At 37.5% G+C, this 576,716-nt stretch overlaps 2 protein-coding genes across 3 annotated transcripts; both read left to right on the forward strand.

Annotated features, from left to right (window-relative positions):
- Positions 1–16,321: 16,321 nt before the first annotated feature.
- CLSTN2 (calsyntenin 2) lies at positions 16,322–433,843 on the forward strand. Of its 2 annotated transcripts, XM_049803649.1 has the most exons (17): positions 16,322–16,569; positions 187,351–187,473; positions 330,306–330,501; positions 332,254–332,462; positions 340,318–340,467; positions 357,562–357,747; positions 363,195–363,443; positions 364,029–364,150; positions 399,782–399,944; positions 414,753–414,919; positions 418,419–418,567; positions 420,008–420,225; positions 422,966–423,136; positions 423,765–423,910; positions 425,344–425,467; positions 427,098–427,282; positions 427,917–433,843. In XM_049803649.1, the coding sequence occupies exons 1-17, from the start codon at positions 16,461–16,463 to the stop codon at positions 428,130–428,132; spliced, it is 2,883 nt and encodes a 960-aa protein (XP_049659606.1). In that variant the 5' UTR covers positions 16,322–16,460; the 3' UTR covers positions 428,133–433,843. The 2 variants fall into 2 exon arrangements, with proteins under 2 accessions (XP_049659606.1, XP_049659607.1); XM_049803650.1 differs by lacking the exons at positions 16,322–16,569; positions 187,351–187,473 and adding an exon at positions 326,788–326,813.
- A 79,323-nt stretch (positions 433,844–513,166) lies between these two features.
- Positions 513,167–522,931, forward strand: TRIM42 (tripartite motif containing 42). Its single transcript, XM_049802475.1, has 5 exons — positions 513,167–513,522; positions 515,534–516,240; positions 517,558–518,372; positions 519,069–519,296; positions 522,842–522,931. The coding sequence occupies exons 1-5, from the start codon at positions 513,167–513,169 to the stop codon at positions 522,929–522,931; spliced, it is 2,196 nt and encodes a 731-aa protein (XP_049658432.1).
- Positions 522,932–576,716: the final 53,785 nt, after the last annotated feature.

Raw genomic sequence — 576,716 nt, forward strand, 5'->3', positions numbered from 1 at the left:
TAAGAGTAGTAAACACTTAGCAGACTAGTAAAGCTTTCTCTAAACTCAGAGAAACTAGAAGCTCAGATGAAATACAGGAGAAAAAAACCACCAAAACCAACAAACCCAAAACCTTTTAAGATGGTATATGCCAGAAAAGAACAGTATTTAATACAGTCTTTTGTTACAGAAAAGCAAGTAGCCAAGATATCTCTAGGACATAAGAGGACACAATTATTTCTGAAATATATATGTGGCTTCCACAGTGCAGTTGGCTTTGCATCTCCTCTGGTCTCCCTGTAGCTGCTGTCCCCACTGTCTGTTGGGAATGGTCCCTGGCACAAGCTGTTCTCAGGATTGTGCCCTTTGCAGTCTGGGAAACTATGACTTTGCATGAGCCAACAAGGGTCTGGGGAGCAAGCAAACAGTCAAGCAAATGGTTGACCAGCTGGCCAGTGCCTGAGCTCATTTCCTGAACCTATTTTAATTAGGAGCATAGATGATACCACTGAGATCCACTGCTCAATGCCTGGATTGGAGGGTGCTGCTTAGCCTGAGCCTTTGCATCACAAAGTAACTGGTTACAAATGCATGGTAACAAAACCCCTTAAAAAGGGACAATTCACCACTTCTGTTCAGTGAACACTCTGACTCTTGCTCTTGCAGAATGAGTTGGATTTAAAAAAAAAATTCAGAACAAACAAACAAACCCCCACGACAAAGCCCAAAGAAAACCACTGAATAGTTTTGGACTTAATTCTTCTTTATTTCACATAGGTGATTTAATTCAAACTGGATTAGCGATCTGACCCTTTGGATATTAGGTTTTAAGGCAAAACTCAGTAAAATCAGTGGTAGTTGATCCCATGGATTCTATGGGTCTGAAATGAGCCCTTTTTAAATTCCACCCCCCTCCCCCCCCCCTTAATAGTGCTGTAATAAATGACTTCTACAGATTAAATATTTATGTTACAATAGAAGTCTTATTTTATCAGGACAGTAATCAACAATCTAGGATGAAATATTACAGTTTTTATGCTAGCAATTGGAGAGCAAAACCAGGATTTTAACTGGGGGGGGAACAACTACACCATTCATTTTTCTGTCCTGCTGTTCCTGCTTGTCCTCGTTTCAGCTGGAATAGAGTTAATTTTCTTTCTAGTAGCTGGTATAGTGTTATGTTTTGGATTTAATTCGTATCTCTTTGGATATGAGAATAATGTTGATAACACACTGATGTTTTCAGTTGTTGCTAAGTCTTGGTTATACTAAGCCAAGGATTTTTCAGCTCCTCGTGCCCAGCCAGCAAGAAGGCTGGAGGGACACAAGAAGTTAGGAGGGACAGCTGACCCAAACTGGCCAAAGGGGTATTCCATACCATGTGATATCATGCTCAGTATATAAACTGGGGGGATTGCCACTCTGGAACTAACTGGTCTTTGGTCAGCAGTCAGTGAGCAATTGCATTGTGCATCACTTGTTTTGTATATTCCAATTCTTGTATTATAATTGTAATTTTATTAATATAATTATTATTTTCTTCCTGTGATGGGTTGACCCTGGCTGAATGCCAGGTGCCCACCAAAGCTGCTCTATCACTCCCCCATCCTCAGCTGGACAGGGGAGAGAAAAATATAACAAAAAGCCTGCGGGTCGAGATAAGGACAGGAGAGATCATTCACTAATTACCATCATGGGCAAAACAGACTCAATTTGGGAAAATTAACTCAATTTATTACAAATCAACCAGAGCAAGGTAATGAGAAATAAAGCGAAATCTCAGAACACCTTCCTTCCACCCCTCCCTTCTTCCCGGGCACAACTTCACTTCCAGATTTCTTCACCAAGCCCCGCCAGCGGCACAGGGGGACAGGGATGGGGTTTATGGTCATCACACGTTATTTTCTGCCGCTTCACCTCCTCAGGGCGAGGGCTCATCACACTCCTCCCCTGCTCCAACGTGGGGTCCCACCCACGGCAGACAGTCCTCCATGAACTTCTCCAACGTGGGCCATTCCCACCGGCTGCAGTTCTTCACGAACTGCTCCAGCATGGGTCCTTTCTACAGTGTGCAGTCCTTCAGGAGCACACTGCTCCGGCGTGGGTCCCTCACGGGGTCACAAGTCCTGCCAGAAAACCTGCTCCATGGGCTCCTCTCTCCACAGATCCGCAGGTCCTGCTAGGAACCTGCTCCAGCGCGGGGTTCCCATGGGGTCACAGCCTCCTTCGGGAACCCACCTGCTCCTGCGTGGGGTCCTCCACAGGCTGCAGGTGGATATCTGCTCCACCGTGGACCTCCCTGGACTGCAGGGGGACAGCCTGCCTCACCATGGTCTTCACCACGGGCTGCAGGGGAATCTTCGCTCCGGTGCCTGGAGCATCTCCTCCCCCTCCTTCTTCACTGACCTTGGTGTCCGCAGGCTTGTTTCTCTTACATGTTCTCACTCCTCACTCTGGCGGCTGTTTCTCTCCATCCCAACTTTTTTTTCCTTCTTAAAAATGTTATCACAGAGGCGTTACCACTATCACTGATTGGCTCGGCCTTGGCCAGCGACGGGTCCGTCTTAGAGCCGGCTGGTATGGGCTCGCTCTCTCTCAAACACAGGGGAAGCTTCCAGCAGCTTCTTACAGAAGCCACCCCTGTAACCACCCCCGCTACCAAAACCTTGCCACACAAAACCAATACAATTCCTTTCTGGCCTATTAAACTGTCTCTATCTCAACCTATGAGGGTTTTTTTTTTGTTATTCTCTTCCTCCATGCAATGGGTGGGGGGAGTAAGCGAGCAGCTGCATGGTGCTTAGCTGCTGGCTGGGGTTAAACCATGACAGTGTTGTTATGTGGCACTACGGAAATGAAAATCTAAAAAGTTGGTATATGTTCTCATAGGGAAAACAAGTTAGCATTTTTTCCCGAGTAGCCTTAAATAATCAATACTTAATTATAAAAAACATTATTTATAACATGAAAGCTGTAACTATTGTTTGTGTAATCTAACCAGTCTCATTTTGTTTCTTGTGTGATAGCCCAACAAGTTAATCGTACTTCCTCTTCACATCTGAGTTAAAATATCATGTATTCTGCAGTATTTGGAAACTGGCCTCAGTTAAATCAGCATCACTTCTTAGCTCTAGCTCCCAATAATTCTGAGATTAGCTCACAGTTCTGTAGAAGTTCCCTTATTGTTATAGTTTTAGAGCTCTTATATCTGCTAATCGTGGTTGCACAAAATCTGAGCATCTTCTGGTAGTTTTCCTTATAACTTGTACCCCAGATTATCATACCAAAGGATCTACTAGCGATACAGTGAAGGTGTTTATACACAATTTAGCAGCAATAGCAGAACAGCAACTTTTCCACAGAGTGAAAAAAATGTATTAGAAGACTCTGGCAACATTCAACATTACATCGCCTCATTTCTTTTCTAAACCTATTACTCTCTTCAGGTTCAAATTTTGTAGTTCTTTCACAAGTAAAACGGTCTTTGATGTGGAAAGATGAATAACAGTTGCAAAATATCTTCACCTCTGATCTCCTTGGCTTCAGTTCTCTGATTTTTTTCTCTCATTCCTTTCGAGCTTGCCATTCCTGAAAGTTGTCTCATCATGTGCTACTTCATCATATGCCTTTTTAAGGTGTATGCTAATCTGCAAAAGCACAACTATAAAACATTATGACAGGATGCTGTATTTACAAGAAAGTAATTACCTCACGTTCAAGACTGATCACATCTAGTTTTTGTACATAACTTTTTGTCATTGCATAATATGGAGATACTGGAGGACAGAAATAAGAAAAAAAGAAAAAAAATAATATAAAAGGGGAAAAATAACATCAAAGACTGGGGAAGAAAGGTGCATTTAATCTTCCTTGGAAAGCATTTAGGCACAAACACATTCCTGTGAAATTGAGCATCCCAGTGAGAACAAGACAGTGCAGTGAAGAGGGAAGATCTTGCCCTGGTTTCTGTTTCACAGTGAGCCTGAGTAAGAAAGGAAGAGACAGTTGATCAGGGAATGGATAACTGCACCAACCACAGGAAAATGCTGCAGGATATCTTATGCTCTGAGAAGTTTCCAGGGAAGTGGCCTGGAATTACAATCTGGCCCCGAGTCTTGCTTTTTTCATGGAGATTACAAAACTATATAGGCCTTATATAGGTCTCTGTTCTGTTAATTAACAGTTTTATCTGAGAGACCATGGACTGGCAGAGCTTCCTAACTCACTTCCATTTATGCAGAAATATATTGCTATTTCAGATTAATGATGCAGAAGTAGTAATTATGTTTTTATAATGTTTTTTTGGTGAGATACCAGTTCTCTGTCAAAGAGTAATTTGTATTACAAAATACATATAGAAACAAATCAGTGACTTGCATATAATTTCTTTAACAAAGGCTATGGTAATCCTCAGATTACCACAACTTCTGCTGGTTTTTACCAAGAATATCTTTTGTTCATAAATAATTCAACTTCATTTTTGTTTTGTTTTGTTTTTTCTTTCCCAAGAGATTACTTTCTTCTGCAAATGCACTGAAAAACATGCAACATGCTTTTACATTTATTTAGGACATAAAAATGTGTACAATAAATTGGTAGCAGACTTCTTGTCTACATGCTACCCTGCTGATGTTCATTAAGGCAAAATGGGCAAATCTGGATAACCACTATAAAACTACCATTATTCATTTGGATTGAAAATTTAATTCAAGTTGACTTTAATTCCGGAAAAAATTTGGAAATTAATTTTTAATCATTCAAAGGTTTGCAGAATGTGAACTTCGAATATACAGATTTAAAATGTTCCAGTGCTTGGATGGTATTTAAGTTATATAGAATGCAGAAACCCTTCTCACCATGGGATTACTAAATTGCTGTGTCAGAGCAAAGATACAAAACCAGTTAAATCAGATCAATACTTGACAACACCTTGTATATCTAGGGTAATGAACATATATACAACTTTTACTTAGTGTGCATGTAAAGGGAGAAATATAAGTGCAAACTCTACAACTAAGAAGGAGGTCCTTCTGTATGATACCCCTAGAAATGATATATCGGGCATAGAAAATGGGGAGAAAGGCCTATAGTCTGTAACAAGAACGATTATAGAATAGTAAAAATACCTAGATTTCCTAATTGTCCACCTCCAGGATTTTAAAATGTTTGATTGCAAGAAAAATGCACAAAATCTTTGTCAGATTGGTGTTTGGTTTTGGAGAGAAATATGTGAAATTAACTACATACCATTAAATCCCACTTAAGCTTTGTATACACTGCTAAGGCGTGCTGGGCAATAGGAGGAAATCTAATGAATGAAGCTATGATGCTGAGAACCCTTTGTCCATACTGTACATATTTCATGAATTTAACTTCAGTCTTCAGTTTTACTCTAGACTGGTCCTGTGGGCTGAGCAAGTTAAGAGCTGGAGTGCACTAAGTGTGAACGTGGACCACATATGCTGCTTTAATGTCACTCGACATGAATCCAGTTTGTGTACTCTGTAATTGCTCAACAGTGTGAACAAAGCATAGTGGCTTGGGACAATTAGTTTTGCTTGGAAAGTGCACCTGAGCCAAACTAGAGTGGCAACATAAATGAACATTTTCATTCTTAGCTCTCTTTTACCAAAATATTTCATTTTGATAATATTATTACCTAGTTTGCTGCTGATCCTGCACTTAGAATTAAAAAAAAAAAAAAAGAGGAAAAAACTTACAGCAAACTTCTGATGGGCTTAATATATGATAAAATCACACTTATTTTGATTGATTTAGTAAGGTGGGAACAGCTGAGAAATGGAAAGCTTGTTTTGAATGTTCTAAACAATCAATTTGGCACAATGTGATATCATGTCATTTACTTAAACTAAATGACGAGCTTGTGAGGGGTGTTTTGTCTGAGGTGGTGTGTACCAGTGAGTCCAGATGAAACTGATGAAACCTGTGGGTGGCCAACATCTCTCTCCATACTTACCATGCCTACCACATAGTACCTGTCAAGCACTCTATTGTCTCAATACCTGGATGGAAAGCAGCCTCCTACCTCTGTCAGGTCACAATTCTTTCTGTTGCGACAGAACTTAAGTAAATGGGATGCTGTGATGGCTCAGCTGCAAGAAGTTCCTTTTCCACTTAGCCTTCCTAGGACTCGGTAGAGGTGATGATTCTGCTTAGTCATAAAGCTACTATCTGAAGGTGTCCTGCCGCTGCTTTGGAGGCTCCTGTGGGAAGAGCCATGGTGATAGGAAGGAGATGGTGGCCTTCTTGGAAGGGGGACTGTGAGGTTTGCTTTGTCTTTCACTATGGAATTGCATTCATTTTATGTTCAGAGCATGGCTCTCAGGAGCTTTATTGACATTGCAAACCTCCAATCAAAGTAGGGAAAATAATGATGTAGTTGTTAAAAAACATTTTAGGAAAAGCAACCATTCTTATTGATTAACAGGCAATTTTAACATACTCAAGGTAGAGGACATTCTTTATTGATCCATGGGTATCTGAAACAATTTCATACTGCTTGATTGTTTTGGTATTTTAATCATATCTTTTGCTTTATCTATGAATTGGTAGCTATCAAATTCTAGGAGCTTTTAGCAAGTCATAATTTTTTGTATGACAATAACAATTTTTCCTATTATCACAACTAAATTGTAGCCTTTTCAAACTGTTAAGTTACTAAAACATAGAAGCCACTTTGTCATTGCCAGTGACAGATGAAATCCAAATGCCAATCATTTGGGCAACTGCTAAACAATACTTGCCTACTGTTTATTGGTGATGAGAAATTTCACGTGGAAACTTGCAGTGTCTGCAGCAACACTCTAATGAGATAGCAAGAAAATGCAACTCTCTGCAAAAATCTCAGCTTCTTTTCCTTTTTATTTTGTTAGTCCATTTATTGTAGTATTTGAGTCACTTAGTGGGCTAAAATGTTAATTTTGAATTCATTGCCTACCACAAGCTTCGCTGAAGTTTACAATACTCAAAATAGTCAATTCTCAATTACTTGGAAGACCAACACTTTCCATGAAAGTGTAGCAAAAGGTAATTTTCCAAATCAGAGCTTTTACACTAATGATATTCTATAGAAAGAATAAATATACTTAATCTGGAGTCTTGTGTTGTTTTGCCAGAAAAGGAGTGGATGAAAAGGGCATAATAAGTCATGTAACCTCATTCAAGCAGCAGGTCATGATCTTTTTTCTAGCACTGAAGATCGTGATAGAGAATGGGACTGATAGGATGCATTGTGTTTCAATGAACTATTTCTCCAAGTTACTGTCATCTCTTGATAATGACCACTTAATATGTCATCTAGTATTGGTCAACAAGGTAGGATAGTTTTGGGGTACACTTCAAATTTCACTTACAGAATGCATCTAGGAGAAGCCTTTCTGCCTCCTTTGAGATGTTTTGCCCTGAACTGCTTCATATGTGGGAAAAGGTTCCTTACTCAAGTTGTATTTATATACTAAAAGTTATCATTTTAGGAAATTGAGAATAATTACAATATTTGTCATTTTCACAGTTAAAGGATTAGTCCTTCTGGAAACTCTAAGCCTTTATAGAGAGCCAAGACATAAGCAACAGGAATATTACTATAGCTACTGTTTCAGTTATCAAGCAACAGTATGAACACTGTGGATTTGAAGATCTTTTCTCTGACTAAATTAGTAGCTTATTTGTCCTTGGGTGTCTTACAGTTTCCTGTGAGTAAGAAAAATAGTTTCATCTAAATCTATGCTGAAGGGATAGAACTGCATTTGGAATTGTTCCAGGATTTGAACTCTTTGGTGATTTTATTTCCTTTAGTTCAGAAAACCAAATTAATAAGGTTATAGTTTTAAAAACTCATCTCAGCTGCTGGAATGATGAATCTGCTATCTCTGCCCTGGATATGTGATTCCCTTCTGAAGTCAATCTGAGCCTCTCAAACTCATTTTTTAGAAGGGCTTGACTGCAATTCATTTGTTTGGTTTCAGCTGGATTTTGTTAAAGTTGAAATTCAGAGATTCATGTGTTATAGCTATGTGGATGCATTTCAGTGCTGAATCTCTCTGATGTAATTTTTCTATTATTCATCATCTTTGGAAACATTGTATTTCAGTAACAGCTTTTCTGACTTGTTTGCAATCCATGTTTTCATTCATCTCTGTGTAATACAGTTGCTGTGTTTAGAACCACAAAAATAACTGTAGTTTCTCTTCTACATACAAGAGTTCAGTTATTGCAAAGAAAACTAGTACTGTTAGAACAGTAGAAGTCATGAACTATGCAACTGCACAATGTGAGGTACTGCTGGAAAAGACTATCCAGGTACTTTGACTTCCTGTGATGCAGACACATAATATCTGGTATTTAAAGAAAAGAAAAATCCAGATTGTATTAAATTATTTCCCCACAGGTGCTATGACTCACACAGCACTCAGGTTATTCTCCATTTCCAGTATGCCTAGAGCTCCGAAGGTCTCTGGATGGCACTCTTTACCTATGTTCCTACTGAAATGATTAGCTCCTGTAAATATCAGGTCAAGTGATCAGCCAAAGTGCGAGAGCTCTTGGCAGCTCAAATCAAACAGAATTAAATCTAAAATGGTTACTATCAAGAAATTTGCATTAGAAGAAAACAAAATAGATATAGTGTAAGATTATATTATTATAATAATCAAGAGAAATCAGACATGGAGAAAAAGGTTGGATTTTATGAAAAATTATCATCAATCAAAAAAATGAAGGACAGTATTGAAAGTACTGATTCAAATTTAGCTTGAGGAGGAAGTTTTATAGTGACTGGAAAATCTTTATCTGCATCATCATTTTTTGACATTCAATCTGGTATAATAAGCTGGTAATTAAACTACAGGAAAGGTAGCAGTTACAAGGATGTTAATAGCCATGTAGTGATTCCAAACATTGACTGCATTTTTGTATTGGAATATTCTTTTCCTGCAAGATGTGGTTTTTCATGTTGCAGATTGTGAATCGGTAAAGGGAAGTTGTGCTTAGCCTTTGACAAATAAATAGAAGCTATCTGTTAGTTTAGAATGACTCGCATTTGTTATAAATGTAATGGGAAAACCTCATAGATTTTAGGCTAGTTTGCACTAATTTAGAGTCTGGCACTTTGTTCTAGAACTTCAAGAAGTATTAAGAAAATATACAAAAACTAGAAGAAGGTAGAAACAGCAAGTATTGATTAATTGAAAAGTTAATATGTAAAATGTTTAGGGTGAATAAGATACTAATTGTTCATTTAAAAATTTCAGAACACAGGAAAAGGCATGAGAACTGAAAAAGTTCTAAAAAAGGCAAAGGGCGTGAAAAACAGAGCCTATAGAAATTTTGTTGTGTGGTCTGATGGGAGCTAGATTGGCCCCATAAAGGCTACTCAGGATGGTTAGAAATACTGTAATTTTCCTCTTTGGTACTGTTAAACATTTGTCAAATTACGTTTTCAGTTGGGCTTTAAAGGTCACCTTGGATATTTATTGTTCTCCCTCCACACATTAAAATAGCTATATTCATATCCCTCCATGGATTCACATCTTCCCTAAAGTCTATACCAAGCTGAAAGGAGAATATAATGAATTAACATGGGCTATAAACTTAGCAATGGAGTACCAATTTACATCTCTAACTTTACCATGCTGTTTACAGAATGTATATCCTGTGAAATGGAACTTAGTAGAAGATGAGTTGATTTGAAGAGGGTTAATGTGAGAATGAAGAAATGTTAGAAAGAAGAAGTAAACGCTTTGAAGAGTTAAAGAATTTGCCTACTATGCCTTCAGGTGATGGCATTTGCTTTCAAGAACTAAGACTACTGTAGTTCTGGTGGCATGTTGATGTTCTCATTTCCTCTGGATATTTGAAGTTATCTAAAGTGCTACCGTCCAAGTTCAGCAAGCATGAAGTCCATCCCATGAAGAGCTGACATAGCGTTCCAGAAGACTACATTTTTGCCTTTCTGAGTGTAGAAAAAATGGCCACAAAGAAAGGCCCTACTTCAGTGGGTTGTACAGCAGCACCAATTTAATGATCTAATAACCTGAGGAGAGTATTATACACTTGTGCTAGGCACCCTACATTAACTTTTCATTTTCTGTTTGATGCAAGCCACAGTGCAGATGCTGATCTGTCACCTTTCTAATGGGGTAAGAATACGCCAGCTCATATGCTGATTTAGGTCCTGTGGCCCACTGTGGCAGCTTTGATCGTCCAGTACCTTATTAGTACCCAAACAAAAACTGGTTTATTGCTTCTGGGGCTCAATAGCTAATGCAGAATAGGAGAGATGAGAAGGGTTGTTACCTTTTTAATAGCAGGAATGATACCAAGATCACTGTCACAAAAGAAATAGGGGAGAATCCTAAGTATTTTGGAACCATGTTTTTATGATTCATTAATTTTTCCATTGAAATCTTTCTCAAAAGAATAAAATAAGGGGTGGGGGGGTGGGGGTAAGTGCCAAAGGTAAAACATAGCAGCTTACCTGAAAACAACAGCCAACAGTTTAAATGTAAATGTAAGATTACATTGCCTACACATTTAGAATAGGAGGTAATTTATGGTGAATGGATGTGGGAAGCTTCAACTGTGGTTATGCTGGAGACATTAATCTCTCTCTCTGGATAGCCAAAATCAGAAACAGTACACTTAATTGTGGTTTACACCTAGTGGTTTTGATAATTTTTTAATAGGCATCAAAAAAAATTCATAGACAGACTTCACAAAATGAAAAAAATATTTATTCACTGTTTTCCTGGTTTAAGTTTGTTGAAATTACATCTTGGCTATAGGTAAAATATTCACTATTCCATGCCTTAATTTTTAACTTTAACTATAGCTTTCCCAATTTAGATCCAATGTCAAGGTTGAAACTCTGTGCTACATTCATTGAAAATTTGCAAAAGATTTTCTAATTTCCTTGTACTCAGCTGACAATCTCATTAATGCTATGAAAAAAACCCATGATCTCTGCTTCCAAATTCTAATTTAGTCACATAAAATTATGTCTTAAATGAAAGATGCAAACCAGATAACACAAAGGAAGGATAACAGTACTCTGTAATTCATTTCACCACTGAAAATGAAAATGCAAACATCTAGAAGGTGTTATCTCATTGGTAAATATTAAAATAAAATGAGAATTTTGTTTTCTTTTAAAAGAAAACAATAAAAATACTAATACAGAGTCAAGCAACCCACTGTGGATTCCATCAGTTGATTACCTGAGTAGTGTTGCTTTCTTTATCTTTTTAGGGATTCAACACACTGTACATAAAGTCATTGTGTCTGTGAACATGGAAGAGTACAATTTCCAACTAAGATTTTATGGGGAAGTTAGGTAGGTGATATCTAATAAGCCAGGAAGAAATTTGGGTAGACAATACCTACTCTTGCAAAAAGTACTGCAGGATTGTTAAAGAGAACATGCTGTCAAGATTTGTTATATATTTCATTCCATAGCACCTCCAGGAGCATGACTATAATAGAATGTTAGCTCAGATCTGAGTCATATCTCCTACTTAATTACCATCTTCATTCCCTGCCAGACACAAGTCTTTTATACAGGTGTCCATCAAAGGGCTATTTTGATGTGATTAAGTGAGATTAACCTTGCATGTAAAATGATTTTATTTAGTCATCTCTTACTATAAAAACTAAGCAAGGTCCATAATATGTTTAAAACAAATATTGGTTTGAAACAACAATTAAAAGCATGTGCCTCTTATGAAGGCCAAAATAAGATCAATGTCTCTTGCAATTTAAGAGCATGACAAAAGCAGTGAGTTTAAATGCAGAGGGTTTCAGTGTTAAGGCTTCGAATATCAGAGCCGAGGAACTAGTTGCACATTTTCCATTATACTGATTAGAAAATGTAGGGTTACATATACTTTCAGAGTTCCAATCTGCATTCTTAAATAGGAATTACAATGTTATACACAAATTATAAGGGACAATGCAATAGACTGTCAGCAGTGTTAATTTCCAACATTATAGCTATTTGGCTTCAGTTGGGTTCTTAATGCTATTTAAACAAATACAGTTCCTTCCCCACCTTCCATGTGATTCTTCCTGCTGCAAAAGAGCCTTTTGTTTAAAAAACTTCCCAATGATTACAGAACACATTTATTTATTATTCAGATGGTTCATTTATTAAGAATAAATAATTTAAGTATATTTTCTTCTGTTTAATTAACACATTAGCTGTTGCAGCATATATGGGAAGTAATGTTTATATTTATACTAATTTCTCAAGCTGTTTGTTCTGTTCTACTTGACGGCCACGCTACTTACTTATTAAAAGCTCCTGACCTGAATAAGTCTCTAGAGAAATGCTTGCAAAATTTAGAGAGGAAATGGAACCTGCGGTAGCAGTAGCAAAGTGCTACATCATTCTGTTCAGGTTCTCTAATGTTCAAGGCAAGTTTAAACCCGTGGAGCAAAAGCAAATAATCAGGAAGGCCCTAGGCCTAGTTCAAGCTTGTTGTAAAGAGCCATAAATTACATCAGTGTCATTGCTGGTGCATTTGGCACACATAAAACCCATTACTTTATATGACTAGCAAAACCAAATTTTACTTCCATTCTATTGAAAAAGTGGATACTTATTTCTCTACTTGATTGTAATACCAGACTTTTATGTATCATATTAAAATGCATGCTCTATAATCCTATCTTCTAAATCTCTTTTCTTTAAAATGGCATATATGCTCTTCTCCCTTTTGTTCTCCCAACAGGAAAACATATTGTCATTTTCTTTGGTAATGCATGAACTTCTTCTAAATATAATTAGATCTAGACTCCTGTGGTGTAATTTTTTTTTCTTTTTTACTATATATAAGGTTTAACATTGTTTGAATCATGGCTTTAGGCACCCAGTCAGATTATGTGCTTCCCATTTTTGGTGTTATGCAAACATAAAGCAATGCCTTAAAATAAAGCAATAAAGAACAGTGAAACTTAGACCTTGATCCTATAATGAATGCTACAATGGGGTTTGCTATAGGATCTGAATTATGTGTATTTATGTACTGAAATCTTTTGTATGGATGACAAAGTGACTTTTATAATGTTAAAAGAGAATCTTCTTTTGCGATTTCCTTTATTTTTTATGCTTAAATTGTGTTTTAATTAATGGATTGTAATACACTTAACAACAGCATAATATCACTTTGTGTCTGAATATTAATGCTAAGCTATCTCTTCTTTATCACTTAGAAAAACTAATGTTCACCATGATATTATTAACTTTTATTCAGAAAATGTGATCATCATGATAGTTAAAACTCCCAGCTAAATATCCTGATAATCATGAGGTAGGATTGACCATGACACAGATCTCTTCTGCAAACCCTGTCAGCATTAAATCCCCCCCTCCAGCAGTATCTTGAATCCACACTAGGGAAATTACAATAAAAATAATCTTTACATCTCTAGACTCAAATGGATCTTTCTGATTGACTGCTTCTGATGCCAGGTCTGTGTCAATAACTCTCAGTGAATGCATGGCTATGACCTTTCCCCCCTTGTTTTAGAATTTCTATTTTACAAGACCAATAAAACATGTCAGAACAAAGTGATGTTTCTAGACATGTGAATGGACGGATCTCAGGTCACAGGTAATCCTTCAGCAATGTCCTGTTTAGGACTAAATAATACATTTCCCTACTGTAATGGTTCTGTCACAGATGTACCTAAGCAAAAATGGAAAGATAACACTCCTTCAATTACACAATGATTAGACAGAAAGAATAAAATGAGTAAAGGATTTTCAACTTGTTTTCTTAAACCCTGGTAAAGGCTGTAGAAGTTAATGGACACTGGTTGCAAACCAGCATAATATGTAGGACTTAATGGCAATTATTTACTTTAAATTTCTGCATAGTGCTAGTTCATCATTATTGTTTGTAAATATTTCTATCCATTTATATCCATCACTTGTATAAGACACCACCAGAAGACGGTAGAACACCCAGGGTGTCATGTCAATAAACAAATACAATCAGGTAAAAAGGAGAACAGTTTTTGATTCAGGTACCAGACCTGAAATTAGTTTTTGATTCTGACACCAATCTAATGTTATGTCTTGGTGAAGTCTCTTCATCTTTTGTACTTCAACTCCCTGCCTGTGGAATGGGGTAATGTTTGTCCCTTTTCATTTATGTCATCTGTCTTATTTATTTAGACTGTAATTTGGCTGAGAAGAGAGATGCATCTTTCTGTACAGCATCTAACTTGCAAACCCACTTTCTAGATACCACCACCAAATCCGTTACATTATGGGTTGTTAATAATAGGTTAATACTTAAAAAGCATTATCTTCCAATTTTAGCTTCCTCAAATTCTTGCTAGTTCACTGTATGAAGATACCCTCCTCTGAATTATATTGCTGTGTTTATATGCATGCTATTTCAATGTTTTAATCTATAGGTCACATTTCTAACCTTTCAGAAAGTGGGATGTTGCAATACGGACTTCTGTTGCTGCTTGACATGTAGCTTTTTTAAAAAAAATTAAGAAACTAAATTCCAATGGATTTTAAAATTCCTTCCATGCCTTTGGAGTCTTTGGCAATCCAACTGCTATAAATCTGGATGATTTGGGCCAGGATCACATGGATTTACGCTGTAATTCCCATCCATGTTGATAGTTAAACCTCTCTGTGGTTTTTATTTGCCTTCAGGTAGTGGATGCTTCGGCACTCAGCACAGCAGTGGACCTTTAAAGAAAATCAGCTGCAGTGTACATGGCTGGTTTCACAAGACAGGTAGTGGTGTGCTCTCAGCTGGGTGTCAGGAAGCATGGTCAAGCTTTGTATTGTATACTGAAAGTGCTTTTGAGCTGTTTGCAGGAAACCCTTACTGTGCATATGTAGCAAACGTTGTTTTGGACATTTAACACTTTGGCGATGCAGGAGTTTCCTTCTGGCCTAACAGAAATGACTTGTAATAGCTGAATTCCTCATCAAAAAATCTTGTTCTGTAGAAACATGAGAAACAACTCCACGGTGGCAAAAATGATTCTTCCTGTGCATAGCTGTCTGTTACGCCAAATTATTTTAGTGCTGATTTTCCCTAATTTTTCTTTATGCCTGTTCCATTCCAGCTCACGATAGAGATTACAGGAAAGCAGATTCCATAACTAGAAGACCAACCAAAAGGAGCATTATAAATTTGTCCCAACCAGTGTAACTTGAATTTTTTTTGTCTGGATGAAGTGGAAGAAGTCTTGCTCTTTGGTATCCGTTATTCAACTAACACTCCTACCATTTCGTTAGAGCAGCCTGAACTTGTTCTCCGTCAGAATGACAAACCTCACAAAGTCAAGTGGTAACAAGCATATGTTAGAATTGTGATGCTGTTGTAGTTGCTTTCCAGAGTTAGGTGGCTTTGATGAGCCATTTATGGGATAGAGCACAAATAAGACAACAGTTGAAGCAGGGAGGGGACATTGCAGGGCATAAGTTACCTTGCAATCATTCCTTGTAGCTCTCACAGCTTGCACGTAGCAAATATCTTACAGCTACTATAGCTTATACCCTTATAGTGAGCGTCCTCACATTTGCCTGTGCTTTCCTTCCGGAACATCTCAGACCTTAGCTGTCCTGAATACGAGTCTCACCTGGGCATAGTTTCTGAGATCCCACCACACAGCTTTCCTTGGCTTCGCAGCCCCCTCCCACCTCCACCCTCACCAGTGCAGTCTCCATCTCTTCGGGTTCAAGTCTTGTCCATTCCTTGTTCATTTCTCCACTTTACCAAAACCTTTGCCGTTCATCCTCTTCCTCCGGCAAAATCATTTCACATTCTCTTCCTTCTCTTCCCAAGCTTTCTTCGTACCGCGGGTTTCCAAGGTCTCCTATTCCTCCTCCAAATTTTCTGAACTGTTGCTTTGCCGTCTCTGGCCTGTTCCTTTCTTCCAGCCACCGCTTCGGCGTCTTCCTGCCCTGCCCTTTGCATCCTCCACCGAAGCCTTGTTTCCTTCCTCTCTCGTTGCCTGCCGTTCTCTGCGTCCTTTCTCCCATCCCGCTGACCTCTGCCGGACCCATCTGCCCCCTTTCTCGGTTGCCGGCTCGCCCGCTCTCACCCGGCCGGGGCTGCTCACAGCCCTGCCCTGCCTACGCCACTCGGAATCCCTCCCTCCTGCCCTACCGCCGGGGGCAGGGCACCTGCGCGAGCAGGTGCGCGAGCGAGGCCACGCCGCCCCGCCCCGCTCTCCTCACAGCCGGGCCTGGCGGCGGCGCTGCCCCCTAGGCGGAGCCCCCCTCCTCGCTCATGAATATTCATGCCTCCCCTCCCCGTGACGTCGCCGCGGTCCCGGGGCGGGAGCTGGAGCCGCCCCGGTGCTGGCAGTGCGGGCGAATGACGGAGCGGCGGTAGCAGCCTCCGCCTGCCTCGCCTCGCCGACAGCCGTCGCCGGAGCTGCCGTGCAGGGAGGCGTGTCGCGCGCGGAGGGCCGGCGCCGCGGCGGGGATGCGGCGGCGCTGCTGCTGGGGGCCGGCGGCGCTGCTGCAGCTGCTGCTGCTGCTGCTGTTGCTGCTGCTGCTGCTGCTGGGGCCGGGCAGCCTGCTCGCCGCCAAAGGCAGGTAGCGCGGCGGCCCCGGGGTGAGCGGGAGCGGCGGGGCGGGGGCGCAGGTGCCGCCGCTAGCTCAGCCAGCCCGCCCGCCCGCGGACGGCGTCCAAGTACTTCGGCGGCTGGGCGGTGTGGGTGACCCGCGGTGCTGGAGCCCGTGGCTTGGGGAGCGCGGCCGGCTCGCCGCTCTGCCGCAGCATCTGAGAGGAGCCGGCCGGGGCGGTCGCCCCGAGGCGTGAGGCGCGGGCGGGCAGCGCGGCCCTCCCCGGGGAGGCGGCGGAGCAGAAAGTTGGGGGGGGGGGACGACGGGACACGAGAGGCTGCGTGGGGCTGGGGGCCGCGGCGCTGGCGGCTGCGCCCGGGCCTCTTCTTCGGCGGGCGGCGGGTCAGCGGGTGCCCGACGAACTGCTTGCCAGTTACTTTTCCGGGCGTGCCCGTCGGCGGCGGGGGGCGCCGGCAGCGGCCGAGCTGAGCGGCAGGTGCCGCTCCCGGTGCGGGCGGTGCTGCGGCGCCGCTCCGGGAGTCCGGCGCGGGTGGAAGCCGCGGCTCGGCGGCTCGCGCGTAGGCTGGGGTCTCCTGCTTCTAAGTGAAGGGTCAGGAAGGGCTGAGAGGAGGGAAAGGGGAGAAGACGACCGTAACTATCGAGTTTTTCGGGGGGCCGCGGCGTCGGGTCGTCCAGAGCATCCCCAGTCCGCCGTCTGCTTCCCCATGTACTCTACTGCTCGTAAGGAAGCGCAGGTTGTCGCAGGCTTATTGAAACTTACTGCTCTGCAGTGCTACCCCTGCGCGGCTCTGGTAACCCGTAGCCTCCTAACGCAAGCGTTGCCCGTTGAAAAAGGCTCTGGTCTCCCAGGTGTCGGGATCTTCTTTCCTTCGGTTGTTTTCTTTTCCCTTGGCATTGTTTTCTTGCAGGTCTGGTCTGACTTTCTAGCCCCAAGTTTTAAAAACTTAGTTTTGAGAACTCTGCCTCAGGTTATTTTATATTATTTAAAAGCAGTTCTATTCTTTTTACTTTCATATGAAGCTTTACCTTTTATTTTACTTTTGCATGTGTGTGTGTGAGAGAGAAGGGGAAACTTCACTGTTTGTTTGGGTATTGTTTGTTTTCTGTAATAAAATCCCAAACCTTAGTGAGTCCTAACTTTGAGAGGAAACTGATTCTTTCCAGCAAACGTTGCCTTAACCTTGTTTAGATTAACCTGTATGAATAGCAGAAAGTAACTATAAGAAATGCATTGCTACTTCTGTTACTAACCCAAGGTATACCTTGAGGTCCTAGTGGGATACAGTGTTTTCTGCACAGATTAACTGTGTGATATAACAAATAACACGGCACGTTTTGATGGGGGGGGGGGGAGGGGGAATTATTTTCCTCCTGGTTACTTTCTTATGTATGTCAAGGTAATTATCTCCTTTATATGGATCTTTTCTTTAGACAAGCACGCGAGTTTTTAGTTCATGGTAGTTGTCTTTTTAAACGCTGTAGGTAGTTCATGAGACAAATAGGAGTTGTGTTCTTGTTGGGTTCTGCTTTGTATTTGACCACTGGAGGGCTGCAAAGAGCATTCTTAGATAACAGTAGCCACAATTTACCAGTATTTAAAAATAGGCATTTTAGGGGTATTTATATTGATATTTAAGTGCTTTAAGTTTTCACTTACTACTTGACATACTTTGTTTCTTAAAGTTAGATACCATCAGAGACTGTAATGCAGGATTAGTAAGTGAATTAACATCTTGGCACTGTATGCAGTTAATATCTGATATACTTACCTCTGTGGACTCTTTCTTTTTTTTTTTTTTTTTCTCTTCCCTACCTGATCAGTAGAGAAAGGAAAAAAATCATTTATTTCAATAAGAATCTGCTGCTGCTTTCTCCTTGCTCTGTATTTTTTCTAAAGGATACAAATTTTAGTTCAAAAGGCATTTTGTGGGTATCGCACATATACAGTTGAGAAGCTTGGTACTCTAACCATAAACTTCATTTTTAGCTTGAAGGTGGGTGCTTTCAGGTTGGAGGTGCAGGTAGGATGTAGCGTGTACAAAGCTCCTCTGGTGCTTAAAGCATCCTGTTGTAGAGAGTAGCAGAGACAATCTAAGATAGTGATTTCAAATCTCATCCTATCTCATCTACTTTGCTGTGCTCTGCTGTTCCTCATTTTAAAATCAAAACCACTACCTTTCCCCACATGTTTTTGAGGATGTCGAAAAGGATTGCAGAAAACAGTCCTGGTTCTCACCATTCACTCAGTAGAAAATAACAATTTCTTTCACAAAATATTTCTAGTCTGCAAAAAGTGTTTACTCTCCACAGAAAGGAAAAAAACCTTAACTCTCTAAAGTTTTCCATGGAAAAACAAATATAAGAGGTAGTGCCAGAATATTTAGTAGGTGGTCGGTTGCAGAACTTAATCTGTATTAAATACTCATATGCAATTTGTGGCTTTGTTAGCTTTCTAGCAGCTTGTTGACCCTGGGATCTTTAGCATAGGTTCTAATAAAATCACTGTTTTGGACAGAAAAATGGTTTCTTTAAAATATTTTCAGACAGCTTTGTTCAATAAGACAGAGAGGCACACTTTCTGGATTATTGGAATTGCATTAATGTTATCTGAAAATTGTGTGGACAGTCTCTCATGGTCTTCAGTTATGTAAAATAGAATATGCTGAAGAGTAAGGTTTTTTATTATTTTTTTTCCCCCAGTACATTCAAAATTCATAGGTGCATGTGGTCACAGGCAGGGAGGAATACTACCTGCAGCATTTCACTTTCTCTTTCTCTCTCTCCACAAATCTATGCATAAGGCTGATCTCTTAAATTATTTGTTATCTTATTCTAGTATATACTATTAAACTACTTGGTGAGGTCCTAAAAAGGTTGCCATATCCAAATTCCTTGTGAGACCCAATTAATCAACCTTTCAAGTTTGACTGTATTTGAGCTTCCTCATTAACATAAACATCATTTTAATCTTGATTTTTAAGTACAGCTGAAATGATCTGAATAACGTAAGAATATTTGATTCCAATTAAATTAATTACATGGGCAAAACTTGAAGTCTTAGTCATTCAGGACATTTCCAAATCAATGGAACATTCAGTCCCACTTGGCAAGTCTTATGTGAATACATCTGATATGACTATCGGCAGTAGAAAATCAACTAACCCAGGGAGACAGCCAGCGTATTCTGCGTAAAAGCTTAAAGCCTGGGGGGAGAAATTGAAGGAAAATCTTTGAGAACATGCTAGACAGATACCGGTGTCTGAATTTTTCCGCATAACCCTATGGTTTATTGTAAATTTTTTTTCATAGTAGATAATAATGAAGTACTTTTCCACATCAGCTCAAAGGAGAGAGATAAAAAAAATAAGAACCTTCTTTTAATCCTCATCCAAAATACATGAGAAGTAATGTTTGGCACACTGCTTAGGTCAGAAGGTGGGGGATGAAGCAGTATGGCGTTCTGTTGATGGTGCTTTCTGTAGCTCACCAAGAAACCCTGGAAAAGACATGTAAATTCTTTCATATTTCCGTTTTCTCATCGATTAATGGAGATAGGAATATTCCTTTTCAGGAATGCTTTTTTTTTTCCCCCCAAGTGTTTTGATGGAAAAGCAATTCATGAAGACTGACTCTTCTGTCTCATAGGATAAAAGATTTGTCTGATTATGATGTCTGGGTGTCAAGATAATGAAATGATTCAGAGGTCTCAAAAGACAAGAATCAGAATATTTGATAACTGCTTTAGTATTCAGGTATTTCAGCACAGAAGACTGACAACTATATTTAAGTTGTCATTACAAAGCTAAAGAATGTTTGCCAGCCATAATCATATTGTTACCAATTTTAATTGCATAATTTGGAAGGCTACCAATACTGGGAATCTAAGAGCTTCAGAGCTTTTGAAGTGTATTTCGATTGTAAGCAAAGTGTGTGCCACTTAAATAACACTCTGGAAGGTATGTCTTTTGTCACCAAACATTAAGTGGTGTGAGAGCAGTGTGGAGTCATAGTTTCATTGCTTTTTTTTTTTTCCTTGAAGTTCTAAGGCAGTATCTATATCTGGATAGGCCTTCTCATGGCCAAATTGTACACTTGAAAGTGGCCTCAGTTTTCTTTTTTCTGCCTTTTTAAAGATTTGGAGAAGTGTGTGAAAGCTGATTAGCTCTCAGTGGGACTGAGAGCTTGTTTTGATTTTGTCACCTTGTTTTGATTATTTACTGTTTAACTGGAAACGTTTATTGATGATCCAGTACTCCTGTGCATCCGTTAGGCATTAAAAAAGCAGAGTGCAAATTACTACTTCTATGTAGTTATAGTTTGGTGTGTGTTATGAAACAGATGTTATTCCTAGGGCTCTTGAAAATGAAGATTCATGACAATGTTGTTTAATATCTGATAAAAATGTTAGAGGGTAAATTTTCTTATATACTTTTTGTGTATCAGATTTTCTATGTCAGATTGACAGGACATTTTGGGAACATAATTTCAAAGGTCTAATTTCAGCTTCACATACATTTCTTTTCCTCCCTTTGTACATATGCTTGGCTTCTTGGTCCTCATTTTGACTTAGTTGCCTCAAAGTGATTTGTTTCTGTTTCTTTTGTTTCCAAGAAGGTTGTGTTAGAAGGCAGCAAATAGCTTGCCTGGCTCCTATAGAGTGTCTGAGTGGTGTAGCTAGCACTTCATTTAGTAGAGAGAGCTTTCCTACTGTGAAATAAGTAATGGGAAAATGAAAGATAAAATGCATTGTTTCTATAGCAAGCTAATTGCTAATGTCAAGTGTAGTTCCTTGTTGTCCATAGCCTATTTTTGTAAATATGGCAAATAATCAAGTCCTGACATTCAAAACATGTTTAATGTTACTTAATGTTTTGTAAGTGTAATTTTAAAAGACAAATTTTAAACCCCAATAACAGTGAGATTTGGCCTGGCTCAAATTTACAGGTTTTTTGTCTGTGGAGAGGACCACAAACTAAGTGTAGCTCTTCTCAGAGACTTTTTTTCCCTCTGATACCCTTAAAAAAGAGCAGTCTGAAAATAACAGGGAGGGGATACATATAAAGGGATCTTTGACTTACTTTCGGCTTTCCTAGCGATTGTGCTCAAATGGCAGTTTCTCAGTCTTTCAAATGTTTTATCCCTTTTTATTAAACAAAAATTAACAGAAAAATAAAATCTTCAAACCAGTTACAATCAATTTTAATGGGATACTTTATGGGATGGTAAAAGAGGGGGAAGATACATTCCTTATTTGAGATTCAGCTGGAGAAAAATCTTTGGTTTTGGATGTTGCCCTTCAAGTAGAAACTAGATCAGTTGGAATTGGTTCTGATAGAGAACAGCAAGATTGATAAGTCTAGAAAAAGTGACCTGATGTGCTGAAGGGGTTGTAGTTAGCAGAATGAAAAAGAATTGAGCAATATGCAAAGTTTTCACGTATATAAAAAGCTCCTGCAAAGCAGAGGAGAAAATCGTGTTCTCAATGTTCTCTGTGGGTAGGACAAACAGTAAGGAGCAACAGGAAGGATTCAGGGTAGACTTTAGGAAAAGCTTCTCTTTTATGATATTTTAATGCCTTTAACTGGAGAGCTGTAAGGACTATTTGGAACAAATATTAGTACATATAGTGGACCAGACCTTTTAGTAGGGAGAAGAATGGATGCAATGACCTTCTAAGGCCATCTGAAAACCTGAGTTTCAAACTACTCAGAAAACATTGCAATGATTTTGGTAGCAGAGAAAGAAAACAGTTGGAGGCAGTAGGGACACTTAATAAAATGCTTTATCCCATTAGATGCTTCTTCAGGCATTGTACCATTTCTTGGCATCTCTACAGATGCTGACTGCAGACTAGCAGTCCTCCTTCAGTGGCAGCTGCTGCAGCCATCCCTCTTGGGGATATTTCCATGCTCATTTATGTGTTCTTCAAGATAAAGCCCATCTATCCTCAGAAGCTATAGTGTTTGACAACTGTGTGAAGTAGTATGTCCTGCTATTCTCTAGTGTAGTCCACTGAATCACAATCTAGCAATAGGTGCTTGAATCAATCATATAGGCTGTTCACATCTTTCATACCAAACAAACAGGCAGCTTCATTTAGCTTTGTTTGGCTTGTGTGGCAAGATTTTGGTAGTGGGGGAGCTACAGGGGTAGCTTCTGTGAGAAGCTGCTAGAAACTTCCCCTATGTCTGATGGAGCTGATTCCAGCAGGCTCCAAGATGGACCTGCTGCTGGCCAAGGCCAAGTCCACCAGTGATGGTGGTAGTGCCTCTGGGATAATGTATTTAAGAAGCAGAACAGTAGCCGGAGAGAGGAGTGAGAACATGTGAGAGAAACATATTGTGGTGTGCAGACCCCAAGGTCAGTGAAGAAGGCGGGGGAAGAGGTGCTCCAGGTGCTGGAGCAGAGATTCCCCTGCAGCCCTTGGTGAAGACCATGGTGAGGCAGGCTGTACCCCTGTAGCCCATGGAGGTCCGTGGTGGAGCAGATATCCACCTGCAGCTCATGGAGGACCCCACGCTGGAGCAGGTGGATGCCCAAAGGAGGCTGTGACCCCATGGGAAGCCTGTGCTGGAGCAGGCTCCTGGACCCATGGAGAGAGGAACCTGTGCTGGATCAGGTTTGCTGGCAGGACATGTGACCCCACGGGGCACCCATGCTGGAGCAGTTCATGAAGAACTGTAGCCCATGGGAAGGACTCAAGTTGGAGAAGTTTGTGGAGGACTGTCTCCTGTGTGAGGGACCCCATGCTGGAGGAGGGGAAGAGTGTGATGAGTCCTCCCCCTGAGGAGGAAGGAGTGTCAGAAACAACATGTGATGAACTGACCACAAGCCCCATTCCCTGTCCCTCTGTGCCACTTGAGGTGGGGAGGAGGCAGAGAAAATTGGGACTGAAGCTGAGCCTGGAAAGAAGGGACAGGTAAGGTGAAAGTTGTTTTGAGATTTGTGTTTTGTTTTTTTTTTTCCTCATTACCCTATTCTGATTTGATTAGCAATAAATTGAATTAATTTCCCCAAGTCAAGTTTGTTTTGCCCATGACGGTAATTGGTGAGTGATCCCTCCCTGTCCTTATCTTGACCCATGAGACTTTTGATATATTTTCTCTCCTCCTGTCCAGGTGAGGAGGGGGAGTGATAGAGTGGCTTGGTGAGCACGTGGTGTCTGGCCAGGGTCAACCCACCTCATCAGCTTATCCCCAAACCCTTCTCTATGGGAAAAGGTGCAGTGTTGTAGATGCAAACCTTCAGATGGATTCAGCAAATGATTGTACAGCTTCATGAAAGGAAAAAAAATAATCCAGTGTGTATAAAATACAGAGGTACAACCTCTTGTTGAAGTGATCTTGTGCAACCTACTGCTGGAGTCTGGGAGACTATCCGGCAGCGGTGTTCTATGTGTGTTTTTCTTTTCTGTAGGCACTTCCAGTTGGCCATTGTCAAAGACGGGGATACTAGTTTCAACTGCCCCTTGTGTTTTCCTACAGGGTGACTCTTCTTGTGGTCTTTGCCAGACAGCCCAGTAAATGTGGCCGGTCGTGACTTAAATTGGCTTACTTGCTGAACACAAATTGTGGTGTTTTGTTATGGGTTTTATGCTGAATTTTAAAGAACATCCTAGCTTATTTGAGACTTGGCACACTTTTTTCATTTCCACAAATGCAGGTTTTTAAGTAGCATACTGGCAAGCCCATATTAAATGCTATATTGGTACCTTTGGTAATTGCAGATGAGGTAAAGAGGTGGGTAACTAGGAATCTGGAATCTGAGTCTGTTAAACTTTAGAATCAGAGAACAGGTGAACCTTTTTGACAAATTTGAAAAGTGTGGGTCAAAGTAACAGGTGTAAAAAGAGAAGACAGTTTGAAAAGAACCAGAGTTGCGAAAAGGAAGCATAATGTCAAACTTGAGAAAGGCATTTGTTATATCAAAAAGAAAAATTATCTGACTAAAGTTTGTGGTTTGATCCTGTTAGATTTTTATCTATGAGCGTAGTATGTTGTTATTTAAAAATAGAAAAGTTGTCATGATTCGGAAAGGGTGTTTGTGAAAATAAGTTAGAAGAAATTTTGCAAGACACAGTTGTGGTGTGATTTCAAGAGCTGTTAAATCTGTCACTGTATGTAGAGGCAGGGTTACTTGTCTGTCACTTTACGATGTAATATATAAAGCACTTTCTGCAGCATCATACACTTTCCTGTACTCCAAGTTACTTCTTGCAGAACAGCATAACAGGATGTCTGGTGTATGATTTATGTAGTGTTCAGAAAATGTGTATATAAAAGCATACAGATATGTATGCTCTATATTTATTTTAAACAGATTTAATTTTGTATACTTACATATGTGCCTACATACTTAAATGTGGGATAAGAAATTATACAAATCTAAAGGAAAACTTCACAATTCACTTTGAGTTCCACATCTCTTGAGGTTGCAGTGTAAGATTGGAGTGTGCCAAAATTCTTGAATAGGATGTGTGGACTTGCTGAGTATACTCTGATGCAATTATTTCTTCACAGTAAACCCTGCTGTTGAAAGAAAGAAACTGAGCCTTCATTTCCATGTTGTTTACATCTCTGTGAACTCTGTTCATGTAATCTACCTTCTTCTGAATGACAGCGAAACTGTAGAGCGAGAACTTCTGTTTTGTTTTTAGTTTTCTGTTAATCAGGGTAGTTGAGCATGCTAACAACTATATCCAGTTGGAGCAAATGGTGCACATTTGCTGTGGGGCTTTGAGCAGACATCTACAGGATGTCTGTAATGCTTCAGTGTTTTGTTTTCTTTTATGACTGCAAATTTACTATATGGACTAGATTAATGAGGGGAATTTAAATATTTAAAATATTTAAGTGTAGATTTCTAAAGTGTACTTTAGGAGAGTTCATTCTAAATGACTTCCTATTTTTTTGCTCTATGTATTCCAATAAAAATGAGTATGATGACTGCTTATAGCTGTTGAGTAAGGGAGTGACTTATTAAGAGTAAGTTGTTAAAACATTATGCATTATAATATGGTATCAAACCTATAAAATCAGCATAAATGCCCTAGTCAGAAAAATATGGATATGTATCTCTAATTACATCAGTCAATTTGCCATTTGTCATTCTCAATAACTGACATTTTAAAAAAATAATTCAATGTTTAAAACACATTGAATCTAAATGGGTTTTGCACCTCCCCAAACCCTGAAATCCTACTCAGTGTGGAAGACGGGTGAATCTTAAAATCTGTCTTTTAAGAAAGTGCTGGGTTTTGTGTAACAGTCTTTTACGTTCCATTGCTTGGTAGTGAAATATCCCTGCTTCTGGCTTTTTGGTATAATTGGGGTCTGCATGAGATGTTCAAGTTTGGTAGCAATGAAAAAGACTGTAAAAATGGTTCGGTTTTTCGGGGCCCTTATGGGACTGAGTATCCTCAAGATCATTCAGCTGGAGTACAACTTGACCAATATAAAATTTAGGACTATTGGGCTATGAAAGAGGATTTTACCTATTATCTAAAAGCATTTTTTGGAATTGGATATAAGAAGTGTATGTGCTGAATTACAATTAATTTTAATGTAACTTCTCTCTGTATTGATTGTAAAGATGGTTCTGCATGGAATTGCAGTTTCCTAGCAGTTCATGCTGTTATTTAGATGTTTGTTCTTTGTACGTGAAATCTTGACCCTCGTTAAATCAATGGGAGATTTGCAATATGTCTTGGAGGAATCAGGGTTTTATCCTTTGTGTGTTTTAGTATAAATGTAAACAGTTCTTTTAAAGCTTTTAATGTTCTTCTACTAATAGTTGCCTTTATCCAAACAGGATGAATGTTTGATTTAATCTTTTTCACCTTATGGCTTCCTATGGTATAACAGCTTTCATTGAGTCAATAGAACAATTCTAGGGGTTTTTGTTCCTTTCAAAATGCTTTTCATTCAGCTTAAAACTATTGAGTGAAGTGTTGACCGAGATGGCTATCCTACAGATTTAAGTGTGGTAATTCTTCACGATGTTGAGTTTCAGAATACCTCTAATGAAGCAGTCTGTTTTCCTCATTTCCTTGTTGACTGTCTCCTATCTCATCTTCGTGATTCCTGTCTGTTACTAGTAAAATACTATGAGTATAGTAAAGATAAGCAATGCTGCGATTCCTCAATATTTCAATGGTACTCATTTTGTCAAACTGGTTTTTGTTGCTGTTTTAAATCACACTGATCACTTGAAGCTGTGTATCCCAAATATGGATTGTAATTGTCTGCTTTTCTAATAACAATTAAGAATAACATTTTATTTCCCTTACTGCTACTTTTCTATACAGATCTTAGGACAATTAAAATGAAGTTGCACACCTTTATTTCATTTGAAGAAAATTACTATCAAATGTAAATATTAAGATTGTGGTGTTTCCTGATGAGCATTCATCCATCATTCATTTGCTAGCAAATTAGAGTAAGTAGAATAGGTGAGAAAAATTGGACTCTACATACATATTTTGAGACTGATTTCTTCTTGCTTTGTGACTTGAGTAGATTCTCCTCTCACTGAAATATGCACATACTTATAAATACTACATGTGGGTGTATGTGTTTATATATGTGCTGCATGTGTCTGCCCATTATCGGCTTACAAGGATTTAATGACTTGAGATAATTTTATAGACTTTTAAGATATTTGTTTTTTTCCCTTAAAACCCCAGCTTCTGAAATCAAGAGACTAAGGAAATATAATCTTTTATTCCTTAAAAGTTAATAAACCCTACTTGTAATCTGAGGGAGAAGTAGAAAGATAATGCAGGTATATCACAAGAGCTTACAAACACAAATGAAGTAATAAGCATTTCTCTCATAACTGTGGGTTGTTTTTTTTCTTACAACTGATTTTTTGAAATGCAATAAAAATCTGACTAACTGGAAAACATCCCTCCACCTTGTCTATACTGGGTGGCAAAAGTGCAGTAATTGGGTTGAATTTCTTGGTTATAAGCAGAGCTTGCAAAATATGAGTTGGTGAAACAAAGTTAAAATAGTCTGTGAGCTCTCTCTCAGGGTTTTCTGTGTGATAGATGTTAGTTTCTAAAATCTGTTTTGGAGTTAGTTTCACAAAGGCTGCTAGCAGAACCAATATATGACAATGCATTGGCAATAATATTTGACATATTTCTGAAGAAACTGCATGGCAGTCATGTTTGAAGGGCTTTTTTCCCTTTTCCTTTTGAGAGCTACTTTAAAGATTCCTGAACTACAGTTGAACAGATGGTATTTGCCATTGTTGTCAGTCTTAGGAAGAAAAAATGAACTTTTAAGATCTAGGTTAACAGAATTTTAAATTCATGTTGAGAAATAAAGCCTAGAAAGATTTAAATTGGTGTGATTTATGCCTAAGCTGCTTTAAAAAGTCTGCATTATGATAGTGGTATATAAATCTAGCTAAGGTAGAGTCACAAACTGTTGATTTGGTGTCATAAATGGAAATGCACTAGATACTGTAGTTGGCTTCCATCTTTTTCTTACTTGAAAACAGTGTAAAAAGTGTAGATGTATAAAATGGAAAGATCAAAGTGCAATTATTTCAGTGTTTTGCTGAAGTAAAAGGCACAAGATGAGAGACATAGTTCTTGAGATGAAATAATTTGAAGAGTAGTATTTCAAAGCTTATTTTGGGAAACTAATTTTTTTGTTTTCCCTCTGCACTCCTCCTTTAACTGTAGTCTTTGGTGTTGTGGGGTCTCTGGACCACTTCAAATGACTGCAAAAAATAATCAGGAAAAACAAGTCTATTTTCAGTAGGCTTGTATTACCATTCAGCTGTCCATCTCTAAATTTGTAGAGATACGCAAATGAAAAAGTATTTGAGCTACTTCTGATGATTAGTAAAAATATCTGAGAGAATATTTTTGGTGGAAAGAACATGACCTCAGAAAGCATCAATCTGTTAGTTGGGTATGTGACTGTTTCTAATAATAAAAGATATTTTGTCCAATATGAATCCCTTCTTTTATAACTTAAACTTAGTCTGTGTAGGTTCAAATATAAAATAAAAATTCTTACAGGATTCAAAATGTCAGTCTTAGTAAATAAGTAATAGTCACTTCAAACTAATTTGTAAGTTGCAAACTTAAACTGTTCTCTGCATGCTTCCAAATGTTTATAAATTTTTTTAAAGTTTCAATACTTGAAGCTTCTTAAATCAATATGGTAAGAATTTCAATGTTTTTACTAACAAACTGGAAAAGTATACCTTTGAAGAGAGTGGATATAATTGCAGGTGGCATAAATCAGCAATGCCATTTAAAACCAGCTCAAGCTGTGGTCCTTTGTTAAAGATATGATTGAATATGGAGATTGTTTGTTGTTGTTTGTGGTTTTTTTTGTTGTTTTTTTTTTTTTAAACTTGTCAGAAGCTTCCAAAAAAGTGCTCTGTGTAATTTTTCTTAGTTCTGGACTGATTACTTGCCAGAACCACTCATCAGACAGATCTGGAATTTTTGGGAAGTATACTTGTTGGGGAAAAGTGTTGAAAGTCTAATTATGTCTGTCTTTTCTTATGAAGCTTGCTTCAAAAGCTATAAACCCTCACTTCATTCTGTGCAGTTGAAGCTAAAACAGCAACGGTATGTTTTCTTGGGCAATAGAAACAATGTCGGTATCTACTGCCGGTTGCGCTTTTCAGGTTGCAGATCCTGTCCTTAGCACAAGATTGCAACACTTAGCTGGTTACCTTTGATTAGGAGGTAACATGGGAGGTGCATTAGGACGTAGCTAGCAACCAAATGTTATGGGGTCAGTTTCTATGATGTTACAAATGCCTTTTTATGTTTTCTTTTTTTCAAAGAACACAGCCCCTCAAACAGAAGTACGCTCCAGTAGCAGTGGTGCATTGCGCACCTTTCCTTTCTGCAGGGGAGCATCTCTTGTCATGTTGAATGCACACTGCCTAAATGGGCAAGCAGAAAAACATGGTGTTTGCATGCCTGCAGTCTGTATTAGTGTCTGCAGAGCACTTTACTGGTTCTTGGGGGTGTTAAAACATATGTACAATATGTACACAAGTATTTAGTGAGGAGGAACTGGTGTGATGAAGATAAGCAAGGGATAATATCAAGGACAAAACGTTAAGTTATGCAGTACTCTGAGAAGTGAACTGACTATGCAACTGAAATGTGCCTTTATTTGGGAAGTACTTTCTTTTGAGATGATCCTGAAAAAGGTAGTTGCATCATAACTTCAGGGGAATATTTCCTTTTTTCAGGGCTAAAATTGCATTCTACAAAATGAAAACTTGTCTCCCTTGTTTTCTAGTCTCAAAGAGTATATATTCCTTAAGTTATAGTGGAATTTATGAGGGAATAAATCTTAAAATGCAGTAATGATTTCTTAAACCCTCCAGCTGAACATGAAGTAAGAGGTAAACCCTTGCATAGTTCAGCTTAGCCTTCTTTGGAAGTATTTGAAACCAAACAATAGAAATGCTTTCACTACAGAATGAGGCTGTGTATGAGGAAGTCTTTCACAATTCCAAATACATCTTATTTTGTACAACAGAGAATGTTTAGTTACAGCAAGATCAACAGAGGAGGAAAAAAAGCTTGGTATTTGGATAAGCACATGTTGGCAATTCAAGTTCTGAGGTTCCTAAGGCTTCAGCGCTACAAACCCTAACAGAAAGGAGTTGGGAGCCAGGAGCCTGGCATTCATGAGCTGTCTCCAAAGATGTGATTTCAGATTGTTGGGAAGACATTGAAATTCTGTGAACTTTTGGGTTTCTTGCCTTGACTGTGTTTCAAGAAGTCGTTGAGGCCACAAATCCTAAAAGGAAATTAACACAAGGGAATAAAGTGTGTTACGGAAACTTAATTATAGACCAGCTTCTCTTTCATTGGAAGCTAATAAAACCCAATATATTTTTTTGCAAGACTTACCAATATTGGCAGATTAGTGGATTTAGTGAAATCTTGAGAATAGCCGAGGGGTAAACTGGGACATAGAAGGAAAATTAATATTAGTCTAAGTTTACCTCTTCCTATTCTAAAATATCTTCTATGAAGTGCTGACTGTAGCATTATTATAAAGGGGTTTTGAGATTAAGTTTATTCTCGCAAAATGTTTCTTGGGTATCTTTCTCCAGATCTTGTCTGACCCAGTTCTTTTAGGCTGACTCCACATTAGAGATTTGTAGTATTCCACATAAGCAATTACTCTGATATGAATTATTATCATTCCAGAATACACTTTTGACCTTTTAACTTTGCTGCTGCAATGAATATGATGACTATGTTGAACAAAGGAGGAAACTGAAGGCCAAATATTATACAGGGGAGTTGAATCACCTGGGATGTGGAGAACACTGGCTATAATCTGTGTAAAGGTTGCTGTTTGCAATCTTTTCATGTGTATAACTTGCAGCTATCATTCTTGGCTATTTTTGCATGCATAGTAGGAGAAATTTGGTGACAGAAGGGAGGCAAGCAAGGAAATGCATAGTAGGAACTTTTAGAAGAACAGCACCAGTAGGCTGCTACTTGTGAACTATTTGTTCCCGGGTAGCACTAAGAGCTGTGCTAGTCCCTCCTCACATAGGGAGAAAGGGGATAGGAGTATGTGGGGCATCATATTCTACTCTTGCTTCCTTCTCTGCATCCTAAGAGTTGTCATAGTACCTTATAGGTCTCCAAAGGCTATGTAACTTTGAAGTGAAGGACTTGCAGTTACAGAAAAACAAAGTTCTTCCTGGTTGGCTTGTAATGCTTTGGCTGGTTCATGTTTGTTATTACAAATTAAATCTCAAATCACAGATCTAAATGTAAAATTTAGTAAGAACCTTCTAAACTGGGCAATGTTTTCCTGGTGCATATTATTGTTTATAGCAAGTCTATCAAAATTCAGCACCTTGTGATCTGTATGAGATCAAGGAAGTAGGAAGAAAATGAAATAGAACCTGTATACTTTCACTTTCTTGAACATGTTGAAGTCAATGTTTTGTAAGTGTCATCGTTTAACCCTAACTAAGCATCATGCAGCCACTCACTCACTCTCCCCCCACCCCAGTGGTATGGGGGAGAGAATCAGGGGCGTGGGACCCCCCCCCCCCAAAAAAAAAAAAAAAAAAACCACCTCATGGGTTGAGATATGAACAGTTTAATAGAACAGAAAGGAAGAAACTAATAATAAGAACAATAATAAAATGACAGTAATAATGAAAGGATTGGAATATACAAAACAAGTGATGCACAATGCAATTGCTCACTGCCTGCCAACTGGTACCCATTTGGTTCCCGAGCAGCGATCCCCCCAGGCCAACTCCCCCCAGTTTATATACTGGGCATGACTCCACATGGTATGGAATATCCCTTTGGCCAGTTTGGGTCAGCTGCCCTGGCTGCGTCCCCTCCCAACTTCTTGTGCCCCTCCAGCCTTCTTGCTGGCTGGGCATGAGAAGCTGAAAAATCCTTGACTTAGTCTAACCATGATTTAGCAAGAATTGAAAATGTCAGTGTGTTATCAACATTCTTCTCATACTGAATCCAAAACATAACACTATGCCAGCTACTAGGAAGAAAATTAACTCTATCCCAGCTGAAACCAGGACAGTAAGGTAGGGCTTTTCTCTTAACTTAGTGCTTATTGTTGCAAGGAATTTGACTGAAATGTGTGGTAGAACAATTGATACAGCTTTCATTTCCTTAGTCAGAAGTCACATTTGGGTTTCCCATTAGTAAATGGAACTAATTGCCACCAGCTTTGTATGACTGAGTAGATGCATAATATGCTTTGTTCTAAACTTTGGAGCACACGGAGCCAAACTTTGAGGGTGACTTCAGCCCTTCAGCTGGAAGGCACTTAATATGCTTTTCAAGATATGTGTCTCAGAACAACATCTGGACCTACCTTGGGAGGATAATGAGTTCCCCTGTAGTCCTCATGAAAATTGCACAAGAGCTCCAGGGTCGTGTACTCACACCAGAATTTTTTCTTAAAGATGTGTTTGATAGAGAGTGAACATGGTCATTAAGTTGCAGAAAGGGAGTGGAGATGTCATTGCCAGCTTATGTATCCAAATGGTTTCTATGAAGAGTGTGACCCTGCACTGTTTACCACAGTGATTTAACTGAAGGCACTTTTGTTTCAGGGGAATTTCAATGCAGTGTTTATTTTACAACAAATGGGGAAAAAGTTTGTGCTTGTTTTTCTGGAAGGGGAATGTATTATTCTGAAGTACACATTTACTTCAGCGGTACCTCAGCTTGCATTGAAATCAGTGGATGTTTCTACTAACTATAGAAGAGTTGAATCAGGCCCAGTGTGCAGACACTTGTTAATCTACAAGTTTGCACACAAAAGTTTAGAATGTCAACTAGAAATTGTGTTGACCATGTTTCTTAGCCTTTGTAGGAAACAATGTTCCATACTTTTTGTGTCTTAAAATAGAAATACATTAGGTAGTATGCTTGAAAACCCAACAAACCATGTGGGATCATGCTCCTTTGTGTCTGCAGAAATGATGGAGAAGATTTACCAGTGATATTTGCAATACTTTATGTCTAGGTACATGTATGATAAAGTGAAACTTCTATGTGACCAGTAAAACACCTGACTGGAGATGAACATGTTCTGTTAATACTATGGACTTCAGCTGAACAGTAGATAAATAAAAAATGCTTTTGATGAGGTTGTTATTTTAAAATAAGTTCTCATCAGCTCCTGATTGCACTATCTTAGGGTTAACTTGATGTTACTTATGAATTGGTGGATATGTGATATTTTTGAATATCAGTGGAAATAACATGCAAGGGTAAAATCCGGCTTTGTACACTTACATGTGCTGGTATTTGAAAACCTGCTGTGTGTGCATATGAAAGGTATGAGCCGCCAGCCCTTGTAACTGTTATTCCCTGCTTATATAACAAATGTGAAACAGCTAAGAACTCGTGGCCCATTTTGTCTTCCTGGCATTTATAGCAGGAATTAAATGAGGTTTGTCCATTCTTCCTCTGTATTCAGACTGGGCTTCAATGTGACTAGTATCAGTGGTTTGGTGTTTGTTTGGTTTTTTGGGTTTTAGGGTTTTTGTGATTTTTTTTTTTGTTTGTTTTTTTCCATTCAAAGTGGAGGTATTGGCTTTGTTCTTACTATATTAAGACTATAAACTCACTTTACATATGCTAACAATTCACTTCTGCTGTAATTCTTGAGCAAACTGTCTTTTGTGAATTTAGGCTTCATGTTTCAAAAACATCTAGGTATCAAAATCTTGTCTTTGAAATTGTGGGAATTGTTCCTGAATGTAACTAGGTACCTCTGTAGAGCTAGCTCAAATTCCAGTAAAGTTCTCTGTGTTCTTTCTTTCCTTCTCCTGTATAATAAGGGCAAATAGATAGGGTTTTTTTTGAGTTTTTGTTAAAGGTATTAACTTTTGGATGGGATAATACTGGTGAAGTGCTTTAGTTGCATAACAAATCACTAGAATGCAGTATTGATTGCTATTCATGAGTACCAACATTCACTGAATAGCTTGGAAAGCTAATTAAAAATTATAATTTACTTTATTCCTCTTGCTCTAGTTAATGTTTCTCTTTTCTGTCAAATTGTGAGGTTGGTTTTTGTCTTCACTTCTTAAAAATAACATGCTTTCTGCACAGTCAAGAGAATTTTGCAGCGTCTTTGTGAATTGTTCACATGAAAGTCAGGGTAGGTGGGCTGAAGTCTTCTGGGGCTTGTTTATACCCTCTTTGTAACTCAGGTAAGTGTAATGAGAACGAGTTTGCATATTTCATGGCTTCTTAAGATTAGAGAGTAAAATTTTAGTTTTAAAATTTTAGAAAACTAGAACAACAGAGTTGATTTATTTAAAAAATTTATCTTTACATGAGTCAAGATTGTAAATCTGCTTACAAATCTTGAGTTGATCAAATTATTACCTGGCCAAGCAATGTGGTTGCTAGTGATGTCCTGAAAAGCATCTTTATTGCACTAGTTTTAGCCAACCTTTAGTTTGGCAAATACACTGTAATGTGCAGGAGAAGATGACAAAAATGATGATATTGTCCCTGGTTTAAGAAGTCTTTGAGGTGAATAGTTGAGGCTGGGAGAGTGTACTAGAAGGTGTTGTTTTATGCTTGTCCTAGGCTCAAGTTTTTCCTGTTTCTGGAAAAGGCCATTTGGCCTACCTAGACCTTTTGCCATTCTCTTGTTCTTAAGATGCTGGCAACCTATTCAGGTTATCTGTTTAATTGCCAAGTCCTTCAAGTCAGTGAAATGATCCTTGACTCTATGGAGTTCAGTGAAAGTAAGCAATAAAACATTTTGCACAGGAGACCATTATTGTCATTCCTATCTCATCCCAGTGAACTTTTGATTGCATCCTAACAAAAGTAATTAATATCATGAAGCAATTGACAAGGATATTCAAATTAAGTGGGATTTATGAAAATAGCTTTTGCAGAAGGAAATTGTGTTATTAAAAGACTAAAAAGGCAGTTGATGATTTGCTTAACACTGTGAGCTTAAGATGCTTACTGTTTGTGTGATGGACAAGGCTGTTTCTCAGCATGGTAGTCCCTTCTGAAGAGAAAATGGATTAAAAAGTTTCATCACCAGTACATCTGAATGCAGCTGATAACAGGACAAAATTCACTGTGTGCATTTTGCGCAGTTTTTTGTGATATAACTCAAAAACCTCTTGTACAAAATGTTGCACCAGCAACTGAGGGAAATTACTCAGTCCAAAGCTTAGGCTTACTTAAGATGTATATATTGCTGATTAGAATTCAAATATATTTGCTAAGTCTTTTATAAAAACTCTACTCTAAAAAAGGATTTTCATGCTGTTAGCTCTAGCTCTTTTAAAATACATTTGGATGAATGATTCATGAAAGCATTTGCCAGTTTAAGTTGACTTCTTGAAGAAAACTGTAGTATGATTTGAGCACTGAAGTAAAAATTTTACTTTAAAATATTGTATATCATTACTACATACCCCATATTATTTCTATGTATGTACATGCCTTGCTTATTCTGCATATAATAAGTTATTGTATATGGAGTTCAGCTGTGCTGTTCCATTTTCATTTAGAAGTAGATTTGGTGGGTCTATAGAGCAATGGTCTGATTAGCTTTTGGCAACTATTTCTGTAAATGAGAGTGATGGATTTGATAACTTGTTAATATTTCATTTGAAATTCTTGCAGGCAAGATGTGTAAATGGTTTGAAGTGCAGACAATCCAGATATGTCTTATGCATTTCTTAATGACTTAGTGAAAAGACAAGCTTTTTTACATCAACTAATGCCTGCCTTTTTGTTATACAATATTTATGGTTTGTTCTGTAATCAGATGGCTCTTGGGATTAATATACATCAGACTCTAATCCCTTTAATTATGATGGCTAATAACTTTTTCTGTTTTTTTTCCTCACTGAAGTCAGTGGGGTGGCTTGTGAATGAAGTTGAAAGTAAAGGGATCAAAACCGGGCTTTCAGTTGTAAAATCATAATAAGCACATGTTCTGCAGATGAAGACTAGGGTACAAGGCAGTACAAAACAATATGCTTTGGATTTTTCAAGGGGGTTATAAACCCATATTTCTCAATAAACTGACTTTGCATTAGAATTTGCTTCAAAATGTGGCACTGGAAAGAAAGAAGGCTCTAGGTGCAGGACTAAGACATCACTCATGATGTTGCCGAAAAACCTTGGAATAAAGAACTTATCAACACCAATTTAGTGCAGGTAAACAGACACTTCTTTATTAATGGCTGGGTGCGTGCGTGAGTCCTCTCAAAAGACCACGCACACCGAATACCAAAATCATACACCTTATATTGAACTTATTCATTCATATTCATTAGATTTCCGAGAAAGGTTATACATATCCATTAGATTTCTGGGAAGTCATTAGCATATGTTAATGTCCTTTACGCATGCACATTGAAGGTCTCTGGTGGTCTTCTAGAGTCCTCTGGTGGTCTTTCATAGTCTTCTTCACTTGTCCGCTTCTTGACCTCCTTCAGGTGATTCTGCGCAGTTTGGTCTTTGGCAGGTAACTAACTATTTCTTGGCAAATAACTACAAGTTGCTTCATTCGACTCTTACTAGTTCCCATTAATTTAGAATTCTGACATCTTCTCCATTCTTCTAGGTTGTTATAATATACTCCTACTGACAAACACTATATCAAAATCGTCTTAAATCTCAAGCTTGTTACCTTAGTTCTATATGTTCCTATTACTTATTAACTAAGTTCTAAATGTTCCTGTTAAATGATTTTGGCCAATTCCTCCGGCCTTGGTACCGGGTTATACAAAAGGTTTCACAACAGCTGTTGGTTGTGCAAATACAATAGAGATACCTTTGCTAAACTACTTCTTACCATTTTATATTCTTATTAAACATGATTTATTCTAACTACTACCAAATCAATAACAAATCAAAGCTACTAACTAGTCCATAACAAATCAATAACATAATCAATAACCAATCTGTAACAATGAGGCAGCATGGATTTGCTGGTGTTTGTGTTTCCTTCTTGTTCTGTGACATTCCATGGGCAGAATTTACTTGGAAGTTTATTTTCATTTGCTGCTTATTCTTTGTGAAAGAGGTTATGCGGTTGCTATTTTAAATTCTGCACTTTAAGAGATGAGCCATATTCTGTGAATTTCTGCCTGCCATCTGTTCTATGCTACCAGGCCATTTTGTCAGATGTTTTCAGTTTGTGTAGCTAGTGGAGTGAGGAATGAGGTGGTGTGCAAGGAAAGCAAGCAACGCATGCTTTCTTATATGGGGCCAGAACATGGGCTTTATCTGATTCCTTTTGTTCTTGTGAATGGGCAAAATTATCTCTCAATTCTGTCATGAACTAACTGGGTGGTGGTGGTAGAGTGAATACCTTGTCATTCATTCTCAGCTCTGCTGTTAAAGCAAATGTGCAAAAAGTACCTTGACTTGGAGTAGTGTGATGAAAACTTGTTTATTTTTCCACTAAAACTTATGAAGAAAACAGCTTCCACAGCTGAAATGGCCTATCCCAAAAGGTTTAGTTAGCTTGAAGGTACTCAAACTAGTCAGTTCTTTGCTTGATTTCCATTTTCTCTTCTCTTGCTGTTTTATTACCTGGAGCTGTCCTTAACAGCATACATTTGGAGATTTTCCCTTTTATGTCAATTGCATTTCTAGCCACTGATGTTGAGACTGTACCAGCAATACTGGCACTGTGGATTTTTTTAGTTCCCGTCTGCAGTTCTTCCCATCCTTTCCCTCAGGATTTTATACTATTTCTGAGAAACAGTTTGGGATTTTTTTGTTCAGTGTTTTGGTTGGTTTGGGGTTGTTTTTTTGGTTGTTTTTTTTTTTTTTTTTTTTTGTGACTCTGGTAGATTGTGAAGAATTCTTTTCCTCTTGCATTATATTATATTGAAACTGGTAGATATGATAAAGTTTATCACCTCAAGAAGAGAGCGTATGTAACTTGCATCTCTACTGGACTAGAGAGCATGCCAGCTCTGCACACAAGCATTAGGGTGGTTAGTAGTACTGACTGCAGCCTTTCTGCAATGGTGTCTAGAGCCAGTTCTTCCTCACAGACTCTGGCAAAGCTGAGGCTGAAAGGTACATTTGCTGCCTTTGTAAAGGATTTGAGCAGCATTCTCACTTGTTCTCCAGATGGTCCAATGGATGAAAGCTTCTCCTGGAGTTTATGTTTTTGCAGCTTTTCTGTTGCAGGACTGTGAATGTTCTTGGTCCGTGTTCAACAAAGAAAAAGGCCTCTGTCAGCTTTCTTATATAGTGTCATAGCAATCAATGGGTAATGAAGCAAGCTATGTGCACTCTGTTTATGAACAGAACTGGGTATGAAAGAATAATAATTAGGGAAGTAAACAGAGCAGTCCTATGTATGAGTGATTTCCCAACCCTTGGTAGTGGTACCTTTGGCACAGTGGCTTTTTCTCCAAACTTACATATCTTTCTGTTTTGCAGTTTTTCATAAGGAGACGATGGGAATTTCATTATTGTAAGCATTTCCACACATTCTGAGAATGTGTTATTTTATTGTTTATGTTTTGATATTAATAGTTGTACTTTCTTCCTTAAACTATTTATTATACTTGCAATATTAGTGTGCATTTCAAAAATAATTTAAAAAAAATACGGTAAAAATTGCTGGTAATTATTGGTTTATGAGTTAGTCTTGCAGTATACATCAAGCTAACATTCTTTCATTTTTGTATATTATATCCTTACAAGGTCATTAAAATATGCTAGCCTTTATCTCTCACAGTAGGGTCCCAGTTGGTGACTGGGGCATCTAGTCATTAATGAGGTACAAATGTGCAGTTTACTGTGCAATGATTACCCAGTGGTTAGAAATCGGTGTTCAAAGCTTTAAGAATATTCTTATTCTTAGGCTTTTGCTAGTTCTCCCATCACCCCAATTTATGGTTTAGTTTCTCCTCTAGCAAAAGAACTAAAGGAGCCTAAGAAAACAGAAATGGGAGAAAAGTTTACAGGCTAATTTTTTTTATCCCTTCCCCCCTGGCAGAACACTTGGCTCTAATTATCTCTACATTTGTGTAGGTTTTCAGAGTTTAGCATTTCTAGATAGTGTAATATATGGATGCTATTCCTAATAGGTATGAATTTATAGATAGGAATTTTTTGAAAGGGGGGGAAAACCCCACCCACCAACCCGCAACAGTAACCTTGTATTGTAATACAGATGGTATTTACATTTGCATTTTATGTTTTTATGCATAACAACAAGACTCTCGGTCTTGATTCTCAATGCAACATAGTTTTGTTTCACTTTTTTGGCTAAGTAAAGCTAAGGATTTTTTTTCTTTCTTCTCCTTAAAAATTCAATATGAATTAAGGTTTTATAAAAATAGAAGTTTTGCAAAAGACTGCATAAAGTGTGTAACTTTTATTGATTTTTCTCACTAATGGAATAATGTTCATCTCTCTTCTTAGACGGTCTCCTGAGATTCTGCAGGTCACACGGAAACATAATAAAATCAAAAACAGACACATTATTTGTTAAACTACACACCATGAATAGAAAATGAGGCCTGAAAAGACTCTTTGGTCTCTCTCATTTTTTTTTACTGCTGACTTTGTTCTTGTTTTGTTTTTTTTTTTAAATATAATGAAATATTAATGTAGAAAAAGCAATAAGTGGCAGAAGCTACTGCTCAGATGGAAGTACCATGTTGCTTTATCAGGAGTAGCTGACAGGTAAAACATTAAATATAATTTGTTTGTATTGATGTACAAAAAAATAAGAACCAGGATATCTCCATCCTTTCAATCTCCCTTTATGTCCTTTTGTGAAATCAAGTTTGGTGGGTAACATTTCAGGAGAATAAAAAGGGGACCTAAAGATGATGTGTAAACCATTTTAAAAATAATTTCTTAAATTAATTTTTTTCTTCATAAAGTACAAGGGGGAATAACATAGCCATGAGTGCAACAGCAGGGATTCCTTATTTGAGAATAGGTCTCAGAATGAAATTAAGACAAAGCTCTATTTTAGTCTTCATAAGAATAAAATTAAGTCAATTAATATCTTTAATTTAGAAGTTTTTCCCTATCCTGGCTTTTTCTTGTTTTCAAAATGTATTATACATTTCATTTGAAAATAAATCTCTTTTAATGTGATGCTTTCTTGGTGCTGCAAGGAGATGCTTCCTCCTGCAAGTTTTCTTTGTCTTTTGATTTAAGTCTGTGAACAGACGGTTTCTACCTTAAATTACAGCTCGTATTACTGATCGCTCTCTTTGTAGATTCTTTGCTATTTAACATGCAGGGTTTCATATAGCATGCAGTTAGAGGAGATAATAAAGAAGGCTATGGTTCTGTTATGACTCATCTATGGGATCTATTCTTCTATCCTGCATACTTTAATATCAGCATAATAATATTTCTTTGTTCCATGTAGACATTTATTCTGCAGTCAGAATGATGCTGTTGAATTTAACTTTTGTTAACTAAGAATAAATAGTACTAAACAAAAAAGTCAAGTTAATTTTGAAGTAGCTTATGATACTATAAATACAGTCAAGATTTGTAGTGGTTTAACCAGTGGGACAATACCATGTTTACATGCTGCTTCTTTTAGATGACTGTTTTAAAATGATTTGATGGGCTCTGGTAAGAGCTTACTGTATTTCCAACATTTTTCTATCCAGTAAGTGTAGTCATAGTTCAAATAACTATTCAAGTAAAGTTCTAAATTGTAATGAAACATCCAAAGTAAACAAACCTGAACAGAGTATATAAATAAAAAGGGAAAACTGCTGTTTCTACTTCCAATGATTTGCCTGTAGCTGCCCATTCATTTTTAGGACCCGTAAGATGTACTAGTTTTGATTAAACTGGCGGTGGTGTGTGGGGTTCTGTGGTGTGGGTTTTTTTGGTTTGGTTAATTACAGTGAGCAAAGAAGCGTTACTTCTGAGTGAATTAGTCATTTGCACAAGTACAGAATAGCAAATTCAGTTGAGAGAATTTACAGGCTTTAGTGGTGGGCTAGAACTGATTCATTCTCAGACACCACCACAAGATAATAAGGCTGTAGTGATATTCAATGGTAATTGAATGTTTAATCAACAAAGCTTCCCATCTGAGAGTTTTTATATAAATGCATTGAAAAGTCTCTTGCTCTTAAATGTGAAGGGTTTCTCAGATCTGAATAAAAGAATTTATTTAATCTGTGGGAAAGAAATATGTTTTCCTCTTTAGAAAAATTAATTTGTTAAAGTTTTTTGTTTCTTTGGGTGTTTGTAGCTGTGTAGTAGGAAGCTAGGGAGTTTTACATTGATATTGTCCTTACTAGGTGAAAAAAGTTTGTATGTCAGTAAAGGATATTGGTCAATGTTTACTCTCTGCAGTCACTATAGCTATTCCTTGATAAGATGCTGGATAGGTTTATTTTAAATAACTGTTTTTCTTTGCTGGTGTCCATGTTCCAACACAATTAACACAAACCCATACACTCACAATTGGAATTGGGGTCGCTTTCAAATGAATTTTATAGGATAGCTTTACTATGAATCTTTCCTTATCATTGTCCTTTTTTTTTTTTTTTTATTATGAAATTGGGTGGTTCCAGTCTTGCGTGCAGTCTGTGAACAGTATGACCTTGTCGTGATCATTTCCTTTGGTGTTTGGTCACAACTGGCCGTATCTTAGAGTGTTTCAACAGTATTAGTGTGTTTCCATAATACATCTTACATAATATCTTATTTTCTGTTTGTTCTTTTAGCTTTCTAAATATCTGTGCTGTGTAAGGGATCTTCGTTTTCTCCTTTCATATGTCTCTTAAAAATATTGCATGAAACATTTTTTGCACTTGATGAGATAATGTAAATTGTTGGTCTGGGTTGTTTTCAAGGTTCTCTAAGCAGCTCTGTGGAGTTGCACATCATGTCAGCTGGGGCCCTCCTTTAAATGTAAGGATTTAATGTAGGTATTTTTTCATCTGATCAGGATCTTGAATGGGTGTGTGGGGGGGAAGTAATATCCCATTGATTTCTGCCTGGGTGGTTCTGTCTTTCATATGCTGACATTGCTCATTGCCTGAGAATTTGTAGTGATACCTGGAGTTTGATACAATATTGATGTTAATGCAGCAGCTTCCAAGGCATAATTAGGATGATAAATGGGATAATTCTGTGGTTAGATTTCTCTGCCACACACTGTGCCATGAAGCTACAGCTTAGCTTGTAGCCTGCTGGGAGGTGAAAACATTGCTGTTGACTGAACACAGTGTGAAATGTTGAGTCCATCTTCAAATTTGAATAATGTTTTTAATAAAAGTAAATGTCTAATGGTAATCAAAATCCCTGTGTAATTGTTTAGCTACTTTCCCAATATGAATCTATGTATTTTAGGTGTTCTTTGCTTAACAACCTACAGTCAATGAACCATTTCCTGCAGCATAACAGTTCTTTGAGAAGGGATGGGAGCAGGGGCAATTGCAATTGGGTGTCAGTAAGCAGAAGCTTTAGCAGTAAGATCAAAGCACAAGATATTAGGTGCATCTCTCCCTAAATTGTAAAATCTGTTAGTACCTTAGTGAATATATACTCTTTCACTTAAAAATTGAAAATTGGTGTTAATACTGTTAAGCTTTTAATGTCTTGGTGAATTTGATGATATAATTTAAACCCCCAGCTGTTGTTTGCTTAATGTCAAATTGAAAAAGTTTGATCTTCATTTTTATCTTGCTCTGCAATTATGTAGAGGTACTGTGTGCCCTACATTATATCATCTAATATAGCAGGGAATTACTTGTAGTCCTCATTCAAGCAGAACTTGCAGTTTCTGAAGGGAGAGTTTAATTTTATCAGAGAAGTTTGTCGTGCATCAGAACAGAAAGCCTCTGTATCAGAAATACTTCTCAATTTCATGTCAGTGGTTCAAGTACTGCTGAAAAATAGTAATAGAATATCAGTGTCCTCTGTGTGGAAGATATGCTAAGATGTAAAGACAAGGTATGCAGGGGTGGAAAGGTACTAAAGGTAGCAGAAAAGAGAAATGGAATTTATAGTTTCTTGGGGAAGCTGTGTGGCAGTGGGAGTGTGGTTTCATAATAGGAAGAAAAAGAAGAATTTGTTCTCTATGCTGTAGTTAGCTGCTCTGTAGTTAGCCCAGATGACTCGCACTCGAATTTGAGTAGTTTAAGTAGAATAGGCAATGTATGAACTATCCCAAAGAAGAGGCCTATTGCATGTATGTGGTTTCTGTATTTTTGTGCAAGTTTCCATGGTTGTATTCATTGGTACTTTTGTCCAGAGATGCTTAGAGGCTTTTTCTTTAAATTAATTGTAAGAGATTTTGTGAGTTCCTTGGATGGGATGGCAAGGAGAGGTGATGGGAAACACACAAAGGCTGTCAGCATGGAAATATCCTTGTCTTCCTCAAGGAGCGTTCTAGCTTATGTTAAAAGACAGCTGTCTCTAACCCATCCTCCTTGCTGCACAAATGAGCATGAGGTTTAAGGTTTTGCATGGGCAGTGCAGAAGAAAGACAGAAACAGATGAGAGGGCGTAGACTGTGATTAGCATAATGCTGTGCCCTAAACTTGGGGGGGGAAATTAATACTGCTGTAAATATTAAGATTTTCCAGTTGGTCTGCTCATAGCAGTCTGATTCTGGGGAGTAAATATGACATAGAGAAGCCAGTGATAGGCATTCAGGGTTGGTTCTTGCTCTAGGAAACAAGGCTGACCTAACTGATCTAGCTTTCTGTACTCCTACCACTGTTGTCTGCTTCTGTTGGTTTGCTTGTCTCTTCCCTCATTCCCCAGTCATAAGGTCTGATGTTACCATGTAATGTTGTAAGACGTGATTGAATCTGGAAAAGTAAATAAAATATTTTCAAAGAACTCATCTGAAATGCTTAATGTTGTGGCTGATATGGTGGCATCTGGTTGACTTTCTCTTGTAGCATTTCTTCTTGCTTGACACAGTTTTGAAATATGTTCTCTTTTAAAAGTTTTGGCCCCCATGGGATTTTCTCCAAATCTTCTACTTGTCTGAAGCATTCTTGGGGCTCAGGCCTTCTGGATATGCAGATCTTAGTTCAAGAAACTGTAAATCACCTCATTGTTTTTAATGAGATTATTCATGCTATTGGCTGGGCTGAGCACAGCGCCTGACACAGCTGGGTCAGTATTCTTCCAGAATACATTTTTCTGGCAATTGCATTAAACAAGCAATTACTCCTATTACTCATTTTATGCAGCTGTGAACCAACATTGCTAGATAATGTTGATGCAATTGTGCTGTTGATGCAATTGTGCTGTTGTCTTTACGAGCAGAATTGAGGAGCTCAAATTCATTAAATTAACAGAAAAGATAAGTAGGAGAGAATATTTGCTGAAGGACAGTGAAAATCTTGATAACTTTGTCAAGATCACTGACTGAATTAGTAATGAATCAGTCTTCCAGTGAATTCAAAATTTCTAAGAGCGTATGAGTAATTAAAGTTTTAAAATTTTGGTTTGGACTCTGAAAGCAGTAACATGGATGCTTCTGCTGTTGTTGCATATGGATACACAAAGAAAAACATATGACTGTCTTTTAAATATCTGGAAGACTCAGAATAAAACTCTAGCTGCATTGTCTGAGATCTTTGTTAGTCCTGGTTTACTAATCCAAACTAGCTGTTTTTTGTAGCAAAGAATTTATTTCTTATTATTTTAAAAAGTAACTTCAACCTGGTTTGGGGGGTGTTGAGGAATCAAAATTTAATTCTGGTATTGAAATAAGGTCTGCAGATTTCCAATTTGCCACTGAAAAATATATATACTTTCACTCATAAATCATAACCTAAATAGATTTCTACAGAAATACTAAGGACATTTCGATGCTTTGCAGACCTGCAGTTTTTCATAATGTCAAACTTTATTTAGTATTATGGGACTTTTTAGAAACTTAGTTAACTAACTACAGCTGTATGTGACATTCTTTATAGACATAAATAAGTTGATAAAGGCTTAAACTCCAGTTAGGTTATTTCAGGGTTTCTCCTTCTGTCTTGTCTTTCTCTTTTTCTCATTCATGAATGGGCATGAACTTCTCTTCCCCTTCCCGGGTCAGTTATTTGCAAGGGTGAACATTATTACTCTCAAAACCTTCCTAAAACAAAGTAGAAGGGCAACCACAAAAGACTTAAAATTTAATCACTACCAAGTAAAATGTTCATGAAATTAAATACTGGTTCTAATCATGTGAAATAATGGAGGCCATCTGTGGTCAGCTGTAGGAGGGGAAAAAACCACAAAGTACTGAGAAGCAATTAACTTTAAGGACTAAGTGATTTCTTTCAATTTCGATGTAGCTATTCCTGTATTATGTCTGCTTTGCAAGTAGAGCAGTAGTTCTTTCTGAGGATTAATAATAGTTACATGGTATGCCTAAATTACCCTTTACTTTGAGTTCTTTTGACCTCTTGGGCAATGTATTGATCTGAAATGACTGCTATGACATGATCAAAAAGAATAGAAGAACATAAGAATACAAGTAATTAAAAGCTCTCCAAAGTATTTGTAATGTTGCTGAACAGAACAAAGCTTTTTTTCTGAAAACATCAAGGTAGGGTTTTTTCTCGTGAAGATTGGTTGTCTTGTCTTTTCAGATCAATCCAAGGTTTTAGAAGTTTTTGCACAAAAAGTTTATTTTAATTTCAGGACATACGATTGTGGGAGAGTGGAAATAGTTCAGCAGTTCTATTACATACATTCCTATGTCCACTTTAAAATGTAATCTAATACCAATCTACTTTTATAGTGTATTTATGTATGTGTGTGCACACTGTCAACACTTCTATTTCAACATGAGTTGATGGAGATATGGTTGCAGTCGTCTGGGGTGGCTCATGCCTGGTTTGTGGACCATCTTTACTGCCAGCAACATGAGACAGAAACCTTACATCATGTGCTGTGTTTTTGCAGCTGCTTATACAACCCCTGAAGCTGAAATGCTGGAAAAGTGGGGAAGAAGTATTCTATCCAGTCCCATGTTATGTCTGGTGATTGATATCTATAGCCTCAGGATAAATCCTGTCAACTTTCAGTGAGGAGTAGGCTTTAAGACATTTAGGCCTTGTCTTCATGGTTCATAACTGGAAAAATTGATGGAAAATCAACTGAAATGTGATGTTAAAACACATCACTATGAAAACGGGAATGTAGGTTTGTTAGTTCTGATGTAGGTCTGTGAGTTACTCATTTAAATCCCCTTTTAGGCTTCCCTGTCACTCTAGATGTACTGCCTACTGTGCAAGTGCCATGGTGCATCATTTTGCCCGTTCTCATATATGATGCACTACAGCTGGTTGGTTGGCCTGGTGTAGGATCCAGTGATCTGATATGTGGTAGGGAAGATTATACTGGGCTGGGGAGAGGATGTGTTTTTTCAGGAGTTTGGCTAGGTATCCCAAATCTTGATGGCAAACTTGCACTAAAGCCTTTCTCTTATTGAAAGACCAAATCATATGTCTGATGTGCAGGGATTTCTGTTGCATGTGTAAGGGGACAAATAATTTTTTTTCGTCCGAGAGACATGTGGCTCAGTACTTGGGATCTTCTGCCATCCCTGCAAGAGGCGCAGGTTGCGTGAAGGGTAGTGGAGGCAAACAGACAAAACCATTGCAAACTTCTTAACGAGATTAAGGAGGAGTTATCAGTGTGGGTAATCTCCTCTGCAAATGGAAGGGTGGAGAAGCTCAAGCCTTAATCTCTGCCCAGGGTCTCCACAGTGATAGTGCTATCTCTGACCCTGTTTGGACACTGATTTGGAAATGGTGATTACACTTGCTGCTCTCCAGGGCATTAAGCTATAATGTACAGATCCTGCTTTGTTTCTGCATGAGTCTTCACAGGAAGGTCTAGCGATCTTTCACTTAATATCATGCTTTTAGTTAATTTGACTGAATTCCATATGAAATAAGCTCCAAGATACTATGGAAATATGCACCCCAAATCTCTAATATATGGTTTCAGAAGAGCCATCTCATGTTGAGACTGCATTCATTTGCTTCCTGGTAGGAGGCAATTTTGTATTGGAGATAGCATAACTGACATCTGAGAAGAACAGTACATAATGGACATGCTGAGACACCTTGTTTAATAAGCAAGCATGGTATACTTGCCTACATGCTTTGTGCAGCATGGCAGCCTAAGCTGTGAAGATGAATCTTCGGCTTTGAACACAACTCATTCACGCTTTCTCATGGATCTTAAATGTATGTATGATTATATGTGATCATACACAGCTGTGCATATGAAAAGTATTATATAGATATTAACTTATTTTATAAGAGGTAGAAATAAGCTATTGTGAAAATAGCTATAAGAAAAGTATAATTGTAACCCTCAGCTTTCAAATTGTATGTGAAATCTATTACTTACTTTCCTCTGCTAAATCTAGTGTATTCCTCTATAAATAATGCTATTATGGATCAAATGGGTGGATTTGTCAGTAGTTAACTTCTAATTGGAAAGGTTTAATTCTTTGGGTTTGAGCCTAAAGTGCAAGTATGGCAGTGCAGTGGTGAAGCTACTGATATACCAAATGTTTAACTGGTCTCTGGTCCTCTTTTGGTAGGCTGAAATAGTTACTGCATGCTTGCATCCTTTGTTGGGTGCTAGGATAGTTATTTGGTTTGCCCATGAAATCCATGATTTCTGGAGTGAGCAGCTCTGCCCAGCTGAAAACTTCAGTAGTGTATTTAATGTTCTCTTTTGCCTTTATGTGACTGGCTTTTACTGCATATCCTGAATCTGAGCGTTTATTGGCTTTCCTGAGCTTTTTTTCAGTCTAAGCTGCATATAGTTTGCAGTCCTAGGCAGCATACTTTGTAGCAGAAACCCATTTTACAAACTTTAGCTGTGTAGAAATTGTTTCTAAGCTATTTCTCTGATCAATATTTATACAGAGAGGAAGGCTCATCTAAAGCAGATGGAACAAATCGTTCTTTTTGACAGCTGAAGTAAGTGGAGTTGGATCCTGGCTTGAGTTTGGATTATGAAATAGTGAGTCTGAAAAATTTTGAACTTGCCCAGTACGTGACTGCTGCAGAAATAACTGGGTAGGTTTTTGGTAATTAGTTATTCAGGTCAATTTTCTCTGAGAGGGAAGGGGAACTTAGTTCACATGCACTACTTGTTTATAATCTATAATCAAGGGCGAAGAAGTTAAGTGCTGTAGATAAAAGATAGTGTGAGAAAATGCATGGATTAGAATGGGGAAATATTTTCATATAAAGTTGATAAATATTTTCGTTAAACAAGAATAGTTTAAGTTTATCTTGAATTATATTGGCCTTGGTTATGTGGCATAAGAAGGAAACTGATATGGAGTATTTCTTTACCACCAGAAATGATCTGTGGGAAGGGAGTGAATGCCAAATTTCCTAAGCTGCCACTGTTTGCTATTTGTGCTACATGTGATATTTCTGTCAGTTGTGAAATTAACTATCTCATTCTTTCATGAGAGGAAGCTAAGTTTCTTGACCTTGATTTACAACACAAGAGCAGCAAGGGTGACCTGAGCTGAAGAGGCATGGTTTTGACCATTAGAGCCACATGAAGAAATCTGTAACTGCAGCTTTGATAGCTGAGCTGAATAAATCTAACATTAGATATGAGAGACCAAAGTGTTGTCTGCAAAGGAAGGGCAAAAAGAACCTGTTCAAATACTGGAGTGTATGTTGTAGATGACTCCAGCAGCAGAAAAGCTTGTGGGCCAAGATCACTGTTCTGACCTCTCAGCAGTGTATAGCCTATTTACAAGCAGCCCATATCCCTTGTTTTACTTTTGGTATTCTATAAAAAGTTTTAAGCGTTAACTGTTAATAATAGCGTAATTTAACAAATCTTGGCTGTCATAATTACTCAGCATAACAGGAGACTGAAATAAGCTTACAGATTGCATGTGTCTTTTGTGCAAAAATTCAGTTGTTAAAGCAGAGTCACAGTCTTACTGAAAAGATGCTAATGGAAATTATTTCTGTAACTGATTAAAATTTTGAAACTTAAATTCTTTTAAATTCATTGATGTAACTTAATGTTCTTAAAAACGTGCATATATTGCCTATGATGGGCTGAGCACAGATAAATCAGTTCTGTTAATTGGGAATATTTGTCTGACCTATTTCCTGTTATACCACTGCAACTCATGAAGGGGCTATAACCGGATGATGGCAAGCAAATGATGAGTATTACTCTGCAAGCTTTTATTTCAGAGCAGATATAGTTAATCTTTGTGATGATGGCCCAGGTGTCCTATAGCTTTCTTCTCTGGTTTTGTGGTTCCTTAAGGAAGGATCATAAATGCTGTCTTGTAAGTTACAGGAGAGGAAATGAGCTTTGTAGAAGATTGGTAGATTAGTCCTTGGAGCTACTATGTCACCGTTAAAACCCCATGCTAGGACAAAATTTTTAGTTCCAATACTTGTTACTGCATTATTGATAATTATGTCATAACTACTGTTTTATCCAGTATCTCCTGTTGGTGATGCAGTAGAAAAACTCCAACAGCTTTCTTGACCAAGGAAATAAGCACAAGTGTTTAGTGTCTTAATGTTACCAGAATAAGTTGTATAAAATTGAACTCAGTCTTTAATTTTAAATGTCGTTTTTTATGTGTTAAGTTGTGCGCCAAGTGCCCCTTGGTTTCATGAATGGTTGTCTAGCCAAGCTAGGGAAGCCATTCTTAATCTTTTTGATGAGTATATTTTTAAGAAGAACCTTTCTTTCAGTTAGAATTGTTACCACTAAGTTGTTGGAGTTAAATTTTAACGAACAGTTGTGTCCCCAAGAGCCTAGAAATAACAATTTAACACTTCTGTACATACTGTTCTTTAGAAACAAGTTGGTGGAGGAACATGACCCATTAAATGGGTGTAATATCCTGAAGAGAAACCGATTCCAAAGAACTGAACAGTATGAAGCAGGACTGGTATCAGTGACTGTTCTTTTGAATTTGCACAAGGCTTTTCACTTCTAAATATGTGTAGATGTTGTTTGGATTTCAGTTACAGCTATTTGGGAATTCAAACTTGAATCTGAAGTGATCTGAAAAACTTGCTTTAATTTCTCAACTGTTTGATTTCACTATTAGTTGATATCTGATACCCAAAACTCTCTTGAAGCATTGGCGACATATGCCTTTGAAGAAAATACATTGTTATCCTACTATAGCAGCAGCAATTGGGACATACGTTGCAGTTACAGCCTCCTAAGAAATATTCAGCATTCTGTATTATAGCTCCGTGTCTAGCATGAAACTAAGTAGTCATTTTATTCTGTATTAGATAGTCAAATTTAGTTAGGTTGTCTGTAGGATATGATTGGCCTTAAAAGGGAGCAGGTTTATTGTACTAGTCTTTTATAAGTGCTAGCCACTATGTGATAATATGAATTTGTTTAAAACCTGGAACAGATAAGACCCACCTGACAGTGTGATAGCAACTGTGGAGTTTTGGTACATCAGAAAGTCAGGCCTGTTGTGATAGACACCAGACTACACAGAGAACTTGGCTAGATGAGGAAGAGAATGCTAGGTAACTGTGTCCTAATTTATTTTACTAATGTAGAGAGGTTTACATCTTTATTTAAATTTTGTCAAATTAAGGTGGGCATGAAGTGGGAGACTAGGTCAAAACTGATTAAGTTAAATTGAAGTCAATATTGTTCCCCTGTATATATAGTATTGGAAAGATTATGAACCTTCTGTTTGACTTCCTAAAGCAGGTTTTAAACTGGAAATGAGCTCTTCCTTCTGCCCAAACAGGTGGAGCCAGCTGTGTGCTTCAGCAAGAAGTGGTATCATATCTTACAGTGAGGGGAATGACAGGGGGGAAGAGGAAAGAGAGGACAAAGCAGGTGGTTGGAAATAAAACTTCTGTACACATACCTTAAATTGAATACTTTTGGAGTGTGTAGTCAGTGAAACTGTGACAAATCCTTTCTCATTGGTTGGTGTATAAGAAAACATGTGGCTTATGTGTTTATTATTTGTGGATGCAAGATCTGAATTTCAAAGGGGCAAGAATCCTTTATTTAAAATAATCATGCTGTGTTCAGTTAAAGACCCTCATTTACCCTCAAAATGAAAAGAATTTCTAATTTTCTAATGAAAGTTTTTTCTAATATAGTAGATTTTTCAAAGAAATCAGTCTAATCTGTCTTTCTGAAAGATTTTTCGTGTTTTGCTGCAGTAAAAGATCTTAACTTCCAGGTGTTATTACCTTTTACATGATGAAAGATTTAATAGAGGTGAAAGATAAATGTTCACTACAAGCTTTTTTATTATACAGTGGCATAAAAATTGTCTTTTCATAATGTTATCCCTGCCTAAGGAGTTTAATGTTGAGTGTAGACTCATTAGGAATTCTTCTTAAATTTGTCATAAAACTGCATGTTAACGGTACTTATTCAGTATTCCTGCAAGAGTGCTGTGGAAAAAGTATAAAGGCTTTATTATAATTCACTATTATTATATGCATTAGTTACTAGACACTGAAAACCCTGTTCACAAATGCCTCCATGCATTCTTTGTTAAAGGTGGTTTTGCTGGTATTAAAATAATGAAGAAAGTCTAAGACTTGCACCTACACAGGTGTGTCTCCCTGTCTTTGGAAAAATTATTGACAAGTTGGGGGGAAATACACTGTTTGGGATTGGAATAAAAAGGGATACTGTTAAGTCAGTGAATAGCAGGAAGCTTGCTGGCAAACAGAGCTCTGCCTTGGCCTTACAGTCACAGGTATGACAGGATCAGTATTTGTAAGGAATTTTTTGACTGCTCAGTTATACTATAGACAGGTTCAACTGAGGATTGCTAGGAGCAGCTGGAAATGGTGCAGAAACTCATGTTGTATGATCTCAGTCAGTGGCAATTCCAGCAGTGCATGGAATGGATCTCTTGAACCTGAGTAATTAATGAATAAGCCTCCCTTAGGAAAATGCAACCACTAAGAAACAAACAAAAAAGGAATTCAGATTTTTGAATGAAGACTGTTGGGGTTTTTTTGAATTGTATCTATTTTCCCAATAACTTGTGAGTACAAAGAGCCTAAAACAATGGCAGAGTGTTTAAATTTGAATTTACTGAGTATTTTCTTAAAGCAAGATTGCTTCCAGTTACATAACTTACAGGTGCAACGACAGAATCTAAGATATTAATAGAATGTGACATTGTGTCCCTAAATCTGCTTTGAAAAGGTGAGTTCCCACTTCTGTTCTAGTATTCAAAGTGGGGTATTTTAATTAATTATGCCAGCCCCTCCCTATCCAGAGCATCACATCAGTATTGCTGGGTTGTGATTAGATGTTTCCTGCAAACAAATACTGGAATTTGTTTTTTATTGTCATAGTATGTGGGCTGACACCACCACTTGAGGTCATCAAGTTAGTGTCCTCAAGGCTACTTTCCCTTCCAAAATGATAATAGGCTGTGAGGACCGTGTACCAAGAGAGCAAAAGTCTTTCATGATGTACCATGGCTGCTGAATGGCCACTGTTGACTGTAAAATCTAAGAAAGTTGAGGACAAAGTCACTACATTAAATCTTTGAGTAGAGTGAATTCAATTGTTTATAAAACTTATAAGTCATATATTTACCATCTTTTGAAATATCTGCTAAATTTTTTTTAATAGTTAATTTTTTGCTGTTCTAGAAAGGTGTAGTCTTAACATTCTATTACTTTAGCTTTCTTTTTCTGCTAAGGGAACACCAGACATTAATGAAATGCCAACTTGCAGTTAAAATCTAATTAGATATGGAAAGAGATCTAAATGGTTAGTGAGGTTAGAGACTAATAAAAGGAACAAAGTTCACTGTTTCTAATGATGTTCTTGCATTTGCCAAATCAATTTTAAGTGCATTCATAAAGATATGTGGTGCTTCTGGTGTACAGCTTTGAGTCTTTTTCAGAGTAATGGAAGATTAATTTGGCTGAATTTTATTTTGGTGCTGTTCAGTCAAGTTACACCTTCTTCAAGAACAGTGTACCTCAAATTGACTAGGTGAGCCAATATAAAGAAGCTTTTTTCTGGTACTGTTTTGTGTAACATCTATATTTTTTAAATATCCCTTTAGATTGTAATCAAGTAAACTACAGTTGATGACTAAAACTGATGGAAAGATTTGTAACCAAAATGAGCATTTTTTTTAACAGTCAACAAGATGAAAAAGGAGTCTGAGTGGGACACGTGAAAAGACTAAGATAGGAAGTTGGCAAGGCTTTAATAAGCAGGCATTTGCCTGTGATACAGTTTGATTGCATAATTAGCAGGTTTTTAGTATTATGCCAACTGCTGCAATCCAATTATGTTGCAGCAATTGGACTTATTCTAATTTCTCACAACATCTAGAGATGCAAAGGAAGCACCTTATTCAACCTGCTGCAGAAGTGAGATTCCTTCCAGGAAGCCCTTAATATGAGCTCTAGGTGCACTGTGGAGATCTGAATGTAGTTGGAGAATTATTCTCTTAAAGCAAGTCTTAGAGTAGTGTATTGGCTTTGTGTGGCAAGGTTTTGGTAGCAGGAGGGGGTGGGTGGTTACAGGGGTGGCTTCTGTAAGAAGCTGCTGGAAGCTTCCCCTGTGTTCAAGAGAGAGCCCATACCAGCCGGCTCTGAGACGGACCCGCTGCTGGCCAAGGCCGAGCCAATCAGCGATAGCGGTAATGCCTCTGTGATAACATTTTTAAGAAGGAAAAAAAGTTGGGACAGACAGAAAAAAAACGGCAGCCAGAGAGAGGAGTGAGAACATGTAAGAGAAACAACCCTGCAGACACCAAGGTCAGTGAAGAAGGAGGGGGAGGAGGTGCTCCAGGTGCTGGAGCAGAGATTCCCCTGCAGCTCCTGGGGAAGACCATGGTGAGGCAGGCTGTCCCCCTGCAGCCCATGGAGGTCCACGGTGGAGCAGATATCCACCTGCAGCCTGTGGAGGACCCCACGCCAGAGCAGGTGGGTTCCCGAAGTAGGCTGTGACCCTGCGGGAAGCCTGTGCTTGAGCAGGCTCCTGGCAGGACCTGGAGATCTGTGGAGAGGAGCCCACAGAGCAGGTTTTCTGGCAGGACTTGTGACCCCGTGGGGGACCCATGCTGGAGCAGTTCATGGAGGACTGTCTCCTGTGGGAGGGACCCCACACTGGACCGGGGGAAGAGTGTGATGAGTCCTCCCCCTGAGGAGGATGAAGCGGCAGAAGATAATGTGTGATGAACTGACCGTAAACCCCGTTCCCCGTCCCCCTGTGCTGCTGGGGGGGTTGGTAGAGAATCCGGGGGTGAAGTTGTGCCTGGGAAGAAGGGAGGAGGGGTGGAGGGAAGGTGTTTTGAGATTTGGTTTTATTTCTCATTACCCTACTCTGGTTGATTGGTAATAAATTGAGTTAATTTTCCCCAAGCTGAGTCTGTTTTGCCTGTGATGGTAATTGGTGATCTCTCCTGTACTTATCTCAACCCACAAGCTCTTTGTTATATTTTCTCTCCCCTGTCCAGCTGAGGAGGGGGAGTAATAGATCAGCTTTGGTGGGCACCTGGTGTCCAGCCAGGGTCAACCCACCACAAGTAGAAAGCTAGGATACAGAGAACAAATAATTTTTATTATCCCCCCTGCCCTGGGTACTCATTGTTTTTTGATTGGTGATGAAATAGCGTGTGAGTTCCTTTTCATGGGGAAGATTGATTTGGTGTTGCTGTTATTTGGTGTGTTTAGCATTGCCAATTATTTTATTTCTACTCTTATATAATTATGTAATTTAATTCCCCCCCCCCCATTTTCATAGTGACTATGTGCACTTTAAATGTAATAGCTTGCTGTAGGAATGATTAGAGGTGCCCACAGTAGTTTGATTTCTTTTGTGATTATTAATTTCTGAAAGATGATGTGAAAAATTGAATCTCCATTCTTTCTGTTGTAAAGAAAATAATGCTACGTATTTCCCATTTTCATATGATACTTTGTTCTCTGTAAAAATTCCGCTGTTCAGTTTTTCAAGAGGTGCATTTGATGTCAGTTGGATTATGTAGATCCTTATCATTTTAGCCAGTTACTTCTACAGCTTTCTGACGTGTCTTGTGGTTTGGGATGTTTAGCAAACTAATACTTTTCTATTTGCCTTTCTATAGCGGAGAGATTCATTGTCTTTTGTGGAACTTAAAACTTTATAAACTGAGAATTGGATGCCAACCTGGTCATTCAATTTTCTGTAGAAAATGTTTCACCTTTATGTGGCTTCTGTCTTGCTCAAAAAACCAGCATAATGTGCTTTACTTCACATCTGTTTTGGATCTGGCTTACTGTTGTGTACTCTTACTGCGTTGTTACTTTAATGAGAAGGGAGCTACCTCATCCAGCCTGTCTGTGGACTGTAACAGGGGATCTTATACTATCAGGTAGGATGATTCAGGAATGCAATGTATTGAAAGTTCCTCTATCTGAAATGGAATGAGAGGTTATATTTGGTATTCTAAAGGCTGTCTGAAAATACATTTCAATGTTTACGCCCTCTGGCAGATTAGAAAATGGCTGAGAAATAAGCATCTGCCCCTTCCAAAGTGCTTTGTTTTTTCAAGTAATTTTTTGACTAGTTAAATTATTTTCCACTTATATGATTTAATAACTATTTGCATGCCTTTGAAATTCTTTTTATGTTTTACTTGTGATCACAATGTAATGATGCAGTTGTTCTATTCCAGCTGTGATTTCTGTGAATCTCTTGCTGAGAATGTAATCTAGAACCTCTCAAAACCAAATTTGAGTTTTTGTACTGGTTGTCAGCTCCTGCATAATTTTTCCTAGTCAGATAGATGCACTGTGATTGAACTAATAATAACTTGAAACACTGGTTGATACAAAGATATTACACTAATCTGAAAATCAAATGTAGAACTGTTGAATAACAAAATAGGTTCTATAACTTTGTGTTAAACAGGACAATTGGCAACAGAGTTGTCTGCTATGTTTTCCACTAATTTCTGGTCACAATCCCAAAACCACAACAGCAGCAAAGGAATCTTTAAAGAAAAACTACAGGTAACATGGATGATACGAGTTTCAACTGAGTGTCCACATATGTATGTGGGGCCATCCCCTAATGATACTGCATGAAAGGTAAAGAATAAAACCTTTTCTATATGAATTTATAGCATATTTGAATTTGCAGGATTTATGTCTAGCTCTTAATGTGAGAATTTTCTTACTTTTCTAACTTTCTCTGTGAGAGCAGTCTTACTGATTTCAAATTTGAGTAAGCGGCAGAAGCATTTTTGCAAAGTATCAGAAATATTGGCTTCAGTGTTAGGCTGGGTATTTGTGATATATTGTAATAGTGTAACATCATTAAGTGCATTTGTAATTGTCTATAATTTTGGAATTGAACTGCATTATAGAATTAAATTCATGTCTGCTGCTGCACCGTCAATGTTGGTGTTCTATTACTTTGCTAAATAAAAATTTTAATAATGCTTTTAGGGGATACGTTGTATATATAATCATGCTTTCAAGGACCACTTAGTTCCTTGTAATGGGGAGGGAAGGAATGGAGCTGGTTCAAGTCAGGATATGAAATAGTTATTTTGCTATATTTTGCTAAGGGTCATAGTTGCATGCAGGGGGAGTAGTTAATGATGGGTATGCATCCCATCTTCTGCTCTTCCACTTTGCTTTATGATTACATGAGGTCTCTGAGGAGAATTGTTGTTTTCATGGCAAACATCTGAAGTACAACTCTATGCAGAGGTAGTAAGCTAATCAACTAAGTAATAAAAACCTAGCACTTGGTAGCAGACAGGTACCACTTAAGAGGCTAGCCAGTTTATTACAGTCTCAGCTAACTGGTGGTGTTATACTGCCAGCAGCCTCCTGGAGGCTGTGTTCCCCTCTGTTCTCAGTGGTAATCCTTCTAGATTCTGGCTGAGCTGTGGATGAAGCGATGTGAGCAAACTAGCGTAATGATAACCCAGGCCAGTATTGTCGTCTTGTACAAAGAAGTAATACATAGTAATGTCTAAGTTTTGTTGTAAGTGCTAGACTGCTATCAGAAAACCTTTTTAAGAGGACAGGAAAAAAGCATTGCTAGGATTTTGTTCAGCACACCAGAACTTCTGCTTCTTTTTGATTTGTAAGCTATGTCATTAAGGAAGGGCACTCTTATTCTGAAGCACTAACATGAGATAGTGCTGCTAGAGTCATGATTAAAAATAAAAAAATTAAGAGGGAGAAATTAAGGGAAAAAAATGTTTTCTGATTGTTGTGGTTTAACCCCAGCCAGCAACTAAGCACCACGCACTAGTGGGATGGGGGATAAAATCGGGAAAAGAAGTAAAACTCATGGGTTGAGATAAGAATGGTTTAATAGTACAGACCAGAAGAAACTAATAATGATAACACTAAAAAAATGACAACAGCAATAATAAAAGGATTGGAATATACAAATGATGCGCAGTGCAATTGCTCACCACCTGTCAATTCACACCCAGTCAGTCCCCAAGCGGTGATCCCCCACCCCCACTCCTCCTAGTTCCTATACTAGATGTGATGTCCCATGGTATGGAATACCCCTTTGGCCAGTTTGGGTCAGCTGCCCTGGCTGTGTCCCCTCCCAACTTCTTGTGCCCCTCTAGCTGGGGATGGGAAGCTGAAAAATCCTTGATTTGAGACTAAACACTACTTAGCAACAACTGAAAACATCAGTGTTATTAACATTCTTCCATACTGAACTCAAAACATAGCACTGTACCGCTACCAGAAAGACAATTAACTCTACCCCAGCTGAAACTAGGACACTGATATATTATCAATTCCTCTGCTTTAAACACAGAATCAAATTCAAACTAGTTATCATGTAGAAATTCCCTGCTGGCCTAAAAAGAGTTGGAATTATATGTAGAAGAGCATAGTAAATATTGATAACAAATTCGTGGAGGTAATAAGTAGAGCTAAAGTGGTAAATTAAGGAATATCAGGCTTGGAGGTGTGTTTGAACTCCACTGATGACAAACAAAATCTCATAGCAATGTAACTTGGAAAATGGAACATGGAAATCTAACTATTTCTCCCAGTAAAAGAGGAGGAAATTTGCCATTGTACAATCCATATCTATATAACACATACAACAATTCTTGCATGGCTCAGAGGATATTGCATGAGGTAAGGAGAAAAGACCAGTTGAATTTTACATACCTGAATCTGTTTTAAACTTAAAAAACCCAACCCAAACCAACCAACCCACACAAAAAAAAAAAGTCCCCCCCCCCATTCCCCCCCCCCCTTCTGTTTTACATTTGAGGCATGATTCTTGTTCTATGTTCAGGAATTTGTCTGTAATGTGCCAAACCCCCACTTTGATTCTTCATGACCTTAACCTTGGGCAAGTTACAAATGACACAAACTGCATGCTGTACATAGGGATGAAGCCTAAGATTCTGGTCCTAAAAGAAGTGTAGAGTTGCACAGGTTCCCAGGTAACATGATCTGCTTGCTCTGGGAAATGAGTTATTTGGATCAAGGTCAACTTTCAAAGCAAACCACTAGAAAGAGATCTTGCTCCATGACAAATATGTTCTTTTGGGTAAACCCAAAGGGAAAAGTGTGCTCCAGAAGCACGCCCAATGCCTCCAGCTGGTGGTGTGTGCTTTGCCTCTTGGGTCTGGCTAACATTAGTCTAAATTCAAGTCCTCCAGGATAAGTGCTGAAGTGATTTCTGGTCATCAGGCCCAACTGTTTCACTCATCAGATGTTTCCTATTGTGCAACACTACTTGGTGATAGAGAGATAATCTCTGCAGGTATGTAGACACTGTGTCTACCATAGCAACTATTGCAGTTAGTTACATTGTTGGTACTTGCAAGCGCCTTACTTTGCTTTTCCCATTATTTACAAGCTCTGCTGGAGGGACAGTGGCTCTTGCAGAACTTGAACCAAGTTTTCAGTGTATCTTTTGGTTAGTACCTGAAGATATGAGGGGGGGAAAAATTTACTGAAACTTTTGAAGTGTGTGTGTGTATATATATATTTTTATTTTTTTTTACACAACTGAGTCACTCTTGTACTATAGAAGCTTCCTCTGTTAGAGGAAACTGATTCTGTGTATACCTGGGGTTTTTGTGCTGCTCTCTCATGCCTCTTCCTCAAATACTCAAGTTTAGCACGTCACAAACAAGTGGTACCACTTTTGTTAATAAAATGATTTTTTTTCATGCTAGAAGATGCTAAATATTAAGGCTTTCTTAGTTAAATTATTTGGGCTAATTTTTCACTCCAGGATAAGTAAAGAGGGATTGGTATTGTGTGGTCCTCCTGGTGTGGGGAAGAAATTTTTCAAGAACAGTCTGGCTTTGTGTTCTGTCGGGGAACAATCTAAAAGCACAACTGTTGACCCTTGTTTTCCAAATACAGAAGGGGAGCTTACCTATTGGGGTATAAATCATGGAAGAGAGAGTAATGCAAAGCTCTTGAGGTAAGGAGTCCAAGCCAATAACACTAATTTGTACTTACCTTCCCCCCTCAAAACCAGAGGGAAAACAGAGAGAACATAGCTATTGTTCATGTGTCTGAACTATTAAAGTTAACAGCAGAGCTTAAAAGTTTGGGGGTTTTTTTGCACATGAAAACTGTCTAGTTAACTTGTCTAGATTTAGTTAATGGATTCCTACTCTGAAGTATTCTTCAGACTAAGGAGGATTTTTTGCTATGACTAATTTTGCTGCTCTGATGGACATGCCTCTTGATGCCAGGATTTGGAATGCAGTCATGCTGTGCATGCAGATGTGCTGCTGTGTTATGGGAAGGATGTGTGCAACAAAGCTAAAGTCACTAAGGAGTTGTCAGGTACAACAAATGTTTTCTAAATAAAGCAATGATCAGTTAGTACCTCCAGACCAGAAAGCTGAATATCTATGCTTCATATATGAAAGAAAATAAAATTTGAGAGAAACAGTATTATTAGAGAGAAAGACTGTGTCTTCTTCCCTGAGCTATGCAGGGGCCATCTGTTATTGGGACATGTAAAAAGACCATAGGTAATTTCTGTTTCAACACAGATGAACTCACGTGAAAACAAATGACTTGCCACATACTGCACTATTTTGCCACATACTGGTATGTTTGGTAGTAGCAGTACAGTGAACCTTGCTGGATTGTCACAGAAGAATAGGAAGCAATTTTTTCTGGAGGTTGTTTATCTTTAAATAAGCTCATTTAAGGCTGTTTAGTTAATACTAGCATAAGATATCATCAGTGTACTATAATTGTTTCCAAATATCAATAACCTGTGGTGAACAAAACTTTGTTAGATATGGGCTTTACTTTTCCTTGTTTGCTCCGTTGTAGAATTAAGAGTAAACATAAATTAAGTGCATTATTTCAGAATCAATATTACTGTGGACTAGACACAGAAACTAAATAGTATCTGTCTGCCAGCATTTGGATGGAAGACTCGAACATCAGGTGTAGGAACAAACATTAGTAATTCACTGTGTATGTGTATATAATACTGAAAAATGTTTTAGATGAAATCTGAAATTAGAATTTCAACAATTAAGGTTAATTATGAGACTTAGAGTCCATATTCACAGCTGCAAATTTGTCATGGACAAATTCAGGTCAGGTTGTTAAATTCTTTCTATTTTCAGAAATATCCTTTCTGGCTTAGTCCATAAGCAGTTCTGAAAACCTCTTTGATCTCCTGTAAAAGAAGAAATTTCATAGTCAAATCTGAGATGGAACATAATTTTAGTAGTAGGTTGAGAGTTCCTCTATACTAGAAAAATTTGCTTGGTACTTTTTTTCCTTGAATATGATTGAGGTTGCAGATTCTGCCGAAACACGCGAAAAAGAATAAACTCACAAAACATATAATGATGGGACCTAAGTGATCTGTTGCCAATCACAAAATATATTTTGGAGTCATTGAGAACAGGTCCTTCGATGAAATCAGTTTTAGAGCAGGGATGAAACATGAATGATGTGTATAGGAAGTATAAAAAAAAATATGAAGAATTCTCATTTATGAGGACAGAAAAGTAAAGGTGCACAGTTCCTTAAATTATTATGTAAAAGAGTAATCATTTGTGTGTGTTATATCTGTTACTTCATAATTCATTGTATTCTAGAATTCATAGCAAACAGATATTTTGGAAAAAAATTGTAAAATATGTTTGCAAAGTTATAAAAGGACTAAAAAGAAGGTTGCATAAACTGATGTACCTTCTTAAATCCTGTTAAGTGTTACTGAGCAGTCTTGTATACACAAAACTTAGCAATTAACACTTGGTAGATTTCTTGAGGTAAAAAGGCTAGGAGAATGTATTAAGGAAAAATCACTTTGAACATTCCCTAACCTATTTAAATAAAATAATGTACTTGCTAATTAATGGTATTTTGAACTGTGAATATGTATAGGTTTGGAAAAAACCCCACCTGTGTAATGTATTAGTGAATTTGCATACTGATTCAAATGAAGGGTTAGTTAGTGGTTGAGATTGCTTCATGATGGGATGATTTAATCTTTTTACTGTTGAAGTATATCAGGTAAGAAAGATTATGTGTGATAAACACTTTCAGTCCTCTTGGACCATGGAAACAACTGTATGGCCAAGGTGATTCTTGTGGAAGCTGGGAAAAAGCCATTTCTTACAACAGTAAGTACTGGGTCAGATTTAGTATTATATCACCTGTAGCATTTGGATACAGGGCTCTGGCTGCAAAGGCTATTACTGAACCACAGAAATTTGAAACAAACCAACTAGAAAAAACAAACCCTCTTATTTCCTTAGCTAAATTTTGAAAAACCTAAATTCAGTACTATTGTAATTTTCCCTTGAGTGAGGTAAGACTTGTATTCCATTATTTCCAGAATAGGAAAACTTGCATAATTTGGGATTTCCTTAGGTGACCAATAGTGGCAGAAATTGAACTGCAGTCATTTAAAAAAAAAAAAAAGCTTTATATTCCACATTCTTAGAGAGCTTAGTCATTGAGCTGGCTTTAGCTGAAACTACACAGTTAGATTGCTTTTGATTTGTCCTTGCAAATTTATCACTGTCTTTACCGCATTTGCAATATTCTGCTGCTGAAGTCCCTGAATGCACATGTGAAAAGAAGCTTTTCACACAAGAATGAGAAATGTTAGCTTGGATTTTCAGAGAAAATATACCAGCAAAGTATTTTTTTTCTTTCTTTCTATGAATGTGCTCTAAGTTAGTCTTTTTTCTGCCTAATTAACTTTATTAATATTAAAGACTACAAACTGGTACTTCCTTAATTCAGGGGATCTTAACTTTGATACTTATCTTGGGACCCAGAGGAAATGTATGTTATCATGAATGGTCTGTCAATTTAAAGCAAGGGACCTGAAGTGATATATTTACCTCATCCTTGGTAATGCTTAAGAAAACAATTTTATCTATGTTGTAAGCCAGACATGAAACTAGATCTGTTTCTAGTGAAACAGTAATGAACAGATGAGGGGGGAAAATAACTCCAAGTAGATTTACTTTGGTTTTCTTTGGGCTCTTTGCCATTTCTTCTTAGAAGACTACAAGCTGGATGAGACAGCTACACTTTCTAGTCTTGGGTGAGAGGCCAGGAGCAGCTGATGTGAGTTGGGGACGATGATCTTTGCAGCAGCATCTGGCTTAGTGCACCTACAGCTGTGCTGCCTCTGGGAGGTCTGTGTGCTTTTGTTGCCATCACTGTTGTTGCTGCAGCTTGTGCAGATATATCTGCAGTATCTATAAACTGGTAGGGGTGAAGCTGCGACAGCACTGGAGTCAGCATGGATAACTGTCTGAACATGTACTTGAACTGTTAAATTGATTTTTGAAGCTAAGATGACCTCTCGGTTTTCGAACTGTATTTAGTATCTTAAAGCTGGATTAGGCGTTTTTAGGGACTGGACTTTGTCATCTAACACATAGTGAATCTCTCCTGTCCTTCTGCTGCAGTTATCCCTTGGAGCCATTATCCTGTTTGCCAGCACTGTTCAGACATCTTGGATGTTGTAGGGCATCTCAGGCAGCACTGGGTGCCTGCTGTTAGGTTGTTCAATCAAGCTGCTGGTGACTATTCTGAAGCAAGGTTGGGAATTTCCACTTGAGCTGAAATCACTGCAGTGATACCAGCTGTAGACATACACTGAAATTACCCACTGGTCATGTTGGTTACACTGCAGAGTACAATTCAATTGCATCTCTTCATTTTAGTTATTATTCACGTGCTATGCGAGGGTATGTTTTCATACCACATTTCTGTAAGGTCTATCTGAATAACTGATAACACAGCATATGAAAGATTCATATTGTGCACTGTCTTATAAAACATCATGTAGTAATTAGGTTTTTAAAATTACTTTCAAAAACAGAAAAATAAAAATATGAAGTAAATGGTTTCTAAAGGACATACAACTGTGCAGTACTTCATAAATATTTTGAAATATTAATGTTTTGTTTACAGTTCTCAATTGAAATCTATTTTCTTCCCTGGAAGAAGAAAGGGAGAGCTGCTTATTTTCTTTTATTCAGTTTGGACAAAAAAAAGCTAGAGATGAAGAGCAATGTTATTGAAAGCCTTCTTTCTCTCTCTGAACTGAGAATAGACGTTTAATGTCTAGTGAGTTGCAGAAATTGTCTGTTGTAATAGGACAAGAGGGAATGGCCTCGAGTTTTGCCAGGGGAGGTTTAGGTTGGATATTAGGAAAAATTTCTTCACTGAAAGAGCTGTCAAGCTTTGGAACAGACTGCCCAGGGAAGTGGTTGAGTCACCATCCCTGGAGGTATTTAAAAGACTTGTAGACTTGGTGTTTAGTGATGGACTTGGCAGTGTTAGGTTAACTGTTGGACTCAATGATCTTAAAGGACTTTTCCAACCTGAATGACTCTATGATTGGAGGTAAAATCTCCAAGGACAGTTCACTGCATCCTTGTTGTCTTCTCAATCACAAAAGGAGAACATGATTCCCTTTAGAATTCAGTCTTGCACCTTCCAGTCTGCTGCTACATCTTCTGTTCCCTGTGTCTCCTTCACAAGTATGGCATTGACATTGACCTGAGGCATGTAAGTTGACAGTGGAGCAAGCTTGGATTTTTTTCCTATAGTTTGTGAGCAAAGTATAAAGGGGCAGGTGTTATGCTCAGTTAGTTGTGTTTCTTCACAGTAATCCCATACCCTCTTTACTATTTATAAGACTGTTTCATTCTCTGATAGGCAGCACTCAGCTGCTAATGTCTTCAAGGTAATGTGAAGTATTTTTGGTATCTTCTTTTCTTCCTGCCTTATGGTGTGCATCTGCTAACCTATTCATATCCACTTCTCTAAAAGGTATTTTTTATTTTTGTAGTGAACAAGGTGTATTGGAAAAACTGAGATCTACTTTTACCCATTTTTCTGTAACTTGCAATCCACAGCATATGAAACTGAAACAACAAATTTTCTAAAAAGCTTAATTAAGTACTGGTAGAAAGGTGGACTAGAATTTTAGAGGGTCTTTAGCACATGGCTGCTCTCACAGAGTGCATCAAATTTTATTAAACTAGAATGCTCCTTCTGGTTGCTGTTGTCTTGTTTTGTTCTGAGATAGTGCTAGGTTTTTCTGCATTGTTTTAAACTAGTTTCTATAATGAGATAAAGACCTTACACATAGATGTGTGTACATGTATTTGTCTCTAATAAAACTTGTAACTATAGTGAAGTGTGTATATATATATATATATTCAGTGTATATATATATATATTTTTTACAACTCCTGAGAACTGTACCTGCTATTTCAGTCATAGCAGGATTAAACATATCCTATCTTCATCCCAAAACAAGTGAGTTATTTCTTTATGCAACCTACGATGGCCAAATGAGATCTTAACAACCCAAGTACCATAGATCGTAGTTTTGCTGTGGGCGTTCAGAGCAATCATAATTTTTAGCTGTGTAACTATAGCAGAATCTTTCCAATAATTTCCATCCTGAAGCAGTATGTAGGCACTCTGTGTAGCCATGTTTGTATGCCTTTCTGCTCCCTAAAGAAAAAAAAGCCCTTTTTTCTATATGTGGAAGTGATTTTATCTGAGACAGTTATGTCCACTTCTATATTATTCAAGGCATTTCATACAAATATTCTCTTGTACTTGATGAAACTTTCTATACATCTGTTGTTAACAACACACATAAGCCTTCCTTTAATTAAGCTTGATGGATAATCCCTTAGCATTCTTCCACCATTTTGTACTGTCCTTCATAAAGTAAACCATTTTATATCATATCAGTTATTTCAATTGAAATGTAAGTAGTTGTCTTGATTATTGCCCAAAGATTTGCTAATATTTTTGTTGTGGTTTATAGTAAGGATAGTGGTTTGACAGGAAAAGCAGTCAGCTCTCAACTGGCTTTCAAACCCTCATGAATAAAGATTCAAAAATCCCTCAGTTGATATATGGTTGAAATGTGTTTTTTTCCAGACATATACCTGAGACAAGGCTGTTACCTGTCACTCTGCTATAGGTGTTCAACATGTTTCTGATATGTAAATAGCTGCAGCTTGTGGGGGGTGCAGCATGGAGTTCGATAGGTTTCAAAGAGTGGAGAGAATTAAATAAAGGCATTGGTAAAGATTATGGCTCCCTTTGCTTTCTACCCAACCAGATCTAGGATTTTCAGAATTTGGTCATTGCTGTCTTACTGCTTTTCCTGCTCAGATCAGTGGTTACGAACTCCAGTGGAGATAGAGTTAGGGTAATTTTAGGCTCTACTGTAAGGGTCCACTCTGCTCCTCTGAGTTCTAGAATGATTGGATAGCTGAACGTGAGTGAATCACAGTAGTATTAGGGCTATACAGTACTTGTTTCCTTGGCTGTGTGAGGGTTTTATGCTAATTATTTGTTATGGGACATGATTTAATCTCCCAGGATTTCCATTTGTCCATTTCGTCCCTTCTCATAATGTTTCTGCTTCAGGTATTTTAAGTGATCCAGCTGGAAAATTGTAAGATATTTAACTTCTTTCTCCTGTTTAAATTGTGGAAAATTTTCCTTTGGATGATTTTCTTTATGGAACTGGCTTTTGCCTATATGTGGTCTTCTCAAGATAGGTTCTTTTAATTTTTCGCTCACTTGCCTTTTCTTTTTAAATCAGAAAATTCTACTGAGCAAATGAACTCTATTGCCATCTATGTGTAACCAGAGCACTTAATTTTTTGTTAGCTTTATTAAATTGAAAGTAGTTAAGGTTCTTATCCTCTTTTGTCTAGTTTGTTTTTTGTTTTTTTTTTTCTCCAGAGGTGTTATTCTAGGAATTCCAAAATGTACTTTCAAGAACGAATGGTACGTCAACAGAGATGTTTTAGTAGGCAAAGCGAGAATAGAGTGAAGTCTGGCAATGTGTTTATTCTTAGCACTGCCTCTGTGCTGCACACCTGTTCAGAGAAAAAATGTAGATCAGAGGAGTCTCTTGGGTAGGGATGTTGACTAAATCAGTGCATACTCCATGTCCTGAGGATTATTTCAGTCAAATCTGAGAAGTTTTTATTCCAAATTAGAACTCTTACTCATTTCTCTGATCTAGAAGAGGCTGTTAAATAACTTAATCTGCTTTGTTTATAAGCATGCTGGAGAAGTATTTTTCTTACTATGTATTCTTTGTAAAAAAAAAAAATCCAATTTTTTGGGTGCCTTTTGATTTGAAATCTTGTGCAGAGAGGATGGAGAATGGGAAAGTATCCAATATGGATTTTTTTTATGCTTAAGGAAAAAAAATTCTAGAAACAACTCTTACACCACTTTAAATTAACTCTTTTTGCTAAAGAATAATAGAATATTATGTTCTTAACTGAAGCCTTTTATTTGTTTTACACTTTTATCACCTGACTGTAAATGCATTATCTCTTTTGATAAGTATGTTATCCTTCTGTCTTATTTAAAATTTTAAAAACCAAGGGCTCTGTAACTGTTATTGTGCAAGAAGCATTTCCTACATGGTACTCTGTGTTAAGAACTTATATTTATCATCAGTGGTGGTACTGAACATAGATTACTGGTTCTTCTATTAGCATACCTAGTCTTTTGTATTACTGTTTCCCTCTGACTTTCTGGTGCATTACTAAATTTCCAGACTTACCTTCAATTTTTATTCATCTTTATCTGAAAGAACAGATAAAAAAAGCAGTCAGCCTTTTAAGTCAGCCTTTCTATTATCAGTTAGCTTGTCCCAAATACTTCCTAACTTGACGTAGTCCCAAAGATCATGGGTACCATTAAACAGTAATACAAAAATTCAACATAAACCTGTTAAAGGCTAATTCATTATTTTTCTATCAACTAGGCTAAGTTTACTGAGCCCTGTAGGCAACTTCAGTCTTTCTTAAATTCTTTCCTCTCATAGTGAGGAATAATTTGGGGGTAATACAGCAAGAATTATATTCCTCGAGTGATTTGTGTGTGTAGTTTGTCTTTACGTGAGTGAGTACTCATATGATATGGGTGCATAGGCATGTGTTAGTGTTAGAAATATGGCTTTAAGATTTCTATTGTTTCATCTGCTGCACTTGATGCTTAAATTTTTTTTATTGCCATTTCTGTTTAACAGTCTAATTACTTTCTACTAAGTTCTCAGGAGCTTGCTTACAGTATTACCTCTGTTCACATTTCCCTGTGCTATGAACTATAGAATTTTTATCTTGCTTTTGTTTCAGCTGCTTGAGTCTGACCTGCACGTTCAGGATAAAAACCAGAGCACTCATTTGCATTTTGCTGCTCTTCAGTTTTCTTCTGTGCCTGCTCTTTCCTCCTTTTTACCTATACCCTGTTGTTGTACTTTGAAGCTTGGAGCAGATACCCATTTTGGAAGCCTTTTGAATTTTTTCACATTAATTTTGGAGAAAGAAAGAATATAATTTGCTCTTCAAGTGTTTGAATGTCATCTTGCATACTTGAAAGATCTGAGATGAATTTCTCTGAATAGGCCCTAGAATCTGCCTGAATTACTTAAATCCCACTGGGGACAGTTGGTTTGAAAAGTGATGGATTTTGCAGCTTCCCACTCAGACATTAAACTTGTCCAGGCAGTTAAAGGAACTCACCCTGTTAACAAAGATGTAGCATAAATTCCTCTGTCCTCAAATTCAATTTTAGTTCTCAGCTGCCCCACTATCTCTAAGAGATGTGCTCCAAATCCTGTTCTTTGGGTTTTTTTATTCAAATATTTTGGGCCTATATATCCTAGTTGCATGGGAAAATCATGGCTTTTCTTCCCAGTTAAAGAAGGAATCTAGGTATCTTTTGATTAGAAAAACTTAAATCTCTCTTCCCCTCTCAGAAGGGGGGTGAAGGGAAGTGAAACTTGGAAGCATCTTCTACAGTCAGAATGAAACAATGGGTTTCATGTGGATTGACAATAATTGCACATTTCATCAAGAACTATTAAGATAAGTTTCACAGCTTGGCCCTGGGGAAGAGCAAGGGCTTCTACAGACTAGATTTCTGAAATTTCTCCTGTAATCCACCATGACCTCCACCTTGCCCCTGAGGGAGCTCTTACATTTCTGTGTCAATGAAGAGACTCCTGAACCCTTTTGACATCTTAGTGATCTCTTCTCCTGCAATTTCTCACAATTCAGGACAATCTTTACTACTTCTTCTAAGTACTTTATTACTACTTTATAACTTCTGTTATTCACTTATATGTCTGATTTACTGTTTTATCATGCTTCAGAATTATCTGACAATACAGGGTGACAGAATGCTTTCAAACAGCACTATTATTATCAAAGCATTGAGAGCTAAAGAATAGGGCCGCTTTGGAGACTTATTTTCAAATTAATTTCTTGTGCCTGCATGGATTCTGAAATAAAATTTCTTAATGTGGAAATAAAAAGGCATAAATATGTATTTTTCCTTAAGGTGTAGTTATGAAATCCATCATAATCTTTTGTGCTCAAATATCTTGCCTTTAATTGTATTTGTGAAAATCCAACAGAGTAAACAAGAATTTAATTTTGCTTGTACAACAAGAACATGATTAAGATGTATGATGATGGTACCTGTGGTAGAACAAAATCCACTTTTTTTCTCAAATTAAATTGATTCTTGATCAAGAGGATCTGAAAAAATACAAATAAATTATTTCATCACTGAAAGAGGAAGATATGAGGATCCTGTTGCATAAAATGACGTGATGTTAAGTCACTTTTGAGACTAAAACTATCTTTTCAATGTTACTAGAATAAGGACTTCCTTCTGGCTGGTGTCCTCTCTTTTGCAACTCCTTTGTATAGTAAAACTAAAGCTTTTTATACTTGCAGTGGAGTCTGTCTTCTGCAATAGTGTACCTGACGAAATCAAATCTTGGGGCAATTTTCACAGGTTTCATCACTTTTTTTTTTCTTTTTTTTTTTTTTAGTGATCTCCCAGCAGGGAAATAAAAGCTAATTGAGAGGAAAGCTAAAAGTTTTGAAATTACAACAGAAGTATGTCTGTAACTGCTGATAGTTCTTGAAGAGCAGATTTCTAGCTGGTTCTACTGAACAACGTGTTTTCTTCAAAAGCTTGAGATGGCTAAAAAGCCAGAAATAGCTTCATGTGTATGTTCCTGTACCTTATGGCTGATATCTACTGAATTCTGTGAATTTTTAGCAACAAAACTTTGTCTGAATTGCCTGTATTGAAGTAACTTAGTCAATGCCTTATTTTGCTATCATAACTAGGGCTTGCAATGGCGAGCCTGGATGACCGTACTGGAGAGAATTCTTTTCCATGTGCATCGAGTACAGTGTGTGTAGCCTTTGTCAAATATGCCCTTCAGTGCATTTTTCAGGACCTCAGAAATAAAGATCTCTCTTTGAGGTAGTTGGGTATTGTGGTTTAACCCCAGCCAGCAACCAAGCACCGTGCAGCCACTTGCTCTCCTCCCTCATAGTGGGATGGGGGAGAGAATCAGAAGGGTAAAAGTGAGAAAACTGGTGGGCTGAGGTAAAGACAGTTTAATAGGTAAAGCAAAAGCCACACATGCAAACAACGCAATACATGAAATTTATTCATCACTTCCCATGGGCAGGCAGGTGTTCAGCCATCTCCAGGAAAGCAGGGCTCCATCATGCGTAACAGTTACTTGGGAAGACACACGCCATCACTCCGAAAGTTCCCCCCTTTTTTTTTCTTCCCCCAGCTTTATATATGAGCATGACATCGTATGGTATGGAACATCTCTTTGGTCAGTTGGGGTCAGCTGTCCCAGCTGTGTCCCCTCCCAACTTCTTGTGCTCCTCCAGCCTGCTTGTTTGGTGGGGTGGGGTGAGATGCAGAAAAGCCTTGGCTCTGTGTGAGCACTGCTCAGCAGTAACGAAAACATCTTGGCATTATCAACACTGTTTTCAGTACAAATCCAAAACATAGCCCCATACTAGCTACTGTGAAGAAAATTAACTCTTTCCCAGCCCAAACCAGCACAGATATGAAGGCAAATTTGGTCTGTGATTTGAACAAAAGAAAGAATATAAGGATGGGAGAAAGCTGTCTACTGTGGCTGTATGAGAAGAATTGGGAGTTCCCTTGAGTACAATAGGCAGGGAAGGAAGGGCTTTTCTCTTTCAAACTGGAAATGTAACCTGCCTTTTTGTTTCCCCTTCTTATTTCCTTGTTGAAACTTAAACATTGTGTGTTACCATAATGATTCCTTTGGTTCATCCACTTTGGATGTGACGTTTCTCCCTATACTAAACGTTTCTCCCTATACTAAATGAAGCTATTGCTTTTGATCCTCTTTTGGGAACTGCTTGTCCATTTAATTTTTACTCTCCTCCCAAACATATAGGGGATTTGTCCTGGGTTCAGCTGGGATAGAGTTAATTTTTACAGGAACCTGGGAGGTGGGGGCATAGCCGGGGCAGCTGACCTGAACTAGCCAAGGAGCTATTCCATACCATGTGACATCCTGCCCAGTATATAAATGGGGAGCGGGCCGGGGGGGTGGCCTCTGTTTTTTCGGTGGGGGAAGTGGCGGAGCGTCGGGTCCCGGGTGGTGAGCAGCTGCACTGTGCATCACTCTTTTTGTATACTTTTTCATTAGTGGCGTTGTTGTTGTAGTAATTTCTTTGTGTTTGTCCCAGTAAACTGCCTTTATCTCAACCCTCGAGGTTCTGGTTTCTTTTTCTTTTCTCTCCTCTGTCTCCTCCCCATCCCACCGGAGGGGGGCGGAGGAGTGAGCGAGCGGCTGCGTGGTCCTTTGTTACCGGCCGGGCTGAAACCACGACAGGATTGTAATATATCTCTTATGCAAAAAACCCTGAAGTCCCCAAATCTTTCCTTAGAGTGCAGGTTCAATTCATTAAGAAGTTATCCTTCCTACTGTTTCCTTCTCTGCTGTCTGCATGTTGCTGTCTGGACTCCCTCTGCCTTTATTTCTCCAGGCATTCTCAACTGGCATTTCTCAAGCACAGTTTGTCGTATCCTAGGTTAGACATGTGACATAACGTGAGATGAACCTCGCTCAAGGTCTTCCATACTGGAGACGGAGCCCCCGTTCTGACCGAGCCTGTGCAAATGATATTTCTTGGGTGACAGCTAAATTATGCATTATAGATAGTCAGCTGAATGCTACCATTCCTGCTGTGAATTTTTAAAGAAGAAGCTATCCTTAATTTCAGGATATTTAATGATTCCTTTGGTCATTTGTTCATCCACTTTGCCTGCCCTTCTGCAATAAGGAAGAGACCGAGTGTGGACACAGATCATTAATGGACTAGTAACATCTATCTTTGACCTTTTTGTGGGTTACCATTCGAAACTGTGCTGTGAATTGGACAAGGGTCTTGTCCATTTCCAGGGTATGTAAAATGTAAGGGTATAACACATCTGATACAAAATGGACCTTGAAGCAGATACGTTCTCATGCCTTTCTTATTTCTGGCTCAAGTGATTGTCAGGTCCTTCACTTTGCTAAAATCAAAGCACAAATATCTGTAGAAGACAAGGGTAGGACCTCATTCAAAGATACCAGCTTTTTTTAAGGAGGAGGATTTAGGGTGTTTAGGAATAAGGAGAGGCTCGGGATATGGTAGGAGGAAAGTATCTCTGTTTCTGGGAGAGAGGGGGCTGATAGATTTATAATTGGAAAGACTGGAGGAGTAGCAGCAATGGGAAGCTAACACAGAAGAGAGGCAGAAGGGTTGTCTGTAGTTGGAGAAAAGTGGAAAGAAAAAATGTTAATGGAAGAGACAGGCATCTGCCTTACGAAGTGGGAAGACCAAAGAATGAGGAACACAGTTCCATTTTAAGAGGAGGCAATAAATGTCCTTAGAATCTTTCAGGGGCATGACATGAAGTCACAATTACTGTTGTACAGAAAGAGTATTTATTTGCCTATACATATGTGTTAGAAATGTAGACCTATAGCTGGTCATTTGGAAGATGCTAAGATCAATAGGAGCAAGAGGCTGACTTTAACTGGCTTTAAATATAGCAGCTATTTAAAAAGATTTTATATGTAGTATTGGCACATAAAACAGGCTGTGTATAATTATAAGAACAACAAATTCTGATGAACTAGGGGAACATAATGATATTACTGAATGCTTTTAAGCAACTTTATATTGATACTATAGAGTTTTCACAAGTATGGTTCAAAGCTTGCTACGAGCTGTGGAGTAGACAACAATACTGTAATATGTTTTAGTTTGTTGTTTAGTAGACAGAAAATGACAATGTGAGTAAACTTTATCATAAGCTGCTGTACCATGTGCAAAAGACATGGAGAGAAATACATGTAAACTTTCTGGAAACATGGCTTCTTTAAGCCATTATTTAATGACCAGAAGTATGAGACAAAAGTAGGAAAGTTTAGCAGAATAAAAAGCCTCCAAACACACTTTTGTTTATAAATTTCAGGATGAAAAATAATCCATATTATCTAATATTACTGATTAATTTTTCTTCTCTAAAAATATCATTCTGTAAGATTGCCATTTTGGTTGTAAATTTCTTATTGAAAATAGGCTTTTTACTTTTTCTTTCTTTCTTTCTTTTTTTTTACTGTTGAAGATGATTTTAGTAGATTTCCAGTTTTCCTCCCATTTGGAGTGGTCCATGTCTGTGTCTGGATGTTCTTAATGAATAGGTAAGAGCCTATTACAGGGTACCTGATAACGTGCAATATAATTCCTATGTTTTGGCATGAGCCATAAACGACACCGTCTGCGGGGCTCTTCCTGTGGAGCTGCCAGTGCTGTGCACAGACTCCTGCTAAGTGTAATTGCTGCCTCCAAGCAGTCAGTTCAGTAACTCTGACAGAAGGTCCCTGTGGTAAAAGTCTCGTTTGCAATGATGGGTTTTTTAGATCTGAAACACTATTTCTCAGTAAAGAGAAGCCCTCCCAACCAAAATATACAGGAGAAAAACGAAAGAAAAGCAGTCTACAGTCTCTGAGAGGAGGTAGATTTGTAAGTGATAACTGAGTGAAACGGTATTATCAATTACAGTTAAGAAATTCTTTTCAATAAAGATGCCCCCAGTGGTGTGTTCACTCATGGAAAGTTAGACTCTAAAGGGATGTTTGTTATCTCTTACAAAGTTGCAGTGATCTTCAGAAAAATCAATGCAGACTAGAAGGAGTGAGATGAAAAGGTGATGAAGATATCAAGTATTTAAGAAATGCTAATACAAGATCATTTACACGTAAACTGGTGTACTCAGAACAATGCCTTGGTTTATTCTTGCACACGTCAGTATCAAACAGTAGTGAGTGAGGGTTTCAAAGCCTGAAAGAAACACATGCTAAAGGCTCTGCAGCAGCATGTCGTATGTCTGAAATGAGGGCTGTAGTCATCAGACTGTCTGAACCTGATGAAACCAGATATAGATGTGTGGTTTTATCAGGGCTTCTTCAGTGAGACCTAGAAAAAGCTGGATTAGCAGCCCAATAGCTTGGAAACATTTTTCACAAAGCATCATCTCCAACTGCAGCCAAGAAACACCATGCAAAGCATTTCAATAGCAACCACTGTATTAAAGAGTACACAAAATCGTAGTAAAAACATTGCTATGTTCCATTCTGAAAACCTTTGTGACTGTAGGGATGCGTACTTTATGGTGTTTCAGTGTGAAGGTTCTGGTTTGTGCCCCTTTTCATATTGATTTATTGCATTTTTTTCTATTAATACTGAGTTACTCTTTCTGTTAGTCTTTTTGACAGTAGTTGTGTCAGTGTTATCTTTTGTTTTACAACATCAAGCTTGTAGAAATGATGACCTGCACTCCTGTAATCTAGCCTAATGATCCTGAGACAATGTGCAATGCCCTCCTCTGAAACTTGTGTAAAACTTTATAAGCTCTACTAGTCTAGCTCTTAAAATTCAACTTTTATTTAGCAAACTGACTTCTTTGCTCTGACATTCATAGCTCTCCTAGCTGTAAACAACGTATCAGCTTCCAGCCCCGAGTTGTCTTGTATAAAAAAGTAGACCAGCTTCAAAAATTGACATCACTTTCTTTACATGAGTGACATGGGGCCCTGGATACTCAGTTCATATTATATTTCTGATGTTTTCTGATATATCTTATGACAGTCTCTGAAACTATTTTCCTGTGGTTAGCTTTCTGGAGAAACATTGTAGATTTAATGCTAATATTTTTTCTTTAAAAAAAAGTCTTTTTATTGATCAGAATGAAGGGGGATGATGTTGACCAAACATTTATGACACTCTTCAGTGTAGAATAGGATAGAATAGGATAGAATGAGCATAGTCAAGAATGATTTTTGGGGTGGAATTTGTATCATTTACCCAGTACTAATACTGGAGATGCCACAGGAAGGAAAGCCTGAGCAGCAAATGAACTGTGCAAACAGAGCTGTAGGAGAACTTGTAGAAAGCCTGAGCAGCAAATGAACTGTGCAAACAGAGCTGTAGGAGAACTTGTAGAACTGAAGCTGTCTCTTGCATGACTCACTCGAGCAATATGTATAATCAGGGGATGTGCTTGCCTGGGAGATTCCTGCCACCTAGTCAGCTACATTATGCTCAGATGATGGCAGGAGCGTCTTCAGGGTATGCTGAAGACCTAGAATAGTCTGAAAGTAACTTTTCCTAATAGTTCAGGACATGAATATTCATAGAAGATAATGGCTCTCTTGTCACTACTGTATTAATTCTTCAAAGCTAATACATTGAAGTCACTAGTTTCAGTTTTCAAGTTATGCATATTAAAAACAAAATAAAAAAATCTTTAGAAATGCTAAGCAGGAAGCCAGCTAGAATTTTTGTGTCTGGTTGATACTTTCTGCATGTAATACAAGGCTTCAAGACTGAGTCAAATTCATTTGAAGAGAAGTTTTTGATTCTGTGATAGGACAAATTTAGTTTGTCTGCTGTTAAATTTTGTGGTTTGCAAGAGTGTGTGTAGAGTTTTTGCCCAGTGTTTATCTCAATGGCTACATAGGTAAAACCATAGTCTGTCTGTATGTATGCGCTGCATGTAGCACTGCATGTGTCCTAAAGCAGCAAAGTGTTTCTTTTTCCTTGCATCTGATATGAAGCAGTACACCTGACACCAATTAGTTTAATTGAACATGTACCTTAATTAACTCATGTTACTCCTGTTTATTCACAGAAAAAGGTGATTAATCAGCAGGAGTTTGGGTGTCTTAATTTAAAGAGATATCTGGTAGGACCCCTGGTGTCAGCATTTGACAGCTTCAGCCCAAGAAGTGGACTGCTGCTAACAGCCCAGAGACTGACTGGAGGGGGCTGTGCCTGTTGAAAATGTCATTGAATCATAACAAATGGTCCCTCTGGCCATCTGGATCTTGACAGAAAAATGGGGATAGATCCGGTGTAATCAAGGGCAGCAGACAACAGTGGCCTGGCAAAACACTTGTTGCAAAAAAGTTCTAGAAGTCCTTCTTTAGTGATAATTTTGCACAAGAAAAGCTAATTTATCAGTGATAAAGAAAGGCTATGTAGAGAAATTATGGGAGAACAGCCTTTTTTCATTGTTTTTTACTACAAACCTCTTAGTCTAAATAATCCTGCTGTGTGTAAACATAGGCCCCCTATGTCATCTGCTAGAGTTTCCTTTTGCTCTGCTATTCTGCACTGTGCAGTTTCTAGATAGGAAAATACATTTCAGTCAAGTGATGTCTGTTTTTTATAAAGCAGCTTAGGAATCTGTAGGATGGGAAGGTGTGATATGTCTTCATTGTTGTTTTTCCTGTATATGTTGGATTATCACAGTGTTGTCCCACAAGTGGGGTCGTTTACCCGGTGTGCAAAACGGCAATATACACACAGAGCAGAGGTATTTTATTCCAATTCATGTTTGCACAGAGATGGGGGCTAGGTGGTAATCCACAAAGCTAGCACCCCTCATGCCTGAATGGGCAAGCAATTTATACAGTTCAGTTATACATATTCAATTTCCAGAGTTCTTCCCCAAAACTATTACTGGTAGTTGCTTATCTACTGGGTTTCTATTGGGTTAAAGTTTCCCTGCTTGGAATGAAAGGTACAGTATTCTTTTATTCTACAGTGCATGCTCAAGGGGTGGTGGTGTAAGTCTTTTAGTCTTGAATTGAGTCGGTTGTTGTGATCTCCCCCTGCCTCCTTTACCTTTCCTCCAGTTATCAAAGATTTTTGCTGACTTCATGCCTATTAGCAATTTTTCAACTTCTCAGTGCCTTCTGGGGTAGGATGTTGCCTTCTTATCAGTCTTTTGGTTCTCCTTCAGGGGCCCTGTCCTTAGCAAGGCCTGCCTTGTATATACGAAGGATAACTTATTTCACAAGACCTTTGTGGTCTTCTTAAATCACTCCTTAAGTACATCACTTCTCAAGTACATCTTTTCTTAAGTACATCAACAGTGTAACTGTACTTTTAAAGATGTTGCTTTCCAGAAAATAGCTTAGTGTAAAGACAGAAATATGATTTCGGCTGCTACTCAAATGAGTATGGCTTCTTTTCTAATACTTATTAGCTGAATTTTTTTCCTATAAATCTGTGTTTTTCAATTGTAATACATATAACATGCATAATTAAATGTTGTCAGTTAGCTACTGTCTGATCCGCAGTTGTAGGAAATCCTTAGGTTGAATTTATAATGGCAGAAACTGTAATGTAGTGTGTGTATGTGGGATTAGTAGTTCTGCAAATTACATCATTGTTTATAGCAGAAAGGTTCACACTGTTTTTGCACTCTATGTGAACCGCACGAAAGGTTTTCCTAAAACAGAATTCTAAAAATTTCTGTTTATGACTTTCTTGGTTGTTTTTTTTCTTATGAAACAGGTTCAAGTGGTTGCCTTTATTCCTGCTTCCTCATTCTTGTTGACATTTGAGATAATGTTTTTCCTGGTTCTTAATATTACACTTGAGTGAGATGTCACCACCTTGACTGAGAGCTGTTATTCAATTAGATCATTATGTAAAAGTAGCCTTTCATAATGCACTGTTCAAGTGTCTCTGCTTTTGTAACTGCATGGTCATCCATATGAACCGTACTGAAACCAGTTATAAACCAACAATGGAAGAATGGGTTGTCACTGCTTGATTTTGCTACTAGTAAATGGTGGTAAGGTGTTAAGTTCAACCATGTAGGGCCAGAAAGTGATGTACAAAGTATGATTTGCCTGCTAGGAATGTACTTTTCTCTTTTAAACTAACAGGAATGTCAATAACAACAGTGCCATAGCATCAAATCTGATTTAGTGGGCCCTTATTCTGTAATTAGTGCTCTCTTAATTTAGCATCTGTTTTTGAGGTAGCATAGCAATTCCCAAGGTAATCGCAATGCATGTGCTTTTTTGAAGTATTTTGAAGAATCAAATTCTAAAATTAAAGTTCTGTTCAACCGCATCTACAACTGTTTCTACTTTTTCACCAGAATATGGAAGCTACATATTCAGCTTTATTCAGAGGAAATAAAGAAATAAGTACATTTATTTATATCACCTAATGATCACTTCTAAAATGATCAAGTGACTGACTTGATGTAAAAAGTCAGTCATGTGGTGACTGTATTGGAGTAAAAAGATACCCTTGATTCCATGGAGATCATGGTTTTTGCTAAGAGCTCAAAAGGAAGGACAAAAAGTGTGTTTGTGTCTGCATGTCCATACTTTTAAAGTCTTTATATATGATCAAAATAATGATTCAAAGGATCATAGCATTTAAAAAAATAGGTCTGGGAGAAATAAACATGTGGGTATTTTATAAATTGTGGAATAGGTAGATGATGTTTAAAAAGTAAACAATTTTTGCCCAATTAATCAGTGCTTCTCATAAAATCCTGTTGGATCTTCAGCAACATATATGTATGCAAGTGAAATGACTGTAGACTATGTTGTAATAAACTTCACTGTTACCCTTAAAAGAAAGCTTTTAGCTTATTTAGTTCTAAAGGCACCTTGTTCATTAATTTCTTACTATAATATAACAAATACTGCCTTGAAACCATGTGTTCTGTTATGATTGTAGTTGTTCCCCAGATTTTTAATATGGAAATACCTCTTCATTAGAAGTACAAAGTAATTTCCTGAAATACTGCTTTCCTTTGCTTTAGAAAAATGATAGGAGAGGAGTAAGGGAGGATTTTTCAAGTGATTGGGTAAATATAAATAATACATTGAAATATTCAGATTAAAATTCAGAAATCCTTGTTTGAAAATATGTAGCCATTAATCTCAGAATGGAAGTGTCATTTTGTTTTTCATATTTTCAGCTAAAAAAGTATCTAAAAAAAAAGTGAATTTGTTTCAAATAAGCAGAGAACAATAAAAATAAGGCTGTGATCTTCATACAAAATTTCCTGCAGCAATATAGCAGCAATCGTTCTCTGTTCCATTTATATCCCTGAAATTGTATAATAGAACATTACATCATAAATAGTTACCAGACAATAGTGTATTTTTCTTCCTTGCTCACATTACCATATACCGGCTGATGCTTTTTCTTACTTAAATGTTCTATATCCATAAGATATTTAAGCTATATCAACAATAACTATATCTGTAGTTGTTTAAAATGGAGGGAAAGGGGTTTCTGTTCTAGTTTTTATATAAAGCTTTTATATATTTTAAATCCCCCAGGAAATGTTTTGTGGACTCAAAATGCTTCCACTGACTTTAATGGTTTTAAGGATTGGAATCCACAGTTTATATTATTGAGTTATTTGCAAATAAGTGGGAAAATAAACTAATGAGTGAGGTGTGAAAATGGGCCAGGGGTCTGATGCCCAGGAAAAATCAGCACTATATGTATGTCTCCTTTACAAATGATATATTGATGGGTATTATGCTCCGTGGTTCAGTGCTGGACTCGCAGCTCGCTAAGTTTTTTTTTCTAAACAACAATTCAAGTGGATTGCCATGTCTAGTTTAAATAAGCATATACGAGAGCTCTCTGGTCCAAATCTACTTCCTGATGTTGGACCTGTGAAATAAGTGTAGAATCCCAGCTCCATGAGAAGTAATGCCCTCTGTGACATTGCAAAAAGTTACTGTCATTTGTTCAGCAATTCTTGATTATAAAATAAAAACTGTTAAAGCTGATCTGTATGGACCATGTATGTTCATTCATTGCTATGCCTTGTCCCTTTTTAAAGGATAATTACTTGGTCTGGTTGTCTGCTGCATCAGATGTGCTCAGCATAAATGGGAAGAAGTGTGAGGTAATTGTTTTCCTGGTACTGGTTGTGACTTCCCAGTTCTCAAGCTGACCTGCTTATGTCTGAAAAGCACTTGGACTGCTGTGGTTGTAATGTCTTCTGGGTATACGTGACTGTGTATGAACTGCCCACCTTCCTCAGCATACCTCAGTGTGAGTGGGTGGCTGAGGGAAGGGTACAGCTTGGCTCATTTAGTTACCCATGCTGGAAGGGAGGATCAGTTTCTCCCACACAGAATTTTCAGATTAATTTCTTGGAGGTCTTATGGAGAAACTGACTGGCTTGGCAGTTCCCTCACCTGAAACTACCATGTTTTAACAAAAAACCTAGCCTCTTAAGTTCTATGTGAGCACTTCTACTACCTCAAACCTCTGCTGACTCAAAATTCCTTATTCCTTTCACATCAACCTCTCCAGACGAGGACTTGTTATTAGATTTCCCACAGAATCCAGCCTCAAAAATAGCTTTGGGGTTTTTTTGGCTAATTAACCAGATTTAATCATAGCACAGTAAAGTTGGAAGACTTGAGGAATGTATGGAATTTATGCAACTTTCTTTGGAATGACTAGGATCACAGCAGTCCCCATTTCTTAGGCATTACAAAAATAAAATATCTTTTTGAGTTTTGGAATTATTAGAGTTGAGGAAATTGTTCAAAAGTTATGGAAACTATTGCAACTTGCAAACTATGTATGAAAGCTGTTCGTTTTTTCAAAGGTGCTTTAATGTCTTTGCTATTGCCTTCCAGCAAATTTGTGTACTTATCTTCATTTATGAAAATTAAGTTCTTGTTATATTTAGGGTAAGATAATATCCCTAATATCAACAGGAGTCCTATGGGAAAATTTTATTACCAGCATTTGCCTTGGGTAATATCTTATTCTGTACAATGATGAAATACATCTTTTTGTATTCTCTGGGGTAATTCAGAAACATCTGCTTCACATTAGCTCTTCAAAGTACTTTGTTTGAAAGAAACATATTAAAGAAACCTTTCATAGCTCTTAGTAGAGCAACTGCCTCTTATTTAGTCTTGGGCTAAGTGCTTTCCGGTATGAATGATTGCTTTAGTAGCAAGGACAACTAGAACACCATCCTGTAATAAAACAGCACCCAGTCCTATTTGCAGAGTATTAACGGTCTGCTTTCCCAGCATGTTATGATCAAGATAACGTAAAATGAGCTGCTACTAAGAGTTCCTTGAATTTTATAATGTTTTATTATATCTCTTAGTCTTTTTGCAGCAACTGCTGTAAGTGAATGAATTGTAGAGACCATTGGTGGCAGAAATTTTGCAAAGGTGTATGATGATCCCCAGATCTTTGTGAATCTTGATTCCTGAGTTAATAGTAATTTTGTTATTCATCAGTGTTGCTGTTATCTTGCATCCTTTGTTCTTCAGTCAGAAAATCTTCAGATTTTTTATTCAATGGTTTTGCTGGTTCAGTTTGAAACTATCTTCAGAAGATAACACCAAGAGCTATTTTTAGTAACATTCCTGTCTGGTGTTATTCCACTACCACAGTTTCATTAGTATTCAGGCCTGGTTTTCTATCTTATATCTGTCCTGTATTTCTTGTTTTCAGGCAGAACTAAATTTATAGCTGCCCTTTTACCCTGTTATCTGAGGTCCAATTTCTTCACTGCAAAATTCTCTCAGTATTACAATATGAGGGCAGCTCTGCCCCACACAACTGCCACCGCTGCTGGTTGTTCTGTGGGGATGTGAAGCCTGTGGAGCCTCATGCTTCAACAATTCTGTTACTTTGTAGTGACCAATAATAACCACTGAAGCAGGGCTAGAAACTAAGATAGCTTTGCAGGGAATGACCCTTTCATAGAGGAGGGTCAGACTACTTTTCTGTCTATACATTGATAACCTTTCCAGACTGAGAAATTTATTTTTTTTTAATTATAAGAAGAGAATAAACAAAAATTTATGATATATGATATCCTTTTAAAACTATCTAGGCAACTAAAAATGCAGCCATCCAGGAGGACTTCCAGAATTGTCCAAGTACTCAGGATAAGTGTGCTCTCTTACAGACATCTTTGGACTGTTTAGTGTTGTTAAACACTAGTTTGTCTCTTTACAAGACTGAAAATTTGGATCCTACTGCCTTAATTCACAAGTTTTGCATGTTTTCTTCTTTCCAAGTCTTTCCTCTGTTGTTTAGATGAAGCTATCTTCCTTGGCAGATTCAGCAGAGTCTAACCAAATCTTAATCTTCAAATATATGTGTGTGTATATATATAAATATCTATATATAAAAAATTGAATTCTAGTATTACAGTTCTCTAAATAGCAGGTGATCTCCATTGTACAATTGATCAATTTGGATTTTTTTGCACGTTTAATCCCTACTACAGGTTGAGTTTGTTTTGTCACACTGTATGCCTAATGATTTTAGACTTCCTCTCATTGCTGACAAAATAATGGGCAATTGTCTCTGCTGTACTTGGTTAGTTCTGAGTAGGTTCTGGTCTTGTCTCCATTTTTATTACTGATTTTTCTGGTATGTTTTTGCGGATACTTCCTGGCTTATTGTTTAACTTTTCATAAATTTTTAAGTTATTTTCTTCTCTTCACATGCCTACTTTTTTTTTATCTTGACAGGAAATCATGGCCCCAGACAAGGGCTATGCTTGTATCAGATGTGCTGTGTGCCGGCAATGGTGAATGTGTTCAGCTGTCTTTCAGCTAAGATATCTGTAAATGGATGTTTTAGCTGGCTTTTGCTGAGAGGTCCATTAATACAAGAAAGGTAGCATATCAAAAGATGGTTCAGATTTTAAAAAACATGGTGGACAGTTTTGTATGAGTGGGTTGATACGTGTTGGAGTGTGTTCTTCCACATGCATGATGGAGTCTTTGAAAATGAGACTTCTTTCAGATGACGAATTTTATGCATTCAGTATCGTTAATAACTTTTGGAAAGCTCAAAGGTAACATTCTAAGAAAATTTTCTTTTTTTGGTACAACTTGAATTTCTAATTTCCAAAGGCTAACATGTACCCACTATTAATGTGCCAGTTATGACACTTTTCAGTGATTCTACATACCAACAAGATTTGAAAGAGCATGACAATTAAACATCATATCCACACAGATACTGCAACAAATTCTTCAGCTGTAGATTTACTTCCACTGTTTTGCTCCTGTGTACTTTTTTGTAGGGGCAGTAACATATGGTCTCATATATGTTATCGTGCTGCACATTTTATGATTTATTGCTAAACTGACATGTAACAAGTTTGAACTTTTCAAAGTATTTTCAAAGTCTTTGAAATAACCTGTATTGGTTTTGTTTGGCAAGGTTTTGGTAGCGGGGGGGCGGGGTTACAGGGGTGGCTTCTGTAAGAAGCTGCTGGAAGCTTCCCCTGTGTTCGAGAGAGAGCGAGCCCATACTAGCCGGCTCTAAGACGGACCCGTCGCTGGCCAAGGCCGAGCCAATCAGTGATAGTGGTAACGCCTCTGTGATAACATTTTTAAGAAGGAAAAAAAAGTTGGGACGGGGAGAAACTGCCGCCGGAGTGAGGAGTGAGAACATGTAAGAGAAACAAGCCTGCGGACACCAAGGTCAGTGAAGAAGGAGGGGGAGGAGATGCTCCAGGCACCGGAGCAAAGATTCCCCTGCAGCCCGTGGTGAAGACCCTGGTGAGGCAGGCTGTCCCCCTGCAGTCCAGGGAGGTCCACAGTGGAGCAGATATCCACCTGCAGCCCGTGGAGGACCCCACGCCGGAGCAGGTGGGTTCCCGAAGGAGGCTGTGACCCCATGGGAACCCCGTGCTGGAGCAGGTTCCTGGCAGGACCTGCGCATCTGTGGAGAGGAGCCTGCGGAGCAGGTTTTCTGGCAGGACTTGTGACCCCGTGGGAGACCCGCGCTGGAGCAGTGTGCTCCTGAAGGACTGCACACCGTGGAATGGACCCATGCTGGAGCAGTTCGTGAAGAACTGCAGCCTGTGGGAATGGCCCACGTTGGAGGAGTTCGTGGAGGACTGTCTCCCGTGGGTGGGACCCCACGCTGGAGCAGGGGAAGAGTGTGATGAGCCCTCGCCCTGAGGAGGTGAAGCGGCAGAAAATAACATGTGATGACCATAACCCCATCCCTGTCCCCCTGTGCCGCTGGGGGGGCTTGGTGGTGAAATCTGGGAGTGTAGTTGTGCCCGGGAAGAAGGGAAGGGTGGTGGGAACGTGTTCTGAGATTTCGTTTTATTTCTCATTACCTTGCTCTGGTTAATTTGTAATAAATTGAGTTAATTTTCCCAAACTGAGTCTGTTTTGCCCGTGACGGTAATAGTGAATGATCTCTCCTGTCCTTATCTCAACCCGCAAGCCTTTTGTTACATTTTCTCTCCCCTGTCCAGCTGAGGATGGGGGAGTGATAGAACGGCTTTGGTGGGCACCTGGTGTTCAGCCAGGGTCAACCCGTCACATAACTGTTTCATTTTCTATTCCTACAAATTCTTACCATGGAAATGCACAAAGCTAGTGTTTTTGTGTATGTATAAGTAAAATACTTTATTTAGTTTCATGTAAGTTTGTATTCCTATGTATAAAAAAGTGAGCAGATAGTTCAACTGTGTGATTATTTTTTTTTTTTCCACTGGGATTGAAAGTTAAAGCAACAAAGGAGCGAGGCCATATTTTTCTAATTTAAAGCAGATTTTTTTTCCGCTTTATTTTCATCTTTCTGATAATGCTAATAGGACAAAATGGTGTCACAGCTGACTGAGTAATTAAAATTGGAATGTTTATTGCACATCCAAAAAGCAGCTAATATTTTGTGATATGTGCCAGTATTTCTATGATGACTTGCCCAACTTTCCTGAATTTTAGTGTGCTTCTAATTCATGCGTACTCCATTGCCATTTGGAATCAGTGGAAGTCTGTTCATTCACCTTAGTGTGCTTTGTCTCAATATGTAAGCACACACGTGGCATAAATAAACACTTGTATAGCTATGATGTGGTGCATTTTGTGGCAATAGTTATGGATTCAGAGAAAACTTTGCCTATTTGGTTTAGTAGCGTTATTACACGAGAATTCATGTTGTCATTGCTGTTCTGGTGTGGGCAGACATTCTATTCTCTTCTCTTATTGCTAAGTGTGTATGTTTCAGTTCTAATACATGCTGGTGATGAAATTCATAGATTATTTTGTATTTATAAAGTCATGCTTCAGTATAAATTTGCTCTGAAAGAAATATTTTGAGAGGAAATCTTAGATCGTCACACTCTAAATGCAGAGTTTGTAATTTTATGGAATTGAATGTTAAATGTAAGTCTTTTATGAACATTTTTCATAGAGGGAATTTTAGAAGTCTTGTGTCTGTTATGTGAATTGGATGGCAACCATGTTGAAGTCAGTGAAGATTTTACTTCTTCAGGTTTATTATATCCACAAGGATTTATTTACTTCCTACTTGTTTCACATCATACTGGAAAACCTAGTGACTCTTCTCAGCCGTATATCACAGGAGGTTGTGAAGCTACATATAAGGCAAAATAATATACCAGTCTCTGACTCTCCTGTTTCTCTGTAACATCTGTCATGTCTTAATCATAGAACAATGGAAGATAGGACATTATTGTATGTATGTAATTTCTTTTCAGAACTTTAGGATGTTAACAGTGGTAAATATCAATATATATGATCCATAGTACTTATATAAACTCATTGCTATAAAAGCTAGCTTCTCTAATGCTGTTTTATGAATCTTCACAGTGTGCATCTAATACACAAATGGACTTTGAGATATGTGGGGTCTGAAATACCAAGATACTAAATGATTCGCCAGACAATTCTGACAGAAAGGAAAGCGAGTTATGCGTTTCTCATGCCATAATCAAAATCCATCCTTCCTTTGCATGATTATTTGTCGTGGTTTCAGCCCAGCCGGTAACAAAGGACCACGCAGTCACTCGCTCACTCCTCCGGCCCCCTCCGGTGGGATGGGGAGGAGAATCAAAAAGGAGAAAAGAAAAAAAACCCCGAACCTCGAGGGTTGAGATAAGGACAGTTTACTGGGACAACACAAAAAGAGAAGTTACAACAACAACAGTACTACTAAAAAAGTATACAAAACAAGTGATGCACAGTGCAACTGCTCACCACCCGGGACCCGATGCTCCGCCACTTCCCCCACCGAAAGCCGAGCCAGAGAACCCCCCCCAGCCCTCTCCCCATTTATATACTGAGCATGATAGCACATGGTATGGAATAGCTCCTGGGCTAGTTCAGGTCAGCTGCCCCGGCTGTGCCCCCTCCCAGGTTCCTGTGAAAATTAACTTTATCCCAGCTGAACCGAGAATGTTATCTTACAGCCTTCTGTCTGCACATTAGACCTATGCACAGCATTGCTGTTGTGAAACAGAAGTGAGAAACGTTTACCAGCATCTTCTGTGCTAGCCATGGAGTATTTGTAGGTTTGCCTTATCACATATTCTGGAATAGTGGCTGCGTTAATAGCGAGCCAAGTGGGACAGGAGGTAGCTTTGCATAGATTTTTTTAATATTTTTTTTTAACTACTTCCAATAAGCAGATAGCAAAATGCGTACCTAGCTCCCAAACCTGTTGTATATTTTCTGTTTCTACAATGTAATTTGTAGCTAGCTAGAAGCATCATAGTCCTGTAAGTGTTCGTTCTAGTTAAATCTCTCTCTATTTTGAGGTTTAGTCAAACGGAAATGAATGATTGGTCTTGAAGCAAAGCAAAATGCATTCCTTTTGAGAGGTTGAAATGATTTCAGCTTCACCAGAAAATATGCTGATTTTTCAAACTCATCTTAAAATGCAGAATGCTCAGCTCTGTCTTATTCTATTTCTTTGACGTTTCTGAAGTGGATTTGATCGCAGTTTTACATGTAAGCAACAGATAAACAGCTCAGACTATAAAATGAAAATTATTAACATTAGTGTTTTACTCCAGAGCTCAGGCATTGGTACTTATGGCTGAGAAATGAATAAACTGTAGTTTACAGCTCTGAATTGTTAAATCCTTAAAGCAACCATGGGCTTGGCTCAGCAATGCTTAAAACCTTCAACTTCAACCTTTGTAGTATGCTAAAATGCCATTAAGTTGTGGACCATTTGTCATGCAACGTTTCAAGATTTCCTGGAGACAAAGCAGTAGATTTCAGAGTAAGGCAAAGGAAATTTTTGTCTGTCACTGATTTGTAGCCCACTGGTGAGTCCTATAAATTTAGAAAACTGTGGTCCAAAGAAGAATGGGAAGTTAAAGTCTAAATAAAAAAATAAGTAGTTTAAAGTTAAATCGATTAATATTTGGTAACATAGTTTGTCTATTAAAAAGCACTTTCAAAAATAAAAAGAAACAAATGTTTTTTTCTAAACTTCATGGCATGTGGACTATGAAGGAAGCATAAATGAAGTTGTTGCTCTGTGTGCATGGGTAGCAGCTATTGGAACAGGTAAAATATAAATTTCTGAAGTTGCAAAATATTTACTGGAGGCCACGGTTTCAGTGCTGTCAGCTGCTACTGGAGCATTTAACCATGCTAGTGTCTAACATTGCTAGTGCTTGACTGAAGTCAAGGAGAGGTGAGAATCCCAAGGTCCAATATGCAAGTTTCATTACTTGGTTTATGTTTATAAGAGGTGATCTTTTCATCTTGGTAGACCTGCTACAGGAAGAACAATAACTGGGGAAACTCTTCCACTCTGTCCAAGTACAAAGATTTTCAGGGGGATCATCAGGACAAGAACAATATTATTTAAATCAAGGAAATATAATTGGTATCACTGTAGAAAGGATGTGATGATGTACATTAACTAGCATATAGCTTCATTACTGCTACCTCTTGCAAAATTCAAGGGGACTGTTTACTGTGTTGCTAATGATCACTTTAATGTAGAACAAAAGAATGGTCAATTTTATTGCTAATCTGCTCGAAATACCATGGGAATCAAGGTGTAGAATTAGTTTATTTGTAATGAAGATTGTAGCTGCCATGGAAATTGTGTATGGTTTCTTCATTGATGAAAAGAAAGTTTCCGTAACTACAATGGAATAAGCAGCAGGTTGTTTTTTTTGTGGGGAGGCACTAGCCTGGAGAAGGTGAAAAATTGGAGAGCACACTATATTAACTCCCCTTGTTTTACTGAGCCAGCAAGATAAATAATGCACATTTCAGGGCTCTAGCTGAGGAAAAAAGAAAATCCCTTCACTACTGTTAGATATCATGAGAACTAGGTGCTGTTAGCTGCTAAAAGGAAAGAATACTTGAACAGCTTACATGTTGGGGGGAAACCCAAGAAATTTTAGGCAGCAAACTGTGTAACTGTTTATCATCAACAGAGGATGCATTTCTGAATTACTTCAGTGAGTAAATGTCACCTCAGTAGGGTATACATATATATCTGACTTGCTTAACATTCCCATAAGCAGGGATTGGTACAGTACCTGTGATAAGTTTTCCTTTTGCCAGTTTCAACCTTTTATTTGGTTTTGTTACTCCCAAGAGATTGTTTTTGAGCTCTGGGAAAATTTGTACCAGCAGCTGTAGTCTTGCTTGATAGGTGCATTTATATGTTACTGCAGTATAAATCTATGGTAAATCAGTCACTAAAGACAATTTAAAACTATAAAATTGGCCCATGCAGTGATCGTCTAGTTGAAAAAGAAGACGTTGTAGTAATTTCCTATGTGAACTGGATTCAGAGCAAGCATAGGATACTGGGACAAGATGACATGTATCTAATATGTGTGATACAAAAAACTCTTCCCTGAAGAAAGCTTTCTTCCTGAGTCATTGATCTTAAGTCTGAATTTTTAAGATTTAATTTATATAAAAATGTTACTGAAAAAATATGAAACTGGCACTAATGATTTCCCCTATTTAAAAAGTGTTCATTTAGGGGGTTACTACAAATCATGGGGTCTTCTTGGTAAAATCCTTGGCATTTATTTACATCTTAGTTCAGATATAAATATTCTGGTCATCATCACTCTGCCTCAAACCCAGGCCTTCTTGAAATATGCTGCTGAGCTTTTCCTGTTATTGAGAAGGCTTCTATTGTGCATATTGCCTTCAGGTAGATAAGTAAAATAACCATTATTCCTATTGTTCTCCCTGATTTAAAGTGCCACTTACCAAGATAAAGTAGAAATGCAGGAACACTTTTCTAGCTGCCAAAACCCCAGGCTTGGGTGAGCCTAACTAACACACAGCTGTGGTTCTTTAACTAGGGAGGCTGTCTCAGATGAGAGAGTACTTTGCGATTTCCCAAGTGGGGTATTCCCTAGAATATTGCTTGCTTCATCATATGTTTTCCTGAAAGTAGCAGATGGCTTTTTTTGTTGTTTTTTACAGTATTTACCTGATATGGCTGTGGACCATATTGTCCTGGGACTTGGGGATTTGTCCTAATATTTCCAGTTTTCTGTAACACATGCTGTCATTGAAATGTATTGGTCAATTAAGGCTCAGGTATAAGGGGAGGGGAGAAGCTACTGTCAGCTCAGAAGCTGTGAAATGAGGTGAACTTGCATACACTGCAGTGGCTTCAGCGTATTGAGTTTTATTTAAACATTGCAAATGAAACAGAAGTAATCCAACAGAATTAAACAAGCAGTAACCACCTGGAAACTCATCTTCTTGTTTACACTGACAGGAGATACAGACTTCTAAAAGTGTGAGACCAGGATAGCACAGTAATACAGTGTAGTAAAAAGAGGTACACTGAAGTGTTAGGTCAAATGGAGTCACCCCTTCCTAGGGAGTCCCCAGCAGTTTGTAGGATTTTGCTCTGCTTCCCCAACTCTACTATGGTGGTGCTGATGAAGAAAAACTTAACCTGAGTGGAAAAATTCTTTGTTAACTAGTTTTGAATCCAAGGTGAATTTGTTGCTATGTTTGTGTTAGCAACAATTTGAACTTGTGATAGAAATTCAGTTGTAGTCTAAGTTACAGGGACCTGTTTTCATAATGTAGAACACTAGTCCCCAATTTTTTTCCTGAAAACAGTGATTCTTACTAGATTAAGATCTAGGAAAATGTGGAACATATTTTAGCAACCAATCTGTGTGTCTTGCAGCTTAGTTATGATAGCATATACTTTCATAGCAGAAGCAGAACTAGTGGGAATCTTCAGTTCTTATCAGTGGACAAAAAGTTCATTCGGTGCCTAAGCAAATGAATACATCGGTTTTGATTACGCTTAAGTGTTACTCTGTTTTCTTATGGACAACAAAATAAATGGCTTATTCGCCCAGCTGGACCCTTTTTCCATCAGTGTTCAGTAGATGCAGAAAATACATAAGATTTCTAACCTAGATGCTGTATTGATGGATTCTACTTGATGAGTTCAAGTTGCACATCTTCCATATTTTTGACATGAGAATACACTGCTGTAAAATATTGGTAGTATGAAGTATTGTAATGAAGTGTTTTCACTAGTCACGTACTGGAATACAGATTTATAGGGAAGAATTTTGTTGGACAGGAGTGCTGAACACACAGTAACCAATATCTTTTCCAGACAGAAATCATACATTGCTTGCTAGAAGTAATAGCATACAGGAAAGTGTGATAATATGTTTTTAGGCCATTTATGTATTAGCCAATGCATTGAGTTTTATGTGTGCCTGAAAAAGTGAGGTAAGCTGACCTTAATTGCAGCATAATTTTATAACAATAATAGCAATATAGCATTATGAGAGAAATTAAATGCTAACATCCTTTGAAAGTGTAGATATGTATTTGAAGACTGGTTTCCAGGGTTAACTTTTGTTTATTGTTGTTTAGGCCGCAATCCCTGGTCAGCGTTCACTTAAAAGGAAAAAGCACCCAGGCTGTACAATGATTCAGACTTCATTTTATCCTCTGTATGTTCTCTATCCCCAAATACTTCTTGAGAGTATAAATCTCTGTATTTCTTTATTTCACTATACTCTAGTGCTTTGACCTGGGTAGATTTTTACTTCCTCAATTCCATATTTCTTGCAATAGAAAAGGGATAATAACTACTGTGCCCAGCACAGTAGGCTGGTGAAAAGCTCAGAAAACCTTCAAGGCTGTGAAAGCAGACAGTATTTAATGCTTGAGTTTTAAACTAAGGCCTGTCTAGGAGGTTGTGATTTTTGAAGGTGGTGTGTTTGTAATTGGGGTTAAGTTAATCTCTGATTAAATAAAAAATAAAGTACTGAGATATTTTTTTTTTAAAAAGGGGGAGTTCTTTGTAGAACCCAGTGCTTTTAGGTCTTTACTTAAAACTTTAATGCAGCTCATATGTGTGGCTTTTGTACCTCATTTAAAAGCAGGCACATCTTTTGAATAGGTTTTTAATTAATGGATAGATCACTAGGGTGTGGTGGGGTTCTATATTGGATGATCACTACTAATTCTGTGTTAGCATGTTGTGTTGCTTTCAATTCAGGCAGTCATAGGAAAATAATAGCTGTTGCCCTTTCAATGCAAAAGATCGCAGGGAACTGCTTATTTGGATGGAGAGCCTGTCTGAATAGAAGCGAATAATACTGGCCACTGAGAAACCCTTGTTGGCAGACATCAACAGCTATTAATACAAGTAGGATCTTGGATGTCGGTTCGTTGTGGATGCTGTTGGTCTCAGTGGTTTGTCAACCATGTTATTGGTGACAGCTTTCTGTGAGCTGCTTGCTGAAAAGCACTCGGTGAGCTAAGAGGAGTTAGTATGTAAGGAAAAGTCTAAAAATGGGAAACCTACAGGATTTCAGAGCAGAGGCGGGGGGTGTTCAGACTTCAGTATGAAGTTGAGCTTGACATTTTAGTTACTCTGGAATGCAAACCAAAATTATTTCTAAAAGCTGAATTTTACACACCACTATTAAACTATTGTTAGGAAGCAATGTATGTGAACCCTGCAAATTGGATAATACATTTTCATGTTACCTTCTTGAAATGCCCCATTGATTTATGTGGTTTAGGTGCAAGACCTCCATTCCATATCCACTCAACATGTTGAAACAGGACCCTGGTGTTAGTGTGTAGTTCAAATATTCACCACATTGGATGGCCTCTTGAGAGCCGTGACAGGTAGTGGTGAGCAAAAATGTTGTGAAGACTTAAGAATAATGAATATCAATACTACAAGAAGTTACACGACAGTGATGAAGTGAGTTTTGAAAGTCTGAAATGCATTGCTAGGAATAAGATGGAAGGCTTAAATTTAGAAATGGAGCTATGTAAGTCAGTACACAGTGATCTTTGAGGACTTCTGTAACTTTGTAGGCATACAAACCTTGGCTTAGGGCTTGTCAGATCAGAATAAGATAGAAATAATAACTAAGCCTGCTTTTGTTCCGAAGAATGTGATGAAAAGATGGTTTTGTCACAATCCTTGGATCACAGACGTCAGGGAATAGATGTGATAACTTCAGGCAAGGCATGAGCTGTGTGGAGACTTGTATAGCTTGTATTTGCTTAAGTCTGTTTGTTCTGCAAATTTGAGGGACAGCTGTTTGTGTAGCTCTTCCATAGGGTCTAGTAAGTTCTCAGTAACTACATACCATATTTCATTGATGTCAATTGAGTGCACCTTTCTAATTTCTCTTGTGTATTTTTCAGTGTTGGGAGAAGCAGCAAAGCTGTCAATGATTAATCTTTAAAAAAAGAAAATGTCTAAGAACAAAATCCTAGGATTCAGAGCGTGGGTATTTACATAGTAACGTGAGTGCGTTGAAATAAATGAGATTTTAAAAATCTGCTTAAAACAGCAGAGTGTATTATCAGGAAATAAATGCTTTGCAATCACAACAGCCAGAATGAAACTCTTTATAGTACGTATGTGTGTGCTGATACAGGACTCTGTTCAGAGGTTATACTGATGAGAAATTATTTTTTGTTGTAGGAACATGCTAGTCTTCTCCTAACATAAGCACCCTGTGGTGAGACTTACAGATTTTCAAAAAATACTGTTTGGCTTGTGGTACTAATTATATACCTTGCCCTGGTGCATTCCTGGACCCTGACCCTGTCAAACTGGATAACACCACTGGAATTGTTAACTACACCCTAGTGGTTGTCCAGCGCTGGGACTACAGTGCTCCAGGGAGACAGCCCTTGCTTGGGTCTGAAAAAACCCTATTATTCTTTCTGATAATCACATTCACCTTCATTCAGCTATGTTCTAAACTGGAATTTGCCTAGGTAACCCATGATGAGAATGGTCTAGTAAGTGCTTATTAGGGGAAATGTTGGTAATATGATGCAAGACTCTCTGCTGTAGCAACAGTGTAGGATGATTCTTATTCCAACCGCTGTTTTCAGCTCATAAATTTCTAAAATGTCTTAATCTAACATTTTCAAGCTATGTTTCCAGTTTTGAATATCCTAAATTGAGGAAAAAAAAAGGCTATTGATGTTTTTAATATTGTACTTAGCCTTGAAGTCCAGATTTTAGAAGTTGTTAAACTATTTTTTTGTTGTCTGTCATTATTCAACATCTGAGGTGGTGTGATTTGTATGAAGGTTCATTTAGGAACCTTTTTTTGGAGGCAGAAGGCCTGTGGGTATTTTTTTCTGTGCTGTTAGAAGGGAGGAAAAAAAGCATTTAAATAGTCTTTGTGGCTTCTGAAGGTTTCTATTTATTTTAAACTCAGTTCAGTGCAAGCTGTAGTATTGCCATGTAATATTTGACAGCATTAAAATATTTCTTGCTGTCTTACTGAGTGTTTAAGAACCACTTACAAACGTGAACAGATTCAACAGAAGAATGAAGAACAGCATGTCCCGGGATACTTTATTGCACAGTGGTCGTGGTACTTCATACAATGCCTAGATGCAAATTTTTGGAGCACATGTGGAACCTGTGAGGGAAAGCTGAATGTGAGTCTTGCGTCTTGACTGTCCTAAATGCAGGTTGAGCAAAATCAGCTTCCAGTTCTGTAAATTTACTACTTGTGAGTTCCTTTAGCTTATCTCAGGAAATGTCAAACTACTGTATTCTGACTTTTCTGATATTCTGCTATCACAGTTCTTATTGTCCAGCTATATAGAAAATTCATCTTGGAACGTATAAGTAGCTCCAAGTGCTTCAAGACTCTATTTTTTTTCTAGTGAATATACTATTTTTCAGTAATGTTTTCACCCAGCTTGAGCCATAATGGCACATGTGGAAAGCAGAAAAGTAGAAAACTAACGTCTTTTGTGTTGTAGTTACCTTGTCTTGCTTACGATACTTAATGCTTAAAAGCACATGTTGACATCCTTGTGGGACATCAATATATTTCAGATTAGAATCACTGGCACATCCTGATACCAGACTGTCTTGGAAGCAGGGGGGAACTTGGTTGTAGTATCTAGCATACCTCAACTGTATTTTTATTCACAAGAAAAATAATCTGTTACTTCTAAACAAAATCCTATCACTGAAATATCACCAAAGATCCAAAATATAGGCAGGACTATGAGAAGGGTCTTGCTTATTTTGATGTCATGGACAATCTTTCTTTCTTTTTATCCTTTTTACCACCTTGGAACTTTGCTTATCTTCTACCCCCTACTCACAACATAAATCTTAACAATCAAACCCTTGAGGCTATTCAAACCTATAGTATATTGGGTGTCATTTTAGTTATCTTCTCTCAATCCCACTTAAAAATGCAGTGAACAGAGAAGAAAGTTTGTTCGTGAATGCAGTTCTTCACAATATACGCTTGCTGTAAATTTTGTCACATCATAAAAACAGGTGATGCTAGATGTTTGTTCAGAAAACTCACTGAAGCTTGTTGGATTGTTTAGCTACAGATGAAAGCACATCTTGGCAAATTTTCTATGTGAGCTATGGACAATCATCTGTTTGTTACGCTGATAGGTTCTGGAGCTTTATATTAGTGGAAAATGTAATCAGAACACCTTTCCAAGGTTCATTTGGATTTGTACAAAACTAAAGATTTAATAGCTGGAACCACAGTGAAGGTCCTTGTCTGTCCCTTTCTGGTATAGTTTATATTTAGTTAAGACATGTAGGAAACAAACTGAGATGCGCTTCAAGATACATATATCTAGATCTTCTGGGTTTTTTTTCTCTTGACTGCAAGTTAGATTTTCTGTTTTCCCAGCATCTTCTAAAATAATTTCTTGGCCTTTTACCTTGATTATACCAACAGGAGATGTGAAACTACTTACCTCCTTGATTTTATTCTTGTTTGTAGCTTTTCATTAGTATCAGCTAGACACGTTATTTGTTTGTCCTTTCGACTGAATGGTCTGCTGGTTCAGCATTCTCTACAGCTGCTAGTCTTGCTGTTGAGCCAGTGATAAAATCAAAATTTTCTGACAGTCCTCTTTTATGAACAAGCAAGCCTACCTGCAAAACTACCTTAAAAATGAAACTATTATGCAAATCTTCATCTTACTGGTTGTTTCTCTTGTAGATAACAAGTATAACAAAAGATTTAAACCTGAATCCTGAACAGCCCTCTCAACCTTTGTTTTAAAACAAACCTTCCAGGGTTGTTTTTGATAGATAGCAAGAGAGACAAGACAGAAGAGCTGAAGAGCATTTGAGGCTTGTTCCTGCTGTGATTGAAGACTTGTGATGATTGGAGTGCATGTCCTGTATAAAGAACATATCCTTTCCTGTAATGGAAAGGAAACATCATTTCTATTCCACTGACATCAGACAAATAGCCAAATTTTTCTGTATGTGGATGAAAGTTGCTAATAAGGATGCATTGCTTTAAATATGCTGTTGGAAGTAAAGGGAATGTAGCGATAACAGTGGAATGTAGTAATGTAAATGAAGAGTTGAAACCTAATTATAAGTAATAAACAGTAAATTTTACATTGCTGAAAACTACCTTTATAATTATTACTAACATTATTTAGCTTTTTTCACTCAAAAGTAACTAGTACTGTCGCTTTCAGCTGACATTCTACTTATCTATGATGATGCTGGTGGTTTGCAGAACTACTACTGAGAGATCTGTGAAATGCAACTGAAAAGATCAAACCTGCTGTACAGATTTTTTTTTTAACACCTTTTTGCAAATCTTCATTTGCCAGCTCCAATATTATTGAATTTGAAATCCTGGTTTTTCCTTTCCTATTCTAATCTAATATCTTCAAATTTTATTTTGTATTAAGCAGAAGGAGAGAAGCTGAAAAGAATTATTGTCTAAAACCAAACTAAGCTTCCTTGGTTTTAGCTTTCAGAGATCTGCTTTTAAATACCATTCCTTCATGTTAGTATGCTAGAAGTTGTATGCAGTCTTCACATAATAAGCAAATAAAAGAATATTGATGGTAATTTGGAAGTATCTTACATTTGCAGGGTCAGCTTGCAATAAAACTTGTGATTCTTAATTTCCTTTTAATCAGTATTTTAAAACTAACTTCATTCTGTCTTTTCTAGTGAAAATAAGTGAAATTTTAATATGTGCTGCCCCGTAATCTTGCTGGTACCGTGATGTGAAATTAATGTTTAGTACTTAGGCATGTTTACTTGTCATCTTGGCAAGTTAAGGATGATTTTATAAGCTAGGTTAACTCAATGCTTAGCATGTCTGTATTTGTGAAACTCTTATTAAAGCAAAATAATTAGGGGTTCAATTAATCCTTCAAAGAATGTCAGTCAGTCTTGTGGAAGATTACAGGGGAGATTTGATCCATAATCTATCAAAATAAACTGGAAGAAATGTAGCTAATTGTGCTGTGCTTTGTCTCAAACACTGGAGGAGTTTGCAGAAGAACTCCTGCCCACTGTACTCATCTTCTCCCTTTCTTCATCAGGATAAACCACACACTTCAAAGGTGTCATCCTTCAAACACTTATTAGGCAATTATTCTGATTGACTTAGTTCACAGAAGCACATAAGGTATTAAATACCAGTCATATATATTGCCTCTTCCTTCTTAGTGAGTTCCTTGTAGACAGATGTCAAATATTGTTTTCACCTCTGCTGTTGTACAGACAGATTTCAGTAGTTGCACCAAATGTAGGCAGTGAATAGCTTGTAGTAAAATAACTTATGTACTTGATATATTTAACAAGAATAATATATATAATTCAAATTAAAGAAGAATATCAGCTAAGGAAAACATCTGCTTGGTTTTATTACCTGCAGTCTCTTTTTTTAAAAGAAACAAAAATGCTACATCCATAATCAAACTACCTATAACTCTGTATTTCATTATTAGACTTATTTCTGGTTTTCTTCTCTCATGCTCTTAAAATTATTGTAGAATTTAACAAACCATCTACAGCTCATTGAACTGAGATTAGCTCATTCTCAAGTAAATTAGATTTTGTTCAAGAATATGAGAAGATAAATATGAGTATTTAATGTATGTGTGACTGTGTTCAATGCAGTTGCAAAGCCTTGATTCATCTGGGAAATGATAGGATTCCAAAAAAAAGTGTTGAGTATGACAACAGTAGGCTTTGTTTGCTTGCTATGTCTGGATAAATGCAGCAGAATGATGATCTTTTTCACCATTCCCGCCCCCATGCTTTGTCCCTTGTGATTTTGATATTTTTTTCAGTGATAACAGTTGCATCATTCCATTCAGATCAGTTGGTTCTTGGCAGTAGCGTGGTGAGCATCCTGAAAAGCTTGCCTTCATGTGTGCCAGGAGAAATGTGTGGGCTCTGCAGTAGCTTCTGGAGACAGGTGGGACAAGCAGCTCTGCAATTCTCTCCCAACAGAGAACAGGATGACATACTAAGAACTGAAATCTGTTACTCTCATTTTATATTTTTTAAAGTTCTCATGATTTTTCATCATTTGCTTTGCCTAGAATCTCAGAATTTGTGAGATTTCTTAAGATTTCTAAAGCCTTGTTTCCTAACTATTTCTAGTAAGTAGGTGTCTGTTAAGAACTATGGTTAAGATAAGGTTTTGTGCCATGGTAAATCTAATTGATTTAATCCTGTCACCTCTACCTGCTCACCACAATTATCCCTATCCTGCCCTACCCAAAGTGCCTAAGCATACGTTATAAAATTTTGACAAAATATTTTGCTTTGAAGAATTGGTGAACAACTCTGTCGGGATTGCGTTTCTGCAAAGTCAAAGGCCAAGTCAGATCCTACTTAGCATTTTTTCTGTAAAATTTCAGCCCCTTCTTTTGATGGGTATTTCCCCCACTGGGCAACATTTACATGTTAAAATCCATGGTGAGAGTTTTGCAAGGTAAGTAGGTATCAAAACAAATGATAAGCTGCTAAAGCATGTTTTAAAAAGATGATTTTGTTTATAGTTTCTTTGCTAAAGTTGGAATAAGAACCTGCTAGTTAGGGTCTTACTGTAGGAAAAAGCCACATGAAATTTTCCCACCAAAATTTCTTTTTGAGAGTATGTGAAGATATGCAGGCAGCCAGACTGTGGTGGTGGGGCTACTGCTGAGAAGCCGAGCCAGAGCTGGCAGCCAGTTGGAGAGCATTGGAAGAGCATGCTTAGGGCTGCTCTAATTTGGCAACAGCTGCTTTTCTACTTGGAAAAGCTGTGTGTGGCATCACATACGTAAGAGATTTAGGTTTTTTCACCTTTGTATTCAGACTTACATATCCAATATTATTAATGCCCTTAGAATTAATAGTTTGGTTTAATTACTCCCTGGTTGTCCGTAATGCATACGTACACTTGGAACTTTTTCAAGGCTGAGTCTCTTAGCATGTCTTCCTCCAGCTGCCTGCTCTTCAAGCCCTTTACTGTACCAAGATATCAAATGAATTTCTGTACTTGTGACTAATGTGTAAGGTGGAGAAGGTTCCAGTAATATTTAGAGAAGTAATTAAATCCCTGGATAGGTTGTAATTTTTTTGAGTAATTGCCAAGAAGTCACACTCTACTTTGAAACTGTTGTAGTGTGCATTCTGCAGCTGCCTTTATTAGGGAAGGGCGTGCTTGACTGCTTTTTTACATTTTGTCTTTGTGTGCCTGTTTCTACAGAGGGATTCTTTTGCTTGAAAGTATGGCAGATCTCAAAGGCAGGAAACTGCTCAGAATGATATTCTATACTGTAGATAAACATAATTTCTTAGACAAGCATAAAAAACATAGTAAAAAAAAATTTCCACAATACCAGATTTGAACTAATTTCCGAGTTGTGTTATTGTAATACCAAAATATTTTGCAGTATCTTTTCTCTCCTACTACTTTTGTCCCACATCTCTGGGATATGCGTTATATTGTTCTGTAGTTTTGCCCCTCAGTGGCGATGTTGAGCATCTTTGTTTTCACAGCTGGAATTAAAACTGGTGTGCTACGTGTCTAACCTAGTACTTTCTTTATTCATGTAGCATATTTCACATCTTTACCCTTAATCCAGCTGCTTCAGGCCAAGGCAGTTAAAATAGTTCATAAAATCAATAAAAGGCACCTGCAAAAACAGGGCAAACACTAAATAACTGTTTTGCCAGAAATGCTGTTCAAATTATGTACTTTTTTCTATTTGTATTGTGTCAGAATCTATTTCAGTGTAGATCTGTTTAAATGACAGATAAATTAGTTGTCAAGTAGTCTGTAATCTGTTCTGGTCTCTGGAGAACTTTAATCAAGACTATTTTGAAGACACTATTTAAAGAACTCTACATTCACATGAAGTTCTTTAAAAACTCTAAAAACAAGATTGATGTTCCCACTGTAAGAGAGCAGTATTCTTGTGTAGCAAAAGTTACCCAGACAGATAGAGACATGTAAATTAAGAATAACTTTTTCCCCCTGAGACTAGAATCAAAATTTAGTAACTAAAAAAAACCCCCATGATATTCATTCAATAGAATACTGGCTTATTGCTGTCATTTGTAGACTGTTTTGATTTGAAATCCCCAAGAGTAATTGAAAAAGGGGAGTTAATTTCTCAGGAAAAGAAATAATTGTGCTTGGGATTTGTATACCTGCACCTTTCTCTGGTTGAAGTCTCAGTGTATGTATCAGCTGCTTTGGAAAACATACAAGCTTGTCTTAAAGCCTCACTTTTGCCTTTTTTTTTTTTCTTTTTTCTTCTTGTTTCTTTTCTTACTCTGTCAGTGCTTTCTTCTATTATATATCTCTCAGATCCAACTCCGTTACAGATCCTTTACTTAGTCTCCTTTCCAAATTGTTTTCTGAAAGCGTTAATTTTGTCCTTTCTTACATACAAACACTATTTGTTCTGTTGCTTCTGCATTGCTCCCTTTATCACTATGTTGAACTTACAGATTATTTTGGGAACTTGTAGGTGAGAAGTCACATTTTTCCTTTGCTACATAAACTTCCTAGAGTCACCCTGGAATTAACTTCAAGGAAGTGTGTGTGGTTTTTTTGTTTGGGTTGGGTTTTCTTGTTTGTTTTTTTGGTTTTGTTATAGCATGCCTCTGAAAATGAGTATTTAGGACTAAACTGATTTTGATATAATTGAATTTTCTAGGGTCAAGTTTGTCAGGAGACATCATAACTTGTCTAAATTCAGTCAGAAGGTATTTACATTAAACCACAGTGCATAGAAAGTCTGTCCCAAAGTATTACCAAACTTTGTATCTTCTCAGGCTGAAGAATAATATATTACAGAAATGGCTGAGTCATTGAAGTTGAAAGGTCGCTATTAGGTTTGCCAGATGTAGAAGAGTGTGGTAGGGAATCTGGTAGGGCTTGGTTTTCTCTCTGTTGCCAATATGGTTTGAAAATATTTGCTCTGAAGTTTGTGGATATTACTATTGCTATAGAAGCTATTCATAGAATCATTTAGGTTGGAAAAGACCTTTAAGATCATTGAGTCCAACCATCAACCATGCCCACTAAACCATGTCCTGAAGTGCCTTGGCTATGTGCTTTTTCAATACTTCCAGGGATGGTGACTCCACCACTTCCCTGGGCAGCCTGTTCCCATGCCTGACAGCCCTTTCGGTAAAGAAATTTTTCCTAATATCCAATCTAAGCGGCCCCTGCAGCAACTTGAGGCCATTTCCTCTCGTCCTATCTCCAGCCACCTGACAGAAGAGACTAGCACCCACCTCACTACAACCTCCTTTCAGGTAGTTGTAGAGAGTGATAAGGTCTCCCCTCAGCCTCCTCTTCTCCAGGCTAAACAACCCCAGTTCCCGTAGCCACTCCTCAGAAGACTTGTGCTCCAGGCCCCTCACCAGCTTTGTTGCCCTTCTCTGGACATGCTCCAGCAACTCCATGTCTTTCCTGTAGTGAGGGGCCCAAAACTGAACACAGTACTCAAGGTACGGCCTCACCAGTGCCAAGAATGGGGGATCAATCACTTCCCTGCTCCTGCTGGGCACACTATTTCTGATAAAGGCCAAGATGCTGTTGGCCGCCTTGGCCACCTGGGCACACTGCTGGCTCATATTCAGCTGGCTGTTGACCAACACCCCCAGGTCCTTTTCCACTAGGCACTTTCCAGCTACTCTTCCCCGAGCCTGTAGTGCTGCATGGGGTTGTTGTGACCCAAGTACAGGACCCGGCACTTGGCCTTGTCTGAGCGTCAAGGGTTGGTTCCCCATGGGACCCTGATCAAGGAACACACCAGGATCCCAATATGCCCTAGCTTCCTCCTCACTCAACAAGACTCGATCCCCTCAATTAAATGACACATGCCATAAATATTCAGTTTCGCTTTCCCCCAGCTTGAGTGAAAATTTCTCTTGCATTTGTGTGAGCTCAGGTCCCGACCATGGGGTGGTTAGGGTTGTAGTTAAGTTTCGATCATTCCTGGCCCTCGACTGTACCACCATTTTAATGAGGGGTCAAATTTCAATATTACTTGCCCCATCAGATTCATCTGGGTTGCCCCAGATATCCCTGTCCCAAGTGTCAGGATTGGCACACATAACTAGATTCCTGACTTGGGCAGGAGAGGGAGTTGGAGCACTTGATAACAACAAATTTAATTTTTCTAGTAATTTTCTCTTCTCCCTTTCAGAATTTAATTCATCTTTCAAAACACACATTTTCAACCTCCAATTGTCCATTAGGGACACTCAAGGCCACACTTATCTTTTGTTCTGCCTCTAAAGCAGTTTTGGTTACTTCAACTTCAGTTTCTAATGCCTTGAATTTTGTAGCTTCAATGATGATCGGCTGCAGCCTTTTTTTTTTTTTTTGCCATCTTAGATTTCAGTGCCTCCTCCTGTGCACAAATTAGACCAAAAATAGTGCACAGGATACCTTTACATTTCCCGTTTTTCTTTTTCGTTTGTTCCTTCCTACACTGCTCTACCCATGTCACCACTTTCTCTTTACTTCTCTACAACTTCTTTGCCTTCTCCTTGTCTGCAGGAGAAGGTTTACAGCCATGTTTCTGCAATAGTTCCTCATTGTATCCTGCCGACTACGGCAAATTAATGTGATGGAAAAGGACTTAACTGCAAGGTTCAAGCAAACGACTTGAACTTCACTCGCAGACTTAACTGCAAGGTCCAAGCAAATGATTTATTTGAACTCCACTTACAGACTTAACATGCCACTATTGCAGGTTTTACAGATAAAATGGAGGAATGCACTATTGCAGTTTTTTAAGGCAAGAATAGTACATTATTACAACCACAAGCGATTCACAGATCAACCACAAGCACACACATGTTTACAAACTTAAAGCATAAACAATATTCACTTACTCCTCCAGGTAAGGGCTTTCAATCCCAGGGAAGTTACCTCGACCAGCGTCCCAATTGAGGTAGGGAAGGGTTTCCTTCACAAGCCAACTGTATAGTTGGAGAAGCGACTCCCCCATTTCCAACCTGAATCTTAAGAGTTTTTATCCCCTGACTTGTGGATTGGTGTGTATGGCTATGTCTGAGTAGATTATGATATATGCCTAAATGGATTATGTATATCTGAGTGGAGTTTCCCCTTATCTTTCCTTTGTTGGTCTGTGATTGTTTGAATACGCAAGGTTGTTATTTGAAACTGAAGCTGAAACCCTCCAGGTTTTGGTTTTTTTTAACTTGCTTCCTCAGGCAACTGAATAGTGGTTGGATTGAGACTCAGGGCATACTATTTGTTAAGGGATTTTAAGGCTCAGTTCAGGTTTTGGTTCTTTGAATGGCACAGCCACACCCTGTTTAGTTTAGGGTTTATCAGACAACCCAGGGCTAAGCTGTCTACACAGCTCCCCGTGAGTTGTCTCTGCAGGGAGACAGGGCCTCAAGGCAATCCAAGGCTGGGTTGCTTTTGTAACCACCCATGAGTCGCCTGTGTGGACTAGACATGGTGAAACTCTTTGTGAACTATGAGCCGGACAATCCACACACGTTGTTGAACCTCATACAATTGGCCTCAGCCCATCGATCCAGCCTGTCCAGATCTCTTTGTAGAGCCTCCCTACCCTCAAGCAGATCAACCCTCGCTCCCAGCTTTGTGTCATCTGCAAACTTACTGAGGGTGCACTCAATCCCCTCGTCCAGATCATTAATAAAGATATTAAAAAGAACTGGCCCCAATACTGAGCCCTGGGGGACATCACTTGTGACCTGCCAACTGGATTTAACTCCATTCACCACACCTATTCCTTAGGCTTCTATTAGATAAGGGTGGGGTAGGAATTGCTGAATCAATCATGTCGAATGCATTAATATTCAGCTATTTCTGGGGCTCTGAGAAGCATTCTTGCTTATAATGTTTATGCCAAGTGCAATTTGTATTAATGTTAAAATCTAGAATGCTGTTATATGGCAGTAAAAGAATTATCTTTTTAAATTATTGTAATCCCACAAATCTTTTCTGCTCATGCTGATTAAAAAGGAATTTAGGAGGACTTGGTTTCTTTGACCCACAAATTCCTCTATGTGCTATTACAGCTACTCATTTGCAGAAGCCACAATTCAATTTAGCCTTCTATTTAGTTGGGGTGTTATTGCTGCTGTCATCTTCCTCTCAGTTTCCTGTGCAAATTATCAGGAAAACTCATAACATCTTCAAAAAATTGGCACCACTCATAAATAAGAGTTCTAGGAAAGCAAAATATATTTTTTTCCCACATTTTTATTACTGAATTTAAGAAACAATAGAAATTGTAGATAAACTGATGGTCTGACACAGGTCTTGCTTACCTGTGTCAGGCAATGGTTTGTCCTACAGAATTTGTTTTAACTGTTTATTTAAAATACCACAATGTGGCAGTAACAAAATAATTTGAGCTTCTTTTCAGAAGAAACTGGATATATGCTCTGGTGATAGGTCATTTAGAAAAAGATGAATGAGAGCGAAATGCATTTACTTACTGGAAGGGGCCTTGTCTTCTGTTCAGGCTGAAGAGCTTAGTAAATGATGCTGCCTTTCACATCCAAGCTTGCACTAAAGAGATCCCTGTGTTAAAGTTGTACATTTCAGTGATATATTTTCTGCATAATATTTTCACAAATGTTAATGACCACATTACTCATGTTTACATTTCCTTTTTAATTGGACATTTGGAGGAAAAATTATTTGGTAGTTCTCCTGTGTTATAGTTTTCACTTTCAGTAACTTATTAAGGAGCGCAGTCTTGGTCAGAACACCTTGCCTTCTTGAAAGCACCTTGCCTTCTTAAAAATAAGCTGTACAAGGATAATGAAGCACCTAATTATCATTGCAGTTATGTACAAATTCTCAAATACAAAATATACCCCCCATATAATTACTGGGATCAAACTGTATTTTTTAAATCACTAGTCCCATTTAAATGGAATGCCTTCGAAAAGTAACCTGTGTTTTGGCACTATAGGAGGCAACATGCGTTCTTGTTTTATTGATTATTTTTTTTCTGGCTTTACTATGCACCAGGTACTTTTTTTAAGGTACTGTCCATGAGTAGTAGTCTAACCTGAAAATCAGCATTACACTTTGATAAGTTTGTGCAAATGTACTCCTAGTTTGTCTTAGAGGAAAACACTGAGAGAAACAAAAAGACAGAAATTCCTTTAGGATCCACTAAAAATAACTAGATAGTAATAGCATGTGCTTTGACTATTGTTAGATGAGGGTGGTGGTTGTTCAAGATGTCCATATTTTTAATTCTAAGATAAATAAGTGCATTAGGCCCACCTTGGTTTTCCCATTTATTCTGTTTTATTTTTCCTGGTTGCAAATGCCTTGATATTTTTGAGCCAAGGTCTTTATATTTCTTCTTATTTACTGTTTGTAGGTATGATTTCTGCTGCAATGGTGGTCTGGGTCAGGGAGTAACTCTACCAGTTGCCAAAGTAATAGGCTCCAGATTCTTGCAGACACTATAAAATTTTTCTGCAGTGGATTAATGTTCCATTCATTCTCCCTCATTATTATGTCTTGAGTCTGTCCTTGGCTTGCTTGCCATTTCATTTTGATGCCTCACAGGAATATTTTTCCACATAGAAGGGATTCTGCATTAAAGATATTATTCCTCCCCTCTGTTTGTCTTCTCCTTCAACCAATTAGTCTGTGAAATGTGGAAAGTAAACATACCTAATCATATTCGGGCCATCTTAAAGTCAACCAGTTCCTCCTTCACTTTGTAAGATAGGGAAATAAATCATAGCTTCATAAATACTCTTTGAAATGGGTTCGGAACAGTTTGATACCAATGGCTGAACTCCATCTCCAAGACGAAAGGGAGGAAATATATGTTCATATAACCTTGATACACTGGTTATGGTGGAATAATTTTTGCTTTAGTCTGAAAGAATTTATTTTTTTTAAGCCAAAAAAATTCTGTTGTTCAGAAATCAAATGCTTTCTGAGCTGACATGAAATAAATTAACAAATCCTCCTGGTTTAATGGCCTTGTCAATTTGTATATATACCATTTAAAGATAATACCTTTCAGTGGATTATTCTTAGGCTTCAGTAGCAAGAGCCTCTAAACCCTCAAAAGAACTGACCTGGCTTCTAGGGCTAGGGAGTTTTGGAAGGCATAGTACACTTTACTAGGCTGTGGGTCTTATGTCTGTAGGTTGATTCTCTAGAGAAAAAAGAGACTGCTCCCTAGTTGCAAAGTGCTCTCTGTCTGGCAGCAGTGAAGGCAAGCAGCTCCAATGGGAAAGGGACCAGGGAGCCAAGCCCAGCAACAGGCTGCTGGAGGCAGTGGCCTCACCCCCAGGGCAAACACACAGCACCTGCAGGAGGTGAGCAGGGCAGGCCCAGGTTCAGCCAGGGTTCCCATCGCTAAATGAGTCCACAGTGACTACACAAGTCCACACTGAATCTGTGCATCCGGTTCTGGATCAGCAAGGCACCTGGTGAGGTACAGCTGCAGGAGAGCTCAGGTTGGGCACAGTGGGAGCTCCCTGGTGAAGAAGAGGAGAACCCTTGCTTGAAGCAGAGCTACCTGAGGGAAGCCTCCACTGAGACTCCTTCCAGCACTTTCCTTATAGCAGTTCTTGTCTGTTAGCTGGCCCCAGCCAGCCAAGCTCCTACAAAGGGAGCGTGCTTGGGACCCTGGCTCTCCAGCTGTCACAGAGGGCATTTTTAGCCTTCTTGCAAGGTCTTGTCTCCTCTCCTGTAAGGTTCCTGTCTGTCAGTGATGCCATAGCAATTCATGTACCCTTTTGAGGGTTCTGTTTTGTAATTTGCACTATCATACTTGGGAGACAAAAAAGAAGGTGACTGCATTAGGCACTGGAAACCTGCTGGGAAGGCAAAACTAGTGAATTTGAATTAAACTTTGCTGCACTGCACTTCCTAAAACAAATATTTCATTCTTTCTTTAAAATGGGGAATTATGAAAGTGTACTATGAAAGCCCTAGTGGTAAGAAAAGTGTTTGAAGTACTTAGCAGATTCAGAATTGCATGCTTAATATGTACAGGTTTTTAATTTAGTTCTTCCAATAATTTATAATGATGTTTTTGCCCTTGAGGATTATACCTCTGTTCATTTTGGGATTAAGTTCTATGCCGAAGAATGTGCTAAGTCATTAAAAAAAAATTCAATAGTCACTGTAATCTGTGCTCTATCTTTTGAAATTTGCAAATAGCAATCCTTTCAATAATACAAATTCATAGAATATTCTATGTGAGAAAGAAATTCTACATCAAGATGAAGAGGGATTTCTCAACTACAAATACAAATTTACTGGTATGAATTAAAATTAAAAGTTTTATCACAGTAGTAAAGTTGATGCAAAGAGATGACTGGTGGGAGAGGTCATCCTCCAGTACTATAACCTACCGAATATTTGTGGAAGTTACCATAATATAAAGATATGACTTTATGTTAAAGAAAATGTAAATCTGAAAATTACTTCTGGTATTGTGAAGTTAAAAGCAGTTTGGCAGATTTGAAGAGTGGTTTTGGCTTTTGGATTTACTAGGAAAGAGAACAGCATCTGTGTTAGGAGTGAATTACTGATTTGTTTGGTGGAGGGGAGGAGTGAGGTAGCTAGTTCAGTGTAGTTATTAATTTCTGTTTTCTTTTGCTTACTAGACTATGGGGAGGAAGGACTTTACTTGTACCATGGAAAAGGGAAAGAAACAATATGTGATAAAGATGATGTAGGTGTGGGGAGAAAAATCTTTCTTCCTGCCCGTCTTTAAGAAGAAAGTACAGGGTTGCAGAATAATAGGCTGGCTTCCAAGACTTTTTAAATCTTTCTCTCTTTTTTTCCTTTTTAAAAAAATCTTCCTAGAAAGTGAGACTGTACCAGTGTTGAGAATCATGCTGAAAGACTGGAAACTCCTGTCTTCCCTTTTATGCCTTGTGTCACTGCTCTGGTAACTGTGTCATCGTGCTTTCACAGGCAACCCCCTAGAAACTGCTCATCTGAAGAAACTCTCCCTTTTCTAAGATTCCAGTAGTGGCCTGTGTGTAGGTGTGAATGTGTAACTCAATCCAGCTTCATCTAAACCTGTTGACCTAAGGGTGTAATACAGGTGTGAAGCAGTTGTTTTAATAGGAACACAGGGATCATTCTCCATGAGTATGTTTGTCTTGTGCAAGGCACAGTTGCACAAACTAGAGCTAAATTAGATAGTTTGAATTTTATTAAGCAGGATAGTCAGGCCAGTGTGACATACTTCCTTACAGCGTCATACCCATTTTAATTGCCTTACACAACTTGGGTCCTAGGAATATGCCATACCATATACTGTATATATATGCAGTCAACTACTCATGGTCATTTTCTATGGGAATTTTGCTAATCTATGAACAGCAAAGTCTCTACATGTCTGTGAATATTGTCTAAAATAGTTATATTAGGGATGAAGCTTCCTCTTGTTTTTCCTGGAAAAACCTGCAAGTGTTTAATAATACTGGACTGCTAGCTTAAGTAATCAGAATCTAGTTGGAAAGGTACTTATATCTGACTTTGGAGGAGTTTTGGGAGGTTATCTGTTGAAAAAAAAAAAAAGCTCAGAAGACTGAAACATGCTCTTGTAAGTGGCTTTTTGCACTGCACTTGGTTTACAAGGTGTACTGTACCAAACTACACAGAATGTGATTTTAAGTGATTAATTCCTTTGGACATTGAAAACATTTTTCTGGTGTAAATGAAGGAAGGTATCTGTGGTGGGTTGACATCAGCCAGCAGCAATAAGCATCTTGCAGCTGCTTCATCCTTCCCTCTCAGTGGAACAAGGGAGAGGATAATAAGAACAAAAGTGAGAATACTTGTGACTAGAGATAGATAGTTGACTAAGCAAAGAGGGGAGTGAGGACCAAACAGGAAAACAAAACAAGTAATGCAAAGGTGGTTACTCACCACCTCTCACAAGTAGATTAATGCCCAGCCAGCATCTGAGCAATGGTTACCTTCCCCCCAAAATCCTCCCCTCAGTTTTTATTGCTGAGCATTGACATGATTTGGCATGGAATGTGCCTTGGTCAGTTCGGGTCAGCTGTCCAGGCTGTGTCCCCTCCCAACCTTTTGTACACCCCCAGCCTACTTGCTGTCGGGGCAGAGTGGGGATAAAGGGAAAGTCGTGGTAATGTGCAGGTACTGTTCAGCAATAGCCCAAATGCTACTATGTTATAAAGGCTATTTTAGTCACAAATCCAAAATGTAGCACCATAAGGCCTGCCATCTAGGAAGACAATTAACTCCATCCCTGCCAGACTCAGTACAGTCTCTTATGCTAATATTGCCATCAAACCTTAAGATTATAGATATGTTATTCTACAGTATGCCAAATATATACAAAGCTCTTTAGAACTGGGATTGTCTTCTAGAACAGTTAAATTGTAGGTGATGGGTAGATACAATAAATGCAAACATAAAGGGGATATAATGCACCAGTTACCTGACCACTTGTCCTGGTTTTGGCTGGAATAAAGTTATTTTTCTTCTTATTAGCTGATATAGTGCTGTGTTTTGGATTTAGGATGAGAATATTGGTGATAGCAACAACTAAAACATCAGTGTGTTAAGCAGTGTTTATACTGTCAGGGACTTCTCAGCTTCTCATACTGCCCTGCCAGAAGGGGCTGGGAGTGCACAAGAAACTGGGAGGGGACACAGTAAGGACAGCCAATTCAAACAAGCCAAAGGGATATTCCATACCATATGACACCATGCTCAGTATATAAACTGGGGAAGTTGGCTGGAGGACACCACGGCTCAGGGATTGGCTGGGCACCGGTCAGCGGGTGATGAGCAATTGCATTGTGCATCACTTGGTTCTGTATATTCTGTTTGGGATTTTTTCCCTTCCTTTTCTTTCCTATTAAGCTGTCTTTATCTCAACCCATGAGTTTTACTTTTTTTATTCTCCCCCCCATCCCATGAGCGGGCGGAGTGAGCAAGCAGTGGTGTGGTGCTTAGTTGCTGGCTGGAGTTAAACACAACACCACTTGAGTGGCTTTTATGCATCTTAGAGTTCGACAGTATCAGTAATTATATCTATATGTAAGTGTTCTGGTTATGCATTATCCAGCAATGTGTATTTTTAAACAATAAGATACTTACCGTCATTTTAAGCCACTTCACACCTCCTCATACAGAATAAGAATCCATAGCTGACACTTTTGGTTCTACTAAGTTAATTGTCTTGTTTTCATATAGAAGTCTTCTGGAACTTGCATCTTTTAAATTTCTGAAAGATACCACACACGGCATTAGGCATGGATTAAAACAACCTATGCTGCTTTCACCCTTAATCTCACTCTTTTCCTTTACACTGCTAAAGTAATTCTTGGCTTTAAGAAGGCTAGAATGGGTGGTGAGGTGGCAGACTACTCTCTCCCTCCAAAGAATCACTTGCAATGTTTTCAGTGATATCTCTAATATAAGAATAGTAGATATACAAGAACAAGCTCTGACCTAGAGTTAAAGGCGTGGTAAAAAAAAATAATTGTATGATTTCTCACCATATGATTTTGTATTATATGATTTCTTATACCCAGGAGTGGAAAAAACTGTGTGATTTCTTTTCTATGGCAGGTCAGTATGCTGGCCCACAACCACATGTGGGATCACTTGGGTCATTGTGGGGTAGAAAGGTGCAGATAGCCATGACAGTGCTTATCTAGTCACTGTAGACCAGGAATCCTCTCTGATTTCATGTTGGCTGTAAGAGTCTGTACTACCTAAAACTTCTGCTCTTTCACATCTGGCCTGTGCTCAGCAGTTACAAAGATAAGACTGCAAATACGGGCACCTTTTATGTGTATATTTATCATCTTGACTGTAAAAAGCCCTCAATTAGATAATTTGCAGTTTGCAAGGGCAAGTAAACTGCATTTATTTCACAGCTGAAATGAATTTTAATAAGTAGTCATCAGTGTTCTCTGGTTTTCCTTTTCCAATGAAAAGTTAGATGTAAATAAACTGACTGTGTAAGTTTTAATCCAGCATTTCTCATTAGGGGGAGCAGTGACAGAGCTGGCAAACGAATATGACTTGTTCTTTTGAATCTTGGCTACTACCACGTAAACAACACTGCTGTAATGATGAAAAAACCCCAATGAAGAATCCAATGAATACCTGTTATTTGAATTTTTAGGAAGTTTGAAAGAGTGCTGCAGATGTTAGCTGCCTATTTCCAACACTGAGTGATTTCAGCACCCATTTAAACAAAAGGGAAAATTATCTACATTATAGATATCACCCTTTGTGCTTGAAGAGTTGTGTTATTTTTCATTTTTGTTGGTTTTCAAAGGTTGGAGGAATTCTGGTATAAAAACCCCTGATAATCAACAGCTTCATGAATATGTATGTTGAGGTTGGGTTTTTTTTGCCTGCATCTTCATATGCTGCCCAAATGAAATGTTTGAAGGAAATGCTCTATGTGATATTTTCTTAGTAAAAGCAATCGTAGTCTTTGGGATTTGGGAGGCATGAATGATGCCTTTGTTTCTTGTGGTCATATGAACAGGAATACTGTATACTTTGTGCATGTAATTACATGAAAGAAAACATCACTATCAATTTTCTTAAATTTTTTTTAAATATTAAATTTTCTAAATTTCAAGTAACTTAGGTCGAAAGTGACTCCTCTCTTGGCCACTGTTGCCCCAGCTACAAAACTTATATAAATTAATATATCCAAACATAAAGAGATCCTGATGGTGTGAGGACTTTTACACAACAAATTTCAAGTAGGCTTTGCTTCACCTTTTTACTGAATCATTATGCTATACTTGCCATGACATACAAGAGGCTATTTTGAGAGCATATGGCCTGGAAAAGTATTGCTAAGCAGGTGTAACAGAAATTTTTCTCATAATGGCTCCAAATAATTCAGACAAATATGTCATGGATGGTTGTTCCTGACATGAGGGAGTATATAATGTATTGAAATGATGACATGTGGAAGACTGACTTTGCAGAACCTCATTCTTTGCAATAACTGAGCTCCAAATGTATAAAATCATAGTACAACTGCATAATGAAGGTGATTCACTTATGTTTCAAGGTTGTTTCAAACTAGAAGTTGCTTTAGCTGAGAGAGATTTTATTGATTTATTATCATAACAGTCTACACATAAATATTCAGTTGAAGGAGGATTTATGTATTTTTAAAGTTTTGTTGGCTTTTTTTTTAATCTATTAGACTTTTAAAAATAACTTAGAAGAAAAAGAAAATAACCTTTCTAATGTAAGACTCGATTAATATGTGTCTGAAAACATTCATCCTGGTTCTGGTGGTGACAAGGTAGAAGGAAATGGACTATTGCCTTTTTAAAACTAAAATGGTGTATGCGAAGAATTCAAGTAATTCTATTTCATGCATTTGAATGGAAGGATTAATTTTAGGTGTTGTTTGCTGTTGCTGTTTTACTGAGAAATATTTATAAAATTTGTTTGGATTTATTGCAAACAAAAGGTGTAATGAGTGAGGCTCATGGCTTTGCATATAATTCCTAAATGTTTTATTGTGGTGGAATTATGGTGCAGATCCTGGAATTTTATGCACGGAGGAGGGATTAAAAAAAAACGTTTTTTGAGTGTTTATGGTTGAACATAAAGCTCCAGCTGCATTCAATCCATATGGTAAACTGTTGCATATAAATTGTTAATTTTGTATAAGCTGATCTAGATTAATTTGAAAAGTAAAAAGGGACAATGTTCAGCTCAGAATTAAAAATCTCAAGGATTCTGGTTGGTTTGCCATCTGTTGTTTAAGAATGTGCCTTTCAACTGGCATCAAATTTTAGTATTTGTTGACAAACTAATAGACATAAAATAAAATTAGAAATCAGGTCCAACCAAACCTGATCCAATTATTTAGTCCTTCACCTCCGAATCAGTAAAAGGATCTGAGAGAAACTGTAAAATCAAATGTGAGGCAGCGTAAATTGAACATGATGTATGTTCATTCACATGATTCAGATTTTGTGACATCATATGGTTGCAAGAAGAGGCAGTACATAGAAAAACTAAAGACCTTGGAATAAAATGATATTAAGGGACATGGTACAGTAAGATGGTTATTTGGAGGTTTGCTGTAAAGGATATATCTTCTGTATCATATCCTCAAGGATATTAGACATTTGTAATGGAGTGGAGAGTGCAAACCAGATTTCCTCACAGATCTGATAAAAGAATGGCCTATGAAATCTGGATGGGGTAGGAGGGAGGCTGCACGCTTTGAAAACCTTTGAGAAGAGAAAGAAGATAATGAAAACCAATGTAAATCTTTTATATGCTTGGAGATTTATGACTTCAGTATCTTTCAGAAAAAGGTGTAATTTCAGGATCTCAAACTGTAATGTTATCTGCAAATAACTAGTTGATAGAGCTTGTTTTTTAAAATCAATTTATGCTAAAGCAATTGAATTAGCAGATGCCATAAAATAAGTTCTGGGATGCTGTAGAGATGAGGAAGGATTGCTACATGATACAGGCCTATCTTATTCACAGTAGGTGTTTTTTTATCTTTTCAAGATTGTGTTCTCAAGTTTCTGGAATGAGTAACATCAAAATATAAGAATGTCTGTGGATTTAGTGTTTTTTGTTTGTTTGTATTTTAATCTGTTTTAGTGTTTTAAAACCCTTTAGACCTGTAGGTGAGTCACTCTACTGCATGCTTCATTCATAACCCTGTAGATAACTTCCCTCCACACATCCATTACAGGAAGGAAATGCTCTACTGAGTGGAACTAAGGGCAAGTGGAACTATGGGACAAGATCCCATAGCCTTGTAGAGTTAACTTCAATCTTGTTCTTCCATAACTACAACACAGAATGTTTTCATTGTTGGAACATGAGTAAGGCATAGTAAAATTGTGGGGAAAATGTTACTTAAACCTGCTTTTCCAGTCTTTGCAGAAATTGTTGAGACAATGTACTAAAGTTGAATATAAACTGCTTGTGAAAATCAAGTATGTTTTGAGAAAATAAAGGCAATCTGTTTCTTGTTAATGCACTTTAAACCATTGCAGACTGTACTACTATCACTGTGTATGTCTCATTACTGTGCAGGTGTCCATTTTCTGCTTTGTTTAAAGTAAGCATTTTCTCTGGCATAGGGACTTAATATTGAAAGCAAACTTTAAAGGTAAAGGAACATTTAAGCAGTGGTCTGTTGAAACAGAATCAAAACAGTGCCAGTCTGTGGTCCTAAGTGGTTTTATGCATTTAATGAGTCTCTAAGATGCAGTTCTAGGCCAAATAAGTCTATAAAAATGTATCTGTTGCATCTGACTAAATCAAATATAAAATAGAAAAGGCAAAGGGATGCACAATGTAATCTGCAAGAGAGATAAAGAGGGAGAAGAGAAGCTGTGGAATATCCATCCTTGGAGATATTAAAAACTTGAGTGTATAACGCCCTGAGCAAGTGGATTTAACTTAAGGTTTGGCCCTAATTTGAACAGGTGGTTGCACCAGGTGGCCTTGAAGGGTTCTTTATGACTAAAGTTATTCTATGACTCTACAGTCATATGAAAAGAAAATACTACCAGTTGCAATTGTATTTTATTTACAAAACTGGCTTGGATATACAATGTTGAATTAGTAGCATCTTGCCATTTACATAAAAAGGTGGCAAGATCAAATTTGTAACACTGTTTCGTGGAAATCAGTATAGAAGTTTTATCAACTGAGTTAGTCTGATTGTCTTGAAAGAGAGAACTCTTTTGGGAACACCCATCAATTGCTTCAATTTTGGCTCACAAAGTTGAAGAGCAGGAAAACAGGAAAACAAGAGTACAGACTTTATTTTTTAGTCTCACTGGTATTCTTTTTCAGGTAGAAAGTTGATTTGATATTGAAATGATGAAAGGAGGAGAAATTATTGTTCATATTTTTCCTTACATAATAAATAAAAATGGGTGAAACTTCCTAAAATGTCGGGCTGGTGTGAAAGACTCGATCATCAACATATTGTAATTGCACTACTGTAGTTTGCTGAAGCATTTTCTAGAAAGAGCAATTACAGTAAAACATAATTAGCACTTCATCTCATAATTGTGCAGACTGTTCAAAGCTGTTGGAAATTCTACAGTGCCATGTGTGCACATTTGGCACATTGCAAATAGTGTTAATTTAACAATAAGAAAATGCTTGCAAATCATGATTAGAAGTAACAGCAACTGTGGTACTGCGTACTAACTATTTTCTCATGGTTAAAACTTGAGATTAGAAATCTAGGTTCTGTTACTTCCTCCAGCACAAATGCATGTCCTGCTTTAAACCACCAGGTACATCAGCTTGTTTTCTAGGCTTGCTGAACATCCAAACCATCTGTTAAGAACTGTGAAGACTGAACTTGTCATAGAACTGTTCAATGCTTTAGACTTCCACTTGTGTTACTTTGATTCACTTTTTGTAAATCACAGTAGTTCTTCCTGCCTTTATCTGATTATCGGCTAATTCAAATTACAGACACAGGATTGGCACCAAAGTCAGGACCCAGGATTCCCAGTCTGAGCCATATGTCCCCATTGGAAGAACAGCTATGATCCCATTTTATTTTTTCATCATATACTTGTGTACCTCAGTGTACGATCTCTAGTGTAGAAATATAAAATCTCAACAGAAGTAGTAGAGCATGCCCCAACCCCAAAGTGGTGGTTTGAATTAACTAAGGAAAGGAAATGTGACAGTGAGGATATAAATCTCCTGAAGGAAGAAGAATTTCACTGTCATACATTTTTTCTTACAAATTTGATTGCCTCTCTTCCTTGCTTTCTTGCTGTTGGTACCCTTTACAGAGTAGAGTGCGGCAGATTTTAGACAGAGTTGTGCTCCCTTTTGCAAGGGGGAATTTCTGGCTTTAGGAGCTGCTGTCAAAGAAAGTTCATTTGCAGCCAAAAGGCAGTAGTCAGCACAGACTTCAGCTTTGTGAACCTTGCTTCCTTTTGCCTATCAGCTAGATGTTTCGGCAGCAGCAACTAATTATACCCCAGTCCTCAAAACTCTTAACATCAACTGGAGTTTATTGCTGTTAATAGTTTGAGAGGATCCATAACCATTTGTGTGACGAGAATAAGGTTTGTGAAGCAGTGGGAAGAACTCCTGTAGGCCTTTGAACTGCAGGGAAATCCATTGCATCCTGTTTCCATCACATGTATTTTTTGTAACTATAGTCACTGGTAAGCTCTGTGTATGGAGTACATCACAATACAGCAGTAGGGCTTACTGGCACCTAGCCAAACATCTAGGTTGTGTTTTGTGGTTTGTTTGGTTTTGGTTTTTTTGGGGGGGGGTGTTTTGGTTGTTTTTAATGTTCATCCAGTGCTAACTGAAAGGAGTGTTTAACTATGGGACTACCAGTGTTCCCCAATGGCCTGAGGGGCCTGATCCTAGAAAATTATCTATTTCTGGTGACCTTAATTTTATGGGGCTCTACCTGACCCATCAATATAGGGCAAGAGTTCTTATGTAGAACAATACAGGTTTTGTTAGTCCAAAGGATAGTTTAGTTTAAAGTTATGCTGTTAAATAGTAAATTATATAAAATTCAAATTATATTCTGTCTTTTCCTGTAGGAAGTGTGGTGTTTTGTGAACATTTGAACACAGGTAACAATAAAGCTAATAAACTATGAATGTCTTGATACTATTAAGTAGGATTCTAATGGGGATAACATCTTGTAAAGTCTATAGGTAGAATTCATTTGCAACTTGAAGTAGATGGAACTCTTAAAAAACGACTTGGCAAAAGTTAGCTAGCTAAATTTGTATATATTTACATATATACTAATCTCTGACTCGGTATGAGAAGCGTGGGGACGACAGTGGTCTGAAAATTCTTAAAAGAGGGATATGATATGAGGGAAAGAGTGGTCTAGAATATCTGAAGAATGGGATGAATTCTTCAAAATAAGTATTTCCCTTTTCAAGACTTGGGTAAACCTTCATAGCAAGGGCAATGTAGTTTCTTGGTGAGAGTCAATTTAACTTGTTGCAAATTAAAAAGTTGTACAATTCATTTGCCAGGGATCAGCTTATTCACAGTAACTTGTTGATTTTCTGAGCTGGAGTATAAAATACCCTTTAAATAAAACCAACGGAACAAAATTTCTTGAATAATTTCATTGTTATGTAGACAAAAAAATAATGAATTTGCATGTGAGTTTAAAAAAACGCCAAAACCACCAAATCTGAGTTAATGCCAAATATGAGCAAAGCACTGTACCTGACAGATCTTGACAACTAAGTTTGAACAATTAGTTGCGTTCCTTCAGCGTTGTGCCTATGGCAGCAGGTGAGGTTTGAGATGGTGCCATGGTGGGATGATTTTATCATTCTGTCACTTAGACAGTCCTACTGGGTAAAGACTGAGAGGCTGGGAAAATAGCAGGGAGTTTGGCTGTGGTTAATGATAGAGTTTCGTGTAAAACCTACCTGTAGTTCTCATGAGTGGATTTGCATAGTTGAAAACTGTTTCACAGACAAAATAAGAAAATGCTGTTCTAGCAGAAAATAAGTAATATTTTACAATATGTTTCTAAATACAAGAAAATATATTTCAGAATCATCTTAATTACTGCCTTTGTTTTCCTATGGAAAGACACCATGCAGACTAGTGTAATAAAGCTTCTGTTGAGAAATGCAACGGTCGAATAAATCTTGGCCCTTTCAGGAAATAGAGAATTCTGTTCTCATGAAAAAAAAAAAAAAAAAAAAAAAAAAAAAAATTGTAGAGACTTAACTTTTCAGTTTGTGGTATTGTGTCTGCATCCGAACGTAAGATCTTTCTGAATGAATGCTCTGTTCTTCGGAATACATGCAAGTAATACCCCTTTCTGAACAGGAGTGTTATGCGACTAGGTAAGTACTGAGCACACTAAGAAGGGGATGAAAAGAAGTAGAAGCAGTAGTCATCTTCTTTCAGGCACATAGGTGAAGCAGTAGACATACTAAGGGACACTGGAAGACTAAAGGTGACTTTCATAACAGTGACGGATTTGCTGAAATCATGTGTATCAGCAATTCAATTGCGAGTGTGATGTCTGATACCATTCTGAAGGCTTACTGATGGTAAAACCACACTAGGACTCATGTTCTTAAACCAAGAACTAAAAAAATCTTATGTTGGACGGAAGGAATCTCCTAACAGTTGTCTTTCAGTTAGACATCATAATTTTAAGTAGAGTTTATGTAATAAAGATCTTGCCATCATCTGGGCTTGTTGTACTGAGCCTTGTACACATGTGACTTTAGCTTTCAAAAGCAGAGTAAGAATATATGTGTGAAGTTTGTTCCTGTAAACACTTTCTAGAAAGTACTCTGCTTGCTACTCTGACCAGGTTCAGTGAACCGAGAAAAACATGTATAAATCTCTCTCAAAGCTTGCATCACATCAAGTTCAGGTGTCTAAAATTAAACACCTAAATAAGCCATGTGGATTTGAGAACTCCCAAAGCTCCCATTAAAGAAATTAATGCAAAAGGAGAGCAAGTTCCAGTAACATTTAGGAGGAGTGAAGTTATTTGAATTGCTCTTGGCAGTAATTTTGATTTTGGTCCTAAAGCTAAGGCTGATACTCTGCTGACCAGTAAATATTGTCTGTTGATTCTGTCACCTCAGTTAATGTCTGCTGAACTCTATCCTGCTTTCCCTTGATGCTTACTTTCTCAGTATCAGATACAGGTGGTGTAAGCCACTTGTAATTATAATTTAGTCTTTTAAAACTTCAGTTTTAGCTACATAAAACTTAACCAGATGCATAGTCTGTGTGAATAGCAATGTTAGTTAATATGGGGTGATGTAATTTGTGTTTGGTAGAGAAGGAATGTTGCATGGCTTGTGATATGTCTAATTAGCACTTATTGCACCATGTTGTTCCTACTGTTTGGGAAATTTTAGTAGCCTATTCACAGCCTTTTTTTTTTTTTTTTTTCTTTCCCTGAAGAAAAGCAGGCACAAATAAAATCGCTTTGTTAAAGTAAGAATAAGATGAGTTTTATTTCTGAAGAAATAGTGTTGTCATAAAAGTGTGTCCCCCAAAGGCAAAGGCAACGTTTTCCTTGAAGAGTACAAGATTTAGTAAATGTCCATTAGAATGGGATATCTTCTGGTAAAAGATAGACAGTGAGTTCCAGTCACGCTTACACTCACAAGTTTTTTACAGAGCAAATACTTGAAGATTGTTTGGGTATTTTATACCTGTACAAACTCTAATATGTATCTTATGACATTTTTTTCAGAATCTTGCTTTTCTAATCTTGATCCTAGTTGAGCTCACCCCTGTCTACTCAGAATACAAGATGGTTTAGAGGTTTTTTTGATCAGACTATAAAACTTCCCAAAAGACAGCTTATTTTCAGAAATAAATAGCAGAATCCAAATGCTGCTTCTTCCTTGATTATGTTTTATCAAAGATTCTTGAAAATGGAGAGGGAGATGTTGGCTAACAGTGATGTTGTGTTTTATGAAAGTATCAGCTTCATTTTGTTTTTGTTTTTTTTCCTTTCCTCCTGTAGTGTGTTCAAGATGCTTGTTTCACTTAGAATTTTGATGTGATGGAGAATTGATGTCTAGATCACCTTTCTTATTTTTTCCCATTTAATTGACTAGATAGTGTTTGAAAGTTGCAGTCCAGGTGATCCCCCTTCTTTGTCCTCACACTAATTTGGATATCTGTATTATGGTCCCATCTATTGACCTTAGCAGAGAGAGATTATTTAATTTATTAAGTAATTTCTATTATTGAGTGGCATAGATCATGATTGCCAGCTGTTGCTAGAGATGGCCTAAGAGACTTAACTGGTGCATTTAAGCTACCACATTTTAGATAATATCATACAGCAGTGGCTGTAATAATGATCTGGGCTATTGCTTGCACAGGTACTGTAGCTGTGGTGTTGACTGTAATGAAGGTTGCTTAGCCTTTTCTTTAAAAAGACCCAATATTCAGTCATGAATTTTCTGTCACAAATTTGTCATAAAATTTCCACATGGTATGTTATGAGTGTGTTCTTATTTTTCTAACTCTTTTCCCCTCCTCCTGCCCCCTTATTTAGACATTCAGCCTGTGTCCTGAGTGTGGAAGATCAGATGAGGGCAAATTAATGTGTGGTTTTTTAATTATTCTTATAAGAATTAAAAAAAATATTTTCTTTCAAAATGTGATCTTTGATACATAATTATTTTTTTTAAAAGCAAACAATTTCTAGTTTTGTTCAGGAAAAAGAAAAATATAAACCTAAACTTAATCCTAGAATGTTTCCAGGACATTAGAATATTTCACATCGAATTTAAAGAAAAATAATTATGATTTTGTTTCTCTATCTTAATTGGTTCTCTAGAATGTTACTTTTAAGTCAATGAAAGGAATTGAATGTATCACTGGGACAAACTGAAAATGGTAAAAGAAGTTTATAAATTAAAAAAAAAATTGGAACCATTGGGATGGAGAATTCATTAAATTCTTGGACCTGGAAATATTGATATGAAGGTTGAATTGGAAACTGTGGCTCCACATCCCTGAGGGGAGGGTGAGGGTCACCAATAAGAGCAGGTTGAACTGTCCCCTCAGATGACTGACCTCATACATTTCCTATGTGTTGAGGTGACCTCAGGAAGGTCAGATCATTCCCAAGAACTCCAACTTGACTCTTCAACTTCAGCATCGCTCCCAAATTTAGGATTGTTTCTTGAATTGTGACCACAGGATTGTTCAGGTTGGAAAGGGCCATGAGGTCTCTGCTCCAGTCTCCTGCTCAAAGCAGGTTCAGCACTGGATTCAGAGTGGGTTGTTTAGGGTTTTGTCCAGTTGGGTCCTGAAAAGTTCCAAGGAAGGAGACAGCACAGCCTTTCTTGACCCCCATTCCAAAGCTTGGTTATCCTCACAGCAAAAAAAATTGCTGGTTGGAACCTCTGCTCTCTCTAAGTGTTGTCTCTTGCTTTTTTGCTATACACCTAAGCAAAAAGCACTGGTCCTGTTAAGTCTGGCATGAAGTTTGTTCTTTCCATCACTGGCATAAATAGAATTGTACTGTGTCTATGTCTGTATGTATATACTGTATGCTTTTGTAGCTTCTTACTTGCTGTGAAACCCCAAACTGAGACGGCCCAAACAAAACATGTCTGTACCTCAAAAACATAAATATGAACAATAAATTTAAAGTTGTAGTTTAAGAGGCTAGTGGAAAAAAGAAACTGGTCAGAAGAAAGTATTTTAAGAGAGGATGCAGCCAATTTTTTCATAACTTAGAGCTGTCCTGCAAATGGTGACTGTGTAGTTGTTTCTCTGTTCTTTTTGGCCTTCTACCTTCAACTTCTTGGCAATTTATTAGACTCCTGATAAACCTTTTAAAACCTACTACTTTCTCCTTTTAAATAGTAACAAACTACTGTTTCTGACAAATTTCAAGTTTTAACTTTTTTTGTTAAAGTTGGAACAAGTCTTTTCCCCATCATTAAATTGCAACACTTCACATTTTCAAGTGTTTGGCTACTACCGCAGCATTACTTTTAATGAGAAAACTCAAAGCTGATTTCTCGCCAGCTGTCACAGTTAAATAGCTTGGCATTAAAAGCTGTCAGAGAGAGAAGCTGTAAAATGACATCAATGGCTAAATGAAAAGTTTGTTAGGAAATGTATAGAAATCACATGTTTGTGGTTTCAAAGACAATTAATTACAACAGGACTATTCATTTTTTAACCTTTATCTTTAAATATTTTAAAATGCATCATATTAATATTAAAAATCTGGTATTTCCTTTGACTTTTTCATACCCTGTTCCCAATTTTCTTTTCCTTCCTGTTGCAAGACTCTGACTTACATGGCATTATTGGCTGATTCATATTCTAGAATGGTTTAAACATTAAGAAATGCTGAGTTTCAAGGTCTGTGTTTTAAGCTGTACATTTTAGGTATACTCTCAGTTCTTAGAAATGCTGTTTCCAGAGTGGCTAGTTCAACAAAACATGCAATTGAGCATAATATTTAACAACTTTCCAGAAGATGAATTGTTTTTCCTCTTTCTGGGGGTATTGAAAGTGCTTGTCTGTTTTGGGGCTGCTTTTCCATTGGAATTCTATTGCAAGAATGGGATAGAACATGTCCCTAATTTGATGTGAGTTTTTAGAAAGGGTGGCTTATTGTGCAGTTTGAGAGGTATAGGAGTGTGAATGAAGGCATGTAGGGTTTTTTTAAGTAATAATTGCATTTTTGAATGATTTTTGAAAGAATTCACGATTTCTGAAAAACTGTTTCTCTGCCTCACTTATAGACATCTTTGTCAAATGTAATTTCTGCTAATGGGAGAAATTTTCAAATGAAAAAAAACAGCTAAACAACCCCCCCCCCAAAAAAATTCCCCAAACTTTAGCTAGTGTCGTTAACTGTCTCTCCTTTTGAAGGCAAAGTTCAAAACTGAATACCTGACTATAAAATTCACCCTTGGAGAAATCAAATGGCAATATAAAATGTAACATATAGTTGTCACGATCTCTATTTAAAATGTAGTATCAGAGAATGACAAAGACTGAATGTTCTGAGAGCAGGGTACAGTATTAGGTATTATTTAGTTAATGGTTCAGCTGGATGGGCTGGAGGGTAATGCTCATTCTCTGTTGTGGGCTCCTGGTTTTCCCAGCATTTCACCGTTTTTGTCATTTGCCAGCCTTGTGAGAATTCATCTGCTTCAGTGGGAAGAGGTGTGTTGTAATTGGTGACTGCTTTTTTATTTGGAAGCTATTACTATAGGCAAGTTGTCCTAGTTTAAGTGGGCTTGCATTTCAGAAGTACAGGGCATGTGCAGTGAAGTGTGTTTGGGGCCAGGGGTAAATGGAGATGTTGGAAGACTAGGAAAAAACATCTTTCTTCAAGTTCAGCTTCCTATGAGAGCTGTGCATACCTTTCAAAGAGAAAGGTATTTTCCTGGGGTATTATAAAACCTTTTCTTTCCATTTGTTACAAAAGAAAATTCATTAATAAGATGATTATGCATGCTTAAACTGTTAGGGTCAATGTTGGTTAAGGATGGTTGGATAAGGTGTGTTTTTATCAGTGCTTACTACCAAACACAAAATGTACTCAGACCTTTTGTTCGAGGTTGGTGTTTCGTGCTTTACAAGGTATACTTTTTCTGCATATAATATTAAGCTGATGTAAAGTCTCATGTATTTTATCAAGAAAACTGTATTTACTGTGAAGTAGATTTATACTCTCCAGCATTACATTGTTATTTTATACATGATGTTATGGGTGCAATTCATTTTTCAATATGAATGACAGAAGAAAGTCCCAAATTTGTGGCGGATGTGAAGTTAGGACATGGCCTTTGTCTGCATATCATAGCTTGGAGCATGGTTTGCCCTCCACATTGACTCCTGTTAGAAAGCTTTATTTATCAAGGGCTTTAAGCTGCTGTTCTGTGGCGCATAGCATTTTAATCCTGTGCTCATATTTGTGTGTAGGGGTGAATATCCTTCTATGCATTCTTATGTAAACACATTCTTGTTCTGAAGTACAAATCAGAGCTTTATGGCCTTTTGCAGTGGGAGCCAGGAAAGAGCTTTCAGATGGTTTTCAGCTGTGTTCTGCAAAAGGCACCATACTGCCCTCACAGCTGCAGCAGAGCCTTCCCCTCGCTCTTGAAGGTATAAATTGAAGAACTGAACACACACAGTTCCCTGCAGACTTCCTCTGTCCCTTCCTGCTGCGGACTCTGTGCGTCCCAGTGCAGGGTGCAAAGCATTTTTCCACCCATGGCTGCCCTCCAGGCACTTAATTACACGGACACAGCCCCAGCAGAGAGGTCAGCGTGGCACTGCCTGTCGTGGCTGGCCACAGGTGTGACTGCATTCCTTTTCCTGCTAGTGTGGATTTCCAGTTGAAAGAGAGCATCATCTTGGACAGGAAGATTTTTAGGACAGAAGTGTTTTGTATAGTTTTTAGCACTCTGGCTCCTGATGGCACGGCCTGGGCTGAATAAAATATTCATTCATCGGTGTGACAAATCATAAAACTTGCACTAGAGTCTTGTTATGCTGTGGCTGGTCTGACCTCTGCTTAGCACTCTGCCAGAAATTTTTTCTTTCTCTTGTCAGACTACTTCAATGTGAAATGAGCCATTTTAAAGTGCAGTCTTTTCATTGGCAGTTAATCCCTACTTCAAATGAAGATCTGTGTTAAAGCAGATGACAAACGGAAGTCTGATCTTCTCAGGGAAGAATTGAGGCTTTAACAACAACAAAAATGTGCTGAATAGCAGCATTATAAAAGTGGGACTGACAGGAGATATTATTCCTGTCAAAACTATGGGCAGTAATAAGTCCAGAAGAGGAACAGTCAAACCTTTTGCTTTTTTTCTTCTTTACGTATAAATAGTGTAGATATAGCAAGATTGAATGGTATGTTGTTACAAAGTTGGTGGGATCTTTAAAGCTTGTCCTGAAAATTAGGCAACACCTTGTCAGCAGCTCATTTTTCACCAAAAATGCTGTGGTGTTAGTATTCTTGCAATTTTGTTAGTTGCATATGATGATGGGGGATTCAGATCCTGTGCTTTCTTTGAAGCTAACAGCATATCCCGTATGTCATCTGAACTCAAGGTTTGGATAAACTTATAATGTTGGGAAAGCAGGGACAGGGAAATTTCTTCCTCTTAGAACTCTAATTCTTCCATAAGACCAGGATGTAGTCTAAACCTTGTATGAAATATGTAATCTCATTTGCATGGATTTGATTTTACTTTCAAATTTTCCACTTCTGCCGAAAAAAAAATCCTTAAAGCATATTTGCTATTTCTATTTTTTATCCCAGAAATCAACAGAGCTTTTCCATATAAATTAGAAGAGAAATTTCAAATCTTGAATATTCATAACCTGAAGTAATTTTATTCCGAAAATTGTGGGTGGAATTACCAGCTATCAATGATTAAGGAAGATGTTTCTGAATGGGAAAAGTCTTTACAAACTGAAGCTAAAACATTGTTTTAAACTCACTTCTGATTCTGATACTTTTATGTGCTTCTGTACCAGTTGTGTGTTGTAGAGATTGCAGCACTCCTTTGAAATTTCCAATTATTTGAGACCTTCGAATTATGTCTCTTACTGATCAACATGCTCAAGACTAGTCTAGGCACAATCAATGATCTGTGACCCAGTGGGAGGTCTCTAGTGTGCTAATTCAAAGCTTGTGGATAATTCAGGAACAACAGAATAAGCCGTTGTGGGCTTAGGATGTTTGCAGTGGAATTAATGAACTTGCTGGTTCAAACCAAAGGCTTTGCAAGCCAAATGTAAGCTTAGTTCTCTGTTAAACAGTTTTCTTTAACATGTCATTAGAAACTTGTAAAATTACAGTGGTAATCTTTATCAAATTCCAAATACAAACCCAACATTTATCTGTTACTAATGTAGGAAAAAACTTGAACGGAGAAGCCTTTCTCTGCTTCAGCACTTCCTGTTTCATAAAGGGATAGAATAAATATAGCCTACTAAATGACTACTGTAGTGGTCTCAAGGCCCTAATTTACTAAAATGTAATGAATTATTCTTTGTGAGGGAGCATGGCATGGTGCATTTTACTACTTTTTTTTTTTCTTTTTTTTTCCTTGAAGCCTTCTTCACTTTATTGTGGTTTTTTTTCCCCTGGAGAATAACTTGCACAGAAAGGGGTTTTAAGAGGAAGATCATATAGCATCTTTTTTTTTTTCCCAGAAACAAAAAATCTGCAAGAAAATGCTGAAGTCTAAACTTTTCTGCTCTTATAATTTAGCCTTGATTCTGATCTGCCTTCTGTTCTGCCAGCCTTGGTGTTAGTCTGCCTGAGAGTAAAGGGAGAGTGGTGGGGCACCTAATAACAGTCAGTTGGCTTGATTTTTCTAGTCGGCCCTGTGGGTAAATATAGAAAGTTTAGAAAATTCTCAATTTTACCTGCACAGTATAAGGAAACTCAGATTTCTGTGCACCTTTCTGGGCCTGTACTTAACAGATATTGCCGCAAGTCAATGAAAATGAGAATTTGTAGGAGTTATAAGGATTCTGTTACGCTGTGAAGTTCTGAAATGTCTTAAGGTTTTTTTTATGATCATGTGTATTATTTTTATAACTGTGTATTATTGACCTTGAATCAAATAAAAGCATTTCACTTTTCTTGACATACAAAATTTTTGACATGCATGCTTTGGTTTTTAAAGATTACAAAAATTTATCTAAATACTTTCAATTTTTAATTAATTTTTGCTAAAGTCAACATTTTAGTTGTCGGGGTATTTTAGCACATCTAGTTGAAAGCAGTAAGATACGTTGACAAAAATGTCTATCGGTGTTTTCAAAACTCTTTCATCACAAAATAAGAATCCTGTCTGTGCTGAACTGAAATCCAGCCAGCTCAATCTCATTCCAGTTTCTTCAGTTTTCTCTTAAAAGAAATTCTGCTTTGCTAGAAGTTAAGTGACGGAAGTACACTATGAAAGTAAGTTACTGCAGTTCATTCTGTCTGGACTCTGTTAATGGCTATCTGCACAGTTTGCTGAAATCTTTCATCTTGAAAGACCCTCTGGTGTGGCTGGTACATCAGCCTGCAACCCATATTCCTTCTGAGTGATTCTCTCTGGGGGAAGACAGAGATGTCTGACAGACTAGCAGAGTAGGAGAGTGTCTTTAGGCTTGACTTTTTGATCCTGTTAGTCCCTAGGCGTAACTATAATAGTGCAAAAAGCTGAGTTAACTTATCTCCTTGTCCTAAGAGATGTGTTCTGGTTCACTTGTCATGTCAATGCTTAAACTTTGTTATCATACAAGTCTCCTAGAAAATGCTTTACTTTATAAGCAACTGTAATTTAAGCACAATACAGTGATAATAGTCTACACATGCTGATATTTAATGGGGATCTTTGTCTTATGGGTAGGAAGGTAGGTAATTGCCTATTATTCATGTATCACATTCAATCAGAAAGCTTCAGCTAAATTTCAAGATCATAACAAGAATAAACCAAAGATGGTTAGGTGATTAGGCTGTATGTTCAGTCATGGATACTGAAGTTCATCTTCCTAGTCAAGTAGTCTGCAGAACTCATACTAGGATTGATGATACATTGCAGAGAAACAGGGACTACCTGGCTAAAGAAAAGAAAAAAAAGGCTGTCAGAGCTTATTTATCTTCTGTCTTCCTCTCTTCTCCTTTGACTAGTTTATAAATCAATTTACTTTTAATTTACTATTTATTTACCTCAATAAGTAAGAAGCTTTATGAGGAAAGTGGATGATCTGAAATGGCTATGTTTCCTTTTGTAGAGTTCTTAATTTTTCATTAAGGACAAGTAGAGATTATATATATCCTTTATGTCGGATTTTCCCCATGGCATTTAAACGTCCTCTGCAATTATGAGAGATGCATAGTCTCTTAAAAGTCCACAGAAATAATTTTACAGAGTTTGCGTCAGGTTACACAGAACCATGGAAAAGGGAGAAATAATACTGTAAAAGTAAAGAAGGTGTGTTGTAAGCAAAGACTGCTTATGTTTTGTCAAAATCATGCCTCCTGTGTCTACCAGCAAAAAATTATGATGATCCAGATTTAAAACCCCTGTTCATTAGCATTTATCTGTCAGATGCTTGAGCTGTCTATTACATTTTGTTGTTTGCAATCAAATTTATAGTAACCACTTTTTATTTTCTACAAATAAAAATATAGCCATTCTTCCTATTGAAAGCCTGAGGATTTTTCATTTAAATGGAAAGTAGTGTAAGTTTTGTATTTCCAGCATCTCAGTCCACCAAGCTACCAAATGTAGGGTTCTAGGGCAACCAGGTGCTATCTTGAATCACTGAGATGATATTACCTTGATTCCTTTCCTCTCCGAGTACTGTGGTTGCATTCACTAGAGGTGTTTCCTAGTGCTTTTTTATGTTTCAAAAGGAGATACAAGCTGTATCGTTCTCCTTGAGGCTCTCTAGTACAAGATGCTGTAATATGACTTGTTTTTACCCACATGGATCTCATTCTAGAATTGGGTAATTTAATCAGTCTAGATATAGAACACTGTATAGTAATCTCAGCTTATCAAATTTGAAAAGTGAATTTTTTGAAGACTTGTGTTTAAATAGCTTTTCCATCTCTAAAAACTGTATGAAAAGTAAAGATTCAACAGAGGGTTGCTCAAAATATGACTCCTGGTATAAAAATATGTAGCTACAAAAAAAAAAAGAAGACATGTGTGTGTTCCTTCATTAAGTGCTTTTTAGCTCTCTGACCTTCCTGATGAATTATCCTGGAATGTATGTTAAATAATAGGTTGCAAAAAGACTTTTACAAGGTTACCCTGACAGGTGAAGTCTAATTTCATATATCACCAGCGATTAGTTCAATAGAGTTGGATACTTAGCATACAGAAAAATCTATCCCTCCTCTCAAAAAGAAGAGTTTACAGCATTTTTTGAGATAATATAATTTCTGCAACTAGAAATACTTTATCAGCTTTCATGAAATACGTATTTCTCTTTGCAAATTAAGCTTTTCTCACAATCAAGCTTTGACTTAATTGCTCTACAGAAAAAATGCCAATAATCAAACAAACAAAATTAAAATACTTCTGACAATAGTGCTTGTTGATCTTTAGAGAAGAGTAAAGAGTTCCTTACCAGTAGCCTGGTTTTGCCAGGAACTGCTCTGTGAAAAGACTGGGTTTTTTTTAATTTTCAAGATAAAAATTGCAGCCCTATGGAAAACAACTTCCAATTATTCTTGCTTTGAAGTCAGTGTACTTTCAGTTGCTAATTTAATGTATAATAAATCAACTTATTATGTAAACATAAACTTGCTTTGGATATGGCCCACAACATCCACACTTGTTGTAGTGTACTCAGCTGGCTACAGCCGTTTAGTGAAGTTAAAATGGATTGTTCCAGAAAGTGCATTTTGATGTCGTGGATTATTTTTTTTGGGGGGGGGAAGGAAAGAAGGAAAGAGGATTGAATGAATCTTGATATGACCCAAGAAAGTAACATATGTTTTTCCTGATCTGCATCCATGTTTTGTTCTGCTCTTTGGGGTGCCTGTGCTGGATGGCAGCCTGGGGATTATGGACCTGAACATTGGAAATGTTCTTGAGGTATGTCAGTTGTATTCTGAAGTACCCTCGTTTCAGGCACCTCTGGTGAACTAATGTGTTCTTAATGTATGAACGGTCTTTCCTTTGAGACATTTCACTTTGAGTCACTAATCCAGCTTTTTTTTGATACTGCTGCACATGGTAACGAAAGGTAGAAAAATGCATCAGGATAATTTTCTTGAGGGATAACAGCTGACTTAGTTACCAGCGTAAAGATTGCTGTACTTCAGAACATATGATTTGAACTTCTATTTCACTTTGTTGTGGAAGACTTTCCAGAAGTATGAGCTTTATAAAGGTTTGTCACTGATTTCTGATGTGATTTTCTGCTTTTAAGCTGGTGGCTAGATCCCATAAAGCGATTGCCTGCTGCAGAGACAGTGCAGACTGAGCACAGGGGTCTTCCAGTAAGCCCGGGTGGGAGGTCTGCCTGTGAGCATCTTGTGGCATGTATGGAACTGGGAGCTGTATTTGCTAGGATAAAGGGCATTTCAGATGTAGATATAGAAACAATATGTTCTGTAGTTTCTCTTAAAAATTGATTTTAAAAAGGAAAATGGAGGGAAGGCAGGGAAGAGGAACAGTGTTATGTTCCAAATAGCTAAAGAAAAGAATTAGCTCAGCTGAGCTTTCCAAAAACCCAATTATCCTGTAAAGCAGAATATACAGATCTTAAGAGTCCTTTTAGTTAGGAGGAAGGTGTAGGAAATGTCCTTTCTACTGACACTTACGATCACCTCAATCTGTTTAGACATCTCTGTGTGTGTGTGTGTGTGTGTGTCACTTGATGATAACTGACAATATAGGGGAGAGATGGAGACATTCTGGTAATAAGCAGGTCTGTAATCAACACCCCCTGCACCCCCCCTCCCCCCCCCCCCCCCCCCCCAAACACCAAAAATCCGACCAACCAAAAAACCCAGTAATGACATTCAGTTATTAGAAGTTCAAGTTATAGAAATTCAAATGAGAGCGTATTAGAATCAGTTAATTGAATCAGGTAGAATTTTTCTACTATAATGCTTTTCAGTGTGAGACACCAGCCCACCATTCTGCCAGTGTTTATTCGTATAAGCATCTGCTGGAAACCTAGTGGGTTTCCTCCCTCCAGAGCGCTGCAGCCCTGGGTAACCAGGGGTTTTACTTTCCTTCTTACTTTCAGTTGTGAAACTCTGAAAATGAAATGCTTAAAAATATTTAACAAGTGCAGATTTCTGTTGAGTCTGAACAGTTCAAGCTGATCTTTTAATTTTATGGAACCCAGAGCTTTTTGTACTCCTCCTAAAAAGGATATTTCAAATGTATCTGTGATTGTTGTGGTATGGTAATTGTGAAAACAATGATTCTTTGACATGAAAAGAAGAATAATGAAATTTAGAGGAAGTAGTTAATTCTCTTTTTCTTCTTAGACAGTTCATTGTTTCAGTATATCAGACGTCATAAAATAAAAGGGTAGATTAGAAAAAGACAAAAGGAAATAGTAATTCTGCAGCTGGTTAAGAAAATACTGCAAAAGGTCACTAAGTCAAGTGCTCATTTCTTACAAAAGGTTGAATAATCTTTTGCTTCAGAAAAGTCCTTCCCACTGACCAGTGGATCAGTTTCGAAGTGACTAGGTGCATTACATGATTTTAGCATAGAGCTATCAATAGTAAATACTAAGATACTGCATTTACAAGTGCATTTTGCTGTTGACTAATAAACAGCTGTGCTATGTTGTATTATATGTGAGGTTTTTCATAAATCATGTTTGAAAGTGAAGCTTTCTGGCCTATGGGAAATGGTTAGTATATAGAGAATTGAAGAATTTTTCATAAACTTAAATGTGTTTTTGAAGACAATTTTTCCCAGATGTACTTTCCTTGTGAGACATTAATACGCTTTCCATAATCATGTAAATCTGTCCAAGAAGCAAGTAGTTTATATGTAAAGATTTTAAATTCATAATGCTGATTTGTAGTTAGCATTGGGTACAGTTTAGCACAGACACCTGGTCTGTACGATATGAAAGCAAAATGTGTCTTTTATGTTTAGCCATTTTGTAAATCATCTTCAGTGTTATAAAACATTCCAATTCCCTCTGAAAGCTCTTTGCTCCTTTTGAGCATCTGCTACCTGTTTTAACAGCAGCATCAAAGCCCCCCCCCCCCCCCCGCCAAACCCAGCGAAAACCTGAGAAAATTATACTGTCAATGTCTTGTTTCTGTTTTGTTTTTTTTTTAGAACCTGTGAACCTGTTAATAATTGTTCAAGTAGAATCTTCCTGTCCCAACTCCTAGGCTGAAAGGTCTTCCCATCTCTTGTTGCCATTTACATAACATGAGTCAGAACAAACAGCTTTTTGTGTTTCCCACTTTTAAAGCTGCTAAACTGGTTTTAATCAACACCTTGTTTCATATAAGTTGAAAGCTGTTGAATAGGTTGCTTTGTTTCATACCTGAAACTACATTTAGCAAGAAAAATATATGCCCCAAAGACTCATTTTATTTTCCTAGTACTTGTTTAAGAATTTGTAGAAAATATAGGAATCATATTGTTTAATAACATTTAGATAGTATCAAATCAATAAAAATCAAAATAAGAAGTGAAAAATTGATCTCAACATAAGAACTTGGATCTTATTGGGCTGTCCAGTATAAGGCTGACATCACCAAACTGGAGAGGGTCCAGCAGTGGGCAAGCGGGAGGATGTCTAGAACTGTGAAATAGTTTCCATGTTTTCTATGTATGAACGTGAAATTTGAAAGGGGCTACTAAAAGACACCAGGAACGTGTATGAAGGGGAAAGGAATAATCTGGCTGTTGATGCTCCCTGTGGTCAGGGAGAGGTGCTGAATGGAGGAAGGGACTATGAGGAGGCGAGAAAGGTTTTGGCCAGTTGTGGGCAGGGGCAGTATGGCTACTCTCTAGCCCTCTCATTTTCCTCTCCCAGTTCATGCGGTTGCAATGAGGGGACAGCTTGACTCGATGTGACTTGGCTCTGGAGGGCATTCAAAAGTAGGCACATAGGACAGAAGCAGGTGTGCAATCCCGAATGGAACACTTCCCAACTGTTTATCTGTGACTCATGGCTTTATTACCTTTAGTACCTGGCCTTTTCAGCAGTGGGTACTGAAAGAAGAAAGAACACCTACTGATGTGAAATTCAAGCTGAATTTACTCTAAAAAAACTAGAAAAAGGGTTCCAGAAGAAATAAATTAGTAAAATGTTATTTCTACCTTGCTGAAAGAATTAGTTTCTACTTTGGTTATATTCTCTGCAAAGCTGATTGTAGGCAACAGGTTCTGGACCATTTGCATGACACAGACAATCAAAGTTCAGATAATCAAACAAGTCTCCTAGCTTTAGCAGACCATAGACTTATAGTCCTCACTTTTCCACAGAAACATATATATAGGGCCAAATTTTATTCTGGATAACTTATGCTGTACAGATTAGCAGCAGAAAAGCTCTTACTATAATTATTGCTTGATTTGGCTGCTATTTTATATCTGACATATTTCTAATTGAACAGGCTTTAATAAAGTAACATAGGTTTTTATTGATAATAATTTGCACGTAAAGAACTAAAAGGTAGAAATAGCTAATATAGTGTACACCTTTAACAAAAGTGGCCCCCACCTCTCTTCCTAATATTTTTTTATATTAGTGTTTGTGTGGTGACTATGCTTATAAAGGTTCCTTATCCTTATCCTAGCTGTGTTCTCAAACAGTTAATCTTAGGAAGATGATCCTCCTGTGCATTTGTTAGAGCTGACATTCACCCTCAGAGCTTTAGGCTGAATGGTTTTTCTTTTTTCTCTCTTGAAGTCTGCTAGCACTTCAAGCATGTATCTCAGGAGTCTATATGAAGGACAACAGCCTGTGCTTCCCTATTCACAAAATACTGAAACTTCATCTCATTCCTTAGAGGAAATTTCTTGCTCTGCTCTGAAATGAGAACATACTGGGTCACTCCAAAGGCCTGTCCTGCCTCTCATGCTGTTGAGGTGGGATATGCAGTGGGAAAAAATTTGGGAAAAAACCATGACTGTAGACCGATCACTTCCTCTGCTATATCCTTCTAGTTGCCGCTGTCCTGAGAATTGTGTGTTTTTATAATGTGTCAGTAAATAGGTAACATATCCCAATGAGCAAGAGAAACCCCCTTCCAAATATTAGAACAGACAGAATTACTGAAAGTACATGATTATTTTTGCCCAAGTTCATATTGTAAATATTGTTTTTGATAGACGAAACTTGTAGTGAAGATATCACATTTTGTTCTTAAATACGTCTGTTGCACAAGTATCTCAGTTCATGCCTAGATCTAACTTCACAGATAATTTATAAGAACTTTCCTCCTTTCAGACAGTGCATTTGTAATTGATCATCTGACTGTACATTGAAGAAATCATGATAAATGTTGGAAAGTTTCATAGGCATTAATTATTCCATGGAAATGAAAATAATTTACATAGTTTCTAACTAATTCTTGTTTTGGGTTTTTTTTTTTTTGGTTGAACTCAGCATAAATGTAATCATTATCTACTTACTGTGTGAAGATAGCTTACTTTTTAGGGCTGCATATCCTTACAGGTTCTTTATCATGCTAAAAAATTTGTAATTGGTATACTATCAAAGAATATTTTCTTGACTCCTTGCAAAGATGAACTAAGCAGCTTACCTTGGTGCTTAGAGACTAGCAGACTGCCAAAGAGAGACTAAATTCATATTGAACAAAATTGATTTCCTTTGTGGTTGATATTTCTTTCAACTGATTCCAACTGTAAAATCTTTATCAAAGAAAACAACTCCTTGATATCTTTCTGACAACCTCTTAATCTCCCTGAGATTCGGGGAGAACTACAATAAACCAGTCTGTCAGTAACATGGCTTTCATCTTAATATCCTGGAGGTATGTTACATGTTATCCCTTAAAGGAGGTGAAGCTTTCACAAGTATACACTTTATTTGTGTAGCCCAGGATGCCCCTGTAAACTGCAGTCCTTCCCAGCTCTCTGCCTTTGTCACTTAGGTTGTTTCAAATTTCCAACAGCAGCAAAGGATGAGTGCCTGCAAAATGTACTTTGTTGACCTACAAACCTTGAAGATTGGTAATTCTAAAAGGTAATGTTCAAAACCAGAACCATACTAGGTTGCATACTGTGTTTTCCATAAGAATAATAGTCTGAGGCAGCTGGTGAGACCTGAAGACCCTTCTGTTATTTGAGAATCCAGTTTGAAAAAATCTTTTAAAAGAAACACAGGTTTGGGGTTAAATCTGAATGTTCATTCTCATTAAAAAGCAGACTTCCCTTTTCAGAAACTCTAGCAATGGGATGCTCAAACACTAAGTGCATATCAATTTATTTCCAACTCGTAAACCTCGTCCTCCTGTGCAGGTAAAAACAAAGATGCTGCTGGACAAAGGACTTGACTGTAAGAGGCCCATTTCTAATACATGGTATTTGGGAATGTACGCAAATAATTGATAAAGCTTTACTTTTAAGGCTACCTGCCTGAGCAGGTGGAATGCCTGTGAGTATGTCTGTGGCACTGAGAGTACAAAAATGAGCAGCATTCCCCTGACAGCCTTACAAAATTCAAAGTAATCCTCTATATTTTCCTTGTTAATTAAGTGTATACTTAAGTTTTGAGAAAGGAGTGCTTGGGAAGGGACAGCATTTCTTGTCTATCAAGAGGGAGGTGCATGGAGGGAAAATACGATTGCTTCATTGAAGTAAGTAATAATAGCAAACTTTCTAGTTTAGTACTTTTATTTTCTTCAAATTTGTATTTTCTCATTCCATAAAATACTATACTTTCACTATTAATACATCTTCCAGATGACAGCTTGTCACTCTTGGTGGCTCTTATCTACTGAGGAAGATGATTGTTGTTTTGGAATATTTTTTAATTAAAATTTTCACAGTACAAACACACTTTATTATCAACTAATTTATAACTTTTTTTGGGGGGGGGGAAGTTACCATCAAAGGCAACTTCATATTTTACACTCTAGTAATTCAGGTCAATAAATCCAATTATATAACTGCAGAAATACAAGATCATACCAGAGAAACTAAGAGCAAAGTTTTTAAGATGCAGTCTCTAGTTTGATGTTAATGTAAAAGCTGAATCTGGTTATACGCCTTGCTTGCACCTCTGTTGTGTAGCAGAGTGCTTCAGTGTTTAAGTTGAAAATCTAAATTTGGAATTTCTGATTCTGTAACGAATTAGTTGCATTATTAGCTTTATTATCAATCAGTGGGACTATTCACTTACACTGAAAAGGCGTACCTGTAGATTGGAGGCTTTAAAAATAGGAATAGGTCGAATTGTCAAAGAAACCTATTTTTGTTGTTTTGAAGTACAGTTTGGTTACTGCATTCTGTAATTTTGAAGGTAGGTTCCAATGAACTGAATAACAAGACCTTCATGGCAGTTGCTTGAACATCTGTTATAAAATACAGTAGAAGTGACTTCACTTAAACAAATTACTGGGAGCAATGTATTTGTTACTCATCTACTGATTCTACAGATCCTTGTCCTTCAATAGAGAATACAAGAGCAGGTTTCAGAGCCCTGCCCAGCTCAGAATATCCCACTCTGGGATTCCACTTCATTGTATCATTGAGGGCAGTGGATGTAAATAAGCAAATACCTTCCTGGTCACTAGTGACTGCTCATATGTCTAGAAAATATGCAGTAATCTGAGTTTGGTCCTTTCGTTCAGGTCTTACTGCGTTTGCAGTGGACTAAGAGCATTAATGCACTATGACACTGTTGGCTACCACAGATGAATTTATGCCCGATAACTTGATGCTCACAGTATGTGTGGCTTGGTTTAATGATTGCTTACTGGAGTACTGAGTATTTATAGGTTTAATTTGCTCAGTGACTTCAATCAGTTTAATTTACAAGTAGGTGCTTCTGCAGGACTTCCGAGGGCTGCTTTATGACCTATTTTTTTAATTATTATTGTCAATTCTAACATATATCTGTTTCCTGGCTTAAGGAGTATTAATACTCTGTTGCTGAACAAAGCAGCAAGTCCACCCAAAGGATTGAGGTTAGGAAGTGTAAAGCAGTCTCCTTGGTGTGACATCTGCCTTTCACACCATGCTATCAGCTACTCTTGTTTTGCTTTAAGTAGGTGTGCAGAAACAGCCACACACCAATGCTTATGCTAGGTCTTTAATTTTTCAAACTAAAGCAAAGATCAATTTAATCTATCAGAAAACTGCCCATCTATGAGGGTCACATCCACAGTTCTCCCCCAGTCAGAGGGATGTAATAAGTCACAGTGTACCTTGACAGCTTTTACTGTGTGATCACTTACTCTTTAGAGGGTGACAGTTGTTTATAATTACTCTAATTGCTGGACTAATTGAGGATGAGTCTTCTGTTTTATTAAAAGGATCAACTCTGTGGAGGCTTACCAGCTTGTATGGTAAATAAGCAATGATAGACACTAGGGTAAGAAAAAATTTTCAGGGAGAAGAGGTCAATATAGGTTGGTAGATATTTCTCTATAGTTCTGCTGGAGAAAAGCATCATTTTCCGGCAGCTTGTAAACATGTAAAGTAAATCCCTTGAAGAAAGAGTAGCAATTTTAAGCTGTAAGGTCCACTTAAAACCTCCTTTATTTTCAGGATTAAAGAGCAGGAAAACCTAATTGTTGCTGCAAAAAAAGTAAAAATAACTGGTTTTTAAAATTTTAAACCCCTCTTCTGTTGCATTGTTCTTTTCTACATTTGGAAATATATTCAAAATCTGTATACTTTTTTGTTGCAAGTTCATACTGATGGACTTGTCAGTATTTGCTTCTATGTTTCGTTCTCTACTCCTAGTCTCAAAAATAATCTTTTTACTACCTTTGGTCTCTGATGAGTGTCTCGAGGCTGCAGGGATGCTCTCACCCTTATTCTGATCCAATACTTGGCAGCTTCAGTTCTAGAAAACCAGATGAAAGATCACACATCCACACACAGATTGAGGTAGTTTGGTGCGGTTTCATGAAATGTCTAGTGAGGTGCTAAATGAGATCATTTCTCACTTAACTTTATTAAGCATATGGAAGAAGGAGTGTGTGTCACAGTACAAATCTTTCAGTGAATGAAAACCAGAAGCTGTATCTGCATTGTAGAGGTAGAAATCAAAATTACTTGCCACCTGGAAAAAGATTATACCAAGTAGAAACTTTGTGGGGTAAAAAACCAATTTGTTGCATAAGAACAGTTTGGAGAACTGAAATGATACATGTGTGACTTTTGGTAAATGCAATAAAAAAGAAAAGGTGGGGATTTCTAAGAGAAATATTGGAGAAACCAGTAGGTGCAACACACCATGAGTTTAGTTTAGAGCTGAGATTATAGGCAGTTCTGATTCCACACAGAGAATGCTATGCTCAATTCCAGATTCACAGCAAAAATAAGTAAAAATTTACAAAGAATTGAAGAAAGCAAGGCATAAAGTTTGAGCACTCAAAGGAAAGATTGAAAAGGAACTGTGACAAGCAGAATGGTTATAATATAGTTAGTGTAATTGTCAACAAATTAGTTGTATGTAAGCACAGATAAAGAACTCAATTTTTTTTAGTGTTCAGCAGTGAGGGGGGCAGTATAGCGGTATCATTAAAACAAACACCAAGTTAAAAAAAATGTAAGTAGATGCTCTTAGTGCTGCTGAGGAGTTCCTCCATGGAAGTGTTATTACCTGAAGCATTCAAACTGAAATTGGGAAAGCACTGGGAAATATGCTGTAAGAAATGAATCTTTGTTGTAAGAGTGTAGTAGATGTAGGTTGGGATCTAGAGTCCCACAGTGTGATATGGCATGTCATCTAGACAGGCTGGGAAGAGGGAGAAAGGCAATGGGGGGCCCTGATACCGAAAACCTGGTTGAAGAAACTCTCTAAGACTCATTTTGGAGTTTTAGAAAGCAGGCATTCTTTATTGCAGCGCTGGATGCACAGGGGATAATTCCACCTAGTGTGCATGCCACAGGTTATATGGAGTAATAATTACATATTAATCAGATTAGTATACATTTACATAAAAATTATTGTAAATTATTATCATAGTACTGCCTACGCCTGATCATGCACAATGAAGAATTCATTTGAGTTGAAGGGCTGCTGCTACGACCACCGACCCATTTGAGATTCTGTTGGCTGTCCTTGAAGCCTTTGTTCTTGTCCTTGTTCTTTGATCTTGAAGCTTAATGAAGTTTCAATCAAATGTGGTCAGTTTCAGCATTGTTCTCATCTAGTGTACAGGAACATCTAGTCATAAGAGCAAAGAACTGCAAAACTTATGAGTAACTACCTCTGCTAGTTAATTGCTTGGCTATACTTTTGTCTATTGTTTCAATCATAGTGTTAGTATAAGATTTCTAATCATTATTTACCAAATCTCACTTTTACAGTCATCTAGCAGCAAACCAGTTTCCACAGCTGGTACAAAGTATTAAAACCATCAAAATATTTAGACATACCATACAGAATGTATGGACATATGCTATCAACCCCAAGTGATTTGTTCTAAAGTTTCTGGACATGCTGTATTTATTTCAAAGACTTGCATTAGCCTAAGGCAGAACACTCTGTCCCAAATGATGTACATGGATGTGTTACTGGCATAATTGTTTCCATGCTTAGTGAACTGGAAGTGGAGAATGGCCACTGAAGTAGTCTGCCATTTTATGTCCTTTGGAAGAACAGTGTTTAATGTTACGGTGTCCAATATTTGTAAAAACTAAAGTCAGCCCTCCAAGTGGCAATGGGGCACTGAGCTTTTCTGATCTGCTCAGAAGAATAGGCATACTGTACTTTTCTTTCATTCCTTTTTCAACATTTGCATAACATTACTCAGTCTGTATGTTATAAAGATTTAAAGTTTTCTGTGTGATTATGTATTTAAAGGACAAATACAATGGCTACAGTGAAAAGTAACCAGATTATAGTGGAATTGTGTGGGAAGAAACAGGATCAGTACTGGTGAAATCGAAGTCAATTAAGAGGCTTTAATTGAATGAGTGCTTCATTATGATTATGGGAATGGTGAATTTCAAATTGAAAAACAAATCGGCAGAACATTCATATGACATGTCTGCCTTGGACCATAAATTTAGGGAAGTTAAATTGTGCTGAATGACAACAAAAATACCTGCTTCTGCAAAGAACGTGAAAACAAGAATAGCATGTCAAAACCAAGACATCACCTTTGGGGTGGGAGACAGAACTTAGGCACAGAAGAGTTGATTGGTGGAGAGCAAATGGTGGCTTTTGGGGTTTTGGGGTTTTTGGTTTGGTTGTTTAATTTTGGTTGGGGTTTTTTTGTGTGGTTTGGTTTTGGGTTTTGTGGGGGGGGGGGTTGGTTTGGGTTTTTTTTGGGGGGGGGGTTGTTTTGTGGGGTTTTCTTTTAGGATTGTAGGAGGGATTTTTTTTTTAAAAAAAAACAACAAAAAACCAAACAACAAAAAAACCGACGTTAAGCTATAAACTAACCCTTGAAGCAGGAAGAAAGGAAGGCAGGAGAGAAGGATTTGAGGGTAGAAATCTATCAGTTGCAAGCATCCTAGATTGGAAGACTGATCGATTATCCAATCTCTGTGGGAGCACAGGGCAGCCATCATCCCTGAAAGGGGATGCAGCGCAATCTGACCCTCCTTCCAGAGTGGTCCTTGGTAGTGATTAAGTAATGAAGGAAGCGAGAGTGTCTTCAGGCTTCCCCAAAACCATGAGTCCTGTGACCTCCCATGAATTGTGTGGATGCAGCTGGAGGGTTGTTTTGCACTGAGTCTTTAATGTATCATGAGCATTTCCTTAAGACAAATACAATGAATTGGTCAGGGTTTTAGATCATGAAGAATCATTATTTTTATAATTACAGTTTTTACGTTAAAGGTCTGAAGATTTTTCCAACACAAGTCACTAAAGGGCATTCTCTCTGAGAAAAATATACTGGTTTTATCTTTTTGTGGATGTCTGGATTAAGTATCATTCATTAATGTTAATAAACCAAGCCCCAGTTAGAAACGCAGAAGAGGCCATCATCCTTTTCATTCCCTAATTGAGTCTGTAATTTGAAAGCAAGTAATTTTTAAGGTCTCTCTTGTATTCAGAGGCCTCAGAAAACTTCAAGCTTGTTTTACTCAAATCTATGCAACTGCAGCCACTCTTGAGATTTTGACTGAAGATTACTAATGTAAGTAGTGCAGGAAAAGTATTAAATGTACTATGCAAATACTGCCTGGTTCAATCTTTCAAAATTGTAGCTGTGAAGCTAGTTGGTGGGGGTGGGTACAAATCTATCAAAACTGACATGATTTGGGGCATATACATAGCATACCTGAGATTTACATTGACATGTCTGTAGAATGTAGGTACCCTAGATTAAACAAATCTATTCAGGGAGAGGCGTTTTCCCCAAATTCTGAAGGTCCTTAGTTCTCTGGTATATTCAACACTGTTTCCACAGGAGTGTAACTGTCTCTTATACAACAAAGCTGACATGATGCCCATAGCGATCAGACCATTTAAGAGCTTTGCATACCTTCAGTTGAGTTATGGGTTCTTATTCCCACAATAAGAAATAAAGCCAGGCTTAAACCAGACTCCAAAGCATACCTGGTAAGGAAAATAAGCCAGTCAGCTTACATTATAGTTTTGCTGGAGCACTCACTCCTTTCCTCCTACTTGCTAATTATTGCAAGAATACTGGCAGGATAGAAAACCTGCAAATATTTTACTTTTTGGTCTGTGTACGTGGCACTGTCTTCTATAAATGGGTTTTCCTGTTAACTCTCTGCAATTCTTGCTACAAATGAAAGAAAAAGAACAGTGTGCTAAGGAAGCTGTGAAACCTCAGACATAGTATAGGAGGTTCAGGAGAAAGTGTAGCACCCACTATTACTTTCTTATTCCTTTAAATAGATATTAACATCTCCATGACCCTTACTAAATTAACTGAAGTTTAGAACTAATTTTGCAGCTCGAATTTAGATACCCAACTTGCTGATACTAGGAAACTTGATGTAATACCTATTTATAAAATAAACTAGAAACATTGTTCATTTGACCTTTGTTTGAATTAACCCAAGTGTGTTTTGACATACAAGCCTCCTAGTGCATCACACAATATCAAGGATACTGCATAAAAGCTGCTTGCGTTGCATTACAACTCGGTGCAGATTTTGGAGCTGATCAGTTATTTTTACCTTAAGGCAACATTGATCTCATTTGTCGAAACATTAGTTGCAATTGCTTAGTATGCTGAAATCGTAGTATATACACAAAACCTAATTAATGGTAGAACTTGCAAAGGCACTGTATTGGCTTTGTGTGGCAAAGTTTTGGTGATAGGGGGGTTACAGGGGTGGCTTCTGTAAGAAGCTGCTCTGAAGCTTCCCCTGTGTCCAACGGAGCCAATACCAGCCGGCTCTAAGATGGACCTGCCACCGGCCAAGGCCAAGCCAATTAGCGATAGTGGTAACGCCCTTGCGATAACATTTTTAAGAAGGAAAAAAACTTGTGGGACAGACAGAAGCGGCAGCTGGAGAGAGGAGTGAGAACATGTAAGAGAAACAACCCTGTGGACACCAAGGTCAATGAAGAAGGAGGGGGAGGAGGTGCTCCAGGTGCTGGAGCAGAGATTCCCCTGCAGCTCCTGGGGAAGACCATGGTGAGGCAGGCTGTCCCTCTGCAGTCCAGGGAGGTCCACGGTGGAGCAGATATCCACCTGCAGCCCAGGTAGGAGCCCATGCCAGAGCAGGTGGGTTCCCGAAGGAGGCTGTGACCCTGTGGGAAGCCCACGCTGGAGCAGGCTCCTGGCAGGACCTGCGGATCTGTGGAGAGAGGAGCCCATGGAGCAGGTTTTCTGGCAGGACTTGTGACCGCGTGGGGGACCCACGCTGGAGCAGTGTGCTCCTGAAGGACTGCATGCCATGGAAGAGACCCACGCTGGAGCAGTTTGTGAAGAACTGCAGCCCGTGGAAGGACCCATGTTGGAGAAGTTCGTGGAGGACTGTCTCCTGTGGGAGGGGCCCCACGCTGGAGCAGGGGAAGAGTGTGAGGAGTCCTGCCCCTGAGAAGGAAGGAGTGGCAGAGATAACGTGTGATGAACTGACTGTAAACCCCATTCCCTGTCCCCCTGCTCTGCTGGGTGGGGGTAGGTAGAGAATCCAGGAGTGAAGTTATGCCCAGGAAGAAGGGAGGGGTGGAGGGAAGGTGTTTTGAGATTTGGTTTTATTTCTCATTACCCTACTCTGGTTGATTGGTAATAAATTGAGTTAATTTTCCCCAAGCTGAGTTTGTTTTGCCCGTGATGGTAATTGGTGAGTGATCTCTCCTGTTCTTATCTCAACCCACAAGCTCTTTGTTATATTTTCTCTCCTCTGTCCAGCTGAGGAGGGGGGAGTAATAGAATGGCTTTGGTGGGCACCTGGTGTCTAGCCAGGGTCAACCCACCACAGGAAGGTGTTTCTGTTCCCTGTATTTTCATTAGACTAACTGTCCTAAAATCATTCTAGAAATGTAAAATTAAAGATAAAAAGAAATGGAAATGGCCTAATTATTCTATAAATTAAACTTTCCCATTCCTATGAATATCCATATTTCATAAATTCCTACCTCCTTCCTTCTGTTATGTGCTTGAGATCCCTCAGGATGTTGGAATGTATTTTCTAATTATTACTCATTAGTGGTGATTACCCTGTACTAATAACTGTTCACAAAAGTCTTTATTCTTGTTATCCTTTTAAACTAATCAATATAAAAGGTTCTCTGATCTTGTGGTAACTTTAATTTCTGCACACCTCCTCTTTAAATGAAATAATCATTGCTCATGCTGCATTTTTTTTTATTTTTGAGCTAAGCCTTATTTGCAAATCATGAAGTAACTTTGTGACTGGCACACTCTACATCATTTGCATTTTAAAGGACTGGCGATTTGGAAGCATGTATTTGGACTCTTCAGGAGTTAGAAACACAAAAAGAGAACAGGTGGAAAACCCCAAATAATTGAGACTTTGAAAAACTAAGATTTGTGTATTTACAAGTCTCAGTCATTTCTAATGATGACTCTTAAGCTTTTAAATTCGGTCAGCACTTTTGGAAATTTTACACAAATCTTAAGTCTTGCAAAAATTATAGTCATTGCAGGATTGAGATTTAAAGTCATTGATAGAGTTTATGTAAAAGTCATATGTTACGTTTATATTTCTAGTCAGGGTAAGGACTGTGAATGGCAGCGCTTAGGTGTATTTTATGTTTTTCTCCCTCATCGTTCTCTTCTCAAGCCTGACCAAACCCAGCTCTCTCAGCCTCTTCTCGTATGTCACGTTCTTCCCCTCTTTGCACATTTTGGCAGCATGACACTGGACTGAGTCCTGTATGTCGGTGTCTGAAATAGAAAACAGGCAATTTCAAGTTGATAGGACCTAACTGTGACCTCTTACCCAGCAGAGCAATGGACTGGAATTCATTTGCCTGCAACATGGTGTTCTTTGGGAGATACTAGAAGGGAGATTGCAAAAAAGTGGTGCAAGTGGTGATTTTTATTGTGGACACACCAGCTATAGGTTTTTCATTTTGTCTTGAATTGTGTCTGCTCCTCCAGTGTGGCCATATATTGTAGCTTGTCTGAAGAGTGTAGTCATTTGTGTAAAGTAAGAAAATTAGGAGAGTACAGAAGAGATGCTTCAATTCAGTATGTGAGTAAATTGTTCCATGTAAAGGTTCCGGTATCATTTTTCAGCCCTTTTAGTGTGGGAGAAGCTTGGCCTTTTATACACATAAGTATTTTCATCAGAATAATATCATATGTATGCATACATAAATTATGATAACTTTAGGAGGAGAAATATATTTCTTTTTCTAAAACAGCTATTATTTATCGGTGTCAACTGTTTAGCTTGGAGGTATTTGGGAACCTGATCTACAGGTGCAAAGTGTGTGCAGCTCTGTCTTCCCCACTTGTGCTGGACCTGCATTAGATATCCTGAATATAAGGACATATTTGTCAGGTAGCAAAATTTCTCAATTAATGGTCAGAAAACCACCAAGTTTTTATGCTATATTAATTAATTATATTATGTTATATTAATTACTTCAGTCTTTTCTGATTGAGTAAATAAGGTGAATACATAGTATTTTATTTGAATTGAAAGGTAGAATGTCAGTGCCTCTAGTTTTTGCTTTGCTTTCTTTTTGAAACTTTATTGGTATTGGTTGTAGGAAGTCCAGCAAATACTAAGGCCATTTTCACAATACTTATTTTAGTATTTTCTTAGTCATTCACACAGTTCAGAAAAGCATAATTAGAGCAATGTTACAGACTAATGTAGTTATCTGACAGAATAGCTAGTCAGTGTAAATGTGGGAAGAGTGCCCTGAAATTACATATTCAATTATTATTTAAACTTAAGAGAAAGTACTGTTATCATGGTATATTTTAAGCAGTTTATTTAACTGCAACACATAAGTTTGTACTAGCCTTAGGAGAGCGAGAAAAAATTTAAAAGACAAGCTTACTCGGAAGAGATCAGATCTTCAGAGGGATGAATGAAATTTCAGCGTTCTTGTTCAAAGTGAAATCTTTGAGAAGTGTTTCTTTGTAAGGGCATTGTTTCTCAGAACTTTGAAACTTCATCCATGAGTGAATGGAAACAGGATTTTTTGTCTTTTGAAAATTCATATCCAAGATATCAGTAATTAAGTAATTACAATTACTTTTATCTACATTTTGCAGAAGAGAGTGTCACTATGTTTCTGTGCTGTGTTAAAGACGTGCAAAGGGCGCTAATGGCAGTAGATTACTTTCTTAACATCTACAAAATAGCCCAGTGACTGCTTGTTGAGCCTGAGGTCTCCAGCAGGACCTCCTGCCATCATCATAATGATCTTTAAATTATCAGTCACAAATGCAGACAGTAGAATGAATCTCTTGCACTACTTTGCAAAGATAAGCATAGAAAACATCAGGAAACAGATCTCAGTTGAGAGGCGGTTCATTTGCATTTGCTTTCCTGTACACTATCTATTCTCCTTTTCATTTGGAGGCAGGGGGATGGATTTCCAGTTTAGCTTCATAATTTGTCTCAGCTTTGTTGTATCCCATCTGGAACTGAACTTTGCAGACTTAAGCTAGAACTTTGAAACTTCAATCCTTTGAAATCAGAACCATGTCTTTTTGGTGAATTATCACTACCTTGGGAAGTCATGGCTGCAAAAGGCAAGAGTGACCATGTCTCTGTGAAGTAGGTAGGATTAACTGAAAAAGCACTTGAGAAACAGGAAGGTGCTTCTGAAAGAGGGCTGTGCTCAAAGAAGATGCAGCTTCAGGTGGAGCTGATGAGGTGTTGTGACATGTTCATGGGTAAACTCATGCCAAATGCTGAAGAAGTTGTAGCAGCTTTGCAGAGTGTTTCTGAGCTGACTGGCATTACCAGGCAAAATTTCAGAGCACACAGAACCAGTGACTAATTTTTCCTGGGTGGTCACAGGGCTCTGCAAAGGTCAACATCCTTCATGTGATGAGGAGTGGGATGCATCCCACCCATCTAGCTGTCTTGGGGAAAAAGGGTCCTGAAGTCATATGGCTGGGTAGGGATTTCCCCTTTTTTTCTTCTTATGATCTTCCCTTCAATGACCCTCTAGAAAGTTAGAGGGGATTGAGAGTAGGTTGTTAGTGATTTATATTTGTATTTGTTCTACCCGTTTCCTCCTGTGCCACATTATTCAAATTTTTCTGCTTTTCTTACCTATGTTTACTGTTTTGGGATTACAGTTGGGCGTGAGGTTAGTATGGAGAGGTAGTGATGCTCTTTTAGAAGACAAAGGTATTTGATAGCCTTAATATCTTAGTATGTGATTGGTGAGGGCACACAGTATGATCAAATTCATTTTTTTCCCAGAGTAAAAGGGCTGGGGGTAGTGCAGAAGGAGGAAGAGAACTGGTCAGTACAAATCCACTGTTCTGCATGTGTATCTTTCTACTTTCAGGGAAAAGAAGAATTTTCCCTGAAATACTTTTTTTTTAACCTATCTGCATAGAATTAAATACCCGTATTCCCTGAATTGTGTGTCTGAGTATAATATTGCGGTATCACCCTGTAAACAGGTAATGCATTTTGGAAATTTTGCAAAGTTACCATCTGGATCCTTGTCTTATGTTTTGCCTTGTTGCTGATCTTTTGATTAATATGATGTTCCTGCACTGATCAGTGGAGTGACAGCTCGTGCATCTTCTGTTCTGTGTAAATGCTGCTCCCCCCAGTCCCTGCCTGTGAATGGTAGCATTTGAGCTGTACAATTTATTGCCAAAGGTAGCCTGTGCTGAGTTTGGAGAAAACTGTAATGAGGTAGCCCAGCAAGTGCCATGTTATCAGTTGCAATGGTGGTAAAGACTGTTGTCAGTTATCATCCAAACAGAACTGATTAAAAATGGAGCTGTTCCTATTTTTGTAGCAGTCACATTTTCATGGAAACTGTGTGGTTTTGAAACATTTGAACTTGCCAGTTAGAATCAAAACCTCAAGCTTTTAGTACAAAAGTAGTATGGCTTTGTAGGCATCCTTGTAGTGTACCACAGTATAAAAAGCTATTAAAGTAGCTCTATGTTTTTCTGTTTGAACTTTCTGCGTGTATTAACTGTGGCAAAGGAGGAAATAATTTACAAAGAATTGTGAACACTATAAAACTTTAAAAATGATTTGAATGTACTATTTTATACTAGTACTGTACAATCTGCTAATAGATGATATGCAGCAAGATAAAGAACACTTGGTATAACTTTTTATAACTTGGTATAACACTTTTGGTATAACTTCTTCCAGCAGTGTAGTTTTTTCACCTGTACAGTTGTGCAATGGCAAGAGGTGCTCCTTTAGTCTTAGATACAGCACATCAATTTACTTTTCCTGACAAAATCAGGCTCATATACTGCTAAAAACAATACAAAGATGGAGAACATTGTATGTTTTGCATTGCCGAAAGGTGACTTATCCAATTTAAGACAATAATTTTTTACCTCAATAAATACATAATTTCTTGTTAAAACAATTGTTATTTTTGTTGTTAATTTTTTTGTTTTGCTTAGTAGGTGAACGCATTTAAGGAGAGTGATGGTTTTGTTCTTTAGGCATAGTGAAAATGGGAATGTGAGTGGTGATGTTGAATTTGCTGGTCTGTGGTCTGTCATTCTGTATTGCCTTTGTAGAAATATCAGACTAAGATTTTCGTATTCCTTTGTGATTTTTCTTGTCGTAACCTGAAGTAGAATGCTTTTTAGAAAGATAATTTAATATAGCAAATACTGCATGCATTTCTTTCCTTTTTCAGTTATTAATCATTTATGTATCTTTAACAGTGGCAGGTTTGCCCTTGGGTTTTGGTTATAGGTCATTAAGATTTGCGATCCAGTATAGATTCTGTTGTGGCTAGATACAGGACAGAAAAAGAGAGCCTGGAATATTAATAAATCACTCAGTCCACTGTGGTAATGCACAGCAGTTTGTATCACCGTAGTGCTGAAAGGCTAGTAGTCTGACTTTTCATGAGCAAAAAGTTTTAAAGAACCTAGAATCCCTGCATTTTTGTCCTTGAAAATGTAAGCAATGATGCTTAAATGTCTGATAGTTCTTTTTAAAGATAATAAAAGGTCTAAAGTTTGGACAGCCTTTCAAAAGGGTTTCAGCACATATAATAGCCTTTCAAATTGTCAGTGAAAACCAGGTATGATACTAATCACAAACAAACTGGACATTTTTTTCTGATCAGCTGTATCAAAAATTTCATGCTTGCCTTTGTTCATACTTTAAAGAAACAAAGGCATGCTTTAAAAAAGCCAGTATTTTATAAATCAGCTGATAAGGAGATTCCAGAAAATTTTGAAAGTGACAGATCTTTATTGGCATTTATATCTCTGTGCTGTACATTGATACTGCTGTAATTAAAGTGCTCAGTTGGACTTGCCCACTGAAATTATTTTTGAAAAAAAACCACCCCTGTGTTGTAAACTACATTTCTCACGTCTCTTCTATTTTTGCTAGCAAATTTGCATGATTTATTATAGTTAAATATTTAACAGTGAAACTGCTGTTACATATGCTGCTGAAATGCTGCTTCATACCTTGCAAGATTTTAGTCTCAAATTGTCTTTTTCTTTAGTAGACTGCAACCCCAGGATTACTTTTTCTGACTACCGAGCTCTTTGGAAAATGGAAGCATGTTGGAATCCGCACATTTTTTGTTTTAGACCTTTCAACTTGATTAAGAATGGTGATAATTGTCTACTGAGACTTTCTGAAGTGCGTCAATCTCATCGATTTTAAGTACCATTAAAAATCTGGCCTAGGTCTCACAGAAAGTTACTGAGATGATGTCAAGCTAATAAGCCATGCTAGATCTCTTTGGGCATGTTGATGGTGGGCACTGAGAGCTGGGGCAGAGAGTTGGGGCTGGTGCTGCTGGGGACTGATGGAGCCAGAAATGAAAAGCCAGGCTTGGGAGGAGTGCCGATAACATGGTGCAGGACTGCACAAGCCTAACAAAGCTCTGCCTGCTTCATTTTGATTACAAGAAATGATATTTACAAAGTGTTTTCTATTCTCCTATAGCTGCTGGGCTTATTTGCTTAGGCATGGTTCTGTGTTAATTAAGCTATGTAGTTTTTCAAAACTCAAGCTGGTTTCTTTGCAATGCAGTCTGCCGCATTATGTTAATTCATCAACTCTGGCATCACTGTTACAGTGGGGTAGATGTGCCCTTGGGTAGGTGTACAGGGTAGATATGAATGCCACCAAAGCAGAAACTTAGTATTTCAGACTTGTGGATGGAGTTGTTTCATGGCTGCTTGAAGCAGCATGGAAGCATCTTCTGAGGTATTTTTCCATTCTCTCCAATATGCTGGTCCTGATCTTATTATTCTGCAAAGTGCATGGGAAATATGATTTGTTTTAGTTCAAATACAAAGAAGTAGGTCATGAGCAGACTGTGAAATGTGGATAAAATCCTTTAAATGAAATTGTTTTATTGAAGGAAATAATCTAAATGCTTCTAAGATGGAAAGACTGAATATGAAAGAGATGTTTATTGAAAAAATAGTATTGATAGCAGCTTATTATTGTGCTAATGAAAATGATTTCAAGATGCTTTATATTTACAATTAAAAACAGAATCTTACCTTTATTTACACAGAAAGGCTGACATAAGACTTAGACCTGTATCCTGAAATCTTTGAAATTACATCTGCTTTAAAATTAAATAATTTTTACTCAGCAATCTATCATTTATATTCTAATTAATCTCTTTTGTTCTAGATCTTGCCCATAAAAATGTTAAGGGGAAAACAAACTGTTTAAGCAAAATTATCTATTTACTAGAACTCAAAGTGGTAGTCGTATTGTAATGTAAACCTATCTTATCTTGATAACATCAGACGTAGACACTTCATCCTTCTTGTGATCAAGTCTTTTAGAGTATGCTCACTTAGTTGTTCAGTATGCTGTGGGGAAAGCTGTTATCCACTGCACATTAGGCAGTTTAGCAGAAGAGGACATTGCTGCTATTTGATAAATGAGAATGAAAATACATTTACATGAGGGACTGAAATGGTGGTTTTCAAAATATGATAAAGGAAATAGCAATATATCACTGTGTACAGCCAGTCCTGAATGATAGATTTTGTATCCTGTTGAGTTAGGCTGCAGACTTCTTCCCCATGTGCATACATGGAACCTTGGCTTATCTATATTTTTATATAGGCTTAAAAGTACATAAAAAATAAGGAAAGGAAATTCAAAATAAGGTTTGATCACAAAGTTGTACCACCTCTGAAACAGATGTAGTATCTCAAAACCTACTATACTAATTTGCTGCTTGCCTAGACCTATTTGAGTGTCATCTTGGACATGGAGTACTGGACGGAAAACCAGAAAGCCATAAAATTCACCTCCAGTTTAGTCCTTACACCATAGCTCAAATATTCAGTCGTACTAGAACATATTTGTGTCACCAGAGTCTGGTCTTAATTCACATGGCTCTTGATTCTGTAATTAACAGTGTTGACCTTTAGCAGGTACACTTGTCACATTTTTCCTGTGTTTAAAATAGAGCAGTAAAGCTTACTTAATTTTCTAATATAATTTGAAGATCAAAGGCTCTGGCCTCATTACCATTGCTGTGATTATGTGCAAAAATGGCTTTTTCAGTGGGCAATAGACAGACTATGAGAGAGAATTCAATTTTTATCATCTTTCCTGTTTCTGGTTTAACAGTGACCTGGGCAACCCTCTATTGCAGCTGCAGCACTTTGGAGCTATGTGGCATGCTGAGATTCTGTTATTTCTTAAAATAATGTTTTAGGATACTGTTCCTGGCATTTTTTCAGGGAGTTTTAATTTTTTTTTACTGCAAAATTGCCATTCATTGAGTAGTTTTCATACTTGATGGTGAAATTCTTGTGCAGCTGATTGTAAGCAACATATATTACTTATTGCTAAGTTGTATTGTTTATTCTTTTGAATGATGAAAGCCATTACAATGTCCTTCTTACTATGTTGCCTTTAACATATAGAAAATTCATGCTTAAAAACAAAAAGCTGGGAGAATGAAATGATTAGGTGTATCTTTATTGGAAAGTACAGTTGGACCTGAGTTTTTGTTGCCTGTGCTAACTTTGGAATTAAATTATGAATTTGTCTGAGTTCTTGGTTGGCATGACAGCATCATGTCTGAATCTGAGCTTGCAAATCTGTGTGAATTTCCCAGTGCTGTATTCTGCAACAACTGAGTGAACGGGCTATTTGAGAGCACCATGTCTTTCTTTGTGTAAATCTTTCTCATGTAGTGAGGCAATACCCTGATGTATCAAAATATAGTTATTTGTACTAAGATAAAGTGACCCTCATAATTTAAGCTATGCTTCAGAATGCTAAAAGGTAAGATATGGCTTTTGTGAGGAAAAGACAAAGAATTTTAAGTTGGATGGGATACCATTTTTTCAGGTAGGATGGCAGAATGCTGTGCTACTGTTGCTGTGAAGGATCTGTACGGACAGATAGCTACTGAATGTTTTCCTGGGAGTAGTAAATAAGTCTGTAGAAACGTTTGAAATCAAGTGGATGGTGAGGTGCCTAATTCCAAATGACAATCAGTGCACATTTAATATGAATTTTTTTCCTTTAGCCTTGCAAAATAAATGCTTGATGCCGTATCTGTGGTCTCTATACAAGGAGGCAAGGTATAGCTGATTGGTTGATCTAAATAGCTTTGCTTTCCTCTTCCCTTCCCTTCCCTTCTTCCTCTGCAAGGCACTATGCTGTGGTATTTTGGGAAATACCTCAAAGGACTCAGTTAAAATCATCATGCTGTCTGGAATGGAGCAAGGTAGAAGGCCTAACCTGTCTTCTGTTGAAGTCAACAGAAAAGCTAATTTTGACTGCAGTGAGCTTTAAATCAGACCAAAAAGAGGGAAACATTTCAAAATCTTACCCAGCTACCTTACTGAAATAAGGTTTTGACTAAGTGGAAAAAAGTGGTTTGCCTGTTATTTTCAAATGATGAAGAAAGTTCAAGATTAACAGCAAGCTCTACTTTCTACAGCAGGTAAGTTAAACTGGCATTCCTTTGTAGGAACGTGGAATGAGAAGAAACTAGTTGTCTAGGCTGAATTCAAAGAATCATATGTTATCTGTGTGGGTTTTTCCCAAAGAAAAATAAGAATTTACAGAAAAGTCTGCAAATTTGTTTGTAGTCTCTCCTTGTCTCAGTATGAACGTTACCTTAAATCTGCCCAGTGACTTTCGTAGTAGCCCAGACTTCTCAACTGTTCAATTTGTCTTTTCCTACTAAGGTCTCGAGGGATACTCTTAAGTGTGAAAGCATGCTGACAAAATTGATGGTGAATGAATTTGTGTGATTACTGTAACTTTTCTGTATGATTTTTTTTTTCCAGAGTGATTTGACTATTTAAAGGACATGAAAAGCTGTTAAGTGGTTAAATACTGTAGCATTTCTAACAAAAGTTTTGCTTGTGAAATTCCCTGTCCTATGAAAAATCACTAATACAGTAGTCAGTGTATAGTATGTCTAGTCTTATGGTCTCTAAACAGTTAAGGGATTTTCATTATGAATTTATTACTACTGTTCATTTCTAAATTCAAGACTATTGAGGGAACAAGCAATTACCCACTACTCTACGTATTCCCTGTTGAGCTTCCATAAGTATATTTTGTAAAGTGATTCATCTCACTGTGTTGTGAATCTCTCACGTCTCTCTGTTTCTTCAGTAGTCTCTTTTTATAATGCATATTTAATATATGCGTATATAGAGAGACATTATGTAGAGTTACATTTTTAATTGACTGCTATAAATTTTTTTTAAGTGTGAGGGGAATTTACTATTCATAAAACTGAAATACTACTAGCTGAGATGAGGCCTACTGCAGGCAAATGCTATGCAAGCTCTTCTGTATAGTTCTGCCAGTGCTTGGTGATCTCACCTGCATAATTTCTTGCTCTACCTATTTTTCATCTTGCTTCTCTCATATTTATGAAAGTGGTTTTCACTGTGCCTTACAAGATACTTTGCATCCTACTGTGGCTTAGTGATACAAAGTTGAAGAAAAGTGCAGCCACTGAGTTCTTCGAATTCTTTGGAGTTAGAACGATTACCGAAGGTATTGGATCCCTGTGATTGATCTTGTCACACTAAAGTCTTACTGGTATTGGCTTGATTATAGTCTAATATCTGTCTGTATAAAATGGCCTACATTTAAGAATAGTTTTAAAATGCCAACATAAATGTCATTAGTGGTTACAATTCTCTGCATTAATATAGAGCATTTGGGATTGCTTTCTGCGTGGATATTGTTCCACTGAGATAGTTCTTACACATTTATTTTCATTCTGTATTTTTTGGGGTGTAACTTTCTTATGGCCTTGGAGTTTCAGCATGGTACAAATGCTGAACTTGTACTTGCATCATCCCACTGATACTAAGAAGTATGATTTTTTTCTAATGTGTAGATGGAAATCTGAGGGGGCAATTAGGATGCCAGTCTGAAGGGGTCAAGTTAAAAAGAGTGGCAGAGACTGGTGTCAAAACATAGGTTTTGCATCTCAGAATGGTCCTTTTCTGAGGAAAAAAGGGGGCTTTGAGCTTTGGGGTAACATGAGAGACATGTATGTTGTTTGGAATTTGTTGACCTATGCAAGGAAAAATAAACTGAAATGTGCCGTGCCCAACCAGTCCCTAATGAGTAAGAGAAAGCTCTTTGCTGTTGTGTGAACACTCAACATGACAGGCTCCTTGCCTCATTCTTTGCATACCCTTCTGTATTGCCCAAGGAAGGGAGTAGGGCTCCTTTAGGGCTAGCTCACTTCATAAACAAGTTCCTAACAGTTGATATATTTATATATCTTGCACTTGCTGGACAATAGATGTTTATTTTCAATTTATAAAGATGTATAGTATGGTCAGGTAATGTTGGCAACTCACAGATTTTATTGTTAAATTAATTACATGTTTCTGAAAAGCATGAGTTTTGAAGAGGTTTTTGTGTTTTATGTTTTTCATGTGTTTTTGAAAAGCACAGCTCTTTATTCTAGTCAAATGAAATCTACTTGTCGGAGTGGGAGACGGTCCCAGAGTAATGACGGAGTCTCATTATGAGTATGATCGTTCTCCTCTATTACAGGGTTTATATAGAAAAAAGCGATATCACGCGCTAACAACAGCGTTATTATTGGCTAAGCTTCTATGTCCACGCGCCTTGAGCATTATTGCGATTGGAGCGGCTCTTCGTTCATGCGAAGTGGAGACTCGACTCTTATCAGCTAAGTTTCTGCTTATTCTACTTGCAGCACTGCTTGCTTCCTTACATCTGGCTGGTCACAGAGAGTCCAAGGTCACCTCCTTCGGGCCTAACTCTTGCTCAAAGCCTGGGTTGCTCAGTGGTACGAAATCGTGTCCCTTCTCGCTCAACCATGTTTCCACAATTCCCCCTTCTTGTTTTTGAGCAATCCAGGCTTGGTCAACTATCTTCATCATGGCCTTTTTAGTGCAACTAAGTGCTATACACAGAAAAATACCTAAAATTGCAAAAATAATTAGAATGCGTAAGCCTTCAGTAAGCAACCATAACAGCGAAGTCGTCAAGCTCCCAAAAATACTAGTCAGCCATCCGTCAAGAAAGCCATGGTTCTGACGAATCTGATTGGCATGCATTTTTAACCATTGCAACTGCTTATGTATGGATTCACTGTGGTCAGACAGATTTATACAACACATACCTTCAAAATCGTCACAACCATGTCCTTGAGCCAATAATAAAAAATCTATCACTGCTCTATTTTGTAAAATTGCGTGACGTAGGCTCTTTTGATCATCTAAAAGTGCTTCTAACACTTCCGTGGTAGCATTGGCTTGTTTCTCTGCCCAGCAAGCTAGTTTTCCTAGTTCATTTAGCGCTCTTCCTGCAGCTGCACCTGGAACAAACAATGATAAAAACACCCGTTTTGTGGGGCTAAGTAGGGTGACCTGATCATTACTGTCAGGAGCGAGACCAGTGACGCTTTGATTCTGATGACCAGATATACTATTTCTGTTTAAATTTTTCCACCAATTTTGATTTGGAGCCAGCAATGTTAATTTGCCTAGATAACACGGTCTGCCAAATACATTCTTTGGAATTCCCTGCCATGCTCTATTGCCACATATTAAAAAGACATCAGGAGGCAGGGCCTTGGGTGTGCCATTGTTCCAGATGGGCAGACCGCCTCTAGCTTCTCCCCCAAGGGCTCCTAGTTCCTGCGGCCATGAGGTGTCATTTGTACCACAAAAGCTGCCTATTTCCATATAGTCGTAATAGGTGGCAGCTGAGGTGATATTTGTCTATCCTGACCAATTATAAGATCGATAATAGTTCAAACCAGTGAGGCCAGGTCCTCCAAAATTTATACAGGTTTGGGTCCAATTCTGTGAAGTGTTACCAATGTGCATTGAGCCTAAAAAGTTCAATTCTTGGCGGTCCCATCGTAATGTGCGTTCAAGTTATTCAAAAGCAAAGCAGAACAATGACTCACACTTATTGCGGCAGTACAGTTTGTTGTACTGTAAGTGGCAAATTTTTCTGCTTTTTTAAACACCAAATGGGCCCAGTCTCCATGACTATGCAAATAACTGGGCTTGTTGTAAAATTTTCCAGTCGTGTGGTTCCCATTTTGCAGTGCCATTTTCTTGCACTACTGGGCAAGCTAGAGGTGGGGCACCTCCCAGGTTGGTGGCTGCACCCCATTGTCCTTCTAGAATAGCGTCTCTTATGATGCCGCTCCATCATGTAGGCCTTACTGGTGCTGGTGGGCCTACAGGGCAAGGTGGGGGGTTGGCTTCTTCTCGTCGTAAAAAGGGGTTTGTTGTTGACGATCCTTGTTTTAGACGCAGATCTAAATCATCGAGACGCTGTAAGACTGTTCGTAGTAGTTTATCTGTATTTTCTTGGAGTGGTTTTTCATGGCCGCCGTTAGGTGGAGTCACTGGAGCGGATGAATCACAGGGGGGCAGTAACGGTGGGTATGGAGGTGGAGCCAAAGGCGGGGACCGACATCCTTCTCCTCCCAACTCAGGGGGCGGACGGGGCGGCACCGACCACTCCTCCTCAGGAGTTCCCTGGGGCACTACTTCCCCATGCGGCTCACATCTCTGTCTCGGTCTACTGGTGGCAACTTACGGTTTTTCAATGTGCTGCGGCGGGTCCAGTGGCACTTCTGCTTTTAGTGGGATCAGGACAGAGTCAACACTTGCACGAATCTCAGCAACCATCTTATATGTAGTCCCGGTCATCCCTTTTACTGCAGGTAACCCAAAAAATCGCGCAAAAGCCCCGGGATTAGGATCATTGTCTTTAGATTTCTCTGGGGCTGGCTCAGGAGTTAACATTTGGGACGCGGCACAGGCTACTTCCCGTTCTGCTTTCATGGCTTTCAGAGTCTCTAATACTGTTCGCCATAACTCACGGACAGCTTTTATTTCCTTTTCGTCTTTCTCATCTCCAGTTATAGTTTTCTGCCACATTGTCTCCCCGAATTCACGCCATTCCGCAACAGAGAACAACATGTACGTGTCTTTAAAGCGATCCCATCGCTGTCCTAATTTAATCAACTTGATGAGTTGTTTTACCGTTGTCTCGATCCCTCTCTTAGAGAGGATACTTGCGAGCAACGTCGCTGCAGCTTCTATTTCCATCGCTGTGCCTTGTCCTCTGGGAGACGAGAGGCCACCTCAAACCATGTCTGCTCTGACTATGCACCCAAGCAGCACTTCTCCCAGCCGTTTAGTTTCCCACTCCCCTCCTCTCGCTGCTTACCGCAGTCTCGGAGAATTCAGTCGTGCAGAACCATCCTCTGCTACCAGATGTCGGAGTGGGAGACGGTCCCAGAGTAATGACGGAGTCTCATTATGAGTATGATCGTTCTCCTCTATTACAGGGTTTATATAGAAAAAAGCGATATCACGCGCTAACAACAGCGTTATTATTGGCTAAGCTTCTATGTCCACGCGCCTTGAGCATTATTGCAATTGGAGCGGCTCTTCGTTCATGCGAAGTGGAGACTCGACTCTTATCAGCTAAGTTTCCGCTTATTCTACTTGCAGCACTGCTTGCTTCCTTACATCTGGCTGGTCACAGAGAGTCCAAGGTCACCTCCTTCAGGCCTAACTCTTGCTCAAAGCCTGGGTTGCTCAGTGGTACGAAATCGTGTCCCTTCTCGCTCAACCATGTTTCCACATCTACTTTTTCATTACACTAGTACAATACATTTGTGATCCAGAGACCATCCAGATATAGAGAATGTGCGTACTACCTTATGAAAAAACTTGTATTATCCTTCCCTAGTACTGTATTTGATAAATGTCTTCACTGATATTGATGAAACTCTCAGGAGAGAAAAGAAAATAAGGAAAAAGAAAAAAATAGCTCTATACTAGGTGCAAGCATATTGAATTGCATCTGAAAGAGAAAAACACTGTCAGGGATATGAGCACCAAGTGCCCCTTTATGAAAAGGTGGAGGTCTGTCCTCTGTAGCTGGGTGCAGCATCTGTATTACTCACCTTCTCTTACTGGAAATTGAACTTCTGCATCTGACTGGATGTGCTTGAAATGACAGTATTTTAACAGACCCAGGTACTTTAAATATAAAATTGAACTACTGTGCTGCCAAGTGTGGGGTAGATTCCGTTCTTCTAGATAGACTAATTACAGACAGCAGTAGTTTGAAACCAGCTTCTGTCTTGCAAGACAGATCAGCTCTTTTTTCCCCCTCCTTCTTTATGTTATTGTTAACCAGCAAAAGCTTTAATCATCCCTTTCTATCCTTATCTGCCCTGCAAAAGTACAGTTGTCAAAATGGCTTTATGCTTCTAAACTGGTTTCTCATTCATAGGGACCTAATAGTGGACAGATGGCCAAACCCTGGAAAATAAAAAATTACAGGAAGGGAAAAAATCCCTCTGCCAAATACCTCTGCATCTCATTGGGTGAGGGGAGTGGAGGGAATATTTTATTCCCATCTCTTAACTAGAATGAATCTGCTAGATTTTCATTTTGTTTGGGTCAGATTCCCTGCCCAGTGTAAGATTTGGAGCATTATCTTTATCTCTTTCATCTCTTGGATTGCTTAGCAAGGCATTTTGACGAAAATGTGTCATAGGTGTTCTTTAAGTTCAAGCTGCAGCCATACAAATGAAAAATGACAGATGGGGCCATTTGAGTGAAATCCATCTGCTATGACAAGCTTCCTAAGGGCAGTCTTTGCAGACTTGTTGGAAGCACACAAGCAGTGCAGCATTCCAGTGGGTTAATGCTTGCACCATTTTCCTGTTAATTCATTTAAGATTTAGAAAACTTCTGAATGTAAATACCTTCAGCTGAAACTTTTGCAGATCCATGAGGATAAAACATCCCTGCTATTTTGCTAATTGATCCACCCAGAAACATTTCTTGAGATGACTTTTTCCCGATTTTCCCCCCAAAAAATTTCAAAATGTACTGTATTCAAACTAAACCCAAAACTTCACCTTTATAGAAATTAATGAAAAAATTTGTTGAAATTTTTATTCATGAGCAACTTCAAAATCATGTGGGATTATTATACATGCACCTTGATTTAGATGTGAGTTTGGTATATGCTTAAAAGAACAGGAAGGTTGTTTTTTTTCCTGCTCTGTCTATAAATTGGGAGAGGGAGGGAGGGAGGAGAAAAGGACTGATCAGGATGGGTTTGATCATACTGTGAAAACTGACTCTAGCTCCACAGGTTATAGGTGAAGATGCACTACTGCAGTGTTAAAATTAAAGTGTTCTAGGTGGTTACATGGTATATTTTTCTTACTCAGAATTAAAGTTTAGTATTAATATTTTGGGGTCAGGAAGGAAATTTTCCCAAGTCTGATTAGCAAAGAATCTTGTGGGGATTTACTCCTGTAGCACTTAGGGTCTGGGACAAAGTCCCAACACACAGCGATGTAGCACGATGGTGATTTCAGAGCTGATCTGTTTTCTTCACGTACTGCAGCATAGCTGTCACTGGGGGTCTTCTACCGTCAGGTCTATCAGCTGTTAGAGGCTTCTGGGCAATATTGTTTATCTTGAGCTAAGTATGGGTCTGTGAAGTAAGTAGAAACTTTGTGGAGCTTTCTGTTAAATGTGCTGTTGTAACACAAGCTGACCCCTGGCAGTGAGGGTCTAGCCTTGATGACTCACTTGGCTCCTTTCAGTCTCATGCTATGTCCTGTTCATCAAAAGCGTCCTAAAACCTGCAATCAACTGGATTGCTGGCTCATGAAGAGACAGTGTCCCATGATAGCCTTGAGCGTAGTGAACTGATTTGGGGTGGGAATCAATGCTGGTTCTCTGAAGGAAAAATGTTGAAGTCATACAGGTCAAAAGTGCAAAGAACCTTTCTGTGCCAATAATTAGGCATCTTCTCACTTTCAGGGACTGTACTTGGCTTGTGTCTTCATTTAGATTTTTCAGGCCACCTGATTTAGTGCAGATTTCCACATGGAACTTTTTGAGGATGGACACTAAGATGGTACTGCTGTTCTCGGGTACTTTAATGGCAGAATCTCAAGTACCTTTATGCTAGAGAAGACCTTAGCTCAAGAGAAACATGTAGTTGCTGCTTCTTCTATATCCATCCCTTTCTTGTTTTGCTTGATGCTCGAATGGGGAGAAATCTCCAAAACTTAATCATTTGAATATTGATGTGTCATTATCTAGGTTCAAGAGTTTCTGTCATCATTTTGATCCCAGATCACTGATACCTACAAGCGGTACAACTAATTTCTTAATGTGATGATGAACAACACAGTCTTTGAGTCAAATGAACTTTCTTGTTCTTGTTTTCCTGATTTTTTGATAGTTTATATATATATGGATGAATAGTTTATATATATAGAAGAAACTGGAGGAAAAGGGATCACTGGGCTGTGAATTGGCAGAAGATAATAGCAAATCATTGTGGGAATGAAGATACGAATTTATTTGGGACTCGTGCATGGTCCACAGCATGAGTTTACCTGCACCTGCCTTATTGAAGGAGAGCAACACAATTCTTGCATAAGAAATCCTCCTCAAAGTATTTGGCAATGAAATTAACATAAAGTGAGCTATAATTTTGCTTGCAGTTACTCATTACTCTGTGGTAAATCTTCATTTGGCTCTATAAGAAATAGTCTTCATTTTAGTGTATTCATTTAGGAAAATCAAGTAGTTACTTAATATGCAGTTTCCATACATTGAAACATTCTTTTCATTCCTCTTTGTTCCTCCAGCACTTAGTGATGTGTGTTTCAAGCATAATCAGCCTCCCAGTGGATTCTAGCATGAAAACAAATCTCATTTTAATTTAACAAACTTAGGTTTACAAAGCAGTGCAAGTAGATTAAATTACCTGTTTGCAGACACAGCCTTCTTTCTCAAGAAACATTTTTAATATCACTTGCAATTTTCCTGTAACTCTCCATTGTCAATTTTCAACTGTTGTGGTTGAGCTGTTAATCAAGAGTGCAGGCAGGTGGGCAATAACTCAGACTTTGTCAGCAAAAGGTTTTACTGCTTTAGGTTTTTTAGCAGAGAGTGCATTTGTGGTGGCTATTCTAGATTGTGGGCTCAAGGAAAGATGGGGATGATGTCAAAGTGGAGCTCACTCATCCATAAGGTACATCTGCTAGAGTGTAGTTGTTACAGTGAGGGAGCTATCAAGTTCACTTACACTTTGTTGTGGGCCTAGAAAGCCATATTATCTATGTCTTTCACACACACAAATAATTCCATATATTTTTAAAGTTTGAATATTCAATATTTTGAATGCTTTGTTTTACAGTTCACAAAACCTCAGCTGATTTTGTGTTATGCCAGTGCTAGGCATAACACCCTATAGCTTTTTAGCACCTTCCAGCACCTATGGAAACAAAGTTCTGTTAAAATTATGCATCCTTACAGAGGAAGTCCATTTCTGTAGAAACAAATTCCCCTTTCCTTAGAAGGAAGCACAAAAATTGTTGCATAAGGCCAGGTTATAATTTTTTCAGCATGGTGTGCTTTATCAGAAACACTGATTTATTGGTTCTGAAAACTTACAGGGAAGTATGCCAGCCTTGATGAGCATTTTGTCAAGAATATTTCCTCAGGTCTCTGATGAAAGTGGTAATTTGAAAGAGAGATCCTCATCAAACCCATAGCTTAGAGACTAATTATATTAGCTTTATATGTGGGATCTGGAGTCTCATCTGAATTGTTTGTATCTCAACCAATTATTTTGAAGCTGCCTTCATGCTAAAACTGTCTTCCTGATGTCATCGGCTCTGTTGTCTTGCTCTCTGTTTTTGGTTTGTTTTGGGTTTTTTTGTTGTGTTTTTTTTTTTTTTAAATAAATCTTGAAATGTTTTGATTTTATTGTGATACAAAATAGAAAATATTTTTGAATGTTTTCCAAAGCCAGGAAACTATTTCTTTGCCATCTTTCTATGGCTCTTATTTCATTTGCTGTTTCTGCAGTGCCGAATTTCCTTTGTCCTCCTACAGCTGAGGAGGAGAAAAAGGGCTTCTCTTCCCCTGGTCAGTGTGCTCAGGGCTGCTTGGATTCTACCACAAAAGGGAAGGGATTTGTCTGACACTGCCATTTCAACAGAAGAAGCAATAAAACAGGGAGGCAAACTAGTCTTCATGGTAAACATGGCAAGTACTGTAAGCAGTACCTCAAACATGAGGAGAGTAAATCTCTATCCCCTCAGATTAAGTGCTTTTCTGAATGACAGTTCCTTATGGATTTTTCATTGGGATGATGTATACAGCATCTGTTACATTGAAGGACTGCTCTTAGACACAGGTAATCCCAGAGCACGGAGTATTTGCAACTTTGGTATGTAGGCATTAAGTCATAGTAATATGAACACAAGAACAGAATTGTGTGGACTGTAGAGGTGCCTGAGATGACAAGTTAAATCTCAACCAGTCTCAGCAAGGGAAAGTGTCATAGCTGGTATTTTAGAGAAAGTTATTCACTAGAGTAAAGGAGTGAGGACTTGAGAGGGAGTTCTTTCCTTCAAGACTGATCAACTAAAGGAGTTTTCATTAAAGGTAGTTCTTGTAGACAGGTGCATGTACAACGAATATCTCTTTGAGGAACTAAGGTGGTTCTGGGACTCTGCTATTACATGTCTAGCTGTATCTCTACCTCTGGTTTCTTTGCGTGTAAACATTGCTGGCATTAAGCTGGTTATGAAATTGTAACTGATCACGTTTAGTAGATTTACCTCAAACTAATGCATGCGGTGCATGTTAAAATTACTTATTACTATAATCTCTTTTGGTTCGCTGTCCTGGAGCTTATAGATCTGCTTTATATATATGAAATAAATATTTACATTGTTTCCTTTTGAAAAAGAAGAAAATAATGCTGATGGATACACAGCAGCTCTCGCTAGGGTGCTGAAATAAGAATGAAAGAATATGAAGATTTCTCTGCTTGTGTTTGTGCAGTAGCCAAGTCCAGGCTGGTGTGTGAGTGGGTTACCTGGGTGCTAAAGACCCTGTGGCATAAAGTCTCTGCAGTGTGACTGTAAAAAGCCTGCAGATGCAGGCTATAGCAGTCTGTTATTCTCAGACTGAATACGAATGGGGCTTCAGGATGGCAGGAAAGGGCACAACATACACTCTTAAGAAATAGTTTTGTAATATGCTTTTATCAGTAGTAAAGCTTAAGAAAGTTCCTGTTGTGGGCAGCTACTTCCTACTTCTGCATTTCATTACTCCATGTCCTCATTGTACTGTGGGGTTATTGTAAGAATGCTGGACTGATTTTGAATTTTTTCTGCCCAGCTTTCTTTAAGCTTGTATCCATTTTTCTTGAATTATCTAGCCTGTGTTTTACAAATCCCATGCATACAATTGTGTTCTCCATGTGATTCCAAAATACTGTGGGTAAAAAATTAATACGTTTCCTCCCAGTCTTCCTTTTTTTTTTTTTTTAGAAGAATTATTTTGATCCTGAGGTAATTTAAATGGTCATATTAGAGTGTGACTTCATAGCATGACACAATGATGGTTCCCTGTAGGGGTGAGCAAGCAGTGAGTGCTATATATATTTGACTGTCACTGAAGAAAATATATATGAATGTGGGGCAGACTTAGTCAAAGTTAACACCACCCTGCTTGAGCAAAAATAATAATAAAGCATGACTATTACTAACTGAATAATTGAATGGATAATTGAATTCATTTCTAAAAGTGATTGCTTTAAGAATGGTAGCTCATTAGTGGGGACAAAATAACTTTCTTTTTAACATTAATGCTTTTCTATAAAGCTACTCAGATAATCCCATTACCATCCTAGTACATGCAAGCAGATTTTAATGTGGTTATGGTCATCTTTTATATTGGTACATCACTAAAATCACATCTAGTATGACAAGATTAGAGCAGGTAGTCTAATGCATTGGAGAGAGCCAATGCATAGACTGTATAGCAAGTATTAATTTCTGGCAACTGAGTTTTGGGGTTTTTTATGTGCTATTTGCTCAGCTGCAGGTGTGTAGTGTGATTCATCATAACTTAGCAGATAAAGAAGAATTATTAAATTATTTTGATTTTTACAGGATACTGCCTGCAACTTGAAAGATATACTCAAAGTTTTTTTTTTTTCTGTAAGCCCGCCTCTTCTCCATTTGAAAAGTTATTCCAGTGTCCTTCATGCAGCCTTTTGGAGAAGAAAAAAAGCTAAAAAAAATCTAGCAAGAAGGGTAACCATTATGAAGGATTACAAATGACACTTCTGTATCTGATCTTGATGCAGGAAGAGCTGATCTGACAGGCTTATCTTATGCAGTTGGCAGTTTGGCACTTTACATGGCAGATAATCTATGCAGATACTGATCCAGCAAATTAATCTGTCTTAATATGTTGAAAATCTACAGATGTATGCCCATAAGTCAATTAATTAAAGACTTAAGACTGGAACATTCAGCTGAGTGTGTTCTACACTCTTTGGCCAATGCTGTAGCATCTGTTTTATTAACTGTAACTACTGCATGTTGTATAAAACCTAGATAAGATTCGGTATTCTCCTTATTGCCCCTAAATATTACAGTTTTGTCAGTTCAATTAGGAGTTTTGTCAGTTCAGTTAGGAATATGTATCAGAGATGGGAATTGTCCTGTTGTCTCACTGTTATTCAACTTAACATGGAGCTAATTTTCAAAGTATTAGTTTTAAGCTAAGAAAAATTAAAAAAATTTAAAATGTCATTGCTGATAATTTTAAATTGAGTGGGACTATTACATTATTTTCTGTAGAAAGTAAATGCTGTGGTCATCTTTTCCTTCAGCTGAATTGTTTCCTCTCTTAAAAAATGGATGTCAGATCTTTTTGTCAGTTCAACATTTCATTCTACTTCAATTACATTTTCTAAAGAAAGATATAGTTTAGAGGCTGCTGAAACCTAACACTGACAGACCATTATTCTTGCCTATTCGATTAAAAAGTTCCTGCAAAGGCAAGTTATTTATTTGTCATTCACACATTTCAAAAATGCTATTATAATAAGGATAATAGAGATAAGAGTATTTGTATACTTGTGTGTTGCATAATCTTTAAGTTATTGTTGAAAAAAGAGACTCTTACTGTGAATACATTCATATGACTGTCACCTTGCTTATGAAAAACAGTTTACTTTAATTCTTCCACCTCAAAGCCAGATCTAGGGAAAGAAAGGACTCATACTCCCAGCTAGAAATGATTATACGTAAATCTTCAATACATGGTGCTATCTAGAAACATTTTCTTATTCCATGGGGGAATGTGGCTGCACTTCTCCAGGAACAAATGGAAGACTTGGAGTGTCTGTCTAGTTCCTCTGTGTTCCTTTGCTGCAGAGAGGATGAAAATAACACCATCTTTAGTACTAAGTGGCCTGAGAAACCCAAAGGCAAGTCTTTGTCTTTCGCAAAAAATAAGTTGGCAGGTTCTTTATCTAGTTACAAAATCATCCATGATCCTATTTAGTTTTGTCTGTTATGCATATATAATACCTATAGTATCTATACTGTGTATATATATAAGGGATTTTATCCCTCTCCTCATTTTCATCTCCAAGTTTTTTTATGCCATGCTAATTACTAATCTATCTTTCACTTCTGTGACATGTCTTTAGGTTATCTGTCACTTTTTTAGCTTGCAGTTGCTACACATTATTAAGGTAAATGATATCATAACCGACAACTTAATAGATATTTTCCTCAGTAGTGACATAACTCTACCTCTTTTTATGTTGGTAAAATAGTACAAGTGGACCAGTCTGTTCTCTATACTTCATAATCTTACACATCTCAAAAAAAGAAAATCCATGCCACTGTGCAAATAGTAGTAGAATTAGTTTTTCCTGCTGCTTAATGTACCAAAAAAAAGTCAGTTAAAAAAAATAAATATATATTTATAAACACCATATATTTTCATATACATAGAATTAGGGTTTATAGGTCTTATGAACCTGACTGGCTTTGTACTCCTAATTTCTAAAAACCTCATTTGTTAACACCTGCATGAAAATCAAGGAAATGATAGTACTTAAAGGAACAGAATTACAGCTACCAATAAAAGGTGTGACAAATATACTGTCTGAATAAAATATTTTTTTTATTTTAAAATGAAAAAGTGAGTGCACACCTAGAAATGTTGCTCAGAATTCTGGTTTCATTGTTAGAAAAGGTGCAAAGAGTAACATTTAAGCTATAGAGATTTAAGGAGATCTGTAAAGTACTGAGGAGAATAGCAAGAACTACAAACAGTCTTCAAACAAAAGAACAAGGATGATATGCTTGTATTTGAATAGGATGGTCCTTCAGAAAAAGAATATTAAAAAGTTTTATATCTACAATTTGCTCACTTTAAGCTGTCAGAATAGCAGTTTAAAAAAAAAGGTTACTATGTACTTAATTTTCTCCTCCTGTTTTTTGCGTAAACAAACACGTGGTATGACTGCTCCTAGGGCTGAGCTTGGATAAACACAGGTTGAGCACTTCCAGTAAATTCTGAAAACCAGTGTCACATTTTACGCCATTAGATGTTTTCTTATGTATTTCACCTGAACGTAAGAGGAACACCTACACGGAGCTAATTTTGTTGCCACTGTTAAATACAGATTTCATGGTCCTAATCTTGCCAGAAGTTTTGGAAGTATTTAAACTCATAAGGAAGAAGCCAGTCTATTCTGAAGCTGGAATACGGGGTGTAGAATCATAATTTGCAAGTTAAGTGTATTAAAGGGAGTCTGTTGTCTGCATCACTAAGGGGGAACAGTCTAATGTCTTCTCCTCACAACTAGTCTGAATGCTTTGGATACCAGAGGGATATCCCAGTATTGCAGACAATCAAACGGAAGACTTCAGGTTCACTCTGTTTCTGGTGTGTGTTAATGGGGTCGTTTCACCTTAGCTGGCTGCCAGACACCCACCCAGCTGCTTTCTCGCTCCCTGTCCTCAACAGGACAGGGAGAGAAAAGGAAAAAGCTTGTGGGTAGAGGTAAAGACAGGGAGATGACTTACCAATTAGTTTCACAGGCAGAACAAACTTGACTTGGGAAAAATTAATTCAATTTACTTAGAATTAAAATAGATTTGGATAGTGAGGAAAAAAAGACAAATTAAAACTCCATCCCCCACCCTTTTTTTCCCAGGCTCAACTTCACTCCATTATTCCTGAGTCCTCTACCCCCTCCCGTACCCTCAGCCCCAGCCCCATAAGCGGTGCTGTGGCTGGAGGGAAATGGGAGCCATGGTCAGTCTCTAACAATTCCTCTCTTCTGCTCTTTCCTCTTCACACTTTTCCCTTGCTCCATTGTGGGCTCCTTCCCAGGCTGCAGTCCTTCAGGAAAAAGCTGCTCCAGCATGGATCCCTTCCACAGGCTTCAGTTCCTTCAGGAAGTATCCACCTGCTCAGGTTGGTGGGGTGCTCCATAGGCTGTGGTGTGGATATCTGCCCTGGTGTAGTCCTCTTCATGGGCTGCAGGGAAATACCTGCCCCACAGTGGTCTCCCTGGGGGCTAGCAGCACCTCCCTCTGCCCACAGGACTGGTTCTCACACTGTCCCTCACCCCTCACTGCCAGGTGACCCTTGGCCCGTTCTTAAATAGGCTTTCACAGGGCACCGGCTCCTCTGAGGGGCTAAGCTGTGCCCCACGTGGGGCTGCTGCGGACCCGGTTGTGTCTGGCACGGGGAAGCCCTGGTCTCTCCTCACATAGGCTGCCCTCCCGCCAACACCTTGCTACCTACACCCAATATGGTTACCTATTAATTTTTCATTTATCATTAATAAGAAAACAATATTCAGCTTCTTCAGAGATTAGAATGGATGCACCTGCAAATTATGTTTGGGAAAACAGAAGTCTAAATAGAGAGAGAAAGAGAGAGTAAAGGAGAAAGATACTTTCCTTTGGGGACTGTTCAATGCTCTGCTGAAAGAGATGAGGAGTGTTATTTACCAGTAAGTAACTGCATCATGGCATCTCTGTTTTGTGCCTATTAAGGTGAAGTTTTGTGGCTCCATGATTGCTAGCAGCATGCCTATTGCGTCTTCCTAGGAAAGCTTTTGCCACAATTCAGTTTATGAAGGAAACAGTGGGGTAATGAATGGATTAATTTTAATTTATTTTTTTCTTATTATACAATAAAGTGTGCTTTGGAAGGTATTTCTTTAGAGGTTAAACATCAGCTTGAGACTTGAAAGTGGGGTGCATGGGGCAAGCAAAGAGGTTGAGAGGAATGGTGCTACTTCTTTGAAGTTTGCTTTGTTAGTGAATTTCCAAAATTTAAGCTCCAATCACTTTTTATCCAAAATATTTGTATCAAGCCACTTAAATATAAACCTTCAATTTTTCATATTGCTTTGGAATTATGGGAGATGTAGTTAAGGGCTTTGAGAACACCTGTAAGTGATTAAAGACCTTTAAAAACAAAAACAAACCCAGGTAGTTGGTTACCTCTGTGAATTGTGACAGCTACCTTGGAGTGCCCTCAGCTGAGGGCTATGGGGCATCTGAGGTTTTCTTTTGAAATCAGAGAAGTAGCTGAAGTCTGAGGCTCCATTAAGAATTATATTATGTTTCAGGGCTAGGGTTGGGCTGCCAAATTTTATTCTGTTGTCAGATCCACATTAGGTAGAAGCATTAGGTCTGGTTGGTTGTATGCTTGTTTCTGCTAAGCTTAGAGCATATGTCCTTGTTCTGCCGGTTTTGAGTCCATACTATCAACTGCCAGAACTGGGACTGTGAAAGTTGAGAGGTAGCTTAGAGACTTCCATGTTTCACTTGTGATTACTGCTTCCCTGCTGAGGCATAAGTGACCTCATGAGCACTTGTGATGTCATTGCAAAGTCAAACAGATGGTAAAGTTTTGACTTTGCCCTGGAATGGATTTGGAGCACTCATAAATTCAGTTACGGCTCAAGTGATTTCTTTTGAACGTTGTGAATTGTGTAATGTATTCTGAAGACTGCAGTATGCTCTTCATTTTCATCATTTATTTATTCATAAAATAGGGATCATGTTCACTTCAGCATTTGCCATGAGACTGCTTAGTGTGTTAGATTTCCAGTGCAAATTTGATACAATACAACTATGCTTATATACCTGTGTTCTGAGAAATGTCTAGAAGGAAATTACGAAAGACCTTAAAAAGGTCTGTTCTGTCTGCACATGGCCCCTTGTAGAAACTGCTGTTCCAGATGAAGATTGATAAGAGATATTTTAAAAGCATACGAAGGTACTTGTAACTATTGCTCGTCCATTTTCTTTTTTCAATGTAGCCCTGAATATGCTTCAGCCTGATCCATCTAATTGTGCACTATTCCCTGTGGAGGATAAATTTGTATTGATATATTTTGGCCATTATATAAAATTATGCCAAAACTGATATAAAAAAGAAATAAATGAAAATATTGATGTAAATAGTAAGAAAGAGAAAATGGTAACTATATGGTGATCAATATCAGAAACAGACAAGGATAAATGAATACAAACACTGACAGATGTACAGGAAAAAAATTCACTGTCTTGACCATCAAAAAGTTACACGGGAAGCAGAAAAAAATCCAAACAAGCAAAAAAACCCCAACCCTTGAATCTTACTAGATTTTTAACTTTCTGTGTAATTGCTTTGTATAAGTGCTGATAAATAACAAAGCTCATTGTGGCTATGCATCATACGATCAGCCCTGTGAGACTCATTACAAGTAATAATATTTTTCCATTTACCAGTCTCTCTGCTAGCAAAGTGTTCTTCTATGAATGACATTCTGAATCCATTTGATGTTCTTTGGATCTGAACACTGTCTCACCCATGTGCCATCAGTCATAATCTCTTGTGTAAAAATGATTTTTATTTTAACCTTGTTTGGTTCAGAAAAAAAACAGTTACTCATTTTGGTTAGTGCTAATGCTTAGACTGTTACAGGGGGTAGTTTCAAACTACTGCACCTCATAAATGTGCATGCTGATTAGGATTTTTAATTTTCATAATCATCTAGTAATGTAGCGATAATGCAAGTAATAGCCCATACCTAATGATTTCGTGTCCAAGGACTAAAAGAATTACTCTAATATATTTAGTGCCAAGTTCTAAGAAAGAATTGTAACTTCATTTCCTTGTGCATTTTTACTAGGCATGTATATGTTGTTTATCTAGCTGCTAAAGGAAAGGCCTGTAAAAAAAGACAAAAATAACATGAGGATACCTGATTTCTGATTCTGTTGTCTTCTGAAGAGGAAGCAGCTGAACCAATGTTCCTGCTCATTCTGCAGGATGTATGTGGAACAAGATGACAGTCTGTTTTGAAGGCATACAGCAGAAACTGGGTACCTGGGGTGAAGGTTGATATGGACGGCTTCTCATTAATGTTCCTTTTGCAAACAGTGCAAGTTGACCATAGGATAAAACCAGAAGTAGTATCAGAAGCTAGAAGAACACAAACTGAATTTTCAAATTAATTTAGATGTAGTCTTGGGGGTCTTACTGGGTTTAATTCACCAAAGATTTTTCAATCCTATCTCCTAGCTGTGTGAAAACATGACTGGGATTGGTATATTGACCTAAAACTAGAGTAATCTAATTGAATTCTGTGCTACTATTTCAGATTGCTCTGGTATAGTTGAGGTGTGGAATTTGAGACACTGTTTGTTGCACAGAAGCTTTCTGAATCTGCAGAATTCTCCAGGTATTTGTTACATCCTCCAAATGAGATCAACTTCCTAACAGACACCATTGCAAGGGGAGGGAGGGGGTGTGGGAAGATTTCACTTTCTTGTTTGTTGCTTTCCTTATCTTTGTTTGGGGAGTGATGCTGGTGTGAGATAGTTACAAAAACACTGTAGCCAGTGAAATTTTTGGCAGTAGCACTGACTTACATTGGTTTCCAGTGTCCATGAAACTATGACTTGCATGGGGTTACTCTTCCTGCTTCTGCTAAAAGAGGTTTACTAATTAATCTTGCCAAAACATTTCTCTATAGAATAGAACTTATTTTTTTAAAAAAACCCATGAATAATTTTTACACGCAAATACTTTTTTTTCTGTTGTTAAATCCAATGGTTATAATTGATTTGATGTGACATTCATTTTCTTCCTTTAAACCCATTTTTTTGACAATGACCTTCAATCAGTGTCAGCAAAAACTAAAAGCTGCTAGTGCAGAAAAAAATGACCTGCTTTTCCCCCTCCCTCAATCCTCTGTTAGTTCTCAGATTTTGCAGGTGACTGTGGATCTCTCCACCAAAAAGGTGCTACCTTTGAACTGTTCCACCTGCATGATTATTTGCCAGTGCCACCTCATAATCTTACAATAGAGGATAACTTTCCTCTTGCAGTGCTTTACCTGCAAGCGTAATGGCCTTAGCACTTGCACTGTACCTGTTCAACCTATTCCTTAAGGATTGAGGATCATGATGACTGAAAGAATGGAGACTGCTGAAAGTGCTTCTGCTTGCAAACTACACCATTAAAATATCTGAACAGGCTTTATTTCTGTGAACAGTGCCTAACAAACAAACAAAACCAACCAAACCAGCTTTGTTCCATGGAGAAGGAAAAAAACCCCAACCGCCACCCGCTTTTCCCCCAGTACTAGACTACAAAATGTTGATAGACTCTAAATGGTAGCGATGGGTTGTGATCAAGAGGAGGAATGTGGAAAGCAGCTGAGATGCTACTTTGTAGGGAGATTTTGTTTAACTTGATGCACCAAACAAAGTCTGAAGTAGCTCGGGAGTTGATTCACAGCTGGACACCAAGTACTTGCCTTAGGGGAGCAGAGTTATTTGTCAAAAATGTGGGGCAAAAGACAGGGCACAAGAACTTTCAGCCATTCAATTGTAATCTAGTAGTGCAGGTATGGCAAACCTTTGAGTTTATGGTGTCTACAGATTTATTGTCACCTTTAAATCAATTGCTTAAACTCTTGGGACTTCACTTACTCTTACTCCAGTGAGAGTGTGATCTACCCAATCATCTTAGTATTTTCTTTTTTGCTCGCAAAAATTTTAGCAAAGAGTGGTGAAAGGAAGAAGAATTATTCCTGATGTGAGGTAGAAGAGAGCAGATGAGTTATTTTGTTAACATGGCTCTTATTTATGGTAGTGTTTAACTAACAAGGGCTGTACCTAGCAAATTCAGTGACTTTTTTTTCAGCATTCCTCCTCACAATGATATAAGCACAAGGCCCATGTGTTTTTACCACTTTGTTATGCAAATGTGCTGTGTAGTATCAGTGGCAAGATTGATGAAAATATGTGCAGCGTTTGTTAGGGCAGCTTGCTTGTCATCATTTCCCTCTGTCTTATGCATCTTGTTAAAATGTATGAATACATTTGAATAATCTTGACTGATGTGTTTCCATGAGAGGCAGCAGCTCCCAAAGCCTTGCTCCTGCAGAGCTCCTTTAAGATCTCACATATGTGAGCCCTGCTGTTTGCCCTCCGTGATCTGAGAGCACTGCCTTTCAAGCTTGGATCAAACCCAGAAGGGACTAGGAATGGTGAGCTACTGCTACTGTTGGTAGATTCAAGTTGGCATCCTGGATGTAAAGGGACTCAAAATTCTGCTTTGAAAAAGAAGACATACTTTTGAAAGATTGCCAAACCCTGCTCTAGATTGTATGTTCCTTTGACAGCAGGGTTTTTTTCTCCGTTGTGTTTGCGGACTACTGATATATGAGACTAGTCAAATATAAATGGTCCCCTTTTGCCCCTTCTTGCTGAACCATAGCAGTGCTTTGACCTTTGCTAGGCAGGTGGCTTCAGCTGCTTTAAACACAAAGTAAATTGAGCTTGTAGATTCTATTACTAATACAAATTCTGTAAAATATAGGTTTTTTTCTAAAGCCAAATTAGTCTTTTTTCTCATTTAGCCTAATATCCTAGAAGAAAAATATAGATGACATTTTTCACTCTGTTTTAGGAAACATGGACTACCTTAAATGGTGTTCCTTTTCTGGTGTGGTTTTTTTGGGGGTTTGGGTTTTTTTTAATGTTTTTCTGTTTTTTTTATATCTGTGCTATAACAGTAAAGGTTGATGAGCAGTGTTGAAGATGTGCTGATATAAATGCAGCCAATTGCCAAATCCCAGCATCAGCCTTGTTAAATGTGTATTTACATGATGATGTGGTATCATTTCTGCATTTATGTAGCTGCAGGCACTTTCCTGGGTTCCCAAGCTTGACACAAACATTCAATTAACTCTGCTGTTTCTTGTTATACTTTTATATATAACAATTTTAGTGGTTTTAAGTGTCACTGTCAAGTTACTCTGCATGGATCTTGAATGAATGAAGTTTCAAGTGCTCAAAAAACTGAAGGTAAATATGGCTTGTTTCTTTTATCCACGAGAGCCTCTGGACAGTTACAAGTATGTTTCTAGTTCAGATAAAACTTGTAGATGTTGTATAATTCAGCTGAGGACATGACATATTCAGACCTTTCTGCCTTTGCACAGGGGGTAGTACATGTAGCGTAATGGCTTTAGGACTTTTATTTATTTGCAAAATGCAAATAAATAAGTAAAATTTATAACTGTGATTTGCTTCATTTCTTCTCTCGTCCTTTCAAGCAACAGCCTCACCAGATTGGGCAATAAACAACCATCTGTGTTGACCCCTGAAAAATACATATTTTGATGTCTTACCATTTATGATATGGTGTCATTTCTGCATTTACGTAGCTGCAGGCAGTTTCTTCTGCATTCCAGCTTATTTGTTCCATGGAAGTCTTGACTCCTGTCAGGAAAGTCTGAGTGATCTGATGGGTGCCCACCATTTTAGTTTTGCTATAGCCTGCCTGTTCCACATAAACTAATAGAGAAAGTTCTTACAAGGCTGGTGAGTTAACAGATTGTTTTAATTGTTTCCCCTTTATTGTTACCAAGCATATATATGCTCATTCATTGATATGGTTCAGCTGTAGTTATCACAAAACTTCATTTTATCCTGTATTGGTTTGTATTGAGGTATATTATCTGGTATGTCTTTTTATGTGTGCTTGCATTTGAACTGTATTCATTCCATGTATTTTATATATAACATGTCATATTGCTTATGTTATAATCTCCTGTTTTGGAGCCAGAACCTGTTCTTCTGGGTGTTAAAAGCAAGGAGACCAGACCACTTTTCTATTAGTAACTCAAATTTTGTGAGGGCAGAGTGTCCTTTGAATATATCATTGAACATGCAATCAATGCATGAAAGATTCTGATTATCAGCAGTTATTTCTGAGGAAAGGAGCCTCAGAAGAAGAGTATCCAGAGAGCTCTTACTTGAAATTGATACATAGAAACTGTCTGGAGTTGTTGCTTTAGGAAGCCCAGAAAAAAAGTCCTCCTTTATGTTACCCAACTTTTCAAGTAATAATTGACTGTCACCGGGGTGACTTTTTGAAATACCAAAAATAATTATTTCTGTGTTGTGAAATCTATAAGATCTGAAATATTGGGAATAATTGAAGTCAAAGTTTATTTCTTGAAAATATGTCCAGGAGCTTCTTCTTCAGATTTTGTAAGAATTATTTATATAGTTGTATATTTTTATGCCCAAACACAGTTTTTCAAACAGGTTGTAAGAAATATCAGAAATGTGATTTTAGTCAACTGTTCCTTTGACAGGAGCCACTAAAGTTAATGTAAAAAGACAAGTGGTGGCTTTTTATTATTTTTTTTTCAAACTGAAACTTGGTTTAAGTTTCCTTTCAAAATTGTGTTGCTTGCCCAAATGCACATAATATGTACATAATGAAGGGTAGAACTGATACGATGTGTCTGTCACTGGAGTAATGAATATCAAATTATCAGTTTGAAGTGAATGAACTGTAAAATATATAATTATTATTCATTGTTCTATACCTTTTGCAATAAAAAGCATGAAATGAAATTTGCAATAAAATGTGTCCCATCTGCAACATCGTAGGACAAAAGCTTGTATGTCATAGGTCAAAATCAATCTTAGTTATTAGCAATTCATAGAAGTAGTTGATGATTAAGGACAAAGTGATGAAGCTGGGAAAAATAGTATTTGGTACTTAGATATGAGACTTAACCATTTTACTAAAAAAACCCTAAAATATGTAGAAGATGCCATTTCATTTTTCTTCCATCATTCTGTCTTCTGTTTGACAAACAAGTTTTTCTACACTGGCCAAAGCCCTGGGAACCCTGTTTACAGCAGGTAACAGTAGTTAAGAAATGATCTGTGTAATTATCAAGGAATACTAATAAGTAATGAATTGAAGCTTAGCTGTTTTTAAGATTAGGCAGACAGAAACGAATGCTGAATTAATTTATAGACCTAAAGAGAATAACTTATGCAAGTACTCATGTCAAGCTGTTCTGAGCAATTCATTATTCTAGTATTATATAATACTTTTTTTGGAGGAAAAAAGTATTGATTGCATCCGGTCTTTCAGTTTCTCAAAATTAGATGTTTTCTCTGAGATGTATATTTTGGTGTTGGTTTCTTTCCTGTATTTGGATATCTCCTTCCTCACTTGTTCTTGTGGTCAGGCTAAAGTGAGAGGGACAATTGTACAGTGAGGTTACTTGGAGTACTGCGGGAAAGCTGTATTAAATCATTGTGGAAGTTGATAGATTGCTTTTGTCCCTAAAGAGCCTGAGATCTAAAAAGCCTCTTGGCACTGTGGTTGAAGCTGTGTGGGGACAGGACTGTGTTATTTGTTGGTGCAATGTCACAGTCGAGCTCTGACTGGAACAGGTCTCAGTGCTTTGTAATTCTGACTCCTAACACAGGCAAATTCTGCCACACTTTCACTCTAAGCACCAACTGTACTAAAAATTTATTATTGAAATACATAAATGTGAATATGAGGAGGGAGTATTTGCTAATATATGCATTATATTTTAAAACTAGGCTGTTGGCAACATAATTTCTATGTAAATTGGTATGTTTCAAATCATCTAGACATTAGGAGACACTCTGAGGATGTTGACAGGGAAGAAGAGAAAGAAAAATAAGAGGCCATTTTCAGGTCGAAATGCAGAAGAGATAAGTAAGAGAATTTTGAGGAAAGAATAAACCATTCAAGTAGGATGAGTGATAACTTTAGGTTTATATCTGTAGAAAATGTACCGAGAGAAAAGATGGCCTTGGAAAAAAATAAAGGCTGCATTGATAATGAGGAAGAGCATAAAAGACAAATTAAACATTGTGTTATAAAGTCAGAGCTGCTTATAATCAGAAACAGTCTCAAAACTTAATATTTATTTCAGGCCATTCCTAGGTCTAAACCAAGATGTTAAAATAAAATAAATGAACTAGAAAAAAATTAAAGTGTAGATAGAATATGGCTGAAATATGCAGTACTGTTATGAAAGGCAGGATGTCTTTATGCTTGACACATAGCCCATGTAATTATGTGCATTATTCTTTCTTGGATAGCTGAAACACATAGGTCTTGACTATTAGAACTTCTGGAACAGCCACATTCCTATTGATTCTTTTGGGAGGCAGATTATTATTTGGTTTGGAGTGTGTAGAAGCTTCAGTCAAGGAGCACAAACTTATAAGAGGCACTGTATAAAAGGGAAAAGAAGTTGGACCCTGTCCCAAAAAACTGTTCTTTAGGAAAAAATAGACATTCTACAACAAATGACCATCATGGATACAACACCACTTCTGTGATACCAAACCAGAAGACACTCCCTTGTTATCTTTATCCTCCCTGTGCGTTATTCACTACATTCCTGCTTTCTGCTGTGATTAAGACAGACAATGCCATCAATTACCATCTGCATTGTGCATTTATAGTAGTAAAAGTTATGTAACCATTATTTTATTAATATATGGGATAATGTAATAAATGCCAATATTTTAAGGTATATTCTGGAGACAGGTTTGGGGTGAGGATGGACAGTTAGTTAATATATTTGTTTTAAGGTACATTTCAGTTTAAGAGACATCTAAATGCAAAATATGGAAATACTTGCAAATGGTCTTTATTCTGTATTTCTCTGTAGTGTGCACTTCTGCCTACGCTATTGATAGTCATTTTTACACTTGATTGTTTAATCTGTGGATTTTGGTACATGAATATTAGTCAGGAAGTCCTAACATAAAACTCTGATTTGTATATCAGAGGTGTACCATCTTACATGTGTACATCTTGCAGTGTGACAGTGATTCTGATGTGTAGTCCATTTGTGGTTTAAACACAATCTTAAAATGGTACAAGACATCCAGAGGATAGGTACTGTAAAGTTTTCTTATGTTCCCAGCCTCTATGTTTCTGTGGGTGGTCACGTCTTTCCCTTAACCTTTCAGCTTCACAAGCCTTTGCTCACATAAACGTGTCTAGAATTTAACAGTATCTCTCCGTTTCTTGAACTCTTCCTATTTTTTTCCTCTTCTCTTAAAGTATTTGAGTTTTTTGGTTTTCATCAGGGAATAGAGCATCTCTTTTCAATAATGCAATCCCTATTTCAAAAACAACATGGCTAATTTGGAAAGAGTGGTGGCCATAATAAAGAAAAAGATCACTAGCCTCTTTGAAGATCACCTGGGACCCCATCTCTCTGGATTAAGTAAAGGACAGGTAATTTGAAGCAATACCTGTCCTTTATGTAATGAGGTTCTTTCTATTGGAATATTCTTCAGCCTCTGCTCTATGGAAATCTGTAATTTTGAACAAATAATAGAAAGATGAACATGAATACTTTCTTCTGTTTTAAGAAAAATAAACTACTTACTCCTTTAAAATCCATGGCATTAGAATATAGTTCATTTCCCAAGATTTTCAGATGTGTAGGCTTATGTATAGGAACATGGGATTTCAGCAAGATTAATTTTGTGGTAACACTCAAGAATCTTTACTATGAAAATAGTGTGGCACAAAATTTTATAAAGGTTACAATTTCTTAAGATTTTTTTCATTTATTTTAGCCTTGTAATCTAATAGTGGTTTTAACTTTGAATTTTTCAAGATACCACTCTCAACTGCCGAGTATTGCTGAAGTTCTTGAGACATAATTGCGTAAAACCCAAGTTACTTTAATTTCCATTTCTAAAAGTCAAGTTACAATTTATAAAGAAAAACTGTTGCTAACCTGAATGATAAGGTGCTGAAAAACTAGTACCTTTGAAAAGCTGCTCAGCGAATGTTAAAATGTCTAGTGTTCTGTAATAGTTACAATGTTCATTTTAGAGATGTCATAATTGAGACCATTCATAGGAAGAAATGCCGGCAATTGGAATTCCCTGGTTTTAATATTTCAGGCAATCAGAGTGGCATTATACGTGCAAATTTGTTCTTTAGTTAAACAGGGCACCCTGCAGATCTGTAACTCCTCAATGAGGTCTATCTTTGGTGCTATTAGGGGATTACTCTTGCTTTTCTGCATAATCGTTGAATTTTTTTTTTTTCATTTCCTATGGCAACACCATCTAGATAAAAATGTTTACTAGTGAGCTGTATGTTCCTCAGCATTACTTTAAATATCTGGATTATTTACAAGATATTGATATCCAGTCCATGAAACAACTGTGCTGGTATCCCTGTTCAGATAGTATCATCTGACAAAACTCTTCAGAGGACACTCCTTTATTGTTTATTTAGGGAATAAGGACTAGAGTCAGGTTTATTTAAAATGCATGCTTTAAACTCTCATAATGGAAAAATAAATCCATGTTCTGAACAGCTTTCAGTCCAAATGAAAAAAGATAAAGCATGTAAGAAGAGGGCAGCTTCATATAATTGACATGGAGTTATTAAATATTGAAGTTAAATGAAATGATAGAGGGGTTAAATACTGTGAATCTCAAGCTTTTATGTAGTTTTAAATGAGAAGGAGGCTGGTCATAAGAAATTTGTGTTTAATTAAAGGTCAGCATTGGTAAGCAAGATAAATGAATTTTTTTTTATGTATAACATAGGAAAATACAACCTCATTTGTTTATGACCTTTTTCTGTCCTTGTGACATGAATGAAAACATTTTTTGTGCTATTACTTTCCCCAAGATTTTTAACTGTATAGACTTAAATGTATGAGAACTTAATCAGATGTGTGCTACTGGAGTTACATGGCTAGCTGTGTGACAGGCTTATCTTCTAATTCCAATTTTGTTCCTTTATATACATTACAGAGGGAACCTCCTGGTCTGAAGGTTGAGACATATAGACAGTGGTAATTCAGAATTCAGTTTTGCATTCTGTGTAGTTTATTTGTTGTGACAAATATCAATAGATAAATTTATAAGGACTGGACATCATAATCAAGGAGATTAAATCTCTTTTGTATTAATAAAAATAACTTGTAAGCTTAGAGACAATTTAAGGCACAGAGAGCACAACTATGTGGTCTATTACCTCAAAGATGAGAATGAGGCACAGTGTAAAGGTTTATTCTTATATGTATATGTAAATTCAAAATGTGCTTTTCAAAAATAAGGGTCAAAAGTAAAAATGCTGCTAAAAGTTTTACATATCAATATTGTGAGTAGAGTTTTATGAAATTTGTAGCTAGACTGTTTTTCCTGAACAATACAGGTTTGGGCTGACCACATGTTGTGGTTTAACTCCAGCCAGCAACTAAGCACCACGCAGCTGCTCACTCACTTCCCCCGCCCCCCCAGTGGGATGGGGGAGAAAATCAGGAAAAGAATTAAAACTCGTGGGTTGAGATAAGAATGGTTAGTAGAACAGAAAAGAACAACCTAATAATGATAATGATAACACTAATAAAATGACAACAGTAGTAATAAAAGGATTGGAATGTACAAATGATGCGCAGTGCAATTGCTCACCACCTGCCTTAGTCCCCGAGCGGCTATTCCCCCCACCCCCATTCGCCCCAGTTTCTATACTAGATGTGACATCCCATGGTATGGAATACCCCTTTAGCCAGTTTGGGTCAGGTGCCCTGGCTGTCTCCTGTGCCAACTTCTTGTGCCCCTCCAGCTTTCTCGCTGGCTGGGGATGAGAAGCTGAAAAATCCTTGACTTTAGTCTAAACACTACTTAGCAACAACTGGAAACATCAGTGTTATCAACATTCTTCCATACTGAACTCAAAACATAGCACTGTACCACCTACTAGGAAGACAATTAACTCTATCCCAGCTGAAACCAGGACACCAAAGTATTTAGTAAGTTCCTGTTAAATGTTTAATATTGATTTAGACAGTGTTAAAAAGAATATCTTTCCTCCATTCCCAAACCCCCCATTTTTACAAGACAGTCAAGCATATTTATAGCAACATAAACTTTTAAGCTTGTCAGAATAAATACAGAGTACAGACAATAGTTTACTGCCTAATATTATCAAGTCCATTAGACAAGGCACTTGACGCTTTTGCTCAAATAAGCTTGTAATAAGAATGAGCTACTAACAAAGGAGTCCTCCATGTCAAATTTTCCCCCTTTTTTAATATAAGAACAAATTCTGCTAATGGGAATTGTCATTATTGAAAGGCTTTCTCTTGAGGGCGAGTAGATGTGCTTATGGCAGAAGACTTTCTTGTGCAGGCTATTTTGAGCAAAATAGGTTTTTGTTGTGCAGTATGATCAAACCAATGCCAACTTATCTGTATGATCTCCACTGAGTATTTAATGTTGCTGAGATGCACTGCTTATAATATATTCTTTGGTTAAAATGTTCTCCAAAGAGTTCACATCTCATAATAACATACCATAAATCATATAAATTCTGCTTTAACTGAACTTAGTGTCAAAAGTGTCAAAACTCACATTGCCTTAATTTGGGCAGGAATTTTGCATTATTATTTTATGTAAAAGCACATAAAGCATTATGATTTGAAGTTATCTATCTAAAAGTAAACCTAGAACATAACTATTGGTGTTTCAGTAATTCAGGCAATGATATCACGTGGAGAGCTAAGCATGTGAGACAGAATAAATTTCTTCTTTGCAATTTGTATTTGACAAAACATGTAAAATGTGTTTTTATATATGAAAGATTCAGGAAAGTTTTCAGTTTCTTTTGTATGTAGGGAAACAGAGCATTTTGTTTTCTGCTGATATAGCCACTCAATGTTTTTTTCCTAATGCTGAGAAAGATTTAATCCTGTAAAATGCAAACATTTATTTACTTCTACTTCCCAGCCATTTTCAGTTTCTACTTCTAGCTTACTTGCTTTTCCCTCAACATGCATTTATCCATATCCTTGTTGTCTCTGCCTTCCAGAGGAAGACTTAAATTCTTTACCAAACTCCTAATCCTCATTTTTTTAGTGGCCTAAGCCTCCAAATCTGCCTATCTTCTGAACTCTTTGTTCTTAGCTGCTACTCTATGAGATTTTAGATTTCATTCCTATCTCTGGTTTCTAGCCCTGGCCTGTTCTGGAGCAGGCAATGCAGGAAGTCCAGGTTTGCATGTCTGGTCATATCTTGGTGGAATTAAGGTCTTCTATGTTATAAAGTCACATGTGTACACTACAGTCACGTGTGACAATCTTTGAAATATTCCGGTTACCAGTAACTGGAGGAGTGGATTGCCAAACCAATGGCATCCAGATCTGGGAATGAGTTTTTTTCAGCCATAATGATCGTGCATTGCAGGTGTCAGTATGTCATTTGCATCATTAGGATTTTTATGTTATGCAATATCCTCTTAATAGGACACTAGAAGCATTCTCTTTCTTTGCTGTACAAGATAAGGACTTGTTGCTTGTAGTGCGACTGCATAAGGAATGAGGTTCAGTCTCATATTCTACAGAAGTTAATGGGATTTCATGCTTATGTTTAAAAGGCTTCCTAAGCATCCTCAGTTTGGCTGTTTTTTAAGGGAAGGCCTTTGATGCTTAGAAAGACAGGATGCCAACAGGCTGAGCTGAAGATTATTGAAGTTAGCAGATGAAAGGACTTAGAGCTGAACTAAGTAGTAAGAAAGTCTAAATTTTCCTCCAGTTTTACTGGAATCAACATCTTTAAGCTAGAGATAGAGATGAGAGAACATATTATCAGTACATTTAAATGGAAAATAGATCCATTATGCTGTCTTTGGAAAAAAAAAAAAAAGAAAACATTTGCATTCATAAAGTAATTCTTAACCCTTATAATTTGCTACTTCAAGTTTTACTTCCTAAAGTTTAGAAATCAGCAGTTAAATCAACTAGACAGTATTGACTCTGCCCTAGTGTCAGTAGTTAAAGCTTCTAATATTAACTTTTTTTTCCTTTCATAGTTCCTTTATAATGTGTTATTTTTGGATCAGTGACATTTTCTAAGTATTTTAGGTCAGAAACCATCTGAATTTTGGAAATACCATTTGTCCTGGGTTCAGCTGGGATAGAGTTAATTTTTACAGGAACCTGGGAGGTGGGGGCATAGCTGGGGCAGCTGACCTGAACTAGCCAAGGAGCTATTCCATACCATGTGACATCCTGCCCAGTATATAAATGGGGAGCGGGCTGGGGGGGGTGGTCTCTGTTTTCGGTGGGGGAAGTGGCGGAGCGTTGGGTCCCGAGTGGTGAGCAGTTGCACTGTGCATCACTCTTTTTGTATACTTTTTTTTCATTAGTGCCGTTGTTGTTGTTGTAATCTCTTTGTGTTTGTCCCAGTAAACTGCCTTTATCTCAACCCTCGAGGTTCCAGTTTCTTTTTCTTTTTTTCTCTCCTCCGTCTCCTCCCCATCCCACCGGAGGGGGGCGGAGGAGTGAGCGAGCGGCTGCGTGGTCCTTTGTTACCGGCCGGGCTGAAACCACGACACCATTGTACTGTATTCCTTACACACATGCTGCTTTCCACCCCCTCCTCCCACCCTGGACATGTGTCTATCTTGGGTTATAGAAAAGATGTTGTCTTTCCTTATAAGATGGTGTACTCATATGTTTTGTCTACATTGTGGTCCAGTTATAATAATACTTCTGCGCTGACAAATTGTGACTCTGTTGACAGGCATTAAGAATGGGAAGATTTAATTTACGAAGAGTATGATTGCCTTCAAAGAGCCCTGTATAAAGCAGGAGGTTGTCTTTTAATGTTGTAGACATTACAGACAAAGAGTTTTGTGTACCTATAGCCATATTTATAGTAAAGGGGTTTTTGGTAGCTTGCCAAAGAGCTTGGGATGGGAGGTGGTTGTTATTTTCTTTTCCTACTGCTGATGTATCAATGTCTTGTCTGTGATTTTCGTTTCTGCTGCAGAGCTTCCCATGGGCCATTTGGTACAAGTGTAAAGTGCTCAGATGCAATCGTAGTTTGTAGGGGATTTTGGCGTGAGGGGTTGGTTGTTTTTCTTATTGTGTATCAGGTGGCAAGTAGCAGGGTGGGTTTTTGAGCATGCCATCTGGAAGGGGTAAAACCCAGGGTACTGTGCAGAGGCTGGGGAAAAGGCACCAAAGTAGAACGTAAGAGTTCAGCATATGTTTGGGATTCTACACTTCTTCTAGCCTTTCTCTGTATGCATTTTGCTAAATTTTGGGACTTGTCCTTGAATTGACTTTCAAGACAACATTCCCTGAGGCAGGAGATTTCCTGCAGACTCTACAAAATGAATTTGTTTGGGTTTTTTTTTGCCTTCTACTTCATTGTCCTACGTGCCAAAGGCATTTGCAGATGGAACACAGAGCAACAGTTTTCTAGCAAGATGGTTTAATTACATCCAAAGGCTTGTAATCACAAGCTTTGGTGGGACAGACTATGAAAATGCAGTGTAAATGGTGTGTACAAATTTTAATGAACTGACCTGTAACTGTAATAAAGGAAAAAGATTAATTGCCTTATCCTAGATGCTACAAATTATTTACATTATGATTTTATATGAATGATGAATAAATTATAGGAAGGAGGCAAGTTTTAAAAAAAACAATGCACAGCATAGGTACATTTTATCTGTACATCTTAACTAAAATATGCATTCGAATTCATGAAAGCATTGTAGTGAATTCAGCTTCTACCCAGCTAGACAAACGTAAGGAAAAGGTAAACAATAAATGCTTTCAAAGAAGATATTTTGTAAAAACCCCCCAAATCATACTTTCTTCTTTTTTCTTTTTTCTTTTTTTTTCAGTTTTAGAGTTAGTATAAGTATGTTACAACTTAATATACCTTAAGAGGGAAAAGAATTTTCTGTATAGCTCTTATCTGCTGAGTATCCAGCTTGTTCACTTTTTTGAGTTTAGCTTGCTGTATAGTACTCTGCTGTCACAGTTCCTGAAACTTCACATACAAATCTGTATATATATTTCTTCCATCATCTTTAGCAAACACAAACCAAAAAATGTAGTTTGCCTTTCACTTTCTTTTATAGAATGTTGTTAATTGTAAGCACTGCTGTAAAATATTTTTTTCACCATTCATGCCTCTTCTATTTTAAAGATAAAATAAAAAGTTCCCACCTCATTTTAAAGTTTATAAAAATTCTAAAAATGTACATGTTAATGTTCAAGAGAGTCTAATAAACACCTTATGTAATAGGAATTACATAATTTCTTAAATAATGTGAATTTTGGGTTTTTTTCTATTTAAAAATAAAGTTTCATATAGCCTAAAGTAGAAGCATGGCAGAACTTTTTCGTTCTGGTGTTGAAATAAATGCAGCATGGCATTACTATGTCTTTGGAAACCTGACCTAAAATTTGACTGGGTTTGATGTAACTGAGAAAAGAATGCAACTTTAATGCAGTTTGGGGGGCATTTTAAACTAAATGTAGATTGAAAGGAAAAGCATAACTGTATATATTTACATTAAGATCTTTAGGTTCTAACCAATTATAGTAAAAGAAAAAAGTGATTTTTCTTTTCAGATGTGGCTTTGGATATCTGTCAAAAAAGTAAAGCTCTTAAAAAATCCACTCAGCTCATGGGATTTCTGTAATTTTCCGCCAGTATTCTGTATGTGTTGTCTAAACCACAAATTTTTCCCCTAAACATGAATACAGCCTGGATATGAGTGCCTGTTAGTCTATGTCAAACATAGTAAATTTATTTTTCTATAGTAATAAAAAAAATTTGAAGGTCAGGGCTAGAAAAATGGAGAGTAAAAGGAAATATTGCTTGCGTTACAGGAATTCATATTTTCAGGTACAGGTCCTGCTTAAGGCAGAAGAATTATTGGCTGAGTTGCAGGTGATGTTTTTATTACAATACATTAGTATTATAAAAGTAGAGAGAGTAGATAAGGGAGGAAAAAAATTCATGCTTTTAAAAAGGGCACAACTACAAGAACAAGTAATTTGTATTTAAAAATATGTACTACTTAAATATCTTGAAATTTGAATCAAAAGCTAGAATGAGACAGGTCAAAACACTTTTGAATTGATTTTTAAAATTCTATTTGTTTTAAAGATACTGCATAGGGTTAGGAAAATGCCAGATATTTATGAGGGGTGTGTTGACCTGTGGATAAATACTGATTTGAACCAGTCTCACATTTTGTAGCAGCTCTTTTGTCTTGGAGGAAGAAATGTAAAGTATTCATTAATCATGTTATATTTGAATGTGCTTTTTTTAGAATGTAGTATCTTATGAAAGCTTATATAAGTGGTGTATGCATTTAGTAAGAGTTTCTCTGTTAACATTTTAGCAACCTTTAGCAGAGAAAATATAAACACCCCCCCAAACAGAACACCAGCTACTAATTGATGAGATTGAAGTAGACGGACGCCTGTAAAGTTGAAAGCAGATGACAGACGACCCTTTATTGCTAAAACACACACATACTTATAGTCACATATTCTGCAAAGTCACTGTACACATGCACAAGCATAAAATATGATTGGTTATATCAACACTGTACACGCACATAAATATAAGATATAATTGGTTATACTAACTCTGTACACCTTCATAAACACAGGACATAATTGGTTATACCAACTAAAACATGAAACTTTTCTCAGTCTAATTGGTCAAGATAAACTGCTGAATTGAGGTTCTTTGTGCCAAGTTCCCTTTATCGTGGAATGTGCACTTGTGTTCTTCTAATTGGCATCTTTCTTTTTTTATCTTCTTGTTTATTCTGTTCAAGGTCTTCTAAAGGCATCTGGAATGCTCTTGTGACCGTTAGCTAAATATGTGTCTACACTAATCTCAGTATTATAGATTCCTTATTTTAAAACAAGTATCCAAAACAGTGTGAAAGTATGAATAATTTTCATGATGTGAAAATATTTCAAATGTATAGACCTTTTGATGCAAAAGAATTGTTTTGCACTCCCAAAGAGTGTGGATGTTTTCCATTATTTTTAAAATTTCCACACCACAAGTTACACAAAGCTTGTATAGTTGTAATTTTTCCTTTGGAGATGGACCTCATAAGAGCTTGCAAATAATTTGACCTTTTATTGTATTTTGCTTTTGTTTTATTGTTCCTTTCTTCTTCCTAATATCAGTCTCTAAGGTCTAGGGCTAAATTGTAGAACTTGCTCTTAACGTACTTTCTTCTCTTCCCACCCCAACATAATTTAAGGAATTCTGTTGCTGTCACTCATTTGACTCTTGTTATTGCTCATAGGACGCTAACTGAAAAAAAATAAGGCTAGTAGAATTGCAGTCGCTGTATACTGAGACTGTTTCTTTAAGCAAAAGTGTCATCAAAACTATTCTGTAGAATCTACAGGAGGAAAGGGGGTGTTTGTTTGTTGGGTTGGGGTTTTTTTTGTGTGTGTGTATGTGTGTGGGGTTTTTTCTTCTTTTTTTTCCTTTTTATTCTTTTTTTAAGTTTTTTTTTCTTTTTTTTTTTTTTTTTTTTTTTTCTTTTTGTGAGACCTCAGACAATAAACAGAGCCAGGAGGAAGGAAAAGCCGCATTTGGTACTTTAACTTTTAGTTGCATAGGGAGTTCCTTTTTCATGCAAATTCCTATTTACTAGTTCATTATTGTTAAATTGTCTCTGCCTTCAATCAAGAGATCGCCTTTTGTTCTGTACAGCATGTGTTCTGTATAGTCAAAGCCTTTGAGTCATATTGGAGCACCAATGGAGCATATTTATGTGTCTGGATGTTCAGGCAATTCACATATTCAAATAACAGATACAGAATACTTCAACTGCCCTGCAAACTGGAATCCCAGATGCCATACAAAGCTCTGAAATTGCATCCATCACTTCTCATATTTCAACACTGACAAGACTTTTGACCTTCTTCCTATTACATAAACTTGCCAATCTCTCCCCTGGCTGTATAGTCATTACAAGATGAAGAGATTTGAGTTCCCTATTTTCCATTTCACCTTTCCCTGACACATCCCCAGTTTAATCTTCCCATTGCTTAGCTATTGCAAAAATGGGCAAAACCACTGTGAAGATAAGTAGGCTTTCTTCTGAAAGAATTATATTGCAACATATAAATGAACTCAAAGTTCTCATATTAATGGTTAGAATATAAAATAATTCCCCTTTAAAAGGACCTTAGATCACTCTTCCTGAGTCCACAATTTCCTAATGATTAAAGCAAGAAACAAGAAGAAACAAGAATGAATTTCAGTTTGCCATATTTATGTACTTTGTCCAAATAGTCAGTGAACAAAATAATTTGTTAATTGCCCAGCTCTTCTGCTGTGGCCAGAGCCCTCTCTTATTGTTTTGGTGGTTTTTGCTACTTTCTTCACACGGAAGAAACTACGTGGGAAAACTTAAAACTCATCCTTGTATGGAGGTTTTACAGAAGACAAGGCAGGAAACAGTTTAGGGTTGTATGTGTGTGTTTGTTTTTGTATTGAGGTTATTTTAAATAATGCCACCTCATTCAATTTGGTTTTGCTTTAAGTGCCAACGCTTCATCTTTGAGGTGATTTCTGTTATCTCACCAGATGTTTTCTGTAGCATCTGATACACACAACTAAATAATAAGTACAAAAATTACCTTGCATCTGGACTTGGTGAAAATATGGTAGATATTCCTTAGTGCAGTGTTCCTTCATGCCTGGGGTAGGACATTTTTCAAATTGCAATTTGTTTAGGCTAGCACCTTTGTACAACTTATGTAGGAGTTCCAGAAACATAACATTGTGATTGTAGCTGTGGGAATAAAATGCTATTTATAAGCGTAGCAAAGCTAAGACTGTTATGAAATAAAAAGGAAGGGGAAAATGCATCTTTGTACTGTTCAATAAATAGGAGATGGTTGGTGAGAGGGATGGATATTGAAAGGGTTCAGGAGTAAGACAATCTGATGATATGTGGTGTATTTCCTACTTTAAGTGCATTTTTGTGTGATCTTCCTATGTACTTCAAGATCAGATATCCTAATGTTCAACAGCTGTATTTAAAGGACAGATTTTTCAGAAAAACTTCAGATCCCATTTAAGCATCACTAAAGCTGGTTAAATGGAAAAGAGGTGGTGGCTTTTATCAAAGTGGTTAAAATGTAGAAGTTTATTTTTTGTCTACAATGTACAGAACATAAAAGTAATTTTAGATATTTTTCCAAAAATATAAAATGAGAAGTTGACCAAGAGTCCAATGTTCTCACCTGCCCTTTTGTTTGCCTTTGTGTCTTGACAAGAGTTGTGTTTCTTTGGATGTCCATTCTCTTGCATCAGAGTTTTGCAACTGAAAGAAGTGTTCAAAAGTGTCTGACCTTAATTATATCTGACAGTTGGGAACACATTAAAAAGATTTTGAAAACTGGCTTTTTACTTTGGTGTCTTAATTAGGGGGTTGTCTGTAAGTGTTGGTTTTCTTATCACTGAATTGCAATACAATATACATATCATTTTGGTTTAATATTTCAATGTTTATAAAGTACTTTGGGATCTTGTTAGTGGCTTTTCAATAATAGCATTAATATTGGATGTGCATTAAATAATTTCTCTTTAAAGATAAAAAGAGCTAAATGGATGTAAAACACAAATCAAATTAATTAGGCATACTGTTTCTTTTCTAGTGAACAAACACAAGCCCTGGATTGAGACATCGTACCATGGAATCATAACTGAAAACAATGACACTGTAATTTTGGATCCTCCCCTTGTTGCTTTGGATAAAGATGCACCTGTTCCCTTTGCAGGTAGGAACATACATTAACAGCAGCATTTTAGCTTATGGATTGCATTATGAAGTTACTAGCATTTGTAAGGAATGAATTTGTGGTGCAGAGATAATGTAATCTGAAGTTTAGAGGCTGTATCTCAGTACTCAGGACTTGACCATTGGCCCATAGACCTTGAAATGAAATGTCTTTTACAATGAACAAACGTCTCTGCTCATTTGTTGTGAAGCAGAAGTGATTATAAACAGCATAATACAGCAGGCTTCTAGTATCAACATATTTTTTAATGAAAACACAATAATTATATAATTAAATTTGAATTTGCTTTTATGGAAGTGAATCATTACAATTGCCTAAAGTAATAATACATAGTTAATTTTGTTTAGTAATAACAGCCCCTGCTTTCTCTCTTCTGATTCCACTCCCTAGTTATGGACAAACTATGTTACAAATATTTAAAGTTGCTTAAACATTATGTTACCATGTTAGTACTTTATAACTGTCAAGACTTGGACAGAAAATTTAATGGAGGTTTTGAAGATTTTGGCTCAGATTGCTGTATGATACATGTGTGTCATATAGAAGTTTTTACTTATATTAAGTCTATTTTTCCTGACACTTATTCTGTCATATTATGAGTTCCTTAACCAGAAAATAGTACTTTTGCATGTCAGGCAAGTTTTCTCTTAAATTCCCTGTTTCATTAAAAATATTTTTGAAGAAAAGGGAGAATATTAAGGCCTGATAGCAGTTCTGAAACCCTAAAAAGATGCAATTGTTAAAAAGATTATATGGCTTAAGAATGTTCATCTTTTATAAGGAAAGGAGCTAGTGAAGGTGAGTATTCTTCTTCTGGTATACAGTCATGTTCAATAAGCAATAAGTCAAAGTACTTGGCCCAAACAGCATTTTACAATGTCAAGTAAGAATTGTTATTAGCCATTTTCCCCCAAAGCATATACTGGCATAAACTCATACCCTGCAAAACAGGGATTCACAAAATGTTTTTTTATATATCGAACCCCATTTTAATATCAAGAATGGTTTGTCACTCATGGTGCCCCATGGTTCTTGGTTGCACACACTTGTCTTCCTCAACTCTATATGCACTGGGGATGTTCAGTGGAGGGGACTCAGCTAAATTTAGTTAGAGGTAAAAGCCTCAAATAGCATATACATATGGATATGGCAACCTCAGCATGAAACACCTTTGTCTGCTGATCAGTTCCTATGGCACCAAGTTACTTGCTAATGGAGGCATAATCAATGTCCATTCAGAGTATAAGTAGACAGCCTTTAACTGGGAAGTACTAATTATAATCAGAGCAGGTGTACTTCATACAAAGATGCTCAGGATAAGGTGTCCTTAACTCAGGTACTAGTTTTTGAAGCAAAGGAAAAAGTATTTGTTTCCAAATTATTTCTCTTAATGCATTCATCAAGAAGCAACTATATGTTAAAACAAAAAGTGTGGAATGAGACTATGAATGATAAACAGTTATCCATAATGTATTCGAGTACACTTTTTTCTTGTAATGGTAACTTTCACATACGTGTGCAATTCATTCTTCCAAATGCTTGTGGAAAACAGTAATGTAAACAGATGAAATAAATCCTTGCTAAACTAAATCTATCTGTGAAATCTTCAGGTACAGTTATTTAGGAATGAAGATCACTTCCTAGTGAAAAGATGCCCTTTTCATTTTGGGGGGATTTTTCTATTACTATGAATGTTTCATCTCATATTTGCTTCTTTTACTTGCATTCCCTTGGGATCGTTACAGGGATGTTAATTACATGTGCTGTTTCTACTCATACTTTTACAAACTCCTTGCTGACTGGGGATTTTTGCTAACCTGATTATTTCCTATGGTTTTTATATTGGGGCAATCAACATATTTTTCATGAACTAAGGATTTACTTTTCTTGTAGAATGAAATACTGACCTTGCACAGAGAAACTGGCTTTTGTGATAAAGGTTACATTAGACAGTAGTTTTAATTTAGTTTATTCATTTATTTGAATTATTTATATTTTAAGAAATATTATGGGGTCTAGGAGGGAAAATACTTGGTGTGTATTCCCCGATATTAGTAGTTCATTTCCAGGTAATAGTGTACATTTTGCCTCATGATCTGCAATCCATATGTAGTATTATAATACTGATTAAACCCTTAATTCCCTTGAAGGGCCTGGATTCCTTACCTGTTTGGGAAAAACTTCTGTGTGCTTTTTTTAAAGACTCTTACCTTTTAAAATTGTTGGAGTAACTTCTTATTTCTGTTTTAAATTTCTGCTTTAATGTCATGTAATTTTATTTAGCTTCATAATATCATTAATTTTATTATAGCTCTTTATACAAAATTCAATTTGTGAAATGTATTTAGGAGAAAAAACCTGAAAAAATATACACAGCTACAACATTAACAATATTTGGTAGCTATACATTTAATAGTATTGTAATGTGGAATTTTTCTATGGCCATATTTTGTTTAAGTGTGGAATACTTACTCTACTGTATAATAAATCGGTCTTCTATTGTACCAGAGAATCAGAGCTCCAACAGTTTCTTTCCCATGACCCTATTAATAATTTCTGTATTTTGTCCAACCATTGTAGAAAAAAATTTTAAATTTAGTCTTTTGATAGATTTTACATGATTTTTTTTTTTTTTTTCCAATGGGCCCAGATTCAAGAATATATCAGGGCAGTCTCTGACCTGTGCTTATATATCTACTTAGATCTCCTTGAACAAGCTATACTAAAACTAAATGTGCATGGTTTCTTCCTCTGGAACTACAGCCGCTGCAAAGGTATACCAGCAGGTTGTTGGCTGTTCAATCAGTATTTGTGTTAGCTTATAGAAGTAGACATTTTTTTTCAATAATATCAGTGTGTATTTGACTTTAAAAAAAACCCACAAAACCAAACAACAAAAGAACCCCTCCAACAAACCAAACAAAAAACAAACCCCAAACCAAACAAAAAAGCCCTAACCCAGCTGCTATATATCCTTTCAGTTTTCATATGGGCATAAGTCCTGTAGAAACAAAGTTGAACTAACAACAGAAAGAAAACTCTCAAGCTAACCACCAGGTTGATGTGCTTAGGGAGTGCCTGTAATCAGTGAGAGGCTGAGCAAAATTTACAGGGTTTATCATTGAAAGGGGTGACAGGTCACGGTAGATGAAATGAATACTTATTTCATACATTTATTTACTAATCTATTCCTATTTATTCTATATTTATTTCTATAATATGCTACTGAGGGCATAGTCCTTTTGGAACCATGCTTAATTTGTGGAAGTAAGGTTGGGTAGTCCTTACGTTTATGGCCAAGGCAAGGACAGCTTCAGAAAGGAGGTCAAGCCGGAAAGTATGTCACGTCAAAAAAGGTGTGCTGGGGCCATGCCTGCCTTGGACACTATAGACCTCACTGAGTTTTTGTCTCCAGATTGTGTTATGCTTTATAAAACAAAGTTAGTGTTGAGGTCTGGGATATCTGTAGATAGGCAGCTAGCACTGTGGTCTCTAGGATTATAATGATGACAAGACGTGCACTACTAGTAGCAGATACCAGCAGATAAGGAGATTGCACTGTTCTTTCCATGCAGGAAAGCTTGCATGCAGGTCTGCTGTATGGCGCTGGCTTAAAGGAACCAGGAAGGGCATTTTGTACCGCTCACTGTAAAAGCTCTGAGTTTAGCAAGAGGAGCCTGGAAGTGGTGCAGGTTTTCCAGCTCTGAGCTGTGTATTATCAGGGATGCTTTGAGCAACGTACAGATGAGCTTCCTCATGTTGGTTGCCCTGGTGCACAGGTAGTTTATGTGTTTTATATTTTTCACCTGAGCAAATAATCGTTCACCTAATAACTACTTTGTTACTAAGCACAAAAGCTGAACTAAGCTATTAAGACATATTTGGTATTCATCAAGGATTCTTATCTGCCCTGAGTGCTTTGGTTTGTTTTCTATACCCATTCTCATGTTCTCATTTTTTTTTATTTTAAATGTTAATTGTGGCATAGACCTACTCTAAACAATAAACAGTATTTCTGTTTTCATTTCTGGAAACTTTAATATTATTCCTAATACCTGTGCCTTTTTTCCTCTCCATGGCTACTAAGGTAGGTCTTTTATTAACTGTCTTGTCAACCCCTTCCAGTAGTACACACATTACGGTGCACATCAAACCCCTATTCATGGAGTGGTCACAAGAGAAAATAACTATAATCTGCACTTTTCTTCTCACCTCTGTCTAATGTTTAATATCAAGGGTGATGACAGGAGAAAAAGGAATCTTTTGTGCAGTTACCCTCTCAACACGGCTGTGTTTGCAGGGAGGGCTAACAGAGACTAACAGGACTAAATGGCCATGTGAAAATGCTGGCTGTCAAATGCAATCAGCCTGTTTCATAACTGGAGCATGAAGATATTCACAAGATTGCAATGAATGGTCTTCGGTGTCTCTTTATCTTATGAATTTATTGTGAATTGTGCAATAATTGGAGTATATATAAAATCATGGTTTTCAAAATTATCACGGTATGAACATATTCACTTTCTCCTTTTCATGCAAGTACATTTTTCAGACCTCTAGTTTTGAAGGAAAGCTTGAAAATACCATTGCAAATGGTTAAGCGTGAGAAGTAATATGAGTAGTTTTCCAAACTTCAGATTTCAAGTCCTGACCTGAAAGAGATTTTCACACATTGGTGTTGAGATACAACTGATCTATAAGATAATGACTTACCACAGCAGCCTGGCGCCTTTTGCAGGGTATCACAGAAAAAAAACACAAATGAAATAAAAAACACAAAGAAACTGCAAGTACTGTAGGAATAGTTGTGCCTTCTGTCCCTCTCTTCAAACAGTATTGTGTAGGTGCAGTAGGGGCTTACTTATTACCAAATTTAGGGAAATCCATTGGAGGAATCTCTCTTGAAAAAAAAAATAAAATAAAATCCACCCAAAAGAAGGAATGTAACGTTAATTAGGCTTGCACCAACCTGCAGGGTCAGCCATACAACAGTCAGCTATCACACGCTGGTTATGAGGCTGGATCCCTTCAAGGATTTGACTTCCAGGTTTAGGAGTGGTTTGGCTAGAAACAAGGTGAGATCACACAGATAGATAGATTTACAGATAGCCTTTTTAAAAAAAGGTCAGATGTGTGTCTTCCTGGCTCCACACAGACAGGTACTTGTAATCTCAGAAGCAGCTGCAAATCAGACTTCCTTTGCAGATGGAGTCCCAGTCTCTGACTACATTTTGACTATGCTAAAACCACTGTAAAGGATAAGGAGACAATAAAATCAGCCAAGAAGGATGTCTGAATGTTCATTAAACCAGAAGCTGCATCCACAAACTCTCCCAAATCATCCTTGTTATTTTAGCAGTTCAGAGGAGTGTGACTTCTCAGCTGCATCACAGCAAATCCAGTAGTTGTCAGTCCCCTTACACCCAGGGGCTGAACACAAAATACCATTTCTCTGCTTCAAAACTGTGAAACTGTCTAGCCTTCTTGTTTGTTTGTTTTTATTGATAAGCAGTGGCATTAATAACAGAAACAATCTTTTTGGTACAACATTAAAAATATGGCAATAATTTTTCAAATTATGACTCCGAATATTATAGGTTTTAACTCACTGTCAGCCAGACTTAAAACATGATGCCCAGAATTCATCGGTGTTAAATATTTCACTGTGGAAATGATGCATGATCAAAGAATCTGAACTGCAAGTGAAGCCATGGAGCATTGCAGTTAATTATAATAAATCACCTGCTGATTTTTTAAACTTCTATTTTTGAAGATTACATTTATTAGTGAAGCTTAATTAGTTAAGACTGTAGCCTTTAAAAGCAAAAAAAGAATCTCTTCATGGTGAGCATAACCTAAGGTAGAAGACAAGATTGGCAATAGCACAATTGATTCCAGAGATGCAGGGTTTGACCTAGGGATGCTGCTCATCCTCCAGTAAAATTCGAGTGATAAATGCTTAGGCTTCAGATTAAGAATGCACCAAAAATATCACTCTGACAGTGACCTCTGTTGGTTAGTCCCTGAAGTTCAGAGATGAGGGGTTTGAGGGTTTTGTGGGATTTTGTTTGGTTTTTTTCTTGAAGTTTTTGTCAATTAAGTTTGATTGCCTTTCTTAGTCATTTTGACAGTAGTGAAATAAAAGTAGGCAACATTAGTGTCTCAAAAGAAGACTAAAGGGTCAAGAATTCAGACTGTTCTAATAGAACTTTTAGTAAATGCTGAGTGGTCTGTTATTGCAGGACTAAGTGGTTAGGAAGAAAATTAGACTTTAATGCATGGACAGTGAATGTAAGTTGCCTCTGGCAGATGAAAACAGTAATGAATGAGAACGTTGAGATAAACTTTATTACCCCTAAATATGCTAAATTACTTGAAGCCAGAAAGAAGCAAATAAAATAAAGAACTAATTATGATTTGATGATGTTCACTTGGGCTTTTAGACTACTTATGGAAAATATTGATGTGAAAATAAATTGAAACTCTTGAATAGTTTTCTTTATAAATAAGACATTATCTTTGGAAAAGTTGGGCAGGATATTACAGTGGATATGCAAACATACACATGAGAACAGGGATAGAATCTGGCTTTTTATTGTGCTGAAGTATCATACTACATGACTACTTAGTTAAAAAACTGTTTAATTAAAATAAGTTATAACTGGTGTTGCCAGGGAAATAGTGTCAGTTGTTAAACTTCTGGGCTCTTCAGAACACTAGAGAGAAGCCTAAATGGGAAGTATTGAAATTGCAAAGCCTATAGGTCCCAAAATTGGTAGCTGCTGTCATGCTCTGACTATGGATGTAGATTTTGTGCCACACACCTTCTTTGAAACTAATGAAGCCTTGCCATATGAGTACCATGATATTTAATAAAAAAATACAAACTTTAACAACTTGTTAATGTTGTGGTCATCAGAAGCAGGGCTGGTGATAGCTAGATAATCCAGTAAAATGAAGCTTTCTACAAAAAAAAAACCCAAAACAACAAAAAAAACACCACCCCCCCAAACAACCAAAAACCCACCAGTGTATAGAAGTTTTCTATTCTAGGTAGAAAAGATCTGTGCCAAATTCAAATGAATAGTATTGTAGGAATTACTGTTATCCAGCAGTCCGTGACAGGGGAAACTGAGAGACACAGTTTTCTTGGACCTTCCTGCTAGTCTGCTAAAAGCCTTCAGCTTCACCTGTAAGATCCAAATTATTGTGAAAGATAGAAATGCAATATAGAGTATTTGACAATTCTGGAAAATAAGTGTTTCATTTGAACTGAATCCAGAATCAAATAAAAAAATGCATTGAAACAAAGTGCAATAATGTAGGAATGATAAACTTTTTTTCTTAACCAGATCTTATTATATCAGGCAAATTTTATAGGAAGTTCAAGAAAATAACAGTCTGCTTCCCCATTGTATTCTTTGAAATCACACTGTTAGTCACAAGAACGTTATGGTTTTGACCTCAAAAATATTTTACTTTTTGTAAGAATTGGTAATTAATTTTAATGCAGGTTTTTTTCTTCAGTGATCATTGGAAGTGAACAATGAATTTTGCTTTTACTTGCAAAGCTAAGTATACATCCACGAACAATCAAAATTTTTCTAAATGCTTTTGCTAATGCTTCAGTTATGGAATTTCCAAGACTGTTTTAAATATTACTTGTCTATAAAAAAATACTTGTGACTATTTGAAAGTGAAATGAAAGCATCAATAGATGTTTTTTAGTCATCAACAGTTCTTAATTGATAAAAATCTTTGCGCTGTATCTCAATAAAGTGGTGAAGATAATACAGGCTATGTAAAGCATTGCTAATAAACACCTTTTAGAGACATGTTGAAGAGATGGTGAATCTTGAATCAGTAGAACTAAACTTAGTGATACTGTAGTAATTTGTCCCATGTGCTGACTGTCCATCATGTGAGGACATAGCTGCATAGAATGACACCAAGCAATGTGATTACCAGCTATATTAATGTATATTTTATGCTGTGAACAATGTACCTGAATCTGCAGTTGAAATATGAAATAATTTATTTCAATGAACTTTGTCCATTATTTTTTTATTTTCAACAAAATATTTTAAAAGCTGCAGAAAGTAATTTATTTTATTGAGTTACTATTCTAACAATTTTTTTCTGCAATGGAATATTTTGGAGTGAATTAAGACTGTAACTTGCTTTTGAGATGTAATTTTTGCTATGTAGTTAAGCATGGATTCTACACACTTTAGTAGTTCTCTAAAATCAGTGATGTTTCCTCAGCTATGAGTTTAAATTCTGAATGTTACAGAAAGTACAGCATCGTAGGAAGTACCTAGTATTTCATATTATTATATTTGTTCTATGATGTTGAGTGACTTCAAGCATTTTAAAATGGGACTTTTGTGATCTGAGTACGTTCTCAAATTCACATAGGATATTCATCAGCAAACTTAAAATTTTATTTAAGGGTAGAATTACTAATTGGCAGTAGCAGTTTCATGCTGATTTGCAGCACGTACGTAACTCAGGTGAATAAATCATTGCCTCCATATCATCTGTTTCAGGATAAAATGATGAGGAATAATTACCTTACTATGGTGTGAGTGACACGTTAAGGGCTGCCTTAGGTTTGAACAGGCTTATATCTTCTTAAAATTAGTGCTTGCCAAATAAGTGTAAGCAGGTGAAGCATGTAACAAAATCCTGCTGTAGTTAGACCTCTTTGTCATTATGCTTGCAGTGAATATCATAATCACAATCACTTAAATTCTTACAAATTCAGGTACAAATAAGCATTTTTAAACATTTATTCATATAAATTGAATTATTTGAAAAATGATGACAGCAAGCATAACTCAAAGGGATGAAGCTGGACAGTGATGAGGTTGAAACGGACAAGAGTGATACCCCTGTTACATTTTTTTTCTTCTTGGACAGCTTGTTTCTCTTCATTATTTGGTATTCAAGAAGTAGTAAACTTGACCTGTCCATTTTTGCTTTCAGGGGTATGTCAACCTGGGAATTCAAAATCTGTGGCCATCTTTACATCCAGTACTACAGTAACATAAAGGATTCTCAGAGGAAGGGCTGAAAAAAGTAGTGTGAGGACCCAAGTGAATATTCTGAGTCAAATAGTACAACTTCCACTCTAATATCTCTCTTCACACTTTCATTCCTTCCATGGTCTGTCCGTTAATTCAATTACATTTATCTCCTTGACATAAATGTTTCATTCTTTGCGTGTGTTCGCATGTTGTCATGCTCTTAGGTGAAGGATAATGACTTTTAAAAAAAAAACATTTGTAAAAGCATGAAGCATTATTTATGCAGACTTAGAAAAATAATCTCTAATACCATGAAGTGTTAGTAACATAACAAGTGGACTTGGAATTTTCACCACTTAGTTTACTGCAACAAAATTGGCCCTACAGGATTCCAGTTTGCTTTAAATATAAAATCAATAGGCTAAATTAGTTGGGAAAATGTCATGTTAAAAGGTATTCCTCAGAATGGAACTACTTGAATTAGTGTTTGGCAGCAAAGGCACATTGTTTGCTTGAAGTGGTTTCTAAACATTAAAAGATTTTAAAAGAACAGCCTAAATAGGTAATTACTTAATCTTTAGAGCTCCTTTTGCTTATTGGTCAGCAATTCTTTTATGGAAAGAATAGTTGAGAAACCCCCTTTTCTTTTAAATCTGCTACTTTCCACTCACAGCTGAAAAAAGTTATTTTCTGGACTAGAATAAACTCTTTCAATAGCCAGTAAGTGCTGTGGCTTCCTTTGCTTGCTAGGGCAGCCTAAAAAATCCATGTGATACTACCTTTATGAAGCAAGAGGGGGAAGGAGAATATAAAGAATTCTAACACTGGACAGGTTCAAACCAATTTGTTCTCTTGACCTAGGGTTTCTTCCACTGTCCTTTTTTTCTGTGTGTTTAGACTATAAAAAAATCTAAGTGTTATCATCTCAGTGACTATGCAGCACTGAACACAGTCTCCTTGTGCAACACCAAGCACAAGGAGGATTTTCTGTTCTCAGCTGTCACTATTTTCTGTTCCATAATCTTTTATGTAGCATGTTTATAGTAGATGCAACAATTGGATCAGTGTGGATATTGAACCTAAGCTAACAGTCCTGCGAGAGATATACATCAATATGGTTACACAGCTCTATCTCTATGGCTGTCATACCAGCTCCCAGCTGGTAAGGTAGATGCATTACTGAGATATTGCAGTGTTAGGGATAAGAAATGAAGGGAAAGTATTGGCAGCTAGTGGAGTGGGGCAAAGAGTGGGAGAAATGTGTTCTTACGAAAAGTTTGAGGACTGTTGATACAGGATGCATTGTGTAGACTTGTTTAAGGTTGTTCTTTCTCAAAATTAAAAAATAATTTCTTGAGTGTTTAGTCTTGGGGTTCTGTTTTGTGAAGAAGAAATTGAATGTGTCCTGTTTTTACTAAAAAGCTAGATATGCTTGTCATTGAATAGATCTGTATTTGGTTTTGGCCATTATAGATTTAATATCAAGAAACAAAATATCCAATTGTTTATGATGGAAAAACAACACGTGATGTAAAGAACCAAGTATTTTCTTAATCATGTTACATGCATAGAGTAATGTCACTGGGATGTCAATGGTACTGATCCTACTAAGATACAGTGAGGCAGCAAGGAGAAGTTGAGAGAATTATTGTGAGAATTTGCTGGGTTTTCTAAGGAGACATATTGAGAACAACAGGGCTGATATAACATCTAGGTTTTGCTGGGCTTTCATTCTTCTGGAATTTTGTTATAGCAGGCTTCAAGGGACTTCAACAAAATAATTGCCTACATTTTCAGATATCTGCTAATCCAGAGAGGCTTGATGGCTTTGATGTAGCTACAGCATGTGGAAATACCAGACATAGACAAGTACATCAGATATGTTCAGTTCTCAGGATCCTTATTTCAGCAGTTACATTGTCATCTTTACTCTTCAATGCACTGGCCATGAGAAGGAGTTTGGCAGAAAGGAGGTGTAAGTTACCTTTTTTTCCTAAATGATTAGGCTCTATTTTTTTTTGGGTGTTTTATCTTGCATTTACTGTCTGTATCAAGGACGCTTGAAGTCAGTTTAAAAAAATACAAATTCCTCTCTTATTAGGTATTCTGCTACACAAAATATATACCCATTTCATTCAGGTAATTGGCCTTTGCAGGTAAAATACAGTAGCTAACTAGACTCTTGAGGTGAGATTTGCTTTTCTCTTTTACTATTATTGTATTCTGAGACCTTTTTTCTTTGTAGGCTGTTCTGTTTATTCCACCTTTCCTGAATGAAATCAATTCTGTAACTGCACTCTGAAAATTTAGTACAAAATGAAATTCAAAGAACATAGACAAAATGGAAATCATCTCATGGCCATAGTAATCACAATTTACCCATAATTTGCAAAATAGAACCTAAATATTAATCCACAGAAACAAATGGGCCTACTTTTTCATAAGTCATCATAGTGAGACTGGTCAGGGGGCTGCAGCACTTGCCCATGAGGAGAAACTGAGGAAACTGGGCTTGTTCAGCTTGGAGAACAGACAGTTTGGGGGGGGGGGGAACAAAGCAGTAGCCCCCTGGCATCTATAAGGAGGGGATTGAGAAAAGGGAGCCAGGCTCTTCATGGTGGGAGGAGGAGAGACAATAGATAGGAATTGAAACAAGAGGGGTTCAGATGGCACATAAGGCAGAACTTTTTCACCAGGACAGTCAAAGATTGCACCAGGATGCTTAGAGAGACTGAGGCATCTCCATCCTTAGGGGTTTTCAAGACCCAACCAGATAGAGCTCCGAGTAACCTGAGTTCATATCTGCCCCTGCTTTGAGCAGCACGTTGCCCCAGAGAACTTCTGAGGTCCCCTCCAGCCTGAATTGTCCTATGATCTTGTGATTTTTATGAAGTTTGGATGTTTCTTTCAGAAATCAAATTGCTAAAGAGGTGGTGGGTGGAAGGACACAATAAGCTTGTTGTAATGCTATACCAGAAAGATAGACTGCTAGCTTTCTATGGATTTGAAGAGGATGCCTGTGTTGGCAACGATAAGGCCACTTGATAAGGGAAAGCAAGCAAGGGATCTCTATAGCAGTGACCTGGCTGAAGTCAGCTAGCAATGTTCTTCATCTGTATATTTATTCTCAACTGAGTGAGAGAGAACAGGCTTCACTGGCTTCACTGTTTAGTGTAAGCCTTGCTTTTTGAATTGGAGTGATACTTTTATTTCAAAATAATTTACTTTTAAAAGGAATCCTCAGCTTTTTATAGAAACTATTCTTTTCACTCTTAACTACTATGGCTATGTAGAATACACACAAAAATTGGAGGCCTACAAAATATTAGTTATAAATAAAAATTCCTAACACCAGTTGTTTAACTTTATATGACTGTGGAGCCTTAAATGCTGTCTCTTTATGTGTCTTATGCTCATATGAAGTTCAGAAGGAAGTACATTGAAGATAGTTGACAGCAGACTGGGTTTTACAGTTCACTCTTATGGCAAAGAGACTAGATTGTATTGAGTGAACACCTTGGCAGTGGTTCATATCCAGATTGCATTATCTTATATAGCAGTTCTGTGTTGACTGTAATGAGATAATAGTCATAAAAGGCCATATGTCCCTTGTGAACCTTGACAGCATATACCAAGTAAATACTCTTTATTTGTTGTTCTCTCAGTGGTCTTTTAGAGAGTGTATGAAAAATAAGTAGACACTAATAGCACACCTGTTTCAGTATTTTTAAATATGACAGCTTATGATATACACAATTAATACTGCTAGACATGCTAAAATATTTAAAATGCAGCCTTTAAATAAACAGTTTAATACCACTTTAAGAAGAAGCTGTATTGTCTGCCTTTGATTCATTTGGGGACTTCGTCTCTCAGTGGGACTTAATTTTCTGGTTAATTGTTGTTGTGAACAAATTTTTGGAGGAGAGGTTGTGAAAGACACTGGTAGGGATTCAAACTTGTCATGCTGTTGGACATCTGTCTTTGTTTCAGGTTAATTGCAATATATTAATTTACTTTTAATTTTAAACAGCTTTTTAAAAGAAAAATTTTATTACCAGATATAATGGACATTTTACTGCATATACTGTCCCTTCTGGCTTTTTTATATTACTTTGATCTTCAGATATTATAGAAGATTAAGTGACAGAAGAAGTTAAAAAAAAAAAAAAAAAAGCCCCAAACTTAAACCCTTCCAAACACCCCCAAAACAAACACCACCAACCCCTCCCCTCCCCCCAACCTGCCTCCAATAACCTTGATAATCTTACTGCTGGGACTATAAATTGCTTTATTATTTTTTATCTTTTGCAATTAAAAGCAGAAGGAAAAAAAAAAAGAAGCTTTTCACTTCACTCATCAGAGTAGTTCTCAGAGTTGTTCAGACTAGCTTCATACCCACTCTTTTCTTTAGAGAAGTGAGTCATATTTTGAGTATGTGGGATGAAGAAAACATTTTATTTGATCTCATTACACTCACTGTGTTATGCAGAAGTTTCCTCCTTGCTAATTGACTTGTATAACTTTTTTTTTTAACTTTCATTTAAAGTTTAAGCCATAAACAAACGAAAAGCGTAGAACCTGCTTGTGCAAAACTATTTACCAGGTTTGAAAAAATGTGTGAACGTTGTTGGCTAATCTAAAATTGCATTTTTCACTGAAAACATTATTTACTGTGTTCTACAGATTTCACAAATATTCATGGTCAGGGATTTTAAATTAAATATCTTCAAAGGTTGCTGAAAACTTCCTTTGTTTTTAGTTTGACCAAACATAAGCCTCTTTCATTATATGACCAGTCCAGGCTTTTTGATCTATTTTTTGTATCACCGTGTTTACAGATGCTTGGATGTTTAAAAAAGAGATGTTGCACAGATCTGGGTAGATTTTGTTGACTCATCATGGGCGATATTCTTATACCAAGTTGTCGCCATTACTCATTTTTATTATCTGTTTAATCTGAAAAATTAGGGAGAGTGATGAATGAACTTCAATAATAATGCTATTGAACTAATGGAGACACAGACAAGGAAATAACTCATTAATTACTGCTGTACAATTATTATATAAAATGCATGAAAATAAATGCTTCGATTTATATTCATGATGATGTACTACTCTGAAGAAAGATGAAATACTCCTTTGTTCTTGGTCTCATGTTAAACAGTACTAGCCTTTCTTTTGAAAGTTGTCATACTTGTATTGCAGCTACACCCAAATGTCATCTAAGTGCTCACTGGTCTGGGTTACTGGTTAAAAATGCCATCTAAAATTGTACAAGTAAAGTTACACCATAACACTTAAGATACTTTCCCAAGTGAATTGTGTCAAAGTTCCAAAAGGATATAAACCTGTATGCTGGCTAGGAATATTAATTTAGTACCAAATCTAATATATTTTTAATTGAAAAAAACAATCCCCAACCAAAATAATGGCACAATTAGAAATAACTAGCCTTATTCTGGATATCAGGAGAATCTCTTGGTATATTCACTGATTGGATTCTTTGTCAGTGACACTAGATTAGCGCATATGAATTTTGTTCAGTGATTTAGAAACAACCGCTCCATGTACAAGTGAAGCCTGATGCTTCTGTATTAAATGGATCAAGTTTTTATGTTACTTTAAATGTCCTCTCATGTCAGTCTGTTTCTCGGACTGAAAGGCAATGTAGAGAGGACAGTTCATGGGTTAGAACTTAACCAGTCTTCAGGCAATGGGGCTTTGGAAACATCTGCATGGACTGGGTGGCAAAGATGGGCTCTTGACAGCTTTTGTGATGAGCTACCTAAAACTGAATGTTCTGAATACTCACCACTGTTTTCAGAAGCAAGTGAACTGGACTGAGAAAAGAGGTGCTTTGGGTATGGAGACATTGGGAATCTATTTGAGTGAAGATTACATGTTTTCATGAACTAGCTACTGCTAACTAACTACATGAAATTGGTAAGACAGTTTGCATGGAGTAGACAGACGATTGGGCTCAAAATTATCTGAATTATTTGTAAAATTCAAAAATGAATGCATGTAAGATTAAATTGCTTTCAGAATACTTTAAGCTACAGAAGTAAAATTGTTCATTGTTCATAACTGACATTGATGTAGCAATTCTCTTGTAATTGATAGATTATTGCCATACTACCAAGTCGTCATCTGTACCTGCAACCTTCTATGTTCCTTGATCCTGTAGATCTTAAATACATTATTGCAAAAAGAATTTATTCGGGTCTGTTTAAGACTAGTTTCCTGCTGATCATAATTCTCAGCTCTCTTCCATGTAGTTCTTTGGTCTTCAATTTTGTGCCAATAGTTGGCTCATTGTACTGTGCAAATATCCCTATTTGCCCTGTAGTGGACAGAAATCTAGAATAAAGCTATTTATCCAGTTAGTCACTTGTATGTTTCTGTATTATGTATAATTTTTGCTATTCTGAGCTAGTGAAACATAACATTAATGCTGTGCCATTAGAAAGAAATGAAAGACAGTAGGGCTACAGCAAGCCTGCTTATGCCATCAGAAACATCTGTATCTGTCAGACTGTCCTTGGCAATGGATCAGATTATTCTGAGTAACGATACTTGGTTATATGTAGCTCTTACAAGTTTTTTTTTTTCTTGCAGTTCTATCTAAATTTTATATAGTTAACATGCATGGAACATTTAATTAGTTTTTAATAAGAAATTATAAAAGTCAAGCAAGGGTTTAGAAAGGCCTTGGAAATGCTTAATTAAGCAGGGATAGACACAAATGTTAAGCACAAACATATATTTTTCCTGCTTCAAGTCAGTAGCTATTTGCTTTAAAAGTATTCTTTTGATTTACCTGAAAGACTCTTCTGCAAGACAAATAGAGACAAAAATGTTTTCTGTGAAGAGTGTAGAAGTTAGAAGGAAACATCCATATAAGTTTTCTGTACATAACGATTCTTATTACAAAGTCATTTTATATTGAGTGAGGGATAATTATGCATTCCAAGTAAATATGATAACCTTTCCTCTGCAATGTTACTGCATGAGCAATAACATAACCTAAAGCTTTGATAAACCAGAAAAAATTATTATAAACTGGTAAAATAAGTAAGTAGGAGGTTGACTCAGGAATGATACCCTGCACTTATGTCACAGACATCTTTCAGGCAGGAAATCGCTTACTGAATACAAGCCAGGAGGTTTTTGTGAAGTGTTTTATGTTGTAATTCTGCTCCCAGTAGAAACAATTTCATTTTTGGGGGGTTTTGTTGCCTCCTTCATCATGGGAGGGGGTGGAGGGTGGGCAAACAGAAATGTAGTGGACTTCAGAATTTTTTGAGAAAACTGAATATATGATTCCTGTTAGTCTTTTGCAGTATTATATACTCTGCCACCTCGCTGGCACTACAGAGCCCTCATTATCACCTGCTCCTGCTGTGATATCAAATGCTAGAGCTGCCCAACTAGTTGGCTCAGCTAAGTTTAATTTAGGAGGACATGCTAGTGTGTTTAAATGATGTGAATTCTCCAACTAATACCATCTACACAGCTTCAGTCATCTTTTTGATGCCCTAATCCTTTTCTTTGGATAGTTGTACTCTCTCCCCCTCTGGTTCTCGCTTTCTCTCCACCCCTTCCATCCCCCCGCTGTTGTCTTGTTTCAGTCTAATGTATTGTAAATTGGTTTGTTTTTTTCATACCCTTCCGTGATACTGAACTTGCAACATTCTTTTCTTACTGGAAACCCGTGTAGGCATGATAGATAAAATATAGGTAGGTATGTTATAGGTATTTATGATGCATATTATTTACAAAACTTTGGTTGTATAATAGCATCTTTTGGACAAAATTAACCTGTGTATGCATTTTGTAAACACACAAACACTTGTATTATACTATTTTTGTAACAAAATCATTCACATTACAGGTCAGTTTCCCTCAGTTTTAGTATTATCACATATGTTAAGATTAGATATTAATGCAAAGATTTATTGGAAATATAACTAGTTCAGGTTTTTAGTTACCTGATCGAATGTGACTCCAGTTTATTGGTTTGTGTCATGGTTTAACCCCAGCCAGAAACTAGGCAACATGCTGCTGCTTGCTCACTTCCCCCCCACCCAGTGGGAGACAATTGGGGAAAAAAAAGTAAAACTTGTGGGTTGAGATAAAGACAGTTTAATAGAACAGGAAGGAAGAAAATTATAATAATACTACTAATACGACAATAATGATAAAAATAAAAGAATTGGAATATACAAAACAAGTGATGCACAATGCAATTGCTTTGTTACGAAAATAACAAATTTTTATTAAATCACTTAGGGATACTTTATTATGAAAATATGAGGTTTTGAACTCTGTTCCTATAATAAAGATGCAAAAATCCAAACATCAGAAGAGAAGTGAAAGCAGATTTAAGAATGAACGTTCAACTTTGAATAAAAAAGTGAAAACTGAGTCATTGTTATTCCCACAACTAATTGGAAATAATTTAAGGTGCTGAAATAAGCTGTACTGGTCTTATTTTATAATTAATTTTTGAGATTGATAAATCAGTAGGTAAACTCTATGAAACAGAAACCTGAATACACAAAAAGAAATAGATGCTACACATTTCAGGTAGTTTTGTGAATGCTGTAGTCATAATATTTATTCAGAGTCAGTTTTTGTCTCGTGAAATTTTCAGACTTAATACTTATTTGCATTGAAAGAATCATAGAATCATTTGGGTTGGAAAACACCTTCAAGATCATCGAATCCAACCATCAACCATGCCCACTAAACCATGTCCTGAAGTGCCTTGTCTACGTGCTTTTTGAATACCTCCAGCAATGGTGACTCCACCACTTTCCTGGGCAGCCTGTTCCAATGTCTGACAACCCTTTCAGTAAAGAAATTTTTCTTAATATCCAACCTAAACCTCCCTTGGAACAACTTGAGGCCATCTCCTCTCGTTCTATCTCCAGCCACCTGTTAGATGAGACCGACCCCCACCTCACTACAACCTCCTTTCAGTTAGTTGTAGAGAGCGATAAGGTCTCCCCTCAGCCTCCTTTTCTCCAGACTAAACGGCCCCAGCTCCCTCAGCCACTCCTCATAAGACTTGTGCTCCAGGCCCCTCACCAGCTTTGTTGCCCTTCTCTGGACATGTTCCAACACCTCAATATCTTTCCTATAGTGAGGGGCCCCAAACTGAACACAGTACTTGAGGTGCAGCCTCACCAGTGCTGAGTACAGGAGAACAATCATCTCCCTAGTCCTGCTGGCCACACTATTTCTGATACAGGCCAGGATGCCGTTGGCCTTCTTGGCCACCTGGCACACTGCTGGCTCATATACTGCTGGCTCATATTCAGCTGGCTGTCAGCCAGCACCCCCAGGTCTTTCTCTGCCGAGCAGCTTTCCAGCCACTCTTCCCCAAGCCTGTAGTGCTGCATGGGGTTGTTGTGACCCAAGTACAGGACCCAGCACTTGGACTTGTTGAACCTCATACAGTTGGCCTCAGCCCATCGATCCAGCCTGTCCAGATCTCTCTGTAGAGCCTTCCTACCCTTGAGCAGATCAACCCTGCCTCCCAACTTGGTGTCGTCTGCAAACTTGCTGAGGGTGCACTCAATCCCCTCATCCAAATCATTGATGAAGATATTAAAAACAACCGGCCCCAATACTGAGCCCTGGGGAACACCGCTTGTGACCTGTCAACTGGATTTAACTCCATTCACCAGAACCCTCTGGGTTCGTCTATCCAGCCAGTTTTTCACCCAGTGAAGAGCACACTTGTCCAAGCCATGGGACACCAGCTTCTCAAGGAGTATGCCATGAGAGACAGTGTCAAAGGCCTTGCTGAAGTCAAGGAAGATAAAACATCCACAGCCTTTCCTTCATCCACTAGGCGGGTCACCTGGTCATAGAAGGAGATCAGGTTGGTCAAGCAGGACCTGCCTTTTGTAAACCCATGCTGACTGGGCCTGATCCTCTGTTTGTCCTGCACCTGTCATGTGAGCACTCTCAAGACCATAATCTTCCCCAGCACCAAGGTGAAGCTGACAGGCCTATAGTTCCCTGGATCCTCCCTCTGACCCTTCTTGTAAATGGGTGTCATGTTGGCAAGCCTCCAGTCATCTGGGACCTCCCCCGTTGACTAGGATTGCTGATAACTGGTATAATTTGGTATAATTTATCAAAAACTTTGTTTTGTTCGCTATATTGCACTGTGCTTTTCTGCTTTCTGAATGCACCAAAGCTGCTTGGTTGTGGTGGTATTTAAGTTTACACTTGAGTAAAAAAAGCCTTTTAAAGAGGTTTGCACTAATCAGAAGTGATCAATTTTTTATCAGACAACCAAAATAAGTAACTTATTACACTTCAGGAAGGTGCACAGAGCACAAAACTAGGGCATAGGAATTAATATTTCAGTGTTCTGCACTTAAGCCATTATGCTGTTTTGCTGACGAGAACAGAAAGAAAATAGAGAAGGAGTGAAAGAGAGGAGCCTTCCCTCTCTTCCATTAGTTGTCAATGAAAATTTGAATTGACTAAGAAGGCCTCTGATCTGCTAGCTTGTATTTCCACCTCACACCTCACCTGTCAGCCAGTTCTCTCATACACTCATTTTATCTTGTTCTTATCTAATTACAATTACAAATTCTTTTAATTTCCTCTTTGACCCAGCTATGGATGTGTAATTGTTCTTTAAAGGAAATAGAGCCCAGAGCACTTGGGAAATCAAAATTTAATTCTTTCCTCTGACACAGATTTCAGGCAGTCACTTAAGTGCCCGGTTTGATGACCATTCATTATTTGGTGACCATCCATGTGCACTTAAGAATCTATTGAAATAAATGACTGTTACTAATATAATTGCTGCCTTTCATGTTCCTTGTACAAATCTATTGACTGTTATGTGTGCACTCCTCCTTCTTTCATATTCCAACCTTCATTTTAATTTTTTCTGTCTTGCATAATGTCATGATTTAACCCCAGCCAGCAACTAAGCACTAGGCAGCTGCCTGCTCGCTCCCCCTCCACCCAGTGGGATGGGGGAGAGAATTGGGGGGGGAAAAGTAAAACCCGTGGGTTGAGATAATAAAAGTTTAATAGAACAGAAAGGAAGAAACTAATAATGATAATAATAACAAAATGACAATAATAATAATAGAAGGATTGGTATATACAAAACAAGTGATGCACAATGCAATTGCTCACCACCCACCAACAGATGTCCAGTTAGTTCCTGAGCAGCGATTCCCCCCTCCCTAGCCAATTCCCCCAGTTTATATAGTGGGCGTGACATCACATGGCATGGAATAGCCCTTTGGCCAGTTTGGGTCAAGCTGTCCTTGTTGTGTTCCCTCCCATCTTCTTGCTGGCTGGGCATGAGGCTGAAAAATCTTTGACTTCATCTAAAAATTACTTAGCAACAACTGAAAACATCAGTGTGTTATCAATATTCTTCTCATACTGAACCCAAAACATAGCACTATACCAGCTACTAGGAAGAAAATTAACTCTATCCCAGCCGAAACCGGGACTCACATTCCTTTTTATTTTTGTCGTGGTTTAACACCAGCCAAGCAACTAAGCACCACACAGCTGCTCACTCCACCCCCCTGCCCCGAGGGATGGGGGAGAAAATCAGGAAAAAGAAGCAAAACCCACGGGGGTTGAGATAAGTACGGTTTAATAGAACAGAAAAGAAGAAACTAATAATGATAATGATAACACTAATAAAATGACAACAGTAATAATGAATGAAAGGATTGGAATGTAGAAATGATGCGCAGTGCAATTGCTCACCACCCGCCGACTGACACCCAGTTAGTCCCCGAGCGGCTATTCCCTGCCCCCATTCCCCCCAGTTTCTATACTAGATGTGACGTCCCATGGTATGGAATACACCGTTGGCCAGTTTGGGTCAGGTGCCCTGGCTGTGTCCTGTGCCAACTTCTTGTGCCCCTCCAGCTTTCTCTCTGACTGGGGATGAGAAGCTGAAAAATCCTTGACTTTAGTCTAAACACTACTTAGCAACAACTGAAAACATCAGTGTGTTATCAACATTCTTCGCATACTGAACTCAAAACATAGTGGTGTACCAGCTACTAGGAAGACAGTTAACTCTATCCCAGCTGAAACCAGGACAGGTTTGTAAGATGGCTTCTACCATTTTCAAAAGCATGGTTGCTTCAGTTTCAGGACCCTATCTGAACTGGTCAAAGTACAGGCATATACATCAATTTCCTATTAGTGTGTATACAAGGATATGTCTTTGTGTATGTTTATCTCCTTAAAAATAAAGAAAAAAAGTTCTTAGGAGTTTAAAATAATCTGAGTATTTAATTTTTTTTTACTGTGGAAACTTAGAAGAGGTAGGATAATCCTGAAATGTAGCTGTTTATCTCTCATGTCTTATTGAATATTTTTCAATTGCCTCAACTTTATAAACATTTAATTTTAGCTTTTTTACAACTTTGTTTATCTTTGTCTGCAATTGAAGTAGATTTTAAGGACACAATTCTTATGCTCTGTTGTCTACCAAATTATTCCAGATATAATCAGTCCATTAGTATGAGAATGAATCAGTTTTCCTAGGTACGACAAAACATTTCTGCTCTGCACTCTTTCCTGTACCATGTGTTGAGCAGTACAGGTTAGCAGAGCAAAGCAGGAAAATGTAAGCTGCAGAGCTCCATATAATGGTGTATATACAAATGTGCAAACAAAGGAGGCTAACAACAAAACATCTTCTACAGAATGGCAACTTTGTGAGTGTGTGTGTGTTGGTGAGGGAAAGTAGTATTGATTCTTTGGTTCTTAATAGTGCTTCTTATATTTCCCCTCCCCCCCCCCCCCCGTTTCTCTTAGAAATTTTGATTAAGACAGAGAAATGAAGTTATTTTCAATATTTTGATTACTGGTTTTCTTCACAAACAGTCCATAGCATATGGTCTCTACTTACAGGACAAGTTTTTTCAGTTTAGACAACACAGTAATTCTGACTTCAGTGCTATTAAATGATGAGAGGAAGATCACTAGCTTAGAAAGATTATCCTGAATTCACTTGCTATGCTTCCTTGATATATAAGATTTTTCACTTAGATTTGAAAGTTTTGGATGTGAGCAAGCTTATAAAATTTCCAGAATCTTGGGCTATGTTTTATCTTATCCAGTTCTGATTTCCCACATCTGGAAATGTGTTATACCATCACCCATGGAAAACCTTAAGAGCCCGCACAGTACTCATCTTGCTACAACAGAATAACATCTTGCTGGATGCTGAGCCCTTCATGCAAGGGGCAGAGTATTCTCAGCTGTTTACTTTTTGTGCACTTCAACATAAATGACTGTCTATGTCTAAGAGGTTATACAGAAAGGCTTTTTCAATTTTTGGTTGTTTCTAGGTATAGGGGTCTTCAGCATGAGTGATGGAAATTTATTTTTCATTTAATTTGGTAGTCTTTTAAAATTACATGGTGGTTGTTCTTTCTGTTATATCACAAATATATATATATATGTGCATATTTCTGGTCTGTTTTCCTGTCTTCTTTTTCTTGCCGTACAATACTGTAATAATCATAGGATTTCTGATCAAATAGTGACCTCATCACTAACATTAGAATCTTGTGCCTATACAGCCAGGACCTTTTGACTTGCACTGACCTACATCAAAGAGGATTACTCATATCAATGTTGCAAATATTGGCGGTTACTGACACTAGTGCTTTCTGTTGCTTGCTTCAGGAATGTTTTTGAGAAAAGAAAATTAGGATGCTTTTCATGAAGACAGACTGACACTTATTCCTGTTCAGATATAAAGGAAACAAACTCTCTATTCATTCTTGGCATTGTCTTTTGCATAATCTAGAGGCTATTTGTGCATTTAATAGATTAACTCCAGTTTATTAAGGAAATGGACAAGATCCATTTGAAACAATAACAAGTCAGATTTTCATCTAGCATGAGTTGTCATTGTGCTACTGAAAAAAGTGAAGACAATATGGGTCTGACCCAGTAAAACACATATGGGTCTGGCCCAATAATTTTTTCTAATTTATTCTCCCTTCTAATCAAGAAAGTAGCTTTGTTTCAAAAAGTCCCTTTGTAGGAATTTCTAATTATCAGAAAATTAATTTATTTAATAGTGTCATATTAACTATATAATTGACAAGAATGGTAAGGTGCACACTGTGGCTTCCATGAATCCTTTTTTCAGAGATAAGGTTAGGAAATGTGTATGGCTTTTTTTGTTAATGGATCCGATTGTTTGAAAGAGTCGACAACTGCAAAAGCTTGGTTATGTGGCCGACTTAAATAATGTGTCTGTTGGTTTCCAAGGTGAAACAATTGCTTCATTGGTAAATAAAGCAGCTTCAGTGTTCTAGAATGCTAATGAGTAAAACCAAATAACAATAAAATGTATCAGTATTCACTTTTGGTCCACCTAGAGTGTGTGACACAAAATAGTGCTGTTTGGGGAAAAGTGACTATCCCAACTACTCTTGAGAAATAAAAGCAACTGAAGATTTAATCTGAGCCAAAAATCCCAACCACCTTCCCTGCCTCCCCAGTTTTGCTGGAAGAGCACTGCATCTTCTTTTTTATGACTGTGACCATCTTACTGAAGCAAATAAATGACTGTTAGATCTGCAAATATCAGAAGTGTAATGCCTTTAATATTATACATACAAGATTAAATATTAGAGACCTGTTTGAACCCACTTCTCTGTTAATGAAGTCTCAAGCCCTGGATCTAGTTGTCATTTCTTCTAGTGAAATGCAGACAGCAGTTCCTTGGCTTTTTTCCCAGTCTCCTCTGTAAAAATGGTTTATTTCTAATGTATAACCTTCTTTCTCTGCTCAGCAAATATGGGGCTAACTTTCCTGGCGGATGTTATCTTCCTAATTTCTAGCACTTGAAGAACTGAAAAATTAACATCAAACAAATTCTGATTACCTATAAAGCAAAATGAAACAACTGCTGCAGCAAAACAGCTAATCTTTATTAATGATAGGAGAATAGTATCTCCAATGTGGCTGAGAATGAGCAAAAGTAGTAGTAAAAGAGAAATAAACATGTTCTTGGCCAACTCTGTTATTTTCTTCTCTGTTAACACCATGACTAGTTCTTCTTAATGTGTAACCATCTGCTGAAACCAGCAGTAATATCCAAGAAAGTCTGGGCTGGGATTTGCATCAGGATGAGTGGCAACTACATGGCATGGAAATCTTGGACACTATTAATTCAAGTAGGTATCCTGGTTTTGAAGTTCATTGTTCACTGAGTACAAGCAGAATTAAGCGTTTACCTTAGCACTCTCATCTGCAGGCTAGTCTGTGTGAGACAGTGACCCAGTTTACAGATCTTCCCAAAGAAACAATGTGTAGAAGTAGTTATCTTGGACATTAGAGACCTCACAAAATACCTAGGCCAGAAAGTTGAAGAAGAAAGGATATATATCCTTCCCTGCTGCTGCAAATTTATCCTATGTGTTGAGGAATGGCTTTGGGTATAAGTTAACAACTCCAATATAAAAGTACCTAAGGAACCTGAGAAAAAATATTTATTCTGAGTTATGAAAACTGGAGAGGAAGGCGAGAAGAAAGAGTACATTTACATGACAAGTGTAATAAATGTGACTTGTAATAAGCTCTTTTTATGTACTAGTATTGTGTTGCTATGCAGGATTTTTCAGAGTATTTTGAAGGGGATGAGGTGGTGAAACAACCGTGTTTTTTTGCAAACAGCTTCTGGTAGACCTGTTGAGCCAACTGAAGCAGTAATTTATTGTGTGTGGGTACTCATGAATCAAATAGTCCTTGATATACATACCCTAGGATGGTTCTGTGGTGGTTTGATTAATGTTACAGAATCAGAATAAATAACTGTTGATTTAAGAAGGGTATCTTTATTACACTTCTAAACAAATGCTGTGTTTACACAGTGTGAATGAAATACCAGCCTTGGTTCTTTCTGCTGGGTTGTTTCTTGGTGCCAACAGCAACTGTAATGGTTTTTGTTTGATTGCTTTTTTGTTGTTGTTGGTCTTTCTAGCAATTCTAAAGACAGTAGTTTTGGAAGTATTGCTCTTTACAGCTCTCAGACAGAATCCCTTTTGTCCATGGTGGGTATGAAAGAAAAATAGTATTTTACTAGAGACCAGTGATTTGTGAAACAGGAGGCACTCTAAGAGGCAGCCATAACCATGCAGGGAGGGATATAGTCACAAGTTAGTTCACTGGAAGAGCATAGTAGGAAAATGCAGCAGCTTCTATTGATGGTGACTTTTTTCAGCTCTTCCTCTGTTTAAAGTCTCAGAGGGGTTCACTCTTCCCTCTGTGATGAAAAGTTTCCTGAATTCCGCATGCCATATTTTTTTATTTCCTTGAACAATCCTGTAAACTTGATTTTCCTAAAGATAAAACATGAAAAGACTACTTTTAATACTTGAATTTTACAGCTATTATATCTTTCCTTATATGTGTAAACATATGGATTCCTGACTTCTTAATATGGCTGTTATTTATTAGCAGCTATTTGTGTGTATACATACACTATTATATACTATATTGTATACAGTATGTATACTATATATATACACACTATATATTCTATTACACTATTTGATATATATTTTATCAAACATTAGGGTATATTGTATGAATTTTAGCTACGTAAGGCTACGAAAAAACAATGTTAAAACAGGAACATTTTGAGACATTAACCTGTATTTTTCAAGTCACATAGTAAAAATGTTTGAAGTTATATTTAAAATAAAAGTATTTAAGCATTATATATTTTTTGCTGGGGGGGGGAGTTCTTCATAGTCACATTTATCTAAATTAACTTCAAAACATAGTTTGTTTTACAGGGGTTTTGGTTTTGGGTTTTTGTTTGTTTGTTTGTTTGTTTTAGTAAAGTTCCTTGATGGAGAAGAGTAATAATCTGTAATAAAAGACTTGGCCTTTGAGTGGTCTCTGTAAGAGGGAATAGGAACACAGTCTACTTAACTAGGCTCACAGAGAGGATATTTTTTTTTTAAATTTAATGGATATAAAGCTTCTAAAATAAAGATAATATATGGTGGTAGCAAAAAAAGGAACAAAAGCATGCTGAATATGCACAAGTGAGTTTATTTATGATAATTTTCAGAGATAGTTCTTAATGGTACTACTGTCTGCCAATCTCATGGTATTTTACATAGCTCTTATGATTTGCCTGCCTTCCCTGGGACTCAGATCCCAATGAAGCCAGCAACATCCCAAGCCACCATATTGTTCTTATTAGGAATTAAAGGCTTAAATAGGTTTATGCTTCTTGCACTTGAGATCCCCAAATTAAATCTAACCAGAAGCTATATCTAATCACCAGCTAATGAGAAATTTAGATATTTAAGGCAATTGACACTCACAAAAAACAGCACAAAAACCAGACTTATAATTACTGTTCAGATAACAAAACCAAACCATAGTTTCCTTAAAGCAAAGAAGTCTGTCTAACCTTTCCATTCCCTGCCACATTCTTCCCTCCAAAAGTCTCAACATAATCAGGTTAGCCTATTAAACCACATAGTATGATTTCATAGCATGTGTGGATGATGTTAAGGTAGTTAAACTAAAACTGTAATAAGGCACTGCAAGTCATTGTTATCACTAGATGAGAGGTAGGCCAGTGTTGGTATCATTGGCAGTTGAATTTACCTCCATGGGAACAAGTGTAGTGACCTAGACCAGTGGATTCTGCTTCACCTTCAAGGCATTTCTGGAGTGCCATATCTATTAACTATATTTTGATAGAGTTGCTTAAGTCTTTTTAATTTAGAGTGCATATTTTAGTACATTCAGTTATTGATTGGATCATTTCTACAATAATTCTATACTTTCTATATTTTCAATGACAGACAATTCTTTCCTATATTTAGTTGGGATAAGGAATCATGCTGACTAGTACCATGACTAAACTCAACTCCAGAAGCAGTCATACTTAGGAAGTTTGATTAGAAACTTCCATATTTAAATAGGTATCCATAGCTCCTATTGCATAAAGATACATCTTTTAAAATACGTCCTTTGAAATCCCTCCTTTCTTTGGTTAGCAACAGCCATGTCCAGCAAAGCAGTCATGCTCCTGGTGTGAGAGGTGACAATTTGATGAATATTTTGAAATTTTTCTGATGCGTATGAAGAGTTCTTTTCTACAAAAACTGTTGAAGTGTTATAAAAAGGTACCTTTCACTTACCTTCCACCCCTTCTGCCCCTCCATCTAAAGCAACAGAAACCTTATAGCTCATATCAGTGGAAGTGCAAATATAGAAGGGTTTTTGAAATGTCTTACTGTGCCTATAGGCAGTATTCCTTCATAGTGTATTTTGTTATGTAGGTGTCAGTGCAAAATTGATCTTTTCTTCCTTTTGAATGCTTTGGCTGTTCTTATCTTAGTAAAAGAGATATTTTAAAATGCCATTGTTTCTCACAAATAAGCAGCTCTGAGTTGGAGCACTGATTCAAGTCAGAAACCTGAAGACACGTTTGGATCCAATGTCACTGTATTGCCACCTATGAAAGCTATTTGAGAGAGTTCCATGGCAGTGTCAGTACCGTCCAAAACAGTGATCAAAAAGCCAATGAAATGTGAAGATTTAATAAAAAAACCTAAAAACCCCAAACCTAAAAAACCAAGAAGAAAATATCAGTTTGCTACTGTCTAACTTCTTGCCAGTGTTAATACTTTTGGCCCAGGAAGTCCCTAAACAGCAGATTGCCATAAACCAAGAAGATCTACCACTATTCTTTTCCCCTTTTCTGTTCATTCTCTGTTCTTATTTGCTTCCTCATAGCACCTGCTACTGATTACAACTAGAGGAAGACACTGGGTCAGAAGGACCTTTCCTCCAATTGCATTGTGGCCATTCTTAGGGTGCCTCTTAGTAACGGTGTGATAAGTACAGCTAGAGAGAAAAGAATGAGCATGTGCAATGAATAAGTGTAATAGTGCCAACTATGTGTGACATCAAAATGTTAAGGCAGCTGTAAAAAGAAAAAAGTATAGGTTAAACCAATGTGTTGATTTCTGTTCATAAATTGCAATGAAATAATTCTACTGTAAAATTTCTATCAGGTTTGAAAGGAATTCTGAGATATTTAATATGACCTTTATTATGGTCATTGTATAAAACACAGTGGTTTTAGGTTTCATCATAAATGTCCTGTTGAAGTGAAGAATCCAGAGAACAAGAATTGTGGACAGAGATCCCAAGAAATCTGATCTTTGAAAGAATGTGGGTTATTTAATCTCTTGAAGAGATGACTGATAGAACAAAGGCATTTTCAAGATACATGAATGGGTTGATAAGAGGAAGGTAGGAAGAAGCAGCAGACTTTTCTGCTTACCAGGGCTAGGACAAAGAATAGTAGTTTGAAATTATAGCAAGGGAACTTCTGATCTATTACTATTTTTATTTTATAAAATCCTCTGATGTACTAAAGATGATTAACTATTAGACTAGATGGGTTAGGGAATTGTGGCATTTCTATTATTGGAAGTTTTTAAGATGTTGAAAAAGGTTTGTGTTAGAAATATATTTGCCTAGAGGTACAGCTGGAGTAAATAACCTCTTAAGACACCTTCCAGCCTCTTTCTGATTATTTTAGGAAGGATTTGAAATTCATCATATTAAAGGGTTAAAAGCATATGTCAGGGAGTCTCCTGTGTGGTGTTGAGCAATGCAATTTCCATGACAAGAATAGAAATAGCAAATTGAAGCCTCACTGTTTTAACAAGCATATTTCCATGGAAAACTGTTGTCAGTACATAAGAAGAAATGAAAAAAAAACCCCACATTTAAATACTGCAGCCTTCTCTGTTTTGTATCCAGTTTCCCACATACCACACAGCAAAAATGTAAAGTGTTACGAAAAGGCTATTTGGATATTTCAGCATCTAACTGATTGTCCTTAAGACAGATACCATTCTTCTGGTTTAAGAAGTTTTCAAATGAGTTAAAGAGACATTTTAAAATAATTTGCTTTATAAATGATCTATTTCTAAAATGTCATGCATGTCTCCATCTGCACTGTTTTTCTTTGGTGTGATTTTCAGAGAATCACTTCCTATAACTGTGTAATCTAGTTCTAACATAACTGTGTTTTGCTGTGTTTATCCTGTTTTATCATGCTTTAAGATGAGCTGTTTATCTGGCTTTCTGAACAGCCTCTGTTTTGAAGGCAAACTACCTGGAATACTTTAATCAAATAGAAATGTAAATAGGAAAAAAACCCACATGTCAGTCTTTTTCTTTGCAACTTAAAAGTTAAGATCTCTTTTCTTAACCAGCATAACATTCAGTAACACAGTACACACCTTGGATATTAAGTCTTGTCTAGGTTTTCCAAAAGTAAATCTTATAGTTACAGACATCTTACAATTAATTCCCTGATACTAGAACTATGGATGTTGCATTCTCTGTGTTCTATCTGCAAGGGGAAAACCCAGCTATACGCCAAAGTTCCCATTTATTGACTGAGATGTAGTTTTCTCTGGGAGCTTTAGGTCATTCTTAGGTACAGTCAGGTAAATCTATTGAGGACTTTAAAGACGAGAAAGCTCTTGAATTTATCAGTATTCACAGAAAGACTTCTGACAGTACAAAGCATTGGTGTCGCATGCTCTTAGTGTCCTGTGTAACTGAGCACATCAACTTCACTGGGCTGATTTTTGAAGTGTCAGAATCTTTAAATGTTTTTATTTTTAAGCCTCTCAGTTGTGGGAACAGCTTGGTATCCTATTTGAAAGGTGTATTTGCTGCTAGTCCACTGGGTCTCCACATGTTGTTTAGGATGTGAGTGTTTTTTCTGAGGGGTAGAATAATAGTTCTTTACCAAAGGTGACACTGGGTTATAGCATTGCCTGTAAGCACTTCAGGGTGACAAGGCAATTAATGATTGAGATTTATTCTGCAAAGTGTGATTGCAAAAAAAAAGCACAGAAAACATCAGTGTTGTTTTTCTTTTTGTGCAATCAAAAATGATGCTCCATGTAAATGCAAGAATTTCTGCCGATACCAGTGTAAGAGAACAGCCTGACATTAGAGCATTTATATGTCTACCTGAATTCAAATTTACTCTTCTTTCTCCTTTCTTAATTTGAGCAGGGACTGTAGTATAGGTATCTCCTACCCTCATCCTCAAAGTGTCCATCATTTGATGACAAAATGGATCACATTTGCAACTTCTGAACTGAGGTTCTAATTTTTTCAGCAAATAAGCCCGTCAACACAGAGATGCAAAAAAAGTCCAGCTATGTTTCTAGGACATGATAATCTTGATCTTTCTCACAGTATCAGTTTGCATTTCAGTCGGCTTCTTTGAAAACTGGTAGTTGTTGAAGGCTGTGATTTTGTTCAAGGCACAAGCTAAATTTCTGTGTGTTTTTGAAAAACTATCCACTGCAAGTAGAAGAGGCTAATTTCTTCTGCATATGTCCTGAGACTTGGTGAGTAACAGAGGAAGGTTCAAACAGATCCTGACAGACTCGCAAGTAGCTAGATTTCATATCCTAAGATGGAGAGTAGTAAGACCATAGACTATAGCCTTTGTAACAAGGATGTTGTCCTTAAGATGGCAGTTAGGACCTGGCTATTCTTAAAATTCTTATATTTATCTTGACATCATGGCATTTGCATAACTGCATTTGATTAGAATAACTTTCTGAATTATCTTGTGCATTTACTTTAAGTATATATTGTCCTAAGAGCCAAAGCATGTGTAAGTGATGATGGCTGGAAGAAGAGGAGAATTACACTGGCCTGCCTGGATGTTGCACTAAGCCATTTTTGGAAGGAAAACAGTTACTGAGCAATTAAAGATCTGATGCAGTGTGGTAGAAAACTGAGTTGTTTTAAAAATGGAGCTAAGTGTAAGCCATGCATATTAAGGACAGCAGCAAATACTCCCCCCTTGGTGCAATGAGAAAGGCCTGTAAACCACTCCCTGGGGCAGAAACTTTCAGATTCTGACCAGAATCAGATCCAAATTCAGAATCCATTCAGGGTAATATGGTTATTTTCTGACCTTTTTATTGTCTATAGCTAAATATTGCGGTCTAAAGCTTTGTTAGCATGACTTTTATAGGCGTGCTTTATTCAGACACATAATTACCTCTTAACTGTAACTATCTAAAGTAATTTCTTCTGAATAGTCTTAAATAATACTGTTCTTTATATTTTACTTACTGTTCTTTTATGTTGTCTTATCCTTTAGGTTTTGGGGTTTTTTTTGCTATATTATACAATTTTTCTTAGCTCTTACTGAAATTAATTGATACTAGTTAAGGAGTTGATTAGATTTTCCTTATGATTATGCAAATGTCTAATCTTTCTGGCAGCTGTTAGCCAACCCAATTGCTTAGAAATTATAATGCATTATAAAGCCCTGGCTCAGAAACCTTTGCGTATTTTATAGAGGGAAAAAACCCCAACCAACCCAAACATTTCTTCTGTATATAGTAAATAGGAAGGGTAGTTTCCCCTGAGGGCTCCCACTTACATGATAGTGGTTCACTGAATGTTCATATCTGATTTAGTAAATTGTTAGATGATAGCAATCAGGATGCTGACTGGTTGAGTAATGAGATTCTGATGACTACTAGCTCCCTGATGATAAGTGCTTCAAAACCACTAAGTGCTGCAAGATTCATAACATGAAGAATGTAGAGAGCCCTTAGTATTTAAAAATTTTAGTAATTGTTTTTATAGTTGTGGGTTTTTTTATTTCCAGTAAATGAAGTTTGGTTTGCCTTCTAGTTTGTAAACTGAGAATTAGGATTTTCTTCTTACTTGTGGTGTTCCCATCACTGATTAACAAATAAATAATAGGGGTTTTGTATGAATGCAAGGGGATCATGACAAGATGGTTAGCCTTGGCAAGCATTACAGCAGATGCAAAGCAATCCATACATCACGAAAGTATCATAGCAGCTGCATGCATTCTCTCAGATTTTTGTTTCTCTTAATGACCTTTCTGCAGAGAGTGGATACATTAATACAAACATTTCCATATAGACATATTTTGCAATGTTACCACAATTAAATATTCGATGCTATGTAGCCAGTGCTAGTGCTTTGATTTAGCTGCTCCTTTTTCATCAAAGCTGTTTAGTCAATGAATACACAGCTTAAAAAAAACTTTTTAAAGAAAAAATGGCAGAGATTGATACTGTTTATCTAGAATTCATTTTGTCACTAGAATGCCATATAGTAACAACAATTGAGAGCTAATTCCCTGTGATCTATTTTTTACGTTTGCAGCTGAATTTTTTACTACTTCCTTCGTTTCTGCTAAGCCATGCATTTTAATATCACTTTGCTTGAATGTCAGGTGCCTCCTTAATTTGTTAGACAGACTGTAAGAACAAAAACAAAGTGAGAGACACCACTGGTAGATAAAATGCTGGCATTATAGTTTTTGTTTAAATATTAACTTCTGTCATTAAAATTATTTCATGCTTCTTAATTCAGTGGAATAGAGAGCTTAATGTGGTCTTATTAGGAACAGCTATTGTTTACAAGGACTCTCAGCTGCTTTTATGAACTCTTGAAGCCTTGCTGGCCTTGGCAGCAGATGAGTTCAGTGGAGTTTAACTAATTTGGAAAAAAAACCAATTAAATTCCCTTTTATGATAGTATTAAATTAATATAAGTGTTTAATTAATTTTAAATTCACAAATTAATAAAAATAAAAGTAAGAAGATTGACAGGTTCTGTACTATTCCTAGACTTTATGAATTTATGTTAAGCTGGGTAATGAGCACTGAATGTCAAAATAACAGTACTTGAAATTAAAGCAGCAAAAAGGATGAACTACTGTGCTTTAGAAAAATGAGGCATATCAGCCTTTCTTTATTGAGCAGAGACATTTTAGAGTCCCAGAAATAAGTTGCATCACTTATGTTTGTGTGTTATATGAAGTTCAATTTTATGTTATTTATTTTTAAGGTAGCTGAAAATTAAATTGATTATCATGTAACTACCAGTATCTGTTCTGTTTTCAGAGCACCAATAACTACCAGTTTATTCCTTTCTTTCTGAAAAAATATTGCATAGGGTTCATACATGTACCATTTTCACAAGCTCAGGAGTCCGTTTATGCCATAATACAGACACTGAAGCTGAAGTCTAGCCCTGTTATTGAACACACTGTTAACATCTTGGGATGCAATCTGGGTCTAGACTGGAGTGAACCAACTGTCCAGTAAATAAAGGGAGAGACTATTTCACACTCATTTCTGCTCCTAAAGGCAATAATGTCACTTGGCTCTGCAAACTGAAGGCTAAACATGAGCACAGCTATCACAGCCTCTACTCCATTCAGTTGCCTGATTTTGCAGGCTGATGCTTCTGACTGATGGCCAAGGACCAGTCTGGTTTTCATGGCTTCATGAAAAAAATTGAAGTCATAGGTTCTGTTAGGTCATTTATGTTGCACTCATCTACCTATGTTGAGGATGATGGTATTAAACACTGCAGTCCTCTGGAAGCTATCCTACTTGTGTGTCATGAAAAGAGATTGGAGTGCTAACAGCTTTTAGGGCTTCTGCATTGACAGCTTGTTGTTGAGGTGAGATATTTGTGTGTGAGCTTAGCAAAATATTGTTCTATGCTGCAGAAGGACGAAGATAAACACTTCCTCAGTTCTTTTCCCAGGGCCCTGATAAATATCACAGTGGATAAAGCTCTGAATCTGGTAGCAGTCTGGTGTTAGAGAGGTGAGCTAGACTTATTAACCTGGTGCTTTTGAGCCTATAAGATGTTCCTCTACAGAGTCTAACTTCTTTGGTAGAACTATTAGATTGTGCTCCAGAGAAATGAAGAAGCAGAGCATGGCATCTTTCGTGTAGGTGGCAATAACTCATCCTGGATGCCCTATTCCTTTTTCTTGTGGAGACAGAATTATCTTTATGAAGTAAAGCTACAAAAAACCTCTCCAGTTGCTCACGTGTTCAGCGTTCATGTAGCTGGGTTTACAAAACAGATAAACCCTTATTAGGAATTAGCAGAAAATCAAGGGATGAAGGCCAAACACCTGCAACATGGTATTCAGGGATAAAAGTTTCCCATTTCCCACTCAAAGTTCATTGCAGAAGACTTGGAGATATTCGCTGGTTCAGCTCTCTTTGAAGCATTAGAAGAGTTCTTCCTTTTCAGTAAAGTCTTTCAGAAAGGCTGCTGCTAGCAGTTCTCTGTACAGTTTGGGAGAGTGCAGGGCTTTACACTTAAATCTAACCTATATGTTTTTCCTATCCTATTTTGCATTGAATACAGAGGATAGAGTTAAAAAATTAATAAAAATAAAGAAAACTTGAGCCCGAAAGACCAAAAAGGAGCATCTGTATTTTTGGGAGACTCAGGTTACATAGTCCTCCCTGCTGAACAGTCATAACCTGTTACTGACTGGCAGTTCACCAGTTTGGAGTGATTTCTGTTGTTTGTGCATGAATCAACTGCTTGTTCATAGGCAATGACTATATTAAAAAAGGCACTTTTTAGAAATTGTGGGTAGGAATATGAAAGGCATGCATTCTTCAAGGATAGTAGAGGCTACCTACACCAACAAACACTTTTAGGATTCAAGGGAGAAATAGCTGACCCCATTACCTTATCCCAGTCTACCATTTCCTTTCCCTTAAGCATGTGTTGGAGGTCCAGTAGATCTTCACTTGCCCAGTTGCCATAGTGCTAGATGTAGGACCCTCTGTTTTTCAGTGAAGCTTGCTGCAGTGATTTCTGTCATGTTGACTGCAAGGTCTCAGATAGCTCAGATTATTTTCTGTGTGAATCCTTTTTTTATTTTATTTTGTAACCTTTAAGGATACTGTCATCCAATTTCCGGTTTATCACCATACTAATACTGTCAATTATCACCTGTAATGATTTTTCCAATGTAACATCTGGAGCTCACTAAAACATTAACACAGAGATTGTGTCATACATTTTCTTACAGGTTTTGACTTGGCCTATCAGCCTATAATCTTCAGGATAAATCATTTGCCTGCTCTTGTCATTACACTCGATTCCATTTTCCTATGATTTCTAATACTAGACCTGCCAGAAAAGAATGGAGAAAGGCAAATAAATACTGCTTCTGGTATGAAAGATTCTAAATTATAGATGTGACAGAAAGATAAAACAGAAAATAAACTTAAAAAGGAGGAAAAATCAAGCAGAAATAGATGCAATACCATGGTGAAGTGAAAATTATAGAGGGAAAAGATAAAACATTGATACCATTGTAAGTAGAGTTGTGAAAACCACTAGGTTCCATTTTTTCTTTGATATAAAGTGAAGGATTTTTTTCTTTTGCTTTTATTGAGGTAGATCTCATTGAGTACTACAATACTGCGCTCTTGTTCAGGCTGACATATTTCCAAGAGGACATAGTTGAAAGCAAAGAAGAATAATGGAAAATGTTGTAGAAACTCTGGCATTGGGGTCATTTAAGAGGTATTAATACTCTGAAAAGTTTTTAGGCTGCTAGAATGTATTCAAGTAGACCGTGAATTGGGACATTAATTGCATCTAAATTCCCTTTTTTTTTTTTTTTTTTATGGAGTCACAGCTTTTACTAACAGTACCAGTGGAGAAGCTGGGGGTTTTGTGAAGCAGTTTTAAACTGGCAGTACTACTAGCTTAATCTTTCACATGGAACAGATTTTTAGGATAAGCTATTCACTGTTTTCTAACAGGTCCCACTTCCCAGTGAACATCCTTGAAACATACTGTATGAAATGGGCTGAAGTACAAAAAAAAAAAAAAAAAGAAAAAAGAAAAAGGCAGGAGCTTGAATAGAATAACAAGGAGATGGAGTGATAAAGGGTTTTGTAAAATCTGTAAGACCAACTCTTCCCCTGTCCCCTTTTTCACAGGTAAACAGTCTTATACTAGAATAAAGACACATGGATTACAGAACTGTCCATATGGTCCTACATCTCTATCATTGACAAATGGCAATTTATTATAAGAGCAGTGGATGTAGAGGACTTAAATATATTTCCTCCAGTTTTGGCTATACTACCTTTCTTCTAAAAAGAATGACAAGAAGTCATAGTTTCTAGGCTGCATCACTGTTTCCCAGGTAACAACACAGGAAATCGCATCAGTGACTTAGCCCTCCTTAGATCCTGTGACAAACAGTCAAATTGCCTTAAAACCCGGCCTTTTCAAAATAAAACATAATTGATGCAAAGGTACATACCAAACAGAACCTACAGATAACAAAATAAAAGTTTATATATCCAGGCCTGTTTAAAGTGCATCTTTTGACTATAGTGCATTCAAACAGCATCCCCTGCTTCCTGTAACATTTTCTTACAACTCCTAAAGACATTAATTTCCAAGTACCTTTACCCCGTCATTCTGTATGCTCTCTACAGATGGATATCTAGCAGTTTTACACTTGCTTTTATAAAGGTAAAGGCCTGGGAAGAGACCAGTTTGCTGCCTAAACAGGCAGTTAAATTATGGTTAATCTGCCTGTATTTAAGGTACCACTTTATCTCTGTTATTATTTTGATTATTATTTGTATCTTCTAGTAGATTTGCTTGAATTAATTGTTCACCGGCAGGCAGAACTGCAATGCATATTAGTGTCATAAAAAAATATAGATATCTGCTCTCATTTCCTGAAACTTTTTAACAGAAATATTAATATGAAGTATGTATTGCACTTAATGAATAATCAAAAAGGTCAAATAACCTACTCAATATAAATAAGAGTACTAAAGGGTTTTAGTGTTTGTGCCATCTTAGGTTATGTTTCTTGACATGATTTGTAAACTGACCACAGCAAAATTGAGAAACTTCATGTCAGAAAAAAAAAGTGCCATCGTAGTCATACCTTAGGCTGACAATCACAAAGTCTTATGGGTTTAAATGAAATTTCACTCATTTCAATTTGAATGAGTAGTAAGATAGCCAGAGGTGTCTAACTGAATTACAACTCCTGTTGATCCTGAGGGACAGCATCTTTTAAAAAATGCAGTCCAAGTTCCTGTATAGCTTTGAAAAATTCAGCCTTTGTCTTTGTAATGATGTTTCTACCAACACCACTTTGGAAAGGCATCAAACCGAAAAGTTCCTATATCAAGTCATAAGAGTGAATCCAAATTTAGCTAATGCTACGAAAGGTTAGCTAGACCTTTTGAAGTGACCTTACAGCAGCAATACCATCTCTTCTGGAAACAGATTTGAAGCACGTATTTTCTTCCCTCTCTTTTGCAGTTAAAAGGTATAAGTTTAGTTGCGTAAACCGCATTAAAATAATGACAATGTTTATTTTCAGTTGTATGTGCAGGGAAAGGGAGGATTCTTTAGCTGGATATGACGGAATCCTGTTTCACATACCCCATGATACCTGTGTTTTCTTTCCTCTACAAAACATAGGTGAAGGGAGATGGCCTTTAAGCAAAAGGTTGTGAAAAATCCTAACTGAATGAATGTATTTGTGTGGTCTGATCTATACCGTGTAGCTGCCACAGGGCCCAGTGCAATAATTTATACAGATAGAACCTAGAAAGGCAAAGTTTGGGACATGTATTCAGCACAGCATTATTCCTTCCTAAATGAGTTGAGGCAAGGGTTAAAATAAAATCAATATTTTCTTCTATTAGCTTTCCCACTTTCACTGGGAGTGTGTAAGCTTATATTTGTTAGACTAAGGTAGGGATACAGACCTGATTCAGTGTTGGACTGAGAGATCTACTTAACTGTGTTAACAGCTGAAGATAGATTGATTCATTTCTGTCAAATCGTATTGGTGAGTTCCTAGATTGGAGGTTCCTGTCAGACCATAAACCCTGCCACAGCCACACTCTGGATTATGCTCTGAATGTGAATGTCCTTCAAAAAATGAAAGCTCAAGGCCTTCTTACCTGAAGGAGAGCACGGTGTCTCACAATACTAAGCTACTGTAATGCTGCCAAGATGTCAGAGAAACATAGAAAGGGTAGGAGCAATTATTTATTCCGACTAAGAATTGCGGAATTCTTTATCTTCTAGAACACATGGAAATAATGGTTTTCAACAGACTTGTCTAACTTTTAATGTTAGATGGCAAGGTTAAACTCCAACATTCAAGTTTTGCTTGAGCGCTCTTGTATCTGAAAGCGTGCCAGGGAGTTAGTTACGGGTGTGCTTGGGTTTTCTTGTGTTCCTTTTAAAGACCAATCCCACTGACCTTTAACCCTGGTAGTTGGGGGTTTTGGAGTTTTCTGGGTTTTTTTCGGTTTCGTTGGTTTTTTGGGTTTTGGTTTTTTTGTTTGTTTGTTTGTTTGTTTGTTTTATGTGGGTATAAACAGGTAAGTCACCAAACAATTCTAGGAAAAAAGTTTTTCATCTTGCTCAGAACTCTGAACACCTAACATCTCTGATGTAATAAATAATATTTTAAAGAGATTGCTGACATAGTCTTATCAGCTATTCCAAGTCTCAGTTAAGGCATTTGCAAAAGAGGGGAGAGCTATCTAGTCATTGCATAAGGAATTGTGAGGAAGGACTACCTTTAAATAAGAGGTATTCCGGTGTTTTCAGACGTCTTGGAGTGCATCTAAAAGGCATGTTTTTTCCTCAATAGAACATTTCTGAGCGTGTGATAAATCATTCCTGTGAAATCGGAATTAGGCAAAAGCAAATTAAGCTTCATCAGAGACTGAGATATGTTCCTTCATATGTGCTAGAACTGTCTGCTCTATAAGCAATTCTTTGAAAGTAGCTGCCTTTCTGTACTGTTTTACTTGTCATCCGAAGGACAGCATGTATATTTTAGAGATCTTTTCTTCAATTTGTATTAAAGCTAAATTCATTTAGCCACTGTACACAATGAATGCAAAAGTAAGAATTTAGCCACCATTCTTTAAAACATCATTAAAGGTAGAGCTGTGGTGAGAGGTAGACATTGTATCTGTATAAATTGCTCTCTGTATAAACCCACACATTTATATAGCAAGAGTGAGTATTTTTTAGGGATGGGGAAAACAATTTTAATAAAGAATCAGCTTTCCTGATTTTCTCTTGGCTGCATTCAGACTACCACAATAAGGAGAGGGTGTGCATGTGTGAACAAACCTTTAGGTATTGTTTTAACCACTAATGCTAAGCTTACATACATATTTGAGACTCTCTTCAGTCTGCTTGTAGAGGTAATTATAACTGTACTGAAAAATTCAAGCTGGTGAATGCTGTGAGGAATTTGTTGTGGAAGTACTGCAGAACGTGTTCTGTATCAAAAGCACCAGTAAGAAAATACTACCTAGTCTGTGTGCAAAAAAGCAAACACCATGAAAGAATAAATAAAATAAGAATTACATCTACACCTTTATGATTATTTATATAGCAGTAATACTGCCTTGGCCAGCCAGCCAGCTAACTCGCCTTAAAAGTGCCCAACTGCTCACCTGTTTCGGTTGCATTTAGCAAAGTGTTGCTGTGATGATGTAAAATGCATTTCAGCTGTGATCACCTTGTGTTTTCCCTCTCACCCAACAAATTTCACTGAGTGGTAAGAAGTTAAAAATACTAAAACCATGAAGAATATTTAGACTATTCAGACATCTTTTCCAAGAAGCCTGAATAAAATCATTAGTATTTGTTCACTGCAGTTCAAAAAAAAAAAAAAAAAAAAAAAAAAAATCCCAGTATATGTCCCTTCTGAAAGCAGTAAACTATACTTCACCCTTTTCAAAGATATGTGACACATGGATACTTGAAGAGTAAGAAATGAATTTAGTCCTTCCAGGTAGCTGTTAAGTATTTGTAACAATCTATAAACTCTGACTTGTGAGTTGGAGAACCTCAACCTTCACACACTATATTGCCGTCCATGTAGCAAAATAGCTTTGTTTTCAAAGGGCTCGATGTGTGTGCTCAGTTCTGATTTTCTTTCCAAGCTAATGTGACCATTGGTTCATCCGAGCAGAAATATGGCAGTTGAAGAATCTTTAACTTACATTCCCATCTCAGCACCTGTTATCATTTCAGAAACTGGTGCATCCCAGAGTGCCCGCAGCAGGTTGATTGTGGGGATTGGCCTTCAGTGTCAGCATGCTGCTGGTGGAGGTGAAGAAATTGGGGCACATACTGCATCACTTACAATTGTGCACAGCCTCGAGCAGCTGCACTTCTTGTAGGACAGTTCTAGCCTCCCATTTCATGCTGTCAAACATAATGGGTATTGCAACATGTTCTTGCCAAATTCTTAGTTCCTATTGATTTGGAAAAAAAATATTTAACCCCCTGCCCGCTTGGAAATGACAACAAGGTTTACCTCTGTTATCTGAAGAACCATCACTGGTGGCTTTGCCATAAAGCATTATTGTAGCAAATGAAGCAAACAGAGCATTTATGCTAATTAAATTGACTGTATGTCAATGTGTATGTCAATATGTAAAGTAAGGCTTTCTTAATATTTCATCTCACTTGTCTTCTGACACTGACTGCTCTTAAGTGTTCTGGTTTTCATACATGTTTTTGGTGGAAATAAATGTGCCACAAAACCTGTTTGTTCTGGAGATTTTGCACTCACTAGTACCAGGTGCAAATAAGTGTCAGCTGGGTGTTTCCAACAGGCAAGGGCTGCTCCTCCTTCAGTGTGGGACACAGGGCCCTAACAAGGCCAGGTGTGCTTGTTGGGGGGCCAGGCAGCTCAGGGAGTCTCCTCCTTCTCACAATGGAGTAGTGGGCCCTTCAGCGTTGTTTGAACCCGGGTTTCAGTGTATCACATTGAGCGCAGGTGAATCCTCACGTGTATTTTCTAGACTTTTCATCCCAATATGGGGGGCAGGAGCCCCAGGATTCTGAGTGTGGGATGAGTGCTGGCAACTTCTCAGTATCCCAGGGGCTCACTGGCTTCATTTGCTGGTGGGAGGCAAGGCATCCTCTCCAGGCACTGGGGCACCTTGCACCGACCCAGAGCTGAGTCTTTCGTGGTTAATGCTTGTGTTGGCAGATGCTCCTGTTCAGTTAGACTGTGAGTATGCTGGAGAGATCGGGCTGAGGTGGGGAAGAAGCAGGTCAGCTGCTATGTGGCCCGTGCCTCTACATGGGGATCCTTCAGCTGAAGATCCTGAGCTGTGCTAGCTTTGTGTGAAGGTAAGGCTTGGAGTGGATGTTTGTCCTCAGCATTTCCCCTGAACCTGTCTTCAAATCTGCTGGTTTAACTAGATTCTTTCCCCCTTAAAATGCGGGAGATGATTAGAGCTATTATGTTATCTTAGCAGTACTAAGAATGTGTGAGGAAAAACTGCAATTGCGTTTCAGGGAGCTTTAATTCAACATAATTATTACATGGTCATTTTAGGGACAAGAGAAGGCTGTTCTCCTTAGATGATGAGAAAGTAGTTAGTGGTAATATGCTAAGTACAAAGGGAATCAAAGGGTAAAAGTAAGGGGAATGTATTTTTTCTTGTTGTTTTTTTCCTCAGTAATTTAATGTGTGTCAGTTTTAGGGTTTTTTTGAAAAATAATCCTTATTTTCATGTTTCTTTAGATTTTGAAAAGGGGGGAAGGGAGTGGTTCTTGGAAGAGAAACAACACAGCTGTATTATAGTAATGTTTTGTAGGCTATGAGAAAGTTTAATTTTAAAAGTTTCACAGTTTTTGTACTTACTTTTGCTTCAATTTCCTAAAGCTGTTATTAAAATGGATGAAGTGCTGCATCTGAACCTTTGAATTGCTTCAAAGGGAAATGTGTCGTAACTTTGCACTTTCTGCAAGCCTTTCTTCATCTTGCCAACCCTAGGTTATGGATGAACATACTTTAAGGAGAAGAACTGTGTGGTGGATTTTAAATGCTTTCATCTTTAATTGGAGGAGGTGGGAGAACTGTTTAAAATGGTCATAAAAAGTTTAATGTAATTTGCAGCCTGTTTAGTAAGTTGATTTAGGCAACACCAGAAGTATAGATTCAGCTATGTAGGGTTGCTAAGTGACTGGATTTTCCACACTGGGATGTTGAACCAGAAGCCTGTTACAGATGCTGGAATATTTGGCTTTTACACCTACCCAGAGAAATTCTCTTTGTAGTTTTACATGACCTTAATTTTGGTGCCCTTGTAATACAAATAATATGTAATAAAATTAATGTTGAAATAATTACCTTACACTAAATCGGAAGGTACCTTGGAGTGCTCTGTGATACATTCACTACAAGCACAAGAATTATGTGTTGGCTTCATTGGATGCTGCAATTGTGAAGAACCTGATCAACAACATTGTCAGGCTGTGACCTGGTTTGTGTTTTCTTTCACCAACCGTATTCAAAGCTGGTAAATGCGTGTGTGTAAAACAATAAGCTTTAGCATTCTTTGATCAACAGTTAACCAAAGTGCAGGCAAGTATATTTTGTAGTCTCAACACTTGAATGTGTTTTGGCTGGCTTTTTTTCTCAGTACCCATAACCACCTGCAGTGATAAGCATGAGTGAATACCAGCATTTGATGTCTATTCAAATGAAGGAAGTAAACAGAAATTTAATATTTAAGTTTGCAGTCTATGACTTTGCTCTATTGCTAACTGTAGCGTTTGTTGTTGTAGTTGATCACCTTACATTCTCAGACCTATAGCTTGTAGTTCCTGGTTTACATGAATACATCTGGCATTTTGTCTTACGCATTTCTCCATAGTGTACTTCAGTAATGAAAACTGGTAACTTCAGAAGAGCAAGGTCTTGCTACCCTGCATTTTGACATTCCTTTTGACTATTTGTTTCAATCTTGTTTTTACTGAGATGTTTTTGCTGAAATGTGATGGCCTGATATTCGTGTTGAGGTTTATGCAGTATAAATATAAAAGGCGTGCTCAACTACATACTCTGAACAATCTGACAAACTGCTTATGGTTTTTTTTGAACACTAGGAATTTTGTATTCTATGGTTCTGTTTTTGAACAGAAAAATTTACATGCTAAATTGAGTGTATCCAGTGCAATGTTTCCCTTTAGAGTCTGCAGACGGGCAGTACCACAGTTGCTCATTAAATTTTCAAGCTGTAATGTGACTGAAGTTAGAGCCATCCCAGGATCCTTCCAAAATGTCACAAAATTGAATTTCTGATGAGGAGTGAGGATCCTTCTTCCAAGAAAATGGAAGAAGCCAAGCGTCAGGAACAGGCACGTGGGAGAGTTGGGCATGTTGTTGTGCTACTGCAGAGGAAAGCAGTCTGTTGCCTGAGAGGTGCTGTATCCCCAAACACTCATCATCCCCTTATGCAGACTCACCCCATCTTTCACAAGTGGGAACCTGATATCCCTGAACTCTGGCATGAGCTAAGCAAGCTATCCTAATCAATGCTTCTATTTGCCTGTGGCATAACTTTTCTCTGGTCAAGATCAACAAAGTGTGCTTTAGGAACTTTTGTCAGCATGAATGAACCTGGCAGAAATCACCTTGGCTTCACTCTGCTGTTACCTGGAAAAATCCCATCTGTGTTGGAGCTTGTGAGACATGCTGAAGGAGGAATTAAAGAACCCAAACACGAATAGCAGGCTTCCTTGCCCCCCAGTCACAGCAGCAGTAAGGTTAGTGAAAGAAGATAGGAAGAAAATGTTTGCATTTTGTCAGTTAGCAATTAGAGAGATTTAGCAAGCTTTACCAGTACTTGGAGGGTTGTATATTAAAAGCAAAGCCCAAAGGCTTCCCCTAAGAAACCTTAGTATGTGCAAGCAGCACAGCACCTGATTTATTAAGTGAATAATGGCTGAAAAAAGAGCGGATGTTTTGCTTTGGGTAGCAGGTGATCTGCTTTGCTTCTCTGTGATTAGCTGGGTGTCAGGGTGGACAGAATATTTGAATGAGAGAAGAATAGGAGGAACTGTTCAGAAGCAGCAAAAACTATAGCAAATTTTCTATACTGAAGAAGTGACTGAGTCAAGTGCAAGGTAAAAATAAATGGAAGTGAAAGGAAAACATATTTATATTGGTATAAGCAAATACATAATTTGAGTTGGGGAAGAATAAAAACTGGAATCTTCATGAAGAGGGAGAAAGAAGAGGAAAAGCCACAAAATACAGCAAGTTGCCAAGCTTTTAAAACATGCTTATTGGTAATTTTATTTTTATAAGGTACAATAAATTGTAATCATCACTGTAGTCTCTGGAGTTGTGGAGAATTTGAGCACAACAGATGTGGCAGCAAATGTGTTTTTCATTTAGGTGGTGGGTATCTCTCTCTGAATCTTGTTCTGTAAATGAACCCTGGCACTACTTTAAGAAAAAACTCACTTTGAAAAATGGGAAGGTTAATGCAGAATGGAGTTTCAGGTTTAATTCTGCTGTACAGAAATGTGTTTTACAGAGTCCTAATGGAATACATAACTGAACAATTGAGATTAATTTTTTTTATTTGTAACCTACCCCTTTTAATATACTTCTCTGCTAAAAGTACAGTGCTAATATTGGGAGACAGTGTAAGAGGTATTGCTTATATATAAATTTTTAATATTATTGATTTTAATGCTTTATTATTAATCTCACAGACAGTAAATCTTGGACTTGAAAATTAAGATGATCCTATAATACTTCAGAAAACACTTCATTAAAAAGAAAATACCTGTATATGGGCAAATTATGTATCTTAGTCAAACACTTTAGGTTATTTTCCAAAGAATGGATAACCGATGCTTAATTTTGTACTTGTAAGAGCTGTTACAAATGTAAAATATATAACAAGGCAATTAACAAGAATCACAGAAATGTAATGGCTTGTCTATTGTATGTTTAAATTAGGTGCAAACCCAGTTCCTTAATAGTAAAAATAGGTTCCCTGAAGGCTCTTTTTGTCTTTATGGGTTTAGTTGTTATTCAAGCCTTATTGATCTGCGCAGAATTATACAAACATATTGTCTATTCTCCTTGAACTATAGTACAAAATTACCCATGTAATTATTACCCATAGTACTGCTATGCAGTGTCTTAAAGTCAGGAAGAAACATTTACAAATCAACTTTGGACAATTTGCATTTATTGAACTACAAATAAAATTATATATAAATACTTAACGTGGTGGTGTGCTCTGAGTTGGGTGCTACTGGCTTCCCAGTGTTGCAGAGGGGAATGTGGTTATGTATGCCACCTTTGGGGTTTTTGCTTGGTTTTAGGGTAAGGGATAAATGACATGGGGGATCATAAAGTAACTATTTCTAGCCCTAGTATTTTTGCACATGCCATTTATGTGTACCCTGTACATGCTTCAAGTATCTGGCATAGACATTTATAGATGCTTTCTGTTTTGAAGTCCTGGGGCAAAATTTCACAAGGAAAACCATACATTCACTGATAAAATTATCATCCCCTTATTGGGTATAACTGAATCTAAGCATACTGACAGTGGTATGTAATCAGTGAGTTTCAGTCCTTTCTAGTTTCAGAAATGTTTGTGTTTGCATGTTTTATGATAACACCACAATAGAACCTCATAACTTGGTTAGGTTTGCTGTCATAGAAATCTGTCATATGAACACAAATGAAATTCAGAGTTCTGCTGCGCTTAATCAGTGCCGAATTTTGCAAGGATGTGGATGGTAGGCCAATCAAGCTCAGTTTGCCTAACATGTCACTACAATTTTGGAAACTTCTTTTAACTACTTTGGAGAGTATGTACTGTTGAATAGATGTTTGTGTTTATCTCAGAGGTGGCTGTATTTCAGTGAAATGTAGCATGATGCTGACATAGTCCTTAATGATCTCTTAGAAATACTTTGCCTCATAGTCTAAGTTGTTTAAGATGATGTGAAAGATGCCCAAGATTAAAGCATCCTATCATTGCAAGTAGTATTTATTGCTTCCTCCTGCATCTTAGTTCTACTGTTTTAAATTTTAAAATGTAGGTACAGGTCAGAATTAAAAGTGAAAAAACAAAAGTGTATAAGCTTGAATTTTTGTATAAACATCTAAGCTTGAATTTTATGTCTAAACACAGTAGAAATCTTAGGGGAAAAATCAATAGTTTATAACTGTGTAAAAAGCTTATAAAAGGATGCTTATGCAGAAGAGCTGTTTTTAAAAATGTCAGTATCTTTAATGATTTTCTAGTGGCATGGATGCTGGATGTTTCAATCCATGGAGCAAAAGACATGGTCTCTTCTGTCCAGCTTGCTTGTCTTGTAGCACCTGGAAAATCAGTTTGATGTTGGCATTTTACGCACCAGCACATGTCTTTGTGGTTTTGTTGGGTTTGGGGTTTTTTTGTTGGTTTTTTGGTTTTTGTTTTTTTACTTTTTGACAACGTCAGAACTTTGGGTGAAGTTTTCTTATTTTTGCCGAGCTATAGTTTTTCAGGACTCCCCTCCCCCTGCCAAATGCAGAAAGAGTGATATAAACATTTTCCTGTGTGTACGTTTGGCATGTTCCACTGAAGAACTGGGATCCCTAGGAATGGTGCCAAGTTTTATTCTAACTTTAAAGCAGATTCTGTAGAACTGAAGACATTTCTACACACACAAATGGAATGTATATGTTTAAAATATTTTTAGGTCAGGTGGAAATATTGATATTGTTTTTGGTGGCAGCATGTTTCCTGGTTTTATTCTGTTTTTTCCTGTTTCCTGTTTCCCCCCCCCTCCCCCCCCCTTGTCTTACGTGACTATGAAATTCATATTACTATTTTATTCTTAATCACAAATTAATTCTAGGTTGACTGTATTCCAAATTTATGAAATCAAATGATTGAAAGCATCCTGAAGCTGAAAGTCCAGTTATGTACAAACTGCTTCTGAATGTTAGTTAAACCTTAATGATAATCATATCAGTGGGGATGTAGTTCTATCATAAAATCCTTTAACAACCGCATTTTTCAGCTAAGGAAGCTTCTACCGTAAAGCAGGACCAATCAGACAAAAAGGCTCAAAGAGGGTTTGAGAGGTTGTTTTCAGCTAAGCCTAAAGAAAGAAGACACCTATTCTACACTTCCATTATACTAGACATGGAAAAGTAGATTTTTGTAATGCACAAAAGAGCAGGAAAAATGCTTTGAGGATCAAAACATTAGGAGATAAAGATGTTATTCATCATATCCTGTCAGTATTTGATTTTTATGCCTCCAAATACATGTAGACTGTTATGTCTTCATTTTACTAGTATCTTAGTTGTGATCCTAATTTGTGCTTACTATTTTCAAGTTTTTTTGTGAATAAATCTATCTATGTCTTCTGTGGCGAGACAAAAAAAACAACCCAAACCACTGAACACTGAGATAGCAACATGTATCTGGGTAGGAAGCAATCTCCTTTGTATGATGAAAACCATTGACTTTATTACTATTTGATAATAAGCCCTATAGCAGAGTTGACACACTTCCTTAAAGGAGATATAGCATATCTTTCTTGCAGTATGTGGTGGAATAAGGATTTTCTTTCAATTTTATCAGTTTGACCCTGAACCTGGAGACAGTCTGAATAGATGAGGTTAGAAGAATGTTTAGGCCAAGTTCTCAGAATCTGAAAGTGACAGGTATGAAAGGGAAGGTCAGTGGCCTTTTTTGCATATGAAATGAGTGATGTTATTGTACACACTGAGCATGCTTTCAACATCCTGTGCTTAGGTTTTTTTTATATCAGAGGAAAGCATTCAGCCAAATGCTTGCTGCTACAAAAGACCTGTGTTTTTGCTCATATCTCTGCAGATGGGAGCACCATTGTGAGTTCACAGAACGGTTTTCTGAGTTGAAATAATTCTGCAACACTAAAATAAATACCTGAGGGTTTTATGTTCATGATCTTAAACTACGCACAATTATCAGCCTTCAAAAAGCAAAGGTACCAAACTGATCAAAAAGCTGATGTTGGTCCTTATTTGAATCAAACATTAAAAACTAAAGTGCGACCCCTTTTTCATCTCACATTTGATGCTGGATAAGGACAGAAGGCCATGAAATAGGAAAGCATTCATTTTCAAGGTAACATGTTCTCTAAAAGGCTCCCTCTTCTGAGTATCTTCTAGGATTCATCCCAGTGTACTTAGTGCCTATCTTGCAAGATGAAGCTTTGCATTTCAGCATGTCTTTTTTCCAAAACAATGCAGAAAGCATAACTTTTTTTTTTTCTCAGAGTCTTCCTGTGTGCTATTTAGAAGTCACAATGTTATATCCATGGAAGCATATCTTTAAGCTGTGGGTGTAAGAATTCTGGAAATTAGACCAGGGATGTTGATAATAGGCTTTGGATGATTTAAGAGAGAATGTCAGAATAGAATGTTGCAATGGGATAATGTCCTCCCACTGCTAGATGAATGTCTTAGCATCCCCTTGGCATTCATAGGAAATAAACTTTGAGGTGAAGCCGAGACATTTATTTCCAAAATAGGAGTAATTTATCCTGCTGAAGCATTGCATTCCAGGCACTCTAATTCCATTATACCAAACAGCTGATGATGGAAGATGCTGTCATTTGATGGATCGATATTGTAGAATGACAGTTGATCTTCATGTGAGTTTTATGCAAAATACACATATGTAGTTAGAATAATGTTGCTTCCTAATTGTCTTGGATGACAGATTTGCATTTTGCTTTTAGCTATTCAGAATGACTTTATAATAATAAAGTAACTTTAAAATTTTATATATTTGTCACACTTATTGAAGTATAGTTAGAAGCACCAAAATTTTGTCATTTGATGGCTAACAAATATATTTAAACTGTAGCATGTAATAGAGATGTCCTGTCACTTAATGTAGTAGTGGCTTTCAGTAGTTCACAAATAGCTTGGGCACTCGCTTGCAGCTGAAAATTATAGCGAAGTCAGTGTTGCATTTCAGCCTGTGTGAGTTCTGAATCTGATTTCAGAGCTGGACAGGCCATATTCAGCTATAGAGTATTAAATGATTCCCTAGTCAAGGTGTGGTCTAAGTGCTTGTGTCGCTGATGTCTGAATGTAACAGAAGGTAACTCAGTGTAACTTCCGTTCCAAGGAAAATCATAGGTTGAGTCCCCTTGGGACAGCGCTTCCAGGCACTTGATGGAGAAGGGGTGATCGGGAACAGTCAGCATGGGTTTATCAAGAGTAAATCATGTCTCACCAACCCAATTAACTTCTATGGTAAAATAACCTTATTTACGGGCAAGGGTAGAGCAGAGGATGTCATTTACCTTGACTTCAGCAAGGTATTCAGCCCCGTTTCTCACCATACACTTTTAGCCAAGTTAGTGTGCTGCTGTCTGGAGAGATGGACAAATAGGTGGGTATGGCCAGGCTCAGAGCACAGTGGCCAATTCATCCTATTCTATCTGGGTAAAGTACCAAGTGGAGTATTGCCAGTGTCTGACCTGGGATCTGTCCTCTTCAACATCCATAGCAGTAATCTAGTGGAGGTCAATGAGTGTACTTGCATGGAGTTTGCAGATGAAACCAAATTGGAGGAACCAGGCATTATGCTCAAAGGCAGGGCTGTCACTCAGAGCAATCTAGACAATCCATAGTTTCATACCATGGATAACTTTCCACCTCTAACTCTACATTTTACAAAAGAGGAATGTTGTATGTACAAGGTGGCCTACGGAACTTATACAGTTAGTTTAATTTTTTCTTTGAAGAATATATTGTCAGATGGAAGGTCAGGCATGCAAGTACCACTCTGCCATTCTACTTATTCAAGAAAACTAAGAAATCCTTTAGGATTCCTTTTCAGAAACATGCTCTGATTAAATATTGGACATGTGAAAATTCTTCTTTACATTTTAAAAGGCTTAAAATACTATGTAAGGTTGATAGTATACAAATTTCTTTAGAAAGGCTACTTTTAAACATTCAGTGTAATTACTGGAGGCAAGACAACTTCAAAAAATAATTATTCACTGAAAACATATGGTCCTGCTTACCTTATAATGTTCTAATTAATGTAAATGTAAAAAGATTACTATTGAAATTTAGACAGTAACTCTGTTTGTTAAAATCCTAATTACAGCAGTGTTAACAACTGCAGTGTGGGTAATACTCTTTTATTATTGTTTCCACATCTGAGAATCAGTTCATTCACTTTCAAGGCATTTACACACCAATTTCCATGCACTTTTTTTATAAGTGAATGTGTGTGATGAACAAAGAGCCAGCTAAAGCATTTATGTAAGGTGACTGTTGATATTAGGAAAAAATGGAGTATCCATTTCCAGTTTAAGGCTGTGGAATATAGTGAGTTAGGAAAATAAACTATGTTATCTGGTTTAAATGTGCACATGTTGAAAATCAGTTTACACAGTGCTGCATTAGAGCAACAGCATTGTTTTGAAGGGGGAAACACTGAGTATAAATACAATTACAGATGAAGAGAGTTGCAGGTAGCCTGCTTATGACACTAACCAGCTAAGCATGTTAGTGCTTAGTATACAGGCTTTTGGTCAGTTTCATCCTAAGGCTAGTACATGATTGCAGATATTTTAAATAATTCTACAGATACAGGGAAAGAAGGAATAAGAGTTTGTAACAACTGGCTTGATATATTTTGAGACTATAACAACTGTTCCTTGTAGGGGTGACTGGGTGAGGGAGAATTAATACAGTTATTTGAGAAGGACTGAAGCTATTACTGGAGTCAAGTCTGATTCTTTTATGAGGAAACAAGATAAATGCCGGTAAGAGGAGAAGAAAACAATAAAAGATTAAAAAAATCCTTTTTTTTCTTTTCCTTTTTTCCATTCAGACTTTCACTCTAGTACCATTGCTAGAGAAATATGGGCTTAGCACACAGTCTTGCCTGAAATTTTGTGACCTGACAAACTTGAATTAACATTGAACTGTTTAGGTTAATGCTCTTGACTACCATATTGGTCACTGGCTCAGAGCAGTATTGTGAAAGATGGTCTTGTCTGGATAAACCTGACACTTGCTAAACAAAAGGCAAATAAAGGATAAAAGTAAATAGGTAGAGAAAGACAAACAACAAAGAAGGGAAGGTAAACCAAACTGATATTTTTAGGTCTTTCTGACTTCAAATTGAGATGAATGTGTAATCTGTTCACAGAAGCTGTTTTGATCAGGCCAATAAAAATTCAAGGCTGTTATGAAGAACCCAAAGAGACTGGGGGAGTGGCAGCTATGCTGATAAGGCTTTCCAAAGGATTCCAAAAAGAATTAATACGTAAATTGCTATATGCCATCTTTGCAGATTGTGGTCAAATGTTGGACCTAAACCATAGACTGCAATTTCAGATTCCATACTATTCTGTTTAACATATTTATGTGGTTTTGTTTATGCAGTACCTTCCTTGCTTCCAGTTGATATAGTAATTTACGTGAATTTTAATAATTTTGAATATGTTTCTGTGGTAATTACTGCTATAAAGATTCCATAGGAAAAGGTGCCAGAGGCAAACTGATGACTGAATTGGTTGAAACAAAAATATCAGTTAAATTTTATTTTCTTATTTAAAATAAAAAATTTTGCTGAGGTACAGAGTGATGATAGTGGAGGACAGCTGACAGGAAAAATTAATTTGGAGGTTTTGGTCATAAATTCCTATATTACTGAAGAATTGACATCACTGGGGTAGCACCTGGCTATTCAGTGGATATATTCAGTAACATGCAGTTAACAAAGAGTATGTACTTTTTGTTAATATCTACAATGCCCCCTCCCCAATAAAAATGCTTCCTTTCTCTTCATCATCTTAATCTGTGTCGTTTTGTAAAATCCTTTATTCTCAGCTCTGGTGCCACTGAAGAGCAGACAGTATTTAATGACCTTCTGCATCAGCAGTTTCATGTCTTGAGAAATTAAAATTGATTTTTTTTGTCTTTGATTTTGAAAATCTAAAGTGGACCTTTTATTCCTAGCTTCTGTAATAGTAGCACCTGCAGTCAGGAAAGATTAGGGAAGAGGACAAAAGTTCACATGTATTGCAGTGTTAAGGCTACTTTCAAATAAACTGTTAACTAACACTGTTAAAATAAAAAAAAGGACACACACCCCCCCCCCCCACCCCTGAAAAACATGCAAACCCCCTGTCATTAAATAGTTTAAAATATGTCCTTGAAGAATGAACACATCTTGTCATTTCTGTAATACTACAGGGGTTCTGTCTGTGTAAAGAAAAAAAATAAATTGTTTTCATATGACTTTTTGTTTCCCTGTGTATTTCATAAGACCTAATTCCTGTTTATTCTTATCCATCTTACCTTGGAAAACTGCCAGGTTAACCTATAGATATAAAAAACGATGCTCATCGTTAAAGGATAAGTTAGTGTTTGACCTCAAACGCCTGTCTATTTTTTGTGATAGACTGCAACTTTCAGTTTATTATTTTAACAGATCAATAGGTACATTAATTCTAAGAGGAAGCTCAGGCTCTCTGCCTGAAGTTAAATTTGCCAGCTTTTTTAATTAGTTTTATTCTTCCATAAGGTTGAAATTTCTTTAGGAGAATCAAAGACAGGAAGGTAATTCACCAGAGAAAAATCAAATTATGCAGAAAATGCCAATATCAATTTCCTAAATAAGTCATAACTTGAATGCCAAGAATCTTGTTTCCAGCACTAACTCTAATAATATGAGTAATCTAAGGCACTGATCAGAAGGCACATTTTACAAACCTGTGCTTTAACTTAAAAAGATGACTGAGGTAAATTAAACCTTCCTGAGCTGTGTGAGATAATGTCTTGAAGAAAAAAAGGACCTTTGCCCTAGAGGAAGTAATGTTGGTTGTAGCAAGATTTATATTTTAAAGGCAGTATCAACAAGGTGGATGGCCAAGTGCTGAAAATTTGTTTAGGGACATTTCCAGCTGTATTTCTATAATGCATAGTATATTTGAGACTGGATGGAATCTCAAAACAGGCCTTTAAAATGAGGAAACTAGTTAAAATAAAAATTCCTTTGTGTTTTCCATCACAACCACTTCATACATTTTTCATTTTAGAAGTACAGTCCATAGCATTTTGTGGATCTAGCTGGAAATTGGGTTGCTATAATAACTTGTGGCTCAGTGGTAGAAGAATGAATGTAGAAGTACTGAAGCTAACGTTGATTTCTTCAAAGACAGATGGAGAGTCTATATGAAGACAAATGTAAGGTTTCAGGTTAAACCAATTTTTTTATCTGCTTATCTTCCACAAACTTCACCTCTCTGTACCTTAACATGGGAAATTAAACTTTTGTTGCTGTGTAGGCTAATATTGTGGAAAAGCTATCTGCAGTCCTTAACCTGGATTGGCTTATCCTCAGAACAAGGAAGTGCCATCTTTTGAGGCTCATTGACAAGGCCAGCACATGGGCACAGTTAGCTGAATATTTTGGTGGTATTCCTAAAAGGGGGGAAATAGCTTTGAGGAAGATTAGGATACCATTGGAAATAGATTGCTGGTGTAATTCATGAAAAGGAGGAATTCCCCAATGACAAAAGCAGTGGGGGAAAAGTGATTTTCTTACTGTGTGTTGATGTTTTGGAGTTTTAGGGTATTAATCAGGCATAGATAGTACTTCCAATAACCCAACCCAGTTGCTGTGCCTGCCTTCCCCCCACCCTGAATTGCTGCCCTATTCAATCCTACCTACATTTTCATAGGCTTTAGCTGAAATCCAGGAAAGGAGAAACACTGTAAATCAGAAGTTTGTTTGCTCCTTTTAGTTTCTTGATTACCACCTTCCACAAAGTGCAGTTTTATTTCTTGTGCTTGAACAATCTCTAAGGAAAGAACAGTTGTCTCCAAAAGTCAACTGGTTCTGATCCAGTAATCCATGATGGTATTAGGAAGTGTGCTAAAGACAGAGAGGTATCTACTGGATAAGACACAAATTCTAGGCATTTTTGGTTGCTAGAGTGCATTTTTCACAAGGTGCAGTGTTCTGGTCTGCTGCTTCAGTTTGGACTGCATTTCAGCTGGACCAGCTCTCTTGCTCCCTTCCAGTCCTTAGTCTAGGGCTGACTATTCCAGCTGTAGGTGAAATACAACCTTTATTTCCCAACACACCTGGACATCGTGAAATGCAAATATTTCATATTAACAAAGCTTGTTGAGGTCCTAGGGTGAGATGTGCTGAAGAAAGGTAGATAAATACTTCTTGTACTTCGTGTTGTAAGAGTGCACAACAGTCATATTAGTCAGAATATCTAAACCAGCCTTTTCGGGATTAGCCATCCAGAGTACCGTCTTTACTTCTCATTCAAAACACCCACCACAGAATATAGCAGACTTCATGTTTACATTTGTAGTATTTCAGAGACAAGGGATTCTTCTGTTCCAGAAATTTAGACTTGCTATCAAAGACTTGCTGTTTAGGTAATATTTTTCTAGCTCTGCTTTCCTTATCAGTTTTTATTGTTTTCAATTCCTTTTTGGTGCTCTTTTTCTCTTTAGCAGGGGGACACCATATTCAGACATCTGATTGAGTGACAAAAGTCTTCTGTTTGTAGAAGAAAACTTTTGTATTTGTGTGCAGAGGATCTTTATCCTCTGATAAAGAAGGTGAAGTCCTTTTCAGGTGATGTTAATAATCCCTCGTGAGGGAGAAAAGCCATGCTTTGCTAAGAGAATCTTTTACTGATTTATTTTCCAGTGTCATGTACTGTTCCTTCTGATGTTATTTTCTTCCAAGTTTTAGAAAATACATACATACATGGAGATATCATAGAATATGGGATTGCATGGGACTCATAAGGATCATTGATTCCAACTCCCTGCTCCTTGCAGGAATACCTAAAATGAAACCATGTGACTAAGTGTCATCCAGATGCTCCTTGAACTGACAGGCTTGGTGCTGTGACCACTTACCTGGGGATCCTGTTCCAGTGACCAACCACCCTCTTGGTGAAGAATCTTTTCCTAATGTCCAATCTGAACTTCCCCTGATGCAGCTTCGTTCCATTTCCTCGTGCCCTATCACTGGTCACCAGAGAGAGATCAGCACCTCCCCCTCTGCTCACCCTGTGAGGAAATTGTAGTCTGCAATGAAATCACCCTTTGCCTTCTCTTTTCCAAGGTGAACAAGCCAAGTGACCTCAGCTGCTCCTTGTAAATCTTGCCCTTGAGACCTTTCACCATCTTGGTTGCCCTCCCATGAACACACTCTAATAGTTTGATGTCCTTTTGTATTGAGGCACCCAAAACTGCACACAGTACTCAAAGTGAGGCCACACCAGCGCAGTGTAGAGTGGGACAGTCACCTCCCTTGACCAGCTAGCTATGCTGTGCTTGATGCACCCCAGGACACAGTTGGCCCTTTTGGCTGCCAGGGCACATGGCTGACTCGTATCTCTTTTCGTGGGGCTGTTCTCCAGCCTCTCATGCCCCAGTTTGTATGTATAATCAGGATTACCCCATCCCAGGTGGAGAATCCTGCACTTGCTCTTGTTATATTTCATACATTTGGTGATTGCCTGGATCTCTAGCCTATGCAGATTTCTCCGTCTCATCATTAATTTTCAAATTAATATTCTCCCCTTCTTTCATTTACCACAATTCTAATGGCACTAAATCAGTGCAATTACAGATGACAGTTGCTGTATGTTGAGAAATATTCAGTAGAGTATCTGAAGTACCCAGCAGCCTTATAGCCCTTTTAGGCGTTTATCATAACTTTGTGAGATGCTGGATGCATGCTAGTCACGGTTTATTGTTGGAGACATGAGATACAGGGCTTGCACCTAACTTCCACCCAGTGGAGCTTCCTGTTTTCCTCTGAAGAGTGTAATCTCACATTCTGCTCATTTTAATTTTAAATCTTTCACTTACTTTTGAAGTATCTCATAATGTGTAATTTATTGTAGGGAAACCTAAGTTCATTTTTGCCATTTCTTCTCTTACAAGTTTGTGAATGCTTCTGTTGTCCCATCTGAGCTCAGTGTACAAATATAATTACAAAATTGGGACCCTGTTTCAGTTGCACCTGATGTGCATCTCTGTCCTTGATCAAATATAGATATTGCTACAATTTTTTATCTACACAAATATCATATATATGTACATTTCTTGGAGTATAGTTCAACTGTTCATGCTACAAGGCAATATTTAACATGGTATTGCAGTGCAGCCCATCTCGTGCAATGATCCAACAGCAAAAATAATGTCAAATAAAGTAGCTTAGAAAATCTTCAGTCTTTCTGCTGTTCTTGTATATTTTTTTCTGCTGCAAAACAATGCTTTTCTTATGCTTGCTATAAAATTTCCTTCAGTGAATCTGATCTTCATTGATACTCATTCTGTAAAAAGATGTCCCCTCCTTCAGAAGGACACATAACTAAAGCCAGCAAATGCTAGCTAGATGTATAAAGCTTATATAGTGTACTAGAAAGAAACAGGTCCAGTATATTTATATTTACAGGTAAAGTTATTTTACAAATGATTTTGTATTTCTTGTGTCATTGGAAAATCTATTATGAGTGAAAGAAAGGGTCTGAGAAATCTAAAAACAAAAACTGACTTTTCTGTTACCAGCTTATAAATGTTTACCTTTGGGATTCCAGATGTTTACATTAAAGAAAAATTAAACTGCTTTTACTTCTGTTTGCAGTGTTTTGGACTGTGGCTTAGAGTTTAATCATATTTCAGTTTTAAAATTTATTCTGTTCATATTTTATTTTTAAAGAGGCTATATGTTGGATCTTTACTTTGTAGAGGAATACATTTATGGATAGTTTAATTATTTTACCATCCAAGCAAAAAGCCTTTAGATATCTAACTATAACAGTTTTGTGGTTTTTTTGTTGGTTTTTTTTTTTAATGTTCTAATTATTGCAAATTAAGTTTTATTATGAAACAGCATTCAAGATACTAATCACTTATAAGGGCAACCAGCCTAGTGGAAATAGATTAGGTGTGATTTATAAAAAGAAAACATAAATAGGCTTTTGGAAAATAATCCTGGTTATAAATGTGCAGCAACAAATAAAGCTCAAGACTGTAAATATTCATCCCACAGGAATAAACAGGGAGAAAAGCACGTAATTGGAAGAATTTGTAAGGTGTGCTAGTGGAAAAGAATTTTCATTGCTTTATAACTGAAATCCAAATACTGCTGACAGAAACTTCAGTTATTGACTTGCAGCTAATTAGCAGATAGCAGACCAGACAATTAGTTGGAATAGAATAGAATTTGAGAAACAAAATTTAAAAGTTTGTGGCACTCATTAAAAACAAGGTGTTGTGTTTTCAGTTTCTAGAAATACACTAGCTTAATTATCAGCCTAATGTGAGTGTTCTATGCATTTAGTCTTAAGTTGTTTTCATTTACGTATGTAGAAGCATGTATGTAGATGTAAACGAAAACCTATTTAAAGAGAGACTTTAAATGAGAAAGTGTTGATTTTTGGGGGCAAGAATTTTGCGATTATTTCCTGCCTCTCCTCCCTCTTTCCCCCAGTGATTTTCCATTGAAAATTAGACTCTAATTGTGTAATTTAAAAGCCTATGAATTCAGAGCAATAGCTAGAGGTTTGTCTCATTCTAAAAGTCAGGGAGATTTGATGGCAAGTAACATGTGCAGGGCATGGGAGGCTTCCCTGAAGGGTAAAGACACCCAGGATAGCTGGTTGATCTTCAAGGATGTCCTCTTCAAAGCATGAGTTGTTTATTGTGCAGGAGATCAAGGAAAGTATAGATCTGGTTTTGCTGATATTAATATGAGGTAGTGGGCTTGAATTATACCTGCAACAAACTGTCCTGTACTAATTTGGAATTTCCTGGATTGACCAAACTAGCTGTGATTTTGATCCCACTCATGTGGGATCAAACAGGAGAACTACTAGGTCAACTAGTACTAGGTCAAACAGGAGAACACCTGGACCAGTTAGATTGGGTCAGGCCTGATCCAGCACATGTTCAGAGACCTTCTCTGTTTCAAAAGATGCCTAGTAGAATGTAAACCTGTCCTTCCCAAGCAAAAACCTAATGAGGCTAGTACTCAAGGCCTGGCATGACTTCCAAGCAGAGTAAGTGACCTCTGTGGATGTTTGTTGGATGCAGACTTCATTCAGATTAATTTAACTGGAGGCATAGATAACGAGGTTCCACTCTGCTGCAAGTAACACACAACTCACCTTGTGTATGTAAACTCCACGAAATGCAATACACAACTGACCAGAGTACGCAGCCTTTAAAAGGTAGTTAAGTGTGGCTCAAAATCTGGTAAAATCTGTAACAGCACTCCAATTACAGAAAATCCCCTATTATAGTGAACGCAATTAACAATGACATCCATATCCCATGTGGCATCAGAAAAACAAATGGGAAGAAAATGTAAATAAATGTAAACTCTTTCTGATCTGTGCAGTGAAACTCTTCTGTTAAAGTATCTGTGGGAACAGCCGAAAAATAGGAAGAAATAATAGTAATTTCACTCTGTGAAAATGAGTCTTTACTTACAAGTTGATGGGAAAATTGAAAGAAACACAGAAACCAAAGGCAACTCTAAGAAAACCTAGGAACAGTTTAAAGTCTCGTGCTCAGTTTAGGTAGTCTTACCTTTAATATGTTTTCTTCTGCAATTGCTTCATTTGCATGACCAGTTAAATTTGGCATGTATTTGCTCCAATATGTTGCTTCTCTAGGTTAATGACAGCTAAATTATTACCTTTGAAAAGTTCATATCTAACTATGTGATGTAAACAATCATGATCTGTATAAGTATAATTTTTCAGGAAATCAACAGAAATAAATAGTAACAACTACTGATTAATAGATATATACACATGCTCTCACTCAGAAGATATTAGTTGTCTTTTCTCCCCTCTTTTGTGAGTAGTAGGATTTGGCTGTGGTTATCAAGAGGGCCTTGTGTCATAAAATCCATGCCCGTATCTCATGGACCTCATATTTTCTCATGTGAGTCATCTTTTTTTTTTTTTTTTTTTTTTTTTTTTTTTAAGGAACAGGTTGCTTCAAAACCATTCAATAATTATATAGGTTTGGGAAAGGTGTAGAATCTGATGTATCTGGAGCTGAATAATATGACATTTGCAATCAAGCTCAAAAACTTTGGAGAAATATGGTAGTTGAACTCTCTACCAAGGAACTAAACTTGTGGCTATTGAATACATTCAATATTCAATATGTAGTCATAGTGGAAGCTAAATGGTTCCTCAGTCTTATGGAAGGACTAGGGGAATCAAGTTCAAATCTATAATAAAATTTTATTAATATTCTTGATCATGGTATCACACTTCTTAACATCTGCCAGTGGGTTCCTGAAGCCTTAGTGGAGACCTCAGCTGGCAACATCATATGGAAGCAGCTAATGCTTGCTTAAAAATTTCTGCTGTAGTATGAAAAATAGGAAATTTTGGCACAATCAGAAAAATTAAATAGGAAGCAAGCACAGACCTCTAAGAGCGTAAAGAAAAAAAGAATTTCCTAATAATCTTTATTCTTTTCTATCAGCTTTGAAAACAAAAACTGTTGGGGAGAAAACCAGACTCATCTTGTGATGCACATTACTCAGATATAACCTTATTGCAACCACCTTTCTCATGAAGAGAAATGATGGAAAAACAGTGTTTTACCCTGCAGGAAATTTTGTCATTTCTTTTCATCCCACAGAACCACAAAGTTAAAAGGGGTGGTAATACTTTTTTTTTTTTTAATGTGTTTGCTTCAAGTTAGTCCAAAATGAAATGGTCTGTGTGGATTAAGTCAGTGTTCATCTCTGTATCAAGTTAGTATTTGCATCATTGTGCCTCCTGCCTTTCAGTTCTGTGGACCGTACTCTCTGGAAATGTTAGTGGTACAGCCACAAAGACAGACCAATGTCTCTCTTTGGAGATGTAGTTCTGCTAGGGAGGTCATGGAGCCACATAAAATAGGATTGTGAAGTTTTTCTTAGTTTTTATTGTATCTAGATCAATTTTTTAGGCTTAGCTGAAACAGAAGTTACAGTGAAATGACTTGGTTCTTCATAGACTTGCACTTGATGTTTGCATTTGGGCAACTCTCTCCCCAGTCAGAATTCTGTATTAAATAGCAGACATGTTTTACATTTACTTTGTACAGATATAAGTGATTATGGTGGAAATTTAGTTTCTTGTCATACCTACCACAAATAAGACTAATTCATATTTTGCTGTTTTTTTCACATCTGTGTATCTGGTGATGTCAGCTAGCATAGTATTTGAAGGTATCTGAAGGAATGAGCTCCTTTTGTTTTTTCTCTTCCCTTATTCCACAGTGCATCTTCCCTTTCCTCTTAGTGTTAGCAATAAAAAGTAATGTTGTGAACTAAGCAATGCCCAAGAAATCTATTTCTTTTGATTCCTCAGACTTAGCTATATTCAGGCCAGAAGCTGTGTATGATAAGAGGAACTTTTGTGTCATGCTGTTTTCTCTATCTTATACTGGGTAGATCACGAGCTGGATCTGCAATGGTATTTGTTCGCCATTTGCTTAATTTCAAGGTATTATTTGATAATGCTTTTTCCCCCTGTATTTGAACCTGTGGTGCAGCTAATGTTTACAATGCTTGCGCCACTACTTCTACACATGCAGCAAAAAAATTTAGAAGTGTTGGAAGTATTCTTGGGTAGCGAGAATGCAGGCAGTGTCATAAAGGATTGCCCTGGTTAGGACAGACTAGATAACTTTTAAATAATTAGGAACAAAAAAAATCTAAAATAGTAACTTTTTTTCCAAGGAGGTTGTGGTTGTGTGTCCAGTGTGCGTAATGTTATGAAATGTTACAGATTATAAGATGGCTTTTTTGTCATGTTTCTTAAGAATGATTTACAATAAATGTTAAAGAATATTGTGTTGATGTGCATATCATAAAAATCATGCCATTACCAAAGATCTCTTTCCAAGTTATGCTAAAGTCTACAAGTCTGCCTACTCAGTGAAAAACAATGTTTTTTTTCCAATTTTGTTCTACTTTGATGCAAAACGTGTTGTTTTGTCACATTTAGAGCTTCCTTGACTTAGAAAACAAACCTTTTAAAAACAACATTTATTAGAGAGCTGCTACTAGAACTGTGTATTAATAAGCATCTAAATTACTATCTTGCCATGTAGAACAAATTGGATTTCTTTTCATTAATATCAAGGAAGCAGAAAACAAGCTGAATTCCAAGTGAATTAAATGAACATAATTATTTGCCATTTCTTTTGCTACAATAAACCAGTCTTTATTCAATTAACTCATAATGTACCCACTCTTTCAGTGGAGTTCAAAACAGCTGGTGTCAAATTAAGTAGTTTTCATATACATTGTATACAGTATTTTCAGCTGTCTGTTACCCTAATCATGTCAAGTGTTTTAGTACCTTTTTAAAGCCTCAACAAACTGCTAGTGGTTCTGCAAAGTTTTTCTCCTAAGCAAGTTTTTGAAATGCTGTGGTACAATCTTTAAAACATGAATGTTTCTTTTTTGGGGGGTTCGTTGAACTCAATTCCAGTTCTAGATTAGGCTGCTAGGAAGTAATCTTAACTTTCATCCCTGTAAGGAATGTGGAGAAAAATGCAAAATAAATCACAATCAAATTGTGATTTCTTCTGTTGTTGTTGTTTGAGGAGATTGATGGGGACTAAAAATCTCATAATGCCCCAAATCCTTAATTAGTAACTGTGCTGCTGTTTCATTCAGAGCTTTATATTACTGCTGTGGTGTCTTTACTGGTCCAATGCGTGTTGAAATGGTGAGATATTTTATAAAATACAGAACAGAAACATTAATATTTAATCCTCAGAGGTGGTTTTTTTCCTCCTTCCAATGATATGTTTCTAAATGGGGCAAGTCCTATTTTATGGGAGACCAGAGAAAATCCTCTCATTTCTGCTTCTTCAATCAGTATAAATGGATTTGTTAATTTTTTTCGAGAATGTTTTCCCAGAGCTTCTCATTTTTGCCTCATACCTTAATGTTTCTAGCTGGTAGTTAATTGTTTATTCCTTTCAGTATCACTCTCGAGATCTTGATGGATGAGAGCTTCAGTGCAGAACATTAACATAATAAGATAAATCTCATAATGGTACAGAAGAAAGTGTCCCAAAGTGATGAAAGTAGTTTTCCCTTCATGTTGTTATATACAGAGACGATGTTTGTGATAGCTTTTTAAAAACATATTCTGCTACCCATACTATAGAATCACAGTTAATTTAAACAGAGTAGCTATAGCATTAGATGAATCTGCTAGGAGAGTGAATGCTTTAGCCATAAGATGCAAAAGAGATGAGAAATCTCTCCATAACTTGGAGCCCTCCTGAACAGCTAAGATTGCAATACCGAAGCAATATAGCTGTGCCTTGGAAAACTTAGTGAGACAGAAGAAATGTTGCCATTTGGACAAAACAACATCCTGGGGCATGTGCCAACATCAGTTTTTACCATCTACTATAAATTACCACTTTCTGAGATTTAGTATTGAACAATATAATGGAGATTCTTTTTATGTGTGAAAGGATGATTAGCTCTTTTTGCTTGACTTGAGCTGTTTTCTTATGTGGACAGAAATACAAACCAAAAGCCAGCAATGTAGATGAGTTGTCTGCTTTCAAGTTCTGCATACTCCATAAAGGAAATACATATTATTTTTTAAAATGAAAGATGAAATCATCTGAAACTGAGTGTGCAGCATTATAGCATTTGATGTTTGTTGCAGGCAAGTGCTTCTAGGATAAACATGTTTAATTTACAAATAAAGCACTTTAGGATTTCTTGTTATTGTTCTGTCAATGCTACAAGCTCAGCTTGAGATATAAATCAAGCTGTGTTCATTCTGGTTCATACACAATTGCCAATAATATGTTTTTGGAACGGAAACTTAGCTGGCATCTCCTGGTTATGTGGAGGTGGAATCCAGCTTGCATTTCTGTAATGGTCCTGATTCTTCGGAGCTATTGCAATAAATAGTAAAGATGCATTTTTGCTGTTTGTGCAAACAGAGCTTGAAAACACTTGAGACAGTCACCCCAAGAGTCCTCCCAAAGTCTATGGAAGCTGCGGAGTCTGTGTCCTCCCTCCCTGCTGCCAACTGCCCAAGGTTGTTTGGAGGGCTCAGAATTGCCTGATAACTGTATCAGCTGGCTGTTGTGTCAGGTAGCCTAGGGAAGTTGTTTTGTTGCTGTATCATCTGAGAGGAGGTTGAGTGTGGAGTTGCGTTTGTGTGGCTGCTTTTGTTTTCTGATTTTTCACAAACTGCTGAGAATGTGTAGCTGGAAATCATAGGAGGATGGTGGTTGCAGTAAGATTTGGAGCACAGACTACTGCCAGCTGGAAAGTCTCTGGGTCTACAGCCAGTATCAGTCAAGATGTCAGCTTTGTGTTGTGTTACTTTGAAAGAGACTGCTTTAGCTAGCAGGCTGCTCCTGGAGGAACAGGCCTCTTAAAAATGTTTCAGTGTGGTCTCTCTTGGGCAGCCCAATAAGGTCAGCAGTCCGGTATCACTACTTTGTGAGGGTGTATATTTAGATTTACCCTCTGAAGTTATTTTAGTAATATCCTTGTTATGAAGGGTTTATGATGGGAGTATTTGGGTATCTCTTTAAGGCTTGTGGCTTAAAATCATTTTAAGTGAACACTGAAAGAGGCCCTGAATTTTCATGGAATTTATCCTGTCACAACACTGTGTGTGTGGGTGTGGGTGTTAATAAAAGACCTAATATTTTTATAAAAGCATTTTATCAATAGCTTATCAAGTATATCCTTCACTAACCAGAATAAATTAGCTTCCCATTCCAGTGCCTTTGAGAAGTTCTAATGAACACAGGGTGTAGTGTCCTCAGCATTAAACAGCCTTTTGATTTCTGCTTCTTAAAATGCCCATAATTATATATTTTTGTTAGTTTATAAATTAAAAATTGTATTTTTAAATTGGTTTGTTATGTACTTGCATAGAAGTAAAACCACGTTTCTTGTAAGCCTATATCTGTGTTGTGTGAATGATATTTTTCCATGCCTGGTAATAGTTTTCTTCTATTTAACTTTCCCCCAGTGGCACCCTAGAATTTTCTTTGTTGTATGAAATTAAGATGCCACTCAACCATCCTGTCAGACTACCTTGTCATTGTGTGATGCTATAAATCAACGTCATCAATGTTTTATAATATCAGGAAAACTGAACCATAGTTAATTATATGTAATACATAGGCAATGGATTGAAATACTCAGATTAAAACAGAATAAAGTTGATAGCGAGTAAGTCGGGGGAGCGGGAAATTTTTTCTCCTCTCAAATAGAGCTTAAAAAGAGTAACTGAAGCCTTGAATAATACTGTTCAACTTCCTACAGCTTTTTCTTATACTCTCATCCTCAAAGGGCATAGAAAGCAAAAAGGCAGTCCTCCTTGTGGGACAGATGTCTTATGCTGTCTACAAATAAGAATGAGTTCTCTTAGCACTCAAGATAAACAGTATTGGTGCAGTGGGACGTGATCTTTTGCAAAATAGTTGGATGTCAGTAGTATTTTGTCAGTTGGTATGCTTACTTTAATTAATAGGGGTGACTATAGTATTTTGAGTTCTTTGGATGATTCTTTCTTTAGTAGTACACTGTTACAACAGCAACCCCAAATTATCCTGACTTGAGCGTGTTGTACTCATGGAGTTTGACCCTACAAGCACACAAATAGTTGCAGTCACTTGCCTTTGCTGAACTCTACTCATTTGAAATCTATAAAGTCAAGGGGATCACTGAAGTGACTGGAACTTTGCTGGGATGTTTGATTGGCTGTCCTAAACTGTGCACACTTCTGTCCATATGCCAGACAAGCTGCTAAATGCCCTTTCCATCCAAACTGCAGCTGTATCCAAACCTGGTTCACTTGTGGTTGCAGAATCAAACTCCTAAATAATAGCCTGTCAAAAGAGCTTAATTTTCAGATCTGATACTCATGACTAAACTGTAATAGCATCAATTTAAATGTCCAAACACATAAAACAGTTTGCCCTAGAAATTAAAATTAGCATGTAAACTGACACAATGTGTACTAACATCTAATTATGGTGTATAATAGGGTCTTTTTCCACTGTACTAACACCTCTTTTTTTTCAAATCTTATTAATCTGGACACATATGCTTTATTCTCTTTTGGATTATCATTTGCTAAGATTATAACTCTGTTTCAAAATTCTGTTATGGTTGATTAGCAGTTTTTACTGAAAACAGTTTTCTAGTAGGTTAAGAAAGAACATTATCCAGATTCTGTCTTGTCTTCATTTAAACATTGAAGCCTAAGAACAATTTTGAAGAAGGTTCTCTTTAATTGAAGTATCCTGTGCTGTGCCTTTAGCTGCCACTTTATTTTCTGTTAATGTGCCTTCAGTAATATGAGCCTTAGGGTGTCATCTTTTGGTTCTATTCTTTTTGTATTTCTAATTGATGGCGTTTGTAGAAGTATTGATTTCATTTAACAAGACATCTGCCATGCTGCCGCACTGGTGGCATTGTGGGAGTTTCATTTTCACTTACCCTTGGAACATCTGAGCCTTGGTGACAGAGGTTACATTTCTAGAGGAGCCTGAGCCCCCTAGTTTCTACATGTGGTAAAGGCAGAGAAATACTATGGAGTGCTTTTGATGAGAGAGAAGGGGTGCTGTGAACTAGATGGTACTGTAAGGGTCTGTACTGATGTAGTTGTCTGCTTTTTACTATGCTTGTGTATATGAAACGTTTTGTTAGACACAGGCCGTCTATCAGGCTCCTCATAATTCTAAGGTGGCTTTATCCTTCATGGTGGGGACAGAGCAGTCACATCAGAGTGTTGAACACTAATGCTTCCACTGAAGTATTTAAGGACTTTTCTTAGTGACTTCAAAGGAACTAGAGTTTAATACCTAGTGGGATATATCACTTTCTGGTGCACCTGGGCTTGAAGATTGATGGAGCATGAATAGAAAGACATGCAACACCGTCCAGTTTCGGAAGAAAATCTCAGGGAAACAGTCTGGGAAGGAAGATGCCTGACAATTGCACTTCAGGAATTAAAACAAAACAAAACGAAAGTCCAATTCAGATGTAAAGGATTAAATTGACATTTGAAAGTGACTCCAAAGGAGATAACCAGAGTTGGGTAGGGTAGACCAACTGTGACAGATTGTGTTGGACTTTAAATTGGTAACAAGTTTCAGATGTGATTTGCTCTCTGTTCAAAGACAAGTAAACAGGATGTTATCAAATGTAGTTTAAGAGTTGTAATGACTGAGTTTACCAAAAGAAATACAGTTTTACCAAACTGATTTGAACATAAGCTTGTAAACAGAAATCTATCTTTACTAATGACAACATTTACTTACAAAATTCACAGATGTTATAACATAAAATGAATGCTTTTACTGTGGTCCACTATAGTGAGTTTAATTTCCATGCTTTCTGTTGATCTTTAATAAAAGTGGGCGCTGCTGAATTGTCATCGTATTAGCTGAAATACTTGCAGTAAAAATATGCCATACCATTATACGGTGCCTAGGGCAAAATAAGTTAGAAAATAGTAAAGAAAAAAACCCAACCAACATTTCAAAGACTATTCAGTTACTGTAGAAGGAACTTCTTACTCTTCTTCATGTGATCCATGAAATCGTGTATGTTGATACAGACAATGTTTTTACATGTGTCTCCTAAAGCTTATGAACTTGCGTAGTCTTAAATGTCTGTATTGGAGACATTTCCATTCAGTTGGGTATTTCTAGACTTCATTGTATACCAGTTAGTCTGTAGCTGATGCCTTGTTACGTAATTCAAGTTTTTTAATGTTTGTGGTAATTTCTAAGGAACTGCACCAGTTACATTCTGTAATAATTGATGGTTATTTGATAGTTCAAGTGAATCCTCTGTAGCCACTGTCTTCCAAATGACTGTTTATGGCTTTCATTTTTGTTGGGATATAATCCAACTAACCCCTGTGCAACACCACCAGCTGGAAAATCCACATATTCTTCAGCATGATACTGTAACTATCAGTACAGCTTCTCAATGCTGGGTCTGTAAAATTACCTTCGTTGAACCACAAGTTGTATTTTGACCTCAGAGTCGTTTTGTTATTTTTCCTATTTTTGTTCAGTTTCTCCTAAGAAAATGTTATTAACAGCTCGTTTTTTTTTTTTTTTTTTGTAATATTGCTGTTTCCCAGGTCTGTGTCTTAAATACAGATTAGAAGACAATATTTACAGTGTCCGATTAGGGTTGTAAATCTGAGGTTTAGCATGTTATATTAAGAGTTCTGTTTATCTGTAAAACTGGAAAGAAAAGGGGGGGGGGACGGACGGACAAAGAAAACTAACTTACCAGGAGCCCACTTGGGGTCTCAGAATTGTTTCCTTTATGCTATTTTTAGCTGCTAACTCCTACACTCTTAACTTACTTGGAAAACTTTTTTCTTTTTTTTAAATGAATTTGTAGACCATTGCTGATTTAATACAGAGAAAGTTCGTTCTTTTGTAGGAAAATTGAGTTACAAGATTTACCATGGTTTTCTTGTGTGGTCTTGTGCAAAAAGGTGATGGGGAAAGGCTAATGGTAGTCCAAATCTTTTTTGTTGCTACAGAATTTTCTCATCTTCCTTAGAAAAATGAATATATCGACCAGACCATTAATTGAAAATGAAAATACATATCCGTATGTTCTCTTATATATCCATATGTTCTCTTATATATCCATATGTTCTCTTATTTTCTTGATTTCATAGACTTGGATGTTTTTCTGTTTTATATGATGCTTGCAGTTTTCACTCTGTTGCATTTAAAAGGAAGTGCAGCACAGATGTGTTCTGGAAATATATAAAAGAGGATTTAGAATCTGGCAAAATAAATGAAAGGAAATCAAAAGGCAGGAGTTGAATTGTTATCTTCTCTTTTTTATGGATGTCTGGAAAGCAGGCTTAGCACAAGTAACTGTGTTTTCTATGGGAAAGTTCTGCTATACTTATCCTTAATCCTCACTGTTTGGCCTTTTCCTGTTCAGACCTTTTCCCTGGCAGTTCTTACTATTCCAATTTTTATTATGTATTTTTTGTTCTCTTTGATTTAGGTAATTTATGTTCTCAAGGCATTTTACTGTTTGTTTACCAAATGCTAGATGTTAATTAAATGGACAGTAACCTTATTTTTTTTTATTTTTTTTAATTTTTTTTTTAATCATCCTGTCCTGCCTCTCCTCTAGGAAGTTTACAGCAAACAGTTCAAGTATAGGGCTGGGTACTGTAATTCAGTACTTTATATATATAAATTGAGAACAGATAAATGTGTGCATCCTGTGTTTAGAATTTTTACACATGGGAACAACAACAAAATCAGAAATAGAAGATTTTTTCAGTACCTGTGAAAGCAGGAGCATTCTGTACTCTGAATGTAGAAAAAGTAGCCTGTAGCTCCCTTATCAGTCAGATTTAGTTTGATATAGTTGATGTAGAGTCAAATCAATATAGTTGATTGAAGTCTGTGGTTTTCCAGACTATGGGATAAGTTCAAAGTCTAATCCATCTGTATCTAATTATTCAGTAGCTCTAGATTAGTTTTTTTCTATTGGAAAATGCAGATTCATTCTATGCAATTTTAATGGCAATTTTCTACTTTCAGTGGATAAGTTTCTTTGATCTTGAGTTGTCCTTCCTGGTCACAAGATGGCAAAGAGAGTTTTAACATGAAGGATAGTGCAGGGATGAGTATGCGGTGCGGGCAGGCAGGAGGCTTAGAGTCGGGAGACTTTCTTGTCGTGGAGTACTTGGATGAGATCTCCAGTATCCAAAACAAGTACCCTACTCAATAGGGTAAGGTTTTTATCACTTTATTCCCTTGTTACATTTTGTAGAAATAATGAAATACTTATTGGAACAGGAAATTGAACCTTTCCTTCATCTGTCTCAAATAAGTGCTCTCACCAGTGGACTGTAAGAGAGTGTTTATCTTTCTCCTCAGAATTAACCAAATAAAAACGTCCTCAGCAGAAGACTTTATAAGAAAAAGAAAATTACACTGAGCCCAATGATGAGAGATTTCACTTGCAGTGCAGGAGGCTAAGTTCAAAGTTTCTCATCTGAATCAAACAGAGGTGAAACTTGAGACTGAATTATTTATGTCCCCAATTAATATGATGGTTCTTTTCTTCTTCCCCCATCTCTGTCTGGTTTTTGTTTTTTCTCCCCAAAGCACTTTTCTGGTTTCCATTTCATCCCTTTACAAGAGAAGGAAAAGTTTGCAATATCAAAGACTCTTTCCTCCTACAGCACTCTCTCACAGGTTAATTCTTATTTTAACAGGCAGCACACAGTAATACAACAGATAGTTCTAGGCATTTACAGATTTTCCAGACGAAAAGTTCAAAGATAGCAAGTAGTTTACAGCATCAGTCTACTGGAATTTACTTAATTACATCTGCTGCAAATATGGTAATTTTTAGATTTAAATTTGACTGATAGATGATTATTTGTGTCTTCATGGGATCTTTTAATTCTTGAGAATATCAGCAGCTGGGAAAGTGGTAACTGCAGTACAGTTAATATTGCTTGTCATTGGATACATTTGGAAATAGATTTTTATGGCAAAGAAGTTATCCTGGTTTTTTTGTTATTTGTTTCAGTCTGCTTCCTTAGAGGAGCTTATTGATTGAAAAATTAAATGGGCATCTAGGAGTTGCTAATCTATTTTTATACTGTTAATGTCCTGTAAATACAGGATCAACCAAGTTTCAGTGGAGACATCTGAGAGATGGTCTTGACAGGTTCATACAGCAAGCAGGAGTGCCCAGGTAACTTACGTGAAGGATATCTCAAGATTTTCTTAGGTTTCCAGGCAGATTTAGGTGTTATTTTGTGTATGATGTCATTGTTCAGGTTTCATAATAGTGTGAGAATATACTTTACTTATTTCTAAAACAAACACAGCAGAGTTCCTAGGATCTTTATTCAGATTTTTTCAGTCAGATTTGAAGAATGAAATGAAAGATGATAAGGAAAGTTAATGGTTAAAAAAAAGTAGTGCTTCCTAGTGAAGTGTTTTCATCTCTGTGTGAAAGTTAAAAGGCTATTTCATAGAACTTCAGTTTGGGACAACCTTTATGCCATGTACCTTTTTTTTTTTTTTTTTTTTTTTTGGTCCAGTCACTTTGGAAAAAGAGGAAAATTTCAAGTCCCTAAATCCTAGGGAGTGCTACTTTAATGGTAAAAGTGGTAATAAAGACCTGAAACTGTTAAACATTTGAACTGAGGTCTCACTGGTGAATGAAATATTATGATTTTTCAGGAACAAGGCTTTTGTCAAACTAGAATGCACAGCCTCTAGAAATAACCATTTTATCTATCCTCAAGGAATCCCTTAAAGAGAACTTCCACAAGCAATTTACTGTAAGACTGTGTTCTCCATCTGTTACTAGTGAATACAGCCACCTTACTTTCTCTACTATGATATCAAAGCTATGATATTAAATTGGAAGAGTCTTCTAGAACAATATCTCCAGGCTTTATTCTTGCAGTAGGCTTTGAATTAGTTGAGTAAAAAGATGCAACATTTTTGTTGGAGATTAAGTGCTTATCCTAGCCAACTTTTTAACTAGATTTGATCACAAACATCCCAGGAAATTAATAATTTCAATAGTAAAGGGAATCATTATAATATTGTGGAAAGTCCTTGTGCTGTGTAATAGTTTCTTTTATTAAGCCATCTGTTCTTTCTTTGATATGAGTGTATTTTGGATAGGGACACTTTACTAGTCATTCCAGCATCTCTCACTGTGGCTAGTCTATTACGCTAATTAAAGATCAGCTTTATAAAATAAAAACATCTAACATGCAAATCTGGATCTCAACTCGCCCTTCAGCATGAAGGACAAAACGGCAGGAAGGTTTTTCATGGATTTCAGTGCAGGTTTTCCTTCCCACTTGTTCTATTTAATGTGAGGGTGATTTAAGGAAATGGCACATACAGCGTAGTTGGCAATCTGTTCTCTGATTATTTAATCTAGGCCAGGGCACATGCACTTTCTGTGCAGTAATACTTTGTATTGCAATCTGTGCTTCTCAGTGGGTGAGCTGGAGAGCTGCAGGCAGTTGAGAGTGTTGCCTTCCTACCCAGGGAATCCTCTTGTGCACACTACAGCAGAGTTCTTCCTGTGTCAGAGCCAGACCTTGAGACCTCACATATCATATGTACCACGGCAGGTCATAACACTGATTTAGGGATTTGATGAGTTTTAATCCAATTTTGGAGATGTTTGGATTTTTTAACTGTTGGTGCGGTAACTACCTATGCCCATGCATTTGGGGAATTTGAGCTGCTACATGCTGAAGAAAGGAGGGGAGACCCTTTCTTAGTGGAGGTGGAGAAGAATCCTTCAGCACCACCTTTTCACATCCAACAAAGCAGCTTCTCAGTAGGCTCCCCTTTTCTGCTACAGGAGCTTCCAGCTGTCCTCTCCTTGGGGTTGTGCCATGCTGCTGTTTTCTTCCCTGGGACACTATGCACCAGATGCTGACAGTAGTGAATTCCCTTTAAGTGCCTTTGCTGCTCTGATCAGTGTTACTCTCCAAACAAGCCAATACTGGATACCATTTCCTCTAACACTTTTCCTTCTGGTATCACATTCATTCTGGCATTCTCTCCTCACATCATATGGTGGCCCTAAACAGAACGGGAGGAGAAGGACTACAATAGGCTGAAATGACCTGGTTAGAGTGGTTCAGAAAACATTTACTGAAGCATGTGCCTGTCAGCAAGTTCTATAAGGATAATCTCCTCTCTATATTGTAGAAGCACATTGATTCTAATGGTATTATTTTTTGGAATATGGGAAGAACCTTCTTCAGGTGAATAGTTGAAAGGCTGAGCATCTCATAAGTCTATAAAAGATAACAATGCTGTGAATTCGTAGGGCTTGTAAAACCATTACAAGTTTTAGCAATTTTTACATACCAAGAGATTACATGACATCCATTCCTTTTGTATCTTTGGCCTTACCCTATGATTGAAAGATATCTATCTCACTGCAGAGATGGAACCCCTGGTTCAGCATAACTTGCATGTACTTGAAGAAATGTATGTGATTAATTTCTTCAGCCAGAACCTTACTGAAATCATTGTAAATTTTGCCTCACTGAAAGATTAATTATTTCCTGTTATCTCTTCTTCATTTTCTTCAAGTCTTCTTGTAATTCTAAGTCTTGCCATCTGCAGTATTATGGTCACGTCATCATCTTTGATTTGCCCTTTGGGTCCAAACAAAGTAGGACAAATTGTATAGCTGCCTATGTGCTTTAAGTAATCTTTTCTTCACTTCCCCCAGCCCATGAGGGACAGTGGTGGCTGCAGAAGGGCAGAGAAGGGACCATTTCCTGTGATACAGATGGAGTGTGTGTTAAGAATATTATGGGCCATTACACACCATCCCTGGGACATGCTATGTAGGATGAGATCTTCAGCATAGAACTGCCTAGAAAATGCTAAACCTTCCTCATCAGACTATACATTTTAGGGTTAGAGGGCAAGTGCTCTGATACTCAGATGAAAACCAGCTTTTCTTTTGAACTAACATGGCTTTAAAACTCACCATGTTTTGGTAATAGACTAGTATTTGCAGCGATTTTATTCTTTCTCATTCCCCCTACTCCTCCTTCATTAAAATAAATTAAGAAATTAGAAAAAGTAGGTTGTAATGAGAAAAAAAAAAGCTTCAAAATGAAGATCATTCTTCTTGAAATGACAGTTTAGATTTGTATCCTTTGAGATTATGCTAGTGAAAAATGGGTCACCTGAACTATTACTGTTATGTAGCTTTCTGGAATTAGAAGTTGTTCTGGACCCCCTGCTGTTAATATTTTTAGGGCAGTCCTGAATCTCAGTCACTGCAATTCCTTTGCTGCTGGTAAAGAAAACTATAAAAGAATTAATGTGAGATGAGACACAGAGGAAATGACAAAGTGATTTTGAGGGGCCATAAGTGGCAGGGTGGAACAAAACTTGGTTTTAACACTGGTGTTGAAACCACTCTGTGATGTGAACCAAAGCATAGTAATATGGGGCCATTGGGAAATTCCCTTCTAAAGCAGGCTCCTGATCTGAACTGAAATGTTAATAATGAACTAAAATAGTAAATTTTTTTAAAGTAATCCCTGTAATGTATTAAATATTTCATTTTCTGAAATTTGCCAAGACATTTATTAAGGAATTTTGTTCTTGGCATTTTTTGTCTCTCTTAGGGTACATTTCCACCTAGTAAACTTCTCAGAATAGACTAATTGCACTAAATCTTGCAAAAAGCTAAGATTTATCCTCATTTCCTGCTAATTTCATGGGAGATGAAAACAGGAAAGTAAGTAGCTGAAGATGACAAACACATTTTTTCCTCTAGTATTCTGTGAATATTACATGTAATAAAACCAAGCTATTTTATTGTCCTGGAGACTCTTCATACAGAGTGTTTGAGATAGATATATATATATATATATGTATATATTTCTTTTAAACTTCCAACAAAATGAATTAACTTCACTCAAAGGCTTTGCAGAAAAAAAATAATCCCATTTTGATACCAACAAAATTATATGGAAGGAGAATTAAATACTGTAAAAATTCTAAACCCAAAGTGTTCATTACATTGAAGAAAGGTGATAAAATATAGTGCAAGTCACATCCTTTAGCAGCTGTTATATTTTATTGGATCAATTACTCTGAGGAATGTTTATTGCTTAAGGACTCTTTTGCTGCCCCTCTTTTTCCCTCCGTTATTCTTCCACATTGCTGGGGGAAAGAAAACCCACAGAACTTGAAATGTTATCATCATGTTGCAGCAAAGACAGTTTCATGGCAGTAATGAAACAAATACCATTCCTATTAAGAAAACGGTGTTTAAACCATTTTACATACTAATCAGTAGGACTCAAAATCATATATATCTTTCAAGTGTGACTAAACTTGACAGGGAATTGTCTTTAAAGGTCAGCTGCACTAAAAACAAGAAATGAAGGTTCTGAAACTCCACCTTGTAACTTTTGCAAATCCTCACTTCCCTCTATAGAGATATAGCCTCCTTCTGCACTGTGGAGAAAGTATATGCTAGAATAAGGTGGGTATAAATTGTATTATGAGCTTTTGTGACACTGCCTTTAAGCTATGCAATACTGGCAGACTCCTGGGGCCCGTTGTAAATTATAAGTGTGCAATGTACCATATATAAAAACCATATAAAGCCTTGTGCAGTGAAGTTACAGTGAGGTTGCACAGTTTCCATTGAATCTTGCCTAGCAAAATTTTGAAATACAATAGAGAGGTTTTAGGTGTGAAATTCAAGCATGATGTATGTATGCTGCTTTGTATAGTTCATTATTTATAAGACTTACTGCTGGGAGTGAAGAATTTGCTATGAGCAAAGGTATTTGCTATGAGCACTGCTCAAGCAGTGATCTTCCATAACCCCCTAGAAGCTGAGACAAAATGCTATCAGAAGACTTTGCTGCACCAGGATGAACATCCAATGATACAAACTTTTGTAGTCCTTTGTCACCTTTTGAACTCAGACACGTTAGAAGCAGAGCACTGACTACAAAGGGACTTTGTGCCCCCAGCACCCTGCTCTGATTCTATCTGGGAATGCAGAGTGGTATGAATAAAAGATAGCCTTCCTTTTTCTGAATACCATGGGACTACTGGATTGTTCCCTTTTCTTCCTGGCCTAGAAGTAGTGCTCTTCTCCATAAAGATGAAGAATCCAGCGTTGTTTCAGTAAGTCTCTGAGGGTATGTCACTACAAATATAATAGTGTGACAGAGTTCTGAAATAGTGCCATATAGCTTGGTATGGTGGTGTGACATTGCAGTGCTGGGCAGAAACCTGAAGCTCCCAAAGCAGTACTAGTATGTAACTTCTCACTCCTGTCCAAAATACCTGCGGTCTATTACTGCAGGCTTGGTAGAGTGATTCTGCTACTAAAGACAGACATATGGAAACAATCAAATCTTGTTTTAAACTGCAAATTGGTTTTGTGAATGTTACCTACATATAGGAAGCTTTTGTAAGGTCATGACCTTGTTTTAATAGATGCCTAAAATGTATCTTTTACTCTATAATATTTGCAGTGTAACAGCATAAATCACTTGAGATTTTCAATATTGTGACCATGTTGGATGTACAAAGATGCTCTTTCACTGTTGATACTGTAACATTTACTTACCAAAAATATTGTAACAACTTGTCTATTTTTTTAAAATGTGTGTGTTTATCTATTTATATATTTATGTATTTTAACCTGAGTATTTATGGTCTTAAGTTTATTATTATTATTTTTTTTTTTAAACTGTAGAATGAGATTTTATGGATGGCCTCTACATATTTAGAGGTAATACATGACAATGCACAGATAACCAAGCCTGAAATAAATGTGGTTTGGTCCTGTAGTTTTTTATGGAAATTAGGTGATTGTATTGACCCTAGTAATAAGTTGAAAGGGGAAGACATTAAGATATTACTGATGACTTATGCAAGTGTAGTGATTCCAAAGAATCTACTCAGAAAGGAACTTTTTATCTCAGATTTGTCTCCTGGTCGTTTTGGTTTAGAAATTGATCTTTCAAAGTGAAATGTATATGTGTGTATATATGTGCATACATATACATTTCATGTGTATTTTTCATATATAATTTATATACTTCAAACTTAACTTCACTTTCCTATATAATTTATGTATTTTTTTTTTGTTGTTCCAGAGATTTAAAAAAAAAAAAAAGAAAGATAAAATTTTATACTGAAGTGAGGTAAAACACAATCTATATTCTTAAACTACCTTCCCTGGGTGGCTTTGACCACTTTAATTATGGGCATTTTGCAAATAAAAACTGATTCTTAGAAAAACACAGCAGTGGGAAATTCTCTGTAAATGCAGGCTGGTTTGTGATGACATCTGGTCAGGGGAAGGAAAAAAAGAGCATCTGTGCATTTTTTATTAATTTGGACAGAAGACTAACTAGAAATTTAAATGGCAAATAAATACTTTTGTATTTAGAAGTGTTCATGGGCGTGTTGCCTTTAAATGGCCCTTCAGAGGTTGCTATCCTTGAATATAAATGCAGCCTATGAGAAAATAAAATATCTTTACAGCAGTACTTGAATAGGTGGTTGCAAAACTATGCCTTAAAGTCCAGTGCTGTTGTGGCTACTAGGATTATATTAACAACTACCTTTCAGTAGAAGCTGAATGTTTGTAAACCTAGCTTTTGCCAGATCTTTGTCAGATCTTAGAGGTTTTGCTAGGTGTAAGGTCTGTGGTCCTGTACTATAATGATTCTACAACTATGAATGTCACAAATATGAATTATTTCTCAGCAATATTGCATTTACCATCATTATCTCCAGAATTAAAATATGTGGGTTTATGCTACTGATTTGCGTTGTCAAATAAAACTTACCATAAGCATACCAGAACTCCCAAGGATCATCTCTAGCTATATGAACACTTCTTGCATATTTAAAGAAAAATGCTTCTTCAGACGTTTAAGAAATTTTTGAAGTGTCATTTTCTTATTTTTAGTTTTCCCCTTGATTTCTTCCTCTAGACATTTAATAGACGTTTGCATTTTAAAAAAAACCTTGTACACATGTAAAATATGTGGAGTGGAGTGTAGTTTAGTAGCTTTATTTCATCAAAGTAAATTACTAAATTGAGAAAGAAACAGTATACAAAGTTCCTTTAATTTGATATGTAAAGTATCCTAATGGGGATATAAAGCAATTATGGGGGAAAAAGAAGTTTATTTCTGACTATTTCTGTAAAATTCTCTGGTTTAGGATGTGGTAGATAGCATGTGATGACACAGTACTAATTCAGCAAGAGTTAGATTTTTTCAACCAGTTTTGAATGAATAATTAAATGTCCTACTGTTGAAACACAAGGGCTGCTATGCATGTAGTTCTCTGATACTGTGTTTATGAGTGAAGAAGAAAGCCCTCAGTGACATAACTTTCCAGATGGCACTAAGATATTTGATAAAATTATCTCAGGAATGAGACCCCTCTCAGGTTATGCAGAGTTAGTCAGTTCTGGCCTCTTCCAGTCCTGCAGCTACACAGAAACTTTGTGTCTTCACAGAAACCTGTTAAACTTAGCAATTCTCTACAAGACCATCAGGACCGATTAGTAGAATTAGGGCTTCTGAGCATGATTCAGATGTCCTCGTCAATATTTTTTTTATGTTCTCCTATTCCTTGTTGTTTCAAAAATTTGTAGTGATTTTAGTAAATGAGTGAGTTTTTATTTTGGTGTTAAGAGGAAAAAAACTCTTTGTGGTGAGTAAATGATTTCCAAGGGTAAGTTTTTCCTGTTTTTCAAGTTCCCCAATTAGAAGTCCACCAATTATTAAAATAATCACAGGAAATTTCAGCTTTCTTTTTTTTTTCCCCAATATTTTACATGAACATATGATGGTCTTTATTTCAGATGTATAGGCTTTTTGCCTAAATGTTTTCCTATATTGTTAAATTTTGCTGGCAGACAGTCTGTGTGTATATAAGCTATAATAAAACAGATAGCATACCAGGTCTGTTGCTTTGCACAAAAGATAGAGAAGGGCTTGGAAAAGTAAATCTTGGTTTTCCAAATAGGTATCTAGAGTGATTATAGGTGTTGTCACAAAACAGAGACTGAAAATGCTAAAGTTAAACATCCTGTTTGTCCAGATATAATGAATTAGTTTGCTTTTCGTTTTGTTTTGCCTAGTTGTTAGTTTCTAGTGTCCCTCTTGTTGATAAAGGCATTTCTTTTGACTCACTTGAAGTAGCTTCTCTGAAGAAGCAGAGAAATAATTCTTAGAAACATTCTCAGGTTACACACCTATTTGTGTTTCTTGGTACCAAGCATGACAAAGTGCTATTATTTTGAGGGTTTTCAGTTTACCAGTTCTTTCTTTCATAAAGGTGGCTTGCTAAATGTCATCCCCCTCCATGTAGAAAGATGTGTTACAGTAAAAATTTGAATTTCTTCAAAAAGTGTTAGTATATGTCTAACTGTAAGTGTACAGCATTTTTATGCAAAAGCTTCCTAGCGAATAAGTCAACAGAAAGGTCATTTTTATTTAAAGTTCCTAATCTTTCAAAGGCCTGAGAATATAGAATCACCAGACTGGGGAGAAACACATAAATTTTAAGTATACAGGTACACTTTGTTTATTCCAAGTGTAAAACAGTATGGTAGCAGAGCAAAACCAAATATAACCAGCCACAACTTTCGATCAGTCTCCGATGTTGAGATTTCTTTATGATGATGTGTTACAGTCGGGGTCTCTGTTGAAAAGCACAAGACTGAAGAGCTTAAGCCTTTCTGGCTGTTCATCTCCACCGTTCAGGAGGTGAGCTACAGTGATCTGTGGTTACGGTGGCTAATTTCAAAAGCTCTCTCTACAGCTATGGTTGCATTGCTTGTCCCTGCTTTTTACCACACACAAACTCCCACACACACTTTGAGGCCTGAGCATCATTTACTGGGTATTTCTCAGCTCTTCCCTGGGAACCCAAAATGTAATTGCTTAAATGACTGTAACTGCACTAGGAATGCTGGTTGGATAGGTAATGTTTGCCTCTTGGGCTTCAAATTTTTTAACACCTAAGCCACAGAGGCAAACTGAACCCAACCAAAAACTAGTTTCCTTGCTATTATTTTGCTTCAGCTGAACTATGACCTAGACTCATAACTTCAACTCTTTTGAGCACAACCTTGAATTGAAGACTGGTTCAAAAAGTTGGGTTTTTTCCTCCTGATTTGGAACTGAACCTGACCTCTTACTTAATGTTGTTGAACTTGGGCCAGTCACAGGTGATCCCGAAAGAGAACTCAAATGAAAGTATGCGCTTTTGAGTCTGTGACTAAGCAAAAGCTTTATCTCCATCAGGAAGGTGTACTGTACATTCTGGTTAAAGAAGCACAGTTCAGTGATAGGCAGCTGTAACCTACACTGACTTAATTTGCCAAGTGATTTTAGGATAAAATTCTCTGTACACCTTAAGCTGTCATTTAGCATCAGGTAAACTTGTGCATGAATTACTAAAAGAAAACATTTTATTTTCACAGAATGCACTTGGCTGTACTTGCTATTTGGAAATCTAGAATGAGTCCAGAATTAAAAATAAAAAACAAAAACAAAAAAAAACCAAAACAAAACCAAAAACCAACCAACCAAAAAAACCCCACAAACACACCCAACCCCCCACCCCCACCCCCCCCACCCCCCGCCAAAAAAAACCCTACCCAAACACAACCAATCAAGAAAACCACAAAAATCCCATGGAAAGTAACTCTGATATTTTGGGCAGAATTCTGCAGTATCACAGTATTAGGAAGAACAGGAGAATGATTCATAATGGCAGAAACTTCAGCTAACTTCCACATTTTTCATGAGAAAAGAGGTCTGCACATTAAGAAAACTTGAAGGTTAAATGCAGTGCCTGGTATGTCAGTTCTCTAGAAATTACATGAAAAGCTGATGGGACTGCTTGAGACTTCTCATTCAGTAAGTGCTTTATATTTTCAAGAAGGATGGACTCAGATATTGCAGTGCATCTTTCCCAGTCCAGATGTCTGATTCCATATGCCCATATGTCTGATAACATTTGAACTGACAGTCAAACACCACTAATTGACATTTCCAGTTGAAGCATGTTTTGAGTTTTGTGAGTTGGAAGATATAATAAGGAATCCAAATGCTGACATATCCTTATGAATGTAACATAGCAGTGGTGTTTCTACTTTACGTTACTTTAAAGGTCCTGAACTGAGTCTTACATAATGCAAAATTGTACAACAGTATTGTTCCTCAGTTCTCTTTCTCTGGTCTGGAATAAAAACTACATTTTATTTTCTGAATCTTGATATTCTCATCAGGAAAGTAAAGAAACATTTGCCTAAGTGTTCTACTGAATCATGATGTTTTCTCTGGTATCAAATAAAAGAAACTAACTGATTTATTTTTAATACTGTACTGCTGACTGTCACCTGCTGTATTTGCCACGACTACTGATTAACTGTGCAGCTCTTTGAGTCCTCTGTCTGAATATCTGCTTGAATTCATGCATACAGTTTGGTGTACAATACTCTGCTATGTTGCTTACACAAAAGAACCACACTTAACTACACTTTTGTGCTCAGATCTTAAAATGTGCATTCTCTTTATAGATATGTCGCTAGGAAAAATGGTTTGGAAATAAGTCTTTATCAGCAGTTGTTGGAGCCACATTCAAGCACTAGCATCGCTGGTAACATCAGTTAATTCTAACTTTTTATTGCAAGGGGCAAGTCTTCAAACTGCACAAGTTGGGAAGTGTTGAAGCTGTCTTTCTACAATTCAGACAGATAAACCAGAATAAACCCCAGTCATTTACTTGGTTCATGGTCTATGCTCTGCTATGGGAAGATGATCTGTTTTGTCAGTGAACAGAGCAGACAGTAATCTGTCTCCTATGACTGTGCCTTGGAATTGTAAACAATCTTTGTATTATAAGGCTGGTAAATAGAACCCATTATGAACATTTAAAATTTTTTCGAATGTCAAAATAACAAAAGTACCCTTGTAAGCTGAACTCCATTGAGGATAAAATTAATGTGAGCACCTTAGTGTATTGCGCCGTGGCAGTTGAAGGCATTATGTGGGCGCACAGACAGCAGCAATACAAATTGTGCTGTAGTGATGCAAAAGTACCCACTAGTACAAAATTTGATCATTAGCAGTCATGGAAAAAAAACAATAAAGAGGGCACAGTAGTTCGGTATTCAAAAGGTACTGCTCAGCTGTCATTGCCCTAACTCAAAAACGGTTTAATTAATGAGGATAATACAAGGAACTCAAATGAAGAGGCAGAGGTAAGTAGAATACATAACAGATTTAAATCAATACCAGTCAAGTTGCATTATGAAGGAATTGCGAGGTGCTGTTATTCAAGGTCTGTCAAAGTTTCTTTTGTAAACTCCTACTTTTAAGGATTTAAAACTAAGTGTAATACCAGCTTTGAAACCGGAAGCTTTAACATGGATGTTTAACATACCATATTTGGGAAAATACAAGGATAATCAGGAAACCATGTATTTTTTAAGGTTTCATCTTATTTCAAGCTGTCTCATTACCTCTAGCCTTGATTTCATAGGGAGTGTGAGTCAACTAACATCTACATCTGAAATAACATACTTCATACTTTTAAGAAAAAACTGATTATCAGGATCAGATGTGGCAACTCACGTGAATTATACAACTTTGTAAGAATTTAACTTTGCCTAAATGAGAATATATAGTCTTGATTTTAATTAAGTGGCAAATAATTTTATGTACTTTAGTACCAACTTTTATATGTCAAGTTTTAGAAGACCCTACAGGCATGAGGGCATGCACCTCAGATATTTCTAGAGCTGGATGAGAGATATCATAACGTCTACATAAACTTTAAATTTTATGAAGAAACTTAAATTCAAAGCTTTTTGGCTTTTACTTTAATAAAGTTAAAATTTTTCCCCAGGCATCTGTTTCTTATTTTGTCTTTGTGCCTGGGTGCTCCCCATTCCCTCCTAGGCTATGTTAATTGTCAGCAGCACTTTGACTAGTGCAAGATCAAGTTCCTCAACTTCAATTACCATCTTTTTTAACTGGAGTTTATATATGCAGTGCCATACACCTCTGCTGTGGAAGTCAATCCCACAGTGTGGTGCCTACACGTTTTCCAGTCAAAGTTTTAGATTGGTCCTGAAGTACAGATCACCTCCGTGATTAAAGCATCCAAACTGTGATAAGTGCTGCCTGCTGAGTAACATTCCTCATACTGTGAAAAGTCTGTTTGGTATGTATCAGCATGTGGGTGTATCTGAATATGTTGCCAGCATAGTACTAAAACATTTCAAAATACTCTCCTTCTTACACAATTCTATTTTATTTTTTTATGAAGTGATAATACCTAGGTTGATTTGTAAATATTGAATGAACTTTTACTTATAATTTCTTGACCAGAAAGAAATGGCTTGGCTAAATTTTTTTTGAAATAACAGAACAATAAATCAGATTATTTATTTTTAAAGGAACCTCCCCCACCTGTTTTCAGTGGGGTTTTTTGTTTGTTTGTTTTTGGTTTGGAGGGGTTTTTTGGTTGGCGGTTTTTTTTTTTGTTGTTGGGGTTTTTTAAAGAAAAAAATGCACAATTATTCAGTTCAACTGCTTATGTTTAGATTTGGACTCCAAATCAACAGATATAAATTACTAGCCTTAGCATAAAACATACAATAGTGCTAGATTTTCAGTGATGCCTGTATCACTTACATAATTGCAACAATTTTAGGATCACCTTAACATTGGTAGTTTAAATTTCTGATGACCTCATTTGGAGTACAGGTTGAATGCTGCCATGTTCTGAATCTCCAACTTTTGCCTTTATGGTAAGGGAGAACTCCTAAAAGAAATTAATAAGCAGGAATATTAGTCAATTTTAAAGAATAGATTCCTTTATGCTTTCTATCTGCTTTACTACAGTAAGCCCTGTTTTACTTGTTGATTGTCTATTTAACAAGGTCATTTTTTATTTACAGTATCATTAAATAAAGACTTATTTGTTTGTTCTATAAATGCTGATAGAACTTCAAAAGTATATCTGTACCATCAAAGAGTATGTTACTGATAGCAATGGCCATATTGCTACTTATGTTAAATATTGGTGGACTTCATGTGTAACAGTCTTGCTTCAAATAGATCCCATGATGCAAAGGATGAGAGGACAGATATGTACTGTGTGTAGGAGACTACCATATTAAATATAAAGTGGTTTTTGTGATATGCTTGACCAAACCATATGGCTCAGTCTTTTCATTCATAAAAGAAATTAAAAGTTGATTCATGTTTGTCCATTGCAGAGGACAGTAATTGGGACAGAATATCTCCTGTCTTCTGATTTCTTTGAGAACCTTTCCCACTTCCTGGAAGCCAGTGACATATGTTTCCCTTTGAAAAGGCACATTGGAATACACTGACTTAGCGAGCTGTTCCACAAAGGGATATAAAGTTCCGATCTTGGTAGAGATTTCTGATCACTTATCTTTTTTTTGAGCAGGCTCAGACTAAAAAAATGAAGGGGAACAAATATGTATTTATTTTCTATTGACTTATTAGTGTTGGGCTGGGATACAGCTACCTATTCTGCATTATGTCTGTCTACCCATAGTCTTCTGTCAGCCTGAAATCTGAAGGTCATACGTACATGATTCCATAGCCTCCTACTAGCCAGTAGATCTGGCAAAAATAATTTGGAGAGCTTTATTTTCAAGATTACTGCTTCAGGATATAGAGAAATGGTACTAATCTGTCAAAATATTTCTGCTTATATAATTGCTTTCTTACCCACCCCCCTTCTGTCTGAAGTTGTCACAGTAAAGAGCATGTGCCTTGGTCCCCTCCGATTTTTCTTTTTACAGAAACAAATGTCATCAGGTCACCATTTGCAATTCCCCTTGGTGGCAAAGACGACTTCTGGCCATCAAAGTCATTTTCTTACACATGGATTAACGTGACATTGTGTTTCTGATGCATTTGCAATAGATTTTAATGTGTGGTGGTTCTTTGTGTTGATATGGTTGTCTCTTCACATTTGTGCGTGTAATTGTGACCTCAGTGACAGCTTCTGGGTCTCTTGCTGTGATAAATACTGGATCACAGAATGGAAACAGCTTCTAATTTCCTGCGTTCAGGATATTATCCTTGAAATTTCTAACAACTTTCAAATAAACAATGAATTTATTATTACGCTAATCGGGTTCTCTGGTCTCAAGTACAACATATCCATTTGGATATTCCTATAAACTTGAAAGGGAGCCAGCAATTCTGTTTTCTCAGTCATTAGTGACCTTGCTTGTTTATTGTTACATTTTAATTCCTACATAACTCATTTATGGTGCAACCTACTGTTAGTGCCCATATAGTTGCTGAAGTTTGAAGTGTAGGTGAGGTGTGGCATCTAAAATTTAACCCTATGATGTATAAATATATAGAATAAATTTCCTTAAGGCAAATTATTGGATGTCTGCCCTTGCTACACTGACAAAGACTGGAAAGATGCTGATTGACTTCTATTAGAGCAAAATCAACTGTGGCAAATAGTAAGTGTGCACTATGCATACTACAGAGCTTTTAGTGTTTGAGGTCTTCTAGAAAAAATGAGGATTATATGTTAAGCATTCTTTGGACCTCTGCAAATGTACAGGACCTAGATAAGGTGTTTGCCTTTTAATTTGGCTGAAATGTAGTATTTAGGTTGCATTTCTAGCTCCAGAGTTTAAATCTGTATTTTCTTGTTGATATCATACAGAAGAATAGATCAAACACATTTTTAATGGACCAAATCCATAAGATTCTTCCTGCTACATGCTACAGAGATAAGCAAACTGCAGTAAATAACTGCAAGATTATATTACATGACAAAAAAATCCAAGAACATGTTATTCTTCCAGGCTGATGTATGTACCAGTGAAGCAACTATATGTCAATTTGGTTGTGTCATGAATCCTGCCTGTATGCTAAGATGCCTGAGAAAAAATAGAGCTAACATTTACTAATGGCAAATGTTTTCTTTTATAAATTTACTAAATTAATGTAAGGTTTACTGTGAAGTTACAGTCTGCAAACAGCATGTATATCCAAAGCAAGAAGACGGAAACATCATGGAAGCTGCTGAACAACCATTTTTCATCTTGTAGAAGTAAAGAGTGCCCTCATGCATGAATATTCTCTTTTTATAGTAGTAATGATTTAGTGAACAAAAACTTCATTCTGCATTTTTGTAAATTTTTGCCTACTCACCACTAGTAATTTGTGAGGCACAGATTTGAGAAGAAATGGTACGCATCTGTTGGATTTTCTTGAAATTTAACACTGAAGTGTACAATCTCAACTCCTCAGAAATACAAAGAAGAAAAATTCTTAGTTTTACACTGCCATAAATCACAGGCTCTAAAAGTTAATTGAAGAGTAAGAGTATGCAATGTTTTCTCTAACAGAGCTTAGTTATTCTGTTGTCTTCAACTGTGGGACGTTGTCTATCAGATAAGGATACAAAATAAAATAATACCTTGAGACTCAGCAAATTAACTTCTTGTATTGGTTTTGTGTGGCAAGGTTTTGGTAGCTGGGGGGGGGGGGGCGGTTACAGGGGTTGCTTCTGTAAGAAGCTGCTGGAAGCTTCCCCTGTGTTCGAGAGAGAGTGAGCCCATACCAGCTGGCTCTAAGACGGACCCGCCGCTGGCCAAGGCCGAGCCAATCAGTGATAGTGGTAACGCCTCTGTGATAACATTTTTAAGAAGGAAAAAAAGTTGGGACAGGGAAAACAGCCGCCGGAGAGAGGAGTGAGAACATGTAAGAGAAACAAGCCTGTGGACACCAAGGTCAGTGAAGAAGGAGGGGGAGGAGATGCTCCAGGCACCAGAGCGAAGATTCCCCTGCAGCCTGCGGTGAAGACCCTGGTGAGGCAGGCTGTCCCCCTGCAGTCCAGGGAGGTCCATGGTGGAGCAGATCTGTGGAGTGTTGAGGAATGGTTAATGGAACAGGGTCACAAGTCTGTGTAGGTGCTGTGCAAGCAAGAAGATTTCTGCTGAGACAAGACGGCGACGAAAGTAAGGAACTTGGTGAAGAGAAGTTGTGGTTAAAGAAATGTAAAAATAAGTAGCTGATGACCGCGAGTACGTGCAGTATGTGAGCGTAACCTTTTTATCATGTAACCAATAAGAGAATGGCTAGTAGGCATATGTTACAGAAATCATATAAAAGAACCCTGTTAGAAATAAAGATTGAAGACGCTTGCAGGATCTCATATTGAGTGTTCTGTGTCTTCCCTGCTCGAAACTCTCCGCAAAGTGGCGCCCGAACAGGGACAGCAGGAACCAACAGGGACCCACAAGGACTCAGGAACACCAGAGACCAACAGAGACTTACACCTTCCCTGTGGAAACCAGCGGAGAGGAGCAGATCGACGGAAAAGTCCTGCCGTGCAGCCAGCAGGGGACGAAAGCTTGTTTGTGCGGGCACAGAGAAGCCGCGTCTGGAGATTCTAAGAATTCTTCGCCGTCCGTCCGCTACCTCCTCTTCGGAAGTGCTGCATTGAAAACGCTGGCCAGCGTACGTCAAAGGAGAAAGGAAATATGGAAAAAGAGGTAGCTTTACAATTATTACAAAGAATTTTAGAAAAGAAAGGAGCCAATTGTGTTAAACAGTTGGCAGGGCTGGTAGCACTAGGCACAGCCAAAGGATTCTTTGGGGATCCCGGGCAATTGTTTTCTGTAGATGAATGGAGAAAATATGGAGATATGTTATGGGATGCTATTATAGATGAAAAGAAGGAAAGTAAGGAATATAAGAAATTATTGAAACCATGGAGAGAAACCATAAATGCTTTAAAGAGATATCATTGTGAAAAGAAAGTAGCTGCTGTGGCAACAAAAACCCTAAAGGAAGAAATGCCCAGCAAGGGGGTAACAGATAGAGAACCTGGGAAAATTACAATGGATTATAGATATGATGCAATTCCTAATACCTGTGCATCAGTTACGGTGAAGGGGCCAGTGAGATCACCGTCTCCTACTCCTCCAGAACCTGCTGCACCTTTGTTAAGTGATGAGGAGGCTGCAGAGGAGGAGGAGGAGGAGGAGATGGAGTTTCCTGATCCTCCACCCATGACACAGTTAGAAAAGTTATCTATATCTTCTAGCGGGAAAGCGGCTGCCAAAAAACAGCTATCAAGAATAGACTGGAACTCATTAGCTACTCATGCTGCAGCTGAAGGAAATTTTGAAGTAGTTGCTGCTGCCACTGGTATGCAGGCTTTGCCGGTTATTTTTACACCTGTACCAGGAGGTCAGCAAGCTGCCTATCATGCTTTAGACTGGAAACTGTTAATGCAGTTACGAGCAACAGTCAATGAATCAGGGGTACAAAGTGAACCAGTCCAACAATTGTTAAATTACATTTGGAATACACATGTATTAACACCAGAAGATGTTAAAGGGGTATTTCGTATGGCATTAACCCCCTCACAGTTATTGTTGTGGCATGCACACTGGCAAAGGTTGTGTGACATCTCGGCTCAGACAGCACGGGCACACGGGGACCCATTGGCTGACGTTACAGTGGATCAATTGATGGGCACAGGAGCCTTTGCACATGTGACAATGCAGATGGAAATGGGTCCCGAGAAATGTCTGGAGTCCATGCGTTTGGCTCGGGAAGCCCTGTCAAACGTAAGGGAAGCTCCAGCCACTCCATCATATATGTCAATCAAACAGGGAACCCAGGAGCCCTTTGCAGCCTTTGTGGATAGGCTCACAGCAGCCTTGAATAAGGCAAATATGCCTCCGGCTCTAAAAGCTGCACTGTTGCGACAATGTGCCTTGGAAAACTGTAACGCTGCCACCAGAGCTGTATTGGTTACCTTGCCAGCTGATGCACTAATTGAACTAATGTTAGACCGTATGAGCAAGGTCCCTGTAGGTCCACAGGCAATGTTAGTGGAATCATTAGAGAAACTAGGAGAAAAGTTAATTGAAGGTCAGCAACAACAACAGCAAGCCTTTGCAGCCGCCCTTGCACCTTTAAAACCATTAGGGGGCAATAGAGACTTTAGTGATAGTAGGGGTGGAAAGTTTAAGTGTTATAGATGTGGGAAGCTGGGTCATAAGAGACAACAGTGTAGGGAGCCAGGAGTTTGGTGCCAGAACTGCCGGCAAGACACCCACAGTACCACTGCGTGCTGTCGATCGGGAAACGGGACGTCGAGCGCGAGGGGTCGCAGTGCGAGGAAACCAATCGCGGCTCCAGCATCATTGAGGCACCACCCTACACCAGCTCCAGAGCCACATCTCAACTCATCTCAGCAGGACAACTATCCCCAGCAACACATGGCAGCCTCGGATTGGACTTGGCAACAGCAGTAGATGTTGCACTTATTGACACTAAACCACAAAGGATTGCTACAGGAGTATGCGGACCAATAATTATAAATGATGAAAGACAAGGGGCATTGCTGTTGGGACGTTCATCAAGTGGAATAAAAGGAATATTTGTGCTACCTGGAGTAATAGACAGTGACTTTGAAGGTGAAATCTATATTGTAGCACAAACTTTGTTTCCTCCAATTGTTATACCGAAGGGAAGCAAGATAGCACAGTTGGTGCCATTGTTACAATTAACTAAGGGAATGACAACTGGAAATCAACAAACTAGAGGTGACAGAGGATTCGGCTCGACAGGAGGATTAGTGATGTTATCCATGCCTCTCACAGAAAGACCAATAACAACAGTCACTCTGGAAAATAAAGGGGAGAGAGTTATTTTACAAGCTTTGTTGGACACTGAAGCTGATATTTCTATCGTTAGCAGATGTTCTTGGCCAGAATCATGGCCAACAAGGACTGTTGCTGGAGGCGTGGAAGGAGTTGGAGGAACAGTTAGTATTCAACAAAGTCAGGATAGGATTGTAGTTTATCTGGATGGAAGAAAAACCAATGCCACAATTACTGTAATGCCCTTGCCTCATGGAGTTTCAGCCCTGATTGGGCGAGATATTCTTCTCCAGTTAGGAGTAAGATTGACAACTGAGTCACCTTTTTAGGAGCGGTCACTGATTGGACTTTCCCGATTCCTTTAGTTTGGACAAATGATGAACCTGTCTGGATCAAACAGTGGCCGCTAAGGAAGTCTGGAGCAAGCAGAAATGTTAGTAGATGAACAGTTAGCATTGGGACATATTAAACCTTCACAAGATTGACCTTCGACAGAATATGTGGATTACTTGGGCTAACGAGACAGGACAGGATTCATTTTGTCTATCATTAGCTACCCCGTCTGATCCGTTTCGTACGTGTTTAATTGGGGTCCCTTTAAAAAGCATGAAAGGATTTGAGCCTTGGACGACAACCAAAATTTATGATGATCTAAATCAAGCAAAGACTGATTTCTGTACCATTTGGTCTGGATTAATCAGATACAATTGGTGTGACATATTAAATATCTCCATAAATCCTTTAGGAGCCCAGACATATAACATTATTAAAAAATTGAATGTTACTGGTATAGAACCTCAGGAACTTGATATTTTGGGGTCTATACCTGGAGAATATTGTTTAACTTTCTGAAATTATCAACGTAAAGATTTGGTTAAAATCAAAAACTTTAAACCTGAAAAGCCGAGAAATGATAGTATCTGGATTACCCCTAAATCTTTTTGGTATTATAACATTACTGGTTATTGTAATAGTTGGAACTGGCCTGTAACCGGGTATGACAAAGTGCAAAAGGCAAAAATGTTACCACCAGGGATATGTCTTATTTGTGGGGATCGTGCTTGGCCAGCCATACCTGCAAAAGCACAAGGGGGACCATGTTATCTTGGCAAATTAACGTTGTTTGCCCCCAGCATTCATCAATTGTTAGATATGAGTAATATAAGTCACAAATCTAAACGTGTCAGACGTGATATATATCAATTGGGACCTGAATGTAAAGATAATGTGGAATTGTGGGAACGTCCGACTGTTATTTTAGCATCTCTTTTTACACCTCAAGTTGCCTCTGCCAAAGCACTAACCCAATTAAAGCGGCTAGCTTGTTGGACAGGAAAACAAATTAATATTACCTCTAGAATAATAGATGAACTCATTACTGATGTTGATAGTATACGGCATACCTTGTTGCAAAATCAAGCTGCCATTGATTTTTTGTTGTTAGCACAGGGACACGGTTGTGAAGAGTTTGAAGGAATGTGTTGTATGAATCTTTCTGATCACTCTGAATCTATTCATAAGAAACTTTCTCAGTTGCAAGATAACATGAAAAAGCTTATTGTAGTTGCAAATCCTGTTGATGACTGGTTTGAGAAATGGGGAATTACCGGTTGGTTAAAAACCTTGATGAAGGAAGGCATTCGGTTTTTTATTATTATTATTATTGTATTTGTTATCATTTGTTGTGCTTTTTCTTGTATAAAGAAGGGTTTAGAATCGGTTGTAAAGCAGGTTTGGATTGTTCAACAAAAAGAAAAAGGGGGAATTGTTGAGGAATGGTTAATGGAACAGGGTCACAAGTCTGTGTAGGTGCTGTGCAAGCAAGAAGATTTCTGCTGAGACAAGACGGCGACGAAAGTAAGGAACTTGGTGAAGAGAAGTTGTGGTTAAAGAAATGTAAAAATAAGTAGCTGATGACCGCGAGTACGTGCAGTATGTGAGTGTAACCTTTTTATCATGTAACCAATAAGAGAATGGCTAGTAGGCATATGTTACAGAAATCATATAAAAGAACCCTGTTAGAAATAAAGATTGAAGACGCTTGCAGGATCTCATATTGAGTGTTCTGTGTCTTCCCTGCTCGAAACTCTCCGCAGTGGAGTGATATATCACCCGTGGAGGACCCCACGCCGGAGCAGGTGGGTTCCCAAAGGAGGCTGTGACCCCATGGGAACCCCACTCTGGAGCAGGTTCCTAGCAGGACCTGTGGATCTGTGAAGAAAGGACCCCACGGAGCAGGTTTTCTGGTAGGACTTGTGACCCCATGGGGGACCCACGCTGGAGCAGTGTGCTCCTGAAGGACTGCACCCTGTGGAAAGGACCCATGCTGGAGCAGTTTGTGAAAAACTGCAGCCCACGGGAATGGCCCATGTTGGAGAAGTTCATGGAGGACTATCTCCCGTGGGTGGGACCCCATGCTGGAGCAGGGGAAGAGTGTGATGAGCCCTTGCCCTGAGGAGGTGAAGCGGCAGAAAATAACGTGTGATGACTGTAAACCCCATCCCTGTCCCCCTGTGCCACTGGGGGGGCTTGGTGAAGAAGTCCGGGAGTGAAGTTGTGCCCGGGAAGAAGGGAAGGGTGGAGGGAAGGTGTTCTGAGATTTCATTTTATTTCTCATTACCTTGCTCTGGTTGATTTGTAATAAATTGAATTAATTTTCCCAAATTGAGTCTGTTTTGCCCGTGACAGTCATTAGTGAATGATCTCTCCTGTCCTTATCTCGACCCACAAGCTTTTTGTTATATTTTTCTGTCCCCTGTCCAGCTGAGGATGGGGCAGTGATAGAACGGCTTTGGTGGGCACCTGGCGTTCAACCAGGGTCAACTCATCACACTTCTGTACATCTAAATTCCATATATGATAACAGGAAAAAAGAGTGGTTGCGGAAAAAGGTGAAAACAAATTTTTTCCAAAGCAGTTTTGTATACAACTACTGCCATTTCTGTTTGTGAGTCTCTATAATCAACACTGTTTTGTGAGTGGATGTGTTTTCAGAACAGCAGAATTACAAAAAGAAACCCCCAAATCAAACAGCACTTTAACAGCATTGTGACAGTTTGTCTCTATCAAGTCTCAAAAATGTGACAGAATAAATGGATTTCAGGTAACTAATGTAGCCTGCAGCATTGCGGGACAGTGGGCTAACTGGTTCTTATGGGAGAACCCAAAATGACTGGATAAAGATGTTTGTGGCCCATTACTTATTATAACTTTGTTTTGTCTTACCTAATGTAGTTTAACATCATAGTACTGTTGAATTCCAGTTCAACTTGGGAAAGGTGTTTTAGCTTGTTTGTCTTTAAACAGAGAAATCTCAAATTCAGAGTCTCTTCTTTAAATGTTTCAGAACTTGATGGCATTTAAGTTGGCTATAAGAAGGGAATGATGAGAGCTAGGATGACAGAAAAAGTATGTAGAGTGTCCAGTTGTGCAACATTTAATGGCAGGATGCATAAACAACAGACAAAGCTGTTAGGAGAGTAAAATTCCCCAAAAGACTGTTTAGAACATCTTGCCTCATTCCAGCTCTCTTAGATTTTTTGCTTTCCAAATCATATGTGCAAAATGTATGAAGAATAGCTTCTGTTCTTACTTTAATGGTCTTGGCATACTATATACTACAGAGATGAGCAATCTGTGGTGAATGTGTTGCATGAGAAAAATGGAGGCACATGACATTCTTCTGGGCTGAGGTGCGAGAGTAACTTCTGATCTGTCTTCCCCTGTCACAGAAAGCCCAGATACGTTAGGCATGGGTGTAGTGCAGGGTGTCCACAAAGCAGAATTGGAAGCATTGTTGTTATGGTACTTATTCTTTAACTTTTAATATGAATCATTAAACTTAAGAATTTCACAAAATGGCAAAGGGATACAAGGTTAATAGGGGCTATTCCTGTTCCTGGGTTGCATTAGTATCTTCAGATAAATGGCACTGATAAGTAGGAAATAAATGACAGACTTCATACCTAAAGAGGGGGTCTGTCTTTTGTCTCCTGACAGTGGATGCTTCTGTAAAATGCTGAGGGCTCCATAGCGAATTGCCTTTTCTTGTGATAGGAAGTATTGTCTGCTAAATTCTGCCACTATGGCTGTATCTGACTGGATGAAAGGGAAAAATTCCCTTCCAGACTCTCCTTTTCTTTTCAGATACCTCAGCTATTAGCGTTTTGAGGGGCTGGAATTAACTAATTCATTTGGGTGCTCAGATGCCAATGAATTTGTGGCTATATCAGTAGCTTCAATATTCACAATAACAAATAAAATTAACCCAAGAATAGTTTAGGTTCATAAAAACTAGGAGCAAAATTTTCTTGAATTTTATAAGGAACAGAAAGCACCTTCTATTTCTTAAGGAGAGTTAAATATGTGCTGGAATCTTGAGGTCTCTTCTACTAGCTTTGCATTTGTATTATATGGTAATATGTTTCTTCTGCTCTTTGGTAAACTGCTTAGCGTTTGTGGGAGAGGGAGGATGGGAAAAACTTCTAATACAAAGGGATATATCCTTCCGCTTTTGAATCTCTTCAGGTCTCTGTATTCAGTGCAGCTGATGTCTTTACTTTAGAAAATACCTTTGTCAACTTTATAGAGCAACTTTTGAAAAATGTTCTGTCTGTCCTGCAGCTCATTAAATGCTTTACTCTGGAGTAATCCTAGCCTTTTTCAGATACAGAAAATCTGACCAAACTGTATTTGTAATCCAGATATATTCCTTGAATTTCATCATTACTGATAAACAAAAACACAAGTATAGAAAATTTGTATATAAAATTTGGTCTTATAACTCTGTAGCTATGGCACCAATCTGCATAAATTACAGAAGGACAGAAAAGCAACCCTGAAATATTTCATGAAGAATCTAAAATTTGAAAAAAAGACAGCAGAGTAAATATGCACAAAGCCAAGCGATCTACTGTACACCTGCTTGATACAAAGATTATATCTTGATGGGAAATTAAATACACTTGCAGTTCCCTAGTTTGTGGCAAATATCTGACCTTGTCTAAGAACTTGTCCAAACTATTGCTGCAGTATTAGGCCCTCTAATATAGCTAGTCTCCCTCTTTCTACAAGGTGTAATGCTGGTAGTATTAGCTCCTAATAGAGCCTGTGAATATTCTATACACTGAATTCATATGCCTGAAGGAAAAGAAATATTACTTTGCCATTTGCAAACCTGTTGCTACATTTCTTGTTAACAGTCGTTTTCTCTCATGGATACATACTGCAAACTTGGTTTTGTAAATAGTAATTTGAATATTGCCTTGTATGCTTCTAAGTGTGTCTATGTGGCCTTTGCTATGCCCAAAGTTTTGGAGGAGTTGGGATTCTTTTAATTTTATTTTTTCTTAAAGACTTTAGTCAGTCAATACAGAGTGGCTGAGACAGTTAAACTCATTTTTCACCAAGAAACTCTTATTTTGTTGAGGAATTTAAAGAAATAAGTACTGTTGTATTTGGTGTGATTTACAGTAGGTTTATTCAGGCTGTAAAATATGTCTTTGCATTCACTCTATTGCTGATGCTTTTTTTTCCCCTTTAATGTAAGATTAAAATTCTATTACTTTTCTCTATGCATATAAACCCCATAATTTGTGTAACCATGGTTTTTTCTCCATGCCACTCATGGTGGGGTTTTTGTTTGTTTTGGTGTGATTTGGTGTTTGGGTTTGTTGTGGGGTTTGGGGTTGTTGGTGTTGGGGGGGGGGGGGGGGTTGGAATAAATAAAATGTCCTTTCTAAAATGGCTCTGGGTTAAAGCAGGCTCCATTCATAATAAAATGTGAAGGAAGAGATGGTTTTTATTCCAATGAGCTTTTCAGCAGGATAGTACTTCTAGGTCGTGCGATGCTAATGACTAAAGGAAAATCGCCTTTGGAATAAAAGTTCATCTGTTTTTTTTTTACACTGTTGCCAGAATTTTCAAATGGTCAAAAGCTTGCTAGGAAGCTCTAGCTGAGCATGGCTCTGTTGCAGTCCTTTCTATAAATAATCTTACAGTCAAAGAACCTAACAGTACCTCTTAAGTCTCCAAATGCTGCCACATTGTGGTTTGCATTTTTGGGGGTGGGGTTCTCGTTGTTAGAAATCAGGTAGAAAATCCCTCACTAAGGATGTTGCTGAAGAACAAAAATCTAAATGAACACCTGCCCAAATAAAACCTTAATTTTATCCATTTGAATTCCATTCATCCAGCTTGACACAGTTAGACTAGAAGAACCTTTTAACATATAGAAATTTCAAATGTTGAGTGTGTTTTTTCTTTCTGCAGTATATAACGGATTAAGGAGTTGCATTTTGACAGCTTTCTTCCAAACCATGCATCTGTGGTTGGAATTCAAAGAAAAAAATATCCCAAAAGTTAATGACAGAGCAAATACTGGAAGTTTTTGTCTTTGGTAGCCAGGGATGAATAAGTGACATCTGAAGTTCTATATTTGAAGAAATATGGATGGATGCTATAAGGACCTTTTTGAAGCTGACAATAACATGGTTTAGCATTTATTTATTTATTTATTTAGTGTTTTGCTATAAATTGTACCCTGGATGTTTTTCCTTTACTGGTTTAAGCTTCGTTTCAACCTCCTCCCATGCTGCACCTTAAAGTCTTTTCAGTCCAGCCTCATGCCGTTTATGCTTGCTTTCTTTCACTTCTTTTTCTTCCTTCCTAATCACATCTGCCTCGAGAAATAACGGTCTCAGCCTCATATCAAAAGTAGTATTACCATGCAGCAACATCCTTTGTATTGCAGACTGTCTCATTATATTATTTTTCTATATTCCCTTTTATATTAAAATACTTTTCTGTTTACTTTGTGTCAAATGAAGCATTTTATTTGATCATGTTCAGAAAGGTTGTTTCTGATTGTCCTCCTTAGGAAGGATTCGTTTAGGTTATGGTAAGATTCCTATGGTAGGAACCAGTGAAGAAACCAGAAAGTTAATCTTGGAAGATATTTTGTAAAAATTAAGGGGAAAAAACCCCAAACAGTTGTTCTAGAGGTACTTTTCTATCAGTTAAGATCTGAATGTCTGAATTTGCTTTAGGGTGATTCTTTAGTTACATAGTATATAATGGTAATACTTGTACAATTTTCACAGCTTTTTATGTATTGCAAATGCAGTTCCTGTGTCATTAATTAATTCCTGCATCAAGCAGTGTGCTGATGGGCCTGTAGTTACAAGTAAAAAAAAATTATATATTCTTGATTCCTTTAATTGTCAGTCAAACTGATTTTGATGGACATATTTAAGAGGGTAATAATCTTTTAAATAATTGTGACCTCTGAGAGTTTGATTTCTAGAGATAAAGCTACGTATTATAGTGTTACAGCTCAAAACAATTCAGTTAAGAAGCTTTTGAAATAAACATCACTGCACACTTATTAAAGGCAAAAGTTCTTGCTAAGTTAGCTTTTATTACACAACATCTATGGATTTTAATCTTCACAACAATTTAAATGTAATGTAACAGTTTTCATCTTTAGGAAAAACAAAACAAACCAACAACAAACAAAAAAAACCCCAAACAATCGACAACTGTCAGTTCTTCCAGTCTGCCACTTGCAACCCTGTCTATAAACACCACCTGTTCAGGCATGTGCCTGAAAAACTACAAATACAGGTCCTTGAGACTGTGAGATGGGGAAATGTACTTGTGATAACTATTCCTTTCCTTACCCAGGTTTCAAATCGAGTAAGCAAAAACCTTGTCCAGAGTCTAACTGATCTGTATAAACACATCAGGTTTATTTTCCAGGGGAGTTGATAAATACAGCTTTATGTGATGGTTTGGTGGCTTATGTTGCATACTGGGACTAGGTTTAAATTAAGTTGGTAGATTGCTTTTTCCAGTGCACCATGGGCAGTGTGTGTAAACATACACAAATATATGTAAGAAAGCCACAGGATTTTATAAAGGGACAGACTTGGCAAGTTTTGACTGGAACAAATGCAAAAGAACAGAACAGAAATTGTTGGAATGCAAACTCATAGATTCAGGACCCTTCTCTAATTAATCTCCATTTGGAAGCTCATAAGAGACATCGGTCTCGGGCAGGCAAACAGAAATGAAATATGAAATGAAAAATGAAATATGTTCTCTTACTGACCTGGGGGCAAAGCCAGGACACGTAGCTATGCATCTTCCCTTCTTTTTAGGTACACGGCTCCCTGTGCGACTCTAACTTGCTTTATTGTTACTGCTTTTCAAAAGTGCGTGTTGTTGTCTCTTTATTTTTGTCTTTTTTCCTGACAATTTTGTCTTTACCTTTAGGCAGGAGAAGGAAGTATTTTCTTTTAGCCTGAGCCAAACTCTAGCCTTAGTTTTCTTGCCTTGAGTTACTAATTCTAATAAATGACTACAACTGCTCTTTTGGTCAGTGTTGCCCTGGCCCATTCATACTAGAAAGCAGAATAAATAAATTCTATGCATTCCTATCAGGGTAGTAGGTAGAACAAATAAATTATACAAGCCCCTATCATGTGGCATTTTGGGCTTGATTTTCAGCAGACTGCTTGAAAAACTGGCTAACTTGGTTTTTATTAGACTTGCAGCAATTGTACATCCTGTTTCTTGCAACTATGTAGGAATTAAAAGCCTAATGAAAAAGCAGTTTGTGTAAATTCATATTACCTACAGTATTCTTATTCTCATTCTAAATATTTGGCTTTTGAAACTGATTTTTGCAGACAAAGCAAGAGCTGCACTAAGAAGTTTTGATCTGGGGTAGTCTGCACACTGAAATGTCATGCATTATTCTAGCCTATTTGTTTGCATATAGGAAAGCTGTTAAGTTCACTTACAGCATGCTTTCAAAGATACACAAGAGGATGATACCAGATTTCCTTGAATGGAAGCTCTGAGTCTGCCCACCTTTCTGCACACTTAATCCTTATCTATTAAGCTCCTTTAGAACCTACAATGTGTAAGGTGTCTCTGAAGTTACTCTTTATTGAAGAACCCTAAAAAGAAATAGCTGTAGGGGAAAAAAGTCATAAAATTAATTTGCAGTCCTAATGAGTCAGTAATCCTTCTCATTTTCTGATATCTACTTATAAAAGATGGAGGGGGAGTTCAGTTCCAAGGATCCAAGAAGTTTATAGCCTATATGTGCAATAAGCTGGAATAGCATTACTAGCAACATGGCATGTTCTGTTGAATGCTGTTGTGGAGATTTTTTTAATAGGATTTTATGAAAGAGCTCTGCTCCAAGAAGTGTTTTGTTAGAACAGTAAAGCTGAGAGTTTATGCAGATGTGCCTTTCAGACGTTTATGAATTCCATGCTACCCAAGAACTCCGTATCTTTGGTAACTTTTGGCAGTGGGCAGTAATTGCCATGCATTAATACCTCAAAGGTTTCATAACTCCAACTGTGATCTGAAGCACCAAAAAAGAAAGAAGAATCTAATAAGCGAGTTTTTTCTTGTCAATACCAAAAGGGGAAAAATTCATTTTAAAAAAAAGGCAATAAACATTATTCATTGACTTTATCTGAAGCAACAGTGTCAATCTTTTCCATTCATTTCCTTACACTGAGGATTTCAATCTGAAGTAAGTTATTTTTAATAAGTTAGTTGTTTTTTTTTCTTTCTTTCTTTTATGGATTTGGTTTTTTGTTACTAGAAATACTTTAGTGGATACAGATATATAGCCTTTATAAAATACCTAAGTGTTTCACTATGGGAATATAGTTTAAGGTCACTTCTTTGATACTGTAAATAATTTAAGAGTTTCAGGGTGTCTGTGAATTGGTCTGTAAAAATCCATTGTCTTGTAAGTGTAGTTATAGTGAGGATATGTAAAAGCAATATGAAGGCAGTAGAGATGGAAAAATAAAGTCCAGTTTTGTCCTATTCCGCACATAGAAACATCTAGTAAGAAACAACTTTCAGAGTGGTTTATTAAATGATATACCAGCATGCAATGAAAGAGTTACTCCATTTATGTGTACGATTTTATTCAGGACTTCTAAACTTGCACGCATCCCTAGTTTTGCTGGTGGCAATTTTCTGTTTGTCCTGATTTATGCACATCATGCTTAGCAATCTTTGCTGTCATTCATTTATCATTCCAGGTCACAAAAAGCTATGTGGATAGTATGTGTAATTTGTTCATATTTGTATATGTCTGAAAGAGAGATAATTGCTTACCTGTAATTGCTGTTCTCTGAAAATATACAGCAGCAGTAGGATTCTTGCACAAAACCTCCCTGTTAAAAGCAGAACTTCCATAATTTTAAGTTCAGAGTTGTTGGCAGTGGTGTTTGTTTTATATAGGCAGAATGGTCTTGTGTTCTAACAAACAGCCATCAGATAGGGAATTGGATGCTATCAATTGGGGTACCACACTGAGTGTGTTTGCATTCACCTCCCCACATACTGTGTATATATAGATTTACCATAAATTTGTCTTCAAAAGTTAATACAAAGTAATTAGTACCTTCCTGGAACCATTAGCACAAAGGCATCACAGTCCTTGGGGTTAAGTACCTAGAAATTGGCCTCTGCTTCTTAATCACTGGCACAGATATTTGGATGCTCTCTTTTCGTTCATTGGGGGAGCATAAGGGAGGTAAATTAAACTGTCTAAAGGTGATTTATTTGGACTTTTGACACTGATGGAAAAATTTAAGTACCTGAATTACTGATGAACTGAAGTGCAAAATAAATGTAACACCACTGTTATGTCTTCATCTTCTTGGATAAAATATGTAGTTTTGGCAAGCATATATCTTTTATGAGTATTTTAGTCTATGTTTTTCATAGACTTTTAGGAAGATGAAAGATTGAGAAGTAATTGTAGGATAATTCCCATAGAAAGGGATTTTCATTCTGTATTATGTATGACAAATGAACCTTCATTTTACAATTTTGCTCAAAGATTCAATGATTGTTACATGGTAAATATACCATTAGAAATCCACAGAATGCAAGCTAATATTTTAGCATGAACTAGAGAATGTAAATAAGAAAATACAGCTTCATTCACTAACCAAGTTCCCTAATCAGTGTACTCATTTTCTGCTCTTTTGAGTCTTCTGCTTATTTCAGGGGAAACAAATCACTGATTTATAGCTGTTGCATTTCTCTTTAAGTATATTTGATTCTTTCAGTTTAGTTTGGGAAATTGCCTTATTTTCAGACCTAGGTTTAGCATTGTGTGAGGTATAAGATCTAAGATTTCAGAGCTTAACTTTTTAAATAGGATTATGTGTTATACCAAGGAGATTAACACTTTAAATACCACATGAGAAGTAGCTGGAAATCATATATGTGCATTGAAATTGTGTCAGCATTACTTTGTGTAGAGAGATAGGATGAGATTTTGGTTTTTTTAAAGGTTCAAAAGAATATATTTTCAAGGAAAGAAAATCTAATACTATTTGCATTCTCTTTGCAAATAAATGGCAACTACAAGATTACTTACGCATATGAGGTAACACATGTAAAATACTTTGCTAGATCAGGGTCTAAAAAGGTACCTTTTAGGTAAGAATCTATATGCTTGCAGGATGCATTTTAGAACATAATAGCTGCTAAGCTTTGTAAGTTTGTCTCCCCAGCAGTCAGTATTCACAACAAAATAGCTAATGTATTCATTTCAGTCTCCCTGGCCTTAAATATACCTGGTACTTCCACTTCAGTGTGAAGAATTACTTTTATTATCTTTCTAACCTTAATTTATCACTAGTAGAGTAACACCGAATGCAGCTTGCATCCTCAGATTTAGAAATAAATGCTGTGCTGTGTTGTATAGAGGAGGCTTGATTTTTACTTTACTGGAGTTTTCAGTCTCTCTAAAACTCTTGGAATACAAAAAGAATGTTGTAGCTTTTTATGCTAACAGCTTTTTATGTGCTTTTTGTCTGTGTAATTTTTCCTGTTCAGACTGTATTTTATGTATGATGTCTGCCTTCTGACTTTTAGCTTTCAAAGTACTAACGTAAAATCTTTCCACTCTGTTTTTAACCAAAAGCTGCAAATGCTGCCTCCTGCCCTCAACCGATCATGCATTTTACTGTAAAGGTGTGTTTGTCAGTCTGTCTCTTGCATTCACCTACAAGAGTATGTTATGGTGGTTAAACACACACCACACAGTGGTAAAGCATGAGCTTGTCATTGCTCCTCTCTTGCTTCCATTCTTTTCTCTCTTTTTTGGCCTAATTTTGCCCCCATTTACTTCACTGGTAGGAGGACTTTGTGCCAAGAGAACCATTCACTTTAGGATGTCAGTGAAAGACACCTGGAGTGTGGAAAAAACAGCATAGCTTGATGTATGTATCATTACCTCAGGGCTTACTCTCTGCTCAGGTTACACCTGGTACCATCACTAACCAATAATGAGATCAAGGACCCAAGCCCATTGAGAATAGCCTACTGTATTTATAGGAAAATATTGCACAAAGGGGAAATATATCTAAAACTGTGAAATATTATCCAAAGCCATGGTGAATATAAAAGAAGCTGTGTTTAGAAACAGTTCATTTTTTAGCTTATCTGCCACTGCTGTCACAAAAAAAAAAAAAAAAAAAAAAAAAAAAAAATCCCTTTTTACCTGTATTCTAAGACCATGAAAAGCACTTTATTGATAGCTGGATTGTTCAGAAAATAACCACAGCATGTTGGTGGCACCACAGCTGGATTCATTTTGGTTTGTCCCCTCAGAGTCTCCGCTATTTTGCTAACATAGTTTTTACTCAGTACCCTACTGAGATTACAGCTTCTGAGCTCAGATATCAGTACATGCTTTCCCCCCTGCCCTTTCACTCATCTGTCCTGTAACACCCTTCTATCCTGCCCTGTGAGACAGTGTTATCTTCCCACTCTGGTTTCAAGTAAGATATGTTCAAAAGTGTCAAGGCAAGACACTACTGTCTCTGAATCAATTGCTGCACTCTACTGTCTGTCCGTTGGACGCTTCATTCAAAAAGATGGTTTACTCATCTCTTTTTGGATATACTTTTAATTCTTATTTAACATTAAAAAAATTCTAATTCTGTTAACTCAACTGGCAGATTTTACCACAGTTAGTAAAGGGATACAAAGGCATTTATTTGAGAATGGGCATTTGTAGTAAGATAGATCCAAGCATTTAAAGGTAGTGACTAAAAGAATAGATCAGTTCCTAGACCTGCAAAGTGCAAGATGTAACTCTTGGACGTTGATAGGAGAAAGTTATTACTCCTTTAGTACTGCACAGGTCTTGTAAAGCTAGCAACATTTTTCCTCCACCCCATCATGAGTTGGACAAGAAATTGGAATGTGACCACATTAAACATTATGGAGAAGGGACATAACTTGAAACTCTGTACTGCTAATAGGTATCCCAGGAGCAAGAGATTACATCCTGTCTCAACTCAGTATTTCATATATAGAATGGATAGTTCCCTGTGTTTTTTAGTAAATTAAATCAGGGAGTTGTTTGCTTTATTTACTCAATGGTAAACTGGCTTACTGCTGTCTCAGTTTTTTATTGCTGTCATTTATTGTGGATGGCTCTCCAGCACTAAATGAAGTGAAAGCGTAATAAGTCTTCACAAAATCTAGTTTGTTTTCTCCTGCATCTACCAATTGAGACTGTCTAGAGCTGCTTTTGTTACTGCTGGTTATGCTTTTTTTCTTTCTTCATTAAATAGTTATTTATGTTCAAGTAGGTTTTTGTTTTTCTTTTGATACAGTGCAATTTCCTCTTTCTGCATAGAGGCCATTAAAAAGGTAATTGGAATTAAATGATGGGTGAACATGAAGAATACAGTGGATTGACTGCACGTGATTGTGAGCAGAGATATACTGTAAGATATTAATGTACTAAAGCAGGACCCAAAGTGTCATGTTCTCATGTGAGAATGTGTTGGAACAGAGAAGAAGGGGAGAGATCCTGAGTTATAGCCTCTAATGAGCAGTTATTTGTAAGCTTAATCCTATTGACTGGAGAACATTTTTCTTCTGTATGATTATTTGCTACAGGGTTGTCTTCTCTGCAGTATTTGCTCAAGTTAACTCTTGTTTAATCAGCCTTGCTTGGTTGAAAACTGTCACATCTTATAACATGACACTTGAATAACAGGATGGTAGGATATACAACACAAGATGTTTTGCTGGCAGCAGAGATCATAAGACAACTCATCCTGACATTACTAAGTTTAGTCTGAATAGCACTTGATCCATGTTCCTGACAAGTAAGCTGACTGGTGTTTGAAGTACCACTTAAAGCAAGCTAGACACTTTTTTTGTGCCTGAAAAAGTCAGATATATCTTGTATTCACACTGTACTGAAAAGGAGATAAGAGTAAGGAAGGCATAGTTTGGCCTACCACGCTGCAGTGCTTCGACTCTGGAAAGCAGACCAGTGCTCATCAGAATGATTTACTTTTGTTTCTGTAGTTGATTCGCCCTTCTCAAAATCAATAGTCTGGAGAAAAAATTTCTGGAAGAGACTGATGAATATTTAACAAGCTATTCATGAGCATGAGGCAAAGATGCCTTTTTGCTGCTGCCTCACCATTTGCCAAAGTGTCATTTTTTGGAAGTAGTATAGGATTTTGCAGCTCTACAGCTCATAAGTATATAGATTAAAGAGAAGCACAACCTGGAGGGGCTCTTCTCAGTTGTGGAGGTTTTATCTCCTGCAACTTTCAATTTGCAGACTGTCATAGCCAGAGCTGGGCTGCAGCCATTGAAACCAAGTCCTTCACTAGGAAAGAAGAAATGGGCTGATGGCAAGTACAGTAGTGAAGGAACAAGCTGATCACTCTTGCCAGTTATTACACACAATGAAGCCTCATCTTTAGCACTGTGCTTCCCCCAGAGATCTCTACATATGATACAGACGCAGGCAATATGTGCATGTATAGATATGTTTCATTAAGCCATATCCTGCCTCATGAAGACGTTGACATATCTTGCAAAAATACGGTGTGTACTGATAGAAATAGCTTTCCACACAAAAAGTCCAAGGGAAAAAAGGACTTTTCACCATTATTTTTTATTACACTAGTCTTAGATATCAGCAAACTGTTTTCACAGTATAGTTGTAACCAGCAAAACTAAACTGAGCTTTGAAACTGAGAGACTTTTCTTCAGTATCTCAAGACATAATCAGTGAGAAAATTGTACTTTAGTACCTTCGTTCATCAGGAGTATTCAGCCTGGATGCAGCACCTGAAGGTCTTTGTCAACAGTGTTCCTCAGCCATGGTGACTAAAGATTGATTAACTCTGCTCCACCCTCAGACACTGATTACAGTGTTCGTTATCAGCAAAGTAACATAAGCAGAAAAGATGCTAAGGTTTGGAGAGTGAATTTCTGAAATGGGTAGCTAAGTAAATGCTAGCACTGTTGTAAAGAAAGGATAGTTGACAATTTCTATAAGGTAAGCACAGAGGCTGGATCTGTTGCTCAACGCTTACCCAAGCAGCGCTTCAGACAGTTTCTCCTTAGAGCCTTTGATGCCAATGTTTCATCTGTATAACTATTTGTCTATCCATCTGTACTTCTCATCAGGAGTAAGCTTGTTGTTCTTCCTTCTGAAGATAAGAAATGATTGATATTATTGTAATGAAAGGCTTCACTGTCATAAAATGCAGAAAATCAAGCTGAGAAATATACTGAGATTTCAATGCAGAGCGAAGCTGCATCTCTTTATGAGATACATTGATCACTTCACATATGATAAACTGTTGAATTACGTTTGCGGAAGTGTTTAATACCCTGTACATACTGACTGTCCATTAGGAAAACGATAGCAAGGCATTCAAACTTACAGCCTAATAAACATATTCATGTCTAAGAGTAGACGGAAACAAGGAGCTTTCATTAAATAACTGTGGAAACAAATATTAGTGTTGCTCTGTAATTCAAACATGAAGCTATATGTGCTAAGAGTCTTTTAAATAAGAAAGTAACTTTGTTAGCTCAGTTTTGATACTTTCTAAGGTCCATAACCTAACTATTGTTTTGGTCTGAGTTTTTCATACGGAGTACTGAAAACAGAGGTAAACTTATAGGTGGGATAGTGAAGGACTATTTATAATCACCAAAGAGAAGCTAACAGAATATCAATTATACAGACTCACCTGTTCAGTTGCTGAAAACATGAAGACCAACACTCCCTGTCCAAGCTTAGTAAATAGGAGAAAAGCAAGCCCATGTGTATACACACCTAGTGTGTAAAGCAAAAGGTGCAGTTCATTGCTGGCTCTGTGCCTTGTAGTGTAGAAGAATAAAAATGCATCAGCCTCATTGTTTTACTGTTAATAGTACACAATAAAAGGACATATAGAATAAAACCAAAAACTTCCAGCAGCCAGTTGATTTTTCTGCACCCTACAATATTTGCGTACTGTAGAAAAATACGTGACGTGATGTAACTAACCAACAAGGTGAAGAAATTATTAAAATGTACATAACATTAGAGTAGGAACCTGTGTAATTTTTTTAATAGTAGTTTACATGGTATATGTTAATTATTTAGCAGAATGAGTGCCCTGAAATGTGTCTAGCAGAAATACTTGAATAAAGAGATGCCAAAGACAAAGAAAGGAGGAATAAAGGCAGCCAATTTCAACAAAGAAAAAGTATTTTAAAATATATATTAAAGTATGCACCTTACATATAGGGAAGCAGTGGTATAGCTAAAGTAGCATTACATTTCAACTGATTTCAAATCTAATAGCATTTTTTAGCAATACTGTAACTTTAATGGTATAGGCTGTGCTTTTTAAATGTTATCCAGCAATCCCTTCAAAATATGTTCTTGCAAAATGTGCTCTAAGCATACTTTTGATAGAAAAAATTAAAAGCAGGCTCTGTGTTTTTGCCAGAGCATGTTTGAAAAGACACATAACCCACATTTTTTCCTTTCTGCAGAGATCCAGGAGAGAAAATTGCAAAATTGATATAGACAATATCTTGTTCCATATACACAGTTCTTCACTACTACTGAACCAAGAGCTTTGAAATACGTCATTATACTGGTGCTTCTATTGTTTCTCAGTCTGATATCTTACTTGTTTTACACATGCTTTTTTGGTGTAATTCTGAATGACTTCTGACTCCCAAAAGCAGGATCTCTAATACCCCTCCTTCTAGCAAATGAATGCTCTACTTCCTCAGAGAGCAGTAACAAAAAGACAATATATGCTTTCATCCAGATTTTTGATAACTCAATTTTGTCATGCCTGGCTTCTTTTTCTTTCATTATGGTATTCATCAGAGCTGTGTAAAACTGCTCAAAATGTTTCTTCGAATTTTTTTCCCCACAAAACTGTTTGCTATTTCATGCAATTTTGCCTCCCCTCAGATCCACTTTTCCATAAGATTTGACAAAATTGCCGCCTTATATTTTTTTTACATCAAAAATACAAAAATGGCAAAATCAAATTATTTATCTTGGTTTGGAATGAACAGATGGTGACCTAATTCTACTGGAAAGGGACGATTCTACTGGTAACATAGCAATTTAAATATAAAAACCCATAACATTTATTAAAACATGGAATTCCTTTGTCTTCCCACATATTCTTTAAAATAGTAAATATTTTTTGCCTCTTTAGCGAAATGTTGTGATGTTTTAATATATGTTGAATCACGACATGATTACACTTTTTGCTCATTTTCAGGATATCTAGTTCCACATATTTCATGTAGGTTACTAAATCGTAATACAGTCTGGTCATGTTTCAAGTCCAAGAAGGCACATAGCTCATTTCCTACTTAAATGCCTTTCCAGGAAGTCATACTATTAAATAGTGAACATGCTCACACCACACATTGCTGAGGAGCTCTGCAATATTTATTTTCTCTGACTCCTTTGCTCAGGTCTGTGTTATTCTCTCCTGGTTTCCTGTTAATTATTTTCTTTTTAACCTGATAGTGAGGCAAGTCTTGTCAACTTACCTGAAAAATTGTTTCTCTTCTGCCGGTTCTCACTGTCTGTAATGTGTCTTAATATTCCTCTTCTAAGATTAGATGTTTCCTCTCAGTGATGTAAAATGCTAGCCAAATGTGCAGGTAGGATGAATCCGAGGTCTAAAGTGACCATTTCAAGTATTTTATTTATCACATGCTAAAACAAATTTTGAACAGAAACAGATGGGAGATGGAACTAGGTCCAAGGGAATGCATTGATCAATTGAGCTATCTAACTTGATTATAAAGCTGAACAAACTCAGAGTTCAAACATTAAAAAGTTATAAATAAACTACCATTGTGGAAGAGGGGCAGAGGAGTCTGGAGACAGACAATCTTTAATCTGGCTCTCTAAATCAGAACTGTACGTTATCAGTAATTCTTACCAGGTACTTATCCTGTGATGATAATTTTTAACATTATGGTCTCAGAGTTATCTTTTACATACTGGACTTTAGGAATATCCTTCTCTGTTGACTGTTTAATTAACATACTGTCAGATATCAGGATATGTCCATTTCCTTTAATGTTAAGTATATTAGCAAATGTAGTGTTAAATAACATCTGACATCAGAGATTTTAACTGAAATGTAAATTCATGTGGTTTCAAAGTCTACCACAGCTGAGTAGGATGTGTGTTTTGAATTTACTTGCAGGGTTTTACTATGGAAAAGGACAAGAAGGAGGTGAACTTTTTTAGCAGTAGAAGCTTCTGAAGAGACCTTTGCTGCACATACTTTGTTAATTTACAAATTATTTTTAGTCAGATCTCTTACCAAGATAGATGGATACAGTTCTTTTGCATCAACAAGATCCATCAATCAGAAGCTGAAAGATGATCTGGCTTATGGCTCTTTTTGTATGTACAAGGTTTCAAAACCATGTGCTTTTGGAGGGGAACCATTTTATAGGAATCCCTATTCTGAAAACATAAGGGGAAAAATACTTCAGGTAGAATAAGAACTAGATTTGATCTTTTCCCATCCTTTAACCATATCAGAGTTTTCCAGCATCACCATAGTTCTTGATTCCCTTCGCTTCCAAGTTCTGCAGAGGGATTGTGAGCTGCTGGTAAGTTACAGAAGCGGTGCTAACATTCGTCCTGCTTGTTACAGATAAAGTCTGAGACACGTTTATCCATCCCTACTGTATGTTAATATAAGTTATCTTCTTTCAAAAAGGGTTTTGATAGGCAGCAGAGAGTAAGGCTGCTTATTTGCCGTTTTTGTTTACTGTGCAGTAGGTCAAGTAGATTCTTCTGGGAATTAACTGAGTATTTGTACCTGGCGTGGGTTTAGAGAGCAGGGTAGGGCATGCAGTAAGAATGGAGATTCTGAGATACTGCTTTGATAAGAGCAGGAAGCAGACACAAAAGTTAATGAGAATAAGAAAAGATGCTTCACCGAAGGGGCTGGGCAAAGTTTGTTTGCAATGCAGGAAAACAGTGAAAAGGTCCTAGAAAAAAAGCAAGACTGAAATATCAGATCTACCCTGTTGTGACATTGAGAGAAAGGAGAGTTTTGTGTACAAGTCCTTTTAACTTTCTTATGCTTTTAAAATTTAAGTCAGAATAGAGCAGCCTGTTATGGCTGAGACTGTCAAAGGCCAGGTCTTGCTTTATTCCTGCTATTCTGACTCTGTTTCAAAGGTTTCATGGAATACAGACTGGTTGATGTTGGAAGGGACCCCTAGAAGTCATCTAGTCCAAAGCCCTGCTCACAGCAGGGTCCACTTGAGCAGATTGCCAGGGCCACATCCAGTTTAGTTTTGAATATCTGTGAGAATGGAGAACCCACAACCTTTCTGGGCAAGCTGTTTGACCACCCTCACAGTGAAAAGGGGAGGTTTTGTGCATTTAAATGCAATTTCCTTTATTTCAGTTTGTGCCTATTTTCTCTGTCCTTCCACTGGATATGCCTAAGAAAAGCCTGGCTCTGTCATCCCCTGAGCCTTCTCTTCTCAAGGCTGAAAAATCCTGTTTCTCAGCCTCTCCTTGTATGTCAGGTGCTCCCATCTTGTAATCATCTTTGTGGCCCTTTGCTGGACTCGCTCCATGTTTCTCTTGAACTGTGGGGCCAAGGACAAACACAGAGTTCCAGGTGCATTTCACCAATGCGTAGATGAGTAGAGGGGGAAGGATCATCTCTCTTAACCTGTTGGCAGTCCTAATGGAGTCCAGAATGCCATCAGACTTCTTTGTCGCAGGGACACATTTCTCGCTGATGTTCAATTTAGTGTTCAACTGGACCCAGAGGTCCTTCTCTGCAAAACCTTCCAACCCATCAGCCCTCAGTGTGAACTGGTGCCTTGGGTTATTCCTCCCCAAGGGCAAGACTTTGCTGAACTTCATGAGATTCTTGGTAGCCTGTTTCTCCGGTCTGTCCAGGTGCCTCTGAATGGCAGCACAATCCTCTGGTGTATAGCCACTTCTCACAGTTTTTTATCATCACCAAGCTTCCTGAGGGTGCACTCTATCCTATCATCCATGTCGTTAATGAAGATGTTGAACATCACTGGACCCAATATTAACCTCTTGGGTACTCCACTAGTGACTGGCATCCAGGGGCCTTTATGTTGCTTATCACAAGCCTTTGAGCTCAGCAGTTCAGCTAGCTTTTGGTACACCTCACTCTCTACTTACCTACCCTGTACTTCATCAGCTTGTCAATGAGTTATGGGTGACAGTGTTGCAAACCTTCCTGAAGTCAAAATGAACAATGTCAACTGCTCTCCCCTTGTGTGCACTTAGGAAATAAGCTGTATGATAAGGGTTACACTGCAGAGAAATCTCAAGTGCCTTCTGTGACCTAGGAAATAAGTATCTCAAATCTTGAGTATTGAACTGGAATTATTCCTCAATTGTTCCTTTCTCCCATGAATGAATTTCATCTGGCTAATGAAGGGTGGTGTTATGTATGTTTGTTTGTTTATTGAAACGGGTTCATTTTCCCCATACAATATTGGTATTTAAACCAAGGACTGACACTTAAATGTCTGGCTTAACGCAGCCTTAAATGTTTTTACAGTGTAACCAGTGTATGTACAATCTATGTGCAAACTCAAGGCATTTTCAAGAAAAAATGAAAAAAGGGATTAAGAGAACTGCATGCATTTCATAACAATTTAAGTAGAAATTCTATGTACTAAATAAAGATGAAAGGCCAGATGAAAGTCAGATGGCTGCTTTCTATACTGTAAAAGCACATGTATGTACCATACTTGCGTCTGCACCTCTCTTAGCTTTTTTTTCCCCATGTGTATTTTTTGTTCAATTGCACATGAATACAGTGTGATTGTAGCCATATTTTTCTGTTTCATTTAACCCTGAACACTTGCATACTACACGATCAGTAGGAACAAGTTTTCTGCTCCATAGTTACAAAATTTAAGGCTAGGATATATTGTATCTTGCTGGGATTACCATTACTGTGTTTCTGGTGTACAAACTGCACATTTGTCTCTTGGAAAAGGATGTCTAAAACTAAGGCTGTGTTTTAAATAGTGAACCTACACACCATCAGCAGCTTTCTTGTTGATGCTGCTGTGCCATTGGCAGTATCAGGGGCAGCAGTCATGAAAGCAGCAGGAGCAATGGCAGCAGCAGGTGTATGATTAACAGAGCGCTGCATCTTTACACAAGAGCGAGTAGTAAATTTATAGACTTACGAAGTCTTATCTGTTTACAGGCTGGCTCCTAAGTAGGCTAAGAATTTAATTGTCTTGCTTTTCCCTCAAAAATGCTAAATTCTTAAGTGCAATGGTAGTAACCAAAGGGGAAGACATCTATGTACAGGCATGAAGAATTTGCAGAAGGCACTGGAAGTCAGTTTGTGCTGTGGAGCTGGAAGGCTGTCTTTAACCACGCAGTGTACGTGACAAGTCCTTTTAATAAACAAAACACTTTAGTTGTGTGACTATTGAGTCCCTTCATAATTTTCATTGTACTCTACAGAAAAGTAAAGTTTCATTTCAGCTGAACCAGAACAGTTTTGCAGCCTTCAGGCATGACATTAAAATGAAAATAATGCCACGTACATGCTTTTGCAACATTAGGGAAAATAGGTTCCATAAGAAAGTAACCAAAATTGAAATGAAATTTTATCAGGCATTTTGCAAATATTGTCTCTCTTACTTGTATCCCACGCCCTGCTGCACCAAGCCTAACAGTCTCCTTCAGCTGAAAATTGGACTTCTGATGTTTTTCCCTTAGTCTCATAAACCAATCAACGTGGTGTTTTGAAATACATACCTTGAACTGTGCTGATACCAAAACCCACATATTCAGTTTGTATTTAGCTTGTAGGTGTACAAATACAAAGTTAATGTGTTCAGCACTCTTTGCATTGTATAAAATATAGTTGAGGTTATTGATGGCTATTCTAATGTTGCTTAATGCAGTATTAAAAGAAAAATTTTAAAAAACATCTTAGATCATAATTAGTATTGTTTAATGTGAAGTCAGATACTCGTCTGAAGTTTACTTACAGGTTTAATTTGTATATATATGCTTACAAGCCAAAATGTTGTGCTATGTGTTTCTCAAATTTTTATTTCCAGTACATTCTTTTAAGCTAAAAAGTAAAACATTTAAAATTAAATCCTATATGTTTAGGATAAGCAGTACCACAGCAGTAGAAAATGCACATCAGAATGAGTGTGGTTTTCTTTACCTTGTAGAACATTAGTAGGTATTAAGAAGCCATGGTACGCTTACATTTAAAAGTAAAGTATATCAATCAATTCTGTCTGAGTATTATTAAACTGCTGATTTAACATTTTAGCTAAACATATTTTTATTGATAGATATACTTGTAACTTGCATTTTGGAAGATACCTGCAGTTATCTTTGGTTGGTGTTCCTGAGGAAGAAAGGATTTTGTAATCAGTCTGTGTCTCCGCCTGTCAGCCTAACAGTAGTTTTTTGGCCAGTTGTAAACAAAGTTAGTTGGGCAGTAATGTCTGAAAGACAGGAAGTCTCACAAGTTGATGAAACCTAAATGTGTGTTGTAGCATAAATTCTGAGGAGGTCCTTATTGTTGCAAGTTTGAAGAATCTCAAACATTCATTGCATGAGGACTTGAAGGCCAAACCCTTACAGATTTTAAATGGACACTGATGTGCTGTCTTCAGAAGAAGCAGGTGCTGCGAGTGGGTGGGGTAGAATTTTTTGAAGAATTTCAGCTTTAAGAAACACCACATTGAATCGTCAGGGCCACCAAGTAGCTAGGGAAAGGTATGGATAGGCAAGTGGTGGAAAGGATGCAGATTGTTTTTATTTGGTTGGTTTTTGTATGAAGCAAGGAAAAGTAATGTGCTCTTACACTGTAAGAGGGAAAATGGAGACTTATCAGGCTGGGCAAGAAATTTGCATCAAGGGACATAAGGGGATATGGTACTCAGGCTGATAAAAGGAGTATATAAGAAATATGTCTCTGCTTTGTCATCTGTGATGACAGAGGACAAGGACAAAAGAATAACAGGGTAAAAAGCCTGTGAGATTCTCCTGATAATATGTGAGATGGAAGGGAAAATGGTGTTAGGTATCATGAGTGTGTGAAAGGTGATTAATAGAATTGGGGCAAGTTGGCATGGAATTAAATGTGTGAAAAATTAGAATGGCACAATACAGTTTTTGAAATAGAGTAGTCCATTTTCCTTGTTGAATTGAGATTTAATGTTAATTCTCTCTATCACATATTAGACAACAAATATATTAATATTAGGTTGTAATAATTTAAGATTAAAAAACCAACAAAAACCCAAATAATTCTAATATGACTTTCATTCGGAAGGCACATTAGAAAAAAAAAATAAAGACCATAATATCTCTACTTCAGAATACTGTTGAAATTTTTCACTAATAAAATGTTGGATGACTTAACATTTAAAATCAAAACTATGTTAAGCTTTTAGACTACGCTTGCCTTTAGGGTCCTTGTTACTTATTTAATCTCAAAATTATCCATGATTGACACAAACTTGGCATCCTATCATTCTGTAGTTCAAAATTACAGATGCTGGAAATAGGGCTATTTACACAGAGGAAGTGAATTGCCCATAATTTTGTAATTTCCTGCTTGGATATTACAAGTTTTATCACAGATTGTGTCCCATAGCTGGGCCTTGGCAGGTAGGAGCGTGAGGTTGGAATAACTCCAGTTGCTAGGAGCTACTGTTATAAAAGTGGATTACAGGACTTTTTATGCCATCATCACAACCCAATTAAGCTTTTTAATACTTCACTTCCAAGAAATCATCCCTGGTTTCTTTGTAAATCAAATAAATTTTTTGCCCTTAGACAAGCCCTACTTTTGACTGCAGAATCACTATGATTAAATGTTGCTTTTACCTGTGAGAGACAGACACACATGCACACATACATATTTTTTGCATCTACTTGCTATAGCTTTTCTCTGGAGTCCATTGCTCCTTTAAATACTCTGTGTCTCTATAAACATGTGAAAAAAAAAAAAGACTGAAAAAGGAAAATAATGGAAACAGTGTTTGGGGTTTACTTGGAGTTTGCAGAGCTGGAGGGAAGTACTGGAGCACTGTGCAGCTGACACAGGTACCTAAAACTAAATTACATAGGACCTCCCAAGCCAAATAGCTGAGGATAAGCAAGCACCTATTGGACTTAATATCAGTCCTCTTTAGCAATGTACACAAGTTGCCTTGCAGCATTATTCTCTTCCTGTTTACCCATGCCTCATTGTTGTTGTTCCTGATGAAATAATTCTTGAATTAAAATTTGTGGATGCTTTAAATCTAAGGGCAGTTAGAAAACAGAAACAAACAACTCACAGTGGTAAAGCTTTGTCTGAGCTGTTACTATTTCATGCTTTGTTTCATTTTTACTGATTCTGTATTTATTTGAATGTTTTCTATATCTTGCATGTGAACAAGAGAACAAGTTGTGGCCTAGCAGCATCACTTCTGTCATTTCAATAGAAGGTGCATTAATGAGGTTCCATTCCTAAGTGCTTTTTTTAATTTTGTGTTTTATGAACGTTCCATTTTGCGCTTGAAAACAGACTTGTAAGATCTGTGACTACATTAAGTGTTTTTATTCTTAGTATGCCTGTCCTGCCTTCTTATGTATTTGCCATCTTTTTGCATAATACCTGAGTACTTGACTTTCCATTTCAATTATTTGTAAAGCAAGCATGTTAAAAGCTTTTGGAAGGTTTACTTGAGTGGATTTCTCTTTTGTTTCCACAATTGTTATTTTATTTAATGCCATTGGAATTAATTTATAGGGATTTTCGTTCATAGATAGTGTTTTGTTACACCATGTCACATTCAAAGCTTTCTAAGCAATTTCAACTTTTCTTTGTTTATTAAAATACAGCCAAGAAAAATGAGTGAGATTTGAGAATAGCAATATTTTCTGAGTTTCATTTCATTTACCAATCTAATTTCATGTGGGTGTATTCAAGTCATCTTGAACTATACTAGCTACCTGCTGTAACTAGTACTTTTCCTTCCTTGTGGATATTTCAACATAGCCTTTCCCATTGTAACTGACTGTACAGCTGCTTGCTCTTCTCCTCACCCTACTCCATTCCTTAAAGAGCTGCATGTCTGTATGATACTCTCCCTTTGCCTTTTGACTACAGTTGTAGGAAAAGTAGGGAAAAAAATCTCATCACCCCTTCAACATGAGGGAGAAAGGGAGAAGTTACCTTTTCTGTCTCATAAAATGGTACAACCCTTCAACTGAGTAGACAGGATTTCTCTTATGGTAAATAGCACTTAAGCATGATTTCTTCTGAAAAAATGAGCCATGTTCCATTGGCACCAACAGCAAATCTCCTCAATTCATACCAAAAAATGAGCAAAATATGCCTTCCAAATCAAAAACCATAAAAACCTCTAAACTTCTCTTTGTAAGCCTGGGAACTGAAAGGCAGTCTAGGTTAGTTGCCGAGACATGCCACTAATGATTTTCTGCCTTTAGTTATACATAGATGTAATCTCAGAGCCTTCAGTGAGATTTCAGACCTAAATTAAAGTTCTTTGTCTATGAAACTGAAGCATAGTTGAGCATAATAATTAAAGGGAAAGCCCAACTAGTATTTTCTTTTGCATGGGTGGGTTGGTTATAGATGCGAAAACAGCATTAAAAAGGCTTTTCTAAGCCCCTGAGGTTTATGTCAAAATGTGAAGACTTGGGGTTGGTTTTTAAGAGTTATTTTTAACCTTGCTTAGTTTGCAATCTGTTTCACAACACATTCCCATGAGTATTTTTCTAGGAACAACTGAGGAAGAGGCATGTTGTAGCATGGGGTGAGAATAGGGGCCATGGCTGTGTGTTGGTGTCACTTTGCAATCTCACTAAGTAGGTGTCATCTAAGAACGGCCTTTCTACCTCACTAGGTCGCTTGGGAGATAAATTCTGGGCCTGAAAAGTTTATTTGCTTCAAATATGATGGTGAAATGAGAGGGTTGGCTTCACTGACTTCACTGTGTTATCACATGTGGTCCCACCTGCTGGAGCAATACAATCACATTAAAGAAATGCTAATGTGTTTGCATATCGATTTAAATGCAGGAGAATTAAAGGAAATGTGTACAAACAAAAAAAAACAAGTAAGGGTAATTCAATCAGTAATCCTGTATTCAGGAGATACATTTTATGGGTAGATAAATAATTTTATTGATAATTTCACATTTAGCTGTGGGGGTTTTTTACACAGTAAATTGCCATTTTGTGAGATTGGTTTACATGTGTTTTATATAGGTTCAAAACATTTCTCTCCTCCTCTCTTTTAATTAAGTAAAAGAAAGCCTGTTTTGGTTCTATGCTGTAATAAAATCATGGAAAACCTTTAGGGGCAATGGAAGATTGCTATTAATGCACGCTTTTGCTTACAGATTTAACTGACTCTGTGTAATGAAAGAAGAGAATGCTTATTCCTTCCTGTGGAAAAGGTCTTATCTGTCCCTTTTTGCCAATCAAAATATGAACTATGAAATCCATCTCAGAATAATTCTTATGGTCTTCTGGTATCTAAACAAAAGCATATTATTACTATCTAGTAATTTGCAAACTGCCTGTGTGCTAGATGTTTTTGAGTAGTAAAAAAATATTTCAGGAGGTTTTTGTGAAATCCATAAATCACAAATTTCCAAGAATTATTTCAGGTTCTATTCTGCTTTTTAAAAGGCATTTGCAGGCAAGCACAGCTGGGCCAAAATGACCAATTTACTGGCTTTAGATAATTTTTTGCATTTACTTTTCATGTTCAATTTCAGCTGGCAACACAAAAGCCAGTTAAAATATTCATGGTTTGTTTCTGTGGATTTTACTTTAAGTAACTGGAGAGAGATGTAAATTATTACAGTAGTAGCGTGTGTCAGGAGCTAATGAATTCCAGATAAAAAATATTTCCCCATTATGTGTAGTTATATCTTGACATTTCTTTTCCAACAATCATAGACTTTTTATTTCTGAGCATTAGATACTCTGGTTTTGTTTATTGATTTTAAGAGATCCCAGCAATATTAAAATAATCTTCATTTCCCACACAGTTTTATTCAGGACAGATGACGTCTTAATGATATTTTTCAACATGGAGGGAATATATTAGATTTGTCATGGTTTAAAAACAAATTAAATTTTGATATGATTCATTATGTAGACCTACTGGAAAGAAAACTATTTTACTATTACTAGAAGGTAGACTTTTTTGTCATTATGTAGGCATTTAGCTGTTCTCCCAATAAGGTTAACATATGCATGTACTCTTTAATTGGATTAAAAATACAGGGCTGAATTGTAAGCTGAGCTCCCACTGCCATCAGTGACTAACTTGTTGAATGGCAGTTGAAAAAAGACAGCAACTTGAATCCTATGTATTTCCATACCTGGGGAGTTTTGGTGGAAACTTTGTGGACCTACCTGTGTCTTAGTCAAACTGTTGTTCATGATTTTGGCCTAGAGTCACCCTAGTGAACTAAATAAGTTTAGTCATACAGAAGATGGTTTTCAGTTCCTTCTACCAGGAACAGAGAATAAACTCTCATGTCCAAGTCTTTTGCCCTTCTTCCAGGCTTGCCTTATTTCCAAAATCACAACTCAAAGCCAGAACAAGTTGGTTTAAACTCTTGGTGGACAACCTCTAAAGACCTTTCTCAGTTTACTCAGGTAAGAGGGAAGAAAATGTGCCCCTCTCACATTCCCTCTCCAGCAATGCCTCTTTCATTCTGTATCTCACACAAAAGCCTTCTAAGAGCAGAGGCTGCTTAGATCTTCTAGTGAAGTGTAGATTCATGCTGACTAGTTCTGTGTGTTTCTGTTGTCCTCCCTTTTCCCCATATTCTTTTTGTAAAATTGTTTATAAAAGGAGAAATATAGATGCTGGGTAATTTTAAGTAATTTGGCTAAAATAATGAATGATGACTTTCTTCTAAATGCATAAGTTCCTTGAGATCACATCCCACTTAAATATAGCTACATTTTTTTAGCAGAATTAAGGAATTAATGAATGATGTCAACTAAATTTCTGTGTGCTGAGGTCTTGCTACCACCTCAGTTTGTTTTCTTTAGAACCACTTTTGTGTTGCAGTGAACTGCCCCCTAGAGCCAATGAAGCAAGGTCCATGAACCAAGCCACTAGACTGGCTGGCTTTTGGTTTTTTTTTTGGTCTGTGAGAGTCTGAGTTGGGAATTCTAACACATTTTTGGAGACAGCCGTGATTTAGTCTGAGTTTATAGAAGGTGAAGAGTGAAAGCCAGAGTCTGATACAGTGTAATGAAAATTCATGGATTATTTCTATACTTTTAAACTACTTTTTTAGTAGTACAACTGCTAGAAATGGTTTATATTCTTAAACAAATATTCCATGAATACTGAATTCACAAATGAAATATCTTTGTTTCTAGCATTTGAAGTTCTTTTTCACTTGCTGAAAAGCTGCAGTTCTAAATATATGGCTTTATCTAATTGAATGCAGCCATATTATACTTTCTTCCTCCATGGAAACAAAAGCATTGACACAGTGGTTGAGAAAGTCGCATCAGGTTGGGTTTTCCATTCGGCTGTGTCTTTTTACTTGTGTTCAACTGCACGCCCTAGAAAATTACTTTACTGTAGGAAATAGTGATTGGTTGTCATCCTCTTCCCTGGCCAGGTCTCCAGGGTCCCAGGTGGACTGCAGTATTTGTGTATATTTGCAGATTCTTTGTGAACCATGCAGTTTTATGAGTCCTAGTTTACAGAGCTGTCATTCCAAGTTTCTGGTTGGTGGGTTGGAGAAAGAAATGTTTGTCCTAAGTTTAATGGCATGAAATCTCTAAATTTGTTTTTCTATTTCCTATTTCTTAGGTAGGAATTGGCCATACCAAAAATCTGGCGTTTACATATAGAAACTCAGTTTGAATTTAAGCCAGAGACTTACTGCAAAGTGAGAAAGCATTGCAAGGATTCCTCTTCAACTGAATACAGTTGTACTTTGAATACAGCAAGAACCACTGAAAAGTTAGAGGTGCCAAATCATACCTTCCTTCTACCAATCCTCATGGGTTTGTGGAGCGAACCTTGTTGAAGAGGACATTGCATTAGAAGGCCTCTAATGGCTAAATGCAAGAAAGCAGCAAGTATTTAAATTGCGTTTGTCTTTACACTCTGCCCTCAGAGTGACAGTTTATTTTCAATTCAGTGGGTTACTGGGCAGTATAAAGTCTTATGTAGTATCTTATATAAAAACTGTATTGAAAAGACTTTGCAATATGTTAGTACAACAGAGGAGGTGTAGAAAGCAATTTTTAACTATGATTCAACATCATTTAATTATGATTCTCCATCCATTCATCTTCTACATGAATACTCCTTTCGTTATTTCTTTTAAAATACTCTAAACTCCATGAATCAGGTTTTCAAAAAGATCCAGAAGATTCCATTCTGCCATCTGCAAAATGCAGTGGATTATTCCCAGGTGCAAGACACAATTGTGGTAGAACTGTGGAGTAGTGTTATTAACAAAATCAGTAGTTGGCAAATATTGACTGACTTTCAGCAACATAATTTGGTTTTAAATACCCATATACATCTGCTGCTTAACCTTTTCCTGCCTCATGGAAAACACATATCAAAATCAGTCTCCATATACTAAAGAACAGCCTGTCGTATAAATGAATAAATTAATGGCAACTAAAACAGGGCCTGCCAATTACTAGGAACATTAATTATTCCATTAATAATGACTTAGTTTAAATCTTGTTTTAAAGGCATATTGGACATTGCAATTCATTAATTTCATTTGAGGTTTCAGCCATGTGTGCTAATTGAATTATATATATTTTGGCATAGCAGAATTTCCATTATGTTTCCATTCCATCTAGTTCTCATCTGTCTTTCCTGAAAAAACTGAAACCCTGCCATTAAGGACACTCCTTTGAAGCTGAATAGTGAGGCATATTAAAATATGTATTACTGTGCAGACTGAACTGCATAGAGATGGAAAAAATCTAATTTTTCCACACTGTAATTTTGAAACTGTGCATAGTTTTCCTCTAATGCACTGCATATTTCATCTCTTCTTTTTTTTTTTTTCATTGTGGAGGAGCTAATTAAATGATAAATTAAAATCCATGGTTATATTGAAATACATTTCATTTCCTACTTTCTATCTTCCCTTTTTCTCTTCATACTTTTCATTTTCATAACTTCTTCTTTGGAAATTTTGCTTCCTTTTTAAAGTCATTTCCTTTGACCAGAACCCTAAAGTGTATAATACGTAGTACATATGTATAAAAATGTGTCACTAACATATTACAGAAATTTTGTGCTATATATTAATCCTGTAAAATACCTTTTTCCCCAAGTTAATTGGTTTTAGTCTGAGAGTGAAAAATATCACATTGCTTCAAGCCCAACTCTGAAGGCTGGGCCAACTCTTCCTTTCTGTGTGATTTTTTTTGAGGATAGAAGAAGCAGTCTAGGACCTCATCCTGGCAGTTCCAACTTACGTAAATGCTGAGCCACACTCAGAAGCTCACAATTTCTACAATTAAGCTATAGTTTCTTCATTTCTTTAATCTTCAGCAATCTTTGATTGTTCCTGTCCTCACCCATATGTTGTCAGCATGGAGACCATGTAAGTGCCCTTTGGGTGTCATTGCTACCTGTTCAGCCATTTCTGTGATATTAAATTGGAAGAGGTGACTGTCGCATTGTTTTCATCCATGTCATTAGCACCCGGCATACACAGGCATAAATTAGATGTGCTGTGTGACCATGACCATGCAAGATTTCTCTGAGTTACAGAAGTGTTCAACATACTTCCCTTTTTTTTTTTTTTTTTAAGGATCACAATCTGTGAAACTGTGGTAAGCTTGTTCCAGGCTTAATTGCTCCTAATCTTGTGTAGGCAAATGGTTCTGGTGCTATGAAAGTATTTCTGATACAAGTTTATGCCCAGTTTACATTTTCATGTTTTTATGTTTTAGTGGTTCTCAAATGTCTTAATTTTCTGTGGGATTTTGTTATTGATTTTGAGGTTGGGATTTTATATTTTTTTTTCATTTTGTTCCTTTTTTTTTTTTTAACATAATTCTTTTTTGGGCTGCCTTTCTTACTCAGCTGTCTATTAGACAGTCTCAAAAGTACATGATCCATATTAACAGACTGCAGACCTTTTGGATCAAGAACTTCTGTCGTAAACATTTTGGTTTTGTCTTTCCAATCAACATCTTATAAGGGGTCTAAGGAAGCCTGGTGATTAGGAAAGATTTTATCTTCCTTGGAAGCTTTCTGTGACCAGAGATTTCCAAAGCACAGCAGGTGAGACCAAGATTAAAAAGGAAAACAAACAAACAAACAAATCTGTTCTGAAATAACAATAACCAACAGTCTTAAAATGCAGTTGTGATGGCAGTGATTTAGATAAAATTTGCTGTTTCACTAGTGGCTTCATTTAATTTTAAGTCATTGATGCTGTATTTTACTTCCTATTCTGCAAAATATTGCTTACAGTCTTTTATGGGGAACTGGTATGGATAAATGGATTCAAACTGCAAACTGTTCACTAGAAAAGCTTATAGAGAACCAGAAAATAAATACTATTATAAGCAGAAATCTATTCTGAAAAATGAATCCAGAGTAGCTGAACTGATAAGATGTATTTACTGCTGGCTTAACTATATGTAGAGCAATGTATTGAATTATTATTTGAAGAAGATGTTTCTGTTATGTCTGAAGAAAAACTCTCCAATATATTTCATTCTTCCTTGGGCAATATTGAAAAGGACATTAAATCCACACTAGTTGGAAGCTGAAAGTTAGTTAAAAATAAATCTGAAAAGGGATGTTCTTTGCTAGGTACGTGGGGGTTTTGTCTGGTTTTTTTTTTCTTTCTTGGAAGGTCTACACTTAACATATAGTCAAGGCTCAGCTGTCTATGTGTATTACACAGAAAACTAGCTTTTTAATGATATTTCTATTTTAGGACCTATTTAGTGGCTGGTTTTAGATAGAAAGCTAGGCTGACAGATTCCTATGAAGCAATTTTCCTGAGTCATTAAAATGCATTGTAGCAATAATCACTTGAAAATCTAAGAGGAAACATTTCTCTGGTCTACGGATGTATAATGCCAGAGACTGGAAATTGGCTCAGAGCAGGTATATTCATGTCCATCCATCATGTGAATTCAGTAGTAGGCTGTTGGACATGAACAGTTTTCATGTTTTCATAGCAAATTCATAGCAAGTATTAAAAAAAAAAAAAAAAAGGAGGAGGGGGTGAACAGCACCAAAAATGCTCTCTAAACAGAAAGCGTCATATCATATCATGATTATTGGCAACGTCTTATCTCCATAGTACATTTTGGCTATGAATGTTATGCATGCTTTATTTTTATTTTTTTTCTTCTACATTCACATTTCCTTTCCTGTTTTTTTAGGAGATAAAACCACCCATCTCTCTCATTTTCAGAACCATAATGTCCTTGAGTTCTTATTCTGAGCAGGATAGACTTGCTGAAGGAGAAAACGAGTAATCAAAGTCTTTCAGCTGTGACTGCTTTATATCCTATGTGTTTTTTCCACCTATTTTTGCTTCTTTATTAGCACCTTTGACTTTTGTCAGCTAGGGCAGATTGAAAACTAATGTGAGGTCCAGCTGCTAAGTTAATGCTGACAGAAAACAAAATCATTTTGGAGCAGGCAAGTAAATTCCACTGTAATGTGATTCAGTACTTTTGGTACTAGAGACGTCTTTGTTAAATTCAAGCAGAACTCTGTGGTTTGAATCTGAAACGCTGTAAGTAGTCAGGCTGTTTGAAGAGTCAACAAAATCCTCAAACTACATTGCTCCCTTATTTGTATGTACTGCTTTTAAATCAGCTACCACAAAAACTGTTGTGGAAAGAAAGCTTCACAAGATTATAAGTAACAAAAGAGGGACTTGAATAATTTAAGCAAGCTACATGAAATAATTGGATGCCATGCACTGCGTATGATCAGCCACTTCAGTTCTTTTCCTTGTCAGTTTTTTGATCCTTTGCATGACATCAGGCAAAGGAGTGGCAGATACGGAAAAGTGGGTAACTGGAGCAGAGGAATAAACTGACAAATCAAACACCATATAAAAAGAACTACCAAAACCGAACAAAATTGAGGCATGACTGCTTATTCTATCATACAAAGAATCTGAGACTGAATAGGTCTAGTGGGAATGGTTAGTTTTCCCCTCCCCCTGTATTTTTTAAACTGTTTTTCTTTTTCTCATTTTAAGAGCTTTCATTTGTTTGCCTTTTTTTGTTTGTTCATTTGTTTTTCTGTTTTTTTTTCTTTTTTTCTTTTTTTTTTTTTTTTTTTTTAATAAAAAAAGGATGTTCTGTATTAAAACCTTACTTCCTAATAGGGAATGAGGTTGCCAGGTCACTGTGATTGCCCTCTCACCCAGAGGTGTCTGCATGATTAGTATCTTTCTTATCCACTGCAAGAGCAATCTTTTTATGTGCTCCCGCACTTCCCATGCGACAATACATCCTTTGAGGAGAGCCCTATAAAACATAGCACTGTGTAAAGACTTGGGGATTAGTTCTGGCTTCTTACTTTTAGATCTTAGCAAATGCTCTGACTGCAGCCATTGCACAAAAAAATGACATGAGGTACTGTGTTCTGCAATAAACATGAGAGTGAATATGTACAGCATAAGGTTTATATGTTATCACAATTCTCTCCTTTGTGGAAAGTTATTAGGATAATTTTAAACATGTCACAATTAGAAAACATCATGCAGGGGAGCACTGAGAATCTGTATTCCAGTTCTCAGGTCTAGTATGACACTAAAGAATTCTCTAGTCTAGGATAAGAAATTTCATAGAAAGTCCTGCTCAGCCAGTACATGCTCTCCACACCTGGGACTGAGTGTATCTGCCAAGTTTGTTGAGCATGCCCAAATACTAATTTCCTCAGAAGATGAAAACTTGGTCAAATTTGGATAGCATAGTCCACGATCCCACTTTAAAACCTCCACTGAAAGTAAAGAGAACACTGAAAAAGGGGTGGTGGGGTGGTGCAGAACTGCTGTTAACAGAGCTTGCATGTCTGTGACTTTGAACAAATTGTGATGATGTTTTTGAAGAAGAGAGCAGGTTAGAAGTCATGACAGGGAAAATGAGATCAGACAATAAAGTTATGAACAAAACAAAAGAGGGTCTAGGAATCCTCTTTATAAATAGGAACTTCAAATAATAGGAACTTTTGTCTGACTTAAACCATGAGCAACATAATCCATTTCACCTTTAATCATCCTGTTGTCACTGCAAGTTTAAACATTAAGCAAAATTACTGTTTAAGAAATATAATGGCTATAATACATAGATTTTTATGGTCAACCTAGGTACTTCTTCAAAAGTATTTTAAAGGAAAGTCATTGCATGAATAACAACATCATGAAACTAGAGATGTAGCTCCAGTGTTTATTGTGCCTCAGCAATTTCAGTTTTAAATATGTTTAAGTTAACATGTTAAAAAAAAAAAAAAGTTTCTTTTTCTGAAGTAAAACATTTAAAATTTGAATCTCTAATCTGTGGATAGAGTTGCTGTCCTTAAAGATTTTGCAGACCAGATGCTGATGTCAATAACGCTTGCACAATACTTTTGCCTTTAATATTTTTTTGCAGAGTGTTCTGAGCATCTCATAGCAAGAGGTTCTTGGTAATACCCAAGAGGGAAGAGATTGAAGATTCATAGAGCTCTAGGTAATGTGGATTCCTTAGTCTTAATAGGCCCTACAGCATACTTGCATCTCATTCAGGACCAGATTTTGCAATCTGTACCTCAGGTAATCCCTACTACCTCAGGTAGTCCCATAAAGATGGGACTGGTCACAAATGGCCACATTGTATTCAGAATGAATGAGACCATTAGATCTTCCCCACATACCCCAGGGGTTGATGAAGTTATGAAAGTTTTAAAAAAAAATAAATATAATAAATATATATATATCTATATATATGAAAACTTTTAGTTCCAGAAATGTGTGTTTGAATTCAGGATATCATGACATACATAGAATAAATTGTACAATTACTGCCTTGGTATATTCCTGATAGATTGTTAAAACCAGTTTGCTAGCTCTGACTCTTGAAAATCTACCTACTTCTGTTTTTTCTTAAAAATGGCATGATGGCTCAGGGATAAGCTGCATATGTGTCTTGTTCCCTAGTTTCCCCACCGAAGATGCTTTCCAAGAGATAGATCTCTCTAACAGCATTAAATTCTGGTATTTACCCTCCATGAGGTAGGACTGGGACCATAAACTACAGGTTTCTTTATTTCCATGAGAGTCTGACAAAACCTTGATTAGTCACTGCCCTCTCTTCACTATCAGTCCCTTACAGCTTGCCTGAGTTGAACCTGACTGTGCCTGGCTCTGTTGAACCTGTCTTGAGGTGGAATCCACAGATTAATTATTCTCAAATTACAAGAATAATCTTAGATTAGACTAATAATTTTTCTGATCACCAGTCATACTAGGTCTGTCTGGAATCTATAGCAGAAAGACACCATGCTGCATTCTCTGATGCTTCCTGCCCTTTTCTCCATCAACCACCTGCTGACAACTGACTTCTCTGTTCTTAAGGCAGGGATTTTCAACATTTCACTGTCATCTTGGTTTTAGATCTCAGCCTGGGAGTTTCACTAACCCTGGCTGGAAGTGGGAATCTCATTGACAACCTATTCATTGTTCATTCAAAGACCCCTCAGGTATTTCTTAGGAAGGCTTGCTTTCATTATTACTTTGTTTCTTGTTTTGCCTCATGCAGCACAATTCTTTCTGATACAATTCCACATAGATAGAATGCTTTTAAAAGACATGGAGTGAGGAACTCATATAAGTCATTGTTCTCCCATGCTAGTAGCGTTTTTAGTCTAGAATCCAGAAAGCCATTGTGAATTGCTGAATGTATATATATTTTTAAAGACATCATAAAAAGGGTTGAAAATAAATGGAGTATCTCAGAATAATTGTTGCTAGCAGTAATGTGTTTACCTTAAGCCTTGTTTGTCATCCTGTCAACAGTGTCATGCAGTAGCAGAAACCAAATGTATGAGGATGTCTGTGACTAAATGTTTTCAATATTGTAACAAAACACAGGCTGCCTGGCTGCCATTGACTTCATGGAGCTCCCTCTCTGGAGAACAAGAATTAATGTAATAATAAATAATGGTTTTCCTCACTCCACCTGTGCAATATATATTCTGTCATCAGTTTTGTGGGAAGCTGAACTTTGTTGTGATTTTGAATTAGTGCTTTCACTGTTTTAAATCCAGTATTACCTAAAGAATTTCTGATTATTTTTTTATTGCTGTTTTCACCTTATGAACCAAGACAGTGATCTCTCATTCCTTGATAACACAGTCTGTCAAAGATCTTTCCAAAGCTCTTATCCAAGTAGTGCTGTGCTTGTGTTTTAATATATTCTTTTCCATGACTGTATTTTACTTCTATTTTCAGGCTAAGAGAATAAAATTCGGGGGGGGAGACACTGTGGGTACTGTGTAAAAATACTTCTATATTCCTGTGTCATGGCCAACAGAATCACTTTTTGGTTGTGGTTGTATTCCTGTATCTTTGACTTGCAGGTCAAAGTACTAGTGACTGATTAGTGGTAAAAATAACTCTTAAATTATCCTTTTGAGGTCTCCAGTGAATTTATATACCGAGACTCTTGCACAGTTTTTTTACACTTACAATGTATATGCACTATTAAAACAAGAAATGTCCGTGTGTTGCTCACATTAAAAAAAGGCATTAGTGCTCTGAAATTTCTACTCAAAATACCTCATTTGCAGCTGTTACTGGAAATTGTTGTGCTTATTTCATCCTCTTACAGCTCTAAAAATAGAGAACAGTTTTCTGAGGTCAGTGGAGCAATGCTATAAATAAACTGATGTGAACGAGAGATCTAGTTCATTATTAAAACTGAAAGAAGTAATTTACCAGTTCTGTTACCAGATTGCGCTGTACCTGGAATATAAAGCTGAGAATCAGAAATGACAGTATGTTATGGTTGTAATAAAATATTTGATTATTGTTGCTTCCTCACCATCTACTGTCCTCTCTCCCCAAAAAGAAGAGGGAAGGGAATCTCTGAAATTATGGACCAGAGCAGAGGGCAGTCATGTAAGCAGCTTGTGCGTAAATGCCTGCATGTTTACACATTTGTTCCACTGTGGAAAGTAAACCATAAGAAACTGTTTCAAAAAAGCTACTAAGCCTGGCACATATTTAGTTATAAAGTTTTAGTTATTCCTCGGTGTCACTGACTTACCTGATGTTGATGAGCAAATAGCAAGGGTTCATCTGCTTTTGAGCTAGGATTTTTTTGCATGTTTGTGTTTTAATTGCCAGTATTTTTTACCTGCTCTCTGCAGTATGGACACGTGCACACAAACGCTTTTCTAAGAATTCCCAGAATTCTGATGAAGAGGAGAGGGAGCTGCTACATCACGTGAAATGTGTCAGATAGAACGCTTTCCGGTACCATCACACAAACTTGTACCTGTGCCACAGCTAGGAAGCTTTTTTACCCCATGTACAGAACGTGGTTTGTAGATGTAAAAGTTGATATACTTGATAATTTGAAAATCACAACTTGTCAAAAATAAGTGCTTTAATAACTTTCCTTTCATTATCATCTCATCAGAGCTATAATATTAAAAATTCTTCAGTGGTTACTTGGCTGTGTATCTCTGTACAATTATGGCTGTTTAGTCATAATCTGCGAAGTGAGCTATCATAGTATCTGCATAAGTAATTTTGACAGTCAATAATGTACTAATTATGTAACAACACTAGGAGGATGATGAGAGTTGTTGCTGGGTTTTTTTGTCAGTTGAAGCTGCCTATTTTTCATTAACCATGAAACAGATGCTAATGCATTTTGGAATATTTGAAGAACTTCACTCAGGTGAGATTTACCTGCTTGAGAGCACGTTTCTCTGGGTTCCTTCTGGTCCACAGGACAGCGCCATGCCCAGAGTCCCATGAAGCAGCCAGGAAAACAAACGGGTATGTGAGTGGGCAATTTTTGGTCCTGAATCCAAGCTGCTCCCAGGTGTTTGCTAGGCTTTGTGGAGGTGTCCCCCATCACCTGACTGTGTGCAACTCTGTCCTACAGACAAAAGCCTTGGCACAACCATGGCTGCTTCCCTGTATTATTTCTTTTCTAGGTATGGTCTTCCTTTGCTGTGGGGTATCAGATGCTGTTGTAATGGTTTTTTTTTTACCCTGATCTCCCTATATGTTCATGGTTATAGAAGGACCTTGGAAAGGCTCCTGAGGGACAGGGGTCACTGCATGGGTGAGACCAGGAATGAATTTCCCACAGGAAGAGCAGTTTAACCTGTGAGGAACTAGTTAAAGTGCATATTTTGCAAAAAATGCCTAGGTTGCAAACAGAGCTATATACTAAGGCAAGAGTAGCTGAGTTCTTGAAGACATGCATTGTTTGTGTCTCTTTCTGTTTCATTATTTTCCTATGTATTCAGTTTGCAAACAAATCATAAGCTTTTTCGAACTGTTACCTCTATAAATTCAGCCCAGTCTTATAGAGACAAAACATTTCATCTGAAGATTTAATGGGAGTAAAGATTCCTTGGGCTTTCACTGACAGCTGTTCAATCCCTCTATCTTCAAACTGTGCCCTTAAAAATACTTGTACAATCACGTTATTTTGCTCAAATACAATTATGACAGATGGCCTGGTCTTTAGGCTTTGTGACCACCTGCAGTTTGCAGTGAAGTCCAGAGGATCAGCATTTACTCAATATATCTGGAAATGAGGCTTTTAGTAAACAAGTCTGTTAATTATGTGCAAAAGAAGCATGATCCAGTTCACTCAGTTTTAGTCATATGCTGCAGGGTTAATAGGAGAAGAAACAGTTATTTGTTTCATGAGATCAAGCAGGTACAACTTTTGAGTAAAGAAAACAACCCGGTACAAATAACAGTGCCATTACTGGTCACTTCTAGAAGACAACTTTGCACTATATTCACAGAGAGAAAATACCAGTTTTTAAATGAAATTGGAATGTGCCAAAATATATAGGCATTTTCATAGCAAAGCTAATGGAGAAGCTGGTTTCAGCAACTGCCCTGACAAGCAGTTAGTCAATTTCTCCTTCCAGAAAACCATTTGTCACCCAAAAATTCAATGTCTGTTCTAAAAACTGTGCTGACACAGCATTTGCTTCCCAGGGCTAGAGCCAAGCATTCACAAAGTGGTACTGCCACAGCCAGTCAAATTCTGTTTGTCCAGTCGTGATGGTATAAATGCAAATACCACTAAATAGTGCTAGCGTTAACCACAAGAATGGCTTTGAATTAACTTTACATCTTGATAAAATACTTTGTGTTTCCTACCAGATATATTCAAATTAATATTATAATTTACTTCAGAAACTGCAAATATAATTTGTTTCTTCATATTGCTGAGGAGCCGTTAAATAGAAACTATATAGATATTTATTTTCACTTTCTAAATTGCTGAAATGATTTATTATTAAGCAATTTTCATCGTGTTACATTTTTATTGCTTTATATTGCACAGGTTGGGTTTTAATAGTTGTATCCTTCATTCCATTAATTTCAAATTAAACTTTAAATTGCAAGGAAAGTTCAGTCATAGCTCCCAAAGCATAAAAAATAAGCTTTGGTCTTCACTTTCTAGAATGAAAGTGGGGATGGAATACAGACTAAGTAGAAAAATAATCTGTTCTCTCAGCAAGATCTGTTATATTATATGTAACAATATCTGGTAACTGTGAGATCTGTGTTCATTTCTGTACTACAAGGTTTAGTTTTATTGTGCTTCAGTTAACCAAGGATAATGTAGCCTTTGGCAATTATGGATTTTACCAGGATTGCCTTTTACTATTGAAATCAATGTAAATTTTGTACCTAATCATTAAGACCCAGGTTGTATTTTTTACTTCAACTCTATTTTCAGGTAGTCTTTTTTTTTTTTTTTTTTTTTTTTTTAAAGTGGTATCTCATTTGCTCAAAAACCAGATACAGACACATCCTTGGGAGTTGACATTTTAAAACATTTAAAGGGTTGGCTCCTCAAAGACTTATGTCTTTGTAGGAATGTTTAAAAGGTATTAAATTCATACCTCTCAAAACTCCCACAGAAGTCCTAACTCTTAGAGATGCAAAATATGCCAGAAGAAACAAAGATTTTAAGTAATATAAAGGAATAGATAATAAATCCAGGAATATTTCAATGTAGAGATGAAACTGAAATATGTGTCCACAGTGTAGTTTCCTCCATGTTGAAATCAATTAGAATCTTTCCATTTAATTCAGTCCAGTTTTAGTCACTTGCATTTGCAGTGGCCTCAGGACATGAGTTTTCCATGAACACCAAGTGGCTTATTCAGATGCAGATTGGAGGCAGAAGGTGAGGGAACAACCCCTGTTATAGCCCCAGATACTGAAATGTTTACAAGATCATGTGTGTTTTGAGGATAATAAATCTAATGTTTAGAAATTCCTAGAAAGTCTGAATTCCTAGGAAGTGGGAATTAAATCCAAGGATGAAATCCCAGACCAGTTATAATCTATGACAAGTGCTACATGTTTTCAGAAGGGCTAGCATTCCCAGGCTCTTACATGTATAAAGAAGTAAGGAAGCGTAATTTTTCTAAAAGGATTAAAAAAAAAAAAAAAAAAAAGGGCACAAAATGCAGCGGAGTATGATGTCACCAACAGCTCTCAGACTGACATAGCCAGAAATGGGTAACAGAGAGGGAGCAGAAATCAAAGAGAAAGAGCAAAGTCATTAAATATTTATAATGGAGCTGGTAAAAATATGATTTATCAAAAATGTAATTTTACTGAAGTAGAAGTATTTTGTGGATGTTTTGATAGTTTTGCCATTTTTGCAGTGCTGATGGGTTTTTCGAGAGCATGGAATTGAAAATCTGACCTTTCTCTGAAAACAGCTATTTTGATACAGCTCGGTTTCATGAAAAGTTTCAACTTGTTTTTAATTTCACATTGGGAAAAAAGCTAACATCATCTTCAAAGCTGCTGAACAATACAAATTAGACCCTCAGTATAGCTCCTGCTCAAGAGAAAAGATGAGGGCAAAAAATACGATAACATCTAAGAGATATAGCAAATAAGTAGGGTTTTTCAGTATGTTAGGTGATAAAGAAGCACAAAACCCAGCATGCTGAGCTCATTGTGGCTTTGCATTTACTGTTTAAAAAACAAACCTCCTTGCATTACTGAATAGTTAACATGCATAAGATATCCCATTGTAAAATCTTAAAAAGGACAGAGCCTCTATTTTCAGTATGGAGTTCTTAATTGTTCTGTATCTTTAGGTTCAATGCAGACGCAATAAGTATATCCAGTATAGTTATTTTCGTATCAGTGACAGTATGAAAACAATCTAAGTTTCTATACAAGAAAAGTTACTTTATACTACTAATAATCATACCATTATATGAAAGAGTAATGTTTGCCAGCCTGAGATTTTTACTGGTCCACAATACCCCCTACCATTATAAATACTATGCCAAGGGTCTGTGCTTCTGAAATTATGGTGGCTAGAGTCCCGCCTGTATCACTGAATATATCAGGACCTGTTATGGCTGATATTTCTACATTAAAAAGCAAGGATCTTACTACATTCTGAGTAGGTATAAGTTACTGTCTCAGAAAAATCTGAGTTGTTGTACTGTTTAAGTATTTGTGCTGTTATTAGCAGAATCAAAAGCTGGAAATAAGGAACAAAATACCATGTAGCTGTTGCTCAAGGGCAGCTCTGGAAATAGTGAGGTAATCAGCTCACACAGCTGAGGTTCTCACACCTCCAATGTGTAAAATATTAAGCATGAGCAGGCTAAGGCAGTCCTACACAAAGCTGCGGTGAGGAATCTCTCTAGGATTTCTATGCCTAAAAACCAGGCTTTCTCATGAACTGCCTGTGAGTGAGAATTCGCCGTAAATCTTTTCTGCATAAAAATGCGGCCATTTACTGACTGAACTATGGTCAGTGGCTGGAGCCATTTGATGACTTATTGGTGATGGTGGGGGTAGCAACCATATGCTTAAGAACAGCACAGTAAAAATGGCACCAATACTTGTAAGGGCATGGTAGGAAATAAACTATATAGAAAAAAAGAGGAGGAGATTGTAAGGCTGAGAGGAGTAAGATTAGCTGAATGTATTTTCTTAGAAATAATGATAGCAATTCTAAGTGTCCACAAAAATTAGAGTGCAAATGATCTTCTAGTGAGGGACCTTACCTTTTCTTTTGATGAATTTATTATCTTCACTATGTGATTTCCGTTCTGATAAAAGTCCAAATGCTATAAATTTGATTATGTTATTTTTCATTTGTGATGATGCTTTGTAGTAGAAGTGTTTGTGTCCAAACTAACTCATCATGTCTAGAGATCCAGTCCAAATTATGACTTTACAGTTGGAGCTGAATATTTCATATTATTTGAAGACAGACAAATGGAAGTAAAAACAAATGAAAAAAAGCCATGATCAGGAGGAACCATATGGTACTCTTGTAACAATTAAACTCAATGTCCATGTCTGCAGGATGCACAGATTAAACCCTTGTGCCCAGGCTCCATGCCAATATTGAATTAATGTTCCTAAGCTTTTTATTTAATCTGCTTCTGTAACAAGACGCCATAGCAGAATAAATAGCTGAGTGAAAACTTGGGGATGTGTAAACACTTTACCCCCTCCCTAACCTCTCACTCACTGTGTTCTCTCTCACGTGTTTTTATGGGCATAAGCTGAAACATTCCTGAGATACCTAACGCGCTTCTGACATATTTTACTGTGCATGTTAAAAAGAGTTTAGGAGCCAGTGAGAATATCCAGACTGCATATTTTCCCTTTTATCTCACTTCATAGGCTGCCAATGCCCTGAAAATTCCACGATTATAGAATCATAGAAGCATTTAGGTTGGAAAAGACTTTCAAGATCATTGAGTCCAACCATCATCCATTCCCACTAAACTATGTTCTGAAGTACCTTGTCTACGCACGTTTTGAATACCTCCATGGATGGTGACTCCACCACTTCCCTGGGCAGCCTGTTCCAATGTCTGACAACCCTCTCAGTAAAAAATTTTTTCCTAATATCTAACCTAAATCTCCCTTGCCTCAACTTGAGGCCATTTCCTCTTGTCCTATCTCCAGCCACCTGACAGAAGAGACCAGCACCCACCTCACTACAACCCCCCGTCAGGTAGTTGTAGAGAGCAGTAAGGTCTCCCCTCAACCTTCTCTTCTCCAGACTAAACAGCCCCAGCTCCTTCAGCTGCTCCTCATAAGACTTGTGCTCCAGGTCCCTCACCAGCTTTGTTGCCCTTCTCTGAACACGCTCCAGCACCTCCATGTCTTTCTTGTAGTGAGGGGCCCCAATCTGAACACAGTACTTGAGGTGCAGCCTCACCAGTGCCAAGTACAGGAGAACAATCACCTCCCTGCTCCTGCTGGCCACACTGTTTCTGATACAGGCCAGGATGCCGCTGGCCTTCTTGGCCACCTGGGCACACTGCTGGCTCATATTCAGCTGGCTGTCATCCAGAACCCCCAGGTCTTTCTCTGCTGGGAAACTTTCCAGCCACTCTTCCCCAATCCTGGAGCGCTGCATGGGGTTGATGTCACCAAAGTGCAGGACCCGGCACTTGGCCTTGTTGAACCTCATACAGTTGGCCTCGGCCCATCGATCCAGCCTGTCCAGATCTCTCTGTAGAGCCTTCCTATCCTCGAGCAGATCAACCCTGCCTCCCAACTTGGTGTCGTCTGCAACTTGCTGAGGGTCCGAAGGTGGTATTATCCAAAGGTATTTTGCATTGCACCTCTCTGATGCTTATTTTTGCAAAACTGACATGCCTGCACATACACTTTGGAGAAAATTGTCATTAAAAATTCACTTTATTTGTTCTTACTTCATTTAAAAAAAAAACTGTAAAAGCCATAGGAGGACCTTGCAGTCCTTTCTTATGTCTTATGTGCACATCCAGAGTGCTCTCACTCCAGGCTTTCTAGCCGCGAGACAGCCAGGAATCAGCACCTGTTCATTCAAGCACAGCACCATGCTAATGCGACTGCTTGGTTTCCAGCTTAGAGCTGCTGGCATCCACCTGTCTGCAGACTCCCGTTTGCACATAGTCTCAAATGACCACCTATTGCTCTCAGGTGATTCTGTAATACTTTTTAATGGCATTCTGTTATCATCAACCTGATCTTTCAAATTACAAATCTGAGGAAAAAAACCCACCCAGGGTGAATGGCTATCTCAAAATATTGGCATGCTGGAAGAAGGACACAGTTCTATTGATAACAACCAGTAGGCAATCCTTTATTTCTGTCTCATTTTTCTGTAGACCCCAATATTCATTTCTGGTTTAGTCTACATATTTGGAATTATTTTATGGTGTCCTGGTTTTGGTTGACATAGAGTTAATTTTCTTGCTGGTAGCTGGTACAGTGCTGTGTTTTGGATTTAGTGTGAGAATAATGTTGATAACACACTGATGTTTTAGTTGTTGTTAAGTTATCCCAAGTTAAGGATTTTTCAGTTTCCCATGCTCTGTCAGCGAGCAGATGTACAAGAAGTGGGGAGCGAGCATAGCCAGGACAGCTGACTCAAACTAGCCAAAGGGATATTCCATACCATAGTATGTCATGCTGGGGGGAGTTAGCCAGGAGGGGCAGGTTGCTGCTCAGGTGGTGAGCAGTTGCATTGTGCATCACTTGTTTTTTCTTTTTTTTAATCTAATTTTATTTTATTCCTTTTCATTATTATTATTATTATTATATTTTATCATTATTATTATTATTAAATTTTATTTTATGTCAGCTATTAAATCATTCTTATCTCAACCTATGAGTTTTGGGGGTTTTCTGATTGTCTTTCCCATCCCACTGGAGGGGTGGAGTGAGCGAGCGGCTGTGTGATGCCTAGCTGCTGGCTGGACTGAAACCACAACATGGTTATTATTTTTGCAAGACAGCCCTACCTCCTAGGACTTGCCTCTCTTGATTTGTGTGGTCAAGTTCACTGCCTATATTATGACCTAGCCAGTCCAAAGTTCCTGGTATAGTTCTCAAGTTAAAGCTGCCTGATGCCTTTGAGTAAAAATAAGTAGAAAAATGAATTGATCATTCACTGTGTGCTTTGAATTAGCCAACTGTACCCCAAAACAATAAATTTAAAATTATTTTAACAAATGCAACATTTTCCAACCTCCTTTATCTCAGAAATTTTCTGCCTTGATATAGGGCCCCAGGGAAATCAGTTTAATTAAAAAGTAAGATTTTCTGTCAGTCTGCTGAGTCCTCAATAGACTAAACAGCTGCTGATTTTCTAATCTGAGTGTGACATGGTGCTGTTCATTTTCTTATTCATCTCTGTATATCTCACAAGGGAGCCAAATCTAGCAGGTCATGTTGGTGCACCTGTCCTGCTGCAGAAAAGATTTGTGTTATGTTTGCCTACCAGACTGTAGGAATTCTATAAGCAGTATATATTTGCTCGCCTACGTTCCTAATTCTAGGTCGTTATTTAATTTGAAATTCTAGTCACATTATACATCATTAGGTACTTTTATGTATTTTATTAGCATTTGTCCTTTAACAGCTCAGCAATACTTAGTGGCTAGAAATTATTGCAAGCATTATAATAACCTTTTTAATCTTAACATGCAGAGGCCTCTAGGTCTCTCTTACAAAAACAGGTCCTCTTTTTTCAAAGCATATACACAGTAAAATGGGTCAGTGCCTCACTAGGCAAGTTATCTCTTATTTTTCTCAGTGTAGACCTCACTAATCTAGAGGTGAAATAGCTTCATGATCCATCTTTCAGACACAGATGTGGAATTAGGACAGTGGTAGCATCTGGGCTTCTGTGTTTGCTGAAAGATGACTGTCTGAAGCAAAGTGATGTTTCATCTGTAGTGGCAGCAGGAAATCTGCAATCACTGATTGCAAATGCTGCAGCCTAAAATGAACACTGATCAAATAATGCAGGTAGTGTGTGTGAAGACAATAACCTGTACATATGTTTATGATTGTTATTGACACGTGTGAAAAAGTAGATCAGAAAATGACCCAACTGGGAACCAAGAAATTATGCTTCACTTAGCTTCTGGAGGATAAAGTTCCTTTTATTAATGTGCTTTTTTGCAGGTTTAACTGCACACTTGCAGGGTTATTTTTCAAATAGTTCATTATAATATGGTATTCTAAAAAATGGCAAGGCAAATATTTCTCAGTAATGATCATGTAACTGTTAAAGAGACTGCGCTATCCCTTGCAGCATTCAAACTAAATTGGATGGGTGTTTCTATGTGTTGAGTGTGTGCTTGTGTAATACTCAGATGCACTGCGGAATCCACAGGATACTTGCCAACATGAAACATGAGGTTAACAAAAGCCTTCCATTGTTGCAGGTGGGCATGAAGCTCCATATATTGATTATAATAGTATACTTTTTTGGTACTGTTTTTAAAATCATAGCTTCTTGCTTTCTTTCTCTCTTGAATCTTGCAGATTTCAGAAAGAAGAAGAGATTAAGAAATGTTTGAGGTTACTTACAACAGAATGGTAATTTGATATGCATTTGATTGACAGGAGGAACAAATGACAATGTTTTATATTTCTATGCTTTTTAGAATAGAGGGTGTTTGAGAACTCTATAATCATTAGTTAATTAAGCACATATTTATATGCACAAACCTTTATCTGCTTGTTAGGTATTTTTCTGGTCCACCTCAATGTTTATTGCAGTCCTCAAATAAGCATGTATCATTTCTCTGTCATTTAAGCTGGAGTGCAAGGATCTCTTGTGCAGATCTGGATGTACAATGTGATGTGTTATGCATCTAAGCCGTGGTGGTCTAATTTCCAACAGAGCAGTGTGGTCATATATCTCACTATAATCAGAGCACATCCATAAAAATTACACTTTTGAAACAAGTTTATTTAAACAAAATTGTAGAGTAGGTTTTTTGTTGCTGAGTACCTTCATGACCTATGTGTTTTCCCTGGGAAACTTATCATGGAGCCAGGAAGAAACCCAGATATGACTGCTGCTGGTATGCTACCCACAGAACTATCTTTTTATCCTGAGTAATTGGTCCCTGCTTCAGCAGAAGAATGAGGTCTGGTTGGTTTGGTGTGAGCTTTTGGTGACAATGAATCACTTGAAGTGCAAGTGCAGTTTCCTCCACTTCCCAATTTCAAATCCATAGAATAGGAAGGGTAGCAGTGGATTTATGCTCTTGCTTTGCAGAGCTTGTTGCACATAAAATTAGATATGAGGAAATAATTTTTTATTTTATTAAGATATGGACACCTCCCTCTGTTTATGATTTCAGTACTGCTTCCTGAATTTTAGTATTTCAGTATGAGTTTAATAACATTGACTTCAATGAGCTGGAGAAGCATATACAGTAGTTACCATCTTAATCTTTTTTATCCTTAAAGATATTTTACATCTCTACTATTTTGCCACCTTTCCCAAACAACTATCCTTTCCTCCCTCAAAACATAACTTTCTATGTTCTGTAATTATTTAAACAGTAGCTACAGCTTACGATACAAAAACTTGTCAAGCAATAAACCTTCCCAGTGGCACGGAGACACTCAAAATGTTGGCAGCTCTGCACTGCAGGAAATATTTGCAGGATTCCAGCAGAGAAACTTGTGTATGGTTGGAAGGTTGGATGAAAAAAAACAAAGAGAAACAGCAACCCCTAACCAAACTTATTGAAAAACCCAACATTACTGCAGGAAGTGGGTCCACGCTGCATTTCTGAGAAAACAGACATCAGGTTTGTCCTGGGTTCAGCTGGGATAGAGTTAATTTTTACAGGAACCTGGGAGGTGGGGGCATAGCCGGGGCAGCTGACCTGAACTAGCCAAGGAGCTATTCCATACCATGTGACATCCTGCCCAGTATATAAATGGGGAGCGGGCCGGGGGGGGTGGTCTCTGTTTTCGGTGGGGGAAGTGGTGGAGCGTCGGGTCCCGGGTGGTGAGCAGTTGCACTGTGCATCACTCTTTTTGTATACTTTTTTTCATTAGTGCCGTTGTTGTTGTTGTAATCTCTTTGTGTTTGTCCCAGTAAACTGCCTTTATCTCAACCCTCGAGGTTCCAGTTTCTTTTTCTTTTTTTCTCTCCTCCGTCTCCTCCCCATCCCACCGGAGGGGGGCGGAGGAGTGAGCGAGCGGCTGCGTGGTCCTTTGTTACCGGCCGGGCTGAAACCACGACAAGGTTGAATAGAGTAGTCCTAACTGCATTGCTTATTTGCAGATTTCCATCCAACTGCCAACAGACATCTTTGATAATCTATGTTCAAAGAACAGCATGCCTGTGTTTGGATGACCAATATGTGGAGAGAGTACATGTAAAGGTTTAAAGATTCAAATGCAATTCAGACTGAGTACTTCAACTTCAGTGACAGGAGTGGTTTAAAACCTTTAGTCATTGCAAGAGGAAAGTCATATCCACAAGCAAATCTATATGTTTTGTAAAATACTTGGAAGCCTAGTTGTCCCATGTCGTATATGAAGGAATTCATTACTGATGGTTGTCAAATACCTCTGTTATGATGTGATAGATCCATGTAGCTGAATCAAGTTCTTGAAGGACACACATAACGGAAAAACAGTGTTATCGTCATTCATATGCAAGTCTTCAGAGGTCAACGTGATGTCTTGGTCATGGTGTTCCTGTCTCTGTTCTTTGAATTGACACTTAAGATGCATTTCTCCTGAACAGAGTATTTGTCTCTTCTAAGGTGTGAGTGGACTTGCGTGTGATCATGTAGCTTTGATTCTTAGGCACTTTGGGATCTTTCAGGGACACTGTGCTTACCTCAGGAAGTATAAAACCACAACCTTTATTCTAAATAAATTATCAGCTATGTTGATTTGCACATCTGAGAAAAACACACGTAGAAATATAATAAAAGGCTAGAGAGTAATAAAATCAGAACAGGATATGAATATAAATGACTAATTTTGTCAGCAGTAAATTAATGAAGCCTGCTTTCCTACAGGTTTAAGCTTCATGTTTGATTTACTGGTATCAAAAACGTGCAAGATAGAATTGAAGCTTTTCTTCTGTTGAGCTTTTACAAGGTCTTTGTGTAGACTGTTTGCTATGTAGTGAGATGTGACCTCTTTGTTACACCTACACTATTTCTGCAGTATCTCTGTATTGTGCAGCTGCCTAATTTCACAGCACTTGTGAGAAACAACTCATCTTTTTAAAATATAGTTGAATTAGCAAATTGTTTGGGACTTAATGGCAGGAACAAATACATGTGTGTACACTCATGCACATAAATGTGCCTTGAACACAGTTGTGTAAACTCTACTCCATAAGCAATAAGGCCAACGGAGAGGATAGAACATGCAGGGAGCTCTAGTTGGAGTTATTCATAGAATTGTTTAGGTTGGAAAAGACCCTTAAGATCATCAAATCCAACTGTAAACCTAACAATGCCAAGTCCAATTAAACCACGTCCCTAAGCACCACATCTACATGTCTTTTCAATACCTCCAAAAATGGGGACTCCACCACTTCCCTGGGCAGCCTGTTCCAATACTTGACAATCCTTTCAGTGAAGAAATTTTTCATAATATCCAATCTAAACCTCCCCTGGCACAACTTGAGGCTATTTCCTCTTGTCCTGTCTCTTGTTACTTGGGAGAAGATACCGACCCCCACCTTGCTACAACCTCCTTTCAGGTAGCTGTAGAGAACGATAAGGTCTCCCCTCAGCCTCCTTTTCTCCAGGCCAAACAGCCCCAGTTCCCTCAGCTGTTCCTCATAAGACTTGTGCTTCAGGCCCCTCACCAGCTTCGTTGCCCTTCTCTGGACACGCTCCAGCACCTCCATGTCTTTCTTGTAGTGAGGGGCCCAAAACTGAACACAGTACTCGAGGTGCAGCCTCACCAGTGCCGAGTACAGGGGGGCAATCACTTCCCTAGTCCTGCTGGCCACACTGATACAAGCCAGGATGCTATTGGCCTTCTTGGCCACCTGGCACACTGCTGCCTCACATTTAGCTGCCTGTTGATCAACACCCGCAGGTCTTTCTCTGCTAAGCAGCTTTCCAGCCACTTTGCCAAGCCGGTAGCATTGCATGGGACTGCTGTGACCCAAGTGCAGGACCCAGCGCTTAGTCTTGCTGAATCTCATACAACCAAATGAAACATTTGGTTATTGCCAATACCCATACAACTGTTGCCTTTTTTTAACTATTGATGAAAATTATCAAATGTCAGAGATGCCAGCTTTTCACTGTAAGTCTTCTCTATTCTTGGTGTAATGAAAGCTGAAGAAAAAGTGAAGGTAGCTGTGAAAGGCAAAAGAAGCATGCAATTTTTTTAATAACTGCTGAAACTGAGTTCAAGTGAATAATTCTGTGTAGCTGTTAAAGGAGTAACATTGGGCATTTTTATTTCTACTGAAAGAAGCGTGAGTTTTGTTTTCATATAAAAGGCAGTAATTTGTAATACAATTTTGTTGGTTAAGGCTTATAATCACTAAATCTTGCATGTAAATGTTGCTGAATATGAAACATTGTCTTTAGCAATTTCTAAACAGTGCAAAGATTTGTTGGTTATATTTCAGAAATTATAAACTGCCAATAGATTTTTTTTTTTCAGGCTATAATAGTTTTTACAAAGGAAATGATATGATCATTATCCCTGCATAGTAACATATAGATCTCTACCAGACCTCTCAACTTAAAATAATGTAGGTTTCAAAATTAATAGGTGCTTATGGCTAATGCTGGTCTGAATGATTTGAAGAGAAAACATAATGTCCAGAATTTAATTAAAACAGGTATTAAAATGAAGCAACTCTTAGTAAAGTTCAACCCTGCAACCAGAAGATTTTATAGGAAGCAACTGGAAACCCGCTGGATGTACCTCCTGGCCCTGGGAGAAGATATGTTTTCCCTGTAACCTGGACACAATTGCTATAGGATTTCATGGATGTGCTTCTATCTTTATGTGGTATCACTAACTTGTCCCTGTTTTATCAACTCACTGACACCACTGGTTTTATGGTCACTAAATCCTATATGCACCTGTTCCCAAACCCATTCAAATGAAATGAAGAACAAAGCTTAATATTTTGCTGTGTTGTCTGTTGTGAGGAAACGATGTCCAATTTGTACTCTAATTATTTCAACCTTACAAAGGAGAAAGATGGGTGGTGCCAAGGTCCTGAATGTGGTTGTTCTGCAACTTAAATGGTGAGCCTGAATAAGAGAGAGACCCTGTCTCCTTTTCCCCAAATGCGTTACATAACTATATGCATCTATGAACCCAGTAAATAATGCAAGCTTGGCACAATTCCCTTTGGCATCATGTAGGTCTGGGGTTAGCTCAGCTGGGTTTAAATAAAGCCCCGGAGCTCAATTTAATAATGAAAAATAGTATCTGTTTTATTTTAAAGACGCTATTTGTAATACTCGGTAGTAGTAGCTCTATATATTTGTAAATGCATTGTGAAGGTGGATCTTATTTAATTTTCTGCTTTGTTACAGCTCTGTTATCATTTCCATTTCTAATATAGCCATTAAGGCACCATTTTAGAATCATTATGGTTACTATACATTTTCATTTTTCAACAGTCTTAACTCATTTCTTTGGAAACAGTAGTAGAATCCTTCTTCTAAATAAAAATTCTTACCTAGTTTTTAAAAAACATATACAGTTGTTTTCATATAAGTATGTTGTTGTAGCCAGAATCTGGAAGTGTGTATGGGTTTTTTACAGTGTGTTTACAAATATCTCCCCATATCCATGCAGCTGTCATTAATTTATCTTTGGCAAATGGGGGTATAAAAGACAATATTGGAGTTATAGATAAAGCTGGAGTATCTACCATAGGAGCAGGACATAGAGACTTGTAAAATATTTGCTGAGAACTAATTAGAACATGCGCTGCTTCTATGATTTGTTTGCATCAGGCCTCTGCATTTGGAGAGGAAAAAATAATAAATGTTTAGATTAAGGCTGAGAGAACTTTTATTCTGCCCTGAGCAATTTCTGTTTTTTAAGAATAGTAGGTTTGGATGTCTGCAGATGCTGTATTTTTTACAATCAAAGAGTGGATCAATAAAATAATAAACACACAACACTGAAGTTGCGATTTCTGTTGATGGATTGTGCATCTGAGGAAAAGTTTGTTATTAAGAAACTATGAAGGCCACTGTTATAGAACACAACAAGTACTATTTTTCCATTCAACTTCCCACATTTACACTGTTATTTTCATATTCAGTTAAAATAAAACTGAAATCTACAATATCATTTTAGATGAATATTTCATTTTAAAGTTGCAGAGAAATTAGGATAAGGTATGTGTGACAATGTTGAGATACAGACTCAGTGATCAGTACCCACAATCAAAGCTGAACAAACTGCTTCACTTCTTGAGCCTTCTTTTAATCTTATGTTTGTTTCCTGTGAAACAGTTCATAAACATTGTGGAGCCTGCTTTTATGGATATGCAAAGTATTAGTCTTTTTCAGAGTCTGATTCTCAGTGTAAAATCCATTCCATCTTTTATACCCTAAATACTTGAGCTCATTGAGGGTGAATGAAAGAAAGCCTGGAAAAGAGCACATCTTTTGTCTGTCTTGGGAAACCACACTGCCCTTTCATGCCACTTGAGTGAGGGGCTGGAGCAAGCAAATGTCCAAGCAAATACTTAAGTTTTTTTCCAGTACCTCATAATTACTAAAACAACTGTGTGCTGATCCTGTAAAGATATTCATTGGGTTGATTACAATTATTAAGTGTGGTATTCATCTGGCTAAATGTCAACGTATATAGCTGAGCTCAGCTTCAGCTCCCATTATAATAAAGGGAAACATATGTGGTGATAGTTCAGGGAATATCCTAAACAGCCTGTATTTATATTTTAAATGTACCTAATCCCTACCCTCCCCAAACACACCCCCTTCCCATTTTTTCTTTCTCACACATAATAGGAATTATGAACTCCAGCACTTTCATAAAGTCACTGTCTACTCTCTTCTCTAAAAATAAACAATATATTCTAATAGAAAAGGAGAGAGAGGAGCCAGGCTTGAATTAAAGGTCATAGATACAGAATTAATTTGAAATTTGGCAGTTGACTCAGATAAGATTGGCAAGGAGATTTCCAAAAGGCTGCAACCATAAATTGGAAATAAATGGAAAAGGATTATGTGAGTGGGAGACAGCTTTGAATCTATAATGCATGTCCCGAGACTGACTTGCTCATAAAAGAGCATGTGTTTAATGTGTCATAAAAATATTTAAGCCACATTGGTCTTAATTTAAATATTTAATTTTTAAAGTTGGATTCTGGAGTGGCTAAAAATGAATTCAGCTTGCGTATCCTTGCCATTCGTACCAACGATAAAAAAAAGTATCACCAGAAAGTCTTTGGGTTTTTTTTTTTCCCCTTCCAGACTCATATTCTCACAAGATATTTTTTTTTATGTTGTCTTTTGTGTCCAAATAATTTTTTTAGTCCTTGCTATAGCATCTGTTATATAGTATTCCTCTGAGAGAAACTATGGATCTATTATATTAGGAGGCAGTTTGGAGGCAGAGTGAGTTGCTGCCAAGAAGGCATTCATGCATGTGTGTGTGTGAATGTAGATGAGTGACTGAAATGTCCAAAAGGGACACTTGTCTGTGTTCCTTCAACTACTTCTGTTCCAAAGATATATTTTGAATGCACCCATGTTCTGCATCATTAGTTTTTTCACTGTTGGGAAACTAAACTGTAAGAATCTGAACACCTGCTACCACCTGGCAGCTCAAGTGGCTTAAGGAAGGATTGACAGCAGTTAGAAAAGACCACCTCTAAAATACTCTCTATTTTTTCTTCTGCTATTTTCTTTAATTTAATACAGTCTTCTTAATTTAGCCCCAAAATAATTTAGCTCAACATTGATGTTTGCACTATATCTAGGGAATAGTCTCTAGGGCTCTAAGAAACCATTTAGTAATGATAGAGGAAGAGGGAAGTATGTGACCAGAGCTGCACTCACTGCATGATGCTGTATGAGCATGTGGCCAGTGGCCCTTTTGGACGTATTGTAAACTGGTGCCTGAGTCTGTACTTCCCCCTTCTGTAACGGCATGTGAAATACAAATGAGTCCTCACTTCTCCAGTATCACTCTGGTGCATAAGACTTAGTCCTCCCTGGTTATAATTGTTTTATACTATTCCTCACAGGTGAAATCTGTGCTTTTAAAATCCATGAACAAGAAATGCCCTTCAAAGCTGTTGTGCTAAACAAGACATCTGGTGAAGGTCGACTTCAAGCAAAAAGTCCTATTGACTGTGAACTGCAGAAGGAGTATACATTCATCATCCAGGCCTATGACTGTGGATCAGGACCAGGTGGAACAAACTGGAAAAAATCTCACAAGTGGGTGACAATGAGGAGAATTATTTTTTTCTTTTTTTTTTGCCTTGGCATACATTTGCTCTACAGTACAGATCAGATTGCAAGGCTCCTTTTTATAGTGTAGTCAAGTAGAAGGCAAATAAAACCAAGACAAACCATTGTTGCAGTAGTCCATCCGCTTTTTATTCCTTTTTTTCCTTTTAGAAAATATTTTTCTCTTTTGCCTCCTGCAATTTGACCCATTCTGCAATGGTTCCAGTTGAAGCTTTTAATAGGATGCCTGTTCAAGTGGAGAAACACATCTCTGTCTTGGTTTATTTTTCCATTCTTGCTTTCATGTTAAATACATTGACAGAACAGATGATCCAGGACATGGGAGCTAGTTTTAGTTGATACTTACAAATTCTAAATAGGTTTTTTCTCTGTTCATCTAATTTCAAATGGTAAGAAAAGAAAAATCATCCTTCTTTTTTTAGTACATGCATGTATATAAGCTGCAACAGTGTTGCCTTTGTACAGTGTGTTTCTGACCTCAGCTTTTGGACAGCAAGTCTTAGAGGAATTCAAATCCTCTGGAAGAGGTGGGTATTGAAGGTTAATAGGTGGTACTTTTTATTGTGGAGCCAATTCCCTGCATAAGCTTAAGTGGCACAGTGCCTATTTTCCCCTTCAATTCATGAAACCAAGCTCCAGAGCATTTGTCATTAAAGATGAATTTAACTCACGTGTAGATGTATAACTGCTGTACAAATTGTTCATTTTGTTGAGAGCCATTTAAATAAATGATTAATAGTAATCATTCTTCCTTTTGCTTATCCAGGATACCTGACAATTAAAAATTTAATTAGCTCTATAATGCATGCTGAACTGTTTCAGGATATTTAAAAATAATACACATTTAGAAGGAAGCCTCCAATATCAAGTAACCATCAAGTTACAGAAACAGGTTTTGCTTCATATTATTAAATTTTATGATGTTTTTCCCTCGCATGTCAGTAACAAGCTAGGACATTCTGCTTGTGGAAAATTTTAGTCTAATCCTGACCAAATGAAATCTGGCCTATTGGAACCAGACTTTGTTACACTTTCTCATAGTGGTTTGTATAGTAAGCCACAAAGTAAGCTAGACTGTCTGGGGTCCCAACATTTACTACTGGCTCTGTCGCTGATATAGAAAGTCACTTCAATTATCTGTCCTTCTGTTACCTTGCCCATCAAACCATATAGCAAATTTTTGCAGAGGAAGGCCTTTAGAGTTTGCTCATTAAATACTAAAGGCCTGTTATTTTTGATCCTCAAAAGGTTTACATGTACAATGTTGTAACTTATTAGATAATTATAATCAGCAGAAGGTGAGAGGCTTATTTAATATTGAAGAATGTTCGTAAACTGACCATTTTTAGCTAGCAAATATGTAGGACTAGTATAATTCTCTTCCTCTTTTTTTGTTTATTAACCCATTTTACACTGGAATTGGTACCACTGACTTTCTGCTGGGGCCCATTTTAAGAGGTAAACTGATTTTAATAGGGAGTGCTGTGAAGCCCTCTCCCTACAAGCTGTGGCACTAGGTTTTTTGCCCTGGTGCCACATGAAGATACTAAACTGGGCAAATTAAACCTAGAAATTAAATAATATCTCATTTTAGAAGATGTCTACATAGTTTTCTAGATATGTTTTGTTAGTCTTTTCAAGTGTTTTTGAAGCAAACTATTAGTGATGTGTCATGATTAATTAATTTTTCTCTTTGATGTCTTCTTTTACCTATTTTAGGGCAGTGGTCCATATCCAGGTAAAGGATGTTAATGAGTTTTCACCAACTTTCAAGGAGAGTGTGTATAAGGCCACCGTGACAGAGGGGAAGATCTACGACAGCATACTGCAGGTAGAAGCCATAGATGAGGACTGTTCCCCGCAGTATAGCCAGATCTGCAATTATGAGATTGTCACAACCGATGTTCCTTTTGCCATTGACAGAAATGGTGAGTATGGAGAAGGGGCAATTTTAAGTTCTGGGACAGATAGCAGTAATTTCTGTAGATAGTGTAATTACCTACCGATACTGGCTGATAACCTGGCTTGAGTTTTAACTCAAGAAAGTAATCCTGTTCTCATCTCTGAGAATGAAGGAACCATTAAACTGGAAAATTCCATCCCTTCTACATAAGATTTGGTCAGAAAGTGCCACAGTAATTTATTGTGGAAATTAAAACCCCAGTTTTAGATAAGCAATACATTTCTCTGTCACTCAGTCCATTCTTTTGTCTCAGATCTAGTTTCCCATCCAACTGATGACATTTCCTAATGCAGCATGTAGCCTTATCTGATAGGGTTTATTCACTGGTTTGTAGCTAGTCCCATTCTTCTGAACTTTCTGGAGCAGAGTCTAAATGTAGAGTTGACAATATTGTGAATATTTTTATTGATTGTTGAAACTTTTGGGGTGTGGGTCTGCAGATCTATCCATTTGTGGTGCTTCCTGAAGCAGGTCCATTATTCTGCAGTATGGAAGAAAATATGCTTTGGAGAAGTAATATCAAATTTAATGGGTTTTAGATTTTAGTTAGGTTTTTTTTAATGTATATAATATTGTAGGAAAAATAATAAACCATATTAAGTTTTCCACATGCAGCAATTTTTTACCTTGGTGGTCCTGTCTGTCAGCTTCCTGCTTTTCCCCATCAAGTTCTCACCAGGGAAAACCACAGAACTTTACTCTGAGTTTGGGAGAGGTGGCGGGCTGCATTAAAAATGTGTTGAAGATCCTCTCTCTTATTCTTTGCTTGCTCCAAACAATGCAAAATAATAGCTTTGTCTTTCAAGTACTTCAGCAGTCCCATATTGGCATCACTTTGTAGATAAGAGTCCTTGTTATTGATATTTATGTATGCACACTTGTGCAGAAGTTCAAAACGGAAATTCCTGTGCTCACAGAACTTGTTTCCCCAGAACAAGCACCCTGTGTGCATGCCCAGCAATGCTCTAATTTATCTTTCCTAACAGAAGCATTTAATCAATGTTGTATGTAGGAGAATACTCTTTGGAAGTTAAATCTAATTTTTGGTCAAACTGGAAATTGAAAGTATGCATGGAGCTACTTTTTTCTCTGCAATCATTTCTATGTTGGGATGTTTTATAAAAACCTTTTCCCATATTCAAAAATGATTCATTTTTATTTGTGCAGTTCTTGCACAATGCACAGCTGAGCATCAAAAGATAATAACCTGTTAGCATCAATAAATTCTAAATGACATTGGGGAAAAAGCCATCTTGTTATAATACATTGGGAGGCAAGTATACTATATAGGAGTATAATCATAAGAAGTATGTTTGTGTTTAAGTAAATGAGGTCAGCTGACACAGTAATCTTTTGCCAGAGCAATTGCACAAAGTATTTTTTTACAGGAAATGGGCATTTGGAAATAGATGTTTGTGTGCAAATTCCCAGAAGCTTTTCCTCTCTATGGATTTTTTTCTAATTGTCAGATTCCCATGTTGTCATAAAAGGAAGTTCTCTGTGTTTCTGTTTGAAACCATTATTTTCCAGAGCTTTGTGTGACTTGCCAGTATGGGGCTGGGTACTTACACAAGTGTCCTGGTTTCAGCTGGGATAGAGCTAACTGTATTCCTAGTAGCTGGTACAGTGCTATGTTTTGAGTTCAGCATGCAAAGAATGTTGATAACACTGATGTTTTCAGTTGTTGCTCAGTATTGTTTAGAATATAGTCAAGGATTTTTCAGCTTCTCATGGCCAGACAGGGCACAAGAAGTTGGCACAGGACACAACCAGGGCACCTGACCCAAACTGGCCAATGGTGTATTCCATACTGTGGGACGTCACATCTAGTTTAGGAACTGGGAAGTGGGGGGGGAGGGGGGGGCAGGGAATCGCTGCTCAGGGACTGGCGGGGTGTCAGTCGGCGGGTGGTGAGCTATTGCCCTGTGCATCATTTGTACATTCCAATCCTTTTATTACTACTCTTGTCATTTTATTAGTGTTATCGTTATCATTATGGTTTCTTATTTTCTGTTCTATTAAACCATTCTTATCTCAACCCAGGAGTTTTACTTTTTTTCCCGATTTCCTCCCCCATCCCACTGGATGGGGGAAGTGAGTGAGCTGCTGCGTGGTACTTAGTTGCTGGCTGGGGTTAAACCATGACAACAAGTCACAGGTGGATTCATAATTTCATACCAGCTTTGTTTAAAGGTATTATCAATAAATAGTACAGTGAGATTAGCATAATATAGAGCAGACATTTCTACTGCTTATTCCTTTTCAGCTCCTATAACACAGTGAAGCTGGCTCATGAGTGATCATGGGTTCCTTACAGTCAGAGGCATGATCAAAAGCATGTGAAGTATCACGAATCCTTGGTTACGTCTTTGTCCTTGCATGCTTGGGACCTGCTTTTCAGCAAAGGCAATGAGAAAATCACTGATTTAAACATGACTTTAAAGCCTGCAGCGAGTAATTGGTAGAAGGTTGTAATACTTGCAGTTTCTTGGTCATGAATTCAATTAATATTTTTTGATCTATTTGTTCACCAAAAGCACAGTGCTACCACAGTCAACAGTAACTACAGTCTAATTTGCAATTTTTTTAGATAATGGTAATTGCTTAAACCCACTGGGGTTAGAGACAGAGTTAGAATAGATGGCTGCACTTTTATTTTCTGAGAAATATGTTGCTTAGTTCCAACACATTTCACTGCTGAGAATGTCTCTCTATGCCAGCTGATATAAGCTTTCTCTGACACAAATTCTTTGGCATTGTGCCCATTTGTCGTTACCTATAGAATGATTGAAATAGATGTATGAGATGCCTAGGACTGTCTGTTAACACCATGCTAATGAGGATTTTGTTTATAGTTTTTTTCATCCATTGTGAAAAACAAATCTAGGTTTGTCGCGGTTTAACCCCAGCCAGCAACTAAGCACCACGCAGCTGCTCACTCACTCTCCCCCATCCAGTGGGATAGGGGAGAAAATCAGGAAAAGTAGTAAAACTCGTGGGTTGAGATAAGAACGGTTTAATAGAACAGAAAAGAAACTAATAATGATAATGATAACACTAATAAAATGACAACAGTAATAATAAAAGGATTGGAAAGTACAAATGATGCACAGTGCAATTGCTCACCACCTGCCAATCGACAACCAGTTAGTCCCTGAGCAGCAATTTCCCCTCCCCTCCTCCCCCCAGTTCCTATACTAAATGGGACATCCCATGGTATGGAATACACCGTTGGCCAGTTTCGGTCAGGTGCCCTGGCTGTGTCCTGTGCCATCTTCTTTCTCGCTGGCTGGGCATAAGAAGCTGAAAAATCCTTGACTTTAGCCTAAACACTACTTAGCAACAACTGAAAACATCAGCATTATCAACATTCTTCTCATACTGAAGTCAAAACATTGCACCGTATCAGCTACTAGAAAGACAATTAACTACCCCAGCTGAAACTAGGACAAAGTTCTCATGTCTTCTGCAAGTTATGATTTTTTCTGCTTTTCATTAACATAAGTGTGGAATTTCATTGCCCGTTTAACCAGATGCTTAGAATCAAATCTAAATATTGCAGAGGACCCCAGAAGTACGGGGGGTGTGAGGAAAACATGCCATTATCAGTTCCAGGTGGTAGGGTTTTTTCACCACCAACCCATGAAACTAACATAAACGCAGGCCTTTAGAAAGATGAACATGCTATTCTATTAGTTGTTTTCTTTTGTGAGATCATTGTCTTTTTAGGCAAAACTTATTTCTTGATTCTAGATCAATCTAGGGAGCATTTTGTTGTCTTGAAAAATCGTATTACAAATCAGGGAACATTTGCTGAACGGAAGAGAAAATCCTCCAAGACTGTAGCAGTGCAAAGTCTACTTCACATCACCAAACTGTGTGAGGCACAAGTTGATAGGCACCCAGCACTGGCACAGGAAGCAGCATCCAGCTCTGGTATAGTTCTTGTAGATCTTTGTAAAGTTAGGCACCTAAAAGTAGGTAATATAAAGCTTCCCATTTACAGTTGGCAACTTTGCCCCTTGGTATGTAATTTTTTGTGAATAAAATTACATTGTTTTATGAAACCATAAGACTAAAAAAATTGACTCTTGTATATGATGAGCCTAACTTGGAGGGTAATGAACTCTTGGTCATAAAATACAATCATGTAAAGAAAAGGACAAATTTGTGCTTTGCTATGCAAAGGATTGGGACTAAACGTATAAGATAAAATATGTTTTAAGACACTTTTGCATGCAGTTTATTCTAGTTGTCTTCTTAGCAGAGAATCCCAATCATCAAGTGAGTTATCATATCAATATTGTGTAGGCTTTTTTCAGGTAAGAAAAAAATTAAACCGTAATGCATGGATCTGTTGTAATGCCAGCAGAACAACATTTAATGCATTTTCTGCCTTCATTTGTCAGGGGTCATGGTGACATGATCAGAGAATTCAGATACAGATGCAAATTGTCACAGCTCTGATCTACTGGCATCTCTAAAATGGGGATAACTATATTTGCCATCCCACCACTGAGAAGCACTTCACAAATACTTATTCAGACTGTTCAATATGAAGATTTTGCCAAGAAAGGTTGGACCAGATGATCGTACAGGTCCCTCCCAACCTGGTATTCTATGATTCTATGAAGATGAGTTACTGACTTATCTGTACAGTCAATACAGGTTCTACCAAGTTACATACTGTAGAAATTAGGTGTGGACAGGATCTCACGAGATCATCCTTTATAGCACTGAGATCTGTGTTAGGAGCTATGCAAACTTCATATTGTCAGAAACGTTGTGAAACTTTATAGTTAAGCATAGGCATGTGATATTTATTTATTAAGCCACAATTTCTTTCCATTGTCATTCAAAAATGCACCTTTTTGACAAGAAGCTATTCTAATCCTTCAACTGACTTATGGTCAAACACCTCCTGGTTGGTGGCTCTTGGCAGCTGGGAATGTTGAGCTGCCAATCCTATGGGCAGACTGAAATCGGAGGCCACTCATGTAACAACACTAGCCCACATCTCTTCTAAGAGTTAAGAGATTCAGTTTTATACTTCTTATACACACAGAAATTAAGTATATGGAATTTAAGAGGCAATTGCCATAGTAAATCAGTCAAGTCTTCCCCATTCTTGTGACTGCTCCAAAATAAGATGAAAGATAGCCATAAAAGAGGGAAGTCTGTATCAAACTGACCCCGAAGAAACAGAGGTGTAAATGTGTGTGTCCTCCAGCAGAAATTTTTATATTCCTGTTGTCATTTATCTGTTTGTTGTTTTTTAAAATCTGTTATAGCTTTGGATATTTCCAGTAAAAGGCAGAGATTTAGAAAGACTGAAAAAAATTAATTTTATGGCCTAATTGCGAACTGTGTAGAAAAGTACTTACTTCTCCCATTAAAATTTTCTTTTTTTTAATGTTATTGATTACCTTTTGTTTATGGGTGAGATGTAAATAGAAATTCCAAGTCTATCATCTCTAAAACTTTAATTAGTCTGTATTTGTAGTGCTTCTCTTCTGTGTCTACTTTTTAATCGTATTGATTAAATTGTAAAATAACAAAGAAACATAAAGCATCAGAGGTAACAGAAAAACAGAATAATTAAGAAATCAATAAACTATTGAGTAACATCTGCAAAACATCCAAATGACCTTTCAGAATAACACCCAATAGTCAGAATCTTTGTAGTCCAAATTTTAAAAGACTGTAAAGAAATACAAATCTTGAAAGACAGATTTAGTGAAATGCAAATGTGTTCTAATGATTTATAAATCACAGAGGACGGTTAAATGTGCCACACAAATTCAGACAGTTTTGGTTTCTTGAGAATTATCTCTGCTGATCGTGGACTAAAAGAATACCAAGGAGAACCAAATAGGGAATTATAAAGATTCATGTAAGAAATAATATAATGCAGAAAGGAAAGAACAACTGAGCAGATATTAAATGAATAATTAAGTATACAGTGGCAGTTTTTCTTTAAATCCTCTTAGGCAGGTACTAATAAAGGAATTCAAGACAGTGAAATGGGTAGCTTAAATTGTTTTGCCAATTTCTAACTCAAAAATAATGAACTTGTTGATATTGTTATTGCAGTTGCTTTTGTGATGGGAAGAGCTATCTACATGGCAGACTTGAAAATGCCTGGCAAGGTGAAGTGCCTGAGAGGGAACCAAGGAAGCTGTAGGAGACAGTATTGTTTCCATATTAGCCTTCAGCAGGTCCTTCTGCTTCTCCATTTGAGACATAAAATTAGCAATAGGGCTTGTCCCCCCTGTGCCCTGCTCAGAAAGCGGGGGGGGGGGGGGGGGGGGGGGGGGGGAAGGGGGTTGGGGGGGGTGTAAAGACTCAAAGTCGACAGAAAATGGGGTATTGGGCCTGATTTACAGCTGCAGATGTAAGGGACTACTTAAACTACAAATTTTGAACTGGAAGATGGTGGTAATTGCAAAAGCAGTCTTTCTTCAGGCCTGACCTGAAAAGTTTTGCATCAGTTTCAATTAAACTACTAAAGTTGGCTTTAATATAGTAGTAGTCAGAAAAGTGTTGGGCTTTGACAAGATAAGGAGTGTGCATCAGAGAGAGACACCTGCTAAAAGTCTTTACTTGTCAAACTAATGGAGGTTTAGTGAAAGACTTATTTGTTTCCTTTGTCTGCTTTCACCAGTCTCATTCATTTGAATGAAAAAGAAACAAAACCCCACACCCAAAACCCCAAACAATGCCAGCATGCCTAACAACAGATATTTTAACTAGCACCTGTGGGAATCAGAGCACTGTGTTTGACTAAACTCCAGCATCCGGGTGCTTCTTATTCCAAATTTAGCCCAAACAACTTAATTTTGCAGATTGTGCTTGAAAGCAGTGGTTATATGTAGCATTGTTCCCAAATAAGTTTGTTTCTTGAATTCTAGAACAAACATTCTCATTCAAAGAAATGGTATAATAAACAGCCCTGAGCAAAAGTGTGAAACATATTAAACAGTCTCAAGTTTCAATTTGAGGAAGAAGTGCATTTTGGTGGAAATGGACAGAATTTAAACGCTGAACTCATTAATTACAAAACCATACGTTCTGCATGGTAATCTTCCAATCCTGCAGGAAGTACTCTGAGAAAGATCTTTCCCTTTCTTTGTGGAAGTTGTAATGCCTTTGTTCCCAAAACAGGTAATTTGTCACCTTTATATATGTGTCAGGTTCAGCAGATAATCTCTGTTGTTGCCGAGTTTTATTTTCCATGTGATAGTCTGTGCTGTCATATCAACTACTGCTAAGCACTCTAATGTAGAACGTGATTCTGGGGCTCTTCCTTTTTTTTAAAAAAAACAGGGAAAGGTGTTATAGGGCTAAAAATCTCTCTCACTTATAGGGTAATAGCTTTAGGGGAAAAAAAGAAGATACTTAGGCTGGGGAGATATTCAGCAGTGGATCTCAGGGATGCGACTGCTGCGTTAAAGCAGTGTATTCTGGGAAGATGTGGAAAATGAGGTTGCACCTACTTATACTTTACATTTCAGGATGTAACTGCTAATTAGTATTAAGTCTTACTTTGCAAAGTGTTGTTGAACAGATGTTTTCTAATATAGACATGCCCATAGTATATGCCTAGCATCTTGTATTTGCCTAAGAACTTCCTTATTTCTCTGCTGGATTGAAAGAAAATACTTCCCATTCCTTATAACTGTCCTGCCTGTGGATGTCCCATGGCGTTCAGAGAGCTTTCTGGACACAAAGGACTTCATCAACCAGGACTCAAATGTTATAGTCTGTATATGCTTATCCAAGAAGTAATTTCTGAATGTTATCTTACATTGAATCTATAGGTAACATCAGAAACACTGAGAAACTGAACTATGATAAACAGCACCAGTATGAGATAATGGTAACTGCTTTTGACTGTGGGCAAAAACATGCAATAGAAGATGTCTTAGTACAAGTTAATGTCAAACCAGTGTGCAAACCAGGCTGGCAAGGTAAGGTTTAATGTTTCATGTATTTTAATTTTTGTTTAAATCTAATCTCTTTTCTTTGTTGTTTTCCCTCCATCTCACAGTAAGGAAACTAGGGTGCTTATTGCAGTGGTATAGAAAACCATTGCTATTTCTTTTGCTTAATTCATTCCAAGCCTGTTAAAAAAGTGGATAATAATCCCATACTTGTTTACATTTGCCATGTTTCTTCTCTAGTCAGAACAAAGAACAGATTAGAAAAAAAGATAAACTTCTATTCTAATAAGCTATCTTATAATTCTGTCTGAATATACTGCAACATATAAAAAAAAATGCTTCTGATTTGCCATTCTCCTACTACTCCTTTAAATAAAACTTTTGAAGCCACCATGACAAGGTAGTTTTCCCATGTGTGCGAGAGTTGTTCAGATTATCTTGTTCCAGGTACAGAATTGGCTTTCATGTGCATGCATGCATGAGTCGAGGCATGCTCAACCGACAGTGGGATTGAAAGGCAATTTTTATCTTGATTACTGTTGTCCTATTGAGACATTTCTGTAGGAACTGATTTTCTAAAAAGATTCTAAGAATCTATGCTCTGTCTAAAATGGAGAAAAACACAGCTGGCAATGTACTAGGAAGATGGATATGCTACAAATTACAAGGAATTATGATGAAAATGAGGGCTGGATTAGGGACAAATGAACTGGATGTAACCACATTATGCAGATGTCATTCAGGACTAACCTGACCTTAATAATTGTAATTTTTAAAGACAATGATTGAGAAGGAAAAAAATCAGTTTAGCTGTTGTACTTGAAGGTAAATTTGCAGACTGACATTTAGAAGGAAAAAAGGTTTTCTTTGTAAAATCAGAAGCCCTGATCTAGAGGACCTTGTAATGAAATGCGTGCAATATCATGGTTCCATTTTCACAGTCCTCACTTAGAGTAGAACCACATTTTAATTTTCCAGGGATGTACTAGTTCCCTACCCACCCAAGTATTTTGAAGAGCATTTTTATTAAAAAACAACAACAACAACAACAACAACAAAAAACTCCTATGAACTATTTCCACATTTTCTGATCTTGGTGTTCAAAACCCCATGATTTATTCTATAAAACCAGTATGGTCTCTTTACACTGTAGAAATGTTCTGGTTTCATTTTATGGAGTCATCCCAAATAAATCAAATATTCCTAAATTAGCTTGGAATTTGTATTGAAATGGGTGTGACTGTTGATTTTTTAAAATTTCCATTTAGGTGTTTTCCATTATTTCCATTTAGGTGTTTTATTGATTGAATAATTTCTGCAAAGACGCCTTACTAATGGTGTGTTTATATTGTCCAATAGTGTCACACTTATTTCATAGTTCAAGCATCAATTATAGGACAGATGGTCATTGCTGGTCCCATCAGGTGGGTATAGACACTGGGTAGCCAATAGTAGTAATTGAAACAATCTCAAATAAGGTTTGTTTTGTGGTTGGGGTTTTTTTGGATGCTTTGTTCATATTAGATTATGTGAAGAGTTTACAAGGTATTTAGGTTTTTAATGAAAACCTGGAATTCAACTACTGTTATTTTATGCATGCAAAATTTATATTCTTCTTTTCTAGAAGTCAGAGCTGTATGTGGCTGATGGTTTGGTTAACACTAGGTATTTAATATGAGCAGCTGCCAGCTTGTTATTTTTAGTGTAATCGTGAGAAAGTAGACAGAGAAAACAGCATATGTAAAGCAATAACTCCTAAAAAAAAAGAATGCAACACATAAGAAAGTTTAAAGCAGCTTGTCAAAAGCATCTCAGATGGGAAAGGATATGCTTTGTTAGCGTTCATTATGCTTGAATTTGGGCTTTTTGTTTATTTCTGTGGCAATTTGGCACAACTCTTCTTTGTCCCTTCTGATCTGATACAAGTTTTATGATGGGTCTTTATCATAGGCAATGTAAAAATATGAAATAGCTCAATATGTTCTGCTCAGCATATTCCATGCCATCCATGTGGAATTGTGCCTTTCCATCTGTCAAACAGGTGACAGCTTCACTTCACTGGCATGTCTCCAGGTCAAATGGCTCAAAGTGCAAGCGGATAGTGTTTGCCTACTCAGGGTATAAGGTAAACAATTGGGTAGACATGACTTTAGTTCTTAATTACTATGTCATTAATTATAATTTGAAAATGAGCTACAACAGAATGCTTCCAGAAAATTCTACATTTCTCTTAATGAGATTCTTTTATGTCTACTTATTTTTAAAGGTGAAGATAATGAGATAGGTGATGTTGTTTTCCACTTTGAGCCAATATCTGTAAAAATTACCTGTTGCTAGGAAAAAAAAAAGAAATCAAATAAGCAGAACTTACTAATAGTATTTCCAGTACTTAAAGAGGAAATCTGGAGACTGGGAATGGAGGATATTTATAGTGTTCTTTCTTCCCCGTGTCTGTGACTCTCTGTGATCTCCCCACAAAGAGGCAGTCAGTAGGTATGCTCCCTCTTCTTTGAAATAATGATATATTTGAAAATATTGGATGACTAAGGGAGGTAAAATAATGTTTTGCTTGACAGAAAAGATTAATATTCTGAGCTGTTGGTTATAATATAGAAGTTGCCAAAATATGATATATGGGGGTTTTTTTCTTGTTCTTCAGTGTTAGCTTGAACAAATAAATATTTGGAATTTCAATTTATAACTAGTTAGTTAGTTCTTAAAAGTTGATGGATTTAGTAATCTGAAATATTGTGCAGTTCTTTCTGTGACTATTGTGAATAGAGATTGTCATAGTCTAATGCAAATTCAGTGTTAAAAATTTCAGTGCAATAGATTTCAGTGCAGATGCCCTTCAAATAACCTCCATTGTGCAGGGGTAGGATAGGGAAGAATAGGTTTACATAAACAATGTATGAAATTGTTCCTGTTTCTGGAGGCCAACTCCACATGACTAACGTGTAGCAGAGCAAATAAGACTCAACAAGCCAAGGTGCTATCCTTTAAGCAATATTCCTTTGGGCTTATAGCATTTAAGTCTTCATTAAATCTAGGAGCTACTTCCCTACTCTTTGAAGATGGACATTAACATATAATCAGCAAGCATTCCCACACAGACATTTTCAGCAAACAACAAGCCTCCACTCTATTAAGAGGCTACTTTAGAAACAAATTTGACCCAAACTGACATCAAACCATTCTGAGCAGACCACTTTGAAATGTTATTAGTATCCTAAGCAAGCTAAAAATGTAAAGCAATGAACCTAATTAATTCCTAATCAGTTATTTTAATTGAAAAGTCTTGTGAGTTTTGTCAGCTGACTTTTACAGCTATGCTACAAATTCTCTTCATGCTATCAGTGTGTTAATTTCCATGATTTTCAAACAGTGGAGTGATCACTTACTGCCAGGTAAGTAAAGAGACTACATTATAAAGAAAAGTTAGATGATAGTATTTCTGACACCATAATAGGTACATTTGCAGTTAAAGTTCTTTCTATTTTTTGTTTAATTATTTATTTATTTTTAAATGCAATTAGTGGGTTTCCATGCTGACAAAAACCCTATTATCTTCAGCACATTCCCTGGGATTCTGTCCGTTCTTCCAGAACTCTGCCTTTGTTTCAGTTCTATGAACACAGAGAATACACTAGACTTTTTCCTGTAGATTGACTTCCAGTGTGGTTCTTTTTACTACAGTAGTTTTAATGTCACAAATACTGATTTCTGTAACATTACGTCTTCCTTATTCAAAGTAGTGTAGACAGACTACTAAATATGCATATAGTATTTTCCTTAAAAAACCTGAGGTGAAACAAGAAAGAGTCAAAACCTGGTAATCTACACCATGTTTTCTGTAGCTCATTTATGGTACCATAATATTGTCTTTTCTCTTTTCTGCTACTTTTAGGAACAGTCTTCATAAAACTGGAGAAGTTACTGTCCCCCCTAGTGGGATAGCAAATGGAACTAAAATATAAAACAATGTGCTAAAAGATGCAAGATAGCAGAAAATTGAAAACAATTATTCCTGTACCAAGCTCTCTGATGAATGATGTACTACACGGGGAGAAATAAAGAGGAGTTTAGCCTCAAAACATGAAGGGCAGAGTCATGTACCCAAACACTTAAAATATATTTTGAGTCTGCTAGAGATCTGCTCAACTATTGACAATTAAACCAAAAGTCAGGTTGTTCCCTAAAATGCAATTGATTTCAGACAGGAAGCAGTTATTAAGGCATAAACCAAAAAAGCTCCTCTAAACGAATCAGTTGAATACCCCAATAAATTATCAGAGGACTCTCTGTTTCTGAAACAAACAGGGAAGGTTGAATGTGTTTCTTGGGGAGATAAGTATGTAGCAAAGACAACAGTCCAAAAATTAAGTCACATTGTCTCCTCTGACCAAAGAGGACTTAATTTTTTTTCTGCCAAATTTGATATGACCCTTGCATAAGCAATGCTCACTAACCTCCAATTGAAAAGAAAATTAGGACTCTGATTAGAAAACAGGATTTCACAGCATCTAGCCTGAAATGTTTTACTAATTTGAAAAGATTTCCTACACTTACGTCCAAGTCCTATGAACTCATATACACCTGAGGTAACAATATAAAGGAGAAGTTCCTTAAAAATTAATCTAAAGGAAAAAAAAAAGTTCCTTAAAAATTCAATAATTTTCCACTTAGTGTTTACTTAAAAATGATCTTGAAATAAAAGCTTCTCTTTGTTTATTTACCTAATATACTATAAAAATATTTACTAAGAGTAGTTAATGTCTCAAAGATACTGCATGTTACTTCTTTTTAAGGCATGTAGCAATCACTAAGGTGACCTAGGGCTTTGCTACCACCAAAAGGCACATTCTTCTCTTTAATGTTGAATAGTCACTCAGAGGCCAGGTACAGGTCAGATCAGCTTGCTTTTCCTGCTGAAATATAATCTTTCTTTTGTTCAGAGAAGGGCAGAACCTTCTCTTTTGGTAGCAGAGTGATCTTACATCACTTTTGATTCAACATACTACAGAGATCCTATTTGCAGTAGATGCTGAGTGATTTTAGAAATGTATTCATGTGGGCTTTCTAGTAAAATCTAATTACAGAGGAAAAACAAAACTGTATCGGCTTTTGAGCTGTCAGTGCTTTTAACAAGGAGCAATATGATTACTAAAGCAATTGGTTATGTGGAGGAGGGTGGTCAAGTACAGAAACCTTCAGCAGCAATTTTAAAGGCACAAATATTTTTTGCAATAAATATAAATCCATTTCTATTCTTCTTGTGCACATACCTAGCAGTTTAAAAATGCAATGCTTGTGTTGTCTTATCTATAAGATATTTACCCATATTTTTAAAAATTAAATTCATTACAAAGCAGGGAGCTTTTATGCCAGTGTAGTCTTGGAGCTGCTGTGCATGCATTAGCCATACATCCTTAAAAAAATGTAATCATAACAAAACGCTTACAAGCTATTAATTTGAATGGCACCATTTTACTAGAATACCCAGTCTTTAAATACCCATTTCAGACATTTGAAAATCAACTGAACTTCTGAGTACTTTTGATTTTTGAGCTCAGAGTTTACATAAGTTCATACTCATTTATGTAGTTGTATCAGCATTATATTTTCTTTTATTTGACTACCAGTCATATTTAGAGAAAGCAGCCATACCTGTTTCAATCTAATTTTTAAGATAAGCTCTCCTTTCCTCAGCAAATTCTGTGGACATATTACAGCTAAATACATCTTTCCCGAACACTCCAGATGTGGTGTTTTCACATGTTTCTTTTTACCATAGCCTCTTACTGGAAACACAGTGCTTTATATTCCAAGACTACCTTTCTTTTGGCTGGCTGTGTCAGGCTGTTGGCTCATGGACATGCTGTTTCTGACCTAATGGAATCAGCTCTTTTTCCTTGTGTCATTTTTCAGTGATGACTCACCAGTTTGCTGAAGTTCCTGGGCATGAACTGCCACTTTGTATCATTACTACAAAGCAATATTTCTATAACACTAGTTCTCAAGGTCATCTTATTCTGTGCTTGGGATATCCTCTTTCTATATTGCCTTCCAATGTAGAATTGCCTTTCAGTTTTGTCACTAGCAGAAGTAATTAACACAGTCCTGGGTTTGTGCCAAGACCATTAATGGAAATATCAAATAACAGTCCGAGGCAGATTCACAGGGATCTTTACTAGTCAATTCCCTGTGTACCATGAACTTTACATTTTCAGAGTAACCCATTATTGCCCTCTCTTTGGGCAGTTCTGTGTATATGTTACAATTGCAATATTAAAGTCTGTCTTTTCCATCTTAACGGATGTAAGAAACCATTCATTTTAGACCTATTTAACTAGATCCTTATTTCCAAATACCTCTGTGGAAGTTCACTCCTTTGTTCGCCTTTCTGCATTTACAACTACAAAAAAATTCTTTCCTTTTTTAAATTTTTCACTGCAAGATCTCCATGAGCTTCACTGGGGCAATTATAATTTCATTGAGAAATTTCTTATCTCTGAGATGTAGCTGACAGATGGTGGTTCCATTAATGTTTCCTCTGGTCAAAAGTTAAAGCACTACAGGATATCCAGTTGGGTTTGAAGCTTTTCCCTATGATTTTTTTTTCCTCTGCATGTAATAACCTCCACATATTCTTACACCATAGGCTTAAAAATTGCAGACTTTCTACATGAGTTTTGACATCCTCAATTCAATTGATTTCAGTAAGTAGTCCATGTGGTGTTTCAGAGCCTGTCTTCTGGAATTTGAGAAGCTCTTTGTGTACTCTTCAGCAGAGAAATCCCTTGGAATAGCAGGATCCAAACACTAGTCACAGCCCTTGTTCTCCAGGATAACTAGGAAGCTGTGTCTTCCCATAACAACATCTTTTTGTGGTAGTTTGTCCTTCTTAAAACATTAGAAGTCTAACCACATCTAAACCTGGTGTCAAGGAGCAGCAAGAGCAGGGCTACTCCCTAAAGGAAGGCAAGCCAGGAGCCACTTTTGGTAACAGAGCTGGCAGAGCCTTCATCATCAAGGGCCAACCCCTAACCCAACTGAGTGAGAAGGGCAGACCCAGAGGTGGGGGCCAGGTTCAGCCAAGAGTCCAGATCCTCAGGCATGTTCTTGGTGAGGAGGCAGGTCCCAGGAAGTGGATCCATAGATGAGAGTTAGGATCAGGTCACTGGACAGGTTCGTAGTGATGAGGCCAGGCTGTCAAGCCAGAAAGCCAGGGTTGACTTCTGCATAAAAGGTTGCATTGGGTTTGTGTGGCAAGGTTTTGATAGCGGGGGATGTTACAGGGGAGGCTTCAGTGAGAAGCTGCCGGAAGCTTCCCCTGTGTCCGACAGAGCCAATACCAGCCGGCTCTAAGATGGACCTGCTGCTGGCCAAGGCCGAGCCAATCAGCAATAGTGGTAGCACCTCTGGGATAACAGATTTAAGAAAGAAAAAAAGTTGCTGGGACAGACAGAAACAGCATCTAGAGAGAGGAGTGAGAACATGTAAGAGAAACAGCCCTGCAGACCCCCAGGTCAGTGAAGAAGGAGAGGGAGGAGGTGCTCCAAGTGCCGGAGCAGAGATTCCCCTGCAGCCCGTGGTGAAGACCATGGTGAGGCAGGCTGTCCCCCTGCAGCCCATGGAGGTCCACGGTGGAGCAGATCTCCACCTGCAGCCCAGGGAGGACCCCACGCCAGAGCAGGTGGGTGCCTGAAGGAGGCTGTGACCCCGTGGGAACCCCGCGCTGGAGCAGGCTCCTGGCAGGACCTGCGGATCTGTGGAGAGAGGAGCCCAAAGGAGCAGGTTTTCTGGCAGGACTTGTGACCCCGTGGGGGACTGTTGGAGCGGCGGAGGAATGCACATAAGTCGACCCAATATGAGTGATAGAAGTGATTCAACTTTATTTGCACGGATAGCTCATATTTATACAGTTTGCGATAATTATGCCTACTAGTCCTAATATGATTGGTACATTGCTAATGTTTATTCATTACTAAAACACACCCACTTGTGATTTGCAGCTATGCGTGTTCCGTAACTTTCTCATGGGAACTTCTTCAAAAGTTACTTATGAAGTTATGCCAAGGTCACACCGTCCCTGTCTTTCTCCTGATAACAGCGAGACCAGCTGTTGTTTTTCTCCTGATATCAGCAAAGCCAGCTATTTTCAGCCAAGGCCTAGTCTTGTTGCTCAAACTGACATTCTTTCACACAGAACTCTGCTCGCACAACTTTTCCACAGGCCCATGTCCTTTTTCAGCAAGCCACTTCCCAACAATTCCCCCTTTTTCTTTTTGTGCAAGTAGAGCTTGGTGTGTCAGCTTTGAGACTCCTCTCATCATGTACCCATACGCAATTTTAACTATTACACAGATTAATATCAATATACCCAACCATCGTAAGGCTTCCTTAATCAATGACATTAGCCGTGGTGTTATCCCGCCAAATATTGACTGTAACACCCCATCAAACCAACTAGTTTCTTGCTGGATCTTTGTGTATGTTTCTTCAGCCAATTTATCTGTTTGTGAATAGATTGAGGTAAAATTTTAACACCTGCTGTATTGCGCTTTGCAAAGATCTATGAACACAATTAATTAAACACAGTAAAAACAACATTATACCTAATAAAACACATAAGAATAAAAGACTGTTCAGGTAATGCCAATGACACACAAAAAGAGATTTGATTAATAGCTTTAGCTAGTGAACACCCAAACATTCTTACTGTCCCATGGCGTTAACCGATCCATATCAATCTCAGCATAAGGTTTCAAATTTATGGGTAAATCAGGAATGTATCTGCCAGACATGGATAATGTGATTTTTTGTCCAATTGCTGTCAAGGCTTGCCATCCCGGTGCACTTAGTTGTCTTGTAGAAGTTAAGCTATCGCTGCCCCTCAATAAATCCAGCAGCGGCTGTAAGCCTGTATTTGTAATACCACAACAAGGTCGAATCCACTGTAGGTCTCTGTTTAAATCTTTCTCCCTCTTTTTGTTTTTGAGCAATCCAGGCTTGCTTAATCCAATGTATTTGCCTTTCTTCTGCAGCAGCTATTACAAGCAACTCCGCATCTATCATGGGTGCGGTTGGTTTCCCCGTCTCTTTTCCGCATTTCCTTTAACAATTCTAACATTGTCTCTTTTTGTTCTATTATTAGAGTAGCCAAGTCCTTGTTTGCATTATTTGAATGAGGGTGTATGCTAGGTATAATTTGTTCATGTTGAACGGTGGTATCTGAGGGCTGGTTTTTCGTAGGCAGATTTTTACTCACTCCCTGATTCTGTAGGGTTTCCTTTAATCGTACGGTTAGGGAGGCTTGGGAACTGTCGGATGGCTGATTAATATCGGCAGTCCCAGGGAGTGGAGCAGAAGTCAAGGGCACGAGAGCAGGCGAACAAGCTCCAAAAAGTCTCTCTCGCTGCATTATGTTTTTCTTCCCACTTTTCCCTTTTGCTTGCGGTTGGAGAGAGAGAGCAGCAAAAGCAGACACAGACGCTTTACGATCTGCTTTCATTTCTTACAGAGTTGTCTTAATCAATTTCCATAAAGTTGCAAGACCTTTAACTTCTTTAGACCCGTCACTAATTTCATCCCATAGGGAGGTTCCGATAGCATTCCAGGTACTAAGCTCAAAAGCTGTACCCACACTAATTGAAAGGTTTCTGTCCTTGCTTCATTAGTTTTTTAGCTGATTTATCATCGTCAGTTACCATATCCCATAATACGTCTCCTAATCTACACCATTCACTCTCCTCAAATAATAAATCTGGATTCTTAAAGCATCCCTTAACACGACCTAAAGCAACTAATCCCAAAACTTGCTTAACGCAATTTACTCCCTGCTTTTCTAAAAAGCACTGTAATAATTTTAGGGCTACCTCTTGATCCATTGCTGGCCGGCTTCTCGATACTCCTTGGTGCTACCTTGATTAAGGCACCTCGGTTAAAAAGTCTTTGCAGCCTTTTTCCAGTAGCCCTCACTGACGGCGAACCCCTTTTGGACGGTCCAGGTACGAGAGTTAACACACCAACCAAGACGATCAGCGTTCGGTTAATCTTTTGCCCCCCGGTCACTGCTACCGGTGCTTCTCAGTGTCCGTCGCTCCAATTCCCCTTTCTTCGGTCCCTGTTCGGGCGCCATTTGTTGGAGCGGCGGAGGAATGCACATAAGTCGACCCAATATGAGTGATAGAAGTGATTCAACTTTATTTGCACGGATAGCTCACATTTATACAGTTTGCGATAATTATGCCTACTAGTCCTAATATGATTGGTATATTGCTAATGTTTATTCATTACTAAAACACACCCACTTGTGATTTGCAGCTATGCGTGTTCCGTAACTTTCTCATGGGAACTTCTTCAAAAGTTACTTATGAAGTTATGCCAAGGTCACACCGTCCCTGTCTTTCTCCTGATAACAGCGAGACCAGCTGTTGTTTTTCTCCTGATATCAGCAAAGCCAGCTATTTTCAGCCAAGGCCTAGTCTTGTTGCTCAAACTGACATTCTTTCACACAGAACTCTGCTCGCACAACTTTTCCACAGGCCCATGTCCTTTTTCAGCAAGCCACTTCCCAACAGGGGACCCACGCTGGAGCAGTGTGCTCCTGAAGGACTGCACACTGTGGAAGGGAACCACACTGGAGCAGTTTGTGAAGAACTGCAGCCTGTGGGAAGGACCCATGTTGGAGAAGTTTGTGGAGGACTGTCTCCTGTGCGAGGGACCCCATGCTGGAGGAGGGGAAGAGTGTGATGAGTTCTCGCCCTGAGGAGGATGAAGTGGCAGAGATAACATATGATGAACTGACTGTAAACCCCATTCCCCATCCCCCTGCCCTGCTGGGGCGGGGGGGTGGTAGAGAATCCAGGAGTGAAGTTATGCCCAGGAAGAAGGGAGGGGTGGTGGGAAGGTGTTTTGAGATTTGGTTTTATTTCTCATTACCCTACTCTGGTTGATTGGTAATAAATTGAGTTAATTTTCCCCAAGCTGAGTCTGTTTTTCCTGTGATGGTAATTGGTGAGTGATCTCTCCTGTCCTTATCTCAACCCACAAGCCCTTTGTTATATTTTCTCTCCCCTGTCCAGCTGGGGCGGGGGGAGGGAGTGGAGTGATAGAACAGCTTTGGTGGTCACCTAGCGTTCAGCCAGGGTCAACCCACCACAAAGGTCCCTATGGCTAGACATGGGGCTAAGCTTAAATAAACCTCCTGGCCCATGGGTGCGAATGGAGGCCGCAAGTGAGGCTTGTGGAGGCTTATAAGGGCTTATTAGAGCTCTTGGGGCTCTGACACCCAGTCTGCTCCAGGAAATATCTATTCTTATTTAAATGCAGTCTCACAACAAATAATAGTTTAGCCTATGCTGTTGTTTCCTATTTTTTTTAGATTCTTACATGTTTATTTTGCATAATTAGGGCTTGGGGTTTTATCACTTGATGGCATATTCAGTGTCACTAGTTCAGGCACAACTGCTATTCCATTATGGTTTGCTAACTCCTGCAACAGCAAACTTTACACTATCCTGCAGTAGTCTAAATTTCTGTCTGTCTCTATTTTTTATGTGTTTTAAACTATCAGCATACTGCAGAAAGAAATGGTGTATATGGATGTTTATTTATGCTTATGAGATCTGCATTCAAATCTCTTAGCAAGCCATGGTGCCTTAGAAGGGCTTTGGAAGTAAGTTTGAGTCTTCTCTTCACAGTGGAGAGGTTTTAACTGAGTCAGATATTCTGATTAGCATTTCCTTAACAAATCACTCATTGTATTTAGCATGCTTAATATATGTGGCATCCGATTTAGCATTCCTGTCATTTGTATGTTACTAACTTGTAGATTAGCTGTCAAACCTAGAAATATTTATTAGGTTTTTTTTTTAAATTTTGTTATATGGCTAGTGGTGCTAGATGTGAAATTATCTTTTCCCTTTTAAAATAATGAACAGAAATTTAAAGATTATTTTGCAATGTTGGTTAAAAACATTCATATTTCATGTATACATTGTATATATGTGTATGCATATATGTATGCATATATATGTTTGTACATATGTATATTATATATATAAAAGTTAATTTTAAAATGGGGGGCAATATAATTTAATAAAAAATATCCTAACTGGTATTTATGATTGCTATTTATGGTATCTATGTCTGTTATTGAATGCACACAAGAAGCATGATCCTAGCTGATAGCTAAATTTTGTTTCAGTTTTGGCATAATTTCTACCAAACTCCCCTAGCACAATACATGTCTGCTAGCAGTGGTAGGAGTTGTGGCACCCGTTGTAAAGCTCAGTACTTGGTTCCCAAGAGAAAAAGCATTTTTTTCTATCAGTGATGTTGAAAGAAAATTGTAGTTTTGTGAGGACAGTGCACTGCTCTTCCAAATATCATTGTACAGCATCTAGAGCTGCCTGGCTGCTGCTTTTAAGATACAGGGAGTTTCATAAATCATGAAAATAAGTGTACTTTTGTCAAAACTAGAGAGATATTTCTGATCTTTTTTGAAATACTTTGTGTATACTGACATTTTTATTTATTCTAGATTGTTTCAGATTTTCAAATTAATAGATAGCAAAATGTTTAATAAAACCAAATACTTCAGCAAAGCTGTGAAGTGTATAAGATTAAAAAGAAAAAGAAACCACTAAAAAAACCAAAACAGCAGAATAACCTTTAGCCAAGTATCCAGCCTACATAGATAGGACAGATGCAAAGATGCTGTAGACAAAACAGAAGATCTAGCAATTACATTGCTCTGGGAACTCTATGTTCCAGCTATTTTGTAGAGATGCTGCAGAGACTTACTAATAGCACTACATAAATTTTATCTTACATTTAGCTGCCAGGATGTACATCTTCAGTCCAACATGAGAGAAGTTTTGTGTTTCACTGACATAGTAGTTGTGTTGCAATTGTCTTTAATTACCTTCACATCATTTTTAATGTCATGAGGTGGAATCAAAGTTCATGGCCACAGGCATGTAGGAGGAGACATGAATCCGGTCATACCTCCTCTGCATGAGTTCTATACTCTTTCAAGGAAAAATCAGATTAAATCATTCTCAGTGTCATCAAGCATTAGAAATGAATTAAAATATAATACATGGATTACAAGGAAAGAGAGTCATGTACAAAACTGTTTAGTGTGGAGATCAAGGGAAGTCTCTACATTATCCTTCTGTTAAAAGGAAAATTTATTTAGTGCATTGGGATTTACTTTTTAAGGCTGAAACTGTCACCGATGTTTGATCCATTTTGATCTTGGAATAGTTTGAGTATCTCAGAGACTGAGATCCAAGTCTACGTAGTTGTTTTACAATTGATGAAATCTGAACCACAAATGACATTGTGCTACTTACATTCTAATGTTATGTTGGAGGTATAATCCAGCTGGGTCTGTGTTATATTGTGTGAAAGCTTTACACCACAAGTGGCAAGCAAAAGCCTATTGGATTAAAAAATCCATACAAAAGCTGTCTTCTGCAGTACTCAACAGGGCTAGTTTTAGTCAAACTTTTCCCATGGGATTAGTCTTCTCCCCTTACTGAGGAGACAGTGCTTACCTTAATAAGTTTGCACTGTAATGTGGTGGTGTCGCATGACAGTTTGTGTCAAAGGAGGAACGATGTTGGTTGAGTTTAGCTAATCTAGTGCAACCTACCTTTTCAAATGGGATTATGTATCTTTGACTGTTTGCATAACCCTAGACATGAGTCACATTTTAAGATACAGTTTTTAAATATCTGAAATTCAGAAGCTTTTGTAGAATGAGGTTAAATCTCTTCTTCTAAGTCAGTTCTAGAGGAATCAAAAAAGTGCCACCACATTCCTGAGATGAAGGTGCTGATCTTTTGAATGTGTCCAATACAGGACATTATTCTGGGAGAAAGAAAAATAATGATCTTCACCACATTCAAAATTAAATTAAAGACTTTGGGTTTTCTCACAATAAGCTGTTCACACTGACACCACTTCTTGCTTGTTCTAACTCTATGCACTTTCCAACATTACTAATTTTACTGATGGTGAGATACAGAGGGTGCTGGCCTCAGCTTCAACACCTCTGGGGTGCTGAAATGCCATGGGGGCAGGTAGTATATAAATAAACCAGTTGATTTGTATCAGAGCTCTTGCTACCTTTAAGGACTGTACTGCTATCTCAGAATTGTATCATACTCCCGTATCGCCTCGTGCCTGCCTGGGAATGCCTTCTGCACGGAGAGGGACCCCTTGGTGGACTTCCTAAATCTGCACTAAGTCAGTGAAATAAATGCTAGTGGGATTTAGGATGAGGATTGGTCTATGGTGCTGCAGGGGACCAAGGTACAAAGGTTCAAGTCTAGTTGATGTTTTACAATTTAGAGCTGAGATAAATGCGAGTGATTTAGAACGTTCAGTGTTTATGATCTCTGGGTACAAATTACCATTTCTGCCAAGTTGAAAGGTAATACTGTGAAATGAAATACCTCTTCCAATCCAAGGGATGTTCATGTGGCAGAAATAGAGGTCTTCCATTATTCTTCCTTATGAGTAATGGCATTTTATATAGCATTTTTTTTTATAAGATATTCTTCATACAACTGGAGGTAAGTAGGCAGCTGCAGATATGTTACAGTTAATAATTCAGTCACATCTTGCATGCCCTAATGAATATTTTGCATGAGTGCCCGTTAATTTGATATAGCAGAGAAATGAAAACGTGGCTGAAACCTGAAAGCTGCTGAGATAGTCAGAAATGTCAGATACATATAAGACTTTATTTTTCCTTTGGGGCAGAGGATTATAACATTTTAACTGATGAATAAGAGACTATAAAGATCAGTAATTTGTATATTAGTAGCTTGTATACAAACGAGCAAATTACTTTATTTTTACCTTAAGTATCTGATAGAATTGGCTGCTCTTGTTCGATTGGAAAAATGTTAACCTTCAGTTTCTGGAATGGATAGGGAACAGAAGTCTGTTGTTGTAATGATGTACCTTATATGATACTTGAAATTCTAAGGGAACTGTTTAAGTTGGCAATTGCAGACAAATTATGCAATACTGCAGATCAAATCTAACTTAATATGGAATGAATGGGCTGAATATTATTACCTGAAAATTACTACTGAAATAGCAACTCAGCTGATGTGTGCACAGGCAATAGAGTAATCATAGTTGTCTTTTAGTCAGTGATGCACAAGTCCTAAAGATTTTAGTAAAAATAGATATTAAACATAGTTTCAAAATGTTCCATGAAGTCTCACCTTCCCCCTGAGAACAAAATGCTACATGATTACCATTTGGATTAAAAGTCATGAAGAAAATCTGATAGTTTTGTAATACAGACTAGTAACTGTCAGCATCCTATCTCCTTTGTCTGGACTAATGTTTGCTCTACATTTCAAAATGTTTGCATGGACTTTCAGATTTTCTTGTAAATTTTTAATCCAATTTGAGATGGTGGGAGAGAGCACCTTTTTTCAAGCTTTCTGAAAATGAGGTCTGTTGAAAAACACCAAACTTCTTCACCTACTAAATATATATATATATATATTTGAAAAATTACTTTTCCTTCAACCGATATTTAGAAAGAATGTCTCTGTCCATTTGCTTTAAGAGATTTCATTGACTGCTAGGACCTGGAATTTTTCCATTTATCTAGTCCTCTTTTACCTAGGACTAAAAAAAAAGTCAGAGAAACTTCAGCTGTGTATGCAGGAGTACTTCTTTTGACAAATTTTACAGATACACAGCTGTACATATTAGGTAGCAGAGTTGAATAGTTTTGTGACTTCAAAATAATTAACTATTTGCATCTCTGTATTAATGTGGCATTCTTATTTATGTTGCGTGGCAACTTGGCTGGAATTAGCTAAAATGTGTGAGAGTTATGAACCCGTAAGAGCAACGAGGAGGAGGCCCACGAAAATGGCCAAAGGGCTGGAACATCTCTCCTATGAGGAAAGGCTGAGAGAGTTGGGTTGTTCAGCCTGGAGAAGAGAAGGCTCCAGGGAAACCTTATAGCAGCCTTCACTACTTAAAGGGGGCCTGCAAGAAAGACAGAGAGAAACCTTTTACCAAGACCTGTAGTGACAGGACAAGAGGTAACAGTTTTAAACCGAAAGACGGTAGATTTAGGTTGGATATAAGGAAGAAATTCTTTACCATATGAATGGTGAGACACTGGAACAGGTTGCCCAGAGAAGGTGTGGATGCCCTGTCCCTGGAAGTGTTCAAGGTCAGATTGGATGGGGCTTTGAGCAACCTGGTCTAGTGAAAGATGTCCCTGCCTGTGGCAGGGGAGTTGGACTAAGTGATCTTTGAAGGTCCCTTCCAACCCAAATTCTTCTGTGAAAATGTGAACTGTAAAGATAGCTGAAATACATGTTAATTAATGCTGCTTGTTTGGGTTTTCTCCAAAGCAGGTTGCAAATACCATAATTAATTGGATTTAAAAATTAAATGCCTCAGGTGAGAAGCATAGTAGTACTTATGGCATGTCCAGGTGGCTGCCTAAGGCAGGTGATTGTTTAAATGTTGTGGGCTGTGAGACATCTGGATAAGCAAGGCTACAGATTAGTCAGATCTGGCTGAAAGCACGAGTAGTCCTTTCAGCTGTAACTTTTTGTCATTAATACTTCACGAAATTAGTAAGACATTTAAAGACAAGAAGTGGCACTATAGATGTGTTATATTATCTTTTGGTCACAGTCCAGTGAGACTGATGTATATAGCCTGGTCCTTGGACATATTTGTTCTGTATCACAAAACTATGAAATCTGACCAAATTCAGTGCAGCAGACAGCCTCATCCCTGTAGAGCTGGCTTGTAATCAGTCACATGGACATTGGAGATCCAGACTGACACCAATTAGAACTTCTTGTCAGGATATGTATGTACGCCATGCTTGTGTGATTCTAGCAGCAGTAGTATTACTTAATTGAGTCTGACACTCTTTTACAAAGAGTGGCAAACCCCAATTTTTTAGGACAGTAACTTATTGATGCCAAGTTCAGAAACTTTTATTTTTGTCTTAGACAGTGACCTTTGAGAACAATATGTTACTTAGAATTGTATAATTCCCTTCCCTTTTTTTAACCAGTCTTGTATCTTTTTGTTGTTTTTTTTCAGACTGGAACAAACGGATTGAATACAAGCCCGGTTCTGGCAGCATACCTTTGTTTCCCAGCATTCGTCTAGAAACGTGTGATGGACCAGTTTCCTCAATACATACCACCATTGAATTACAGACCAATTACATTGGAAAGGGCTGTGATCGTGAAACGTACTCAGAAAAATCTCTGCAGAAATTATGTGGTATGAATATGGCTTTCAGTTGATATAATATTTTTCTAGGTAAAGCGCCAATTCCTTGTGACATGTAAGCATGCAATACATGAACTTCGTTCAGCTGGTTCATTTTGGATTGTAGCAATGAAAATGAAGGGAGTGGTGATATTTGACTGGTGCTTTATTTTTCTTTTCCATTTCTTTTCACTCTTTTTCGTACTTCTCCCTGCTTTAATTTTTTTCTCTCCTGCTCCTCTTCCTTTCTCTATTTTTTCTCTTTCCTCATTTCACCTCTTTTTCACTTTCTTCCCTCTGCTACTAATACTGGTGTGACAGTGTTAGTGAGATTTCAGGTATAGATTTCCCATTATAGGAAGACCATAGGATTTGATGAGTATTGAATGTCTTGTCTTGTGTTTCGGTTCTCCTGACTCGGCTTTCTGTTCTGCTGCTAATTACTGTGCTAGAGTAAAAACAAACAAAAAGTAAAGGAACATTTGGGGCAATCATTTGAGCAAAAATATTTAAGAAACATGAATTTCAGAAATGAGTTATCTTGGTAAAGAAAGGTTGCCTAGGTATTTTCTTCCTTTTTCCTCCTTTTTGATAACTTGCTCTAAAAGATACAAATTAATCTTGAAAGTTAGATTAAATACTTGAAGATACTGCTGTATTTTTATGACTTTAAGATTATGTGTATGGCAAAGCAATAGCCACACATTAAGCTGTTTATCTTTTGCCTTTTGAGATCTGCTGTCTCTCCTCCTCTTCTAAAATCCCATCTTCTTAGAGACCTCATCTGATGCCCTGATGGTATGGAGCATTGATTCCCACCTTCACCAAAATGTCTCTTTGCCTGGCTCCTGTCTGAGCTACAGTAGCAAATGTACAAATTTTTTCCATTTAAATGCATGGATTTTGGTTTATGGTGCTTTGGTGTATGGCTTATATTTGCTTTGATAACCACACAGCAGTGTTGCAGATATGTTAATATCAATACACTAACCTTTAAGAAATAATTTTGTAAATGAAAATTTTCAGCCAGTGTTAATTATTAAAAAAGGAGAGCCAATTCCCAGGGTAAAATAGTTTGCAGTTACTATTACCAATTACCTGTGGAGACTGGGAAAGTGAGGTACAGGTGAGTGGGAGTAGTAGCATTCTCATAAAATCTGAATATTTTCAACCTGAAAATTGCTTAGTTAAGATTACAGAAACAATAATTTTAATGCTGTGTCTTTACCCAACTGACTGGGATCCTGGAAAAGCAGGAGAAAACCCATCTGTCAACAGTGTGCATCTTCATTGTGTTAATGACATTAAAAGTGAGAGGTTGAGCAAGGTTATGTGACCTATCATGGACTTAATTTCATAAAATACTAGCATTTAAATAAAAATAAATCTGTTATAGATAAAGTCAAGTACTTTTGCCTCCTCTAAGAACCTGTATTGGCATCAAAAAGAACATTGCTTTATGCCTGTTACAGACCTGAACTGCAAATGGCGCAATCATTCAGAGCAGATCACTACATACAAGATCTAAATGACCAAATGATTACATTGACATAAAACACCAATAGCAACTATATCCAACAATGTTATCATTTTAAGTTTAGGACTGAAAGTAGGTACCTTCTGCTGGTGTAAAAATCCTTGGTTGAGGAAGGTTGTGAAAAGTCTATGGGGTTCAGTTTGTAGAGAATGGCTTGACTACCTTACCTGCTGACACTTAAGCAGTAGAGAAGAGAATTTCAAGACTTTCTCTTTTTTTTCTGAATAAACTAGTTGTTTCCCAAAACTACTCCAATCTTAATTCATTGTCTGCGCCATGTGTAAGCTGAAGCTGGTAAAAAGCAGAATGATCAAAAACATTTCAGCAGGTCTCTCTGCCATTATAGTAGTTGCAGGCGGCCTTTGAGCAGGTGGACAGATGTACTAACATTACTGCTGAACTTCCAGTTTTTACTCAGCACATCTATGAAGGAACAGAATGAAAAGCACTTGAAAAAAGAAATAGAATGTAAAAACTATATGTAAGTGGGGCAGGAAATTCTCATTGCTGAAATAATATTTTTTTTGTCCAAGGTTTCCATATCTTCACAAAGAATAGGCAGGGTAGAAACTTGTAATAGGACTTTGATAAAAAGGTTGTAAATGACAATGAAATTTACATCAGAATTGCATTTGGACTGGCTTACGCTTTGGTATTTAGTTTTTATTACCATCTTTAATGTAGAGAGAACTCTTATGGAAGCAGGTTAAATTATTTCTGGATATCAGTTTTCTCCCAGAAATGACCTTATTGTATCTAAGGATTGGATGAATAAATTCTTTGAAAAGGAAGAAAACACTGAGGTTTTTTTCTACCAGTAAAGCACTGTGTGATTGCATAGAGTGCAGAACTGAGTGATCACATACAAATATTCATTTGCGCTATATAAAGGGGAAGATTGTCTCTCTATAATTAAGGACCGAGTTTATAAATCCTAAGCTCATTTCTTCATTTATCTGTTGGAAATCTAGAGAATTCAGATGCTAAGGACAGTGCATTAAAATTCATTTTTTTATATGACTGATGGTTTAAGTCTGCTTTTCAATAACGCAGTGATTTGTACTCACTTTGACAGTCAAGATGGGCAGTCAAATTACAGCTGAGTAATTTTAAAGTCAAGGAGTTATTAGTGTTGTGTCTCACAGCATTTTAGCAAGCATTTTTTCACCCTGTCATCCAACAATAATAAAAAATAAAGAATGTATAAAACCCACAATTTGGACTGCAAAAACATATCCAGAATAAATCTCACTAAAAAAAAAATCAGTTAAAGAGCCTAGAATATGGTGGAAAGATGGCTATGGTGCTGTCTTCTTTCCCTCTAAAGGTAGATAAAATAGAAAATAATGGGATTGCTAATTCTCACACATCGCAAACAGGAAACTGAAGTATGGAGATGCTGAGTATCAGATTCAAGGCCATGCTCCAGCTAAGAGGGTAGATCCTGCCCTCTCTCCTTTATCCTGGGTTGCGTAGTTTTGCAGGAGGCTCAAAGAAAGTTGTTGATCTGATTGAAAAGTAATCATTTGGGCTTGTTTTTTTCTGGAAGGTTAGCTTCCAGCTAAGCCACCAGTGTGGTCCAATTCAGCAAGCAGTGTCAGTGTGTGGTTATCCTGGCACAAAATTTGCAGCACAAACATGTAGAGTGGGGAGAGGAGGTGGGGCCAACTCTGTAAACTGCTTCTGAAAATAAGCACTTTAATATGCAAGGTGTATCTCAGGGGTCTTAGTCAAAAACTGTGCTTAATGCAGTGGCTCCTACATCGTTCTGGAAACATTTTAGAAGAAAAGGGCATCAGCCACTACTTTTTGGAAGGGTACTGATCCAGTAGCATGATAAGACTCTTCTGGGAACACCTCTGGATACATCCTGTTTGTATTGCTCCAGGGCTGTGTATGTACATGGCTGAGCAGCTTGGGATGCTGGTTGGATTTATTAGGATCGAAACAGTATGATTTCTTCCAGCTAAATCTCCCAAGCACATAATCCAATAGTTGTTCTCAGGGCAGGATTAACACACGCTAACAGGATGAGGTTCCAAAGTAACCCATAAATCTCCATAAAAATATGGGCAGATAAAGTAGAACCTGTTGAGCTTGGTACTGATTACTCAAATGCTCTTACACAAGCCTGACCTTCAGTTGGGAAAATAAGGAAGTTTACTTGAGTATCTTGCTGAATCAGAGTTAAACAAGCAATATGAGAGACTTCCATTTTGGAGTTTTTCCACAGATTCCTTCCAGTGGAAAAAACAGATCTTTCCAAATAGAGAGAGGGAAGCATGAAATTGCTTCTTTCAGCCCATAATTTACCCAATATAAGCATGTGCCCGATTAAAAGCATATTTCCTTTGATATACATCATGGTGCAAGCAATTTCTGTTCCTTCTATAAGTTTAAAAAATGATCATAAAGATTAACAGAAAAGGAAATTGATTGAGAAAATTATGGTTCTGCTTAATGTCCTGTGCAAGTAATTTTATTTTTCAGTGGCTTGAATTAAGAAAAAAAATAGAAAGTTTATCACAAATTGTGCCATCTAGATAAATTGATTTTGATGTATTCCTGTTGATAACACCTGCGTATTAAGCAGTGCAGTGTGGTGTATTTTCCAGAATTACAATTTATAAAATAAATACATCTTGTCTCTGTGCTCAAATTCTAAATATGTAGGTGTTAGGTTTGATATTACTATCACTTCAAAATAACATCATTTTACAGTAATAAATTTTGGGGAATTGTCTAAGAAATTCAGCTACTGAATGATATGAATGTTGTCATATAATATAATGATAATTATAATACTTTAAAAAAAAAAAACCTAGGGTAGAATTCCATACATTCTTGGCTTAAAATTCTACACTGCTGCAGAGAGTTGGGATCTATTTTTCTCTCCTTGGATGCTGAAGGAGGCTGGGATAACTTACTAGAGTGGGATTTTTTATGCAGTTGCGGTTTGTTCACCATATTCCTACTTCACAAAGCATCAACAAGGATACAAAGAGTGTTTGTGCTTTTTACTCTGGGAAGCATACCTTCTGCTAAATGATATCTTTCAGCAGCTTAGTAAAGGCTCTGGTTAGCTCATTACATGTTTTTAAAACTGACAATTGTTAAGCTGTAAAAAAACACAGAGCTGTAAAGAATTGTGCTATTTTATCAGATCTTGGGACCACAGTATTTTCCATTTCTGTTTTTTGTTTTTCCCAATTAATTCCAACAGCTACTGTGTAGCTGGGAACCACTTTGTTAATGATTTACTTCTGGGTTGGAGGAGGGAGGTGCTAATCTGAAATGTGACTACCACTTAAAAATCTTAGATCTATCATTAGACAAGAACACATGGAGTTACAACCATCACTTATCTGCCAGAAGCCGGCATAAAAGTGATATATGTTTTAGGGTGAATACTCTGTATGTATTGACATTCATACTAACATTATCGTGAATATCCATGGATGTCTACTAGATATTAGGTGACCTGTCCTAGGTTCATCCCACTGTACTGTATTTTGCAACACATCAACCCCACATATTGTGTATATCTATGCTATCAGGGAGGGAAGATACAAAGTTTCCCAGCTGGATGGAGAGAATTTGGTTTTAGTCTTAGCAGTTCTTGAAATAACTGAAGAAATATCATTAATGAGTTTTAGAAAATAATGAGAAGTTTCAATAAAGATAACTTTAAAATATTTTCTGTAGTTTTCTGTGCAATGCATTTAATCTAGATAACTCCTACTGGCTTACTGTGGTTGGTATTTTATAATGTGTATGTGATTTGACAGTGAAGTTAGTAGGACAATTTGGGTAGTAAAAATAATCTAAAGAGCATGACTCGGAACCCTGGCCTATATTAAATTAATCTTCACAGCTTTTTCATTAGTCTCTCATCATGTTATTCATTATATATCATTTGCAGGAGCTTCCTCAGGTGCCATTGACCTGTTACCATCCCCCAGTGCAACAACTAACTGGACAGCTGGGCTTGTCATGGATAACAATGACATGATTTTTAAATTTGATGGAAAGCAAGGAGCCAAAATCCCAGATGGAATAGTCCCAAAGAATTTAACTGATCATTTCACCATCACTCTGTGGATGAAACATGGACCTAGTCCAGGATTAAGAGCTGAGAAAGAGACTATTCTCTGCAACTCCGACAAGACAGGTGAGTCTGTGTATTGAAAAAACATTAGGCAAAGGGCATAACAAAGTTAGTAGAGTGTTACCATCTCTTCTCATTTAATTTGGTTGGAAAAAAAAGTTACTAAGCACAAATGGTGCCACTCTAAGCATTGCTGACTTGATAGCTTATTGAGGGGACTGATGTCTACCTTAGTTTCAACACTGGTTCTCTTCTTGGATAATCCCTGTGAACATGTCTCTAGATTTTTCAGGAACTGGTTGATATAATAATTAAATTAGGTTTACTTTTTTTTATGATTTAGATTGGGAAAAACAGTTCTAATTCTTCACTGAAACTAGTCAGATTAAGTATTGATTTATTAGTTTGGACATAACACTTCCATAAACAAAACTAATACAGTGTAATTCAGGAAGATGGTTACCATATGTGGCTTCCCAGAGAAACATAATCATCTATGATATTGAGAAATGTCAATTATTTTGGATTTTTTTATTTGGTTGGTTTTTGTCTTTTAGCTGTATATTGCTTTCAGACATAATCATCTAAAACAAAAAAAAAGGGTTGCTGATAGTTCAGATCACTGATCTTGTTGGTCCCTCCTTTCAGAGATGAACCGACATCACTATGCCCTGTACGTGCACAACTGCCGATTAGTATTTCTGTTGCGCAAAGACTTTGATCAAGCTGACACCTTTCGTCCTGCGGAGTTCCACTGGAAACTGGATCAGGTACCTGTGGTTTTCTCTAATCTGTAACCCATCATTCTCTTCATCCCCTTTAGAAATCATAGAGAAGGACTCAAATCCTAGGGTAACTGCTTTGGGAAATTGGAAGTCTACTGCAATTATGTTGCAACTTGTAACTGTTATGACTCTAATTGGGATCCACATAAAAAGAGATAAATGAGTTGATTGAGTCATTTTATACAGTAGTTTTTTTAATTGAGTCATTTTAAACAGTAAGTAGAGGTTTATATCCTTCAGCAATGGATAGAGACATGACATTGCATATAGTTCCCTAAAAGTTTTCCATTTATCATTAAAAAAATTATATACTTTATCAGCACAATGGAAGTGATGGAAACCTTTTTAATAAAGAGTATGCCGACACACAGAAAGGCATTTGTAATATACTGTAAATCTAATCTGCAGAATTTTACTTTCATCTGCTGTGCCGTATGTAATTTCTCCTTATTATGAAGAGTATATAGCAAAGAAATTATTATTAAAGAGATAAGAGTTGCCTTTCATAGATTTATTAATTCTAAGCAGGCTAAGGATCATTTGGATGAAAGAAGACAGACTTCACCAAAATAGTATTTTCTCAAAGCAAGTTTCTTCATGTCTTTGAGTCAAAATTATGATATGGAAGATGTAGATATAGGAATGGTTACTTTCCTAATTCACCTTCAATATGCATATAAAAAGATGATTTTTGTTGTGATTATCAGATGAATGTGTTAAGAAATCATTAACCAGTTTGGAAGCAGTTTCTGCTGTACTTGATATGAGATCTTGCAGTGTTTAGAGAGGGGAAAATTTACATTAAATCATATTGAAGATTACAAGTCATAAGTAACTGATGTCACCTCAGATAATGCTGTTCTGAGTGCTGAAAATGGATTTGTATTTCTAAACTGTATACTAAGCATCTAAATTAATGACAATACAAAGTTTATGTAAAGTATTTTGACTTTGAAATTTGAAAGCAATCAACTTTGATATCCTTACAATGAGAAAGGACCAATGTCCTCTCAGTAAATGAAATTTGCGTGTAACTCCTATAACTTAGCCATGACAAAATACTGAAAAATGTACTGTCAAAGATAATTTTCCATTCATGGGGAATGTATTTGATTGTATGAAAGAACTTTTTCATCTCTACTGCCATCTACGATTACTTTTTTCTTACTCTACTTTCTCCACATCATTTCTATACTTTAAAAAAAACAACAGGAAAATGGTATAAAATGTAAAGTACAGGAATGCTAGCATCTTTCTGATTATTTTTTCTTTCTTATATCACAAAAAATCCAGTATATCCTGAACTATTGTTTTTTCTTATCAAGCAAATTTTGTGTATGATTAGCATCCATGTTATTGATGAGCAACATATATTCTTTACATTTCTATTCTGACATTATCATTTCCTTGCAGAAAGTGCTGCTCATCTCAGAAATCTAATTCTGGATGGTCTATTGATTTGGGAAATGTGTATGAATTTGAGGGTTCTTTGTTTCAAAGCAACATGCTAAGACTGTGTGTATCTAACTAGTTAAGTGCAAGTGCCATTTTTTCTCTAACAACGGATAAAGAATACCTTGGGCAACTCTACAGATTTTGTCTGAAATTAATAAACCTAGGGGAATTGCACCAGCAGACAACTTCTCACATCTTCAGCTAGACATTTAAGTAGAATCCTAAATATCTGGTGACAGGAACTCATTGTTTGTGATGTAAATCCTAAAGGAACCCAAGGATTTCAACTTAGGGATAACTGAATAAGTCCTTGGAGATATTTTGAGATTTAATCGAGTGTACTCTGAGTTATGTTTCTGGAGAGAAGTTATTTTGTTGAAGCTATCTCAGCAAGAGCATATACTAAAGGCAGTCCAAAGTACTGCTTGACATATTAACTTTTTTTTATTTCTACTGTTTGGTTCTAAACCGTATTATTTCACTGTCTGCCAATAATTATTTGTGTAACCTAAAATATGCTCCCAAATTGTAGCACTACAGAAAAGTTGAGCTGCAGTTGGGCACTGAATGGAGAACCTTCCTAACTAGTATTGAAAACTCCTATATGATGGAAACTAGAGATAGAAAAGATCTTTTAGCTCACATCATTAATTTCCTTTCATTCAGCTACTGTCAATTCCTTTCCACAGTATATTTTCAACTGCTCTTTCTAGCTGAAAAAGAAGGTAAGATTAAAGTATAAATAAAGTTTGTTATGGGTTGTGTGTCTAGACTTCTGTGATGATTAATTTATATTGTCATGGTGATACTGTTGTAAGTTTTGTCATGAAGGGACCTGGTAAAGATTGCTTCTTTACCTCTTCTTCAAAGCTTCATCTGCCCTATATGGTGGAGTAAATTAAAAGAAACTGAAAATAAAACACATGTGAATAATGGGCTAGTAAGGAACTTGCATGGTTTTGAAGACAAGGCAGTTGGAAATTTTCACTTCAAAGTAGTAAAATTATGCCAGCTTCTAAATAGCTACCTGGAGTGGTCTATCTTAGAAAGCACAGGATATTTTAAAACCACATCAAAAAGCAAGTTAGCATCCCACTACAAACTCCTCTGGATCTCAATATGAAAAGAAGTTAGGGCTAGATTTTCACAAGTAGATTAAGTGCTCTAGACACTTCTGAAAATCCTGCTAGTTGAACATTTGCATATTTAGATACTGAAATACCTCTGGAAATCTCACCTTTGGAACTGTTCATTCTTTAGTGGCATACCCTCAGATTCCTTGGGTTTTTTCAGGAAAAGTATGGGAATTAAGCTGTACTTACCTGTTGTACAGTTTCTCACCACCTGCACTGCACTGTGGTATGGGATGCTGTAGATGCCATTGCATGTATGACTCTGGAAGAAGTTCAAGGGTTGGTACAAAGCACAGCCATAGTAGAGTAAAATGTGGCAGAATACTTTATTTATTAGCTCATTTTATGATTGTGACAACAATCTGTAGCTTGTTTTTTTTTCTGAGAGGAATCTGGTGACCTTGGAATAGGGTGCAGCACAAACTAGTGAAGTCATTTATCATTCTTACCGCAGAGTAGTAAAATTTGTTATACCAGCTGCTTTGGGCTCTACCTAGTCCTCAAGAATACTCATTCTTTCAAGGCACTGACCAAGAATATGAGTTTATTGTAATTCCAAATTTAATTTAATTTTCTAGATCTTGTTTCTGTGGCAGGTGGGCGTGGCACACATCTTAGTTGCGGACTCCATTCCTGGCTGAATGCAAGGAGTCACATAAAATTTTATATAGCTGCACCTGAGCAGTGCATCTGAAACCTTGTGATACATGCAGCCATCGTAAGTGTCATGAATAGCAAGCGTCTGAAACCTCCACACAGTAGTGGCTGCCAAGTTAGCTCTGGGAAGATTGTGTCTTTAAGTTAGGTCATAGACCTAAGGATTTATTCTCAGTATGGCTTTCAGCATATTCAGCCCTATTTGCTACTTTACACTTAATGGACTTTGCTAAGCTAATTTTTTACTTATTGTGCTAAGGATGCATGACCTGAGAGTGTCATAATCCTGGGCATATGTGCCTTTAGTATTGAACTGCAAACACATGAGATGATTATGTCTGCAAAACGTGCTAATAATCACAGGTAACAGACTTTAGAATGAAGGTATCCTTGTTACTTACAAAAAACACAGGGAAAAAAGAAATTGATATAGTTTGGGGTTTTCCCCCCAATTTCATCCTTTTGGAAATTAACTATCTTAGTTGTGAGATAATCCATTAGTAGTAATCTGGAAGAAAAGTTATGGAAGGAACCATGTTAAAGAAAATCAGTGTCAAGTCTATAATGCATGCTGGGTAATAAAAACTGCATGGTTTTCCCAAACAACTGCAACAGATGCCCGATTAGAGGTGTCTCCTTCCTTTTACTTATTCCCATTTCCTTGGAAGTGCAGGTGTTTCCTTTGTTTCAGAATCATGACCTTTTTTTCACCTTTTTTCTGAGTTTCCCATGCAAAGGTTCAAATTGAGTATCATGATGTCAACTTTTTTATCATTTCTTTTCTCATACTTGGGCCATCTAAGAATAACATATGAAATATAAAAACTTTTTCTTTGTTTTTCTTGGAAAGCTGTGATAATTTATTTTAGGGTTCCCTACTATTGGGATGCTCATATGCATATACGCTCATCTTGTGGATGTGTGACTGGTTTTAAGAAAATGATCAGATTGTACAGCCTTTTGTTGCACACAGGAAATAATGGCATGTGAGATGGGTCTGATAAGGGCCTGAGCTTTCTGATCTCCATACAGCACAAAAGTACCCTTGGAGACTTGGGAGTTGGTGAACATCTTAACTTACATTTCTGATCATGTTTCCCTTCAGCCACTGGTGCTATGTCCAGCCTTGTAAAATTCCTTGATGCAGGTGTGCCAGGACTGCAAAAGAGGTCAGTTTATAATGAGATTATGTACATTAGAAATGGAGTTCTGTTGAAATCAGTGGGAAAATGTTTGTTGATTTTAACAAGGGCAGTATTTCACCCTAGAGATGTTAAAAAAAAAAAAATAATCAAGTCTTCTCACTTCTTTTTTCTTTCAATGCAAAGATATTTCCAAAAGCACTTCAGGGAGCTCTGTTAGCAACTCTGTTGTAAAAGTCCGACCTAGTGCCCCTTCCTCTCATTGTCATCCAGAGGAAAAACCTCTTTTGATCCTCGAATTTCTGCAATAAGAAGTGACAATTCTTGTGTGTTCCCCATTTCTGGTTATATAGCGAGAACTCTCTCCCTCAATTTCCATCCATTTTAACTGCTGTTTTCTATAACCTGCACAGAACCAAATAAAAATAACAGTTTGAGTAATGAACCAGGGCATTCAAGCCTTTGGTGACAGGGGTAAACATAACATTAAATAGGACAATGCACAGTGTATTTCACACTCTGTTCATCATGGATATTACGTTTCTCATACTAATATTGAGGGCAATCAAGCCAAGAGGTATTTTTCCTTCCGCTAAATCAACAGAATAAGAATACTTCTTTGAGTGGGAGAAGGGATCTTAGCCATGGATGAATATTTTTTTTAATCTACTTGTTTTTATTCACAATAGGAAATTATTTTCTGTTTTATACCCATGTTATCATACTGAAAATAGTCTTCCAACCCACAGGCAAAATTGGTATTGAACCTGTTAAAAAACAGGGAATGCACTGCATGATCTGGAGTCATTCTAAGTCAGCAAAAAAGAGATAAACATACAGAAAGTTATTGTTTCTTTTTAAAGATGAGATAAATTGCTTTGAATAATCCAAAATAAGCCTGTGGTGCTTTTCATTGTAGAAAAGCCCCAAACAATTACTTTCATTATAGGAACTAGAGAAAGAGGTTTAGATAAATCTGAATATGATGCATTCTACCTCTTTGTATGCACGTAGATGCTGAAGGATCAAGGCAAGGCCTTCCTTTGGCATTTAAGACCTTCACTGACCACACACAGTAGGGTCTTCTACCTGTAGAAAGCAGTCTTGTCCAGTCAAGCCCTTCATTCCCATTTACTTTTTAAAATAAGCTACTGTGTAAGGACACCATAGAGCAGGAACTGACTTTTGAAGAAATGTATGTTACATGGTAAGAGGGCAAAACAAAAGGGATTTGGTATCTGGACCTTTTCTTAGTTAAATTAGCTATTTCCATTAAATTACAGCATTTATGAGTGAAAGTTCTTCTTATATGCTGGATTTTTAGAAATTGGTTGATTTTGTGCATCTAGTTTTGAGAAGACAATCATTCACATTATGAAAGCCCTAGGTGCCTGCCTCCTTGAGAGACTCAGAAAAAAAAAAAAAGAGGAATATATATATGGAAAGAACATAGTATTCTCAGTCCTAGAGGGTCAAGGGTATACAGAGGAGATAGAATGGTGCAAGCTTTCATCATCTCTGTGCACTGAAGTTCACTTCTAGATGAAAGACCTCAGGCTTGTCAGTCCCGTGCTTTCCAACATGATACCCTATTGAAAGTTACTATTTTTTTTATGATGGTGTTTAGTTGTTCATTTTTACTTGAAGCTCAGAAGAGTTTCTTATGCTCTTAATCGCTTATTTTACAAATTGGTATGCAGACCTGCACTGCTCTATGCATACCTCTTTAATAAAACAACAGAAAGAAGTTAGGTGGGTTTTTACAGAGACAGTAAAAAATAAATCATAAATGAATCATGCTAATCCTGCAACAGAGAAGAAATAATTCCAAGACTTTAAAAGTCTTTGCAGCATCCATGGCATCCCAAGTGTCTTACATTATAGCGCTGTATATTCTGACACAGTTTATTTACCAGTTTCCATCCTTAAGTGCTATTTTGACAAGTTTTTATACAGCATCTTGCTTCAAAACAGCTTTTGCTAGCACAAGGACAAGTCAGCAGTGCTGATAAATGCTGAAAATACTCTTTGAGATTCCAGTTGAAAGAAGCTTGTTTAATACAGATTTTTAATGCAACTGCAATATCACTGCTAATAACAAAATCTTGACAAACAGATCATAATGGCTGGCAAGAACTTGTTTTGTGACATACAAAAATTCCTTTGGGCCATCTCTGAAGTATTCCCTATAAATTGGCCTGATTTTGTGCATTTCTGATTTCTGCAGTCCAGCCCAGTGTGAAATGCAGTGACTGCTCTGTGCTTCTTTAAAACTTCTATGACCCTTAAGGAGCAACTGAGCTGCCTGCAGAAAATATTTTATAATCTATCTATTTGCATTTACTTGAAATTATTTGGACATGTTTTTCTGTATTTGTATTCTGCATTTTGCAGTTTTGTCATTTTTCTGACCGTGACAGTTTTATTACAATGGTATAGGATTTTCAAGCCAGTTCGTGCTGGCCTTCTGTTCCCAAAGACTTAAGGTGAGCTGGGTTGACTCTTCTGAAAATGATACCTATTATGTGCTGTCTTTCAGCTCTTACATGGGAAACTTATTCACATACATAGTTATGCTCATTACCTAGGGAAGTTAGATGTTAAAACTACTGCAACCAACATACCCTTTAGAGCCTAAGAAACCCATTTTTCAATCAAATCAAGGAAGAGGAAAAAAAACACAAAACCACAGAAAAGAAATTCTGTATGGAATGCAAAAGAATTTTAAACTGACTATAGCACCATGAAATAATGAGAAGTATTACACTCTTCAAGCATACTGTGGGAAGGCCCCAAAATCAATTTAATTTCTTATCTAGATAATATCTTGATATGGAGTTATTAATATGCCTAAACAAGCTGGATTAAAGTGTTTGTTAACTTGCCTTGTTTTTACAGTACTCAGGGAACTCTAGAAATACAAGGTCTAGAACAGAAACTCTCAATCAAATTATGCCTGTGAAGGTGAATAGTCATATTTGTTTTCTTATTTATTGGCTATTTTTAAAATTTATATTTTATACTGTCCCTCATTTATTAGTTATGCCACCAGAGTTTGTACAAAATGTGCACAAACTGTTTTGAAAATGTTGCTGAAGAGCAAGATCTGTTACTTGGGCAATTTCCTACGGCCTCTATGTTGTTTGTCTTTCAAGAAAAGCGGGTTGGCTTTGGAGCATTCGGGAAGTGTTTGAAGCATTTCACAAAGGTAGGACTGACATCTTTACCATTCCAAATGCAGGTTAGGAGATAGCATGTGTTAGCAAATATAATTACCTATGTGCATGAGCTGTTTATTACAGCCTTGGAGCCATGGTTTCTGGATGTCCACAGTTCAGGAAGAAAGTATGGTGTTGTTCTTCCATTTATTTACTTTCCACATCTGGACAGTCTCTTGGCAATAGCAGAGCCTAGAAATACATATGTTTAAGTATGTGATGGACAATTATGTAAAAATGTAAAACGGAGCAGCTTTCTAACCATACAGTTAAAAAATAAACACAGGGTGCTGCCGAACTGTAATCAAGTGTTACTGAACTGAGACATGCTTGCTTGATGCAATTTAGCAACAAGAAAGGTCGACTGTAATAGAATTATTTCATCATGAACGAACTATGGATCTAATTTACTAAGACACATTGAAGTTACAGCATGACAGCACAAAGATGTGCTGCAGCACATAATCAGGGCTTTCAGGTTCTTTATCTGCATGATTACAGATCTGTATGATTAAGCAATGTCATTATTTAAAGCTGTAATTAAGCCATCCACATTTTTTAAATCTATTGTGAAAATAAGTATTACACATTATGAGTTTCAAGGCTACAAAAGCAGCTCACAGCTTGCATGCAAATTAGTTTGCAAACTCTTATGCTTCACAGTAGTGTTGTCACAATGCAACAGTGAATATATGTTATATAGAAAGGTTCTTGTTTGAAAGCTGAATACCTTATTTTCTAATGCAGTTAGTGTCTTGCACCCAACAAGATGAGAAAAAAAAAACCCTCATTCCAGGATTTTTTTTCACTGTGCTATGGGAATGCTAGATATGATGCATAAGAGTTTCATGAAACTCATCATTGATTATTGAAGCCCATTAGACCACAGGGCATGTAGCTGGTTACACTGCCATATTGGTGACTATGTGCAAAAACCACCTCAGAGTGTGCATTTCTGTGAGGTTAATGCAGTCTCTTCTTAAGGAATAGAGGTTGGTAGACAGTAGGAAATAGCATGGTCTTACAGGGGAAACTTTTCTGGCCAATATCCAAAGCAGAATTAATGGCAAGGGGGAGTTGTTTGCACAGCTCAAGAACAGGTGTCGGTTTCAGAAGAGCATAATATTAATAATGTGAAATTCTGGCAAATGAAATAAAATGGTAGATTAATTATGGTCAGATTCCAGTGAACTGAATGGAAATCTTCCTATTGTATTTTTGTCCATGAATCCAACTTGTTATTAGACTAGGACACTGAAGCTTACAGAAATCAAATTCTTTGCTACTGAAATGTGCATTAAAATAGAAGTAGAACTTGATATACTGATCTTCCCTTTTTATAATTTACCCATTAAATTTTATTTTCTTATTTTTATTATTCAGATTGTAGGGGATGTACTTGGTGCAACCTTGGCAGAGAAAGATGGACTTCATACGTCCTCTTAAAATTCCTTCCAACCTTGTTATGTGTGACTCTCTAATTAATGCCTAATATTTTAAAAATACATTATTATGGTTGCTAGTGGTTTAATGAAACTTATATCAGTAATTTTTCATGCAAAAGTGACCATATAAACAACTCCACACCTAAGGCTGTAGGAGACATTGAGTTCTAGAATGGATTTGTCAGTTCTCACTATACCACCTCCCTAGATCACCAAAACCAATTTTCTTATTTACAGAACTCTTAGGATGTATTAGGAATGACTGTGGTGGCTAAACCAAATGTTTATTGTTTACATGATCTTGAAGAAAGATCAATTTATCTTTTCACAAACAGCTCTGCTTTTTCAAGATATTGACTGTCTTAAGACATAGTTTTAGAAAACACTTTTTGTATTCACCAGACTTTCAGGAGAATTAATATCTATTGACCATATTGAACTATTATGATATTAGTGGTCTTATTTGCTGCAGAAAGTAAAAAATTCCTGAGGGCTACATTAAGCATCTGCAAAGCTTGTAAGCCAGTACCTCCGCTGGTATAAATCTGCCCTGTTCTTCTCAATGCAACTGCTACTGCACTGGCTGAAAATCTAAACCTTTGCTTTCTTACCAAACAAATATATGCCCTGTAATAGCAAAGGGAACATCAGCAGCTTTTAAATAAGGTCAGGGTAACTGTGCAGTTTCTTAATTCAATGGCACCAATTAGAAATGAAGTCTTCAAGTTGGGCTTGGATCCATGAACTTTGCAAGAGCATGACAGATCCAGGATTACTTAATTTAACAATAACTAGCATCTCAGCCCTGATTGTTAAAAATAATTGTGAATCCATTTATAGTTTAGTAGTATTATTAGTGCTGGCTAGAAAATGGAAATCCTTATGAATAATTTCATGTCTTAAAAGCATTTTTTACTTTAGAGTCACATATTCTTTGTAAGCAGGAAATTAACCCTGCAGAAGCTTCCTAGGCAAGTAAAAGCAGGATCCTCACTTGAATTTTCCATTAGCAGAAATTGTTTTCCAATGAAACACTAAGTTTCTAAGCACAACTTTAGTGTTAAAAATTGCAACTTTATTGAATCATAATTTCAGGAAAATTACTGACATGCTTTAGTATTATTATTGAGAGATGTAATATTTTATTAGTATTACTTTTTTTTACTATTTTTGCATATTAAATTCATAAAAATCCTACATCAGCCAGTAAATTTCCAAAAAGAAACATCACTTATTTGTTGCACAAAGTTCTACTATCATATAGCATACCTTCCAAGTTTTAAAGTATCTTCACAGCAGCCAGTTAAGTTCCTATTCCTAATTTACTCACATCTGCTGAGAAACAGATGAAAAGCTGTAGGCTGATAGTGCACAGATCTTCCAAGCCCTGTGCTAGTGTTCTTCCAAACAGACAATTAATGGTATTCAAGGCACTGAAGAATTTTACTGCATTTTTTCAAGCAGTCAGAGTTCAGGGTCCTGGTAAGTTATTTTCCAATCTTACAATGATTGTTTTATTACAAATTCAGCCTTTTCCCTTTCAATTAGTTTATTCCAATTAACCTGTGGACTCAAATTTGTTCAGAGCAATTTACTGTTGTTGTAATTGGATACACAGCCTGTATGGCATTTTTTATTCTTTGTGTAAGTGGCCTCAAGCTCTCTCTCACTGAGGCGTCTCTTCTGACATCATTGGATTTGGATGCACTCCCGAGTAAGGGTTTGTTGTAATGTTCCATGGCCAGTAAAGAGACCCTGTTTTCAAATTCAGTCTTCATTTTCATTGTTCTGAATATTTAACTAAATGTGGGTGATTTAATGAAAATTCTTGCAGTAACTTATCGCCCAGTGCTCAGCTAGAGTAAATAGAAGAAGAATTGGGATCACAGTTAAGTGTATTACAATTCAAACAGAAAATGATTTTATTAGTCTAACTCGGGTGTATGCAATAGAATACCATACTACTTTGTATGCAGAGGTAACAGGAAATGCCCATTTCCCTTCAGATAGCTGCTATAAGAGACCTTTCTGAATGTCATACTTGGATTCCTTGCAGTACTGTTCTTCCCTTCCTTGACAGTTGCTTTCAAGTTCAGGTGGACTAATTGTGTTTTGATTTCAGAAATATACAGCCCTGAGCTGGCATACCATTTACCTATGGACTTATTATCATAAGTATTTAAGCAGTTACAGTTGTTTTCATTAAACTATCTGCATAGCTTCCATATAAAAGCCATTCTGATTTGCAGTTTCAATTGCAATTTTCGTACATGTTAAGCAGTTTGGTTTGTTTTAGAATTTAGGCATCAAGAATCAGCCCAGAAATAAATCTGCACCTACATTAATCACCAGCTAATTAAAACACAACAATGCCTTTCTCACCTACCTTTCAGTTTTGTGTTACACATAGGAATGGCTTGGACCTAAGACACGTTAAGGCTCGTAGAGTCTTACAAGAGAGGGTTTTCTGCACAGCCTTTAATTGTTTGCCTTGGAAGTTTTCGGGAAAAGAATAAAGCCACACAGCTTTTCATAAAGGCCCAGGAAATCAATTAATCCTCTGATTTCTAACATGCTCTTGAACTTTCTCATCAGAAATGTTGAAAATCTTTTAAGTAGGTGCCTCTTTCCTCACAACCTTGACAGTCGAGTGACTAGCAATCTTTTCAGCATTTGAAAGCCTTTTGCAATCCCTCAAGCCAATGAATCAGTTCTTGATGTATACAGGGACTAGGGTATCTCAGAATCATCCACCAAAAAACCCTTTATCCTTTAAAATTATGTAGACTCCAGTACCTTATTCCTGCTTTGACTCCTAATTTTTGTTGGCATTACATGCAGTAACATTTGCTTGAAAATTTGAAAGAAAAGATCAACAATTCAGTATTTCCTGAAATTTGCACACTAAATACGTTGGGTTCTGCTAGAAATGTCTGAGTTCCAAGTTGTGGAAGTGCTACTTTTAGGATTTGGTATGAAAAAGTCTGTATCTCTGTGACTGCTAATGATATGACTTTTATGAAAAACATCTCTGTTGAATTTCATGCCTTCACAAATCTTACCTGTCAGTTTCCAATTTCATGATACCTCTGCTAGCAGCAAAAATTTTTGTGTACTTATATTTTAAGGGCATCTTACAATAATTATTTTAAACTGAAATAGTAGTTTAATAGGACAGATGTGTGCTGCATTGTCAGTTGCAGTGTTTGTATCTGAGCTGAAGGCAAACAAGCTATTTTTCACAGTTATATTTTGAAATAGAATAGGTCATCAAAAATTAAAAGTAATTTATTTTATTGTTATAATTCTCAAATTTCAGTACGGCTGGTTATTTTAATTATCAGCTCAGAAAATCAAATGAAAACTTTACTACATTGAATTATCCACACAGTCTATTGATGTATTGATGTATCTATGCATGTATTTGTATGCATTGGGAATGAAGATTATGTCTAGAGTAAGAGTATGAAACCTGCATGACTACATGCATTAATGGTGTCTTAACCTCATACCCGTAACTTGAAAATCAGAACACAAGTCTTTTTTAGTAGCCAGAAGAAATACAAATGTTGCTTTTTTGTAATTTTTTCAATATTTTGTACTCTAAATTTAAAATACATTAATAATTTGTACAGTGAGTCATGCTGTCCTCTTAACCTAATCAGCAGTGGGAATAATGCTACATAAAAAAATTAACAAATCCCGTGCACCAAGGGATGGGTAGGTGTATGCTTCCTGCACACTTGAGGGGAGTGCGCAGCCCCACAATGTTTGATGCTCTCACAGATTTGCTTTGACAGTTGGCTGCCCCAGATAATTGCCTTTTCTCTGATAATAAATTAGCTATGCTTTCAGCTGTGATTTTGGTATGACAGAGTGTAAATGTGATTTCTCACACTAAGTGCATCCTGTCTTCAAACCCTCCAAACATGTTGAGTCATCATCAGGAAACACTTGATATACAAGCCCTTTCAGGAGCTTCAGAATCTTTTCTCATAGAGCTAAAATGTGAGAGGATAAAAAGCATTAAATGAAAAAAATAATACTTAAAGCTTATGATTCAGAAGATTCTTTGTCATACTTAAGGAGTAAGAGTAAATATTGGAGAAAAAGGACATCTCAAAAGGAGATACAGATCTCTACACACCTCCGGGTACAGATAAACAAGACATACAGGGTTACATATCAACATATGTATTTTGCATATATTCTTGGAATTTAATTTATTTTTTTTTTCATATAAGGCAAATCTGAGAATATTTTTTTTTTTTTAAAAAGCAAAGTCTTATTTTATAGTAATGGTTTCATCTGCCACCCATTAATATCTGTAAGTCTGCTACTTATCTGAGTAAAAGGGAGAGGGAGGCATTTTTATGTGAACTTAATTTCCATAAAGTTTTCTGTACAAAATTATCAAAAAAACCTCAGTCATCACACCTAATTTTTGTTCACAGCATAAAATTTAGGTTTCAGAAAGAACATGAGTGCATGTATTTCCTGTGCTGTGGTATAAAGTGGCTTAGGCTTAGTGGTGCTACAGCAGAGCAGTCGCTAGCCTTGGGCAAGTAAAGTAAATTCTGAGATAGTACTGTAATGATACATGGGTATCATCTGTTAATATTTCAAATACTCTTCAGTTGCTGAGTGTAATACCTATATGTCATGCTGTACATAATGTACAATGTTGACCTCAATTTCATTGTTTAGAAGGAAGAGAAAAGGTGCATACAACTGAAAATATCTCATGCATGCAAAATTCCAAATTTTAACAGCTGTAGTATATAGGGAATGGCAAATGTTCTGGATCTAATATTGGAATTGGACCTTGTGTGTTGCCACTTATCTTTTGGAGCTATCTACATTTATAATGATTTATGGTCTTGATAGCAATGGATAGGCTAAATCAGAATTCTTTGGGGCATTTTGGTAGGTAAGATGTATGTTCACTTTGGGGCATTTTGGTAGGTAAGATGTATGTTCACTTCATGGTACACAGGAAAATTATTGGCCAGAGTTACTTTACTATTTATTTGGCTTACCTCTGTATGGTCATAACTACTTTTTAATATGTAATCTGAAGAATGCTTATTTGGCGTGCGATCACTTCATAACCTTTTTTTTCCTTATCCCTTTGATGCTTAATCTGTTTTATAAATTAATTTTGGGGTTCAGCACACTATATTTGAATAGGGCACAAGTGATTTCCAGTCCCTGAATGGAATGTAGCAGCAAACACTAAAATGGTTTTGTCAATCATGAATTGATGAGTACTTTACAAAAGAAGCAATGCAAATTCAATCTAATCATCTCCATGAGGAGTAGTACCTTTCAAAAAGCATAAAGCTGGCTCCTGGGTCTGACTGAGAGTACTGGAAGGGAGAAAAGTAGCAGTGAAGCAACCGAATATGTTGAATATGAGGATCTCTATATAATATAAGAGAGAAATACAGATAGAGCTTTAGTTCTTGCTATGAAAACATAAAAATGAAAGAACTGCTGGAAGATGCAGGGCGATGATGTGAAAAGACAAGGGAGAAAAAAGGATGACCATAGATAGGAAGAAGGAGAAAATGAGTACAGAAAGTGGAGAGGAGTGAGTTTGATGCTGCCATACAAGTCTGTGGGTTTTTTTTCCAAAGAATAAATTTTTACTGAAGAATCACATGATATAATTTTGAGGAAAGCAAACTGTACTGCTAAGATACCTGAGAAAAGCTGAATCACTTAGTATCTGCCATTCCTTCTCTTAATTGTGAAGCTGCTATCCGCAGAATCACAGCAAAATGAGAAGGAACAAAACTGCAGATAAATAAGCCCTTATTTCTTTCTGGTGTTGAAGAAATCAAAAAAGTATTGGATGGGTAGTTTAATTTTGAGGGATATTGTATTTTAAGAATTCTGCTGTGAGGGACAGACTTTTCATCCCAAATTACCTTCTGACCCTGCCAAAAGTTCTAGGGATGTTAAGAGGAAATATCTGCTCTTGTAAAAGTTCCATATGAATTAGTTTGGCTCTATTATACTAGAGGAGCAAATTGGACTTTTTGTCCCCAATATTCAGATTTTGTTTTCATCCTTTTTCTTTTAAAAAATGATATACAATTTTGAAAACACCTGAACAATTTTTGCTACATTTTGGCAAACATAAAAAGCTGTATTTTTCAGTGGTTTGATTTTTTTGTTTTGGGGGTTTTGTTTGTTTGTTTGTTTTCCTGAAGAACCAGGTGCCCCATTTCTAGCAACAGTAATTTTATTTTAGGAAGATGTCTGTAATCCAGCAGCCATTTTCCAATCAGCAAAACAGTGCTTCACAGGAAGAATTTCAGCCACCTCAACTGTGAATAAATGTTTGAACTTTTAGATACTTACTCTAATGAGATCCATAAAACTTTAAGAGTTTGTGCAACACTGATATTGAAAATTTCTTCCCACAGTCTATTTGTTTCACAGCTATAACGCCAGCCCAGGACTATTCTGGGATGCAGGCCCTCAATGCTGACTTGTTTCCTCCCATAAAAGTGATTAGTATCGAAAGCAAGTTATATACTGACAAAATAACAACATTCTCTGGGCAAAGTTACAAATATAGCTGATAACTAATTACCTCTGTATGGTATATAACATATAATCAGCCTGTTTGCAAAATGCTAGCTATGTAATTAAAAGCCCAGCAGTTACCATTTCAGTAAAGAGACTATGCATAATATTTGGGTTGTATAATTTCCTGACTTATCTTTGAATATAAATACAGAAACATGGATATACAACCATTCTTCACTTTACAGAAATTATGAAGGTAGCCAAATATGACTCATTGCCACCTTTTATCTGCAATACAAACAAAATAGCATTTGCTTTTCTCTTCATTATGTCCTAATTAGCTGCTGGAATTGAAGTAAATACAATACTAATCTGTATGGGGAAGATGCATCTATTTCTTATGTTTCTTTCTGCGGTTATAGCTACCTCCATCGCGGACAATAGCAATATTCAAAATTATTATAGTAGTGGGCACCCATTTGAATAACACTTAGTGATTCTCTGGAGATATCCTCTCAGTTAAATGTGAGAGCTGTGTAAGAGCAGGAATTCTTTTATCTCTCATTTGCACTGTGCATCTTCAATACAGCAAATACCTTTCAAGTAAATCACCTTTCCCAAAATGTGGAAAGAGTGAAAGGGTGTTTAATGCCTGTGTCAGCTCTATCTTCCTTGGCTGAGTATGTTTAAAGCAGCTTTTAGAGGCTTGCAAGCAGTGTCAACACTTCCTTCAGAGATAGCAAGCCTTTGAAGAGGAATATGCCAGGAGATGGAAAGCCTTCAAAGAGCCAGCAGTACCATTTTCAGCAAGAGAGAGGTCATTAGCCCAGGGGAGTACTCTGTTGGGCTTTCTTCTGTGTGCAGACTACCCAACCCAAGAATCCTGGTGTTTTCCACGTGGTAGGGGAGAACTGAGGTATCAAGACTGGATATTTGTTTCATGAATGAAAAATAGCACATAGCAGTTCCTGTGGAATTTGAATAGATGAAGGGAGTCTGGTGCTTTGGTCTAACAAAGCGAGTGATGTGTGTAGGTTGGAATGTGTGACAGGGAGGAGGAGAGAGGAGGTCTCTCCAGAATCCAGTTTTCAGAGCTGAGCCCAAGTGTTTCCCCTCAAAAGCAACCAAGCCGCAACTAACCTGTTTGCTTTGTCTCAGGAGTCTAGTTTGCATTAATCACGGTCTCTGCACCTTCATAACATGTCTAAATAACTGCCTGAAAACAAGTATTTGTTCAGACACCAACAGCAAGGGAATGATATATCATCCTATTTTGAACAGTGACAACCTCCATCTTCTTAGTGCAACCTCCTTATGCTCAGAGAGAAAAAAATACTCAGGTATTGAATACCCTTCAGGAGTATGGCCAGACTTCTCAGCTGCCTGAAATCTCAGTCCTTGGAGCAGCAGGCAGTCAAGATGCCCGACTTAAATGTAACCTTTAACATTTGAGTATTAGTATTCCAGTCAGGTTTTTAGAAAGCAAACTGAAAAAACCCACTATATTAATATTTGCAAAGTAATTGCAAAGGCTAGGAGGGCTTGTTTTGTATTAACACTTGAAGTCTTTTTTTTTTTTTTTTTTTTAATTAAGTATTGTTAGCATACTGAAAAGTATTCCTTGGTTTTCTGGCAAATAATACATGTTTCAGGAGGCTAGTTAAGCATGTATTTAATTTAGTTTATGACCAGAAGTCCATTTGCAGACCATACATATTACTGAGCTCTCTGAAGAGTGAAAAATAAGTTCATTGCAAATCTCTTAATAGAAATATCTAACAGGCAGAATCCCTGCACGTATCATCTAAGCAGAAGGCAGATCCTGGAGATCAGAGAAAGTGGTTTAAATTCCAGATAAATTCAGAAATGAATGATGAGTCCTCATGAGTGAAATAAAGTAGAATTCTACATATGCTGTCTTGAGATGGGAATAAACTCACAGACCAAGAGCTCATTTCAACTGTCTTCGAAGACAGTTTGCTCAAAAGCCCACACTTCTTTTCAATTTTGGTTGTGCATAAGTTTTAGAAAGGACATTAATAATGCAAGAATGTAAGACTAACACAGTGTGGGCCTCAATGTACATGAAAACGCTATCCTTAATCTATTTGGGATCTACTTCTTATTGATGTATTCATGACCATAATGTGTACTTTTTGGAAATAAAAGGGTTTCATGCTTTGTAAAAGCATTAATAGTCAAAATTCAAAAATTTAATTGAAAACTTCAATAAAATAATGTCAATCAGATTTCAGGTCTCAGACTACGAAACAAATGAGGTATTTGGGCTATTTCAGTTAGGAGGTCAAAGGATCTGGCAGGGTTTTTTTTCTTCATGTTATTCTTATTTGTTAAGTGGATAATTCTCAAAGACACTCTCTCCCTAAGTCTTTGCATTTTTAATCTCTCATCGTATGTATAGACATTTGGATGTATAACAGCTATAGCAGTTTCTGTAATTTAGAGAGATGTTTAACAGAAAATTTATACTGACAAATCATAGCATAGCTCAATATCTGGCATAAAAATAAATATGCCTTTAAAGTTGGAGACAGAAAATCAAGCTTGCAATGTTTATTCTGGGTACGATTTTGGCTGCTCTTTTTATTCCTCAGATTCAGTTAGATAAGGGTTGTTTCAACTTGATTTAAAAAAATGTTCCCATGTTTCATTATTAGGTAGAAAGTACATTCATCTCAGAACATTGATCATTCTTTCCATTTAGAAAGAAGCAGTTTCCCACCCTGACAGGACCAAGGAAGTATTTTATTAAGCCTGACAAGTTGCAGCATTTCAAGGTGGGATGTATAATGCCTCTTTCTTCCCTTTCTTTTCCTGCTCTCCGCAGCAGTAGATTTCAAAGGATAAATCCATGCTGACAGTGGCCATGCTGCATTTCTGAAGCAAAGTTCTTTGTGTTATCCTTAATAGTTTTATTTACTCTTTTATATGTTCAGGTAACTCAATTGTGTAATGTTGGTATGGTCTGCAAATAAATAGCAGTAACCATCTTATTAACTGCTAGATCTCAGAGCACCTGGAAAACATTTGGGAAGCAGTGTGTCTGTCCAATAGAATGCTGCTTTTAGTTTGTCTGCTAAAAAGATATGAATGGGTAGGATGACCTTTTGAATGAAATTGAGAAAGTGCATAATTCAAGTTCCCATGTTAATAGAACTGGGATAATATAATAATTTTCATCTAGAAATATTACATTTACAGGAACTGATTAAATGCTAATCTTTGTTTTAAATAAAACCCAACCACCATGTAGATTGCTTTCCTAGATCATCTTCTGCCTTTGGTAATAGGAGGAGCTTCCACTGGCCAAATATCATTTTACAAAGAGTAAATTCTTCTTGCGCCAAAACTGATTTTTCAAATGTACTTAAAACTTTTACAAATACTTAAAAAGGGATAAAAGGGAAGCTGATGGATTATTTGAAAACAACGTGAGGTTAGCATTCCTCATTCTTGTTCTAGCATTATTTAAGCACTTGTTTAAATTAATTTTAGACTGTAGCTTGTATTACTTGCTGATGTGAAGGTGGTAATTGTAGAGCATGGACATACAGAGTACCAATGAGTGTGGATGAGTCTGGTGGTTCACGTATATGTATTTTTGTTTTTTATCACTGACTTAGCACCACAAATTAGCTAAAAGCAAATAACATGAATGAGATTTAAAATTTGGCAAGTAATCATTTTATAAATTATTTAGGGTTTTTTTAATAGATATTTATGAGCCTTAGTAACATTTATAGTACCTAGTGTTTTGGATATGTCCTAGTTCTCCTAAGCTTAGTGGCATCCATTAGTATATTTTCTCCTGAAATATATGAAATATTTGCCTCTGTAAGATATTTCCCAGAATACTTTATCTGCATATTTGGTGTATTTCTGAGCAGGAATTGCATAAGAAATGTTATGTGGTCTCATACTATTAGTGTATATTAGGTTTATGCAGTGTGTGTAGAGTTCCTATCTAATGATGAACAGACTCTTAGGCTTCTCTAACCTGAAAGCATTGTGTGAATTTTCCCAGTAGTAATGCTACAAATACGGGAGTGCCACGCTTATGCTATCTTTTGGCATTTAACTAAGACGTGTCTAGTTTGAAAAATTGTGATAAGCATTATAGTAGAGTGAGAAGCTGAGAAAGCTTGTTGTTATTGTTAGGACTGCACATGGGATACTTAGATAACGCAGGGCTTTATTTTTTCCATTTTGCTGAAATGCAGTTGCAAAATTTTATAATGGTTTAATGCTGTATACAGCTAAATTAACTCTGAAGTTGAACTTTTGTTATTGTATAATGAATGTAAACAGATGGTAAATTCACTTTTTTTATCATACTATGTGCTTGTTTTCAAGCAGTGTGGTCAAGTTGAGGTCACCTCAGCCTAGATCAAGACACTAAATCTGGACCTCCGTTTTAACTGCCTAATGTTGTTATGAAATGAGCTTTTGAAGTTTTTCTGTTGATGAAGCCTGAGGAGAATGGTGGTCTCTTTGAAAGTCTTCGAAGTAATATACTTTTTTCTATTGACTCTACAGGGAATTTAGCTACCTGTTTTATGAAGAGCAGATATGCTGAAAATGCACACCCGACTTTAACACCTAAATTAGATAAATGAAATCATTGCCCCTTCCTCTAGCCCCAGGTGCTTGTGGCCTGTACATTTATTTTCATAATCCATAAAGACAAGAAAGAAGGAGCTATAAAGTGTATGGGTCAAAAATACCATTACTCAGTGAAAGAGATCAGAAAGCACGTTATTGGTCATAGTTGGTTATGGTTAGTTGCGTGTGAAAAGCTAAGCAGAAATTGCTTACTTTAGGTGTGGTCAATGTAGAGTTTATCTACTTCTGATAAACACTGCTATATATATAGTTTACTCACCTTTTAATGTTCTGCTACTCTGTTGATGAATGAATGTACAATTCAAAAATATTTATCTCAGTATTCTCAAAGAAAAATATTTTGTTTTAGTAAAGTTGCAGGACTTTAAGAGATTCAGTGAGCTCGTGATCTATTGACAAATTTTGAGTAGTTCTTTTGAGATTTACAAAAGTTCTGTGGTATCAGGAACATCAGGCATAAAACTTCAACTGGGTGCTGTATAAGCCTCAAATGTATACTGTATAACATTTGGACAACTAGTTTGAAGGAAAAGCCAGCGTGTGTAATTACACTACAAAACTGAGTTTAAACTCATGGCTTGTTGTGATACGGATGTGCTGAGTATTTACTGTGGGTTCTTTTGCTTTAATTTTTTACCATGTTATGTTTTATTTTGTTTTGGGAACATCTCTCTAGAATGCACATGGAAATGAATGAATTTACGGAAGATTTGTTGTTCTCGCTGGCTGGGCATCAGAAGCTGAAAAATTCTTGACTTGAGAGTAAACACTACTTAGCAACAACTTTTCAGCAGTGTTAACATTCTTCGCATACTGAACTCAAAACATAGCACTGTACCAGCTACTAGGAAGACAATTAACTCCATCCCATCTGAGACCAGGGCAGTTGTATTTGTCCTAATGAAGATTTTGAATTTTTTAGCCACTACTAAAGCAATATTTTGTAAAATGCTAAGAAGAAAGTTTGATGACTGTGGGCTTTTTTGTACAATGAACATTTTCTGATACCTAGTAGACTCTTCTTCCTTAAGAGGGCAGAAAACAAAAGTTTTCTGATACTCCTTTGAGATCTCTAATTCTGACAAACAGTTGGACTGCTAAGTGGTGTTTGACCTTACATCAGGGTACTTTTCTGCCTTTTGTAAGTTCATGATCAAGTGGTGTTAATTAATAGGAAAAAAAGGGAAGGAAAAAAAAAAGGAAAACAGTAAAACAACACTACCAGTATGAGTTACTGTTCAGTAAAGCTCTCTGTTAAAGGTAATGAGTATTATAAAAACAGTCAAAATGGAAACTATTATTGTTATTGTTGTTATTATTGTTATTATTTCAACAACAGTAGCAAAAGCTGCTAAATGCTTCTTTAACTGGTCTACTCACCTCCTGGCTTTCTAACTTCTGCTGAAATCATGCTGCCTCCTTCATTGGGCAGCAGTTTCTGACAGCCTTATAAGAAGGGAATAATGCTTCTGAAACAGGAGGCCACTTCAACTGCACCCATTATATGTACTCTCATTTGGTGAACACTCTTCAGCCTAGAAAGCCTGGAAAGAGGGGTGGCCCAATTCAGAACACCATGTTCAAATCATGTTTACTAGGCTTATTTACTTGAGGGAGAGAAAGGCAGAGAGGGAGAGTTTAATGACCAGGAAAATTTTCCTTGCTGATGAAGAATAATCAACCTCTTACCTCCTAATCCTATGAATATTTCTTTAAGGGATCATTATAACAATTTATACAATTTATTTTACCTTATATTACCTACCAAGACTTTGTTATTAGGTAGCTGAAGCAGTATCAATAATAGTTTCATTTAATAGTATAGGTAACAGTTATCAGTTTTCTATCAGCTATGTTTCATTTCAATAGTTTAATTTCAATTTCAGTCCAACTCAGTTATTAAATATTTAGTTTCTGAAAAAAATTTATATATTTTGGGTGCTCTGGTAATTTTTCTTTTTTTAGCAGTTTTTAAATCAATTTGTTCTGATACAAAAATCCCCTGAAGTCCTTACAACTAGAATAAGAGACTCACAACTGGCAGAATACTACAAATTGGTCTGAGAAAATATTTACATTGATATGAGCTGTTTGGGGTTTATTCATTTTAGTGATTATGCCATGTTGACATTTTGAAAACCATGTTCCCTTTTTATTTTAAAGCATTAGAAATCCATAACTGTTCTGCAAACCTGTTTTCAAATTTATTTCACTCTGTTACAATACAAAAAAAACCCAAAGTCTGTGAGTGTATGTATGCATATGCATATTTACATATATTATACATTCATACATATATATGTACAACTAAAAGCTAGAAAGTATGGAACCATTGAATTGTTTTGAACACATCCTCACCCACTCACTCATCTCTCAGTCTTACAGTAATGTACAGAGTAGTCTAGTCTCTTCTAAGAGTAAGACAGGAGAAGAATCTGTCCAGGTAAATAGCCAGACATATTTCAAAATAGAATGGTTTCTAATGGTAAATGGCCAGAAGTTGTATCATGCAAGATCTTATCACGGGACTGCAAAATGAGAAGCTAAGAGATGTCTGATTTTTTTCCCCTCTCCTTTCTTTTTCTACAGTTAACGAGTAGAGGTTTACAATTAGATTTTTTTAATTCCTTTCAGTTTTTATACTCTGAAGGTTGGTTTGCAGATGACTTAAATGTCATATGTGGTTAGAATAAAGTTGGCTTCATTAAATGATGGAGTAACAGAGAGGGTATTGTGATTACAAAAGAGGGCACAGAATACTGTGATGAAAGACAGTTATCTACTCTGCTTGGCAGAATGTCAACAGCACAAGGGAGACTAACAGACTCTATCTAGCAAAGAGGTCAATGTTACACTTAACATCCTCTCTCTAGCATATGGGGCAGGTAGTTTAGACAAAACCATATAATAAATCTTGGAAAACTCAGAGTCAGATCCATATACCTAGCTCTTTTAAACTAAGGATGATAAACAAATCAGATTAGACCTAACTCACAGTAATAAAACATTTGCCCCAGTTGCCACAGGGTGACTGCTGTGTCTTTGTTCACCCTCTTCTTTGAGATAAAAGACATCTGCAGTGTCAGTCAACCTCAAAATAAAATACACCACAGAGCTCTGTGAGATTCATTTTTTGATCTCAGGAAAATCAAAGATCAAAACATGTCTTACAGCTGTAAGTCTGGTACTAAATACAGACTCATCTGTTCTAGATGCTTGCTCTTCCTTCTACATTCATTTGAATATACATAGAGGGGAAAGGGCTGAGGAGAGAGAAAAAGGATTGCTTTTATTTGTCACTACAAGGTAAATAGGCATTTCTGATAAAATGCAACATGGTGTTTCCTATGGGAACAGCAGCTATAGCTATAAAGACGTATACTTGGCAAGCATGCTATATGAATGTATTTTCAGGAATTAATTTTGTACAAATTGGTATTCTTGGTGTATTTCTAAAAATTCCTAAAAGATGGTAGTTCCCTCAATAAATTTTTTGAAAGATTTAATGGACATCCACACTACTGTTTGGCATGTTAAATAAACCATACTGCATAATAAATATCAGAACTCAAGGTATTCTAATAACATAATCTACTTATATTTTCTTAAGAATACCAAACAAATCTTAGGGCTATTTCCTAAACAGTCTGTGAAAATTTTGGTGTTTTTAAGTGAAAGTAAATGTCTAAATTGTATAAACACTAACCAGAAGAAAAAACATGGACTAGATAGTGAGTAAACAGTTGAAAATACCAGTTTGGAAGGACTGTGATTAGGTATGTACTTATTTGCATATAGCATTTACTTGAGCAAGGTACATGAGAAAATCCATTAGATTTATACTCAATACATTGTACTGAATAGTTTATATTGAAATACTTGTTTTTTAAGGTATACAAAATATAATTTTAAAACAAGCAGCATTAAACTGCATTATCTTTCAATTAGTGAGATTACTTGGGCAAAGAAGTGCCTCCCAAGCCTTCACGTCCAGTTCCTCTGTTTCAAAATATACTGTAATGGAAAATGTCTTCTGCTTTGCTTACCTTCCTAAATAAGGTGTCAGTATAGTGACATCTGAAGAAAGTTTTAGGGCTGTTGTTGTCAGGGTTTCATACTGTCTGTCTGTGGGCCTGGAACTGGTACCTGATTTAGAATCTCAGGCTTGCTCCACTGTCAGTAGAGCCCTGAGAATGAGATTCTTGTGGTTCTCGCCCACCTTTCTCTAATCCCGAGAGTTTTCTCTTCCTTTTATGCATGCAACTAGAGGTGAGAAACACGAGCTGTGTTTCTAGTTTCCTCACCAAAAGTCCTCTGAGGAAGCGATAACTTGCTTAAGAGTTGCATAAGGAGCAGGGAAGTCTCTCTTTTGATTCCTTCTCTGGTTAACATTCTTTTTATACTTAGTTGAGGTTCCAGAAAGAAGGGATTAATTTTTACAATGTTCCATCCCCTTTATTCTAGGACTGATCATATGCATTCCTTTAAAACTGCAGAATTACATGGCAATAAAATGCACAGATCAGAAGATATGCTGCTTTAAGCTCTTTGAAAGCTAGTTTTAAAAGAAAGAAATTTGAAACACAAACATGGAACAATGTTTATTTGGTTTTCTAAATTCTCACTTATTATGAAGCCAACATATCAGCATATGTACTAGAGACATCCAAGTTCCGATACAGACAGTAGCTGTGGGCAAGCTTCCTCACAAAGGAGTACAAATTACTCCATCTAACAACCACTACTGCTAAGAATTGGAAGAGTGGTGATGCTCTAGTCTCATAAGCATAAAAGCACTGGTCCAGAGCAAAGCAATCTGGTTGGGTTGTTTTTTTGTTTTCCTTCACTGCCTGCCACCATCAGAATTCAGGAGCTTGCTCAGACAGACTTTGAGATCAGATTTGAGCAGGGCTATACAGGCTAAGGTTCCAACTACAAGTTTTATGTGGAGGTTAAGTGTGCAACAGTATTCTTATGGAAAAAACACTGAATTTGTAGATTGTGATAATACTTTCAATATATCACCTGTTAATTTAACTGGTGGGAGTATATTGATTCCTTCTTTTCCCATATACAGTATATTTTTCTTCCAGCCTGCCTTAATTACTACATACATACTGTATCTACTATGCCTTCAGAGGCAGGGCATATCGATTTTACAGACAGGAAAAAAAAGTGTCGTGTGAGGGAGCTGCTAAAGGATAAATGTAGAAAGGTGTCCTGGTTTCAGCTGGGATAGAGTTAACTGTCTTCCTAGTAGCTGGTACAGTGCTATGATTTGAGTTTGGTATGCAAAGAATGTTGATAACACTGATGTTTTCAGTTGTTGCTAAGTAATGTTGAGACTAAAGTCAAAGATGTTTCAGCTTCTGATGCCCAGCCAGCGAGAAAGCTGGAGGGGCACAAGAAGTTTGGCACAGGACACAGCCAGGGCACTTGACCCAAACTGGCCAAAGGGGTATTCCATACCATGGGATGTCCCATCTAGTATAGGAACTGGGAAGTGGGGGCGGGGAATCACCACTCAGGGACTAGCTGGGTGTCAGTCGGCGGGTGGTGAGCAATTGCACTGTGCATCATTTCTACATTCCCATCCTTTTATTACTACTGTTGTCATTTTATTAGTGTTATCATTATCATTATTAGTTTCTTCTTTTCTGTTCTATTAAACCATTCTTATCTCAACTCATGAGTTTTACTTCTTTTCCCGATTTGCTCCCCCATCCCACTGGGCGTTGGGGGGTGGTGAGTGAGCGGCTGCGTGGTGCTTCGTTGCTGGCTGGGGTTAAACCATGACAAAAGGGAAACCCAAAGAGAATATTTTAAAAAAACTCAGTACATAATATGAATATTTTAGAGCTTTATTTAAAGGTTGCTGAAGAGTTTGTGGAGATATTGGTGACACATTTGCAATCTGCACAGCTCCACTTAGTGGTTAAGAATATACTGACCCTTTGCCACAAATGTTTTAATCCTTTTCAGTTTCAGTAATGTTTAGATTAAGTAAAGCCAACACATGTGGCAAATATCTGTCCTAATGCACAGAACCTATTACTGAGGTAGAATAAATAATGCTACAAGATGTAACAATTTATATTACCAGATGAATTTGATTAGTCTGTGTTTGCACTCTGCTTTTGTTTATTTTCAATAGCTCTTTCCCAAAATGAATATCCTGGAAGATTATGTTGTAGCATAAAGCCAATTTGGAGTGCATTCTGTTGATTTTCACAACAGCAAGTTTTTACTATAAGGCCTGCATATTCATAGCAGGAATATATTTTTGTTCATTATATTAGAAAACACAAATGCACTAGGTAACCCAGCTATCCAGTGAAGTAAGCATGTCCTGAATACAGAATATCTGCATGCTGAATTACATACTTGCAATCTACACTAGGACATTTTTAGCAGTATATATTTTGTTTTTGGTGGTGATGGGATAATTAAAAAAACCCACAAAGAAATCATAAGGTGTTTATAGACAGTGAGAAAGAGAGATAAAAGGTCAACTGTGTAACTTATTTCCCTATATCACTTAATCAGCTTTTGAACATAGCTCAGCTACTGAAATTAAGGCAAAGATTTATTACAAAAAATCAAAAGAAAGCAGCAGAGTTATAGCAAAAGCAATGCCCTAAGGTACATGCTTTTCTTTTTTTTTTTTTTTTAAACTAACATGCCTTAATTGTAGAAGTCTGTGGGTGAGAACTGACAATAGAAAAACAGATACTAGAGAAGATAGATAGATACAGATGGATAGATACTAAGCTACTAAATGACTAAATAACTAAATGTTTCTAAAGTAACAGATAAAAGCTCTTTTGACAATGTCTTTAAAGTTTCCATTCATCAGAGACAACAGTTATAAACCCCAGCATGGGACAGGAGAAAGCCATTTCTATGTTCATCTTTGGATTGCCTTCATGCAAAAACTCATCAATCTTGTGCATAATGACTAGACTGCCTAAAACTCTCATGAAATTTTATTTTTATTTTGCATATATAAATATACAACATTTTTCTTTAAAAAAATTGCAACTATGTGTAACTTTTTCACTTTTACTTGAAAACCACTGCCAAATGTTTCCAAATTAATATCTTTTTTCAGGATTGCTTTCTTGTGGCACTATTCCTTAGGTCCCTATTTGTGGGAGCGGCAGAGGAATGCACATAAGTCGACTCAATATGAGTGATAGAAGTGATTCAACTTTATTTGCACAGATAGCTCATATTTATACTGCTTGCGATAATTATGGCTACTAGTCCTAATATGATTGGTACATTGCTAATGTTTATTCATTACTAAAACACACCCACTTGTGATTTGCAGCTATGCGTGTTCCGTAACTTTCTCATGGGGACTTCTTCAAAAGTTGCTTATGAAACTATGCCAAGGTCACACCGTCCCTGTCTTTCTCCTGATATCAGCAAGACCAGCTGTTGTTTTTCTCCTGATATCAAGCAAGGCCAGCAGTCTTCGGCCAAGGCCTAGTCTTGCTGCCCACGCTGACATTCCTTCACACACAACTCTGCTTGCACAACTTTTCCATAGACCCATGTCCTTTCTCATCAAGCCAATTCCCAACACCTATTAAAGGTGTAATGAAACTGTCCTTCAGAACCTTTAAGTCTGTTGCCTTTGAGCTCCCTGTTTGTATGCAGTACAGTATATTCTCTCAGTGCTATAAAAATATATCAAAACTATATAACAAAAAATATTTTGATATATCAAAATCTATTAAAATTTTTCTATCAAAATATATTGGAACCATTTAAATGTCTATTTAGTGTCACCAACAGAAAAGAACAACTGTAAATTTTTACAAAGCTCTTTCACAAGGCATTAGTTTGGAGATGTAAAGAAAAATGTGGTATTTTTTTAAACTCAAAATAATATCCCTATCCCCATCCAAATATCATCTGTGTTCTGTACTCTGAACAAGGGTAGTGGGTGTCATGCTTTGAAGCAGATTTACAAACCATGTGGCTGCTTTCAGAACAGGGCAGATGGTTTGACCTGGGTGCTGTAACTGAGTGGATAATGCTAATGCCTTTAAGCATAAAATCAAAGGGACCCTCCATTTGTTGTCATGTTTACTGAGGTGAGATAAAAATGCAGGGCCTGAGTTGTCTCTGCATGTTTACAAAGTTTTCATAATGATGACCTCTGTCAGCTCTATCAAGATATACTTGCAAATAAGGAAATTACTCTATTGTTAAGGGTTTTGTATAAGCACTGTACATACTTTGTACTGGAGCCTACAAAGGATTTGAGGTAAACATTTGGCTTGCTGAAGGACTTGCAGATTTATAAATATACTAAATGTGCATCCAACGAGAAAGCTTTGCTGTTAATAAAAGCATAACAATGATTAATAATATTAACTATTAATTAATAAGTGTGATAATAATTCAACCTCTTAATGAAGATATGATGTGCTGCAACACTTTATTAGTGGAAACAGTACCTTCTTCACCTTCTGTAGACTTTGCATTTTTCTAGACATGCACAGCCATTGGAGAGGACATTTTTGTACAGAAACAGTGACAGACTAAGCATGACTAATTTTCTATTATGCTACTTTACAAAAATATGCAATTTATAATCCTAAGTGTACTCATGACCTCCTTGCAAGCAGAGGTATTAATATTCTAGTTGCTTGGGTATTGTAATCCCTATGTGAATGTGGTTCTTCCTTCATTAATGATCCCATTTTGCTATAAATGAATATAATAGCCTTCTCCACTATAATCTTGATTATAGAGTGGCCTAAATGTTTTACTGATTGAAATACTACCAAACAGCAGAAAACAGATTTATTGAGAGGACACAGAATTCTGCTATAATGAAGAAAAGACTGCTACTGAAGTGCTCCGTGGTCTAACAAACAGTTACAGTTCTGTAAAGGCCATCACATCTTGGAGTGACATTCCAGCAGATGCGCATCAGTTCAGGCAGGATGATTTATACTCTGTAAAGTTAGGTTGAACAAACAGAAATGCACTTTTTTTTTTTTTTTTCAATTTAAGTCACCTCTGTTGATAAGAATTTAACTGTAGAAGTGAATTAATTCATTCAATGTTAATGTTTAATGGAAATCATACTTAGAATTTTTCCATAAAAAGGAAAAGAGAGGAGGTTTGAACACCTTTGCAATTTCTCTGTAAATCTGTTATTCACTTTCAAAAAGTTAAGCTCTGTGTTTGCAGTTTTAAAATACCTTTTGTCTGTGACAGAAATGGAAGTATTGGTCAGATTGGTCTCACCAGCCCAGCTATTTGCAATGACTACTATGCTTTTCTTAATAAACCACTGTATTTTCAAGTTTTTAGCACATAACTTGCTGTCAGTAGTCAGTCCCTTCTTGAGCCCAAGTACAGAGAGTTGTCCCTCTGAGAAGATGCCCTAGTCCCATTAGCATTTCCTTTGGCCATGAGCACCACTACAACACAGCTGACATTCTGACCTAGTTTGGATTTATTTTTTTTTCCCAGAAGATTCTAGATAATTTCTTCTTATGCAACTATTTAAATTTGAATCAGTTAATAAGACTGGAATTAAGCCCAATTTTTATTAGAGTTAGTGAAAGAATGTGACCCAGTCAGCTGACCAGTTTCTTAGGAACATATTTTAACAAAAACAAAATAGAAAGGGGGGAGAGGACCACAATTAAAAGGGGGGGGGGGGGGGGGGGGAGGTCCAATGGTACTGAATTTATTGTTTTGATATCAAATAATATTTGAGGTGCTATAATAGATTAAATGCTGTAGGCAAAAAGATAAAATGCTAAAACTTGTAGCAAAGGGAAAGAGCAATAGAGGTGCTGGGAAAAAAAAAATCTGAAAGACAGATGGGAGGGCTGTGTGTCAGAGGGAAATAGGAATGAGGGAGTTCCCTAGAGGATAAACTCCTCTATTGCTGCTTGCAAATACTTGAAATGGAGAATTCTTTCAGAAAAGAAAACTTAGCATAACTTGAATTGTTTACTACTCTGCTGATACTACCCAAATCATAATGAAAGAAAAAATGGAAAAGAGCACTCCAGTTAAGTTTAAAGCATCTTTAGCATTTTCAAATGAAATTGTTACAGTTAGTACCTTCACCTCGTTTGGGTTTTTTTGTTTGTTTTTTATTTTATTTTCTCTTTTAAGTCTGAAGTATGTTTACAATGAAATATCATGACTGATGAAAACCATTAATTTGGGATTTTTTTTCCACAGAGAATATACGATTTGGGGTGGTTTGTTTCTAAAAGGGAATTTTAAAAAGCTGTTTTGCAAAGCAATTCTGTTCTTATTCTTGTGAGCCTCCCAGTTCACATTAGTAGTCAGCAATTAACAGAAGGGAAGTATTGTGAAGCTGTCATCAGATAAGCAAGAGTGGAACATAGGAAACAACGTCTATGGGGTAGGGCATAGCAAGTTTTCAAAGAGGCCTTGTTTAGCCAGAATTTGTTCTGCCTCCACCAAGGTATAACTTCTCCAAAAGCATGAAGCTAATTTGGAAGAGGACTTGCATTCATGTTATGTAGTTACAAACAGCTCCATACTAGAATAAGTGCACTTTGTGCAATCCACTGGAGTAGCCAGTAGTTGTGATTCTGAAATGAATGCACAGATTTTATTATCTAGACTCCCTAGACTTTTAATTCTCATCACAGCTGATATAAATATAGAACGTATTCTAATCTTCATGTGAAAGGAGTACAAACTTAAAATAAAGCCTTATACATTTGTCATCCTTTAAAAAGGATCTGATTCATAAATATCTGTGTTGCCGGCATCAATGACAAATGACATCCCGTTTTTCAAAACATGGTGGAATGTGCATTGTAGAAACAATGTCCACATAACCTCCCCCAAATATGTCATACTAGGAGTTGTCTATGTAAGAAAGTCGTCACATATCAGAGCATGGAGACATCTTATGCACCTTTCAAGAACTTTGGAGGGGTTTGTCTTTCTTTTTCAAAATGAGGCCAGAGGAAGATGGTGGTAGTGCTGCTGCTGTACCTCACACCCTGGTGTTTACAGCAGTCACCTTTAAGATGATAGCAAACCTGAATTGTAATTCCTGTGGCTAAGAGGATTTGGACATTTCCTATCTTTAAGAAGAATGCCACATCAGAGGGACGCCGTTTCCCTTCTGTCACCTTCAGTGCAATGGTGTTTACGAAATCAGAATTATAATTTAGCTGGGAAGAGACCTCAGGAGGCCTCTGGGCCAACTATATCCTCAGAGCAGGGGCAGCTATGAGCTTGGACCAGGTTGCTCAGGCCTTTATCCAGACAGGTCTTTAAAAATGTCCAAGGATGAAGGCACAACCTCTCTGGGCAGCCTGCTCTACTGCATGACTGTCCGCACAGTGAAATGAAGGCTTACTTTATATCCAGTCTGAACCTGTCTTGTTTTACCATATATCCATTGTCTCTTTGCCATAGCATGTACCACTTTGAAAAGCCTGTCTCTGTCTTCCTGGTAACTTTTCCCTAGGCACTGGAAGGATACTCTTACTGTCCTCCTAATGCTGCCATACTCCGGGCTAAACAAGCCCAGTTCTCTCAGTCTCTCCTCACATGGCAAGAGCTGGCCATTTTGTTGGTCCTCCACTGAATTAATTCCAGTTTATCAAAGTATTTATTGTATTCAGGGGTCCAAAACTAGGCACGATATTTTAGATGTGGTCTAATGAATGCTGGGGGAGAGGGGTGTTGCACTGAGAGGTTCAGAGCATGTTAAGACACTACAAAAGGTGTCAGGAAGTGAATAGAGTGGCACGCTCTGTTTTCTAGAGCTGGATCAAGGTGCTTTCTTCAAACAACCTGTAGAAAATAACGGTTCAGACCACTTAGGCAGAAAGAAGGAATTTGTGTCTTATACCTGTGCTAAATAGTGCTGTTAATAGTAAGAAGAGAGCTTTCCTTGCCTGCCTTTTCTTCTTCTTACTGCTTTTTTGTGGATGTTTGAGTGTATTCTGAGAACACTTCCTCAGCAAAGTCTCATGAACCAGAAAGATGGAAGTAATATTTGCTTTCTAAAGCAGCTCTAAAGGGATAATAGTCTCAAAGTACACACTGAGTAGCACTGACAGGATGTGCAGAGCTGTTTGCATGGTCAAACTCAGTGGTCTGCTGAACATTACTTAAGGGATTTTCCAGAAGCTAGTTACAGGTTTGTGAATATGCATGGCTCTTCAGTATTGAACTGAGGCACTGGGACACTGCTCAAAGTACAAGTTTTGTGTATCTAGCCAAACAGGTGAATGATCTGTTTTGCATGAGTATGCCACAGCTGACCTAAGTGAGGCTAAAAAAGCTGTAAAGTGCATGTTCTCATGTGTGCATGCCTAGCCCTCATGTACCAAGCCATAAAAAGAGACATTTTGCAGACCAACAAAGTTTGTTTCTAAGCACCATGTGCTTCTCAGACCAAAGTGCTTTGATTTCAGTTTGTTCCTAAACATTCCAATATAAAACAGAAGTATATCTGACATTCTTCATCAGAAGATGCTAATAGCTTTAATGTCTTGGGAAACTTACTTCATCAGATTTATATTGAGTCTGTTTTCATCTATTTCATAAAAGCATATTCCAATGCAATGGCTTGTAATCAGCACTAAGACTTCAAGCTGGTTAATTCACTGTGATATGATTAATATGTTTTAGAGGCAGACTGACATGATAGAGTGATTAGACTGTCCTAGCCATCCAGCAATCTTTGAAAGCCAAGCTTACTCATCTGTAATTTTATCCCATTAGGATAACTTTATATGTTAGATTTAAATAAAGTTCTTACTTGAGATGATGAAAATTTCTTTATTTGCCAGAATAGTATATTTTATCATTTCATTTTCATGGCTTCACTGCAATCACATTACACATTCATTGCCACTGTGGAATGCATGCAGGGAAGAAACTGGCTTCCTATGTTAAGAAGGTGAAGAAGGTGTCTGAAATGACAGCATAACAAATTACACTCCACAACTATTTATTTCATTATTTTGCTGCCTGTGAAATAGCCAGGCATGAAATACTGCCTGCTGCTGAGTGACTAGGATGTATTCCAGAGTTTTTAAATAATTTTATTGCTTCCTTATAGAATATTTGTACTGGGATCCAGCATAGATACTTAAAGATCTTTTGGTGGATTATACATGTGTCTGTGTACCTAAGTTGTACTGAAATCATATGACAGTTAAGCACCTGACTAACTCAGGTGCTTTTGAAATCTCAGGAAGTACCAAGCCAGGACTTTAAGTGCCTGAATCCCATTTAAAGTAAAACTTGATGTGTTTATGTGTTGAAATTTAAGGAAAAGCATGTAAGTGATGGTTTAAGGACTTTACCAAGCTGTCTACACTTGCACTATCTTATATTCCAGAATGTATCAGAAAAAATAAGGGTTAGTAAGTCTAGTGTGGACATCTGCAGTTGGACATCTGTGTTTTTTCTTAGAAGCACTGGAATCCAGCTGCTGGAGTCTGAATTGTGGAATTTATGTAATCTTGCTTTTCCAGAAATTATTTTCTTTGAAAAATATAACTGCCCTACTAGTCAATAGAGTAACTGAGACTAGCTATGTGTTAACATGCTCTTTGTGTATATGATGTCCCAAAAATGTTTGGGTTTGCTATCTTAAAGTGCTCTTGCTTTGATTAAATATGAGGAGGATTGCTCACTCAGTTAATAGCATTTGGGGCATCCCAAGTGATGCAGTTTAGGGTTGCAAAACAGAAATACCCTGGAACAGTTCTCTGAAAAGTGTCAAGTATTAACACCTGTATTTTTTGTCATGCAAGGTCTCTCAATCTCAGCCACTTCATTCATTTTATTGTATATAAAATGTCTGGCACATGGTGGCCGTGATGCATCACATTCTAATGATCAGGTCAGGAAACTTGGCAAACTGTTTTTCCTTGAAAGGGAGGACTGCATAATAATATTCGTGATTCCTGTTTGTTCAATAAAGTTTTCAGTCTTCCAATTTATTTACTTTCAATTTTGGTTTCAGTTCATTTAACCTTCAGAAAACATTTGTGCTGTCTACTGCATACAAAAGGAAGGCTCTAGCAGCCCTTTGCTGCATTTATCTCTTGCTGTGGAGCTATGATGTCTGCAGTAATAAATGTATCAGTTTGAAAAAGAAGCTATTAAGTTCTTGTTGAAATGTCTTCTGGAGCAAAACATTAGCTTTTGCTTTCAAAGGGCAGATATTGCAGCAGATAGCACTTAACCTGGCCAAGGACAAAATGTTATGTTTAAATATCACTTTCCCGCTTGCCTTTATGAATCAGCAAGGATATCTGCATTCAAGCACTTTCATTTCGTAATACATCAAAACAAGTATCTCTACAGAATTGAAAGTAGCATGATTGTAACTATTGCTTTATTTTTAAAAACAGCCCACCCATCCTACCAATTTGCTGTGATTTATTCCTTTGAACTTTTAAATATGAAAGATACAACAAAGGAAAAAAGAATTGGGCAGGCATTGATATTTACACACTAGACTTCCAGCTGTACATTTCTGAACTAAAACTAAATTTGACCATCTTGCAGTAATCCCTGGTTGTTCAGTGCAGAAATTCATGAGATTTGACACTAATACTGTCATCCTGAAAGTATGTTGTAACTGTGGGCATTGATTTTCAAAGCTGTTGTATATCAGTGAAACCATATAGATCTTCATTCTGCCAACTGTCTGGGAAAAAACTCAAGGCCAAAACACGAAGCATGGAGATTTGTTTTTCCTGCCCAAATCAGGTAGACAAATAGACCATTTGTCCATCTGTGTGTATACAGAGCACAACAGAGGTTCTTCTAGCGGAGGTCCTGATGCATTGCATAGTACTTTTTCTAAGTACTAGTGCAATAAGTTAATAATGGCAATTGAATCAAATCACTGATAATAACTCATCAATCTACTGACTAAGTGTTATATATTTTCTTAATTTGAAGCTAATAGGGATCTCCAGTAACTATGTCGATAGATCCCAAGTATGCATCTCGTACATACAGTTTTGTAATTCTCAAAAGTCAATATAAACATTAAAAAACTAATATTATGTATTAACAAATGTGAAAATACAGAGCCAATACCAAATTGTCTGATTTTTCTATTTTATCTGTGTCTTGTTTTCAAAGAGTGTGCTTTAAGATGCCTCTATTTATCAAATATATTCTGCAAGTATAGCATAAATATTTATCAACATTGTTTTAACTTTCATTAATTTTAATGATGTATAAATTGCAATAATGTTATTTTTTTCAATGAGTGGAATTTGGAAGCAATACAGTTTAAAAAATGTATGGGATATAAAAATTAGTCACCTGACAGTAAGGGCTAATTAATATTTTTCTCTTGCATTCTGTCTTTCAGATTTGTGATAAAGAATGGCATTACTATGTTGTCAATGTTGAGTTTCCCGTTGTTACCTTATACATGGATGGAACAACATATGAACCTTACCTTGTGACCAATGATTGGCCTATCCACCCTTCACATATAGCCATGCAGCTGACAGTTGGTGCTTGTTGGCAAGGTAATATAACAGCAAATAGTAGACAGTAGAATTATGAATTCAAACCAGAAAGAATCTTATTTGTCTTGCTGATTGCATAGTAAATAAATTACTAAAAAGTTGATGGTATAAAATCAGAAGTAAATCCAGAGTTAATAATGAATCAAGTCCAAGGATAAAACAGATGAGACATTAACAGGCTTTGCATTTCCATCATCTAAAGAAGTGTTGACTACAGTTTATTCAATGTGAAAAATTGTCAACTTTATCTTCTGTCTTCACTTCTTTGTTTCCCTTGTTCTCCAGCTTTCAGCAAACAATCTAAATATTACTCTGCCTCAAATTTCTTTCACAACTCATGGCCTGATCCTGTGCTCTTCACATGGGATGTATATCACCAGTAATTCCACTAATTTAATCAATTCACCCTGTTATAGAGCAGATGTAAAGTGAGAGTAAAATATAAGTCACAACCCCAGAGCCATACTTGTATGGGCCTTTGTTTAAATATTAGTTTTTCCTGTTTTCTACCCTTTATAATCCTGTTCTCATTCTTTTTTCTGGTCCTTATGCCACTGTTTCTTTTTCTGTTCTCTGCCTTACACCGGAAGCAGTCCTTTTTTTCTGCTCACATGCTCTGGTAAAATTGTCTCCATTACCCTTCCATGTTGATTTGCACTGTGTCTTGTTTTCAATTAAGACAAAGTATGAAGTGAAGCAAACTGTATAATTAGGAAAAAATGCTTTAACACAGATTGTGTTTCTTCCCCATTCTTTAATGTTGGCTCGCTTTCTCCATTATTACCTTGTTTGCCAGTTTTATATCTACTCATTTACAACATGTTATCTGCAAAACTTGGACATCTTATGCATGGCAGAGCTGTTCAGCGTAAATAGTATTAGAAGCAAATCCAGCTGTTAGATTATGAACACCTTGGAGTAAAGATCCAATCTTTACTTTGATGCCAACATGCAGAATAAAGCCACACTAATGGTAAAAAAAAGATTTGATAAGTTTTAAATATTGATCACTGAGGTAGGTATTACGATAGTTAGCTCATCAGCATGACACTAATGCCATATATTTGTAAAAGTAGAGACTGATTCTTGTCTAACTAGTATTTGCATGTGTGAGCTTTCACCTCTATAAGATGATCTTTAGATGTACTGGAATTTTTCACTGATGTTAAATACAAAACAGAATTTAATTTCACTCTAAGGCGCTAATATTCTAAGGGAATGTTACTCCTTTTTTTAGCTAAAAATATGTAGTGAAATACCTATCAAACTTCAGAAACCAGAAATTCAGTTTAGCCAGTAGTTTATTGGGATGAATAGTTGACAGAAACCAATTTGATTTACATTAATTTTCTTCTAGTTTGATCTGGGGTTTTTTCTTGTGTACTTTTGGTGCAGTATTTTTAAATCTAAGTTCCAGAGTTAACAAATGCAGATGTAATTCATTAATGGAGTAAATTCAGTTCTTTGTAGACATGAGCAAATGCCATAGGAACTGTGAATAATCGTTGAGCATTGCCTTCTGAAAAATCAGCATTTCTCAATAGCAGTCCTAAAGAAATTTTATTTTAATCCCTTACTTCATGTATATTTCCAGGTTTTTCTGCATAGATCTACGTGAATATTTTTGTGCATTATTTGTATTACTTCTGCCCCTTAACTTCTTTCCTTCATTCATTGTGTTTTTACCACTCTCTAATAGCAGTCTTGGGGGGGCGGGGGGGGGGGGAGGTCCCCTAAATTTCTCAGTATTGGTGGGAATCCACTCCCCTCAGCCCTCACCTGAATCTCATGTTAATCATCATGCAGGTGCCAAGTTTTGAGAACTGTGGAGTAGTAACTTTATCCATACACTGTATGAGCAAAAGCTATGCTAGTTTTGCCACAGTGCTGCATCTGTGAGTTCATCTACCTCTAAGGCAGCTGAATACAATAACAATAATCTTGCTTCCTTTGCATCTTTGTCCCTCTATCTCAGATTGTTAAGAGGAAGAATTAAGGTAAAACTTCTCATATGGGCTCACAATAAATTTAGACCACAGACTATATTTAGTATTTAAGCTGTTAAATAGAAAGGCGCATTTTTTTCCAGACATTTTTAGCTTTGCCTTGAATAATTTGATGGCTTAATGAATAACCATTCAGGAAAAGATTCTTCTTCCTTTTTGGTGAAACACCTTATTTCAACTACTGAAATTTCACCTATTGCTTCTGTCAATATTTACTGCAAGATTATGTTATTGCTATTTTAATAGTGTGAGGATTGGAGCTTGTCAAAAGCAGAAACAAATTTTCCATCTCATGAAAATGTCAAAATTTAGCTAAGATAGTGTGCTAAAGAGTCTGATAAATCATCATGTGTCAGGCAAAAAGGTGAACTTTTAATGCTTATATAAAACAAGATTTCAAGATACTGCTTTTGACAAAGCTTATCTTTTGATAAGTTTGTTTTGATCACCTCAAACTATTTTAAATGAATTATATGGAAAGTCACTTTGTTAATAGGATTCAGCACTATTACAGTCTGTCGAATTGTAATTATTCAATATCTAAACCCAATCTATTCTGTTCAAAATGTTAATTTTCAAAATCCATATAATTCAAGAAAAAGTGGATCTGTCAAATAATTTGACTATAAATAGTTTCAGTGAAACTGTTAACTTGGTCTGCTTAGGATAAGACATTTTGGCCAGTAAGAATAGTCTAAACCTTTACATTTTCAAAGTATTAGAAAACTGCTTTACCATCACCTACAGTTTATTTCAGTATAAATATGCAGTGATTTTAGTGTCATAAGCCACTCAGGGGAGTCCTTGTTAAGAGGATATAAGGAGTTTCTAACTCTGGTTTGCTCAGACTATTTCCTTCCCTTTTCATCAAAGCACTAGCAGAATAGGAACACAGGGTTTAACCTCTTCCTTCAGAGAGGACAGGAGGGGCGGGGGTTTCTGTCTTTACTAAACAATTTTGTAGTGTTGAGTCCACAGTATCAATTTATCAAAGTCAAATTATTTGAAAAACAGTCTCAACTCAACTAAATGAACCAGAAGAAATAACAGTCCTTTTTCTTACCACACTAATTCTGATTTGCTCACAGCAAAAAGTAAGTCATCATGACTGTGGGGCAGCTTAAGAACTGGTGGGGAGCAGGAAGAGTATATTTAGAGGGCAAAGTAAACAGTCAAGAACAAAAAGAATTGTAATTTACTCTGTTAGCACTAACAGGAAAATCTGCTACTGCTATGAAGGATTTACCTTTTCATATATGACAACTTTCAGTTCTGGTCTGGAAACTGGGAATTGTTCTGCTGTTTCTCCAGGAATCTGAGAATCCTCCAGTTTATGAGAGAAGTGACTCTTTCAGCCCTGGTCTTTTCATCCTTCTTGTCTTTCTCAGAGTTAAGTCATGCAGGAGTCTTAGGCACAGGAAGAGAATTCTTTTCTTTGAGATTAGTATTTCCTGTTATTGATATTTCAATTCCAGAGTAACTCTTTTCTGACTTTTATAGCCTTTTTTATAGCATCCATTATGAAAAGTTATGTTAGTTTTTATTTCTACCTTCAGCTGTTCAAGTGAAATGTAAGAGCAGTTTAAGTTCAGTCCTATTCTTCTGAATCTAACATGAAAACAAACCGAACATGCAATCTCTCAGGCCTACATGATAAACTTGAACTTTCGCCTATGATATGCTCACTGTCCCATTTGCATCAAAGCATTAGCTTTTTTTTTTTCTTTTTGACATCAGCATTCCAGTTGTAATGGGCAAGTCTCTCCTACATTTTTACCCTTGCCTTGGCAGTGTAAAAAGCATGCCTGATTTGTTTGTTCCTGATTTTATGCAATATTTCTTTAAATAATGTGAGTTGAGTGCTAGGACTCTCCTAAAAGCAGGGAAAATTAGCCTTTTCCTGAAAAGCAGAGTCTTGTCTGGGGGGGGCAAGAGGGTATTAGAGGCAGAAGTTAGGGTCCAACTGTTTGGACAGCAGCCTGGAGATGAGCAGAGTGAAGATGGCTGAAAAAGCAGAGAGCCAGACTTTAACGGTCATAGGAGAGAACCTTCCTAGGGTCTGTCAGTCACTGGGTAAAGTTTACTGCAACCCAAGAAGTCACTCAATTACCTAAAACAAAGTCTTCGGGATGTTTTCCAGCTTTAATGGCACATTGGGTATAAAGAAAGTTGCATAAAAAAACTTTTTTGCTTTTTGTTCTGGCATAATCAATGTATATTTTCTCTACTTAAAATTAGGCATTCTGGATGTTACTCTAGTATAATCCTCTTTTTAATTTAAAAACCTTGGTTATTTCTTCAGGGAGCTCATTAAAGGGAAGATCTAGGCAGAGCTACCTCATTGATTTAGGGTCCTATCACAACGGTTAGCATAGAGTTAATTGGTTTTTATTTTATGTAGTTCATTTTTAATACTGCTATACTTTATGGGAGATAGTTCATTTGAGGGTGGGAGTTAAAGCATTATTTTTAGGCTGAACTGTTGATTCAGTCACATGTGACCCAAAAGCAGTGACAGCTGGAGACAGAAACTTCTTAACCTGTTGCAGCCTATGTCCAACAGTCTTCATGCGTGGCAAATCCTAACTTACTTCTTAGCTGTGATTTCAGTGACACTAGGGCTGGAAAACGGTAATACTGACTACAGAGCTAAGTGAACTGGACTCTTAGTGAACTAACTGAGGGTGGAAATGAACAGTTTGGAGTGCTAGTACAGCTGTTCCTGAAATTAGGGCTTTATGTACCCTAGTAAAGTTTGACAACTTTCTCTGCAGATACTTAGGGTTAAGGATAAAACTTAATTTTACCTTCTATAAAAGGCTGTTTTGTTCACATCAGTTGTCTCGCAGATGATTGATCAAGGGTGTGGTGTTGATGTAGGTGGGGTCATTTAGGTCCAAAGTGCTGTTCTGTCTCTAAAGGTGGAAGAAATTTTGAGGCAAAATTACTCTTCCTCAAGGGTATCTAAAGGACAAAATTGACTTGCTTGTATGTGTGCTTCCCAGAACAAAAGAGACACCAAAGAGAACATGTGGGAAGTGTGACCCTGGCACTGTGTCTGAATCCCTACCTCCCTGAAAGGATGTTAGAAGCAGACGTGCTCCATCAGGATAGGAGAGAGCTCCTCAAGGCTCAACTTCATCTCTCATTTCTACTCTCTTCTTCTCTAGCAATAAAAATACTCTAGCTTTGCCCTTCCAGCTCAAGATTCTCAAGAGCTTTCCAAACAATAAAGAGGTAACACAGTTCTGCAGCAAGTAAGTAGAATTACCCTTACTCTGAGGATAAAGTGCAGCATCAAAAGGGTAGGTGATTTTTCCTCAGGTCACTTAAAAAAAATCTGCATCATGGCAAGAATAGAATCAGACTTCCTGATCAACCACAAAATGTTCTTATTCTCCCTTTTAGCTTTTGCAATCCTGTTTCATTCTCCTAAGCAATACAAATAAATTAGGGTTAGCTTATCTTGCACTTTCCAGGAACTTACCCGATAGTAAGTTCTCCTCTGAGTTCATTATTTTTGATTAAGTTTATCTGAGGCCATAGCAAATGGATCCTTTAAGAGAGTGAGACATTTCTTCCATTAAACCAAGGTTTATAGGTTCCCACTCTGATCTCTTTACTGCTAAATATTCTGTGGCAAAGGCAGCTAGAAGAAGGGAGCAAGTTACATGATTTGGTAGTCTAATCATCTTTTGTACCACAGGCTGCAAACAGACTTCCTCCAGGTTTCTCTGAAAAGGTAAGGTCTTGAGTTCATACTCCTTCCCTCCCAAAATGACTTGTTTCTTTATGCATCATTCCCAGAGTCCTGTCAGTAAAGCAGTGACACAAGTTAATGACTTGGCACAAGGGTATATTGTAGCTTAGCATGACTGTAAGTCATTATTTCTAATAATGCCACCTATTCTAGAGTGCTGGAGCTTCACAGTGTAATTATGCTGGCCACGCTGCCCAGGGGAAGGTCTTTAGGAGAAGCTTGTCAACAGGCAAACTTTGTTATGAATAAAGCAGAAGGCTAATGTAGTTCCTGTTTTCTAAGAAATTTCTGTTTTCTACTCTATTTTTCATTTGTATTCTCCTGTCATTTTCCTCTTTCCTTATCCTAGGCTGGATACCAATTTTTTTATAGAGTCCTTCTGTGTAATAACCTTATTAACCTTATAAGTCAGGACTCTGCTGACATATCAAATCACAAAGTTGCAGTCAGAGAACTGACTTGACTGACTTACTATTCAAGGCAAGAAGAATGGTAAGAGTTAAAAGTTGGAGAGGGATCAGATCGCTGAGAGACAAATACACTGTGGACAGTGTAGCAGCAGCCTGTATCACTCAACCTTGGTCTTCCCCCAGAAATTAAGATATTCAACAGGTACTGTGCATTCTAACACCAGTGGATCATGCCTTGGGGGCTGACATAGCTTGCACCAACCTGAGGTCTCAGTGGACTGATACAAGCAAACAAATTAATGCAAGACTACCTAGGTAGATTTCAACATAATGTGATGCTGAATATCTATATACTAATGCTTCTGTTAGTACAGCAGTGTTCTCTCTGTATTACCTTTCTCATCAAAAAGAACATGGAGTGGATTTCAATGCACTTCACAGATCTTTGCTGGAATTTTAGCTGTGGCAGAAATACAAATACATGTGGAATGTTAGTTCAGGAGGGTGTTTTCTTGGAGACCTGAATTTGCATTCAAATCTGTCACAAATTCAGCATAGATACATGTCCCTTATTTAATTGAATTTCTGCACTGGTGACTATGCACAAGCACAAGAATGTTATTTGGAGAATACAAATATAGTTTTTTTGGGCAATATTAACATACTTGGACTCTGATCTACTCTAAGATATATAAGATTGTAACATTTTTCCATGATTGTCATAATTTCCCACAGCTGCCCTAGAAATAACAAAAATATATTGGCGTAATTGTGACAGATTTTAGAGTGTCTGTTTTTCTTATCATCTTGAGAAAAATTATCTTAAATAGCATATGTTATACCAAACTTTTGATCTATGAATCTATTGCACAGACACAGATTTGCATGTGCATACTTAAGAGCAGGTAGCCCTTAGTGTTCTCTGTACTTGTCTTATTTCAGATAGTGTTTTAAAGCCTAAAGCTGTCTGTATGAGGTTGTCAGGTTATGATATCTACTGAAAGCAGGGGAAGACTTAAATAGTGCCATGTTTGATAAGTAATTTTCTGAGTAATTTTTGTCTGAATGATATAAAACAACACTAAAACTTTTTTGTGCTGAGAAGCTCTGGGTGTATAAAAACTCAAGTCGCTGATTAGGACTACTCCTGAAATCTGTGTTAGGTTTCATCCTGTTTAATAGCCAATCTACTTGTCAGGGAATTAAACCCAGCTCCCTAACTGCCATAGTAAAAAGATGAGATAAATTTTGGGGCTTGGACCTGAGGACTTCAGGCCCAGAATGTCTTGCAGCTGCTTCCAGATTCACTTCAATCTTTATGTTGGGACCCTGAATAATCGATCATTCCATAATTATCTGGCTCAGTATAACCAGAGTCTATAATGTCTTAAAAGAATCACATCTCAGTTGGAAATTCTCTTGATTCATCATTATTTCCAGTGAAAACCTCATTGTGCTTAGACTGCCCTGATAATTACTTGCTCATTATTAGGCTAGGGCAAAAGGCCTAAAAGAAGATCTGTGAGCTCAATAAAGAAGTCACTAGTTTTGATAGATAAAAAGGCATGATAGTTCTTTGGAGATTGGTAAGTGAGTGCAAACAGCACTTTACATGTCTGAAGTCAAAACAATACCACTGTAAATGTTAATCAAATTCTGTCACACTTTATATCAACCTAATGTGAAATCTAAAAAAACCAAAAACCACACCACAAAACAAAACCAAAATGATGTCATGGAAATAGGCTCTGCTTGGTTTCCTCCATATGTATAAGGGAGTCATCCCGAGTGATGTGCCCACAAGTAGGACAGGCATCTGCAACATACTAATCTAAAATTAAGTAGGTTAATTAATTCTACATTTGATCTGTTGTGTTTGAAATTTCAGGCACCAACTGCAATTGTGCTTGTGACTATTTAGGAATATGCCAAACACAGCGATACTGTAAAGTTTTACTTTCATTGGCAGCTAATCAATCCCCACTAAGGGCTGCTGTGTGGGTGCAGCATGCTGCCTTTTCTGGTGTGTGCATCTTTCTCTGACTTGTGCTTCCTGCTCCAGCGTGCTGTGGTGCTGGGCTTGGTATGAGTGAGCACAGGCATCAGCTGTGAGTAGCACAGGAGGGAAGTAGCACTCAGAGGTAGTCAGAGGGTTATAAATTTCTTGTGGGGAGGGAACATCATGAGCCTAGTGTAGGAGGTGCCCCTGCCTAACCCCACCCCTAGGTTGCAGCTAATATCGTGGGACATTAGTAGACCCTAATAATTCCACTTATCTAGATAATTCCGGTAGCAGCATGCGCTTTAATTTTGCAGTTCGTTCTGAGCCCTGTGCCTATTTTATGTCTCATGTGTGTCTTTCTCAGAACTGTAACCCAAAGGGTCTGCTATAATGGTTTTACCTGGTGGGAAGCCCAGCAGGCCAGGGCAAGACCCTTCTTCTTCTGTATGTTTTGGTGTCAGTGTGTGTGCTGTACTTGTTCACCTCCACCAGCATTCACGCTTAGCATAAAAGGAAAGCAACTCAGAAAGACTTTATTGAGGCGACCCTGGGTCAAGTTCTGGTGAGAGGGCCTCTCTGCCCCTAGTGCCCAAGCTGCCTTACATGCTCTGCATTGATAGAGTTCCAGAACAGATCAGAACCAGCATAGAAGAAGAAGAATCTCAGTCCAGAAAACAGCTATTATTTTATTTGGACAATGACTAAGCAGTAAACAGCATTGTAGTGAATAATTATGTATGTCAACAGTTCCTCTAGATGCCTCCCACAGTCTGTTGACACCACCTTCCTATTACAAGGATTGAATTAATGCCAAAAAGCCAACATCCATCCTACTTTATCTGCCAGACTTTGGGAGTGGATGTGAGTGCTGGGTCAGGTGGAAAAAGCGATGCACAATTTTATTACCAAGGTCTGAATAACACTGTGGTTTGTGTTGCCTCACAACTGTGATGGTGACCACAACAGCTACATTTAAAGAAGTGAAAAAAACCAGTAGCTTCCAAAATATGTCATGCAAGGGTCTGTAATGAGACTAAGTGATGTTGTTCTATAGTGTTGTTTCAGTCTTTTTTGTGTTACAGACATCAACCTAATTCCCTGACTGACAATAGGGAAGGTTCCACTTTCCTTTTTTAGTCGCACCATTCAGCTAAGTCTTAACTACATAACTATCCCCCAAGAATTAGCACGCATAGTATATTAATCCATAGTAATCAATAAACATAGAGCTAAGTGAAATACATGCAATACAGTTGAGGAGTAGGTTTTCTTATTCTCTCAGGTCTTGATTCTAAATATCATAGTGGAGATGAGCTATATCTCACTTGTAAGAAATGGCAAAAAGACCCTGACAGCAAGAAATCCCATGAAACTTGCTGAGGCAATCTAGGTTAACTGGATGGCCTGACCTCTGGGTAGAAACTGGAAGATACTGTGTTACACTTTTATTTTTCACTGCACCATGATGTTGGGAAGTAAAAAAAAATTTAGGACACTTGGATTACCTCAAGACCATGATCACTGGAGATCCACTTTGTTCTTTGAACTGTTGCTCTAGAGGCTTGTGTAATCTATTTAGGTCTTCCTCATTATCTCAAAAATATTGTTGCTTAGGCTCAGTTTGGTGTCAGAACCAAGAGGTAAGTTCAAAGTATCTTAAAGCAGTAAGAGCTTTTGGGAGTAGCTTATGTCTTTTCTTCAGTTGTTTCTTAGGATGTGGTAATTTGGTAATTTCAGTGATGAGTCAAATTCAGACAATGGAACTGAGCATTCCTCCTGCCCAATGAAGTCAGTGGCTCTGAGCTGCCTGTCAGCTGCATGTGGAGCTGCACATCCATGATATGTATCATGCTGAGGGTCAAAGGATCTCTATTTGAAAAGATCAGTATTTAGAAAAATTTGGATAATATTCTGTAAAAATGTTACTATCAGCATTAGCTACAATTATGCACTGTGCTTTAACATGCTACAGAATTGCCATTTTCATGGTGGATTAAATATAATCATACTCATCTAATGAGAACTAAGAAATTTAGAGTGACTAGGATTTGGAGATTGGCTCTCCTGGGCTAAATTTGCACCCACTGAGAAGCTGAGGTCAAAAACTTGAAGAATATTAGTTTGCAGAAGCAGAAGGAAAGACAGCATTCAAACATACTAATATGGTAGAACCAAGCATGAATAAAAGACTGATACAGACAGGAGTAAAACAGCCAATTGCTGAGGAGTTTCAATTTATTCTGACAGTTTTTTCTCCTTACATTTTTCGAGATTGAAAAACTATATTCCAAGTAATTCCTTTTGTCAAAGCTAGAATGCAGGATTGTAGCAGATTGGCTTTAGGCCATTCCTTCAATTTTAGGAGAGTTTTGGTTTTTGCTTCCCAATTTTATTGCATTGGATTTTTGTCCATTTGCAATCTAATAATTACGGGCAAATGAAACATATCAGCAAGCCAACATACTCCACTGAGCTGAGAAGATTCTGAAATGCTGAGGTAGAAGAATATCAATTTGTCAACATGCTGCAATTACAAGCAGCTGTGATAAGAGTCAGATATAATGACTTTTGTTCACCTTCAAGAATACAATTGGCAGGTATATAATTTTGTCTTTAACTCTGGTAAAAGGTGCTTATGGAACGCTTATTTAACAGTCTATTTTTTCAAATAAAGTGTGAGATAGTATTCTCTCTTTAAGTGCTCATGTTTTTTTCATGTGGAAAAAGCTGGTATTCACGCTGCCCTGGATTAACAGGCATGTCCTATGTAAACTACATATAATGTTGAGAAGAACGCTGGGTTACAGTTAGTACTTCAGACAATACCAGGAGTTCGGGGAAAAGCAACAGGGTTGATCATAGTCTACAGTGTTAGGTAGACGATGTAAAGAAAAGGTAGTGTTTAGCCTGGCAAAGGAAAAGGGAAGACATAGCGTATTTTGACAGCTCACAATCCCTATTAGGAATAAACTTCCAACTAACTCCAGGGGTCAGTGGTCATTAGAGTGGATTGCTTGGGGAGCTTCTGTCTTCAAAAGAGTTTAGAACAGCTCAGGCAATTCTCAAGAATGGATTAAGTACAGTTGTTCTTGTCTTGGGGCTAGGGGACAGACTGTATCATCTGTCAGTGTCTCTTCAGACTCTGCTATAAGTTGTTCTAGTGCAGTTGTCCCAGCCTGAATCACACTGTCGTAACGATGGTCATAGTTTTGCAGATTTTCTTTACTGACACAACGTGAGACTAGCTAGCCCCAGCTATTTTTCACTCGCATATTCTTGAAATACTTGCTTTTTTTACATAGCAGTTGATACCCTCTCCAGAACAAAGATTACATCACCTCCTTTAGGGTCCAAAATCAATCTATATATCTGCACAAAACCCAACCTTAGTCCTGTGAACAGGGTAAGTACACAAGCCCGTTCTTCAAATAATCACTGTTTTTGTAGTGCCTGTAGTTGCAGATGGGCAATTATTGTATCATTGTAAATGACCTAGTAATGTAATTGTAAGTGCTTTATCAATGACACCAGAGAAGAACTTGTCCAAAGTGAAAGAACTGAATCAATCAAAAAAAAGAAAAGCATTAAAAAAAAAATATCCAGACATGAAATTCCTATTCATGGATGTAAGCACCAGTCATGTTGCTCTGTAGCTTTACTTCAACTGGTTTATCCTGCTTGTTTCTGTCAGGCATAGCCACAGCACTGAATTTTTTGTTCTAGCTTCTTGTCTAATCCTTTATACATTTTAATAAGCTAGTGTCACATTTAAATACATTAACTTAACTGAGACTGCTTCTTATTTTGCATCTCCTCAGAACTATTAAGATCTACTGGCAGACTTACCATAGGTTTCTAAATTTCAAAGCTCCAGGTTTAGTGTTGGTGGTTTAGCCTTGGCGCTTGCTGTGTTCAGAATTCTGTTAGGGATATGACAATTTGAAGCTTCAAAGCACAATGTGATTCCCTTCTTTAAGTTCTTACCTGGTTTTCTCTCTTTGTCTCCTTTTTAGGGAGAGGTTTGCATTTTATTTTTTTTTTTAATTTGGCTTACCTTTTTCTGTCCAGATACATTGCTGCTGTATTAGTGGCAACATGTGCTTTTAAAGACAATGTAAACAGATAAGTATAACAACATTTTTGCTGAAAAGCCAATGTCCCCATAATGCACTATTTACCAAGTAATTGTCTTTGTAAGTAACAGAAAGGAGAAAATTACAATACAAACTAATTCTGCACTTTAACTGCTGCATACTTTAAAGTTTCTATGAAACCTCAAAAAAATTCTGCCCAGAGGAAGTTTTCTGCAAAATGGACAAATGAATGGAAGAGTGGAGAAGAATAATCTCTCCTTGAGGATCTTTCTTTGGGGTAAAAAGAGAGGCAGTTTGTGCTGCAATGTTAACAAAAAAGAACAAAAACTGTCTACTTTTATGAAGAAACAGCCTGCTTAGACACCTTCTTTTCTCTCAGTATACCATTGTGTATTTTCTTCATTATATAAAATAACAAGTCTTCTTCATAGTGCTCATACTGCACAGACTAGAAGTGATGTTTTTCAGGCTTTTAGGTAGCAACATCAGTCTAAAGAAAATTTGCCATTTCATCCCTATCCTAACCCCAATCCACACACAAACCTTCAAAGTTCAAGCTTGAGCTAGCTTGCCTGGCAGAAATAGGTTGGTTGACACTAACACTACAAACACTGTAGAGAGGAGTTATCTACCAATTACAACAGCTCATCAACTGCTAATTCAATTAGTTTGCATGGCTTTCTTAGTCCTCTCAGGCTCAAGGTAGGCAGTAATTCATGTGCACTGATATAGCTAGCACTTGCGGGGAAGACAAGCTCTAAAAATTCTCCTAGAGGAGGACAGGTAAATCACTAAATAACCCAAGAGTAATTTAGATGCTATGATCACTGGTGCAGGCAGTATGTAATCACATTTTATTGGCAACTTCTAAAGATCAGTCTTCCTAAGCTGCCTAGAGTGAAACTGAATAGAGCATAGCTAGAGGGCCTAACGCAACATACAGTGACAAGACCCAATACGGCACCAAATGAGCTGCCTTGGGTAAGGGAAGCACTATAAGCCTTTTAGCATAGGGCTGTGCGTTGTCCTGCATTCATTGCTGTGAATTTCCACCATAACCTTAGAGACAACTGTTTGTAGAGAGTGTGGCAGTTTGCTTACACATAGCCAAGACTCTTAGCACATCTAAGAACTTCAGGTAGTATGTTTTTTGGAGGAGAAAGGCAAAGGCAGTGTAAGTGATTTTGTAATAGAGAATGTGCAAGTACAGTTTCTGTATAAATAATCATTGGACCTTAAACTTTTTTTAAAAAAAAATCATGTTTGATCACTTCAATAATCTCATCAATTCATTTTTAAAAATTTTAAAAATTGGCTGCCTTTGATTCTAGCTCGTATTGAAGTTCTAGCATATCTGGAACAGCAGCACTCAGTGGTGGCATAACTTCATTCAGGCCACGATAGTCAACTGTTAGTCTCCACTCCCCATTAGACTTCCGCACTGGCCATATGGGACTATTAAAGGGTGAGCGAGTTTTGCTGAGTGGTGTCGAACAGGGCTCGATAGGCATGGGCCAGGCCCCAGCACGTTGCAGTGATTTGTATCTCTCTGGAGCTGCCGGGGTGACAGCATACCTTTTCCAAATCATTGGAGGTGCCCACTTTTCTAGGTACTTGCCCATACTACCCCACACACCCTGCCACTCATAATTATCCAGCCTTGGGGCACATCTCTGGGTGATCTTCTTAAATAGCTGTTTACACTGTCGTGGTTTAACCCCAGCCAGCAACTAAGCACCACGCAGCCGCTCACTCACTCCCCCCCATCCAGTGGGATGGGGGAGAAAATCAGGAAAAAAGAAGTAAAACTCCTGGGTTGAGATAAGAACGGTTTAATAGAACAGAAAAGAAGAAACTATTAATGATAATGATAACACTAATAAACTGACAACAATAGTAATAAAAGGATTGGAATGTACAAATGATGCGCAGGGCAATTGCTCACCACCTGCCGACCGACACCCAGCTAGTCCCTGAGAAGCAATTCCCTGCCCCCACTTCCCAGTTCCTAAACTAGATGTGACGTCCCATGGTATGGAATACACCGTTGGCCAGTTTAGGTCAGGTGCCCTGGCTGGGCATGAGAAGCTGAAAAATCCTTGACTATAGTCTAAACAATACTGAGCAACAACTGAAAACATCAGTGTTATCAACATTCTTCGCATACTGAACTCAAAACACAGCACTGTACCAGATACTAGGAAGACAGTTAACTCTATCCCAGCTGAAACCAGGACAGCTTCCTTGGACACAGGTTTTGGAAGCTATGTTTCATCTCAGAGTATGTTATCACAGCTTTATAAACACCTGAATACAGTACTAGAAAACCACTGACAAGAATCTTAAAGACAGGCTGCTACTAGGTACTACCCAGCAACCCACAAAGCAATTCCACTTATCACAATAAATGGGATCTCAAATATACTTGGCTAAAATGGATATAAATTCTTTAAATGTGTTAAAACATAAAGCGAATTATTAGATGTGTGGTTTGCACATTGGTATCAATAATCATTTTATATTCTCTTTCTTGCAGGAGGTGAAGTCACCAAGCCCAGATTTGCTCAGTATTTCCACGGCAGCCTGGCTAGTCTCACTATCCGGCCAGGCAAAATTGAGAGTCAGAAAGTGATTTCCTGTTTGCAGGCCTGCAAGGAAGGTCTGGATATTAATTCTCTTGAGAGTCTTGGCCAAGGAATAAAGGTGAGGGATGAACTGACATAATCTTTGATAAAAATTGAGAGTTGATTTATGAAGTGGAAAGCCCAAAGTAGAGTACACATAGTAACAAATGCACTCCCAGAAGCAATGTAATTTCCCATAAAGTTGTGTAAAGAAAAAGCCGAACAATAGAAGAGCTGTGACACTACAAAGAAAAATATTTCCGTTATTGCAAAGCTAGATGCTCAGAAAGTAAGGCACTGCTGATTTTTCAGAGTCCATAAGAATTGCCAGGTCATGTTCTCATGCTTATTTTGGTAGCTTTACAGAAATAGATATGATTCCAAAGAATTACTGAATTTTGATCTCAAGTAGCTTTAAAGCAATGGAAAATGTAAGTGGAATATCTTTCATCTAGAGGCATCTCCAAAAGAAGTCCCAATGCAATAGTATTGAAAAATTCAGAGTGTGTTCCAAGAGGAAAATATTATGGGCCGTGAAAATTGGACAATAAAAAAACCTAAAGTCAAGAAAAGAAAATTTTACATTTGCATATAAATCATTATCCATCTTCATTATGCATATGACTATCTTTACTGATATTGTAACACTTTTTCTAAGAGTGGAGAACAACAGAGGGAAATCCTGTTTCAGTTGATGTAGTGGCCAGGTTGCTTTGCATTCATTAAGACAAGTCCTGTTCTTTTGGATACATATAAGATCTTGACTATAACTTCTATAATGCTTACATGAGATGCATTGTCAGTTTCCCTCTACTGATACCAGTATTAGATGACAGGTGTTCTTCTGCCTAATGTGTAAACACACTGTTAAACACACTGTTTCCTAGCACACAAATCACAATACCATCTTCCAAAGGAGCTGAGCTTCAAATTCAAACTGGAAGGATACTTTGGCTGCAGACTATGCATCCTGTGAAACTGCACAGGGTTTTTTTTCGTGTGTTGTTTTTCAGTGGGGAAGAGGATGGTGCTGTAACCCTTGACCTAGAGCATGCAGTAGAAGTGCCATACACAACATTTTATTAGCTAAACTTTTTCATTGTACAAGATAGGAGACTGACCTGAAGTACACTCAAATGTCTGTCTAGGTAATAAGTTGCAGTGGTGTAGTATAACTGATACGTTTTCTGAAAACAAGGGTAAAAATGAAAATTGGAAGTGCAAATGTAAGGAGGAATTTTGTTAGCTCTAGCTTTTACATGTGAGCAAAACACCCCAAAGAATTTTGTTTTCTTCATCCTACCAAGGACATCATTAAGAGTTTCATATGGTTGCTTCTCCCAGCAAAATGACACACTTATGAGTAAAAACTATTCTTAAAAGACAATGCATACAAAGAACAGGTAGGGTTTTCTGGAACACAAGTGTATATGCCTACCAGTAGGTTCTTTGCTGGGATTTTACAGGATTTAAAGCAGTGTACATTTGGTCCATGGTACTTATAAGCATAGTGATTCCTCCCCTATTGTCACACTCTGAAGCTTGACAATATTTGAGTAGCCTTGTTTCATGGGCTTGGAAAAATCACTGTTATACCACCCACTGCTGCTCCAGCATGGGTGATTGACTTCCTTACAGTACTAGCAGTGCAGTGGGGAAAATGAAGATGAGGGATCATTTTCTGCCTTTTCTTTCTTTCACCAAACTTCAAAACATTTTCATTTTCCTAAATACAGATGAGGTATAGTGTTCTTTTAAAGTTACTGTTTTCATTTTTACTTCCTCAGCAAGTTCAACAGTCAGTAAAACAGAAGACAAAAATGAAAGAAGCAGTCAGAGACAGATTGTGGTAGGGTTTCTTATTGGGGCTGACAGGAAGAGGCTCAGATGAAAGCAGAACAGTTGGCACCTGACCTTGAACAGAAGATTAATAAAGAGAAAGGGTTTCTGATGTCAAAAATAAACATACCTGAGCTCAGACAAGCGTGCATGACAGTTGCACAGATGATAGGTTCTGTGTGGCTATTTACCTGGTGCTTAGCAGATTCAATGTTGGCAAACTGATGTTGGAAGGTGATTCTGCTGGGCAGTTTGGATTCATGAAACTTCACTCTTTAGACACCTAAGAAAGAGCAATGCAGCTGAAATACAGTTTCTGACACAGTAGTGTTGGACTTTTTTTGTCTGCAGCCTAATTTTCAGGTATCTGTAACACCTCTCAGAAACACTATCTAAACTGTTGCTATTTTTAGCCTTTTTTAATGAGAAAGACAAAAATGGCTCAGATGAGGGCTTTCTCCAGTCCCTTTGGCAGTATTCCAGCTGTTCTGGCAGCTGAGCTATTAAGTTAACTAGCTAGCTCGAGTCTCCTTTTGCTAATTTTATTCTCTACTACTGCTAGCTTACAGAAAGGAAAAAGAAGAGTATGCAGGCTGTGACTCATGTTAGTCCTCTTTGTTAAAAAATACCCTTCAGTGTGTTATGATCTTCCTGTACAAGCTTTAAATCCAGTCCTCACTGTTCTGTTCAATAGAGAACCCTGTGCTTCATTCTGTTCTTCACAGTCTACTTGCACTTTTGCTTTTTAACCCTTCTCATTGTAAGGAAGGAAGACCACCATTGTCTGTATATAATAGAACATGTTCATATAATCAATATCTAGCTTGGGGCAGGGACTGCATGTGAGAGAAGGGTGCATTTCTTTGTGTTTTGTGCTGACAATAGTAGGGTACAAAATCAAGGGGGTTAATCTGGTTTTCTCTGCAATGCAGATGGTTTGCTGAACCAATTAACAGACAAAAGAAATGGAATTGGCATGACTTATGATGAAGATAAAATCAATCATTTGCTATGTGAATACAGTAGCAATGTTTCTTGGTCAGCAAGACTGTATTGTGTTCAGTGTAGTGGACTAGAGAAGGATCAGGGCTACAAGAATAGCCATTGCCTTTGCAAGGTTTGTTGGCTCAAATGAGCAGCTGGCTTTGTGCAAGTAGCAGCTATGTCTTAAATCATGACACCCTTATTGATCATGAGACAGAGAAAGGAGAATCCCCTTTATTGTGTCTGACATTAATGAAGATGTAGGAGGCAAATGTTATAATTGTTTTGTTCATTCATGTTGAAATATATCTCAGAAAGACAGGCCAGGGTAAAACTAAACAGAAAACAGGAAAAATATGCTTCTGCATGCTACTCTGGTTTAAGCCAATATTTTTATATGGGGATGCGTTTAATCTAAAAAAATTACACTGTAATAAAAATGATGTCAGTAAGTTAAGTTTTTGAACTTTACAGCTGCAGAAATAGTATCAGCAAAGTTGATAAGGCTGGGCAAAGTAAAGCAAATTGGGATTAGTTTACTATAAAATTAATTATAATAGTAGTTATTCAGACACAAACTAGATGACTGATACGAGTACGTGTTTTGGGGGACAACACGTGGATTCAGCCAACAATAGCTACTAGATTTTAATCACTAGATTTTAAACTTACATCTGTGCAACATTCCTGAAAAATGTCTTATTTTGTACTCTGAACCTGGTACCTTAAATACTAATTATATGCCTTTCCCCTAGTATCACTTCAACCCTTCCCAGTCAGTCCTTGTCATGGAAGGAGATGACATTGAGAATATAAATCAAGCTCTCCGAAAGGTCTCATACATCAACTCTAGACAGTTTCCTACTGCAGGCATAAGACGTCTCAAAGTCTCATCTAAAGTCCAGTAAGTTATACTTCAGCTGAACTGATTAGATTATGAATATTTTTAATGGTTTACTTTTTTCTTTGGACATGTAAAAAGAGGAATTTTGGCTAAATTACATTGCTATATTGTTCTTTTACATTATTGAGCATAAAGGATGAATTTCATTTACTTTATGCTGATTTATGTTGTGGTTTTCTTTTGATATTGTCCTTTTAAGAAACTTTTCTTGTTAATGTAATTTACTTGCATTCTGTTTATAGTTTGGAGCATACAGTTTGGACTGAACAGTACTTGCATTTATTGCATTCTTATTTTAGTGTTCATTTTAAAAAGTTATAGTTTCTTCTGAGATATCTAGAGCCATGACTTTTTAAAACAGGCCTATTACATCTAACAGACAACATAGCTGCAAGAACAGTATTTGTAGCTATGCTTGAAATAGTCTTTGTCCGTCCATATCCTTATATGGCTGTCAACACTGAAGTACTGGTGTTGGGTGTTAAACAGAAATCCGTGTCCTTTCATTTGCATGCAACAGTAGTGACAGAACCTGCACAATAGTATTTACAGTTCTACATAATCAAAGAGCCATCTGCAACTCCTGAGCTCCCCTGGGGTACATCTCTGTTACAACAAGTTGTACAGTGCAGTGAAAGCAAATCTTCAGAGTAAAAATAACCATCATTTCTATGAACTGCACATACAGTTCTTACTAAGTACTAGATTTAGTCTAGTGCTGTGGGCTGACCACACTAAGTGTTTGGAGAGCATCTTCTGATGTAGTTTCACTGGAAGCAGTCCAGTTTGCACACTCCAAGGCTGGCCCAAGCCTTGTGCCAAGATGAATTTTGTCAGGAGATTCACTTCCAAAGCACAGTGCTGATTCAGATGAAAATGCTAATATAGGCCCCTTTTGTCCCCAGTAAATACTGGGGGGTGCCAGAATGAGTTCATAATGGGTCCAATTTTTTAAATGGATAATTAGGCTCTTTTTTTCACACATGACAAGATAGCCATATTATATGCGTTAGATATCGCTTTGAGAATTTAATGCTAAGTTTACTAAAGTTAGTTGTTATCATCTAATTAACTTTAATTTTTTTTAACCATTCAGTACTTTGTTAAATGTCAGTTAAACATCAAAATATTATTCTCGTAGTGACCTTACTAAAGACTGAGCTTGTCATGAATCTGTTTGCTAAGCTGTCCCTACATAATTTCAGTGTTGTAAATGTGGGAGGGGATGAGAGGAACCGAGCTGTTACTGTCACTGCTGGCCTATGTCCATGATGGTACAGATGCCTGTCCTTACGTGTGGCAGTGTCAAAGTATGAAATAGACTGATCTGAGACAATACAAAAGGATGAGAGCCATCAGGTGGGTTTTGGGCAGTGCAAGTGCCACACACCTCTGATGTGCAATGTGTTACATGCAGTTAATGAATAATATATTTTTCAGATGTTTTGGTGAAGATGTCTGCATTAGTATCCCAGATATAGATGCGTATGTAATGGTATTTCAGGCCAATGAGCCCAAGATTACAATAAGTGGGATGGACCACTTTGCTAGACCAGCTGCGCAATTTGAAAGAGGTGTTATTTTGTTACCTGACATCAGAATTGTCAGCACAGTCACTAAAATGGAGCATCCAGTGGACTTAAAAGAACATGATAGAGGTTTGTGGATTTCTTTTAAATATTATCACCTACTCTGTAACGTGACCCCTCACGTTTTTTTAAAGGATAGTACAAGCAGGTAACACAAAGAAAGTCACTTCACTTAATTTAGGCAACATTAAGCAGCAATAATGCTGTACTGAAAACATTCAATTAAACACATTAAAATATGTGTTAAATAGTGATAGATCAGTATGTGCTTCAAAAAAAGCAGCCATTCCATTTTAGTTTCTTGCCTACTCAAAATAATTCCTTTCCTCTCTTCTTTATATATTCCGTTGAATAACATATTTTCATTAGAGTGTCTCTATTTGTAACAGAATTTTGTTAATTGTACTGATAAAGTGGAAAGCAGTAACTGACTAATAGCTAGACTTTTAGTCTGTTCTTATGTTTCCAGCTCTGCTACCTGTGGGTGACACTTGAGAGAGTAATATTGTGCCTCAGTTTCCCACCTATATAAATAAATATAATAATTTACAAAGATTTTTTTCAATGTTGACAGTTTATTCTAATGCTGAGCAATGTGTGTATTATTATTTGACACTAGGTGAATGTTCAAAAGTATAAATAAGGTTTAAAATTGTCTATAAAGGAATCTTCCTTTTGGATGTTTGTGTACAAGGTAAATGAAAAACCTAGTAATCTGAGGAATCATTCCAAACAATATTTGTTGGACTAGAATAAGCAGTGACTAGATGTACATCTCTTGAAAAGGCAAAATCACTAATGATGTACAAGTGCAGAGGCATGGATTCCCTGAAGCCGTGCTGTGTAATAATGCTGCTTATCACTTGCCTGAAACTGCATCTGTCCTCTGAATGCTGCAAAGTGTATCATATCATAATATCAACTGCATACAATTAATATATGTAAAAAAATGAATCTCTGCATAGAAAAGAGTGCTCATTAGCCATCACTTAAGATAAAATACATGTATGACAGTCCATGTCCCTAAATGTTATGACATCTTCAAAACTGTTCAGTGATTTAGGAACTACTGCCCTCCAGTTCAGTTCATAAGTTTCATCTACCCCAATTTTTCCCAATACAATTATTGACATAATTACTGGTGTAGCACCCTGTAACCTAAAAAGCCTGAGTCTCACCTTCAAAAGGACCATAGCAGCATTTCTTAAAGTACTGTTTAATTCCTTGAAAGTCAGGCACTTCCTAATGTGCCATCTCTTGCTTATTTCCAATAAGAGTGGTTAAAAAGGACAGCTAATAATTGGCTTTGGGAATAATTGTGTTTTGCAAAAGATTGTTGAACTCTAAGTCTCAATTCCTGCCTTATAAGCTTGAATCATTATTTCTCACAGCCCAGATATTATCTGACAAAGGCAAAGACAGCTATACATCTTGACCTATATCTACCTATAGCTATTTTTCCACTTACTGGGAATTCACATAACCTGATCATCAATCATGACTGTAGCAGAGATGCACATGGCAAGGCTGAGAAGGCTGATGATTTAGTCACTGTGTATTCCCAGTCACAGGACCAATTAGGTCTGTCTCTCATCAAAGGCAGATCAGGCAGTTGCCACAGGCAGCAGCATGACTATGGCTCTGAGGCCTTATTTACCCGCAAGAGGGCCCCTGGAACGACAGTATGTTGCTACTCGTCCTGCTTCAGTAGAGAAATCAGTGGGACCCCACCAATAGGTAAAATTGCTTCCTGTACATTTCCTGTTTGCCCACTGACAGCCAGAGCAATAAAGCTGACCAGTTCAGGCTTTTCCCTAGCTCTGCAGCCCAGGTCTTGCCTATCTCTCATAGCTTCCCATGAAATAGTTCAACTCAGTCAGCCTTAGAAATATTCGGATTTGCCTATCCTGCAAATCTGAGTTGTGTCTGCATTTTTGGATAAGTAAGTAAGTTAAAGCTGTACCTAGAGTTCAGATGATACCCAAATTCACTGTTCCAGGAGTAGGGAATCCAGGGCATAAGGCTTTTCTGTCTGTGCCTTCCTGCCCCATATACACCCTAAAATTAAATTTGCAAAATGGGCACTAAGTTCCAAGATTCCAGTCTCTGTGTCTACAGTACCCTCAGGGAGCTGGTTATGCAGTCTTGCCAGACACTCTGTGTTAAGTTGGCCAGAGAATTAAAATATTAAATCAATATACTACTCTTTCCAGCAACAGAATTATTTTTTTTAATTGTACGTACTGAAGGATAGTCAGTTTACAACTCAATTTCTCTAAGCCACACAACACAGGATCTTGCCATTTATATTTTTGATAGATGGCCATGTTCTTTGTAATGCAAATTCTCTATGGACCCTAGAGTAACTAACTGACAGAATCATCCAAGTGTAGATATGTTTGACATGTATTTTTCCAGTTTGGTTTTCCTTGAGCAAAGAATGAATGTGTGATACCAACCTGGTATCAATACAGTATTGAAAAACAGAATTGTTTACATGAACTTATTTCCAGGATCAAATTGCAGTTTTCTACTTCCAGTACTGTTCTTGATTGCCTTTATATGCATTTTCTATCTATGTCACTAGGTATTTGTAAGCCATCATCATCATAGCACCTGAACAGGCAAGACACTTCTCTTTTGATTTGCTTAAAGTATGCTGTATTTAATATCAGCAAAAAACAATTCAGCCATCTTTGCAAAAATTGAAAGCCAAGATGTAAAGCACATAAAATGAATGAGCCGTTCTGTGCTCATTTATCTTAGTTTCTTTCTTCTTTTTTTCATGGTATATGCCATGTGTTCACAGCCAATAAGCCAGTGGTATTAGAGGAAATGCTCCACAACTTGGATTTCTGTGATATTTTGGTGATTGGCACAGATCTAGATCCTGATCAAGAGTGTTTAGAACTAGATCATGTGGAGCTTCAAGGAAAACATCTAGATGCCACAAATTCCACAGCAGGATATTCAATCTATGGTATGTTCATAGACTTTGCTTTCCCTTATTTCCTCCCACCAACAATTACTTTACTGGAATGAAAGGACTAATGTGAAAGAAATTAGACAGAAATCTGTGATGTACTAGCCATAAAATATTCCAGGAGAGACTGTGTCTCAAAAAGCATAGTCACTTCTTGATCTCTGGGTGTGCTCTGTTTATCCTTTGGAATACAGCACAGCTTTGTCCTGATCTCAGCATCCCTCCTGCTACTCCCCAAATAAGGAAAACAGCAACATTGCTTTCTTTAAATGTGGGGGTTCTTGTGGACAAGCACAGTGGAACATAGGAATGAGGAGATTCCTCAGTGCTCCTGCACAGTGCTGGTAACTCATTGGCCATTTTTTTCAAGTACTAAGTAATTTATTCTAAATCTTTGCTGTTGCATTTGTTCTTCTCCATTATGGACCTACATTCATTTCCGAAAACTATTCTCACATAATTTAGTATCAGCCAGAGGCTCTATCAGGGAATATTTGATGCAATTCCATTTTCAGATCATTCTGCCAAATTTTGTATTTTCTGTGAACATTTGATTTCTGTACTGTATAGAGCATTTGTTACATAGCATGTCCTTGAGATTATTACTGCTCTACCACCATTCCAGGTGTGGAGAGCATGCACAACTATGAACAGGTTCTTCGGCAGATTCGATACCGCAACTGGTACACTTCAGCCACCTTTGACAGAAAGTTCAGAGTCAAGTGCTCAGAGCTAAATGGACGTTACATTAGCAATGAATTTAACTTGGAGGTAAGCAATCATTTAGTCAAGTTTTCTTTTCCAGCACTGAGGCTGAGCACTAGCCTTATCTTCAGCGACATTGTTTTCTTTAAAATACGTAAAATGATTAACACATTCTGGTAACTATTAGAGTAAAAATTCTAAGTTCCATTCAAATAGGAAGTTGACTTCTGTGGGCATTCCTCAATGTGGGTCTCTCTATTCTGATGCATATGTAAGGAGATGACCCTTCTATTGAACTCCACTAACACAGGCAATTACTCCTGTTCAAACAGAATGGAGGCTAACGTCATCACCATTGTTTTTCCATAATGTAAAATCTCCTACAGGTCTTTTTGAAGATTTATGCACCTGCTCGAAAGTAAATCATTACAGCCTCATTATTTTCCTTAGACCAGTTATTCTTTTACTTAACCTGACATATTTTTATTTCCTGCAGCATTCACCTTTTCAGTTTTTCCAAGCACTACCCCCTTACAATAAGTTTTATAATTTGTTCTTCATCTGATGGAGATCATTCCTGGTAATTTACATGATTTCAGATTTCTTTGAGTAGGAAAGTCAGTATACGGGTAACGAATGTGCAGGATGGACTTCATCTGTCGTATTCTCTTGGATCCACTACCCAGACATGGTCAGCTACCACAAGAATATTTAGATAGCTCTCTTGAGCTTATGTGTGCTGGTACTAAGTCTAGTGCAGCACAGTGGCTCAGGGACTGAGAACTACCTCATCAGGAATCGTGGGCCTAGTCTGAAGAACCAGCTTATCCAGCCTAGAACCCAGGTACCAAGTAGCTACAGGAAAGGGCAGGACCTTCTTAGCAATTGGCTCAAACCTTAATAATTGGTACTGAAAGCTTTTACATGTTTACATTGTATTGAAAATTCTTTTCACTTTAGCATTCTGGAACCCTGACAATGACTTCAGGGTTTTTGCTTATAATTGTTAGTAGGACAGAGAACTAATATGGTATCTTCAAAGAAAGTCACTCTGAAAGTAGGGACGCAGGAAAAACTGAAACCTCTTTTAATTCTCTCTTACTGTTTTGGTTTTAAACACAATGAGTTTGCTACATTCTCAGTGTTCAGAGTGGCAAATCTCCCACTAACTTTCAGGGAACATCTAAAAGCTAATTAGCATGGAGGAAAAAAAAGTCACTACTTATCCAGACAGGTAAATCAAAAAAATCCTTTTCTGTGCCACTTCATAGTCTACAGCTAGAAAAGTTAGAATGCATTTTTAATTCTAGAAATGAGAAAAATATTAACCTGTGTATTTTTTCACTGGCATTAAAAAAGTTAGTTTGGCCTTTAAGATCTATGTAATAATGTTCCTATCTGCTGATGGTCTTCATAGTTCAATGTAATGTATGGAGCCAGCAGGCTTGGAATATAGAGCACTTTTTAATATCTGATCTCTTATTTTTCTCTTGTGCCAGGTTAATGTTCTACACAGCTCCAACTCCAACTTCATGGACCATGTAAATCATATGATAGCACAACCAGAATTTCTCCAATCTGTCCACCACCCTGAGGGAAGCACAAGTACTGTTCACAACTCAGGTACGTGATGACTTTACAGAGACTCCTCACAATGATTCTGGTATGTCAGTATTTCTCTTGTGATTCAGCCTGGTCAACAAATAAAGCCCTGAAGTCCATAGTTGCTTGTGAAACCTCACAGAGATCATTGCATAGGTATTAAAAAAGATAACACTGAATTCTCTTCTTTCTTTCCAAGGAGGTACTTTGTAATTAAAAACTGGTATCCTTTTTTAAAGTCTTCATTAAAGGTTATGTACTCTGAACCACATCGTTAAGAAAATGTCTAGTTTCTAATATTGACTAGTATGAAGGATGATATTTATGCTCATATTGTCTTTGTACATCTGTATTTTTATGGCATATTATTTTCTGCCCACTCCTTTCTAAGCAAAAAGAAGAGAAGTTTGTATTATTTTTTAAATCTATAATTGCTGCAGTGCTTGTGGGAGCTGCTGTACAGGCCTCAGTTTGAAGCTCTCTGGAGAGAAGATAGGTCCACCTAGCCATGTGCAGGGCACATTAGTATATATTAAATACAGAATTTAAATTTTAGACTATATGAGTTAAAAATATATAGCCAAATCTGAAGCCCTTTCAATGCAGTTGGTTAAACCCAGGTCAAAGTTATCTGTTTAAATGCTGGATTCTGAAATCCTTTTAGCTGAATAATACATATGTAAAGAAGTAAAGCTCATGTAAAGTGCAGGTAGTTATAAGCACTTATATACAGTTATGCTTAGAAAGTTACTGTATTTTTCTGTGCACTTGTACAGACATTTAACTAAAATGAAACTGAATTTTTACAAAATGAACTATTGCAAACTAGTTCTTCCTTCTTTAATATTTTTCTGATTTCACAGTTCCATTCTTACAGGCAGGGCAATGCAGTAAAGTGGGGTACAGAACTACTATAGCTCCTGGAACTGCAGTACCTGCATAGCAAAGGTACATAGAAAGTGGCAGCACTTCTCCACTAATCTAATTATGGAGCTGATAATATAAGAATAATTCAGGGAGATTTCTTCCTGTGACTAGGTGGAGACAGAGACTTTTCAGAGTGCAACAGAACAGTGAGAAAAAATGTCTTGAATCCTCAAGAGTCTCCCAGGAAGGTTGTAACACAGGCAAATTGAGTGTCAATGTGTTATTTTATTTCTTGGAGATTGAGATTTAAATCCAGAGTGCAAGTGTTTGAAGCCTTTGAAAATAAAAGCTTTGAGATATACTTTTTCTCACAAGTGAGGTTAATGCCTCAGCTGTAATCAGAAGGGGACAACGTGCAGGTAACATAACTGAACCATATTGGAAAAACACTGGTTCTGAAACTAATTGATTCTGTACTGATTGACTACTTGTCTTCTGTAATAAAGTGCCTTAAAGAACAAGTGCTAGGCATAATTACTTTTTTAGTTATGGTTTATAATACTCATTATAAGATATCTGTAAACAGCATTCGTGTATGCTCTGCCTTAGTAGGTGGGCACTTGTCAAAAATTTCTGTAATCCCAGGCACATGGCAGGTGAATGTGTTGATTCTCAATGCAAAGGAAGAGGTGCTGAGGGGAAAAAATTGACAATGTATTAAGTGTTTTGTAGGTAATTTTTCCCACAAATATAAGCCCATTCCCTTTTCCATGTTTTGTTCCAGTTGTTCCAAGTGTGGCTACTATCATTATCATAATCTGTGTAAGCATACTCATTTTCATCATAACCTTGGGGGTCTATCGAATTCGGACAGCTCATCAGCACAGCTCTACAGACAATGAAGGAAGTAAAGAAAATGAAATGGATTGGGATGATTCTGCTCTGACTATTACCGTCAACCCCATGGAGGTACAATAACTGAGGCATAGTGTTATATCATGATACTACCAGGAGTTACTGTCCGGGCTGGTAGCTTACTCAGCAGTGAATTTTAAGCCTCTTTCAGAGTACACTTGTTTAGGCGTGGCAGAACAGTTGTAGGTATGTCGACTCAGGACCCCATCTCAGTTTTTAGCTCCGCATACCATGATAATATATAATTGAGCACTTAATATTTAGCATGATATATAATTATTAAATAGGATGGTGAAGAATTCTTGGGTACAACACTACTTCCTCTCCACTCATATTTTCACCCTAGGTACCCAAGATGTTATAGTTACTTTGTTTTTAACTGTTTAATGTAAGCACTAATACACTAAAACGAGGGTAAATGGTCAGCAGTTTAAAGAAACTGACATTGAAGTTTTACATTTTGGCAGCTTGACTTACAAAGGTATTGCTTATTGACATTCTGTTCTTGTTACAGTATTTTTTGAATATTTGCTACTGAATTGTATAATAGTCACATAATGATTGAAAGCAGATTTTCCCAGCATGTTAGCATTTCCAAAAGTGGAATAAATGCTCACATTCTCACAGCCACTGGCTAGCAAGAAGGCACTTTTCTTCTACTGTCTCCATTTCTTTAATTGTACTGTAGAAATATGAAAAGCCTCACCAGACAGAAGAGGAGAGTGAGGAAGACGACATAGAAGATGAAGAGGAAGACACAACCAGTGCTGAATCAGATGGAAGTGAGGAGGAGGACGAGGAGGAGGAGGAGGAGGAAGAGGAAGTGATTGTCCAAAAGGGAGACAAACAGAATGGCACCAGGCAAGAGCAGTTGGAGTGGGATGATTCAACACTCCCATACTAACAGCCCTCCAGCCACATTGCTCTTTTGTAACAACCAATACAATGTTTTTTCAGAGTCTATGAATTCATTGACAGGATTTGACCTTCTGCTTGCTTGTAACTGTTTTGCCTAAAATGATCTTGTTGTAGTAATTGATAATGATAGAACTGACCCTTTTCTTACAAAGCCTGGAGAAAACATGGTACAAACATACAGGCATCACCAGTAATAAAGTAATCTAGAACTTGATCTGTTTGCAAGCATAGTTTTCAAGTTCCTGTTTCTATACCGCAGATAAGTGACAAAAGTCCTGTCACCCAATCCATAGAGGTTTTTGCCTTTGCTATTCTTTTTTCATACAGGAGAGATTTCAGCTTGTTATGAAGAATTGTGTGGGTCCAAATAACAGTTGTCATTTGACATCACACTCTTGCAGCTGTAAAGAATATAATTCACCTTCAAATTGGGGCAGAGTTTTAGCGCTACAGGTGACAGAGACTGAATTCCATTTGTTGTCTCGTCCTGCCTTCTTGGATGTTAACTGTCTTCTACGAGGGAATATCTAGGACTTGACATGGGATGCATGTGTGCCTGTGTAGAAGTGGACAGTGTATTTTTCAGGCATGCTGTCAGAGCCCTCGAATACAGGGATTTTATCCAATCCATCCACAGAAATTTAAGAGAGTTTAAAAAAACAGCAATAAGGGGCTGCTGAAGGTTACAAAAAAAAAATTGTTCTGTGTCCACAGATTGAGTAATATATTCTTATGTAAACTGTAAATTCTAATGGATTGATTTACTGAAAACCTCTAGACCTGCTCATTAGTTATGGATTGAGCAATTTGCAGCAAATCAATGCTTTAAACCGTCTGTCTTGTAAAATCATTAGATTGCTGCAGTATCTTACTGAACAAGTGGAAAATAAGTGACCCCATTATTCCATAGCTATGTATGGTTGGGATTTAAACAATGATTTTACATGAGGAAAGTGTTCCCTTTTGCTTTAGTGAATGCCAGCTGGAATTCCTGTCTGACTGTATTCTATAAAACATTATGCCCTATTTCTTCTGTACCGTTACCCACCTATGAGTGACAAAAGAGAAGGTGACAACATACATACACAACTGTCAGTTCCCTTTTGTGCTCATAATTCTCCCTTATTTCTTCTTGCTGAAGCCATTACTGTTGAGAAAAGGTTTTATAAAATAGAACAAGAACAAATAAAACCTACCTGGAACCAAAAGAAGTGAAAACAAAATGTAAACTCTGAAGAGGCTGAGAGAGTATTTTAGTTTATTATGGTAACACAGCATATTTTTCTTAAACACTGTTTAAAAGGGGGGGGGGGGGGGAAGCAAAGCTACATACAATGTGTTGATAAGTCTGTGTGGTGTGGGTTTTGTCCCCTTTCCTCAATGATCTTTGTATCTTCAAATTCTCTGCATACCAAATGATGCACCACTTGCTAGGACAACTAACTAACTGCTCTAATGCATAAAAAATACCAAAATGGCATGGAACCGAATGCTGCCTAGTGGCTTGTCTGGTTTTTTTTCTAAGAAGTACTTCCTTTTCTTTGCACTATCATCATTGACTTTTGCTTTTGTAACTTGCTGTTTAAAATGGACTGTTTCCTCTTCACCTGTCTCCCAGAGAAACAGGCAGTTGTCATTCTTGCCACGCAACAGGACCTTCCTGAGCACCTGCGAATGGCAGTTGATATTGCAAAGAGTAACTTGAGCAATCTTGAGGTTATCCACCTCCCTCAACACTAAATTATTAGCAGCTCCTGAACGTCTTTGAATATTGAGCATATATTGTGGGTTTGGGGGCTCTTTTAATAATTCCAGTTTCTGTATCTGGCAGTTGCAGGGAAAGACTGACAGCAACTGGACCTTGTAGTTTAATAACTGGAAAGTAAACAAGAAGAATGCTAAATTAACTTTAAATTTATACATCTTCATGCTCTTTTTTGTTGTTCCCACAATCATGTTGGCACATGATTTTTAAGACTGGCAATATAGGATTTTTCTTATGTGAGCAGTCCTGTTTTATTTTTATTCTGGTCTCTCACATGTATTAAACTTAGAAGAATATTTGCAGAATCAAGCCCACATAAATACAATTTATCTGCAGGAATAAAGATAGTAAAATTCACCAAAATTTCTGTTTAATAAAAAATTAATTTTAAAATTTCTGAATATCTTGAACAGAAATTTTATGTTAGAGCATTTCCTAGCATCCTAATATCCCAAATCACTTCATAGTGTTAAATTTTGTTAGTGACACAAAACAGGGTCTTCATGATGCTTGTTATCAGCATATCAGCAAAGTTTTCTGCTCAGAAACAAAAAAATATTTAAAATTAAAAATAGATATTTAAAAGTCAATTTCAGATTTAAAACTGGACTTAAATTATTTTTAAAGTTTCTGTTATTCCTGATTATTATTATTGTTGTTATCACAGGAAATATTAGGGAAACTTGAAGATTTACCACCTTAATGACATCCTTAATTCTTTTATATGTTCATGTCTTCTTCATCAGTGTGTTTCCCCATCTAATAGATTTCTATCTCTTTGTTACTGGAAGCAAATCTTTTCAGGTCGTGCTGGTACATTACACAAGAAGCAAAGTATTTTCTCTACTGTAAATAAACCTACATTTTTAAACTGAAGCAAAGTAATACAGGCATGCGTGTTATCACTAAAATTTGGTTTGCAACAAGATATTCAGCAAACTAAAATGCATCACTGTACTTACATTACTCACTGGAGTGTGTTATGCAGCATTCTTCATTTAAATAAACAGAAAAATCCTTTTCACAAAACATTAGTGAGAATGAGATACTTCTTCATAAAATGAACCTTAGAATATTTGTATAGAAGTTGAAAGCAATGGCTTCATAAGCAAAAGCCTAGTAGTAGAATGACATAGAAATATCACTTTTTCTGAAATAATTTTAGCAATATGTCCTCCCCCGACAAATTATTTTTTTATGTAAACTACTTGCCTAAAACCAAACCAGAACATATAGTTATATACGTGCATACACATACACTTTCCCCACCCCCAATCAAAAGCCAAAAATCTCTCCTTTCCTCTCTGAAAAAAATTGTTTATGCTGCAAACTCAAAAATGGCAACTGCAGTGTCTGGCTTTTAAGATGTAATGCTTATCCTTAGCCCAGTTGCAAGGTTGAGCTATGAAGACACACAAATAAATGTGGTTTCTTTATACTAGCAATAAACAAGTGCATCCAAAAAAACCCAAACCACCTCTGCAGAGGTACCCATAATACATGGTGTCAGAGGTCTAAAATGACATCACATCAATGAATGCCTTTAAATTTTTTTAAATCCTAATCGAAGGCTGGGAAAAGCTGCAAAACCTACAAATGCAAATTCAAGATGGTGATACACTGCATTATTTGAATTAATTTAACTGCCTAAGTTGCTTTCTGTCATCAATAGCTCACGTTTCTTTTTCACTTCTACCCCGTCCACAGATATTTTATCTTTGCAAATAAACTTTAAAATGCACAGTTGTTTCAATTAATCTCAATAGTTACTGTACTGGCTGACACCAGTTCAAATTAGAAATAGATATGTAGGGCTCAAGACATCTTTAATACTAATTAAAATAAAACATTGTTATTTGTTCATTCAAACAGGCAATAGTATCCTGCAGTGGTGGCTTGACTGCTTTTTAACTGGTGATGATTTCCCCCCCCCAAGGGCTAATGGGAAGGTGCAGTTTATTTCCCTTTCTGGTGTGGCACAATACTGGGCTTGCTGTGAGCACTTGCACCATCTTACTTCATTCAGGAAGAAAATAAGACTCAGCAAGGATCAGAGGGTTATAAAGTTCCTCTAGTGCGGATGAAGTCCACTGTCTCCCACCTGACCCTAAGCTGAAAATAATGCCATGGAACATTAGTAGCCCCAGGTTAAGGACGGGTCAGAGGGTAATTCAGTAGCGGCCCTTACTTTACTTGGTAATCCCTTTTGAGCCCTGCACCTACTTCGTGTCTCAGCTGTCTCTTTCCCTGACCTGAGATGCAGCTCTAATGCTTTTTACCTGGTGAGTATCCCAGCAGGTTGGGACACTTCTGGAAGTTTTGGTGCCAGCATGTGCACCACCCCATTCATCTCCACCACCATCCATGCTTAGCAGAAGAGGAGAATGAAAGACTTCACAGAGGTGACAGCAGGTAAAGATCTGGTGGGATGGACCCATGGAGCTGCTCCCGGTATCCTGGAATATGCATTATAATACCAAAATTAAGGATGTTTGCAAAAGTATATGGATACTTAGAGAGGGAGAGGCAATTAAACTGTGAGGACACCTCCAGGGCTTCAAAAAAGTCTCCTCTTCCCTTAATTCACACATGCTGACTAGATTAAATATCTCAATACCAGTATATCTCCACCAGTTTTTGTATGCTTATTGAAAATTACAATAAAACCTCATAGTAAAATGCAATCCCCATATAAACAATTTCCAGGAGTCTAGCAGTAGGCAAAGGAGCCAAGTGCTAAAAATCTTGGTGTCTGACATCCTGGCTAATATCCTAATTTTTTTTGGCAAATTTGCTTCACCTCTGTGGAGTATAGCTGTTTGCTGGATGTATACTGTATACTATTTCTGCACTACCCTTAAAAAGCATCAATAGGTTAACAGCAAGAGAACAGCTCATTTGGCAGAAAATCAAGGTGTCATAGCTTGTAAAAAGGTGCTTTAAATATACTTAGATATTTGGTTTTTGATTGAATCCTGGTGTTAAAAAAACCAATTTCATTAAATAAAATTTTGGACAAATATTGACAGTTGCCAGACTGAGAAATAACAGTGATATGAGCAGAATTTTGCAAAAACATACACAAACTGATACATTTTATTGCATATATATAATAGTTTGTATACATACAAATTTTAAGTAATATTGTATGTGTGTGTATATCTGTATCTATTAAAAAATATATATATATTATCTAGATTGGAAATACACCTCTTGTTTTATCCAGCATCTTTTATGAAGCTGCATGGATTCAGACAGCACATCTAGAGTTGCTCTGAGACTATTTGGATATGCTGGAATCAAAGGATATAGCATCTGTGCCCTTAAAATGGGCCATTTATGGCTTTTCAGGATCCCAGTCAGATGCTAGTCATCTTGCTGGCTAGCTGGAAATCACAGACAAACAAATAGCCAATGAGCTATTCTTCCAGATAAAATTACTGAACAAAAAAAAGTGGAAATATCTGGGGGAACCTGGATGTGCAGTAGCCTAATCTTGATGTTTTACTTTTGACTGTAACCCTTGGGATCAATACACCTCTGAATGATCCCTGTAGCTGCTGACCTGTAGCTTAAGGCAGTTCTCATACATCAGTTGTTGGGCAAATCTAAGGAAGAGATTGAAGTAAAAAAAAGGTCTGTCGAAGACAGCAAAAGCACCTTTGAAACAACTAAAACTATTACTGTTGATTGTGCATAATGCTGTGCTACATAAATACAATCTTCCTCATGTTTCAACCAGTATCACCAACCATATAATAGCATTAGGTTTCTGCCTCCTCAGGCTAAGCTGAGAAGGATGACAAGCTTTATTCATACCACATCATCATTGCCTACAGAATCTGCAGACCTCATAGTGTAAAAGTGCCACTTGAAACAGCCATAAGAATGGCAGCCACCCTTGTCCCTCAATGATCTAGGTGTTGCCAAAAAAAAAAAAAAGGCCTGCAATACAATATAAATACTTTCTACACAAAGTAGAAAGAAGCAAACAGAGATCCTGTACAATCTTTATACATTTGGGTCAAATGTTTGGGTGGTTTTGCGTTGTTTTTTTTTTTTAAAAAGCATAACAAAAAGTATGGGGAGTGTTGTAAGCTGAAATGTATCAAGTCCCTTAATGCAGCATGTTTCAGATTTCCAATGGAGGAGATTACAGTCTCAGATAAACCAACAGTGATTAGACTGCTTTAGCACTAGGGTGTTTTGTTGTTTGGGGGTTGGGGTTTTTTTGGTTAGCCTCCCCTGGAATCCAGATTCTCTATTAGCATGGAGAATAGTCAGGTTTGAAGGATGACCACTAAAGCTACAGCAGAGTAAAACACATACTCTGTTAACACATTCATTCTCAAGAAATGTTTCTGATAAATCTATCAGGAAAATTACTCCAGTGATATCTCAGAAGGTAATTATATTTCATTACCTTTGTACAAGTTACAACGTACAAGCCTGGTATGGGTTTTTTGGTTAGGTGGCCCCCCCACTCCCCCCCCCCCCTCCCTGCCTAAAGAAGACAGGATCATAAAATAAAAATTCACAATGCTCAAACTGAGCAAAAGTGAAAGGGGAGCAAGGGCTTTCATTTCATAAACCTCTGTCTAACAAAGAGTTTTAAAATAATAAACAATTCTAACCCATATTGTTGAAGCTTAACACAAGAAAATGAATCCAGGTGGTTTTGTATGTTCCTAACTTCATTCCTGGTGACGAAAAGGCAGTTACCAGATCAAGTACCCTTTTTCCCCAGACACATTTTCCTGCCTTTTGAGTAAGTATTGACAGTGGTTCACCAGCTACAGTTTCCATTTCTCTTCTTATAAATAGGAATAATGATACTGACATGCTTTGCAAAGTACTGTGAGCCCTGTAGATGAAAAGTACTGTCAAAGAGCTTGGTGATGTTACGATTTAATAATTCTGTTGCAGCTCTACTTACAGCCCTCCATTGTAAAGTGCCCTAAACACACACACAAATTGAATGACACAATGATTACAGTCAAGAATTTTCGGCTCTTGTTTCATTATTGATTGCCTATGAAGAAACACTCACAATAGTTTGAAACATTACAAACATTTAAAATAGAGTTCAGAAAAAGCACTCATTCCTGTTTTCAACTCTAACTCATGTGGAAATTCTGCATTCATCAGCTGTTGAAGCTACAGGGCTGTGTATTGTCAGTATTTATGCCTATGCTGAGAACAAAGCAGCAGAATTTTTTTCCCAGCTAAGTACATCATATGATAAAAGAGTGCAGCTTTCACTAAGCAAGGTGCATAAAGCCTGCCATGCAAAGAGAAGCTGTCTCCAAATGGGGGGCGAAGGTTTTACAATCGTATTTTATACTCGCACTTTAGAAACCCAGAAAATTTCATGGGAGTAAAAGTCCTTTCTGCTGTCTTACCTATTCTTTTTGTATAAATCTAGATGCTGTTTGGGGTTTTCAGAGACATTTAACTTCCTAACTGGATATAAAGTTCTTTCAGGTTCCTCTAGGTGTATTAACCCATAAAATAATTTTTGGCTGATATTTTCAGGATATCCTAAGGAAAAAACAAACAAACAAACAAATTGTTAAAATTGTCTTATTTCTTTCTACTCCTGCCTCCCCTAAATATTTAAACAGATACAAAAAACTTGATCAGATAACCCTGACCAAGCCTGTGACTACAATGACATTTCAAAACAGTACTGAAATTGGCAACAAATTCCTGTCTACAATCTGCTTAATGTGCATACATATAGATGAGAAGGTGGATGGTTGTTTTAACTGGGCATGCTCTTTGGAATGTGGAACGGATCAGCTGCGGTCAGTTCTTTTAGAAAATTGAATTATTATTTAGTGAAGAGTGAACAGGGAGGTAGAAGAGAATAATGCATGAATAACAGACAAAAAGAGTTAAGGTTTACAGCTGATGTGAAAAAAGCTGGAATTTAATCTTCTAGAAACAAAAGCGATTAAAAGCTTGAGTGTCAAACAGTAAGAAAATGGAAACATGCTATTTTCATGTCCAGAACTGACAGCTGTCAGAATCAACAAGAAGGAAAATGAGTATAGGATATTGAAGGGTTCTGAGATGACCACATATATATGCATGCACGCATATACATATATACAAAAAAAATCACATAAGCATTCCCAGCATGGAGGTGGTTGTTGTGGTAATAAACTAGAACCTTAAGTTATTTAGCATGGTTGCTGCTGTCTGTAGCTGCTTCATTAGTTACCATTACACTACCTCCAGCAGAGCTGGGAAAGGAGCAAAACCATGATGAATGTTGCTACACTGTGCCTACATCAAGTAGGAAATGCTTTACAGCCAAGGCAGAGCCATGGTGATTTGGGCAAAAACGTTTTGTCTGTAGTGACTCAAATTTTATGGTACAGTTACCACACATTTTAATTTGAGGTAAGAAACAGAACTTTTCCACACAGACAACTGTGTTGATTAGTTTTAGAGATTCTCTAGAACCAACATACTCCATAGGTTGGACAAGGAACCAGGAATATCAAGAAAGAATGTAGTCCATGTTGCAAAGTCTCTTAAGTAAACTTTTTGTAATGATCCAATTTCTTAAGTGACCACATAGGTAGGAATCTTGATTTTTGAAAATACACAAGATAACAAAATATTTTCAAGGATAATGATCACTCCTGGACAATTCTGAGAGCTGAAGCTATTACCTCTGATCTCGGAATCAACCATTGGTATGTTTATTGCTAGATCCTCCACAAACTGGTCTGAAAAATGTGAGGTACATCTCAAAAGATGTTTTTTTATATTTTGTAGTAAATACTGCACCACCAGAATCTTGAGTAAATACTTGATTGTGGTTAACAGGCAGTTCTGTTCAAAGGGTCATCACATCAGGGACAGAAAGATATACCAGAGTGGGTTGTTGCTTTGCAGAGTAATACGCACTATGCTTAGGATTCCTAATAACCGTTTCATCTAAATTTCAGTGGGTTTAGAAGTTGCTGCTAGACTTATTAAATCCTAGAAATAAAGATTAGTAGACAGAAAGAAAAAGTAGTACAGGTAGAGTATTATGCTAACAGTGCAGAATTGTTCCCTAGAATATATTTTCTAGTGTTAGGGGCAGGAGTGGGGGTGTTTCAACCTACTTAAATGTGTCTAAGCCTGGAGCTTCTACCATTTCCCCTGGGAGATTATTCTAGGGCTATTAGAATTCAGCATTAGAAAGCTTTTCCTGGTAATAAATTTAAATAATGCTTTTTGTAATTTTTATCTTATTCATCCCAATTATACCTCTTTGCACCACCCTAAATAATGCCTCTAACCGTGATTTATATCCTTTGAATATTTTTAGATAGTTATCAATTTTGTTGCCTTTGGTCATTTATTAGAGAGGCTATGAATCCCTCCTCCTCCCAATTCATTCCTTCAGTCTCCCATTTCTTAACTTTTCATGAAATGTCATTAATACACAAACAAAAAAACCTGGTATTTCCTTAAATTAGTCATGGTCAGTTCACTCTGTTAAAGTGCTCTGTGTTGGTGTGTGCCACTGTGTAGGTTGTCAAAGGTTAAACAATAAATTTATACTGAAACTTAGTTTTTAAAAAAATCTTTGCTGTAATCTATGGATAAGTTCTCATATAATATGAATTTGGCAGTGTCTTTTATGTCAGTATGATTTAACAAAGCCAACCAATAAACAAAGCCAACCAAACAATAATAAAAAGAAGTAGTTTGTTAAAATTTAGATTGTCATCATTAATTTGAAAACAGGCATTGTCAGTCATGTACCCACGCTTTTAAGTGTCCCTACACTAAACAGTAACTATTACCAATATATTCCTTTAAGACAGTTTCGTATATGTTGTTTCTCCTCAAATCTCATTGGTAGAATGCACCTACTTTCTAAAACAAGTACTCAAGGTTTCTAGCCATATATTAACTGCTACAAAGAAATAGAATTGTGCCAAATTTTCTGAGTACTGCCATGCCTAACATTATATTGCAAATGTGCAATGCATTTATGGTCTCTGGCACAATGACTATATGGTTAGTTTTCAAGCATGCCTCAAGCAAACCTCTGTTCTCTGGCTCAGAAGCCTGATTACACAAACAAGAAGGATGTACAAAGTCAGCTTGGGTCTTTTAATTGATGTATTTCCTCCTTCTACCCCAACCTTCTGTACCTGAAAGACAAAACTGAACTGAAATCCTTGTGCTCAAAGCCCCACTGCATCACTAAGACCCAAGTGAAATAGAACTGTCTTCTTCATTTGCTCTAAAAGGATTGATGTAAAAGGGAGAGCAGGCACACTAAGCCTTCCAGTGTTGACTTAAGGGCCCTATACACTTCCCTCAGCGCATCTCTGTCCCTAATAGTTGTCAACCAGCATTGTACAAATAATATTGTTGGGAATGAAGAATTGTCATCACTGGTTCTAGGTCACATGACCAAAGATGACTACCTTGGCAGTGGCTAATAACAGTGGATGAGAAAAGCTAGTGGAAATACCTTTCAATTTTCTAAAAAACTCTGTGTCATTATAGCTTCCTGTCACTTCTCTGCCCACCTTTCCAAAACCAGCCATTGCATGAAAAGTATGTTAATAATTGCATGAAGAGTAACTTAAGTCTTATATACCATGTGACAAGATGATTAAGCCTTGCAAGGTGAGGTTGCAACACAAAGGGAAAGAAAAAAGATGAAGAATTTCTGAGCGAGGAACTGTAAAACATGACTGAAGTTGTGACGAGCAGCAGAGCAAGAATCAGACATTCACCCTGAATATTGCTGGACTTTGGTGGAAGGGGTTGTTTCAAGTCAGATTTAACCATGTTAATGGTTCTGAAATATCTTATATGTTATTGAGAGTGTAAGATTTTGAAGAACTGAGAAATAACCTTATCATGTTGAATGTAACAGCTCTAATTGGCTGGCACAATTCTATTTCATATTTCATCATAGCTTGACAGTAAAAGTGATACTTCACCTGCCTGCAAAAATGTAGAACTTTTCACACACAGTTCATCATTCCCCAGATTTGCTTCCATGTTGGTGCATTAGTTCTTGTTGAAGAGCAGTAACTACAGTTGGTAGCATGTATTTTGTAGCTTGGGATTCTTTCCTAGCAGTCCAGTCTCTGTGTAGTTATAGCCACTTCTATTGATAATAAAAAATATGCCAGATGGGATTCAAATAAACATATTCTGTATGGTTGTGACCCCTTAAGTGTGTCTTAAAACAACAAACACTTCAGTCCAGGAGAGATGCTCATTCTATAAATATCTTAATTTATATGTGATACAATCATAAACCACATCTTGAAATGTCTTGTTGCAGATGCTAAATGCATTTATGAAAGCGTGAATCTATACAATTTATGCAGAATGATGAATTAAAAGACTATGTGCGATTAAAAAGGTGAATATGAAATCAAAATGATTTTTGAACACAGATACAAATCTGCTGTTGTTGTTTTTTAAAAACCCAACATTTTCCTTATGAAAATGTACAGTAAATTTTGACACAAAGTACATGAAACCTAACTTTACATATAGTAGGAATAAGTTGTATAAAACCCCTTTCATGGTATATTTCGTAAAAGCCATGTCAATTTGCACAGTCACTTATGAATTTGAGATTGTTAATCTCCATATGTTTTCCACATGATTGATTAAATGCATAATGGAAATAGATCTGTTATTTTTAAACTTAGCCTGTACATCTATAAAACCAGATTCATTTCTGTGGTCACTACAGCACTTTCTGTGAATTGGCCAATAAATATAATTTTAGAATTTCACATAAAAGGTAATGTTCTGTAATCTTTATTTCACCAGTTACTGGGATGTTCTCATTTCCTGAACAATAACCCTTAAACACTAACACCTCTGGTGGCAAAGGTTGAATATCTGGTCTATATTAGCCCTTTTGCTAATTCCTAAGGAGGAACACGCCATGTATCAAAAGACTCAGTACAGTTTTAAAGCATCTACATAAGTTTTCATCCTGCTGAGAATATGGAAAGAGAAGCAAGGGAAAGGGAACCTTTTGAAGTGTTGTTGGTATTTACATTTCATAGCCACCTATCTTCACACACTTCATTTTGGTCTGATAAAAGTTGATAGAAGATTAAAGAGAAAAATGATTATACCATATATTAAACACATAAACTGTGAAATAATACAGAGGGAAAAACATAATTTTGAGTCATTTGCCTATGCACTACATTTGCACATGTGATATATGTGATCTCATGACATATAGGAATACATCTGACCCCTTTTTGCCTTTTGCTCTGTTTAGAGCTCCCCTCCTTGTTAGCTCCTCAGACTCGATCTAGTTCTTTAACAAGTTACACTGAATACATAAGGTATGATTTACAAGTCACAATACAATAAAAACTCAACATATATATTTCACTAGCCACACTTAGTTAAGTACCCAACATCCACTGTCTAACATGCAATTCAGGTCTTTTGAAATTTCAGAAGGGCCCAACTCACACTTCAGAAGTCTCAGTGAAAGGCAAAAGCCTAACCTGAACACCTAAATCACTGTCTCCAACCCTTGCTGGGTTGTGCTGAAAAGACCAATTGCTGAAAGCAACATTAGACTTTGCACTCCTGATTTCAGTGGCATAGCGTCCCATGGCTGGCTGGGGTTTTGGAAAACCTCTCAGGGAAAATGTTGCCTGCATCCTACACACAGTGGACAATGAGCCTAATTCTGTTTTGTCATGGTTACAGAGCAGTGTTACAGTTTACAGATTTCAAGCAGAAGTCCCTGTTTCCTGCATCTCACATCCAAACAGTGGAGACACTCACTGCAGCCTTAGCAATCCTTTCAAACTCATTAGCTAGCTTTGGTGTACCTCAGCAGCAATACTGGGAAGGCTGAACATGGTACAGTTTAGATATGTAGAACTGGAAGGGACCTTACAAAGCATCTCCTATTCTGGTTGCTTACTTAGTAAAAGATTAACCCCACCTACTACACTCCTGGCAGATGGCTTCTCACCAAGTCTAGAAGATCTAGATTAGAAATGATGACTATTGTTAACAAATTCAAACAGGAAGAGATTGACATTCTTCTGCAAGACTAAAATTACACAATACCTGAACAACAAATGACAAAGACAGGTTTTCTTGTAAGAGATAGACTGTAAGGCCCCTAACAGGCTGTTAAAATAAAATTTTAAAAAAAGCATACTGGCCCCAACTGGTAAATACTTTTCTACAAATGCTATTTAAATATAGTATATACAATGGATACAGTATATACTTTGAAAATAGCTTTGCCTATACAATTAAGATATACACCAAAAATGTCCACATACATGAAGGTCAAGTATATGTAAAATATCATTAAACATTATCACACTTATCTATAAACATGTTCAATAGTCTAAAGGCCTTTTTACTAAACATGACCTTTTTTCAAGTCAAAATATGTAATGACTCAAGCAGAGCAAATTAAATATGTATAAACAGATGACAGATTCATTTTTAGCATCTTATTGACCTGTTGTTATTTAGGCTGCATAACAAAATTCATTTTATACATAAGAAGAGAAATATATATCTGAGTGATTGTTTCCAGGTTTGAAGATTGACCTTGAATATCCTATAAAATAACTTACACTTTGTTTTCTTGTCCTTGTGTACAATTTTTGAGTTTACAAAAAGAATATAGCTGTATTATTACAAAATTTAAGATAAATGCAGTCACCACATTAGCCTAAGGGGGTTTGCCAGACAGTTTTTTCTGGCTTAGAAAAAAAAGAAATCTAACTTGTAAACCTCCTGTCTGAAACGACTGTTAGTAATCTGCCTTTGCCAACTAGCAGGTACCTTGCAAACAGGTGTGTGTGGTCAGTCTACCTTACGTTACACACATATCATATGGGAATGACACCAAAGGAGTGGAGGGAGCAGCTGATGCACTGGAGGCGGACCTCACCAAGCTGGAGAAATGGGCTGACAAAACTTAAGCAATGGAAAATGTGAAGACCTACACCTGGGATAGAAAAACACCCTGTGACAGTGCAGGTTGGCTGCTGAAAGAGTAGAAAGCAGCTTTTTGGAATAAGACTTGGGGGAGGGCAAGTCAGGTGGACAAGGTGCACATGAGTCAGCAGTGTATCCTTTTGTTGGTGAATGCTTAATCGCAGTCGCATCAGTAAGAACACACTAATGGGTCAAGGGAAGTGATTATTTCCTGGGTCTGGCATAAGCAAGGCTGTATCCAAAATTTTGTGTCCCATGTTGGATTCCCCAGTACAAAACACTGACAAACTGGATATCCAGTGAAGGGCCACCAGGACTGTAAGGAATCTGGAGTACAAAACAGATGAAGAGAAGCTGAGAGCTGAATTTGCTCGGGATCTAATTGCTGTTCTCAGCTACCTAATGGCCAGCCTTTTCTTGGAGACACAACTTCAGACAAGAGGCAAAAAATAAAAGTCACAGCAAAAGAAATTGCGATTAGGTAGAAATTCAAAATGGGGATGGCCAAACTCTGGAACAGAGTGTTTGAGGAACCTCCATCCACAGAGACAGTAAAAACTTAACAAGTTGGTCCCCTGATCTGCTTTAAAGTTGGGTCTAACTTTGAAGCTGGCTCTGCTTTGAGGTGGGGAGGTGGTAGGAGTTGGACCAGATGACCTCTAGAGGTCACTCCCAACTTAATTTACTCTGACTCTGTGCTTGAATAGTTTACAAGGGTTACTGTGGTTATGTTTATTGGCTAAATGCCTCATTCCTTTACTTCATGCAGTATTGCACCATAGTTTTTGAGATTTACTGGTCCACGATTTCATTTTCACTGCTAACAGCCTACAGGAGGAGTGAGTTTTACAGTAGCCAGGGCTTCATAAATCCCTCATGCTCTAATTCACATAAATTTGACTTTAGTATAAAGTTCCACTTCCTCTTCACCTAAAGAGAGCAAGAAGATGTATTTAAATAATCCTTCCTGCACTCCTGAAAGGTTATTCCCTTTAGCACAACATGTGATTAAAAATGGTCATTTTCACTTTTTAAGTGAATAAAGCTTCCTGAGGGTCTGAAATATTACTGTGCTGACTGCACCACCCAAGCAAGGCTGGGCCCATCATCAGTTTGCATGGCTCCAAGGCCTGTTTTCTTAATAGAAAAAAAAAAAAAGGTTTTTAAATCTAATTATTCTTCCCTCCTTAGAGAGCAATTCCTGCCTGTCTTTCCTCTCCTCTCATCCTTCAATGCAATCTGGGTTTATACTTTTTGTGTGTCATTAGTTAAAAGAAAAAAATAAAAAAGGAAAGAAAGAAAATTGTATTACACATTAGTCCCAACCAGAGTAGCCATTAACTCCTGGCAGTCTGTCTTAATACAAAATAGAGGTCTACTATGCAATGACTTGAAAAGACATGCAAGTCACTGCAGGTTTTGACCATGCATTTTGTTTCTAGCAATTTAAAGGGCTGTGACACCTGTCGATAATTCAGGATGGGCTTTTCAGAAGTCCTGAGTCTAGACCTAATGAATCATAATGAAATTGCAGTCACTGAAAGAAACGAGTTATGCATGCCCTTATAATTTTCCTCCCTTTGTGACTATTCATCAATATAGAAAACATTATCTGCTAATAACTAAGACATAATGATGTCAAACATTTCATTTAGAGATTTCTCAAAGAGCTTCTGAAAAATTAGTAGAAATATGAGCTAGTGCACCTTTACAGTTTCTGTAACTCTCTCTGTAAATAATTATTTCTTAGTATATAACAGAAAATAATTTTTACTTATAATTTTATGAATGGAAATAATTTCTATTCATGATTTCCCTTTATTCATAATTCCAAACCTTTGTTGCCTTTGCAGGTTCTCTAATGACCTCCATGATCTTCCTTCCTGGCTTAGAAAACCTTCAACAAATCAGTGGTTTAGTCTGTCTAAAAAGATTTCTCAAGTAGTCAAACACTATGCTAAATCTCCCCCAATTTAGGAAGCTGAAAACCTCCTAACACAGATGCACAATACTTCAGCTTCCCCCCCCCCCCCCCCCACATAAGGTACACTAGGAAGAAAAATTGGAAATTAAAAGTTAACTGATACAAATGGCCTTTTCATTTATTTGCAAGTTATTGCTTGTACTATGACATGTTTAAACATCAGTCCTCTACCACACTGAAAACATGAAACTGGAGGCTGGTCCTAGACCCAAGATCAAGTGCAAGGTAAGACAGTAGCAGGTATTATAGTAAGTAACAGAAACTAGCATTTAGCTCTTATGTGACGTATATTGATGGATCACGTATAGATAAGCATTCATGGATTTCAATGTTTTTTTAAAATTGTAGTTGGTTAAATGATATACTATTACACATATGAGATGCAAAAATGTAAGCAGGAACAGATTTAGAAAAAACAGATTTATATCTGCGTTCCTGTCATGATACTGATTATTCTGCAGAGTACAGCAGCCAACAAAAGGCTTAGTGGTCTAAAGTCTGTGATTTACAGTTATTCCAGTTTGACTACAACAAATTCACTGAATGTAGACTAGCAGCAGAATCTAGAGTCTTTGAGGTTTGCTGCCTTCTACCACATACACTCACTGTAGCAGCCTTACTAAAGCAATGGCCAAATATTTTCTCCAAGCCTCAACAAAGCTAGCTGACGAGATCAGCAGTACTCACAGTCTTCCTGCCTCTTCTCTCAGTCTCCCCAAGCAAAAAGTTGCAGTCTGACATTTTTCATCAAAAATGGAACAGGCTACTAAATAAGACCATGGACAGTTTTTAAATTTCCCTGGCTGCTTCTGCAGGAAAAGGCTTAGGGTAAAGCTCACCAAGGGAATCAGAATGACTTCCAGCAGGGAAGTTCCTAGAGACAGCAAATTTTTCAGCTAGGACTTGAGCAAATCCCACTAACTCCTCTATCAGAAATATCTGCTCAAAGGTGGGGGGAGGGGGGAGAATGGGGATGGGACACACCACAAAAAAGGATTTATAAACATAGACAAATGAGAAAAATTGCTTCAGAAGTTCAGAGGGAAAAATAATCTAAGGGATTTTGGTAAAACAAAATTAACACTCAGCTTTCTCCAAATTTCCCAAGACCTTGTAAAATGCCATGTGCAGTAAAGTTAATGGAATCACGAAGACACATTGACAGAGATGTGTACTAGACACAAAAGTCACTAGAGACCTTGGAGTGAGGAAAAACAGATATGTTTTTCTGTGTTTTTAACTAGAGGGTTTTAAATATCTTCCTATTCTGACCTTTCAAAAAAAAAAAAAAAAGTATAATTTTATATCTTCCCTGAACACAGTCACAGATAAAGAGGGGAAGAAAATATTTAGGCACATTATTGCAAACATCATCCTTAAAACAGAGTTCATGCAGAAATGTAAGCAAAACCTTTAGCATTTTAGAAGTTAGTATAAGAGTTCAACTATGTTTCTGAGATGACAAAGGCCTGGGTGCAGGTCATAGCAATTTAGAAGTAAAGGAAGGATTCTGTTCTTGCTGTCTTTCAGTGTGATGGTCACTGAAGCAAGCAAGAACTGCGGATCTTGTTTGTGAGGCTTATGTCTTCACTTAAGATAGGCGGGAATGAGATGCTGAGAGTTTCAGAGTGAGAGTTTCAGGGTGATGATTCAAACTCAGTTAAATCTTTAGAACAAGCAAATTATTTTTTCTGTTGAAGAGATGGTTGGCTGAATTTATGGAAAGAATTGATGGTACTGCTTCATTTTACATACATCCTTGTATCTTCCTGCTTACTGTGGTGTCCGAGAGCTTTCTCCATTTTGTAACTGTAGTACATTTCTGTCTCATTCCTTCAAGCAGATGCTGATAACAAAAAGAGTCACCATCTCAATTAGCTATACTATTAGCAACTCCAGCAAGAACTAAATACTCAATAGATCTCTTTGTAGATTAAATGCTTGGAAGAGCCCTCAGTTGTAACATCCACAGTCTGCCCTTCTGCAGGTAAAATAACCCCTGTTTTCTGAATTTTTCATCTGTTGTCACTCATAAGTGGAAATACTATTCAAAATAGAAATAACCATTCTGTTGAGAATAAAAGTTTCAAAAATGTAATCCAAGAAACCATTTAGATCTGTGTGCATGCCACACACTTATCTTTATACCTTCAAGTTTGAAATTAATATTATGATGGCTGCTATCTTTCTGTACCTGTGCATCTGCTTCACAGAGCCTTCCATGAAAAGGCACAGCACTATGTGACCATGTGGTATGGTTACAATTTGCTTCCCACTTTGAATTAGCGGTGTTGAGGTCTTTCCTTGATCACATATGGTCATTGAGATAGGGAGGAAGAAAAAGGGACATTTTCAGGCTTCCAGGAAATATTCAGGATGCCAAAAATATTTTTTTAAAAAAATCCAGTAACCACAGGTGACCTAGATTTTGAAGTGTCTTATTCTGCAGTAACTTTCTATATATATTTTAAACACAATTTTGCATTAATATGCAGTCCCAAAAGTCTGAGCCACCCTGCAGAATAGTCTTGCCCTGACTGTTCCAGGATGCAGATAGTCATTTCAGAGCACATGCTCTTCTTTATGGAAACACTGTCTGTCCACAGTTTCATGTAATTTTCAGAAGGTTACTTAGACAATTGCCACTTTAGGATGGCTCGTTATCAGCTTTGTCTCATTGCTTTCCACTGTCTGTCCTATGTTTAGCTACCTGTTGTGGCCTGTTTAATACTTATCTTGTAAGGTTTGGGGGTAGTCTTTTCTACTGCGTGTTTTATAGACTATAGCATGGAGGACCCTTGGATTTTATCCCACGAATGATACCACATAGAATGGATAACAATAATAATAATAATTACAAATGCTACCTGGAACATGGCATGGCAGAGCAGATAGAGATAAGTCTCAAATATGCCAACCTAGACTCTATTTTCCTACTCTTTTTGCCTGTCATCTTCATATAACTCTTCATCCTCCCCTGTACTTCACCTTCCTCACCTATGAAAATGGAACTAAAAAAACTTTTCTAATGTATGGTGTGAATCCTGCTTGTGCCAAGTCCTACAAAAAAGCTTATATAACAAGACAACTATCCTAATACAATTACTGCAGATCATAAATATTGCTGTTGTAAGCAAATCTTTTTCTTCCACTGCTCATTTGCAGCCTGAATTTGACTGCGACATCCAGCTCCTAAGAGTGAAAGGCTATGTCCAGGGAAAGCAAATAATTGCAGTAGTGACAATCAAGTCCTAATGAAATTCATTATTTATATTGAAATTACTTTTATCCTTAATACAAATACATAAAGATATGACAATCCCTACATATTAGGGGAATTTTAATGTAAAAAAAAAAAAAATTATTCAAAACTGTAGAAATCTCTGATTTTATAAACATTAGGACCATATCTACTGTGGTCTAGACCTGTAGAAATTTGTAAGAATAAACTGCTCTACACTTCCTGAATATTAACCTGAGTATTAATAAAGCATTTCAGTCAATGCAACATCTTCTTTCATATAAAGAGGCACAACAAACTTCCTAAAAATATTTAGCAAACTAGAATACTTTTTACCATTTTATCTATGTAATTAGACTTATGGTCCTAAATTCCACAATATATACTGGAGGTCTCAGTTTTACACAAGCAAGAATTGAAAAGACTATAATACTAGTGGGAGGTGTCTCCCGATATGATAAAATCAAGCAGAGTAACAAACAGTGAGATGCAGGCAGAACAGCAAGAGGAGTTCCAAAATGCACAATTCGCATAGCTGCTTCTTCAAGAACATTATGTTTTAAAAAGTAAAATCTAAATGTTGATGCCTGCTTTCACTCTGACAAGGTGATCCTCCTATCAGACAAGACCTCATTCCAGTGATTTGTATAATATGACAATTTTTTTTTAAATTAGACCTGCAATATTCCCAGAGACAGTTAAAACATAAGAACGAGAGCTTCCGTCTAAGAATAAAACTGTCAACCATCAGCATTGCATTCTTGTTGTACTTATGTTTAGAAGACAATAACCATATAGCTGGTGAGAGACTTGAAAGTGGGAAAGTAGTGTAGAAATTTCTGAAATTAGCACAAGTTTGAGTTCAAAGGTTGTATCCCATATGTTTCTCCAGTTTAATGGCAGCATTGTTGATTTTAGGTTTCTTTTTGATTAATAAATGCCATTTGTCCCAAATTGCTCATTTCAGTCCCATTTAGAATAATAACTAAGAAAGCTAGTTCAGAGAATGGAGGATTGTTGCAAAATATTAGTCCTCTGCTGCTCAAGTAAATGCCAAGGCAAAGCTGAGGCATTTAGCCAAAATAATTGTTGAGGCAAGCCCTATTAAAGCAGGAAGCATCAATTTTATTTATGCTGTATCCAAAGTCTAGAGTACACACAAGTTATTTTGCTTGCTGATTTTCAGTGAAAACACAAATATTAATTGTACTATTTTGTAAATACCTCCATTCTAAGTGGAATAATTATCACAGGGAAGATTAATCCTAACTACTATCTTCATTTAAGGGTGACAGAGCAACAAGTTAGCTAGAATTTTGAAACATGTCTATTTAGTCATTCTGGAAGTGGTTGCACTTTGGGGCACTTCAATGCGGGTTGGCTTTCACAATACATTGAACAATCACCCTCTAAAAACCATTTTGACCGTCATTTGACCATCTCATCCAGAAACATCAGCCTTATTCACCAGCTGCTTCAGAAACCTTATGTGATGAAAACCAATACCCACTGGACAGATATACACCCAGGCATATACACTGACAGGCAACCTGTTCTTTCTTGAAAGGCCTACTAATATTGGAGGGAAAAAAAACCCAAAAAACACTAAACAGCTTCAACATTGCCATCCTACCAGCTGCAGCAGTATGAGTTGTGGATGAAGGTTCAGGACCAGTGACCAGATCTTACAAATTGTTCAACCAGACCATCAGAGGCAACAGAGGTGAATACATGACTGTAATGTGGAGATTGATGAGGGAGCATTAAAGGAAGAAACAAAAAATAAGTCAGAGTCTTGAGGGGAAAGAGAAGGAATGACTCACTGGAGTGCTGAGGAACAAGAGTCAGCTTTGCTTTGGACCCTGGGCATGACTATTAATACAGGTTCTAAAAGCCATAATAGGTCAAAAAGTAGACTTGCTAGTTGGCCTCTGTATTGGGAAACTCTCCACTTTCTCACGCCCTTGTGAAATCACAATAAAAAATGGGTCTTAAATACAGGGATTTCTGTCTTCTTTTGTACTTATATTTGTGGAGATCAGGTTACATTAACTAATAATTTTCTAAAATTTAAAATACAATTATTCAGTATTCAGTCACAGTCTTTAGATGAAATGTTCAAGTAAATAGGTTTTGCTCATATGCACAGTCAAGGAAAGCAATCGTGTGTTCAATTATACTGGCAGTATTTGCACTTGCAGTGCATATCTATACAAAGAGCAAGAGAGGTCATTATGGTACATGTTAGTACAGCAGCAACACTAAAGAAGCATGTGTGACAGCTGAGACCACTTTGCATTTATGTGACATTTATACACAGAAAAGCATTATGGTCATTACAGATCATTTTTTTAACACCACTGCTTTTTTCTTTTTAACAAAATAAATATCAATTTGCTTTGGAAATACCAGATTTTGAGCTTTGTAAAAGGGGAAATTTTAACTGCAGTAACATTAATGAGTGTTGTGGTATGGGCATCACTGGAGATTCAGGAATCATCTTGGTCACTCTTGTAAAATAGTTTACAATCAAAAAAAGCCTAAAAATCCCTGATCAAGCTACACCAGGAGTTTCATGGCATAGCTAGAAATTTATATGAGATATATAGATTCCTCAAGACCCAAAATGATTGCTACCTAATACCTCTATTAAGACACTACAGTTTAAAAGCTAAAGCATTTTACTATTGACCAAGTACTGAGTAGGTAATGGTGGTGTAATGCTCTAGCAGGGTCACCTACACCTGGAGCAGGCTGCCTAGGACCATATTTAGATGGCTTTAGAATATCTCCAAGGACATAGACTCCACAACCTCTCTGGGCAGCCTGTGCCAGTGTTCAATGACCCTCACAGTAAAAAAGTGTTTTCTGATTTTCAGAGGGAACCTCCTGTGTTTCAGTTTGTGCCTGTTGTCTCTTGTCCTGCCGCTGGGCACCACTGCAAAGAGCCAGGCTCCCTCTTCTTTATACCCTCCCTTCAGATATTTATACACATTGATGATATCCCTCATGAACCTCTCTGAATGACAGAACTGACACTGTTTCCCTAGTATCTAGATTTCATCTATTAATACACTTGCTCCTGGTATTTTTACAGCTTGGGTAAGCAAGATACTGGACTTCTGGACTTTAAAAACCTGAAGAATCAAAACTAGGCACTAGCTGAGGTTATCAGATTCTGCTTACCTACTTCAGCAGAATTTTTGTCTCTTCATATGTTATTCTTCCCTTCTTCTCCCATAGTAAACAACTAGCCTTAAACTAAGGCTCTCATTCAGTCAACAAGCAAAGATCAATAACTAGATGAAAAAATATATGTGTTGCTTGTGTTATTGATTAGTTAACTCTGTAAAGTATTTTGGATCTTTTGGTACAGAGAATGAGGTGGGAATGTAAGCCACTTATTAGCCTCTCTGACTTGACAAGTACGGTCAACTCAGATTATCTATTAGCAGTTTATCTGTGAATAAACAGTACCATAGTTGAAGCAGGTCCCAAGATGGCTTGATGTAAAGGCAGCTGGATTGTAAAGGGCTTAGCACCTCAGGTGTGCTCCAAATAAATGCAGGTGCAGTAACTCCCTGGTCTGCCAAGAAGCAGATCAGATGTGTTTGCACAGCACAGAATTCAGGCTAGTCAAGGCAGCTCTGCCTGAGCTGGTTTAAGTATAAAGCCAGGCTGAGTATCTCCATACAATGCTCCACACACTCATTTGTCTTTTGCACAGCTTACTAGCTCAGACTCAGTGTTGTCTACAGTAAATGAGGATCAGCTCCACTTAGAGTCTCTGGGGTGCTTTTCATTACCCCCCTCTGTATGCTTTTGCATTGCTCTCCTCAACAAATACTAAATGCCCCTGGAGTATCCAAGATACTAAAGCTGCTCAATTATCCTCAGAAATGGAGAGCTGGCTCTCAAAAATATTCTCGTAGCTGTTCAAAGCTGGCAGGCTGGCCTCTAACACTCGCTGGAATTTTTTCTTCCATATTCTGTAGCATGCTTCTCTGAAAGTATTCATGCATTGTGCCTCTCTGATACTGTTGTTGAAACAGCCTTTGACTCTTGTAAAGGGGTTTTCTTATCCAGAAACAGGCTTCTGCTTATGTGGGCAGTGATTCACTGGCAGTGTCATTAGGAAATGAATTGAAATCTCTGGAGTGCATCACAAGTGGATTTTGCCAGTCTTTGCTACTTGAGCCATTGTCTGACTCTGTGTGGCAAGCTGAAACTTCTATTATGCTATCTATATTTAATAGCTGCTATTAATACAACTTATGCTTCATTAAGCATGAATTCAAAGTGAACCAGGCTCTGAAGCCCTGGTTCAATAAAGTGCCGAAGGACAAACAGAACAACTATTTTTATTCCTAGAAGCGTCAGCAGGACAGAGAACATTTGTTTGCACTCTACATCCACCTCAGAACCAAGTGGCTCTTTTAGAATGACAATTCCTTTACAGATTGATTTTTTTTCCCCCTTTTAATAAAGCTTATCTAGTTTCAGGCTTAGATAAAAGGACAATGGATCCTGCACTGAAATACACAGTTATTCTGAGACTCAATTTTTTTTACAAGTCCGTAGCATAAAACCTACTAGTTAAAAGAGACAGTCCTTCTAACTTGCCTTGCACTTCCCAGGTGCAACTGAGGTATCTTCATTTGAATGGGACTGCTTTAACCACCTTCACGCTGCCCAATATGCCATACCTTCCTGCAGTCATATTAAGATGCCTGATGTCGAGCAGACATCCTAGAAGAGATTCGTGCTGTGTACTGCACAACAGGCACACCCACTGCAAGCAACAGTGCTGCATCATTCTCTGGCTATGTGGATGCACAGCCATGGGTCAGCGAGCAGACTGTACATGGGCATGGCCTGGTCTTTCATGGACAATACAATGTCTTATGTATTTTCTAACATATATGCTCATAGCAAAGGCTAAAAATTGACACACAAGTTACAGATGGGGAGGCAGCTCTGTTTCATCAGGTCCTCAATAGTTACTGCCTTTCTACAATAGAGAGGAAGTTTAGCTGTAACTGAAAGCAGTAGTGTGTGCTCTTGTCAGGGATAAGGTTCACAGGAAGACCCCTAAAAAGTGAGCCTTGGTTTTGGCTTCATATATCTCCCCTTATTACAAAGCATGTTCAAAATGGGGTCAGATTTATGTCTAAGAGTATGAGCACTACACTAACAAGCTGCCACTCTTTGGAAGTTATTGCAGAATAGCTAGTTACCTTGAAGTAATTTATTTCTGAGCTCACGTGTCCAGTGGGATAAGTGGAACGCTCTCCATCAGTATCACCATGGTTAGGGCCCATAAAAGCATACAAAGAAAGAAGCACTAGTATGAAAAGTAGCAGTTCACAGAAAGACAGAGGTCCTGGTATTAAGGAGATAGGATACTGAAGGAGTGGAGGGAGAGGGAGAAGCTGGATAAAAGAAGGATATGACGCAGGGTCTGTGAGGTATGTGACACATGGACTGGGTGAATAAGGATGGTAATTAGTGCTGTGCAGTGTAAGGTTCTGATCGATGTTGCCTAATTAGTGTTGGCAGGCACCAGACACTTGTTTAAGTGCATTGATTTTGTGCAACTCTAGTTTACAGGAGTTGTGATTGACTTTTAAGGAGTTACACGAAGAGGCTATTCAAATGCCAAGTCTGCTTCCAGTTACTCAGCTTTCACAGATGTGAGAAAAACAATGAGTCTTTTTTGAGTTACATCTAACTTTCTTTTTTTTGCAAGCCAAGGAAAGGTTTATGTTCTACTTTAATGGAATACTTAACTCAAAGCTTTCCTACTTTATTGTTTTTGTAGAGGGATTGTTGACCCTTAATGGCTCAAAGACAAGTATCTTCTGATGTACTCTGTGGGTACATAGCTTTCAAATAGCTTTGTTATTGTGTACCAAATCCTAGCATCTGAGACTAATTTTGTCTTTCTTCTATCATATGTTTGTTGTCATCACGCCTGCTTGAATTCTTCATTTCTTGTTAGACAAATGTCACCTATATCTCCAGTCATGCTCCTTGGCTACATAAATACTTTAAGAAGACATAGCCTATTTTGCCTATTGTACAGCAGTGAGGCAAGTAGTCCAGGAATATTTCAAGTCTTAGTTGTTCGAATCTTGTAATGATAGTATGTTACTCATTCCAGAAGACCCTCATTCTACTAGGTCTCCATTCAGCTTGTCCTTTCTAGTACCTCCAGTGTTAACTCCACAGTTACCTAAGCTTTCCAAATAAGTAATCTGAAACAGTGTGCTTATATAGGGTGCTCAAGGTCCCAGTTACTCTGTAGCAAAGCTTGACAGAAGTCCCCTAATAGTGTATTTTCTCCACATCAGGTTGTATCAAGAACAGGTTTCACAAGAAACATGGAAATTATCCTTAAAAATCAGAAAAGAGAAGTAATAAGCTGCAAATATTGAAAGGTCTATAGAATGGAAAGAAATAGAACCAGCTGGGAAAAACATGTACAAAATGATGGTAGGAAAGAAACTAATCCTTCAGGATAGACTGCCTCAGGAAAGCCCCTTTTCTCCTCCACAAGGAGCTACCACTACTTAAACATCTCCTTCCAACTACTGAATTTCCAAATAAGAACTATTGACCATCAGAAAAATTTATCCTTTTGCCCTGTAAAACTTTTGTATCATAAAGTACATAGAATTTGAAATGGTTAGACATAGCGCAGGGACATCTTTCTGTATAGTTTAAAACCAAAATATTCTTTAAAACACAGTTATTTATCCTGCTGGCCCTGGGCTCCACTCTACCCACTGAAACTATTTTCGAGTGAGTTACTGCCATTAAATACCATTCAAGTTCCTCTGTGCCAGTCAAAACAGTTTTGCTGCCCACATGTGATGTCTCGTGGAAGTCAATCCAGGGCTCAGCTCTCTGGCTACGTTTACATGGCACAACACAGTGCTGTGGCGAGCTACTCGAACTAGCATGAACAAATCAACTTGCCTACATGAAACTTCCATCACAGGGCTAATTAACAGATCTCTGTTACTTGTGCACAGATCTGAATTGTACTGAGCAAAATTCTGCTAAGAGAGCAGACAGAGAAAACAAGAGTTATATCAGCCAACTAAGTGGGATCAGTACAAACAATTTTTGGGATATACCAGAAATTCTTAGCAATTTAAGAAAAATTGTAGCCCATCGCCATCTTAGCTATTACCCAGGCAATTTTTAGTGTACAGTATAGTAGAGGGGATTTTGCAAGTATAAACATGAAGGACATTTTTGAAGGAACCAAAATTTTGAATGTATGTGGCTCTTCTACAGCAAGGTTTGGCTAGCCTATGTGAAAATGCTCATTTCTCAAATGTATCACAAAAGAAATGAGTAACTGTCCTAAAGAATGTGGTCATATTGAACAAACCTACAGAAATTCTTCTGGGAAATTTAAGCACAGATTTTTAAAACCAGCCTCTGGGATTTGCTAGCAGAGATATAATTATTCATGATCTTCTGAAGGATGATTAAAAAAATATTCTACAAAAAAGAGCAATTGCTCTTTATTACATACAGTAGCTGTTTGGAACAAATTCAATAGAATCCTTTTGGGTTTATTCTTAATTGGTTCCACAGGATGCTCCCATAAGGGAAACATTTTTTAGCAAAATTCCACTGAGATCTTTTCATCATGTTTGCATAAGTCTGATCATACATCGTTACTGAAAACTTATATTTCTCATCCTAACATAAAGGATTTTTTTCTATTGACATTTCTTATACTAAGCCTCAGATGCAGAACAGACCACAAGCAGATCATAGACATGTTATGTATGGTATTTGATAAGCCTCTTCTGCTTGAAGTAAGAGAATATGTAAGAAACATCCTGTGATTTATAAGTGAAAGAATTAAATCATGAGAGAAACAAATTTACAGGCAAAGAGTATGCTTATTAATTCAACACTGCTCTCATCACTTTCATAGCTCACACTCATATTTATTGTGCATTGCTTGGAACTACTTATTTTGAGAGGGAAAATCGCATCTTGCAGACACCTCCACTTTATTACTAAGTACCAAGATAACTATTTTTCCTTCCTACTTGCCTCTGGTCTGAAAATTAAATAATTATTTTTTTTTTCCATTTTCTCATGACAACCAAACATTAAGATTGGTCAGTAGTTACCTGAAGAAACTGCAGCTAACCCACATTGTTCAATTCACATGGCAGACACTCTCACAGCAGATCCCTGAACCTTGGCATGGGTCCATAAAAGGACAGGACTTGCCTAAAAGGATTCTAAAGTTCTGGATCTAAACAAATTATCCAGGAAGCCCAGATTCCAGCTGTATTATTTCCTTGTAAGTCCTGGTATAAGGCATGCCAGAACAGACATAGAGGCATGAAGCTACAGGTCAATAATACAGCTTGTTGGTGAAGATCTAGAAAAACCTGCAAATATTATTTCCTAACATACCTAATTCCTCCTGCTTTCTTTAGGGTTCTAAAGCCTTCATAAATTTGGTGATTCATAGTCAGCTGTAAAAGTCCTTTGTTGGGGTTAAGCCACATGATCCAAAGTGACAGAACAACCATCAAGTTGCCACTCATCTTCTGCAGAGTAAAATGATCAGAACGCTTAGTGGTAAAAACATGCACATGGTCATGTTAATACACCTTAGCTGACAAATAACTTTTTAATCCATGGTAATTGAATTGCCTGTTCAGACCCTAATGCTGAGATAAATAGTTGTTTCGGATTGTGAGGAGGAGTAAACAAACAAACAAAATGCCAGAACACCCCTAAACAGGTGTTCTCATGGAGAGTTGGCAATCATTCTGTCCACAGACAGATCAATAATTGAAATGCAATATGGAAAAACTGGAACCAATTGACAAACTGGCTTGATAAGGAATAGCCTTTCAATTCAAATGACACTACTTGACATGAAGATGTCATCAGCAGAACAAAGAAACTTAAATAATATACACTAAAGCAAAAGTTCTTCCTCAGTAATGGGAGGTTAATAGGGGTTCAAGCACATTTACCTGAAGGGACACCAAGAATGTGAGAGCACCACTCTTTAGGTGCCAATACAAAATTGGTACAAAAGGGCAGAGAATTCAGACCAGTATATCCAAACCATATCTGAATGTCATCACTTCCCCCACAGAGTACTAAAACTGCACACCTTATGTTTACTTGGCCCTACCAATAAAAGACAGAACAGCATACATGACTCTCCCCTTCCCCATGCCCTCCCCCCACCCCCCAAGAAAACCTAACCAAAACTACGTACTGTTTCTTAACCCAGGAGGAAAAGCATAGGAAAAACACTGTTTGCAACTCTTGTCATTTGGTTTAATGCAAGATTTTTTAAAAAAAATTAAAAATGAAGAGTTAATGTATCACAGTATCATACAGTATAAAGTTTCAATAAAACAGTGCAGAGGACCATGTGATTATCTTTATTCTGTGTTTGAACTTGATTTTTCTAATCTCTAAGGCTCTACTAAAATATTTTCTAATAGAAAAAGTTTTGCTCTCTTGGGTAAGAATTTTCAATTGCTATGATTTTTCTCTCACTACCTCAAGGATAATCTTCTCTAGCCACTGATACAATGTCTGCTTTGAATCTTCCACTTCTTTGACCAAGGAATTTATTTTAATGCAAAAAGTTTAAGCTTCCCTTACAGGAAGGTTCAATAATGTTTTAATTTCATTGGTCTCAGAGGTGATCGAGTGCAGCATTTCTATAGCTACTTTTCAGTAGCTATCACGAAGATCAGGCTGCTGGAGATTATATCCTGACCTGTCTTTGACTATACTGTGGGATAGAGGGCCATGCAGACTGCAACCAAGTAACAGAAAACCATAGGCAGGAGAAATCCATGGCAAGCATAGTGCTGCTATGAGGTCACGGAACATAAATGCCCTATGTGAGACAGATGTTGAAGCCCCTTCCTATTTTCCTTCATCACTCCTGCGATGGCTGCAGCATTATGTTTCTTTTTGCTACCACCAGAGGAAAAGCTCGTGCCAGTGGTGCCATGCATTAGATTTCCAAAGACATAGGAAAGCTCAGGGTTCAAAAAGAAATTGAACAATTCCTAAATGGAAAAAAATCCATCAAGAGCCATTAAGTAGAAAGATATTGTTTTCAGTTCAAGAATTTTTAGGTTTGCAAATTTCTGCAGGCTGGAAGATTATTCAGATGAAACCATACATTTGCATTTCCTATATTCTTACCTAGGCCTATGGTGTTGGCTAATGTCTGAGACAGAATACACACATAACTGGACAATGTGTTGACCACACATGACAATTCTTTATGATCTTATGTGAGCACTTGTTTGACTACTCATTTCTCATTAACTTTAATAATAGCATTAAGAATTTAGCTCAGGGAGGAAAGAAGTTAGTTGTAATCGTCAATCCAAACATGGAACTCAAAGAGATTTCAGCCTTCCTTTGTTCCCCACCCACTGCTTTGCCCACAGATTTCTGCAGCAGACTGAAGCCTATCTGGCACCCACAATGGGTGGTAGATTTCTATGGTTAATTTTAAACCAGTTCTTCACTACTGTAGTTAAACAAACTTGAATGATTTTAGAAATGAAATTTTTTTGATGTTTCAAGAGTCTCCATATATATCATCCAACTAAACACCACAGTTGAACTCATGAATGAGGACACCTTGGGAATTCAGACTCTCAAGGATGTTTGCATTACTGTTATGGATTTTTCTTTTCTCCTTTACACTCTCACTGTATTTTCCTACTGTCTAAATTACATATGTTCTGTGCTTTATTCAAATCATCCAAACTTTTCTTCCCCTTAGCCTGGATAATTAAGACCTAATCACAGACCTAATGAAAACAATTATGTGGTAACTTCTAAAACTGCTTAGGGATGTAGATTATCACCTAGTGAGACTAATTCTGATCATTAGGTATCTAGGAGCCTAATTCTGAAAGGCATATGTCAAAACAACTGGTAAAATTTGGCCCATAAAAGCGTGTCAACTTGTCCATTGACTTTAATTAACATAGACTAATATCTTTGAAGAGGATGAAGAAAGAAAATACACTACATAGTAATTAGGCTAATAAAATATTACAACTACAGCCTGTAGCAGTTTGCTCCCCCACCCCTCCCTGACCAGACCTTTTTTTTACCATAACCCTGATCAAGTGATAACCACCAGTGGCAATCGTAATGGATGTGTCTGGTCATGATGGATGCATCTATCCCAAAGTGGATTGAGGGGAGACAGATAACAATACAATAGCCAAGGGCTAATTTGAACAATCCGCCCACCTAACCACAGTGCTGGTCAATGTCCGACTCAAGTCAAATTTGGAAGAAACTGTCACCTGTAGTCGGTATGTAAATATGACTATAAGTCAATTATCTTACTCCATAAATAGTGGACAGCCCAGGGCCCACTGAGTTCTCCTGCACAGCCCTAGGCTGCACGCCAGGATCTCCCCTTGAGTAGGGTTGCCTCTCAAGGTTACTCCTCAAGGCTGAGAGAATCCTTATCATGTCAGATACTTGGTAAATGAATTGGGACTAAGCATGCTGAAACTTTGAAATCATAGCTAAGTGATACCAAGGATTGATTGTGAGCATATAATCCTTTAGACATAAACCATTGACCAAGTCTGGGACTAAGTCTGGATCCAGCTGCACCTAAACTCCAAGGAGTTTAGAATGCAAGGGGGTCCTTTCTGAACCTCATGACTCAATGGGAGGGTCTTCCTGATAGTTTTGTCTGACTCTGTCCTCTATGCAGTAAATATCAAGTGTACCTTGCGATCGAATCTTGCTAAACCACTGTTGCATTTACTATCAAACTTTGTGAAATCACTGGTTTATATTGATAAACATATTGCTACTTGTCTCTTACAAGTGAAGTGCATCACTCCATCTGCAACATAGCCACATCTTAGTACTTGAACTGCTTAAAAATCCATGTTCCTTTTGTACTCATTCATTTCTCCTGAGCTCCATTCTTTTTATTTTGCTTCACTCTCCCTAACTGGTTTTGAAAACTTCCAGCCTAAGGCAGTCAGGCAGTCTCTGCAGGGACTCCATTTACAAGGAGGACAAGTAGTCTAACTAGCAAATCAGGTAAGACTGGACAAGGCAGCAGGGGAAAAACCTATTAAAAGCAACCAGTACTTGATTAATTTTCTTGGGAAAAGAAAAATTCATTTTATTATTGGTTATTTTCCTTTTCCTCAAAGAGTCTGATTTATCAGAACTCTTGTGCCCTGAACCATTAATTAATTAAACTTATAGTTTCAACCAGTTCTCAAAGTAACCTGTTTAATTTCAACCTGGCTGAAAGAAAACTGCCTAGCAATTTTGTACCTCCTTGACTTTCAGCTATTTAATTGTCTTAAAATCAGGAATTTGGGAATCTAATTTTGTAATAGCATAATTATTAGGATTACCGTTACTAGCAATATTAATGTATTAGGCACTAAGATGGGCTATTTATTATATTTTATTTTAGAAATTAATTTAGGACTTAAGCTGTTTGTACTGAAAATCTTTTCCACTGCACCCTAGTCTATAGGTAGTATCAGGATTGTTCTGTAGTGCTGTCACTATAACAAACCATTCCTGACAAACTTGTTTTACCACTGCAACCTCTAAAGTGAATAGAGTCAAACAAAAAACACCTCCTTTGCTTCATTTCTGTCCTGTATAGACAGCCTTTCAGGTGGCCAGTTTTAGGAAGCACATGGGAGTTTCTCTTGGCTGAAAGGATCCAAGGGCATTACTTAACCCTGGAAGAGAACCCTCTCTAGGAGAATATCTCTATAGAGACAATAGCAGCATCTAAGGCTTCAAACTACTTTGCAAGGACTAGAAAACTGGAAGATGGAGGACAATATAAAAAGGACATACAGCGATTTTTAACTTCCCTTTAAGGTACTACAGCAGCGGAAAAGGTCTGAGTTCAAAGATCTGGCCCATATTTAGTTTCCTGGAATCTTTCTATTCCAATTTTCTCTGGTGCCAGTAAAAAAAAGCAACAGGTGGACATATACAACTGTAAATTCATAACTGGCAAGTGGAACTCAGTATTTAAAATTTATTTATTAGAAATAGAATTGCCAGTTATCCTTTTATCAAAGCAAAAGTGTAAAATCCTACTACCTAAAGCTGGTGCTGTACATTTGCAAGTGGGTACGGACTTCACTACAAACATTCATCTCAGCTTTTAAATGAGTTCTCTTCTAGTCTTTTATCACCCTGCTTTTGTATTCAAAATAGGATTTCCCTGAAGTTGAACAGAATGAAGTGTCACTGGAATGAATGATCACAGAACCCAAAATTTAAACTTGCACATTCATAGATTTGCCCTAGAAATCCTAGAAATGCATTCATCCAAGCAAGCAAGAGTATGTGTTGTCAAAAAAAAACAAAACAAAACAAAACAAAACAAAAACCAAGAGAAAAAACATCCTTAGCATAGAGATTGGTTGTAACAAGTCCATGGTAAAGGAGAAGAGCAGAACTCTAAGCCCATAAGACTAAAAGTGTTTAACAAAATCATGAAGCAAAGAGATTCAGGGGAATTGAGGTTACTGAAAGGCATCCCTGATGCACAGTAGAAGAGGCTATGTATACTTTATAGATTACTTTAGCACATCATTCCCTAAAGTTTAGTCACAATATGCTTATGTGTTTTCTTGCGTGGCTGCTTATTATGACCAATGACCTCACAGGAAAATTTTAGCAAGGGTTGACACCAGTGGTTAACTAAGTACTCCTGACATTTTGCATCATGCTGTCAGCTGTCATGCATGAAGACAAACCTGTTTTCTACTGGAGAATGAGAAACCCCTGTACAATTAGTTCTACATAACTGTATTTTAAAAAAAAGGTGCCAAAGCAAGTTAGCTCACTAGTGATTCCATCTCCAGGCATCGTGCTCTTAATTTTTGTATACGCTCAAGAACAAAAATTAAACAACATAAAATAACACAAATTAAGTATAATCAGTATTTCTCACTGCATGAACACAAGGAAGTTTAGCAAAAGCTGTGTTGCAATGGATGGCTGACAAGATCCATCTTAAAACACAGGAGTGTTGATATTGCCTATCTCCAAGAGCAGAAAACTATAAACCTTATGCAGAACAAGACCAGAGTATGGACCAGATAAGAATAGAAACAGAAAAGTCCTCATCTACAGAGCAGCAGTAAAACTCACACTTCTGTCTGCTTGGGGACTGGGAAAGGGATGTGCTCCAGCCAGGGACACAAGCCTGTTCCAAAGGTATTAGAATTATTAGCTGTGAGTCTCATTAATCAGACTCCTGAGTAACCAAGAGCCTGTTAGTGAACTTACATGCTCCTTTGAGCAATGACCTGGCTCATATCGTTCTAATTTAGGGCACAGGCAGAGCTAGAAGATCATCTCATGCATCTGACTACACAGGCATGCCTTGTCAGAGTACTGAAGAGACCCACAATATGGTTCTTAATAATGCCAGAGGTTTTGATCGTTGTGATCTGAAGAAAGAAGATGGGAACTTACGTAGGCAGAAAGCGTCTAATAGCAACAGCTGTAAGGTGAAATATAACAGAAAAGGAGACAGGAAATGGGGCAAAGCTGAAATGGTCATGTATCAAAGGGAAATTCAGGAGTACTGTGTCCAACAGGGTAAGTTACAGCCATCTTTGGCTGGCTTAGCTGCTCGTCTGTCCGTGGAATGAGAAAGCTCATGCTCCTCACTGAAAGGGAACAGAGCTTCTGGAACAAGCTGCATGTTGTCTGCTCTCTGAACATTTCATCCTTTTTTTTCACCGTGAGGGAACAGACATGGAGAAGTGCCCTTTATACAGCAATGCTGTGTTTTGTGCATGTTCCGAGCCAGAAAGCCAAAGGAATGGCTGGCCAACAGAAGTTTCTAAGGAATCAAAAAAAAAAAATTATGAAAGAAATAGATTTGGCTGGCTAAGCCAGCAGAAGCAATACTGCATTTCCTTTTTTCTCCAGACTCGAGCTTCTAAAAAGCAAAGACAATGTTTTACTGAGACCTTATTTCCTCAGAGACAGGGAGCTGAAATTGTCAGAGAGAAAAGCAAATAAAAGTTATGTCTGCATATGACAACTACTGCTGAAAAAAGCAATAATAAAATATGAATGTTTCTTGTATATATTTGTTCAATTCCATTAGAACACAAGATGTTTGTTATAGAGTTACCTTCTGCTCCATATAACAGAAACATACAGCTAGAATAACCCTCTTTGCATCAGACTAAAACCAATAATAATGTCCTATAAAATTAATTTCAAGCTTATTATGAAAACAATTCACTTATTAAAAAGTATGTCATGGCATTAGTTATTTATTGTCATTTTAACAAAAAATGAGTTTTGAAAATCAGATGTATATTTGAAGAAAGAGAACAGGATCATTTTTTGAAGGCCATTTGCAAGAATAACTTCATGCAGCTCTTTATGGGATATGCTTTTCAGTTACTATGCAGAGTTTTTGCCTTTTACTGCTATAAAAACATAGTATTACTTTTAACTACAGCAGCAACTGATGGTTTCCAGTCGATTTGCTCTGACTTACTATATGTAGATTTGATTTGGATTTTCCCCTGAAGGAAAAAAAAAATCAAAAGTGCTTGGGATATACTAGACTAATAGTGTGAACAAAGAAAAAATCTTTTCGATGAGACTATAACATCCCTTATTTATAGACATGAAAACCTTATCTGCCCAAACAAACAGCATTTCACCTGCCAACAAGCCATAAAAATAGCAAAAACCCCCTAAAAGATAATGAAACATGGGAGAAAATGCCTTCCCCATGCAGAAGTGAAAAGAAACTTAGAAATTTTTAAGACATATTTGCATTGTGTGTATTATTGTTATTCATTACACCTAACCAAGTGTCATCTCAACATTTTCACTGACACTGGAACCCTATTAAAGACAGCCTGTGCCATAAAGACCAAATACAAAATCTAGGTTAAAAAAATGTTGTGATTAATCCTGTTTTACAGAACTAAAGCCCAGAGGATTGTAGGGCAAAATTTGAGGTGTTCTGCACTCACAAAGCAGCTCTAAATTTAGCGGTCCTAAATTTTCAGTTGGAAGCATGTCTCCTCAGCAAACTGAAGACGTATTGTAACACATGCCTACTTATGCTGTACGTGTCTGTATGCATGATGATAACAATGAAGATGTAGCAACAGAAAGTTAGAATGTATTGACAACCACAAACTGTATAGCACAGGGCTTTTGACATAATTGCTAACACACACTAGAATAATCCATGTCCTTACATCTATACTGATATTCCTACCCATTCTGGCCAAGTTTCATTATCCAGTCATGCCTTCATTTCACTTTGTAGTCATATCTTCTGCAAACTGCAGATTTTCAGAAACCCATAGAAACATTACATGTAGCTTCCTTTCTCAGTTGCAAAACCAGATACATTGAAATAAAGAAGCTATTTAACAGCAGAGGAACAAACAGCTCATCTCTACTTCCACAGTAAAAGACTTAGAAGTATTGCATTTATAATACAACTCAGTAAATTTTAAGGAGTTTCTGAAAAAGCAATCTTGCTTCGTTATCCTAAATTCATAGGTTAGACGAATATATAAGTGATTTAATAACAGTGCACACAGCTTCTCTAACACTTTTATGGACAGCTCAATGAGAAAAGGAGACAAAACTTACTTCTAAGATCCATTTTAATATGCTACTTCTGGCTTTAAGGCATGCAGGCAAAGAGTGCATGTGTAAGCTTAACAAGAGATGGACAGAAGATAGTTGGTACCATTTTCTTCACTGCCAAAGAGAAAATAGATGGAAACATTACCTCTGCAACTGTATTTGAATTTTGGATTCTAGATGAGAAATTGTTGAGTCCACTTATGTGATACCAAAATTGCTGCTAACCCCAGTGACTGTAAGCAGACATACCTCAGAAGCTCTCCCCTCATCAGCTTTCCCATTCACTCTTGCAGATGCCAAAAGACCTTGGTAATTTGGATTATTATTTAACTTTGTGATAGTATGGGTGGCTTCTCACAACCTGAACCAATACCAGAACATTATGCTGCAGACATAAAATTGTTTAACTAAATAACAAATAAAATACCCATTATTCATTAATAAGCCAGCACTGAAGGATGAGTACTGTATTACACCAGTACTGAAACTCACTTTGATGTTTTTGAGCCTGAGCATCTGCTGTATGTTTTATTTGAATTGGAGCTACATAAAATCTGGTAATTTTCATTCCCAAGGGTATGAGCAAGTATTTTCTTTGGTTTAGATTCAGATAGTTTCTCACACAATGCAGGATTTGTTGCAAGTTCTTTTAACAACAAAAAGTTGACATAGGGTTATATTTTGAACATATTTGCAGGTGTCTTCTGTAATTTACAATTTATAATACTTGTCACAGTTAATGAGATTGGTGTATATATATTGGTTTTGTTTGAATAAGAGACCACCATCCCAATACCTGAAGAAAAATTTTTAAAAAACTCCTTCATATCTCTGAGGGTTGCCTTCTACTACCGAGTGGAATTAAGACTGGAGATAGGAGATGGCAACCAAGCCAAACTTTCAGGGCTTTTTTAGGAACTTTTTGACTATGTGTCAAGATTGAGGGTCCACGAAACCATTTTCATTTTACAGACTGAGAACCTGAGGGACAGAAGCTCACAACAGGACATCAGAGGTGGGATAAGAATACAGACTTTCCTCCTCTTAAACAAGAACATAGGATCATAGCAAGCACATCTTGTACATGTCCTCACACATATATTTCCACAGGAGTAAGCAGAGAAGCCATGTATATGTATGAGGCATGCACAAAGACCTGAATACAGAGGTGGAAAAGAACTTCTGACCCAAATTTATCCCATCATCTAGGTACCCATCTATTCAGTTACAGTACCACTGTTTCACTGTCTTCACCTTCAAATTCCAGAGACAATGTTCTGTGTGTAACTGAGTTATCTAGGTCATTCACAGAGACGCCTCTGAAAGTAGCTTATGATCAGTCCTTTTCATGCAAACAGCATATTTCCTATGTTCATTCAGGCAAGCAAAATACATAGCACTCTTCAAAGTAGACACTGCAGACCATTTCCAGCTTCAAATCTTCCAGCTAATTTAGAGATTTAAATAAAAAAGTACCATTGAGGGCTATATGTATGGACCTGTGACTCCTTTGGAGTCACCATGTAGATAGATCAACAAATGAATTATATTCCTTCAACTGTATCGCTTGTATTCATTTCTGTCTGAACAAAATTCTGACAGTAACAGTCTAAGTAGAGAAGCAGCCTTAACATTTTGTTTGGTGGATTATAGGATAATACAAGGAAGTTACTAAGAAGTAAAGTAGTTTCCTTCTTTTCTCCTTTACAGAATAGTCTGCAAAACAACATTTTCAAACAGTAATTGCTTGTAGAAAATGCAAGAAAATTTTGAAATAATTTGTGCTGTGTGACACTTCCCTTATGAAGTGAGAAACATGTAATATTCTGGATGCTATTTTTTAATTAAAGCCAAAGAGCAATCTTGATAGATTTTTTTCTTCCAAAAATGTACAAGTCATCCCCTACAACAAAGTGCTATGAACTGATTACCTCTTAGAAAACAAGCAACTTAAACCATAAATACAATATGCACTTCTTCACTGTAAAAAATGAATAGGATATGATTGATGGAAAGATTTTTTAAGACAAATTATATCTAATCTCAGTAGAAAGAACTAGGTCTCTTCTTTCTTTCCCTTTTGTTTTTGGTTTTTTTTCCTATATTTGAAGTTAAGCTGTTGACAGTCTACTATGTCAAGCAAATATTATTTAGAGGATCCTATACGACCTGTACTATGCACAGAATGAAAACTCTATGAGGACATTTATCATCATAATACTCTGCTTAGCTTATTAGGCATTACTCTTATGATAGGACAAGAAAATGTGTTCTGCTTAGAATAAGTCACTACACAGAAATAAAAGACTCAGTTACTTCAACCCACATTTCTACAACATCTAGCATGGCTTGAACTACAAAATTTTCCCAATAGCATGGACAAGAACATACCATAATCACATCAACACACAAATTTTGCCAAAATGAAAGGAGAAGCATTTTCAACAACTTTGCTAGATTGAAAACTGTTATATAACATTTACTTTAACAGTCAGCTTTTTTCTTTCATTTCCACTTCCTGATCCCATTTGGGTTGTAAATTGGAATGCGTGTGGATACAAAGCAAAAATAGGTCATTTTTTGTGACATTTTCTTCTCTGTGACATTTTTCTTCTATGTGGTGCTACTCCAGTGCTTTGAATGTGTATGCACTTTACAGAATCAGGACAACAATGAAGTTTGTATAAAGCCTTAGAAAGCAAATGTAATGGGAAGAGAATTTATTATGAGTAAAATAACCATAATGTAGATTTTCAGTAGGATCTGCATAGATAGTGAGCTAAGTCCCAGATTTTTTCTAAACTTTCCATTCCAGAATTTCCCCTCAGCTGAGAGGTATTCTGTTCAGAAACTGCACACAAAACAGAGCAATAAGCAGAGAGAGAGCACTGCCTAGTTTTTTGTTGCTTCCAAGTCAATACCTTATCCTTGAAGTCAAAGTTAAGGTACATATGCTGCTTTGCATCTGCTGAAACCTTTCTCTCCTTGACTTGCAACCTAGAATACAAGTCCAAAGAATGATACCTCATTTGATGTCAAAGGAGCTAAGTTGGGAAATATGCCATGTTTGATCACATGGCCAAGAAACACCCAAGAGGCATGCTGATGAGCCAACACTACAGTCTGCTGGAATTTGATAATGAAAATGGTGCTGTCAGACACTGATAAACAGTAATTTAAATGAAAGGCAAAATCAGTCCTTTTACAGAAACTCTTTTGTATTCAGGAAAAGGGATCATCAATAGCTTTGATTCTTTTCTTTTAAGGTTTTACTTCAATAATTGGTGTGTTAGGACCTGTACTTCTGCCTGCATTTTTACTTCCAGCAGTTACAGACAGTAATTTCTTCCATGTGCACCACTGTACAGGGACAAAAAGTCAGACACAGGTCCTGTGATTTTTCCTTGGAAAAAGAATTTCTTTTTTTTTTTTCTTCTACAATTCACAATTGATAACTGTGTCTTACATCACTGGAGGACTTTACACATAGAATTGAGGTCACTGTATCTTTCAAATGCTCTATTTAAGAATCATATATACCAGTGCTCATCTACCACTATCAGGATTTAAGCTATTATTTAGCAAGTTAGTAAGAATTATACTTCAGCTGTACTTCAGTTGTACTATCAGAAAGCCAGCCACTCATCAACACAGAACCAACCAGTGATGCTGATGCTGTTGATCTAAGGAGGTGGGAACAGAACCAGCAGCCAAGATCTGTACACTACACTATCACTAACTTGCTCTATGATGCAAAGATTGACAGTTCAACCTGCTGGACTGCAGACTCATTTATATTGTGTCATTGAAATGGTGATGAACCATATATCATTGCTATTACATTCCTGCATAGTAGCTTGCATAGTAGCTTGCACAGTAAGAGCCGAAGTCACCTAGGAGGTTGTCGCGTCCCAAAGTTGGAGCGACTCAGGTTCGTGGATTTCCTTTGTCAGAATTAAGGTGAAACGACACCAGGGGAGTTCAAACAACAACCAACATTTATTCAACCTAGCTAACTTTGTCCAAGTACACATGAATTTGTTAGTATGAACCTTGCAACATGTCACTAAGCCACTATTTGAGAAGAGGAGGGAAGTACAGGAAAATGAAATGGAAAAAGGAACATGAAATGTACCAGAAGGAGAGCCCTCCCGTTGAGTCACGAGGTTCAGAGCAGACCCCCTTGCTTTCTGGACTCCTTCTCAAAAAGGAGCTCAGGGGCGGCTAAGTCCACTCTTAGTCTCAGACTTGGTCAACGGTTTATGTTTCAAAGGATGAGGGACTGTGGAAAAGAGAGAAGGAAAAGAGAGAGAGAGAGTGAGAGAAAGAAAGAAAGAAAGAAAGAGAGAAGAGAGGGGTTTCACCAGTCCTGGGTCCAGCGTTGGTCCAGCCAGCGTAGAGATCCAGTTCCGGAGGGCGCGCCCTGAGGATTCGTTCTCTCCTCTTTTATAGTGTGTTAGTTGATGATCTCAACATGCGCAGTTCCCACACCCGGGGTTCACTGGAATCGGTTAGTGAGCTTTGGGGAGGGGTGTTCATTGTGGAGTTGCCTCTCTTTTTCTGCTGGCATGACCACTTAAGATAGAAGCACAGCCCCAACTTCCATGAGGCCTTCTTCCTCCAGGAAGGCATAAATTGTGTTCCTTCTCCTGGCCACTGAAGATAAGGAATTGGGGCTTTGGAGAAGTGCGTTCCCACCCTCCGTGGGGCCCTCTCCTCTGTCCACATTGTCCTGTTCACAAAACTCCAGCATTTTTACAGAGGTTGTTTTGTCCACTAAAGCTCTTTTAGCGGATGTTTGAGACATTGAATTTGTCAGACCGTCACACCACCCCGTGGCTCAAACATTCGCTGGACTTTGATTCTCATTCATATCATCTTCGTCTGTGGTGATCTTGATATAGCGGACAGTAGGAGAAGAGAGAGAGACAGCTGAGGATAGTAAGCGGCTAATCATACATCTGACTATGGCAAGGCCTGTTATTAAACATATAAATCTAATTAATATCATAAGTCCAATATTTACAAGCCATTTTCCCCATCCCATCAGTCCCAAGGATCCTAAAATGGAATGTAGCCATGAGTTTGGATTCCAGCCATCAAACCAGTCAGCGGGTTGCATTGCATGGAAGAGTTCTCTCGTCTGGTCGGCAATCTCCTTCATCTTTGCCCGGGCTTCTTCAATGGAAGTCGTGGCATTATGAATGGTAATACAACATTCAGATTCAGTCAAATTCAACATACCACACACACCTTGTTCTTTTAACAATAACATGTCTAAGGCTAAACGATTCTGGAATGTCATTTTTGATACCTGTTGCACTTGGAGATTTAGTTCCCCAAAGGCATATCGAGTCCAATTACTTAATACATGTACTTGCCAAGTTAGGTTTTCTAGCACCCATTGGTGCCGAACAATATACCCAGAGGGTGCAAAGAATGCCTCTAGCTCTAATGATACCTTCTGTCCCCAGGTATAATAATCGGGTTTTAAAATGCTTTGAATCCATTTCTGGGTGCTACTTGGATCATCAAGTTCTCGTTTCTTCCTGTGAATAGGTGGTGTGGTATATTCAAAGATTCGCCTGGGACACATAGTAGGAATTCCCAAACCACACCACAATCCAGCCTGTTCGATAACATTTAAGTGCGAGTACATTTTCCCATCTGAGCACCCCCAGACAGTTCCTTCAGGGGCAGCATACAAAGCATTTTGACAAGTAGCTGCGTCTCCCCGAGGTATTTGATTATCCTCCCCCACCTTATGTCTTGGGAAGTGGTTAATGGGAATTCCACATTTTAGCCAGGTATTAACATTATTGGTGATCTGATTACATTGGTTATCCCGGTTTCGGTATCCAAAATTAGGATATCCCCAGCAGGTGCACATATCTCGAATTAAGGTTCTAACTTCCAAACTGATCCATGTTTCAGTGGGATTGCCAGCGCCTGTGGTACAATCTATAATGTGGGTACGGTTTAGCAAATGGGCATCATTGGGGTTGGATGTGCCTACAAATTCTTTCTTTAATAAGTGAAGAGGTTGGTTTTTTAACATGTGCTTCACTGACCATCCCCAAGCAGTGTGGGCGCTATTCATTGAAGGATATTGTCCCTTCCTGTCAGGTATGTGAACACACCAAGCTGAATCCCATTTTACGTTATATTGTAATTCAAAAGGGGTAATTTTCGGGGAAGCAGGCCAAAAGGGCACTAGATTACAAGATATATTGTGATAGGAAGGGCAGCCTGTTATTTTCCACCAGAATGGAGAAGGTCGGAATCGTCTGGAATAGGCTTCCTCGAATCCTGGAGGACACGGTGGGCTATGACTAACACCAATTTCGCGACTGACCTCCAATCTCCATCGCTTACAAGTTTTGTTTATTAAGTCAGGCCACCCCGTGTCCTGAGGGATCTCATAGAAGGCTGTTTCATCTCACCACCATCTACCAGAGGAGGTATAATCACTTCGAAATTGATACTCAAAAGGAGCATCTACTAACCCTATAATGCCCTTGGTTTTATTATGTTTTCCAATATTGAGCTTCATGGGTATCAAACCGAATCTAATCCCCTGCTCGGCAGAAGTAGGAATCTGAATACAGATCCCCTGATCCGTTTTATTCCAAATGTGTATGAATCCTTGTATCACTTCCCAAGCTAAATTGGAGGTCCTTTCTCCTTGTCCAGATGCACCAAAGCTGAGGAAGGTAAGGAGGAAGGAGTTCCAAACCATCTTTCCCTGTTATACCATAAGAATATCACAATCAAAATCAAACAAACAATACAGCTAATGGCCCACTCATCAAGTGAAAACATAAGTTCTGCCGTGGGTTTCTGATAACCTGCAAAATATATACAAAAATAAACAATCATTAGAGGGATAGGATTGGAGGAGATGTTAAGCAGTGCTGCTAGTGATTGGGATCCATCCGAGAGGCTGAGGTGCACTCTCCAAGGCACTCATGCAGCTTCTGTAAAACAACCTCATGCAGGTTATGTGTAGGATGTGTTACTTATTCCTTAAACTTCAAGCTCTCTTGACTGGAATTGCTCTGATTAAAGCATCCGTAGATCAGCAGAATGTGCTTATTGTGTGTAAAAAAGCTAATAAGTTTATAGCAACCTCTTGCTCTCACGTGGCGTAGGGGCCGTTGCAAGAACTCCAACGCGGTCTGTCGTCAAGCTTTCTGTGTTCTCCTCCCAACTCAGGAATTCTGAGAAGTCAACACAGCATTACTAGTCAGAGTAACAAAATCATAAGCAAGCAATCAAGCATAACAGAGGGTTAGTTTTATATTGTGCATCTTAACTGATATGTTTGTTAGAATCCAGCTAGTGGGATGTAGAAAAAAAACCATATTCTTATCAGCCATTTAACATCAGAGCATCTTTAATTCAGAACATGAAAGTCCACTTAGAAAGAAGGGACAATCCATCGGGTATTGATACGATGCTCTTTCCCATGAGCATCTGTGGCCACCCAGGAATAGAGGTTAAGGGGTATCTTTAGGGTTAGGGGCACTTGCCCCACAGTGGGTAGTTCCACTAATACTGGCTGTCCAGCATAGTGGAGCAAGTGTGCAGGGTCTTTGCCACCTTTCGTCCCTGGAACAATAGAAGGAGGTGTGGGACAGAATGCTAGGAGTCGGGGGCAGCCATTTGCCCCCCACCGGCTATTAATTCGGTATACTGCTTCTGGTACTCGCGAGGCCCACCCTGGGTCATGGGGCCTCAGAGCTCGTTTTAGAAGTCCGTTTGTTCTTTCCACAATACCATTAGCTTGAGGGTAGTAAGGGGTGTGGAAAACCCACTGGATTTCCTCATCCTTAGCCCATTCTTGCACCACTCCAGCAGTGAAATGGCTCCCATTATCAGACTGAATTGATTGAGGCTTGGGTAAGCAGCTAAACCATACTTTAAGACTTTTTACTGTATTTTCTCCTGTTGCTCTGGATACAGCTTCGGCTTGTGTTAGTCCTGATACCACCTCTACTCCTACTAACACATATCGTTTTCCCTCTGATAGCCTAAAGGGGCCAATATAGTCAATTTGCCATGTTTGCCATAAACCTTTGTTTGTCCTTAAATGTAGGGGTTGCTCTTTTAAAGGGTTATATTTTTCCAGACGAACTCGACATTGACCACATGCAGAAATAACAGTGTTACATAATTCTCGTGTAACAGCCCATCCTCTGCTAATAGCCTCTCTGTACAGGTCTTTACTCCCTGAATGGCCACACTTCACATGCAGCCACTCCAAAAGGTGTTCCCATTTTTCCGCTTCACCATCGACGGCAAGACTGGCTAGACGTGTTAAGGAATCTACCCGGTTATTTAGAAGGTGAGCTGGGTTATCCCCTGCCTGGTGTGCAGCAACCCAGCCTACCAAGAAAGATCTCTGCTTGGCGATATTCAGTATTTCTTCCCATTTGTCTCGTTGCCATACTGGCACTTGGTTTACTTCCCATTGGTTTTGCTCCCAAAATGGTAACCATTCAGTGCATCCTTTAAACACTGCATAGGAGTCAGTATAAATGTATACTGGTTCTGTTGTCTCAGCTTCCTTAACGACTACGCTCCACACAGCAACTAACTCCCCTACTTGGGCACTACCCTCTCCCTCAGTTATCACATGCTCCCCTGAATCAATATGTAATGCTACTGCTCGATACTTCCACGTCCTTCCATCCCTTTTTGCGGAAGCATCAGTGAACCATACGTTTTTTAAATGGGGTTTGAAATCAGGAGCCACTTTGATATACGATGGAGGGGGTTCTGTATCTGGGTGATCAGAAGGGGGATCCTGTATTTGGAGCGTTTTGGGTGTTCCCTCCTCTACCTGTCCAGTGTGACAGTAGTGGTCTAGCTGGGCATACCACTTCCTTACTGTTTCTCATTGAGCTACTCCTGTGGGGGGAGGAGTTCCAGCCAATATTGGTTTCAGGATCTTAAAGGGTCCTCGCAAGATGATGGGCTGTTGTCGTATAATTCTCTCAGCTTCTTGTAAGGTTAAGTTAACCACAAAGAGTCCTTTCTCCCAAACTGAATACCGTTTTTCCGCATCCTTAAAGATACGTGAAAAAAATCCTATAGGACGAGTAGGACCTTCAGGTCCACGCTGCCACATATGTATAGATAACCCATGAATTGCAAAACCCCATTCTATGTGGAGTGGGTCTGTTGGATGTATCGGCCCTAGGGCCTGGTAAATCCCTGCTTCGAAAATTAATAATTTCAGGGCCTCTTCATGGACAGATGTCCAGTCCCAAGCAGTCCTTTTACGGGTTAAATCATATAAAGGGCGAGCTATGATAGAAAAGTCGGGGATGTGTTTCCTCCAAAACACTAGCAAGCCTAGGGCATGCTGTAATTCTTTCTTATTTTCAGGCATTTTCACTTGTTCAAGGGTGGACAAGGTTTCGGGAGGTATACACACAGTCCCTCCTTTCCACCAGATACCTAAAAATTTTACTTCAGGTGATGGGAGTTGTACCTTTTCTGCAGGAATTTGGAGCCCTAAATTCTCTAAGTGATTAATGATTTCTCTCTGGGTTTGCCCCACCGCAGTGGTGTCTGGTCCTCCAATTAGCACATCATCAATATATTGGTATACTTTTACTCCATCTTTGGGAGTGATCTGATTTAGTTCCTGGGCTAATGCATAGTGAGCAATGGTTGGTGAGTGGCAATAGCCTTGGGGAAGCCGTGTAAATGTATATTGTACACCTTCCCAGGTAAAGGCAAAGCGATCCCTATCTGCTTCTTGCAAGGGAACCATAAAGAACATGTCTTTCACATCAATGGTTGCTAAAATCTGGTGACCTTGTTCTTGTATGGTTGCAATTAATTCTGCTATATTGGGGACTGCAGCTGTTAATGGGCCAGTATTGGCATTCAGGCGTCGATAGTCAACTGTCAACCGCCACTTCCCATTTGGCTTGCGGACTGGCCATACTGGGGAATTATAGGGTGAGTGCGTAGGAATAACTATCCCCTGTTCCCGTAACTCAGTTATCACTGAAGTGATCCCTTCCCTTGCTCCCAAAGGCAAAGCATAAGGTTTGACATTAACTATCTTTGAAGGGGGAAGAGTTGGTGCAGACTGCAAAAGCCTCGCAGAGATTGCGGGACACCCGAATTTCCATTCTCTTCCCTTAGAGTCTACCCACGACCGGCCCTTTAAGAGGTCAAGTCCTAGAATATTGGTGGGTAGAGAACCTAGTATCATAGTAACCTCAACAGGGGATGAATCCCCTGGCAGCCAGCATTTAACTTTAGCTGTCGGCTGTGGTTGGGAGCTTCCGAAAATGTCTGTGACCCATATCTGCTTCTTATCTGCAATTATTCCATTGCAGTTAGCAACATCCGTCTGGAGTGCTGACATCTGAGCACCCGTATCAACTAAAAAAGTTACTGGGGTCTTAAAGGGACCAAGGGGAAAAGTAATCAACAGGTCTCCTGTCTTATTTTTAGTGAGCCTCCTTAAATAAACCCACTGGCTGTCCCCCGGCTCACTTACTGGGGACGGCGTGTGTAGTTTCCCGTCCTGCGGACAGTCATACCTTCCTCTGGAGCAGTGGGTGTTTGGGGAGTGGGAGTTGCCAGCGACGGTGGATTCGCCCCCTTATAGTCTCGAACGTTTAACTCAGTATGGGGAGGCTCCTTGTTCTTGTCTTTCCACCCTAGGACCAACTTTTCTAGGACAGAGGTGGGCAAGCCGTCCATCACATCCCGGGGAATTCCCTTTTCTATCCCTTCTGCCCACAACAAGTTTCGCTGACCCCCATATGGCTTTTTGGTGTTTACAGTCTTAGATGGGGGAGGTCGGCCAGGGCCTTCTATTCGGCGGATAGCAGGCTTAACCCTGCTTTCTTCCCTTGTGAGACCCATTCTCCGGCCATAGTTAATCAATTCCTGTGCCACTTCTCCCCAGGTCAGGGCACCTCCTGCATTCCGCCTGCCTCCTCTAGGTGCTATAGCATCGCGTAATCTATCCTGTAGCTGGACAGCATATAATTTCAAAGAATCTGGTAAACCTCGGATTAGAGGAGTCATTCTATCGGGATTGGCATTTAACAACATCGGAGAGGGCTGTTGTGGCACTAATCGCCTATCATGCATTAATTGGAGACAAGCAGTTTTCTGTAAGCTCTCGGTTAACTGATTTATAGAAGGGGTATCTATCCGTGTTGGTTCTCCCCGTTCCATTTGGTCTATTCCCCCTGCCCAGTAAGCTGCCCGCTGCGTCAGAGACCATGGTTCCCTAGGATCATCAGTAGTTAGGAACACTCCAGGTCCCCAATATCCTTGGGCTTCATCTTCTGACAATAAAATCCGGTCACCACCAGTTAATGACACCCTCCACACATATTCTGTTTCAGTCTCCTTTGCTAGTCAGATATACTTTTCCTGAATTTTAGATAATTCAGTGGCAGAATATGGTATCGTCTTAATGGTCACGTGTGGTGCTCCGCCAATTTGGCCATTGTCTATGGTTTCTGTTTTAATTAATGGCCTCATTGCTATCTCTTCATCCTCAGGGTAAAAAACTTTTCTGGTACATTCTAACTCTTGATTTGGGTATAAAGATTTTTGCTGTTTCACTTGAACTACCTCTAGACCTTGTAGGTCTAAGTCCGAGTCAGATCGTTCATCTGCCTCGGCTCGTAAAATTCTTTCCCGATCTAACGCATCAGACAAGGCAGCATGAAGCCGCTGCGTTGTATTACGCTCAGCAGTTAACTGCTCTTGCAGGACTTTAACTAAATCCTGCAGGGACTGAATCTTCTCCTTATCTGCCTGCTCAGCTCTCATTGTTTCCTGTCTGTCTTCCTGAGCTGCTGCGAGTGCGGCCCCTAACACTGCACACACTACAGCCTTCCCTTTTCCCGGGCGAAACCTGCCTTCTTTTGCAAGCTTCTCAATTCTTCCTACAATGGCTTTTGGATCATGCCAGTGGTTTCGTGCCCAGGCTACTCCTTGTGGGGAAGGGTGGGCTTTATATACAATTAGCTTCTCTAAAACAGGGGAACAGTCAGACACAGATATTTCCCTGGTCACCATGCCTGCCACTGCTCGGATCTCTCCCGACTTATTGTTGAGAGATCCTTCCCAGATCCTCCCCGCCCGCTCTCCGGGTGGAGGTCCGGTATCCCATTAGAATCTCCCTTCCAACAAGGGAAATCCTGTATAGGCAGTTAGCCTCTCTAAAAACTGGGGAACAGTCAGACACAGATATTTCCCGGGCCTCTATGTCTGCCACTGCTCAGATCTCTCCCGACTTAGTGTTGAGAGATCTTTCCCAGATCCTCCCCGCTCGTTCTCCGAGTGGAGGTCCGGTATCCCATTAAAAACTCCCTTCCAACAAGGGGAATCCTGTCCGTGACGCCAATTAAGATGTCGCGTCCCAAAGTTGGAGCGACTCAGGTTCGTGGATTTCCTTTGTCAGAATTAAGGTGAAACGACACCAGGGGAGTTCAAACAACAACCAACATTTATTCAACCTAGCTAACTTTGTCCAAGTACACATGAATTTGTTAGTATGAACCTTGCAACATGTCACTAAGCCGCTATTTGAGAAGAGGAGGGAAGTACAGGAAAATGAAATGGAAAAAGGAACATGAAATGTACCAGAAGGAGAGCCCTCCCGTTGAGTCACGAGGTTCAGAGCAGACCCCCTTGCTTTCTGGACTCCTTCTCAAAAAGGAGCTCAGGGGCGGCTAAGTCCACTCTTAGTCTCAGACTTGGTCAACGGTTTATGTTTCAAAGGATGAGGGACTGTGGAAAAGAGAGAAGGAAAAGAGAGAGAGAGAGTGAGAGAAAGAAAGAAAGAAAGAAAGAGAGAAGAGAGGGGTTTCACCAGTCCTGGGTCCAGCGTTGGTCCAGCCAGCGTAGAGATCCAGTTCCGGAGGGCGCGCCCTGAGGATTCGTTCTCTCCTCTTTTATAGTGTGTTAGTTGATGATCTCAACATGCGCAGTTCCCACACCCGGGGTTCACTGGAATCGGTTAGTGAGCTTTGGGGAGGGGTGTTCATTGTGGAGTTGCCTCTCTTTTTCTGCTGGCATGACCACTTAAGATAGAAGCACAGCCCCAACTTCCATGAGGCCTTCTTCCTCCAGGAAGGCATAAATTGTGTTCCTTCTCCTGGCCACTGAAGATAAGGAATTGGGGCTTTGGAGAAGTGCGTTCCCACCCTCCGTGGGGCCCTCTCCTCTGTCCACATTGTCCTGTTCACAAAACTCCAGCATTTTTACAGAGGTTGTTTTGTCCACTAAAGCTCTTTCAGCAGATGTTTGAGACATTGAATTTGTCAGACCGTCACAGAGGTTTCAACACATCCTAGTGTAACAGTAAATGGCATAAGCCCTACTATAAGCAAAATAAGTGCAGTTCTCAATTGTTTACTTTTAACACACAAATTTTGCACAAGTGCTTAACAATAAAGGTACTTAAAAGCACTGAACGGTCTGACACAAATGTACAATTTCAATAGCTACCTTCTTTGCTATGAGGCAACCTTGGTGCATGTAATCATTCATTAAACTCCTCTTTTGATTCTTGGTTCAGTTCAGTGTTCTCATGTCACAGATTCCATGCACAGAAGCAGACAGATACTAGGAATTTTTCCTGGCTGAAGTCTATCACACTCAGTATACAGTCAAAGTTGGCAAAAACCAAGACATGCTTCAGAACTTATTTTTATCTTAGCTATGAGGAATATATACTAGGAATATATTTTTGTTGTAACAGAACAACAGTTGTTGTAACTTCTGCACTCTTCATAGGAATTTGGCAAATTACAAAACCATGAATGTTCCTAGCATTCATAGTAAACTTTTGTTTTGCATGTACCTAGTATATTATCACCGGTTTCCCATATATCCAGACAAAACATGGGTTGCTTTCACCCCCGTAAGTGAAAAGAGGTTTTTATGACAAAGGAATATTCGAATCTGTCTTCTAATCAGCACCTTGTTTAAAAGCTACAAAACCAGATAGGCTGTTAGAGTCTTCTACCACACTGATGACTTTTCACAAGTATCTTGGGGCAGACATTATATAGACAGTGCTCCACTGTCACCTATGTTAGACTTGCAGATCACCTTCCCTTCTAAGACTCTCTGGTTCTCTTCAGGTCTTTTTCACCAAATTTCTTCTTTGACAAGTAGAAGCTCTATTGCCTTTAAAGTTTTCCCCAATTTTGACCACATTCTTCAGGCCCAGGTCATGACCCAGACCCTTCGCAACATTACTCACATAGGCCTAACAGATACATAGTCCTAGCAGAGAAGTGTTTCCCAAGCTTTAGTGTGTTTCATAGTCAGTCAGGACACCAATGACACATCAAGGTTGTGTTTGCCTTCATTAGAGAGCAATGACTGGTTTCTAGCAATTAGGATATTCTACCTGCAAGCTCCATGCCCCCAGTACTACTCCCCTCGCTGGAGCGGATGTCACTCTGATTATGTTCTACAGGCACTTTTCTATGATATCTCACAAACCTTTTAATTTATCTTGAAATGTGCATACCAAAGTGGTTGGGGTTTTTTTCATTTTATGTTTTTAATCTTCCTGTTATTCTTTATATAGCTCCAATAATAGACTTTTATTTGAAACAGTAATTTTTGGAGTTTCATGTATTATCACACTCTACTTTATCTCAAAAAACACTGTGTAGAAGGAACTATCTGCAGATTTCAGGTGCTTCCAGCATTGAATAGCGGCTAACATATGACAGGAAATGTCTGTATACTTTCCTACATCTAACTGTCACCGTTCAGCACATGAATTTTTTCACCTTGCTCTCTGGTCTGTCCTGCTGATAGAAGCCAACAAAAGGTGACAACAATTCTTGCAAATACAGTTGTATTTTTTAATGTCTTTTTATGTCTAACTTCCTTTGAATTTGCTGCCCTAGGGATTTTAGAACTGTGCATGGCCCTCTAACTACCAAAGTAGAAAATAAAAACTACTTGTAAATTCAGTTATAAAAAGTTTATCTGATTTTTATGCTGAAAGGTTATCTTTTGACCATCATGCTAGAATAAAGCATTTGGAACAGTCTTCAGCCAGGTACTTGAATTACAAAAAGAAAGCAAGAAGAACAGAGGAAAAAATAGAGGAGAACAGAGGGAAAAAATCATTACTTGTGAGCAAACCACTAGAACTTGGGTCTAGTACTTTCTGAAATCATAGTTGTGTTTTACTTATACAGTAGAAAAAAATGGTTGGCAAGTTTAACATAAACATGATTGTGTACATGGAATAACTGGAGCAACACTGCAGACTCATTTTCCTGTAAAAGTTTCCTTAAAATCTGGACTCTAGCTAAAGAAGATGGAGACAGCAGTGGAGACTAACATATGATATATCTATCTGGCTGTAACACAGGAAATAACTTGTATTCACCAATTAGAAAAAATGCACAAATTTTCTGTAATTTTGGGTACAGAAAGTCACTTATATGTGTATGGTGACTGGAGCATGATTTTTATATTATGCATAGTTATGTTACGTGCAGCTACAAATTACCCACAACCACAGAGGCATATTTGCATTTTTAATTGTTTGTGCACAATATTGAAAATCTGGACCCATAAATGCCTATCCTTTTTAAGAGTAATGGAAGGATGATTTTCCTTTACCTTATTCACATTTCAGAACACCGACTTGCAGCTTAGAGAGCAAAACCATTGATAAATGAAAGAATAAGTAATGACATGTCAATTCAGAAGAGAATTGGCCAGAGAAAATTCTATTTAATTTCTGATTCATTTTGGTTCTCCTTTTCTTTTTCATTTCCAACTTTAAAAATTTAATATGGGCAGTATTTGATTTTGCTGAGAAGAAAAGAATAAAAAAAGACAAAGAGGGAGAAAGAGGGAAAAGATTCTCCAGTGTTTAATTTCTTAATTTCTCAATATTAAATACATGAGGTAGAGAAAGGGGGGAAGATTACATACTACAGTCACTGGGAAAGTACTTGATTCTTACAGGCTAACTATTCAGTACTCTTAGGAGATCAGACCTTTACTGGGTGCTTAAGTAGGACACCTGAAACCAACATATTTGAAAATTTGGGCTTGTGTGTTTATTCTAGAAAATTCCTGTTTTCCTCTGATATCAAGGAACATACGATACCTGATGTAGAAAAAGAAAATCCCCAAATCCTCTGTATTATAAAATACACAATAATAGGGCAGACCTTATTATAAACACAGGGAAATTTCAGATAGATGATAGATAAATAATGGATAAATATTGCAACAGTAATCAGTGTTTAATTAGATCCCAAACAAGACTTAATTTTCTACATTATGAGCAACACACACATTGGTAGAAATTCTAATAATTTGATAACGCTGGGAACTTGTTTAAATTAAATTGCCTTTGTAAACAAGAAAAGAATTAAAAGACTGCTTTAGAAGGAAAAGCTTTTAGATGTGTTGCTATTTGACCACATGTCCAGTAATAGAGATTTACTGGCAAAAGTGAATTAGAGAATACATACAAGAAAAGAATATAAATCTCCAGTTCCAAGTTTTGAGGAATTTTATGGGTCATCAACAGAGTCATCATTCATATCCATATCCCCAAGAACATTTACAGACAAGTGATGAGTTTCAGCTTTGCTACTCTTCAATAACATCCATCCAGGAAATTAAATCATCTATAATTTTTAAGGCTCACATCACAAAGAAAAAAAAAATCTAATACTTTGCCTCTGACAGAATAAATTATAAGCCAGTAAAAATGTATTTGGGGGAAAAAAATAAGTCTTCTGATAAACATAGAGCTAGATAAATAAAAAAATAATGAAAGCTCTAATCTAGTCACTTAGCTCTCCTCGAGGTGCCTTTTCTATTCTGGAGGCAGAAGGTAGAACTGAATCTCATTCTAGGGCTGGTATCACCTACTCTGACAGCACACTGGGGGCAAATTCACACAAGCCTCCTTTTTGGAAAAATGGCTGGTAAGTCAGGAGTGTGAGCATGATCAGTTTGTGTGAAACAAAGAGCCCAAACTCTCTGCGAGGTCACTTTCCCCAAAACTTGTAACAGTGAGAAAGACAATCATTGGCCACTTTAAACTGTAACAGAGACAATTTTGAAACAAATTACAAGTCAGCTTTAAAGAACTATAAAAGAAGCAAGGATATTTTTAACAGTAGGAGGAGAGAAAAGGAAAGGGAGCAGCATCAAAACTTGGTCTGAAAACACCAGCAGTTGCTCTGCTGGCATTGCCACTTCTGTAAATTGCTTGGATTAGTTATAGAAGGGTGTTGAGAAATCTATGTTTATTAACAATCTGTAAGCATCTAGCATTATGGTTTATTATGCTGTATTGCTGATACTGATCCTGAATGTACACTTCATTGATGGCTCATTAATTATTGTCATTAATAAATCAATTAACTACTTTGATACTGATGTGATTAAAACTATGTGAATTGAGCAGTTTTCCTCTATGATTGGCTCTGGTAGAATGTGGTGCAGCTTCAAATCTTACTACTTTTCTTCCCACTCTACATGGATCCCCAAAACAGAACATCTGCTGATAAGCATTGGTAAAAATACCAGCTGTCCAGCTCTGTTGCCATATCAGACTCGTAAGGAAATCATTATGCCAGCTTTACATGAGGAGCCAATTGTGCTTTGCTGGGACATATGACTGACACAGTAAAGATCACCATAATTGGTATATATAAAACTTGACAGGCTAGGGATGCAAGTCCTTGGTGGAAATGGTTTTGCATCTTTCTAGAAATACTGTAACAAACCAGCTTGATTTTCAGGAATTGAAACAAATTACTCTTCACATTTAATTTGATTTATTGACCCAGGGCAATTTGTTGATTCTTGAGCATTGTGCAGATTTGTATGTTGTTTAGAATGTGTTTTCTGTAAACTCAAATTATCAGATTCTTCTCAATTCAAATTCACTGAGCAGTAGACTGAAGACTGTAACATCACAAAAAAGCCTTTCCCTTTACTTTTAATAAAACAATTTTTTTAACCATTTTAAGATTACATTATGCCAATGATATTCTGTAGTATATTAGAAAAAAATCCCTCTTTTTGACTCTTCATTATTACTAGTGTCACCATATTCACTTGCTCTTTCCATCTACTCTGATAAAGGCTGTTTATTTGCCTTCAATAAATCATGCTCACTGACAAGGCTGGTAACTTGATGCTGATTGCTACCTGTGATCCAACAGTTCATGATTACAAAACTATTTTCTTCTAATGTCTCTCTCTGAAATGTACCAAGAAAATTACATCATGGGTCAAAAACTAAACAAAGGCTAACTGGCCTCTGGTACTATTTTATCTAATAAATAAATTAACCTTATCTGTTTCCAAGTTATGATAGTTCTGAGTTAGAGGAGACTGACACCACAACTAGATTTGCTATCATGAGTTCATTATAAACCACATCCCCATAAGATTTAACAGAGTTTTTTTCTGTGTAGTAATGACATTTGCTTACAGATAACAGACCACTTTTAGAAATGCAGTTATCCTGTTTTCAAAGAATAATAAAAGTTTGCTTCATACAGAAATATATTTTTGGTGTTTGTTCAATGTGTCAGCAATATTTTCTAAAGAAACAGAGATCACTTCTCTTCCTACAACAGCAGCATTGTCATCTCACTGACATCTGGAGAACTTCATCAAGTCATGTTTTTGACCTTGTTACAAATGTCTCTGCTGAGCATTTGAATGAACTGAATTGTTTCTAAGAAAACAACAAAGATGAAGTTTTACTCTTCCAAGGGACAGATACATATTTTAGAATATAAATACCTAAAGGAAAGAGAAAGGGAGAAAGAACTATAATGTTTTAAGAATGATAAAAGCTATGATTGAAGAACTAATCAAGGATGGTAACAAGTCGCTCTGCTAGATGAATAAAATATCACTCACTATTCCATGCAAAACTGTTGAATAGACACTGAAAAGTTACCTTTGTTGCATCACAGAGTGAGCTTACTGTTGAAGTAACAGCTACATTAAAGAACTCCCATGGTACAGAAAACATTTACGTTTGGGTAAAAGTAAAATAGCAGGCTGATTTGTCAGTCAGAATAAGTTAATATGGCCTCACTGACAAAAATACACAAAATCTACGTCACTGAGTGGGAGATTTGGTGCAAGTCATGGAAAAAATATTAATTGTGCTGTTTTATGTAAGCATCACAAGACCAGCACAAGCAAGGAATAACTGTTTCAGTTTTTTCTTACAGATTTCCCCTACTGTAACTCCTGTCTAGGAACCTGCATCCTTTATCAGACATGTCATATGTATTACTTTGGTCAGATACTGATGACTGAAGTCATCAGGTGTGGAGAGAAGAAGAAAGGGCTATACAGAGCACAGCAGCAACAAATGGGAGTGCTGTAAGATAAATGCCTCAGTTTTGTATTTTATCTGCTTGTTCTACATGCATGCATTGAGGAGACAAGTGCTGAAATCCATCCAGACAGCAGTAGAGATATTGCTTGCACCAGGAAACATCTAATCTCTGCCGCCTCCTAACAATCTTTTCCATGGCCTGATATGAACTTCCTAAAAGACCTTTGACTCTCTGCTTGCTGCATGGGTATGCAATAAAAGTCACAGGAGGCAATCTGCCCAAGTGTAAGGTTTAGCCAGCTCAGCTTTATGGACATTACTGCATAGTATCCACTGGTTCACTAGAGTCTCTCACAGTTTACAAGTTGTACTGGAATCCCTTCAGAACCTGGAAAGGGCATTAAAGCAAATACGTAGGTTGTAAAAAATCTAAGACTCTAGCAGAAATGCTCTTGGGAATCCTTGAAGCTTTGCCAGCGGCAAACACAACATTATACAGACATTTTCAAGAGCTAGAAATATTTTTAGAAGTGAAATCTGGAGCTAATTCTTCACCAGATAATAACAAAATTGTGTAACAAATGCCTTAAACCTACAATTTTGTATTGCACATTTTGGTTGTTTTTTTCTTTAATAATGAATAGAAAATAAAGTAGTTTAATTTGTGACAGAAATTCTTAGTTAAGCACTTAAACACATGGGTGAGAGAATAATATCAGTAAAATGGGATACAAAGTAAAGAGATAGAATGTCAGCTCAGATGATGTAAAGTATCAATTATCAAAACAAAAGTGCAGAGATAATGGGAATAAATCTCAGAACTAGAAGACAAAGTGAAAACAGAAAATTTTCCCTGCTCCTCAACCAAAAAAACTGCAGCGGACCTACTGTAAAGCCAAATACGAAGTTACACAAATAGAAGCAACAAGAAGAAGGGAGTATTTTAATCTGAATGAGTTGAATGAAATGAAATTTGGAAGACAGAGTAGGAATTTTTACATAATCTCATAGGTAACAGTTATTTGCTTTTCTCAGGTGCAGAGGACATGCATGTATCTCCTAGGTTGTGCATGCATCTTTATTTCATGTGCCAATTGACAGGGATCTATGAGAACTGTGCAGCTTCTGCTACTTAAAATTGAGTTACATACGAGAATATCTTGATGATGGAGGAATGGCGGTAGAGAAACAGGGCAAGGAGACATGGAGAAGATTCAAATCCTCTGGCATCACTTTGTTAAACAGCATATGTCCTTCTGCCTTTTTTTTTTTAACAGGGGGAACATGAGGTGTCTTCTGAGCAATTCAGTCTGGGGCATTGTGAAAGGGGACTACACTTCATAGTACAGAAGGTTAATACGAACCTGTCTAAAAATGAAATGTGGCAGTTGTAATCAGTCAGCATCCAGACACGGCTATGCAGCAACTTGGATAGAATTTTCTCCAGCAGCCCACATGCACCAGCACACTGCACGTGATGAATACAAAAATCATTGTAGCTGAGGATCAAACGTTTGTCCCTTCCTATGCCACCATGTGGCAGAGCACAGCTGCATGCAACACAATGCAGTTGAATGTGTATTAAACTGCCAGTGCTCTTAATTGAATTACTGAATTCAGTGACATGCTGAAGTGCTGTTCCCCGAGCTACAATAATCTCTTTTTCTTACAGTCTAAGATGGCTTTGACTTCGTGGTTGCAAGATGAAAGTCTATTCTTTAGGAATGTGAAATGTGTACAGAGAAGAGAAAAAGAGAGTCCTCTTGCCTGTGTTTAGGAATTGTGTGTATGAATGTACACACAATGACCTGATCACACTTCTGTTTTCAAACAGGACTGCCTATATCTGCAATTCTGTTGCTGAGTATCCCATTACACTTGCACTGATTTCAGCCTGTGGGTGGATTGGAGATGAAAGACCCTGCACCCACAATGTGAAGAATCAACTTTAACCCTTCCAACTCACAAGTTTGTCACATTTCTTGGAAACAATTGGCAGAAACTGGTGTTGCCTTAATATTTTTCCTCTTTTAAATATATGTTTTAAGCCCTCAGCTGTAACAATTTATATTTTTGTCTGAAGTGACTTGTGAATTTCCTTTGTAGTGTATTATATCCCCAGTCTGAAACAGGGACTGGCTGGAGATCATAGTTCCCTCATGGCTATTCCCTGGGGAAACTAGGACATGATCAAGAGATGATGCCTGCATGTGGCAGGACCAGCTCCAAAATACAGTTCAGAGGGGGTTAGACCTTCCAGTTTAATTGTAGCTGAGGCCACCGTTTGTCTCAAGATGAGGTCCAAGGCACAATATAAATTATCGTGTAATATCCATGCCTTCAGCACAGGGCCATAACTTGTTTTTGAGGAGGATGTTTTGTAAAACATTCTTGAAAACTAGGTTTGCCTATTCTGCCTCTTTCCCTTGATTTTAGCAATCTTTCTTCTCCATATCTTTCTAATCTGTTTTTCTCACCTTCACCTGGAAGGTGACAGCTTTGGAGGAATGAATGATGAGATCTCTGTGGTGTCTGAAGATATTCTGGATGAAAGATGCTGCAGGAATGCAAGTCATTGCCAGTACTGTATTTCTCTGTATTATGGTGTTTTAGCCCTATTATATTCTCTGCTTTTTTATTTGCCATCTATTTGCACACATGATCTCTTCTTTCAGTCATGTCCCTCTCCTCTACTTGTGTTTACCCTGCAATCTTTTCAATCAATCAATCTCTTCATTACTCGTTTCCTACTTAAAAATCCACTGTGATTCATGGTGATTTAAGCTGACAGTAATGAGGACAACTCTCTAACTATGGTCTACAGACAGAGATCAGTTGCAGCAAAGAAAAGTAAAATATGCCAGCGTAATATATGTGGAACCATGATGCCGCCTACAAATGGAGTCACCACCAGGGAGTGGTGTCACGTTAAATAATTGGCTTTCATTTAAAATTTTCCAGGTGACTCAAGAACATCATTGCTCCTGGAGCTCCAGTTCTGTGCCCAGTAGAAAAAGCTTATTCAAGATGTAATGGACAAGATACAGAGTAGAAGTAGTTCTCTGTATTTGAAAAGGAGTCTTGGTTCATTCTCACCATAACAGATAGATCTATTTCAATCCAATGATGGATCTGTGTTAGCACCAGAACCAATATATCGACTATTAGGTAATACTACTATTCAAATTCAACAATATCCATAGTAGTTACCAAACTTACAAAGACCCTATTCCTTTCCAGAGGGATTTATTAACCACCTTTTTTCATGTCTTCCACATCCAAAATCAGTCTTATGAGACTTTTCCTTCAAAAATGAGCTATTTGTCCCTGTTTTGCCATTTAGGCTCCATGCAGAGATCTTAATTATCATCTGTCAAAGTTTTGCTTGGTATCTTAAAAACTTGGAAATCTGATAATAAAGGCTCAGAGTGGAGGGAAGAAAAAAAATTTATAAGAGAAATACGTTTTTCTTCAACTCTGTATTTTGTCATCATCAACTTCCAACATATAGCACAGCACTGTTGATGGAAAACTTCTGACCTGCTCTGCATCAGAGGATGTGCTTAGTATTTATGGCTACATACAGCCCTTAGATTTGCCCTAGATTTGGGCACGTTATCAAGCATTCCTGGAGATATTGCCCTTTGGAAATGTAGGCGAAGCACAATCTAAGTCTATCTTTAAAGAACACTGCGGAGAAAGTCAGCTGGAAGAGAGTGTAGGCTAGAAGGCTGGAGGTAGATGCAGCAGTACACACATTTTCTTGTTATGATAAACAAGAAAAAGAGTTTATTCTTACATGGCATTAGACACACATTTTAATGCAGCTGGACCCTTTTTTCCCCTTCTAATTTAAGCAGTTACTTTAGGTTTTGATGACATGTTATGAATTTTCAAAAGGGAAAACTTAAAATGCCATCACAAACAGATAATGGTTTTGGGGCTTTATTTCAATCCATTTCATAAGGTTAAAACAAAATCAGGAGGGAGAAAAACCCAACTTTCCTCAAGATCAACATTTCTCGTTCTGGCCTCCTTACAGGTTTCACTCGCTTTCTTCTGAAGCATGTGATGTTGGTCGCTGCCAGCAAGGGCATGCTGTGGTAGACAAATGACTGGTTTGATGCAATATGGTGGTTCCTGTGTTCCCAAGTGATATAGTCAAGAAAGCAGCAGGACCTCTTGCATTCACAAATAAGATTTTACTTAAATAAAAAATTCCTTTTAATCCTACTGCCAACTTCTCACTGCTAATAAAAACCTCCTCCCCTCAACCTGCCCTGAAAAGTTACACATTTATGAAGATTGTAATAATTCTTTTCATATCATAAAGCTCCAATTGTATTAGATTATTTTAACTGGAGCTGTGTCTCTCTCCTTGAATTAACAAATACTGCTGTCTGAGAAGAGGGATGAATATACCAGTAAGCTTGGTCTCACTTTAGGCTCAGTGTAGAGTAAAAATTTCCTGTTGCTGTGTAGCTGCATGCAGGTGATCTCACTCGGTACTGCTGCTGCAAAATTGTAGCTACTGCTCCCCCCTCCATACAAATCACTATCTTGTGTCTTACTCCACACAATCACTCCCTTGTAGATTGCCATAGGCTCAGCTCCACTCATGCATGGTAGTGCTGGATCCAGCTCTAGAAATATATCCCTGCTTTATACGTGAAGAAAAGAGAATAGTGAGGAGGGTAAGGCAGGAGAAGAGACCACATGGGAAGACTGAGCAGCAGTTGAGCTCTAGATGCAAGATAGCTTAGCTTGAAAAGCAAAGGAGAAATGCATGATACTCCACTGTACTATGCTGCTGTCACCTATAACCAACCTACATTTATTTCTCTGCCAAATGACTGCTGTAAGATCATAATTTTATCCAAGTGTTAACTGCAATTATGCCAAAGCATCCTTGACATAGGAAGGTGTTTGGTTTATAAAACACTGTGACTGGGACCTGTTTTTAACTGCTTAAAACAATATAGAACTTACCAAAACAACAATAACAAGAAAGTCCTGCAAATACCTTGTCTGAAAGGTTTCATCATAATAGTAGAATTGGAGCTGATGCTTAACAGGGAATGATTTTGGCAGGGCTTTGCTTTTCTGCACTCTGGGCAGGAAATCAACTAGAGGTTTTCTTTTCCTTTTTTAAGAATAAAAAATTCAAAGAATAAGTAATCTCTGTTTTAGTCAATACTACCATTTTGAAAGAGATTTGTAGCATAGATAAAACATTGCAATCAGATCGAGAAGCCACTGACATAAGGAATAAAAACACCACAACTGGCTTCTTTCAGGATACTGGGTAAACCATGTATTCCCTCAACATAAAAGTCCTCAAAGCTATGGCATCTCTTAAATATAGCTTTTCCACTTATTTTAATTGAGTAATAAACTTTCCTCCCCTTCACCTCTTGCTTAGATTATGAACTTGTCTGGACTGGCCCAGGTTGCACATTCGTACAGTGCTTATTCTATGTGGATATTTTCCTCTCACAATTTTTGGAGCAGCAGCCATGCACAGTGGGGCAATTCTAGAGTCTAAATACTCATGCATCTAACTTCCATTAAATGGAATTTTTTTAATCAATTTCTTGTGGCTTCTTCTTAGTACAGTAGCTGCAGAAAGTGTAATTATTGACTTTGAGAATGAAGAGGGGAATAGTCAGGCAGTTGGGCTAGATAATCATGTACGTCCCTTCCAATTGAACAATAACAAATTGGAATAAAACATAGGTGGGGTCTAATTGCAGGTGTCTTCTATCTTCTTATGAGCAGGCAGGATACCTGAATACCAAAACATTTTATTGGACAAAATAATGTACTAATTTGTTGTTTAAGACAGATAATGGAAACAAAGGCACATATAAAAAAAAAGATAAAGAACTCCAAAGAAGTTACTTTCGTATTGCAGTTTTGTTTTCCAATAAAGAGATGGAAATGTACTAAGCTCTATAAGACTCCTAGAAAATATGTATGAAACACACACATATAGGAAAGTATATTAAGATTTTGATACACAAATATAATGATAAAGCATATACTTACTGCATATGCCATAAAGGATAACTTCCTTCTGCTTTGACTGCAGCAGCATCATATTTTGCTAAAAATGAAATAAACTTGTACTTTCACCTCTACATCATTGATCAAATACATGAAGATGCACATTGATCATTTTGAAGAATAAGGATAGCAACCACAGTAATATTTCCAGAGGCTTTGGACAAAAGTGGATAGATATAGGGCTTTGAAACATATTCACTTAGTGTGCCTCAGAGTCCCAATTACCTTGCAGTATGAGATACACACTTTTTAATACATGATTTAGTAGCCACAAACAAATTAAAGATAAGAAAAGAATGGCTTTTTCTGGAAATACAGTTTTTAGAATTGACTTCCAATTCTCATCTACTATTAAATTTTTTGCTCTTTTAGTTCATATTTTTTACTACATAAGTAAAAAAAATAATTGAATGTCATTTTCCTTCTTAAGTATCCTACACCACTCATTCAAAGACCCTATCTTCCAAATCAGTTTCATCTTCTCTTCCTCCTCACATATTCTTCTCAGTTCAAAAACAAACTACCAGCCCTAGCTATTTTTGTCTCGGTTCTCCTCTGCTTTCACTAAGAATTCTGTTTATCTTGTCCCCTTAATGCTTCTAAAGACCTATATGTGTCTACCATTCCAACTTCCATGAGATCTGGTCATTTAAAACATAGGGTCTCAGTGCACCTCCCAGCTCAATTGCTTGTGAGCTGTCCTTCTTCAAATGCAATACAGGAGATGTGAGGGAAATACTCCATTGGGACAGCTTGCCATAGAAAACAAACACCAAACTGATTCAGTACTGTGAGGAATTCCAGACTGAAAAATAATCAATCTCATGGTAAAAGTGCAATGACATGTTAATGTAGCAGTGATACAAAACAATCTCCAGAAATCAAACAAATGCAGGTCTAAATTGGGAGCTATGGGGAACATCATTGTCTCCCTACTGGGAGATCACATGCTAGTCTCTAGCCCACATGAATTCATCTGCTATATGTTAGACAAGAAGAAAGTAAAGGACAGTAAAAAAACCACCACTAACACCACCAACAATAAAAACCACCAAAAAAAACCCCAATAACAATTTATATTGTAGCTTAACTGGGTCATCTGCAGTACCTTAGTGGTACAAAATAACTAGACATATACCCCTTTTAAACAGCTGCTAGCTACATTTTCTTCCCTTCAAGAAAATGATTGAACTGGACACAAAGCTGTGAAGTCCTTTAATTGCACCCGAACATGGATACCATAGGAATGCAGAAAGAATAAAAAAGTTTTGCACATTTTACTTTCATTTTTGTTCTAGTGAGCTGTGACACCTACTGTTTCTAATCCATCTTTCTTCTTACCCAGAAAATTATTCACTATATAGATACACACACACTCATGTAATCACAGTAATTACCTTTAAAAACTGAATAGATGTCCTTGAAACGGAGAGCTTTCATCTCTGTTTCATTGAACTAGGACTTTAGATAAGCAAGTTCACACACACCTTTTAATTTTCTTTAGGCAAACTCTATTCCTTTGCAAAGTTTTTCTTTAGACAACAAAGATGTGAGGAAGGAGGCAAAGAATTGTGTGTGACTGTTTTCTGAGTTTTGTATTATTTTGAAAAGCCTCAGAGGCATTGCTTGGGAAGGAAGGAAATAGCAAACAACAACAATAAAAAAATATAATGTCATTAAGGACATTTGAACTGACATTGTCAATGTTAAGGAAATGTCTCAGAAGCATGTTTTTAAAGTCTCATCATTTATGAATGCCGCTGATAAATTATGATAAGTAAATGGTACTGCAGATACAGCACTTTCCAGCTAGTCTGTGCACAAACTTTGAAGCAATTGAAAATTGGTTTTGATACAATAGATTTAATTAGGCAGACAGAAACTACTATGAATAAATCTTTGTAATAGTGACTTTACACTGATCTTTTTTATCCAGGCAAGAAATCAAGTTATGCTACATTAGTATGAATCAAATTATAGTGAAAGTCTTGCAGAATTCATCAATGGGTATGATTAATTTTTTAAAAAGCATATCTCTGAGGTGCAAGTTTGTGCATCTTAGTTCGAACTAGTCATCAAAGAACATGTTAGAAATCATTCTGATTTCTTTCTTTGCTTTTTGCTCTCCACACTCTTCACCCCAAAGAAATTATGGAATTCATGGAACTCCTACCTCAAGAATACTATTATGTTAGTGCTGAATTCAAAACATTTTGCATTATTCCATTCCAGTGCACTTGGTTGTATCTGACAGTATGTATTTTTTGGTGTCTTGTGTTTTATGTCACCTCCAATTTGTGTGTCTTCTGCAAAACTTATATTTAAATCTTGCAGCCCTTCACCTTACAAGGAAAGAAAAAAGATTACCAGATCTACTGTGCCCTCCAATTCACAAAATTCTGTAGATGCACATTATTGTTAATATAATCCTTATTGTTGTGCTGCCACTATAGGAAAAAAGTAGAGGCACAAGGTAGCAGAAAGGGGCAGAAGGGTTAGAAATATATGGCAAGAGCTAGAGGGACACAATTTTCTTAGAGAATAAAAGGTGCATCCCTGTGTGATCTAACAGTTTCTCCTGCGGTCACCACAAGCTGACCTCTGTGCTTTTTCAATGTGAATATGCCCCAGCTAGGTCGATGTTATACTTCCTCCTGTCTGCAGGTCTCCACTGAAAGATTAGCTACCAAGGGCAATTCAAAACAGTAGGAATATTTTCTAAAACAACTGAGACAAAATTTGGGTTAGGAAGCAGAAAACCCAGTTTTCACCTCAAGGTTTGGCTGCAGCTAGATAGAGATTACAGAGTGTTGAAAGATGTTACCAACTTTTTTCATTCCTTTCATTGTTCAAATTTTTTGTTACTATTAGTTCTAAGGTAATTAAAAAAAAAAAAAAAAAAAGGCAAACCAAAACCAAACACTTCTCATTACTGTGCTATACAAATGTTATAGGGAATTTGGTGCTGAGAGAAGAAAGGCATGGGCTAGACAGAACACATTGTGGGCAGTCATAGCCTATATGACGTATGTCTAGAAGAGTCAACACTTCCACTTTTCTATCTTATTCTTGCTACTCTTCATAGAAGAAAAAAAAAGGTTTATTTCCTCAAACAAGCATGAAATTTTTTTTTTTCTTTAGCTGAAGGCCACAGAGTCTTCGAGTAATATCTCAGACCCCATATTACAACTCTAGGTAATCTATTTGCCTTTTACTTTCTCCTGGCTATACAGCTCTGCCTTTGCCAGTTACCTTCACTGTCTGTAGGTTTTTTTTAATGAGACAGAAGGACTTGAATGTTCTTGTTAAACCTGAAAAAGAGCACTTGGCAAGTCCATTGGTTTTAATGGAGCATGTCTTTGCAACTGCCTATTTCTACTTGTCTGGCACATGCTGGCATTGTTCAGCATAAAAGCAGCTTTTACTCTGCCAACACAAAATTAAGTGGTACACTGTGATCTCACCCATGGTGAGGGATTTATGGTACAAGGCATTGTGCAAAAGCAGAATAAATGACAAGACTGGAAAAACTTACAAAGCAAAGAGACAAGATGAGCTAAGAAGTGAGGGAAGAGAAAGAATGTGTTGGAAAAGATTCAGGGATCTACTATGGGATATTGAAACTGAATTGCCAATGACTTAACTGTATTTCAAATTTTGCTGTCTTTGACATTACCGAAACTGTTCCTTCTCCACCTTTTTCCTATTCTTTATCCATTCCCCTAAAGGGGATAATGATTTTTAGTTACTAGGATAAGACACTTTGCTGAGAAACTCATTCCTTTACATTTATCTCAGCATTGGCATATTCAAAACAAAAAATATTCTTCAGGTTAGGCCATTTAACACATTCCACATTCAGCAGCAGCAATCTTTCAAACTGTACATAATCATCCTCACTTGAGCTTGGGAAATGTTTAGTAGAATCTTAACTCCTTGTCCTGAAACTTCTTCCACATGAGTCAAATAGGATTCACATAAGAAGCTAATAATTTCCACAGGGAACAGGTTGGAGGATTGTGGGCTTTGCCAATTTATAAGCAATTAGCCACTCTAGTGACCCAAGGTTATACCTACGCTTTGTTTGTTATACATGAAATATTTACATATGGAGGTATAGGAATTAGTTGAATTAACTGTGGATTTTTTTCACTGATCTGTTAATTTTCTACTGAAAAAAAATAGTAAGAGATAAGTACAGACAAACAAGTATTTTTAAGAAACAGCCCACAGTGCAGGGTAGGAGGAAATAACCCAGAGAAAAATAATTTAATGATGTGTATCAACAGCATTTTTCTCTTAACAAATGTTAGTTGACTACTCAGAAAAAACTAGATAATCTCCTTGTTACTGTATTTTTTACCATTTCTGTGCCACTCTCCCTTAGAAAAGTGAAGGTATTAAAATGCTTGGTTGTTAGGGGTTTTTTTAGCAAGAGCTGACAAGCTTTTTTTCCCTTCCTTTCCTTCTGTTTTCTCAAGTAAAAAATGGCCAACTTTACCACAAAAAAAATGGGCTGTCTGCAAGAATCTGAGTTCCAGGGCCAGGGTGGGGTAGCAACTGATGTATTCAAATAAGTGTACAGATCCAGTAAAATAAGTTTGCCTAACACTGATGTTCATTCCTTTCCTTTGGGGGAAGATGTTATATTCTAAAGAGAGTTAATGGACAAATATTGTCATTATAAAAAGAAAAGATCTTTCATCAGCCACATAAAACAAAAACTTGAGTGTTAGAAGGGCAGTGACTGAAGAGTTAGAAGAAAAATTTGTATTACATTGGGACAAAGAAAGTATGCTAAAAAGAATAGACACTACATTCTCTAAGTATTAACTTGCTCTAATTTATACTGAAACCTGAAAGAGGAAGCATGTATTATTTTGCTAAGTGCTTCAGAAATCTCTAACACATGTGGAATAATATCTGTTTCTATCATCTTAACAGTACAATTAATGCACCAGTTAGTCTGAGAACACACAGCAGTGGGAATAATTTGGTCATGTCTGTGAAAGGGTAGCAGACAAGTGTCCCAGGATTATACCAAACAGACCTTGCAAGTATCTAAACTCAAATGAGCTTGGCATACTGAAACCCAAAACAGAGCAACCAGTATTGTGCAGGACTAATTCCATCAAACTGGTGAAAGGCAGTCCTTTCAAACAATTTTCTTGTTACAGAAGTGGCATGGAAGTAAACAAATTTGGAGAGATTTTCAAATTATTCTGATGTTCTAACCTCTCTAACTCATATTTTGACATAGTTTCTTCAAGCACTCTATGCTGTATTAAATCTGTTGTCATAGAGATAAGTGATAATCCAGAGAAGGAAATGTTTATAGTCTGCTGTCACTTTCTAGATTACCCTACTTTATGAGATCTAATGACTCCAGAGGTAGGTCATAGCTTATGGACAAGGATAGGATAACGTGAACATTTCACACTTTGGTTTTAAATTTAACCAGATTTAAACTAATCTCTATTTCATAACTTACTGACATGTATAGTGCATAAGATAAAAAATAATGTCTCACATCATCTTCGTTCAAGATACTATTGAAGCCTTACACTTTTCTTACAGACACGCTGCTTTCTTTTGTGTACAAAACAATGGCTACAGACAGCTATTCCAATAAAAATGTCATCTTCTGTGAAAAGTTACAACACATCTACTACTTGAAATACTGGCAGTTACAATTTTCACAGTCTCTAAATTCCATAAATACTTTATAAGTTTCATTATGAATTTCTAAGGTATTTGGTTTTCATGAAGTTTGTCACACTAATAACTCTGAAGACTAGAATCTTCTATCCATGCCTTCTTTTTCTTGTTCCCCACCCCATAATGTAACTTAAAACGTTTGGAATACAGATACATATGTTTGCACATATATGTGTGCATACACACACAAATAAATAATTTTAAGGCCATAAACACTATTCCACTGTGTCCTGGTTTCAGCTGGGATAGAGCTAATTGTCTTCCTAGTAGAAGACAAGTACTTCCTGGTACAGTGCTATGTTTTGAGTTCAGTATGAGGAGAATGTTGATAACACTGATGTTTTCAGTTGCTGCTAAGTAATGTTTAGTCTAAAGTCAAGGATTTTTCAGCTTCTCATGCCCAGCCAGCAAGAAAGCTGGAGGGGCACAAGAAGTTGGCACAGGACTCAGCCAGGGCACCTGACCCAAACTGGCCCGTTGGGTGGTGAGCAATTGCAGTGTGCATCATTTGTGTATTCCCATCCTTTTATTACTGCTGTTGTCATTTTATTAGTGTTAGCATTATCATTATTAGTTTCTTTTTATATTCTATTAAACCGTTCTTATCTCAACCCAGGAGTTTTACTTCTTTTCCCGATTTTCTCCCCCATCCTGCTGGGAGGGGGAGGGTAGGGAGCAGCTGCATGGTGCTTAGTTGCTGGCTGGGGTTAAACCATGACACAATGTTTGATGGGGGGGTTTGTTTTTTTTTTAAATGTAATTTACAAGCTTCCCAACTTACTAGTTGCAGTTAAAAGGAACATGATAAGGTATTTTGTTTCCTTTGACTCTAGTTTCCTACAAATCTTTCAGGTGGCTTATTGGTCAGCTGAATGAGGTAGCAAGAGGTTGACGTATGGTTTCTTCCTTCCATTTTTTTGAGATATTTCATTGCCAGATTCCTATTTCTGAACATAGTTATTCTGATTTCGCTCTAGTTCGATAGCTAGCATTCATTGCAGGTATATGGATTGTATATTCACTGCAAACCACAGTATGGTCTTTAAGACAGATACTAAGGATAATAAGAATAAATATGGAAATTATCAGTTTTGCTGCCAGAGCAAGAGAAAGGTGTGAGTAACTTGGTATTTCAGAATGTTGCCTACCAACAGGAAAAGAGATTCATTTACTTTACTGAGTAATGTCGTGTTGGCATACCAGTGAGATGATCTTGCCCAGACTCACTGTTCAGTGCTAGAATTATTTGAGACAGTATAAAAGAGCACAAGGAAAGTGCTTGTGCATGATCTAGTTCAGTAAGAGACAGCTCTACCCTCTGGTGGTTGGGTAGCAGCTGTTCAAGCCTGTAGGTAAAACTAATCAAAATATTGTGACAAGATGAGAAGTTCAGTGTATGGTTATTGTTGTTCATAAGAATAAAGGTATGTTAAACATAACACACAAAACAGGAATTCATTAGAAGAAAGTGTGTTCATAAAGGCAGAACTTGCCAATGAAAAGCTGTGATAAAGCTAATACTGTAGTCCCAAGTAGGCCTGGCAGTGTCACTGCCAGCAGAGTAGTTAAATGCCTGTTCATGACAAAGAGAGATTGCAGTTACTATGTAGACCTTAAACTTGAATGTAAAAACTTTACTTACGTACTTGTTTCTTTCCAAGAGATTTCAAGCCAGATTTTGGATAATACTGAGGCATACAGGCTTCATCATACAGACCACCATCCCTCTTCCCCACCTCTCCAAATATGCACTCCAGAGTACATTTCCCCACATTTTACTACACAAATACAGCTACACCCAGTATGCTAAGACAGGAGTTAAATATCCTGCAATCAGTACTCCAAGATCCAGTCTCTATTTTTATGTAAAAAGCCATTGTTTGGTTTGCCACACATTATGACTGACAGTGCTTTACACCAGCAAGCATTTATCAATCACATTTAGCACAAGTTCTGAATGAAAATAGGTTGCAGTTATTCATCAAGAAATCAAGAATAAATACGACATATGACACTGGACATGTTAAAGTCTCCTACCACCCACTCTATTTGCTAGGCCTTCAGAACTTCGGTTTTGTTAATTCATTATCAACCCAAATTCACTTACTTTCAGTGGTGAATTAGCTTCAGATTCATACAATGTCCTAGTCTATGCCTGGGCCCCCTAGACTCTCTTGTAGTACGGACAATTACTCATAACAGCTACTTATGCAAAACAAATTACTTTGTGCTTCACAGTTACTTAGACTGCCGTAGAGGATTGTGATGGGTTGACGCTGGCTGAACACCAGGTGCCCACCAAAGCCGCGCTATCACTCCCCCATCCTCAGCTGGACAGGGGAGAGAAAAATATAACAAAAAAGCTTGCGGGTCAAGATAAGGACAGGAGAGATCATTCACTAATTACCGTCACTGGCAAAACAGACTCAATTTGGGAAAATTAACTCAATTTATTACAAATCAACCAGAGTAAGGTAATGAGAAATAAAATGAAATCTCAGAACACCTTCCCACCACCCCTCCCTTCTTCCCGGGCACAACTTCACTCCTGGATTTCACCACCAAGCCCCCCCAGTGGCACAGGGGGACAGGGATGGGGTTTATGGTCATCACATGTTATTTTCTGCTGCTTCACCTCCTCAGGGCAAGGGCTGATCACACTCTTCCCCTGCTCCAGCGTGGGGTCCCACCCATGGGAGACAGTCCTCCACGAACTTCTCCAACGTGGGCCATTCCCACGGGCTGCAGTTCTTCACGAACTGCTCCAGCATGGCTCCTTTCCACGGTGTGCAGTCCTTCAGGAGCACACTGCTCCAGCGTAGGTCCCCCACGGGGTCACAAGTCCTGCCAGAAAACCTGCTCCGTGGGCTCCTCTCTCCACAGATCCACAGGTCCTGCCAGGAACCTGCTCCAGCGCGGGGTTCCCACAGGGTCACAGCCTTCTTCGGGAACCCACCTGCTCCAGCGTGGGGTCCTCCACGGGCTGCAGGTGGATATCTGCTCCACCATGGACCTCCCTGGGCCGCAGGGGGACAGCCTGCCTCACCAGGGTCTTCACCGCGGGCTGCAGGGGAATCTTCGCTCTGGCGCCTGGAGCATCTCCTCCCCCTCCTTCTTCACTGACCTTGGTGTCCACAGGCTTGTTTCTCTTATATGTTTTCAGCCCTCTCTCTGTTGGCTGTTTCTCCCTGTCCCAACTTTTTTTTCCTTCTTAAAAATGTTATCACAGAGGCATTACCACTATCACTGATTGGCTTGGCCTTGGCCGGTGGCGGGTCCATCTTAGAGCCGGCTGGTATGGGCTCACTGTCTCTTGAACACAGGGGAAGCTTCCAGCAGCTTCTTACAGAAGCCACCCCGTAACCCCCCCCCGCTACCAAAACCTTGCCACACAAAACCAATACAAGGATACATCCTACTGTAAAGTGGGACCAAGTGCTAAGCTGTCTGACACAAGCAGTATTTGGTGTCTTTAGAAGAAAGGTCATCTGCTTGCTTTTACTTGGAATAAAGTAATACCAGGTTTTGTAATAATGCATTAAATGGAAATATCGCAACACAAGAGGAGTTCAGAAGAGGGAAACCAAACTGTAGACAGAGGGTGAGAGAGCAGGAGGGACCTGCAACTTATTTATGAAACATAATGATTCATTGTTATAAAATTACAAAATGAGAAAACACGTAGATGTAAGGATACTGTATGTGGAAGCTGAGGATTCAAACTAATACTTACTTCTTTATGGAACTGGAAATAATGACAGATTTAAAAACTTTCCCTAGGAATAGCCTTCAATGTCCTCATAAGGTTGTCTGATAACAGTTTAGGAAAATAGTATGATCTGTTGGTTTCATTCCACTGAGAATTGGATGAATTCTCAATTTGTATTTTCTTTCCACTTTCTCTATTCAATTTTGGTCCATTCTCCAAACATTTGTATTTGTATACATAGTTCAGGACAATAAAGAGACTATACCTACTTGGCAGACAGTTCCAGATGCTACATACTCTATAGAGAACTGTGTTAAAGTTTCTGTGCCAAAACAGGCTATCTCAGCTTTATGTAAACTAAAATGCACACAAGTAAGATTTAAAAAATAATTTTAAAATATGATGGAGAATCACATCTCAGTGAGGCCAAGGAGTCCAGTTTTGGAGGCAGCTGGAGAGTGGAGGCAAATAGTCAAGGCCCAGCTTGCAATCATACACTACTATAACAGAAACCTGGTAATGTCAACACAGCTCACACTCAAGCTGATTCTGCAGGACTCTTCAAACACATGCTCCAAACTAAAGAGTCCATTATGCAGAAGCCAGTGGAGAACTCAAATAGCTTTCAAATTTATTTGCTAAATCAAACAACATGCATTTATATTGTTGCTTTAGGTGCTGACAAGACTGGGTCATAATCCAACATTTAACATATTAGCATCAACTATAGTAATGAAAGATTAGAGTACTGATACAACACATTAAATATGGTGGGAAAACATTATTCTCTTATGTTTTTTTCTTTTCCCATGTGTTAACAGTTTTTGTCACCCATGTACCAAGAACAAACCACTGTGATCCCAGTCTGAAGGTAAGACAATTACAGGGATAAATACAATTTATAAATAATCAATTTCCTTGGGTTCTAATTGCCTGTGAAAATAAGAAGACACTACCAGGACAAACACTCTTCCTTTGTTTACTTTTACAATGAACAGATTTAACTGTCTCGTCAACTACTAAAGTGAATATTCCTGTCAAGGATTTGAGATACAAAGTCCTATAAGGATCACATTTTTATTCTGAGTTGAGGCCTGATCATAGCAACTTCATGAGAATTTTTTGTGCAAATTAGCTCCTGTCAAATAGATTTACTTTCATCAAATCACAATTCACTGATGTTTCTGGCATATAGCTTTTATGCACACCCAGTATTCTCATGTGAAATAAAAAGGAAACCATATGTTTTGATTCACCTTCAGTTCTCTCTGCCATATGATCTTGTATTCTAGTGACAAAATGCTTTTAATGAAGAGAAGCTGTTGAAATCTATTTGCAAAAATGGGTCAAAAGTAAAATACTAAGCCCACTTTAAGACTAAAGATCTCTATTAATACAATTGTTACAATTCTATATGAATTAACATATTTTGCTTTATTGCATAACATGGGTTTCCATAAAGATACTTCAGGCTGTGAAAATTCATTTTGCTTTCTTGTTCGGCAAGCTTGAACAGAGATCAAATGAAAGAAACACATGTTGGGGATGTCAGGAACTTATTTTAAATGCTGCTTTACCAATAGCTGAAGGGCAACTACTTTTTAGGGAGCCTAGAGAAAAGGTTTTTTCAATTAATAAAATATTAGCTTTTCAATACAATAACTACTTTTTGCAAGTAGTAGTTAAGCTTACCCCTGTATTTCACCACGGGGTTTTTTCCCCTTCTAACAGAAAGCTGAAAAATAACTGTTAGACTTTATCACAGATTTGTCATAGTGACACGTACACCTTTCTGAAGCAGAACATAAAATGAGTCTAGATTCTTAAATTGTAACTCCACAGAAATCAGCAGCACATCTATATACTGTACTGAGAAAGAAAACAAGTCAGCCTGCCTTTCCTTAGTAATATATAGATTTCTGTAAGAGACTTACAGTTAAATCTCTGGCTACTCTTTACATTTAAGAAAATAAAATAGCACTAGAATTGTGTCTCACATTACACCGATACAATGGAAAATGAGTTTGCTAGCGGCTGCTCAGCTATCTTGATGAGTTTTAGCCTATGCCATTCAATGTTGCACTTTCTAGTCTCAGAATTTAGAAAGAATTTGCTGTTCAGAAATAATATCCATCTTAAACACTGTTGTATGGGTTTGGTTGGGTTTTTTGGGTTTCGGGGTTTTTGCTTGTTTGTTTCTTCAAATGAAATTATACAGTGAGCAGAACAATATATAATTACCATATATAATTCTAGGCTATAAAAGCACTATTTCCGACTGCTTCTTTACAGACTCTGCAACACAATTTCCAATCCACAGTACAATCAAACATTTTACAAAAAAAAAAAAAAAAAAAAAAAAGTGGTGGACTGTAAAATGTACTCCAAACTATTGTAGTTTGAGCAGCTCAGTAGCTGTAGCTCTTCAGCTCAGGTTCATTTGAACTTGCATCTTATTTCAGTAGGAATTCAGAGACCAGAGCCTTCTACTCCCCCAACAGAAATATGACAGAGGCCCACACCTGTTTGTTTAGAATGCAGTATTTCCTCCTCACATTTTTACATATACTTGTATGAGTAGAGCGCAACAAACTTGTACAAACAGCAAGCAAGCTTCTTTGCTTTAAACAATAATTATTTATACCAATTAAGCTTTTTAACGGGAACACTCTGGTATAAACAAGTGACATGTGCAGATACCACTGAAAGCATTAATTTCTGTTCAAAGTTACCCAAGAAGCAAGTCTGCAGAATAGAAGCAAAGCTGGTGTTACCTTGCCAGTCTTATTCAAGGCATGTTTAAAAAATAAAAAAAAAAAAAAAAGAAAAAAAAATCATCACATTTACCTATTTGTAAGTTCAGTAGATGGTAATCATAGTCTGAAGCCTCCAACAGATTACTCAAGGAAAAAAGGTTATTGTAAACACTAACTGGTGTCCAAGTTATTTCTTTAGGTGGACCTGATTAATTTTCTAAGTGTGGTAGCAAAAACTTTGCTTTCAAATTTTCAGGAGAAACCACAGCAGAAAATAAAAGCACAAGGAAAGACTTACTACAAATAAATTAAGATAGGTTCATGTGATTGACACTGGTCTGAGTTTTCTGCTGCTGCTATTTAGATGAAAGAATACTCCACCTTTCTGTTCCTCCTTGTACAGATGACTCCTAAAATATTTTCATTTCTATGTGGAAGTGTCACGGTTTCAGTCCAGCTGGTAACAAAGGACCACGCAGCCCCTCGCTTACTCCTCCCGTCCCCCTCCAGTGGGATGGGGAGGAGAATCAGAAAGGAGAAACGAAAAAACAAATGGAACCCCGAGGGTTGAAATAAGGACAATTTACTGGGACAACACAAAAAAAGAAGTTACAACAATGGTACTAATAAAGAAATATACAAAACGAATGATGCACAGTGCAACTGCTCACCACCCAGAACCCGACGCTCTGCCACTTCCCCCACCGAAAGCCAAGCGAGAGAGAACCCCCCCAGCCCGCTCCCCAGTTATATACTGAGCATGATGGCACATGGTATGGAATAGCTCCTGGGCTAGTTCAGGTCAGCTGTCCCGGCTGTGCCCCCTCCCAGGTTCCTGTGAAAATTAACTCTATCCCAGCTGAACCTGGAACAGGAAGGCAATCTTTTTTCTTCTCAGAGCTCAACATACTTCGTTAAGATAATTTTAATAAAAATAAGTCTGGTTAGGACCAAGGAAGAATTATGTTAATTCCTTTCTAGGGATAAATACACACTAATAAATTAGAATTAAAAAAAAACCCTGATTTGACATCCACTAGTACCACAGTAATTGCAATTCTGGGGCAGTAACTTGCCTTATCCAACATCGCATTTTCTCACCATCACTTGTGAATGCAAATCAAGCACTGCCTTAAGACAGAAAGAAGTGTCTTCTTGACAATATCCAGGCTTACATTCTGCACAGAAGGGCTCACAATTTTACCAGCTTTAATGCCAAAACTACTCTTATCCCACTGAACACAAAGAATGTGTCTGGTGTTCCTCCCACTCCCTGGGGAGTTTGCAGGAACTCAGTTATAACTAATAAGGAATTTATTTTCATTACGTACAACAAAACAACTTTTATTCCCCCCAAAAGCAAAATCATTGTACCTAATAAAAGTAAAGTTATCCAAGGAAAGTTAGGGAGGACTTCAGTAAAATAAAACTAGCTGCAATAAACCAGAGTAATGTTTAAGTAGTAAAGATCCCCAGAGTACAGTGCTATAGTGCTCACAGACCAGGGAGGAAAGAATCCAGCTGAAAATACAGAAGGAAGAATAACTTCTACTGACTAGGACTAACTGTGCTGGAGATGAAACTGACTATCAAAACATACTCTACTGTTTGTATCTTACTCAAAAGATCTGAGTACCCTGTTTTACATCAGGACTGCATATATAGTGATTGACTTCTTCAATTCATGGTAATCATCAGAATTCATCATCATGTAGCAAAAGACAGATTTTCCTTGGATATGGTACTCTGCAGCATACGGGAACCCTGTGCTATTAATCTTCCTCTGCTTGATCTCCATTCATTCATTGTTGGTTGATGGATTTTTTCAGATCAGCCAGTGAACATGAAAAAAGTTCATCAGCAGGTACTTTGTGGAAGAACACAGAAGCAGGACCACAAGCAACAGGGAGCAATGAGCCTTTTTTTTTTCCTATTTGAAACAAAATTATTTATACTAGCTTTCATACTTCTCCTTTGAGATTCCAGTCATCAGCCAAATTCTTTATTGGAATTGTATGGCAACAAGATAAAAATTTATTGAAAGAAAAGCCAGCTGAAGGAAGACAAGTGGAAAACAAAGGGTGAATCATCATTGCTAGAAAGAAAGGGTCAGACGTTGGTCATGGAAAGGAACTGAGATATATGATACATACTACTGAATGAAACTTAGCTCCTTAGCTCACATAGGTTTGGCTTGGGCCCAAACCTATGTGTTTTGTGGGGGTTTTTTCCTTATTTTCTAATGGGATTATGTTAAAAAAATTGGAAGATTACAGGGAAAAAACATGTGAAGCCACATAATTTTGTATGATATTTCAAGAGCATAAAGTAAAGATACGAAACACTGCAGTATAATATTGAGCCACATTTCCATTATTAACAACAAAATAATCAGATGCAGCCTTCTGTGAGACTGATTGTTAAGTAAAAAAAAAAGGAAAACATCAAGCTAGCCAAACAATATTCAATAAATGTACAGTCAATGTAGAAACCTAGATTTGTGACATCTTAAAGTTTCAGTCTACTACTTCAAGCAAAGCATCCCTTGTTGCACTGTCAGTATTCTATTGCATGTTGCTCCAGTGCCATTGAAAGCACTGCAACTTCCTGTGGGGATCCCCTGGAAAACAACATGTGCATCTCAGGAGGTGAGCTCAGTGGCTAACATCTTAATTAAATGGAACAGCTTCCAATATTCATCGTTTAGCACACCCCCCACCCCCAAAAAAAGAGGTAGGATTCAACATAAAGAAATGTCATGACTTAATTTATGAAACTAAACCTTTGCATGTATATGGCCTTCTTTGGCCTGTGAATCTTGAAGAGGTTGAAGTATTAAAAATTAAGCCTTGCAACCAATATCGTAAAAGAAAGTTATGCATCAAATCTATATCACAACAAGGTTAAGTGACTTGCTGAGGGCCATAGATCAAACTGCAGTTTATTTTTCCATTGCTCACTTTGAACAGTTGAGCAGCTAACCACAAGAGGATAGAGGGACCATTGTTTAATATTTTGTTCATTTATAATCCAGCTGTTATTACAGTCTGCTTTCTTTAAACACCTCAGCTATACACTGTTATTTCTACTCCTGAAGCTTTGTAACAGCTTTATCTCTCTCACTGATACAGTTATTTTTAACCTAAAGAGGATTTCATCCTGTTACATGTTTTCCTCTGTCAGTTCTTCCATCTCAGTGTCATAATCATGCATTGGAGCAGACTGCTCTCATACTGAAATGTTGTAGACAGTACTGAGATCAAATTAAACCCAAATTCATCCCATTGTCATAATCCTAATAAGTCGACACATTCAAGAAGCCATATCTTTTAGCATCGCTATTTGCCCGAGAAGATGGTGGCAATCAGAAAAACTGTCATGATGGGTCTTCAAATGCAAGAACCAAGTGCAGAGGCAAATGCAAATTTCTTTTACACACTGTTATTATCATTCAGTGTAGTGTTTGTGGTTTACCTGCTGTTTTAGAAATACCTCTTTTTGTATCAGAACAGACTCCTGTGTAAGCCAGGCTGTATGCTACTAATCACTTCTTTTTATTTAGAAAATTGCAAATTCATTTTCCTACTTGGAAAGTTTTGTCATTCAGACAGAGAAGAGAGGAGGGGAAAAAAGCTATGACTTAAGTGACGCATTATGTATTCCCACAAGTAGTGCCTGCTGCAAATGAACTGCTTGTAGATATAGTTTATACTGAAGTTTGCCATGCAAGACTTTCAGCAAATGCTTATAAATTAATTCAAAGAAAAGAGGATTCATTCCATAAAGTTTCCTAAATGGAAAGCAGACTAAATTTATTTTCACCAAGTAATGTGGGGACGTTAGTAAAAAATCTTTCAGAAAACATGCTCAATTTTTTTATATACTTCTGAGTATTTTCCAAGAGATGGAAGTTCAGCTTTTAGAACCCAGCCTATGAACCCAGTGAGCATTGCTATATCTTGAAGTACTATTCTACTCTGATAAAATAGTCCCTAGAATATGCCAACAGGTGGAGGTGTTTATTTCTTGATGCTAAACTATCTTGCTACAGCATGAATGATATTATCCTTCTATTTGAAGGCAGTATAGGCTAAAATCCCCAAGAATCAACAGCAACCACTACCAAACTGAAATGTTCATGATGTCTATGGAACAGGTATTGAGGCAGACATGGAGAACACTAGCTAGTAATTTCACAGTATTTTCTGCAGCCAACAATGAAACAGAAAATTAAGTTAATTCCATTATAATCACCTCTAACTGTAAGCTAAATGATTGTAAATGCTGCATCATTTTTCACTTACAACGGCACTGATGCATTTAGGTCCCCTACTATAGTACATTAATAAAAATACTTTAGGGAAAAAATAATTTAAATAGTTGGTATAGCAACCTAAGCATTTGGGAAGAAGCATTCACTCTCTAAATCCCTGTTGAATAATTGAATAAAAAACCATCAACAATGGAAAACTTTCTTCTCTCCTGTTATGTTAAGTAGGACACAGGACATGTAAAGAGACTCCTATGTATTTCCAAAACACCAGACAGATAAATATCCAAAACTTAAATTGGGAACAGAAGAAACAGCATAAGGAACAGTCTCTCATGCTATTAAAAGTGTGATTTCCAGTGAGAAATACTATTCATCAGACTTTTGCGTCCTTAACCTTACTACTGATGAGAAAACTGGAAGAAATGAGCTTCATGCAATTATACAAACGTTCCTTTGATATTCTCACAGAAGAGGTATATTGGGTTTGCGTGGCAAGGTTTTGGTAGCAGGAGGGCTACAGGGGTGGCTTCTGTGAGAAGCTGCTTGAAGGTTCCCCTATGTCTGACACACCCAATGCCAACCGGCTCCAAGATGGACCCACTGGGGGCCAAGGCTGAGCCCATCAGTGATGGTGGCAGTGCCTCTGGGATAACAGATTTACCCTGCACAACTGCAGCGGGGAGAGAGGAGCGAGAACATGTGAGAAAAACAACCCCACAGACACAAAGGTCAGTGAAGGAGGGGGAGGAGCTGTTCCAGGCGCCGGAGCAGAGATTCCCCTGCAGCCCATGGGGAAGACCCTGGTGAGGCAGGCTGTCCCCCTGCAGCCCATAAAGGTCCACCATGGAGCAGATATCCACCTGCAGCCCATGGAGGACCCCACGCCGGAGCAGCCGGATGCCCAAAGGAGGCTGTGATCCTGTGGAGAGCCCACACTGGAGCAGGCTCCTGGCAGGACCTGTGGCCCCATGGAAAGAGAAAGTCCACACTGGAGCAGGTTTTCTGGCAGGACTTGTGACTCCACAGGAGACCCACACTGGAGCAGTGTGCTCCTGAAGGACTGCACACTGTGGAAAGGACCCACGCTGGCACAGTTCGTGAAGAACTGAAGCCTGTGGGAAGGACCCACATTGGAGAAGTTTGTGGAAGACTGTCTCCCATGGGAGGGACCCCATGCTGGAGCAGGAGAAGAGTATGAGGAGTCCTCCCCCTGAGGAGGAAGGAGCATCAGAAACAACGTGTGATGAACTGACTGCAACCCCCATTCCCTGTCCCATTAAGCTGCTCAGGATGGGAGAGGTAGAGAAAATTGGGAGTGAAGTTGAGCCTGGGAAGAAGGGAGGGGTGCGGAAAAGTGTTTTAAGATTTGGTTTTATTTCTCATTACCCTACTCTGATTTGATTGGCAACAAATTAAATTAACTTCCCTAAGTCAAGTCTGTTTTGCCCATGACAGTAATTGCTGAATGATCTCTCCCTGTCTTTATCTTGACCCACAAGCCTTTCACTATATTTTCTCTCCCCTGCCCAGTGGAGGAGGGGGAGTGATAGAGTGGTTTTGGTGGGCACCTGGTGTCCAGCGAGGGATAACCCACCACAAGAGGTAAGCATACTGCAAGCATGGGGTCATAAAGAAGAGTAAAAAGCAAAGAGTTGCAAACCTGAAAGTACAACTGAAAGTTAACAGTCCGTGATAAAATAGTTCCAGCACTAATTCAAGTGCAAGCTTAGACACACAGCAAGCAACTTTGCTCAAGAAGCTTTTTCACCTCTGCAGTGCGTGTAGGCAGGCAATATTCCCCATCCTCTCTGCAGGGGTATGTAAGCAGCAAGCACTGTCTTCAGATTTCAATTAAAGATGAAGTGTTTACACCTGTTGTTTTCCTTGGGGGAGGCCTTTTTTTCTTCTTCACAAGTTCTTCTAAAAAGCACTTATTTTATTTTTCTTTTACATATATTATAACCTTCTCAGCTGGTGAGAAGGAGAAACTTCTGGGGTGAAGGAGAAACTTCATTTCTTCCCTGATTACAGGGAACTTCTGCTTACCACAGCTTTAATTCCCTGTGCTATCCACTGCCTAAATACATAAAGCCTTTTCTCTCACCTCTGCCCACTTCATTTGTATTTTCCCCTCTTCCTCAAGGCAGTATGACAGACTGAATATTTTTTTCATTTTTTTCCTTTTAAGCAGAGCCAAGTTATCAACACATATTTCACTGCTCAGCTGGACCTCCTAATAAGCTAGTTACAGCTTAGAGCCAGGCTAATCAGGAGAGGAGTCAGGATGTCCAGCAGAGAACCTAAACAAGAATGGAAAAATAGACTAAAAAGTGAGGCTGAAGCTAGCTACTATTGTCAGGAAAGGAGATACAGAGCAGCCTGAAGGAGGGCAAGTGCCTCATCACCAAATCACCTAATTACTATAGATCAGGACAAAGATTTGGCATTAACAAGCTTGGTACTACTAATTTACAATTTTGTAGTAGAAAAGGATATTATTTTTTTAAAGCAACTCAAAGAGGTTTGGCTGGTTTGTTACCACAGACAGCTGTTTAACATGCAGTCCAGCACCTTTTAACACAGTATGGCCTTAAATTTTAAATGGGTTGGTTTGCAGCTGCTACATTTGTTCTAACACTGCTTTAGCTGAAGTGCTCAAGCTAAAACATTTGAGTTTCTTCTCTGTGGTCTCAATAGCAGCACAGACACACCTCACCTTAAGGAGATGAACGCCTTTACTCTGGGTACAAGCAAGGTCAAAAAGTCAGAGCCTGAGGAAAAAGCACCCAGAGAGGGGGTGTGAGGAGAGTGAGCCAAACCAACAACAAAAACACCTTAGGTGGAGCAAATGCATGCGGCCATCAGGATGACAAAGCACACAAGGGCTGGAGTGGAATCAGCCAGAGACAGATAATACATACCTAGTATTTCCAATCATTTTGTAAAATGCCCAAACTTTTACTTTTTCCAAATAACAACAGGTCTCACATCATGACAGTAAGACAAAAAGGCTTCACATAACAGGAATAAGAAATAGGTTATGAAAGACCGTACGTGCACACCCATAGTAACAATATGCTGTTGCAGTTTCTTAATATCTGTGACAAATAGATCCTTTAAAGCATTTTGTAGCAATGGACTCAATACCTTTGAGATCTGTGCAAAGGGGCATGAAATGGTGTGATTTCTGTGGCACACAAGCACTAGAAAGCCCCTTTTTTGTGGGAAATGCATCTCATCCAAAATGAGATTTCTTAGATTTTCATCTAAATTGTGTAATCTTAAATTTCATCTAGTCCAGTACCTTTTCCAACATCTTTCATGTGTTCTCAGAAAAGAACTTCTAAAACCACTGTGAATATTTCAGATATTTCTCTATTCCTTAGGTGAATTTTATTAGTCTCTGATACTTTGAAAATATTAGGTTTATTTAAGTGCAATATAGTTTTCTATTTTTTTTTTTTTTTTTTTTTTTTTAAATTCTAGATGGTTCTTAGCTATATATTTCTGGTGCTAACTGTGTTACTATATGATTTCAATTAAGTTTTTTAATGAAGAAATACACAAAATGTCAGTAGTGACTCCTTTCCTTTGGCATTATTTGCTATTAGTTTTCCTTCTGGTTCAAATAATACCCAAATACAATATTTCTCATTCCTAGTCAATCATAACAGTTGTAATTTTTGTGGTCTATAGTATTTAGAAATACTTCTGAAGTCAAAGAGAGTTCGAATGACTATAAAATGTACATAGTGTTACCTAGTCAATGGAGTGACTACAGAAATAAATCAGATTGTACTCTTTTGTACCTATAAGCAAAAAGTCATAAAAGAAAATTTATTACCATTATTACCATTTTTCCTCCATTTCTTTATCTGTGGGTAAAGGCATGTGGAGCTCAGTGTGATATACTTCTTATACAGCTTTTAGAGTAATGAAGAAGCCTTAAGTTTACGATGAGTTTGTTGCTCTTTTGCTTTACCAGCTGCTAATCTTGATAGCAAACCATCATCCCAGCTCTGGTCTGGATGCTGTCTCCAGTGTGCCTCCATAGCAACTAAACCATCTCAAGCTTTCTACTCAGAAGAAGTGGAGAGCAATTGTGTATAACAACTCTACCTTTTTTCAGTAGAAGGCATCAAAATACGTCTGCTGCTTGAAACATAAGTCAAGGGTAGCCATTTGGACACAGGTAAAGGGTTGAACAAAGGAGGAACACCGAAGCTTATAAAAATGAGAAAAAAATGAGAAAAAATTAATACTGTAACCCCACTATTTCCTAGGCATTCCCATCACTAGGAAATTGCCCTCTAATCTGTTTTAAAGTGATGGTGAAAACAATGAGCTAGAAACAGAGATTTTTCTTATGAAGAAAGGACAGTGATGTTTTTTCCCTTCTCTTGCTAGTTGTGGGCAAGCCACAGATAGCCAGAAATAATGCTTTCAGAAGCAACTCTCAATTGTGAATGGATAAACCTCCCCCCTAAACCAGACATTTCTATGTGCTGCAGTCAGTTAATCTCTTAAGTAATTTCAATTTATTTAAAGAACTACTTTATCCTTTAGAGGGTGAATTCTGCTGGACTACGTGGTTTTATAGGAAGAGTCATTCCTTCCCCATCCTAAGGGTGATAATAGTTCCTCTTCCTTTTTTCCTTGACTCACATCCTTATCTTACACCTCTAGGAGCAGAAGTGGTTTTTGCTAGTTTTCTACATTGTAACTGACAGAACAAACACACTAGAAGAAGTCTTTGGTACCATTGACAGACACAGAAAAGAGCAATGGAGTCAGGTAGTACTTTGCTGTGTGAGGAATACAGAATACAGAGAAAGATTGTGAAATCTTTTCATTAGTTTCCGTTTCTCTAATTTTAGCATGTCATCATGGCCTGCATAAATATGGAAAGAAAAAGCACTTTTATAAATAATAAATCTGTTATTTATATAGTGTTACTACATATACTAGTCAAGGCTTAAGCCACTGATAGCATATGGTCTTTCCTCAAGCTTCTTTCTGTATGGTACTAACTTGCAATCTCAAATTTGTGTTGGAAATATCAGTATCAGAAATATCAGTGAGGTGTATCTGGAGGTAGAGCAAAAGGGGGAAGAAAGAAGAAAAATACAACAATCTTAACTTATCTTGCAAAACAGAACAGAACAGGATAAATTGTGAAGTAGAAAATGTTATACTGAGTTATTTAATAGCTAATGGAAGTACAGCATAAATGACTACAACTAACTAATTTGAAGTAATTTCAACTGAACCTGTGTCCTCACTGTACTGCTTTTCTTTCACATGTTTTTTTTTTTTCCTCAAAACCTTGCAGGGTCAAGCTTATTTGCAGGTGAAGTCAACCACATCACAACTTGGCTAGCATGAGAACTGTGATGAAAATGACGATCAGATCAAACCACAGGAGAGGCATGGGGTAACATGTTTGAAAACACTATTAAAAGTCTATCAGTTTGGTTGCAGCTATTGCATCTAATTCAGTTTCTCTGGCAGCCAGTCTGATGTTTCAGTATCTGCTAGAGAATAAACATATTAATGAAACAGGACCATCTTAGAACTGGCTGCATGCCTACAGGGAGTTACAGAGAGGGCCACTTATACTGGGAGCAGCACAGGAATGAGGCTGTCCATGAAAGTAGTTTTGGTAAAGAAAAACCAGAGCACTAAAGATAGCAGGAAATAAGTTATAGGAATTGTATGGTGCAGAAGACAAAACTGTCCAAGACTCAGTAGAAAAAACACAATTCATAGAGAATCCAAGAAAAAGACATGTGTTGCTGAGAATCATATATGCACAAGTTGCTATTAACCTCTGTATTATATTAAAATGGAAAAGAGTGTCCAGGTATCAGCATGTGGCACACAACGTAATTTTTGGTTTTTTCCTTACTCCCCTACCTTTCCTTCCTCAAAAAACCTCACACATATTCATGAATGTTTTGCAAAAGAAAAGCAGACAAGCATCACAAGATACATTTTTTCTAATGATTGAATTCAAAAGCCTTTCAATATTCAAAAATGAAATATGCACAATAAAAAAAAATTTACCATTGATTAAACTGGAAAGACAAAGGGAATAAATAACATTTATTAAAGGTCCAGGTTATACTATGGAAAGCCATTCAGCACACAGATCTAGTACTTATGTATGAAAATCCAATTGACACAATAGGCTATAACCATTCCAGCGAACTTATTATGGCCCATCGTATAAATGGTTATATATAATGACACAGCCAGCCATTATAGTCTGTAGGGCTCTGGATCAGTGAATTAAAATCTCTCTAGGTAGAACAGACTTTGAGGAAATAGGCTCAAAGGAGTTGTTACAATAAACTATGTCAAGACCTATCTTACTAACTCCCAATTATATACTAACCCATCAACACAAGTAGAATTGCTAAATTTTGGAAAAAATTTAGTTACCTACACCACAGAAGCCAGCATTAAATTCAGTATTCTTGAAGTTGTACCATATAGATATCACTGTCCTTTACAGTTTCAAGAGAATAAGCCATTTCAGATGTCAGTTGCAGATAATTTGGAAAAGACCTTTAAGATCATCGAGTCCAACTGCTTACACATAAGCGCTATAGTAAGCACGCAATATTGAGAAGTTCATGTATTATGTACATGAATTTCATTTTTATTTAAAATTATATCTATAAATAGGTAAAAAATGCTATATAAATCTTGGAATAAATAAACTAAATTAAAGAAAAAGGTGCCTAATCCAAGTAACTAAAGAATAACTGAAATAATATGTCTGATACTGCATTCATAGGAAAAGAGGCAGGTCCACAGCAAATGAGCAGTAGCACTGTACCTACGACGGAAGTCTAGTTCAGGCCTTGGGGGAACAAATGCCATACATTGTTCAAGACCATAAACACTGGCAGGCAAGGGCTTAAAATAATTAAGACAGTTGCAAGGATATGCTTCAAGATGCATCTCAAGTGTTAGGTTCTTTCACATATGCTAGTTATGCTTAAAGTCTTATAAAGATCTGATGAGAAACCTCTCTCTGTCACTGGTTAGATCTTGATTCAGGGGGTTTGCTTACAGCACCCGGCTGAGCCAACAGAATGCCTATGAAGTGTGTGGTCCTAACAAGATAGCAGCCTTAGGGTATCTAATCCAAGTGTGTAAACTCCCCATACAATTAATGAAGAGCAAGGCAAATGCTTTCAAGGAATTCAGGAAGAACAATTATAGTTATCGTGATGTATAGATGATGTAATCACTATATCAGGTACATGTGCACAAAATTCTGCCTGGGTCCTTATTTGAATATCTCACTGTGACATCACTTTCCGATTAGAATGAAGAGTTCGACCCAACAGTCGGAGCTTGTGCCTTTTTGGAGCTCCGTTGATGTAGTGTGCAGAGAAGCTGAAAGGATCAATGAACTTTCTTTCAAGTATCTGACAGAGGGATGGATGAAAATGAGCATCCCTATTCGATCTGGCCATGCTGCTCAAACTGCTGTTACCCGACTTGCCACAGAAGAAGGAAAGAATGCTGCTCGTGTTGGCTCTTCTTGTTTACCAGTGAGCAGAACTGCAGCTGTTTCCCATGTCCATATGAAGTTGACAAACCTTGCCAGTGCTGCCACTGCTCATGTGCAGAGCATGCAAATTGCTGGTGGTGCTGCTGCTCTTGTTCAAACAACCCAGACTGCAAATGCTGCTGCTGCAGTGGAGAGAATTCAGCTTGTCAGTATTATGAAAGCAAGTGCTGCAGAAGCTCTGTCGATGAACCACGTCAGTCAAGAACTCCAGGAATGGTTCAGTAAGTGGATTTAAGGGCTCTTAATTTCTTGGGGTTTTGTTTTTCTAATGGACATTGTGTCTTAATGGATGCGTTCCAATCTGTTGGCTTGTTGGAGCTATTTCAAATAACCACAGGATATCATTCTTCTGAGAAACAAAAAAAGTAGTTTTATTTTGATACTAGTGAAATCTTATGCTCGCTACTCTGACTGGGGCAAAGACTGCTCCAGAACACCACTGCACTTGTAATTAGCACCACCTGATTTCCAGACAAAATCCACAAATGGCTAATATATGCTTATGCATTCTCACATTGTAAAACTTATGTATCAACAGGAAGGAAAACATACAGAGAACCTTAAAACAAGGAGGAAAATAGGAATGTGTTTGTAGCAAGGGGGCTGCAGGCACGGACACAAGGAAAATTGGAGTAAAACAAAGAACAGTAAAACTGCTGTTAACTGGAAGGAAGCAGTTATATTCAGAATAAGACAAAAAGGAGACAAATAATTATAAAGGCTCAAGAAATGCCGCACAGAGAGAGGAAAGAAGGCATAGTAACAGCCTTAGAAGATAAAACTGGAACCACAAGGGAAGGGGCTGACTATTAACTGTAGAAATGCTACACTAAAGACCATGCACGAAAAGGAAGCGGGGGGGGGGGGGGGGGGGGGAGGATGTTCAGGGTCACAAAGGAGAAGTCAGAAATGAAGTTATCAGAGCTCCAGACTAGAATAGTACCAAACCGAGAGGAACTGACAGGACCTCTGGAAATGCATGCTTCATTCCTATCTAGGTAAATTTTGAAGACTGGAAGGAATCATAGCAACAGAAGATTTATTCTCTTTAGTTTCTGAGGTTTTTGACTGTTGTTTAGAGTGACAGAAAAAGCAGATAGCATGGTTGAACATCTGGGGAGACAAGGTAGGAAGGAAAGCGGCAACAACATGGATCCTAAAGAGAAGCATAGCAGATGCCAGACCATAGAGGCCTAGAACCAGGTGTCCATCTTGAATAATGATGCTCATGTCAAGACTACGGAAAATATTCAAGGAGGCATTATAAAATTAACATTGTATTTTTAAAAGGACAAAGTCCACAGGCTAAGTGGCAGGTTAGGACTATCAAGATTTGAAGAGAACAGGGATTAGCACATCCTGAAAATCAGTCCTCTTCTAAAATAAAATAATAGTAATTAAAAAAAAATAATCCCCATTTGAAAGTCTTTGCAATTGATATAAAGAATCAGTGATAAGGCAGGCGGCTGCTACTAACACTAAGAATAAACTTAATTCATTCTAGAAATCAGAAATAATTCAGAGGTGAATGATTTCTTAAATTACTAAAAATTAGGAGGATCACATGTAAATGTGTGTTACTATGTTAAGCAGAAATGCCTTCAATACTTTTTTGGAAACGGTGAAACACTTAGTTGTGCTACTTTCTTGAGGAATTTTCCATCTTGAAAATGCAAAAGGAAAACATTTTAACATTTATTGTCTTAAGTTTTCATTAAAAAGAAAATATTCTAAAAATATTGCCAAAGTTGTTGTAAAAGAAAGCATTTAATACCCTCTGAAACAAAATAGTTTCATTTGAATTGCACAAAATGCTTTTCTTCACTCTAGTTATTTGTTGTTTCCATTTTGAAAAATAATCAAACAATAAAAGGAGACAACGTACATTTCACTTTGTACTAAACTGTGTTCTTCTTTTCGTGTGGCCACCAGCAATAACTCAACAAATTCATACAGAACTTCAATGACTGAGATGTCTGTTTATTGTTATTGCTGGCAACGGTATTCATCATATAGTGAAATAATTATGAAAAGGAAAAGAAAAAATGGATTCTTGATAGTGATGACCCAATTGTTTAAAAAAATAACCAGTCAGAATAAAAGGATGGTTGGTATGCAAAGCAGAACTGCTTATAATTTTGTTTCTTAGATAGTACCCTAATATTAAGATATTTTTGTTTGAGTTCTTGGGGTTGTTTGTTGTTTGGAGTTTTTTTTCCCTATTTTATTTAGGTCAAAAGATGTCATGTCAAGATTTATAACTAGGAATAATGCATCTGTCATTATGCCAGAAAGGAATGTCTCCAGCCATGCCTTCCGTGACCAGCTTGCCTGCCCACTGTGTAAGCAATTGTTTCTCCAACCATTTATGCTGCCATGCAATCACTGCATTTGTGAGAAGTGTATAACTAAAAGCAAGATGAATGCTGAAGTAACTGAAAACTTTTATATCATCATATGCCCAGTTTGTAGCAAAGCGCATTGCCTCTTGTACGCAAATAAAATTCAGCTGAGGAAGAATTATCTCAGAGCAAAACTAGCCAAGAAATACATGCGCAGACATGGCCTTCTGAGGTGGAGATTTGACCATAGTGAAAGACCAGTCTACTGTGAAAGTTGCAGGGAGAGAAGAAGAGTGGCAACCAAAAGATGTAGAACATGTGGAATTAATTATTGTAATGAATGTCTGCATTTAAATCACAGCAAGAATGGTGCTCAAGACCACATTTTCACCAAAGCATATCAGGAAGATCATGAACACTGGCTCTGCTTACTGCACAGCAACTCAAAGCTCTCTGAATACTGTCTGGATGACCATGAACTGATCTGTGGGTTCTGCAAGAACTCACTGCACAATAATCACGAGACTGTTCCCTTGGCAGTCGCATGTTCAAGAGAGGCTGCTTCCCTCTTTGATACAATCACAAAATTTAGAAAAGGTTTGTATTTCTGCTGCTTCTCACACTTCCCCATGCCTCCTCAGGCAAGAAACTTGAACATATTGTTGACAAGCTATATTAATGGCCTACACAGCACAAGAGTAAAAAAGGTGGTGTGTTCCCACTGTAGAAGCACAAAAACAAAAGGAACGAGCCCGTAATTTTGGCATCATAAGCCAGACTCAACTATTAGAGAATGAAGGATCTGTATGTGGGATAGGAACAGAAATGTGCATCTAGGGAGGAGAACTTTCCTTTCATGCTGTAGGACCCAGCATGGAATAAACACTAATTACATCTGCAGAATAAAATGGTGAATAGCTTCTAATCAGAAAGATATGCTTGAGGAGGAGCTGGTTCTTCCTCTGCAGGCAAGGTATGAATTGTCCCTCTTCAGTCAGTTTTATGCTTATGCCCATGCTGACTAAGAGGCAAAGCAGTCATGTTTTTCTGGGTAACACAGCATTGTCATTCCTTTGAACTAAGACTTGATCCATAGCAACTAAGGGGCTGAACACAGACTAGGATTTTATGACATTATTTTAATTTTGATCTCTGCATATAACTTCAGAAATGTTGGGGACATAATGAAGTTGCATGGAAAATAACATTCAGAAAAGTGAACCATGCACAATGAGAAACAGCTGGAAGCACTGTATTTTCTGTATTTTGAAACAGTCTTAAGTTTGAGAAAAGTGATGTAGAATATTTGTGCAGGATTTTGTAATGTGACATTGTTTCTTGATGTTAGTTGAATGCCACTGAAATTTACTATCAGTCTTTGGTATTTTTGATTGTGTTCCTTCACAGTTCACAATTTTTAGTGTCAGAAGACTTAATCACACCTTCACACAACAGCCATCAGAAGAAGGCACTGTCAGCCACAAACATAATGTGGGCTATGCAGGTGCATTTGCTGCCATTACTTTAACTTCATACTGGCATAGTGAATTGTCAAAGATAATATAGAGCTACAATAAATTAAGCTTCAAGATTTCCCATGTAATGAAGTAAAAAATATCAAAGCCCATTTTGGGAGAGATAAATTTGAGTGAGGAAATAACAGTAAAGTAGCAATTAACTGCCAAATTTTATACACCCAAATATGAACATTTTAATCCAAACAACTTCCCTCAGGGCCTACCAGCAGCAGAGATTAGAGGAAAAATACCAGAATCCTTATTTTTGTCCCATGTTCTACCAAACCTGAAATAATTTTAAACTAAAACTCTGTCATTCTGCCTCTTGTAACTACTACATTTTAATATGAATTTGGAATCACCGATCTGATGTATTTATTTTAATTTTTTTTTACAGTACGCCAAGGAGCTGATAATGATCTAATGGAAGTTATCCTGTTAAAAAATAATTTCAAGACCTATAAGGACACCAAAAGAAAGGAGATCAGGAATGGATTCTTAAAATTACGTATGCTTCTTCATGAACAAGAAAAGGAGATGATTGAGTTGCTTGAAAACATTGAACTTAAAAAACAGAAAGAAATTTCGGAATACATAAACTATACATCCAGTCAGCTATCATATATGGATGGCCTTATTCAATACTCTAAAGAGGCTCTTAAGGAGGAAAGCCAAGTTGTTTTTCTGCAATCTGCACACTGCTTAGTGAAAGAAATAGAAAATGCAGTTCCTCCTGTTTTCCAACCTAGTCCACATCTAAGAGAAGATCCCTTAAAAAAAATTCAACCCAACTTTGATGATCTTTTCTCCATTTTACAGGGACTTGTCCCATCCCTTAGTGGAATAAAGCAGTCAGAAAGTAAAGCAGAAAAACATGCCTATACTTGTAACCCAGAGATAATGGTTCCAAGGCATGTTTCAACAACTCATGAATCCAAGCAAGAAACATTGTTCCGAAGCCCATCTTTAAATTCCTTGTTTGATTTAGGTGTACTGTCTAAAGATACTGTCAGAAGACAAAGCTCTACACCTCCCCATCATTCTACACAGAGTAATGAAGTGTGTGCATACCGGGATACAGCTTGTGAAACTCCAAGAAAAGAAAGAAAATATCAGATTGTTAACTTTTCAAGTCCAGAGTCTATCGACAATGAATCAGTCCCAGGACCTGTTGTTATATACCAGATTGTTGTTTACCTGAGGTCTGCCAAAGTAAGACATTAATTCTAAATATATACAAGAGACCGTTATACTTTCAGGCTGTTATAGAGCCTGAACCCATACGAGTTTGAGTAAATAAGACTACAATATCCGTTCAAATACTTTATTTGTAGGAGACAATGCATTCCAAACTTGCCTTTTGAGATAAACTGAAGCATAAATTAAATCATATCACATTCCTACTGTAGTCAATAGGTTTATTATATTATTAGATATGTGATATAAATACGTTACATGGAAAGGTCCAATGCAGAAAGAAATAGATACACCATGTTTGTATTTAAGTATCTGTACGTCAGATCAAATAATTCGATCCTGGTCTTGGCCTTCAATGTGATGACATCATATCCATGTAATTTTCCTCATTACATATCTCGTAGACGCTAACAAGATCAGGATGCCATTTGCATAAGATCACAAGTGCATGTTGCAAACTGCTGACTGCTGTCAGCCTGCATTACTTTCAGTGTGTTAGGAGATGGTACTATGAAATTACCAGAAGGAAGCTTAGCATTTTCCAAGTAAGACCAGAAACTACATATCTTCCACATATACTCCATGCTATGGCTAGAATTTCAGCTGCATTGGCATTTCAAAATTAAAACCTGCCAAACAGAGGGCTTCCAAAAAACTAAAAATGAAAATAAGCAAAAATATAAGTACTACAGCTTTTTTTTCTCTTCACAGATTTATTGGACTTGTCCCACAGAAGATGTGGATTTCTTTGAGGTAAAGTTTTATGAAGTTGCTGGTATTGGGCCTGATAATGTTGTCCAGACAAAACTAGCTGGCCAGCTAAGCAAAATACAGCAACAGAACCTTGAGATACATAATCTGGATCCAAATACAGAATATCTTTTTAAAGTCCGTGCTGTCAACGCAAGTGGTCAAGGAGAATGGAGTGAGATCTATAAGGTATTGTAGATTCTTCCTATACTTCACAGACTTGCCTTAACTTTCTTGCCTCCACAACTGTTTTTTACCCCATGTATTTATGAGGGAGACTGCTTAAATGGAATATTGCTATTCACTTATCTAGGTAAGTGATACTAATAGTTACACTGGATTTTTCCATACATTGCTCTTTCTTGCTCAGTTTGCAACTGCTTGACTTACATAGAATGTTTCTCATTTTTTCTAGCAGGGATGCTGTGTCATGACTATGTCAGACAAATCATTGTAATTCATATTACTTCAGGACTGAGACTGCCTTTGCACTAATCTCTCTGAGCACACAGAACAAGAGTACGAAGTGTCAGATCCAAAAGCTTTCATGCTAGAACAAGATGGCAATCATTAGAAGAGAGGAAACAAACAGAAGATTAAGACTATTCTTTGACACCTTTGGACATGAGTCTCCTTTACTGTGGTTTTAGAAGAGGAGGAAAAGTGTTGCAAAGATAAAGTTAAAAGGAGTAGAAAGGTATTCAGAAAGGTGTCAAAAGTTAAGACATTTACTGAATTCACTTTAACACCCTTTAGGCATCCCAAATCTCTTGCTGAAGTCACGTTCAGTTTTTCATGCCTTGCTGAAAATATACATACTTAATTCATGCTTTCTCCTTGATAAATTTTCACTAACGGTTGTATTGAGGAGCTTCAATGCATAAAATGCAGATGGCTTCCACTAAACTAATAGGTGCTATTCTCTGGTTCCAACTGCATTTCACAGTTTGTTGTGCTTAACCCCAACCAGCAACTAAGCACCACACAGCCACTCGCTCACTCCTCCCTACCACCAGTGGGATGGGGAGGAGAATTGTGGGGGGGGGGAAAAAGTAAAACTCATGGGTTGAGATAAGACAGTTCAATAATTGAAATAAAATATAATAATAATAATTATAATGGAAAGTAAGATAACAGAGAGAGAGAGGGAGAGAGAACCCAAGACGGACAAGTGATGCACAAGGCAATTGCTCACCACATACTGACTGATGCTCAGCCAGTCCCCGAGCAGCAATCTGCCCCTCCCAGCCAACTTCCCCGACTTATATACTGAGCATGACATCCTATGGTATGGAATATCCCTTTGGCTAGTTCAGGTCACCTGTCCTGACTATGCTCTATCCTAGTTTCTTATGCACCTGCTCGCTTGCAGAGTATAGAAAACTGAAAAATCCCTGACTTAGGATAAGCACTACTTGGCAACAACTGAAAACATCAGTGTGTTATCAACATTATTTTCCTACTAAATCCAAAACACAGCACTGTACCAGCTACTAGGAAGAAAATTGACTCTATCCCAGCCAAAACCAGTACACAGCTTTTTCCTATATCAATTGCACCAAGTGCTGTCCCTTTCCAGGCCTTTTGTGCCTTGTCACATTTAGAGAGTAAGTCGCAACTTTGAACCAGCATTCAGACATCCCACTCACTCAGCGAGTTTTAATGACAAACAATACCTTCCTGGACTGCTCCACTTCCTATACTTAAAACACCAAGCACAGTAGTTTCTTTTTTAATCTAATCTAACACATTGGAATGCTATATTGATTTTTCTTCTGAAAATTTGCCTTTCTTCATGCAGCACAGTCATATTAATATTCCAGAGAAACACAAACTCACTTAACATCTGCTGTCATTTACAGAAGAGCTTTGTAGCAAATGAAAATAAGACAGCACATAGGACATAATTTTATAAATCTCCTTTTTAAAAATAACTACCTCTGTTCCTTTTGCATAATGTCAGACTATTTTACTTTACCAGTTACACTACACAGAAATCTTGGAAGAACTTTCTTAATAAGAAAATATGGCACTGGATTTGAAGTAGGGGATTTAGTCAGAGCAATGTCATTCTTCATGTGTAACAGTTACTAAGGCTGTGATAGATTGTGACTGTGATGACTGTGACAGGTCTCAGGAGCCCAGGCACCAAGCTATGAAGAGGAGGAAAGTGACAGAAAGTTTTGTTATGCAGCAGCTACTATTTCATTATTTGAACTAAAGCTGATGCCATGCCAATGATACCCTGAAATATCAACTCCTACAAAAGAGGTTATACAACCATAGGGTGTTTTTTTAACATTACAAGCAGATTTCCCAAGTCTGTATGCAACCCTCATAAGCAAAAAAACCTGTAGTCTCTGTGCTTTTAGGAGTGAGGGCACTTCTCTCTTAGCCCAGTAACGTGGTTGCTTACAGCTGAATCACAGCTTCCTCAATTTCAGCCATTTGTTGGTGTGTGAAACACCACAGAAGTACCACTATATCCTTGTTACATGATCATAGAACCTGCTACAGATGGCATGATCTCCTTGCCCAAGAAGAGTTCAAGACAATTGGCTCAATATAGGCTCCTAATGCCTCAGGAAGTGCCCATAGATATCTAACATATCTGCACAGGGCTGACATGACACCAGACTTGGAAGATGCACTTCAAGAGCAGCAACTACGAAGGCGGCAGGTTACCCTCGAACATCCAAACTGGCAAAAGATGTTAATGATTTTGGCAACTGGATTCTAATTTAAAAGTCAATTGGAAGAAGTACAGTGTACTGCACTGCCCTGGATAAGGGATATTTTTGAGTATGTGTTGAGGTTGTGGAAGATCCTGGATGAATGACAGAAACTGAAGGCTGCCTTATCAACCACACTGCTGTATTAAACAGTCCTGGTGAACCATGCAAAACTGTGCCACAAGGCAAGTGACAAGGAATCCTTTAAGGATGAAATTCAGTGCTCCCTGGAGACTTTCAACAGAGCAGGCAAAAATCTGTTGCCCCAGATATAAAGGATTTGGCTGCATCTGCCATGGGAGGAGGAACGAGAAGCACTAAGGTTGCAGTTAGAAAACCAGGAGGGGAAAATGCTGGAATTCTGCAATCCTTGCTCTAGTTGCTGCCAGTACTAGCAATCTTGAAAAGGTGCTGCCCCACCCCTTCTTCTCAATGACAGCAGCAGCCTGCAACTGTTCACAGTGGCCTGCCACACATGGCAATAGACTTTGTGTTCCTCAACTTGTCTTTTGAGGCTGTCAGCCACAGAAACAGTGATAATTTTAGTGATGGTTTTGTTGCTTTTTAACTTTTCATCATATTCTTGTCAATTAAGCCTTTAGAAGGAGATTTTTCAAAGTTACCTTGGAAGGCAATGCAAAATGACTTTTAATAGGATGTGGGCTTCTAAATCCTGTGGTCATATCTGAAACTCTTTACCTAAATGACCAGCTACCAGAACCTAGTGGCTACATATTGTATTAATCACTTTAATATTTGCCACCCGACAGTTGCTTGCCTTCAGTATAGGTTTTTTTAAAAGAGCTCAATTTCCATTTTGCCTCCAAAATAAGTACTTAGACTTTCCAAAGTTTAACACAGATAGACAGTTTGACTGCTTTGAAAATACATCTGTAAGTGCTAATTTCTTTTGAAAACAGACACTAATTAAATTGTATGGCCAAAATAGTAAATACAGGTACCTCTTCTCTACTTTAATATATTCCTGTTTTCTACTTGCAGATAATCACTTCAGATGATTATGGGAAAATTGAAGACAGGTGGGAGAAGCAGAAGAGTATTCAGGGTGCTCTGCATACACCAAATAGATAGACAAAGAATGAAACCTGGGATTCTTTTTTTTTTCTTGCCGAACTGGAAAATGTGTATCCTTTCTTATGCAATATCCCATTTTCCACTGAAGTTAGCAGCCAGAGATGTAACAGTGAGCTCTTCAGACTATTATTGCTTTCTGGCAAATAATAATAATAATCACACACACACCCCACCACCTTTTTATTAGATTTTCTTTTTCCAGATGTAGCACCAAGACCTAAGGAAAATGTTAGGCCATGCATAAAAATATAGTATAAAATCCGTTATACTTGAGGGACCTTTACAGCTTCGAAGGAAATAAATTACATATTTGCATTGTAAGTTAACATTGTGATTACTATTCCCTATGAGACCATTCAATACCAGTTCATAAAGCACTGCAAGAGCCTATATCATGCTTTGCGTATTTTTAAAGTGCAGAACAAGATACTCTGTACATATACACTTTTGGTCTCAGCCTCATTCAGCCGAAGTACAACGTGCATATACACACAGAAGGACACTGGCAACAGGCAGGACAAGAAGCACAAGAATGAGGGCAGACAAACTTTTATCTCCTTATGCACTTACTTAGTAATCATTAGGTTTACTTGACTGTTGCAAAGGTCACCTATTTGAGTTGCAGAGTATCCATTTGTTAAAAAGTACCTGCAAGTAAAATCAGAAGTCACAGCAGCTCTGATCACTGAACAGGAGTTACTAGATCCACAGCAAGTTACTGTGTCGAAATAATCAAGGGTAATAGCTAATGTCCTTCTCTGTGCAGGGACGATCTTGCACAGTTCCTTTCTTTCACTTCAGCCATACCAACCGGGTATGCATATCTAGCTATCTATCTATACTTTTACACACACACACACGTGCATGCATACATGTCTCTCTATATATGTTTGCATGTATACACACACACATATATGTATTTAAACGCATTTACAACTCCCTTTGCCTCAGTCCTATTAAGTAGGGCATTTACATGGGAATGCAAGTAGGATCAGGGCCACTACTAGCTCTTTTAAACCCCTTCTGTGCATTTGTATGTTTGTGTCTTACGTTCAGCACAGAACAAATCCATTTACAGAAAATCATGTGTTATGAATACCACCCATGAAATCTTGGACCTCCTGCTACCTTCCTTAAAGCAAACAACAAAACTTAGGTATATTTATTATTAATATATAATTTTTCCATTGAACCTTTAATTTCTGAAGCTCTGGTTTAGCTTCGCATAGTCACTGCAAGGTAGTAATATTCTACCCACTTTATGGATGGCTAATGTGATAAAAGAAGAGTCCAAACAAAAAGGCAACAAAGCCAAAATCTGAACTCTGAGAGCACCTAGTTCTCTATCTTGTGCTAGCCGGTGAGCTTAGTGATGTGTCAGTTTAATAACTATGTTCTTGCCAGGATCTCTGTGCAGTCTTTCCTTGATAGCATACCTTCTTTTGATGAAGCCTCTAGATAAGAGTAAAGGCTATTAAAAGAGGTTTGCATTTTCAAACCTATTGAACAATTATAGTAGCATCTGATTTTGAGAAGCTTATTTTGAAATATTTAAAAGGGGCCTGATCATTACACATGAAAAGCACCGGCAATCTAAAACTTCTGCTAGATTTTTGCAGAAAACTAAATGTCTGAGCTCTCCAGATAGTAAAGCCCAATTATTCCTTCAATAATCATGGCTTTTTAAACCCCTTCCCCAGACAGCAACATTTTACACCTATTTCAAGGACGTGTGAGTTTTTGGTGATGGTCTATAGTTCCCCAGAAGCTCACCCATCTGGTATTCCTTTTAGCATATTTCTCTGTAGATGGATAAGACTGCAATTTGGATGAACTGTGTAAAATCCCTTTGCACTCCCTGGCTATCCATTGATAATAGCAGCCTTCTGCACCGAGCAGTTCTTAAGAGATGCAATTTGCAGTAGACGCCTCTGCAACAGCCAAGCAAAGCTCCAATTCCCATTTTATGTGAACAGTGACTCAGGTCACTGGAACAGGGCAACATTTTATCAATATCACTAAGAGATCAGAATCAGTCCAACCTTGCAAGCTTTAAGATTTTTATTAATTATTGTGGGGCTGCTTGAAGCCTATGTTTCTTTTCAAACAAATTACCTTTCAAACATCTCTATCTCGGCTTGCTTTGCTTTTTTCTCCAGGGTTGCCTCTTTATTTTCATGGGAGAACAAAAATGCGTTAAGTTCTTTACATACAGTTCAATGCCTGCCTATTGTGAGCACAGCCAAATTCCATGGTGACTGGATGTCTACAGCCCAATTTACTGCACTCCTCCTTTCAAAAAGCAGGCAAAGCAAAGAATGGAACAATTTTGCTTATGTACTTCTTGTTGCTGAGTTACAGCAATGAGTGGGGAGGCAGCACCATCTCTCACCCTGTGCAGACATATTTCAGCTGCATGCCCTGAAATTGAAATTTTGAGATGTTTATAAATAAATAAAAACCTGCCTGTATTTAATGCAGTGTGATATTTGCATAATTACTTTTCAAGGTAATGAGCGTAACAGAAGCCAAAACACAGAAGGTTGAATATCTTTAGAGCAGCCTGTGCCAGCAAATAAACACAGAACTCTTGTAAGTACCAAATTGCAGAGCAGCTTAGAACCAGCATAATTTATTTAGGGAACAATAAGTATTTATTTGTGCTGGGCAGGTGGCCAAGGTGAACAAATGAAAGACATATATGTAATTGAATATTAGATGAGCCATCAATTCATTTCACCATCATTTGTCTCTTGGAATATCTGTAACCCAACCTGCTGAAAAAACATTACAAAATAAAGGTGGTTGTCGAACTACCTCCTCCAAAGCCAAGCAAACAGCTAGGCTGAATCAAATAATGCCAATTTGAAAGAAAATATTCTGAGATGGTGACTACCCATTTTGTTAAGTGATGAAATCAAGACCAACATCATTCTAACATACAGAGATGTAGTCAGTGGCTTCTCTGCCTTCCTGGATGGATCTCCTACCTGGCAGGTAGGAGATATGTCACAGGTGCAGCTGGCTAACCCATATTGACATAAAGCAACTAACCAACCCACCCTGCATAGCAAACCCCAGAAATATATGTGCATCAACTATAAAGCCAAGGTATTACAATGTTTTATCATCCACTTGCTGCGCAACCCATCAGGAAGAAATTAGTATCAATATTATTCAAGGGTCTGGAGTGCCTTCTTCAAGAGTATTTCCAAGACCATCATAGAACTTTGGAGAACATTGGTCCACCTGTAAGACATTACTTCTACACAAAAAGAGGTAGTGGTCTTTGGGGGCCTAAATGTTTAACTGACAATACTGACTGAAAATCTGAAAATATTCCCAATGTTTAACATAGCTACTGTTTGTAATGTGGTGAGATTCACATTGCACCTCTATACAATGTGTAAAAGTAACTTGATAGCTGAACTGAAATTCTGAGATACAGAACTACAGGCAAGTATTATTTTAAATCACAGCATTTTAAGCAAATAAAGCAGAGCAATAAATAAGTAAACAAATATAAATATAGCCTGTCAGTGTTCTGCTTTGGGCTATAAAGCCATGATTTAGTGCTGCTGAGAAATACACTCTAAAAGCTATGAGATTCTGCAATCATAATTAGGAGAAAGAACAAAAATGAAAAAAAGAACTAATAATCAAAACGGTTCCCCCAAAATACTTCTTAAGTTAAAAATCATCTGGGTAATGGAGAGTTTGAAAATATAAGTAGAACTCAAAAATATATATATAATAAAAGACAGACTACATATTAGCAAATAAAAATAAAAAATTAAGGGGGACACATGTCCATAAATGCAAAGGTTTTGGCTACTTGCTTCTGCCATAGAAAATAGAAAATTAGAAGTGATATGTAACTGGAACAAAATTCAGGCTTAGGCGTCTCTTTACCTGAAAGTTAATGGTAAATTCTTGCTATTTAAAGACATAAGTGAAATTACTGGCGATCAGAGAGGATTAATTTACACACAAAAATTAACCATGAGCTTGTTCTGTTGTGCTACTGAGGACCTCAAGCTTTCACTAATGTTATCAGGAACATTAGTGTATGTGAAAGAACGAAGTACTCAAGATCCAGCTAAGTGACAGCAAAGGAAGAAAATAACAGAGTGCATGAAAGGTGTAAACATCTAAGAGAAAGAGGAATAACTTACCAGGTAGTATCATGTCACAACAGTGTTTGGAAATGACTGCTTTGTCCTAAGCAGCTGGCATTATACAAAATTTAAATCAACAGTGACTATGTTAGATATTGCAAAGCTTTTTCAGGGACAAAACTGATTCCAATGTACAAAGCAGTATTAGAGAGAGTCCACAGGGCAACGATCATCAGTCTCATCCAGTAAGATACATATCAGCTTAAAGTAGAGGAGGAGGACTTTTTCTTCAAAAGACATTTCCTGGAGCATGCAGGTCACGGGAAAAGTAACCTATCACCTTGGAAACTCAAAACAGAAACGTCTTGTCCCAGCCAGTGACTCAAGAAAAGTGGCCAGAGTACTTTGACCAGACCCAACTATCATAGGCATATAGCCTACCTATAGCTCAGATACCTAGGAAATATTTTTGCTTTTGTTTCCTGGCATGAATTCTAGCTTTGTAAAAAGGGAATGTTTTGCTTCTTCAGCTACACAGAATTTGTGTTTCAATCGCTTCATTATTTTGCTAGAATCAAAGTACTTCAAAAATTTGTAAGAAAATTTGCTTCCTTCCCCTGCATTCCTTTTGCTATACATACATTAAACAACACTTCAGAGAGAAATCTCAATTGTCAAGAGCTCTTGCAGCCATGCATCAATCTCTTTAATAGAGTTCACTGGGGTTTTTTCCCCCTCTTCACAATAGTAACTAAGACAGACTCTATAAATTCTGGGATTTTGCTCTGCAAATAAAAATCTCCCAGATGTGCCCTTGCATTTATAAATGTGTTAGTTACTATGAGATTTTTGCATTGCTTGCTTTTAGCAGCTCATGGCAGGAAACAAATCATAGTAAATCTAATCTTAAGTCATTAATTCTACTGTGACTCAAACGCAGTAAGAATATTTCACAAGACTCACAAGCTGAAGGGGAAAAGGTCTCGATTTTTTTAAAAAGACCCTGAGAACTTGCATTCCCTCAAATATTTAGATATAACAGAGACTTCCCTGAGATTTTTTTTTTTTTTTCCCCAGCAAACACTTTGAGCAGAAATTACATTGTATTTGCTGGCAATTTCACCCTTTGAAATGTTCAGCTTTTCATCAGAAAGCCTGCACAGAAAGTATTATTTGTTCATTTTAATGTTACTGAATATATACCTGATTTGCACAGACAGCTCTGAATGAGCTAACTCTTGTTCTCCCAACGCTGTTTATCTGAAGGTTAGAAGTCAAAATGGGGGTCATAAGAAAACCTAACCGTCCAGAAACTAATTTTTCAAAGCAATTTTTGAACCTCATAAGATAATACAAACTAACGATGCAGAACTCGATGCTCCAAGAACTCCTCTTAAGGTAAAGATGCAGTGGCTTTTGGTTATGAATTCTAAGCACTCTGGACCCAATTTACATCAGGTGTGCTGAATGAATTGTCTCATATTACAGCTCACAAAGTGCTCTATGTAAAAATACCTGGGTTAGACAAAAGCTCTGCCTAGTGTGCTATCCACTGTCTCTAACAGTGATCAGCAGCAAACAGAAGAGTATAAGAATGGTGATATTCTCCAAGCCTTCATAAGGTATGACTTAAGGGTTCTGTCAGCCACAGATAACCTCTTGGTATCCAATAGCTCACAAGTATTTTCTTCTTTGAATTTGTCCACTCCCATTTTGAGACCCTGACAACTTTTTGCCTGTATTATATCGTTCTGTGGCAAGGAGTTTCACCCTCTTCAGCAGCAAAATCAAACCTGAGGTTAGAAGTTCATCATACTGGCCTTGCGTTTAAAATTTCTTTCTACCAGATAAAGCATCTAATATTGCCTAACTTCTCTATAAATATCTACAATGAGGTAAAAGAGAAAGTATTTAAAAAATAACTCTCATGGTACTAAAATAAGACATCTGCAAATGGACTTTCTAACAGAAGCGCGAAGTGAATCTAGGTGAATCTATTGTTAAAAACTTATGGGGGCAATATTTGGAAACTTGAATGGAAAAAGGTAATATTCATTATAAGAGTTAAGCTTTTCCATTATTTGCCTGGGTTGATATACATTTACATGTGCTTGGGTGATCTTTTAAAGTATTAGCACTTGCCTAGCTTTCTTTTAGGCAGTTATACCTTCTCAATTTTTCTAAGATTTATTCAGAAGTAGATTTGTGGACAAGAAAATGCTTTAGATAATTCTTTGAAAACTCTGCAAAATGAGTTATCTTTACCTGATAAATTTTAAAGATTTCATTTTAGTAAATGATATTAATTACCCTTGTTATCACTGGTGGAAAATAAAACAGGAATCTATCTGGAGGATAAATCATGGAGCAGTGCCTGTGAGTCAAGCAGAAGAAAGCTCTGCATTTCCTGAACTTCTATAAACTGACTCACCCCTAAGGGTACACTGTAGTAGGAGGTTAGAAGCAGATAAGGCCATCACACTGTGGAGCAATTTGGTAAAAATTCTGGTGATTTTCTCTTGTCGAGCTCTTTTCTTATCAAACATTTTACTACTGAATTATTCACTGAGGAATAAACTTCAAACAACCCCTCATTCATTTCCTAGCTTTGTTATAAAATTAGAAATCAAATCATCACAAGTTATCCAGCTGAACAAACAAACATCTACTTGTCTAAGTTAGTTAAACACATTAAAAGTAGTTAAAATAAAATAAAACAAGAAAAAAAAAAGGCCTCTCAGCTGAGTTTATTCTTAATTAAACACAACAGACCAACTGTGCTCTACACCTCAGGAAACTTCAGGGGCTACAGAAAGCTCCAGATTAGATTATTGTATATCATTCAGAAATCTACCAGGAATTTTGCCCAGCTACAGAAATGTTTTGCTTTATGTATCCACATGGATATTCTTTAGATGGTCAGTCAGAAACAGAAAATTCTGCTCACAGTTTCCTTGCCCTTAGCCTCTTCTGAAACTTTTTCCCCAAAGTAAAAAATGAGTTATTTCTAAGTGAGGAAGTAAATTGGGAAAGTGATTTTAAAAGGCCAAAGTAATATATATCCAAAGGCTGGGAATGTTTGCCCTCTCTCAAACTCAAATCACCTCCTGTTCCCTACCGGCAAATATATTTGACAGAGGCATCCATGATATTTAACGCAGCACTTGAAAATGGTCTTTTGAGGACTACTTTACAGAATTTTTGTGTCCCAAGCACCACAGGCTTTAGGGCCTGCCAAAATAGAGGTACAAGACAGCAACTTTCCAACGTTGAACAGGGGATATTTATGAGGAGGAGGTACGTACTTTGTTAATTGTGTGTAGCTAAGGTAGAGGTGTATTTATTCTCACTACTCTCAGTGACACACTGTTAACACAACACAGAGCGGGCTAATAAAACAGCCTATTAAACTGGATTTTCTGAACTCAGTATTATGTTAATGCAATAATTCAACATTTTATTAACATGGGAAACGGCAGAGTTCTGTTGTGTCTGCTCAGACCAGAACTCTCAAGTCTCTGGGAACCTATTGGAGGATAGACACAACAAACGCATAAATAATGGAAAAATATGAGCTCATCTACTCAGCCAATGGGAATTTTACTCACTTCTTATTTCCAAGACCTGGACTGGAAAAAATAAGGCAAGGAAAAACCAGCAAATTTGCTACTATATTATGAATTTTTCTGATGGCTTCAGGGTGCTGTAACCTCTGCAATGCTACAGTGTCTTTCTCATAATAACATGGAAGGAGGGCAGGGTAATGACCCTTCTTTCTTTCACACATACCAGAAAGTCTCACAATTCAAGATCTCAAAGTTGCAGGGGGTAACTATTGCTAGAATTTATATTGCAAACAATTACAGAGGAGTAAAAATGTTTCTGCATCCTTCCTTGTCACTATCTGCACAAAGACCAGAGCTAATATAAGCTTTTAAAATTTTGAAAAGTTACATTACCTCTGGCAAGTCCATACAACTTGTATATTCAAAGTTTTACTCAAACCTACTTATAAATTATTTTAATACATTGGAGGAGGGGCGGAATATCATTTATACATGTTATAGTCACATTTCCATTATTTCAATTTCCTTCCCTGTTAGATGGAAATGCAACTGGAAAGCTGAGGACATTTTGCAAAGTTCAGTATTTCAGTGAAAAGCATTTTCAGGGTATACTTTGAGCAACCTTAACCACAACTTATCTGATCAAAAACCTGCAACTAAACTTTTGCACAATGGCCTCAATGGAGCTAAAGGTAAAGCATATAACATTCATTTCATCACCCAATAAAAGCAATTTCTAGCCAGCTGTATCATTAGTCCAATTTCAAAGGCAAACCTTGGTGCTCAACAAATAAGAATAATTCTTATTTCAAGGGCTGTTTTCTCACCTTCTGCCAATGTGAGATTAGTAAGCATGACATTGATGGGAGGAAATGATGAAACTGCCAGAGATTTGGAAAGGGAATGAATGACAATTTCATGGTAATTGAAGAATAATTGTACTTATTTAGCCAATAATCACTACACGTTCAATGTTTCATTAAAAAAAAAAAAAAAAAAAAAAGGAATGGACAAAGCCCTTTCCATTTTCCTTATCATAAAACCTGATGAAAACCTGATAAAAATATACATATATGTCTCCTGGCTACTTTATACAGCCCTCTCCTCAGGCTCCTAACTCCTGCCAACAGGTTACATAGGAGAAAATATACTCACTACTCTGGGCTGAGTTCTGCTGGTCACAGGGTATCTAAAAAGCAGATGTTGCAATACCTGCACCTGTTCTGTGAAATGTGCTGTTTCATTTATTATAAATTCACTTATCCCAGGGATTGTAGATGTTACCCAGGGCAGATATGAGTTAAAAGAAAAAACTGTATGTGGCTTTCTTTTCAAGAGGCAGGCATTACTTACTTTCTTACATTACTTTGTACATTTGAAGGTAAATAACCTCAGCTAGAAAATCTCTCTGAGAGCACATTGCTTGGCTCAGTTTCATTGGCTAGCTAGGCTTGCTAAAGAATATGTTTTAATAGGCTACCATCTGCAACCTTCCCATTATAGTCTCTTTTCCAGGATGTGTGATATGTGACAACTTTGTTAAATGCATATATAGGAGTAATCTACCATGCAACATTATTTCACACCAGAATTCAAATTATGACATTCCTTTCTAGAAAGCAAATGACCATAACTTCAAGGAGGAAAGTAATTCTGAGAGTTATGATGTATTTGTACCTAAGTTTAAGTCCTTAAATTAAAACCAAATTAATTTTGTAGCACTCAGAGAAAGGAGATGAAGCAAAAAGAAACAAAAATTTCCATGCACTTGGAACTTCCCTAAAAAAATCTAGCTCACTGTTGCAAGGGAATAAGAGCTCAGTGTTTCAATTCTCTTCTTCCTCTCACAGCTACTAAGAATGGGGATGTCCATCAATGTGTAGAATCATAGAATGGTTTGGGACCTTTTAAAGATCATCTAGTTCCAACCTCCATGCTGTGAGCAGGGACATCTTTCACTAGATCAGGTTGCTCAAAGCTCCACCCAGCGTGACCTTGAACACTTCTAGGAATGGGGCATCCACAACTTCTCTGGACAACATGTTCCAGTGTCTCACCACTCTCATCATAAAGAATTTCTTCTTTTGTACTTTCAATGTCATTGTCATTTCTTCAGTATCTTGGTTTTTAGAAGTCATGGGGCTTGACAATTCTTCCCAGAAATGCACCTGAGCACTTCATTAACAATATGCAACATGCTTTTTTACTCTCCTGTGAATTAGAGAACCAGAATGGGGAAATTCTACGTTATTCCTCAAAGTCATTCAGGATATATCTAGAAAAGGAAATATATCACCTCTCCTTTCCTCTTCCCCCTAGGAGGATTTCTTTGCTTTGCTTGTGCTCTGAGCTCCCAAATCTAAAGGTAAACTGCAGAGGTGTGGCACGAAGTCTAAGATCTAACCCTGTTAAACCCCCACTCCAGAGATTATTCACTCACACCACTGTTGTCATGTGGCTATTGATGGGCTTGAAATTAAAATTAACAACAAATATTAGGCAGATCTGTTTTAGTGTAGAAATAAAATCAAATGGAAACTAAATGGATTTGTAGCTACTGAGGTCTTAATGTTCTCAAACTTATTACTCAATTCAGTGACAAAGATCTTTTAGCCTCCCACAAAATTAGGTAGATTTCTTCACCAAAATAGTTTTGTATATATTTTTAAAGGTTAATATTTTCTTTTGAAATTCATATGTTAATGTGGCCTAGCACACATTTCTCTGTTCTTCTATTTCTAAAACTTCAACCCTGAGTTTCATTGAAACATGACAATATTCTAACACTGCTAAAATCTAGATGAATAAGCTAGAGGTATTTAGCAACAATTACCAAATGACGAAACAAGTCAGTTCATCATATTACACAGGAAGGAAAGAAGATTCAATTAAAATGTCATTCCTTGCATATATGCAGAGGTTTCTTATCACCTGTAAACCACAATAATAATTTTGGAGTTCCGTGAAAATAGACAACCTAAGAATATAAGATTTGTACAATGTATGAGAAGAAAAAGGAGAGAAATATGACAACAATATGACATGTAGCTAATTTAGTACAAATTTTGGACTGATAAGATGCTTCATATTTAAATGTCCAGTTTCCTCCACAATAGTATACCAAGGTGTACAACAACAAACATTCACTGAAGGGGATATGTTCACATGATTATGATACCTGCTTCAGAACTAATCTCTCTGAAAAAGATGCACATGGATATTGGAGCAATTCAGCATATCTAGAGAATATTTGAGATGGGCCATTTGTGGATATGTGATGGAGGAGAGGAGGATATGGATATGTGAAAAGAGGATACGCATATGTGAGAGGAGGGGGTTGGGGAGGGTTGTTTTGTTTTACAAACTCCTCTAAAATGTTGACCACTAACAATCAAAGCAAGAAACCTCATGGAGGTGGTTTTGCATTGATGGAAATACCAAGTTTTGAAAACAGCAAATTGAAAGATGCCTAACTGAAAAGAAACAAAGACATTCAGCTCAGTGCATAGGCAGGAATGATTGACAAAACTTATTTCAACCACTTTTTCAAACTGAACAGAGCTTGAGGCCAAAATTCCCACTTTGTAAATAAATCAACTTGGAGTAAGAGAGTTACACTCTGCTGTCTTTTGGTCATGAAAGAACTGATCCAGATTTTTTTTTCCCCTCAAGCTAAAAATCACATTTTCATTTTTTATATATATATATATAAAAATGTGTATATATGTATTTAAGTGCTAAATGATTTCATCCAAATCCTGTTGCTTTCACTTTGGAATCAAAGTGAAAACTCCCATCTCAATCACAATTTGCCTGTCCGTTAAACATTTCACAAAAATATGTTCTTGCTAGCATCCATGAATTAGAACAGAAGTTGTTCCAAGTTTTCAGTACTTCTTGTCATAATGTGTGAGTGTGAATTGAAAATCTATTACACTCTAGGCTTCTTACTAGATAATGATGTTACAGGCATCAACTTAGGATCTTCAAATCCTATTTTGTAACATCTCATTCTTTGAAATTACCCTTAGGTTTCTGGTAGGTTTTTCCTTTCCAACTTATAGAAAACAGCTTCCCTAAGAGCTTTAAAAATTATTTCCTTAATACCTCAATTTCCTTCCTTCACAGATACTAATTAATTTTGCACTGGCTTGTGAGCATGATGATTTCATTGCCTAGTGTCCTGGTTTCAGCTGAGATAGAGTTAATTGTCTTCCTAGCAGCTAGTATGGTGCTATGTTTTGAGTTCAGTATGCGAAGAATGTTGATAACACTGATGTTTTCAGTTGTTGCTCAGTAATGTTTAGTCTAAAGTCAAGGATTTTTCAGCTTCTCATCCCCAGCCAGAGAGAAAGCTGGAGGGGCACAAGAAGTCAGCACAGGACACAGCCAGGACACATGACCCAAACTGGCCAAAGGGGTATTCCATACCATAGGACATCACATCTAGTATATAGACTGGGGGGAGTGCGGGCGGGGGGATCGCCACTCAGGGACTAGCTGGGTGTCGATCGGCAGGTGGTGAGCAATTGCACTGTGCATCATTTGTACATTCCAATCCTTTTATCATTACTGCTGTCACTGTATTAGTGTTATCATTATCATTATTAGTTTCTTCTTTTTATATTCTATTAAACCGTTCTTATCTCAGCCCACAAGTTTTACTTCTTTTTCCCGATTTTCTCCCCCAACCCACTGGGGGTGGGGGGGGAAGTGAGTGAGCGGCTGCGTGGTGCTTAGTTGCTGGCTGGGGTTAAACCACGACACAGAAACACCAACAGGCCAATAATCAAGCACAGAGAATCTACTGTGCTAGGTGCTGTGGATGAATAACATGATGAAAACAGTTATTCAGAAGGAAAAAAAGAAGGTGTAAAGGTCAATATAGCACTTCACACTGACACTGATTTCCTCACCTCTTTTAACTATGCAGATCTCAAAATGTACCAGGAGATAAAAATAGGATTTATGTTGTGAAACTTGGGTTTAAAGCCAAGGACCGTACTAAGCCAAAACAAACTCTGAACTAAGTTAAAGATCTGGAATGAAAGAAAACAAACAGTATAAAACAACATAAAAAATACAGCAGGCCAGAATGGTACTTGACCAAACAAGTAAGCCACCCTGGGAAAACAGATTTGTTTTAACATTAGCTGAACAATGTACTAACAGAGAGTTGGACAAAACTCTTTCCCACCATATGCATTAAAGTATATTCAACACCAGCACAGGCATGAACTCAAGAGTTCCCCCTGTGAACCTGTCTAGACTACAGGCCACAGGTTAGGATAATGCATGTCCTTATGGCTCAGTGAATAATAGCAATATGATTATCCTCACAAGGTGTGATGAAAGTTAACACTTAGAAACATGTGCAATTGATTTTCATTACCATCCCACACTATCATCAGTTATCAAAAATCACCTTTTATAATGGACTTCAAACAAATTTTCCACTTAAAATAATATCACCACTCTCGGAGAAAAAAGTAATGGGTATATAGTATTACACCATACACATAAACTATCTTTAACTTCTAAATTAGAACATTTCCTCTAACAGGTTTTTTTAGGCAAAAGCTGCAGTTCTGATTAGTTTTAACTGTGTGGTGAATGCTCACTATTAGGATACCCAATGTTCAGAAGCAAAGACATCTAAATTAGTAACTAATTTTGAAAATGGTTTGCCCTAAATTCCATTTGCATCTTAATATTAGATGCAGATTAGATGTCAAGCATCAGGCACCTGAGGAGGAAAACTATAAACTTTCAGTAACATTAATACTAGAATATAGTCTTGCACTATTTTTTTCTACCAACACTTCAATGAAATGCAACATTACCTGAATGCAAGCAAGGATTTTTAAAATGTTCCTAGTTCTGTTAACCTGTGCTGTTAAGCCTTAATTCTAACTGAATCCTATTCACACAGCGCTCTCAACATTTCTTAGTTTAGCCATATAATGCCTAGTTTTGTCAACAGACATTTAAGGATACCTAAACAAATAAGGCAAAGTCCAGAATGAAACGGAGCTAATATTTTGGGACCTAAGAATCTAACATGAACCTGACAAGCACTGATGAGTTCCTGAGCTCACCCTGTCTTCTCCTCTTCTCCATCCAGAAAAAAAATCAACTACAATCTGCTGTTAGGTAATCACCAATGGTGAAGATGCTCCAAAATTCATGTCACTTACACAAGAAAGAAGGGCATTGACAGAAAAACGTTAGACTATCAGAGCTGGGGTCCAAAAGCCTGGCCCAATATTCTATATCTCTGAGGATATGGGAGACTAGGCATGAAGAACTGAGAGCCTTTTCTTCTATCACACTGCATAATATGGAAACTCTGGTTAACATTAATCACCAGAAGATGCATTTTCTATACCAGCTCTTGGTGTGACACTTGCATTGTTTATGCACCTCAGTGGAAGAACACTCTTTCGTGAATGGTACCACTAAGGACTGTGTATGCATCCAGGCATAGTGAGAATATACCACTACCTTGATAGCAACACATGGTTTGGAGTAAAATGCTATCCTAGAAACTGGCATAAACAGCAGATGAAGTCTAAGACAAAAATGAAGGTAGATGATACAATCCAAACATAGACAATGCTGTTACCACGGATTTAGAGACAGGTGTATAGAAAATAAAAGGAAAATCGTATGTTTATTTATTTTATATTTTCATATATTTCATAGCTATTGTGTCTTTCCGCCACCAGCTATTAAACTATTAGGACATCTAGGCCCAGGAGAGTGCAGATCAAAATCCTGTATCCTGGAATTTTGCCTCTATGGAAAAAGGATCTTAGTTTGAGGTACCCACATCTTCCTTACAGTTCTATTCATATTCAAACCCTTACCCTCAGCTTTGTGGATTTTTTAAATCCTCAGTTTAGCCAGTAGTTAGTTTTAACAGATCGATAACTGTCCTTTCCTCTCTGGAGACGTAGTGTTTTATGCACCTCTCAAGAATGAGTCATTTCCTATACCAACAAGAAACAAGACCCTGTTAACACTTTATCTGTTCTTAATTTCTCTGTATAAGTGTTAATTTGAGAAAACTTCTATTTTGTCCTGAAAGAGATGTTCAAATCTCAGGTGAATTAATTTTCAGATGCTGAAACTACGTTGCTACATAAACATAGAGGTTAGCAGCCATAACTGTACAACCACATAAAAGGGTTTCCTGCATGATGCTAAACATCAATCTAATTAGATACAGTAGGAACAAGATACTTTGCATAAGTAAGGCAGACCTTACTTTTAGATCAAGAGTGCCATAATACTGAGTTTAAAGTTCCTGTTCAAAATCAGTCAGAATAGGTATTTGAAAACAGATACAATTAATGTAATTACATTAGTCAACTTATTGTTTAATGGGAAAAAGATGTTTTGTCAGAGATGCACATCTGAAGAGATTTTCTATCCAAAAGCTCTGAGTTAAGGTGCTGAATTACTCCTATGTACAAATTATTAAAGCCAGGCAGGAATCAAACTTGCAATCTTTTAATTAGTAATCAGACACTATTCATTGCATGGCTGGCAGAAGCATCCACTTCCTTGGCATTCACTCCTGGTTAACTTAGATATGTCCTGCTCTCATGATGTTTCTGAGAAACCAGTCCTATGCATTTATATTTTTTCAATTGTTTTAAAAGGACAAACTAGAATCTTATTCAGAGCTTTTAATTCCACTTTTTGTTAGGGAAGTGCAGGCCTCCCAGTTACAATGGCTGAATCTTTCTGTGTTTCAAGCCTAAGGTTGCCTGTACACTACACAAATATCATGGTTTTCAGAAGTGCAGATGGAAAAAATACAAAGCCACTAAGCTAGCATTCAGCTAGAATTCAATCCATGTCCACTAGTCCTCATTAAATAGGAATAAAAATCTCAGTTAAACTTTTAAAATTAGTTAATCCATTAACTGATGATGTTATAAATTGGTCTTACAGAGAAAAAAGTCTTGTTGCCAAACAAGTCTTCCAAAAGGTGAGAGATCATACACATGCTATGGTCCTCTTTAGACAGCAGAGTTTAATTTAATGAGGGGCTTGTACAGTTCATGCTATTCAATAGATATGCAACTAGTTTCAGCTCTGCTTGCTGCTCAATACCGTGCACCTCTCTGAGCAATACTCAGCAACAATTAAGGATGAATGAGCAGCCACTGAAACAGATATTTGAACTGCTTCACAATCAATTGTCAGATGACATTGATATGATGGACCAAAGGCACAGAGAGATGTGTAGGAAAGCTACCATCTAGCAGTCAGCAGTGCAGAAGGTGACAGGGCTTGCATGTATAAGGTAAACTGCATGAAAATAACAGGACCCTGAATATCAATGACCACATCAAGTCACCCAAATCCCTGTGGCAAAATCCTCCTACTGATTAGTCTAAAGAAGAACGCAAATTGTATCTCCAGCTAAGACTTAATTCTATCCACACCAAAAATGCCACTTAGTGTGTAGCTATTCAATCACACATGGCATGACCTGAGCAAGGACCTGTCTCCTTGCATGACAGTTTCACAGCAAACAGGCTGGAGGAAAGGTCTGTTGATGGTTTAGAGGCAGCATAAACTACAGCCTCTAAATGGGTTTATAATTTGGTAACTTGACAGATTACTAACCTAAGGAGGCTGCACCACTCTTAGACTGATACCCATGTCAACAAAATGGATCCCTGAGTTTTTCCAAATTTTGCAAATATCTCAGAAACACTTAAGTTATTCCTAAAGATCTAGCAGTATCTGAATGAGAAGAGTTAGTTGTGTCAGTGGGCAGCTGCCAAACAAGGACAAGAACAGTTAATTTTAGCAAAACAACCCTCCCCATTTTAAAAACTTGTTTCAGAAAAAGAAAAATTCACTCCTGTGGAGTAATTATTCATTTCTGCAGTAAATTCCACAGAATCAGCTTTCAAAACTAATTTTACAGCCTATACACTTGGTTATGTTACAAGTTACCTGAATTTAGTATCTAACTGTTCACAGTTACTTAAGTAGAAAGGACAACTTCATGACTTCCAGGCACTGTAGATTTTGGTAACATGCCATATATCCTCATATTTCTCCTTCTTCATTTATTCTGTCTTAAACTAGAATTATACAGCCTCAACTAGTAACTTAACCTTGCCTTTAGAAGTAGTACCACCTACAAGTTACCTCAGTTTATTTCACATACTGCATTTTTTTAAAGTCATTTATCTACTCTAACAGCCAATATGTTTTAACATTTTTTTAAAATAGTATATATAAAAGGAATAACTAGAATTTTTCTCAAATAAAAGTCACACTGAGATGGACTTTCTCCTTGAAATCATGTTTGGAGAATTTCTCGATTATAGATTAAATCACCCAAATTCTACTTTAACTCATGTTTGGCAATGTGAATATACTTTCTACACACATTAAAGTGATCTCTTTATTTTTATTTATATTTTACCTGTCTCATATTTTAAAGAGATTATAATTAATTCCAAATTTCTGCAAATAAGATACAAATATAACAATAAAAAATATTCCCAAGTGTTCTCATAACCCAATTGCATCTTCCATCATAGCATTATATTCAGCATGCAAATTAATTATATTGCATAAACTCTTTTGCAGTTTCTGAGATGATCTCCCTCTTTTAACCACCTGGGTTATATCTCCTCCCAAAAGCACAGGTAAATCTTGCAAAAATAGGGTTCCAGATAATTAAACTGAAAGCCAAGAATACTTCAGTGACAATGCAAGAATAACGAGGTTTGACTATCCTGATGAAGTATGATGAGATGTCACATCGGATGATCTTCTCTTAAAATCAACACCTACAATTTTCTCCAGAAATCAGATATACAGAACTAGTCATGGATAGAACTATAACATAATGTAGACAGCACTTAGTCATGTATTTGAAACGTGCTTAGGAAGTGTTCTTCCATGAAAATAGGAAGAAAAAACATGATACAAAGTGGTAGCTGCATTAACTAAGACCAAGTCTTGGCAGTGGTTTATAGTGCTGAATGAAAATCAATGGTTCCATTTACCACCACAAAAAAAGGTCCTTCACTGAGTAGTTCCTTGGATTATGGTATGAAGTAATCCGAAACTCTTAAGTAAACTACTCTATTTACTATAAACTAAGAATATTGAGTTTCTAGAAAACGTCAAAATATCACAGAAGGCAATACTACCCTGGCTTTCCAAATACGACAGCCTTTTTGCATTTTTGAAATCCATATATTTTCTAAACTGATGCTTTTTTTAGGCTTTATACTACCTACAGACTGTACACAATACCTCTGAATCAAATAGAGGATGTAGCACTATAAATGTTTAAGGAAACGATACCTCAGTAAATTCAATTAATCTACTTCAGGCATTCCACTATTATTTCACAGCAAGTTATGAAACTGTATCATTAGTATAATATTTTGACCAGCTACAACTAAAATGTTTATAAATCTGGAAACATTTTCATCGCATTTTGTGGAAAAAAAATGAGAAATAAAATGCTTAGGGAAAAATAAGTCTTCAAACATAACTTTCTCAGAATTGGGATATAAACTGTCTTAGTACTGGATAAAATTCTAGAAATAGGAAGCAAATCAGACACCTGTTTTAGTACCAAGAAAGGTATTCACAAACTCTAAACCATGAAAGACTCATAGGGGCTGTTGATTACTACAGCTGTCTCATCTGTCCAGCACTATAACACAGTCTGTAAAATGTGTCTCAATCTTCTTAGGAATCGGGTTTTATTTGTAAGATTTCGGGGGAATCATTCAATTGCTAAACATCTCCAGTGTTTAATTACATATACTAGTGATGGCAAAGTTGATAAGGTTTCAATGCTTAGCTGCAAAATCTTGAGATATTTCTTATCTAGGAGGATGAAAGTAATCTTTCTCAAGACTGACACACCTGTCAACAGATACTTGTCACAAAAGGCACGCACGGCTTTGATGCTTAAATCATGTCATCCTTTACCTATCAGATACTAGATTAAACTCAAAGCCTCATCACAGTAGTGATCATTAAGTTCAAACTAGCTAAAAAATTGCCACTGTCTCGTGGCTTATACCTCCCAAGGCAGCTGCTTTCTTTGGGTAGAATGAAACTCTGAAAGGACGCAGTAAGACACATCAGACATAACAGTCATCCAATCAGTTATTGCAGACAACCACATCAGATAACTCTGAGCATAATAAAATCCATCCTAACACCAAATGTGCTCATGTCCCCTTTGTTCCAGTGGATGGCTGCTCCAGAACCTTATTCCATTCATAGTTCTTCTTAATTTCCACCATAAATTCATTCAGGGGCACTGTATACTCATTTTTTGTTATACCATCATCATTCATCATCTTAAATACCTCTTCTACCTCCACAGTGTTTATCCCTGAAGTTTTTATAGAAAACAATAAGATCATCTCTCTGCCTCTGGTTTTTGGCTTGGCAGATGTCAATTTTAAACATGAAGATACTGCCTTACTGCTTCTTTCTGCTGTTGTTCTGTTAGAAAGTATGAGAAACCAGTCTTTTCAACAGCTGTCTGTGACTATAGGAGTCTCTTCTAAAATCAGACCCTCTGGGAACAAACTTGACTCCTCTAAGGACAGAAAGAAAGATACAGATACATTTCCTTACCATATGCTGTAAGAACATATATGCATGCACAAAAACTGTAATGCAGCCTTCAAGAACTAGGCTGCTTGCCTAGGTGTCATTGCTGCCCTAGCTTGAAAATGTCAATTATCACATTTGTATTTTGTGATGAGCTAGGCTATGCTTTCAGAAGATACTATGCAATCACAGGAAAAGCAATTAGGATTAATCACCCTTTTCTGCTTTGAGCTAAGAATGATTTATCTTAATTTCCTTGACAAACTAAATGTAATACATAGTGTTTCTCATTTTAAGAAGGCTTTTTCTTCAAAGTATTTATCTTTGTTTGAAATGTTCCTGCTAATACTGAGTCTACAGAAGAATCAACTTATATTGACAGGGATAATATATGATTCAAAACTGAAGCTACTGTCATTTTGAATCTTTAGAGAAATATTTTATTCTGAAATACTATACCTTTCAGGATTCTACTCCTGCAGTAATTTTCCAAATTAATTGGCAGGTCATATTTTCATTTCACTGCAATCTAAACAGAAAATGGTTTTGAGTTTTTGTAAATGTATTTTTTTACACCATTTCTAATAGCTTGAATCAGTATATATAATTAATTAAACCTTGAATCCAGCTGGCTCCTTTCTGTAGTATAGAAATTATACCAATCTTTCTGAAGCATTATGTTGCTGGGTAACTCTATTACAGACACATGAGAGGATTTTAAATGTATTCTGTTTGTATGTGAAAATTAGTATTTGTTACAGTCATGCCATTTTTCTTTCCAAACTGCCTCATTCTCTAACACATTCTTCACATAAAAAGCACACACAGCTGAGTGCACTACACAGTCCATAGTCACATAGTACATTAAGTGCCATATTCACTGTAGTGGGTTACCTTTTCTTCATGTTATGGATTTCAGTAATTCTGGCTCACGGTATATGTACCAGTGTTTGCAATTAATGTTCCCTTTCTCGATAATTAGTATTTTCTTGGGGCTGTGATGCTTCAGCGCTTGCTAGGAACCAAAAAGTACCTTCTTGCACAAAGGGCATATTACTGCTTTTGCTGACTGTTCTCCTTGATAAAAGGCATTGCCTGGCTAGGCAGCCCTTACCACCGCATTTGCCAGCCCTTACTGTCAGCCCCCAGCTTCCTCGCAATTGCCCCAGACACTGCTGCCCCTGCACCAACTGGTTGTGGCTGGACACCACTATGCTGAATTCACACCTGTGAATGGCATAGATTTGTTGGTTTCCTCTGATCCATCATGACAGTTCAGCAGCAGAAAAGTTTAATACTAAAATAGACATGAGAATTACTTGGCAAGCTTCAAAGTTAGGCTTTTGGGTATAAAACTGAAAAAGAAAAAGGATTGTTTTATAGAGCATAAGGAATATCATTCCCATCTCCATCTGACAACAGGGCTCATCCCTACCTTCTTCAAATATACCTCAGACAGGAATCCCTTGATATGACCTAATACCTGAGAGGAGTTGCTGGACTCATCTGACTTTCTAAATTATCCCTTACACCTGGTCATTTTTACTTCTTTATAACATTTTACATATGTATTCATATATACAAGTACTGTTGAATGCTACAACTACATATAAAAAGAATTTCTTCTGCCCAGTTCAGACCTAATCATTCAGGAGATACAGGAACTATAAAAGACCTTTGCACTCTTCTGGGAGTAGTTTTTCCTATTTGTCTACAGAGTAATTTTCTATTTGTCTTGTTCATCCTGACAGCAAACAGCTCTCAGTAAATCCCAGTTGCTTATATAGTTTCTTACATTGGTCATCTCTTTCGTATTATTACTCACACAGCATACCAGAGCAACTTTTCTTACCCCTCTAGGCATGGCTCCCAAGCTTTTAACTGTGGAATGCCTGTGATATAATGCTATAGCAAAACCCATGATAAAAATCTACACTTTGGAAGAGGGAAACCAAAGATTCAGACTTGTAGATTCTCTCTAAATTAATTCCCCATTTAGCTTTCCTGCTGGAAAACTTAACAGCTGTGTTACTACCTAGCAGTTAAGAGAGGAAGCTTTATAGAAACACATCCATGGGAGGTCTTTTTGGAAAAGACAGATAGTTTTCAGAGGAACAAATCACAATTTACGCTCAAAGCTGAACAAAAGCTAGAAAATTGGAGAAAGCCATCGGGCTTGAACAGATAAGTGATTTTTCTTTCTAAAAGATTTTGAATGGAATTGCAGCCAAAAGAACTGCCTTGAAAATGATTTTGAGATCCAGCATCTCTGTTTGCCATATTGACTGAAAGACATTGCTGCAAATAAAAAATTTTAAAAAAATAAATAAATTAAGCAATCCTGTGTATATGGCCTTTCCCTTTTTTTTCCATGTATGATTACCAAAAGCCCTGACATACTAAAAGAATAGAGTTGTGAGATATGCACAAACCCCAAGTATTTCCTTACTTTTTACATCCCACGTATATTCAAATGGCAAAAGGACTACAGAAATAATCTGTGAAATTTATCCTAGAATTCATGTGTATCTTAAAATAGATTAGAATGGTTATCTATCATAATACTTGGTTTGGTTTTGTGAGATTTTTCAATGGTAACCAAAGATGTGTTAGGACTGTTACAGGCCTAATAATATTCAGATAGGAATAATATTTAGATTATTGTAGAAATAATGTTAAACTTAAGCTAGCACAAGAGAGGAAACTTAGATCAAAGACAAACATGTCACAACTTACTGGATCTAATTCAAAGTCAGCTGGAAAGTCCATGGAAAGACTGACATTGTCGTATAATTAGGCTTTCAATTAGGTCTATGGATAGTATGTTAAGTACTAAGACCCCTTCATGACAACTTCATTCAGTGCTACTAGTGAAAAGAACATTTGTTGCTGGCTTGACTGATGTTTTGGCCCTGTTTTTACTAGTTTATGTCAAAATTGTAACATTTTCCCATAGGTTTATTTATACATCTGTTTAGTTAGATATGCTATGCATTTAATTTGAAACTTCTTATCATTAAAAAAGTGTCTTTACAGTTACTTCAAAGAACCACCAGATCCACTATCAAAGGATTTAAAAAGAAGATTCATTACTACAGTTATGAGATCCCATAAAACCACATCATACCATATCAATATTAACTCAAGAAGCCATTCAAAGACTTATTTGTAACAATTTCAAGGCCACAAAAACCCCACTAATTTAAAATACCTCTTTTGAAAAATGATTTATCTTTTTCCCACTCATCAATGCTATGTTCACTCAAAAAATCTTCATAATATATTTTGCAATTGTAGATATCTGTTGGAGCGGCGGAGGAATGCACATAAGTCGACCCAATATGAGTGATAGAAGTTATTCAACTTTATTTGCACGGATAGCTCATATTTATACAGTTTGTGATAATTATGCCTACTAGTCCTAATATGATTGGTACATTGCTAATGTTTATTCAGCTACGCGTGTTCAGTAACTTTCTCATGAGAACTTCTTCAAAAGTTACTTGTGAAGTTATGCCAAGGTCACACCGTCCCTGTCTTTCTCCTGATAACAGCAAGACCAGCTGTTGTTTTTCTCCCGATATCAGTAAAGCCAGCTATTTTCAGCCAAGGCCTAGTCTTGTTGCTCAAACTGACATTCTTTCACACAGAACTCTGCTCGCACAACTTTTCCACAGGCCCATGTCCTTTTTCAGCAAGCCACTTCCCAACAATTCCCCCTTTTTCTTTTTGTGCGAGTAGAGCTTGGTGTGTCAGCTTTGAGACTCCTCTCATCATGTACCCATACGCAATTTTAACTATTACACAGATTAATATCAATATACCCAACCATCGTAAGGCTTCCTTAATCAATGACATTAGCCGTGGTGTTATCCCGCCAAATATTGACTGTAACACCCCATCAAACCAACTAGTTTCTTGCTGGATCTTTGTGTATGTTTCTTCAGCCAATTTATCTGTTTGTGAATAGATTGAGGTAAAATTTTAACACCTGCTGTATTGCCCTTTGCAAAGATCTGTGAACACAATTAATTAAACACAGTAAAAACAACATTATACCTAATAAAATACATAAGCACACAAAAAGAGGTTTGATTAATAGCTTTAGCTAGTGACACCCAAACATTCTTACTGTCCCATGGCGTTAACCGATGTGGATCAATCACCGGTGTCACTGTCATGCTGCTTACTACAGTCAGTGTGTTCCATATCAATCTCAGCATAAGGTTTCAAATTTATGGGTAAATCAGGAACGTATCTGCCAGACATGGAGGATGTGATTTTTTGTCCAATTGCTGTCAAGGCTTGCCGTCCCGGTGCACTTAGTTGTCTTGTAGAAGTTAAGCTATCGCTGCCCCTCAATAAATCCAGCAGCGGCTGTAAGTCTGTATTTGTAATACCACAACAAGGTCGAATCCACTGTAGGTCTCTGTTTAAATCTTTCTCCCTCTTTTTGTTTTTGAGCAATCCAGGCTTACTTAATAACTTGGGATGCCATTTTCCTTAATAAGCTGAACAAGGTAAAACTATTACAATAGCTACAATCACAGTAATTACAATAATGCCCATAATTCTTTGAGCCAACCTGTTACCCCTAATGACCCAGACCATGAGGACTATGAGGAAAATGAACCATCCATACATTCTTGTGCCATCTTGCTCCACGAACTCAGCCCAGCAATCGGTAGGTGCCAGCTTTCCGTGGGCGTCCCCACAGAGGCAACGACGGCCTCACCGTACACCAGCCCGATGCTCTTCAGAAAATCACGGTATTTATACATTTGCAGAGGAACGGGTTTTAGCACACGTGGCCAGCGGGTGCCAAAAGTCCGCCTCGGTTGCAATCTATGACGCATGCGCTCGCTGGCCAGGCGCGCTGCACGAGTCATAGCCATCTTGTCTATTGGTTCGTGGGCTTTACGATACAGTTGCAATGCGCAGAGAATCTTGACCTGTTATGTTAGCCAAGGTGACCTATACATTAGTTTTTGGCTGAGGTGGTATTCATATTGCCACATCATCTATGATGGTCCAGAAGATGATGGTCGTGCAAATCGAACAGGAGTCCGTCGTGGGCCTGTATCTGTGGAAACACAATCAAACTCGTTCCCAGGTTATTAATGGAAATAGACCTTACCCCTAATTTTGGCTTTAACTAACTTTTACATTTACCCCACACTGTCTTCCCGTAATCACACTATGTTTAATCAAATTATGCTTAACACACTTTTTACCTAAAGCAAGTTCTATATACAATAAGGCACGCTGTTCTAAAAACCTCTCTGAAGGACTCAGTGTCCGCTAGTAATACTCTATTAGTTAGAATCTGTCGGATCAGTGGCTTCAGCACCCGCCGGTGCCGTGCCAGTCGCCATTGGGACAATTCCGGGTCCAGCATCAGTGCGAAGCCGTGGCTTGACCCACTTAGCTGGGATCTCCCAGTAAGTTTTACTTCTGCTGATCCGCACCATTTCCCGGATTCTGGGTCCTTATACATTACCATGATTCCTGTACTTTGTTGCGTCCTTTCTGCCTGTAAAAGAACATGATGCACTACCATTGGTGGGTCTTTGTGATCACCTGTCAATCTAAGATAATTTAGCACAAATAAGTCTTTGGCCAATCGTTCCTCTGGGAGTAAGCCCTGGGTTCCCCCTTTTTGTTTTTGCAGCATGTTCTTTTAGGGTTTGGTTGGCCCATTCGACAATAGCCTGTCCTGTGGGAAGATGTGGAATACCGGTACCATGATGAATTCCCCACAAATTACAAAATCGAGCAAATCGTGTAGAACCGTAGGCTGGGCCGTTGTCCGTCTTAATTTCTTTAGGCACACCCAGTACTGCAAAAGAAGCGTGAAGATGTCATTCACTATGTAAGGCCTTTTCTCCAGTTCGTGCCGTGGCCCACATGGCAGCAGGATAGGTATCAATACACACGTGCACAGAACGCTTTGCACCAAACCACGTGACATGGGTGACATCCATTTGCCACAACTGCAATGGCAAAAGACCTCGTCGGTTAACCCCACGGCCCAAGCCCAGCCCTTCCTTTTGACAATCAGGGCATGCTTTAATGATACCTTGGGCATCAGTAAGTGGTAAGTCAAATTGCTTTGTTAACATCCTAGCGGGTTGGTGCAAGAACGCATATGATTGCCGTGCTTTGTTGAAAACGATTCCCTGGAGGAGGCTCCTGTGGCGCTGCAACCAATTGGTCAGCTCTGTCATTTCCCGTTTCTCATCTGCACAGTGTTCTCATACCCAAGAGTTCTTCCAGAGGGGTCATATCGCCATTAGTGATACCGCAAAGATTCCGCACCCACTGGATATCTCCCACAAGCTTCTGGACATCATGTAACATTGAAATTTCTCATGTTATTTGAACCTTCTGAGGTTTAACATTGCTAGCATTTATGTGCCACCCCAAATACTTCCAAGGTGCTGCCTTTTGCACCTTTTCAGGAGTGATTATTACTCCGCGATGGCTTAAGATGTCCTGCAATTGAGTTAAAATCTCATCCTGTGGCAAGTTACTGAGGGAACTGCTTTCTTACAGGCTCTGATGCCCAGGCCACATACACCTGACGCATCGTGGGGGAATTGCGCATTCATTGCGGTAACACGACCCAATGGTATCTCTTATAGGGATCTGCCTTGTTAATCGATGGTTCCGAAAAGGCGAACCGTTCAGCGCCATCTGGGTGCAAACTTTTAGATTTATAATTAACAAATCCCATTCTTCTGGAAGCATAACTGGAGATGGCAAACCTGGCTGCAGGGCTCCCATACTGTGCATCACCACATTCACAGCTCTGAGATCATGTAACAGTCTCCACTTCCCACTTTTCTTGGGAATGGTAAATATTGGTGTATTCCATGGACTAGTAGAAGGAACAACTTGTCCCGCTCTCAACTGGTCCTCAACTAACCCTTGTATTTTTAGCAGCCTTTCAGAATTTAGCAGCTACTGATCAATCCAAACAGGGTCATCTGTTTTCCAGTTAATTTTCAGAATTGGCTACCCCTCAGTGACCGCTCCTAAAAAGGATGCGTCACTAACATTGCCTTCATTTGGCTCAATAAATCATGGCCTACGAGGCCAAACAATTCAGTTGGGGTAGTCATGACATACGGACACGTCGTAATGTGTTCACCATCGGGGAACACAAATGTAATCGGTAGCTGACTTACTAAGGTGGCTTGTGTGCCCCCTATCCCTGCAATACCAAAGTTTGGATTGATCGATGGCCATGATGGAGGCCAAATGCATTGTGAAATAATCATAACATCAGCTCCTGTATTGATTGTCATCGGTTTCTTGACAACAACTCCATCGGGCCCTTCCAATTGCACTACCTTTTCTGGTTTACCTCTTGTTGTGTCCATGGCAAAGTATACCTGCGGTTTCCCTGTGGAGCCGAATCCACCATCTCCACGTTGTACTTCACCTGGGTCCGGAACACACGACCTGAATGGAACTAATTGTGCTATTCTGGTACCTTTAGGAATAGAAACAGGAGGGATTAAAACATGAATCATAATTTTCACAGTCCCACAATAAACTGCATCAATAAGCCCTGGGAGCACCAGAATTCCTTCTAGAGCTGTTGAAGATTGCCCCATTAAAAATGCACTAAGCCCAAACCCCAATGGTCCCTTTATGTTGACTGCGGTTTCCACATCCACTCCGGAGCTTCCTGCGGTGGCGGATCTGGTGGTTGCGAGGCTGCCTGAGGGCTGGCAGCTCAAGCCCCTTGCATTTGTGTCGCCGCGCGAGGGGCGTTCGCAGTTGGTGTAAAGTTTCCCTTCTTCCTGTATTCTTGGTGGTATGGTTATCTTTCTTACACTTGTTGCAGCACTTACTGTTAACAGTACCTGTACATTTGCTCCTAATGTGTCCACGTTTGCCACAGTTAGAACACTTGACCAAGGGTGTCTTACTGGCCTTGTGTTTCTTTGTAGCTCCTTGGAGAGCTGTGGCAGCATAGGCTACTTTCTGTGAGTCCACTGATCGATCCGTGTATTCTATATCAACGATGTCTGCATTTTTCGGCAAATTACACAATGCTTTGCGTGTCTTTTCAGTAGCATTTTCAAAAGCGAGTATTTTGAACATGTTTTCTTTCATGCCCTCGTTCATGTCAGGGTGGTCATAAATTGTATTCTCCTGTTTCACCTGGGTAAAAGCATGGCTGTACATATTGTCTGGTACGGTAAGAGAAGCTTGATACGCCAAGATCTGTGATAGATGATGAACCTCAGTGACACATTGTAACTGAGCGCTCCCTGATGCGAAGGGTCCAGTACCCATCGGCGTCTGCGTGGTTACTCCCCGTAGGGGATCTGTTTGTTGTCGTGATGTTGCTTGTTCCCTATCACAGAGCTTCTCCCACTGCCAGAAAAACACTAACATTCGGGCGGGTGTCAAAATCAACTGTGCTAGCTGTTTAATATCTAGAGGTATCAGCGTATCAGCAGAAAAAATGAATTGCAGTATTTGGTGAGTTAACACAGATTTGATTCTGTACTGACTCACAGCATTCCTTAATTTCTCAATGACCTTCCAGTCAAACACCTCCCATTTTTTCTGTCCATTTGATGCAATAACTGGGAATGCTTAGAGCATAATCCCTTCTATAATGGCATCTGTTATTACACCCCTCCAATGTCTCTGCCTTTCTTCTGCAGCGGCTATTACAGGCGGCTCCGCGTCTATCACGGGTGCGGTTGGTTTCCCCTTCTCTTTTCCGCATTTCCTTTAACAATTCTAACATTGTCTCTTTTTGTTCTATTATTAGAGTAGCCAAGTCCTTGTTTGCATTATTTGAATCAGGGTGTATGCTAGGTATAATTTGTTCATGTTGAACGGTGGTATCTGAGGGCTGGTTTTTCGTAGGCAGATTTTTACTCACTCCCTGATTCTGTAGGGTTTCCTTTAATCGTACGGTTAGGGAGGCTTGGGAACTGTCGGATGGCTGATTAATATCAGCAGTCCCAGGGAGAGGAGCAGAAGTCAAGGGCACGAGAGCAGGCGAACAAGCTCGAAAAAGTCTCTCTCGCTGCATTATGTTTTTCTCCCCGCTTTTCCCTTTCGCTTGCGGTTGGAGAGAGAGAGCAGCAAAAGCAGACACAGACACTTTATGATCTGCTTTCATTTCTTACAGAGTTGTCTTAATCAATTTCCATAAAGTTACAAGATCTTTAACTTCTTTAGACCCGTCACTAATTTCATCCCATAGGGAGGTTCCGATAGCATTCCAGGTACTAAGTTCAAAAGCTGTACCCACACTAATTGAAAGGTTTCTGTCCTTGCTTCATTAGTTTTTTAGCTGATTTATCATCGTCAGTTACCATATCCCATAATATGTCTCCTAATCTACGCCATTCACTCTCCTCAAATAATAAATCCGGATTCTTAAAGCATCCCTTAACGCCACCCAGCGCGACTAACCCCGAAATTTGCTTAATGCAATTTACTCCCCGCTTTTCTAAAAAGCACTGTAATAATTTTAGGGCTACCTCTTGATCCATTGCCAGCCGGCTTCTTGATACTCCTGGATGCTACCTTGATTAAGGCACCTCGGTTAAAAAGTCTTTGCAGCCTTTTTCCAGTAGCCCTCACTGACGGCGAACCCCTTTTGGACGGTCCAGGCACAAGAGTTAACACACCAACTGTAGGGTTTAGGGATTAATCCGTGCGGGGCCCGGACGACGGAACACCAATGTGATGATTAAAGTCGCCAGTTTATTGAGCTTAGCTAATCATTTTTATACAATTCTCTAAGTTCTTGAGAGACTTTGATTGGCTACTACATGCAAGCACTTGGTGTCCACACGCACAAGCATAAGCGGTGATTGGTTACATCGGTACTGTCCACGCGCACAAGCATAAGTGGTGATTGGTTACATCGATACTGTCCACGCGCACAAACATAAGACACAATTGGTTGTGTTAATTAGAGCATACAAGACTTGTCTTAGTCCAATTGGTCAAGATAAGCCCCTGAATTGAGGTTGTTTGTGCCAAGTTCCCTTTATCGTGGAATGTGCACCTGTGTTTTCCTAATTGGGATCTTTCTTCTTCTATCTTCTTATTCTGTTCAAGGCCTTCTAAAGGCGCCTGGAACAATCTTGTGACCATGAGCTATTTTCAGGTCCAATAACTAACTTCCATATAACTGAACCCTACATCTCCCCCTCTCTCGCTTTTTTTTTTTTTTTTTTTTTTTTTTTTTTGAATAGCATATTGCTGTCTTGTTCCGCAAACTTAGCCCAGCAATCAGTAGGTGTCAGTTTTATGTGGGTGTCCCTACAGAGGCAACTATGGTTTTGCTGCACACCAGCCTGATGCTCTTCGGAAAATCCCGGTAGTTATACATTTTCAGAGGAATGGATTTTAGCACACGTGGCCAGCGTGTGCCAAAAGCCACCTCAATTGAAAACCTATGACGCATGCACTCTCTGGCCAGGCGCACTGCACAAGTCATAGTTATCTTATCAATTCGTTCATGGGCTTTGTGATGCGGCCGTAATGCACTGAGAATTTTAATCTGTTACGTTAGCTAAGATGACCTACGCATTAGTTTTTGGCTGAGGTGGAATTCGTATTGCCGCACCATTTATGATGCTTCAGGTGATGATGGTCGCATAAATCAAACGGAAGTCCATCAGGGGCTGGCACCTGTGAAAACATAAGCATAATCTCGCCCCGAGGTTATTAATGAAAAATGGACTCTCCCATCACCCTATTTCTAGATTGTTAACTGAGTCTATGACCTTACTTCTAATTTCAGTTTTAACTATCTGTTTAGCAAAAAAATTATTTTATTTTTTTTTTTTAATGAATGACTACATATCAGGTATCGTAAAACTACTTCCACACTCGGCTTCTGTGAGTAATGTTTCGCCGAGGACTGATAAACAGTAAACTATATATATATTTACTTATTCTCTACAGCACTTATTCTAAACAGCTTAACCTCTATACAATGTTATAGGTTAGTAGGTTAGTTGATTATGATTAGTTGAATGTCTGTTAGAGTGGTTAAAAAAAATTTATTTTTTTTTTTTTTTTTTTATGATTTACTCTCTTTTCTACCCACTCGCACTAAAATACATATCCAAAAACGATATCATACTCCATGTTTTTTACACGCATTCTTAATCTCCACATTGACTGCCGGTCTCCGTTGTGATTTGTCTAGTCGGTCTATCTAGGGCTTCAGGACCTCCTGACGTCTCCGCTGCCTCTTGCTCTTCTGAGTTGTCTGTGGCATCTGGTCGCTCAATCCACGGCTTGACCCATTTCGCCGGTATCCAATGGGGTTGTTCATTACCTGTGGAAACACAAGCATACCCTCTTCCCCACGTAAATAATTTGCAAGGTCCTTGCCACTGCTGTAAAACCGGATCGAATACTGAAACTTGCGGCTGATTTTTATCAACATTTTTGTTCCCACACATATGCCTATTAGTTGGGATCTGATCCTCAGTACCACGTGGCTGTAGCCAATTCAAAACATACAGTGCTTTGCTTATTAACTCTTGGGTAGTACAGTGCCGCATATCTTCCCCCGTTTTTAAAATGTTTAAACGATCCTTTAAGGTCCGATGTGCACGTTCAACAATAGCTTGACCAGTGGAATTGTGGGGTACGCCAAAATTATGAGCTACCCCCCACATCTGTAAAAATGTTTCTAATGACTGTGAGCGATATCCCAGGCCATTGTCTGTTTTAATTTCTGTTGGCACTCCCATGGCGGCAAATGCTGCCAAAAGGTGCTTAATTACGGCTTTAGCATTGGTTGATATATGAACAGTAGCCCACATAAGGTTCGAATATGTGTCAATAGATACATGAATAAATTTATATCTCCCAAAACTGGGATATTCCGTAACATCTGTTTGCCAAATTTGCAATGGTGATAATCCCCGGGGGTTCACCCCTTGTGGTTGTAAGTTTTGAATATTCGCACAGTCTGGGCAAGCAGCAAGAATAGCTCTGGTTTGCTGCAATGGAAGATTAAATTGTTTACTCAGCGCTTTTGCCGACTGATGATAAAATTTATGGGATAGCAGAGCTTGTCCAAAGAAATCAGGTTTGGGTGTATTAAAATAGATGTTTGCATTGGCTACTACCAGTTGATCCGCGCGCGCATTACCTTCCACAATGAATCCCGGCAGCGTTGTATGGCTACGAACATGATCGATAAAAAATAAGTCTGTCCGTTCTTCTAGTAACATCCATAATTTTAAAAGTGTCATAAACAGCTGCTTATTGTTTACAGTTTTTAGTAGGGACCTATGCATACGTTTGACTATCCCCACGACATATTGAGAATCTGAAATAATGTTGACAGGTGTTTTATCCCATTTTTTAAAAACAGAGCATACGGCTAATAGCTCGAGCACTTGTACTGACCCCTCTGACAGAATGACTTTGGATTTCCAGGATCCATCCTGTAAATATACAAATCCTGCTTTACCTGTCTTGCTGCTAGCATCAGTAAAAACGGTAATGGCTTCCAGCAGCTTATTGCTGCAGATAGAGTGCGGTTCCATTGTTAACATTGTTTTAAATAATGGGTGGGGGGGGTAGTGATTATCTACTTCCCCCTTGAAGTCCAGCAGAGCTACTGCAAGGCAGTCATTTTTCGTCATGGCATTACTCACAATATCAAGTGACATAGGTAAAATGATTTTGTCCATTTGCCTCCCTGAAATTTGTATCGCCCTTACCCCTGCTTTTTGAATGCACATCCCCAGAGCTTCAATTCTAGTGACTACCGTTTTTGACATGCTAGCAGGCAAGAATATCCATTCTAGTATTACCAATGGGTTTTGTTTTTGTTGCTCACCCCACTGACCCAAAATTCCCGCAACTTCCTTATCTGAGTTACATACATACAAATTTATGGGCAAATCAGGGATATATCTGCCAGACATAGATGATGTGATTTTCTGCTCAATTGCTGTCAAGGCTTGCTGCTCGGGCGCACTTAGATGTAGTACAGAAGTTATGCTATTGCTGCCCCGCAATAAGTCCAACAGTGGTTGTAAGTCTGTATTGGTGATACCACAATAAGGCCGGATCCACTGCAGGTCTCCGACAAGTTTTTTGTACATCATGTACATTTCATATGTCTTTGTGTAGCGATAGCTTTTGTGGATGTACAGAGGCTTCTGCAACCTCTCACAGACCCCAGGAAAGTTTGACCGGCTGCTGTTAGTCCGTGCCGGCACAGATCGAGGCTGCGTTGCTATGTGTTGAGGGCACGCACGTCTCAAATGCCCTGGTTGACCACACCGATGACACGCGGGGGGGTCTTTGTATGGGCCGTAGTCTCCTTTTCCCTGTCGCACCATCAGTCGTAATGCTACCGCGAGTGCTACAGCGTGAGCTTCAGCATGTATTTTAGCTTTCTCTTGTTCTTGTATTATAGTAGCCAAATCCTCGTTTGCATTATTTGAATCAGGGTATATGCTAGGTATAATTTGTTCATGTTGAACGGTGGTATCTGGGGGCTGTTTTCTCATAGGCGGATTTTTACTCACTCCCTGATTCTGTAGAGTTTCCTTTAATCGTACAGTTAGGGAGGCTTGGGAACTGTCAGATGGCTGATTAATATCGGCAGTCCCAGGGAGTGGAGCAGAAGTCAAGAGCACAGGAGCAGGCAGACAAGCTCCAAAAAGTCTCTCTCGCTGCATTATGTTTTTCTCCCCGCTTTTCCCTTTCGCTTGCGGTTGGAGAGAGAGAGCAGCAAAAGCAGACACAGACGTTTTACGATCTGCTTTCATTTCTTACAGAGTTGTCTTAATCAATTTCCATAAAGTTGCAAGATCTTTAACTTCTTTAGACCCGTCACTAATTTCATCCCATAGGGAGGTTCCGATAGCTTTCTGGGTACTAAGCTCAAAAGCTGTACCCACACTAATTGAAAGGTTTCTGTCCTTTTTAATATTTTTCTCTGTTTTTTCAACCAGCCTCATAAATATCTTTCCGGCTGTCTTTTCCCTCGCAGATGCTGTGAAACCCTTGCCGCCCTTTTTATCAACGTAAGCTTACGATTTTACCTGCTTTTCCCAAGCAGTGTCCTGCCTCTCTCGAGCAGTGCCGGTGCTGTCTTTCAAGCCACCGTGGTCCGCGGCAATTCCCCTGCCTTTTCAGTAGCGTTGCCTCTTGTTCCTCTTCGGATCACGTCAGGGTCACCAAATGTAGGGTTTAGGGATTAATCCATGCGGGGCCCGGACGACGGAACACCAATGTGATGATTAAAGTCGCCAGTTTATTGAGCTTAGCTAATCATTTTTATACAATTCTCTAAGTTCTTGAGAGACTTTGATTGGCTACTACATGCAAGCACTTGGTGTCCACACGCACAAGCATAAGCGGTGATTGGTTACATTGGTACTGTCCACGCGCACAAACATAAGACATAATTGGTTGTGTTAATTAGAGCATACAAGACTTGTCTTAGTCCAATTGGTCAAGATAAGCCCCTGAATTGAGGTTGTTTGTGCCAAGTTCCCTTTATCGTGGAATGTGCACCTGTGTTTTCCTAATTGGGATCTTTCTTCTTCTATCTTCTTATTTATTCTGTTCAAGGCCTTCTAAAGGCGCCTGGAACAATCTTGTGACCATGAGCTATTTTCAGGTCCAATAACTAACTTCCATATAACTGAACCCTACAACCAACCAAGACGATCAGCGTTCGGTTAATCTTTTGCCCTCCGGTCGCTGCTACCAGTGCTTCTCAGTGTCCGTCGCTCCAATTCCCCTTTCTTCAGTCCCCGTTCGGGCGCCATTTGTTGGAGCGGCGGAGGAATGCACATAAGTCGACCCAATATGAGTGATAGAAGTGATTCAACTTTATTTGCACGGATAGCTCATATTTATACAGTTTGCGATAATTATGCCTACTAGTCCTAATATGATTGGTACATTGCTAATGTTTATTCATTACTAAAACACACCCACTTGTGATTTGCAGCTATGCGTGTTCCGTAACTTTCTCATGGGAACTTCTTCAAAAGTTACTTATGAAGTTATGCCAAGGTCACACCGTCCCTGTCTTTCTCCTGATAACAGCGAGACCAGCTGTTGTTTTTCTCCTGATATCAGCAAAGCCAGCTATTTTCAGCCAAGGCCTAGTCTTGTTGCTCAAACTGACATTCTTTCACACAGAACTCTGCTCGCACAACTTTTCCACAGGCCCATGTCCTTTTTCAGCAAGCCACTTCCCAACAGATATCTTCTTTAATTAATTCACCAACAACTGATGTTCTCTTTTTGCAGTAACAGACTGCTCTAGCACTCTTTGATAAGCTTCATTTATCCAAATTAAGAGGCGAAACTCTAGATGAGAAAGGTGAATTTGGGTACCAGACAATTGCTTAGAAAGTATTTATGAATTAGAACAAATACTTGATGTAAATACTGCATAAAGAATGGCACTATGCACCAACATTTGTTTGTATTATGTTTTGTTTTATTTGACTGACTCAGTAATAACCTAATTTCAATTTTAGGACTGTTGTTTTGATAATAAAATACTTTCATGTATAATTTAGGCCTGACCTCAGTTTTGCCTCAGACATATAAAGCACATTATATAAAAGAAAGGAGATCAGTTTTAAAAATAATGTTGCACTGCTATATTGATGAAGTGATCTAACTTCGTAATTGATCCAGTGGCCCATTACACACTTTATATTGTTCAAGATTGATTAAGTGATAATTGCATTTGATGTAGGTCTTATACCACGAAACAAACAGTTCATCACACCAAAAAATTATGAGGTTGCAGACTGGACAATTGATTGATCCATGCAACATTTATTTCGTACTCTAAAATATCACTAATACTATATTCCATCAAAAAACTGCACTACTTGGGCTGTTATTTTTAACCCCTTCCTGTAATATTTGTAGATAAGAATATTTACATGATTAGTCATGCTGAATGACCTTCCTAACACTTTCCAAATATCACGGAAAAACGGCAGTTGATCAGGCCACTGAATGCCCAGGCAGCTGCACTTGGGTCTCATTTGAATACATGTTGGAATGTCAGACATCTTTACCCTGACTTTTGTGGACCTTGGCTTACGGGCTTTTTAATATTGACTGTCAAAGTATGTGGGTAAAGTAACAAAGCAAAAACTCTGATTTTTTTCAGTTACTTCTGTTTTCATTGGCAAATAGTGCTCCTTCAAAGTCAGCATATGGGTTGTGTCAGGAACAGTATTTTGCCTTGTCTCCTGGCTACTGAAATGGTACCAAACCCCTCCCACAAGAGGCAGTTATACAATTGTCTCCACTAGCTTGCTTTAATATTCCTCCATCAATTAAGCACTAAGAAATAAAGTTCGGCACACCAGATCCATTTCCCCTCCCTCAAAGGTTGCTCTAAGCTGGTGCAGTGGAGCCATTGCTACATGAAGCAGCTATAAAATGGGAGTTATAAAAAGTGAACTATTAAATCACTTGTCTAACACTTTCATCTTCCTTTCTTATCTGCATGTAGTTTGACCATAACCACGGATCTAGGCAATTGTTCTGATGCCATAAGATTGCAATCATGAGTGACTCATTTTAGGATATTAGGTAGTTCAAGAAAAGGAAGGAGCAGGGGGAGCATGATAAATAATTGATTGTGAAGAGGCCTGTAAGACACAATGGAATTTTCAAATAGAATAATTAACCATTGTATGTGATATTTCATATACCTGTTTTATACACCTGCTACATCTGAAATATTCTTTGCACACAATGATTTGTATTGTCAGCATTTCAAAGCTTCCATTCCCTTTGAAACATTCAGATCAATGGAATGGGTCTTAAAAACACCAGCTGAGAATTGGACCCAAGAGCTTTTCAAATAGCTATTTTTCTCCAAAAAATAAACATCGTATCAAGAAACTACTTGTTGTAGGATCTCACTGATTCTCAAAGTGTTGGTATACTGCTTTGCTGCAGATAAGGTATTATTATTGTGTCATTTAAAGCATGGACTACTAGTCTAAATCCACTACTGTCAGTCAATAACAATAGTTGCTCTCAAAGCATGCTTTTACCTGCAGAAACCAGGTTTTTGATGGTAAATGTACATTGCTGCTGAATATTGGGAGCAGCTAGCATTCCTTATAGGATAGTGAAAACCTCAAGAGAGACTGTTACAGAACAGACAGGAAAAAACCAAAAGTAATAGCTGAGCTAGAGGAACTGAAATTATTTATTCTGCATCCTGGGCCTATTTATACAGTAGTGACTCTGCTTCTTTTTTTTTTTTTTTTTTTCAGAGTATTTTTCCTGGTCACTGTTTATACTCCATAATATATTCAGACAACTAAGCATAAAAGGTTTGCTTTACTTCAACTCATTTTAACTTATCTCTAGGTATGTAGTTCCAACCAGACTGCAAAATATTTCCAGAAATACCCATGGTCTGTGTTAATCAGGTCAGATGAGATAATCCTAGTTTTAGAAAAATCCTATCACTATGTGAACAAACTATTCCAAACATCCCAATGTTAAAAACCAAACCAAAACAAACAAACAAAAAAAAACAACACAAAAAAACCCAACACCACACCAAAAAAAAAACCAAAAAAAACCCCAAAAACAAAAACCAAAACAAACAGGACATATTGCTATGAATGCCTGGCTATAACTAGGACAGGGTTAGGGAGAGCTACTTGCCAGGCTGCAGCTCACAATCCTCTTCCCAAACGATCTCAATACTCCTCAATTTCTTTGAGGACAGCATGCTGGCAATTTACCCAGAAGTAAAATTTGGGTAAAAAAACCAAACCAAGCCTACCAGAAAAACTCCTGGAAAAGAGCATTGGCCTATTTTCTCTTCTAGGGTAAAACTTCTTCTGCAGTGTTTGAAGGACAGCCTAATCCATTGTAACCTCTCATAAATTGCCACAAATGTGATCTTGAGTACTGGATTACTATTTTTTGACTGAAAATTTAAGAGAATTAGGTATTTTTCTATGCTGAAATAGCTCATTTTAGTGCATTTCTTAAATTTCCCACACCAATGGATTAGGCTGACTCTTTGCTGGAAGGCAAATGGCCCCAGTTTAAACACAGCTCTGTAGTTTTCTTTCCTACCTTCTCTGACATTAATAAAGGTTTAGTTCATGTTATAACATTAGTATCATTACATTAAAACCAGTCAATTTTTAGATGCAATTTTGTATTAATTCTACTGCCCGAAAAGCCTGCTGCTTCTCCATTGGATCCCTGCCCTATTCATTTCATTTTTGAATACAAAGATAGACAAAATTAAGATTTAATAGTCAATCCAAAATGGTATTTTCCAAACTTTTAACTCTTTCCATTTCAATCTGAATATATTTTTATATATATTAAATGTATTTAATATACATAAATTATATATATATGATTTTATATACAATTCCTATTAACATATCGGGACACCCATGTCCTCTATGAACTTTATTGTAACTTGAGAACACATTCCTCTGCTTTTACCTCTTCTAGTTTTGTATATTTCCCTCCAACAGTGCCTATTCCTGTGGGCTTTGTCATATTTATCCTTAGATACTTTTGCTTCTCCTTCCTTTGGTAACATTGCTTTCCTCTGCTGTAAGTCTCCCATATCTTTAGTTGAAAAACGCTAAGAGCTAAATATCAATTACTGCTGGTATGCATAAGCTCCAGCTCTCAGTTTGGAATTGAAGAGATGGAAGAACTTGCAGGATAAGGTATTTTTCATTATTGTAGTCTTTGCTTGAACATACATAACAAATGTGCTTGACAACCCAAGTATGAAATTGCTACAGGCAAAGGGCATTAACAAATTGGCAAATCTGGTGCCTTAGGGAAGTAACCAAGATGAAGTTGCCTATCTGAAACTGCTGTTCTGTCACTGCCTAAATATACATTTGAAGAAAGTGCAGCAGGGTGTAAACTGAAAGTTGTAACTTGCTGAGGGAATGCTGACTGAACGCTTTGAAGGAGACTTCAGTACATCAGTGCATTCCGATGATATATTCAGCTGAACTTTTGCTGGTTTTTAGGAAAGATATTTGTGAACCCTGTACCGTGAATCAGTATGGAGTATCTTGTCAAACTCACTTACCTCTAGCATAACTGGAACTACTTATAAAGGTCCAGCATGTTGAACTATAAATTGTCTGTTTCTGCACAGTCCACAAGAGCTACTTCATTGCCTTTTCCTGCATCATTCATGGAAGTATAAACTAACCTGTTCACATGCTTATTAGTTTTCCTTATAAAGGATATTTTGAGATTGATATCAGACTGCTGTGCAAAACTTGTCCACCTGGTAAGAAATGGCATAAGGTAGAAGAATTTTAAGAAAGTAGATGATGGAGCAAAGTTTTCAGACTATTCTAACTAGAATTTTGGTTAACAGTTAATTGTGCTTATAGCTAAGTCTGGTAGAATATCACCCTTACTTTAGCTCTATAAATAAATAAACAATACTTTACTACTACTGCTGGTGTAGGAATGTACTGCTAGCAAGGAATGTAGCTGCTGTCTTGCGATGCACCATCAAAGCTGACAGGAGATACACAGCCACTCATTTATCACAGATTTCTGGGAGACTTTGCAGTGGTCTGGTGTTCAGTCTTACACGACTCTGGTAAATTTGCAACTTCAGACAGATTGCAGTGTTAGTGTTACTGACTTAAAATGGCAGAAAAATTCACACAACTGAGGTGAGAGCACAGATAGTTTCCAGGACTTTGTGTGAATTAACAGTTAAATAACTAAGAGGCATATTTCCTGAGAGAGGCGAGAACTATTGCATAAAAGATTTCAGACAAGGTTAGGCACAGCTGACAAAACAGGGAATAGCAAATACTATTCAATCATGAAAAGAGAAGCATATCAAAGTGTGATGTAAAAGTGCAATTTTTCTAAGTAATAGACTGTTCAGCAGGAAGCCAGGCAGCAGCAATTTTTCAGCACTTGAGGATATGTTCATTTGTGACTTGAGCTGTATAACCTGGTTGCTTGCTGTATTTTGATGCTTTTGGAACTTTCACAAAATACCCTGATTAGGCCTTAGCAATGCAGTGTTCCATTTCCTAATTTGATTGTTGCTCAGGCAGACAAAGCAGCTTTTCCAACAGGCAGCAAAACCAGGATGTCTGCAAAACAGACCTTCAGAGATTAAGGAAAAAGTTTCTCAAAGATCTAGCCAAATGGCCATCGTGTCTCCAGTCACCTTCGAAACAGAAGCTACTGACAACTTTCTAGCAAGGGATGTCAACCACTAACAAATCTGAGGGCGTTAAAACTCTGCTTTCATCTATACTGCAGAAAACCAGAAGAAACTCTGCTGCATGCAGTGGTATTCTCTCTCAGTGAAACCACTGCCACGGAGAATAATAGCAGGTGACATAATCAATTGCAAGGACTCTTACTCAGGTATCCAGTGGTTAGTGCATTTCAGTTGCCCATTGTAACCCTAATAATAGTAGTCTGAACACTATTAAGTCTCTTGAACAAAATCATCATGACAAAAAGTTGCCGTACACATTTTGTCACTTCCTTGTTTAACCAGTCAGATCTGCTACTGCAAAGGGACCCAAGGAGCCAAAATAACAAAACAGAAGAAAAGTTTAATATTACATTATACTTATTTCCATGTGTATCATTTCTGGCATGTCCGGAATACTTCACAGTGTGACACATTGCCAGTGCCAATCCCAAAGCTTTTCTAATTTTAGATCCTTCAAATTACAGTTCATAGAATAGTATTACTTCCACATTGTTTTCACTTAGTCAGAAACAAAGCTAGATTTTTTGTTTAGTCTCAGGCTCACCTCAACATGATGCCAAAGCTCAGTATCTGACTTCAGTGAAGTGGTCAATAATAAACCTTAGCAGAGCCAGCCCATTCCTGATGCAGTAATAGGCACTATTACAATTCCTACTAGGGAAAAGGATTCATCACTGAAGCATCAAATATACAGCACAGTCATGTTCTAATGGACCTTGGGAAAAGGAAAACTAATTAATGAAGTTACATTGAACCATAAACTGCTGTTATCACTGATGCAAAACTGCAAGCAGAGGTTAAACTCTGCATATTCGGAGAGAAAGAGACCATGAGGATAAACATATAGAACTATGGTAAAGAACAACACATGGAAGATATGTTGCCTTTGTGTTTTTTAAATGACTCATATGTCTGGTTGAGCAGTTCCCTATTAAAATTATGATAGTAAGCCAATGGTTTCAGTAATCAGCAAATGATCATCTTGCAGAGCTCTGAACTTTGGAAAGTGCCAACTATCCCACCCAGTGAAAAATAATCAGACTGCAAGATACCTCACACTGCCCATAAATTAAGGCAATAAAAATCCTTAGTGTCTTTGTGGAAGAAAACTCTTTTCAGCATGTATCTGTGGGGAGTTTGATAAAAATTAAAAGCAGCAGCTGCTACTGTCTCAAAGCTGTGTGATTATTGTATACAATTAACTAGTAACCTCAGTTCCCTTACTGGATGAATACATTACAATAACCAAACGCATATTTGGCATTGTGAGTGGCAGCCATATTAAAGCAGTTGATTAAATCACTACAGTTCTATTCCTTATGTCAAAAAAACTTGAACCTAATTTGTACATGGGAAAGTACTGACTGAAGAGTATGTGAATTCTAGCTAAATCCATTTCAAATGTTTAGAGCCGTGCAAACTCTTATTTCCTCTTCACTGGGTTGCAATTGCAGAAATAAATCTGAGAATGGTGATTACATTTTTCTTTAACTCTCTGACCTTTTTCCTCTGTCCTGGTGCTCAGCATGTTTAGGAGAATCACCTATTGGAAATTTTGGTGTCCAGTTTATATTTAACCTCCTAGGGATGTATAACCAGTTGGTTTAGGTATTTGTTTTTTTGGATGGAATATCTAGAAATGAGAAAGCCACTCATAGAGATGTATAAGGCAGCAGTATCTGATATGCTGTATCTCATAAGGAGATGTAGAAATCAACCCAATCCAGCAAAAAATGGAAAGGGTCAATTGTACTCACAATTAGAATTTGTGGCAGGAATAGCAACAGATTAATTCCCTCAGCAGATTCTGTTTAAACTCATTTCCGAGTGTGCTAAAGAGTTCCATATTTCTTAATAGAACAGTATCATAAACTTTATTTTTCAGAAATACTTCATACCTTTAGAGATATTAAAGCATCAGTGTAACATCTTACCCACATGAACAAATTCATGTGGCTTTCTAAGAAGTACATCAGAGGTCATCTATTTCACCATTTTCAAAGAATTAACAAAGTCCATGTCACTACCAACAGATACTGTTTTAACTTGTGCTTGAAGAACACACGTATTCCTAGATACATTTTCTTGTAAGTAATCATGCTCAGAGAATCAAACAAAAAATAGAAAACAAAGAAAAAAAGCAAGTTTTTAGGTCTTTCATAGGCAAAAATATTCTTTTGATTCTAAGCTAAACCTAATCAGCTTGTTTATTGAGAGTCCTGCACAGTTACTTCATTTCTATAACTGGCAGTGTTTGAGTGGACCAATTACAGTGCCTTTCGACATAGTGGTTAAAAATTAATAATAAGCCAAAAAGCAAATGCTAGATATGTAAAAAGAGTGCTCAGTAAACCATAAATAAAAAGGCATTTAAATCAACACAAATTAAATGGTGACAAGATAGGTAGCATTCAGCACTGTAACCCTGCCCATGACCCTTTAAACACCACAGATTATTCACATTTACTTAGCGCTCAAGAATAAAGCTCTCTAAACACATAAGATCAGAGCAGTAACAACCCACATTCTTACTGTACGGGCAGGAGACTGGCAATAGGATTTCCATTTTTAATCTTATATAAACAGAGCATAACATTTTCCAGCAATCCTTAGTGGAAAATCACATAAGAACGGACACACAGTTGAAAAATAAAATTCTCCTTGAGATGGTGTCCTGGTTTCAGCTGGGATAGAGTCAATTTTGTTCCTAGTAGCTGGTACAGTGCTGTGTTTTAGATTTAGTATGAGAATAATGTTGATAACACAGTAATGTTTTCAGTTGTTGCTAAGTAGTGCTTTTCCTAAGTCAAGGACTTTTTGGTTTCCCATGCTCTCCCAGTGAGGAGGTGCACAAGAAACTAGGAGAGAGCATAGCCAGGACAGCTGACCCGAACTAGCCAAAGGGATATTCCATACCATAGGATGTCATGCTCAGTCTATAACTGGGGGAGTTGGCCCGGGGGGACAGATCGCTGCTCAGGGACTGGCTAAGCATCGGTCAGCAGGTGGTGAGCAATTGTCTTGTGCATCACTAGTCTGTCTTGGGTTTTCTCTCTCTCTCTCTTTTTGTTATCTTCCTTTTCATCATCATCATTATTATCATCATCACCATCATCATCATATTTTATTTTGTATTTCAATTCTTGAACTGTTCTTATCTCACCCCATGAGTTTTACTTTATTTTTCCTGATTCTCCTCCCCTTCCCAGCAGGGGGGCAAGGAGTGAATAAGCAGTTGTGTGGTGCTTAGTTGCTGGCTGGGTTTAAACCACGGCAGATGGTCAAACAATTTATATTACACTATATATGTGTTCAGTTCAGGTCATAGCTACAACTATTGATCAGCAGTTGAACTGGTAAATCTAAAAATGACATTTAAAATGCCAGAAGCTATTATTTCCTTCAGTAAATGCCCAAATAAGGTCTTTATTAGTTTAAATACTTCAACAGATGCAGAGAAGGAAGAAGATAAAGGCCAGTATGAACTATTTGAAATTATTTCAGGAATCAATCACAAGTAACTCCAAGAAGCTTTATGAAACACCATAAGGCCTTCAGCTAATCCTTCTATTTACTTAAATCAGTGAAACCCCTGACTGGTGAAATCAGAAATGGAATACAGGACAATTTATCTCAATCCTCTCCAAACTCTCTACTATCAGTAAACAGCATTTGAAAATGTGAAAAAATGCAGATTGTGAACATAAATATGTCTGTATTACTGACAACCTTGGCCTGCTTGTTTCTGCTACATCAGTAGATGGCTCTTTTGAAAAACAAATTTTTTCATTATTGAAAAATACCTCTTTATTGAACTTCAATTATTTCAAGGAAGTATTATCAGTTTTGACACACTTATTTGGAACAGGAAGACATTCAAAACAGTCAGAAGATTTAATAGTTTAGACACTCTGGTAAGCAAGGGAGGACTCCCGTCCAAGACTCTGCTCTGTTATTCAATATTATGGGAAAGAAGTGTTAATTTTGTTGTAAAAAAATATAAAAACATCTATTTTGCCTGTGATTGTGCTGAAAACACATCTTTCATTAAGAGCAATAGTCTTTTTCCAGCCAAACTCCATTTCTATTGAAATGATCAATGTCATATAGCTGGATCAACATTTAAGTGGCTGCCAGCCTTCCAAATCAACACTCACTAGTATAGATAGCATAGCAATATTAGTATTGGTTTAACCTATTTGTCTACATTTATTCATTCAGCATCACTGCTGAAATTTTATATTTGCAGCCTTTTCTCGTTTTTATAAGTAGAAAGTCAATTTTATATATTTCCTATATTAAGCTGACAAGATACATTTTTAATTACCAAAAAAAAGTCAGTATAATCTAATAGTTTTCCTGATGATTTTGACCCCAAGTTGAAGAAAAAAGCATGAAAAACATAGCATCAAATAGTTACAAAAAGCAGATGAAACACTGAAATGATGGAAGAAAATACTACAATTTTGTGAGGGACCTTTGAGACAGTCATTCATCTTACACAAAAGCTTCCTCTACAAAGTAACAGTGAATTAGAGTAACTTCAGTCACAATAAGATGACAGAGTAGGGGAAGATGCATCGGACATCATAAAGTTGAACCACTGCAGACCATGCAGCTTTTGAATCAGCCCATGAAAAGTTCTCAGAATAAAGCACATTTCCTCCTTGACCCTTACCTGCTGCTGGGCTCTGACTCACAAGGCTGTGTTTTTCCTTGTGGTGAACATTTGTTAAACCTCAGCCTCATTTATCATGAATGCTTATACAGACCTTTCACAGAAAAGAGCTAAATGCCAAAAATGAATCAGTCTTTTTGACTAGACACCTGGACAGACATTACAACAATGACACCTGAGGTGGACCCCTGCTGTTATTTGGCTTTAACTATGTTCCTCTTCCATCATCTTGTTGTAAACAGAGTACCTGCCTGGCAATTTGCTGAAGGTGCCACTTAAAAGAAGGGATTGGAAAAGTTGTTAAATTTTGAAGACTAAGCTTAACATAAATTTCTTCTAGTTAGTTTGTTACAGTGATATAAAGTGGTGATGAGAATAAATTACTTAAAAATTTAGAATAGAAAGAAAATGCTGTTTCTATATGCTAGTAGTTCTCCAAGTGTAGTCTATGATAACAGCTTTCCAGCTGGTTTCCCAAAAGGGCAGGCTTTTATCTTTATTTCTAAGTGCTAAATCATATATATAAAAGCCAAAGTTGCAGTGTTTTCCAAAAATCACCCTTCCAAATAGCATCAGAAATGGAGATAAAACAAAATAAAGACAACATCTGCTATCCAGACATAGAAATGCAGCACTGAATGCAAGCACAAGTAGGAGGGAATCCTGTTCTCTGAAATACCTTATCAAAGAGTGAACCACTCAAAAAAGGAGGTTTCAATAATTTTTTCTTCATCAAAAGGAGCACACAAGTCCTCTATTGTGTTAGAGGACATTTACAACATTCAGAGTTTTAAAAGTTCTAGCCCTGCTCAAATACTCTTGCTTGATCTTATGTATAACCAACCAAATCACAAGCATCACTTCCTCTTGTCAGGCTGGTCTTATCACCTGCACCACTCTCACCAACTATGCTTGAGGCTCACGATAGCAACCAGGGAAATGCTTACAAAAGGCACATACTGTGATCACTGGATCCTCAGTACCAGCAGCCACACTCCACAGATCTCCTCTTATTATGCCACATTCATGCTAATATAGATACAGCCTCTATCATCCTTCTGACCATTGGCTCAGTGAAGTAAATGCAAGCCTAACAACTTCCTCATGCATGGTTATGTACTAGTACTTAAAGCCTGGAGTAGATTAGCCATAAAACAGATTGTCATAGATGACATAGACTGGATTACAATAGGCTTTTGCAGGCTGGAAATGTGAAAGGCACCATGAAAATGCCAGGCATAGCAACCAGAGCTTCTTTTCAAGTGAATGGAGAGAGAAAGCTGGGTTCAGTCACAGGAAGCGCCTGCTTCAGGCAACTGCAGTGAGGAGGGATAAATCACCCTCAGGAGGCATATATTTCCCATCAGGGTCTGTAGAAGAAATAGATGCCTAAAGTTGGGTGAAATACATCCAACTTTTGCAGAACCTAGAATCTTTGTCTTTGAATCCTAACATGCTGTGTGCTTAATTTGGCCATTTCAACACCACCCCACCCCCCCTTTTTTTTTAATAACTTTTTAGTTTAAATGTATACACAAAAGTGATGGGCTTAATTAGGGGAATTAAGAGCATAAAGCAGTATCCCGAGACGGTTCTCAAATGGAAATGAAAAGCAGAATTCATCAGCAAATTAGTTATGTCAAACCATCTGCTGAGTTTTATAAATAACATATGTAACAATGCTTCCCTACTCTTTTACATAGCTCATACACCATGCATTCAGGTCCCTTTGCATTCCCTTGTTTTGTCCTTGTCATCACGGTCATCATTAAATAAAGTCTTCCTTTTTTGCTGCTATGGAGCTTCCGGGGGTTTTGTATGGAAAATCTTGTGTTATCTTGAATGCCATTAGATGCAGCCTTCCAAACAGTGGGTTTAGAGTCTAAATATATAACTTACAAAAGTGATCATTTACACAACATTCCATTGTATTACATACCTAAATTGGATTCTTTCCTATTATAAGCTATGCTTTCTAGCATCTAAATTGCCTTCATGCTGACTTGCACTGATTTACTGGCATGTAATTTCTACAATTTATGACACCACTAAATTAGGCTCAAGCAAAGTTCCTGTAAGTGGCAGCATGCTGTGCTACAGATAGATTTACGGGGCTGGACCAGATGGTAAAATTCTGTTTTGCAATTGTACTGAGGGGTTGGGGGTGGAAATGACGAGGCAAGAAAACAGACCAAAAAAATCCTCACAAGAGAGAGACTAGGAACAACTATGAACAAAGAAGCACAGTTAGAAGGCAGATTTGCCATATTTATGGAGCCCTTTTAAATAAGGAGATCCTGTTTCCTACAATAACTCCTTAGAACTAAGCCTCATTCATTTTAACTTAAGTAGATGTTATACAAACAGGTAGTATTATTTCACTGGGGACATGTGAATAATGGCTATTAGGCAAATCCTATCTTTCACTGAATAATTGCAGGAAAGAGGGGAGAAGAGACCACTCTGGCTTAGGTTTGTCAGTGCCTAGCACAAGTGATTTCTGGTTACTAATAGAGGATTTTGTATATCCAGTAAAATATTTAGAATGTCCTTATTCTGTCACACAAAGTATGCAAGCTCAGTAATATAACTGGGATCTGAAATTGTCAACATCTGAAAAAAATGCAAAACAAAGAAAAAATTCACAATTAAAACAAATCAGAAAATAAATTTAGAATTATTTTCCCTTAGTTAACTGAAGTAGTATAGCTATTCTTATCCACCTAAGCAATAGGATAACAGATCTCCTGTTCCAGAAGTTACAATTCTTACTGTATATGCGTACTTCAAATATCCAAAGTTCTCTAAAAGCAAGAATAAGGAACTTTGTGTGTATCTTTCAGAGCTCATTCAGGTGAAGGTGGCCCATGGTGATTTGTCCTGTTATACAAAAGGTATAAGATTTTAAATTTATCATTCTTGCAAATAAGAAAATATGAACAGGCTGGTGTTTTGATTCTTCTTGTAAAAGGCATAGTCCTACCAACTAAAGTACAGTACCATGAAGTAACCCATGGCTGGGAAAAAATGCCAGTTTGGAACTCAATAAATAGAGCTCCTGCCACTGTTGGATTCAAAGAGCTATTGATGTACATTACAGTTCAATACAAGTTTTGCTGAATTTGACTAATTTCTCCAAAAGAGTATATACCACAAAAGAAGTGTTTTGTTTTGTTTTGTTTTCTGAAGTGGAAGTGATAATAATTTTGAGTCAGATTCTGTTGAGAACTCAGGGTAGTTTATCACTGTCATCAGTATTAAACTCATTCTGTAGCATTATGCAGTAAGCACTAAATGATGTGTGAAATAAAAAAATTAAAACAAAGAAGTCTGCACGCTCAGAGAAGAGAGTTCATAGACAGCTGGCTGCTGGGGTGGTATCCTGCTGTGCTGGACAACTCACTGTAATATTCTTTTCCAATAAGAAGAAAATACCTATGAGGTTCAGAGGTCACAGAACAGGAAGAAACTCCTACACTAATCAAGATTCCATTTTCAGGGTTGGGGTTTAGTTTGGGGTTTTTTTTCAGGATTCTCCCTCTCTCAACCTTCTTCTTGCCCCATGCATTTCTTTTCTTCTCCTCTTTACAGCATTCCTTGTAGTCAGTGTACTCCTTCACCTGAATGCATTAGAATAGAAAGGTCTTCCATCTGTGCATTCAAAAAGCTTTGCAGCTAACAAGCACTGAACCTATAAGTAGCACGTTTAAAAGAACCCTTTAGGAAGATCAGTTCTCTTTCCTTGTTTCTTAGTCTCAGAGACACTGGACTGCTGTCCAAGAATTGAATTAAAATGGCTATGCATCACTGCCAGGATTCATAATCAGATAGAGATACCTTTGCTAAATAAAGGAAGTCAGTGTCTCTCCACTTATGCTGGTTTTCCCAGGCTAAAAATAAAGCAGATCACAAAATGTGCATCCTATATAGTGACTGTTAATAAATATCACTTGGCAGAAACGTTCACTCTGAAATTCCTCCCTACAAAGTCATGTTATTTTGATAACAAAAAGAACTCATGTGTTAACTTTTTCTTTCTTTAAGGTCCATAAAATCCATATACAAAAGATAGAAGCCCATTTATTTTGCATACTGTGCAAGACAAATGATATGGACAAAGTTGTCAGCAAGTAACTCTTTCCAGTAATTCCGCATTTTGAGTAAACTTACAGGAACATAAAGATAATACAGTGGTGCCAGGTCCTACCATCCTACCATAGCTCTCACTGTATTTGGTGGAATTTGTCATTAAATATCTAAAATAAATATTTATTGTATTTAATGTGATATTTTTATTGCATTTAAACCACTTTAGTCCTGTAAGTCAAACAGATTTTGTGGATTCTAAGGAACCTGGAATGGTGAATATCTTTTTGTTAAATATATAAACAATTTCATAACTTAAGCTTCTGGGCAGTATATGGCTATTGTCGAGAAAGAGTAGAGTAAGTATTGCTTTTTTAAAATTAATTTTTTTGGTGTTTATATTAGCAGATACAAATATCATCTTTTTTTTCCCCTGAACATCCTGAACAGGCTGCACTGATTTTTGTACAGTACCTGGATAATATTATGGTGATTGGAGCTCTGGAAATTCAAAGATCAAATGCAGCACAGTCACGGTCATAAAACAAGCACACTACTTCTCTAAATTATTAATCCACAATCCACAAAAAAACCATTAAAAACTTCCTCCACTTCCTGCTGGAAAACCTGCCAAGATGCTGAGCTGATCAGAATACATTGCCATACTCAGACAACTGCTCTGAATGTGCAACTTTTAACTATGCCTCTAATGTACAATGCAGCCTTCAGAAAGCAAAATGTCATTATGGCTGGGTTGAGCAAAACTGATAACTCTTCACAGTAAAAAAAAAAAAATTGTACTGAGAAATCTGAATACGTCTTTTCAGAAACAGAGCATACTTTTGAGAATTATTTGTTGTAATTGATCAAGAACACCACACACATACACAGAGAGGACAGGAACACAGGAAAATACAAAAAAAGTATTCTGAATTTACTAGAATTTATCGTGATTTTTACTTTTACCTCTCATTCCAGAAATGGAGGGGAGAAAAAAAAAAAAAGCAGCAGTCAATCAGGCACAAAATTCATATTTTGCCACCAATTCTATTAAACAGATACTATATGCTGTGCAAACTTTCTGCTCTTTTTTTTTTAAATGGTTTCTGTATAAGAACGTGTGCATGGAAGAAGGATATTAAGACTTCAAAGATTTATTTCATATTAGAAAATCCCACACAATTCTTTCTAAGCTGTCATTGGAGTTAAGATATGTAATAAACAACCTCACTATGGAGTCTTTGGAAAGAACATTGGTTATACATTCCTTTTGAAATATTAGAAAACTCAACATTCCAAATATTGAAATGTTATATTTTATGATTAACAACAAAGTAATATTAAGACACTAACTTCTATGATCATATGAAATAAGAAAAATCACTATCAAATATCACCCAAAAAGTTATTTCCTGCATAAAGACATGGCAGTATAATGGGTTTGTATCACATTTATTTGATCTTCTACCTAAAGTAATAGCATGAATCTCATCTACTTTTTTTTTGTGATTATGGTAGCTTACAGTAGAAGACATAAGCTACCTACTGCTGATTTTACATGCTGTAGAAAACCGAAAGCAAGCACTTCCTCTATCTACAACCTGTGAAATATTGTAGCACAATCTGAAGTTACACTAATCTCATAGGGAACAGTTTTCAATTCAACTATAATTCTTTTTACACCAGAAATACAGAAAGAAGGAAAATTGTAAAAATACAATGTTTCAAGAAATAGGCTAAGATATAGGCAAAAAATGCTGACCAGCAGAGCTAGGGAGAGAAGATAAGAGCACAAGGACTATTTGAGGCAGAGTAAAGATAATTTAGATTTTTCAACATGCCTTGTAAAATAGTATTTATATTAAATAAACTGCAGCTAAAGAGATGCAAAACAGCTACAAGTTGGGCAATGCTCCATAAAGAAATGAGAAACATGCTTAATAAAGCTAAGGATTTTCTGCTTTAATCTGTATGGCATAAAGTTCTATTCAGAATTCTTGTAAGGGGGTGCAGAATAGGTTATTTAGTGTGTCTGCTCTAATTCAGTGACAGCACAAAGCATTTGTTATAGTTATTACAGGAATTGTATAGACAGGAAGCATTTCTAGCAGGTTTCCTCTATTTAAATTAGTTTATTACCCAAAATTGTTTTTATAGAACTAAGAAAAAAATGTCAGGGTTATCATTACTAAGACAAATATTAGGCAATAACAATGCACACTAAATTTTAAGGGATATTGAGCACATATTCTTTACAGCAAAAGAAACTAACACTTCTGATGTTTCTCATTAGAAACTCAGAAAGCTTCACCAGAATTTACAGACTACACAATCATTAAAACAGTTTACAAAACTTATGAAACTAATCCTCACTTCCCCTACTCTGTAAACACAGACAGTCCCAGAGATTTATAAAGACCAATGAATTAACCTCTTACAGTGCTCATCAGGACCCTAATATCCTAGTTCTTCCTGGGACTGCTCCTTGTTTATTGCCACCCTTCATATCCAATCTATCATTCATCCAATACTCTTCTTTCTTCATCTCATCGTCATTTCCACGCTATCTCCAGAAGACTCTTGTCTATAAGCAACTGACTCCCCCTGCCATTTCCTAAGCTCCAGAAGCCATTGTAGCCTAGGGAGTACCCTGCTGGGTAAGCACTGTAATTTGGAGTGTTTTCATCCTCAGAGCCAAACATATTTCAGAAAAACAGGTCTAGTGCTTACTGGATATGGTATTTGAGGAAAGTCATACTACATGCTGAGTGAGCTCTCCTTTCTTTGGTTATGTGATTGCTCAAAGCCATCAACAAACCAACGCAGAAGGAAAGAAAAAAATTCTTCCCCAGTAGCTCAGCCTGCTTTTTTTAGTACAGACATTCCCTTTTTTATTTATATGATACTGTCTTGAAGGCAGAACATCACACCCATTCATTTCTTACTGTGAATTATAGTTTAAAAGCCTTTCTTCAATAGTAAATTACCTATCCCTAGAATAAACACAACCCACGTGACATGGGTTAATTGAAAGGATATTTCCTAAGGCAGTGATGTCCACTGTGGCAGAGTGTTTTTCTTGTCAGCACTGTTGAATAGATGGCACTGGGAAAGAGGAATACATAGTAAATACTCAGAGTGAGAAAGCAAGCAAATGATCACAGGCAGAAGGCGGGAACAGGACAGTGTCTGAATAGCTAATCAGTTCAGGAGTACTAAAGGTGAAAAACCCTGCTGAGTTCTTTCTCTTGTGCGCAGCAGTTATAGTAACATTCTTTAGCTTTTGAGATTTCCTTGATGAAAACTTTTTACTAGTGCAGATTTCCAGGCCGCAAATGACTGAAGGTTCTTCTTAAATGATACACAAGTAGCATGTATTTTTAGTGTCCCTGGCAGATTGTACCCTCACAGCTTTTTTCAGATAACAGGTAGATAATCTCATTTATGCTACAGTGGAAGCAATTCTAAAGTCATTTATCAGACTTCCATTGAGAAGCATTGAATACTGTCACTTTTATAGATGTATGGTAGATTACTCAGCCTTTGTACACCTTGCTAAAGTTTGGCACTTTTATCCAAATGGTTGAGGAATTTGCTCAACTATAGCAAGCTGATGTGAGCAGAGAAGCACAGTAAATTAATTCACTACTTGCTCTTTTCTGCACATCCAGATGATTGATCATTTTCTTTCAGTCTTCAGTACATTTGGCCACACTGAACAACATAGTGATGCAAAACCTTTGTTCAAGTTTTGTTTTGGATTAGACTGTTATTTTCCACAACTATCCATAAAGTACTACCAGCTAAAAACCTTAGTATAAAATACCTTACAAGAAGGTAGCATGAAAATTAGCCAACAAGAAGTTGGATGCCACAGTGCTCAGGTCTTAGCAATTGAATGCATGGACCTAGTAGTGACAAATATTTGTCTAATACTACAGCAAGCAGACACAGACTCACATTAAGAATGAAGAAAAAAACAGCTGCGACTTAACTTCCAGCCTTTCAAGGATTTATTCGCTTGTCTCAGTGCTGGGTTCACGATTTTTCTTCTAGTGACAAAAGCGATCCTAGAAAGGAAGGATTCAGTATCTGCAACAGGGCAAAATCTATTAAGAAAGAAGGACCAAAAGAGGATGGTCAAACGACCTTCTTTGCTTGTTCCCTTGCAATTTAAGGTTCTGTGCTCTGGAGATCTTTCTGGTGTGAAAACTTTGTAGTAGTTTCCTTTTTACTGGAGCATATTTTTAGGACATGAAAAGTGCCTGGAATCTGGCAGCACTTATGGTTTTAATGACTATTTAAGTTATTTAACAACATTCCAAAAGTGTATTTATTTTATCCTGTTAATTTTAGGGAGTGCATCCTGTCAAATGTATCTGGGGTTATACAAACAAAAGAACAGGCACATGACAGCTCCTTTTGAAAAGTGCAAAGAGATGTTGACATTTCACAAAAATCACATGCCCTCGGACAATAGCAGCTCATCTTGGCTATGGGCAACTGATCTGTGCTTTAGTAGTTCAGCAAGCAACCTAAATACTAGTCTGCAATCTAAAAGATTGCAATTCCTGCAAAACTATTGATTCCTACACAGGTTTACCACACATAGCCTAAAGGTACTGCTGTCCCACAGAATCTCTGGGTCACATAATGCAGACATCCCAGAGCTGTCCAGACAGCCAGTGCCTGAATATAGCCCTGCCATTGCTCATGATAGTGATCTATGATGCCCTGAAACAGAGAAAGCTCTGGAACTGGGTATTTCTAATTATAGTACCACTAAATCATACAGGTAAAGAGACTGAATTGTACTCCACAATCCCTGGGAAAGTTTGCTGCAATCTTTAGGATAAATGTGATCACTTGACTTTTCCAGTTATTACTATAGTTTTCAAGTGCCTCAAGAATATTCCTGTTAGCAACATGCAGTGTTTTGTTCATAGTTCACATGAGCATTTCAGCTAGCCTGCCCTGTGCTTGATTTCAGCAGTGAGTGGAATAGATATAATGGATTTATCTAACTTATCAGAGAGGTGCCAGGTTGTTGATCTATAGGGTACTTTCATTTCCCTATACATTTAATTTTTCATTGCCAGACAGCTTTGATGCTGAAAAGAATAAGAAATAAAAATAAGAGGCTGATTTTTTTTGTTATGACCTTCAAAAAAAATTTTAGTTCACAAACAATTACCCAGGTGATGCATTTATGTTTGGTCTGCAATATTAATACTGATATCTCTCTGCAATCATTCATAAAATTAGTCTGGAGTTATGGTAATGTAAAATAATTATTAAGGAATAGAGAGGAGATTTTCTTACTGCTGAATGAAAGAATTTATTGATTTCTATAACATATTACTAGAAATGATGACCAGGCGATTATTTTGTTGGTAGTGGTAAAGAGCTCCATAATCTGGTG

The sequence above is a fragment of the Accipiter gentilis genome, chromosome 6 (assembly GCF_929443795.1).
Source record: "Accipiter gentilis chromosome 6, bAccGen1.1, whole genome shotgun sequence".
Taxonomy (NCBI): domain Eukaryota; kingdom Metazoa; phylum Chordata; class Aves; order Accipitriformes; family Accipitridae; genus Astur; species Astur gentilis.

Bases quoted from the DNA above. Each gene is read 5' to 3' on its own strand.
- TRIM42 (XM_049802475.1), top strand. From the start codon at position 513,167: ATGGATGAAAATGAGCATCCCTATTCGATCTGGCCATGCTGCTCAAAC. The intron at 513,523-515,533 runs GTAAGTGGATTT...TATTTTATTTAG, and splicing joins AGAACTCCAGGAATGGTTCA to GTCAAAAGATGTCATGTCAA. The intron at 516,241-517,557 runs GTTTGTATTTCT...TTTTTTTTACAG, and splicing joins AATCACAAAATTTAGAAAAG to TACGCCAAGGAGCTGATAAT.
- CLSTN2 (XM_049803649.1), top strand. From the start codon at position 16,461: ATGCGGCGGCGCTGCTGCTGGGGGCCGGCGGCGCTGCTGCAGCTGCTG. The intron at 187,474-330,305 runs GTAGGAACATAC...TATTCCTCACAG, and splicing joins TGCACCTGTTCCCTTTGCAG to GTGAAATCTGTGCTTTTAAA. The intron at 330,502-332,253 runs GTGGGTGACAAT...TACCTATTTTAG, and splicing joins AACTGGAAAAAATCTCACAA to GGCAGTGGTCCATATCCAGG.